This window comes from Thamnophis elegans, chromosome 8, assembly GCF_009769535.1.
Source record: "Thamnophis elegans isolate rThaEle1 chromosome 8, rThaEle1.pri, whole genome shotgun sequence".
Lineage (NCBI taxonomy): Eukaryota > Metazoa > Chordata > Lepidosauria > Squamata > Colubridae > Thamnophis > Thamnophis elegans.
In genome coordinates, this window is record NC_045548.1 from 56,962,133 (window position 1) to 57,475,307 (window position 513,175).

The following is a 513,175-nucleotide window of genomic DNA, read 5'->3' on the forward strand; positions in this document are numbered from 1 at the left end:
GCAGTGGTTTTGCAGATCTACTGCCATTTCATGAACCTATGCCAGAATTCCTTATTTACTCCTAATAACCATTGTTCATGTGGTCAAAGAAAGCTCACCAATGTTGTGATCCATGCATTACCGGTAGATATATACTCTTATGCAATTATCCTCCCTTTGCAGGACCTCATGCCAAAATTCACTTGTTTTAACTAATGAGGGACGTTTAGATTTGAACTATTAAATGAAAATAAGATCAGCACGTAAAATATATATTTGAGATCAATGGCAATTAAGCAATTACCACAATATTTCAAGAGACACATAGTTGTAAGTTTCCCTCCCTGTCCCATTGCGACTACTAACTAGTTAATAAGCAGTGTTGAATGCACTATTTGCTGCATTTGAACACTGATTATTTTCTATTATGGATGACCATATGAATGCAGATAAGAAGGCTCCAAAAGCAATTGATTGTACTATATACAAGACAAAGTTCCATTGATTAATTTGCTATATAGAAATCATTCAGTTTTATATTTGTGTTATTCCAAAACTGATATTACAATATTGTAAACAGAAGATAAGTTTTAGCATATAAATTCAAATATATACTAAGTTCAAACCAGTTTTTATGGCAAACTGTCAAATACAATACAGACATTTCCAAGGTGACTGTACCATTTACAACAGAGTTGGTTAAACTCACAATAGTTTAAAAACTTATAGCAGAGCCATGGGCATCATTAGAGACACTTGGGGAATTATGAGTTGTTCCCTTTTTCCAGACTGACAGAACTCTGGCATTGGATCAAAATGCTAGAAAGTGATTTGTCTTTTGCCGGAATTGGAAAACTGAATTAGTTTGTATTTTTATTTGTGCTTTAAAGCTCACAGCCATGGTTAGTGCTCAGGGTCACTTAGATTTAGCTGTAGAAACCATTCATGCAAGTGAAAAGCATCTCAAATATAGTACCTGTAATTTTAAATGTTCATGCTGAAGGGAACCATTTTCTATAATGATGTTCCTCTAGCAAACAGTGCATTTTAGCTCCACTAAATTGAGGCATAAACATTCTACCAATTGGCACTAATATAAAATGCATTTACACTTGGCAGCCCATTTTGCATCACCAAATTAGATATACAAATTCCACTTTGAAATTGACTTGGTACATTTCAAAAATAGCTACCAAGACCACTAGGTTAGTAAAATAAATTAAAAGTAATCAAAATATAGGAAGAGTCTAAGTAATAATGAGTAAAAGCTTCAATAATTTCTACATTTACTGCTGAAGTTTTTCCAAATATCATTATATCCTATTGTCAGAATTAAGGTCTTGCTTTCAATATTCAAAAGAGCAAAAACTTAAATCTTAAATAAAAATTTCAGAAAGCTCTATAACTATACTTCAGTTTTGAACTTAGTGCAATACATTTAGTTTATTTTAGTCATGATTTAATGTTCTGCCAATTGAATCTAAAGGTTTTTTCAATTTATCTTCCATGTTTTTGTACTTAAACTACCATTGTTGCTTAGACTTCTTCCCTGTGTTAGCTCCAGAGAACAGTAAAATCTACACAAAATTTTATTGCATTCATACAAGAGAGGGAACAACAAGGGTGAAATACAACAAATACTATGATGCAATTTTACATTTATTAAACTACAGTTCAAAGCACAAATTTACACATTCTAAATATACTAACATTGCTAACGAATTCACACTTGTTTCCCTTGATATTTCATATATCTGGGGAAAGACAACTTTACAAGACTTTCTAACAGAAATCCTTAGTATAAAAACTGTACTTGTATGTAAACTGTTTAACAGAGAACCCAAGTGATGGGTTTCCATCTCAACTAAGTCATCCATTTTGTTGCATATTTTGTTTTAACTATTCAGGGATTAAATGATCTGACATTTTGGGATGTTTATTATGTAAGCTTTACTCCCCCAGTGAATTTAGTTGTAGCTGGTTTGCCTGGTCCCAATTGATTTCAAGTTTCAATAATTCATTCAAGATTGTTCCACTTTTCCTTCACTCTGGAATGTTGTGACCAGACAAGATTATAGACGAGCAACTGCAAGGCTAAATGTAGCATTAGTGCCTGTTTAAGCTGCAATAGAAAAGCCATCTTCAGAGCTCAGCTGAATGCAAGAAGGCACAAAGCAAAAATTCTTCATCAGTGTGTCAGAGATAAATCCTGCATCTTGCATCTCACACCTGAAATGAAAATGCAGAAATTCAAGCAACAACACTGGAATACAGCAGGGTAAACATTCTTATTCAAAGAATTTTTGAAATATCCGAGCGATATTGTGTTCCAACTCTAAGAAGAGTCATGAAAAAAAATGTCAAAAACCTAGCAAATCTATAATTATTTCCAGCCATTATGCCAGGAAGTCATTTTTATTATTTATTTGTTGTGGCATATAGAAATAATTTCCTTAGAAGGATTTTTTATTTTGTGAAAAGTGATTCCAAGGATAAAATTGTAAGATTAGCTAAATGTGTATTTAATCATTACTAATTTGCTACCTGTTTCTTGTGAAATCAGTGAGGCCTGTGAAAGTGAATCATGTTTCAAACTGAATGGAAATATACAGAACTCAGCATTGTAGTTACTATTCTAAAATAGTAATTAGTTACTAATCTTTTAAAAAATGATTGCTACAAAAATGCCATAACCCTCTTCCAATATAGCCTACATTGTTCAAATGTAAAAAATCCTTGGATTTCCATCAGTTTATTTAATGTCTCATTATGTATGCTGGGGATAAGGGATCCTGTCCAAAAACTGAAATATAATTAAGGAAACACATCAATTATCGTTTAACTTTTGATATAACAATGTTAGAAATCTTTTATTCTCAAATAACAGAAATATACCTTCTTTTAATTTACCAACAGCTGTACAATAAAGTAATGTAAGCTTACCAGTTATGGATTGACATTACATAGTAAATGGGTGGCCTCTGGAAATCATTAAAAGCAGGTTGTTCACCCAAAGAACCAGAACCCATATTGTCAAAGAGTAGCCAGTCTCCAATATTCAGCTCAGGGAGTACACAGCTTTCCACAATTTGATCAAGCTCATCACAGGATGGACCCCAAAGACTGCTTGCAAACAGAGGCTCATCTTCCTTGTATTTCTAAAGAAAAAGAGTTATGTATTACTCAGAACAGCAATTTCTGAGCAACTTACTTATGAGTAGTGCAAATGATAGTAAAATGTAGTCCAAAGTAATTTACCAAAGACTTTTGCCTGTAGCATATAAGTGTGTCCTTACCTTGTGAACCTCTGGAATAGTAGTCAAGTTCTCAGATAGCTTGCTTCCAAAAGAACCATAAACACCATCATTCATGTAATAAATGAAGACTGGTTCATCGTTCTGTGTTTGTTCCACTGTAAAATAAGCAACCAAATACAAATTGCACAGTAAATTTCAATTTATGGTGGTGCTTTGTTTTTAAATGCTATAGCTTTTCCATGAATGCATGTTACATGAGAGTTAACAGATTTAGAAGAAAGAAGCATTAACTAACCAAAATATATAAAAAACATTTTACAACAAATGGTTAGGTAACACATATAAAACTTATTTGTTGTCTAATACTATCTGATCACAAAGATGCAAATTACCATAGATTTTTTTTCAAGTGGTCATTTGTACATTTGCATTTATGGGAACCGCACCTCTACAAATTCATCATTAGAAACATCTGATAACAGATTTTTAGGTAGGAGGCATATGCTATGCATACTCTTGGTTCTTGTGCTTCCCCATAATAGTATCCAAACCCTTTAGGTGTTGGTCAGGCTGGTCAGAAAAGATACCTGCCAAGTGCAAGAAGTAAATGCACAGATAACTAGTTGAAGAAACATAAGTAAGCAACTTATTCATCATTATCTCTGCATCCTAATATAGGCAATTAGGAAGCTTAATGTTGGGCAAGAACAACTGAAAAAAGTACAGCTCTCCCCAACAGTGTAGTTACCTGTGGTCTGTATATTTATCAAATAACGTTCTATAAAAATCAATGGCTGAAATATTATGATTTCTTTTCATAAACCAATATAGGGAATGCCATGAAAGGAGACAATACAATCCTGGCTGGCTTTTCTTAAAATGTAAGATTTCTAACTCAAATTCCTACTTCTGGAAGACTGTTGCAAAAATATCACAGGCACAACATAGCTAAATTAGTTGCTTTATTGCAGGAAAACAATTAAGCAATATAGACATGGAAGATCTCGTCAAGTGCAATACACAAAAATCAGGGTATGTCTTTATTTCATTCCTTACAAAACCATTGCAGGCGTTCCTGAAAACCCCAACTCCAAAGAAACTCCAAGACAGGCATTCTCTCAAAGCTCCCATTTATTCCAGCTGAGTGGAATGCACTAATTTAGGAGCCTTGAAATGTCTGTAGTACAACAGAAAGAGACCCTGGATCCATTGGGTGGAAAATTGAAAAGAATTTGGGTAAGGTAAAAGGATTCAGACAAGCAAAATGTGGAAAAACCAATCCACTGAAATATGGGACAATGAAGAATTGAAAACAATCCCAGCCAATGCCCTGTCAAGGTTAAACTGTAATCTGATGCTAGAAAATGTCTACCTAGCTAATAACAAAAATACAGGTTTGAATCATGGTTAAGCCAAAGAAAATGCTTACTAATACACAGTGCTTTCTCACTGAAAGGATGGCATCTGGGATTATTATATATTTGTAGGGAAGAATACAAACAAGGCAATCTGCTTAAGACATTAACAAATTCCTTGGCTATGTAAAAATTGATGCACAAAGTCTAGGGCATAATCAATACCCATTTTCTATAAACATATAAGATTGATGATATTGTGGATTGATTTGTTATTTTGAGATATCACAAGATCTATAAACAAACATGTCTGCTAAGGCCTCCACTCCTGCCAAACCAATTGTTACAACAGTATCCTTATATCTTTGGATCTGTTATTTCAAGATATCTAGGGCATACACAACCCCGCCCCCCCCCTGCCCACATTCCCTACTTTCTTCTTGTACTCCAGTAAACATAGTCTAAAAGTGACCATTTTATCCCACAAGTAAGAATGGTAAAAGACTCAACATGTACAAAAAAGATCAGCTGCAGCATACATTTAGAATCCTGTGGCATCCGACTTTCTGTCTTCCCTGTCAGTCAGCATGAAATGAGGACAGTTCTACTGATAATATATAATTAGTAAGAATAGAGTTATGTAAAAATAACTATAATCATCCAAAGCACAAGAGAGGATTTCTAGTCTCCCAAGATTTTCTTTTAAAAAATAGGAATATTTTTGCCATAAGCTATTAAAAGCATTTAATAAAACTAAAAGAACTGCCAGATCTTCTGGTGAGGGTCGTGGCAAACTAGATATCCCCGAAGCAACAGGAATGGCATTTACAGTGGAATCAGCAGCTAAACTGATCCATACAAGTATTTCCAGATAAAGGAGAAATTCTGAGATTGCTCACTTGCACTCCAGATACTGCTCCTCGTGAGTAGACTGCATGAGTTGAAGTTTCTAGCTCATAAATTGGCAGCTAGAAGTTTGAGGGATTTCAACCAAACTCACAGCCTATTATGGAGCAAAGTTGAGCCAAACTTCATTTCTTAATCCCTTTGGATGCAATTAATTTGCAACTTAAAAGGGGGTTTCTAAATAGCAGGGTAAGATTCCACTTAGTGAATTCCAATGGAAAGAGTTTTAAGGACTTGAAAACTCTTGGCAAAAAGCTAGCAACAGTTACTGTAAAATATAAAATGGATGAAGGGAATTGCTTTGAAAGATTGTTTTTGGTGAAATTGCTTTTGAATAAATGTGGAATTAAATAAGACAAATAAACCAACCCTTTATGGGAATGTTTTTTTTTAATTTACTATAATTGAGTGCAGACAATTGGTGGATTTTACAAAAGAGAAGATAAAGGTAATGTGAGTCAGACTGTGATGCTGACTATAACTATAAGAATGTAGATTGTGATGCTTATTTTACAGAATGCCATTAGAGAAGAAAGTATTAAGGCACAGTAAGATGACAGAGGAAAAGTTTTCCTTTCTCTCTCACCTTATTTGAGACACTTTTTGGATTACAATATTATTAATGGCAATCAGAAAAGTTTTGAGAATGAAGGTGAAGATTGCTCGAACAAGCTGCAGAGAGAGGAATTACAGGATTTGCCACAGGAAATTTTAGAGGAATATTAAATTAACGAAATCACTTGATACCAAACTGACAGCTTTTAAAACAAAATGGATGAAAGATTTGAAAAGATGAAAGACCCTAGAAAGTTATAATTATATAGTAAGAGATGAACTTATTGTTTTTATAAGTGCTGCAAAGGAAAATGGAGGCAATTCTTTTCCTTTTTTGTGCCTTTAGCTTTCTCATTTTTCTTACTTTATATTGAATTTTTTTAAAAAAATACCTTTAATAAAATTATATTTTAAAAACCTGAAAGATCTGCAAGATCATAAATATCAAGGATTTATTGAACCCTGAATATTTTCAATTACTGACTCATCCAGCATGGTCAGCTGTATTTCCAGCCAAGGGCACTTGTCCTTTAGAGCCATTTCTCCATACAGAGGCAACTCTCATCTGAAGGAAACTGTTGATTGCATATAGTGGCATCTGATGAGGAAAAGGAAGGAGTATCAGATGATAAAGAATCAGATTATTACTTTATGAGGATACATATAGGTCAGCTGAGTCTCAGTAATTCCAAGGTAGTGATTGTGAAGGTGACACAGGAACCTATTACAATAGGTACAGTTGTGATTTTAGTACTGCTGATCTTGAGCTACATGAAAAGTCACAAGATAGTAGACCAGATGAAGTGGTAGTAACTGAACAATGCTTATCAAAGTAGTTGTGGGTTTAATAGGGATCATGAAACTACACAAGTAATCAAGTGTGGAGTATAAGGATGACGAAGAATAGAAATCTTCACAGCAAAATCAAGAAGCCAGGTAAGCAACCTAACGATATGAATGAGATCCCTAATTATAGATGAAAAAGATCCAAGCATCAGAGAAGACAACTTAAGAGACCACTGTTCAATTAGATATATAACTGCTTCTTTTATTTTGCTTCCCTTCGGAAAGTAGTTGAAAAATCTTTCTGGAAACAGACCAGTGCAAATTTGATATATTGATATCAAGGCAACTGAAAGTTTCAAGGAATGCTGTTGAATCAGATGATCAGTCCCCATCTCTATCCATTCTAGAAGCAAGGGCAATAGAAGATTAGGCACACTAGCAGACATATCACCTACAAGGAACATTTTCTTCCAAAAGAAAGGTCAAAGCCAGGAAAAGTGGTTAATTACCAGTGGGATAGCCTCTGGAAAGGCTAACGATTATTAACTGGCAAAAGCTAGCTGTTGTATTCAAGGACTACTGAAAAGAACTTGAGATGCTATAGTCCAAATAACTGACAGAAGATTTGCTAAGAGTTCATTGATGCTGAAGAACAAAAAGGACAAAAGGAAAGGTATAATAATTTGGCAGGAAAGATAAGAATGAAAAGACAAAAGTAGGTAACAATTATAAACAAACATAATTTTCTTCAACTGTGAAAACAAGACACAGAACAAATTAATGCTTCTGCTGCTGCAATGAAGTATATAGAATATCTCCCAGAAAAAAATGTCCTCAGGTACAGAAAGTGCTTGAGACTGCCATTGCCAAAGTGATGCATATATATGATGCAAAGATGAAGAAAAAATATTTTACAAGGAAATTATTTACAGATTTAAAACTTTCAGCCTGAACTTTTTCCAAGTATGATCTAATTTTTAAGCAACTAAATAAAACAATTTAAGGACTGTTTTCTTATTAAGCTAACTAAATGGGCCCTTTGTTCTACCAATTATCTCTTAAAAAGCTACTCTATTTGATAAGCTAGGATCCAGAATAGTGATTAGTCTTTACAGTTTTTACACCAATTTAAATATTTGCCAGATATTGCTTACATTTATTGAGAAGAGGGTCACCAGATTGAACAGCTTTCTTTGCAAAAATATTAACTGCTAGAGTAAATGCTGAAGAAACATAATAACATCCAGGCTCTGCAATCACAGTTACACCAGATTCTTCAGGAAAGTAGGTACCAAGCAGCGGAATGATAACACGATTAATCTAAAAAATAGAATATGAACATTTGAAAATTCTCTGCTAAATTAGAGCAATCACAACTTAATAAAATTGTGGAGTTCTTGGTACTCTCTGATCTACAATAAGATAAAAATTATATTCATTCCCTGGTGGGAAATTAACTGAAGAAAATATGACTATCACAACTTACTCTTCATGAAGAAAATATCTATGAGTGGTTATTAGTATTATGGCTACATGCTAGATAAATTCAGCATTTGAGGTGGAGAACATAGTTATGTGACACCATTGTTGCTTAACGCAGTAATTGATGACTAAGATTTTATCTGCTCCTTTCCAAGGTGTAGCCCAGAGATTGCACCAAAGCCATGCATACTCAACAAGTAGCTTGCTGCTCTACCCAGTCAATCTACGGACATTGTTTTAAAGATATCTCAGAGCAATGCATGGCAGCTACCTTACACAATGTTCTTGCCAGCTCTTGGCTATCAAACATTATTCAGCCATATATAACTGGTAGTTCCTGACCCTGAGCTGTTTTAATAGCAATCCAATTATTCTTCGGTTTTTTTTGCAACAACCATGTATATAAACTTCTAGAATGATTTTCCAATCAAAATAAACCAAAGTTGGAGCCCATAAACAAACTGATAAAAATAATGGCTTCCCTTTCTGGCTTATTCTACCTGTAAATTATTAATCACACCACTTTCACATATTCTAATGATGGAAAACAATGACATTCTAGTCTTTGAAATAAATGTGATACAAGCCAATGGGAGGTATTAAAACACTATCACCCTATTTATAAAAGCATAGTACATTTTGTCATACTGCAGCAATTCTAAAAAAAATTCTACAAATCCTTTGGTTTTTTTAGCTGCAATAACCCACATAGTTTCTTGAGTCCAACAATTATTGTCCACAACCAGATTTCCTTCCATTTTGAAGGTGCTATAAAATTGGATTTTGCTCATTCCACAGCTTCAAGCCCCATTTCCCCGCAATGGTTCATCTACAATGTAGGTTCAGAATCCTCATTACACTGAAAAGATTTTAATGTTGCACATATACTGAATTCCACCTGAACCTAGACAATCGGGGTTTGGGCTTTATGGAAGCCAAGCATATACAACTATATTGTAAAAGCTGCCTCGGTCCAGACATTTATACAGACAACTTTCCTGAAATTAAAGTACAAGCCCAATGTTGAGGTGCATAGGACTCACTGTGCTCTTGGTAATTATGTCTAATCTGTAGCTGTTTCAAGTTCTAACCAAGTCAACCAACTGTGCATAAATTGTTTATATTTTAATAACAACTGTTTTGTATTTTTAATAGTGATTTGCTTTTTCACATATCATTTTGTTTAATGGTTGTATGTTGTCCAGTCTCTTTTTATGAATATACGTGGCCATACAAATTTGATAAATAAGCGAACAGTGCATGCTGTTTAAGTGAAACTCCAATATTTATTGCTTGTTGCCGAAGTAACCTTATGGTTTTACATTCATAGTACTGTAAACAGAAGTTTGAGCTGAATAAAATGACAGGCCAAATTCTATAAGAAAAGAATCTTCTTTATTGAAAAGGATCTAATTTCATACCTCTTCCAGATCAAGTTCATGATCAGTGAAACCACCACCAATGTTCAACATATTCAAGGTAAAGCCAAATTCTTCCTAAAACGAAAATGCAGATAGTTTGTGGTTTATAACATATTTGTTATTCTTTTCAAATAATGTTTACCCTTCATATATACAACTCTTCAACTAAGTACCCTGTTACATTGCTACAAGCATTTCTATATTTAAAAAAAGAACTAAAACTTAAGAGATGTAAAATAAAAAGAAAAATAACTACCAATATTAAATATGAAACTAATATTGCAAATATTGCAGCTTGGATCCAACAATGGCTAATGGAATTCTGGTCACAGCATACAGGTATGCCCCCCTCGTACAATCCTCTTTGGCCCCATTTCTAAGGCTTGGACAACTTCCTGAAAGATCTCACTTGTGATCTGTGATTTTATAATAAGAAAAATCTCTTCTTGTTTGAATTCAGATGTGCCTTTCAAAATAGCTATTAACCACTGAACTCAGCCATTGTAACAGAAAAAAATCCCATATTTAATGTAGAAATGTGGCATAAATTTTAAATCAATTAAAACAAATTAACTACATTTTTAAAAAGTTTCTTGTAGGGAGGTGTAAAACTTTCAATGCTCTGTGCACACAACAGCCTGTGTATGTGTGTGCATGCATATCTGAACTGAAGCTTAACTGTGGCCTACACCAACACAAAACTCTCATATCCAAACTTAAGTGTTTGAAGATGGAAAAATGAGGAAAAGGCAAGATTACTTAACAGCGAAGAGGAAACAGAGAAAATAAAAGAACAGCATTGGAAAATCCTGTTCCCCAATAGGCAAGATATGCTGTACTTGAAATCTATGGTAGTGTGGGGCAGTGACTCTTGAACCCTTAACTTCAAGTATAGTATATCTAGCTGGGAAGCCTAAGGAAAAAGGCAGGCAGGCTGATAGTATGCCTCCTCCTTGTATTTGCTGCCGTGTAATATCTAACTAGTCTACTCACTTGAGAGGAACAGGCAGACACATGGGATATACTGCATTTTAATTCATGACAACAATTAAAACAAACAAGGAACAAGCAGGTCATGTTGACACAAAGGAAGGAAGCCATCCCCTACTTGTTCCCTTAAACATCTCTTGAATATATATTTTTTCATAACACACTCAAAATGTCTCTGTTTTAGTTTGGACAAACTATGAGTTACTCAGTCCAGAATGGTACAGCCAATCCTCTAAACACATTTCTCACTCTGGATAAATTCCTAGTCTCTTATATCAAGAAGATCTGAACTTATTGGTACATATACTCAAGTTTTAGTGTACTTACAGCCATATCAAATACACAACGAGCATCAGAAATAGCATCTTTGTATGCTTGAGATTCCATGCAAGGGTTTGACACATGAAACCTTTCATTAAAAAAAAAAGAACTAGAGGTTACATGAGGTAACATTGCATTATTGTTACAAACAAAGAAGTTTTAGCTTTTGTACAGTGTAGAAAAGATATCTTTTAATTTCTCAAATCCAGCAAATAATGTAATAGCTAAAATATTAATAAAAAAGAATCTTGGGTAAACATGAGTTAAGAAGTAATTAAACTAAGTATCAGTGTGGGTGATGTTTTCCAGTATTTTTTTCTCCACAATTTAGTTGGGCATTTCTCATTTTCTCACAATATAAAAAAATTATCTGGTACCTTTTCACAACTATCCCTACTTTACAGGGATATTTAACTAAGATAACTGATTCAGCTATACATAATTTTCACAATGGTCAATCAATCACAATCATTTTTTCTTCAAAAAATAGCTTTTTGGGGAAATATTCTTTATTTTTATTTAACCATTTCCACTTAGCAAAGCCATTCTTCTAAACTGCTAACAAAAGTTGCTGGCTTAAGATCAAGTTAATTTATCTTGCAAATAAATATGAAGATTAAGAACTAACACATAGTATTGATGAATGAATTGCCAAGAAAAAAAGTTTCATTAACAAGATGCTGAAGAATAATTGAGCTTAAATGTTTTAATCCCAAATCCAATAGTTTGCAATTTTGCTTTAAAAATTAACTAGCTTTAAAGCAAGAAACCACTTTTCTTTTGGTATCATGAATGCCTTCATTTGCTGCTATATAGAAAGTATATTTCTATAAAATATTAATATATCCAAAAAGCTATATAAATAGGTGATTCCTGCTATAAGCGCTTATTTGCAAGAGTTTATTCTATGAAGGAATGTTATGTGCATTTTGCAACATACACTGAAATTTTTTGTCAACCTTGCAGCCTTAATTTTATATGCATTCCTAATGCCTTTTTCAAAACCAATGACAGGAAGGAATGGAGAAATATTACAGGTCTACTCACTTAACACCAACTATTTGGACATTCAGCTCCTTAGCACATTCCATGAGATGACGACAATTCTTCAGGGTAGTGCCAAACTTCATAGTCATCTCTTCATCTCCATTTATGTCTTCTGTGGCAATATGAAGTAAGAGCCTAAGAGAAGGGGAAGATGATTGGGGCACAGTTGGTTTACAGCAGCATCAGCACATGTGAAGCCTGAAGACTGTCAGAAGCATGTTGATTATGATGTCATTACTCCAATTCTGTCGCCGACGAGTCATGTGAACCTAATAAAAACAATCCTGTACAGAGAGAAAACTACCAATTAGGGCCTAAAACATGGAGTCAGAAAAAGCATGGGGGGGTTGGAAATGCAGCTGCTAAAGACTGTTGTAGCAGAAAGTCTGTTGAATGCTGCAATGAAAAGCCATTACACCATAGTACAATCATAATCCAAGTTCCTTTAAAAATATATGTTAAATATGGTACACTACTGGATATTGAAGCAAACTGTATAAATATACTTTCTTCATTTCCTTTAATTATGGACAAATATGAGTGCTTACTTCTTTCACTAAAACCTAAATAAACTGGTAGAAATTCCAATTTTTTATTCCTTATGGTCTCTAAAATAAATAAATCTATTTACAAACGGAGTATCAGTTCATAGTCAGAATTGCTCGTAGACATTGGAATAATATATTTATTGCTGCAGGTTTATCATAATATTCTCCAAGAATTGGTGTATGTGTACCTCCAGAAATAATCAAATTGTCTCTCCTCTCATTATCACAGCCTATATAAGTTACTACATAGGAAATTTGCCCAATATAATTATTGGAGTATTACAATATCAGAATAGTGATCAACATCACATACAGATGTATCCATAAACTCATAAAACCAAATATTGTCCACTATTCTTTTAAACTCAATTATTTGATCTTAAAGTGCTATGCTTCAATATCTACCAGTAACATGGGACAAAATAAAACGTATCTGACATTTATAAATCATTACCCAACTATGCAGCTATATTGCAACTATACTTTTATGCAGAACTTGAAATTAGAGAAAGAAATATCTCTACTGCCCAACACATTTTTGATCCTTTGTATAACAAAAGATACTTCAGGAATAGAGCAAGGCAAGTAAGACAAGCAGGTGTTGTTTTTTATTACTATTTCCAAAGATCACATACTTACCTCTAAAAGGCTTATCTCTTTTAGATAATCCTTCTTTCATGCTGCTGCTATCCCTGTAACCTAGAAGAAAAGCTTGATGTGCATTGCTGGTGCAGCACCATAATTCTATCACAGTGAGCCATTCCAGATTTGTACTTGATTTTCCCCTCTGAAACTTTCTGGATACTAAGGGATCTTGAGGCAATTTTTACAGATGGTCATGTGATCAAAATTCAATTCATGCCAGAGTCCCAAGCAACATAGGGATATATACAATAATATAAATTTGTTCTTATTCTTGACTGCCCACATAATCTTGACAGGAACAACTTCTGTGTCAAGGGAGTTTTAAGGTATGTTGATAAAGTATTATCAATAAAGATTAGAATTTTTTAAAAGCAGTTCATAAAAAGAAACTGAATGGATCAAAAAATTACTAAATTCTTAATAATCATCCATTTTAAAGTGGAAAATGTAGAGATGCATGGTAGAACTATAAATAAATAAATAAATGAAATATACTTTAGAAATGTATCTTTTTTACTTGACTCCCACATTAAAAATTAATAAATTTAAGCTTACTTTGCATTTGAATGGTTTCTAGCAATTTTCTTTAATTCTAATTCATTATCACATGTCAAGATGTTTACTCCAATTTTTGCTGCATATTTATTTGAGAAGCTTGCTTGCAAGGACTGGTGAATATAATGTTTTCAGGAGAAACACCCAAGTCTTGAACCAATGCCATTTCAGTCTGAAACAGAAAATATATTGTTTTTAAATTACTTTTAATCTTAGAAACAAAATTTTAGAAATCAACTGACTATAAGTTAAGACTAAATAAATTTCAATCACAAACATCAACTCATCCATGAGCTTTGTAAAGGAAAGCTTCTAAAAACAAAGTACCCCCATATAAATTGCCTTATATCCAGTTTTATATCCTAAACTTGTCAGTGAGGTCCGCATTATCTAGAAACTTTAAGAGAATGAGAAGAGGAACTCTGAAGACTTACTTTATTTGAGCATGCAAACCCAGTTCCAAGAGCTGATAGTATCTCAAGTACACCAGGGGTGGAATTACATTTTAGGCTGTAAAACGGCTTTATTGGTGCCATCACATTCTGCCAGTGAATATGTTGCTTGATCAGGTTTCCCAGATCGCCAATAAAAAAACTATTTTTTCCAGTCTATAAAGGAAAAATTTTAATCTACAGTTAACAATGAGCTATCTTAGTGAATAACCAACAAATTTTAGAGAACATTTGTCACTTTCTCTTACTGCTTCAAAATGGTTTTTTCGTTTTCTTTTAACTACACATAACTCATACAAATATGATTTATCAGAACATGTATGAAGCTGTAAGATGTATATATGTAAAAGTAAGCATAATGGGAATAGGATGTAAAAACAGCTTACAAGGGTATGTTCATAAATGTAGTTGTCAACGACATCTGTAATGTTCATTCCTTCATCCAGTAAGCCAATGGAGTAGTTTGCATCCTCAAGAAATCCTTTCATCTCAGCCGTATTCCGCAAAGCCGACAGTCATAAACCAAGAAACACAAGGAACAGGCCACAAAGCCTTAGAGCTGGATCCTTAAATTATGCAACAAACTGTTAAAAAAAAGTAATTCAGGTCCATTTTAGTTGGATTATATATGGATAACACCTTCATGTGGAAAACTATTGTTCCGAAGAAAGATATTATAGATGTAGTAAAAAAGGATTTATATCTGTCTCTTCCAACTTTGTTATTCTATGTCTATATCTTCAATTTTGGGCTGTAAAGAAATAGCACATACTGTATTTTTCAGAGTATAAGACGCAAATTTGAAGAGGCAAATTAAAAAAAAAAGTTTTTGCACTCTGCAGATCTCCCAAAAACGGCTCATTTTTCGCAAAAAACAGACCGTTTTTTGTAAACAAAAACAAAAAGGGGATGCATAGCCTTTAGGCTTCTAGAGTGCTCCTGGAGGCTGGGGGAGCAAAATTGAGCAAAAGCGGCCCATTTTTCACTCATTTCTGCCCTCCCAGCCCCCAGGAGCATTCTGGAAGCCTCCTAAAGGCTACACATGGCCATTTGGGTGAAGGGGTGGGGTTTCGGGAGGCAAAAATGCTGTATTCAGTGTATAAGACACACCCAGATTTCAGCCTCTTTTCTGAGGGAAAAAGATGCGTCTTATACTCCAAAAAATACGGTACTGAAAGTAACTACCATACATACTGTTTCAAGTTCTCAAATAGCTATGTACCTTCAAGAAAATAAGCATTTGAGTTAAGGAGGCATTGATAAGTGTAACAAGGATCTTTAAAGCCAGGTGGTCAAGCTATCAGCATCTCCTTAACTCAAATTGTAATTGTTGCAGCCATAGTGCAAGTTCAGGAAAACTTGCAGGTTGAGGTTCTGACCAGTGCAATACATAGGCCCATTCTCGTTTAAAATATTTTTTTGGCTTCATATATTTGGAAAAATTGCATATTCTCAAAAAAAAATATATTACTCTTTGATATTATTTACAATTCTCATTAGGGATTTTAAAAAATTAAAGTCAATCTACTTTAAAAATCCAAGCCTTATTGTTTTATTTCTCACTTATTGTGAGAAATAAAAAGTTCCTCAGCTTTAGCTATCACATTGCCAGTTTCTTACTACCGAATGATGTAGTCATCTCCAGTGGTTTTTGTTTCTTCCAGAAATGTAAAGGTTATCTGCATTCACAATTAAATAATTCAGATGTCTAACCCAGATAATAGTGATTAGGCTACAACCATAATTATCCTACATAATATAGAAATAGTCTCTTTTCTATAGCTATCAATTGAGGAGAAAGCTGAAAACATATTAATGGGGCTTGAATAAACAATCAGACAAGGCAATGGTAATACTCTGTTCCTAATAAATTAATATTTAGTTGACTTTTCCCTCAATCATTTCAGAGTAGAACTTGAACAGAAACAATGTGGTAAGTCAATTCGAGCAGATATTACATTTCCAGAATGATTACCAAATATTAAGAATCAAACTATTCAAGACAACCTTGGGAAAGTTTGCTATTATAGTAGCAGGTATTTAGTTCACTTTTGCTTGCACAAGAGGAGCCAGCACTAACATAATATGATCACTCAGTCTTATGAACAGCTAAATAAGCCTATATCTCCTAGGATCTTACAACATGTTTCTTCTTGACAGTTTACCTGGGTGTTAATGATTTAACAGAGATGTATCAAATATTTTGCAGATAACCATTGTATAGCAAGCTACAAGATTATACCTTTTTTCTTTTGCAAAAGGTTGTGGGTTTAATGTTGATTTAAGGATTACGATCCATTTTAAAAATATGTCTTCAGATAGTTTAGTAATAAAGCCAGTTTGGTGATGTTTTTATGGTATCAAGCTAGAAACATGAGAGACCATGAGTTCCAGTCCCATCATAGGCAGGAAGTTAACTGGGTAACCTGAGGCTAGTCACGTTTTCTCAGCCCTAGCAAGAAGATAATGACAAACCATTTCCAAAAATAATTGCCATGAAAACTGCAGGACTTGTCTAGGCAGTTTTCCAAGATAGGGCACAACTGAATGAAAGAAACTAGAGAGTTGGGTTGATATAATGATTTAAGGCACTAGGCTAGAAACTGAATTCTAGTCCTTCCTTAGGTAAAGATTTCCCCTATCCAGTTCAGGGGGGTGGTGCTCATCTATTCTTAGTAGAGGGAGCAGCATTTTCCAAACCCATTTCTGTGGTCATATAGTCAGCATGACTATATGCAGAAGTACATGAAATGCTATTACCTTCCCACTGAAGTTGGTACTTATTATCTACTCACATTTACATGCTTTCGACTGCTAGATGTGTGTAGAAGCTGGGGCAAGTAATGGGAGCTCACCCTATTGCATGGTGTTCAGGTTTTGAACCTGGGCTGCCATCTTGCCAGGTGATAACCTCAGAATTTTAATCTGCTGAGCCATCGCACTCTTGCCTTAGACATGAATCCAACTGGACTACTTCCTCAGTCATCAGATAAGGCTATAACACTATTAATTTTTGAAATAAATGCGAGTTTTACTGAATTATGACCAGTTAGATTATATCAAAATTTGACAACAGAGAACATCATTAGGTGAGCAACTTAAAAACACATGTGATTTATTGTTGTTCGAATAGCTGTGTTCTGAGCTGAAGAAATCAGCTATGGTCAAGACTTACATGGACAAGTAGGAGATGGAACCCTAACTATCATCAGCTAGGTTCCCAAGGGTGGCTCAGCGTTGAAGTCGAACTGGTTCTCGATAAAGCACTTCTCCTAACCCTCTGGATAGTTGTAAACTCGATCAGAGAGCTTGCCCTATGAAGAAAATATAGTAATTCATCATAAATTCAGAAAATCCAGATCCACAAAACAAGTATTCCCTTATGTTGCTTCTAATATATTGGCATGCTGTTAAACTTGTTCAATTCACAACAGTTCCCAAGGCCCATTTTTCAAAATAAATTTCAAACACCAGTATACAGCTTCAAACATCTGGCCCAATAGCATGGCGTCTTCCCATTTCCACACACAATCCTCTATGTCATAAAAATATCAAGAAACTTCAGTATATACATATCATCTATTTCAAAATTTATGGTCTAAAAATATCTCATAGGTCTATGGGGAAAAAACAAAACCCGGTAAATACATTTTTGAGATGAAATAAAGAACTGAGGCACAGAATCTATTCTGAGTCATAAACATGGTTTGTATTTAATCAAATTTGACTTTTAAAGACCAGTAAATAGGAGTACATTCTTGCCCATATTGGCCATGTATGCAAATTGCACAAAGGGACTTACATTATGGTCAGGGTAACCAAATCCTGTGGATACCAAAATCCCTCCAGCAAAATTGGTGCAGTGAATATACTGGGGATGTATCTAAACCATCATAAAATAAAAATATTGCAGGATACATAGTTTAACTAAACCTAAGATCACCAAGATTCGAGCAAAAAATAACCTGTGTGAACATTTAAAGTTTGACTAACAAGCTTAATGAAAAATCTGACCAACCAAGCAAGGCCTAATGAAAAAAGCACTATTTATTAAAAATTGATAATGGATAAACAACTGGAAGTATATGAGGAGTGCAACCTAATAATTAAATCCAGATAGACCATTTGATGGAAGTGGAATAAATGTGACTGGCCATCCATTTTTGCAGTTCCAACAGGTAAATTCCATAATAGAAACTAGTTTACCTCATTTTTAGTGAGAGCAACTGGGGCAGCAAACGTAGGTTTATACAGCAGATTTCTCTCCTGTCTGTAATCTGTAAATTGAAGCATAACTAACTAAAGCAGCTGCTATCAGTTGTGTCTTACTGGTGCAAGTTTTACAGGATTTTAGCTTAGGCTGACATAATAAATAAATTGTGCGTTGTGGATGAGACAATATACACTAAATGCCAGAGGGTCTACTGCAATTATGCTAGATAGTGGTAGTCCCCCTATCTACCTCTGCAGTGTAATGATCCAACAAAAGGAATGGGTTTGGAATTCCTCTCTGGTAGCAAATTATGTTCACACAAGAACAGGAACATTAGGTGAAGGAATGATGGGAATGAAGGTTGGTCAGTGAGAGTTACATAATTCTATTTTATAACTCTGAAAATAAGACCTATTCAAAAATAAGACAGCATGTTTGTGTGCCTAATATAAGCCCTACCTACAAAATAAGCCCTACTTAAGAGCCTGAGCAGTTGACCGACTACCCAGTTCCAGCTACAGCTGACCACCATTCCAGTTCAACCAGGCCATCCATCCCCCAACACTGCCTCTCACAGCAGCCCACTTCTTCTGCTTGTTCATGGCCACAATGGAGCAGGAGAACGAATGGAGCGTGGTGCTGTGGCCATGAGGCAAAGCAGGTGTCGGGCCATGGAAGCCTGGCTGCGGGGGCTCTGAGGTAAGCTGGTGTGGAAATGGTGGGCAGCTGTCATTCCCCCGTCTCACGCAGCAGCACTGACCCTGCCACAAGCAAGCAGAAATGGACCTACTGTACATAGAAAAAATAAGACACCCTCCCTCAAAATAAGTCCTAAGGGCCCCCAAAAATTAAGATGCAGTCTCAGTTTTAGGGAGACACAGTACAACTGGAGGATCATGGAATATATTTCTAGTAATTCTACTTAGGACATAGATACCTAAACTTTTCCATTAATAAGGACACAGATTGATCAACTGTGAATACTTCTATGTAGCTGTGCTGTTATTGAGAGATATGCTAAAGTAACAATTATTTTGAAACTTTTAATCAATAAACCTATGCTACACTTGTAAAGCATTTTGTTGCCTTCTGTGGTTGGTGTTGTCACTACAAGTAGAGATTCTAAAATGCAGAAGAGATTTCAGTTACATCTCCAAAAACTATGACAAAGGTTAAAGTAATAAAAGAGAGAAATCACTATACCCTGTTATCGTCTGCCAGAGGTGGAAGTGAGGTAAGCTATTTTTGACTGTAATCTATCATATATGTACTCTTCATAGGTTGGGACCCAACTGTTTATTTGCATTCTCTTGCTGTACTGCAGTATTCCACACCTACTTTAATTTTTCCCATAGCAACAATTTCAAGAACAGAAAAAACTCCTTTAATGACTAACAAAGTTAATAATATAATTAACACATGAAACTATTATGTTTGGGTTAGACCTAACCTGAAATACTGTGTTTAGTTCTAAACACTTTTTCAAAGTGTGTGGAATTTGTGACATCCTCAAACGTGCTAGGTAAAACCAGCCGGATACTGTACTCCTGCCTGCCAAGATGTTAGTAATATTCTTTGAGCTATAAATGCAAATGTCATTAGAAGAGAGCAATATCTATGGAAGGACATGGAGATCATCCAATGAGGAAAGACTGCAGACTAGATACAGCTCAGAAAAAAAATGTATCTATAGCTTAAGTTATAAATATGAATAAATATCCTATGGTTTTAAACAGACATATGTGAGCAAATGGGCTGAAAATAGGTTTAGATTTAAATATTTAGGATAATCATATGCACCATCACAGAGTCTCCCTCCAGTTCCCCCTATACTGCTTTTGGTGCCATCATAAAAGTTTTGGATAGTCTTCCCAATTCACAATGGAAGTATCTTCAAATTTAGGTATAGATCATATACTTTGGCTGCCTCAAAGTCTCCTGAGTTGCTTTTTTAATTGATGGAATCCATGACAGAATTAACATACCATAACATACTTCTATCAAAAGCTCAAATATTGAATCATATCATATTGTCATGCAATCATTTACTATATTTTTGGATAGTGACTTCAATGTAGAATCTTTAAATGTCAAATATATCAAGGTAATGTTGAACTATACACCAAAACTTTGGAATCTGACTGATCAGAATCTAGGATTGTATCAAGCATGGCAGGTGGCTAAAAGAATCATACCGAGAAATTGGAAATGTAGTATTATTCCAAAGGACAAGGAATTATTGTCAGAAATGTGCAATCTACTTTTTGAAAACAGCAATATTATCTAGCAACGAATTCTATAAGATGCGTTACTATGGGCTTTTGTAATATTTTGTAAAATTTTACAGTAATAGTTTCTCCTGATTATATTATGGTATGGTAGCTATTAGTAAAGCAATGACTAGATAAGTATAAAATATGAGGTACATTTTTTTAGTTTAAAGATTGTGTGTGTGTATTTTTTTAAAAAAAGTAAAGTTCTCTTAAATATGAAATCTTTTAAACTAAATATGCTGTTGTGTTAAATGCCTACCTTAGGGATCATCCATACAAGAACTTTTAATGCTCATTTATTAAAACAATAGACAGGATTTTTTTAAAAATCAAAATGAATTATAAATCCGTTTACAAACTACAATTGTTGGATACACATAGCAGCCACACAAGTCACCTTATCTTGTATCAATTTCATGTACATAAATCTTACAGTCTTCTCAAAATGAGTTAAATATTTCAAAAATACAAGAATCTCTGTAGGCTCCTATCAATGTGCATTGTAGTTTCAAACACAAAGTGGAACCTATTTGTCTTTTCAGTTGTAATTCTTATGCAACCATTTATTATCAAAATAATAATAAGGAGTTTTAGTATAACACTAAGATTCAGTACTTCCAAGAAGTTTATTAAGTTGTACTGTATGAAGAAAATACTTGAAAATGTCAAGAATTATAGCAAGGTTTATACACAACTATGAAGAATTATTTGTGCATAACCTAACTGTATGCTTAACTATTAACTATTAAAATTCATTCCACAGATGTTTCAAAACAAATTACATGAATGTTACTTTCTCCTTTTAGTTCCATATTTAATTCCTTTAATATTTGTTTTTCACAGCAACTCTTAAACCTACTATTATTAGCAGAAGGGCTATTTTTTATCATGTTCTATATATGTAATTAAGCTGATTTCTCAAATATATTGTCTTTATTTCTTCATTCCGTCATGATTAAGAAAGCAAGTAACATTTGAATCGATAATCTGTACTCCAAGCAAATTTTAAGCCATAAAGATAAGCTTACCTTTGGGGGGAAAAACAAAACAAAAATCAAAAGCAGAATAATCATTTTTTGTTATCTTCCCAGATGGTTCATCTGACTTGATATTATTAAAATCCCTAACAGAAGATCTATTGTGTGCATAAATCCTTCAATTTAATTAACCCAAATTTGTCACTTTGTGGTTTGCTCTGAAGTTTGTTATAGTTCATCAGCTGCCAGCTTCTCTGTAGGTAGGATAGGTTAATATGCCTGTTGTGTGACACAGAAGCTTCCTAGCTGTGCTATAAGTGGGCAAATGAAGAATGAAAGGGGACACCAATCCTACTGAGACATATGGGCTGGAGACATGTTATTTCATAAGCCATGTTTCACAAACCATGGCAGCAACAGTACTGTTGACACTACAGGAAGTAAAGAACTGGGCGAGACCAGTCCAGACTGGAACAGACTCTCCTCCCCTTTCACCAAGATTATTCACTACTCAGCTGTGTTAGAAGGACCCGCCCACAAGACTTGATTAAAAATACTCCCAGCTGTTAACTCACACAATTTTCAAATGTTATCGTACAGCACAGTGAAGCAGAACCAAGAATTGGACAGCTAATGATATCGTTTCTTATGGGACTGCTATACATAAACCCAAGATCTGTGCTTCTTAGTCTTTATTGGCACTAAAAAAAGTTAGGTTTCATTTTCATTTGAAATACATATAAATAGTACTTTCTTTTTAAAGATGCTGAGCTCCACACTTCATATACTTCCTATGCAACTGATAATACAAGCATTAAGAATAATCAAACGAAGAATGGAGGGGCCACTCAATACAATATGCTTTTCTCTCATATTTAATGCTCAAAAGTTCTGATGCATGTTCAGTTAATACTGTAACATTTCTATTATTCTGGGAAAGGGGGCAGAGTTAAGGTGCTTTCCCCATCAGTTATTATAAATCAAGATTGCCAATTCTGATCAATATAAACAAGGTGTTTAATGTATGTATTATGACAAAAATAAAGGGCTTGTCTTGTGATATTAAACAGCTTCATTATTTTTTCTCCAACCCCAGGGTAAAATGTTTGTCAAGTTGTATCATAATTGAGAAGCATTACAGTTATATTCATTTTATCTATCCAATCTCTTCATAAATTAGGTCAGACTAAAGAAATGACCTTGTAACAGCTAAACTAATACATTTTTCCAAAGTTTTCTAAAAGCCACATTTTTTTTTTACAAGAAACCAATTGCCAATTACCTGATAAGCACTAGGATAAAAAAGGAGGAATTTAGTATATAAATACTTTTTCCTGACTACGAAATAACTGTTGCTTTTGTTGGGCTATAATCCTATGCTCCTTTGGCTTAGTGTTAAAAACCATGCAAAAAGGGAAAAAAACCCAGTTAATTCTGTATTCCCAAACTGGGATGTTTCTTTTACATATGTTTACTAATAACTAACATACTTTTATTTACCTACAACTGAAGAGTGATTCTACGGATTCAAAAACAAAGCAGAAAATGCTTGTTTATATTATGAGTCCAAGTAGAATTGATGTAGTATCAATTCATGTTACTTGAAGCAGCATGAATGGGTTCAAATTTTAAAGTTAGATTAATAGGATAGACCATTCAAAAGATAATTTATATTTATTAAGCATTTTTAAACCAATTGCATGGCCATCATTTTTCACAGTTGTATAATCTGCCCAATTTTTGTATTTTCTTGTCTCTCTATTCTCTGCTTTTTGTTAGACCTGCTGCAAATGCAGTAACAAAATAACAGCACTGGAAGGACCTTGGAGGTGTTCTAGTCCAACCCTCTGTTCAAGCAAGAGACCCTACACCGGTCCAGATTAGCAGCTATCCAATCTTTTCCTAAAAGTCCCGAATAATTTAAGACATATTCTTTAATGTCATTTTGGCTTATTGTAATACTGCTAACTGGATTTCTGATCAACAGAACTGCTGTAAATTTTGTACTGATAACAGAAACATTTTTTGTGAATTTACTGAACTTCTTTAATTTGATATGACACAAATGTCTGCAACAATTATGGTAGAAAATACATGCATGTCTAATAGTTTTTGGTCATGAAATAACATAGTTAAGGGGCTTGTTTTATTTATTTTTAGTAAACTAGTCTGAAAGGTTAGGATCCAAGAAAGGCTGATATTAAGGCCACTCATTCGGGAAGAGACACTGATGTAAAGGAGAGTACCTGTGAAATTGGTGTCACTTTATGTTGTACAACTGTCATACCATCTCCACTTGATACTACAATGAAGGATAATTTCATGACAAAGAGTGGATATCAGATGCTGGTGCTTAAATTATGTCAAAACTATTTTTCCAGGAAAAGACCACTTCACTTCTCCACTGTGGTTTTAATATACCCATGCAATTTAGTGACACATCACTAAGTAATCTGTGACAGAATCACCAATCCTTCATTTCTTATATCAGAAACGGAAGAATTCAGAGGATTCCCAACGTTCACAAGGGGAAGCCTTATTTTGGGGGCAACAACACAAACAAACCAGTCTAGCTTGAGCTCAACCTTCCCATGCAGGTACACGGAGGAGGTGGGAAGGAAGCTTTGCCATGTTACCAGCTGTCCTCATCTCTGTCACAAAATGGGGGCCTCAGCCTCTCCTGAGCCCAATCTCCCCCATGCACCCTGAGGAAGACCCCCCCCCCGACAAAATAACGTCCTTCTCTCCCGGGCTTAGGAGGGACCACGCCGGCTTCTCAGGGCCACCAGGGATCTCCTTTCTCCCAGCCTGACAACGCCCACCCTCCCACCCCCTCGACCCCGGTCTGGTCGTCTCCACCCTCCTTCCCCTTAGTGACAACAGGCCAAAAGGCTGTTGCTCCTTCAGCCTTTCCCTGCGAAGTGACCCAGTTTCTGAGGCAGCCACCCAAGCGGCGGCGGCGGCAGCTTCCCACTCCCTTCCACAAGAATCCGCCATATTAGAGCTGCCGCCACCGCCGAGCCCCTTTCGCTATGTTCTCCTCCGGCGCTGCGCCTTGATTCCCGCTTCTCGGCTCCCCTTCGATTCTCCCCTCAAATGCCCGCCGCCGGACTAGACCCGCCGTCCGCCCCGCCGCAGACAGCGCCCTTCTCCGCCCACGCGAGCGTCCGCCATGTTAGAACAGAAGCCGCTTCTCTCCCCTCCGACACAGCATAAGCACCGCCGACCGCTTTTCCCTCCCTTCAGAAGTGAGAAGCAGGAGAGGCGGCCAGATGCACCCATCCCACGCGCGAAGCACCCGCGCTCCCCATCCTCGACACCAGCTGGGACGGGATGTCCAGCAGCAAGCCAAGCCAGCCCGCCAGCCAGCCGCCGTGCTTAAAAGCCGGTGTGCTCCGCTTCTAAGAGCGCTAAAATCCTCCTCGGAAGAGGCGAGCAAGGCACGATCGCCTCCCGGCATCTAGTCTCGGTCGGCGGGAGATGCTCTGGAGGCGGCTTCCTCCCGAGAACTTCCCGCCGATGTCACAGGGCACCCCTCTGCGATGCCCCCCAGAAGGAAGGCGGGTGTCCCGTCCCCCCACTCTCCTCCCAGACGCCCGTTGAGATATGCCCGCAAACACCACAGATACAAACACAGGCCGCGTCGTAGGTTCTTTCCCCTTTCCCGCCGCGTTTGGAGGGCAAGTTTCAGTCCCGGAGGGGCCGCCTCCCCTCGAGGTGACCGACACCGCTACATCCACCCGGACACACTTCGAAACCAGGGCCCCGAATAGCCGCATACTCACGTGGGACAACGGCCCGAAAGATTTGGTAAATCGTCTTCTCTTTTTAGGCGGAATTTTTAAAGAGTGATGTGGGAACCTACAGCAGAAATACAGGAGGCGGCAGCGGCGCCTTCCAGGGCCATAGGCTGCGGGGGCGACCAGAGAAAGAGCGCAAATCTGCGCTGAGGCGGCGAAGTAGAAGCAGCCCAAAAAGCGGCGGCACCTCGCGGAGAAAAGAGGGTGAAAAATGGGAGGCGACGTGAACCCGGCGGCCAGAGAGACGGCGGACGGCAACCAATACGACACCGGGCAGCGGACCACCGCGAGAAGGCAGAAGAGGAAGAAAGGCCGCAGCGAGGCGGCATTTATAAGGAAAGCCCGGCCAGAGGAGGGGCTCGGAGCCACGCGTCACAACGTGCGAGGAAGGAGGCGCCGCTTCCCCGCGAGTACCAAAGGCGCGCCTGCGCGCTTCCTCGCCTCCTCCTGCCTACTGCCCCCCCCTCGCCGGGACCGGCGCGAATTTTTCCGGCAGTGAACATTGCGCATGTGCGTCGGCAGGGCTGAGGGACGCAGTTTCTTCAAAGGTTCGAGCAGGTTGCGAAGGGTACGAGAGCTGGATTTAGTTTCGCCAGGCGCGTCCGTTGCGGTGTCCTTGCCTTCTTCGAAGAGGTGACAAGAGTCAGGGTCGAAGAAGAGCCGTATCCAGATCAGCACAAGAGGTGCTTAGAAGCCTTCCGGTTAGGAGGTGCAAGTGAATCTTATTCCATGCGCTCTTGCCTTGTTTTACAGAAGCGCTTCGAAGTGCCTGCTTACAGGCTCAAACCCAACCGATGCAGCTGCCCTTACGATGGCAACTGATTTTTACGCCCAGGGCCGGTGTCCATTTTTGAGATGACAATCGGGTTTCTGGCCGACACCGGGACCGTCCCGGGATATGCGCTGGGGCGGTGGCTGGCGCTTGAATTTGGACGGCTGGTCTTTATATAAGAAAAAGCAGTCCTGTTCAAGAGCGGTTAAAAGAGGGGAATTATTCCCTCCGCATTATATTAGAGGCCATTTATCTACCAAGTAGATTTAGACTCCTAAATCAAACAAAAGTTATTGCAAGTGCTGACAACGGGGCGGGGGGGGGAGGAGTTGCTCCATTACAGCCAGCATACTTTTCAAGTTCAAACTGTTCAGGTTACAGGCTGCGCTGTGTGACTTTCGTACTGTGGTGCAATATTTCAGACTTTTCACTTTTCCAGGCTTATCATTAGGATCCTATCATGGTATCAAAGGCTGTCTTTCCAGTACGTTTAGAAGTGACTTTCTGAAACAGTACATTTTACTGCTAGTAATTATTAATCGACCTGTATCCTGTCCTGGAATAGCTCAGTATAAATATACATGGATTCCGCCAAGAATTTATCAAACTAAGAACTGCCTAATTGCACCTACTTCTTGGGACACAGTATGTGCTAACTGAAAGTGTTATTTAACTGAACTGTTACTGGTTTTTTCTAACAAAATAAAAAAATATTTCTGGAACAATTTGTAACAGTTACAGTGTAGGGCAATTAACTGCTAAACTAACAACTCAGTGGGAATATTGCAAGAAAGGACAATCTGATACAAGAAAAGAGAATACTAGTTTAAAAATAATGTTAGGGGCTATTTACTGTTTAGAAATGCAGAAATTGTATAACTTTTAAAGCTTATTATTAAAGAAATCATACAATTAGAAGTACAATCTTTGAATATATGTTTTTTCCTTGTTTAACAACAATCTGATGATAAAGGAACCTGGACATGACTTGAGACATACATAAAATTCTTTTGTATATGAATAAATAACGATTTTGGAAGCTTCAACTGGCAAAAATAGCTGGTTTATAATTCCATTGCAATTATTTCGGTTTTCGGAACAGCACAATTTCTTACACATACACATAAAAATGGTTTCCACACTAAGCCATAATATTTTTTACTTGTACATTAGCATATTGTGTGATAATAATATAAATTATTATCACAGGTTGCCAGGATGTGAATACAAGAATAAAATTATTGTACATTCTTGTAATGTGAACAAAAACAGCTAAGAAAGTAAATTTTGAATGAAAATAGCTAAAGAATAAAGTTTAACAAGCTTTTTCTCTTTCTCATTTTTTTATTTAGCTTAGATTCGTCTAATAACATTTCCTTTTAAAAATGTCAGGAGTGCAACTCATGCTGCTTCTGTGTTATTTCTAGTTTGGCCCGGAGGCATTTGACTTTCCACCTGAACATCATACTGTAGTTGCTTTGACAAATCTAAGCTTGATCTTTGCCAATATTTACAGAACAAAAAACAAGAGAGAAGATACTTGAAAAGAAACATGTGTTGCAGCCTTTCAGTAGTAACTATGGGTCATCTTAGTACAACAAATTAGTACATATTGTTCAATAATAAATATTCCACATGGAATTAGAAAAACTTATGTAAGGAAAGAAAGGCCTACAGTTTTGCTCAGCATAATTCTAACAATGGTGAGGGCTGTACGTGTAGCTCAATAAAAATAAACAAGACAGCAAAGTGAAGTAAAATAATATATAGCAAAATAATATATGGAATTTTATCACAAGAAAGTATGAAATTAGCAATCTGTCATTTCCAGAATAAACTGCAAAGTGGGAAATATCAGTATTATCTTTTAAGTCATAGGATTCCAAAACTTGCAGAAATTAAAACAAAAGGGTGGAGGGAAAATATTTATGGAAGGAAATAACATCCACTGAGAGTTCAAAATATTCAATGAGAATAAGCATAAATGATATCGAAAATATGAGATGGTTGTCCTACTATAGGAAGTTATCACCCAGCCCGCTCCCAGAAAAAAATGAAATATCCTAGGAAATATTGAAAAGGCAGAATATTTCTCTGGATGTGAAAAGGAAGAAACATGTTTTAAAAGACAGAATAGCTGCCTGCAGTTTCCTGCCCATCCCTCTTTGTCAATGAGCCATTAAAGCCTGAGCTAGTCCACTTTACATAATAAGGAGTTCTCCCCTTCAGCTCCAGAGTTTTGGGATTAAAGCATGATAATATGGCCCTTTACCCAACTCGCCACATGCATCTGAGAACTCAACCAAACCTGGATTCAAAACGCAGCCTAGAGTTGCCCCTGCATGGCCCCATGGGAGTCTGACAACCAATCAGAATACAAGCTCAAGATCAAAGGCCAGAGAGGGCATTAAACCAGGGACTCAGCTTCTCTTCCACCCTTCCCTTCCCTTTTCTCCACCAACATTGAAGCATGTGATCACTTTTCTGTTCAGACTCAAGCCATGTGGTCCTGTCCACCAATAAACCATCTTTCCAAGCAGCCTCCATGTCTCCAGTGTCTTTTTCCCCACTTGGAGCCGAACCCAGAAGGATATTTCTTTCAACACTACACAGAGACCATATTCGTATCTGATTTATTTCTCATTTCCACATTTAAACATCAATGAGAATAGCATCCAAAAACTGAACATTTGGTATAGATACCAAAAAAAAAAAAAAAGTGAGGGAAAGATTCTGACTTATGGAGAAATCCCAAATGCTCTAATTAGAGTGAGGGAAAGCTGAATAACAACGTGGGGAAGAATGGAAAATGGAAGCTTTGTCAAAGAGAATGTAGTTGGTTGGTTGAATGTCTGGCTATCTGGATAAGTAAAATAGGAGATACAATATGAAAATATTATGCTATGTTAGATTTTCTGTCAGGTTCAAAATAAATTTTGCTTTGGATGCCAAGAATGAGACTTCTTATCTTCCCTATTATCTTTTACTTGGGGAAGGCATTGTTGCCTAATCACAATTCTGATATTTTTTTTCCCTAAGGGTAACCAACAGAGGAAGAAATAGTCAAAACAAAGGCAAAAAACCAGCATGTTTAAAGAGAACAATTTATGGTTGAGGGCAACTAACATATAAAGTGCTACAGATGTAAATGGCAGCAGGTGTAATGGAGAAAAGGAGACAATTAAACACTTGAGTTTATGGGAAAGGAAAGTTTAAAGCATTTCACTACTTCATACTAATTACATTTCAAGAATACAGATCAGAAAAGCCTTGCTATGTCTGGGGTAGCATAAGTAGAACATCAAAGTGACTATACTTTGTATTGTTTTCTTGCAACAATATGGAAATTTTTACCGTGCCATGACTGATTAGATGCTGCTACTAGTTGTACTGTAGCAAGTAATATAGGCTTAGAGCAAATAAGACGGGGAAATTGTTTTTCTTAATCTTTAAGCATGCATCCAGCATACATGCACATCCCACACTGGTAATAAAGTTGCCATAAATGAAGTTGGAAACCAGCAATTTTTTTTTAAATTACATATTTTATACAATATCACGGGAGGGAAGCTTCAGAACTTTATTTTATGGAAGAACATGGAAGAAGATTGAGCAGGATCATTCTTTGAATTTAAAGCATTCAAAGGATGTGCAAGATAACATAGGTAATTATATAATTACCTAGTATATAAATTGCACATACAGTAGTTGTAACATTTCTGTTTGACTCTTTCATGAAAAGTTAGAACAATGTTTTTTATGCCAAAATGTGCAGGAATGTGTGCTAAGAATGTATTTAAGACAATAGAATTTAGGTTAATTAAAGGAAAATGCCAGCAGTAGGCAATCCAAACAAACTGACCATGGCTGATCCTTCAAATTTTATTAAAGTTGCACCTGGCTAGTACTGTATTTAGACGAAAAACTGCCAAGAAATGGAAAGACAGAAAAGTTGAAAAAGCACCTTGGAAAGAGGCAACAGCAATATGTCAGTGTAATCACCAAGATTACATTGGCTTAAGGGAATTTACTAATTTTTTTTTTAATAACGAAAAACAACACCAGTGTTCAACTGTAGATTTTATTTTTTTTAACAAAATTGATATAACTTGTTTTGGCTCTGTTCCTCTTACTTTTTATGTATAACACTACAATCTTGAGCCTAATGATGTGATTATTTATTTATCAGCACAAATACTATATATATAAAAATGGTTGGAGGGATGATCCTAGGACTTAGGCAGATTGTATCTGCAAGTAAAACTTTCTAAGTCTATAGGTTAAGGAATTACTCTGTTGATATTTTTTTAAGGTATTTGGGAATAGAAAAGGGCACAAATACAGACCTTTCATCTCCAATAAAAAGGAGGTACTACAACAATAAAAGCGAAGGGGGAAGTGACTTTTAACAAAGGCTTTAAAAATATAGGATTGAACCCTCATTTCTTCACCTGCATAGTAGTTTCTTAGTCACTTAGCCATGAAAGATTTCTAGAATTTTTCAATTTCGCATTTCCCCCCAAAATTATGGTTCTTGATTCAAGTTTTTACTTTATGAACTAGGCTTGCTAATAAAATAATGAATTAAAATGTGACATATCTGTTAACTAAAATTTACACAGGATATAGACATACAGTAATGCAATTATGGCAAAGTTTAATACAGTGAATATCAAACTCTTACCTTTTAATGAAGAGGGCAGTGGGTTTTTTGCCTCTTGTCAGATATCTTAGAGCAAGGAAAACTACACAGAGCAAGGAAAAGAAGTTGCACCTTTGAAACCTTTAGACTTTTTCCACCCTCCTGCGTAATCAGAGCACTCAGTTCCTTGTTTTAATCTAATCCCTGCAGGAGAGGAAAACATCTGGGGGGGCAGGAGCACCTCCAAGGCTGCCCACCCCTCCTCTGGCGTCCCTACGTCAATTTGTGTTTATTTTCATGGAAGAAGTGGCATGTGACAAATATGCTATTCTATTTGTTTATTTTAACGCTCTTTGGCCCCACTGGGGTTCAAAAGGCATTCTTAGAAAATACAACTCTGTAATTGCATTCTTGCAGTTTGCTTGATAATATACCCCCTGCCTGGGGGGAAGGGGGGGGGATCAGATGCAGAGCATAGCCTCAGAGCTTAGAACAGGTGAAAGAACATAACTTCGTCAGTTTGCCTTCTAGTGATGTTGTGTTGGTGTGAGGCAGACCATATCCACTAGGGCAGCCATTCTGTTAATTTACAGAAATGCTCACAAAAAGAGGCTATTTTGTGAGAATCCCCACAGCAGGCGTTTCAGATTCTAAATAAGCCATCTGACCAACCCACCCCAGTGAGCTAGCTTTATTTATAAGGATAAATGGACAGTTTCTTATTTCAGCATATCAGCTGCTCTTTGACTTAGTGGCCACTCAGGCAGCCGATTTAACAAGCTTTCCTCCAGTACATAAGCCAGTACAAAAATATGCTGGCATAACATCCTGAACTCTAATCTGCCCCATCAAAAATTTTGCTGGAAAATTCTGCTGATCTTCTGGATCATCTGCAGTGCCTGATTCACAGAGATCAATATAGTATATTGGGTATATGTTTTAAAAGAATGTCTAATGCAAGAGTGTTGCGCATCAGAGATGGGTTCTTACCGTTCGGCCCGGTTTGGCCGAACCTGTAGTAAAAATCGGGGCTGGGTCTCCGAACCGGTAGTACCGGCAGGCTGGCTACACCCCTGAACTGGTCCCCTGGTTGCCACTCACTCGCCCACCTGCATCTGTCGGACGGCAAGCTGACTGGAGCTGGGAAGCAGCTGGCTGGCAAGAAACCTTTCAGCTGCCTCTTTGAGTGCCAGAAATCGGAGGCTTCTTTTGTACCCAACCGCTGGCCGCAGGGTGCCAAAAAGTCCTCCAGCTGGTGAGACGAAAGCTGCGCATGCATGAAGATGGTGGGAGCCACCGGAGGTCTTTTCTTAAAAACTTTGAAACCCACCCCCGCTGCACATGTGTAATAAAAATGCTCTGGCTGGCAGGCAACTTGGCAGCAGAATGACTAAATTGGCAAACCATTTCAGTCAGTTGCTCTTCTATGCAAACTTGTTAGGACATCTTGTTTATAGATATGTCTTGCATTAGATCACTTACTTGTGCACTGAAAGAGCCTGCGGAATGCCTGGCGAGTATTAGATTTTTTGCTTCCCAAACCAAAGAAGTACAGGTGGGAAGTTGCTCATCACTGGCATGAAAGAGATATACTAAAAGCTACTCAGTAAGGGACAAGGCCACATCATTGCCACAGTTGTACCAAAGATAATCCATATAGAGAAGCTTGGAAGAACATGGAAAACACTTTAAAATCAGATAAAGTAAAGTAAAGAGGCAGCCTCAGGGTAACCTCAGGCTCCAGCAAGATTGCATCATGAATTTGTATTCCTAAAGAATTCCTAATGAGACGTCTCTGAGATACAAAGAGGGACCTGAAGCTGACACCCCCAATAAAGTTAATAAAAAAAGACAGAAGACCTCACAAGCAAAGATGATCCTTTCTTCTCATGAGAATAGCTCCACAGTTACTAGTGTAACTTCTTTCTGTAATTATTATTCATTCTCATGATAGGACCCTTATTGTTCATATTAAACAACAACAAACTATCCAGAGCCATTTTTAAAAAACTGAAAGGGGGGGGACCATGCCTTTTACTTCTGAACGTTTTTTCTAACATTATTATGTGCATTCCTTCCCACCAATACATGGAACTCGAAGTAGTTGGCAACCTACTTGAAATGTAAAGGCCATTGAGGATAATAAAAGTTTTAAAGAAATATAGTCTAGATCAGGGTTTTTCAAACTGAGGCCTTCAAAGGGTACCTTGAGAGACTAAAAGCAAAACCATCCTAAAATAACTAACTTGAATGCTGCCAATTTTCTCAGAATCAAGAATTCAGATAATTTTTTTTACTAATATTAAAAACCACTGGCCTAGATTAGTGCATGTATTATGTTTTCAAAGAAGAAGATATTAATATGCTGCCACGATTTGTACTCTGGTTGATCTAACCTTGGAATCATGCTCAAATCCAAGATGAAGCTCAAATTGAGTCTTTGAGGGGGAGGGTAATCCGAGAGTACAGGGTGAATCCCTATTGCCTCAATTTGCTTCTAAGCTAAGCAACTCTTTATTAAGGCTCATAGGTTTATACTATCCACTATCAACATCAGAACAGAATTAGACCTCAAATAGCTTTCTCATATTTGGACTTAAAGGAGAGATATAGTTGGAGGTCCTCCCCATCACTACTAGTACTGAACTCTCAAACAATTTATGGACAACTTATCTAGGCAGCATACCATATTTATTTGTACATATTTGCATAGAACTCTTGAGTGTTTAAGTACTTCAATTATATCAGGCATTCTCTGTACTTTCAGAAGAGTTCTTAAAATGGAAAGCTAAGATGTTCATTTTTTGGTACTCAAAATGTCAGGTGCCCAATTCCTGGGTTGTTATACAAATGTTTACGCTTTGCTGTTGCAGCCTTCCCTAACCTCTGGCCTTCTATATAGAATTCTCCTGCCAGCATGACAATGATCCCTGGATAAATTATCATATTTTGGACTCACTGTGCAAAGCACTGTGATCCAGCTCTTTTGAGAAGTCCAAATACTGAGAAAGATGAAAGAAAGAGGATAACTAGCAGTGAGGTGAACATATTTAATTATAGTGGTGTAGACTGCACTTAGTCCAGTCACAAAAATTGACACAAATTTGAGGGCACATAATCTGGGAAAAGCTAGTTTATTTGTTGTTTTACTGTGAAAGGTTGTATTGTGTTTTTATCTACACTAAGCGGCTTGTTATTTTTATTTTTTGAGGTTGTTGTTTTGAAAAATGTTAGAAACTGGGAGAGGAATTTACTTAGCATAAAAAGAGTAAGTAAATAAGAAAATAAATACCCATACATGATTACATATTAATCAGGGATTATAGCTGAGACACAGTACCTTTCTTTCATTTGAACCAAGTAATATCTGAATCAGTGCTTATCACCAACTATTATATTATACAGTACCAAATTTTCTATTATAAAAATATTAGATAAATTATACAGAACTGGGTATCTGTCTAGTAGTGCTCTTTGACATCAAACCTGCTTTTCCAGATTATATTTTGAACAAGGTAAATTGTATTACATACATACATGGAAAATAATTAATATAGTGCAGTAGCATCATAAATCTTGTGGAGTCTCAGCTGCCAATGTTACCCCAGAAATTAATGCCAGATCTGTTTATGTTGTTGTATCATCTGGCAGTCCCAAGATGACCATTTGGCTTCAACTTTGCCCTCAAAGTCCAATCCACCCATATCTCTGGAGGAAAGTGATGCTGAAGAAGTATTTCATAATTTTCGTAAATTTGGGTCACAATGAACCAGAAGAAACTCTTGTTTAGTCTTCATGCTAGGAAATCAAAACAACATGTAATGTGCGAGTTCTGCTATCGCTATGGCCTGAATCCTGCAAGTGCAGAGTTTTGTCTCATAAATGCCCTTGGAACAACTCTTCCTAAAATCACTACAGATAATTGTTTTGACCCAGAAGGTAGTAAAAGGCCTTTCTTAGATAAAAGTTTGGTTTAGGAAAAAGAAGGATATATGAAATAGCATTAGTTCCACTATTTATTTAGCTGACATGCTAATTTATTTATTACTAACATATCTTTCACAGTTAACTGGTTCCCCCCCCCCCCAGTACTTGAATAATATGCTTTAATTCAAGACTGATTATTGTTTGGAGTTACATTACAGAAACATAACATAACAGGAAGGCTGTGTGTGTGTATGTGTCTGTGTGTGTGTGTGTGTGTGTGTGTGTGTAATGATGTTCCTATGCAGTTAATTATGCAGAGAAATAATCAATTACACTAATTGTCTGCACCAAAAATGGCTTTTTCTTCCCTCCCCAGTTGTTTACATTGCTGTTAGGCTTTTACGTTTACTTCTTGTTGATGTGTTCATCTATTTTATATAACATTTTAATCTTGTTTCATTGTTAAAACTGACAAATTTACTATTTTTTTAAATTTTGTGTTCTCCATAGGGTGTGTGAATTTAAAATAACCAAAAGAATATTGTCTGTCTTCTGCTGTAATGTTTTGCTTCATTTGGTGGCATGCTAACTGATTGGGCATTTTGATTAGCCTATTTTACATTAGCGCTCTGAGCCAATATATAAAGAGATTCTACAAGAAATGAATATGTGTGAGTCAAAAATATTTACTCTGTAAAGAAATAATAGCATAATAGTAAAGACTGAGTTCACCTATCATCTGAAACCACGTTACCATTTGTTTGATCTTAACTTACTATGGAAAGCTGTTGCAAGGTATGGTTTATGAAACAATATGTGCCAGTCAAAATATTGTGGCTTGTTCAACACAACATGGCTGTGTATGTATTCAAACCAGTGGAAAATTTGCAGATTAATCATTGTCATATATAGGCTATAATCACATCTACTTCATCAACTGGACTGTTCATGGCCAAGGGAGTTGCCCATGACTGTCAGGCTAGTTGCAATCCCCTCCTCTACTGTATTTCAATGCTTGCCAACACAATTCTCTTTGTTTTCTCTCTCTTGTTATCTTTGCCCTCTTATATCCAATTTTTGGCTGAGTCTTGCTCTAGACATTTTATTTTCCCATACTTTTTACACCCAAAACTGCTCTGGTTAGTTTCAAAAGTCAAGGAAAAATGCAGAATTGTCCTATGTCTTTTGTTTTCATCCAAGCAAGACTATTTTCTGTGTTTCTTTCTCATGTTTCGGCAGACACCTTTGTTTTTTACATGGCTTGTTAATCTATTTCCAAAATAAAGCATGCTTAATTTTGAGAACTTGCCTTCCAGCAAGTTATTTGCAGCACAGTGCTACAGATATAAATGCAGAAACAGCTAAGACAGACTTCACAAAAATGTGTTGAATTGCAGCCCTAATCCCTATTGCCTGAGAATTTTTGCATTAGCAATGTTTCAGCTCAAACAGTAAACCTAAGGCTCCATCTGACTAGTCACTGGTTTCAGATCATATTTTAGGAATTAGCTAGGTAGAAGAGAATGTCCTTCCAAGCATGTGCTTTTTGAAATGTTAGTCTGCTTATGTTGTTTGAAACCCTTTGGCCACAGTTGAAAAGGAAGCTTGATCCCACAGCTGCTACGTCTGCATTAGTAGTATACTTTAAGAATGGACTTCATTAGGATTTAAAGTGGAATTTTAGAAGCTGTATCTTCTTGCAGAAATTCATTCATCAAAACTTTAAAAAAAATTAAATAACACTGCATGATTAGGTGCCTATAAAACTAGTCTTACTGATTACCAAACTGAGATTGTGCTTTGCTGCAATCTGAACTATGTACATACTTCCCATTATTAATGTGAGTGTAGATAGCAGCAACAGCAGTAGTTACACAACTGTTCTCCAACTTTGGACTACAAAGATTGCACACTTCAATCAGAGTGTTTAATTTTATGGGTGTGGGGGTTGGGGTCATGAGAAGTTGGCATCAAGTGTATCTGAAAACATCTTTGTGATGCTTTGATGTAAAAGGCCTTTTTTTTTAAAGATGAAATTTTTTATTTTCATTTTCATACACTCACATGTATACTGTACATAGCCAACACCATACAGCATTAAACAATAATTGCATCAATTCCTCTTGTCAACAAGGCCCCAGAAAATAGAAACCCAATATAACTCTTCCGCTCTCCATACACCTCTTTCTTCCACCACCCACCAACTTTCTATCTTCCCTCCATCATCCCCTCTATACCCTACTTCCCCTCCCCCTCTACCACTCCTCTCTCCACATCCACTCCCCCCACTTCCTTCTCACCTTTCCCTCCCACCCTCTCTCCCATCCCTCTCTGCCCATCTTTCTTCTTTCCCACTCCTCCTTGGTGTATTTCCGCTACATATCAATATACTTGGCCTATCCTATTTTTAAAGAAAAATTAAAAAAGAACAGTATGCATGTGAAGTCACATTACATTGAGATCTAACACCTCTTGTCTAACCTAATATATTCCCGACCCCCCGACCCCCCACCTCCTCCCCCCCCTGACTTCCCAGAACCCGTACACGGTATAGATTTTTAACAAACACGGTCTAAATCTATTGGAAAAAAAAGAATAAGAATTAACAACATCTCTACATTGAGCTTAGCTCCTTCTTGCTAAGCTATCTTTAAACAATTTAAATCATTCCTAATCTTAAGCATAGGCTATCTGGAATTTCTTAGTCCCATATTTATTTTGTATATAATCAATCCATTTTTTCCAGTCTCATTTATATCTCTCATTTGAGTGGTCTTTAAGATATGCAGATATTTTAGCCATCTCGGTTAAATTTGTGACTTTCAATGTCCATTCTTGAATTGTAGGCAAATCTTCCTTCTTCCAATATTGCGCCACCAACAGTCTTGCTGCCGTTATTAAATGCAAAATCAAGTTAATCTCTACCGCTGTAAAGTCAGTACTTATACCTAACAAAAATAACTGAGGAGTAACTTTATCCTTCTTTAAAAATATTTTGCATAATCCACCATATTTTTATCCAAAATGCTTTAACCTTTTGGCAAGTCCACCATATATGGAAATATGTAGCGTCAAGAGAACCACATCTCCAACATTTGGGTTGTAAATTCGATACATAGAAGCCAACTTTTTAGGATCTAAATGCCATCTATAGAGCATCTTGTAAAAATTTTCTCGTAAGTTTTGAGCTTGTGTAAATTTCACATTTCTTACCCAAATTCTTTCCCACGTATCCAACATTATTGGTTCTTCAATATTTGAGCCCACTTTACCATACAATCTTTAACTAATTCTGTTTCCGAATCCATCTGTATTATACATTATATATCTCTTTATATGCATTAAACTTTGGTCTCTTATTTGTTTAAATAGATTATCCTCAACTTGGATAAAACCAATTTTTTGATCTATTTTCCACCTGGCCTGTAATTGCCCATACTGGAAACCATGTTGAACTACCTTCTCCTCTTTCAATACCTCTAAGGATTTTAGTTGTAGTGCCCCCCTTTCCAAAATGAGGAGCTGTCTGTAGGTAGTTCTATCCTGTTTTTGTGCTATATTCATAGTTTCAATTGCATGTCTAGGAATTGCCCACATGGGTATCTTGTCATTTAGTTTATATCGATATTTTTTCCAGACCCGCAATAAAGCATTTCTTAAAATATGACTTTAAAAGTTTTTGTCCAGTTTTTGTTGAATAACAGGTAAGCGTGCCAGCCATATACCAGATCATGTCCCTCAATATTCAATATCCTATCATTGGTTAAATCGATCCAATCACTAATTACGGATAGTACCACTGCATCGTAATATAGTTTTAGGTTGGGTAGTTTCAAGCCTCCTCTCTCGCGTGCATCTTGCATTATTTTCAGCTTACCCTCGGCTTCTTTCCTGCCCATACAAATTTATTGATATCCTTCTGCCATTCTAAAGATTCACATCTTTTTTGAGTATAGGTAACATTTGGAAAGAAATAAACATTTTGGTAAGATATTCATTTTCAGTGCCGCTATTCTTCCCAGCAAAGATAAGTGCAACTTCTCCCATTTTTCATCTCTGTATACTATGCCAGAGTGGTTCATAATTATACTTAAATAATTTCCCATTTGAGATTGAAATATTAACTCCAAGATACTTGACCTTTTTGACTACCTCACATCCTAACATTTCTCCTAATTCTTCCTTTTGTTTAGTATTCATATTTATGGCTAATATTTTTGTTTTCCCTAAGTTTATTTTAAAACCAGACACTTGACCATATTGATTAATCATGTTCATTAAAACCATACTGGATTCCTGCGGTTGTTCCAATATTATGACCAAATCATCCGCAAAAGCACGCACTCTGTATTCTTGCTGCCTAATCTTAATTCCTTTTAGACCATCCAAGCCCCATATTTTATTCAACAATACTTCCAAAGTTATAATAAACAATAGTGGGGACAAAGGACAACCCTGTCTTGTACCTTTTCCAATTTGAAAAGAGTCTGTTAAACTTCCATTGACTATGATTTGAGGTGTTTGCTGTTGATATATTGCTTTAACTGACTGTAATTGACTATCTGCATTTTTTGCAATATCTTCAATAGAAATTGCCAATTACTCGATCAAAAGCTTCTCAGCATCCAAAAATATAAACGCAGCAGGAATTTGATTGTTCTTTCCCAAGTATTCTAGTGCATTAATAACTAATCTAACATTACTTTTCATTTGTCTCCCTTGTATAAAACCTGTCTGGTCAGCGTGTATCAATTGTTGAATAACCAGCATTAACCTATTTGCTAGTATTTTAGTAAGATTTTATAATCTACATTAAGTAATGAGATAGGTCTATAGTTTTTGGGTTGGGTAGTATCTTGATCTTCTTTGGGTATCAAAGATATAAAAGCTGTCTTCCAAGATGGAGGTACCTTCCCTTCCCTTTGAATCTTATTAAATAATTCTCTAAGAGGTTCTACCATTTCTAATTGTAAGTTTTTATAGTAAGCCGCTGTCAAGCCATCTGTGCCTGGTGCCTTCCCTGACTTTAACTGCTTAATTACCTGTAAAATTTCCCCCAAGGTTATTGGTTGATTCAATTTTTGCCTGTGCTCTTCTTTAACTAAGGGTATTTTCTCTTTATCGAATATTTGTCTATATCTAAACCATTAATTTTATCCCCTTATACAACTCTGTAAAAAATTCCCGAAATGCCTTTTGAATCTCATCCTGTTGAAATACGTCCTTCCCTCTATAGGTCAATTTAGATATATTTCGAGATTTTATTTTTTTCCTAATCTGATAAGCTAACCATCTGCCAGGTTTGTTTGCATTGCAGAAAGTATTGTGTTTTGCATATAACAAACTAGTGGCAACCTGGTCAGAAATCAACATGTCAAATTGAGATTTTAATATGGCAATTGCTTCCTTGACCTTTGTATCGCCTGGGTTTAATGTTAACTCCAGCTCTTTCCTCTTAATTTCCTCTTCCAATTCTGTTCGTTTTACCCCTTGTTTATGTCTATGTGCTTTGTTTATATTTATCAGTACTCCTCTCATATACACTTTGCTTGCATCCCATACGAATTCCATGGGTGTACCCTTATTCATATTAAAAACAAAGTATTCAGTTAGCAATTTTTTACAATCATTGATATACTCTTCATATCTAAATAAGTTTTCATTCAATCTCCAAGACCTTGCCTGCACCACCCCTCCCAATTCCATCCAAACTGGGTTATGATCCGAAAGGACCCTAGCCATAATCTTCGTCTTCTTGACCCTAGAAAGCAAATCATTAGTGATTAATATGAAATCAATCCTGGAAAAGGATTCATGTCTATCAGAAAAGAAGGTAAAATCATATTCCTCTGCATTTCGTTCTCGCCAGATATCTCTCAGTTCAAAGTCATCCATCATGTCAAAAAAGGATTTAGGTAGCTTTGCTCGCATCTTAGTATTTGGGCGAGAAATCTTCTTGTCTCTCTTGGTATCTATAACGCCATTCCAGTCACCCAATAGTATACAAGACCTATAATCCCAGTGTACTAATTTAGCATGAAGATTTCTATAGAATCCGTCTTGCTGTTGATTAGGAGCATAAATTCCCAGAAGCAATGTCTTTTTCCCTTCTAGGATTAGATCTAACACGATGTATCTTCCATAGGGATCTGCTTCAATTAATTCAGCTTTCATATCCTTTCTTAGGTATACAACTATACCATTTTTCTTTTTCCATAGCAGAAGTTACAAAGTGTTGACCAAGTTTGGGGTTAATCAGATATTTTTGATCGGTTGATTTAATATGAGTTTCTTGCAAACAAATTATGTCATTCTTAAACTGTTAAGATAGTGAATATTTTCTTTCTCTTCTGTGGAGAATTCAATCCATTGACATTCCATGTTAAAATCTTAGTTGTCATCTTTGGTTACCTGAAGCTTTTTTAGAGCCTCCTGCATGGCCTGTTTAACCTTTGGCCAGTTCCTCCCACGGCTTCTGGACTTATTGCTGTAGCTCCTTGATCGATGGCCGGTGATTGTTGTAAAAGGCCTTTTTGTAGTCCTTGATATTTGTTCAAATAGCGAAGGATAAACATGCATGGGCCTCCTTAGAAGCTTTCAATTATTCTTGAAAGTAATTTGATTGAAATTAGCAGTTTTTAGATCACTTCTTCCTGTACTTCTAGCGCATGCATTTTTAATGTAAGATCTATCTCTTCAGTACTCAAAAATAAACAGAAGAATGCAATATTAGAAAATGCATCACCTCTTGGAGAAGCAGTAGATACATGATTCCAAAATGCTTTAAGAACTTGCTATAAGCACATTCACTTGTGTCCAAAATAAAAATTCCATGTTTGTAGTGCATGCGTTCAAACAAATCAATACATTACAAATAGTTATACTCCAATAGCTGCTTTGATAATCTTACTGAAACTATATCAGTCAGGTCACAAAAAGCCAAAGCCAACTAGGTAAGCAAACAAAAAGCTCTTCTGGATATTTTTTCCCATAGGTTAATTAAAAATATTTTATTGACTATGTTCAGATTTCTTAAATTATGTTCTAATTATATGAAGTCAAAGAACACTTAATATTTTTTCCATTTATTTCTGTAGAAAATTTGACAACTGCTAACAAAGAAATCCAAAAGGGATCAGATATGTTAAATACAGGTATGATTTTATTAATCTTATGCAAACAATTTTGTCTGATAAGAAAAATCTAATTGTAGCTATGAAAACTATCTTTAATTAAAATAACCCTTGAAAATGAGTTTGGTATAGTAGTTAAGGCATGAGACGAGAAACCAGGAACCCGTGATTGCTAGTCCCGCTTTAGACAGAAAGCCAACTAATCTAGGCAGTCATTTGGAGTCAAGACATGAAAAAAAATCTAACTCAAAATCTTTTTAATCTTTGAAAAAACTTTAAAAAATTACACACACACACACAAAGAAAATTCTAGTTACATAACCATTGAGATGTGGATTGACAAGTTCTCTGCAATTGTCACATTAGAAAAAAACAGTTAAAATAATGAGATATCAGAAGCAGGAACAGTTTCTTTCTTCTTTCTTTCTTTCTTTCTTTCTTCCTTTTTCCTTCCTTCCTTCTTTCTTTCTAGAGCCGAGGTGGCGCAGTGGTTAACTTCAGCTGACTGCAGTTCTGCAGTTCGGCTGTTCAAATCTCACAGGCTCAGGGTTGACTCAGTCTTCCATCTTTCCAAGGTGGGTAAAATGAGGACCTGGATTGTTGTTGGGGGCAATATGCTGACTCTGTAAACTGCTTAGAGAGGCTGAAAGCCCTATGAAGCGGTATATAAGTCTACCTGCTATTGCTATGCTTTCTTTCTTTCTTTCTTTCTTTCTTTCTTTCTTTCTTTCTTTCTTTCTTTCTTTCTTCTTTCTTTCTTTCTTTCTTTCTTTCTTTCTTCCTTCCTTCCTTCCTTCCTTCCCTTCTTTTTTATTCCAGATCAAATCTAGATGGATTTTATGATTGCTGTAGTATAATATAGTGATATGGACTATAATATTTATTTATATCCTGAGATTGACTAGCACAAAGCCACCCAGCTAGTTTTTCATGTCTACGGCGGAACTAGAACTCACCGTCTCCCAGTTTCTAACCTGAAGCCTTAACCAAATTGCCTCTCATACGGTCACCACCACCGTATACTTTACATATGTAGTAAATTCCTACAGTACCTGTCTCTTTACTCACAACTGTAGTGTTTTTTCTGTTATTTTCTGTATCTTTTCTTCTCTGCCCATTTTGGATCTACGTTAATGAAGTCACTTAATACTGTTTATCATTCTTCTTTCAAAAGAATAAAAAAAAAAAGACCTCCAACAAGCAAACCAACCCAACAACCTACCCAGCTTCTCTTTCTCCTAATTTATTATTTTTATGACTGGCGTATTCAGATGAGGGAAAACGGACCAGGGAGTCACATTACCCCGCCCACCACCCAACGCTCCCGCAAACTCCTCCAAGGCGAAGTGGCTCCACTCCCGGTCTCCGCCGCCACGGGCAACCCGCTTCTACTATCACGGGGCGCATCCGCTCCACTGCGGCTGCCCAGCTCCTCCTGCGGCGCCTCGTGACTCCCGTCACGTGTGTTTTCCGTCCCGCAGAGCTCGCCGGTTCCTTCGCGCTCGTTCCGCCTCCGCTGCGATTCGGGCCGGTCGCGGCTTCTTTCCGCCAGGTGCGCGTCGGTAGGTAGAGGTATCTCGGTCGGCTCCCGAGGGGAGGGAAAGCCCTCGGTCGCCTCGGGGAAGGAAGGAGGAAGCTAGCCGGGAAGCTTCTCTTCCGCGGGTTGGGAAATGCATTGATCGCGGGCACGAGCCCGCGGGGAGGACAGAGCGTTTCTTGGCCCACAGCAGAGACCGTGGGATAGGTCGGACTACAGCTCCCATCATTCCCCACCAGCGGACTCTTTAACCCTTGGAGAGGGGCTGGGTGGGGGAAAAGGCTGCCGTGGCTCATCCGACCGTGGAGTCTCTCTCTCCATGGCATTTGCACATCTTCCTGTGCTAAGGCCGGCTCAGCCGGGGCTGGAAAGTAGCTCAGGTGTTTGGGTCGAGGGTGGGGGACTTCAAAATTCCGGGCCCAGGACTGGTGGAATTCTGGCTAAGATTCTCTTGTCCCCCTAAAGATTAAGGTCATTTTTAATTTCATGAAATATGCAATGATCTCCCAGGGAATCAAAGATGAACTCAGTTCTTGGTTGACCACCTCGAACCCTGCATTTTATTTAACCACAGTATGGGAACAGTTAATTGTGTTTGTGTGTGTGTGTGTATGCCAATCGTTTACAAAATAATAGGTATAAAAATAAAAATGAGTGTGAATGAAATGGGTACGAGTAAATGGGGAGAGTAGGGCAGGTAGGGTAGGCAAGATGGTGTGCTTCTGCACGCCCCTTACAGACCTCTTAGGAATGGGGGTGAGGTCAATAATAGACAGTGTAAGGTTAAAGTTATGGGGATTTGAAGATGTAGCAACAGAGTCAGGCAGTGCATTCCAGGCATTGACCACTCTGTTGGCTAAGTCGTATTTTCTGCAATCAAATTTGGAGTGGTTTACATTGAGTTTGTATCTGTTGTGTGCTCTTGTATTATTGTGGTTGAAGCTGAAGTAGTCATTGACCGGTAGGATGTTGTAGCGGATAATTTTGTGAACTACGCTTAAGTCCAACCGTAGTTCTAGGTTGTCCAAGGCCAAAATTTCAAGCCTAGTGGTGTAGGGTATTCTGTTGCGAGCAGAGGATATGTTGGGGGGGTGGGTGTTCTTAGGCTTCACCATAACCTGGGATTTCCTGACATTCTCTTAACTAAGTTCTGATTAGGTCTGAGCCTGTTTTTATTCTGAAGCTGCACAAGGTCAGGCTGGTGCTATAGGTTAAAAGCAGGATGGCTTGGTTCTGTCACCTTGTCTCTTGTTTCAAGATAGCTTGGTTCGTATGAGCATAGGGGCCCCATACTAATCTCTGTGTGTTAACCCTTCAATGCACCATATAAATATCATATAAATATAGCAACATATTTATTACATTTTACTGCATTTTTTATTAATACTAACATGCAAATATATGTTTAATTTTATTGATAGTTTACATTTTTATTCCTGTGAGTAGTTGTCGTAGGAAGTCCAGTACACTGCTTTGCCCCGGGCCAAAAATGCTATTAAGATGACCCTGAGTTGTAAAGAAGAGCAACTAAGACGATTAAGGGCCTGGAGACTAAACCTTATGAAGAACGTTTGAATTGGGTTTGGCTAGTCTAGAGAAAAGAAGGACTAGGGATGACATGATATCAGTTCCAGTATTTGAGGGGCTGTCAAAAAGAGAAGGGGGTCAACTTATTTTCCAAAGCGCTGGAAGGCAAGATGAGAAACGAAGGATGGAAACGAATCAAGGAGAGAAGCAACCTAGAATTAAGGAGAAACTTCCTAACAGTGAGAACCATTAACCAGTGGAACAGCTTGTCTCTAGAAATTGTGGTCATTTGTCTGAAATGGTTATAGGATCTCCTGCTTCAGCAGTGGGTTGAACTAGAAGACCTCCAAGTCCCCTTCCAGCTCTATTCTGATTGATCGCTTATCCTAACTTGGGCAGTCTGAAATATAATGCAAACTGATACGATAATGCCTTTTGTTAAGAGGGGTCTACTCACACATTTTTTGAATAAATAAATTATTTCTCCCATCAGTTTGTTGATTTGATTAATTTACTTAGTCTGTATTTACCTGTATTACTTATCGAGCTCTGGAAACTCAGGGCAATGTGCATGGATATTGTGAAGTAAATCCTTTATTTTTCCTTGTGATTTCTATAAAAGTTAATGATATTTTAATCAGGGGAGCAACAATTAATATTAGCTAGATTAGAAAATCATTTGGATGGATGAAGTAGAATATAGAGTCCAGTATTTATGTGCAGATTTCTAGTACTCCCACCAATTTGCTTAGGTTATTTTATGGCTCTAAATTTCTATAATTAAGACAGAAAAAATAAATCTGCATATTGTATCTGCACTAGAATGACTCTCTGTTATAACTTCCTCTTTTCAAAGAATTGGGCTGGGCAATTTAGAGTTTTCTGGCAATGATTCCATTCTTCTCCTTTTTTAGAATTATAGTTCCTTAAATAATAGCAATGATAATGCAGTTTAATCCTTAAAATGACTTCAGTAGTATATTTTCATTGCTGTATTAATATAGCTTCAGTAGTACATTTTCATTGGGAAAAAAAGAGAAAACCAACCCTTCAATGTGCTGAATAAACTATATAGAAAAAAAATCTGGGTCTACAAAAAACTGGTACTGTTGGCTCAGAATGTGATAATCTACATGAATGTTTGGATATCGTTTTTAGCAAATGTGAAAAATTACACAATATTTCCTTGATAATTCCTACCTTTGGATAGTTGGATAATTCCATTGTCCTAAAGACAATGGAGAATTTAAACTTATGTGTTCAAAATGAATATTGTTGTTTAGTTGAATATTTTATTTTCTTCTTGACTAAAAAAAAAATCACTCTATTTTCCAAAATAATCATTGCAGTAACGTGACCAAAATGGCAGAGTTCTGGCTGATTTCTGCTCCTGGGGAGAAGACATGTCAGCAGACATGGGAGAAGTTATGTGCTGCAACTATAAAAAATAATAACCTGTCCATCAATGCAAAGTTTAACATTCCAGATTTAAAGGTATAGCGATTTATTTTTCTGTTCAAAATGTTACTGTTTAACTTTGTATTGCAATTTAAATTAAGGGGGGATGGTTTAGATAATAGGATGGATAGATCACATTCATTTTGATAAAGTATGTTATACAGCTATAGTAATTTATATTGAAGATATTGTAAATTATTATTTAACTCACGAAGTGCAAGTAGGCAGTATTGTAGAACTATCTTATTGGGCTGTGTAATGCTTTGTATTTGATTTGGGAGAACTGGTATAAAAATGGAAAGTGTGGCGCATTATAGCAGCAACATCTCTTTCCAAGATTATGGAGTTGCTGTAGAGAAGCTTGAATCCACAGCATTGCACACATGTTGTGCGTTGACAATAAAGGTTTGATTTGCACTAGTACAATACCAATAAAGAGTGCCTTTATTTTCTAAAAATAATCTAATTTTTCTCTCTGGTTACTGTCATATGTATAACATCCATACATGTAAGCAAAACTATTTGCTCTAATCAGTTCAGCAATTCAACTTTTAATTATACACACATACTATGTTTACATTGCATGTTGTGCATTATACAATACAAGAAAACAGTTCTCTGCTTGGAGCTGAACATATTACATACATAGCTGTCTGTGTAAGTCAGTAGTGTCTAACTCATAAGGTCTCAGTATTTCAGGCAAGTATTTCTTACAGCCTTGCTTCCAGAGTTAGCAATGGAACCACTGACATTTTGTTCATACTCTATGTGCTTCTCCCATCTGGTTTGCAGTAATGAGCACAGGATTTTACTAATATATGAAATAGCATTTTTATACTGTATGAAATAGTTTTAAATTTGATGAAAGTTTTCAATGAAATAATTTTTATTATTTTGGATTAAGGCATAATAATTTAAAAAAATTGTAGGTTGCTAGCTGCTGCACATTTTTGAAACTTAATCCTATTGTATTGAATAAGAACTTGCTTATGATAAAATGCATAGCCTTCTCTTTTTGGCTCAGTTTCTTTTCTGTTTTATGTTTTTGCATATTTTTCTAAATAATTCTTTCCCTCCTTAGGTTGGCACTCTCGATGTCTTAGTTGGTTTATCTGATGAGCTGGCTAAACTGGATACCTTTGTGGAAGGGTAATCTCTACTTTTTCATATATCAGCACTTTATGACTTCTTTGTAGTTATTCTGTGTCAAACTGAGTATGACAGTCTTAACTGCTATTGTTTGGGCTTAACTAGTTAGGGACAGTAAAAATTCCTTCAGATTATACTGGTAGTTCTCGACTTACGACCACAGTTGGAATCAGAATTTCTTAACAAGGCCTCGTTAAGTGAGTTGCACCCGATTTGTTGCCATGGGTGTTCAGTGAATCACGGCCATTGTTAAGTGAATCATGCGGATGTTAAGTGACTCCAACTTCCCACATTGACTGCTTGATCATATGATCCCAGGATGCTGCTACCACTGTAAATACATGTTGATTGGCAAATGCCCAAATTTTGATCATTTGACCTTTGGGAGGCTATGGCGGTCGTAAATACAAAAATCAGTCGCTTTTTAAAGTGCCATTGTAACTTTGAATGGTTGCTAAACAAATGTTTACAGGTTGTGGACTACCTGTGCAGTCAAATAATATATTTAATAATACAACTCATGATTTGTACTTTGACACTAGGATTAGAACTAACAACAACTAGGATTGGAAACAGTTTCAAATGAAAATTTCTGATGTTTGTTCGAAGTGAAAGGCAGCGGTTATTTGAGCACAGTATTAATTTGGAGAATCGAGAAAGTTATTGAAAACCTTCTAGTTTATCAATATGCCAACTTTTAAGGGTTTACAGTTTTGTTAACAGGCTAACCTTTCTGTTCCTGAGGCTGTCTGTTGCACTAGAAGTTTCAACTGTTAAGCCTGATGTGTTTAGGATTCAGACAACTATAGGAAGTGAAAACAGGATGTATAAATGGATTAAATATTCTTTAAAAGGGGGATAGTAGAACTGAAGAAAGAACAAGGACATTTATTGGGACAGACAGCAGTTCTTAATTATAAACACGATCTGACATATTTTAAACTGGATACTAGAAGAACATAACAAGGAGATTCAGCCAAGTTAGACTGCTAGGGCCATCTAGTGGCATGTTTTCATAGTGACTGGGAATAGCTCTCCTGCAGTGATCCCCAAACTGGCTGGGACCAGGGACCAGTTTTGTGGAAGACAATTTTTCCAGGACGGAGGGTGAGGGGATGGTTTGTATGCAGCCTAGATCCCATGCATGTGCAGATAAAGCTTTGCTCACTCGCCTGCTGCTTGCATGGTCTGGTTCCTAACAGACCACAGACTGGTACCAGTCAGGGGCCCAATGGTTGTGGATCCCTGCTGTCCTGAATACCATACAGAGATGCCAGGAATTAAACTGGGAGGCTGATTGTTTTTTGTAATGCAAAGAAAAAAAACCCAGTAAATATATATTCTTTAAGATATAAATCTTAAATCTTCCCCATTCTGGTCTCCAGTGTTGTCAAGAAGGTGGCACAATATATGTCTGATGTGTTGGAAGACAGTAAAGATAAAGTTCAGGAAAACCTTCTCGCCAATGGAGGTAAATTTTGTCTTGCTACTACAATGTATTTGAATACTGAGAGTTGATTATATAGAAGACAATCCTTCAATTCTTATGTGGAAAATAAATCAGTTTTGGAAAACAAAATATTTTGCATAAAAGCAACACAAACATAATAAAACAGCCTTTATTAAATCTTGTGTTTGCAGTGTCATAAAGAGAATCCTGAAAATCAGTTTGGTATAGTAGTTAAAACATTAGTCTAGAAATCAGGAGATTTTCAGTTCTTTTCTGCCTTGGGTACAAAACCAATTGGGGGACCTCTCAGCCCAAGGAAGGAGGCAATGGCAATGCACTTTTGAAAAACTTCATCAGGAAAACTGCAAAGACTTGTCCAGACAATCTCTGAGAATCAAACATGATGGAACAGAAGAAAATGAAAGAAATGTACAATATGGAAGTAATATAATATGGAAATAATTTAAAGCATATAATGCTGATTCCATTTTTTCTTCACACCTCATAGAGAAAGCATCCCTAAAAACAATATATTTGGCTAGATATGTATTCTCCATGGTACAATTCAAAATAGATCTTCAGAATTCACCAAAACTAATTTCTAAAAGATACAGTGCCAATATGATAATAAAAAGTCAAAGGAGATTTCGTCTTTAATTAGACAAAGCTAAAACTATAAAAGCTATAGATGAGGCAAATTCTTCCATTCTTTCTACATAGACATAAGAATTTTTTCCTCATTACTTCTACTGTAATATATCCTAATTGTATGCAAAAGTTCTTGTGTGGATCAGAAATGGCCTATGCTCTTTGGGTGGTTACACTGTATTCTGTTCCATCTTTATTTTAAGTAATTATTTTTTAAATGTATTTAAAATCCCTAGATTTTTTGTAGGATGTATGGGTTTGCTTATTTAGTTCAATATTTAATCATTTTTCCCTAGTTGATTTGATCACCTACATAACAAGATTCCAGTGGGACATGGCCAAGTATCCAATCAAACAGTCTCTGAAGAATATTTCAGAAATAATTGCTAAGGTAAGATTATACCCGTAAAAGACTATGGAGCTTGTATGCTAATTATTAATACAAAATGACTATTTTTATTGCATAAATAAAGTGAATACCATAAAGTGATAATATTTTACATATTCAGGATTATTATTTTTTCAAAATACTTATATCACATATAAATTTGAATTACATAATTTCCCTGGGAGTAAATATTATTGAAATATTTAAAAATGTATAGATCTTTGGTATGAATTTTACTACTTATCATTTTGTTCAGTTTTTCTATAGATGCACACACACTTTTATATTGCTGTGCTACTTCAGATGATTAGTTATTTCCTTTTTTGTTAACTATTCTCCCTCCTATTACATGTGAGGTACTTACCACTAGACATGTGCAAGATCTTGGGATTTAGGGAATGGAGCATTCTGAAAAATTCCAGAATGCTCTGTAGCTCCTCTGCATCTTGTCAATCTTGGAACTGCCAAATTGGTCAGGAAGCAGAGAAACAGAATATTGAAGTGTCCTGCAGATTAGAAGACTCCATTCCTGAACCCCATATTGCAGTTCATGAATGGAATCCTGTTTGCTAAAACAGTGAAAATTGCATGGCAATTTTCAATGTAATTTATACTGAAAAAATTTGGCCTTGTTTCTTAAATATACGTACATCTAATATGTATATTTTTGGGGTACAAAAGCTTTTTTCAGAGTAGTACCATCAAAGTACGCTTAAAACATTGACAATGTGTTTTGTCATTGATAAAGAGTTTTATTCCAGAAACATCAAGTGGATAAAATTGTTGCAAAGAAACACTGCAACTACCGGTAGTTTGTTGCTTCTGTCTGACAATAGTTTTCTGTAGACATTAGTAGAAAAAAAATCATAAAATACAAAAGGTTTTGAGCATAATACATCTTTTTTTAAAATTACAGACTGCTAAAATCGTATTTCCTGGTAATATTTCCTGGTTCATTTCTAAAAACCAGAATCATTGAAGTTTAGTCTATTAATTTGAATACTTTGCCTCATTTTTTTCTGTTTATTTTTTTCCTTTTTATTTGGCTGCTTGCAATTAGTAATAGGTTTTATAGACATATTTAATTTGGGTCTCTCCTTCCTTCTAAGACACAGGTCCTAATTATTATTTTTTTCCAAGGGAGTGACACAGATTGATAATGATCTAAAGGCAAGGGCATCTGCATACAACAGCCTAAAAGGCAACCTTCAGAACTTGGAAAGGAAGAATGCGTGAGTTGTCATCTTGTTTTGTAAGATTGTCTCAGAGCTGGATGATCAATTTGATATATATTCAAATTCTTGAAATAATGCACATGTAGAGGAAGCTATTCTGCCTCTTGAATTTTAAAACACAAGTTCTGAGTAGGAATGCAATCTTGTATATCTAGATGGTAAAGGAGCATTAAGTGTTGTGTCGTCTTTATAGAATGTCTTTTAACCTCACTAACTTCATTGTAATCAAATCTAATCAAATGTAGGTATAAACCTATAAAGATCTATTGAGTTTCCCAGCATGTACTATAGAAAGTTACATCAATAATGTTAATTTCCCAAAGGAGAAAAAAAAAAAGATCTGTGGAAAGTTTTGCTCTCCACCTGAATCACATTCCTGTCATAAGCACAGAGGCACTTCCAGGTTGAACACCTGAATGAATAGTACTTATATCCATTTAAAGATTGAAGTAGAACACTCACTTCCTCATCTTCTTTTTCTGCTTTGACAGGGGAAGTTTGCTAACAAGAAGTTTGGCTGAAATTGTGAAGAAGGATGACTTTGTACTTGATTCTGAGTACTTGATTACATTGTTAGTAGTTGTACAAAAGTAAGTCAATATTTTATGTCCTAAAAGAGAACAGACAAGAAAAGTCCAAGAGGAGAAAGAGCTTTTTGTTTAGGGAAAGATTTAAATGAAGTTGTCGCATATATAAATGAAAGGCATATATGAAAATGTGGCACATCTTTTAAAAATAGTAGATCGCTCCCAATTTCAACAGATGGACTTTGAAAGGATTTATACAATCTTAAGAGAAACTATAGTATATGTAGTCAAGACTTAGTGACTATAATTGGGATTGACAATTCCGTCTGCAAGCACCATAGTTATTAAGTGAATTACGTGATCTTGCCTGACTTAGGTGTTTCACTGTGATTGTTAAGTCAATCACCAGTGGTTGTTAAGTACGATGTCACATGCTTTGACTTGTGACTTATTGCCAGCTTCCTCATTGACTTTGTTCGTGGGAAGCCATCTGTTGCAATTGGTGATTGTATGACCATAAGGATGCGGTGAATATCTTATGTTCAAGGATCAGTCATAATTCTACTTTCCCAATACTGTCGTAAGTTGAAACAATTGCTAAATGGGGTGGTCATTAACCAAGGACTGCTCATATGGAGCAATCTTGTAATTAATCCTAAATATTATAGTTCTATATAAATTGAAATTGTTATTATCATAAAATATGCATCCTTAAAATTAAATAAGTCAAGTAAAATCACCTCAGCGTGCAATTTCACTTACTGAGTTGCTTGACTTGTTTAGCTGCTAGTTTGTAAAATTTACCAAAATCAGTTTGAATTTTGCTTCTTAGAACTTGATTATCTTTGTCTAATTCTACATCCTACCCAGTAATTTCAGTAAAATATTGGTAATTCTAATAATGAGATTGTTTCTTTTGTAATAATACTGTAATCTAAGTATATTCTACTTGTGTTCTAGCTAAATTGTTAGAAGAATACTAATGACGTTCATTTTTTTAAGCAAATTGAACATTTCTACTAAAATAGTGTTACTTTAGAAAAACACACTTTAAAGCTAATAAAAACCTAGGCAGAAATAAGATATTGCAGATTTTATTTATCATATTTTTGAGCCACAAAATACCTGTCAACATGATTAGTGCATTTTTAAATTTAAAAAATGTAATTTTAAAAGAAGTTCAACTAGTTTCAGCAGCATTTCACAGGTTTTCTTTCACAGTAGAAAAAAAACAAACAGTAATTCCCAGTCTTAACACAGGTGTGTATAGGATAGAATCAAGTCCTTTACTCCACTGTATTTATAGCTTTTTGCATATACTAATGCGTTTCCAAAACGCTGACTGGTTTTTCCATGTTCTGGACTCTTGTTTTTATTTCCAGTCATAAAACAGTCATCAATTATTCATCAAAATGGCATGACTGTTCTTTTGATACATGCCCCTCCTTTGGGAAGGACTTTGGTGTGCTAAGTTTGCAGGGATAAGAGACACGTTCATTTGTTAGCTACACTATATTGCCAAAAGTATTCGCTCAACTGCCTTTACTCGCATATGAACTTATATTGGCTCCCAATAGATGTTCAGGTGCAATTCAAGTTTCCTGGTTATTTCCTTTAAAGCTTTAGATACCATAGAACTGAGCTACTTACAGGACTATCTCCTCCCCTCAACCTCTGCCTGCCCCATGCATTCCCATATGGACATGCCACATGCTCCAGATCTCTGCTGACTGATGTCTAATGGATGTTGTTACAAATTCTCTACCCAATACTCATACTAATACAGAACAGATAAATGAAAATCAGTCTGATAAAATCCAGACTAACTATAATTAGCACAAAGAATAATGAAAAAAGTCATTAATTTGGAGAAGTCACGTTATAACTGATATGCTGACTGCTCTCTGCAGTTCGGCAGTTCAAATCTCACCGGCTCAAGGTTGACTCAGCCTTCCATCCTTCTGAGGTGGGTGAAATGAGGACCCAGACTGTGGGGGCGATATGCTGACTCTGTAAACCGCTTAGAGAGGGCTGAAAGCCCTATGAAGCGGTATATAAGTCTAACTGCTATTGCTATTGCTATTGCTATGCATCTATAGGATAATAAAAATGAACGAAGCATGGAGTAGACTAAGGAAATAGCTAGCCACATTATGGGCACTAATGCAGTGTCAGTGACTCAACAATGAATCCAAAGGGGAAAAAAATACTAACAGCAATTCAGTCAGGAAGACATAATCACAGGTTAAATACTGTAAGTTCACATGCGAGTAAAGGCAGGTGTTCGAATACTTTTGGCAATATAGTATATATGTATATGGAAAGGCACTAGTTTCATGCTCCCCGATTTCTCTTGCCATAGATATATACCTATGTAATATTCTCAATGAAAATCTATCTTTTTATTTCAGGATGAATTACACTGATTGGATGAAGCAGTATGAAACTTTGACAGATATGATAGTCCCTCGATCCAGCAAGTAATCTTGTTTCACTTTTCATACCCTTTTAATATACTTGATTCTTGGAGCAATAGATTGAAGTACAAATCAAAATGGACTGAATATATGTTTTAAAGATTCCATGTTTACAATTTTTTTCTCCCTAAAAATGTTCATCTCTGTTATTTGAATTTGAATTGAAATTTACTACTCAAACTATATTCTGCAGAACCAATGCTAGTTCTCTGTACTCAAATACGCTTGTGTAGAGGCCTTTTGTTCTCTGTTGATGTGTAGCTTGGTGTGTGAAATTAATTTGTTTTACCACTTTGCCCCCCCCCCCCGCCCCCCAAACCACTGTGCTAAACTATGGTTTGTTGAATAAAATAAAGTATAGCAATAGCAATAACACTTAGACTTATATACTGCTTCACAGTGCTCTACAGCCCTCTCAAAGCGATTTACAGAGTCAGCATATTCCCCCCAACAATCTGTGTCCTCATTGTACTGACCTTGGAAGGATGTAAGGATGGGACAATCTTGAGCCTGGTGAGAATCAAATTGCTGACCCACTGGAAACTGGCAGTCAGCAGAAGTAGCCTGCATTCTAACCATTGCACCACCACGGCTCTTTAGATTATATGTATATTAACTCTAAACACAAATTGCACAAAACCAAAACAGATAAATCATCACATATTAATGCAGTCCATAGGCCTAGTTATGACCTCAATTGTTTTTGATGATAGCGGTCTATCATTTGCCAGAGGGAAGAGGGTATCAATTTGTTCTCCATATTCTCCACCTGAGGGTAGGACAAGAAGCAATGAGTGGCAACTCAGAAGGAGATTCAGTCCAAAAAAGATTGCACAATCATTTGTCTGGGTGATATGAAGACTCCTGTCTTAGACGGGGGATTGGATTGCAAGACCTCCAAGATCCCTTCCAACCATATGATTCAGTAATATTCTTTATTAGATAAACTACCATATTTTTCGGAGTATAAGATGCACCGGAGTATAGGACGCACCAAGGTTTTGAAGAGGCAATTTTTTAAAAAAAGTAGGTAGGTAGATAGAGGGATAGAGGGGGAGAGAAAGAGAGAAATACAGTAGGTAGGTAGGGAGAAAGAGTGAGTAGTTAGGTAGATAGGTAGATAAAAGGATAGAGAGAGAGAGAGTCAGTAGGTAGGTAGGTAGAGGGATAGATAGATAGAAATAGAAAGATAGAGAGAGAGAAATACAGTAGATAGGTAGGGAGAGAGTAGGTAGGTTGGTAGGTATAGGGATAGAGAGAGAGAAATAGAGAGAGAAAGAAATACAGTAGATAGGTAGGGAGAGAGAGAGAGTAGTTAGGTAGGTAGGTAGATAAAGGGATAGAGAGAGAAATACAGTAGGTAGGGTGAGAGAGAAAGTAGGTAGGTAGAAGGATAGAGCTAGATAGAGAAATACAGTAGGTAGGTAGGGAGAGAGTGTGTGTGTAGGGAGGGAGGGAGGGAGGGAGAGGGATAGAGGGAGAGAAATAGAGATAGAGAGAAAGACAGTAGATAGGTAGGTGTTTCTGCTGGCATAGCACTTGATCAATGTAATTCTCATAAATCAGTTAAAGAGCTTTCGGAAAGGGGAAAAAAAGTTTTTGCACTCTGCAAAACTCCCCAAAACGGCCCATTTTTCACGAAAACAGCCCCCCCTTTTTTTTTCTTCAAAAAAAAAGGCATGAATAGCCTTTGGTGGGGGCTTGCAGAGTGCTCCTGGGCAGGCAAAAACGAGCAAAAAAGGCCCATTTTTTATCAAAAAAATTGCATGCATAGCCTTACGGAGGCTTATAGAGTGCTGCTGGGGGGGGGGGGCAAAAAACGGCCCATTTTTTGCTCATTTCTGCCCTCCTCAGCCCCCAGGAGCTCTGAAAACTTCCATAAGGGCATGCACGGCCATTTTGGTGAAGGGGCGAGGCTTTGGGAGGCAAAAAATGCTGTATTCAGTGTATAAGACGCACCCAGATTTTCAGCCTCTTTTTCAAGGAAAAAGGGTGCGTCTTATACTCTGAAAAATACAGTATATTGGTGAAATAGTACCAAATTGCACAGAATTTTGTGAGTGCAGACCAAGAAGAACTCTTATTCTAACCATTTTCCCCAAACTATATACTTCAATTCATGCTTTTCATTCAGTATATGTGGCTACCAAAAGCACTTTTGTGTTGGACACTTAGATTGACACTATTTCCTGAAATAATGAAGTTTGAATAGCCATTGTTTGTTGGGAAGAATGGGCTTCTTGTGTAAAATATGCCATCTATGTTACTTTTGTTAAAAGGGTAGCGTAGTCGGTGAACTGCAGTTACTGTTCTCTAATCGAACCATACTGCCTTAAACCTATTACTGTAAACTAAATGTTACAATGTAATACAAAACACTAAATCAATTTACAAGCTTTGAATTACAACTTCGGTTTTTATTCCAGTTTGTGGTTTCATTAAAGCTTTCTGTCTTACGGGTCCTGGCATCTTTTACTTTGCAGCGTCCTTTCTGAGGACCAGGATAGTTATCTCTGTAACGTCACTTTATTCAGGAAGGCAGTGGATGAGTTCAAACATAAAGCAAGAGAAAACAAGTAAGTGCAACCCTGCTTTGTTTTCTTGTTGAGGAATAGCTACACAGAAATTTACGAATTGCACTTCTTTCCCTGTGCAGATTTATTGTCCGTGACTTTCAGTATAATGAAGAAGAAATGAAGGCAGATAAAGAGGAAATGAACCGGCTGTCTACTGATAAGAAAAAACAGTTTGTAAGTTCATTGATATTTTTGCATTAAATACATAAGTAATTTTTCAGAATTAGTAGTTTCATTGCTGATGATCTTTTTAGGCTTTTTCATATAAACATGGTGCATCCACTGGTTAACAAATAAGCTCTGTTTCAGTAATTACTAAATGTTTTAAAAAATTATTTAACAAGAAGTATCAAAGAAGCTATAGTTTAGGTGTAGTACTCACTCTCACTTTTGTTCCAGGTTATTTTTTTCCATCAGGGAATTATATTTGACCTGCAAAAGATAGAATGAATAATGCAAGGGCGCTCTGGCAGATAAGGAAGTGACTTTAGATATTAAATGCCAGGTGTGTTCTTTTCTAAAAGAACATGTAGGTATTATTTAAGAACTATTATTCATAATCTTTCGCAGTTTGTAGTGAACTTTTAGAATAGTTTATTAAAGGATGAATTAGTGAATGTCTAGGAAAGAATACATCGATTACTAAGAAGCAACTTGACTTTATCAAGAATCAGGTCATCTTTCTCATTTTAAATAGAATTATCGTCAAGTAGATAACAAGAACAGCACTTTTTAGCAAAACATTTTACTGGCTTTCTAACAGGTCCTTACTGACAATTTATTAAGCCAATGAGTTGGACTGAACTGTTTTAGATTGCTAAAAAAATAAATTTTCTGATTTTGGCTGCTAAACAAGTTCTGACAAGGATAACTATGATCAAGTAGTCATAGGTAGTCCTTGATTTACAACCACAATTGAGCCCAAAATTTCTGTTGCTAAGCAAGACAGTTAAGTGAATTTTGCCCCATTTTATTATCTTTCTTGCCACAGTTGTTAAGTGAATCACTGCAGTTGTTACATTAGTAACACGGTGGTTAAGTGAATATGGCTTCTCCATTCATTTTGCTGATCAGAAGATTGCAAAAGGGGATCATATGATCTCAATACTATGGCCGTCATAAACACATACCAGCATCTAAATTTTGGTCACATGACCACAAGGATGAGGACGGTCGTAAATGTGAGAAACGGTCATAAGTCTTTTTTCCCCAGTGCCATCGTAACTTTGAACAGTTGAACGGAACGGTTGTAAGTTGAGAACCACCTGTATGAGGGTTCTTCATTTTCCAAGGATGAGCAACACTTTAGCATAGCAGATAATTGTACATAATGCTTAATTGTGACACACACCCATAAACTGTTGCTCTGGGTTAACTTCACCCTCCTTGGAAATACTAGTTGATGTAGCCATGTAAATAAGTCTTTAATGCTCAAACCTTAAAAAAAAAGAGTCTTAAAGTTTGTAAAATGGCATACAACATTTGCTCCTTCCAAAAGGTCTTGCACTTGTTGGGATTAGGTGCTGCCTAAGTGTGATTGCTCCTTTTACTGTTCCAGGCCAAAATATGCTGCTTACCATAGTTTGTAATTCTGGCAATTGACTGATAGCCCTCTTGCTTCCCTATATCCCAATTTCCAGACATCGCTTATTGCTTCCTTGTCTGCTTGCTGTCTTCCTATTTCCTTTTCTCCCACCCATCCACAATGGTCTTAGAGTTCTTTTACAAGTGAGGGGCCTGTGCTTTCTGTGCACATCTGCATGTTCTTGAAAATGTTAAGGTGTGGCTTAATTAGCCAAACAGCTAAAACACTTGCATGGATGCTTGTGAATAAACTGAATGGAGGAATGAATGAATAAGCACACATCATCTCATGTTTCGACCATTAGAATCTTTTGGGAAAAGGCATGAGCTAAACTGAGCTTTGCAGAGATGGGGATGGAAAGCATTCTGCCAGGTTGCAGCTGTTTTTCCCAAATGTCGCCAGCAGCCTCAGATTTATTTTCTCACAACCATAGAATATATTACTACTGGGAAAACCAGTCGTGATGTATGATGGTGAGAGTTTGACTTTATGAAAGGCTGAGCACTGAAGAATTGATGCTTTAGAATTGTGGTGTTGGAGAACACTCTTGAAAGTCCCTTGGACTGCAAGGAGATCAAATCAGTCAATCCTAAAGGCAATCAACCCTGACTGTCCTTTGGAAGGACAGATACTGAAGCTGAAGTTCAAATATTTTGGCCACCAGATGAGAAGAAACCATTCATTGGAAAAGACCCTGATGCTGGGAAAGATGGAAGGCAAAAAGAGAAAGGGACAGCAGAGGATGAGCTGGTTAGATATTGCAATCAACACAATGAACATGAATTTGGGCAAACTAAGGGAGCCAATGGAGGATGGTGGGGCTGGCATGCTATGATCCATGGAGTTACAAAGAGTTGGATATGACTAAACGACTGAACAACAACAATAGAAGTCAGAAGCAATATTCAAAATAACACTGGCAATTTTAAATATAAATTTATGCATCTTGGTATAAATAATACAAGTACAGGGTAGGGAAGACCTAGGTTGATAGAAATATGAAAGAAAATGATTAGCGTCTTAATCAATCCAAATTGAACTTGAATGCAACATTGTGGTTATTTTTTTTTAAGAAAAAGCTAATAGTCATAGGCTATAATAAGAGGAATAATATCCAGGCCACGAAAAATGGATTAAACTATTTTTCATAGAGAAATTACAAAATATACTGACTAAGATGTTGAGAATTCTGCAATTGAGGAGCAGGTGACTTATTTATGCAGAAGGAAAAATACTTGAAAGATTGTCGCATAGGAGATGAGAACAAATTCCAAAGATTACATCTGAAACCAGTGATCAGAAATGGCAAGAAAGTAAATGGCAAAAAAGAGGCTGAAAATCTGGGTGCGTCTTATACACTGAATACAGCATTTTTTTGCTTCCTGAAACCCTGTCCCTTTCACCAAAATGGCTGTACATAGCTTTTAGAAGGCTTTCAGAGAGCTCATGAGGCCTGGGGAGGGCAGAAATGAGCAAAAAAAGGCCAGTTTTTTGCCCCCCAAGCCCACAGCAGCACTCTATAAACTTCCTAAAGGCTATGCATGCCCTTTTTTTGGGGGACAAAAAAAAAAACGGGCCCGTTTTCGCAAAAAATGGGCCATTTTTTGCTCTTTTTGGCCCCACCCCTTTGGAGCACTCTACAAACTTCCTAGGGGCTATTCATGCCCTTTTTTGTGGGGGGGGGGAATGGGCCCGTTTCCCCAAAAAACAGGACGTTTGGGGGAGGTTTGCAGTGTGCAAAACCTTTTTTTTTAAAAAATTCCTCTTCAAAACCTTGTGTCTTATACTCTCATGCATTTTATACTCCAAAAAGTACGGTAGTTGTTTGAAAGTGTGAATAGGTGGTGGACATTAACACTTCTTCATGTGATATGAATGATACGCTAGCAGGGATACTTACATCCTGCATTGCCAAGAATCTGATTCTGTGCAGGATTATTAAGTTGTCCACTTGAGATGACGTGATGTTCAGTTTCACTAGTACTAAAACTGATACTGCAATTTTTGATGTTGTTAAATAATATTTGAATTCTGAATAATAAAATGGCAACGTATAAATGCTTAAAATATTAAATACACTGACTGTACTTAATTAGTTCAATTATCCTGTGTTTTGGCCTATTATTTGAAAGACGTGCATAACCATAGTTTTACGCCCACACATACACATTTTAAATATTCAGGAGAAAGTCTTCTAATGTTTACCATGTCTGCTTGCTTTTCTCTGTTTAATCACAGGGGCCTCTAGTCCGGTGGCTAAAAGTGAATTTCAGTGAAGCTTTTATTGCATGGATTCATGTGAAAGCCCTAAGAGTCTTTGTTGAATCTGTTCTAAGGTATTAAATCTTTGTTGCCAGATACAGTTATCTGTTCCTTCAGGAATTACACAACAATTTTATAATCTCACTTTAGGAAATCTTGGTAGATAAGCTCCCTTTTAAAAAGTACTAAACTCCATAGATGAAATGAATTGTCTAATAAAAAAAAAAAACTTTGCAAGTTACATCTATATAAACAAGAATGAAACTATAATAAAAGCCCTCACTATCTGAACTCATATAGTTCAACTTAGGTTAATGCAACTGTGAGAGGAGAATTGGTAACTTCTGCTTCAGGCATAGAATACTGCAGTTTAGTATGTCATCCTGCTATTACCCAGTTGCTAATCCCTTCGTCAATTTTATGATCTGCGTTTTCATTATGCAGCAAAAGATGTAATTTCTATTTCTATAACCATCCCAAAATAAGTGATGGTGCCATATTTGGGAGTATACATCATTTTAAAATGATTGTCCTTAACTAGTTACATCAGCAGTCTCCAACCTTTTGGATACTAAGGACCAGGTCTGTGGAATACATACATGCATGTGTGCATACATACATACATAGCAATAGCAATAGCAGCAATAGCAGTAGACTTATATACCGCTTCATAGGGCTTTCAGCCCTCTCTAAGCGGTTTACAGAGAGTCAGCATATTGCCCCCAACAATCCGGGTCCTCATTTTACCCACCTCGGAAGGATGGAAGGCTGAGTCAACCCTGAGCCGGTGAGATTTGAACCGCTGAACTGCTGATCTAGCAGTAGCAGTAGCCTGCAGTGCTGCATTTAACCACTGCGCCACCTCGGCTAATACATACATACATACATATATACATACATACATGATATAGTGTACTTATTGTCAGTGTTCCAAATATCATGCAGAATTAAATCAGAGTCCAAGGCAGAGCTATCCTTAAAGTTCCAATTTAATAAGACAGACATGTTGGCATATCTGTGAAAATCCCAATTCTAAAATCTTCTTGGGATTCCACCCAGTTGAAAGTTCATGATCTTATCCCCACACCCATAAATCCATCACATGGTCCAATCTTCTTCAGCCACGCTGGCATTTCCACCTATCTAGTTCTGGTCAGATGCAGAGGTGCGCAGACAAAAGATGACCTTGGGCTTCTAGAAAAGAATGACAACAATACATTCCACAATTCTACTCCTTTCTAGTCTCCCCTCCCAACTACTACACTAATGAAACAGCACAATGAAATAATAGAGAGTGTGGCAGGCCAAAGATCCTAAAAAGGAATATAACTGCAGGCCTGACACTTATGTTATAGTGCTTCAAAAATGCACTGAAAATATGTCTTAAATTGAAAGGAGAGAAATTGGAACCCAACACTAAAAAAAATTGTGTCAGATATAATGATGTGAGTGATGAATATTCTTCTCTCCATCTCTGCTTCCCTCTCCCCCAAGTTAATTAGCCTTTGCAAAAAATGACTTTGTCATTTATTTAGGTATGGCTTGCCAGTTAATTTCCAGGCTATGCTCCTTCAACCCAACAAGAGAACAATGAAGAAATTGAGAGAGGTCCTTTATGACTTGTACAAACATCTTGATAGTAGTGCTGCAGCAATCATCGATGTAAGTAATCTATACTATAATGAGGTTACCTGCAGGTTTTGCCATAACACTGAGTAGATTTTTTTTCTGATTTCATATTGTTGGAGGGGATCACAGAATCCAATTCCCTGCCCAATGCAGAAATCCAGATTAAAAGATTAAGATAATGATTTAAGATAGTGTCTCAGCTTCAAGTATGAAAAGGCAGTTCTGAGATTCCTTTGATTTGAATTGGGGGGGGGGGTAATTTTTATATATGTGAGACAAAGATGTGACCATTAATTTTGGGGGGGCTAAATTAACTCTATAATTAATGTTTTTTTTAAACCTTCAGGCAACCATGGATATTCCAGGTTTGAATCTCAGTCAGCAAGAATACTACCCTTACGTGTACTACAAGATAGACTGCAACTTGCTTGACTTCAAGTAGCTTCTTTCTGAATCTAGTGATCTTCTCATAGTGTTGATGTACAAGCAAGAAAGGTTGAAGAATTTCGCTCCTAAATCTCTCATAAACCCGTGCTTGCTTCTTTCTCCCTTTGCATAGGAGAACAATCCCCTTGGTGGTTGATCCCTTGACATTTTCTTTTTAAAGAGAAATGTAATTATTGTTTTTAATAGATCAGGTCTGTAATTGTATATTGAGAGAATCAAAATGTATTTATAAATAGTCCTTTATTTAAAGAGTAAGAAACTAAAGGAGGTCATTCCGCTTTCATGCCATGCCTCATCAAGACCTTGTTTATACAGCAAGATGGTGGGGAAAACATGCCATTGTTCACTGTTTTTCATAGGTGTGCTATAAACATTGTAATTGAATTGTGATGTAAAATATGTGCAGACTGATATTCAGTCGATGCTTTCTGAATGTTTTACGTTTACAAGATACTAAGCACTGCATCCACCCAAGAAAATAAAAAATGCCTGTACAATTGTCTTGCCTTTGTACTTATGTTCTTATAGGCCCGTGACGGCGAACCTGTGGCACACATGCCACAGGTTGCATGCAGAGCCCTCTCTGTGTGGGCATGCGAGCAGTCAGCCCAGCTCAGCTCCACCGTGCATGCGCATGTGACTCCTGCCCAACAGATGGCTTTTGGGTCTCTGCCACTCCTGCACGGGGTCAAGTGCAAGAGCGCAGGGGTTACACGTGCATGCGTGGGGGCACGCTTTTGGTAAATAAAAAGGTTAGCCATCACCGTTATAGGCCACTGTAAAATGTATAGGGAGAGTTTCATGGCATATCAGTCACAAGCAGTCACATTTACAGAAACTTATGGTCCCACTTTCCCTCCATAAACCTGGTTTAAATATTGTACTAAGGCAAGGGTGTCAAACTCACATCCTCACGGGACATATCACAACTTTTTTCCCCTTCGCTAAACTGGGCATGGCCAGCGTGTGATGCTTCCGGCCCGCGGGCCACGAGTTTGACACCCCTGTACTAAGGCATGGGTGGTTTCAGTATTGTTCATTAAATAAATCATTGTTTATTCTTTATGCTGAGATACAAATCATGATGTATAAGCTGCCATGGTTGACTTCCCAGATGTGATATATGCATGCATACAAAAGCTTTAAAAATAGGAATCCCGAGAAGAATTTATAGCAGGAGCACATCTTGACCCTTGATTGGTTGATCGCATTAGCTTTATATTCAGATAGTCATGGGGGTTGCTGTATAATTAGGGTACTATGTTTCCAGTGCACTAGGGGGCACCCCTGTGCCATTTTAAAATAAACATTATAAATGGTATTTCAGGGTTTTGTTACATGAAAAACACAACACTTCCATAGAATCTTCCTCGTGTTTCTATACAATTCTTTTCCTGCCTTTTGCTAAAATAGAAATTGTAGGTCTATGGGTAACAAGAATTGCTCAGCTACAAGTAGCGCTTAAGGAAATGACAGTGCTTTTGAAACATGATGTAGAACAAAAGGTCTGAACTTCTAGAAAGCTCCAGAAATTGTTAAAAGGCAATATATCTGAATATACTCTTGACAATTGCCATAAACATATACATATACATATCAAAAATTACTACCATTAAAGAATCTATTAAGTGCAACAAATGGCCCACAGAGAATGCAAAATAAATTGACTGATACATGTTGTAGTAAATAAAGTTTAAAACTGCACAAAATCCTAAGAAATGAAGAATATTAAAAAAAAAACCTGCTACTTGGACCTCTTGTATAGAAAAATCAAAGTAATGGTTTGGTGAAACAATTATATCCTCATTGCTAAGATATATGCAATTAAGCATCATATTGCATGTCTTAAGCCTCCTGTCTCAGTTTAATATTCCACATGGATGAGAGCTATATTTCTCCTTAGTAATCTTGTGTGCTTCCATAAATTCTTGCTGTTCTTAATTTTAAGACACACAAATCAATTCTGTGAGTTCTGGAACTCTTTCAATATTTATTTTGAAATGTTCGTCTGCAAATCGTAGGTTACTTATTAAATGTACATGACACCCATCTCACGATCAGGTTTCTCTGGGTAGCTTGCAACATGCTAAAAGCAACAGTATAAAACATTAGAACATTATTATAATTAATACAAATTAGCCAAGACTGGAACCAGTAAACAACAGGGTGGGGGCTAAAGTCTTTTTTTTTAATTGACTAACAACCTCCATCAGGGTATATCCCATTAGGCCTCCAGACCAATCAGCAAAACCAGGTTTTGAGGCCCCTTCGGAAGGCCAAATAGATGGGGGCCAGGGATGTGCAGTAAGGAGAGGCAGAGCCTCACCACTGTCATGAAAAGAAAAAAAAATGTAAAAGGAAAAAGGCAAGAGCTGAGGTCAGGCTGAGCTAGTTGCTGTCAGAGTCACCGTGGATTACTCTGCTTAGTGCTTAACTGTTTAAAAAAGCCTCTAAAAAAGTGCCCTCTACAGGAGGTGGCAGGAGAATGATGTGCCTCATCTAGTCTGACTTTTTATGATCCTTCAAGAAGAGTTAAGCAAGGGTTAAAAGCCGAAAAAATTCCTGACGTAGATGAGGCACTTCGTTCTCCTGCCTCCTCCTGTAGAGGGTGCTTTTTTAGAGGCTTTTTAAAACAGTTAAGCAGAGTCATCCACACGGTGACTCTGGCAGCAACTAGCCCAGCCTGACCTCAGCTCTTGCCTTTTTCCTTTTACATTTTTTTCTTTTCATGATGGCAGGCAAGAGCAGAGTTGAAATCCTCTCTGAAACAACTGGAAAAGGTATGTATGGGTCGGAGGGAGGGGGAGGAATTCAAACTTCATCCTTCTGGTGCAACTTTGTGTGTGTATGTATGTGTGTGTGTGTGTGTGTGTGTGTTTGAGAGGGGGGAGGGAGCATATTTAGACAGTTCTTTAGTTTATGCACTATGTAACACTCTAATACTATGCCTTTGGATCTTCTGAAATTTTAATTATCCAATCATAAGCAAAAACAATGTTTTCAGTAGACTGAATTTCCACTTCTACTTACACCTGCCAGCCAAAATGCTGCTAGTGGTATTGCTAACATGGGCTGAGGAGGAAAACCTAAATTGAGCCGCGCTACTATGAGAGCTGGACCAGGGAGACTGAATCCACCTGGCTGACCAACACGGATGCTGAGCCTCAGCAGCAGCTGTTGCCTGCTGCCGCCCCGGAGAGCGGCGACACCGAGGCCAGCCTGAAGAGCCCTAGTGAGTCGGGAAAGCGCGGGGTAGAGGGCCACCCTTCCACCGCCACTGCGGCTGGCTGCCCGGCGGAGAGGATGCTCGGACTCCGCCGCCTCCCCCTTCCCTCTGTCTGAGCCTCCGAGCCGGAATGGGGTCCTAATCGGAAGGAGCAGCACTGCCCGGGTATTTATCCCAACCCTCCTTCCATGAATTTCTAATGTTGGATTTCCCCCCTTACCAGAGGGAGCCCCCTTATGGAGTATTGTGAGCTGTTACCATGGTAACTCCACAGCGCTGTACAGTAGAAGTCATGTTAAGGCACAACAGGCTCTTAACAGAACAGACACCCCGAGGGATGTTAGGGTGTCTTACACACACACACACACAGAGTATTTTTTCCCAGAGGATAAGTAATCTGTGTACCAAGTTTGGTTGAAATTGCTCGAGGTGTTCCAGATAGATAGATAGATGATAGATAGATAGATAGATAGATAGATAGATAGATAGATAGATAGATAGATAGATAGATAGATAGATATAGATAGATATGGATATCTCCTTATCAGATTGGTTTTTTAATTACATTTTTATTCTGCCCATTTCTCCTACAAGCTGACTCTGCATGTTATTTTCTTTATTCTTGTGAAGTTTGCTTCAAGGTAACCTGAACATGTGGATAGCAGTGACAAATAACACTTTGTTAAAGTTGTATTTTGAATTGCAAGGGAATCTGTTTTACAGTTTGGTTTCCTATCTATCTGACATATGCTTCATTTTGAGGCTATGTTTCCATTTTCTGCCAGAGCACATAAACTGAGTCTCGTATTTTCTGATTTGGAGGAAAGCCCCTTTTTTACCCTTTTAGTTGTAGTTTCTCCTCCCTTGTTCTCTACCTGTCCCACATTCCTCTTTATTTTTCAGAAGCTGCCATTTTAGCAAAGGTTGCTCTTTAGAATTATTCTCTGTTGCCAAGCAACACCATCTTCCGCACAGCTTAGTATCCATACAAGCTGTCAGGGAAGAATATCCTCCTTGAGTAATAGTCATTGCAGGTGTCTAATTTGAATATGTTGATCTGAATTAAAACAGCGAGTCTTTACCATCTGGGTTCAGTCTTCATTTTTCACATTTATTTCCAGCATTTTAGAATTCACATCCTTGCTGGTATCTCAAGGCACCTAATGTCTCGGGGTAAAATAATCCAGGGAAATAATAACCAAGAAAATGGCACAGAAGACAAGCTACTTCTGTTTAAAAGAAAGACACAATACAACATACCAAAACATTTAGATGGGCTGTTTCCACCTGAAACCTCAGATTAGCAGTAGAACCAATTACCCAGAAAGCTTTTATGAAAATGGTATTTCCGTGTGGGAATTTCCAGGGGAAATCAACTTAGCAAAGTTCAAAAAAAAAAACCAAACAACCTAGCTGGTTTATTCTTTTTGCTCCTCAATAGGCAGTAGCTCATAGGATCACAGAAAGGGAAGAAGCACCTTTTTGGTCATGCAGTCCAAGTCCTCGCTTCTTGTGCCAGAATCCAAATTAAAGCATTTTTAGCCTCTGCATGGATACATTCAATAAAAGAAAGCCAGCTATGCTCCTCAAAATTGTTGCAATTGTCAAAAAAACTCCTAAAGTTGGGAATTATCCAACCCCACAATTTTGGTCTATGCTCTTGTCTATAGACTATAACAGTGATGTCTAACCTTTTTGTCCTTGCGTGCCAAACGCATGCACGTAACAGCATGCACGCACATGCCCACACCCATAATGTAATACACGAGCGACATCCCCCCCCTCCGAGCCCTGTTTTGGGCCTAGCAGGACTCCCTGAAGCCTTCTGGGACCAAAAATGGGCTGTGGGGAAGAGACACTCCCTTGCGCCCTCTCCTGCACTGAACCCACCTGCCACGCATGCACGCACATCACCCACATGCACGGCAGACTCAAATATCAACTGGCCAGCAGGAGGCGCACACGCATGCATGGTGGAACTGAGCTGGGGTGATGGCTCGCATGCCTGCATGGAGGGCTCCACATGCCACCTGTGCCATAGGTTTGCCATCACGGGTCTATGATCTTGTGTTACAGCAGAGAACATACCTTCCATATGATTTCCCTTCCAGATTTTTTTTAAATGCTATCCCTGCTATCCTTAACCTTGCTCTCTCCATCTTGCCTTGTAACACTTTGTTTTCAGTCTCTTCTAAAAAAAGGGATGAGATGCATTATGTTTTTTAGAATCCCAAGCAGCATAAATTCTGCATTTCAAAATGTTTTCCCCCAGCAGGATGTTGAGCACAAAGGTTTCCTACAAAGCAAAGAACATATGTCAGCGTTTAGAAATATAGCCCATTTTATTTGTGTACACAATCCTGACTCACCAGTTGCCAGGCAGTGGCTGTGTGCGGCGAGGCCATTGTGTGGAATAGACATAATGAAAGATCCCACTTTCCGTAAAATTACCTCCCCCTCCCTAAACTGACTCATTAAAATGCCACTATGAATAGGTTTTTGCATCAATATTGAAACATGATGGTATCATCTTCATTTCCCCTTTTCTCAGAACACGATTCTATTGCTCCATCCATTAGCAATAATTGTGTTCTTTCCAGAATGAAATGATTTCCAGCATCCTGGAAGTGAAAGATCTTTTGTTACATACTAGTTCCTTTCACACGTCCTATTAGGCCACCATATGGTTGTTTAGTTTCAACTTAATATGTTGCATGAATCCAAAGGAGAAGTTCAGACACACTGATCTGTGGTTTCTTGGCTGAGTTTAGTTGCTTAGTGTGATATATGAACTCAGCTACTTGTTCTAACATGGCTGGCTGGGGAATTCTGGGAGTTGAAGTCCACACATCTTCAAGTTGCCAAGGTTGAGAAACATTGTACATATTGTAGGTTAGCACAACATTTGAACTTAGTTTGCATATAAATCTATGTCAGGCCTGCAGCCATATTCCTCTTGGAGTTTTGGCTTGCCACACTTTCTATTATTCTACTATGCCTTTTCTGTTGTGGGAAAATGGGAGGGGGGATTGGGAGTTAGATGCTATGTAGCTAAAACAAAATTATCTCTAGAAAGCCAAGGTCATCCTTTGTCTCTGCACCTCTGCACCCATCCGGAACTGGATGGGTGGAACTGCAGTGGAAGATTGGACCATGTGATGGGCTTGTGGGTGTGGGGCAAGAGCTTGAACTTTCAACTGGGTGGGGAAAACTAGGAAGCTTTCAGATCGGGGTTTTCCCAGATGTGCCAACATGGCTTTCTTAATAAATTGGAACTTCGAGCAATACTTTGCCTTGGACTCTGATTTAATTTTGGATGCTATTTGGAACCCTGACATTTACTCAAATAGGTTTATATCTTAATAATAAAGGCAGCAGAATAATTTATTTGGAATGTAAGTTGAATCTGAGGTAGGAGATCTTTTACCTTCCTGAGCTACTCTTCTCCTTGGCTTTAACTTTCAATAATTACAAACAGATTATAACTTTGCAAGTTGTCCCCAATTTATTTTCATCCACAATTGCTGGCCAGTGAAAAGATCTCCCAATGAATTGGCCCGGTGGTACTGTTGCTGTAGCTTCTCATCTTTGGATGGCTCTGTCTTGAGATTGGAAGGATTAATCTGGTAAAGTGTTCTGTAGAGATTCTCAGTCATCCAGGTCATGGTTGTCCCAAAGATGCTTTTTTAGGAGACAACTGGACTTCCTTGTTTGTTTGTTTTTTGAAGATGTTTCACTTCTCATCCAAGAAGCTTCTTCAGCTCTGACAGAATTCAGCTCCTTCCATTCCCCACTACCTTGTCAGGTTTCTTTATACGGCTCAAGGAACCCTGGGATTATCTAAGGTATTATGTTAGCTATTGACCAGTTGGAGGCCCTGCATAATGGATTTTTCTCTTAGTGGATCTCTTCAGTGGTAGTTTTACTTCATGCTCCCTAGTTTATGCTCAACCCTTTAATGGGATTTGAACCTACAGGCTTTGATTTAGCTTTAGAGCAGTTTTGGTCCAATCACTGGTACTTTGCAGGAAGGGAGGTATCACAGAACCTATGCAGGTATATTTCATTTTGTTTTCTTACATGTTCTTATACTAGAGGGAGTTGTAACTGTTACTAATCTGGGCTTAATTTAAGAGAACTCAAGACTGTCTGTCTTTAAGCCCCTCGTCACCGTAGGATGAGATTGCATTTTCTTCCATCTCTATATATTCTTGCAGATTTGGCTTGGGTTTACTTTGAGATCAAAAACAATGTAAACTCTTTCCAACTTCATTAAATATAATGGCAGCCTAGGCAATTTTTCCCATTGTCCACTAAGCAAAAGATTTGAGTATCACATTGGATAGAAACAGTTTTGACTTTTAAGAGCCAAACTAGGTGATTCCGGTCAGGGGCCATACAAATATGTACTTGTTTCTTCTCAGCAAGCTTTGGAAATGTTATTTATGTAACCCAACAATCTCTGAGCTTGCTTGTTTTCTTGCAGATGTTTCATTACCCTAGCTAAATAACATCATCAGTGCTAGTTAGGGAATGAAACATCTGCAAGGAGGCAAGAAGTTCAAAGAACACCAAGGACCCTTCATTTCAACCCTGAGCTACAAATATTCTCCTTTATTGGAACCTAATGCTCTATATTTGCTAAAAACACAGTGCAGCATACCTTAAAAGCTCGCTCTTCCTTTTCATTTAAGAGATATAACTCTCTATCCATCACATGGCTGGTTAACATTTTTACTAGAATTAACCAAAAGTAAGATGCAAAAAAAAAAGGGAAAATTTGAAATAAAAAAAATTAAGCCATATGTTTCACCCACAGTAGATTAAATTCAGAAGCAATGGTAGAACAGACCAGAAATTCATCCTCGTTATTATTCTGAAACATGGTAAACTAGTTTTATATTCTGGCAAATAAACCATAATCAATGTGAACACAGACATGTGGTCAGCAGAGGTCAAACCAGCAATTAAAGAGGAAGTGCAGGTACAGGAGGAACTAGAAGAACGGGAGCAGGTGAAACAGGAGAGTCCACTGGTGAGTCCTGAAATACCTAGACATTCAACTCGTGTAACTAGACCACCTGACAGGTATCAGGCGTCTATAGCATATCAGGCAGATAAGGTTCCTGCTAATTACCATGAATTAACCCTAGATATGTAGATGTTGAGACGGCATATCTTCATGCACCGGTGCAACATACTATATATTTAAAGAAGCCTTTAGTATTAAACACTGGTAACAACACTAATTGCTGGAAGTTAAGAAAGTGTCTTTATGGCTTAAAGCAATCAGGCTATGAATGGAATCAATGTTTAGTTAAAGAGTTAACTAAGATGGGTTTTAAAGCTGGCATGGCTAATCCATGTTTGTTTAAGAAGGAAAGCAATGGTGTGATTTCATTGTTGCTATTATTCACTGATGACATAGCATTAGTCACTAAAACTGAGCAAGAAGCTATGAGTATTATAACACTGTCAAGGACGAAGTTCATTATAAAACATCTTGGTGAGATTAGGCAATATTTTGGGTTAAAAATAGATAAAGCTAGGGGAAGATACAAAATCTCACAAACTGAGAAGATTAACCAGCTACTCAGAATGTTTAGGATGGACCTGTGTAAACCAGCTAAAACTCCAATGGGTCAGGAATTTAGCCATGATGATGTAAAAAGCCCAGTGTTTGATAAAGGTATTTATCAATCACTAATTGATAGCTTATCGTATCTGAGTAATTGGTCAAGGCCCGACATATCATATAGTGTAAATCACTTAGCCAGGTTTAATGCTGAATCTACTGAAAGGCACTGGCAAGCTGCTAAGAGGATATTAAGATATCTTAAGCAAATGATGCATTATGCATTGTATTTAGAACCTAGAGAAGATCTGAGTGCCGTGAGCTATTGTAAGTTTTGCAACTGCCAGCAAACTTTGAGTTCTGAACTGATTATATGATACTAGACTATGTTATTTGGATTATCCCTTAACTGAAAGACATTGATGACTGATTGTCTTATCCGTGTATGACTTGGACTGTTTGATGGACTCTGATACCTCTATTTCCACGAAAGTAAAAGCCTATTTAAACTGCAGTATCTCTGTATGCTGGTTTGTGTGTTCTCAAACAACACTCTCACAACGCTTCTCTGAACATACTTGCTCTCCCAATGGGGAGCTTACCTACCAAAGGGTAATTTGAAAATTTTACCTTTGAAGTCCTAAGATAAAGCAGTTTGCAGTTCAAGCATTGAAGATGGAAGTTATGAACTGAAGGCATAGTTATAACTAGCTGTTTTCTGAAGTCAAGTTAAACCTAGCATTCATAGACAAAATGGCTTTCTGTGCATCTCTGAAAACAAGCAACACGTAAGAGGTGTGTTGGCCTGGCAAAGATTTATTTTCTCCATTCTTCCTTTCTTGTTTTCCAGTATATTAGTAACTGTTAATAGAAAACCCCAAGTAGGAACACAATTATAATTTTTGAAACAATGGAATCTCCCAAATCTCTGATGGGATTGTTACTATTTACGTCATGGTGGATTTAATTTTAGAAATCTATAGAAAAAGAACCTGAAGTAAAACACACCTTAATACAATGCCTTTATATAAATCTGAAAAAGAAAAAGGTTACTGTTGAAGTGGAAAAATACAGGAAAAAGTATCCAGACAATCAAAAATCTTGGCCATGAAGTAAGATTACAAAATCTGGGGCTTCCTGGTTTAGATTAAAAAAAAACAAAAAACAGCAATGCTGCAAAGAATAACGAAAGCCAAAATGAAAAAGGTTAATCAATGAAGATGAATGGCAGGATGTTTAGAACAGAATAAATAAAGGTAGGTTTTTTTGCAGTTTTTACACACGAACCATAGAATTTCCTACTACAAAGTGTATGTGCTACTTGAAGATATTGCTTCACCACAGTATGCAAAGTCAGTCTGGTCTGATTGACATTCTTATGGTTTGAAATGAAGCCAACACTGACAATATCACCATTCAAACAATTTTAAGCAACTTGGAGCATCCAATATGGCTTCACTTCAGGATTTTATAACTTGCCTATGCATATTTGCAAAAAAGTAATTCCATTATATTTGCTGTTCCACTAAATTGGTAACTGTTAATGTTGTTGTTATTAGTTGCGAAGTCGTGTCTGACCAATTGCGACCCCACGGACAACATTCCTCCAGGCCTTCCTGTCCGCTACCATCCCCTGGGGTCCATTTAAGCTCACAGTGACTGCTTCAGTGACTCCATCCAGCCACATCATTCTCTGTCATCTCCTTCTTCTTTTGCCTTCAATCCAGGGGTGGGTTCCTGCCAGTTCTAACCTCTTCTATAGAAGAGATTCCACAAAACTACAGTGCCATTTAGAACTGGTTCCAGCTCCCTCACCTCACCTGTCAGCACATCATCAAGATGAAGAGCAAGAGGAAGAATTCTGGGAGTTGAAGTCCACAAGTCTTAAAGTTGTCAAGTTTGAACACCCTTGGGTTTTTTTTCTAAAGGGTTAGGGGTGCAAGGGTCTTGTAACTTGATAGCTTTAAGACTTGTGTGCTTCAAATGCCAGAGTTTCTGAGCCAACATTTTTGTTGCTAAGCAAGAGCGTTGTTAAGTGAGTTTCACCACATTTTACAAGTTGGCCATGCCTACCCCGTCACATGGTTGCAAGCCACTCCCACAGAGCAGGCCACACCTACAGAAGAGGTTATAAAAAAATTTGAAATCCACCACTGCCTCAATCTTTCCCAGCATTAGGCTCTTCTCCAGTGAGTCCTTCCTTCTCATTAGGTGGCCAAAGTTTTTGAGTAACTGTTAATAGTAAACCTTAAGTAAGTGTGCAATCAATAATAATATTTTTTTCAAAAATACTTCACCAACTCCATGTGTTTTTCCACAGAGCCTTTATGCACATAAGCTATGATCAGTAAAAAGAAGATCAATAAGGTAAGAAATCCCTAGTAGCCAAAAACAACATATAGAAAATGAAAGTACTTAAATTGTGTTTCAATTATATTATATAAAAAGCTGCAGAAATAATTAAAAAATTGACGGCTCCAGAAAATGACCAAGTCCCAGACTCAAATGAAGCTATGATATTTTGCAATGTATGTTTGTTAAATGTACACCCCGTCTTTACTTCAAGAATTCAGGAAAAGCATATATACAATTTCTCATTTTTTTCTTCATAACGTTCTATAAAGCAAATAGGCCTAAGAAGAACGACTGGTCCAAAATTATTCAAGGGCTGAGGATAGATTTGAACCTGGGTTTTCCCCGTTCTAATCCAACACTTTAATCATTATACAGCAGCAGTTAGGGCCAATACAGCATTGCTATGTATGGGGGTAAGTGCTCAGATTTTCACATCTTGTGCAGTCATTGGCAAAAAGTAAATAAAAATAAAAATAAAAATGAAATAGCTGTTATAGTGCCATCTTGTGGCTGCAGAACATCAAAGCATGAGGCCAGTGGATCCAGCTCATTTTCCTTACTTCCTTAGAAGATAGCCCACATTTATCTCACAATGGATAAAAGAAATTAACCTTTTTTTAAAAAAACAACAACAATGATATATTGTTTAAATATCCAACATACAAATAGTCAACAGGGAAAAAGAGACATTTCAAAGTTGCCCTTGAGATTTCTTCCTTCCCCCTGGCACAAAACTGTTCATTTTAATTCTTTAATTCGTGGCTAAGAAACTTTGAGGAGCAGATTATGTTAAACTGTTGAGTATTGGGGTGGGGGGGGGGGAGAAGAAAGAGACTATCACTAAGTGTTGTATTTTATGATTCTTGATGAATGTATTCTATTTTATTTTTCTTTATGCGCCCTGAGAGCATATGCACCAAAGACAAATTCCTTGTGTGGCCAATCACACTTGGCCAATAAATTCTAAATAGAATTCTATTCTATTCTAAGAGGAAAAAGGAAAAAATGGGGGAGGAGGAGGAAGAGGAGGAGGAGTAGGGGAGGGAAAAAGGAGGAGGGAAAGAAGAAGAAAAATGAGGAAGAAAGAAGGGGAGAGGAGGAGAGAGAGAAAGGAGGAGGGGGACAAATTGAAAAAAGAAGAAAGAAGAAAGAGTAGGAAGAGGGTAGGGAGAAAGGAGGAGGAGGAGGAAGAAAGAAAAAGAGGTGGAGGAGAGGGAGAAAGGAGGAGAGGGAGAAAGGAGGAGGGGAGGAAGGAAAGAAGAAGAAAGATGAAGAAAGAAGAAGGGAGAGGAACAAAGGAGATGGGTGACAATGTGAAGAAAGAAGGAGAAAGAAGAGAGGAGGAGGAAGGTAGGGAGAAAGGAGGAGGAGGAGAAGTAGAAGAAGAAAGAAGAAGAGGAGGAGGAGAGGGAGAAAAGATGATGGGAGGAAGGAAAGAAGAAAGACAAAGAAAGAAGAAGGGAGAGGGACAAAGGAGGTGGGGGACAAAGTGAAGAAGGAGGAAGAAGAGAGGAGGAGGAGGGTAGGGAGAAAGGAGGAGGGGAGAAGGAGAAAAAGAAAGAAGAGGAGGAGGAGGAGAGGGAGAAAGGAGAAGGGGAGGAGGGAAAGAAGAAGAAAGACAAGGAAGAAAGAAGAAAGGGAGAGGAAAGAGACAAAGGAGGAGGGGACAAAGTGAAGAAAGAAGGAAGAAGAAGAGAGGAGGAGTATAGGGAGAAAGGAGGAGGAGGAGGAGAAGAAGAAAGAAGAAGAGGAGGAGGAGGACGAAGAGAGGGAGAAAGCAGAAGGGGAGGAGGGAAAGATGAGGAAGAAAGAAGAAAGGGAGAGGAGGAGGGGGGACAAAGAAAGAAGAAGGGAGAGGGACAAAGGAGGTGGGTGAAGAAAGTAAAGTGAAGAAAGAAGGAGGAAGAAGAAGAAAGGAGGGTAGGGAGAAAGGAGGAGGAGGAGAAGAAGATAGGAGAAGAGGGAGAAAGGGAGAGGGGAGGAGAGAAAGAAGAAGAAAGATAAGGAAGAAAGAAGAAGGGGAGAGGAGAGAGAGACAAAGGAGGAGGGGAACAAAGTGAAGAAAGAAGGAGGAAGAAGAAGAAAAGAGGAGGAAGTGGAGGTTAGGGAGAAAGGAGGAGGAGGAGAACAACAACAACAGGAGCCCTTCCCCCGACCAAGAGGGGCTTCCTCCAGCCACCGCTGAGGCGGCGATTCCCCATCCTCCGCCAGCGAGCAGGAGCAGAGGCGGGGAAGGCGAAACGAGGGGAGCCCGTGAGCGCCGGGGCAGAGGAAGAGGGAGGGCGCCAGGGGGACAAGGCAGACGCATCCAGGCTCGCCGGGCAGCCAGAGGATCTTCGGCGGAAGGAGCCGAAGGCGAAAGGGAGCGCCGGCTACTGCGGCCGGGATGGGCTGCGGCGGGAGCCGCGCCGATGCCATCGAGCCGCGCTACTACGAGAGCTGGACCAGGGAGACCGAGTCCACCTGGCTGACCAACACGGACGCCGAGCCTCAGCAGCAGCCGTTGCCCGCCGCCGCCCCGGAGAGCGGCGACGCCGAGGCCGGCCTGAAGAGCCCCGGTGAGTCGGGAAAACGCGGGGTAGAGGGCCGTCCTTCCGCCGCCACTGCGGCTGGCTGCCCGGCGGAGAGGATGCTCGGACTCCGCCGCCTCCCCCTTCCCTCCGTCTGAGCCTCCGAGCCGGAATCGGGTCCTAATCGGAAGGAGCGGCGGGCCGGCTGCGAAAATAGCCGCCTTGCTGTGCATCAACGCTGGCGTGGCCTTAGGGGTCTCACAAACTTGGCCGCTTTAAGACTTGTGGACTTCAACTCCCAGAATTCCCCGGCTGGGGAATTCTGGGAGTTGAAGTCCACAAGTCTTAAAGCGGCCAAGTTTGGAGGCCCCTGCCTTAGTACCTTCCCATTGCTTACATAAGAAAAGTCCTGATTCTGCTGCCTGGGTAGCAATTTAGGCAAGGAAGCGGAGTTTCCCTCTTTGGGATGCTACTTTCCAAGCTGTCTCATTGACAGCAGGGACTCTGGTTCCAGAAAGAAGGGGTGGGGGGGGTGGGGAGAACTGGTGGCAGCCTTCCTTGGCCGCAGATGCTTGCCTGGGGTTAATTTAGCCATAATTTACTTGGTGTAATTTGAGGGCTTCTTGTGATGCAGCTATAAATTCATTGCACATTTGCCAGTTGGATTTTAATTCTAGGCCAGTATTTCTCAACCTTGGCAATTTTAAGATGTGTGGACTTTAACTCCCCCAATTTTCCAGACGGCAATGCTGACTGGAGAGTTTTGGGAGGTGAAGTCCACACATCTTAAAATTCCCCAGGTTGAGAAACATTCTAAGATAAAATACGGTTGACTAGATTGCGAATGATATTAACATAGCCACAGCTTACCTTATGATACGTTAAATAGCTTGGGAACATCTAGCCTTTATGTTTCTGTCTCTCTATCCCTGTCACAGGGGACCTTGAGAATTGGGAATAAAATCATTCATCTGTTTGAAACCCTTAAGATGCAAGCTGTGTGCACGATAGTATCATCTCATCTCCTCCACTAATATAAATAGTAATTGTCTCAGGTTACTTTCAAATGAATAGAATAGAATAGAACGGAATGGAATAACAGAGTTGGAAGGGACCTTGGAGGTCTTCTATCCCAACCCCCTGCTTATCCAGGGAACCCGATACCATTTCAGACAATTGGTTATTCAATTTCTTCTTTAAAACTTCCAGTGTTGGAGCATTTACAACTTCTGGAGGCAAGTTGTTCCACTGGTTAATTGTTCTGTCAGGAATTTTCTCCTTAGTTCCAGGTTGCTTCTCTCCTTGATTAGTTTCTATCCACTGCTTCTTGTCCTGCCTTCAGGTACTTTGGAGAATAGTTTGACTCCCTCTTCTCTGTGGCAGCCCCTCAAATATTGGAGCACTGGTATCATGTCACCCCCTTGTCCTTCTTTTCATTAAACTAGACATACCTAACTTCAGCAACCGTTTTTTATGTTTTAGCCTCCTGTCCCCTAATCATCTTTGTTGCTCTTCTCTGCTCTCTTTCTAAAGTCTCAACATTGTTTTTACATCGTGGCAACCAAATGAGTGCCTAAATAACCTCTACTCTGTAAATGTTTGTCTAAGACAAAATCCTATACCAAGTCATGATTAGCAGAGCTGAACCACCACGCTACTGGTGTGAACTAAAATGCAGTATAAACTATGAAATATTATTAAAACTTGCTCAATGCAAGGACAATTTCCCATACTTATACTTCACTAATGGGAAACAGATAGCCTGGCCCCAAAGAGTATCTTGCCTTCAAAAAGAGCCCATACTTGTGATTTTCCTTGTAGTGCTTTTTAAAAAACTTTTATGTCATCTATAGATAGTCCTCAACTTATGACAGATCACTTAGTGACTGTCTGAAGTTACAATACCCAAAATATATTTATGACCTGGGTCTGAAATTCCAATTGTCACCCCCCCCCCTGCCAGTCATGTGACTGTATTTTGGGCATCTGGCAACCAGCACACTTTTATAGCTGTGTGCAGCATCCTATGATCACATGATGTTGTTTTTGCTCAAAACTAAGATATACTTCTGGCTTCCAGTGAAAATGTCACAGGGCAAATAATGGGTTTACTTAAAAACTGTTGCAAAAAATGTACCGTAATTGTCAGGTCCAATTATGGTTGTAAGTTGAGGACTACCCACATAAGATTTTTTAAAGCATAATTCTGAATATTATTAAATCTTCACCAGAGAAACAATTTTCTGGAGGTTCAAGATGTCCTGTTTTCATATTCTTAAAAGTATTGTCACTGCTTATATAAAGATACAAGGACATCTTTCAGAATATAAATATATATTTTATCAAACAGCTGTGTAATGTAGAAAATATTAATATTTTCATAGGGCATGAAATATGGTAGAGTGGCAAAAGTGTTTTGATTGAGAAAGCATATATGTACCATGAGAACAAAGATAATAAAAAAGACTAACAATTTGTTCAAAATAAAAAGTGTTCCTTAACAATACTTTAAAAAAACTATCCAAGACCCTAAGTGTTCATAATATTGTAAGATAAATGTTAAGTTGGATGTTTGATTTGGGTTCCAAAGTGCCACTTATGTTGTAAAAGTGTCCAGAATTTTGGAAGTTGTTAGATGACTCCTGTAAGAAACTGAAATAAGTTTGAAAGTCCATTATAAATCCTTATTTAAGATTTTTCACCCCATGCCAAAAACTGTCCCACTGAATTGTGCAGCACAAAATAATATGGCTGACTTTCCACATTTGACTGTTTTGTGACAAATGCTTCCATAAAAACAGTCTGATTGTTCATGTGAAAATTCATTTGTACAAAAAAGAACCAGATAAGCACAGATAAACACATCTGAACAGCTTTAGATATTTCTTTTGGCTTCATTCTCTTTGTTCCCCAGTTGTTGTTTCTTGCTTATGCATTGAGGATTACTGCTGAGCTGTGATCAGATCTGACACATTGGAAGAATGTTTTATATGATCTATTGACCTGCTTGAAAAACATTTTATTCATTTGGCTTAGTCCATGATACCACCTTTGTAAAGCTAGTTTGGGTCTTTCTGACCTTAATACCAGAGATAGGATTGTATTTTCCCCCTCTACTGCAGATAGGCTAGGGGGAAATATGTATCAATCTGCCCTAATCAGAAAAGGGATCCTTTGTAGGAAACATTTTTATTCGGTCCTTTCAAAGCATAATCTCAAGTTGTTTGGTTTTCCAACTAATATCTCTATATTAATCCTTTTCCGTGGATCTAAAATGGAAGTTTAAAAATTTAATACAGATAAAAGTAGAATTTGATTTTTTTTTCTTTTTGTGGATGGATGTGTCTTTTGCGAGCTTGTCATAATGATGCACAATGTTGCTGTATATATCAAATAATGTTCTTTCTTTACCATTATTGGTTGTCAGTCTAGAACAGGGGTATCAAACTCAATTTCGCTGAGGGACGCATCAGGGTTGTGTTTGACCTCAGGGGGGCGTGGCCAGGTTGGGTGTGGCCAGCTCGATGTCATTCCTATCGGGGGCGCCTGTGATGGCCCGAGTGCTTTGCCAGGCTTCTGAGCTGTGTTTTTGGTTGCCACAGCCCTCTGCAACCTTCCGCCAGTGAAAATGGAGCTTGGGAGGGCTGCACTCTGGCAAGGGATTGCAGGAGGCTGTGGCAGCCAAAAACGGAGCTCAGGAGCCCGTTTTCGCTGACAGAAGTATTGCGGGTTGCTCCTTCGCTGTTTCCAGGGCAGCCATGTGGACCAGATCTAAGTACCCGGTGGGCTGGATCTGGCCCCTGGGCCTTGAGTTTGACACCCCTGGCCTAGACTCTAGATTAAACTAGTGTTCTGCCTGGCTTGGAAAAACACTTTTTCTTGTTCCAGAGGACAGAATATAAAGGGTGGTCTGAATATCCTGAACAATCAATAACATATCCTGTCTGCTTTTGCTATCACTTGCAAAAAGTAATATTGACTTTATCTTAACTTAGCCTGATAAAATGAAAAATGCACAAAGGGGCAGATGAAATCATATTTAATAGGCTGCAAACATTCATACTATAATCTTCCTGATTATGGTCAACATTGCTTTTCCTTTTTGGTGGGTAGTAATTTGCTGAGATATCTAGAAATATTATCACTTTGCTGTCCGTAATGCACATATTTAACAGCGTACAGGATGATAATTATATATTATTGGCTTGCTTTCTTAGATATTCCATGGAACTTATTCTCCAGCTCAAAATCGCCCAAAGCAATTTGAACTGGTGAATAACAGAATGTACCAGAAATTCATCGGTGTGTCATCCCCTATTGGATAGGTAAACATCTCCAGCAAAGAAGAGTACACCCTTTCTCAAGGAAAATTTTTTGGGGAAAACAGCTCTTACCATTAGTGTTTTCCTGATACCCAGTTGAAATTTCCTTCCTTGTCATTTAAGCCATTTTTTTTTCTTTTCTGAAACATCTTTGAAGAATTGTGCCTTATCTTCTTGAAGACAGCTACCCTGTCTCTCCAGTCTTTTCCAAGCTAAATATATCCAACAGCTTCAACTGTTCCTCATAAATTTTTCTTTCCAGGTTGTTCTTCTTTGGATACCTTCCAGTTTATCAACATCCTTCCTAAAATTTGGTGCACAGAAGTGGACACAATATTATAGGTGAGGTCTGAGCAATATTTTAGATGCAGGATGGAAAGGATTAATGGTTTTTCTTGACACTGCTGTTGATGGAGGCTAAGATTGCATTTTCCTTTTTTTTTTTTTTTTGCTGTTGTATCATTGTTGGCTAACAGTTTGTTATCCACTAAAATACCCAGATGCTTTTTCTAGGTACCCAGCATGGTTCCTCCCCATCCTATACTCATATCTTTGATTTTCTTTTCCTATCCAAAGATCAGTATATATTTATCTTAGTTGAAATATAGCTTATTAGTTTCTGGTCAATATACTGTCCTCTATACTCGTGCAAATTTGATAATATTTTCTAACCCCCTCATCTATATCCTTTATAAATATGGTGAACAGCAGAGGGCCTAAAATGGTATCTCTATTTGACACTTGCTTCAACCTGACCCAGAGCTAGTGACATATCTTTGTTGGGATGATTATTCAACCAGTTTTATAGCTGTCCAATGATAGTCCAGACCCCATTTGCTCTTAAAACTGTTGGAATACCTACCCTGTTTCCACGAAAATAAGACCTCTCTGGATAATAAGCCCAATCGCCCTCCCTGAAAATATTGCAACACAGCAGCAGCCATGAGGTGACCACACTCGCTGCCTCCTGCATCTCAAAAATAATAAGACCTCACCGAAAATAAGGCCAAGTGCTTATTTCAGAGGTCAAAAGAAAATAAGACCCTGTCTTATTTTCAGGGAAACACGGTAGTGAAACTCTGACTTCCACCTGCCAGTATCTTTTTTTTTTTTTGCCCAAGGATTCTACACCACGCAATGCATTCTAAAAAAAAATAACGAGAGGAATGCTAGGCCTGTTCTCACTATGCAACATATCCACCAAGAAGAGGAGAGAAATCACATAAAAAGGAAACTAGCTAGATACAGCAGTGCGGCTTTTCACCAGGATGGAGTTGAGGATAACAGCCAGCAGAGGAAGGGCTGGAGGAAAACAAGTCAAAACACGTGAAAGATGTGAAAATTGTCTTAAACCCAAGCAGAAAAGAGAAGGCACACCAAGTACTTGTTACCAGCAGAGCTTCCTACTATAATTAAGTTTTAATGGCACCTAGAGTATTTTTTATAATGATCGGATTCTAAATATGCTTTGAATCCCTTGAAGAAAACAGAGCCTTGATTCTAATCATCTTGATTTTTCTCTCTTTTTTTCTTGTGACCTTGGGATTATTTATTGAAAATTGGATCTTTCCTTTCAGCTGTCCCCTGGGAGTCATTTCAAAGGCTGCTCCTGTATGGTTTTTGAGAGATTTTCTTTCAATGAGCCAATTATTCAGGTGGCTTTTATTTCCTATGTTATTTTCAGATGGAAAATGAAATGGGTACCACTAACAAATGGCCTTTGGTGGATGCTGATTATTTTCCCTGAGGCGTCTTGTTGGGTTTCTATTAGAACAGAGCTATAAATTAGGCTAGATAAATGACATAAGATTGTAGAGTGCATCTTTTTGTTGCAATAAAACCACATGATAACAAGCCGATTTATCCGCTCCATTGTAATAATGCATTTTAGCTCCGTCATCTCCCAAACAGTGCTAGTAATCACTTCTTTCCTTTTGATTTGCTATTTTTGTTCTGGAGTACTGCTAGTTTCTAGTTTGCACTAAGCGCTTTCTTGCTTCTAGTATTTTATCCTCAGCATATTTGCTTTGCAGCATATGATTCTTTATCTATATTCCTGTCTAAAGTGTACTTCTGTTGACTTACAGCAAGTAACTAGGTTGTACCTGGAGATTCATTGGCAATAGGCAAACTCTACAAAGGTAGCCATTTCTTTCCTTAATTGATGAATATGTTTTGCAAGTATAAACTTTCATTTGCTCTGCAATCTCTTTGTGGAAGCTTTGTATAACTGAAGTGGCACGATGGCAGAAGATTGCAGGCACCAGTTATTTACTTTTTGTTGTGAACGTAAGTAATTTCGGAAATACGTCACATAACAGAAATTAATAATTTTTCTCCTAGTACACCCTGGCTATTTACAACTTTAAGTGATCAATAAAAATCACTTCTAATTCAGCTGAGCCATTTCAGTTTAAGGCAAATGTGGTTTTCACAACCTAACTGCCTACCTACCTGTTTTCACCTGCAGCACCCAGAATATTGCCTTGCAATATTCCCATTATCTATCTGTTGCTTAAACAGCCATATTTTTAAATTGTTCCCCTATCTCTCCTGGAGCTTAGGGTTGTCATCTGCAATAGCTTTGTTTCCCTGTGTTTGGAGACAAACAGTACATAACAAAAGCATCTGTGACGGAAGTCATTATTATTTCTTCCTGTTTTCTGCCACAAAACCTGAGATCCAAGCGACTTGTTTAATTTTTCCGGAAGGTCTATGCAGGAGGTGTGAAAACATATACGGTATACAGTCAAGTCTGAAACACGGCAAATAAAGTTTTGTATTCTGTGTGTGTCATAACTTCCTATTGATATATTAAGTAGAAAATTTCTTTATCTAGGCTTGTCATTAAAACACGACCCCAAACAATTGGCAAACCCAACAAAGATGATAAAAATGAACAATAGTGACCAGACCTTGGTTACTGAGGTCTTTCATTCTTCTCTACAGTTAGCATTTTTCTCTTTTGACTTTAATTAATATACAGAAAGGAAAGAAAAAGAAAACAATAATTAGCATAGTGAAAGGAGGAAAAAATTAATGCAATTACCACAAGATAAATTGTGTATATAAGGGTTTTTTTGTGCATAAAGAATCATTTGACCTTTTATTACCACTCTTAAGACTGCAAATTTGCTTTCTTGAGATAATGGGAATCCTTCTGTGTAATCCAGATCACCATAAGATGGCAGCAAAGAGTTGGGGTGATGCCTTTACAGTCCCTCTGGAATTTTGTGTTCCAGACACAATTGCTTTAATCTAAAGAACAAATACACAGATATCACACAAACAGTCAGTCTCTCTGTCTCTCTGTCTCTGTCTCTCAAATTGAGCAATGAAACAAAAAAAATCAACATAATAGTTTGTGTGCACTTCATGCAGTCATCAATATTTCTATACAATCTTATTTCTTTGATCACAGAACGCAGCATGAGTCACTCTCAAAATTGCTCTACATTTTTCATGTGGTCATCATGATTCTCAGATATGTACAAAGCAGGGGTGGGTTCCTCCCAGTTCTAACCTCTTCTATAGAAGAGGTTCCACAAATCTACAGTGCCGTTTAGAACTGGTTCCAGCTTCCTCCCCCCGGCTGTCTACACATCATCAACATGAAGAGCAAGAGGAGGAATTCTGGGAGTTGAAGTCCACAAGTCTTAAAGTCGTCAAGTTTGAACACCCCTGGGTTTTTTTTTCCTAAAGGGCTAGGGGTGCAAGGATCTTGTAACTTGACAGCTTTAAGACTTGTGTGCTTCAAATGCCAGTTTCTGAGCCAACATTTTGGTTGCGAAGCAAGAGCGTTGTTAAGTGAGTTTCACCACATTTTACAAGTTGGCCACTCCCACCCAGCCAAGGCTGGCAAGCCACTCCCACCCAGTCACATGGCCAACAAGCCACTCCCACTCAGTCACATGGCTGGCAAGCCACTCCCACAAAGCAGGCTACACCAAGATAAGAGGTTCTAAAAATGCTTGAAACCCACCACTGGTACAAAGCATAAGTTTCTATACCTTATTGTCCTGGCCTCTGAGCACCATGCAGGGTCTAGATATGGCTCTTGCTAACCACCACATTTGATTGACTGCCAGTGTGTTATTATGAATTCTGAGTCTTTCCACAGCATTATTTTTTTTTATTCTTGCTAAATTGTTGAGTTACTGTATTTGGCCATGAAATCATCTTTATACATTTTATAGTTAGAATCAGCGGTGGGATTCACTTACTTTCCCTACCAGTTCGCAAATGTGAGTGCAGGTGTGTCTGTGCTCGTGCATTACGTCAGGGCGGGTGGGCGGAGACTCCCACAGCCGCTGCTACTGGGTCACCTGAACCAGAGAGAACTGGCTGAATACTACTACTGGTTAGAATAGCTAGAAAACTGTTCTGATGAGAAAGATTGGAGTCGAGAGGAACCAAAAGGAAGAAGCAGGGAACAAAAGGAGCTTACAATAAAAAAATATTGTTGGTGTCCTTCAGAAACCTCAGGGTAGTGATCAAGAGCTAGAGGCAGGGGAACAAAAGGGGCTAAGGTGGAACGAAAATGGAAGGCATATAATTCAGGAACCAAATGATGAAAATTCAGGATCCGTTGAGTGAACAGCAATGAATTGTATATGCACCAAACCGGCAATAATATACCGATAGAAACCCACATGTGACGGGGACAAAGTCTTTTGTCTCAACTTGTCGTTTTTACGAATTGTTCTATTCTTTTCTTTTAAATAACAGTTCAGGTAGTCCTTGACTTACCATCATTCATTTGAGTTCAGTTCAGTTCAGTTTATTGTATTTATATGCCGCCTTTTTCCCCCGAAGGGGACTCAGGGCGGCTCACAACTCAAACCAGGGAAGGGGGATACAGACAAAAAGTTTAAAAAACAAAGCATAACAATGCATAATTTAAAACACACAACAGTCATACCATTCGAGACGGGGGCAACAGCTCTTTAGCCCCAGGCCTGTCGGAACAGCCAGGTTTTAAGGGCTGTGCGGAAGGCCTGGAGGGTGGTGAGGGTTCGAATCTCCACAGGGAGTTCATTCCAGAGGGTCGGAGCAGCCACAGAGAAGGCTCTCCTCCGGGTAGTCGCCAGTCAACACTGGCCGGCGGATGGAATTCGGAGGAGGCCTAATCTGTGGGATCTAATCGGTCTAATGGAGGTAATTGGCAGCAGGCGGTCTCTCAAGTACCCAGGTCATTTGGTTTGAATGGTGACTGTTTGAAGTTACTATGGGCACTGAAAAAAGTGACTTACGACCAGTTTTCACACTTATGACTGTTGCAGCATTCCCATGATCACGTGATCAGAATTTAGGCTGGGCAACTGGCATGTATTTATGACAGTTGCGCTGTTTCAGGCTCATGGGATCACCATTTCTAAACCACCAAACTGGATTCTGAAAAGTAAAGTCAATGTGGGAAGCCAGATTCACTTAATGGCCACACAATTCACTTAACAACTGCAGCAATTCACTTAATAACGGTGGCAAAAAAAGGTCAGAATATGGGGCAAACTCACTTAAGAACTGCCTTGCTTGACAATGGAAATTTTTGGTTGTGGTTGTAAGTCAAGGATGACCTTGTATTGTTTTGCCTCTACTCTTTCCAAGCCCTTCAACAGTGTTGGGAGCATGGATGGCATGTATATATATACATATTGAAAAGGCCACTGTCTTCTGTATGAATTGCTCCTATTTCCAGGGAGTACGGAATGGCCTCAGTGTTTCCTCTCAGAGATTTAAAAAATCTACCTTCACTGCTATAAACGTGTCTGATGCCAGTGGAGAATAGTTTTCTACCAGGAAACTATCCTTCTGTTCCAAAGACGAGGGGAAGCTTATTTCTGTTGCTGTGTAAAGTGCTCACCATTCCAGGTTTTGGATCACAAGTTTTTGTTTTGTTTTTACAAATATCCTAGAATTTGACTCAGCCTTCCATCCTTCCGAGGTATGTAAAATGAGGACCCAAATTGTTGAGGGGCAATATGCTGACTCTGTAAACCGCTTAGAGAGGGCTGTAAAGCACCGTAAAGTGATGTATAAGTCCAAGTGCAATTGCTATTGCTATCTCACGTGGCTAAGTCAATTCTTATCATTTGCTAAAAGACAATAGGCAAATATCTATGCAAACGCTTGGTGTCTACATACATATTAAGGTGGGGAAGAGGTATAAGAATATGTAAATGTAATGTAATGTATCTTATGTTAATTTTATCATGGACAAAACATCCTTTTATAAAACAGAATAATTTTGTCTATTTTCTTTTCAGCTGAAAAATACCACATGCAAACGAATAACAAAATATTTTGGCTTTCACTCTGCAATTTTGTGTTTTCAGGAATTTTGGAGGACAGCAAATCAACCCAGACCTGCATGGCAAAATCTTCAATTTCAGGTGCCATGGCTATTCCTGAAAAAAGAGCTCATTGTGCTACACAGTGTACAAAACTGTCAACTCACACCACTGGAAATGGAGCCCAGAAGCCACAAAATAGCTTTAAAACCTCAGAGGTGAGTGTAGGATTACATTCTGTTTATGTGGCAAAATATTAATTTGTGCAAAAACCTAAACCCAATTCAAAGGCTTCCTGACCACCCTCACTGTTATTCCACTACTGTGTTTAAAAACCCTTGTGAATTCTAAAGGTAAAACAATTTTGCCATTAGGTACTTTGTGATGTGGTTTCATGTTGCTATAGCAACTGGATTGAGGGAGTAGAGAAGACAAGTTTTGAATAGCACAGATGGCAAAACACAAGATCCAGGAACAGGATCCCAAACCTTTTAAGAGCAGGAAGTCAAGGATGAGAAGAGATTGATGGCTGGCTTGAGGCCAGGAGTCGGGAGGCAGAGTGAAGAAAAAATTTCTGCCAGTGGTACCAAAAATTGGCACCAATACATACAGCAAAGTCTTAGAGCTATAGTCATTTACAAAATTTATAGTCATTTATTGCAGCTGCCAATCAACTGGTGTAGAGAAAAAATAGATTTAGCTCCCTGAAACAGGCGATAGTGTAACACCAAGAGTCAATTCTCAGGTGCTACAGAACAATCCTGCAGAAGGGCTTTTATTCAAATGCAAGTAAGCTCTACAGTATTTCTGCAGTTATAAGGAAAAAAAGTATTCAGCTAGGCATTCCCCATCCTCTCTATTGGCACAATTATCCTTTATGTTCAGATCTTCTCAGGTTGAAGGAGGCAAAGCAGGGGTGAAATTCAGCAGGTTCTGACAGGTTCTGGAGAACTGGTAGCAGAAATTTTGAGTAGTCCAGAGAACCGGCAAATACCACGTCTGGCTGGCCCCAAAGTGGGGTGGGAATGGAGATTTTGCAATATCCTTTCCCCAGGAGTGGGAGAGAATGAGGATTTTGCAGTATCCTTCCCCTGGAGTAGAGTGGGAATGGAGATTTTGCAATATCCTTCCCCCAGGAGTGGGAAGAGAATGGGGATTTTGCAGTATCCTTCCCCTGCCATGCCCACCAAGCCACATCCACCAAGCCACGTCCACAGAACTGGTAGTAAAAAAAATGAATTTCACCACTGAGGCAAAAGGTTAATTTCCCCCATGATTATAGCCAGATTCAGTTAGAATTAATTTGTATAAAACCTCTGTTGTTTTCTTCAGAAAACACAAAGCCTTGTCACACATAGTTTTCAGGCAGATCGAGAATATAGTGTGATGAAATGCTGAGCCATTCCATTTTCTTATGCAGTGTATCTTTGACATTATTGAAGAAAGGGGTGGGGAGAATGTTATTTATTCTCCCCATAAACTATTTCCATTTATAAGTATTGATTCCTCTTTTACCATCTTGTACAGTTATTTATTGAGAGCAATCAAGATGTTAAGAAGGCTGGAAAGAAAATGATAGGAGGAATGCTTGAAGCCATTGAATGTGTTTAGTCTGCAGAAAAAAGGCTGTGAAAAGACATGATAATTGCCTTCTACTATATTCTTACTATACTACTCTCTGAGGGATTATCGTGTCCCTCTGAGGAATTCTTCAGAGCTGTTTGAGAAGACAAAGCAAGAAATAATAGGTTATTTACATAATAATACGTAAGTAGATCTCAGTTAGACATCAAGGAATATGTTCTAATAGTAACAGTTCCATGAATAAGATGTCTTGAGATCTAATTTCAACTGCTTTGAAGCCAATTGGCTTGTGAGGAAGTGACTTTAAAGATAATTTTAAAAGCCCAATTAGTCATCTCTGAAGTATGATGTATAGGTAGTCCTCAACTTACAACAATTCACTTAGTGATGATTCAAAGTTACAACGGCACTGAAAAAAGTGACTTACAACAATTTTTCACATTTATGAGCATTGCAGCATCTCTATCATCACATGAGCGAAATTCAGATGCTTAGCGACTGACTCATAGTTATGATGGTTGCAAGTGTCCTGGGGTTATGTGATCATCTTCAGCGACCTTCTGACAACCAAAGTCAACGAGAAAGCCAGATTCAATTAACAACTGTGTTACATTACTAAATGTAATAACTGCAGTGTGGTAATACTGCAGTAATAACTTAGCAACTGTGGCAAGAAAGGTCGCAAAATGGGGCAAAATTCATTTAACAAATGTCTCACTTAGCAACAAAAATTTTGGGCTCAATTGTGGTTGTAAGTTGAGGACTACCTGTAGCAGTGCTGCACTGGTCTAGACGAGATGATATTCGAGGTCCCTGGTAACTCTTTACATTCTGTGATTGTTTTCTGAACTAAAAAGCTCCATATCTTTCATAGCTTTTATTCTCCCATGCCCACTCAGAAAATTGTCAGTTTGTTTTATTTTTGCAAATTTTGAATTGAAATAATTATATTAATAGGTTATGATACCTAATTTAGACTAGAACCTAGGGATCATTCAAGTTCCAATGCTGTTAGGAATACTATTTAATCAGTCACTTTTTAAAAACTGTTCTCCAATCCTATTTCTCTGTTTAAGAGTTACCCATATTTTTCGGACTATAAGACTCACCGGAGTATAAGACGCACCATGATTTTGAACAGGCAAATTTAAAAAAAGTTTTTGTACTCTGCACGCCTCATTTTTTGCAAAAAAAAAAAAAAAAGGCACGAAGAGCTTTGGGAGGCTTGTAGAGTGCTCCTGGGGGCTGGGAGGAGGACAAAAAACAAGAAAAAATGGCCTGTTTTTTTGCAAAAAAAGGGGGGCATGCAGAGCTTTGGGAGGCTTCTAGAGTGCTCCTGGGGGCTGGGGCAAAAACTAGCAAAAACATCCCATTTTTTGTTCATTTTTGCCCTCCCCAGCCCCCAGGAGCACTTTGCAAGCCTCCCAAATCCTCTGCATGTTCCTTTTTGCAAAGGGGGCAGAGTTTCGATAGGGCAAAAATGATGTATTCAGTGTATAAGACACAGTCAGATTTTCACCCTCTTTTTTGGGTGGAAAAGGTGCATCTTATACTCCAAAAATATGGTACATCTACAGAATATATTCTAAGCATAAATTATATTTTATAAACTCCTTTTCCAACAGGCTAAATGGGACAAGAAAAGAGCCACAAAAGAAGTTAGTAGTAACACTGCCAAAACAGACAAATACAAACAAATAAATAGCAACAGAAGAGTCGCAAAGAATGGTATCAATTAAAGAAGCACTGAAAATCGGTGAATGAATTCTGTAATATCTTGCTGCACTTTACCTGACTGCATAATGCAGGGATCTGGAATTTCAACGTTGACATTATGCTGAATGTGGCAGACAATTCATGCTGAGTGCCTTTGGAAAAATGGTCGACTTCATTAGCTCTGCAGTTCTGTCAGCACTGGAAGCTTGAATACTTTTTCTTTCCTGTACTTGATGAGCTTGGCCATCAATTAGGAAGTAACTGGTCTGATTTTTACTTTGCCACTAGCTAAGTAACTAACTCATGGTAACTTAAGTTAATTTCCTAGGAAGAAAAATGTAAATCAAATGATCCAGGGGCGCTAGAAAAACTTCTCAGAAATTAGGGCTACGTGCAACATAATTTTTTAGGGGCATGAAAGCTGTTCATTCATACAATCAGGTATTGATTGATTCATTCATTCATTGTGTGCCATCAAGGTAGTGTAGACTCTTTTCCCAGGATGATCCTGGCCTGGCTCTTCAGCACTTCTGATGGTGCACAGTTATCATCTAGATTAATTTCAGTTTAATATTAAATGTATATCATCTGAAACCAAAAGGTGATCACAGCAATCGCTGTGTGCAAAATAGCACCCTGAGTGATCCTGTCATTAATGTGCTGAGGTACCACAAGAGAGTGCTACAGTACTATTACAGATAACTTGCTGCTACCTAAAACAGATGGCTCAAACTTGTGTCACTGTAAATAACTGTGACAGGTGTAAAACAATGCAGTAACCTGTTTGGCCATATAGGAAGTTTGCACTGGGTTGTTGTGCTATAATAGTTAATGGTACTTGCTCATTTTGGGGGAAGGTCAATTCCCTCTGCCAATGTGCCACAATGTGGTGTGTGGGCCACACAATGTGCCACACAGGACAGGCCTAATTCAACTGTCAGTCTCATAGGCAGCTGTCTAAAACCAAAAGTGATTCTTTCTCAAGAATAATTCTCACAAAGTTCCCTAGTATGAAAAAGAAGAATTGCAACAAACTATAAATTATATTCAAAGTTGAAATAACCTGTGTCCCCCAACATTTTCTGATTTTCTAACCATTTTTCTATGGTTCCGAAAGGAGGTGGTCTCTGCATTGATAATGTGGAAAATTTCATCAAAGGGGTGAAATCAACTTATCTTTGCTACTAGTTGGTAGCAATGTGAGCGTGCATGCGCATGGGTGGGCGGAGCTTATCACCGAGCGCACCTGCAAAAGTAAGTGAACAGTGAGGGGGGGGAATGCGCTGTGCCACATGATTTAGATTAGCTAGAAAGTAGGAAATCCTGCTTTCTAGCTGATATAAATCGCGTGTCACAGCTGATTGTTGGAAATACCAGTTCGCCTGAACCGGCAGCATTTTTACTACCGGTTCAGGTAAACCAGTCCAAACCAATAGCATTTCACCCCTGATCTAAGCTCAGCTTTGATACTATTTTGATAACATAAAGCCTGACTGAAGGTCTTGAGTTTCACATTGGCCTCTCCATTTATTCCTGCTGAAAATCATGCTGCTATAAAATAGTAAAATTATGCCAAATGCATTGTTTATTTATTGTTTTTGTAAGGCTACACAATTCAAAAAGAACGTTGAGTGCCATATAGTAGTGGCATTGTTTTGTGTGCTGCTTGCATCCCGTGGATGGGGCTTCGTTTGTTTGCGCAGCTTGGTTTCTGGCATGCCAGTTCTGGTGCCAGTCTGCAGCCTGGGAATTGGGGACCCCTGCCATATAGGATTTAAAATAAATTTTAAAAAATGACTAAATATGACAATATAAAAAGATAGTTTTGATTTCACTTGAAGGGCAACTGATGTAAAGTTCAAAATGCTTAATAGTGATAGAACAGCATTTCTCAACCTTGGCAACTTGAAGATGTCCAGACTTCAAGCATTCGCTGACTGGGGAATTCTGGGACTTGAAGTCCAGACATCTTCAAGTTGCCAAGATTGGGAAACACTGTGATAAAAGATATTTTTGATGGTCACAGCAGGAAAAAGTAAGTTTTAGGATGAAATTACATGTGACCATGTGAGGGAAGTGCATATTTTTTCATGAATTTCCATATTTCACATTTGCATAATATACACTTCCCCAAGTGTTTAAACACTCATCTTGTGGTAAAAATCCTTTTTAACGTACTGTACACTTAATAAGAGCTTCAAATAGAGGGGAGGGGTGGGGAAATGATCTCTTGATTGTGTCTTTTCAAAAGAGAAAAAAATTGTATATACTATATATTCGAGTATCTAATTTCAATGGAGAAGCAGAGCTGTTTTAAAGCAGGGGTAAATTTTCCAAGTGGATGTCTAATCTATAATTTAATAAAATATAAATCAGTAAACAAATTTAAGTGACCAGATTACTGAAGAGAATCAAAGTTCAACAATTATCAATGTATTGAATGAGAACCTTAATTAGCACCGAAGAGAGACCTTTTGGAAATGTAACTAGAAAAATGTGTACTATTAAAAGAAATTGCTTGATACAGAAATCCAGTGTTTGAGCTCTATATTCAGTTTTTAGTCTTAATTATAGCACTGCAGGATTGCATAAGTGAAAATAACCTTTGAATCATTCTTGGCATTACTTAAGTATGTACACCCAGGCTTTAATTCAAATGGTGTGTGTATGTGTGTGTAATATACCTAATTAGAAAGGAGTCATGATGCTTCAATAGAGCTTGCACTCAGCATGCATTAATTATTTTCATTTTCCTAGGAATAAGTCTCAGTTGCTTCTGAGTGTTTGGTTTTCTATAGATCACCCCCTATCTGCTAACCTAGACTGTAATCTGTTCACAGGTAAGCCTCTTAGGTCTCATTAAATTTAGCAACCTATTTATCAGACATTGAATTCCAGAACAAATGACGTACTACCCTCTGCGGAGGCCTCCAAAATTAACTGAACATAAGAGAGAGAGATTGCAATTGTGCACTCCATAACCGCAATATTAACCTACTCAATACTCTTATGTCTGCCCTTTCCATTGGGGCATTTAAATGCTTGCGTGCCTATTGCTGGATATATGCATACAGATTCTCTGTTGGTCAAAAATCTTGCATAATTAAGGTTTATGCACACATGGGAAATTCATACATAAAGCCTATGCTATAAATCTGAAATGAAGCTGCTTCTGAATGTCTAGACCGATACATTGATCCCCCCCTTTCCCTCACATCACCCAAATTTAAATCCTACATACGTCTTGTCCTGTAGACTTAAAAGATGCTGACTTCAGTTCACAGAATTACTCAGCATGATGGCTGCGAAATTCTGGGAGTTGAAGTTCAAACATCTTCAAGTTACCACAGTTGAGAGATGCTTGGCTAGCAATTCTATACATTTTATGAACTGATCTGCAATCCCCAAAACCTACGCCTTTTAAGTAAAATTTGTTAGTCAGCAAAGGTGCTACCAGATTCCTGATTTTACATAGCTCTATAAGGGTGGTGTCATCATCTGGTGAAGAAATGATCAAATTATTGTTTTATTTAATATTAAGAGTTACATCACTTTGATTCAGCCTTCTGGATATACTGGAATACAAACTTCCATCATCTGTGCTAGCCTTATTTCTTAGCCATACTAGCTGGGAACAGTGAGGTGTGTATTTTAATATATTTGAAGGACATTTGGTTGGGAAAGAATGCTAAGACAGTAAAATTGGCATGTTATGTGAGTCACAAAATATTTTTTAAAATGAGCAATTTTAATACCTGTTAAGTGATCATAACAGTCTTTAAGTAGCCTCCAGGAAGACTGTGAACTGCTACAGTCATTTTAAACCAATCATTTGAGTTCCCTGGCCTACACTCTTTTTTTAAACAAATTCTTGATTGCAAATAACATTCTTTTCGTATCAGCATTTAAGTGGCCAGTGTTAAGTATATACCTGTAAGATTGTCGAGGATCTGTGAAAAATTTCAGAATTTGAAAGTTAAATACAATCAACTCTTCAAAAGTACTCTCAGTTCTAGAAAGAACTTGGCATGCAATCAGCGAATGGGATCACACTTAAGGCTAAGTCTGAGTTTATTAATTAAATCACAAAAGGCTAGGTTTATAAATATAATTTCTGAGTGCATATCAACAGAAGTTTAAACAAAATAATGTATAAATTCAGTATTATGTGTCAGATGAGGAATTAATCCAAAACACAATTTGTTAAGATAACAGAAACTGGGTTCCAAAATAAAGAACGAGAGGTCCTTAGTGCTCTCTGAGCTTGCTTGTATTTTTGCAAACATTTCATTACCCTAACTAAATAACATCATCAATGCTAGTAAGGAGTGCTGTTTGTCTGTGTGGTCTTAAGAGATTGTTTTTTGGAGACAACAGATTTCTTGCTTTTTCACACAATTTAAAATAAATAGTTTGTTCAGTCACATATTCAAACAAATTTTCTTTCTGGAGTTAGAATTACTTATCTGGCTACCACTGACCTAGTAGAACAGCTGGTGGTCCACAGCAAATTTTACTTTACTGCAATTCAACCAGTGTGGGATTTTAGTCAGTCCCACTAAAACAAGACTGATAGCTTATTGCTTCTGTTTCAATCACATACTGATTCAGTGTCTGGGATCTGACTAATGAATTCAATCTTTCTGTTGCCAGCTATTCCCCCATTTACAGATTTGGTCTGGTTCCCTCAGTTTTCATTCCTGCCGATCAGGGGTGGGTTGCTGCCTGCATGCGCAGAACATTATAAAATGCCTAAAAACATGCTGGCAACGGCATGGGTGACCAGGGAACCAGTTTGGGGGCTGGGCTAGCCTGCTGTCCCTACCGGTTCGGCGATCCAGTCCCAATTTCCACGGAGGTGGCGCAGTGGTTAAATGCAGCACTGCAGGCTACTTCAGCTGACTGCAGTTCTGCTGTTCAAATCTCACCGGCTCAGGGTTGACTCAGCCTTCCATCCTTCCAAGGTGGGTAAAATGAGGACCCGGATTGTTGTTGGGGGCAATATGCTGACTCTGTAAACCGCTTAGAGAGGGCTGAAAGCCCTATGAAGCGGTATATAAGTCTAACTGCTATTGCTATTGAACCGGTGCAAACCAGTAGCAATCCATCTCTGCTGTCGATAGAGTGCTGGCTCCTTTATACCAATTTCCTCCAACATTCTGTTGGGTTGGACACTATAATATTGAGAAGTTAAGGAAAGTAGCCAGAACATCGCTTGTGGGATTCTTACCAATAGCTTCACAATAGCTCCACTCTGGATCATGGAACCAGGAAAAGGAGGAGGACTTAGAATGGAATAGTCATTAACTTTCCAAGCAACTGCCTAAATGCCTTTCCTATAGGGGTGCACTAGGGACATTTCTTTTTCCTTGCTGCTCCCAAGGACATATGGCCCATTTTTAAAAACTGATTTTTCTTCCAGCAATTTCTCCCCCAACATCAACTTTGGTCCTTTTTAAATTCAGTTTTTGGAGAGTTATTCTGCTGGTAGATGGCATGATGCCAAGACTGTATATGATTCTGGTTTCCACATTTTGTAATCTAAGGGATTGTTGGAATTCATCACCGGGTGTGCGTGCAGGGCGGCTTCAGCTGCCTGGAACACGTACACAGGGATGGAGAGACATCGCGCCGTGGAACGCATCAGGAATTTTGCAACCCAGCGGTCGGGACTTACTACACAAGTGCATGTAACATGAGCTATGTGAGCAGGCTATGCCCATACCTGCCCTTTCTCCTCCCTCCCCCCACCTTATGCCATGCTGTAATTTTTTATTTGTTTACTTGTAACATGTGACTATATACGCCTTTTTGATGACGCTGTAAGTAACTTTCTTAATAAAAGAGGTCCCCGAAGTACATTTGAGGCTCTCATCCTGAGGAAACCGCGTCCGGCGTGTTCCTTATCCCTTCGGTCCAAGAGTCATGAACGGCCCGCCAGAAGCGGAGCGCCACAAGGGACTGTTTTGGACAAAACTCAACAGCACTTTTTCGTGTGGCTGTTGATAAAAATAGGATCCCTGATGACTGATATGGCAGAAGAAGAAGTATTCTAGGTGGCTGGAAAGAAAAAATAGACCAAAGTTTGTTTGTTTATTGGATTTATATGCCACCCTTCTCCCAAAGGACTCAGGGCGGCAAACAACATTAAAAAAAACACATATTACAAAAGTTAAAAAGGAAATTAAATACAGTATCCAAAAACAAACACAATTAATATTAACAATACAATTTTAAAATTGCTTGACTGTCTATGTACTACAGAAGTCTTGGTAATATAGAAATAGCCTGCTATTGATTTCTAGAGGGTTTTTTTTTTTTAAAAGCTCACAGAATTGGCATTTTCTGAAGGCTTCCCAGCCAGGTATTAGTTCTGGGCCAGATGTGTCACGTGCGGGCCATGCCCACGCCTGGTTTAGCGAAGGGGAAAAAAGACCAAATACATCATGTGATGCCCTGATGAGGTGAGTTTGACACAGCTGTATTACTTTTTTTTTAGATCATTTTTTTAGCTGATAGACCAATTGCTGTGCTCTATATGCTTAGATTATCAACTGAACAATCTTAAAAGTTGTTTTTGGTACAGTTTGGTACATGCAATCACTTGGATTGCATGTACCAGACCCTAACAGACCCTGAAGAGAGAATTGCTATCATGGTTCTGAGGCTCTGCAAATTACCTTGCTTAGAAACATTTCATTCTACTTGCTGGAGTTCAATTATCCATCTTTGGTATAAGAGTGAGGAATGAAGTTCCTGAATGTTTTCTGGGAGAGGTGCTGATGCCAATCCTATTGTCTCAGTGCTTTCACTCTCACGTTGTAATTATGTGTGCACCTCTCAACACAATTTACTTAGACTAATGAACACTTGCAAGAATTTTAAATATTACGACTATCTGCATTTCATAAAGGCAAAGCACAGCTTTTGTATGTCTGGCTCAAGGCTACGTAACAAGTTTATGTCACAACTGGCCCAGCAACAAAGAAATTTTGAATTATAGTTTTAGTTGCACAGTACTAATGACGAAAAAAAATTGTTGCTGACTTTTTTCTGAGATATTTAAATTTTAGTTATTTTCAGTTTCTAATAACATTCTAAATGATTTTATAACAACGAACAGTAAATTCATAATGGTTCAAATTTGAAATACCGTAGAACTTATGGCAAACCTTATCCAGAATCCATAGACAGGTATTTTGACTTTTAAAAATATTTAAAATTTATTTTCCAATTGTTTTTCCTTTGATAGTATTTACCCTGGAAACAGGAAACCACTCACATCTGATAACAATGCAGATGTTTATTTGATTTTGACCCAGCCCAACTCCGGGCATTGACAAAATCCAATCACTCCATCTATTTTTCATATATTCTTAGTGTTCTAAACAATATGTCATTATTTTCAACAATAAGGGGAAAAACAAGGGAACTTTTTTTATTTTTCCTCATGAACAATTTTCCTATTATCCACCCAAAAGTCTCTTTTCTTTTTAATCATAGGCAATCAGATTGCTTATTGATCGGTTCCATTTCTGTGTCTACACATGAACATATTTATGCTTGAATTTTATTTTTAAAACAACAAATCTAAGTCGTTGTCCACCAAATGGGCACCATTCTCCTTCATTCTTCATTCAATTTTTATTTTCTATATCCTTCCAAGTTTGTCATCTAATAGAAAGAAAAATTCCTGCTGGATCACAGGAGGTTTACACAACTGTCTTCAGAGGGCATTGCTGCTCCTTCCATTATCACCAATCAATGAAGTGTAATGCAACTAAGTTATAATTTCCTACTTTTATACAATAAGAGATGACGCAATCACGACTACCAATTTTTAAGACATGATTCAGCCCCTTCATACTTTTCTACTTACATCTTTTGCTTCCGTACACTTATTTACCTATTAATCAACTCCATCCTACAAGATTGAGCCAGATTACAGGTCCATGAAAGTGGAAAGTTTCTCCCCATAGCCTTTTAAGGGTTTTAAAAAAAATATTCACAACCTACAAATATTAGGATGAGGAGGGGAGTGGAACTGAATGAGGGGCAAAATACATTGAAAGTTACAGTTCTCCCTTTTTTGCTTTTAAAATATTTTAGATATTTTAAATATTTTAGTGCAAGGGTCAGATAAAATTTCTCTCTCTCTCTCTCTCTCTCTCTCTCTCACACACACACACACACAAAGAGTGCCTATTGAGTCCCAAGATTTGCAGGGGCCATTTTTTTTTTCTAATAAGAGTTTTGGGCCAAACAAGAAGTCCAGGAATAATTGGTGAAATGGGGAAACAGAAAAGGGGTTTTTATTGGGTTGTCTTCTTTCTTTGGCTATAGCTGTCTTCATTATATTCCCTCCACCTCACCCCATGCCTTTATTTGCACATTATTTTCCAAGCCTGGTTTACAAAGCATTGAAACTGGCACATCGGGTCCTTTTAATAAAGAATCAAAATGCAGTTTGAAAAAAAAAAAAGATTGGGCCAGATTTACTACTGCATCCACTCCTTCCCCTTTGTCTTACTTGCCCCGACGCGACATATATTTTTTCCTACTGTTTTTCCTTTAATTACTACTTATTCCTATTACGCGCCAACTTGCAATTTCCCATACGGTAAATTGCAGCTTTCACATATAAGTAAGGCAAAGCAACCCCCGCACGGAATAAAAGCTTCGAATTTAAGTCCTCCTCACCTTTCTGAACTTTTCCTTTGCTGGATAAAAGTTTTCATTTCTTTTAAAGCAAAGGGTAAAAAAAAAATGTTACTTTTTGGATCCCTCCACACCAGCAAGCTCATCTCACCAGCCACGCGCGCGGAGGATCCACGGGGGGGGGGGGAGAGGAAAGGATGCGCCTTTGGAGCGGCCCGGGGAAAGAGAAGCGGGAGGAGATTCAGGTGATGGGGGAGAGGTGTGACTACGCGCCCCCCCTTCCGCAGCCCGTTCAAATATCGCGCGACTCGCGATTCTCCTCGTTTCCTTTCGGCAGGGGGCGGAAAAAAAAAAAGTCACATCCTACCGGCGAAGGGAGCGTGGGGGGCGGCGCGGCGATGTCTTCCCCGAGGCCGGCCAGGTGCGGCGCTCGCCCCCTCCCCCCTCCTTCCCCCTCCCCGACTGGCGCAGGTGAGGTGGGGCGCGCGGGCTTGGCCTCCCGCTGAGCCTGGGCGCGCGGCCGTTTGGCGCAGCCTGTTCCGGGACGGCGCTGGCACTTTTCTCCCCCGGTGGTGGTGGTGGTGGAGGAGGAGGACATACAAAAAGGGAGGCGGAGCCCGAGTTGGCTTGGCTGGGCTCCGCGCTTTCCTCCTGCGACGGGAATCCCACGGGAAAAGCCTCCTCAAAAACCTCGCCTTTTGCGCCCTTCCTTGGAGCAGCTCTTCGCTCTCCTCCATTGTTCGGGCTTCAAGTCGCGAGGCGTTCTTTGTGCTCTCTCTCCCTCCGGATTTTTGGGGGGGGAGGGAAGAAGGGAGGGGGATCGGAGGTCGCAGCTCGCAGGGGGCGTTTGAAAAACTCGCCCCGCTTTCCCCCCCCCCGCCTTTAGACGCGGGGGAGGGAAACCGTCGAAGCGCGAAGAGTTCGACGCTTGCTGGGTTGTTGGTTTTTTGCAGGCTCCGAAGATCCCGCATTGGGGGTCTGGTAAGTGGCGTGGAAAGCTGGTAGGACCCGCAGTCGCAGGTGGCCTCCGGAGCGCGGCAGGAAGCGAGCAACGGCCTCCCCAGCCTGGTTTTGTTGGGAGTTTTCCTTTGGAGTTTATCTCCCTTTTTTTCCTCTTTGCGCGCATGGGAGGACGGAGAGCTTTGGGAATACTTAGAGCGAGGAAATATCGTTTGGGTAGCAACAGTTTTTTTTATTTATTTTACTCAATCCCGGGCCGGCTATGCTTTCCGACAAAAAAAAGGAGCGTCTGTTGACAATCCATAGTATATCGCAAAGATAAAGCGGCTGTGACCCCCGTGGGGAAGTTGCGAGTGATTTTGCATTGGATATAATCGGTTTGATTTTAAAGTTTGGATGGTGCTCCTCGCTACAGCTTGTAGCCTGTGTGCGTAACTATTGGGAACAAATAGTTTCTCCGCCTGGCTGCCTTTCTTAACACTTCGGGGAGTATCTCACTGCATGCAGTGGAATGCTGTTGAGTAAACATGCAGAGGCTTGTGCTTTTTTGTGGTAGTAACTGGTTTTTAGCCCAACTCCCTGGTTGAAGAGAGTAAATCCAGTATTCTTTTGTCTGGCCTAAATAGAGAAGGAAGCTGCTGCTTACAGTTGTAAAGTACGATTTTCCTTTCTGTTTAATGTTTACAAGATTCCTGATGTGAGTTAAAAGCGGTTATCAATTAACTTCTTTTGGTTGCTTTGCAGTTTGCAGTCGGCGGGAAAATGTTATCTTTAAAAGCACGGATGCAAATATGAAGAGAAACAACAAATGTAATCTCTGAATGTCTTGAGAGAGAAAGCAGGACTCCCCCCCCCCCTTCAAAAAACATCAACAAATCCTTATGGTGAAGCTGGAAATATTTGGGAAGATGGGGGTCCTTGTTTTCTTTCTGATCTGGAGTTTAATCTTAAACTTGACCTATGGACACAGTTTGTTCACCTGTGAGCCTATTATTATTCCAAGATGTTCTGGAATGACTTACAATATGACGTTTTTTCCTAATATGATGGGACATTATGATCAGGACACTGCAGCTTCCCACTTGAAGGTGAGTTTTGTCCTTGCACATATTTATAAGCAGTGTTTTTGCAATGCAGATACGTTTTGCAGTACAACAATGTAAGATGATTAGTTTTTATCTTGCCTTTATTACTTTTATAAATAACTCAAGGTGGTGAACCTACATAATAAATATTCTTTCCTCCTCCTCTTGTTTTCCCCACAATGACAACCCTGTGAGGTGGGTTGGACTGACATAGAGTGAGTGGCCAGAGGTCACCTAGTTGGCTTTCATGCCTAAGGTAGGACTGAAACCCATTGTCTCCTGGTTTCTAGGCCAGCACCTTAACCACTAGACCATACTTGCCCTTAATTTATTGTTTTAGAAACCTTAATTACTGGTAATTCAAGAAACAGTTTACAGCATCTATTATGTGTGTGATTATGCAGTGAAAGGGCTTTTCCTAGGATGTTTCCTTTTCAATCTGCTTTTAAATTTATTTTTCTGATTTTGTCTGTGTCTTGACAGCTTGACTCAGTTCCATTTTTCAATGTTTTTATTGTGTTAGGAGCAAGAGCTGGTAATTGAGTCTTTTTCAAGATATGGAAACATAAATAAATATCTGGATTTGGTTGGTTGGGTACATGAATGGAACAGAGCCTTTATTTCAGGCTCTGCAAATTGTGACCCATTAGACTAGGGGTGTCAAACTCAAGGCCTGGGGGCTGGATCCATCCCTTAGATCTGGCCCGTGGGGCCGCCCTGGAAACAGCAAAGGACCAGCCCATGGTGCCTCTGCCAGTGAAAATGGAACTCGGGAGGACTCAGGAAGCTCTGTTTTTGCTGGCAGAGGGTTGCAGGAGGCCGTCAAAGCCGAAAATGGAGCTTGAGAGCCCCTTTTCACTGGCAGTGCTTGGGCCACCACAGGCACCCCGACACAAGTGATGTTGAGCTTGCCACACCCACCATGGCCACGCCCATCCCGGCTCCCCAAAGTCAAACACAACCCTGTTGTGGCCCTGAATGAAATTAAGTTTGACACTCCTGCATTAGACTATTGTAAAATATTCTGTATTTTACTTTTGAAGAGTGTTGGGAAGAGACAGTTGATGAAAAAGGCAGTATTTAGGTTGCCAACTGGTATATTATAATTATGATCATTATGATACTGAAAGATCTGCCCTGTTGCCTATTAAGTTTTATACACAGGTCAAGGTGTTGATTTAGTCTTAATGGTTTAGAGTCTAGCTGTCTGGGGACTGTCTTGTTATGAGTTAGCTCTGCATAAAAGGATTGTGTTAAGCATCCATTGAGAGAAGCATGATTGTCAGCTGGATTAGGCCTTCCCCTGGGGAATGCTTTCATTTCAAAATTGACAGCTATTCTTTCAGTTTGCTTTTTGGAAAGTATAATTTTGAAAATTATTGACACATCTTAACTTTTCATATATAAACTGCATCTTGTTTTTCTAGAATTACCTAATTTGTAGTATGAGCTAATTTTTGTTATATTTTCTTTTTCTTATACTTAAATATCAATTCCATGAGTCATTAAAAATAAAATATTTTAACATTTTGGTCAGAAATAAAATTCTCAAGGAGACCATGAACAATAAAAAGCAGATTTATTTAAAATGCAATTGTATATAAGCTTTTGCAAAAGGATTCCCAATCATGAAAGAGAATGTCTGATAGATCTGAATACATGGCTTAAATACATTTTGGAATAAGAGTCTATCCCTATTACATGTTCATGTTATACGATCTTCTGGCAACTTCACAAACAATTTCAAGCCCTAAAATCCCCTTCTGGAAAGTTCCTTGGCCTTCTCTCACTATATTAGGAAATAATTGGAACATAACAAGACAATCAATACCATTATGATAGCTTCTTTAAACTGATTTGGGCTGATTCCAGTAATGTAAAGCCGATTGGGCTTGGACTTTCTCAACCATCTTAATAGCCTTGTCCCCCCACCCCCTTCTATATAAGGTCTTTGTAGAATGTGTTATAAGTGTGAAATGTCAAAAGTTGAATGTGAATGTGAAAAGTGTAAAATGGAGTTGCTCAGGTTCTTTTCTGCTCTCTCTCTATATATATTCAAATATAGTAGAAATATGTCTGATGCATTTAAATCATCTGTCCATTAATAATGGCTATCTACTAAATTTGTATATTTGCATGTAAGGGAGAGTTTTGCAGAAGAAGGGTGCTGGCAATTGAAGGCGGACACAGGATGCTAGTGCATGCCTTTATTAACAAAGAAAATTATTTGAATCATTTCAATATAATTATAAAGAAGTCATGTACACATGCACAAAAATAAATAGCATTTGAGCACTCACTTTATACCTTGTAAAGTAACTGAGGCAGGTCAACACATGTAGAAACGAAGATGAAAGATTAAGCATTGAGAATGCTTTTTAAAGCTGCAATTTTAAGTACAATTATACAGGAGTAAGTCCAATTGAATTTGGCAGGACTTGCTTCTAAGGAAGTCTTTAATCAGCAAAATGGGGTGCCCTTAAGGTACCTCTTGAGTTAAGGATTAATGTAGGTATTGCATCAAAAAGTCCTTCCCCCCCACTCCCCAATTTAGGCTACTTTTTACATTTGGGATGATTTTAAGAACCAAAGTTGGCATTTTAAATAGGTGGGGCAGGGAACTAGATTCAGTTTAGATGTTGAATCCATACCTGTGGGAATTTGGTCAGGGAGTTTAATGGGAGGAAGTGACAAAAGCACTGTGTCTCTTGAGGATTGTGTGTAGAGTTGTGGAGAGGAACACACATGAATAGTTGATAGGTCCTGGGAGCTGCTGATTGCCCATTGTAGAGATTGGCTGACTGGTTTCCTGCTTATGGAACAGCTTAAGGTAGATATAAGCTGGATAGATTCAAGTGCCTGATTGAGTTAACAGTGCTAGCAAGAATTTACTTAAAGTAGAGGAAGTCCTTGTAAATTTAGAGTTTGTATTTGAATAATATGAAGAGGGCCAGAGAAAGGAATAAGAAATACAAGTCTCTCTATAACTGACAGCAGAGAGAAGAATAGAGGGACGTGGTGGCTCAGTGGCTAAGATGCTGATCTTGTTGATCAGAAAGATCAGCAGTTTGGTGGTTTGAATCCATAGTACTACATAATGGAGTGAGCTCCCATTACTTGTCCCAGCTTCTGCCAACCTAGCAGTTCGAAATTATGTAAAAATGCAAGTAGAAAAAATAGGAACCACTTTTGGTGGGAAGGTAACAGCATTCCGTGTGCCTTCGGCATTTAGTCATGCCAGCCACATGATCACGGAGACATCTTTGGATAGTGCTGGTTCTTCGGCTTTGAAACGGATGTGAGCACCGCCCCCTGGAGTCAGGAATGACTAGCACATACAGTTGCAAGAAAAAGTATGTGAACCCCTTGGGATTATGTGGAGTTTTGCATGAATTGGTCATAAAATGTGCTCTGAACTTCATCTAAGTCACAACAATAGAAAAACACAGTCTGCTGAAAATAATACTACACAAACATTAGATGTTGCCATGGTTTAATTGAACATAACATGTAAAAACATTCACAGTGCAGGGAGGAAAAAGTATGTGAACCGTTGGACTTAATAACTGGTTGACCCTCCTTTGGCAGCAATAACCTCAACCAAACGTTCCCTGTAGTTGCAGATCAGACCTGCACAACGATCTGGAGTAATTTTGGACCACTCCTCTTCACAAAACTGTTTCAATGTAGCAATATTCTTGGGATGTCTGATGTGAATCGCTCTCTCAAGGTCATGCCACAGCATTTCAAATCGGCTTGAGGTCAGGACTCTGACTGGGCCACTCCAGAAGGCGTATTCTGTGCTGTTGAAGCCATTTTTTTGTTGAATTACTTGTATGCTTTGGGTCATTGTCCTGTTGCATCACCCATCCTCTGCGGGGCTTCAGTTGCTGGACAGATGGTCGTATGTTTTCCTGCAAAATGTCTTGATAAACCCTGGAATTTATTTTCCCATCAATGACAACAATCCGTCTAGGCCCTGAGGCAGCAAAGCAGCCCCAAACCATGATGCTCCCTCCACCATGTTTTACAGTGGGGATGAGGTTTTGATGTTGGTGTGCTGTGTCTTTTTTTCTCCACACATAGTGTTGTGTGTTTTTCCCAAACAACTCAATTTTGGTTTCATCTGTCCACAGTATATTTTGCCAGTAGTGCTGTGGAACATCCAGGTGCTCTTTTGCAAACTTCAAACGTGCTGCAATATTTTTTTTGGACAGCAATGGCTTCCTCCGTGGTGTCCTCCCATGTACTCCATTCTTGCTTAATGTTTTCCTTATTGTAGATGTGTCAACAAAAATGTTAGCATGTGCCAGAGATTTCTATAGGTCTTTAGCTGACACTCTAGGATTCTTCTTTACCTCATGAAGCATTCTGCGCCGTGCTCTTGCAGTCATTTTTACAGGACAACCACACCTAGGGAGAGTAGCAACAGTGCTAAACTTTCTCCATTTGTAGACAGTCTGTCTTACCGTGGACACATGAACATCAAGGCTTTTGGAGATACTTTTGTAACCCTTTCCAGCTTCAGAGCCGAGGTGGCGCAGTGGTTAGAGTGCAGCATTGCAGGCTACTTCAGCTGACTGCAGTTCTGCAGTTCGGTTGTTCAGATCTCACCGGCTCAAGGTTGACTCAGCCTTCCATCCTTCCGAGGTGGGTAAAATGAGGACCTGGATTGTTGTTGGGGGCAATATGCTGACTCTGTAAACCGCTTAGAGCGGGCTGAAAGCCCTATGAAGCGGTATATAAGTCTAACTGCTATTGCTATTGCTATTCATGCAAGTAACAATTCTTGATCATAGGTCTTCTGAGAGCTCTTTTCTGCGAGGCATGGTTCACATCAGACAGTGCTTCTTGAAACCAGCAAACACAAAACAGGTGTGTGTTTTTAAAGGACAGGACAGCTGTCAGCAACACATCCAATATGTGTTGAAGGTATCCCTTTCTGTTGACACACTTGGGGATAAAATAATATTGCAAAGAACAGCTACAAAATATCACCATAGGCTTTTAAAATCTTGGAAAGAGACTAGCCTGGAGGCTCAGATGATTTTCTTTTTGAATGATTTTATTAGGTAAAGGTTCCCCTCGCACATATGTGCTAGTCGTTCCCGACTCTAGGGGATGGCGCTCATCTCCATTTCAAAGCCGAAGAGCCAGCGCTGTCCGAAGATGTCTCCGTGGTCATGTGGCCAGCATGACTGAATGCTGTTACGTTCCCATCAAAGGTGGTCCCTATTTTTCTAATTGAATTTTTCACGTGCTTTAAACTGCTAGATTGGCAGAAGCTGGGAAAAGTAACAGGAGCTTACTCCGTTACGCGGCGCTAGGGATTCGAACCGCCGAACTGCCAACCTTTCTGATCGACAAGTTCAGCGTCTTAGCCACTGAGCCACCACGTTATTAAGGATTATATTAAACAGATACAATTAACACAGAAACCTCACAAAATACTTTTAAAAAGAAATCAATATTTTAAATGTGCAGGTAAAAAGCTTCCCAAAAAAAGAAAATATTTTTTTCCCTTCATCCCAATAAGTATATTCAACATTAACAGTATACATCTGTCTCTTAAAATACAAATATATCTTTATATACCCCATTTTTCATAGATCTACATCTATGGAAAACTTCAACTCTCCTTATAAACCACCAATAAAAGTTACCAGTCATAAATAACATCAGTACACCTTTCATTTAAAGAACCTCCAATCCCTCACGTAATGATCAAAATCTAACCACAATTATAGATTAGAAAAAGATAAACTGTTAAACATTACCAGCAATAGTAGCCTCTTATTTATACATGAAAAGTAGTAACATTTATCTATATACTGGTACAGTTCAATTTGCAACCACAATTGGGACCAAAATTGCATTCATTAAGCTAATCACCATAGTCATTAGGTGAATCACATGGTTATTAAGTGAATTCAGCTTCCCTGATTAATTTTGCTTGTCATAAGTCAGCTGGAAAAGTCGCAAATTACATTCACATAATCTCAAGACACTGCCACCATTGTAAATGCAAGCCAGCTGTTAAAAGTGTGCATTGAGAGTTAAGCAATGGTCGTAACTTCAAGGATGGGTTGTAAGTCACTTTTTTCAAGGCTGTTGTAACTTTGGACCACTATTACGTTTCAGCTATAAATCAAGGACTAACTAAAACTTGTGTCTGTAATCTTTAACTGGGTGAAATAGTTCATATGCCAAAGATTTTTCAAGTAAGCTCCCTCCGATGGACTAACTTACAGAATGCATCCCAAATCTGGGACCCATGACTCCTTTGGAATTGAAATTTGGCAAATTTTCTAAAACATGACAAAATGATCAGAAACCATTTTACTGACATAATATAATATGTCATAAAACATTTCCTATGGTCAACTGCTTACTGTATGTTTGACTGTGCTAAACAGTTCTATAGGGCTACTTTCAAGGCTGATATACTTCTGAATATATCCCTACATTAAAAAAAATTTTTCCAGTACATTACAGAATCTGTCATTGATGAAGGCAATTGAGGAATCTGATAATATATATCTGAAATGTATATCTGAAATATATCTGAAATGATGATCCAGTGGGTCACAAGTTGTTTAATAGGGGTTATAAACTAATCCATTACACCACATTAAACATTTCCAGAAACAACTAACCAACACAGCCAGACAATAGATGGTTTTCTAATCCACTTTTCTGGTCTCTGGAAGAGATTTAAAAAGAAAAGAATCCTGTAGACAAATGATTGACAGTGCAAATCAGTCATATTTGGTTTCTTGTATCATGTTCTGATTTATCTAGCATAAACTGCTAAAATGAGATGAGTTGTACCTCAGAAAAACAGATAAAATGTGCAAGATTCTTTAGGCGAACTTCAATCTTAATCATGTAGAAAATAGAAATAAAATTTTAAACCAGGTTTTACAAATCTTTTCAGGCCATAGAACCTGCTATTTTTTTAAAAACGCCCAGGATCTTGATGAAGAGTTCTAATGAGAGAAAATTGACTGCATTTGTGGTGTGTGTGTGTGTGTGTGTGTGTGTCACTTGAATTTTGCAGAATACAGTTTGAAATCCTGTTGAGCCACTGAAAAAAAGCTGAACATTTACAATCTTTATTATCCAGCCATTAATGTATGGTAAATCAACAAAATCATTTTAAGCTGTTAATGTAGAAAGGAAAATAGATTTAATAGATGTAATGGAAACTCTCACAACTGATAGATAATTCATAGATAACACACACTACATTTCAAAGAATAATTTTTGTTTCAGTTGGAGTCAGTTTGATGAAGTGATTAAGGCACCAGGCTAGAAAGCTGGAGATCGAGAGTTCTAGTCCCACCTTAGGCACAAAGCCAATTGGGTGACTTTGGGCCAATCACTTTCTTCAACTCTAGAAAGGAGGCAATGGTAAACAATGTCTGAATCCTAGATGAGACTTGATCAGGCAGTCTCTAGTGCTCAAAGATACTTGAAGGTGTGAACACATACGCAGAAACACACACAAAAAAACAGAAGAAACTGAAGGAAAAGAGGAAGGCAATTGCACCATACTGTATGTGTGTGCAAAAGACTTTTTGAAAGCAAATTGCTTCTGATTCTATGCTTAAAATATCAAGTGGGTTTGAGGAAGATCCCTGTAGGAAGACCCCATATTTATCATTATCGCACAACTTCCTGAACATTTCAACTATTGAACTTTTAAATTATTGTAGTGCGGTTTCCCCAATAATTGATATGTCTATGCACCCTATGCTTTCTCCCTACATTGCTAACATAGGTTTAGGATTTTTTTTACATATTTGACACGAATATGATAGTTATATAAAACATTTTATTCATTATAGCTATTAATATATGTTGTGCACAGCATGGCATAATTTGTGTATCCAGTCTTAGAGCATTTTCAGTCTTTCTTCTCAACAATTCAACTGGTATTTGTTTTCCTTCACTTTTTTTGTGTTTGCCAGGAAATGTGGTTTATTGTACAATAGAATTTTTTCATTTGGCCCATACAATGGATACCCTAAATAAAGAAACATTCTATTGACTTGTACATTTTCTGGGCGGCCATTGAATACAATGAACAAAATAACATTAATTAGATAAACATCTATCCTGATGTTTTAGAAAAGGCACCTGTCACAAACAGGATGAAGAGGTCAAACCTATGGCACATTAAGCATTGGAACTGTGGATGTTTAATTAATGTTCAGTGTGATTATACAAGAGAAATGACTTCAAATATACAGCTTATAAGCTTTGCCATAGAAACCTGGACTATAATTAATGGGAGCAATTAATATGCCCTCATCTTCAAGTGCAGGTGGATATGAAAACATCTGCCTGCTCTTTCTTGCTCTCAATCCCCCATGGCCTTAAAAGGTTAGGAGATTAGTACCTCGCCTTAACCCTGCAGCATAACATTTTCAACCTCTGACTGCACCCCCCCCCCTACAGAATTTTAATTTTGGTTCATAGTAAAACCTGTTTGCTACACTTCAACGTTTTGCTAGAAATCTCTGAAATCATGTTGTTGGAATCTTTCTCTTGTCAGAAGAAGTTAATTGAGAAATGAAAACCCATTCTATAGGGCAGGGCTGTCAAACTCGATTTCATGGAGGGACGCATTAGATTTGTGTTTGACCTCGGTGTGTGGCTAGGGTGGGTGTGGCCAGCTTGACGTCACTCATTTCAGGGGTTCCTGTGGTGGCCTGAGCACCCTGCCAGCGAAAACCAGCTCCTGATCTCCGTTTTCAGGTGCGAGCTCTGTTTTTGGTCACAATGGTCTCCTGCAACCCTCGGCCTGTGAAAACGGAGCTCAGGAGGTCTGTGGTATTTGCTGTTTCCAGAGTGGCCCTGCAGGCCAGATCTAAGCACCCCGCAGGCCAGATCTGGCCCACGGGCCTTGAGTTTGACACCCATGCTATAGGGCTTTTTACAAAAATAAGTTGACAGGATTTTTGGGGGTGTCAGGCTTATTAAAATGTTATAGTTTGGAAGACATTCTTTTATGGAAGCTGTTAGTGTTTTAGAAAAGGAAAGGGAAAAAGGATTAAAGGCACTCTTGCTTTGATTTGTTATGAATTTTCTTTGTACACTAATCTACATCTCATTTTATTCTCCCAAAGCTCTTTCTTCCTCTTCTGAATCTTCAGTGCTCCCCAGATGTCCATGCATTTCTGTGCAAAGCCTTTGTGCCTGCTTGCTTTGAACAAACACGCGTTGTATACCCTTGCCGGAGCCTTTGTGCAAGAGTGTATGAGGACTGTAAAAAGATGATAGACATGTTTGAAATTGGATGGCCTAAGGAACTTGAATGCAGCAGGTACAGCACTTTTCATATATTTCTTACCCTCTTAATTTCTATTTGTTGAATTTATACTCTGTGGCAGTCTCATGATTCAGCAATGTTCAAGAACTGAAAAAGAAAGAAAAAATAAAACAACTATAGTAGAATTCAAACACAAACAACATAAAAAAGAATTAAAAAATAAACACTATTTCTACTAGAATTGACTTAGGTCCATGATGGCAAATCTATGGCACGCATGCCACAGGTGGCACATGGAGGGCATGTGATGCGTTGTTCTATGTCAGCTCCAATGCACATGCATGTGCTGGCCAGCTGTTTTTTGGCCTTTTGGAGGGCAAGGGGGGGCTGTTTTCATCCTCCCCAGGCTTCAGAAAGCCGCCGTAGCCTGTGGATGGCAAAAAACAGGCCCAACAAGCCTAACGGAAGTTTGGAGGCTTCAGTGAGGCATGTGGGGGTGGTGCGGGGGCAAGGTTGTATGTGTTTGCACGGGGGAAAGGCATTGCCTTATGGATGTGAGCACGCATGCGCTATCAGAACCCAGAAGAGAGCAGCTGGCCGATGTGCATGCACGTGGCGGCCAGCTGCTCTTTTGGGTTCTGTAGTGCCCATGCGTTGTGGCCAGCTGCTCTTCACATGCCGGAATCCAAAAGAGAGCAGCTAGCCAGTGCACATAGATGCTGGACCAGCTGTCTGGGGCATATGCGCACGACGGAACCCAGAAGACCAGCTGGCGACAGTGTGCATGCCCACAGAGAGGGCTCTGTCGGGCACCTCTGGCACGTGTGCCATAGATTCACTATCCCGGCCTTCAGCAGTCTGTAAAGTGGGGACGTTATTCTCGGAGCTCTGGATTGACTTTTAGCAACTTTTGTGTTTGAGGCACAAGAGGCACATTATTGCTTCAGTGTACCTGAGACTGTGTTCCCTCATAGTGATCCTTTGTGCATTCTTGCCTATTAATTTTGTTTTCTCTCTGTTTAAATTGTATATATATGTAGATTACAATTTTCTACAAACTAGCTTGCTTTCCTTTACCTAAAAGATTACATAAAAATAATGAAGTGTGCGTATATTTACAAAACATTTAAGTTGAACACCTGGAATTACAATAAAAGCTTTAACATCTTGTTAAAATATTTAACCTTGTTTAATAAAGATTTACAAATAAAATATACCTAGAGTATGCTTACAAACATACGTCTCGTGTTTTGAGAAGTTTTGTGTGTGTGTTTAGAGTAACAGGCAAATGGAACCCTGGGTAGCCTGCAGCCAATTCTATAGTATCATAACCATTTTCCCCCTCTTTTCACTTTCTAGACTGGAGGACTGTGATGAAACTGCTGTTGTCACTGTTTCTTTTACTACAAGAGCCCAGGACACATGGAAGATCCCAGGGCAGCCCAAAAGGGACTATGGATTTTGGTGTCCACGTCATTTGCAGACATCCAGTGGACAAGGCTATAGGTTTTTAGGCATTGAGCAGTGCGCACCCCCTTGCCCCAACATGTACTTCAATAATCATGAGCTAGAAGTTGCCAAAAGCTTTATTGGCATTGTTTCAATTTTTTGCCTTTGTGCCACTCTGTTTACGTTCCTAACATTTTTGATAGATGTTAAAAGGTTCAGGTATCCAGAGAGGCCAATTATATACTACTCTGTTTGTTATAGTATAGTGTCTCTCGTTTACTTCCTCGGGTTTGTCCTGGGAAACAAAACAGCCTGTAATAAGAGCGATGAAAAGCTGCAGCTTGGCGAAACAGTCGTTCTTGGGTCTCAGAACAAAGGTTGCACCCTTGTCTTCATGGCTTTGTACTTTTTCACAATGGCCGGAACTGTCTGGTGGGTGATCCTCACAGTCACTTGGTTCCTTGCTGCTGGAAGAAAATGGAGCTGTGAAGCTATTGAACAAAAAGCCATGTGGTTCCATGCAGCTGCCTGGGGCATGCCGGGGTTTCTCACAGTGATGCTCCTTGCCATGAACAAAGTGGAAGGTGACAACATTAGTGGCGTCTGCTTTATTGGCCTCTACGACTTAGCTACATCTCGATATTTTGTTCTCCTGCCTTTGTGCATTTGTGTCTTCGTTGGTTTATCCCTCCTTTTAGCCGGTATAATTTCTCTAAATCATGTGCGCCAAGTCATACAGAATGATGGCAGGAATCAAGAGAAGTTGAAAAAGTTCATGATTCGAATTGGCGTCTTCAGCGGCTTATACCTCGTACCTCTAGCGATACTCTTGGGCTGCTACATCTATGAGCAGGTGTATAGGAAGATATGGGAAACCACTTGGGTTTATGACCACTGTGATCAATTCCATATACCCTGTCCTTATGAGGTAAGATTGAACTCTTAGCAAACTTAATGCTTGAATGACAAGGAATAGGGTATACGATTTTGGGGTTGGGGTTGTATGTTTTGATGAATCAATTAGTCCATGGGCAAGGAGAACATTGTTTTGAAAGAATATCTGATGCTACCAGTACTTTAGGAGACCTGAAAAGTTTCTGTAACTGTTAAATATGGTAGCTCAGGGTTGTATAATTTATTTTGTGAGGGCCAAATTCATTGCCCGTATCATGAAGTGTATAATTAAGGGCTTCATGATTGTAAATCTTTAAATTGAAGATGGTAGAAGGACCATATTATTCATTTGAAATACAAAATTTGTTACTGGAGCATAATCTTATAAGTTTCAGATCTGGTGTCTTCCTGTTATAGAAGATAACTTTTTAAATTGTTAGTTAGTTAGTTAGTTAGTTAGTTAGTTAGTTAGATAGATAGATAGATAGATAGATAGATAGATAGATAGATAGATAGATAGATAGATAGATAGATAGATTGATAGATAGATAGATAGATAGATAGATAGATAGATAGATAGATAGATAGATAGATAGATAGATAGATAGATAGAAAGAAAGAAAGAATGCTTTATTGGCCAAGTGTGATTGGACACACAAGGAATTTGTCTTTGGTGCATATGCTCTCAGTGTACATAAAAGACAAGATACATAAGGTACAGCACTTAATGATAGTCATAGAGTACAAATAAGCAATCAGGAAACAAACAATATCAATATAAATTGTAAGGATACAAGCAACAAAGTTATAATCCTGCAGCCATAAGTGGGAAGAGATGTGTGATAGGAATGATGAGAAGAATAGTAATAGTAATCAGCCTTAGTGAATGGTTTGACAATGGTGAGGGAATTATTGGTTTAGCAGAGTGATGGCATTCGGGAAAAAACTGTTCTTGTGTCTACTTGTCTTGGTGTGCAGTACTCTAGCATCGTTTTGAGTATCTTCATAGACTAGTTAGCAGCATCCTCGGCATTGGATGTATACATATATACATTCTCAAACATTTAAAATTGAGAAAATTAATAATTTGCATAATAAACATCTTAATTAAATGGACATTTGAGGTTAATATGTACCCCTCCAATAAAGTCACATAAAGTCATTTAGAAACAAAAATAAGCAAGATAAGTAACTGCAAGTTACTGTATATACTCGAGTATAAGCCTAGTTTTTCAGCCCACTTTTTGGGCTGAAAAAAGCCGCCTCGGCTTATACTCGAGTCAGTGAAAAATTTGCCCGAAATGGAGGAGAAAAAGGGGCGGGGCCATGCCGCTGGGTGACACTCGTGAATGGCCCAGTGCCCCTGTGAGTTTCCCCTCCCTCTCTGTCAGTTTGCCGCGCAGCGCGCACCGCACCATCCCCCCTCCTCACGTTCTAATGTAATGCAGGGCTGTCTTACGATTCCCCTTCCTCCCCCTCCTGCCGCTCTGCAACGATGTCCCACCTCCTCCTTGTTATGGCAAGCAGCCACATAGCGATGTCCCACCTCCTCTGGTACAGTGATCCAATGATAGGAATCACTGTGCCGTGTGTCATAGGAGGCGGGACATCGCTCCCGCGGCTGCACGGGACATCATCATCACAGCGGGACATCAGCATCATGAGGTGAGTGAAGTATTTCATTGAATACACCGCTAGTTTACTGTTTTTCTTTGAAATAAATATTCAAAAACATTATTGGTATCTATTTTTATTTTTGAAATTTACCGGTAGCTGCTGCATTTCCCACCCTAGGCTTATACTCGAGTCAATAACTTTTCCAGTTTTTTTGTGGTAAAATTAGGTGCCTCGGCTTATATTCGGGTCGGCCTATACTCGAGTATATACGGTAAGTATATTTGGTATCACTTCCGAGTGTCATTTCAGTATTATAAAACTTTGAAGCTCTAAAGCAGTTTAATTTTTTTTCTACATGATATCTCAGGTTTTCTGTTCTATGAAATTATAAAGGCTGGTAGGGTAGTTACTTCTAATCTCGAATATGCAAAAAGAAGGAAATAAAATTCCATCGTTCATTTGTACCATTAAAATTTCTAAAGATTTGAGTGTGTAAAGTAGATATTCTTAGTCTTAAGTTTTTTATCTTTCCACTATAAATCAGAAACTGCTATTTTTCATTTTGTCCTCTGAAATGTAGTGCAGGAAAACCGTTTCTCCATTGTATTTTCAGTAAATGCTTATTGTTTTCCAGGTCAAAACATTAGCTAGACCGGAAATAACTTTGTTTCTAATGAAGTACCTGATGACTTTAATTGTTGGCATCTCTCCAGTCTTCTGGATAGGAAGTAAAAAGACCTGTTCAGAATGGGCAAGTTTCTTCAACAGAAATCGCAAAAGAGAGTAAGATGTGTTTTTGTATTTTGTCATTTTTACTTATAGATAAAATATCTTAATATATATGTTTGAATGTATTAAAATTCCTTAATACTTCCATACTTGGAAAATACATATTTCAAGTATATATCTTAGGATGCTTTGTGACTTTTCCCTTGTGCTGCAGGGATAAAGTGCTTTAGGGATATGAATACTGTGATCTAGAGATAACCATTTTGTTTTATTAAAAACTGCATATGTAAATAACATATGAGCACTTTTAGATTCTAAGTGACAAAGTCTACTAGTTTTATGAACAGTCCAAGTTCAGAATGAATATATTAAGGACTCAAGATTTGACCATTTATCCAGATTCTAGCTATGTTCACATGAAGCCAAATAAGTCAGTTAACATTTTTAGCTTAATGTGTTGTAATGCTTTGCAACATTAAACCCCAATCCCATAAGCTAATGTATTACATAGTGTGTTTTCAGTAAATTATAGTTTAGTAATGATAGGCAAGCATGCTCTGAAAATACAGAAATGTGTAGGCAACTGTTAGTGCTATGTTCAAGCCAACAAGTTATATGTTGAATGGAGCTAAATAGCAGAGAAAGAAACAATTAATGGAATGGTTTCCAAAACAAAGCAGATAGTAGTCTCCTTCAGTGATATGGGCAGCTAGATAAATTTGATAAATGAATAAATACGCTGAGGAACCAAAGATACAGATGCAGGCCTAGAGAAACAATTGAAGAAGAAGGCATAAAATAACAAGAAAAAAATAGGCCAGACTCAGAGAACACACACACAGCACTGTCACTCTCACCAAATGGACCAGACAGGAAACATGACTAGATATGTTGATTGTACTTTATTGTAAAATTATATTAACAGAATCTTATAGTGTAGTTCTCCCACCATCTCCTTTACAACTGAGAAACTAGGCAAAGCCCCTTCTGAACCTCTTGCTCTACCCAACTTTCCAGTTGCGGACTATGCTGACTGTTATATGGCCCTTCCCCAAGCAACATCTCTTCAACCTCTCTTCCAAGGTCGTCCCCATATATTGCTGACAGTCGCACAGTACCAGAAGAAGGTAGATCGTGAAACATAAATATTACAAGCTGGTTGAGTGGCTTTAAAGAGTTAACAAAGGAAAAGACAAAGGATGTGTGATTGGTAGAGCAACAGTTCCTACCATCGTGCCATCCAGATATAGTGAGATTCGAGTTACTATTGAGGCTACTTCTCAGACAGGATGTGCACTTTACAAACTCCATTGAGTTTAACAGGATAAATATCTATAGCTCCATCATTTTTCCCACCTGATTTCATTCAGGTATAACCTGCCAGAGTTACCTCAGGGCGAAATGTGTGGCAAACAAATTTAATAAATAAATAAACTACTAGACTAGTTTGGAGAAACTCTGATTTTCCAAATATTTTTTTAAAATCTTTCGCTAGACTTAGTAAGCATGGCCAATGGGTAGGGATGATTTGGGGGTGGGGGGCAACAAAGATTCCACCATTTAGCTAGATAACTGAATCATAAAGTTAAAAGGTCCATTTTGGCCATGAAGTCCAATCTGCTACTTTATAAAAATCTAAATTAAAGGAGCTAGGACAGATGACTGCAGTCACACTTTTGAGTACATACAGTGAAGGGGATCCCATCACCATTTTTGTTAATTTCTTCTGCTTTTAACTGTTCTCCCTGCTCCAAGATTAATTTTGCTTTCCAACTTTGTTTTCCAACCTCTGAGTTGATAAATAACAGGTCTTAAACTTCTTCAAGACATAACGTTGGGTACAGATAGTCCTCGACTTACAATTGGAGTCTGCCTGTTATGGTCATAAATCATGAATGTCATAAAGCAGGTCACACACATGACCTGATTTTACAACTTTTCCCCCCATCTCTTCAGTTTGGACTTAACCTTGTAATTATCCTCCTTGTTTTCAAGTGTTCTAATCCTTCATTGAGTTGTTTGTAACTTTATTTTCCTCTTCATTTTTTTTTGATCTGGAAAAAGTCCCCAGAGAAAGAGAGCACACCTCTGCATTTAACAACCTCTTCCATTATCTGTCAACTCCCATAGCCAAGAAGTTCCTCCTGGTGTCTAGCCTGAATCTGTTTCTGTGGAGTTTTAAGTGGCAGGTTCTGGTCCTGCCCTGTGGGGCAGTAGCAAAAACATCCACTACCTGTTACGTATGATAGTCCTTCAGATATTTGAGGACTGTTGTCATATCTCTTCTCTGTCTTCTATAGCAGCAGTCACCAACTGGTAGTCTGTGAGAAACTTTGGGTGGTCCGTAGAAAAATTATTTGCAATTTTTATATTGCACTAAATCAGGGTCCTCAAACTACAGCCTCTGGGCCGGATATGTGCAATGAACGCTTGTGTTGCTACAGAGAGTCTTCCCCTTCAGGGTCTTTTTGTGCGGGTCAGAGGGGGCAGAAATTCCGACTTGGGGTCTGCTTCAGCCCTGGTGTAGGGCTTTGGGCGAAAGCTGGAGGAAAGTGCCACTGGTGTCAAACAGCCGGAGGGCCTTGTTCCAGTGGGACTGTATCATGGCCTGGAACTGGCTGACCATCTCAGCCCGCAGAGCCTCCAGGCGCCGGTACCTGGCCTCCCGCAGGTCTTCCCTCTGCTTGGAAAATGTATGCTCTTAGACCTCAGTAAGGTGCTTCTGCTGAGCCTCCTTCTCGATCAGATCCAATTTGAACTGAGCCAGCTATTTTGCCAACTCTTTCTCATGATGGCTGCTTCCTGGGGCATGCGGGTGAGTAGTGGCTGGGAGGGAAGGGGTGAGAAGAGGCCGGCGATGCGCCCCTTGTGAGTGACATCAAGTTGGCCACGCCCATCCAGTCACACAACCACCTAACCCTGCCCACCCAGTCAGTTATTCAGTAGATCATATTAAGTCCACGGGATTTAAAATTATGAATTTAGTGGTCCCTGAAGTCCAAAAGGTTGGGGACCCCTGTTCTACAGACTAGATATACCCAGATCTTTAACCATTCCTCAAAGGCTTTAGTTTCTAGACCTTCAACCATGTCTGTAGTTTTTCTCTAACTAATTCAAATTTATCAATATCTTTTGAATAGTGCTTCCCGGAACTTGACACAGCAGTCCAAAGGAGTCTGACCAGGGCAGAATAGAAAAAAATATCTTTGTGTGCCCTGGAACCTATGCTCCAGTTAATGAGTTTGACAGATAGTACTTTTTAACAGCATGATCACTCGGTTTGCATTGGTTGACTGATCCTTTGCACACAGTCAAGGCTGATCTCCACTATTTTATATTTAGACCTTATGTTTCTTCTCCCTGGATGCATTTTATATGTCTTCCTTTCGTGTTCATTTCCATCTACTTCTTAAATTGTCGAGGTATTTCGTAATTCTTTTTTTTTTCCATTTAAAGTATTAGCTACTTTTCCCAACTTTATGTCAGCTGCAAATATTGCAAGCTTTCCTTGCAGTTTATTTTCATTTCTGCAGATTTACTACAAAAACTGAAAAATATTGGAAGTACAATCTGGCATAAAATGAAATCTACAAGTATTTTGAGATTGTCTTGGATAAGTTGGAGGTTTTACCTTCAGTTGATATATCTAAATAATTATAGAAGAAAGGGGTAATTAGCATTATTTCTATCTTTTCCCCCATCAGTCCAATCAGTGAAAGTCGGAGAGTGTTGCAAGAATCATGTGAATTTTTCCTAAAGCACAACTCTAAAGCAAAGCACAAGAAGAAACACTACAAATCCAGTTCTCACAAACTGAAAGTGATTTCGAAATCAATGGGGACTAGCACGGGTGCTACAAGCAATCATGGGACTTCCGGAGTGGCCATTGCTAACCATGATTACTTAAGCCATGAAGCTTTAACTGAGATCAAAAGTTGCCTGGAAGCATCTGAGAGAGAGATGGAAGCAGATGTTGTACGTAATCAGAGAGTGGAGGAAGAAGAGTTTCCTCATAATGAACAAAGCATGTTACAGATGCGATCCAGCCCTGCAGTGCCTGTGCAAGAACAAGAGACCAAAGCAGACAACAAGCAAGATATTGCTAGCCTACCTGAAAGCATGAAGAGAGCAGCTGAAGAACGGTAAGAAGGTTTCTGCTTTAGTTCATATCAACTACTGCATGTTCGTCTTACTAACTGCAAAGGTAGCAAAAATGCAAATAAACATTTGATGCATCTATACACTTCGGCACAAAGCATAAAATATTAGATGCAATCATTCAGATAGTAAATGTTTATATGGCCAAAAGACCCAAATAATAGTGTAGGTTCCTAGCTGATAAAGACAATGACAGTGTAATTTGGTCAGACGCAATAAAATGCAGATGGAGCACACATGCACATACTCACGGAAGGGGGGATAAGTGCATGCATTCTCCTGCCACGTTCGTGGCTCGGTTGCAAATAGCTCACCACTCATTAGTGGACCGGGCCCAGAGGCTGGGTACCCCTGGTCTATGAGATCCCCAGGTCAGTTATTGATTTGTAAAATGAATCTTCCTTCACAGTGAGGATACATAAAGAATGACTACTATAGTGTATTTGCATGTTAAAATGTTAAATGGTATATGCAGGATTTGAGCTGGTTTCCTTCTCTGCTGCGCAAGATCTCAAATTGAAAATATGGAATTTGTGCATCGTGCATACAAAGCATGTGACCTGTATATATTACTCATTGCGTCCTATGCCTTGTTTAAAATGTGTTTATTTTCATGTCTGTTCATTTCACTGCTTTACTTTTATATTATTCATCTCAATGTAGAATGTTTCTTTTTGTGTATGTAATAGGACAACTCCTAAAAATGACATTACTGAAACTCTTCCACTCCAACTTGGTCATTCACATCGCAGTGTTTCCCAACTTGGCAGTACCAAGGGGTCAGGATTGCTGTTTGCCCACTCATCTTCAGATTCAAGGAAAGCTCAAGAGTCTGGTCATAGCTCAAATGGTTGAGAAGATGAACCGATATCAATTTGTCTACGCTGGCTTGGAATTCTCACCCTTGAAGTCTAGGTCTTCTGGGGAGCTACCAGGTCAGGAAAAAATATGTTTCACAAATAATTTGAGGTCAAGAAATGACTCCATTCTGGGTTAATGCTGGACATGAGACGTGCATTGTGTCTTGTAAATAAGCACACTAATACCCATTGCAACCAGGAAAAAATAAAATAATATTGCAGAGAGACATTGAGCACTTATTCCTTCTATGGAATCTGTTACCAAAAATAAAAGAAGAAAAGGGCAAATGTGTAATTTGCTTTATGTCAAACTGGAGAAATAATAAATGGAAATATGTTATATTCTGAAGAATATAATTGCCTTAAGATCTTTTTAGTAGTGCTATTTATACTTTAAAACGGAGTATGAACTGCTGACCTTTGTGTATGTAATAGGACAACTCCTAAAAATGACATTACTGAAACTCTTCCACTCCAACTTGGTCATTCACATCGCAGTCTCCATAAGCCTCAACTCCAGTTGCCCATGATTAAAGACGGTGCAACTTATACCAAAAGAACATCTGTTTATCCCCCTGTTCTTCATCTTAGGGATTAAACTAACATGAATTGCTGTGTCATACAATAATAAATTATGCAGAGTTTGTAGGAGGTGAAGTACTGGATGCATCTTAACAGAATAAAAGGACATTCCTTCAGTAATCTCTGAAGATCACTGAAAAAAAATTCAGGTAACAGCTGGGACTTTCTCAGTGGAAACGAGCTGAATCTTTCACTTCCCCCTATCTACGATCTTTCTTACTATCTAATTGGGCAAGGTCATGCCTTATACAGGTAGTCTTCGACTTATGACTACTATTGAGCCCAAAATTTCTATTGCTAACAAAGCCCATTATATGACCTTTCTTGCCATAGTTTTTAAGTTAGTAACATAGTTGTTAAGTGAATCTGGCTTCCCCATTGACTTTGCTTGTCAGAAGGTTGCAAAAGGTGATCACATGACCCCAGAACACTGCAACCATCATCGATATATGCCAATTGCCAATCATTTAAATTTCGATCACGTGACCACATGGATGCTGCAACGATTGTAAGTGTCAAAAATTGTCATGTCACTTTTTTTCAATGCCATTGTAACTTCAAACGGTTACTAAACGAGTGGTTGAACGTCAAGGACTACCTGTACTAAATCCTAAAATTCCTGCTGATTAAATGGTCAGAAGGATATTAAGGATATTGGATGAGTGCAAAATATTTCAAACTTGAAACACTCCTTTTTTGAGTTCCAATTCCAAACAGGTTTAGTATTTGAAACGTTTCCAGAATGGTCAAAAATTGAGTTTCACACTGAAAATGTTTTGCACTTCTCTGCTGGAGAACCTGTTTCCTCCACATCAAATGTTTGATATATTTGAATTAAAAGTCTCTTGGAGAAAGTCTTGCTGGGGTTCTAAGAAAGGAAAGGTTAAGGATGCCCAAGACTCATAAGTGTAGACACTGCAGTTATATTGGGATTTTCTTTGAATCGATTATTATTTTATAATCCTCAGTTTGCAGATTTGAGCCACTGGTAATATATTATAGTAGGTTATACACTGAAATGGGAAGGGGAACTGGAATCAAAAGTAATTTAAATCAGCTACTTTCACACAGCATTAGAATGCCATGTCGGTTATCTTCTATGTTATAGAATGCTTAATATCTAGATACCACCAGCAAGTCCTTCAGGGTTTTTGCTTGCAGAGTTGCAGGGGTGGGAAGGAGAGGACAGGAATAAATCAGTGTTGAGGAGTTTTTGGACTGTAGTTGAATATTTAGGGTGCTGCTGCCTTTCAGTCTTGAATATTATTTCACATTAATACATGTGAAAGACTATATATATATGTCAACAGCCCCAGGCCTGCCGGAATAGCCAGGTTTTGATAGCCTTTCAGAAGGCCATGAGAGTGGGGAGGGTCCGGATCTCGGGGGGGGGGGGGTAGTGGAAGTGTGACCTTCCTCCCATACTTGGGCATACCAGGGGTTGTGACTTTAAGTATATACCTCCCACCCTGGCTGGCTGATAAGGAGTTGTTCTATGTAGCTCAAATGGTTAACTCCCTGCCTGGGAGGCAATAGAGCACAGGTTCGATTCCCAAACTTGGGTATGGCTAGCTGATGAGAGCTAAATAGCTTGAAATAGATCTATACTAGTCTCCCTTTATTTATTTATCAGCATAAATATAACAAATGTAACAAAAAAAAGGCAACAGTAAAAAATATTGGGTTTCTGTCTGGATGGTCTCTTGTGACGAGCCTAATGACAGAGAGTGGAAGTGTGACCTTCCTCCCATACTTGGGCATACCAGGGGTTGTGACTTTAAGTGTGTATATATATATATATATATATATATATATATATATATATATATATATATATATATATATATATATATATATATGTCTTTAATAATATTTTGTAACATGTTGCCTACTGAATTTTGAACAAGGTTTGCACCCATTTATGTGCTATTTTGGTTTTCCCTGATAAAAGGTATTGTTTTACTAAGGTTTATTTCTCACGGACTAGCACTGCTATTGTTTTTGGGTTGTGTTGTTATATCTCTGTAATGCCTGCATAAATGTGACATTGTACCATATTCCTTTTTTTTTAAAAGAATAATTTGCTTGATTGGAATAGAATTTGAATGTACAGTCCATTATATACATGGAATTAATTTTGTAATTTTGTTTACCTTTAACTGTTTTAAACCATTTATTTCCTAAGAGATAAATATGTTACCTTGGAATATGAGAGATTATAAGGTTTTGATTGTATGGTTTCAGAACTTATTTACTGAATTTATGGATTATGAATAGTAAATCAGATTTCTCCATTATTGTTGTCAGCAGATATAGTTTGAATTGTTTCCAGTTCAGTGTAGATTCAGCTAATTCCAAACTACAATTCTTAAAGTATGTTGCTCAGAAACTATTCTGAATAGTTGGCAATCTTTTCTCTTCTCTGAAAATAGGTTTTCACACAATGGTCTATTGTCTTCCCATTTTCAAAATCTTACAAAATTTCAGTGTTCATGTATTAATCTTTTTTAAAATTATTTTTATGAATGCAGGGTAGTTCCGTGGGATAAAATCTTGCTGATTTTATTCCTTACTAGCTGATAACTAGCGTTTCCCGGATATTTATCCTAATCCATACATTTGTCCTCAAAAATTATCACGGACGAAACTTAATTTCTAATGTTGGATTTTCCTTCTTACTAGAGGGATCCCCCTTGTGGAGTACTGTGAAGCAACTCCACTGGGCTATACAGTAGAAGCCATTTTATGGCAGTACGGTAGAAGTCATTTTAAGGCACAACAGGCTGTATCTTAACAGAACACATACCCCAAGGAGTGTTAGGGGTGTCTTACCCCCACAGTATTTGTTTCCAGAGAGCAATTCATCTGTGTACCAAGTTTTGTTGAAATTGCTCGAGGCATTCCAGAGTTATGCTGGAACACACACACACACACACACACACACACACACACACACACAGCCATTTTTATATATATAGATCAAGAATGTAGAGAGATACCATTGGATGACAGTTTATTTGAAGCCTTTAGCAATTCAGGTTTTAAACATGGTTCAGTCTGTATGCCCATTGATAACTTTATTATACAGTAATGTTTTCAGAAGATGGTTGGTGGGCCAATCAGCAAAGTAGCATCATGTTGTCATGGCACAGATGGCACCCTTTTTGGATACACATTATGAAATGGACTGACCTGATGATACGACAGTGGTTTTGTCATTTTGTTAAGGGAAAAAAGCCTTGGTGAATGTCCATGGCCACATCTAAACAATCTTCAGGGTGGAAATTCCTTAGGGAGAACCTGCTGGGCACACTTGTTTAGATACCATGGAGATAATGTGGGAGATTGTAGGATACCTGGCAAAGGGATGGAAGAAAGGGCAGACATAAACTATGAAGAGATAGTGTCAGTGGATAACTTACATCGTATGCCAGTGTTTGTCAACCTTGGCAACTTTAACATGTGTGAACGTCAACTCCCAGGATTCCTGTAGTTGGATTCCCAGACAACTTAAAAGTTGCTCAGCTTGAGAAACACTGATGTACGGAAACTTAATGCAGAAAGCCTGGGAAAAAGAATTTCAGATTTTTGGATTTGGATCTGGTACAGATACCAGCATTGCCAGTGTTGCTACTGTCAGAGGTTATTATTGTTCCCAGTCCTCTCTCCTGAAGGACATCCTCATTTCTCAGTCCCATGATGCTAAAGATGGGTTTGCACAGCAGTTACGCTAAGGAAGTGTTAATATTATATATACTTTTGGCCATCACGTATTTTTCCTAAGTAACAAAAGGATGCAAAACCTATTATTTGCCGTGCTGTTTACAGTTTGCTTCTTTCATGGCTGTTTCACATTTTGGAATAAAAATGCAGACTGCTATTCATGTTAGAGCTTGTCAATCTGTAATTTTCACCTTTAGCAATAGCACTTAACATACTAGTGCTTTACAACACTGTGAGTGGTTTACAAATGTCAGCATACAGTATTGTCTCCAACATTCTGGGTCCTCATTTTACCGACCTAGAAGGATGGAAGACTGAGTCAACTTTGAGCTAGTCAGGATCAAAGTCCTGGCTGTGGGCAGAGTTAGCCTGCAATATTACATTCTAACCACTGTATCACTACAGCTCATTTTTCACCTATGGTCAGAATTCATGAACTCTAGTCCCCACTGTTGGGAGCCACTTTTTCATAGTGGATAAGATACCAGACTAGAAAGAGAGAGATGGGGAGTTCTAGTCTCATCTTATCACAAAAAGCCAGATGGGTGACCTTGGACTAGTCCCTCATTTTCAGCCCTAGGAAGGAGGCAGTGGCAAACCTCTTCTAAAATCTTGCCAAGAAAACTGCAGGGACATCTCCAGGCAGTCTCCAAGAGCCAACACACTGACTCAAAGATAGATGCATGTGGTCACCATCATTGCTGTAGAGTTCAGAATCTAATGAGCAACAACTAAAAAGCAGAAACAATGCTTTGTTTTCTTCCTTTTAAATAAAGCACCTTGCCAGTGTTTTTTCTTGTTATCCTGTCAGTTTCTTTTTCACCCACCACTCATTCTAGTCTTCCCACTGATTAAAAGCACAAGTTTTAAGTTGGTTTCCAGTGGGACCCTTTGTGTGGTACTCTGGACCTGTGGCTATTCCATCTCCAGTTCTTTGCAACATTACCCGGCAGGCTTGTTCTAATCTCAGAATTACATATCAGGCACTACTTTCACTGGAGGGAAGAAGGATCTTCTCTTTCCCTCAGTTTTATTCACTTATTTATTCCTTATTTTGGTTAGATTAGATGCCCCCCCCCATTATAACTTAACTGCTCAATTGAATTTGTAGATCCCTGACAATTACTGTCTTATTATTGTCATTGGGCACTTCTGTTAGGTCATTAATGATAACAGAAACAAATGGTGAAGCTGATTGTAGGACACTAACATCCATGTGCTATTACTATTACATTACTGTTGGGTTTTTTTTGTTTTTGTTTTGCATTTGTATATTTGTTATGGTGATTTTTTTATACAAATATTCAGTCTAGCATACTTAACTTGACATCCAGTCCTAATTTTTACAGAATAAAACTCTTCATTAAAAAATGCGAAGGTGAATTCTAACCGAACAAGGAGTAATTTTGTCAATACACTATGATTTTTGTTTTAACTATAGTATGATGAATTTTGTATGCATTACATTCCTGCATTTATAACTTTAACAGTAAATACTTTAAACAAAAGAGTATTGATTGCTTATTGAAACCTTTGTTACTGTCTTGTAGCAGATCAGAGAAACTGACATTCCCTATGACAAATAATCTATTTTTTGTATACATTCTACTACGTGTATTTTTATTCCTGGACTCAATAAAGTATTCTGTACAAATAATGGCATGTTCTGTTATGTTTTATTGTGGTTTTTTTAAATATAGGACAGGGCCACATCATTTGTTAGATAAAAGGCTGTGGGAGAGAATGACAATGAGATTTTGCAGAAAGAATTGTTAATGCCATCTTCTAACCTAGCTTTCTGTCTTCCAGTGTGATGAAAATGTCCCATTACCTTTATAGAAGTAAGATACAATTACCATTACTATCGTTTATTTATCTAGAATGAGAAGCACTTATAATACCTTTCTCTTTACATAAGTCAGCCCTGGGCAAGAGTATATTTTTTGGCAACTAAACTAGATGTTTAGTTAATTGAGAATAACATTGCAAGATGAAAATGAGTGTTTGGTTTGTTCAGCTTTCTGCCAACAGTGCCAACTACCCTGTTTTCCCAAAAATAAGACCTCCCCGGATAATAAGCCCAGTCAGGCTTTTGAGTGCATGTGCTAAAATAATCCCCGAAAATATTGCAACACAGCAACAAGCATGAGGTAACCACCCTCTCCCCCTCCTGCACCTCAAAAACAATAACACCTTCCCGAAAATAAGGCCAAGCACTTATTTCGGGGGTCAAAAGAAAATAAGACCCTGTCTTATTTTGGGGAAAACCCGGTATATGATTGTATAATGTTTAAAAGTTCATTGGGGAAGAGAATGCAGTTTCTTTGGGCTACCAGCAATGAGAAGGAATGTGTTTTTTCATATGTACATCCAGTATTCAGCTTTGGAAATTAAAGGCCATTGACAGCTACATCTGTGGATTTATCTTATCAAAAAAGAGTATTTTATGATAAGAATCTCATGCATTTCTTGTGGATTGGCTCCAGATTCAGTCATACTTGAAGCAAGCCTATTGAGATCAACAAATATAGCACCTTGGATTTATTGGGTCTGCTTGAAATACTATGAAATATGGAAAATAAAAAATGAGTATTATTTTGGTATTTGAATGGACATTCAGTTTCAATTTTTGGGTATGCTTAAATGTTTCATCTTTAAATACTAACCTGATTTTTATATATATTTGCTATATATAATTTTGACCTTAATTGCATGATAGTTTTAAATTTCCTTTTTCTGCACTGTTCACAGATCTTTAATATCTTTTAAAAGTGCAAAATCAGAATACACAGGAAAGCCTTGAAAAACACCATGAAGATGAATATAGATGAATTTTGATATTGATCCACAAAGTTCACCCCTTTTCCTAATTTCCAATTGTTTATTTATTGTTGTAGATTGTATAGATTTTAATAGGCTTTCTCTGATAACAGCTAATTTAAATCTATAAAATCCAATACAGTGGTTTGTATTAAGCATTTTTGGTTTTAACTCCCTTTCTCCAAAAAACATACTTCTTTTTTTGTAGTACCTCTTTAAAAATTAAAATTGGAATCAATGCAAAGAGCAGGAAGCCAAAGAAGATGCAAATTGCTCTGTTCCTTGAATTAGGGTGAACTGACCCAATTGTGGCCCCTCAGTTTTCAGTTGCAGGTAAGAAATTTGTGGTGAGATCTTCTAATTCAGCAAAATGGGAACAGTTGTTTCCTTTGAAGAAAAACAGCTGAACAGGATGAAGAATAAGATTTCCCTTTGAAGTCTGACCAGCCATTCAGTAGTTTCTCATTAAAATGCCACATCACAGGAAAAAAAATCTGCATCCATCAGCTAGCCCTGGTGCTGTTCAGTAGCGCTTTGAAAAATGGGATTGCTTGCTTGTTTTCCTACTTGAGCAAAAGTTTGGCCAGCAGACCTGATCTGTATTTACGTGCAACTTTAAAAAAAATGAAAGGCAATTTGGCTCATAGTGCTTTCATCTTTGTTCTTTCTTCGGCTCTATACCTATTTTCATTTCTTCAGGGGCAAATAATCACCTTGTAATTGTCTTGCGGTTGACTTATCTCTTTTATTTACCAATAAAATGCAAGTCCATAAGAGCTTTTGAAAATTGCATTTGCTTCTTAAGCAGAGTTTTAATTTATCTGATCCAGCTTGGAGCATAGATTATATTTTTCCCCCTAGTTCCGAAGTGGAAAAAAGGCTTGGTTTTCTGTGCCTCTTCAGAATGAGAATGCTGCTGTGTGATTATTTTCTACTGTTGGACTTATCTGTATTAACAGCTCACTGGAGAACATAGCTGACAATGCGTTACTGCAGTCATGGGCAATCGATTAAGTTTATTCTGAATATTTGACATCTTAAATTGCACAATTCATTTTAAAAAAGGCAACGTCCTACTGAAATAAAATAAGGTTTATAATACTGGGAGAGGCGGCCATTTGGCTGAATTGTGTTGCCATTCTCTTAAAAAGTCCATCTCATTTCTTTTTAGCCTGATAAAAAGTTTTGTGCACGCATTGATTACATCCATTTATTTTGGCTATTTCAGTTCTTATTTGGTATGGCAAAATGGATTAGAGTTATTGATTGACTATTGGCAGTTGCCTCTGAATTTATCTATTCTACCGTAATCATAACAAAGATCTTGTACCAATCAATTATGTGTAAAATATGGCAAGGCAAATCATGAGATTTTAACAGTAACAGTGGGCAGAAAAAGGAGCCAGAGCAAAACATCCATTTTTTTTAAAAAATGACCCTGTAATCCCTTTTATTGGGGTGCAATTGGTGCGACTGAGTGAAGCTGAGCGTTTACTGGCCAGATGCCCTTCCTGACACCTACATGAAATTCACAGCAGATATTTTCTCTTTGTGCCCTGATAAATGTCTGTTGCTGCCTAGGGTTGAATTCTCAACCTTTTGAGTGGGAGGTAAGTGTCTTCACCACTAGGCCACTGTGCCACTCGAGAGCCAAGCACCCGTCAACCAAAGAAAAGCTGTAGAATGAAGATACTGAGCAAAACCAAAGAAAACTCATAATTTTCCTGTGCACTGTTTGGAGAGTCCAAGCAACGGGTTAGATCAGTCTGGTTGCCGTAGGACTGAGGAATCTTTTTCCTTGGCCACGCCTCCTGGTGTTGCTTGGCCCCAGAATTTTTCCTCAGTCTGCCCGTTCAGGACTTGTTTTTGTGAGCTCCAGCTTAATTTATCCTAGGCTTGGACTCTCCTACTACTTATTCCCCTTTTCTTTTTCCTTGTTGTCCTTAATTAGTGTAGGCTATTTAGATTTAAAAAAATTTTTCACCGTCGTCAACTTTCTCTTTGAGACTCAGAGGTAGGCGTCGTGGTGGTGGTGCTCCGCTTGCCGCGCTGCCTTTGGATGGCAGCAGAGAGCTGCTGAGTCAGCTTTAAAGCGCAGCAGGGTGGCAAGGCTCCTGGTGGCTGGCGGCGGTTTCTTTTGTTGTTAAGCTTTTTTCTGGTTTTCTTGCCTTTGGGAAGGCACAGCCTGCCGCGAAGAGGTGCGGGCCACTTTAAAACGTGCGGCTGCCATCTTATCTTCCTCCCTCATCCTCACAATGGAGCAGCGGCCATTTTGGAAATGCTTAATTTTGTGCCTTTTTCAATCGGATTTCCCGCTCAGCCACGCTTCAGCAGATAGCCGCAGGGTGGTTAGCTGGCCCTGTTTCGGGTCTCCGGCTGGGTCACTGCCAGCCACAATATCTCCCCAAGCGGCGCTGGTATCTTGGCCACCTGGTAGTCATACTCCGGCACAAGGAGGGATCCTCAATTATCTCCACTGTCTCTCCCTGACTTATCTGCCTGGTCTTGCAGCCTCGGTTGCTTTTCTACCTTCTCACCTCCTGTTTGAGTGGCTGGATTTTCATTGGCCCTCATTTACAGAGATTCCTCAGATTCCTCAGTCCTAGGGCAACCAGACTGATTTAACCCGTTGCTTAGACTCTCCCGCAGTGCACAGAAAAGGACCCTTCAGGTAAGCCAATGGTCAATCTCAGTATCATACAGTAAATGGGTAATAAATTGAATAGTTCCCAAGTGAATTTTAGAATACTGTTATGGCCCACCAGCAGCCAGCAGAGTTAGCAGCAGATTCAGACAGGAGGTTGGGGAGGAATATGGGCCAGTCCTGGAGTCTGAAGAAGGCTCTGATGAGGGCTCTGTGTTGAAGGCAGAGAGGGGCCCAGAGCCGTATGCCAGTTATCAGATGCCTTCAGTCAGACATCAGTGTGCGCATGCACAGAATTATCAAATGAAAGGAACAGCTAAAGAATGGGTTGACTTGGGAGTAAGGCCACAAGTGGATGATGAATGGCCCCTCCCAGAGGAGATATAGAAAGGGGAGTGGAGTTTGCAGGAGATGATTTGATTAATTGGCTAGTGATTCTCCAGACTCCTTGTCAAGTTTTGCAGATATTGGCCTGGCAGCTCACTACGCCAGATAAAGTCTGTGACTGTAAATCCACCCTTGAAAGACTTTGCTGTCTGTAAATAAGCAGAATTCACAGTAAATGAATAAAAGGGACCAGGAGTTTGCTTCATGCTCTTGGGAAGCCTAGGTCAGTACAGATATTGCTAAAATAGGAACAGGAAGCTAGTTTAGATGTACAAATACTAATATGCCTAGGAAGCAGTGGTGGGTTCTGGGAGGTACGGCCCAGAACCCACCACTATAGCTGGGAGCAGTGGCCACTGTATTGGAACAGTGCGCCCACTCACGTTCCTTACCGCTTTTTGAGGCAAACTTGCCAATTGCTCACGCGTGTATAGCGTGCGGCGCCTGTGCGACCTCCGCCGAGCAGCTGAGTGTCGCTGGACGGCATGTGTGTGCATGCACAGCGTGCGTGCCCACCAAGGATGCCTAGCTCCATCAGAGCATACCGGTTGTGACAGGATCCGGAACTCACTACTGCTAGGAAGGGCTTCCTGAACAATTCTGGAAATATTGTAACTACCAAAAACTGAATTACTGTAAGTCTTAAAGTATTCTCATATAATTTAAAAACACACCAAAGTATCCTGCCCATTGAAAAACCCTGCACAGCCCTGTATAGTATATTGCCTTCACTTCATTTTGCTCAGAAGTCGGTAACCATGTCCCTATTCATATATTTTTTTTAAATGTTCTACTGCTACTGGATTAAATGGTATTGATTTAAACTGCAAACACCTTTGCTTTAAACAAGTCACTACATACACGTGGTTCATAGTATTTAAATATTTCTAGATGCATTGTATTAATCAAATCTCACTGGAAGCTAGCAAGCCCCATAAATAAGATGACTGCAGATGCCCAAAGTCAGCTTCATAATGTGCAATCAAACATGCTTTGCTTATGACTCAGAAATACTGACAGGTGTTGGCAACCGAGGCAACTAACTGAGTAATGACAGACAGTTCAAATACAGGCTTGAAATTTCCTAGTGTTCCACACCTAGGTCCAACCAAGTTATTAAGCAATCCCACCCTGCTTAACTCATTAACATAGAAAAATAATTAGAAATGTTACTTAGTTGGATAATGAAATGTCTTCAAGCAAATAAGCTCAGAAAGCACCAAGGACTCCACAATGTTACTTACAGATTGCATGTACCAGTAGTACCCATCTCCCTTCAGGGCTATGGATGGCATGCTTAACTGAATCATACAAGGCAGTTCAATTGACCTATCTTGGCCATAGTCAGTATTGAAGGGATGGGATGTTCTTTGTAGTCCAAATAGCCATGGTTTAATTTAGGAATATAGTAACTGTCCCCTCATCATTTATATCAGTGTTTTTCAACCTTGGCAGCCTTAAAATGAATGGATTTCAACTCCCAACATTTTCAAGCTAACATGCTGGGCTGTGGAATTCTGGGAATTGAAATCCATACATCTAAAAGCCACCAAGGTTGAGAAACAATGATTTATGTAATCCAAACAGTTTGATCAGGGATAAATTCTTGCCCATTTGCAGAGATATCAAAAAGAGGCCTCAGGAAAAGAAGACTTCTCTAGCCAGTCTTATTTCAGTGGTTTTCACCTCTATTGTGGCCATGTAGACAGTTGGTTTTGTTTCCTGTAGCTGTTTCCTTGACAGTGCTGGCCATGATTGAATTGCAGAGATTTTTATTTAATTTTCACTGAAAGGTGGGGCAAGAGGAAATGTCAAAAAGTTGGAGAGGTTAATTAGCCATCTTGGCAACAGCTGAGAATACTAAGAAACAGACAACTGAGAATGGATTGAGTCATCTTCCATTGTATACTATTGGTGCAGAGTACATTTTTGTCTGAGAGAAAACACTCAGCACCTTGAACAAATATGGGTCTTGAGTTATTGCTTCCTTATATCATGCTCCAGATCTAAAATTGAACAAGTTTTATCTTCTAATAAGGTAAGATAACCTACTTATAATGGAAGATCAAAATGCCTTGGATTTTATCTTCTCATCACTTATGTTTCTTTCATTTCCTAACCTTGGAACACAGAACTGACTATAAAGGAGAATAATAATGCTGGAGGTTGTTACGCAATATATCTTGGAGCACATAACACCAGATTTATCACTGGAGGGCAAAATCACAAACTTGCATCTCACCTTGGCCATGTCATGTGGAGAAATTCACTGGAGCAATTATGTTTGGAACACTTAGCTGTAAAAGGAAACCAGGCCGCCAAAGAACAGGATGGCTGGATACCATCTCAGAGGACACCAGAGAGAGTATACAACCGTGATGGCGAACCTATGACATGTGTGCCACATGTGGCATGCAGAGACCTCACATGTACCTCCTGCCGTCCAGCTGATTTTTGGGTCTCTGCTGCGCATGTGTGAGGGGCGAAGTGTATGTGGGAGACATGCACGCATGCACGGGGAATGTCGAAGTGCATGCGTGGGGTCATGTGTCCATGGGCCGAGAGATGGGGCACATGTGGGTTGTGTGTGCATGCGGGGGGGTGGGGCATGCTGGGGATGGGGCATGCGGGGGGCATGCACATATTGCATTATGGGTGTGTTTGAGCGCACACTTTTGGCACTCGGTGCCAAGAAGGTTAGCCATCATTGGTATAGAACAACTGAAAGAAGACCAGTTAAAGTGATATATTATTGTTCCTGCCTATGCACAGGGATCCTCTCAATCAAGAAAAATGCTTGAAGTTAGATAAGTATCAATGAAACTCAAGCGGGGTGGGGGTTGGACTTAGTTTGCTTGTGGCTATTGTAGGGATTCTAGGCTGATCCCTCTTTTAACTTCACCCCACGTTCTGTCATTCCTTCTCCTACAGGCTTAACCTAAATGAGACCTTAATGTTGCAAAAATCTTGCTTCATGGATGTTTCTGGAAATTTCAGCCAAAGAGAATTCTCACTAGAGCTTTATTCCTTTGCTTCCAAAGTCTTATTTTCAGCCACATCAAATTCTTAAGAGAGAAAAAAATGTGGAAAATTACACAATGTTCTATAATTCACATCACTGAAGAGTTTTCATTTGCAAGAAAAGGAAAAGTTTGAGGGCTGCATTAAACATTTAAGAGATCTGATGCAAAAGAAAAAGCATATGACATGTCAATATGGATATGAAGTTGATCCTTGATCCTTTTATTATGTTAAATTTATTTAACTCTTTATTATATTATAGTTCTAATGTATTTTATATCTTATGATAGGATTTTTTTAAAAAAATCATCTATAATTTGCGGGTACAGTAAAAAGGAATGTAAAGTTTTTTTTTCTTTCTAAATCAGATCTGGATTTTCTTGTATTAGATTCTGCCAATAAAAAACATTGACATTAATGGACATTAATAAACAATAATAATATACATGATGTCTACTGATTGTCTAGCAATTACTCTCGCTGTTACCATGATTTTTTTTCCTGCTATCAACATGTTTGTGAAACCACTAGTTAATGCTGGTATAAACTTTTGATTAATGGTGGCTAATTTAGCTTTTCCTTATTATATCATATTAGCCAAACCCAGAACTTGGCATAGTTACAGAGCTGATGGCATAATAACCCACTGCCTGGATTTGCTCTGCAGGCCTCAGGATTTTGCAGCTGATGCTATGCAGTACGAAATTGGCATGATAAGGTTGTATGAATCACAACCGGAAATGAGACAAGGTGAAAATCATGGGGACCAAATATCATGTCTTCTAATGAGATAAAAATGAGGAAAGGCTTTTCTTGGTAGATTATATTCTACTTGGATGATTCCATGTCTGAGATCACAAAGGATGTTAAATGGCGATGCTTTAAGTCAGCGGTCACCAACTGGTATTCCGTGATTTTGGTGGTCCGCAGAAAAATTTTGGTGGTCCGCAGAAAAATTATTTGCATTTTTTATATTGCACTAAATCAGGGGTCCCTGGGCTGGACACGTGCAATGAATGTGTTGCTGCAGAGAGTCTCCTGCTTCGGAGTCTTTTCGTATGGGTTGGTGGGGGGAGAAATTCCAACTTGGGGTCTGCTTCAGCTACTAGTGTGGGGCTTTGGACGAAGGCTGGAGTGAAGTGCCGCTGGTGGCAAAGAGCCGGAAGGCCTTGTTCCAGTGGAACTGCATCATGGCCTGGAACTGGCTGACGATCTCAGCCCGCTGAACCTCCAGGTGTGGGTACCTGGCCTTGCACTCCCTCAGGTCTTCCCTCTGCTTGGAAAGCCTATGCTCGTAGTCCTCAGTGAGGTGCTTCTGCTGAGCCTCCTTCTCGGTCAGATCCAATTTGAACTGAGCCAGCTGTTTTGCCACCTCTTTCTCGTGGTGGCTGCTTCAACAACTGCTTCCTGTTGGGGCCCTAAGGAGCCTGGGTAGGCAGGCGAGGAGTGGCTGGGAGGGAGGGGGTAATGGCTGGTGAGGTGCCCCTTGACTTGACATTGGGTTGGCCACGCCACCCAGTCACATGACCACCTAGCCACGCCCACCCAGGTGGTCATTAGGCAGATCATATTAGTGGTCTGCAGGATTTAAAATTATGAATTTAGTGGTCCCTGAGGCCCGAAAGGTTGGTGACCCCTGCTTTAAGTAGTGTCTACATTTCATTCTTTTAAACTGAGGCCCGGGAGATCCAGGGATAAGGACTCATTTTCACCACAAAGTCTAGTGAGATTGTAAGATGACAATGTTGTAAGCCCTTCAGAGTCATTGGATACGAGAGGGACAGCAAACAAATTTAATAAATACATAAATAAAAGATTATGTGACATCACATCATTTTTCTACTTGTAATGACCACACAGATAATCTTTAATGTACTGTAGTTTTAACAAAACTTGTTAATTTGACAAAATGCTTCTGATTTTTGGAAGCCTGCTGAACGTCTTTGTATCAATCGCACCCAGTCAGCCAGACAGTTGGTCATGAAAACCAAGCAGTGACTCTCTGCATTCTCAAAGAAAAAGCAGAATTTAATTGCAATAAGTAGCACAGTTCGACTTCAACAATTATCTCTTTATACTTCATTTAAAAAGTTCCCACTGGAGAAAACACTTTGTTTCCATTGCTTATTTCCTAATTTGAAACAGACAATAGCTTCACCTGGGTTTCTCCCCCCCCCCATTTTTCCCCGTTATTTCCATGGGAAATTGAAACGCTTTGCTGCTTCCAACGTGTCGTCTCCCTCCCTTGTCTGCAATGTGCTGCTTTGAAGATCACCCGCTGGACACGAGAACCTGGCAAGGGCAACCACCAGTAAGCCGGGCCCTCACTTGGGCTCTCCAGCAAGGCCCGCAGGTGACCTGTCAGAATTGAAGGACCCTTGAGGTGGAAAAGACGAGGCCACTTCCCAAAGTCTGGTCTTAGGCCTGAGGAGAGGTGGGCGCAGCTGGTACATTGTTCCGGGGCCTATGGAACTCATAGGGGGGCCATGATGGGTAAAATCAGCAAACTAAAGCTGATAAAAAATTATCTAAGATCAACTAGTGTTAGGTAAGCTCTCCATTGGGAGACCGAGTACGTTCAGCGAAGCATTGTGAGAGTTGTGTTGGAGAACACACAAACCAGCATACAGAGACACTGCAGTTTAAATAGGCTTTTACTTTTGTGGAAATAGAGATATCAGAGTCCATCAAACAGTCCAAGTCATACACGGATAAGACAGTCAGTCATCAATGTCTTTCAGTTAAGGGATAATCCAAATAGCATAATCTAGTATCATATATTCAGTTCAGTACACAAAGTTTGCTAGCAGTTGCAAAACTTACAACAGCTCACTCAGATCAGATCAGCCCAGCATCTAACGAAAACAGAGAGAGATCTAACAGTCCTTCTGGCTCCCTCTTATGGCCGATTGAGGAAAACAGCAACCAATCACATTTTACAGTATGCTTTAAAGAAACAGGTACAACATTGTTACGATTTATATATTGCCAATCCAACCGTTAGAATTATATTCCTAACAAACTACATCACAGGGTTGACTGGTAGATTTAGCAAGCCTCAGTATTGAGTCTGACCTTGCAAAAATTGATTTTGATGATGCAATTCACAATTTTGCCAGGAAAGCACCTTTGTTTAACAAAATATAAACGCCACATCTCAACTATAATAACTGTTATGAGCTTGTTGCAGAAAATCAGGAAATTTGGACTGTGAGATCAAGAAATAGCTTTATTTGGCCAAATGGTTCAGATAGAGATAACTATTGGCTAAATTCCTTAATTCTAAGCAAAGAAGCGAGTTCTACCGTATTTTTCTTTCATGCCTAGGCTGCAGTAGGCAAGCAGGAAGCACTGAATACATACTGGTTTTTGTGGTTAAGTTATATGCCTGACTCGTAGGCGAGACGTCTAACTGACTTGGCCTCCTTAGAACAGATGTTGTGGTCTGACATTTGTATTTCCAGAGTTCAAGTTTCCGGTTCAGTAATGTATAACAAAATAGAAGGGATAGATGGGGCTCCCAGGAGGTCTTATAGTCTGACCCTGTTGCATGTTATGTCCAAATCTCGCTTTATGTCCTGCCTTAAGCTTGCAATCAATCTAGTTTTAAATTCATTGCATATGTATATTGTTTCATTACTATTTACATATTTGTACTGTTGTTTTAAATTATCTTTTTACAGAAGTGCCTGTCCTCTTTTTAATTTATTTGCAAGCATGCTTGAATGCAATTAATAAATGCACAATTATGACATTATTGATTTATGTGTCCATGTGTAGGTGAAGGGACCCATCTTAGTCTTTTTCCAGCACTTAATAATCCTCTCGGCGGTCCTGCGTGGTCTTCCTCCCAAACAACCCCCACCAGCCGGAGAGGCCAACCTGTGGCGGGATGGCGAGCAGGGGCGCCCCGCCGCGCCCCCACGTGGTCGAAAAGGAGGGAGCGCCGCAGGGACCGAGCGGGAAACCGCATCACCACCAGCCCCGACGCCGACCTCCCTCCTGTCTCGCCCGGCGTAAAGTGGCGGGGGAGAGCTACTTTCGCCGCCTTTTTCGCCCCCGGCTGCCTCCCCCCCCCCACCGGCCCCAGCTAATCGGGTGGAGGCGCGCCCCTTTCAGAGGGGAGCCAGCGGCGCATTCCTGACCGCCCCCAGGGAGAACTGGCGCTCTCCGGCAGTGAAAGCCTCGTCTGTGTGGCTGCGCCTGGCGGGACTCTGCCCGCTTCATCTGCGCTCACCGGCGCAGCGGCCAGCCCTTGCCAGCTCGCAGCCGCCAGCACTCACCGACCATGAGACCGTCGCCTGCCGCCGCGCCGTGCTGCCCGGCCGCGCTTTCTGCCGCTCTGTTGCTTTCGCTGCTTCTGCTGGCGGCCGCTTCGTCGCCCGGGACCTCGACGGAGACGCAGAAAGGGAAACAAAAGGCGTTCCGTCAGCGGGAGGTGGTGGACGTGGTGAGTGGAGGGCCAGGCGGGCGATCAGGCGGGGGGGGGGGGGAAGAGGGCACCGCTGGAGAGGAGAGGTCTGTCCCTTTCCCGGGGTCACGCTCCGTCCCTTGGCTTTTTTTTCTTTTGTAAAGATACAGGTATTTACACGTAGTCCTCGATTTACAACCGTTCCTTTAGTGGCTGTTCGAAATTACAGCACTGAAAAAGGGATTTATGGCTGTTTTTTGCATTTAAGGACCCTTGCAGCATCCCCAGGATCAAGTGATCAAAATTCAAATGCTTGGCAACTGGTTCATCCTTAAGACCGTTGCAGTGTCCCAGGGTCATGCGATTCCCTTTTGTGACCTTCTGACAAGCAAAGTCAATAAGGTAGCCAGGTTCACTTAAGTACTGGGTGATTCACTTAACCACTGCCCTGATTCACTTAACAACTCTGGAAAAGATAGATCATAAAATGAGGGGGGGGGGAACTCACTGAACGACCTTCTCATTTAGCAACATAAATGTTGGGCTTAATATGTGGCCATATGTTGAGGACTTCCTGTATGCACATTCTGGATGGGGGAGTCGGAGGGGGGGGGATCCTAAATGTAGTATCTTGCCTAGGTAGCTTTTTCCTCTGATGCACAGTTTTGTAACAGGAGTAGGTTGCTCTTCTGTACTGACAACCATATTGGTTCTAACAATAATAGTAGCACAAAAGGGTTCGGTGATTTCAATTAAAATTAAACATGATAAAGATAAAACATAGGAAAACTGGATGAGAGGATATTAGGCAGCAAAGAGATGGTCACACTTAATTCTTCCTGTATTTTATATTTTGCTAACTCTCAGCCTTGAAATCAAGCCTGTGTGCCATTTTGTTTAGCATGGCTTACAACAGAGAACTTTTTTCCTTGTGCAAAAATGTCTCTAGGCATAGTTGAATGAAGCTGGCTTCCCTTAAAATAAGTCTCAGTTTTCCCTCTTAGTATGCCAAATAAGGAAAGCCATCTTATTCTCAAGAGTTCTTGTGTGAATAAGATCAGGCTGAAATTGGAGTTTGGATACCAACAATTGAAGGAAAGACAGCTTGGCCTTCTGCTGTGGTGGGACTCAGAGGATGAGTAACTTAGTTGGTTTCCTCCAGTCTTGGTGATTTATTGAGTTGAGCATTTAGGGAGATTAGTGGCTTCTGAAACATTTTTCCTCACTGAAGGCATTCCTTTGTAAGCTGGAGGAATCATTATATTTAGCCTTGGGAATTATGTCTTTAATCATCACTATACCTTCTTTCTACAGTGTAGGGAGAGTGGAATTTACTTGTACGAGAAAATCTATCTGAAAGCAAAATGCTTTGGAATTAAAATGGTTAGACCTCAGCTATATAGTACATTTGTTGGCATGAGTGTCTGTAGAGACACTTCAAGTTGAGCTTGACTTTTGGTTTCATAGACATAGCAATTAAATCCAAGAATTTCTTTTCATTTCCCACAACCCTAGCTCACAACCCTTTTTTTTCTGGTAGTCTTCTTTCCAAATACTAAGAGATTTTGTCACCTGCCTAAGTGACAGCTAAACATAGTTGCAGTTCAGGCATAAAAACAAGATCAAATGGAGGGGACGTACTGTTGTAAAGAATTGTACCAGGCGTTGAGTTTATTGAAAATCATTTAATTTGAAGAAGAAAAGCTATGAAGCCTCCAGGATACCCTTCTCCAAACTGTGCCTTCCAGGCTGCAATTCCTAGCTTACAAGGCCATTCAGATACTTCTGAGGGGCACCATAATGTTGGGGAAGGCTGCTTCAGTGCTCAGTAGCTGGAATTTGGTTCAGAAATGGACTTTTGCTGTAAACCCACTTGTTTATGAAGACCTCTTCCTCCTTCTCCCCCTCCCATCCACCCACCAACCAGCTTTTAGTCTGCTCACTCGTTCAAAACGTGGCTTTCCTCAGACGTGGTTTGATATTCAAGTCAGTCCTGCCTGCCTCAGAAATTCCACATATTCTTAGCATGAGCCAGATACTTTTAGGAATGGCTGTTTCAACCCCCTCATACAATCTTCTCACTGATTACCTCAGAAAGGATTTACTTTTCCTCATATTTCTAGAAATAGCATTTCGCTTACAATATGCTGTTCCCCTGGGTTTACTGGCACTGACAATAGTAGTAGCAAACTGGTTAATTTTGCCCTCTCTTCTTAAGAGAAGGCTTGGAAGAAATAACCTATTATTATATATTCTGTTCTATTTTTCTTGGCTCCTACTAAGCTTGTACTATCCATTTCTGAGCAGAGTTTGTCAAAAAGTGAAACAACAACATAGCATAAAGAAAACAGGATAAATGCTTGTAGTCTGCTATTTTTATTTTACCTGAACAACAAAATTAAATCAAGAAGATATAGAAGATTAAAAAAATAAATCAAACTAAAAACCTACAATCAAATTTTAAAATACACTGTATGCCATTAAGATTAAGAGCATTTGGAACAAAATTGTACTTCTGTAGCCTATCATAATTTGGAACAGAAAAAGAGAATGAGAGTTGTGGTCTCTGAGACCTACATGTAATTTATGTTTTGTGATACATTTAATATTATAACAACATTGGTGTCCTAGTCCTCAAATTCATAGCACAGAAGGAAAAGACAATAGAGAGAAAAAAATGAAAACAAAGCATCTCAAGCCCTAATTTGGAATATTTATGGTTGCTTTAATACTTGTGATGGGAATTGATTATTCAGGAAGAGAATTCCCCAAGCAGAGGATCTCACAATCTTCTGAGAAGGCAGTTGCCCTCAGTGGTCTTTATAAGAAGGGAGAAAATAACATCAAGTGGATGTGGTGGATTCTTGATGCTTACTTCATTTCTTCCTCAATGGGTGACTGATTCTAAAAGCCTCTTGAGGAAACACAAGCCCCCTGTACAGGGGTGGGCTGCAACAGGTTTAACAACCAGTTTGGTGATTGCGTGCTTCGTGTGCGCATGCGCACTTTGCACACACATACGCCCTTTGCAAACGCTTGCGCCTAACGCACTTGCACGCAGCGTTCAAATTACAGCAATTTGAAGCTCAGCTGCTTAACTTCTAGGGCAACCCTGGTATGTAGAACAGCAAAGGCATGGAAATCAGTTGCGCCGTGTGAATCGGCTGAACCAGAAAGAAGGATTTGCTCTAGATCAATGGTTTCCAATGGTGTGGGGGGGCATGCTCCACAGTGGGGCAATTTGATTTTTAATGGGGGCAATTTGAACCTTGTTTAAACCAAGTTAATGGCCTTTTAGGCTTCCTCCGCGTGAGTAGAGTTCACTTTTTGCTTAAAGTAAGAATTATATGTCACGGGGGGGGGGGGGGCGCATCAGGATTTTAGAGATGCTTAGGGAGAGCATGGAGAAAAAAAAGGTTGGGAGCCACTGTTCTAAATGGTTGATACCAATGGAGCAAGCCCCACCAACAGGTGGCAGCATCTGGACCAACATTTTCTGAGGTTGGAAGATAATTTTGGTCGAATAGCTGACCAGGTTAATGTTTTGGTGGAAGACCAATAAAGAAAACCCCAAGATTGTAACCTAGATTAAGAAGCTGAAAAACAACTTTGCGCATTGCCAAGGTAACACATGGATGTGTTGATGAGGTCAGCACTAATGAAAATTGATGTGAAGTTATCTTTTTAATTTACATCCATTTGATTCACTTAGAATAATTTTGAAATATAAATGCGTTGGATTGTATTAGTAGAGATTAAAGGAGTGATGGGATTGATTTGTACTGCAATTTACCTGGTTCTGTGTTTGAAAGACGGTAATGTGGATTTTATAGAATGTTTCAAGGACTGGATAGTTATACAAGTATTTCTTCTCCCTCTAGATGCGATATATGTTCTCCTATACACTGAATTACAATTTCAAATTGTTTTAAAAATGTAAACACAAACTAAGTTATCTATTTGACATCAACCTCTATATTCACTTGAAATTATGACTATATTTTTCCCAAATGGGAGGTTCATTTTCAGTTGGCTAAATAGGTTTGTTTCCCCCCATTTAATCTATCATTTTTGTACTATTTGTTCTCTTTATCTTAAGTAAATAATAATAATGCCTGTGTGATGCCAACATACCTTTTTGTTTCTCAGTATAATGGCATGTGTATGCAAGGACCTATTGGTCTTCCTGGAAGGGATGGAAACCCTGGAGTCAACGGAATACCTGGAACTCCAGGTATCCCAGGCAGAGATGGGCTTAAAGGAGAAAAAGGAGAATGCATTCAAGAAAGCTTTGAGGAATCCTGGACCCCTAACTATAAGCAATGTTCATGGAGTGCCTTGAACTACGGCATAGACCTTGGAAAAATTGCAGTAAGTACGCACAACTATAGCATAACATGTAGGCCACCAAGATATGGTGAGAAATCTGTTCCATATTGCTTTTGCTTGACTAATCATCTGTTCACTTCTAGGGGCTCCAGTTTTGGCAAAGGTAGATAGCCTGCCGCCAGGGGTGGGCTTCAAAATTTTTAGCAAAGGGTTCTCTGCCCAGTTGCTGGGTGGGCATGGCCATGGTGGGCGTGACCTAGTCAGCCTCCTGCACCACAGGAGGTATTTTTGCACTCCCCAGGCTCCGGATATTTTCCTCGATTCTCTGGGAGGGCGAAATGGCCTCCCCAAGCTACAGAGGCCCTCTGGCGGGTGGAAATGGGCCCATTTCTGGCCTTCCCAAACTTCTGGTAGGCCCGTTTTTCACCCTCCCCGAGCCTCATACGTGTCCTGCACTTACCTGCATCCAAAATAGGCCATGTGGGGAATCCTGGGAGGGGCAGGGTGGGTGGGACCAGCCAGGAGTGGGTTTTTGGGATTCTCCAAACTGCATAGAATCTTAGCTAGAGGTTCTCCCAAACTCCTGCAAACCCCCAGCAGCCCACCCCTGCCTGCAGCCATGTATGGTTCTAGATCATCTTTGGAGTTAGCGGAAATGTTTGTCCTATTTTTTTAGGTTTTAGTAAGGGAGAGAGTCAAAATGGACGCTTGATGTTTCAACTGTAAAACTGAAGCTGTGCCCCTTTTTATAAGTGGGTCTTTGATTATACAGTTACAGCCACATTTTGATCCCTTGTGGATGCCTTGGTGTACCTTAAGCATTGCAAAACCTCCAGGCACTCTTAAAACCCCCAAATTGTAATTTTTTTTAATATTTGGGGGATGCTTTAGGCAGGGGTGTCAAATGTCATTTTATTGAGGGCTGCATCAGGGTTGCGTTTGACCTTGCGGTGCTGGAGTGTGTGTGGCCAGCTCGACGTCACTTGTGTCGGAGGGTGCCTGTGGTGGCCTGAGCGCTCTGTCAGTGAAAAGGGGCTCCCAAGTTCCATTTTTGCTGGCCAAGGCACTGTGGGCCGGTCCTTTGCTGTTTCTAGGGTAGTCCCATGGGTCAGATCTAAGCATCCTGTGGGTTGCATCCAGTCCATAGGCCTTGAGTTTGACACCACTGTTTTAAGGGATACAGTGGGTATTTGCAGGGCTTCATTCTCCCCCTCCTACCCTTAAATCACTTTACTATGACCCCGGATGGCACCCAATGTTTGGCCTAGTCCTATTTGGTGACATCTTGACATCATTGACCAAAGTCCTAGTAACCCTAAGGTGGATCCTCAAATTGAATTTAGCATTGGCAGAAAACCAATAATTCATAGATTTAAATACAGCAGTAAGGTTTGGACAGGAAACACTTCAACATTATTGCAATCAAATTGTGAGCCTATGTGATCAAGCCTATGTGAGGAAGTAACAATTTTAATGAGTTAATAGCAGATGGGCTTTTAATACTATTATTCAAAATAGGCAGTCACTTTTTGCAGCTTCAGAATGACTGATTAATACATGAAAGCCCTTCAATAGAAAGGCATTTAAAACAAAACAGTATCTGTGATTATAAACCTTTAACTTTTGACAGAGCTTAGTAGCTGAATGCATATTTTGCATTAAAATGTTTCTGGCATTTCCAGAGGGGGGTTGAAAAAGATTCCAGATTTTCTACTAGACATTTTGATCTAGATGTACCTGTTGATTGGATCTGCACATTAAGCCACAATATGGCTTGTTTGGTTTTGGTTTAGTCTCTGATCCAGCCACTGACGTTTGTAAACTTGGCTTAGGTGTGAATTCAGCCAACAAATTCAGCTGATTTCTTCAGCAAATTACTCGAACTGTGACTGCACTTTCATCAATACACATAACACAAAGAAGCTTACTCAGTCAGAAAATGTATTGTATGAAATGATGCATTGCCTGTTTCACTATAGATGAATTGTTTTAGTTGAAAAATATCTTAAGTACAAGGAATGCTCAATTGGAACAATTCATTCATCATTACCAACTGGCACTCCCCCCCCCCCCATCACTTTTTTATCTGAGTTTTATGAAAGTGATCTTTAAGAATATCTCCAGGGTTATCCCTGTTGCAGAAGAGCAATGTTTAAGATAATTGTATTTTCTACAAAATTTCACTTATTCTTTTCTCACAGGAATGTACATTCACCAAGATGCGTACCAATAGTGCTTTAAGAGTTCTTTTCAGTGGATCACTTCGACTTAAATGTAGAAATGCCTGTTGTCAACGCTGGTATTTTACTTTTAATGGGGCTGAGTGCTCTGGACCACTTCCTATTGAAGCTATAATTTATTTAGATCAAGGAAGTCCGGAGTTAAATTCTACTATTAATATACATCGCACATCTTCAGGTATGTACTGGAGTCATATCATAAAAGCAAGCATTTGACGCTAAAGCGCCTACTATTACGTGAAATGATGAAGAGATTGGGGATGTAATTATCCATAGCAAATAAAATTCTTATGACAAGCCAATGGATTGGTATAGCTCAATATTCTTTTCAGATGCTAAATAGTCAGAGGAGCTTAAATTTAGAGTCTTTCCCAATCTTAAAGCATTTCACTCAAGTGCTATGAAGCTGATAAAATGCTAACCATGTTTGAATTCTGGATTGTCACTAAACACTGGACCACAAAGTAGCCAAACATATTTTGGCTTGGGGTTTGGTATTTGGTATTTATTCGATTTGTAAGCCGCCCTATTCCCCGAAGGGACTCAGGGCGGCTGAACAAAAACCAGGGGAAGGGGAAAAACAAATACAGAAAGTAAGACAAACAGGACAGTGATACAACAGTTTAAAAAAGCACAGCAAGCACAGCAAATTCGAGTAGGGGGGGGGAACTCAACCCCAGGCTTGCAGGGACAGCCAGGCCTTAATGGCTGTCCGGAAGGCCTGAAGGGTGGCGAGGGTTCGAATCTCCACGGGGAGCTCGTTCAGTTTCATAGAAACTGAATCAACTTGTTAAGTTATGGTACATGGTATGCCATCTGAATCCAGGAAATTGAGAGTACAATATTAATTGTAAATAAAAGTCATGTAGAGAATAATAATCTTTATCTTCTGCCGTGCCACTTCAATAGCAAGAAACCCCGACTAAAGAAACAACCATCCAAGAGAAATGATAAACAGTTAAATAAAAATCCATTTATTTTTTATTAAAAGGGCAATGAAGGGACTCAGTGGCTCAGTGGCTAAGATGCTGAGCTTGTTGATCAGAAAGGTCGGCAGTTCGGCGGTTTGAATCCCTAGCGCTGCGTAACGGAGTGAGCTCCTGTTACTTGTCCCAGCTTCTGCCAACCTAGCTGTTCGAAAGCATGTAAAAAGTGCAAGTAGAAAAATAGGAACCACCTTTGGTGGGAAGGTAACAGTGTTCTGTGTGCCTTCAACGTTTAGTCATGCCAGCCACATGACCACAGAGACGTCTGTGGACAGCACTGGCTCTTCGGCTTTGGAATGGAGATGAGCACCCTCCCTAGAGTCGGGAATGACTAGCACATATGTGCGAGGGGAACCTTTACCTTTAAAAGGGCAATGAAGTTTTTATATATTAATGACTGTTCACTTTCCTTAAAAAAAAACCTCAAGGAAGAAGTGCAATTTCTCTCCCATATTAATTATTATGTGCAAAATGTATTTTAAAAGGATAACATGTATGGAACTTGAGATGGAAGGGCGTGAGAGATTCGAGAGGAAACTTTCTTTTTGTTGGGCAAGAAAGTTCCTCATGTGGCCCAAAGGAACATTGGAAAGCAACAAAGGCTGTGACCTCAGTTTCCCTTTGCATGGCAAGGGAGGTGGGGTTAGTTAGGCATTCTTCCTTCCCTTTGTATCTTTGCCAACCAAATACTGTAATTGCGGATTGCCTCTACCGATGCTCAATACCATTTTCCATTGTTAGTCTTTAATGTTTGCCATGGATTATGGGTGAAATCAATGCATTTTGTATTTTAAACAGTGGAAGGATTATGTGAAGGAATCAATGCTGGATTGGTGGATGTTGCTGTTTGGGTTGGGACTTGCTCAGATTACCCAAGAGGAGATGCATCAACGGGATGGAACTCGGTGTCTCGCATAATTATAGAGGAACTGCCAAAATAGAGCTTTCAACCTCTTCTTGCTATCCCCAAAACAACATCCAGGACTTTATGCAACCTCTTATTGGTTTGTTTTTCTACATGAAAATATACATTGGATTATAGTGCACAAATCTATTTATAGAAATACGGTAAAAATCTCTTTTGAGCCACGTTTGACTTTAGATGATTTGACAGTTAAGTGTATGTGTAGTTTTTGCCAGCTACACAAACGTGATTTGTTTCCAAGATGTTTTGGGATTTCTTGGGAATTCATGGTCTGTGCTAACCAAGCCTGGGTCTACTAAATTCCTGAATCCACAGGAGGCAGCCTGGTGCTGGTCTCTGTGGAGGTTTTACAGAAATACCAGTAGACAATTAATGCTCCATTTTTTATCCCATGTATCCTTAGCATTTTTCTACAGCATTTTTGGAATATAGATCCTAAAGGAGCAATCTGTATTAATGGTTACTTTTCTATCAATTCTATATATCCTTGTATTTTTTCAAAAATAAAATCTTCATAGCCAATGTTAATTTTATATCTTTAAAAAGCAACTTTTTATTCAAGTGTATCTTCTCCATTCCCCCAATGTATGATCTGTTTTCTAAGCTTCAAGTTCCTATTGAAAGGAAATTAGAAAACTAATTTTCTTCTGATGTGTGAAACAATAAAATAAACCTGACCTGACCTGAAAAATGACCTGGTAAATATTATTGTAATACAGTAATTTAGTAAACCTGTATTTTTATTATCTAGTGTATAGCTGTCATCTTGATGTATTATATATGCATAGAAGCTATGCCAGGCATGGTGGAAGATCTATGTAATTTTTTTGATTTAAATAAAAATGTAAGAGCAAGTCAATGTATGAATGTGAATCATTATCTAAAAGTTTAAACATAAGTTAGTGAAATGTATAAATGAACATGATACCTCTATAGCAGCAGTGTCAAACTCAAGGCCCCGGGACCAGATTTGGCCCGTAAGGTGCTTAGATTTGGCCCGCAGGGCTGCCCTGGAAATAGCGAAGGACCAGCTGTGGTGCCTCTGCCAGTAAAATTGAGCTTGTGAGGGCCACGTGCAGACTTCCCAAGCTCCATTTTCGCTGGCAGAGCATTTGGGCCACCACAGGTTCCCCCAACACAAGTGACGTCATGCTGCCCACACCCACCTCAGCCCCCTCTCCGGGTCAGACATAAACATGATGTGGGTCTCAATGAAATCGAATTTGACACCCCTGCTCTATAGCATATTTGAACTACAAATATGAACAAAAGGTTAATTTTTAAAGTATTTACAAATACACATGGTAATTTTTTTTTAGAACTTTTGCTCTTAAATATTAGCCTTAGCTGTTTGCTGCCAGAGTTTAGAGACATTACCCATTGTTCCTATTTGTATGACTTGATATCAGTATGACATATGAAACCTTCAAAATTAGATTATGTGGAAATATACATATAAGATTTTTATGTTTATACTGGTAATTCTTTTGCAATTTTGTTGAGTGTTACCATTTTAAAAAACCTTTAGCTTAAGCAGAATTTTAAAAATTAAGTTAACATATTATTTAACTTAGAAAAGATATAGTGTTTCTGTAGTATATAACTTTTTAAATCATTTTACTGGATCACAAACAAAATATTCTTAACTATCTATGCCTTAGTAGTTTAAATGTGAAATTTAGATTTTTGTACCTTTTGAAAATCTTACTATAATTTGTTCAAGTTTTCCACAATTTTATCATCATATCAAAGAGAAGGCAAAACAGTGAGTTCATTCACATTTTTAAAAACCTTGGCCCTAAATGTAATGAACTTTTTCATTTCCTTTCTGGGAAGAAATGTTTGTTCTGGTATTTTTTTTTGTTAAAGTAGGTAGAAAATATTTTATATGTGAACCCTTCTGATTTTTTTTCAAAGATTTAAAAAACTTGTTTTCATACTCTTTTATTAAGGATTATGGTGCTACTTTAAGTAGCACAGACCCACAGATAGATAGATAGATTACAAATATTTTGATAAATATAAATATATAAGAAATTATATAATTCTAGGCAAACTTAAAAACTCAGTGATACTTCTTCGTGAGCAAATCCAAATACAATTAAGGCCAATGTTCAGCAGTTACTAATATTCCTTGTCTTGTCTTGGTTAGATTGGAAGAAGTAGATTGGGGTAGCAGGAACAGCAAATATGTTGGGTGAACAAATCATTCTGAGTGGGTAGTGGTTAAAAGAAAAGTCTACATTTTTGGAAGACAGACAAAATATAAATCAAACAGCAATACAATTGGAGCAATCGCAGAAACGACTAATGGCTATATTTTTACCTGCAAGCCATTGTTATGCGTCTCCGAGGTGGGGTGTGGGAGAAGTCACTGATACGGTATTGTTACTGCCCAATTGCCTGGAGACTGAGGTAAATCTGAGGACACTCCCTCTGCTCCTCCTTCTGACTCCCCAGATTAACCTCAGTCTTCGGCCTAACAGGAGCTATTCAGTGACTCTCTGGATTTCTTTGGTTTTTTTCTTCTTTCCAAAATTTTTCCTTTTTTTTTTTTTGAATCTCCTACCTCCTTCTATCGCGCCCCTTACCTGCCTAAGCATGAGCTGCGCTCGCTGCAACCTCTTATTCATTCCAATGTCATATAATTGTTTCACTATAAATATTGATTTAACTATTTCAGCACAGACCTTTAGTTTTAGTCCCAATTTCATAATGATAAGAAAAACATGATAGTCTTGCTTATCAAGCAAAATGTTACTGCATTACTAATAGTCATCATTTAATAATAATTGGAAACGGTAATTTCTTTGCTAAGTGATACAGTTGTTAAGTGAGCCATCACATGACCACACTGGATTTAGAATGTCAATTTCCTCCATGGTTGTTAAGCAAGATGTCATGTGACTGTGACTTGCAATTTTATTTCCAGGTTTTCCATTGACTGCTTGTTGGAAGCCAGCTGTGAAGCATACAAATGATAACTGTGGAACATGGAGACAGTCATAAGTATGAAGAGCGGTCATAAAATTAGTTTTTCAGTGCTGTCATAACTTTGAATAGTTGCTATAAAGGGTAGTTGTTAAGCGAAGACTACATGTATGACTTTAGCCCTATTCATTATTTTTTAAAATTAATATTAAGCCTTGTTAACTAAGGAGTAAAAGGAAAATACACTGAGGATGATAATGTGAACAATTTATTTTGAGATTCTTACAGAGATCAATATACAATATATCTTAAACATACCAACTTGCGAGTGACCTTGGTCCATTTTAAAGGTATTACTAACAAATATGAATCCAGAAAAAAAAAATCTATGCCAGACAAGTGTTGGCATTCCTGCTTCACTGAAAAAGTGCTGAACAATATATGGAGCCAATATCCAATCTTTATTTATTATTAAGTCAAAGTAACAAATAAGACACTTTTTCATATACTACAAAGGTGATACAACATGCAGGAGTGACTCGTATTACATTGGGCAAAATTCCTTTATAAAATCCACGAACTCCTTCTTTCCTGTGGAAAAGTAGAAGAGATTTCTGTAAAACTTCCAATTGGTTTATAACAAACTCAAATGTTACTTTTATACTGTTCTTACTGTATTCCTGGATTATTGTCAATTTATCTATTGCAGAAAACCGGACTGTGAATGTAATTAGCATTTAGCACTAGCACTTTATGTACTGCTTCATAATGTTTTATAGCCCCCTTTAAGCGGTTTACAGAGGCAGCACATTGCCCAACAATCTGGGTCATTTTATCGACCTCAGAAGGATGGAATCCTGAGTCAACCTTGAGCTGGTAAGAATCAAACTGCTGGCAGTTGGCAGAATTGGCCTGCAATTCTGCATTCTAATCACTGCACCACCTTGGCTCATTACTAATTCTTTATAGGAATTTTATATTTCCAAATATAGAAATGTTAAATCATAATTCCTAGATAAATTCTGATTTTAGGAAGGTACAAATAAACATGTACTGATATCTCAGTCAAAGGTTTTTGCACATATTTGGATGGTGACTGTATTGCTACATCCCCATGTAAAAACTCTTTCCGTGTTCATAGGCTTATATTCTAAACGCTATAACACAGAAGGAAAATAAGTGGGGAAGAGAGCAAAACAAGGTCACATATTTGGCTTTCCTGCTTTCCCTCTGCTGAAACCTGAAAAAATCTTCTCACCCTGGTTCATAGTTCTAAGGGGAATGTTCACAGCTCTCTGCTTTAATTCCAATGCAGAAATCTCCACATTTCCCTCCGAAATAAATATTTAATAATCTTGAAAAAATGAAGGTGAGGATTAAAAAAAAAATCTTAATAGGTTTTCATTCCCAGGCCTACCTCCATGTTCTACGGATGACATCAAGTACTCCAGAGTATCTGTTGTGCTGATCCTGGAGACGTGCCCTCACAACCTGATACGGGTATGTTGCTGTGACTGCAAATATTTTGGATAATGCTGCCATGGTAATATATTCTAAAGTGTTCTAAAAATGGAAAGGGACCAATATTAGTTTTCTGAAGGACAGGAGGCTCCAGTGGATGGTATTGACACACCCATTTGGCACGAGACTGGGATGAAGCTGAAGACACGCCTCTGTGCTCCACTCTTTCTTCTCCACTCATCTCAGTCTGGCTAAAAGATGAGACATATTTTTAACTTCTTCTGAGATTTCTATCTTTACTGGAACCTCCTTGCCTCTGCAGCCATCGTAGCTAGCTCTCTGCTCTAGCCTGTAAGTAACTCTATGTGGTTTTCCTTTCTAACCACCAGGGAGTGTTACTGTGTATCCTTGGGATCAGAGAGAGTGCTGAGATCGTGGCAGCCATTTCCGGCTTTGCCAAGCACGTAGTGCCGATCCCTGGGGGTTCTATGCGATCGGGAGGCTAGAGGCTAGGGATTCCCAGGCCCCCATAGAGGACATTTGCAGAGTGGCTACATGGGCATCCCCATCGCCGTTTATCCGACATTACAGGTTAGACACGTTCACATCGGCTGATGCAGCGTTTGGGCGCAGGGTGCTACAGCAGGTTATTGCAGAGCATGAGTTCCCTGCCAATGGGACTTGGTAGGTCCCATCCTCTGGAGCCTCCTGTCCCTCGCTCCGGAAAATGACAGTTTGTCTTACCTGAACTGCTATTTTCGGGGCTGGGACAGGAGGCTCCAGTTCCCGCCCTAGTTAGTATGATAGCTGGGGTGGTGGGTCTTCTCCTTTGTGCCTTGTTTTCAGCTCTGAGGGGAGCTCACTTCGATGAAGTGGAGAAGAAAGGGTGGAGCACAGAGGCATGTCTTCAGCTTCATCCCAGTCTCGTGGCCAAATGGGCGTGTCAATACCATCCACTGGAGCCTCCTGTCCCAGCTCCAAAAATAGCAGTTCAGGTAAGACCAACTGCCATTCTCAACTCTTTTGCAAAATTAAAGAAATGTACCATTTTTAATTCAGCAGTGTATTCTTTTTTTCAGTCTATGCAAATGTTGCTCCAAAGTTATGTTGATAGTTTACACAGCTGTGCAAAGCCATTGCAGAAATGCGTCACAAAAGACTGATGGGGGTGAGGCACCCTTACTCAAGCTTGAGGTAACTGTACCCTCTGGAAAGCTTACTGCAATTTCTCTTTCCCAAATTGCCAATGCATGTGGTCTTTTAAATATTTGTTTGACCATACCGAAATTAAAAAATGGAGAAAAACACCACATGTATCTGCAATAGCTCATGTTTAAATACAACACTAAACTCCTGGCTAAGTCAAGTAATGTTGGTAACTTTCCACATTATTTTGATAGATAGTTCAAAAATTGTGAGGTATACATATCAATCTAACACAATAATCCAAGGCAGCACCACTTTTCCATTATAACATAATACACTTTTTTTTAACCATGCTCCATAATGGATAAATCCACTGTTCTTCATAACATTATACCTTCAAAATATGCTTTTCTGCCTTTCATGACAAATGCAGCAAAATCTTAATGGAAAAGAACGAGGCTCCTGCCATGGCATCAGTTGGTATATCCAGCAACAAAGTCAAGATGGGTAAAAATCCACCATCGTATGCAAGAGTAATTTAAATAAAATTTAGGAAGCTGTCCTTTAAAATGTTAATAATTTACTAGCCCACTTTCTTTTCTAATCCCATGAATCTGATCTACTACAAGTTGGCCATTCCTTATGCAAGACTACTGTAAGCCTGCAATGCCTATAAATCAGGCAAGGACAGAATACACCTGACACCAATATTTCCTGACCTGGTTATATGTGCATGTCAGGTACAACAGAACTAAGGTCTTGGAGCTTTCCTTCTTCATATGGGCAAGCCCCAAACAAGAGCCACAGTAATGAGAATCCCCCTTTTAAAAAATATTTACATAGGATCATTGTAAGTATCTGTCCAATGTTGAGGCAAAACTGTTTATCTTTTTCTATTTTTGGTATAAAAATATGGTCTATTATTCTCAGAGATTCTCCATAGACATTTAGATTCTCAGAACTGAGGAAGCTTGGACAACACACAAAATGTGTCTTCATGGAAAACCAAAGAAAGTCCAGTTGCCTTTTGAAAAAAGCACCTTTGGGATGATATTTTTTACTATTTATTGTAATATTAATCTGAAATAAAGAGTTTGAAATGTTTACCTCTACAAATAAACAAACAACTGATGGAGCCCTGCTTTTTATAAATTCGTACATATACATTAAATGTATAAGAAGTACATAAAATTTACTCCAGTTAATCAGGTAATTGAAAACTTACCAAACTGTTGTACCATGTCAAATAAATAATTAAGTCATAGTATATCATTATCCTATAACAGTTGAACTGCCACTTTTATGTCTAGTATATCCTTCAATTCTTGACACACACACCAAATTATTGCAGTATCAAATTAAACATGAAAAAATTGAGTTCTATAGAATATCTTAATGAACAAGAAAATGTACATGAAGTATACATATATTATACATGTATTGTATAGTATACATATATTGAATCAGCTGTGTACACACACACACACACACACACACCACACACACAGTGATGACCTGGGAAAGCCTTCCAATTAACCACTTCATGTTTCTGGAAGATGTGTTTGACTTAAACATTTCAAGTTATGATGCTTTGTGATATATCCTTTGAATGTGTTGCACAGTCCTAACATTTTATTTTATGTAAAGCCTCTAACTTATAATTTATCTTACCAGTGTCATATGTGATGGTCTATTTTTATATTTATTATATCGGGATTTAAAATCTTCATAAGCCATAAACTGAAGGGCCCCATGTGAAGTTCCAAACAAACCAGGTACAAATCCCTGAAATAGTTAAATGTAAAAAAAAAAAAAGTAAAAATCATCCATCTGATCATATCAATTGTAGAGTTATAAGTTTAAAATCCAGCATTGCCAATACATATACAGTGATGGAATGGTCAAAATTATACTTTGTACAGAAAAGATTCAGTCTGCTTTATGAATTCTATAAAGACCATACTGATTTAAGCACCAGTTTATCCTAGTCATTTTCTAAATTTAAATTTCAACCTATCTTTAATTAACATTTAATTTCAATCTTTCAATTATGTGCATTCTACAATTATTAATATTTTAAATAAAATAAAATAAACTCTTTATTGCAATTTAGATATTTCAAATATACATGAACAAGAACTGAAGTTTAGCAACAAATCTTTTGCACCAAAACTTATGCAATAACTGTTCAGGATATTTAATAATAAAATACTAATACTAGAACTCTTGACCAGACTAATTAATTTACCTTATATAGCCCACGTATACCTTCATGCCTGTATATTTTAATAAGAGCATCAAACATTCCTTTGTACTCCCTCTTTGACAGGTCAGCGCCAGCTTCATATTGTAACACAAGCCGAGTCTTGGTTACCCATATTGGGTTTGTAATACACAAAGTGATCACGCCTATCAAATATAATTTGAAAATCCTATCAATGCTAGCATTTAGTATTATAGAGCACTTCAAACATAATTTGAAAATTTCTGATCTGTGTATCACATGGAATTTATGCATTCAATTTCCAAAAAGTCAGTATCTATACTTGTGTAGCAAATATTTACCAAATAGTTTTAGAGAACTACAATTATAATCCTAAATCAACTTTCTTGGAAGGAAAATCCATTTGATACATGGATTTCAGCATAACTTGTATTGTAAAACTGGGAATACATATGTGGTATCTTTGTATTGTGTTCAGGATGTATGGATAAGAATTTCTTAAAAAGTGTTAGAGAAAATCATTTTTAAAGATCTAATACTCAGCAAGTTGAGCATTTGTACTTTCAATAGGACAAAAATATATTTTTAGATGTTCAAAATTGTTTTCTGAACTAAACATAACTCAACAAAGTATGGCATATAATATTGCTACAAATAGCTCATATGTTTCTTACCAGCTTCAGCTGCTGACACTAGATGTTCAATTGCTTCAAGGTTTTTCATCTTATTCTCTGTCTTGTAGGCTTTAATAGCATTGTAGCTGAATAATCAAATATGAAGATTAGCAAATCCAGATTACTTGTTATATAATCATTAAAATAACCTGTTTAAGTAAAGTTGAGGCATATTAAAATACCAGTATATTATGGGAATATCACAAAACACCATGCAGACTTTTGCGTTTTTAAGAACTCTTTATCTACTTGCCTATGCAAGTCTGGATTTGTACAGATGTTAACTCACTTGCAGAGCTTCATTGGCTGCCAATTTAATTCTGGATCCAATTCAAGGTGCTGGTTATCACCTTTGAAGCCTTATGTTGCTTGGAGTCATGTATCTGAAGGGCTGTCCTTTCCCAATACATCTATTTGACCCACCAGATTGGGAAGACAGGGTATGTTATGGGTCCCTTCTATCAAGAATGTCTACTTACTAGGGCTAAGAAAAGAATGTCATCCCTGCAGAAAAGCCATCGTTCATCCGTCCCCCCACCCCCTCCGGATACTGTTTCAAAAGGGCTTTGTCAGTGGACCTGGAGATCCCAGATTGATATGGAGCCCATCAAGTGGATGTTGTTGTCAGGGGAAGGGGGGGGAGGAGTTTGCTAATTGGGAATTTATTCTTGTAGGCTATCCAAGTCACCAGCTATTGAATTGCTGTATACATTTAATGCAAAATCTAGTAAGATTGCTGATTAGCAATTTGGGGAATGACTGTTTGCATGCCATTGTATGATCCCAGGTTTGTGTATATTGTTCTTATAGGAATGGAATTTAGAATATAAACTCATCAAATATAGTCTTGAATGAAATAGCCATTTCAGACATGCCTGGTTAATATGAATAGCTTTCTTAAACTGACCCTATGCCCTTTGATAAAAAAGCTTTTCATATTTTGTTCGATGGATGATAAGATATGGCCTGCTCTCACTTAAATGGGATTCTCAATATATTTGTGCCAAAGTAGGCGGTTTGGAAATGGTATTGAAAGTGACAATCCAAAGCCCAACAGATGATATTTGACAATCTTTAATTATATTCAGTGGCCAATAAATGGGAAGGCAGTTTACACAAGTGATGCTTCTCTTCCCTTCTTCCCTGTTAAAGCTCCTGGTATAAACTATAAACATTTCCAGGTGATCAAGACACAATCCTAAAAGCAGTGCTGTGTTATATAAAAAATAGGAGCTGTGCAATGTTTCAGATTTGGTTCTAAAAAAATGTTTTGGAGAGAACACAGATGCAAACGTAGCACTGTTTTCAACTCTAAAATGCAGCTTTATATTTCCCTAGAAAAACATTTCAAAGAGTTGCAGAGAGGTACCATGTTAGTACTCCCAAAGCATCTTTTGGGGAGCTCAGTCCAAAATGATACATAACTCTGATAGATGTGATGCAAAGAGAGAAATTATCTGAAATCATGGACAGGAGCTTGCAACATCCCTTGCTACCTGCTTCTGCTCTCCCATGCAGTCTTGTATGATAGAACCAATAATCTTAGATAAGACTCCAAATCTCCAGAGAAGACCTTGGGGAGTACATGAGGCTATGGGGAGGAGGAAAGGAAAAGAAAAACCAGTTGCACAAGTTGCCTTTCAACCACTGGACAATGATTTCTGATAGCTACGTTAGTGAGAGAAATTTAAAATCCCCAATTGTATGAAAATGAATGATCTAGGGTAGTGTTACCAAGATTGAGAAATACTGGTCTAGTATTATTGAAGTTCATAGTAGTAAATTAAGCTTTTGATATTGTCTGGGAAAGAATAATCCGAAGGAACAGTAGTGAGACCAAGTATCGGCTACTGACAAGTATTAGATTAATGCTGTAAAATCTTCTAATTAAAGCCTAGAATAGATGATGAAGTTAACATATTTAATCTGCTGTGGGGGAAGTGAAAAAAAAACAAACTATTTTGGGATTAACTGGGAGACATTTAAAGAGCTTCAACTTACAAGAAAAAATACAGACCCCAAGAGGCACCCGCACCCCAAACATTTGGAATCACTCCTTGGTACAGACCACGTAATCCTTCTTGTTTCCAGACGGTTGACAAACAATGCAAGATACCATTGTATTTTGGTCTCAGCTCCAAGCCATCACTCACTATACAAAAAAATTGGAAATCATTTTGAAAACTCTATGTTCTTGAATCAATGTGAGTCTCTCTAAGACACCGGTGTCAAACTCACGGTCCGCAGACCAGATGCGTCACGTGCTGACACCCCCCCCCACTGGTTTGTTGAAAGGGGAAAAAATCCCGATACATCACATGATGATGCAAGTTTGACACCCCTGCTTTAAGACAACCACAGTATGTTTTTCCCCCTCCCGGTGAGAACAAAACTCCAATTTTATGCATTATGTCTCCAGAAGTTACACTAACAACAACTCATCCTGATTCCCTAATAGTTAATAGTGTCCACAGCATCTCTAAATTCATTTAACAGAAACATCCAGGTAATAAAGAACTTCTTGGAACAGCATTTTTTATGCAGAAAATAGCTGCCTAGTGTGCTAAAATAATAAGACTGAATGAATCAAAGATCAGATTCAGTATTTGGTGACATACATAGCAATAGCATTTAGACTTCTATACCACTTCACAGTGCTTTACAGCTCTCTCTAAGCGGTTTACAGAGTCAGCATATTGCCCACAACAATTTGGGTCCCTGTTTTACCCACCTTGGAAGTATGGAAGGCTGAGTTAGCCTTGAGCCTCGTGAGATTTGAACTGCCAAATTGCAGGCAGCAGAAGTAACCTGCAGTACTGCACTCTAACCACTGCGCCACCAAGGCTCACACATACATTAATGGAGAAGACAGGAGTACAATCGGGGCAGTGACTACCTGTCATATCAAAGTCCTGTCAATTTCTAGTGAAGAGGATGCATAGTGTGAGTAGTTCTTTCCTTTATATGTTGTCCTTCCAAGTACTGGTAGTCCTCATCTTACAACATTCAAAGTTACAAAGGCACTGAAAAAAGTGACTTATGACCATTTTTCATACTTAAGACCATTGCAGAATACTAATCATGTGATTTATATTGGGATGTTTAACAACTGGTTCATATTTATGACAGTTGCAGTATCACAGGGTCACGCAATCACATTTCGCAACCTTCTCACTAGCAAAGTCAATGGGGAAGACAGATTCACTTAGCAACCATGTTAAATTAATTGCAGGGATTCACTTAACTGTGACAAGAAAGGTCGTAAAAAAGGGCAAAACTTAACACATTTCTCATTTAGCAACATACATTTTGAGCTCAATTGTGGTCCTAAGTAGAGGACTACTGTAATATCGTGGAAGCCTCAGCTTGCCAATTTGGAATTTGCAACAGGGAAGACGTTTGGATGAAAGGCAGTCCCTTTCAAGAATTAACTTTGATGGGGGAAATTTCTGGAAATAAATCTACATCAAAATAGCGGCAGAAATACACCCAAAGGAGCACAAGTTAATTCTTATTAAAAAAAAAAAGTCAAAAATAGGGCTGTGAAAATTTCTACAGACCCCTCACATTCTGGACATAAATTGTTTCAACTTCTACCCTCAAAACGATGCTATAGGGCATGACACACAACAGCTAGACACAAGGGAAGCCCCCCCCCTCCCCAAATGCCATCATTCTGCTTAACGACTAATTCCCACAACATTGTCAAATAATTTACTAAGATTGTATTTCTATTATTCTCTTCCTTCATAGTATCTAACTCTTCCCACTTATGACTATAACCATGTTGCTTGTATCTTTCAATTTATATTGTTTTTATTTGTTTGCTACTACGATTTGATAGCTTATTAGTAACCTTGACTATCACTAAGTGTTGTATCTTTTATTCTTGATAAATATATTTTAGTCTCCTGTACACTGAGATCATAGGAGCCAAAGACAAATTCCTTGCGTGTCCAATCACACTTTGTCAATAAAAATTCAATTCAATTTTCGATTCTCTATTCTATTCTCTATTTTCTCTTCTCTTCTCAATGTTTCTTTTATATCCCACCTGACCAATAATAATCACACTTGGCCAATAAAGAACTCAATTCAATCCAATCCAATTTTCTATTCTACCTTCTCTTCTCTATTTGACGCCCGCTCCTTTGGCGGCGGGAGGGGAGAAGAGAAGGGAGCTCACCTGCGAAGCGGATCTTGACCAAATCCAGCGGGTGAAGGACCAGCGTGGAGGCAACGCCGCCGCTCACCCCGGCCAACAGGTTCTCGTAGCGCACGTGCCTGAAAAAGGACTTTGCTGCCGGGGCCGAAGTAGCCGAGGGGGAAGCAGCAGAGCCCGCCAGCTTACTCGGGACGCCTGGAACGGCGGCGGAATTCATGAAACGGAAAGAAGCAAAGGCAGCCGAGGGGGACGAAGGAAAACCAAAAAAGACCCCGCACGAGACCCGTAGACACTAGATTTCCCTTTGACCTCCCCGCCGCTTCCTTGTTATAGGCAGCCACCGACAGTCGCTCAGGGCTGATTCTCCAATCACCCGGCAGCATTCACAGCCGGGCCCTCCACGAGGGCGGGACTAGGAGTCACGTGAGCGGCCGCGGCGGCCGGCTTCTTCTCGCCTTCCGACAGAACTCCTTTTGCTTAAAGTTTCTCCCGGGCCTCGTCGTGGGATAGCGCCTCAAACCGGAAGTCCTTCCGGGAGAGATTCTCCTCTTCCACACGTGGTGGTGGTGGGGTCTTCGGAAGGCGGATTGACTTCCCCCGCGACGGCGGAAAATGAGGGTGAAGGTTCTGAGCAGGAACCCGGACGACTATGTGCGCGAAACCAAGCAGGACCTTCAGCGGGGTGAGCGCGAGAAGAGGAAGGGGGGGGGGAGAGAGGAAGAGGAAGCGGGGGGGGGGCGGTCGTTCCCTAGGAAACCGGCCTCACTCCAAGCAGCCGAGTGTGTGTGTCGGGGGGGGGGGGCGCTACTAAATGGCTACAGTTTAATCGGAATTATGAAGGGACCCGTTGCTTTCGTTACGAATTTTCTCGCCTGGCCCAGTTCTCGTCAGGCTGAGGAAGCTTTCCCCTCCCCCCCCCCGGAGAATTAGCAGGTTGGATTTAGCCTTCCGCCTGAGCCCTGAGTTTGTCTCTGGGACTCAGGCCTCTCCAACCTTGGCCACTTTTAAGACTTGTGGAGCAAAGCTGGCTGAAGAATTCTGGGACTTAAAGTCCACAAAGTCTTAAAGTGGCCAAGATTGGTGACCCCAGCTCTAGATCCCCTTTTTAGATATGAGGTGCCATCGATGGAGTTCAGTTCTTGGAAGTGGGGTGGGCTGTAATTAGGATTTGAAAGATGGTGTATGTAAATTGATCGTAGTGGTTAAGGTATAAGGCTAGGGCTACAGGTGGCACAAAAAGCCCTCTCTGCGGGCACGTGAGCTGTCGTCCCAGCTCAGCTCCATCGCGCATGTGTGCGCACCTCTCCACCGGCCACCTGATTTTTGGGTGTCTGCTGCGCATGCCGGAGATGCATGGGTGTGTGTGCACCTTTGGTCCCGGGAGGCCTACTAGATCTGAAATGGGGTGGGGGTATGCGGTGCATCCCCTTCACCCACAGCCTGTTTTTGCACCCAAGAGGCTGCAGGGAGGCCTAAAAAGGGGCATGGGTGTGTGTGCGCATGCATGCATAGGGGTCAGGGTGAGCGCAAAGGGATCACATGTGCAGGGGGTGGGTGCATGGGGTGGTGGTGCATGCACACGTGCTTTTGGCACGCAGCGATAAAAAGGTTAGCCATTACTGGGCTAGGGTGTGGGAATTCTGGTGCTGCTTCAAGTACAAAGCCAGCTGGGTGACTTTTAGCCAATCACCTTCTCTTAGCCCTAAAAAAGGAGGCAGTGCCAAACCACTTCTGAAAAAGCAAAAACCTTGCCTACAAAACCTGTCCAGGCAGTCTTCATAAACCGGACTCCAAAGAATATGCACACATTAAAATATTGAGAAATTAATTGTAAATCTAAGATGGGGAAAAATTATTTCCCAGAATCATCTTGGGGAAGTGACAATCTTCATGGATGGCAATATGTTTATATATGTGTTATTTGCTTTCTTTCCAGTTCCACGAAATTACGATCCTGCGTTACATCCATTTGAAATTCCACGGGAATACACAAGGGCACTAAATGCAACTAAATTAGATCGCATATTTGCGAAACCTTTCCTTGCATCGTTAGATGGTCATCGAGATGGAGTTAATTGCATGGCTAAACATCCAGAGAGCTTGTCTACAGTTCTGTCTGGAGCATGTGATGGAGAGGTAAATATTACTTTAAGATGACTAAGCATATGTTTTCTTAGAGATTGTTAAGTGTAATTCTGAAAACTTTTCATGGATTTTGCTAACTGTTCTCCTGTGGCATAGACCCATGATGTCGAACCTATGGCATGTGTGCCAGATATGGCACACACAGCCCTCTCTGTGGGCACACGTGCTGTTGGCAGCTGCTCTCTTTCAGGTTCCAGTGCTCTGGCAGATGCTTCAGTTTCAGCACTCGGTGCCGAAAAGGTTAGCCATCACTGGCATAGACTATAGACTTGCTTTAAAACAGTGGTTCTCAACCTTCCCAATGCCGTGATCCTTTAATACAGTTCCTCATGTTGTGGTGACCCCCAATCATAAAATTGGTGTCTCGGTTCCTAAGTCCATCGAAAATACGTGTTTTCTGATGGACTTAGGTGACCCCTGTGAAAGGGTCGTTTGACCCCCCCCAAAGGGGTCCCAACCCACGGGTTGAGAACCACTGCTTTAAAACCTTTTGGATACCTCAACAAATCAGGAGTCTGTAACTTATGGCTGCCACTACTTGTTTTCTCACTAATGTTGTTCTTTCTTAAAATATAAGTGATTGAAGAAATACAACAGGAAATGTGTGATCTCTAGAAATAATATAAGGGATTTGATAGCTAATTTTATTTAGTTTTCTAGCCAACATGGGAAGCGTATAGAGATTAAAGGCAATATTATCTGAACAGTTCCCATGTCTTTCTCTGCTTATACCCCAAAAGATGTACAAATGTTTACTTCTGAATTGGATTTGCTTCTATTTTGACTGTTGGAAATAAGACATCAACTGTTGGAAAATGATCAAGTTTCAGCCTTGCATCAATTTAAAGTCTTATTATGAAATGTATGGAAAAATTAAACTGTCAAATGAAAGCCTGTCAATTTAAACATTACAAAAATTTCCTGATACTTTTCAGCTTTGTTTGTTTTAAATTTTTGCTCAACTCTCAGAATGATAGTTTGCTTCTGTTGTAACATGCTGGTATATATTTAAATATTTCCTATTTCTAAATTCATATGAAGATGAACAGTTGTATATTTATACTTCATTATGAATTATTATGATATAAACATGTTGATTTATAAGGTTAGAATCTGGAACCTGATGAAGCGTGTATGCACCCGTACATTGCAAGCACATGAGGGCTTTGTAAGAGGAATGTGTACCCGTTTTTGTGGCACCTCTTTCTTCACTGTGAGTAATTTTGAAAATTAAGGAATGATATTTAATGCTTATTGTTGCCTTTTGCTACTTTTTGTGCTGCATTTGTTTAGCTTATAGTTTATACATTGTAGCACTTTTAGTCTACAATTCTTGTTTCTTATTATAGTTTATTTTTTTGTGACAATGTTTCACTTCAAATATAAACTCTTCTTCCTGGAAGTATAAAGCAAATTGTGAGATAAACTTACCCTTTTGTGGAAGAACCTGTTCATTTTTTTGAAGTCCCCAAACTAACAAAAAACAGCTAGATTTCTCTTTGAAGATAATAGGCAGCTGGAATGGAAAGGTAAATGTGATTTAAACATTTAGTAAATTGTGTAATTGTTAGTTTTGCTTCACTCTAACAATTTAGTAATTATATCCTGGTGGCCCTGCAGTATATGCTTCACTGTAGATAATAGAATTTCTGTTTGGTGGGAATATGAATTTATTTATGATTATTTTAATAAAGTACTATATTAGTCCATTTGGGGTTTTTTATATTAACTGTGCTGCTTGATTCAGTGTATTTTCACATAGAATATATACTACTTTCTTTAGATCTTTCTGATAAAAGTAACTGTCTTGACTTATATCAATTGCATTGATACAATTCACTACACTGTGTCAGATATTCAGTGAAATGTGTTGAATGGATGTTGCTTATTTTTCTTTAAATTCTGTTTTATAAAAATACCAAGATTATGGAATAAACATAAAATGGAATAAGAGAATATTTCTTCAAGTTTGAAAACAATATGAAAAATTGGCACTGTATTTACTTGATAGGTTGAATTTCTTATATATAATTCAAAGATTAATATTTTCATTTACATAATACTTTCAACCTAAAAAGGAAAGGGTTGCTTCTAAAGCCATTACTAAGCATGTGATAGGCTTTGGATCAAGGTGGATTTGATTTAAATCAAGTCCATTTAAATCACTGTTAAAAAGGCTTGATTTAAATCAACACGATTTAAACTATAATTTTTTAAAAGCAACTGTCATCTCTGTCCCACAGCGGCTCCTCCTCTGACCCACTGTTGACTCACCAACAATCCCATTCACTTGAATGGGATGACTGGTGATGTGGCAGTACATAGCAAGGTGAGGGACATGGCAGACAGCAGTTGAGTGGACACCTGCTAACAGGCCCTGACATGATGGATCTGAAATGACAGGTGCTCTTTAAATGCAAGGACTCATTCTGGCTGGTAGTTAGAATCTATAATATTACTATTTGCAAACAAAATGAAGGTTTTCTACTTCTTTGCAGAGCTTTGAATCATTGAATTAGTTTACCAAATACAAATATTGCAGAGTATTATCGTGCTAGATAATTAAGCTTCATTTCATGCTGAATAAATTAAATTATTAATGTATCTTAAACAGAAAACTATCTTTAGGTAGATTTTTACTCCAAAAAGATTTTATTAAAATAAATTTGTTAAAAATAAAAGTAATATTTTGTTTTTCCAAATCTTTAGGTGGGTGATGATAAAACAGTGAAGCACTGGAAAATGGAGGCACCAGCTTATGGGGAAGCAGAAGAACCAATAAATACCATTCTTGGAAAGGTACTAATTATTAATTATTATTATTTTCTTGAATTTGTTTTGCAATGTACAAAATTAAAACTCTGATTTTTTTTTCTGTAACTGATTTTTTATTTCCTTTAACAGAAATGAAATAGATTGGTTTAATATGCAGTTGTAAAACTTTCTGGAAGTTTGATTAAGAGAAGAGCCATTGTTTAGCTATGATTTAACTATTAATTGTAGTAGCAGCTATTAAAACCAATAGTAGCTGCTCATTTGGGATTTGTTTTTAACTTGCTGTAGGTTTGATGAAAGTATGATCATATAGCTAAAAACTGATTCTCTTCAGTTGTTTTGAATTATAATCTTTTGTTATTAGCCATGTTAGCTCGAATTGATGGGCATTGACGTTTGTTGTCTGGAAGGCATAGGTTATGCACACAAATGAATTATTCTAATATCACATTCACTAAAATGCCATAAATCTAAATTATTTGTGCAATACTATGTACTGGTAGTATAATGTATATAATTTAAAAATCTTTCAAGGAGGCTTAATATTTATACAGTTAACACAACAGATCCTTCACAAAAAAGATGTCTTTGCTTAGACTGTTACTAATTGACCTAAAATCTTTGACTATTATATCCAGTAGTTGGTTATGATTTTTTTTTATATTTTCAAGACAGTGTACACTGGAATTGATCATCATTGGAAGAAACCTATATTTGCTACTTGTGGTCATCAGGTTGATATCTGGGATGAACAGAGAACTAGTCCTATATGTTCTTTGACTTGGGGAGTCGATAGCATAAACAGTGTTAAATTCAATCCAATTGAGGTAATAATTTCATTAGTTTATATATGATGCTAAAATTATTTTCACTAAATAATACTAGGAACATGGATATGGCCATAAACCACATGGAGTTGATGTCTGCCATAGGAATTAGAGGTAAACCTTCATAAATAAAGCTGAAGGAGAATGACGAATTGCAAATGATTACATAAATTCATTTGAATAAAAGAGTCTTCAATTGAACAGTTCTTTAAGACCATTATTCAGCAAATGTGGTTTTACATTCAGCAAATGTGGCTTTACATTTTTTTTAAAAATACTGATATTTAAGGAAGGATAGAGTTTGGTTTTGCAAGAATAAATCTAATTCAGCTAAGCTGGATTAATTTTAACTCTTGGGAATCATGGATAGCAAACTACAGTTGGATCAAATATTAAGGTGCAAATGGGTTTTTTAAATTGTGGGAGAGTAACCTGCTGAATAGCAATAATAACAGTTTACAGAAAGAAGAGCAATACAATTAAAAGTTGGGAAATGAAGAGATCTGTACAAACCTCATGGCAAGTGAATGCTAAGACAATGAAGGGCAGTGTTTAGCAAAAAATAATCTTATGCTTGCTTACCCTACTCGTTCCGTACTTCCCTGTGTAGGAATGCGTAGGGCCTACAGTTTTGTTCATGAATTATAAACTCCGGTAACAATCTGCTCCCATTCATGAGAAAGGGGAATATGTGTGCTGCCACACTGTCCTTTTCATTCCTGTCCACTTGTAGAAGGTGAATGTCTACAACAAGACAAGGGAGCGGGAGGAGCCCTAGCATATCACTTTATCTTGAGAGCAGTGAGGCTTAAAAATAATATGTGTGGATAGAGTTTCATTTGTGAATCCTGCATTTTTTTAGAATCCTGTTCTCACTGAAGTACTGTTTGGGGAATATAAGAAAGCCTATCCTCTTTACCCAAGAACAGTTGAAAAATGGGTGAAGGATTATTGTTGGCAGCATGAATACTTAGAAAATGTTTGAGTTTAATCCTCCTTACTTGCTCTTTTTAAGCAACATATTTTTTTAAAGGTCAGCTGTTTTGCACACACGTCTTTGAAAGGTTTACTAATATAAGGATATTTATGCTAGTTCAAATAGGTCATTTACATATTACACCTCTTTTTGATTAATAATTTCAGCTACATTTAAGAAATTCATTTCCTAAATAATGATATTTAAACTGTCATGCAATTATAATCAAATTATAATTCTGTCAACTTTCATATTTGACATACAATTATTAAATAATTATTTTCAGATGAATCTTTTGGGAAGCTGTACTTCAGACAGAAATATTGTGCTGTATGATATGAGACAATCAACTGCCCTAAAGAAGGTAATAAATATGCTCTTAAAAACGTCCATTTGCAGGGATGCATATTAATTGTGCTGAATACCATTTCATTTGATATTTGGATAGATTCTGCACTTGCTAGCCATGCCACTATACTAGCCATTTACACACCACTGCACACCCTCCTTGATCTTTGCCTCACTTCCCATGCACTTCCTACCCAACAGTGAGCACATCTCCCTTGCACCTTCCTTAAACCTTACTGCATTGTGTGCAATTCATTGTGCTTTCCTCACATCCTTGTCATCTCCCTGAGTCTCACTGTACCTTTCTCACTTACTCCCCCTCCAGCAGCAGCCAATTACTGGGCTCCTGCTGGCTTCCACATTTGGAGTTATGCTTTACAGTCATATCACTTAGCAACAGAAATTCCAGTCCTAATTGCTATTGTAAGTTGAGGACTACCTTTAATTATTTTATTATGCTGGATTTTTTTAATCTATCTGAGTTTTATGACATATCTGGATACGGTGATGCTTTCATCAACATGAGAGGTTGCATAGATTGCACAGTTCTTTAACCAGTAAAATCACATTTTCTTAATGTTTATTTATTTATTTGGTTTCTGTTCTGACCCCCTCCTCCGTCCAGTAACAAATGCCGAGACAAGCTTAACTGGAATGTACTTTAAGAGCAAGACACCGAGACCTCGGTGGCTGAAAGCCAAGCAGAACAAACAGATAAGGACCTTGGCAGCAACTCAAACAAACTCAGGCAGCAATAAACACAGATAAGGCTTGGCAGCAGTCCAGCCTGCCAAGCTCACAGTAATGTCCTCTGACATTCAATCCTGCGTTGACTTCTGCAAAGAGGGGCGTGTGCACCAGTAGCTTTTTATAGTCTGGAGAGGAGCCTAATGACCACCAGCTGAGTACAATCACCTCCTGTAATTGCGTAATTGTTCCTGATGTCTAGTAGCTCTTTGATAGCGTGCATCCAGGAACAACTCACTACTGGCCTCCGGCTCACTCTCCCTTGTCTCCTCCCCACTGGTCCAAGGCTTAGGTGCCTCCTGGTGGCCAACCAGTCTCTCTGCGCCCTGCTCGGAGTTGGAACCCTGTCCAGGGTCCTCCACATCCTCCAGAGCCGACTCAGAGGTCCCCTCGCTGTCGGAGTTTGGTGGCAGCTCTAACGGCACCTGCTGGGCCACAACAGGTTTCTATCCTGCCTTTGGTCAATTCAAGGTGGCGTATTTCTAGGGCTCCTGCCTATTTTCTCTGCAACAGTAGCCCTCTATAAGGTGGTTGTGCTGAAAGAGAACAACTAACCCAGAGTAATAATTATTATATATTTATACATACATTTGTATTGTTATACAATTTATTTTTAATGTATAGTTTATTGTGATGAACAGTACATGCTTATTGATAGTTTTTCCTACTTTATAATATTTAACTTTTCTCAGGTCATTTTGGATATGAGAACAAATACACTTTGCTGGAATCCTATGGAAGCTTTCATTTTCACTGCAGCAAATGAGGATTACAAGTAAGAAATACAGATTTTGCTTGCTCTCAGTTTTGACTGCTTTAGATTCTCAGAAGGTGTGTAAAAATTGATGCATTAATAAACAATATTTGTAATTTGTTCCACAAGAAATGTTTTCTTGAGAGATTGTGTTAAAAAGAGAATATAAACACAGTGCAATCTGATTGATTAGGACATTCTATTAAAATACTATGACATTTTAAACTTTAGCTGGAGTCTGAGGAACTATTTCCAATATTTTATACTCTTTGCTGAATGAAGATACTTGTTAGCAACAAATTGGTAATTTAAAAATTGATGTAATTAGAAATGCACATTGCAGTTACAAATAAAATACTGATCAGGACATTTAAATGGAAGCAGTACAAGAACAAACATCAATGGAATGGATTTACCAACTGGTGTATTTCTGACAATACCTATTTTGAGAGGATATCAAATTCATAAAAAACTCTACTCAATAATCAGTTATTTTAAAAATAAAAAAACACACTGTATCCTAATCTAGCACTTGGTCTTGGTGGAGGGGGAGCAAATACTAGCCTATATCTCTAGCTGTCAAATCTTGACTGGTAAGGGATAGTCCTTCTCAATCCTTTGAGGCCAGATTAGGAAATAGAAGCCATCTGGAACTCTAATATTAATATTTAATATTACAATATAATAACAGGATCTTGAAACCCTGAAAGAGTCCCCCTTCCCCCCAATTTATGTCAAGGAAAATGAAAGTGGGGCAGTCTTGAGTTTCTTCCTTAGTCTCTATTTACCAGCTGAACTGAGGATTTGGTGATGGCTGCTGTCCACCTTATTCAAAGCTATCTTCATAATCCTCTACAGTCTTTGCCTCAGGTGCAAATCCATTTTGTTAGTCCATTGTGGTCAAGAAAGTAATCCATTAAAAATGTATCAGATCCAAAAGTTAAAAGCAACAGTTTGAATTGAGTTTAGAAACATTCTGTAATATAATATTGGTGCAGTAGGATCATGTTAGTATCTGAATTGCCACGTTCTGTACCAGTTGAAAGTTTTGAACACTACAAGTAGCCCTTGATCTATGACTATTTGTTCAGTGACTATTTGAGGTTATGCTGGTGCTGAATGAATGGTGGTTGTGACCAGTTCTTACAGTTTTGGCTATCCCAGCAGCTCCACAATACATGAGCATGATCTGGGTGTTTGCAATCTGTTCACTTATGGCTGGTGGTAAAGCACCTCCCAATTGTGGGATCACTATTCACAAGCTTCCCCACCTGCTTCCCCAGAAAGTCAGCCGGGAAGCTGGCAGGAAAGCTTACAAGTTGCTGGTGTAAGCAAGCCCTGCAGATACTCTATGTTGGCACTGTGATGGCCACTTGCACATCCCTGTATACCCTTTCCAATCCTCACTTTGTCTCCTCTGCCTTTTGTGTACCCTTCCTGACCCAAGTGATGCTAATTGCACATCCTCCTGACTCATGTAGTGCCTCTTGTGCATCCCCATATATAAGGTTTCATATGTTGCACTGCCTATTTTATATTCTAAATTCTCTGCTGTAATGAACTGTTTTTTTTCTAAATTGGCTATGTATCAGGATTCCATATAAGCTGAAAGCTGAATTGTATTTGGGAAAGAGAATTGTGTCCTTTTATTTAAGTAGGCAAGCTCAAATTAACTTCAAGCTGAGATACTCCATAGGCATATTTCTTGCCAAAAAATGATTTATCTCTGTCTTCTAGAATGCATTTTTATCTTCTCAATCTAATTTTGGGATTTCCTAAAATGGGAAACTACAAGTTAATAGCTAACTAAATCCAGCCATGCTTAGCTTTTTGAGGTCAACAAAAGGCAGCTGAGTGCCACCACTTTGCTGGGTTCTATTCAAGCAGAATATGAGAAATGCTAATACAATGTCCTATCCTAATTCCAAAATATGTGGTCCTCTATCAAAGCAGATAAAATGTCTTCTATTCCTCATGTTTACTTGAATGTCAGTGACAGCTTAAGAGTATTATTTCTCAACAAATATGGGGGTTATCCCAAAATCTAGCAGAATAGTTGAATTTAAGGCAATTTAGATTTGATCATTATTCTGTTCACTTGCTTTTAATATGGAAGTGGCAGTATTCTCAGCTTCCCAGATCATTAACCAGTCAGTCCTAAATCAAGAACATTTTCATTATAACTTAGATATATTTTCTCAAACAGATTTCAGCTTTTTTTTTTTAAAGTTTTTTTTATGATGACTAGGGGCACTGTTCTGATAAGTGTCTGATATCTATAGGTACTGGGTGGTAAATCTCTACTTTACCAAAGCATTTGATCAAACAATTATAAAGTAAGTAGAAGTAATATTTACCTTTTTCTTCTTCTTGTAGCTTATATACTTTTGATATGCGGTTCCTTGGCAAGGCTTTAATGGTTCATATGGACCATGTGTCTGCAGTCCTGGATGTGGATTACTCCCCCACAGGAAAAGAATTTGTGTCTGCCAGCTTTGATAAATCTATTCGCATTTTTCCTGCAGATAAAGGTCATAGCAGGTCAGTGAATGTATTTATAATAATTACTTCTGGACTTCCTTCTTTGCTACCAGTCTTAAATCTCTCAATTTGATTTTAATATATTGAATAGCTTGTAAAGATATAGCAATAGTTCTTAAGATTTATATACTGGTTCACAGTGCTTTACAGCCCCCTCTAAGTGGTTTATAGAGTCAACATATTGCCCCAAACAATCTGGGTCCTCATTTTACCGATTTCAGAAGGATTAAAGGGCGAGTCAACCTTGAATCAGTGAGAATTGAACTGCTGGCAGCCGGCAGTCAGCAGAATTAGCCTGCAATACTGCATTCTAACCACTGCGGCACCACGATTCCTAATTTACAATTACATTAAGCTTTGAAATTTTTATTGGTACATTTCAGTGTTTTGTTCTGCTTTTCATTGATACTGTTATAAAAATAGTTGGGCTAAAATGTTTTGGGGTTCAAAAATCTTCTGATTTGTTTCATGTTATCTAACACAGAGTGCACTTGCTTAGGACAGAATCCAGTAATGGAGATGAATTTGTGTTTTACTCAGGATTTTTTGTTTTTTCCCCAGCATGATTCTAACTATGCCATAAAAATTGCTAGTCAAGAAAGTTAAGCTATTGTTAAGTGCAATTTAACTATTGCTAAGCGAAGGGATTTAGATGCTGACTGCTGAAATGGGCACTAAGATCAATTTCATCTCTAGATGGAATAGAAAATATGGTTTGCTTATTGAAAGAGTTACATGCTGATGGATCAGCAGCACAGTTTGCACAAAGTTGTAATGGATGTAGAGATTGAATACAGATTTCTCCACAAGACTTTCAAGCTGTCATCTGTATTTTTCCCTGCTTTCGCAATTAGTGCTGTTGGCATGATTGCTGCAGCTGTGATGCAGGTTTTATGATATATGTGCTTTCTATGTGCTTAGGGCATAGGAAATCTCATAAAGAAGGCTCACGTTCATAGTGTGATTTTGCATTAATATTTTAAAATAGTTTATATCAGCTGGCTTCTAGAATCTAGATCAGAAACAACTAAATAAAAATTCGAAACATTTATGCTAATTTCTTTCTTAAAATATTTTGAGATGTCTTTTACAGTTAATTTCAGCTTGGGAACAAGTAAAGCTTCTAAAGAATTCTTCAATACGCTTATCCATAACTCTCATTTGGGAAAGAGTTTCTTCTTCAAAATTTTCAAGGCTTTACTATGTTTTTGACAATATCCCTTCAAAAGCTTTGAGTCTCATAAATATGCATAACTCTACATAGCAAAAGCACGTTAAATTTATGGACTTAATTATATAGGTTTTTATCACAGTGCTCTTGCCCCAGATGCCAGGGCTTATTTTATGTTCCTAATTAAACTCTGAACGTGAAATTTTAGAAGTCAGAAGAAACAAGACATACTTTGTTTATTAATTTTATTAAGAGCTTTTGGTAAATGAGCCAGATGTTTGAGTGATTAAATGAAAGAATCAGCTTATTCATCCCTATGATATTCTATTACAGGTGTCCTCTATGAGTAATTTGTTTTCAAAACCTGTTATGAGAACAAAATGTTTTTTTTAAAGAGGAATAGTTGCTTCTGTTAGATTAGTTCCATTTTTTTAAAATTTCTTATAACAGTTACATGGCTGCCTATTTTAAACCCTGAATGTCTCACAGCCCAAGTATGAACAATATAACAACGGTAATATAAAAAAACCCAGTAAAACAAACACCAAAACCTAGCACCATAACTTAACTTTCAGAAGCAGCCCACAGTATGTGCGTCCCATGCCAAACACATTCTATCTGAGTGCTTAGGAGAAAATGCTTTTCAAGTTAAAGAGTAGGGACTATTAGAATTCAGAGAGAAGGATGTTGCATTCTATTGCCAGCTGCCCCTCTTGCCTGCCCCTGCACCATGGGACACTACAAACTGGGTTCTTCTTTTGTGCCATTGTAGCTTTCTTTCAGACCAGTCTTCTTTTGCTTACTGACCAAGGCCTCCTTTCATGAGCCAGCCAATTCCTTCTATTGCACTGGAGTTTTTGCACACCAAACAAGTCCTTTTTTAATGAAAGGAGGCCCCATATTTGTGCATAGTGTGGCACATTCCTGCCTGCAGTGGATAAGAACACCACTGACCTGTGGGAGCTTTCCATGGCACCTCCCATATGCATTAGGATGGCGAGTCTAGCTGAGGAGAGGCAGGCAAAGGATGAGGAAGGTCAACTGGGCATTTGGTGGCAGAGGCAGTGGGCTATCTGTAGGGTTTTAAATGTAATAACTAGCACCTGGAAGGAAACCAGAGCCAATGCAGCTCACACAACTGGGGTGTAACATGGCAAATCTAGTGTGCAGCACTGCGTGATGCTGCATCCCAGACCAATGGTAGCTTCTGGGTAGTCTTCTGGATAGTCTTCCATGGTAACCCTATGTAGTTACCATCCAATCCAAATGGGAAGTGACCCAATTTGTGAATGACCATGAACATTCCTGGCCTAAAATCCATAAAGAATTCCAAACTTGGGACACTAAAAATTGTACTAAGACAATATGAAAATTGGATATTAATTTGTTACTTGAGGAAGTAATGACTATTATAATATATATTATTTGTTTAATATTAGACTAGTTTTAAGAGGGCACCCTTGAAGTCAGACTTTTAATGGGTTGTATATATGAAAGTTGAAAATATTATGGAATGGTTATGCTCATACTAAACATTGTTGTCAAAATCAATATAATTGATTATTTTCACAGAAGCCAAAACAAAAGCTGAAACGTAAGGCAAATATGGGATTGAGTTCAAAAATAGCTGCTCTTTTCAATCCTTACTTTTCTGCTCACTATTAAAAACTCTTTTAATAGAAAAAAGATGGTTAATTTCTCTGAATCTCTAATTTTCTCTAAAATTATTTTATTCTATTACAAACAAAGTAATAGATTATTACCGACCCACTTGTTCATATCTATTACTTTGACTTTTTAACTTTCAGGTATTTGCCTGATAATAGAGATCAGTATAATCAGATAATTTTTAGAAATATTAGGGTTTCATAGGTCTTGGGATGAATCTGTAAAAAGTGCTTGGTTTCACAAGTGTAGTATCTTTCATATGCTACTTTTATGCTCCTACACACTTTGGAGCTGAATCCCAAAAGCTGCACAGCCCTCTAAAAATCCCATAAAATATTTCTAATAAAAATGAAAGCAAACTATTTTCTATTCTTAGGGAGATCTATCATACAAAGAGAATGCAACATGTCATCACTGTCAAATGGACATCAGACAATAAATACATTTTGTGTGGCTCTGATGAAATGAACATTCGTTTGTGGAAAGCAAATGCTTCTGAAAAGCTGGGTGTGGTAAGTAACCACAAATTCATTGTTAGGCTTAAAGCAGATGTATTCCCTTTAGACAGGCAAAAAGCACTTGGTTGCTAACCTTAAATCTTGGTAATAACTAATTCATTGTAATTATTTTGTCTTAAACAGAAAGTCTGTTTGGGCTAGTGGTTAAAGCACCAGGCTAGAAAACCAGGAGATTGCAAGTTTTACTCCCACCTTAAGAATGAAAGCCAGTTGAGTGACTGGGTGAAGCATAGTTTGCTATGGAATTCCATCTCATCTAAGAGTCTGCCAGTACTGTGTATTTGCTGTTACTTTAGAGTGGTTGGGGCCTTGTAGTATTCTGATTTTGTTTAGGTTGCTGACCCAATAATATAGTAATATAGACCCAACTCAGATATTTCATTTTTTAGACAAAATGATTAAAAGACAACAATAAGCCGGTTTCCTGGCTCCATATGCACCTGGATGAAACTGATTTACTGGTTCCATTGCAGTCAAGAATTTGTCCACAATATGGTAGCCTTCACTATGACTGTTCGTTTAAGAATTGTTCCAAGTTTTGATGACCTCAGAAAAGATGATTTTTGATATGCCTTTGAAGTTTTGACTGTCACAACACTCCAATTGTCACATGATCACAATTTGGGTACTTGGCAGCTGGTTCAAATTTATGATGCTTACAGCATCCTGCAGTCGTAAGACCATAAAGCACCCTTCCTGAGGCTGTCATAACTTCAAATGGCCATTAAATAACTGGTTGTATATCAGGGATTACCTGTAAACAAAATCTGTTGAATTTTGGAGACTTGTGTGACATCTTAATTTATTATCTTTATAAATTGCCTAGAATGTTTATAATATTGGCAGCATAAAAATAGTGGAAATAAATAAAAGCTGGTATAAAATGTTGCAATATGAAGCGCTACCTTGCTAATTCCAAGCCCTAGTTAAAATGGGCTTGCCTGGGCTTACAAATTTGGTCACTGATTGTTTAAGAGCTCACTCTTACTCTTCTATATGCTTCATTTCATAATTAGAATGAGCAGCATCAAGCCAGACATGCTGTGAATATTTTTAAAAAGGCTAATTCCTTTGAAAGAAATAGGGTTGTGTCAGCTACCATTTTAATGTAATTGCCTTTAATTAAAATGAAAACCTTTTAATTTGGATTGTATTGACATTTTGCACAATAGAGATGATTGAAATGTACTGCTGACTAAGGAAAAGAAATGAAATACGATGGGTGGTGGAAAATGCCTCCTACAGCTAATAAAGGTTAATGTTTAGTCTGTCTCTCTAAATGAGCAGTTTTTGAAAAAGAATTACATTTCTTCTGCTTGAGAGCTAGGTTAAATCCAATTGGACTTTGAGGTATATTCTGTCTCATTCTGATGATCAAAATAAGGACTTTTTCTCATTTAACCTGGTTAAATGATCAGGGATTTATAACCAGACTTAGCAGAATGAAATAATTGCCTTTTAATTGAATTTATTGGTGTGCTTTCTATTGGAATAAAAATAATCAGAGATGTATACCTCTTAAGAGATTTTCCCAGTTAAAATCAATTTCTTTGGTTTCAGTACAAATTTAGAATGAACCGTCTTTCCTTTCCTTCTTTCCTTCTTCCCTCTCCCTCGTTCCCTCCCTCCCGTGTCCAATTTAAGATTTATTTGCCAATTAATAGCCAAAGAATTTGCTATTTGCTATTCTTTGAGATCTTGCACTTCCATGACTTTCCCCAGTTATATAGAAAGTAACTAGATTTCATGGAATATTGCACACTCATAAATCTGTTCTAGTATTGTGGAATTCATCATTGTTGAATATATATATAATATATATTTATATGTTTTAAGATTATGATTTTTTCCCTCTAGCTTACTCCCCGAGAGAGAGCTGCTATTAACTATAATCAGAAACTGAAAGAAAAATTCCAGCATCATCCCCAGATCAAGCGCATAAATCGCCATCGTCACTTACCAAAGATGATCTATAGTCAAGCCAAAGAGCTACGCATCATGAAAGAAGCTCGTCGGCGAAAGTATGTTTTATTTAATTTTTTAAAATTAAATGTATTCTATTATTCTTTCCATTTGTCTATTTACTTTTTGAATGGACTGTGGAATTCTCTAGAGAGACTTTGGAGTCTTTTCTAGTTGATTATAAGACTAATTGACAGTAACATGCTTTGATTTATTAGATGTGTTTCTAAAGTATAGGATGCTGGATTGGACAATACATTGTTTCCTTTCCGAGCTTAATTTCATAATATGTCTTTGCTGAAATAATTAGTTGGAGTATCTAAGTCAATAGGATAGAAATAATTAGTTTGGCTATGTTGAGGGAATTAGACAATGGATAATGTAGAGGAATAGGATAAGAGTCATTACTGGAATGTCCTGGAAGACCTACAGGTTATTATGAGAGACAGATTGGGATGGTCAACACTTGTCAATGCAATCATCAGAATTGAAATCTGTTTTGATGGTATCTGTGTAAGTATCTAAAAGCTAACTTAGTCTCCCAATAGAACTTCTGTTTTTCTTTAGGCTACCCAATCAGGTTCATCCTATTAATTAGAGGTGGGAAGGACAGCAAAACGGAGAATGCACTCCTTGAGCTCTTGTTCCGATACAACAGAAATTACTGTTGTTTAGATAGCAGTAGATGCCATGCCATCTTTTTTATTATCTGAATAGAATTCATCTGTTGATTTAATCATCTTTTGTACAAATGGGAGATGATCTTATCTTTGAACAAGATCTATATTAGCCCAGTGCACAGCATGTACAGGAGAATATTGACTGTATATTCCAAATTTTATTTTAATTTTAACTGAAGTGGCCCTGAAGGAGTGTCTCAAAATTTATTTCTTTTCCAGGATCATAATCCAGTACCTAATATATTAATTGTATTCCAAATATAATCTTACATTCTGATATATGAATATTGATTATGTAACGTAATTTTATTTTATAAACAATGAAATATATAAATATATTTTAATGTCTCTTTCCAGGGAACTGAACCGTCGTAAACATAGCAAGCCTGGATCTATACCACTTGTGTCAGAAAAGCAGAAACACATTATGGCTGTAGTAAAATAAACATATATAAAATTACTATGGGCATGATTTATATGTGGGATATATTTCTTTTTTATAATATATAATTAAAACTCTTGCTTTTTGATATTACGAGAATAATAAATTGAGACTAGTTTCTATAGTGTGGCTAATTGTGGTATCTTTATAGTATTTATTTGCTGCATTGCTTGTAAAGAGCGAGAGTGAAAGTATCTTGAAAAGTTCATGCAAATACTGCATACTAGAGGAGACGGAACTAACTCAGAATGTTGCAATAAGTTTTCTAAAATGTTAAGTTGTAGTGTCTTAAAAGAATGTGAATAAAAGTATTCTTAGAATGGCAAATTTGCTTCCCAAATATTTGGATACCATTTAATTTTAAAACCTGTGTCAAATCCCCTTTCTATTGTAAACTACGTCTATTGGAAGTATGTATCCTAATTCAGCTATCACAAGTAGTCCCCAACTTATCACAACTGAGCCCAAATTTCTGTTGGTAAGCAAGACATTTGTTAAGTGAATTTGACCACATTTCACAACCATTCTTGCCACAGTTGCTAAGTGAATCACTGCAACTGTTAAGTTAGTTACATTGACTTGCTTGTCAGAAAGTTACAAAAGGTTACACATTTTTCCTCAAGACACTGCAACCATCATAAATACATGCCAGTTGCCAAACATCCGAATTTTGATCATATGATTCTGGGTATGCTGCAATAGTCTAACTGTGAAAAACAATCTAAGTCACATTTTTCAGTGTCATTGTAATTTTGAACAGTCATTAAATGAATGGTTGTAAGTTGAGGACTATCTGTATTTTTATTTTGTGTATATGTAAATAAAACTTCATTGAATAGAAATGTATACCTTCCTATATGTAAAATGGGAATAATTATATTTTGAATGTGATTATTGCCAATATTTTATTTCAACTGTTGATCCATATAGTTTGTTTATTACACAGTACTGAAATTAATAGCACATTCTCCTAAGTTTAAGAGGTTAAGCAGGGTTATAATATTTTTATATTGCATTTTTATATATAATTGAATCAAATTATTCACCTAATATGGTAATGAAAATACTATATTCAGAGATTGGCATGCCATTCCTTTCTATAAATTCTATGATTCCAGCCTCAGTTATAAACTTTGCTCAAGCTTGAGATTTTCCTCAAAACTTTCTATACCTGGAGTTTGCCATCTAAAATCAAACAATTATTCTTTGAGCTAGCATGCAATTAAAGTTTTTAATAATTTGTCTTATATAAGAGACAATATCACCATTTTCTTGCTTATCATCTGGAAAACAGCTGTTTCTTTGAACTTTAAATTTGTTATAGCAATAGCAGTTAGACTTATATACTGCTTCATAGGGCTTTCAGCCCTCTCTAAGCGGTTTACAGAGTCAGCATATCGCCCCCACAGTCTGGGTCCTCATTTCACCCACCTTGGAAGGATGGAAGGCTGAGTCAACCTTGAGCCGGTGAGATTAGAACCGCTGAACTGCAGCTAACAGTCAGCTGAAGTGGCCTGCAGTACTGCACCCTAACCACTGCGCCACCTTGGCTCCTATGGAAACTTTAGCAAATTATTTAATCCTATATTAACTGCATATTTTTATTTTTAATTTATTTTTATTAAACATTACTAAGATAAACTAAAATATAAAATATAAAAAGTAAAAAGTAAAAAAACCAAATGCAAATAAGAATAGGAAAGAAACAAATATATATTAAAATGATTAGATATTAAATACAATTTTATTTAAAATATTAATGTGTGTATTCCAAAACTTTTGTAAATATTATATTCTGTGACATCTGGAAACAAAAAGCTAAAATGTTATTAAACAATTCTGAAACAATTTGAAAAGCTTATAATACTTAAAGTACTATATAAAGTCCATGTATTTAAGATTGTATGCTGCATATAGAAAAGCAAAAATAATTAACAGTCTTAGTCACATTCTGGTGAAATGACATAACTTCAATACCACATATAGACTATATATTGTATAAATAGTCAAGATACATTAATTGGGGAATACAATTTGTTCAAAATAAATAGAAGTTCAAGAAAGAAGGTGTAGCACTGTGTATTAAAAGATACACACCTACTCAAAAATTTAAGTTGAAGAATGTTGATAATTACATTTTCCAAAAATGAAGTGTAAATCTTTAGAACAGGATTTCAATACGTCCAATTTTTATGGGAGAAAAACACTTGCCTAGCATGGTTCTTCCAGCCTAAATTGTATCAATTTAGGAAAAAGTTTCAGAGTTGCAGCCTTCAATGTAACAAGCTAGTTTTCATGCAACACTCAAGGTTTTAATGTTGAATTCTCAAGCTAGGACAGAGACAAATCACGTTTATGGACAAAATGGTACAATTTATACTTAAGCTCTCCAGGACTCTGAGTTGTCTCATAACTTGATTTTGACTAGTGGGCGCATTCATGAGTGGTGTTTTAGGGCCAAATACCCCAGGAGTCCTATACTGATTATATGCCATGAAGTCATTGCATCTTCATTTAGATCAGGGTACCCAAATTATCATGGATACATATAGAGTCTTGGTACTTATAGAGTCCAGGCATGAAGAACCTTTCAGTTGTATATTGTTACAATAAATCAACCTTTCAAAAAAAAAAAAACCCACCTAGTTTCAGGTGAGTTATATAGTATGCTTTTTATTTTTCTTGTCTTTATTAAAAATAAAATTGCATAGCTCTCATTGTTTATTTGGTGTCTGCAGTGTTAGGGGAGAGGTGTACATTAAGATTACACTTAAAGGGAGGTATGATGGCAAAAAGGTTAGGAACTCCTGACATAGTTTTAATTCACAACTATCTTTACCCTGGTCTTTCAGTTCTCCCAACTGTCCATTATAGTTACTACTGTATAACTTAAGGGCATCTCAGTTGCTGCCAATCACCATCTCTTTCCTTCCACTTGTCCAAGCATCTGAACCTCCTCTAGAGAGCCAGATCTATCCAAATGAATCTCCCAAACTAACCAATACTGCTTTATATAATCCTTAAACACAGATTATGGTCCTTCACTTACCCTTTTTTGTACTTATCTCCAGGCCAAGGAGCAGCTGCCTGCTGCTCCCCGTTAGCCGTCTCCCCGCTTTAGTTTGTTCAAGTGCCCATAAAGTTAGTGGCAGAGCACTTAAACTGAGAGGGGTGGCAGATCCAGGTCAAGCTTTGAAGAGCCTCTAAGCACTTTGGCTCCCAAAGCGATCTATCAATTAATTAATCATTCAATCAATCAGAATAGAGCTGGAAGGGACCTTGGAGGTCTTCTAGTCCAACTCTGCTCAAGCAGGAGACTATACCATTTCAGATAAGTGGCTGTCCAGTCTTAAAAATCTCCAGTGATGAAGCACCTAAAACCTCTGAAAGCAAGCTGTTCCACTGGTCAATTGTCCTCATTGTTAGGAACTTTCTCCTTAATTCCAGGTTGCTTGCCTCGTTTGGCCTCCCCCCCCACCCTTCCTCGCTTCCATCTTGGCCATCCTCCTCCACGGCCGCAGCGCCGCCTCTTTCTGTCCCCGATTCCCCCACCGCTACTGCTCAGCAGATCCTCGGTGCTCGTCACTGAGCGCCTCGGCTCCCCCCCCCTTTCCTCATGTGATTGTTATCGCAACGCTTCCCCTCCCGGCGACTTCGCAGAGGGAATCGAACCCTCCCTCCCCCCCCCCCCCGCCAGTCAACCCAGGCCCGGCCGCGACGTGTCGCTCCCGGGCGCCCCCTCTGGCGGTTGGTGGAATCGGCTTCGCCCTTTACAGTCTCCCCCTGCCTGCCCCCTCCTTCCCGCGCCTTGGGCGACGAGGCAGAAACGTGGTTGGCGGCCGCGGCGGGGAGGGGACGCGCGCGGGAGCGGCGACGGCAACGGCGGGCGGGAGAGAAGGGCGGCGAGGAGCGGCGCCTTCCCGTGATCCCCGCGTTAATCCGCGCCACGTCCCCGTCCGCTCCGCGATGCGATGGGTTAGGCGAGCGGCCAGCGACAGCAGCAGCAGCAGCAGCAACGCAGCCGGGAGACGAGGCGCCGACCGAAGCAGCCACGAGGGGCGGCCGCGGCGGCAGGGCCTGGCCGAGGAGTGGTGTGGGGGGGCCGGAATAAACGGCCGCTAGGGGCGGCGGCGGCGGCGGCAACGGCGGCGCGGTAGGGAAAAGCCTCCGGCTGGAACTGCGTTGCCCCACGGTCCTTTCCATGGACAGCGGGCTGGAATTATGAGCCGGCTGGAGTTGCTGGCGGCCGGGACTTGCCCTCCCCCGAAGGGTTTTCTCCTCGCTCTGCGCCTCGGGGCGCCCGCGGGGCTCCGCTCGCCTCGCCGCCGCTACTCCAGCACGCGCCGCCGTCCCGCTTCTCGGGAGGCGCTAGGGCCCCCTCGGGGCCAGGCGACCCCCGCTCTCCCCGCAAGCGAGGGACACCCGCGGATAGCGTAGCCCCGACTCCCTCCTCGGCCACCCCCGTCCTTCCTTCCCATCCTTTCCTCCCCCCTCCCCCTCCGTCTCGCTTTCTGGATGTCGAGCGAGACCCTCCGCCGTGCTTGTCCCCGGAGAAGCCCCCTTCCCCTCTTCCCAAGCCTCCCACGCCCCCCGGCCGCTACTGCCGCCCCCTCCCGCGCTCTCCCCCACGCCGCCGCCGAGCAGGTGAGAGGCTGGTGCGTGGCCGGGTGAGGAGGGGAGGGTTGGTCGCCGCTCCTCTCGCCTAGACCCCCCCCCCGCCTTCACGGGCGACGGATCCCCCTCCCCTCCCCTCTCTCCGCCACCCCTCCCCTGCCGGGCATTAATTAAGCTGCCCATTGATGAAAGGGTATTGATTTGTATGTATTTCACTCAGCGCCGTTGGCGGCGGCGGCGGCGGCGGCGGCGCCCGCTGCTTGTTCGGCGGCCTCCGCCTGAGTTCGCCCAGTATTTCCCAATTTAGAGTGTTTGTCGCCGAAGCTCCCTCGACCAAAGATGTCGGCTCCTCTTGGGCCCCGAGGCGGCCCTGCTCCCCCTCCGCCTCCGCCGCCTCCGCCCGAGATGCCCGACCTCAGCCACCTCACGGAGGAAGAGAGGAAGATCATCCAAGCCGTCATGGACCGCCAGAAGAAGGAAGAAGAGAAGGAGCAGTCCGTGCTGAAGTAAGCGCTACTTTTCTCTCCCCCACCCCAGTACCCCCGCCGTCCCCACCCCACCCTCCCAAATTCTGGCTCCCCATCCCGGGAGGGGAAGGCTGCCCGGGCCTCCACCCCACGGACGGGGTCTGCTTTCGGGGAGGGCTGCTAGCCTAGCGGCGGGCATCGGGCGGGCATCGGGCGGGCAGGAAGGCCTTGGTAGGATCGCCCGGGAGCGGCGCAGGAGGCTGCCCGGCCATGTCTTGGCTCCCGGCTGTGGCTGCCGCTGGCCCCGTCCACCCTAGCCGGAGGTGGGAAGGCAGAGAGCCGAGAGTTCCCTCCCTCCCGGCTTTTCAGGCTCCTATTCGCCGTCCAGGCGTGGAGCGGGGCCAGGCACCCAACATGGCCGCACAGGTGCTGTTGTCACTCGCTCCCTGCGAAGCGGATGGTCTCGGCAGCAGGAAGTGGCGGCGGCCGCATGGCGGGTCTAAAGGGGTGTCTCACCCCAGCGGGGCTTTAGACAGTCGAGTCTGGCGGCTGCTCCTTTCGCCGCCTTTTCTCGCCTGCCTCAGGCAGCTGGCCACGGGCATCGCTGTCCCTCCGAAGCCCAGGTTCTCTCTGCCGCCGGTCTTGGGGTGGGCTCGGAGAAGCCGCCATCTTCCCCCAAATAATGTGTAGCCCCCCCCACCCCTTCCACCTGCCTCTTGCTTCCCAGGCGGCGCACCTTGTCTCTGCACCTGTGGGTCCCGTTCAGTCGTGGGCTAATAGTTGCTTAGCGAGAGCTCCGCTTCAGGCTCTTTCAGCACCAGGAGCTGTCCAGGCAGGGTTAAGGATACCGGCTTTCTGTCCTATTGCCGATGTGCTTCTTCCTCGTTTATCTTCTTGCTCCCTTCCTCTGGCACAGTCTATCAGCATTGGTCTATTTTAGAATGGTCTGAAGATTTATTTTATATGTATGTATGTATGTATGTATGTATGTATGTATGTATACATACATACATACATACAAACATATATATATACATACATACATACATACAAACATATATATATAGTTTTCGTAGATTATCACGGGTGTAGGTATATATATAATCTTCACATACACACACACACATGCACACACACATAGTGCGTGTGTGTGTGTGTGTGTTGTGGATAATGAAATTTCCTGTCTGATTAAATACTTTAGTGATGGACAATAAATGCATGGAGTTCATCCCTGTACATTGGATCACCTGAAGTGTTTTTGCCTGTTAATATTTTCTTGGTAAGCAGAGTTCAGAGTTGCCTGTCTTTGCTTATATTCTTCAAAGACAATGTTATAAAAGATGGGGGGGGGGGAACCACATTTTTTTTGTTTAACAGCATAGGGCCTTTTGAAAACTAAAGGAGATCAGAATAAATATGTTGAAGTTTAAATATCTCTAAAAATATTCAGATCAATCAGTTATATTAGGCCATTTTTTTTGTTGAACAACTGATTCAAATTTGGAATTGATAGCTCTTTGTGGGCTTAGTTGATGACTTGTGTTTGAATTAGTGTATTGTGAACAATACTGGGGTTGACAAAAAATTACTCTGCTTAGATTATTTTTATCTTCAGTCGAGAGAGAGGTAAAAGTCATTACTGTATTGTTAAGTTTAAAAATACAAAAAAATAAACTTATTTGTCCATTAAAGGGAAGCCACTGCAACATGCACACACCCACACACCATACCCATACCCATACCATACCCATACATGCTAGTCCAACTCTAGTTAATAATTTACAGTAACTTCTAAAAGAACAATTTGAATTCTCTATTAATGCTAAATGACTTCGTAAAGATTAATAATGTAGTTTTGTTTTAAATTATGTGACATTCTAAATGATTAATAACAATTAACATTTGTAAAAATATTTCTAATTATTATTCTAATGACTGCTTAACAATAGTCTTTGGGATTAAAATGTAATTTTGATTTAGAATATGTTGTTTCTACAGACAGCGAATACACCTATTTGGTTTTAAAAGTAAAATGGTCATAATCAAATGATGTAGCTTCAAATTAATGCAGAATCATTGACCAATGTTTTTTGAAAGGAAGGTTCAAATAGATATAAAAAGTATTTAAGCAGAAATATATTTTACAACTCCATTGATAGTGTTTCAATTTATGATAGAGCTTATGATAATAAGGCTTGTTCATTAACTGGAATCCAGAAGTGTCAGTCCTTTTTTTTGAATAGCTAACATATGCTATGCAGTCACATAACTAACACATGAAAAAGATCTTTGAGAAAGCCAAACTGACTGATCAGAACTTTTAACATATTTTAAATAAAACATTGAAAGATTATTTATAAGTACTTCATCTTTTAAAAATGAAGTAACTTATCAAATTTGGAAGATTGACAATTAGACTACTGTAGCAATGACTGATAAGAAAAAGAAGAGAAAAATCATGTGAGAAAGAGATATGAAGCTATTTGTTATAAGAGTTGGTCTCATCTCTGCTATAACACCAACCTACCCCCAACGAAAAGGAAAATTTTCAACTGTGCCCTTTGAATGACATCAACATGTCATTGGATGGCCTCATACAGTCCTTGAAAAGATTGGAAGGCTGATTTGTGACTACAGACATCTCAAATATTGCTCATTGTATCTTTTCTGTTAAGTCACAGAAATAGTTTCACATATTCCTTGTGAGGATAATGGAAATTCCTAACATTGTTTGCACATATTTTCTCTGTAAAACTACATACTACACATGTTGCACATGTAATGCTGGTATACTAACACACGTTATGATCTCTCTCAGACATATTGATTATTTGGACAACCTTCTAACCTAGTGGAACTATGAGTATTATTCTTAATGATATGGCTCTTTAAAAGCAGAGATACTTCCTTTCTACCTCTTATTCTATTATTGCTTTTCAATATTATTTAAAGATACATTTTCTGAATTAATTGCTAGAAGATTGGTATTTAAATTCTTTTAAATTTTTCTCTAACAATAATTGTCAAAAATACTGAATTTCACTGTTTAAAGATTTAATACTGTTTTTTTCCTTTTTTTCATCAATAATTGCAAAAATAATTTTCAAATCTAATAACTTGTTTCCTATTAAAATATGAAGTAGCTTCCAGATAATGTTTTTGTATCTTAAGTCTTTATTAAAAATATTAAAAACAGTGGTTTAAAAAAGTGTAACCATATTCTCCAATGAAATTAAAACATCTCTACACCAAAGGTTAATGTATAAGAAGTAAGGAAGATGACCTTGACAAAAATATGCAACTGTCATTACCTAAGCAAAGGGAACTGAAACATTTTTTAAACCCTGGGAAACAAAAATAATATTTGGAAGTGGCTCAACTCAGTCACATCCCTGATTCATTGGGGCATAAGTAGAGGTGGGGATAGAGAAGTACAACACAATGAAATTTGCAAAATTGTGTTATTTATAGTCATGCTGAATAATTGTAGATCTAGGCTTCCTGTCGTATTGATTTCTTGATTTGGTCTACCTAGTGGGTTGACAGTTAATTTTCATATTCAAAAAAGTAGTTGACTTTGAAAGCATTCTTAACAAAAGTTTGTGTTTTAAAGAATAAATTATACAATGTTTTATATAAATGATGAATGGAAACCAGCTGGATAATTAAGTCTGCTTTTTTCCTGTATACTTTCTGTTTTATTCAGATTTTCTAATGAGTATCACTATGGTACTGAAGTGTTTATCAGAAGAGCATTCAATAATGTCACTGGCATCTGTCACATTATTCCCCCTTCTTTTTCTCCCTTTCCGAGAGCAAAATCATGCATATATAATTTATATGATTATATATATATATATATATATAAACCCACTGCAGTCAATGATTTTTCTGCTATGCTTCTTTGAAGAAACAAAGAGAAATGGTGCAAAGTTAGAATCAGCAGGAGTTCCTACTGATAAGGGCAATATTCACTCCTGCTGGGATTTGCTGAAAGTTGATGACATATAAAATGGCTGTTTTGCAGAGGTATCTGTTTTTGGCAAGTTGTGCTTTCTGAAGGCATTTGGTAAAGCCATGAAGCGTTCTTATTGGCAGATTTTCTTGGGTTTGTCCTGGGGAAAACTTGCTGTTAAAATTAGGTTTTTCCTTTGAAGGTGGGCTATGTGTTAAATATCTGACAAGTAAATATTACTTATTTATTAAATTTGTTTCCTGCCCATATTACCATAGGTTTACTATTTTATCTTATGTACTTATATACTTATATTACAATTTAATCTTATGTGACAGTTTCAATAGTTGTCTGTAGATTGATTGTCTTTAGTTTATTTGCCTCACTTTAATCTGTGTACTAAAATATAGATTTCTCATGCATAAATGAATGTCATTTTTCTCTATAAGTTTATTTTCATATGACTTTAAACATGTGGCCTGTTGTATTACATTCCTAATCTGAGGAATATAGAAGATTCTACCAAGACCAATAATATTTCTTCTGTAGCATTCTGACTAATAGGTCTCAATATGAATATAGCCAGAAAGGTGAAGAACAATCTTGAGCCACCCACAAGGTATACAGGAAGTGCTTTAGAACTCAAATAGCCAGTTCAGGGCCACATTAGTCTCCTAGTCTTGATTATGCAAGCTCCATAACAACCTCAAATCAGAACACCAAACAATAGCAAGAAAATGGCAGTTTTGGTCTTCATTCTCTTGTTATTTTAGGTGGAAATAAAGGTACTAACAGAGCGTTAAGTCCCTCTGAGGCAAATGTATCACTTTTACCAACTAAAAGCAACCTAAAACTTTTTAATGCTACCCATCCAGTGAAATTACTCCATCAAATTTATTGAAATAGTTTTGAGCATTGGATTGTACTGAGATATTGGATGAGTTCACAAGACATGATAAGCCATGTCCTAAGATAGTATTAGATATAAGATAGATGGAAGTAACTAGCCAATCATTGCTGATGTATGAAATAAAGTAAGCAGTGTCAGGCCTGTTAGTACTTGGGTAGGAAATCTGAAGATTGTAGACCAAATTGAGAAGTTGGAAAGAATCAGAACAGAATCAGCATAGAAGGAAAAAGCTCCATCTGTTTGGCTCATTTAGCTTGTCTAAACTTCTGTGCTGCTGTAATCAGAATGATTCTCTGTGATTTTCATAGATAAAATACAATTCAAGACATACACAATAGAAAGACAGCAAGCAATATCGTATAACCATATTACACAAATGTAATATATTTACTACCTTCATATATGATAGTAAAGAGAAAGATGGCAACATCCAATCAGGAGAACACTGTTTGAAACATTTAGACTTTAAAGGCTTCCAAGCTGCCCCCTCCCCAAACCTTAGAAAGAAAGCTGATTGCCATGAGACAATTGCTGCTCAATGTCAGCACTACTAAAAAAAGCATAAACAACAAAACAAATGAAGCAGAATACTGCACGAGAGACAGTTTTATAACTGTAGCTGACTATCTAAAACTTATTCATGGCACAACTCACACATGGGAGTGTGAGATGCTGGATCTTTTTGCCTTGGGGCAGTGACATTGTGATTCGGTTTTGGGGGCACGACCATCCATGATCAGCCTATTGTAGGCCCTAGAGTTCTTATCAGCTGCCCCTCACTGCAGCTACTCTTCACCTCAGAACCCTGAATCTCTTCAACATGTGGAATCGATCACAATTTCTCCCTGGTGCATCTAATTGGTCAGGCCAATACCAATTGGAGTATCAGTATTTCAGACAGCCAAGTGCTCTTGCCAAAAGAACAGAGGTGTCTGCAGGAGGAATCAAGCTCAACACGAAGGAGATGTGATTTTATTCATCTCAAGGTACCATCCACTTCTCTTGAAGTCAAGCCACAGAAACCCTCCCACTGAGGAATATTCCTGACAACTGGAAGGTAAAGTCACTCAACTTTGTTTGGAGCTGGACTCCAGCTGGGCACATCCTTTGAAAGTGGCCATTATCTGAGAGGACTTCAAGCTAAATGATCTCAAGATGGATAGGACTCAGCCACCTTTGTTTTGGACCCTCACCTCTTCTGGTTGGTTAAGGTTAGAAGGTGACATATGCCTGGGTCCAAGTCCTAGTTACTACCTCTGCAAGAGGGACGAGTATTGAAGAAGACTGTGATATACTTCTTTTTCAAGAGAACATCTTGATTCAGTGTTAGATAAGTTTTGTCCAGTCTCCAACCTTCTCTTTTGGAGGAAGCTTGGTTGTTGAGAGGGTGATTGGCATTGAGAGGGTCCTGGATGAAGCAGATTATCTGGCTCCTTTTCAGCTTGAGTTCAGGCTAGTATGTAGCACTGAAATGGTAGAGGTCATGCCTGCTGATAACCTTTGAATGGCCTGGGATTGGAGTGTTGCAACTATCCTGGCTCTCCTAGAGCTCTTAGTGGTATCCTTTGGACCACTTCTGGGAACCAAGAATGGGAAACACTGTTTTGCAGTGGTTTTCTTCCTTTCTCTGTGATTGGTTCCAATCAGTATTGGTGGATGCAGTGTGGGGTACCACAGTCTCAAGTCTCCCCCACATTCCTCTTTAACATGATAGCAGTGTTCCAATATTTCAGTGAATGCCACAAAGAGGAGGGAGTCAAACTATTCTCCAAAGCACCTGAGGTTCAGGACAAGAAGCAATGGGTGGAAACTTATCAAGGAGAGAAGCAACTTAGAGCTAAGGAGAAATTCTCTGACAGTTAAAACAATCAGTGGAACAACTTGCCTCCAGAAGTTGTGAATGCTCCAACACTGGAAGTTTTTGAGAAGATGTTGGATAATCATTTGTCTGAAGTAGTGTAGGGTTTCCTGTCTAAGCAGGGGATTGGACTAGAAGACCTCCAAGGTCCCTTCCAACTATTCTGTTCTATTCTATTCTATTCTATTCTGTTTGAAACTACTAGGTAAATCATCTGATGGCACATGGTATAGCATCGGTATAGTGATGATATCCAGTTATACATCTATACTCCAGTCTGGGCATGATGTTGTATGCTGTCTTAAGTGCCTGGAGAGTGCAAGGGTCTGGATGGCTCAACCCTGGCAGGATGGCATAGGTTTGGGTGTTTGGACCTCCAGGGTCTGATGACTTGTCATCTGGTCAGGGTTGCACTTTTCTGGACCAAGCGGATGCATAATTTGGGAGCCCTGAATTCACACTCATGTTTAATGAGTCAGTGGTAGCTGGGAGGGGGGGCTTTGGACAGTTTTTTTTAATGCACAGTCATGCCTTTTCCTGAACCAAAAGGCCTTGCTCAGGATCACTCACTCCTTAGTCACCTCCTGATTGGATTATTCAATTTGCTTTACATTGGGCTATGGTTGAAAAGCACTTGGAAGTTATAACTGTCCAGAATGAAACAGCATGCACAGTATTCTCCCGTGTTACAACTTTGTTGCACAAGCTGCACTTTTTTCTTCTGGGTGCAATTCAAGATGCTGGTTAATTATCTTTAAAGCCCTGCATGGCGTGGGACCTGGCTATTTGAGGGACTTCCTCCCCCTAAGCATATCTGCTGTGCCACTAATAATATAGAGAGATCATTCTCCATGTTCCCTTCCTGAAATCTTGCCATCCAATGGAACTTTGGAAAGATCCCTTTTCCATGGCTGCCCTTACAGTGTGGAATACCCTCCCACTGGCGATTTGACAGACCCTTCATCCTTCTCAGTGGCGGATTAAGGCTCACTGGTCCCCTATGCACTGAAAAATCTTGGTGCCCACATCCTTTGTACATATTGTACAAATCTTCATTGTTTTCTTTCTTTCTTTATCAACTTTGTGGTGCCCCCTTTGGGACTGGTGCCCTAAGAACCTGCTTCGTCTGCTCAATGGTTAATACACCATTGATCCTTCTATCCTTTCAGAAGGCTATTAAGACCTGCCTTTTTACTGAGTCACTGAGTTTGTATGGGTGGAAGACATAGAAAGAGAGTAGCTGAGTGTGACATCCCATTTACAGGAAGGGTTTTTGTTTATTGTTTTGTTTTTGTTATTTTTATGATTATTCTATTTATTGGTTTTATGATTGTTGTTAGCCACACAGATTGCTTAAGAAGGATGGCCATATAAAACTAGAAAGAAGGAAGGAAAAAGAAAGAACAGGAAAAAACAAAACAAAAGAACAGAAAAAAAAATTAAGGTAGTGCTTATCAGTGTCAGATGGCACAATATTGAACAAGTTAGCTTAATTGCTCCTTTGAACTCTATGATTCAATGGTCCTAAAACTTGATATGCTAAAACTGGTGGTACTTAAGTTTTGCTAACTGAATATATTATTAAGGACATTTAAAGTAAGCAGTTATATTCTTAAATCTTTTCAGGATGTCTTGTACTTTTAACAGGGTGGTCTCTTTTGGAAATTTCATTATTATAAGCTAGGAGGCTCAGTGACTAGGATGCTGAGCTTGTCGGTCAGAAAGGTTGACAGTTTGGCAGTTTGAATCCCTAGTATAGGTCTTCTGCATGAGCAGGGGTTGGACTAGATGAGCTCCAATGTCTCTTCCAACTCTGTTACTGTTAATCAAGTCCCAAATAAATTTGACATTGCCTCTGATTGTAAAGGGGTGAGTTTTAGAAATTGTATTGTAATCTTTTCCTGACAAGTTGGCCTCAATTATATTTTTATGAAAATCTTTAGAATTTTCCTAGAGCCCATTTATTGCCTCTTGAATCTACATGGTGAGAACCTTACTGTCAATAGGGAACTAGTGTTTATAAGTTTTATATTGAAAGGCTGGCCAAAGCAGTCCTGATTGTTTAATGAAGTACTAATATAACTGATCCTATTTATCCTTTTAATTGAATTGACTGAATTGGGGTAGTGGCATTATTTTTTCATGCTAGCATATCACATGTTGGATTACTTGTTTATGAATTAAATGAAACAGATACCAAACTTGGCTGTTATTTGTATATTCAGATTCAATTTATGCATAATTAAGAGACATAACATTCTGGAAACCAAGTGGAATCAAGATCCTACTTGGTCCTTATGAAATTACAATTGTGCTCTAAATTTCATTATCTCTCAGGAGAGTGTACATTTATTGGGAGAGATAACAACTCTATTAAAAAAAAAGTGAGAATCATTTGTTATCTATACTCTGACAGGCACAAAATTAGAAAAAATACAAGTGTATGTTGCTTTTATATATAGTACATTTCGTCCTTCAACTGGTAAAACAATGAAAGGAAGGAAAGAGGTCCTGTTGATAGTGAAGGGAGATTTTCTATAGCCAATACCTGTTGCAATAAGCAACTAGCAATTGTGATATGCTAGGACATCTCTCCAAACATATAAGACTATAACCAGGGGTGGGTTGTTGCCGGCATTGCTGCTGGTTCACCGTGTGCGTGCTTCACATGTGTGTGTGCAGTTGAGTGTAAATTGTTCTGCACATGCGCAGAACATGAAAAAAAATGACTAAAAAACAAGCCAGCAACAGCAGGAGTGACCAGGGAACTGATTCAGGGGCGTGGCCAGCCTACTGTCCCTACTAGTTCAGTGATCCAGTCCCAATTTCCACTACCAGTTTGCTTGAACCAGTGCAAACCGGTAGCAACCCACCTCTGACTATAACCTTAATGATCCCAGGGTATTGTGCCTTGAGACCATATTAATTGAGAATTCTGGGACATTTAGTTTCTGTCTGGAAGACAGAAAGAACTGAAGGAAATGATAAGAATATATTGCCTTGACTTGTATTTGATTTAAGAGGATAATCTCTATTTTTGCTCTATTATGTTATTTCTGTACTCCCTGAGCAAAGATATATACTCTATGAATGACCACTGATGTTTTAGCATTAATATAGCAATAGCAGTTAGACTTATATACCGCTTCATAGGGCTTCCAGCCCTCTCTAAGCGGTTTACAGAGTCAGCATATCGCCCCCAACAACAATCCGGGTCCTCAATATCATTATTACTGGCTTTTAATTTCCCTCTTAAATGTTGCTAGCCATTCTAATTTGTTCATCCAACTACGGAATGCCCTGCACAATTTAGGATAATATGCATAGTTTTAGGAATAGTTTGTTATTCTATTTAATTGATTCTCATAAATTACTTATAATTCTAACATCTCATATTTATTCTAATAAATAAAGTATGACTCTAAAATAAGTATTAGTAGATAATATTGTCTTGTAATAATGAATACTTTCCAATAATGTTAGTCATTAAGGTGCAATTCTTTTGTGTACTGAATTACATCATAGATAAATATCATCTTCCTGTACTTTGATTTCCTTCATTCATTATATGTAAGACTCCCTTACTGTATGATCTATTTCATATTTTTAGAAGTAATTTAATAAAATTTATTCTACTCCTGGGTAAGCATGAAAAGAATTTCCTATATGAAATAGAAAGTTGTATGCTTATATAAATGAATTGGCTGTTGTTCAAATTGCCAATTAGTTTTTTTATTAACTAAATAATGAATCTTTCCCACACATGATTTAATTTTTTTAACATACAAATGGAAAATGTATCTTTTAAGACGTTTAGAAACTCATGTAATTATTGAATTATTGTAAGTGAGCCAGGCATGAGAAGAATGTTAAATTATGAGGAATTTTGAAGTTCTGGATCTATACTCATATTTAATTAATTGGACTTTAGAAAAGCATTGACTACATTTTTTAGACTTTTCTATATACAAAGCTAATATGTGAATAATGAATTGAAATTCACCATGCAGAGTTAGAAAATGATGTTTAGCAATCTGCTGCTTATCTAAAAGATTACCTCAATAAAGTCTGAGTTCTATCCTGTGCTTGGGATTAGAACTTTAATTATATTTTTAAAAAATGAAATGATCTCTGTTGTCTGAAAGTTTTGGAGGAGTTTGAAAAAACTAACTTCTTGAATAGCCCAAAGAACTGACTCCTGAATAGCATAAATTCACAAACTGTGAATCATTCATATGTGCTGACTGTTTTGCATACTAAAATAATTCTGTGTCCTCTCCAACCCTGGAGGTTTTCAAGAATAGATTGGACATCATTTGACTAGCGCGGGGTACAAGGTCTCCTGCCATGAGGAGGTGTTGGACTAGAAGGTTGCTTCCAGCCCTATGATTTATGTTCTATATATTTGTACATGCGCAGAGAGATTTGGATGATGGTCAATATCTTCAATGATATAATATGGAAATATGCTGTGCTGATGTCTTAAGTCTGTGTCACACCTTGCCTTTCTTTTAATCAGTTCTCCCTAAATCTCTCTTAACACTGAGAGTTTGTGGAGTGAATGTCTCTAAAGGAGCAAATCTCTGTGGGTGTAAAGACAAGAATAGCATCCAATTTAGAGTTAAATATATCTAATTTAGTCATAGATGGTAAAGGACTCAGGAAATGTTAAAAGAAACAATGAAGTCAGAAATGTTTCTAGTAATTAGTATGTGTACTTTAAGTTTATATTTCTATCAGCAGATATATCAGTTCAACATAAAATAAAACTCAGTATTATTATATAATATAACAACAGTTTAGCAGATGTGGTGAGATCTGAATTTAACAAATCTATTTAATTTTGGCTTGTTTCCTTATATTTACTGAAGCTCTAGCCCCTTCTTAAACTATTGGATATGCTAACACTTTTTTCTTTTTTGCCTGTGCATGTACTTTGTTAAGTACATATTGAATTAAGAAAAAAGATAGATAAGAAACATATGTCTACAGATAAAAGAGTGATGAGAATAAACATAATCTTCAAGCTAAGCAATCTGTTGTAGAGATTGGCTTTCCTGTGCTGAGTTCCATGTTAAAAATACTTCTATTATTAAGAAAGCACATTTGGATTGCAGAAGATCCTGTCGTCAATTCTCTTGCATTTCTTCTCAAAAATATAATTAATTTATATATTTGGACTAGGATCCCCCCGCCCCCCCAAAAAACCCGTGAGCTCAAAAGATGGTGATTCCATAAACAGTTTCATGTTGTGATATGAATTAAGCCAGCCCAGAATTTTCTGCTATTGGAGATAAGAATAAAATGCTGCTCACCAATTGTGTATACTAGAATCAACTAAGCAAAAGGGACAGTGGGCTAGCAAGCATGAGTACTATAAAGGTTGAAAAGTGGGTGAGAGTGAAGTTGTGAGCAAAGAGGGAAAAAGGGGATGTTAGGAGATGTTCAAAAGTGAGAAAAGATATCCTTAATCACTGATTTTTGTATTAGGCTATCAGAAGTGACTTTTTATTGTTCTGTTTGTTTTGCTGATCCTGAGGTTATAAAGGTCAGAGAAGTCATAAAGAATAGCAACATGAACATTTGCATAGGGTTGTGGTATTATCTGAATACCACTGATCTTCCTGAGCCAGCCCATATTCAGCTGTTAGAGCAGGGGTGTCAAACTCAAGGCCCATGAGCCGAATCGGGCCCAAGGGGTGCTTAGATCTGGCCCATGGCGCTGCCCTGGATACAGCAAAGGACTGCCCCGCAGTGCCTCTGCCAGTGAAATGGAGCTTGGGAGGGCTGTGTGCATCTTTCACGAGCTTTGTTTTTCTGGCAGACAGTTGCAGGAGGCTGCCCCAGCCAGAAATGGAGCTCAGGCGGACTACACGTGGCCCCCTTGAGCTCCATTTTTGCTGGCAGAGGGTTGCAGGAGGCTGTTGCAGATGACAACGGAGTTTGGGGAGCCTGTTTTCGCTGGCAGAGCGCTTGGGCCATCACAGGTGCCCTGAGTGATGTCATGCTTGCCAGGCTCCCCTGGCCATGCCTCCTGCCTCACCCGAAGTCAAACACAACCCTTCTGAAACATGAATTGTTTTCTTTCTTTTTCCTATTTATTCTCTTTTCCTTCTTTGTCATATTCTATAAAACTGAGGGTGAGGACTGTCTTTTTTTTAATTGTAAACTATTGATACGGTTAGTCCTTGACTTACCACCATTTGTTTAATGACTGTTCAAAGTTATAACAGTGTGGGAAAAAAGCGCTTATGACCAGTCTTTGCACTTAAACATCATCACAGTATTTCTATTGTCATGTGATCCAAATTTGGGCACTTGGCAACTAGCCTACATTTACAATGATTGCAGTGTCCTGGGGTCATGAGATTGGCTTTGGCAACCTTCCCAGTCGGCTTCTGACAAGCAGAGTCAATAGGGGAAGCCAGATTTGCTAAACAACTGTGTGATTTGCTTAATGATGGTGATAATTTGCTTAATGACTATGGCAATAAAGGTCATAGAATTGGGCAGGATTTACTTAACAATGGCATCATTTAGTGATGGAAGTTCTGGTCCCAGTTGTCTCCATAAGTTGAGGACTACCTATAATGCCTTTCAGTTTGAAAAGCGAGATAAATTTATCTTAAACAAGTACGACGCAGTGTTAACAATTGTTATAAGTTTTAAGGATAGTAGATGAGTTCTACAAAGAGAGTAGAATAGGGATAGGATGATAGATGCAAGAAAAATGGTGGCCAGAGAGGAAGTACAATAGGGAAGGGGATAACAGAGAAATCAGATCAGTGCTTGCTTGAAGAGAAAAACAGGAGATACGGAAAGAGATGAGAAAGAGAAGATAGTTGTTAGCAGCATTCCCAAAAAGGCATTAATAGTTGTTAATCTAATCTTGTGAAGCTTCTTCTCTGGTAATATTGTATTGCAAACTAGGGCATATAAAACCTTTGCTAGACCTATTCTCGAATACAGCTCATCTGTCTGGAACCCGCACTGCATATCAGACATTAATACAATTGAGCAAGTCCAGAGATATTTTACGAAAAGAGTCCTCCACTCCTCCGCTTGCAACACAATACCTTATACCACCAGGCTTGAAATTTTGGGCTTAGACAAGTTAGAACTACACTGCCTTCAGTCTGACCTGAACGTCGTACACAAAATTATCTGCGTCCTACCTGTCAATGACTACTTCAGCTTCAACTGAAGTATTTGAACAGCGGTTCAAATCTCACCGGCTCAAGGTCGACTCAGCCTTCCACCCTTCCGAGGTGGGTGAAATGAGGACCCAGACTGTGGGGGCAAGTTGCTGACTCAATTTGCAAAAAAATCTGTAAACCGCTTAGAGAGGGCTGAAAGCCCTATGAAGCGGTATATAAATCAATCAATCAATCAAACAAACAAACAAACAAATAAATAATACACGAGCACACAATAGATTCAACTTAAGGTAAACCGCTCCAAACTTGATTGCAGAAAGTACAACTTCAGCAACAGAGTGGTCAATGCCTGGAATGCACTACCTGAATCTGTGGTTTCATCCCCAACCCCCATAATTTTAACCTTAAACTGTCTACTGTTGACCTCAACCCATTCCTAAGAGGTCTGTAAAGACACCAACATGCCTACCGTCCACTGTCCCCACTTATTCATATCCGTTGCCTATATTCTTAATCATGTTTATACTTATATCTGTCATCTTATACATGCTTGGCTTGAGCCCCCACTACTTGCGCAAATGGGGTTGTGCACATGCAAATATGCATTCGTTTGCCTCCCTTCAAAGCAAAAGGCTGTTTCAGTTCTAAAATTGGAAAAGGCCCATAAATTCAAGAATACAATAATGAGGCTTGGAATCGTCCTTCCATGCTCTTAATTAATTATCTTGTCTCTTGTTGGACTATAAGGATACAGTTCATTTCTCCTGTGAATGCTGGCAATCACAGATCTTTTCAGTAGTTCAAATTCTTCCTTTGACTCTAAGAAATTGAGTAGTTTCTTCTTTTGAAATCTGTCTGGGCTAATTTGGAAGTATATGGGCAAGATTTTGGGAGATAGATAAAAGTTTCATGATTGCTTTCCATATCCATGAAAATCTACCAGACATTGTCACTCCAAAAGTGTTTTTCACAGTTATTTTTGAACACACCAACAAAGAATCTAAACTCTTATTTTAAACTTGTGCTTGAGTATCTGTGCATTTTCATGTCTTAACTTCAGTGGTGAAATTCAATTTTTTTACCATCAGTTCTGTGGGCGTGGCTTGGTGAACGTGGCAGGGGAAGGATATTGAAAAATCTCCATTCCCTCCCTACTCCTGGGGAAGGATATTGCAAAATCTCCATTCCGACCCCACTCTGGGGTCAGCCAGAAGTTGTATTTGCTGGTTCTCCAAACTATTCAAAATTTACGCTACAGGTTCTCCAGAACCTGTCAGAACCTGCTGAATTTCACCCCTGCTTAACTTTGTAAACAGCATTAACGGTTTTCAAAACAGTCTATATTTCCAGTAAGATCCATTCAGAGAAATGAAAGCAATTATAAATGCTTTGGCATGGAAAGTTGGGAATAGAAGAATTGTCCAAAGGGAGTTGTCATAACTGAAAGTCCACAAGCTGATGCTGAAATGACCCAATTCACACAGAATTTTCTTAAGTCGTCATAAGAGTCCAGCAACAATCAATAAAAGATAGGAGAAATTTAAGGCTGCGGAGCAGAAATGCTGTAAGAATCTAACTATATAGAATACATCAAAGGCCTTTTGATTGTGATAGCTTCCCTGATCACATACAATTCTCCATAGGTAACTCCTTGAGGGAGGACATTTAATTAATTATGAGCTAATGATCTCATTAAAGGTACAAAACGTTAGGAAAAAATCAGTGCATAAATGGTAACTTTATTACCTTCGCCATCTGAGAGCAATTTCTGAAGTTTCTTACAATGCCAATTTCATTGTAAGATTAAAACATTGATATTCTTCAGTAAGCCTCAGCAGAGCTTTTAGTACAAGTGTTTTCAGAATGAGAATACAATACATGACAATAAACGTTGGTTTTTATATTTGTTTGACGTTTGAGGATAGGATGTGGTACTAAACATGCATTAAGCATTACAGTTTCAAAACTCATTAAAAGAAAATGCTGCAAATCCTAGACGCTAATTGCTAATATTTACTTTATATTAGTAAAGTTATGGAGAAGTCATATCAAAGATACTAGTAATCAGAACCAGAGAAACTCATGACACAAATGGCAGCTGATCCATTTTCTACCATTTTGAATTGTTGTATGTGCAAAATATGTTACTGATCAACACAATGCTCTATGTTAAATAAAGAGTTATGAGCAGCATTTGTCACAAACCACTTGTTAGCTTTCTTAGCATAATAGCGTGTTTAGAAGTGTTTTGGTACATATAAGAAATTTTCTATCTATAGGTGTTTTCTAATTTATCTTTGTATAATCAGAATATATATAACTTAATAAGTTGAAGCCTTCACCTTTATTTTTTCCCTCTGTGCCTTGTCACAATCAACAACTTCTGGAGTTTTCTTGGTAAAACTCTGGCAAGATTTGAAATAGTACCGTGTTTCCCCCAAAATAAGTCAGGGTTTTATTTTCTTTTGCCCCACGAAATATGGCCTTGGGCTTATTATAGGGGGAGCGCTTATTGTTTTGGAGTTGCCGGGTAGCTGCTCCCTTGCGAAGAGCTGGGCACAGCCTCAGGGGCGAAGCAGCCATGAGGTGACCACGCTCACAAGCAACTGCCCGGCAAACCCCCTTTCCAGCCAGGCAGAGTGCCATTCACTGACCTAGGGGGTATCCCTAAGGCGCCAAGATACGTGTGCTCTGCCCGCTCCCCAGCTCCCACGGTTTGGCACATTCAGGATACCCCCTAGGTCAGTGCATGGAGCTCTGCCTGGCTGGAGAGTGGAGGGTTGCGTGAGTGTCTGTTCTGCCCCGTCGCGCTCAGAGCATAACTTCTTATCCGGCTTCCAAACTCCAAAACCCGGTTGCCGAGTCTTCCAGCAGCAGCTGCTCTAGGAATGCGCTCTATGGTTGTGGACTTGCTGCTGGAAGACTCTCCATCTGAAAGACTCTCTGTCTGGTAGCCGGCCCACAACCATAGAGCGCACTCCTAGAGCGGGATACCCCCAGGTCAGTGAATGGCACTCTGTCCGGCTGGAGAGGGGGTTTGCCGGGCAGCTGCTCGTAAGTGTGGTCACCTCATGGCTGCTTCGCCCCTGAGGCTGTGCCTGGCTCTTCGGGAGCCAGTTCGCAAGGGAGTAGCCTTCCAGCAACTCTACCTCTGGCCACAAAGAATGCCACTCCCCAACCTAGCGGTATCCCGAAGGCACCAAGCAACGTGAGCGCCTTTCCCCCTGGCTCCCGTGGCTTGGCGCTTTCGGGATACTGCTAGGTCAGTGAGCAGTGTTCTGACTGGCCAGAAGGGGTGTTGTCCAGGGGGCTTATTTTGGGGGGTGGGCTTATATTTTTGCCCACGCGAAAAATAGGGCAAGGCATTAGTTTCAGGACAGGTCATATTTCAGGGAAACACGGTAGCACCCTCATCTTGCTCACTTATTCCTTTGCTCTAGTACTAGGTGCCATCTCCAGCTTTGATATACTGGAGTGGCAGTTGCATCAATCTTGACTCCTGGCAAATGCCTGGGCAAGTCTATGCAGTTTTCTTGGCAACATTTTCAAAAGTGGTTTGCTATTGCCTCCTTCTATAAATATTTTTTTTTGAAAGGGATGTTTAATTTTATTTAATTATTTAAATATTTAAAACATATAGTCGCCCATCTTGAACCAAACTCTGGCCTTACAATCTCAAAATAAATATTATTTACCTTCAACCATCTCCTCCTCTTCCTTTTCCTCCTCCTCTTCGAAATAATAGGTGTCAAAAACTTTGGGCAAAGTTCATTGGCAAATTGAAGACACAGTTGCTGATCAGTGGTGATAGACACCATAGATACCAAACTGGTCTATAACAAATGCCAAACTAAGGACAGAAAACAGACATAGCAAGGCAAAGCATTACATGGATGGTACATAAAAAACAGGCAAAGCAGATAATAAGACTTGGCATTGGCTTAGAACAGGAAAACTGAAATAAGGGACAGGGGCTAATTCTGGCTGCACAAAACTAAGCTTTAATAACCAATGCATACAAGACTAGAATTGAGGAAGACAACTACAGGTAGCAAATGCTGCCTCTGCACAAAAGCTGAAGAAATAGTGGCCCACCAAATTGTTGCTACAAACACACAAAGTAATAAAAATAAATATGCTAAAGTGTTCTGGGACTTTAGAATTGAAACAGACAAATACCTGCCACATAATGCTCCAGACCTAATAGCATTTCATCACTTATCTATTTATTAAATTTATTTATTCATTAGATTTTTATCCTGTCTTTATTACTCTATAAGTAACTCAAGGCAGTGAACATCCATGCCACTCCTTCCTCCTCCTGTTTAATTTACATTCAGGTTACTTGGGTTAGTTATTAATGACACTTGTATTTGGAGACTCCTACGTTCATGCTGTCTTTTCATGAATGAGGTTCTATTCATTTTAAATGAATACAACAACTGCAAACAAACACAAATGAATGTCCCTAATTTGCTGGTAACTAGAGCCTTGAGCTCTACTTCAGAACAATTATTTGTTTGGTAAATATGACTTAGGATCATTATTTCATTAAACATTCAGGAATTCTCTTTGTACCAGAACTTGACTACTAGGTCTACCATATCTGGTCTGCTTGACTTTAGGCAACTGCTAAATGGCAATAAAAAAATAGAGCTTCTCTATTTCTTCTGTCACCTAGATAGAGTTCATCTGATTTTTGCAACCCAGATATGGTAGACATCTGATTGTTCCACCAAACATACCCCCAAAAATATGGGGCAAGTAAAAATACAATAAAATAGTTGTTTAATTTTCAGCTTTCATGTTTAAAAATCACTGAAGAGGACTTATTTAATTGGTACAATTACCAAGTTGAACTTTAACAGTAAATACAATTGTGAAAGGTAACCAAATTGCCAGCAAACACATTAACACAAAAAATGATGAGACACTATTCTAACATCCTGATGGAAATTCAGTCCTTGTGAAATCTGTATAGTACAAACAGCTTTATTCTTGATGCGAACATGTAAGTTGCAGTATTTGCACAATGACTTCATGATACAGATTTTATTATTTGGTTAGTATTTTTCTTATGTCTGAGGCACAAACACAAGACTGCATTTGTTTGCCACCAAAAACTATTTTACTGTACCAAGATAAACTCCTATTCCTTACTTCAGAATTTAAAGCTAATCCATGCTTGTTTCTATTTAAATATCTGTTTATTACTATCTATCCACCTATCTTATATTACAGTCAGTGGTGGGTTCAAATTTTTTTAGAACCTCTTCTGTAGGTGTGGCCTGCTTTGTGGGAATGGCTTGCCAGCTATGTGACCGGGTGGAAGTGGCTTGCCAGCCATGTGACTGAGTGGGCGTGGCCAACTTGTAAAATGTGGTGAAACTCGCTTAACAACGCTCTTGCTTAGCAACCAAAATGTTGGCTCAGAAATTCTGGCATTTGAAGCATGCAAATCTTAAAGCTGTCAAGTTACAAGACCCTTGCACCCTTAACCCTTTAGAAAAAAAAACCCAGGGGTGTCAAACTTGACAGCTTTAAGACGGGTGGACTTCATCTCCCAGAATTCCTCCTCTTGCTCTTCATCTTGATGATGTCCGGACGGGTGGGGGGAGGGAGCTGGAACTGGTCCTAAACAGCACAGAACCTCTTCTATAGAAGAGATTAGAACTGGCAGGAACCCACCCCTGATTACAGTAGTCCTCAAGTTACAAATGGATTGGAGCCTGCCCATTCCATTCATACCTGAGGATTGGTGTGAGTTAACCTTGAATGGGATCACTCCCTCCTTTTGTCCACACATTCGCTAATAGAACGCAAGGCTTGTTAAGTGCACATGAGGTATTTCATAGTGGGGAAAACGATGTGGGGGGTAGTGATGGAACAGCCACCTGCCTAAGACCACCCAAGGCCTGCAATGTGCTGGGGGACGACTCCATTTCATCAGCAATGTGCCAGGTGAGGCCTGTGTCAGGCCCAACCGGAGCATTGGAGGGGCAAGCCCGCTGCTCCAAAGTTCCCATTTTGGCTGGAAAAGTGCGGAATTAATGTTGCGGAGCTTCTTCAGTTGTTCGTAAGGGTGAACAACTGCTATGGTGCTGCAAGTTTTGTAGTTTTGGCACTTGTTCGTAAACATTAGGAGATGCTTATCACGTAACTTCGAGCGTTGCTAAGGGAACATTTGTAACTCAGGGATTACATATACTGTCTTCCTGTTACTCTAAGTTAGTCGTGATGGCACTGTGGGTTAGAATATAGTATTTCAGGCTAGCTCTGTCCATAGCCAGGAATTTGATCCTGACCAGTTCAAGGTTGTCTCAGCCATCCACCCTCCCCAGGTCAGTAAAATGAGGACCTAGATTGCTGGGGGTAATATGCTGGCATTGGAAACTGCTCAGAAAGTGCTGTGAAATACTTATAAAGTGGTATATAAGTCTAAGTGCTATTGCTATTGCTATTTTATTTAATCTATACTTTCTATCTCTATGTTCTTATATCTATGTTTTGTATCACTATGTTTTGCTTCCTTAACAATTTCTTAGCTCTTTAGATCTTTCATTTCCCCCCAGGTCTTCAACTCTTCTAGCCAGTCTCAGTCTATAAACCCTCAATATATAAACCTCTTTCTCTCATTTATAGACTTGCGAATGGGCTTTTCTGTCGGAGGGGTCCTTCGTGTTCTCTGAGTCTAGTTGTTTTCTTGCGGGAAAACAACTAAGTTGCTTTTTGTTTTCTAAAATAGACGCTCCAAAGAAGGCGATGGCTGGGCTGTTTTGACCTTCTTCCAAGTAGTACCAAAACTCTGGGTCCCAGGAGGTAAAAAATAGCCTACTCATTCTGGGTGGTGAGTTCACATCTGTTCTCCTGTTCTCCATGGTATTGACTGGAGAGTCCAGGATGGGCTATTCTAGTCTGCTAGCTCGTTGATTGAATTGAAAGTCTGAAGACATGCCCCCCCCCGGTAACGGTCCTCAGTCTTTCAATTCAGTCTTAGCTCGCAGGACTGTTTCTCTTCAGCTCCAGGCTCAGATAAGTGTGATTTCCTCTCAAATTTGAATTTTACTTATTGGAAAGGCTTTTATTTCATGCTTCTAGGTGTCAGAATATGGAGCTGACATAGTCGAGCGTTTTGCCCTTGGGGCACTTGAAACAGGTTTTCGGAGCCTTGTTAGCTTGCTAGAGCCACCCTTCGCTGTTTGACAGCTCTTGCCACATTTTACCATTGGGCAAGCAATGAGTTCCCTTCTGGTGGATGGCCATGTAAATTGAATTACTATTATTCATAAATCCCCCATTTTCAAGAACCCCCTTCAGATGGGATTGAAGCATGGTATGATGAGATCAAGATGACATTGATAGTGTTCTAGATGGGAGCAGGATATATGTACTGCATCATCCTTCTCTACTTGGACTCTCAATGGCTTTTGTTACTATTGACATGTTATCCTGCAGTAGTTGGAGTGGTTGGCATTATATGGGACCTGTTCTCATCCTTCAAGTCAAGTTCCAATTAGTGTTGATACAGGAGCGGAAGATCCCAACCTGCAGCCTCTACTTTATGGACTGCTACTGAGCTTTTTTCTCCTTTCTCTCTTGTTTAACATCAAACATGAAGCTGCTGGGTGAAGTCACCAAGTGGTTTGGGTGAAGTATTACTATGCTGATGACACTCAGCTTTACAACTCCAGGTCAACCTAACTGAGGTTCTATACATCCTGTTGTCAATACCTGGATGCTATAGGACAGTATTGGTGAAGCTTTTTGGCACCAAGTGCCAAAATGGGAGCATGTGCGTCCCAGAAACCAGAACAGTAACTGCCCAGTGCTCATGCACATGTTGGAAAAATGATCTTTTGGTTTCTGGCATGCGCATGCCAGCTGGACTTAATATCTGCAGAATGAATTCGGAAGATCATCTTCCCAGCGCGTGCACATGCATTGGGCAGCTGCTCTTCTGGGTTCCAGCGCTCCCATACATGTGAAGACCAGCTGGCCAGTGCACTGGAACGCAGAACAGCAACGGGTGATGGCTCATGTGCCCGGAGAGATGGCTCTGTGTGCCACTTCCAGCATGCTTGCCATAAGTTCGCCATCACTGCTATAGGGCCCTGAACAGAGAGCAAGAAATATTGGCTCAAACCAAACAAGGCTGAGTAGTTGTGGGTTTTTGGAACTTCTGGTGCTGAGGATCTTTCATCTTTGGTTTTGGTTGAGTTTGCACTGGTTCACACAGACCTGGTGTACAATCTGGGGGCTGCCCTGGACTCATGGGTCCTACTCAAGAACGGGTGGCAGGTCTGGATAGAAGGGCCTTTGCACATCTTTAGTTTGTGTGCCATTTGTGCTTGTTCATGGACCAGGAGGTCTTTCTTATTATCACTCATTCCCGCGTGGCTCCCCCATCTGGACTACTACAATGTGCTCTACATGGGGCTGTTGTTGAAGAGCACTGAGAAGCTTCAACTGATACAGACACCGGCAGCATGGATAGTAAATGTATCGACCTACTTGGTATATGTGCAAGTATGCACAGAATTTATTTTCACCTTTAACCCCTTTATGGCTTGGGATCAGGTAATAAAAGACCATTTCTCCCTAGTTGTTTCTTCTCATCATATTCAGTCTGCAGGATGGGCATGCTTTGGGTAGAATGCTAGCTGGTAGGCACAGAAGACTTTTCTGCCATAGGCACTTCTCCTCTAGAACATTTCCCCTCTAGACCTAATTTGCCCCTGACCCCTGTTGGCCTTATTGAAGCTCCAAAAGACCTGGTTTTGTGATATAGCCTAGGCTCCTGAGTGTGTGAAGGGGACCCATATCCTAGTTGTGTTAATGACTAATGACTGTTAATTTCTCTTGCCTGTTGTGTATATTTATTTTTGTAGTTATTAATGTAACTCAAAAACCATAGTAAGACAAGGAGCCTGGTGGCTGACAAAGGAGTTCTCAGTAGATATTCTCTGTATCTTTTATACTTTATACATACTTTATACCAGTGGTTCTCAACCTGTGGGTTGGGACCCCTTTGGGGGTCAAACGACCCTTTCACAGAGGTCGCCTAAGACCATCAGAAAACACATATTTTTGAAAAAATACGGAAAATATAAAATAATTTTATGGTTGGGGGTCACCACAACGTGAGGAACTGTATTAAAGGGTCACCGCATTAGGAAGGTTGAGGACCCACTGCTTTATACATACCTTAGGCAAAGAATCTATTTAATCCTGGCTTATTTTTAAGGCGAATGTAACAAGACGTCTTGCAAAGGTTCCATTTTAATAAACCAAATTAGGAATGTTTCAATAGGGTGTGAAGTGGGAAATGATTAACAATTTTTGAACTAATCTGTTCTTAATGTTTTTGAGAAAACATTTTAAAAGTATTGTTGCAGGATGTAAGCTGTTCCAAGTAAAGCTGCCTTTTGCAACTGACTGATGGCCATTTTGTCAATGCCCATTGGTCTTCAAATGACACTTCAGTTGTTTTGGGAATGCAACTGAGGTGCCTATTACTGATAGTACTATTTTTGTTTTCTTTTGCCACAGACTTTCTACTTCTGTTTGTAGGTCTATGATTTTCTCCAGCTCTTTTCTATTGTGCTGTCACCAGGTACTGCAACTTCCACTATTATTATTTGTTTGTTTGTATCCCACCTTTATTTTTTTTTTACAATAACTCAACACACCTTCTTCCTCCTATGCTCCCATAACAAGGGGTGGGCTGAGAGAGAGAGTAACTGGCCCAAAGTCAACCCGATTTTATCTGGCCTGAACTCACAGATTCCCACTTTCTTGTCTGGAGCCTAATCACTAGACCAAACAATCCAGACTTTTTCTGTCTTTCTCATCATCAGCCAGATGTTTAAAGTATTATTATGACTACAGATAGTCCTTGACAAACAACCGGTTGTTTAGTAACCATTTGAAGTTACAGGACGACTACAATTTATTTCTGATTTTCGACAAAACTTCCATAACAAACCATGGGTTCATGTAACAACCATTTGCTTAACAACCATTAAACACATGATGATCAACTTTATGACCATCATGACTTATAATTGTATGGGGTAAGCTCCTTTACAGCCATAAATTGACTATCTGTATTATTGTTTTATGAATTCTAGCCTCCTTATTCAGAAATTCGATTGGGTTAATCAGTAACAGCTAAGCATGAAGGAGGAGGGCACGGTTGCTCAGTGGTTAAAGAAGCTGAGCTTGTCAGCTGGAAAAGCTAACAGCCTGGGTCCAAGACCCAAAAAACGCACAACTGGGTGAGCTCTCCTTTCTTGCCCCAGCTCCTGCCACCTAGCAGTTCAAAAACATGCAAGTGCAAGTAGATCAATAGGTACCACTTTGGAGGGAAGGTAACAATGTTCCATGCACCTCGAGCACATGAACATGGAAATGTCTTTGGACAACACTGACTCCCTTGGCTCCTAAGAAATGGAGATGAGCACTGCCCCCTAGAATCAGAAATCTTTACTTTTACCTTTAAGGTTGAAGGAAGCGTTTCCATGAATGAACATGGCTACCCTTCCTATACCATTTACTACACTAAATAAAACATTAATTGTATTTTTAATCTATTAAATCTATTCATGTGGAACAAAACCATCTAATAACAGGACTAATAAAATTAACGAAATGAAGGGTAAACAAACCACCAGTGGTTAAACTGGTGCATGAATCACCCAGAAGACTGAATTTCAAAGTTTTAAATATTCTGAAATACATTCATTCAAAGCATTAACTTTTATCCTAAAGAGTTTTTAAAAAGCCAGGATAAGATATTGGCCAAGATAAAATGCACAAGTCAGATGAAAATTACCATAAACATTTCAAGTCTGGATTGCTTGGTCTAGTGGTTAAGGCTGGAGGCTAGAAAGTGGGAGTCTGTGAGTTCAAGGCCTGCCTAGCTGTGAAAGCTGGGTGACTTTGGCCCAGTTACTCTCTCAACCCACCCCACCCCCACTGAGTTGTTACTATGGAGGGGCTAGGGGGAAGAAGTTGTGTTGGATATGTTCATTGCCTTGAGTTATTTGTAAAAAATAATAAGGCAGGATAAAGGTAAATGTTCCTCTCACACATATGTGCTAGTCATTCCCGACTCTAGGGGGTGGTGCTGATCCATTTCAAAGCTGAAGAGTCACGTTGTCCGAATACGTCTCCGTGGTCATGTGGCCAGCATGACTAAACGCCAAAAACACATGGAATGCTGTTACCTTCCCACCAAAGGTGGTTCCTATTTTTCTACTTGCATTTTTACATGCTTTCGAACTGCTAGGTTGGCAGAAGCTGGGACAAGTAATGGGAGGTCACTCAGTTATGTGGTGCTAGAGATTCGAACCTCTGAACTGCCGACTTTTCTGTTCGACAAGCTCAGCATCTTAGCCACTGAGCCACTGTGCCCCTAAAGGCAGGATGCAAACAAACAAATAAATAGCAGATGTTGCTGTACCTGGAGACAGCACAATAGAAATCAATTGGAGAAAACCACAGACCTACAAATAGAAGTAGAAAGGCTGGCAAAAGAAAACAAAAACAGTACCAATCATAATAGGCACGTCAGTTGCAATCCCAGAACAACTGGAGTGTCATTTGAAGGCCATGGGCATTGACAAATTACCACCAGTCAGTTGCAAAAGACAGCTTTACTTGGAACAGCTTACATCCTGAAACAATACTTTCAACACCATCAAACAACAATATCTCCTATCCTAGATCTTTAGGAAGGATGTAAGTTAGATAAAAATACTATTTTCAGTCTAAACATCTGGCTGACTGTATGACCAACCATAAATAATGATTTTCTTATCTGCTTTGCCTGCTAGTTTTTTAATGCAATGGCATTGGCCAATGGCCATGTAAAAGTATTATGTGGCCAGTATATAAAAACCTAGCAAAGCAAATAACATGACTTGGAAATGATTAAAAGCAGGAATGTTGAAGAGACAGAGGCTAATTCTGGCTATAAAAGACCAAGCCTTAAGGACACATGCATACAATGCTAGAATTGAGGACAGCAATCGATAGCAAATTTATTGTTAGCTTTATCCCACTGTTACTACTTTATAAATAAATCAAGGCAGCAAATGTATATAACATTTCTCCCTTCTCCTATTTTCCCCACAATAACAATCCTGGGAGGTGGGTTGGCAGAGAGAAAACCCAGAGTTACCCAGCCAGATTTCATGCCTAAGGTGGGGCTAGGATTCGGCCTGATGGTTTCTAGGCCAACACCTTAACCAATATCATCTCCGCAAAGAAGCTGAAGAAACAGTGCATCACCTAGTTAGCTGCTGCAGGAATGTTGTATAGACTGTCTACAAACAAGGTAGCAACAATAGTGCATTGTAATATCTGCAAAAAGGATCACTTGCCTGTAAGCGAGAATTTATGAGATCACAAAATAGACGAACATGGCAAAGTTCTCTGGGACTTTAGAATTCAAACAGACTAACATCTGCCACACAACACCCCAGGCATACCATATTTTTCGGAGTATAAGACACACCTTTTTTCCTCAAAAAAGAGGCTGAAAATCTAGGTGCATATACACTGAATACAGCATTTACTGGCCTCCCAAAGTCCCGCCCGTTCACCAAAATGGCCGTGCATAGCCTTATGGAGGCTTTCAGAGAGCTCCTGGGGGTTGGAGAGGGTAGAAATGAGCAAAAAACCATTTTTTGCTCAATTTTGCCTCCCCAGTCCCCAGGAGCACTCTATAAGCCTCCATAAGGCATGCATGCAATTTTTTTTGAAAAAATTGGGCCTGTTGTCGTGAAAAAGGGGCCATTTTTTTGCTCATTTTTTGCCCCCCGGAGCACTCTGCAAGGCTATTCATGCCTTTTTTAAAAAAACGGGCCCATTTTCGCGAAAAACGGGCCATTTTTTGGGAGGTTTACAGAGTGCAACCCCCCCTTTCGGAAAGCTCTTTAACTGATTGATGAGAATTAGATTGATCAAGTGCTGTGCCAGCAGAAACAAAGTCTTAGGTGTTGCAGATTGTCAGTGATTTCTTTCTCCAGCACATGGATAAATACACCTGGAAACATCTACCTGCCTACCTACTCTCTCTCTCTCCCTACCTACCTACTGTATTTCTCTCCCCCTCTACCTACCTATCTACCTACTCTCTCTCTCTCTCCCTATCTATCTACTGTATTTCTCTCTCTCTCCCCTCTATCTACGTACCTACCTACCTACTCTCCCTACCTACCTACTGTATTTCCCCCCCTCTCTATTTCTCTCTCTCTATCCCTCTACCTACCAACCTACCTACCTACTCTCTCCCTCTCTCCCTACCTATCTACTGTATTTCTCTCTCTCTCTCTCTCTCTCTCTCTCTCTATCCCTCTACCTACCTACCTACACACACTCTCTCCCCCTCCCTATCTACTGTATTTCTCTCTCTTTATTTCTCTCTCTCTCCCTTTATCGACCTACCTACCTACCTACCTACCTACCTACCTACCTACCTACCTACCTACTCTCTCTCCCTCTTTACCTACTTACTGTATTTCTCTCTCTTTCTCTCCCTCTCTATCCCTCTATCTATCTACCTACTTTTAAAAAAAATTGCCTCTTCAAAACCTTGGTGCGTCTTATACTCTGAAAAATACGGTAACCACTATTGATAAGAAAACAAAAAAGTCTGGATAATGGATATCACAATACCCAGAGACAGCAGAATAGAAGAGGAAGAATAGGAGAAAATCATAAATATAAAGACATGCAAATAGAAGTAGATCGATCGTGGCAGAAGAAAGCAAGTTAGTAATAATAGTAATAGGTGCCTTGGGGCAAACCCAAAACAACTAGAGCATCGCTTGAGCACCACTGGCATTGAGAAAACCAGTCAATTGTAAAAGCAGATCTCCTTGGAACTGTTTATATCCTGCAGCAATACTTTAATATTAAACAACATTTGCCTCTCCCAGGTCCTTGGAAAGCACATTCTGACTGAATGCGTGATCGTTCACAATATTTTTATTATGTCCCACCTTTTTATGTATTTTAAGGTGGCAAACATATTTAATACTCCTACTTTGTATTTTCCCCACAACAACAACCCTGTCAGAAAAAGAGATTGCCACAGGGTCAACTAGCCAGCTTTCATGCAAAAGGGCAGCCTTACAATCTCCTGGTTTATAGGCTAGCATCTTAACTACTATTTCCAAAGTGTACGTAAAATATGTAGAACCATATGAATAGCCATACCTATGGCAGGCAAAAGCTATAACCTAAAAAAAGGCAAGGCTAAACTGTTAAGAATCATCCACTATCAAAGGTTAAAATAGAAATTCTGCAGTTTAAGGATGATTTATGGAAATAATTACAACACAAAAGACCGGCACAAAAAACAAAAGCTTGGGAAAGGAAAGACAGATAAGGAAGATTTATAATAAGTTTGTGTGTGGAAGTGAGTGACTAAATAAGATGAGAAAATACTGCTAAAGGAATGAGGGATTAGTTGCAGAAACCTCTTGAGCAGACTGATTTAAACAGTGAACTATATTTGCTCAAAGCTGTGTAGGATGCAGAATTCCCAGGAAAGGTAGGAAAATGTGAATTTAGTGGTAGAAATTGAACAGCATAGGAAACTGAATTTGTACAGAATAGGAAATGACTTCTGGTAAAAAGTGATCAATTGCAGACCCCACAAGATCCTCCAGACAGCAGAGCTTTGACAAAGGACCCTGTAATGGTGCTACAGTGTTGGCTGGTGAGTTGCCAACTGGTAGACGGGGTGAGCCAGTTCATTCTGGAAAAAGCTGCTGCTTTGGAAACTTTCTTTTTCAAAGAGACAATAAGTGGTGCTTTCTACTTCTTAAACACTTTTATCGTTTACGGATGAAGGCAAATATACCTGTCCCAGGATAATGTTGCAGGATGCAATCTGAGTTAGTCACCAGGACCAGAAGTTTATTCTTCCAAGCTTTTGGACTCGGATTGGAGCCCATCCTCAGGGAACTTCCCTCTTTCCAGAATGTGTGGTGAGAGAAGACATTCTGGAGAGAAAGAGCGAGAGCGAGAGAGAGAGAGAGGTTCCTTGAGGATGGGCTCCACTATGACTCCAAAAACTTGGAAAAATAAACCTCTGGTTCCAGTGACCAACTCGGACTGCATCTGCAACTTTATCATCTTTACGGATTTAAAAGAAGTTCCTTTTTTGGTCACAGTCTGATATTCCTTTTTTGAAGAGCAGTGCTGCTTTAGAGATATTTTTATTACTAAATGACAAGGAAGAGGATTATAGGCAGGGAGCTAAAGTCAGGAAGCATAGAATATTTCCTTTCCTTAACTTTTTCTGAGAAACACATGGATTTAAAATGTAGTGGCTTGATTTTACTTTTTTTAAATTAAAAAATAATAATCTGTTAAGCTCATTTGATATTGGAAGTTATAAATTGTGACTTTGAATTCTTATGGAGGGAGGGTAAAATCTTCCGATTGTAACTGAATCTGATTGGCCAAGACACAACTGCTGATCTGCAAATATATTTTTAAAAGATTTATTCTTTGACCATAAGAGGGAGCCAAAAACTACAGAATACAGAGACTTTTTTCACTCTATAAAACCCTGAGACAAACAAGATGGAAAACAAACTGAAACACTATCACAGGAGGCTGTTAAGACGGCTAGATTTCATGAGAAACGTCTTGGAGGAATGCTCAGGACAAATAAATCAAACAATTCAAGCATTCGGAAAAAGATCAATGACCCAGAGATACACCAAGTGTAGAAATTTATCAGACCACTGAGATGGCTTCACAAATAAAGGACAAAGTAAATGATAAAGTTGATTTCTTGCAATATAAGAATTGACAGTAAGAGTGCTCATTATGAGGGTGACTTAAAGTTGTTCTAGTGCAATTAAAAGAAGAACTGTAAGTAAATCACTGAGTTATAAGAGAATAACTGCTCTAAAAGAAGTATCTGAGAACATTCTGAGAGAAAAATAGTTAATACCTGTTCGTAGCTATTTTGAAGATAAAGATTTTATTTTACTGGGATAAGCTGGAGGGGGTGACTTAAATGTAATAGGAAAATTGGACTCAGAAAGATAGGACCCTGATTTACTGATTTACTGATTTAACATATGTTAAAAGAAATATTAAATTTGGATAAGAAAACTTATTATTTTGTACTACTAATAAGTGGATTTAAAAGTAAAATGAACAAGTTACTGTTATGATTGGCAAAATATTGCTGAAACTGAATTTGGAAAATAAATATGTTTAATACTGTGCGAAATGTTTGAGCAATGAGAAATTTATAATGAATTATAACTAGAAACCTTTTTTAAGAAATAAAACACTGTATTAGAGGTAATTGTATCTGTTAGGATGACAATTTTTAAAGCTTCAATTTTAAAATGAATATAATATTGGAATTGGAAGTTTTTTTCTTTAGGGTTGTTGGATAAAGAATTTGAAAGAATATGTGGGATTTTTGCTACTATAGGTGATGACAATGCATAAATCTAATTAATGTAGATAGAAATATATATTACTTTTTACAATAGAAAAAATGGACAGGAAAAATGGATTTGGATGAGATGGCAATGTTAACTGTTTTAAACTAAGATAAACTTTTATCCACTTTGGTTTCCATTTGGAAATTGCTTCTGGACTTTTTGCTCAAAATCGAAGGAAAAAAAAAAACTTTAGACTTCAGTTAGAAGATAGTATAATTGTATTGTTACAGAAATGGCTAGTAATTACTAAATGCAGAAAGGAGGCTGTAACTATAGTTAATATTTTACTGTAATGGAAAGAGTTGGAAGTCAATGCTTCCCTCTCCTCTTTTTTTCTTATTATACTACATCCCTCTTTTCCCCTTGTCTATCTTTATTTTCATTGTATTTTATATTATAAGTTTTAATAAAAGTTTAAAAAGAGGAGAGGAAATGAGAGATAAATGTGTAGAGGCTTTGCTGCTGTCCTTTTAATTCAAAGCCTATAGTTCTTTATGACAGCCAGTTGTTACAGTGGTTGAGGCACCACATAGAAACTGAGACATTATGAATTCCAGTCCAATCTTAGGTACAAAGCTAGCTAAGTGACTTTGGGCTAGTCAGTCCCTTTCAGCCCTAAGAAAAAGGCAATGGCAAACTACTTCCAAAAATGTTGCCAAGAAAAATGTGGACACTTGTTGATTTGGAGGTGCAAGCAAACAAATAGCTCTTTATGCACAGCCTAGGGCAGTGATGGCGAACCTATGACACGCGTGTCAGTGCTGACACGCGTAGCCATTTCGGGTGACACGCACATGCTCCCCAAACTTGTTTCAGCGGCAGCTCTCAGCCTGGGCGGCAGCATCACACAGGCTGTGGAAGGAGGAGGAGGAGGAGGAGGAGGAGGAGGAGGAGGAGGAGGAGGGGGGAACCAACCAAAGAGAGGCTTTTACCGGGTCTGCGCCCCACAGCCAGGATCGTCCTTGCGCCTCAAGCCGCGTTTCTTCCTGCAAAGCCCTTCGGGCAACCCGAGAGTTCCGCTTGACGCCAGAAGGGCTTTGCAGGAAGAAACGCGGCTTGAGGCGCCAGGACGGTCCTGGCTGTGGGGTGCAGACTCGGTAAAAGCTCTCTTTGGTTCCCTCCTCCTCCCCCTCCTTCCACAGCCTGCGTGACGCTGCCGCCCAGGCTGAGAGCTGCCGCTGCCGCTGCTGCACAACTGAGGGAGGGAGAGGGAAAGCAGAGGTAGCCTCAAATTCCACCGTTGGGACAGGGGAAAGGGCTTGTCCCTCAAGAGTGGGGGGGGGATAGAGGTGGGAAGAAGGGGCCCGGCCTGTCCCCAGCGCCCCCCACAGACGGATTACGGATCGAACGCTTCTCTCTCTGCAGCCTTTTTCTGCAAGTCCCAGCTACTCAGCGGGGCGTCATCATTTCCGGGGGGTTGCAGTTTTCCAGCTCAGATATCAGGATCCGCCGGGATTAAGTGGGAGAAAACGCCGCTGGCCGAGCGGAACAAACACATCCAAAGGTTAATCTTATTTTACGAAAACACAACTTCCAAAAGTCGATCGTGGCCTCCGTCAAGAAGCTCTTCCCCCACCCCCCACCCATTCTGGGGTCTTGGTGTCCCTCGGCTAAGATCCACCCCGGAAAGCAGAACGGGGGCAGCCCTCCTGTAATTCTGGCTGGGTTAAAGAGCAGGGATGGAGGAGCCATATCACACCTTCATTCAAAGGGTGGGGAGGGGGAGGCCCGATAAAGTCCCTCCCTTGGGGTGTCTGAAGTCCCAGCTGAAGCAGCTGAAGGAAAAAGGATAAGCATCCGTCGCTGCCCAATGGCGCTTGGGGTAACCCCGCTGGGCAGAGCCAGTCGAGGCTCATCCTGCAAATGAGGGTTTCCTTTGGGGAGGGCCAGGTGGTTTCAAGCACCCCAAACAGCCAATCTCTCTCTCTCCGTCCCCCTTCCTTTGCTCCTGGGGCTGCAGAACTTTCCATGGGCTCAACAGTAATTGAGTAAATTCTAAGCCACTGCAGTAGCTGCTTTTTGGTTTATTTTTTTTAATATTTATCAGTCTCTCTTTTAGTTGAAGAGTTTAAGTCCACAAGGCTTAAAGCTGTCAGGTTTGAAGACCCCTGGGTTTTTTTTCCTAAAGGGGTAGGGGTGCAAGGTTCTTGTAACTTGACAGCTTAGACTTGCATGCTTCAATGCCAGAGTTTCTGAGCCAACATTTGGTTGCTAAGCAGGACCGTTGGTAAGTGATACTGATAATAATATCAAGGGCAACATACGAAATCGACTGATGAACAAAGAAGTTACTAAGGCAGCTATGTTAAATAATTTGTTTTTTGGTTATTAAATACAATTATATTGCAATTATATATTTTTGTAGTTTAAACTATAATTGCGCAAAATTATGTTTTTGTCGAAGTGACACACAACGCGAGTTATGCTCAATTTTTTGCCGATTTTTGACACACCCACGCCAAAAAGGTTGCCCATCACTGGCCTAGGGGAAGACTAGATTGTGAATTATGCTAGAATATGACAGAAGGAATTTGGTTGATATATACATATCACTACAGGAGGCAATAATGAAGGCAAGTAAACTGTATTTATGCTGGGAGACAGAGAGAAGGAGAGAGAGCTCTCTATATTATTTTGCTGCAAAAAAGCAGTATGCCTAAAGAGAAACTACCTTATTTGCAAAACTGAACAAAATAAACTGAAGCCACCAAAGAGAAACTAGCAGAAAAACTACCGGCAAGTGAAAGCAATTGGCGTCACAGAGTGAATACTATAAAGCAGCCAAAGGAAGCAATGGAGTCAGATGGAGGATAGATTCAGGAACCAGAATCAGTGGTAAGTTTCCAAATTTTTTACTACTGGTTTCGCTTGTGCACGGTGTGCACACGCAACACTTCTGCGCATGAGCAAAAGCGTCTGAGCAGGTGGACGGAGCCTCCCACCACCGCTACTACCAGTTCAGCCGATCCGGGCCAAACCGGGAGCAACCCACCTCTGAACTGCATACCACAAAAGAACTTTTAATAGAATGAAATGAAGCAATGAAAAAGTTTACCCAGCATATAAGAAGCGTCTAATAGTGCAAGGAATTGGAAATGGAGTTGTAAAAGGTTTCACCACCAGTCTGAAATTCAGAACCCAACAAAAGATATCTGTATGCATAAGTAATAGATAGAAGTCTATTTTCTATGAAATGCCTGATAAGATTGTACACTGCAATGGAAACATGTAGATTTCTAATGAAATCAATATTATTGTTGAGGCAGTTGCAAGTTATCCTACACACACACGCACACACACACACACACACCTCTCCCTTAGAGATAAAGAGTGAAGAAACCAGAGTGATAAGCAACTCTGGTAAACCTTTTCACTAGAATTACATCTGCCTGTGGCCCAGATGACTCAGAATTGTGATCTCTAAAGCCTAAAGTAAGTTACAAGTCAAACAATGGAACAGACATAAGACTATATCATTATGGTAAATGAATGACAAAGACAACTCACATGTCACTACCCAATATCATCAACAGCTGATCAAGTCGTCCCTTGGATGTAATTCATAGTGACTATAGGGAATTATAAGAAAAGTGATTTTCAGGCAACTGATTTTTCATCATCTTCGTTGATTACCACACAATACAGAAAACATAGCTATAAAGTGCAAAAACGCGCAAAATGAAGTCTAAAGAATACACGAAGATGGTAAGCAATATAATCTAGTGCCAGTTAATTATCTTCGAAATAACAGTGGAGTAGAATATTTGAACACAGAGCCACTGGAAGTATAGAACATGAAACACCAGATTATGTAACCTATATTCTAGAGCAAATTGGGATTGACAGAAAGAATGGTTGCCTGACAGGATCTGAAAACAAGCATTTTGATAGGTGTTAATCTATCCAACAAGTTCTAGGGAGAGGCAGTTGTGGTACTTGCTTACTACAAAGTTGGCTACCAACAGAAGCCATAGAAAAGACACTATATGAATGATGGCATGGCATGAATCTTAATATAGACCATTAAAGCCATCCATTTGGCTACCAAGCTTGTATGTACATTCCAAGTAAGAAATGATCATAGCTGTGTAATGGGGCGAAGAAGAACAGAATGGTTAGATACAATAAGAAGAGTAAAGGATACAGCAAGGTGAACCCCAAGTTATACAGAGCAACCATGTGCAACAATTCATTCTTTGATAACATGCAGTGAGGTGAAATCTTGAAGCAAATGAACCATGAAGAGTATTTACTATAATATATCTGTAAAGCAGGAGATCCATCCAATTGGCCAAAGAATTGCCAGAAGAGGCATGTCTGGCATCAGTCAAGCAGGAGGCAAAAGATATTTCCAACCACTTGTACAAAGAGGAAACAAACATGTCCAACCATCCAACCGATGCATAGATAACAAGGAGATTCCAAATTCCAGAGGTCAAGGTATAATCAGGAGCGTAACTGCTAGAAAAATCTCAGACATAGACATAAACCTACCACCTGGAAGCATAATCAGAGGTGTAGTTGGATATCTATTTGGCAGTTTGTCATATTTCGAAACTTGTTTTGGCTTTAGATACACTATATTGCCAAAAGTATCACTCACCCATCCAAATAATCAGAATCAGGTGTTCCATCACTTCCATGGCCACAGGTGTATAAAATCAAGTACCTAGGCATGCAGACTGTTTTTACAAACATTTGTGAAAGAATGGGTCACTCTCAGGAGCTCAGTGAATTCCAACGTGGGAACTGTGATAGGATGCCACCTGTGCAACAAAGCCAGTCGTGAAATTCCCTTGCTCCTAAATATTCCACAGTCAACTGTCAGCTGTATTATAAGAACATGGAAGTGTTTGGGAACGACAGCAACTCAGCCACAAAATGGTAGGCCATGTAAACTCGTCCAACATCAGCGTGTGACCTCATAAATGCGCTTCTGGAAGAATGGTCAAAAATTCCCATAAACACACTCCTGAACCTTGTGGACAGCTTTCCCAGAAGAGTTGAAGCTGTTATAGCTGCAAAGGGTGGACCAACGTCATATTGAACCCTATGGATTAGGAATGGGATGTCACTTAGAGTAAGTTCATATGTGAGTAAAGGCAGGTGAGCGAATACTTTTGGCAATATAGTGTATTTTAATGAGAGCCTCATTGAGCTATTCACTTATTCACTTTGTATGACTTTCCAACTTACCAACAGTGATTCTGGCAGCTAATACACAATTAAAACCAAAACCAAACAGTTAAGATAGCACAGAAGAGAACATGCTATAACTGAGGCCAATCTACAATCATCCAGTTGTTGCAGACAGGTTCATCCAGCATTCTGCCTCCATGCTGAGAGAAAAGCCAGATTTTCAAAGCCTTATGGAAGGGTTGGAACATCTGAATCTTATGGATTCAAAACTGAATCTTGTGGGGCAGGCTATAAGCAAATCAAACATTATTTTATCACAAATATAATATTTGAACTAGTTTTGAAGATAGTGATTACCTCATGAGTATATCAGTAACAACGTTTTTTGATTGTTTCATTAGTTTACTACTCTATATAGTGAATTGCTTTTTATATGCTTTGTAGACACTCAAAACTACAAATGTAACTACAAATTGGAGATTGTATGGCTAATTATATGTCTTAAGATTCCAGTATTTCAATTAATTTTGTAAAAACATTAGATACTGACCAGAGGTGGTATTCAGCAGGTTCTGACCAGTTCTGGAGAACCGGTAGCAAAAATTTTGAGTAGTTCGGAGAACCAGTAAATACCACCTCTGACTGGCCCAACCCCTTGTCACGATGTTTTTTTTTGCCAGTTGTGCTTATATTCTAAAATATACGGTAGGCTGACTTTTCTCTGTAAGCCTACTACGCATGTCTCTTTTGCCTTTTCTTTTTTCTTTTTCTGTTTGCCTGCAACGAGGAGGTAGGCTAGGAATTTTACCAGAATGTAGTTATTAGCCAGTAAGTTTGTTTGTTATTTATTTTACAATAAAAATGTGTTTTCTTAGAATCTACCTCATGTTTATTTTACTTAATCATAAGGTATACTTCAAGAAAAAAACATGATTCACCCCTCATCAAACACAGGGCTGAATTTACAACCCTCACACCCCTATCTATACTCTGCCTCCGGAGCCCTAGCTGATTGGGAGGGAATGGAGATTTTGCAATATCCTTCTCCTGCCATGCCTAACAAGCCACCCTCAAAGAACCGGTAGTAAAAAAAATTTGAATCCTACCACTGATCCTGACCATAGTATCTTATTTCCTGGAGACATTGTACATTTTATGTTTTATGATACTACATTGATATTTTTGTCTAGTGGAAAACTGGTTTGGATGCAAGGTGTAGTTAAATAAAAAAATATTTTTCTGATACCACTCGGATATGAGAGATATAGAAAAGGGTTTATGTCCTATATACACTGCACTCAGTTGTGCACTTATTTTTTTAGGGGTAAAGAAGAACAAAAACAACCAGTGACACAGTAAGTAAAAAACAAAAACACAAGTGCAGTGAGCTTTACTTCTCTACCTTTGCCATTTTCTGCTTTCCTGCACCTCTGATGGTTTTAAACTAATACCAGATAGGCTGCAGTAGTTTTCTGCTTTCGGATTGGCTTGTAAGAGCTGCTTTCAGTGTGTTATTTCATCCACATTTCAGTTGGATGTGGTTTTCTTGCTACCTGCTTGCGGATTATTCTGGTTTAAAACGATTCTCCCCTAAATCCTAATTGTGGCTGACCTTAATTGCAGCGAACATTCCATTGGCTGTAGCTTTCCTGCATTTACAACGATTGATGATAATGATTATAGAAAAAAAAATATACTACTATGATTTCATTTGGTTATTCAGTCACATTATTTGCTTATTTGAACAGGTGGTTTCCCTTTAGTGGGCTCACTGAGCTGGTAATAACGTTCTTCAGCCACAGCAAAAACAACAAAAGGAAAAGGAGCCCCAGACGTAAGTAAGCTACTGTGTGTAGATTTAGTTTCACTCTAACATTGAGACATACCAAAGGGTATGTTTAAGTGATAACTCTAAAACAACATCTTTTAAATTGGGCTGAATTCTTAATACAGTTTTTCTGGGGAGTAAATTCCACTGAATACAGTGTTATGTGCTAATTAGTTAGCAGGTATAAAACTACACTAAATAACCATGTTGCTTTCCAATTTTCATTGATAAAATGAATTGTACCTGGCTTTAATTTGTTGATGGGAATGCAAGGTGCCACTTGCGTTCATATAGAACCAAAACATATAGAAAGTTAAGTAACCCTGCTTAACTTTCACATAAATAATATACTTTAAATATTAAATACATTTAACTTTAGATAAATAAATATACATGATTGATATGACTGTACAATTGAAATTTCAGTCCATTTTAGTTGCCTAAAAAGTTTATATACATCTAATATTTTATACATCGCCATGTCAATATTTGTCAAGTTGAAAGGCTTTGGCTGACAATGTTTTTGGTTGGGTGACATTTATAAATGGCTAGCCCTTGAGTAGAAAGTCAGAAATTAATTCCTTTAAAAAAATACAGTGATTGTAACAGTAATTTCAAATAAAATACATAGGTGTATATTTAAAAGAGCTGAACATCAATCATTTTTAAAGCAGGATATAAAGTGTATATTATATTTTCTAAAGTTTTAAAAGTGTCTTTCAATTTTGGAGGATTGAACATGATGGCATGGATTAGACTCTTTATCTTTATGTATTGGTTATATTCACCTCTGAAATATTTGGCACATAAATTACTATTGTTTCAGTACAAGCAGAATAATACAATGAACATAAAAGAGGAAAATATAACTTTGTCAGACATTCCTACTAATTAATGAAAGTTATTCAGGCATTGAAAATGGTTGTTGCATAATTTGGGGGGAGACAAAACCTTTTATCTTTATTATATGCAATTTTCTTGAAAATTTCTAATAGGTATATTTTATATTAAGTTATTGCCATCCATATGATAATTAGAATTTAAATTTCAACCCTAGTTTTTATCTATACAAACTATAGTAATATTGAAAAATGTAGGCCATGGTTTAGGTACACATATGTATGTAGTATTCATAATACGTAAGGTATGTAATTGAGGAAGATCATATTTCTGGGATTAGTCTAGGATATAATACTACTATCATAAGAGATATGTTATTTATGAATTGATAGGAACATGAATATTAGATCAGAGATGTATACAATATATTTATGCATAACTTTTGAATCTTAATTCTGTTTTTATTTTTTAAAGTATTTGATGTTTCCAACTAGTCTACTACAATTCCATTGAATCACACTGACCTTCTTAATGCTATTTTGACTGTAATGTAGCAAAACAGAAAACCGTGAAGTTATCTGTTTGCTTGGATAAGAATTCTTTAAGTGACTAAAAATAAACCTTGAACTAGCTGGTGTGATATAGTTTTATCAAGGTTAAAATGCCTGCTGGTTAAGAGATGATACATTTCTTGGTCTCTTTTTATCTGTCCTGCACTCAATTTTAAAAAGATCATTTTCGTAATCATTCCGACAGATATGAATCCTGTAGAAGCATCTTGTATGTGCTTTTAAAACTTTTAAAACAATGACTTTGACTTGTATTTGTTGACTGATATTTTTTATTTCAATATACCATTGTTTAGTAGCTTTGCATATTCAGTACCACTATTTTCAGCCTTCTAAAACTCTCAGGCTTCCTTAACCTTACTGCTGCTTATAATTGAGGGTCACTTTTAAGACTCTAAAATTTCTTTCCCCTACCCACTCTCCATCACGCTCAAAATCTTTAAAATATTTCAAGAACAGTTCTCTAGTTTCTGCATTTTCTAAGATTCAATATACTGTATATACAATTAAGATTTTCCTTTCTCATGGAATGCAATATACAATTAATTAAGCATAATAATACATATTATATGCTTAATTACAATGAGCATAACTTCCCAATTGACAGGGAGATTCTAAGTGAAGAATTCAGCACTGTGATTGTAATTCTTTTAATTTAATATATGAAGTGTGCCCTAGTAAAATGAAATTCATACAAATGCTAAACACACAAGCAACGATTGTAACATTTATCCTGACAGACCCCATATCAAGTGAAATTTGAACAAGTCTTGCTTGTCTGTGTGTGGGTTGAGATTTCCAATCTTATGGAAAGATGCTACATATATGGTTTTTCTTCCAAAATCCTACTATTTAAGTTGCTGATGGGAATTGTGAATGTGATATTGCTTTCACTTTACTTGTCCCATTAAGATTTGAGAAGGAGATGAACTAATGAACATAATTACTAAATAAAGGATAAGAAATCCAAATTAATTTCTAGTAGTTTTAGAGTTATATTATTATTTGTTCATCAGTGGTTTATAATTAGTCTTATAGAGAATATAATGATAATACATTAGCAGTATTTTGGGTCCCCCTCCCCGAATAACAATTGTTAAAATAAAAACATCTTGTGGTCAATCAAAATAAAAATTGGTATCTTCAGTTATACATGGTGAATCCATTTAATTTGTTTAGAGAAAAATGCATTCCCACTGCACAAAAAATATTTAATTCACATGGAAACACCTAAATCCTTAATTGCAATCTAATTTCCAACTTAACTCTCCAAAGCCTAGTTGTTACTAGAGCTGCAAAGAATTTTATTTGATGGAATGTTTTTGTTAAAAAGTGTTTTGATGAACCTAATTTTAATTAATAATTTTGTTTTCCAAATTTATTTTTTCTCCCTCAATAAGAAACTGAAGACAAATGCTTTTGACTCAGGTCCATTTAATTCAAACGGAAGCTCAACAACGGTGCTCATTATGCCAAGGTACAGTGGTACCTTGGTCTTCGATTGCTTTGAAAGTCATCAAATTTAGTACTTATGTGAAAATTGTGTCATGGCTCTTGTCATTTGTTTGATACTTGACATGCAAGCTAAAGCTTGTCGATATTGGCTGCCCTTGTGACTTGCTGCCCTTTCCAGCCAAAACAAAGGGCCACACATTAATCATGCGATAGCTCTTGTCCTATACCTGTGATGGCGAACCTATGGCAAGCGTGCCAGAGGTGGCACACAGAACCCTCTGTGGGCATGCATGTGGTTGCCAATTACTCTTCTGGTTTCTGGTACATGTATGCATGCCAGCCAGCTGGTCTTCATGTATGCCGGAGCGTTGGAAACCCAAAGACCAACTGGCTGATGAGCATGTGCCAGCTGGTCTTTGGATTTCTAGTGGTCCAGCACTCACAAGTTCTGGTTTGGGCACTTGGTGCCAAAAAGGTTCGCCATCACTGCCCTATACCCATCTCCTTGAGGTTTTATCTTAGCTTCTTTGGTCATTTAGTGTATTTTTGTAGTTTTTTCATGGGCCCTAAGAAACTGAGCAGTGTAGCGCTGAGCAGAAAATTACTTTGCATCTCCATTGATCAAAAAAAGAAAAGAAAAGAAAAGAAAAAGTAGGCAAATATGAGACTGGTACTTGTATTTGGATTACTGATCTTCCTAGGGAATACACTATGCCTAGAACAATGGTCTCCACCATCATTAAGAATAAAAAGGAATTAAAAAGGCTGATGTTGTGAAAGAAGTTAAAGTAGTAACAGAGCAGCATTCCTAAACCCCCAAGGAAGTTGAAAAGCTGTTATTAATTTGGGCAAACAAGAAGCAGTTAGTGGGCGACAATGTGTCGGAAGGCATGATATATAAAAAAGTGTGTCAGATGGCATGATGTGTAAAAATCCAAACTGCTGCATGCTGATCTCTTGAAAAACAAACCGGGACCAAGTGGTGAGACTGTGGAAGTTTTTAAGGTCAATCATGGCTGGTTTGATCATTTTAAAAAGTGGACCAACATCCATAGTGTTTTTAGGCATGGCGAGACAGCGAGTGCTAATAAAAAGGCTGCTGATGAATTTCTCCCTGAAATTCATGACTTCATAGGGTCTGAGGGTTTATTCCCAGCCAGGTTTTAACTCTGATGAGACCAGACTTTTTTGGAAAAAAATGCTAAGCAGAGTCTACATCCCAAAAGAGGAGAAGGTATCACCAGGCCACAAACCAATGAAGGACAGGCTTACACTCTCGTTCTGTGGGAATGCTAGTGGGGACTTAAATCAAGCCTCTACTATTCTATCATAGTGAAAACCTATCAGTTTTCAAGAAGCATAATGTCATAAATATCAAACTCACTTGTGGATAGTTGGATAATGGGGCAATGTTTACCGAATGGATAAATGAAGTGTTTATGAAACAATATGAACATATTTGCTGGAGAAAGATTTGCCTCTGAAAGCTTTCTTAATAATCAATAATGTACCTTCCTACCCTCCAGGTTGGAGGATTGCTAACTGGAGGAGTTCAGCTTCATCACTGTAAGATTTCTACACCCCCACCACACGGTCTCATCCAGCCCATGGATCAGCAGGCCATTTTAAACTTCAAAAAGTTGTGCTCAAATTTGTACACTAAGGCATTTTTCCAGAGGTCTTTGAGACCATCTCTGGCATCTAGGTGACCCTCACAGAATTCTGGAAGGAGCATTTCAATATCCTGCACTGCCTTCATCTTATTGATAATGCCTGGAACAAAGTCTTTATAGGACAATGAATTCGACATCAAAGGATTTGTGATCAGAAGCTGTGACTCAGAGAGACTTTAAGGGTTTGAGCCTCAGTTGTGCAGGATATTGTGTCTTTTGGCCAGTCCATGGATTTGGAGGTCAATGCTGCGGATGTTGAGGCAGTTAGTGGAAGAACATCATGAAGAGCTGAATCTGAGGAGCTGCTGGAATTACAGAAGAGTATCAACAAGAGGAGGCTAAAGAGATTTCTTCAGATGAGGAGGAGATAAGAGAGGATGTCCCCAGTTCTTTGATAAAGAAATGTTGTGCAAAATGGGTAGAAGTTCAAAACGTGGTGGGAGAAGTACCATCTGGACAAAGCTCTGGCAAACACAAATGTGAATTTACTCAATGACCAAACAATTTCACACTTTTGAGGAATTCTGAAAAGAAGACAGAAGCCAGTCCTCATTGGATAATGAAGGTGACAAAAAAATGCTTCAGAGCCTGTGGTGCAAGTTGAAAAAAGGCAGAAAAGAGAAAGAACATCTGAAATGCATGTCATGTCCCAGTGCGAGGGGACTTACATACTGAGGTGAGACATTTGGTAAAAGCTTACAGTCTTTTGCTAACAGTAAGCACTAGTCTGATGGCTAGTGCAGCTGCTCGGCTAACAGGAGCAGCAGCTGCCAGTCCTTTGATAGCTCCTTATATAGTGGCACCAGTTTCTCCTCAGCCAATCAGGGCTCAGCAGCTTCTGTGTCAGGCATGGACCAGAGGGAAGACTGGACACAGCAATGCATGTTTCCAGTGTTCTATTGGAGGGGGATTCCCCTTTCAAACAACACTCCATGCACCATCTCCTCCTCACCATTCCCCTCCCACCATCCCTGTAATGCTTTCCCAGAAGACAAGGAAGAGCTGACTCCATGGCCTTCAGGGGAGGGTCAGGAAGATGCCAAGGTCTCTGTTCACTCTGAGCAGGGAGTGACGTGTCAGAGGAAGAGGCAAGGCCAGGAACCTCAGAGGGCTGTCAGGGGAATGACCAGATGAATGCCTGCCTGGAGAGGAGAAGGGGGAGATACAACTGCAGCTGGAGGGCTTGGAGACCCAGTCAGAAGCATAGGGTGGAGAAGGGTCATAGATTCATCCAGTCAGCAGATATGAGAAGAAACTGCCTCCTTTACCAGATCCTATAATGCATAGGGCTGAACTGAAGGAGGCACAAGGGAGGTCAGCAATGCTATTGGTGAAGAGGCAGCTTTGTCCCTCCTAACGAGTTGCACCAGCATGTGCCTATTTAGCTCAACAGATGGAGCAATGTGACATTGGAAGCAGCTACTCATTTTCTCTGCCATGCATGCGCTCCAACTCTGTGACTTCAGATCTGTGCTTTGTGTGATTGCGTGTTCTAGGACTTTGGGCTTGTGCCTTGACATGGAACTATTGTGTGTGGATTCTGGATTATGCCTCAATTTCAGATGGTGTGTGACTTGTCTTGTGCCTTTGCCTGCAGACTTTACAACCCTGTGCTTAACTTGTGCAGTCTTGGATTCAGGGAAACTTTGCAGTTGGTGGGAGTGGGACTTTTCCTAATAAAGTTTTTAAATTTCCTCGTGAGTTCATACGTGTGGACTGGAACAGGATAATCTCATTACGACATGGATTCTTCTCGGTACAGATAAGTGAAGTTTTCATTTATATTCAATAGAAGTGAGGTATCGATTAATTTGGTAAATTATGTATAATTCATGTAAAATAATGATACACAACCCTATATTTTTACTGATTGCCTTGAAATGTACATTGTCTGGTTCGGGAATGCATTAAAATTATTTACATTGTTTCTAATGGGAACATTTTGTGTGTGGTACTTATCAACCAGTTTGCAAGCACTTAGCAACCATTTTGCATTCATGACGGTTGCAGTGTCTCTTTCATATGATTGCCATTTACAACCTGCCCTGCTGGCTTCCCACAAACAAAGCCAATGGGAAAGCCGGCAGAAAAGTAGCAAGTCACTGGTCTCCTGGCCAGACATAAATATGATTCGCAAGAGAGATATGATTTTCAGTTACTACAGAATCATTATGAGTATGATGACTATAACTGAGAACAGTTCCTAGCACTTCTACATTACATTGTATTTTTTGCAGGTAAAGGAAGTTTTTTACTCTTATGATTTGGGGAGGTATTTCTTCAGAAAATTTATCTATAAATATTTGAACTGAGAGATATGAACACTCTTATTATTTATGTATCACATTTTTACAGCCAACCTAATTCTTTTTTCTCTATTTCTTCAGTATTAGCGCTATGTATGATATATAAGTGTGCATTTAATTTAAAAGAGGAAGAAAGGAAGAATAGATAGGGAAAAACCCATATGATGCCCAGTTTCTTCACCGTTTGACTTAAACTTGACAAATTGTCAACTCCAACTGAAATTAATCTGGGGCATTTCTATCTCCCCAATAAAAATGTGCTTTTGACACTTTTGTGTGTGTGTGTGTTTATGTATGTATGTGCATACATACCACCTAGAAGTCATTATAAAATAAAAGTAGTTGCATGAATAACTACACATTAAAATTAAAGCTAGTAAAATAAGATATTTATTTATACAATTATTTAAGTCTTTCAGAGAATCAAGCTGGAATAAAGCTTTGATGTACTGAGGTAGAACTGCTCTAAAAATTGGAAATTCTTTGTAAAATGAAACAGTAATTAGTAGAAGTTGGAATAAAGCTTTGCATGTACTGACATAGAACTAATCTAAAAATTAGAAATTCTTCTTAGAATAAAACAGTAATTGATTAAGTCATAAAACCACATAGGAAGATAAATAAACAAATCTACAGAGGAAAAATTAAGTCAAGTCTAATACAAAACTAGAGGGTCACAGCCCAAATAAAACAATACCAGTTGTAACAGTAACAACAACAAAATTCTATTGAATAAAAGCAGTGAGTAAAAGCTGAAAAGAATAGGACAGCATTTCCTTGAGATGTAAATACTTAAAAACTTTGGATAAACAGGAAAGAATATTTTTAACACCACAAAAACTTATTTTACTACAATTCAGACAACAATGTCATTTGGGAAACAGCCTCTAAGAATATGATGTATGGCAATGAAAAGTGCTTTACCTCTATCTTTTTTGGAGTTTCATATATTTTCTTAAATTAGTTTTAATTAAATATGGAAGAATTAATTTTGTGGTTGTCTTATTGACTAAATTTCCATGCTGATTGATTCCAATATTTAGTCAGACCAATAAGTGCCTTTGTTGGTTGGGAAAGTGGCTAGTATCTTTCCTTCATATCATGCTTTAAGCAAATTTCAATAGAGCGGTTATGTACAAGAAGTCGTCTACTAAAATGAGGAGGTAGATTGAAAGTTTTGGCCATTAAATCCGTGGTTCCCAAACTTTTTCAGTCCACCGCCCCCTTGGTGCTACAAACTGATCCTCAGTGCTCCCCACCCAGTGGTGGAATTAAATTTTTTTTACTACCTGTTCTGTGGGCGTGGCTTGGTGGCTGTGGCTGGGGGGAGTCATGTGACTGGGCGGTTTGCACAATGGAAGGAAGATAGTAACAGTAAAATTCAAAACTGTAACAATTTATTGTACATTTATTCAAAATTCAATTTAAAAACATTTTAGTTAATGTTAATTCAACAAAATTGTTGAACATGATCCAGTGATACCAGGTTTCAAAGTCTGATAGTCATTTATCAAGAACCTTAGTAACTAGTAACTTAGTAAACTCAGTAAAATTTAGTAACCACTGATCAGTAAATTCTGTGTAATATTGTACATGCTTGATCATTCACACACAAACACACATACACTGCTGCCTTCCCCCCCCCCCCAAATAACAGGGTGGGGTGGGGGTAGAAAAGGAAGACTTTGTTCTGTAGAAAACTTGTTTGTATCTGCCATTTCAGAAATGCTCATTACACTGCCCCATGTGATCAGTCTTTCCGTATTCCTCAATATATTGGAGCCCAGCAGCTGGTCAAAACCCTAGTAGTACTTATGGAGCTGTAGATGATACTATGGCAAAATACAAGCCTTGTAGCTCATGTATACTCACACAACATAAGAGTGATGCTATTATCGAGGTTTATCTGTGACAAAGGTCTCTGTGCATAAATATCAAGATAGGAAGGGCATTTTATTAAAAAAACTGCAATGTTTTGACTCCATTTGGTTATAAAACGTCTTGTTTGGCATACTGGAACATTTAGACAGCATTTTCTTCAAGGACGTTGTTCTATCATAATTTTGTTTTGCTTTGCTTTGCTTTTTCCTGTATGCGACAATATCCAACTTTAGACAGTAATTAGACCACTTTTTTATTTACTTTTTAAAAAACAGTATATATTGGAAATGCTTATCCCTTTCCCACACCCCCCCTTCCTCCCACTCCTCATTTTTTAAGGCCACCTCTACGAATGGAGCGAGGAGGCAGAGGGGGCTAGCCTCTCCCCCCTGCTGCATGTTTACCTGTGTTGCATTTCTAAGGTGGAAGGGTAGAGATAGGCGAGAGGGGTGCGTCTGTGGAGCGGGTGCAAGAGGGATTGGGGGGTGGCTTCATTGCACAGGTGTGTTGCACAGGTGCAATCCTCCCAGAGGTGGCTTGCAGCGCAGCCCCGGAAAGGGAGGCAGAAGTAAAGCCATTTATAAAAGCGCGAGAGGCAGGCAGGCGAGTGCTCTTGTGCAGTGACATCGGACTCGCTGTGTAATGCAGTGCCAATTCCCAATCCCTGAAATGCAGGCCCAAGGACAGCCCCGTTCAGTCCCGCATCTCTTCTCCGTGCACAGCACACGCAGAGTGGTATCAGAGGAGAAATGCAGGCAAAAGGCTCCTCTATTCTTTCTCTATCCCCCCTTTGCCTCCCTGGCCTGACATGCTGTATGCCTCCTGAATAAGCGAGTGAGCAAGCAAAAATTCCTTCCAGTCTTTGGGATGTTAGACTGAATTTCACCTCTGCCAGAAGTGCTCAGCTGACTGGTGGCCAACAGAGCTCCAGGCAGAATTGCGCCCTGCGAAGGGGCCACCTCCAGCACTCCTCTGCCACTTCCCTTGCCTCTTAGGGCCCCCCTGCTGCCCCCTTGCTTCTTAGCGCCCCCTAAATCATCCCACCACCCCCAGGGTGGTAAGCATGATTGATTTTATCTTAGTTCAGGGGTGTCAAACTGGTGGCACATGGGCTGGATGTGTCACATGCAGGTCACGCCCACCCCAGCTTTGTGACAGCAAAAAATACCATGATACATCTCTTGACATCAATGTCAAGTGACACAGCGAGTTTGACACCCATGCAGAGGTGGGTTCCTACTGGTTTGCACTGGTTCGGCTGAGTAGGTAGTAACTCAGCCTGCCATGCCCCCGAATCGGTTCTATCGGTGGCGCCATAGGCACAGCCATCTTTTTTTTGCTTTTGCGCATGTGCAGAAGCTTTTTTATACTGTGCATGTGCGCGTGTGCACACAAAGTGCATCCCTGAGCGAACTGGCAGTAGCAGCAGCCAGAACCCACTCCTGCACTCATGTCTTAGTTTGTTAGCTTAATAGGTCTGTTCTTGTGTATGCTGGTATTTATTGCTAGTTCCTCTACCTTATTCTTTTATTTGAAGCTTTATTTATACGAATAGTTAAGATCTGTTGCCCCAAAATCATATGACAAATAGTATTGCAGTATTAATTCTGGTAGTCTGTCATCACTGTCTCTATCACTATCACTTTTCTTTCATGTATAATTACTCCAAAGCCTATTTTCTTCTATAATAAGTTTATGTGAATATTGTAAGGTTAGATGATGGGGTGGTAAACGCTTCTGATTCCTGACTACATTAGCACCCCTACCATTTTCTGTGCTTTTCTTCTATTCATTTAAAGAGGAAACCATCAAGTAAGAATAATACTGTTGCAGTAGTAAAAGGATACAACTTGCTTAATAATTTAGCACTCTCATGAATTTGTAAATGATGTGGAATGATCTTGTTCTAATTCCTGTTATTATAATGTCTGGGGGGGGGTGTTGTACATTTCAATGTTAAATTAGATTAATATATTATTGGGCACTTTATTTTCACAATATGAGGATTGGTCATAACATTGCAGAATGTTTATATTTATATTTAATAATATGGTTAGTTATTTCTATTAGCCGTATCTTTACACACACACACACACACACACACACACACACACACACACACACACACACACTTAAAATGATTAAAGCCACCCAACCAATGATGGTTCTATGGGTCATGCAAATTAAAAATACTTATAAATAAAAAGTAAGAAAAAAAAATGGTTATAGCCAGGGACAATTGACAAATTCCAACAATACTTACATTGCTATCTAAGTGTCTCCATTCAGGTGGATACACACTCAACCTATCTTCAAAGCACAGCAGGGTAAAAGCATATAAATAAACTTCTACAATCTACAATCTACAATCTATTTAAACCCTGGGGTGGGGGGATACTTTTTCAAAGGGCAGTTGCTGCAACAGAGAAGGCATCCCTTCAAATCCCATCAAATAGCATTGCTTAATAGATAGGAAGGGGAACATGTTTACTTTGTAAGAACTTAGAAGTTGGACAGAAACAATGGGAGAAAGACTCTCCATCAGAGAGTCATATATGGCATAAGAGCTTTGTAGGTGAATCAAGGGACCTGGTGCCTCAGTGACTAAGACGCTGAGCTTGTCAATCAGAAAGGTCAGCACTTTGGCGGTTCGAATCCCCAGCGGAGTGAGCTCCCGTTACTTGTCCCAGCTTCTGCCAACCTAGCAGTTTGAAAGTGCATAAAAATGCAAGTAGAAAAATAGGAACCACCTTTGATGGGAAGGTAGCAGCATTCCATGTGCCTTCGGCATTTAGTCATGCCAGCCACATTGACCACAAAGAGACGTCTTTGGACAGCTTTTTGGCTTTGAAACTGAGATGAGCACTGCCCCCTAGAGTTGGGAATGACTAGCACATATATGCGAGGGGAACCTTTACCTTAGGTGACATCAAGCACCCTGAAACACACCCACAATTTCTTTAATAACCAATGCAGCTTATGCAAGGAAGATGATTACGTCACCATAGCTCCTTGTGATGTAATAGAAAGCTGGCACCTGAAGGCCTGGATCGTAATCAGTGCTGTGATAGCTGGAACTTCAGAAACTGATCATATGTTAATTTTTTTCAGCGAACCATAACTTTGAATGGACACTGAATGAATGAATGGACATAACTTGAGGACTACCTGTATTCTGAAGTAGCTAATAATTAAAGTTGTGGAAACTAAAGAATAATCAGTAAATGCGTTATCAACAAGAATAAAATATATATTCATTCAGAGGAAGCTTGCAGTATGAGATGTAAACTGAAGAAAATCACAGTGCATATGAATGCCTCGTAGAAATTAACCTTTATCTTGTAGGGTTACTTCTGTTTCTCTTATGTTTTACTGGCCATATGGACCTTTTCTCTATAGTTAATTTTTAATTTCACAAAGAAGTATAAAAATATGCTTGGTAGATGGAATATTGCCAGGCTAAATCAGAATCCCCAGATTAATAAAATACAACAAACTTATTCACTATTGTATATTGTCAATGAAAAGGACAAGAAAATTGACATACAAAACAATTTATTTTCTTTCATTAGTTATCACTTATTTGTTCAGAGCTGTTATGTGTAATGTTTTCATAGGGCTGTTGTTACAGAAATGAGATTGTTTAGTGTTACTGAAATTATATACTTTATTTCAGTAGCGTTTAAACATTTTTATCCTTGTCTATATAGTATTATCCAATTTTTTAAACAGGTATCCCACATCCATCAATCTCTTGTATTTTTCCATTTCTCCTTTTATATTTTGTAGTTTTACAATATATTATTCTTAACTGCATGTTCTTTAACTTTCTAATGCTCATTGGACCTCTTTTATTTCAGAAATCAGTTCTGTTATTTTTAAGGACAATTGGATGAATTCAGCAACTCAACATGATAGCATTCTATGTTACTAATCATTTTTTTGTCTTAATAAAATTAAAGTATTCATACAGTGCAATGAAAATCTCTAGGTACCTTTGCTTCTTGCAAGCATCTCCGGATTTCTCACCTATTCCTTGAGAGAGTTGATTTGCTCACTAAGTGCACTCTTCTAATTTTGGCCAATAGGCAAATATTTTTTTCTCAAATATAACGCAAGGTCCTGTTTATCATCTTTAAAGCGTTTGAATGGCACGGGGCCAAATTATTTGCAGTACTGTCTCTCTCCAAGGGAATCTGCCCCTTCTACCAAGTTAGATAAAGTGGGCATGCTCCAGGTCTCTTCCTTTAAATGTGGTATCTAAAGTGACCTTGGAAAGTTGCTTCTCTGTAGGTGGAGCTTCATTCTTTTAACCTGCTAGAACCGTGAAGGCAAACCTATGTCACGCGTGCCACAGGTGGCATGCGGAGCCATTTGTTAGGGCATGCAAGGTGCTGGCCAGCTAATTTTGGCCTTCCTTTGAGGCCTTTTTTGCCCTCCGGAGGCTTCCTCGAAAAACCGGCCCTAGGGGGAAACCAGAAGTTCAGGAATGGACTTTGTTTGCTTGTAGGACCGTTTTTTGCCCTCCCGAGCCTTCAGGAGGCTTCCCTAAAGGCTCTGGAGAGCAAAAAATGAACCTACGGACAAACTGGAAGTCACAATTCCCAAACTTCCGGTTTGTCTGTAGGTCTGTTTTTCACCCTCCAGAGCCTTTAGGGAAGCTCCTGAGGCCTCCGGAGGTCCGGGGGTGGTGGTGCTGGTCATACACATAGAATTATAGGTATGGCACACCAGTGCACGACCCCCCCCCCCATGCTCCCTCCACTTTTGGCACGGGAGCCAAAAAAGGTTCATCATCACTCTCCTAGAAAGCCTCAAAAAGCTTACACTTTTCCCAAGCATAGAGTTTAGATGAGAGTGGAGCTTAGAGAATGTAATTGTTTATATATTAAGAAATGCTGATTTGGAGCACTGTGATTTTTTTTAAAAGATGCCTTTAATATTTTCTTTGAAGCTTATTATTGTTACTATGAGTGACCAAGGTTTTGGTACATAAGATGGGTAGCCAAGTATTTCTTAGATAGATGGGCATCAATCCATCCATCTCATCCATCCATCCATCCATCCATAATTATTTACATGTCTACATACATCTGAAATACTAACAAGCTCTGAAAAAAATTCAATTCAGCACTATTTTGGGAGTTTCCAACTTTCTTTCTGATAATTTTACCAAATCTGATCTGCAGCATATGCTCAATATGAGTCTAAATAGCTTCATGAACTGTTTCATAAATGTTATTGACCTTAGCCTCTAATGTGATTAGAATGTATAAATTTTATATACATTATAGACAAAATCAGAGCTAAAAAGCTTATATCCCTTCTGCCTCATATAGAGAGTGGAAAGTAGATCCTATATTTGATAATCCACAATTTTCAATGTACTGTATATATAATACAGATTGAAAATCATTTAATCTACTTCTGGAATACTTGAACTGTCAGTCACTCCCAAGATTTATAAATAGTCCCATACTTTTCTGTTTTTCAGATAAAGAAATATACTTGAAATGTTATGGAAAAGAGGTAGTCAAAGTATAATAGAACCATGGAAACATATCTATGGAAATGATATGAACTGAAAATGCAGGGCCCAGGTTATGGAAGCAGTGAAGTGGTGGGACCTGGAAGCTAAACCTAATCAGGCTTGCTTAATACTTCCATTGGAGACTAGCAGGAAATTCTAGGGGTTTAGGCCACACTGGGAAATCGAAAAACATCTCAGAAGGCAATGGTGCATTTTCTCCTATTGCTGCCAAGAAAAAATTTCTATGTCTATGTAATCACAGGAGCTAAGTATTGCCTTCACAAAAAAAATGCTTTATTAATTTTAGGATTGCTGAGAGGATTGTTAATATTACCAGCAAAATGAATGTTCTCTTCTTAGGAAAATTTTGTAACCTGGAGGTCACCTAATTTATTTTTTACGTAGAATGGATGCATATCCTCATAATCTATTTGCTGTTCCATGTAGGCTAGCTTCTCATAATAGAGACAATAGAGTGGAATGGTGTGTATTTATTGCTTTAAGATTTTAGCCATTACCTTCAAGGGAGGAAGCACTTATGCTGAAGATAACACCAGGCTCTGTTAATTCATCGCATGAAAACAACAACCAAATTTATCTTCATTAGGATAATGCATCCTCACTTTTTAAAAAAAATAAACTCAGTATAATTTTTTTAAACATTTTTTTGGTACTTTTACATATATATGAATATTTATCTACAATTTTTTTTTGGGTGCGTGCAGGAAACTACACCAACAGTTTGAAATGTATAAAGAACAGGTGAAGAAAATGGGCGAAGAATCGCAGCAGCAGCAACAGCAGCAGCAGCAGCAGCAGCAACAACAGAAGGGCGATGCTCCAACCTGTGGCATTTGTCACAAAACAAAATTTGCTGATGGCTGTGGCCATAACTGTTCATATTGCCAAACTAAATTTTGTGCACGTTGCGGAGGACGAGTATCTTTACGTTCAAACAAGGTATGTTACATGTTATATAAACTTTTATTCTGACGTTGATTATTTCATTTGTCTACCACTTTTGCAAGTCACACTTTATTTAAAAAAATATTTTAACACTTAAAACACATCAACAAAAACAAACACATAACATACATAAAAAACATTGGAACTAAATGTTCCATCGCACAGCAGATACCTATTGGTGCATCTTTACAGCTATTGTTTCCCGTCTTATACATTCCAGTTTTACATTCCTTTTCATGTACTCTTCCTTACTTGTTTATGTTTAGCCATTTATATTAGACTATCATATTGCTTTTAATATATTGCATATACTGTATATATTTTTCTTACATTAGTGGATCTTATCTTTCCTACCCATTTTCTTATCGCTATATCCTAATTCTTCTACTATACATTACTTTTACATTTCCCAATTTCTTAGTTCTTATTTCTATCATCTACCCATTTGTACCATTTTCCCCAAACTTTCCCCCTTCAGGGAAAAGGGCGGCATACAAATGAAATAAACTCAAACCCAAACTGATTAATATTTGATTCCTCCTTTCCTTGAATTTCCTTTGACAATTTGTAAGGCCCACACTTTAATTGGCATACTTGGGACTGCAGTACATATTGTAGTGGGTGGGCCCAAAACAAAATTTGATTTCATTCAGAGATTGCTAAAATTAAATATATTTATTACTAAGCAACCTGTGACCCCTGGTTCATCATTTCAGAGAAAATTCTTCATCAAATTCCTCCATGCCTTCAACATCAGCAGAGCGGCTAATATCCTGTCTTCACTGGAAAAAAATCTTAAAAATGTAGGGAGATTTTTCTGCCTTAAAAATAGCCCATGTTGAACCGTATAGAGTTGTCAAACACCAAGAGTTTACCACAGGAGATATTTTATGATATATTATGTGATAAAATACTTTATGATACCTTTTTCTCTTGAAAATAAGACCTCCCGGATAATAAGCCCAATTGGGCTTTTAAGCGCATGCTCTAAATAAGCCCTCCTCCAAAAATAAGCCCTACCCAAAAATATTGCAACACAGAAGCAGCCCTGAGGTGACCACGCTCGCCCTCTCCTCAACCTCAAAAATAATAAGATCTCCCCGAAAATAAGGCTAAGCACTTATTTGGGGGGGGGGGTGTCAAAAGAAAATAAGAAAACGGGCCCGTTTTTTGTCAAAAAATTGCATGCATAGCTTTATGGAGGCTTATAGAGTGCTGCTGGGGGATGGGGGGCAAAAACGGCCTGTTTTTTGCTCATTTCTGCCCTCTTCAGCCCCAAGGGGCTCTCTGAAAGCCTCCATAAGGGTATGCACAGCCATTTTGGTGAAGGGGCAGGGCTTCGGGAGGCAAAAAATGCTGTATTCAGTGTATAAGATGCACCCAGATTTTCACCCGTCCGTCTTATACTCTGAAAAATATGGTACCTTGTTTCAAAAAGTTTTGCCTTTATGATGCATTGTTCTGTCCACTTAAATGTTACAAACACAAAGAATTTTAGTAGTATATATTTAGTAGCTTGGATGAGGCCAATAGGCACTGAGTCCAATTCCTAAATGGATTAAAATGGGTTTTCTAATCCCTATGTATTCAATTATATTCAGCTTTAGTTTCCCTCTTTTTATTAACATTCAACGTTATGTGGCTACTTTCACCCAATATTCTTGCTACTTCAGTTTCCTTGATGAAGTAAATAAAATGTACAATGTTTATTTTCAAATCAAGGATAACTGATTCTCTTGTATCTTCGTCCAAACTCCAAAGGAAAAAAAAGATTATAATTACTTCTCAGTCATGTGCTTAATTCTCTCCATCTGTCACCTTCTGTCAAGGTGTTGACTAGAAGGCTTAAATATCACTTTCCATATTGTTTCATCATTTTTTATATTGACTTATATATGTTTATTTGCAAGTTTTGACTAAATGTGCAGGCAGTTATTAATTACTTTGTATCACACGAACAACAGCATATTTTAAAGTGTTGCTCTGCTTTTAATTGTTTATTTATTCCTGCTAGTCTATGATTCTAAACACTTTGAGGCCAGAAATATCCATGAGATATTTACTTACTAAACAGAGAAACAGAAGGAGCCTGGCTGGGCAGAAAGTCAGTGTGTGGGGGAGAGATTTCTAACTTCCTGTCAGCTTTGCCATGTGCTTTCCTTGTGGAAAGCTGGCAGCGAGCATTGGAAACCATATTCCCATTCCCTCCCCTCCCCTTCTCTTTCCCTTCCCTTCCCTTAAATAGCTGCTGCTGGGTGGGGAAGGGAGCAAGAGAATATACAAAAGGCCAGTTCAGCACAAGTGTAGACTAACTTGAAGAAGGTGCAACTTTCTTCATTTACTTTCCCCCTGAAAGTTTCCCACATGCAAATACTTTGATAATGGGAATATGGCAAGGAGCATCAACAATTATATCAATTTGTTCCATGTCCCCCAGCAACCTGTGGAAAGCTGTCAAGAAACATTGAAAATAAGGATCACATATCCATGGCTGAGCATAGCACACCATAGTGCTGAACAGCAGTGGTGCAGCACCACTGAAATGGTAAAAGAAATGTTCCCAGATTTCATTTTCTCAAGAGTAATTGTCCCAGCATTCTCTATGTTAGCTCACTTAAGATACTTTTTTTAAACAGAGTTTTTCCCTATGATGCACTGTTTTACCCAGCTGAATATCATAAAGTATTCAACAGTTACAAGAATTTTAGGAGTATTTAGATGTATGCATCTATGAACAAATAAATATATATTCCACAATTGTGATCTAACAATGAACTAAACTACTGTATTGTCATATACTGTTGTCATCTCCCTGCCCCCACATATGATGGTTTCTGTACCTATCATTCTTACTTACTTTCATCATTGGGACATATTTAAGAAGTTTTTCACTCACTCATGGTTGTTTTGTATAATAATTTTATTACTAGGAGCCGTGGTGGTGCAGTGGTTAGAATGCAGTATTGCATGCTAATTCTGCTTGATTGCCAGCCCTTTGATTCTCACCAGGCTCAAGGTTGACTCAGCCTTCTGTCCTTCCAAGGTCGATAAAGAGCCAGATTGTTGGGGCAATATGCACTTTGTAAGCTGCTTACAGAGGGCTATAAAGCACTGTGAAGCAGAATATGTCTAAATGCTATTGCTATTACTACATACTCCAAGATATGTTTAAGTCTACTGAGATCTCAGCAGATTTTTCCTCTGAAAACTAGATGTGAATTACAAAACAATGATGCATTTTTGTAATACTTTTGATTTGAATTTGAGGAGTAGAAGAGGGAATAATCCTACCATATAGCACTATATAACAGTTACAAATGCATCTCTTGAGATAGATCATGGCTGTGTCATCTAAAGTACTGGTTGAGACAAATATTTGGAGGCAAGTCACTGTCCCAGTTTATTTTGGTAGATATACACCTCCCCTGTACAGAAAATACAGCTTCTGATCTGACCTATTGTGAACTCCCATGTCACTCTATATATGATCAAGGAAAACCAGTGGCTGAAATTAAGTGGTGAAGGAAGTATTGTGAGTTTTCTCATTCTGCTGCTTTACACTGTAGTCCCTGACAAAAGAAAGATTTATCAGCCTGCTAGAATTTAGGATTAATATTAATGATTGTAAAAATTGAAATTAAACTTGAAACGCTGACACTGAAGTAAAAATTTTGGAAGACCATGAAAGCTGATTTCCCCCCTAACCATTGGGATAGGGTGAGTTTGGAGTCTAGGGGGACTGTTTTATAGAGTGTTGGGTTGGGAGCAGTAGTGGGTTTTGGCTCCCGTTGCAACAGATACGCTGCAACAGGAGCCGGGCATGCACCATGAGCATGCCCGCTGCACATGCATGCACACCCACTGTCTGCGCACTCCAGCTGCTTGGCAGAGCATCGTGCAGGCGCCATATGCTGCGCGCGCATGCACAGATGGCCCGTTTCCTTCAAATGCAGGTAAGGAACGAGTGTGGGTGGGCGGGCCCTCCAAACACTGTTCCGGTACGGTGGCTGCTGCTTCTGGCAGGCACCCCTACGTGTGTACCAGGGCATACCGCCTGCAAACCACCACTGGTTGGGAGCCAGATTCTTGTCTGGCTTATTGTGAGCTACCCAAAGTTTTGGCTAATCACGTAGGTTAAATAAACAAACATTCTCTTAAACCTAAAACATGATTTTAAAAAAATTACAGATACTTGTGTCTTGATTAAAAATGTTTACTGATTTGACAGATCAGATTTTGTGGGTTGAAATTGAGGGGAGCATGAAATTTGCACAAGAAAACAATATTAAAATGAACATTTTAATTCAGCAACGTAAAAAGCTAATGGTCCCGGTATCGTATACTTGAGTTATAACAGCAGTTGGGACCAGAATTTCTGATACTGTTAAGGTAAAGGTTCCCCTCGCACATATGTGCTAGTCGTTCCCAACTCTAGGGGGCGGTGCTCATCTCTGTTTCAAAGCCAGAGAGCCAACACTGTCCAAAGATGTCTCCGTGGTCATGTGGCCGGCATGACTAAACGCCAAAGGTGCAAGGAACTCTGTTACCTTCCCAGCAAAGTGGTCCCTATTTTTTCTACTTGCATTTTTACATGCTTTCGAACTGCTAGGTTGGCAGAAGCTGGGACAAGTAACAGGAACTCGCTCCATTACGCGGCGCTAGGGATTTGAACCGCCGACCTTTCTAATCAACAAGTCTTAGCCACTGAGCCACCATGTCCCTTGATACTAAGTTATAAGGTTGTAAAGAGTGACTTCAGTGACCGCATTACTTAGCAACTGCAATCCCAGCAGTTCTTGCTGTTGTTAACCAGATCCCACCGACGGTTATTTGAGGACTCCTGACCTGGTGCCTCCCAGTCCCAAACTTCAATAAGGAAAAGTTCCCTCCATCCACCTATTCCCCCCCATCTCTGCCATTTGGGCCACCTGCTTACCTGCTGCCATTAGCTGCCCCGTCACCCAGCCCTGCCTACTGCCAAAATGCAGGCATGCAAAAGAAAGCCCCAATTGCACCAGAGCAAAAGGAGGCCCTACTATGCTGCAGCTCTCCATGCTCAATTATAGATGCGCTTTCACATTTGAATTGTTTAAGAACATTGAGTAAATGCTATCTGAATCTAATATTTATTTAATTTGCCAATAAACACTGTCCATTCTGATTCCTACTTGCCTGTTTTCTTCCATATCTCTCTAAAACCAGTGAAAGCCAGTTACGTCTATAAAAACAGATGCAAATATTTAACTTTTAAGAAAAATAGCTAAGAGATATACATAGGCTTTATTTCTCTTTGGCTGAAGGATCAATAACATACAAAAATGGTAGCTATTTTACAGTAATACATGATAATCTCTATATTATTTTATCCTTGTAATGATCTTGGAAAAAACATTTTTTAATTAATGAGATCACTTACCTCCTATTATATTTTGTTAATTTGGGTCACAGTAAGTATGTTTGCGTGATGCACCAAGGCTTGGCTGGAACTACCTTATCCATGGATCCGGTGACTGTTTTGCAAATTGAGAGGTTATAAATTAGCCTGTCACAGATTAACCCGCTGTCCTAGATTTGGGTAACACAGGACACTATGATTAAAAATAGGTTAACTTGAAAGTAACCTTTTAAAACTTATTTTGGCAAAAGAAGTGGTTTTATTTATTAGGTATATTCCTTTTTTCATTCAGGAACTCAATATCACCGTTAAGACATTCTGTGAATTCCTATCATATGAATTCTACTAATATATAAACTATGGATCCAGGGCAATGAGCAAAAGAAATTAGCAAAAAAGACACAAACCAACTCTGGAGGTTGAATGTTAAAATTATATTAATTTGTTAAGGGCAGTGACTCTGAGATGATACTTATATTATTTGATTGACATACACAGCAAAGTGAAGGCTCTAACTCTACCATAAAGCATTCCTTTATAACTTATAAATGTTATAACCTAGTGGAAGCATAGGTTAAAGTCTTTTCAGTTCTACAGCCAGAGTGTTTTGAGTGTTGAGTTGTATTTGCCACCTGGTGAGGCATTCTTAAACAATATCAAATGTTGTTAGGTTTCAGTCATATGCCTTTATAAAAGTTAGCTAAGCCGCCCGTTGTTTTAACCACAGGTGTGTAATAGCACACCTAAGAGTCTTTTGAGTACAGTTGGACTTCATGCCACAGTAGCAGGCTATTAACATTTAATAAGATAGATTTGGCTTCAGCTGCTGGAAAGCCGGCTGAGGAATAGATAGACAGATTGCTAGATAGATAATGAAGACATGAGAATCAAGTTGAATGTATCTAGCCTTTGCCTGGGCTTTGTGATTAGAATTTTGTCTAGACAATTCCAATAGAATAGCTAGTACTTTAAATTTGGGAATTACTTATACATCTTTGCTTGCAAATGGATATCCTCCTTTTTTGCTTGAAACAGTAATTAATACTTAGAGCAGCCTTTTATTTACCTCCTGTATTTAAGAGAAAACTACCTATGAAGAATAGGTTTAGAAGAAGCAATTTAGGCTTAAATTAACTAAGTCTGTAAAATGACATTTCTATTTTTTAAAAATAAAATCCTGTAAAGGAATAATTACAGTTGCAATTGCTTTAATTATCAAAAGATGCCTCCATAGGATCAAGAAAAAAGAAAGGAATTCAGGTAGTTATCCATTTCTTAATTTGTGTGGACTGATTTTTGAGGGTGAATGTTATGATTTAGCCGGTCTTTAATATTAGTAAAATAATTTGCTCAGTAAGCTGGCTTAAAAAACTCTCTGAATTTATAAAGCAATAAATTTTGACATATATAACAATTTATAGCAGTTGCAATGTTTTTTTATGTAATAAACTCCATGCGCAAATGAAATTTATTAAAAGGGTATATTTACTAAAATTTATTACTATAAATATCTTTACATATTTTCATTTTCCACTATCACCAAATGTCATAGAAATAACATTTTTAATGATCTACATATTTGAAACTTAATTATAAAACCCATATTTGGAGAGTTTTTGTCAGTTTTAATCAGAAAATGCTCAGTATCTATTTTAACTATTAGTAGAATAGGTTTTTTTTAAAAAACCAAGTACTTTATTGATTGATATGTGCTGTCATTTTTTACTTCTAATGACAACATAGATTTTCTCCATGAAATCAAGTGTTTAGGTAACAATTTAATTGGTTAGGTAGTCATAAATAATCATAGTATTTTGTTTGCTATTTGCTGTTTTTTAAGATTAATCATATAATTCAAAAATGATATATTAAATGAGTAGTAGCATGTTACCAAAACAGAATAGTAGACTAACATATAGTTTCCAATTAATATTGAATATGTACTTGCTGGAAAATATAGACATTGATGCATTTTAACTGCACTGTTAATTCTATTAAATTCTGTTAATTTATTTCTACTAACTTGTTGACTTTTTCTGTTACCGTCGGTCTGCTCAGGATATTTGCATATTTTAGTTAACAACTTAAAACAGTTTTATTAACAAAATGAATCACAGACTCAAGATAGTGAAGAGGAGAATAAATAGCTACTGCCAGAATTACTGTATTTTTCGGACTATAAGACGGTGTATAAGACGCACCAAGATTTGAAGAGGTAAGTAAGAAAAAAAAGTTTTTGCCTTCCCTCAGCCCCCAGCGGCACTCTGCAGGCTTCAGCAGGGCTGGGGCAAGGCAAAAATGCCCCCGTTTCTGCCTTGTTCCATCCCTGCTGAAGCCTGCTGGGGGCTGAGGGAAGAGAAAAAAGTCTCTCTCTCTTTTTTTTTTTTTTTTTGCGAAAAACAGCCCGTTTTTTACAAAAATGGGATGCGGAGGTGGGGCTTCTGGCAGCCAAAATGGCTGTATTCAGTGTATAAGACATACCAACATTTCCATGCTCTTTTAGGGGGGGGGAAGGTGCGTCTTAAACTCTGAAAAATACGGTAAATCACCTTTTAGATGTTTTAGTATACAACTTTATAAGTTCTGTATTCTCTGGGACTGATATAGTTTCACATACTGTATGGCATCTAGTTAGGGAATAATAATATGGAAATAAAGTAATCCATGAATAAACCTGAATACTTATCAAGGATGCATGACTGAAAATTAATTCACACCATTCATGAGCAACATAGACTTGTGTTTTCTGGTGAAGTATTTTAAGAGAAGATAAATATTCACATCTGAAGGCTGTTCTGATTATAGCACATTCTTTTACATGTGCCTAGGTGTTTGAAGATAGTACTTCTGTTTTTAGCATTTATGATGTTCCAAGTGCGAATCAGCACTGAAACACTTCTAAATTCTTTATGAACTAAAAAGAGTAATTAGGGTGGTTAGATTTTATCTCCATTTTCATTGCGAAGCAGTTTTTTTTTATCATACTAGCTTTTTGAGTCATAAAAATGGGGAGCCAGGAACAAGTTCCTCCAGCTTTTTAAAATGTAAATGTTGCTGAATAAGGGAAATAGGTTTGGATTTCTCCAATTTAAATTGATTATTTCCCATGAATATTTTTTTTTACTACTAACAATGCCATAGATCAGAGGCATCAAACTCGCGGCTTATGGCCCGGATGTGTCACACGCTGGGCACCTCCACCCCCTGGTATAGCGAAGGGGGGAAAAGTGTGATATGTCATGTGATGACAGCATGTCAAGAGTTTGACACCACTGCCATTGATAGATTTTTCCTGTGATGATCAATCCCTAACCATTCTTTCAAGTATCCCATCTGTGTCATCTATGTACCAACCCAGCATGTTTAATTATGAGCGTCCAAAACCCTTTATCCAGTCTCAAAATACATATCAATGGAAGCTACAGCCTCTGGGATCAGAGACCTCTGCTACACTTCTGAGCAGGCAAACCAAGCAGTCTTCTATTTTAACCCAGCCTTGTAATCCTAATGAGAAGTATCACTGTAATTAAGTCCAGCCACTTTGTTGCTGGTCATAGTCTTCTCTTACTTTTCCCATTTCCTAGCATCAGAGACTTTTCCAGAGAATTGGGTCTTCGCATGTTGCTATTGTTGTTAGTTGCGAAGTCATGTACAACCCATATAATGTAATGTAGGGTAATTCACATAATGTAGGGTAATTAAGCCTAGTCATTTATGCCTTGAGTAAGAACTCTGAGTTGTTTTTTCAATGATTCACTGGTTTGTTGTCTTGGCTGTCCGCAGTATTGTTGGGAGTCTTCTCTAACATCCAAGGTCAAAGTATTAATAACTTTTTCTATCTTGCTTCGTTTCAAGTTCATATCATGGAAACTGATCAGCTTTTTTCTTTAGCTTAACTTGGAGCTTGCACCTAAGTAGAATAGAATAGAATAACAGAGTTGGAAGGGACCTTGGAGGTCTTTTAGTCCAACCCAGTGGTGAAATTCAAAATGTTTTTTACTATTGGTTCTGTGGGGTGTGGCTTGGTGGGCATGGCAGGGGAAGGATATTGCAAAATCCGCATTTTCTCCCCACTCCTGGGGAAAGGATACTGCAAAATCTCCATTCCCACCCCACTCCAGGGGAAGGATATTGCAAAATCCCCATTTTCTCCCCACTCCTGGGGAAACGATACTGCAAAATCTCCATTCCCACCCCACTCCAGGGGAAGGATACTGCAAAATCTCCATTTCCTTCCCACTCCAGGGGGAGGATACTGCAAAATTTCCATTCCCACCCCACTCTGGGGCCAGCCAGAGGTGGTATTTGTCGGTTCTCCGAACTACTCAAAATTTCCGCTACCAGTTCTCCAGAACCTGTGAGAACCTCCTGAATTTCACCAGGTTATTTGAAGGACCACCACCCCCTCCCTTTCCCCCCACATGTCTTATTAATCTAGCAAGAAGTACATCCTGCATGTCCCATCAATTAAATAACGCCATCTTGCAGGACTGTTGGGCCTTTTCGACTGTTGTTGCTTCTTACTGCACTTTTGGACTATTGTTGCTTACTACACTATTCCTTCCAAGATTAGATTGGTACCAATCCTGCTGGAGTTTCAGAAGACCCTTAAGACATGGTTGGGTTTGTAAGCATGGAGATAAGAATGGGAGTCTATGATGTGCTATTTTTTTTAAAAAAAGCATGAAGTTTAAAACTCAGTATAACAGTGATTTAATTCCAAAGTAATTATCACAAGAGTTGTCTCCATGCATACTGGCTTCTGAAGATTTGTGCTGAATTCATTTGAATGTATCAGTGGTTATAATTACTTCTTCATAATGCCATCCAGCCACTTTGGAAAGTGATAGGATTATTATATTTTAATCCAGCAAGGGAATTGATCACACTCAATTTCCTTGCTGGATTAAATGTAATAAATATAATATAATAAATTTGTGCTTATGTTGAATTCTACAGTTAGTGCAGTTGTACATTAGCAGATATAATTTCCTAATCAATATAGCGAGAGTTCTTTTGACAAGTAGAATAGAATGAATTCCACCAACTGATACCAAAGCACATAGACACATTTTTGGACAGTTTCATGCGACCACTTGTATATTCAATTATTGTCCATCTTGGTTTGTTTCACCTAAAAATGAAGGATGGTCATGAATGTGAGGGAATGTGTACCTGAAGGAGGATGGAGAGAATGTTGGCAAGAGCACGGCGTTTCCTAGGGCGGACTCAGAACATTCCAGAGAAAAGGCCTAAATAAGAGACTGTATAGTCCTGAACTGGATGGGGGAAGAAGGAAGAGGTTCAAGGGAGACACATTCATCAATGTGATGAACATGACCATCCAGATCTTATCAATAGCTTTTTGGGTAACTATATGCTAAGAAAGAATAGGTTCATTTGTCTAATGTAGCACAAACAGAACCTATACCTTTATGTGTTACCTCATTTACCTTACAATTGTCATTGGTGTCATATAAAATCAATGGATTTTTTGAGATTAACAAAGCAATCACTGATTATAAAGCAAGGAGTAGATATAGCAAAAGAGGAAAAAATAGTTTATAGCTCCATCATACTGTGAAAGACTGATTCTAGTACTCCACATAGATCCTGATCGGAGAAGGGTTGCTCCAGGTTCGGCCTGGTTCGGCTGAACCAGTAGTGGTGGCAGCGGGATGCTCCACCCATCGCCTGGACACTTTTGCATTGAGCATGCGTGCGAGCGCACTGGTAGTAAAACGGTTAGCAACCCACCACTGATCCAGATACTGATTTTGAAGCTATTTTATTTAAATCCCTGCAATTAATTCCCAAAGGAACTGGACTAGAAAGAATTCCATACCTCAGGCTATCTAAGCACAATCACATTGTCAAATTTGGAAGGAATCGTGAAAGTAATCCCCATTTTGTTTTTAATGCAGAACCTGCAAGATGTATGAAATTACATAGCTGATCGTCTCTGTTTAAGTACTTCTGAAAATAAGAAAGTCCTGTCTCCTGAGTTTTGTCTTCTAACGAACTGATCATATAATTAATCTTTCAGAATGTACTACATACTCCACCTTCCCTTGAGCTGTCAGAGCAGAGACACAGATGTTACATTACATCATGTCCCCTTACACAAAATTTTATATAACTTTCACACCCCCCCCCCTTGGAGTTTGAGAGAAATGTCTCTACTTTTATATATGGTAGTCTACAACTGTGTATTGTTTTCAGTTAAAATGATATCTAGCGGGTAGTAGAATTATCATTATTATTTATTGCATTTAATTCAGTTTTGTGGTTTAGGATCTAATTCTAGCATTTGTGGAGCAACATAAGATAAGTTGACTCTTTTTGGCAGGACTCTTAATTCTCTTTGTTCTAGGGTAAAAATATCTTCTTTCATCCACTTTTACTATTCTATGCATTCTTCGGTAGCTACACTATCAATATCCTTGAAATATGATGCTTAGAAAGAAGTAGGAAGTTATTGATCATTGCAATAACTATAGGGAATGATATAAATGTATAAAATTAAAAGTACTGAATCTATATTCTGGTAGTTAAAATTAGTGGCATTGGTCCCTGGTTATACTTTATAATAAACACTGTTTCTGCTATATGTCTTTCTAAAAATAACAGTTGATAAGAAGGAGAATAAGAAGCAGCTCAGGTCAAATGGCATTCTTCAGTCAACACTATTTTATTGGCAAGGAACAGATTTATAATCTCAAATAAGTGTAATTCTGTGGAATACTACTTTTGCTTATCTATTTTATTGATTTATTTATATTGAAAGGTTTCATTCAGCAACCTTTCAAGGTTATGACAATGCTGAATGAGGAAGACATACAATTTTGAATTGCACTTAAAAGCATACTGACAAGGCAATTCACATGCAAAGCTATAACATACCACACGTGATATGTTCATAGCTGCCTGATTTCCCCCTCCCTCAGTGTCCACACACCATCAGCATCTTCTACATGCTCTTCAAGGGTAGTTCCTCATAGAGCACATTGCAGTAATCTAGTCGGGAGGTGAGAGACCTTGAGTGGAGCCTTCAATTAAAGAAAGGTCTCACCTGGCATATAAGAATAAATTGTGCAAAGTTTTGGCCATACCTGCCACTTGTTCCTTGAATGAAAGCTAGAAAGGGAAGGTTAGAAACAAGAGAAAAATTATTCAACATGGTCAGGTCCTATAAGGGGAGCTGGCCAGTGCTGGATTACGACTGGTATGCCCTGATACAAGGATACCGGTGCCTGCCTGGAGCACCAGATACCATTCCGGTACGGTGCTCCGGAGGGCCCGCCCGCCCGCTCTCGCTTCTTACCTGTATTTGAGCTGTTTGGGGCTTCCGCGCACACACAAGAGTGTACGGAGTCTGCGCGATGCTCTGCCAAGCAGCTGGAGTGTCACGGAGCATTGCAGGCAGTAAGTATGTATGCACACACATTCATGTGGTGGGTGCCTTGCCCCGTTGCACTGCACTGGGATCCGGAACCCACCACTAGAGCAGGCACCACCTTCTTTAGAGCCAGTGGAACTAGAAGAAATGAATGACAAACAAATCAAATAAAAACCGAATAAACTACCACCTCTTTCAGAGAAAAGTTCACTGTTGTCAGAACCTGGTTGCATGACATTTCTTCAAAAGGAGAAGGAGGGCCGTGAGTCCAATGTATAGATAGCTGAGCTTATGGTTCCCAGTATCCTACCTATCAGTGGTGGGTTCTTACTGGTTTGGACCAGTTCAGCCGAACCGGTAGTGGTTTGGCACTCTGGGTTGCTGGAACTGGCAGCAACCCAGGCCTTCCACGCCCCGAACCGGTTCTCCGGTTCTCTTATTTTTTAGTTCTGTGCATACACAGAGCAATTTTAATTGCACTGTGCATGCACATGCGCAGCACACAGAGGAGCAAAACGGGAGTAGTGCCTGCCGGAACCCACCCCTGCTACCTTTTCAGGATAATGTTCTGTTCCCTTTATTCTTATGATACAGACTAGGTATGCTTAGCCTAAAAAGAGAAGGCTGAGGGGAGTCATGAGAGCTGCTTTCCAATACTTAAGCTACTGTCACTGGGAAGAAGGGGATCTATTCATTCTCCATAACACCTGAGGGCCGGGCAAGACACAATTGGTGGAAGCTCATTAGAGGGAGATCTAACCCGGAAATAAGGAAGAACTTCCTGACAATGAGAATGACTAATCAGTGGAATAACTTGCCTTTTGGAGCTGTGGATTCTCTATGGTTGGAGGTTTTCAAGAAATGATTGGATAACCAATTTCTGGGATGGTATAAGGGCTCCTGTCTTGGGCAGGGTCTTGAAGACCTCCAACATCCCTTCCATCTCTTTGACTCTGTTATTCTGTTTGCAATGTAACACATTTTGATTGATTGATTCTATATGCTGTAGCATACATTACAACACTATCTAAATGGATAACCACAAACAAAGCTGCCAGAATTCTATTTTCTACCCCTAGGGTTCAGGTTTCACAACAACAACAGCAGCAACAACAATAATAACAACAACATAAACAAAATATAATACAATTTGGCAGTTCGAATCTCACCAGGCTCAAGGTTGATTCAACCTTCCATCTTTCCAAGGTCCAAGATTGTTGGAGGCAATATGCTATCTCTTTAGACCGCTTAAAGAGGGCTGTAAAGTACAGTGAAGCACATGAGTCTAAATGCTAATGCTATAATGCCAATCAAACATTGTTATTATTAATTCATGTGAGGATTGAATCATAAATAACTGAAGTAAAGCATTTGAGGCCAGACAAGCCCATTATCAAAATGCTGTGCAGGTGTCCTCAGAGTTCAAGGCTGAAAACCAGGTGGCCAAACTCTCTGATTATGAAAAAATCTTTAATCTGAAGCTAACCTAAGCATTGATAGGTTCCTAAATTCCTAGTTCATCTTAGTTATAAGATTACTTCTCTCATCTGTAGTAAACATATTTGAACTGCATTCTTGAATCTTCCTTTGTTAAGTTCATGACTACATATTTGCATTATGAAAAGAGATTCATTGCTTTGTTGTTGTTAGTTGCGAAGTCGTGTCCGACCCATCATGACCCCATGGACCAGGTTCCTCCAGGCCTTCCTGTCCTCTACCATCCTCTGGAGTCCATTTAAGCTCACGTCTACTGCTTTGGTTACTCCATCCAGCCACCCCATTCTCTGTTGTCCTATTCTTACTGTGTCCTCAATCTTTCCCAGCATTAGGCTCTTTTCCAGTGGGTCCTTCCTTCTCATTAGGTGGCCAAAGTATTTTGAATTTCGTCTTCAGAATCTGGCCTTCTAAAGAGCAGCCAGGATTGATCTCCTCTAGGACTGACCGGTTTGATCGCCTTACAGTTCAAAGGACTCGCAAGAGTCTTCTCCAGCACCAAAGTTCAAAGAAGTAATGGTTTCCTATTAGCTTTGCTACCGTGTTTCCCCCAAAATATGACAGGGTCTTATTTTTTTTTACTTACAAAATATGGCCTTGGGTTTATTATAGGGGAGGGCTTATTGTTTTGTGGTTGTCGGGCAGCTGCTCCCTTGCGAACTGGCTCCCGAAGAGCCGGGCACAGCTTCAGAGGCGAAGCAGCCATGAGGTGGCTGCTGCAGGGAGAGCTGGGCAACTCCCCCCTCTGGCCAGGCAGAACACTACTCCCCAATCTAGCGGTATCCCGAAGGCGGCAAGCAATGTGAGCTCCTTTCTCCCCCCAGCTCCGTGACTTGGCGCCTTCAGGATACCGCTATGTCAGTGAGCGGTGCTCTGCCTGGCCGGAGGTGGGGGGGGTTGTCCAGGGGGTTTATTTTCAGGGATCGGCTTACATTTTTGCCCATGTGAAAAATGTGGCAAGGCTTTAGTTTTAGGACAGGTTGTATTTTCAGGAAAACATGGTACCAATTTGGAAATGTGTACATGCACGTGCTTGCTTCGCTCATGCGCACTGCTTCTGTGCATGCACAGAACCTTTTGTGCATGTGCAGAGCATCCATTATGACATCTGGACAGGTGGGCGGAGTCTCCTGCCACTGCTACCGGCTCACCTGAACCCGGGCGAACTGCCAGAATACCACCTCTGGTTCAAAGGCCTCAATCTTTGGCAGTCAGCCTTTCTTATGGTCCAACCTTCACAGCCATACATTGCAACTGGGAAAACCATAGCCTTGACTATGTGCATTTTTGTTGGCAGGGTGATGTCTCTGCCTTTCAGTATGCTGCCTAGATTTGTCACAGCTTTCCTCTTCAAGAAGAAGTATCTTTTAATTTCTTGATTCATTGCTATGCCAAAGTAAAGCTGTGACAATTTGTATACTTTGATCAATGTCCAAAAAAACCCCTATTTTACATAAAAAGAATTGGCCTAAAAATACTTGAAGTATTGCATACAATCCTTAACAGGTACTACCTGCTCTTCAAACAGGAATGTGAATCCACATAGATCTCAAAGTGTATGCCATAATTCAACACGAAATAGGTCACTTACATTCAGTAACTAATAGCACCATTTTGAAATGCAAATGAAGGTAATCAAATCCTATTATTAGTGTTCAGTCTTTCACATTGTGAGCAATTTTGATCCATTCCTTCTGAACTAACTAGCATCATTTGAGAGTTTTTAGTTTCTGATTATTTCCTTTCTTGATGCTACATTTCTATGGGGTTTAGAAGTGGATTTTGATGAGGCCACTGCAAAATACAAAATGTATTCATCTTTAGCTATTGTCTTATAGACTTGTATATATGTTTGACAACATTGGCTTACTGAATGATTCATTTGCGCTTCAGCTTAAAAATAGATGGACTGACATCTAGACGAAAACATATGAAAAACAGTTGCAGGAATTGCGTATGTCTAGTCTAGAGAAAAGAAGGACTAGGGATGACATGATAGCAGTGTTCCAATATTTGAGGGACTGCCACAAAAAAGAGGTTCAACCTATTCTCCAAAGCACCAGAAGGCAAGACAAGAAGCAATGAATGGAAACTGATCAAGGAGAGAAACAACCTAGAACTAAGAAGAAGCTTCCTAACAGTGAGAACAATGAACAAGTGGAATGGCTTGTGTTCATAAATTGTGGGTGCTTCATCACTGGAGGTTTTTAAAAAGAGACTGAACAGCCACTTATCTGAAATGCTATAGGCTCTCCTGCTTGAACAGGGGGTTGGACTAGAAGACCTCCAAGGTCCTTTCCAACTCTATTATTCTGTATTCTGTTCTGCCCTTGTAGAACTCTCTGATTCAAGGCAGTATTCATGCTTCCTTCAGTGATGGCAAATTGTCCTGATTATGAGCAACAAAGCATTCCCAAATCATAACTTTATTCCTTCATGCTTAATATGCTTAACACTCCGACCTTCTTATTATGGCACAAAGTGTTCACATTTCACCAGACATAACAATATTGTAGTCTGAAAAGTTTTACTTTTGATTCAGTGGTCTAAAGTTTTTTGGGAGTGTCATCCAGGTGCATTTTGGCAAATTGAGATGAGCATCAATGTTTTTTTAGGGAGTAATGGCTTCCATTTGCTATTTTCAAATCCCAATATGTACACAATATTTTTCTGAGGGAGAAGACATGAGCCAAGTCAGGAGATGCCAGAAGCTGCTTGGATGTGTTATGGACTTTTTGTGTGACTTTTTGGATCATTTTAGGCTACACACTTGGCATAATTTTAACAGAACAACCATTCTTTGAAAGATTCAATACTGTTTCTGTCTGTCTGTGGATTGCTTAAACTCCAGAGTTTCAGAAATAGGTTTGAAATCTTTTCCAGACTGATATCAATGTTTTTTATGCATTCTTTTCTGTTATTTGTATACCCAGATTCCATTTATAAGTCAGCAGGATTCTGGTGAGAAAAAATCTGGCACAGTTAAGCCATAGGCTAGAAACTGGGAAACCATAAGCTTGAGTTCTGCCTTGGGCACGAAGCCTGCTGGGTGACCTTGGGCCAGGCATGTGCTCTTAGCCCTAGAAAGATGGTAATGGCAAAACACTACTGAAAAACCTTGTCAAGAAAACTGCAAGAATTGGTTTAAGTCAGTGATGGTTAATCTTTTTATCCTCATGTGCCGAAAGCACATATGCGTTTGTGACAGCACGTATGCGCGTGCCTACACCCATAATGCAATGCACCCCGAAATATTCCTGCCCCCTGTGTATATGCATGTGACCCCCCACCCGTGCTCTCTCCTGTATGCCCATGCGACCCCTCGCGCATGCATATGTGACCCCCTGTGCCCTGTTTTGCACCTAGCATGCCTGCCTGAAGCCTCCTGGGACCAGCAATGTTCCACAGGGGTGCCCCCGCACGCATGCATGCATATCTCCTGCCTATGTGGCAATCAGCTGAGCGGTGGGAGGTGTGCGCGCATGTCCATTGGAGCTGAGCTGGGGTGACAGCTCACATGCCCACATATAGAGCTCCTGTGCCACCTGTGGCACACGTGCCATAGGTTTGCCATCCCCGGTCTAGGCATTTTTCCAGAATTGACATAATTGAATGGGGGAAAAAATATTCTGATAACATCAGTAAGACTCTTTATAACATTCAGTGACAAAGATAAACAAAAATGCAGAAATCCAAAAGGAAGTGAATACTTTTCACCAAACTATTCTAGATATTTATATCTAGTTGAAAAATAGGGTAATTGATTAAAAATGAGTTCTGAAGGCTATTTTTATTTTTGTAATTCTGTTATTTATGAATCGTTATTCAAATTTATAAAGTTAGTACAGAAGTAAACATTTTGGCATATTTGTTTTTCTTTAAATATTTATACTCTCAATTATCACTATCCTTATATATTTTAGCACATAGTATACTTGTATATGCTACAAAAAGAAATAAGATTTTTAATATAAAATAATGAAATAAAGTTAAAATTAAAGTAATAATACCATTCCCAGAGAAAAGCCTCCTTTTCTTTACATCCAACCAGAGTCTGCTTTCTTGTAACTTAAGACTATATTTGTGTCCAATGCTCTGCAGTCTTCTTCTAGATAACAACTTTTCACAGATCGAAGAAGGCTGTTGTATTGTTTCCTTCCATTGTCTTTTCCCAAAATTAAATCTACAGTTGCTTTGAAGAATAGTCATGTAGGTAGTTCTCAGCTTTCAATCCTAACTGGGACTGGAAATCTGGTTATATATCATTACAATTGTAGGTTAAATCACTCACATGACCAGAAGTTAATTTTATGGCTTTTTTTCCATGGCAGTTGTTAAGTGAACCCATTCATTTGATTGCATATTTTTTTTGCTGGAAATTTGCAAACAAAATGCCGGAAACCAGAAAAAAAAATACTAAAATCACAGTCATGCGGTTACAGAATGCCACAATGGGTTGCAAAGCTGAACTGTCCAACATTCAATCATGTGGCTGTGTGATGTGTGTGGTGTGACAATTTACAACAGCTAGGAGTGCTCTAAAGATCATAAACTACCTACTCTGTGGCTGTCGTAACTTTGAAAGGTCAAAAATAACTGGTTTTTGAGTCAGGGATTCTTGTAGTTAGTTGTGACTTGATCAATAAATAACATTTTTTCAAGTATATTTTACTCAAGAGAATTGAAAAAAGGGGTGGAATTTTAGATCAAGCTTTAAGTTACTGTTTCTACGTTATAAAAAGCAGATTTCACACTTTTTATTTTTGCCACGGAATTAAAATGTCTGGTATTAAAAAGAGATCTACAGTTAAATATATTACTAGATAATACCAGCTTATACAATGTTTATTTCTAAGTAAGCATGCAGAGGATAGTTTTTTAATCATGCTAGATTATTATTTCAGAGTGCAGCAATACCACTATTAAACACAAGATGGAGTCTCATCCTTTGGTATAAATAGTGAAGTTTCTCACAAGGAGGGAAAAAAAAGACCTGTGAAAATGAAGATTGAGATCCAGTTTGTTGTGTGGGAGGCTCAGACTAGCAAGCAGGAGATGGTAAGTTCAGTCCCGCCATAGGCACAAAGCCAGCTGGGAAACTTTGGACCAATCACTTACTCTCAACCCAAGGAAGGAGGCAATTGTAAACCACTTCTTAAAAACCTTTCCAAGAAAACTGCAGGGAGTTTTCCTGGTAGTCTGTAAGAATCAGATAAAACTGAACAGAGAAAAAAAGGTTGCTATTTTTCAAAATAATCCATCTTCCACTTTTTAAAATTAAGACATGTATAATATAAATATAATGTTGTTTTATTTGAATACAAATTATAATATAATTAAATTCTAAGTGGTATATATAGATATGTAATCGAAAAATGTTGAAACATTCTAAAATGATAGAAATATACAGAGGCACAACATTTTTTACAGAGAAAAATATAGATGACTGCATGATCATTACTGGGAAAGAGTTGGGAAAAAATTTCAGAAACTATGCTCTGCATACTTTCCCTATCCTGTTTGTTTTAAAGCGGTTGCGAGGGACTCCAATACCAAGCAGAGCAATGACATTGTAGAACAATTGAAATTATTTGCAGAAGTCGTATCAATATATACGGAAAATAGTTGTGCAATTTATATGATACATACAGTAGAGAACAGAACAGCTGAAAGAGTTGTTTGTTTATTTTCTTCTTTCTTTTTTTGCTATTTTTTTGGTAAATAGATCCTGTCAAGCAGTAATAACTGATTTTGGTCCTACAACTTTACTCTCAGCTGAAATTGATGCTGATCTGCAGAGAATGAAGCCTGAGGCTATTTTTCTTTTCCTGATGAGAGAGCTCTTGGCCTTCCTTCCCACTTTATCTACCCGCTGCTTCTATTGCGTATGATCCACCCCAAAGAATTATTCAGAGGCCTTGGCATTATGAGGCACGCTTGATTTAGCAATTAAAGGAACCTGTTAACCAATATCCTCTTTCCTTTTCTATGAAGATTTTTTTTTTAAAAAACAAACTTTTCTAAGATTTTTGATGCCTCTTCTGAACGTTTTTTTAAAAACAATATCCAAAATGAAGCAAGTGATGGGAGGTCACAATGCCTTGGAGATAGGGTAACTGGAATGACCTCAAAAATAATACCAGACAGACTAAATACAGCACCACTCTTTGGCTGTTATGTAGTTTTGTGTATTTTCAAGTATTTTCCCGAAGGTTATCTACAATTTCAATCTTTAAAAAACACACATCAAAATAGGAAAACTATAATTCTAGGAGGATTATTTTAGTCTGAACCCATTGGAAATATATGCAAAGTGGAAGGACTGATATTATAAAATCAGATGTGTTAGCCTGGCAATAATACTAAATTGACTGTGTTCTTCTGAACTTGGTTGTGATTTTGTTAGTTTTTCAAGTGATAAAAGAGCATCTTTCTGAGTAAACAAACATATTTCTCTGATGTCAAATTACAGTGGCACATTAATATAACTAAAACTCCTTGAAAGGTTTTGGGACTAAAGATTAAAGATAATCATTGGTTGTTAAGCTCTGAATCAACAAAGATGAACTATTCTACTATTTCTGATTGTGCTACCAACATTTTACTACCAATAAAATACTTGGCGATTTCATACTTTTCTATTATTAGTTTGGGAGAAAATATTACTAAACAATGGCACAGTTATGGGCCCTTACATGGTTTTTTATAAAAATAGGCTATTGATAATATTTTTCAGAATTCAGGGTTGGGGTTTTGGCATTTAATGTAGCAGTCTCTTGCATAAAATAATGTTGTTGTTAATAAAATATGTATATTTTATTAACATTTCAGGATTTCATTTCTATAATCCAAGATAATATGTTAATTGCTGGGCAATAATGGCAATTTTTGTTTGAAAATTGGGTTCTGGAGATACTACAGAAAACAGACTGCTTAGCTGGAAAACTTCAGCTGACTTAAAATTTGATAGTTAAATAAAATGAATCTGATTTGACAGTATTGTCAAAATCATTCATTTTAGAAATAATAAATACTTATAAAATGTATAGATTATAATTTTAAGACAATTTCTTATCGATTAAATTCCATAAGATATGTAGTTTATGCTCTTGTATTAAGAAAATAAGCTTGGACTTTATTTGTTAAATAGGATTAAATAAGTAGTTAATCTTAAAAAAATAATGGTTAAAATTGTATTAATTTAAAACATTGTCATTTAATGTTATTTTTAATGTTCTATAATAATTTACTGTGTTTCCCCGAAATAAGGCCTTATTTTCAGGGAGGTCTTATTATTTTTGAGGTACAGGAGGTGGTGAGTGTGGTCTCCTCATGGCTGTTGTGTTGCACTATTTTCGGGGAGGGCTTATTTTCAGGGGAGGGCTTATTTCAGCGCATGCGTTCAAAAGCCCAATTGGGCTTATTATCCAGGGTGGTCTTATTTTCGGGGAAATAGGGTATTACATCTCCTTTTAGTATGAATTTGTCAAGATTACTTTCAAAAACTGATGATATTTTCTGTGTATTATTTGTAGGTAATGTGGGTGTGTAATTCATGTCGAAAGCAACAAGAAATCCTCACAAAATCTGGAGCCTGGTTTTATAACAGCGGAACTAACACCCCACAGAAGTCTGATCAAGAGGGTTTTAGAGGACTGCAGAATGAAAAAGCACCTCAGGACAAAAAAACAAAGCTGCAAGAACAGTCAGCCTTGGAACGAAGTAGATCCCAAGGGATTACAAGGCAAGAGTCCATAAACGGTTCTGGAGGAAAGGTGGTGGGTGACCCAGCAGACAGGTAAGGAACTGACTTAGTTTATTAAAAAAAACAGTTGCTATATTGTTAATATATTTTATTAGCAAGAATTTAAGGATATATTTAGCTACTTTTAGGAGTTGGCAGGTCTGTTTTATATATGATACCATGTGAGGCCACATCTGAGAGTTGATGATGGACCAGACTCATCTTTTCAGCAAATAAATATAAAACAACAAATAATAAAACATAATAAATTATGAATGTTTATTTTAATTAAGTAATATGAAATCTTAAGGACACATCAATTAATATAAGGCTTGATGCTGTTTGTTGCTCAAGAGTAGGGGTCCCCCAACTTGATAACTTTAAGACTTGTGGACTTCAACTCCCAGAATTCTCCCGCCTGCTGCTGGAGAATTCTGGGAGTTGAAGTCCACAAGTCTTAAAGTTGCCAAGTTTGGGACCTCTGCTCAAGAGCAAGATGGGAGTAAATCAGGGACAAGTCTTGGCCACTACCATTCCTTCCCTCCCTCTTTCTGCCTCCTTATGGCTGCAGCCCCATTTCTGCTGCCATCTCTCCCTCCGTTTTCCAGGCAGGTCTAATGCCTTGGTCTTACCTGCATGCCACACTCATTGCAACGGAGGCGCCAAATATGGGGCGCCAAAGATTGTGAGGGGGGAAACCAAGTAGATTGACTGCAACAGTAGTCTATTGTTATTACTGGAAATTTATGTGTTTTGGAGCTTATTTGGCAAGTTTTGACCGGTCAGTATGGTTAATCCCATTCCTCAGCAGTGATAGCCTCACCACCCTAGTTCATAATCTGGTAACTTTATATTGCCCAGTATAAGAGCTCTTGATAGGCTTCACAAACTGCAGCTCATGTAAAATGAAACTGCTGTATGGAAATGTTACAGGTGAAGTTTAGTTCCCTCACTAACTGTTCATATTTTCATATCTTCATATTTAAACCTTCCATTCGGTATAAAGATCTATTGTGGGGTCTTTCCTCCCATAGTCAGAAATGATACATTATGTAAACACTTGATAGTTTGGTTATGCAGATTATACATATCATATATATTAGCAGGATCATTGAGAGGATTATTATGTGCTGCAACAAGACTAATATGGCTCCCTCCAAATGCAGTGTGCGCACCCCCTGCGCATGCATGCCCCCCATGAGTGCATGACCCTCCCACATGCGCCCTGCCCCAGCATGCTGCGGGTGCAGGGCATGTGTGGCGGTGGATCACTGCTTTGCCAAAAATCCATGAGTTCACTGTTTCGAAATCTGTGTCAATATCTGCAGTTAATAACTGCATTACACGGCCATTTTCTCCTTCATGCCCCCTCCCATTTGAGCTCCATGGGCCCCGGAACAATGTACTGGCTGTACCTCCCTCTCCTCAGGACTGTCTATTAGCAGTTGTAAAAAAATGCAAAATGTGTGAAAAAAACCCCATTGTATTCACTGAGAACTGAGTTTGTGTGAAACCTTTTGATGCATGTGAGTTCAGCAATTTATCACTAGATGGTGCTGTTAAAATTCAATTTTTGCAAAACAGCCACTTTGAAGTCTATCATGAAGTGTCCTGGGAAATTGAAATGGTCAGATATTACTTTACTCTTGTTTTAAGTCCTATTTGGTCTACTCTGCGGTTTGCCCTAACAAATACAAAGACAGGATTAGAAGTGCCTTTACATGCTCTTCCTACAATTTAATATATGCCATCGTCTGCCAGCAATGACCCTCTGGATTCTATATAGGACAAATGAATTGTCCCCAAAATTAATGGATACATTTGACATCAAGACTGAGTGTAATAAACTGGTATCTTACTCTAGGGCTTCAGACAACTAGTGGATTCATGCAGGCAACATATTAAACTGCCTGGATATCTTTGATAAATTTTATAAAACCACTTATCTGATACAACTGAGACAAAGAACTGGAACCATTGCAAAATAATGTTTTCAAAGCCTAAATATATTCTATGACTTTTAAATCTGTCTATCTACCGGTATCTGTATGTCCGTTAAAGAGGTCAAGAAAATTAATAACGGCACAGTTGTCGTCGTCCCCCCCACTCCTCATGAAACCTGTTTAAATTTCAGAGTTATTTTGCATCAAGAAAATATAGGTAGTTCTTCTGAAAGAAATATTTTGTGACTGGCCATATTGAATCCAGCTGCTCTTTATAGAGCAGTCATTTTGTTTCTGCTCTTTAATCTGCTCTCAAAATTAAACAATCCAGTACAAAAATATTGCTTATTTTTGCTTTAGTACAGCGATGTGAACATTTTCATTGTTGGGTGCCAAAAATGCAAAAATTAGTGCGCGTGCGTGCCGGCACCCATAATGCAAAGCACGCATGCACACACAATCTCCCCCATGCTCCCCCTTTACATGCGCCACACTGCTCGCCTCCAAACTGAGCTTGGTATTTCCTATGAGCTTGATATTTTCGCCCCTCCCCCCGCGTCAGGAAAGCCTCCGGAAATGAACTTCTGATATATGTTTTTTGCCCTCCTCAGGCTCTGGAGGCTTTCCTGAAGCATGGGGAAGGTGAAAATGGCCTCCACATGTTGGCTGGAGCTGGTGGCTTGCATGTTGGCAGGTATGGCTCCGTGTGCCACCCGTGGCACGCGTGCCACAGGTTCACCACACGGTTTTAGTATGTTAGTGGTAACTAGGTTTCTTAAGAAAATGAGAAGAAACAGGAAAAACCCTGGAATGCAGTGACTTTTAGCAGTGGTGCCTATATGAATTACTTTCAGTCAGGATTCAAACCTGATTTAGGTACTGAGATACCCGTGATTGCACTTGTCAATGACCTCGCGTGGGATTGGATGGTGCCTGGGCTCTCCTTGATTTCTCACTGACCTCAAAGTGCCTTTGTGGCCTGACTTAGAAGACTGGAAGTGGGAGATACTATGTTATGCTGCTTCTCCTCTTCTGCTCTAGTTCCCGTCAGTATTCATTGGGGGTGGAGAAGTTCAAGCCCGAGGCCTCTGCTTTACAGAGTGTGTCAGAGCTCCAGTGTCATGCCACTCCTGTTTAACATTTACATGAAGCCATTGATGAGGTCACCCATCAGAATGGGGTACAGTAGTAGCAGCAGCAGCAGCAAGCGGATGATTCCTCGTTGTACAACTCCACCTTGGGCCAAACACACACAATGCTGTGGAAGCTATATTTTCAATACTTTAAGCCAAGGGTGTCCAAACTTGGCAACTTGACAACTTTAAGACTTGTGGACTTCAACTCCCAGAATTCTTCAGCCAGCTATGCTATGTTGGAGAATTCTGGGAGTTGAAGTCCACAAGTCTTAAAGTTGCCAAGTTTGAGCACCCCTGCTTAAGCTATCTAAATGTTAGAATGTTAATAAATTCTAATCATGTCATATATTGAAGCAACACGGTGTAGCAAGATGTTCAGCAGTATAATTAAAAGGGAACAAAGAGCAATCCTGCTAAAGTCCTATTCCAGTGCCTGGAGGCTGTGAGGATTTGGGCGATGGAGACGCTGGCCAAATCCTGGCAAAACTGAGGTGCTGTGGCTTTGGCTACTGTTCAAATGGTTGGTACCAATGCGATTTGTGGCTTCTCCAAGCCGGATCATTCATTCATTCATTCATTCATTCATTCATTCATTCATTCATTCGTGTGTGTGTGTGTGTGTGTGTGTGTGTGTGTGTGTGTGTGTGAGAGAGAGAGAGAGAGAGAGAGAGAGAGAGAGAGAGAGAGAGAGAGAGAGAGAGAGAGAGTGTGTGTCAGGGCATAGTAATCAATGTTCCCTCTAATTTTTTTTCAGTGTGAGCGGAAAAGTATAGTGTTTGAGCGGCATATTTTCATGCCTGAGCACCTGAATTTTTTTCACATATGTCACCTAAGACAACAACAAAATCAGTATTATTTGAAACTCAAAGTTATGTTTATTCAAGGTACCCGCTTAATTAAAAGTGTTATATAATATCAGTATCACTTAACAACGCTCCTGCTTAGCAACCAAAATGTTGGCTCAGAAAGTCTGGCATTTGAAGCACGCAAGTCTTACAGCTGTTGTTACAAGACCCTTGCACCCCTAACCCTTTAGGGAAAAAAACCCCCCAGGGGTCTTCAAACGTGACAGCTTTAAGACTTGTGGACTTCAACTCCCAGAATTCCTCCCTGAGGGGAATTATATATTTGGACTGTTTCATAGTTACATTAGAGAACTACATTGTTAGAACTTAGCACAAAAGATACCTTTTATCTGAAAATCCAAATAGAGTAAACCTGCTATTATCCCAGAGCACTAATGTCATTTGTCCCAATCTGTTTTACGAGTCTGTATTAAAATATATATTTTCACTAAATTTTATAGATCTATATTTCAGGAACCTATCAGAAGTTAGGGCAAGATAAGAGTAGAAGAATGAATTTTGTTGCAGGTCATGGGGATTTTTTCAGCATCTTAAAAGTGGAGTGCATGTGCATTGAACTAGCAATACCCATTTAATAACAAAAGGAAATGGCTGAATAAAATTTGGTAAAGTTGCAAGCAGAGCTGTAAAAAGCTTGTGGTTTTTAAAATCATAGAATCAGAAGGGATACTGGAGGTCTTCTAGTCCAGCCCCTTGTCCAAGGCAGGAGTCTTTATATCATCTGAGACAAATGGCCCTCCAGTCTTTTGAAAACCTGTAGCAAATGAATTAAGATTCCATTGATTTTAATTGTTCTTACTGTCAGATTTCTCCTTATTTCCAGCTTGAGTCTCCTGACAAGTTTCCATTGGTTCTTGTCCTGTCCTCAGGTGCTATTGCTGCCTCCGCCTCCTCCTCCTCCTCCTCCAACAGCACCAACACATTTGCTGCCCAGCGCTGCGGCTGAGGTGAAGCCGCCAAAGCTCCAGCTGGCGCCCCCGCAGCGTTAGGCGGAAATCCGGCAGTGCTGTTGGAGGAGGAGGAGGAGGCGAACCAGCCTGCCACCGCCGGCCACCGCCAGCCCCGCTGCTCTTCCCGCCCCCTTCCCAGCCCCACAGTCCAGCGGTCGCAGCAGAAGCAGCCCCGGGGCTCCGCTGCCGCTCCCCGCATTTTCTGGACGGGGATCCCTTGGAGAGGGGATTCCTTCCTGCGAGACCCTGTCCAGAAAATGCAGGGAGCGGCAGCGGAGACCCGGGGCTGCTTTTGCTGCGACCGCTGGACTGTGGGGCTGAGAAGGGGGCGGGAAGAGCAGCGGGGCTGGCGGTGGGCGGTGGTGGCAGGCTAGTTCGCCTCCTCCTTCTCCAACAGGCAACAGCACTGCCAGATTCAGTTGTAGCCGCCTGCAAAGGACTTCCACACGTTTCCTTAAGAAATCTCTGCGCGGCAGATAAAAACTTCTGCACGGGTTTTTTTTTGCAATGTGCGCGACCGCGCAGGCGCGCACCTTAGAGGGAACAGTGATAGTAACACAGGTCAGCGTCAGTGTCCTTTGTTCTCCATCATTATTCGAAATGGTTCAAGGTTAACTCACCCTTCCATCCTTTCGAGGTCAGTAAAATGAGGACCCCAATTGTTGGGGGCAATATGCTGACTCTGTAAACCACTTATTGAGGGCTTTAAAGCACTGTGAAGCGGTATATAAATCTAAGAGCTATGGCTCTTATGCCTTTTAAAGATATGCATATGTTCCATATGTTTACAGTGCATTTAACCCAATCATATCTATATTTTGATTGCTTTGGTCAGAAAAAATCATATTTATTAACAATAATTATATAGGAAGCATAGAGTCTCCATTTCACTCTCTCAGTGAAACGGAGCCCTTCTACCTAGAGAATACTGGTAAAGCTTCATTGCCACTTCCTTCTCCATTTTAGACAATGGGGATTTCTTCCAGCTCCAACATTAAGCTGCTAGACTTGTATGTAAACTGATTGGCCTTAAGATGGATAAAGAAATACACTTCCAGATGTTAACCCCTTCCTGCACTTCAGTAATGATGATGGCTTATGTTCTGCCTGGGCTGCACTTTCCAAAGCCCCCAATTAGTGGATTCCCATTTCTGTAATCCTTAAGTATTTTTCTTTAATTGGGTGGGCTTTTGAGGATGCTGCTTCCCTTTACTAACCTTTTATATGATTTGTCCTCCATTGACCTCTCATCATATTCAACACTACCGGTATCCTAATTGGTGGAGAGGCAGAAGAGGAGGAGGAGGAAGAGGCATATAGTTATGAACTAGATGGGATATGTTTACCTTCAATGACACAAGGTGCAGCAGAACTGGACACTATGCTTGTGCCAGCACAAATTATAAAATTCTACTTTTAACATTTAGCATGGACAAGTCAGAGATTGTCCTTCCTGGTGGACTGGGGACAGGCACACAGTGGTGTTGTGTGTTCCTGTTATTAAGAAGAGTTCAGTGGTTATTCCTCATGCTAGGGAATCTGTACTCATGCAGATGAGACCGGGGTGCAAAGGAAAGAAAACAGAGGAGGAAAAAACTCCACCCTTTTACTTGTTCTATATGCCTGTCCCTTTCAGCAAGAGCCTTCCTCTCATTATAATTAATAAGAGCCAAGGTGGCGCAGTGGTTAAATGCAGCACTGCAGGCTACTGCTAGATCAGCAGGTCAGCGGTTCAAATCTCACCGGCTCAGGGTTGACTCAGCCTTCCATCCTTCCGAGGTGGGTAAAATGAGGACCCAGATTGTTGGGGGCAATATGCTGACTCTCTGTAAACCGCTTAGAGAGGCCTGAAAGGCCTATGAAGCGGTATATAAGTCTACTGCTATTGCTATTGCTATCATTATATAACATCCACTTTGTTAATGGTCAAGCGTCGCCTCTATCCCCTTCCCTAACCTACCCATAGAGGAAAGAAAATAAGTTGCCAGAAGAAAAAACACTCTTAAGCCTGATTGCAAGATAAAGAAAGCCTTTAGAGGAGAGAGAAAAGGAACAACAAAGAAGCCAGCTGTTTCTTATCATAGCAAGCTTATTGGGGGCATAAACCCATGAAGGAAGTAGAAATGAAACACATATGAAATGCACATTTCTGGTATTTAGGACACAAGAAAGAACTTGCAAATAGAACAGTGGATCTCTGCATCCTAATGCATGCTGGGCATATAAATGGTGTTCCCAAATTGCTTTGTTTAGAATGTTGTTTGCTTACATTTGGGAACATGGGTGTAAAGAAATATTCAGCTTATTTAGATATGAGAGATTCTACTGAGGCTTTTTTTTTGATGTTCATTGCTTGTTGACCTGCATTGGCAAGGACAGTGTTTAAAATTGCTACAGGAAGAATGCCTGTACGAAGCCTAACAAAGAATGATGAGGGTTCAGTAGCCCCCGAAGCCAATCAGTATTAGGAAACTATATACTCTGCAAAGATTCTGGCAATGAGTTCTATAATGCAAAGCAAGGCTATCCCGCTGTTTAGCCACATTTCTTTTTCTTAGGCAAGAGAAACTGCCACATTTCTTTTGACAGGCTTACAGTATTTGCAAGGCATGTTTAACCAGAAAAGGCACTTTAATTCAAATCCATGTGGAGTTCTTTTAACCCCTTCCTAGTCCCACAGCTGACTGAGGTTAGCTGTTCATGCCCCACACTTCGCTTGTGGCACAAGCACGTCATTGCAATGTAACCCAATGTGCTGCCACACTTCTGCTTTGAAGCATAGCCTCCCAGGCACTTTTCACCCTTGTGTGTTCGTTTATAAAAAGACCAAAATCGGTGGTGAGCAAAGCACAAGGAAATTGTTATTGCCAAGCATTCAAATGTTAGATCACACCTGCATTTTTCATCAGAGGTTTGTATTTTCTTCACTATCGTTATCTTATTTTATTCTATAAATGCATAAGACTGCTAAATTCTACAGTTCTGAGCAGTAAAAACAATCATACAGGATTCCCCCCCCCCATTATGGCCCTGGGTACCATGGATGATGGCTGGGATAACAATTCTTTGAGGGTTTTTGTATGTTGCTGTGGGTGTGTGAAGTTTGGTGATTTCTTCCGCTGTGCAATGCATTGCCAGTGATGCTGGGGAGCCAAGGGTTGCCAAGGGAGATGTGAAAAGCAAAAGAGGCAGCGGCTGAGAAAATCCTGTCTAAATCTGGCTGGACAGTGGTAGACTGGTGGAGGGGCAACAGCTTCTCAGCTTCAAAAGTGTGGAAGGGTATGGCTGCCTGTCAGCAGAGCCTCGTGGGGCTAGGATTAGCTAGTTTCAATGCAGCTGACTGGTGGCATTTAACAGGCTCCTGATGGCACAGTGATGCAGAGAGGAGGAAGTCAGGTTAACAGCAACCTTATTTTTCATTCTCCTCCTCCTGGCTTGTGCTGAGAACAGGAGGATACTTGGCTGGCCCAGGGGACTCTAGTGAGGAACCTGGGGCTACAGCTTCCTGGGAGTAAGAATCCTTGTTTGAAAGAGGATGGATACCAAGACAGCAGCAGTGGGACCTGGAATAGGTGGTGGTCTTGTGGAAGAACTGACCTGTTCTTCTCCTATGGCTGCACTCATCTTGGCAACTTCTTCTCTTTCTCTGGGACTCAGGATTTAGATGGATTGGCATTATTTCAATTATGGTGGCTGGTGGCCTGTAAGTAGGGGTGGGTTGCTCCTGGCATTACTGCTGGTTCGGTGCGCACAAATATTTTGTGTGCGCATGCCAGATGTGCGCTATGTGCGCATACACGCCAGACGCATGCTATGTGTGCATGCACATTTGCACAAAAATAGGTCTGTGCATGTGTGAAACATTAAAAAAGCAAAAAAAATTACATTTGTGCAATTGCAATTGTTCTGCGCATGCGCAGAACCAAAAATCAAGATGGCGGCCCCATAGGAGAACCAGTTCGGTGGCGTGGCAGGCCTTGATCCCTGCTGGTTCCAGCAACCCAGGCCACCAAACCACTACTGGTTCGGTTGAACCAGTCTGAACTGGTAGGAACCTACCTCTGCCTGTAGGGAAAGACTTGCAAGGATATATATTTTTAAATTGTTATTTTGGAGAGGGAGCTGAATCTCCTGTCTTTGGGTAAGAAATGGAAAATAAGAAGAAGAAGAAGAAGAAGACCAAGAAGAAGAAGAAGAAGAAGAAGAAGACCAAGAAGAAGAAGAAGAAGAAGACCAAGAAGAAGAAGAAGAAGAAGAAGAAGAAGACGACCAGGTTCAGCCTGCCAGGCTTATGGAGTGTGAAGCTTGTTAAGTGACTCAGGTAGGAGTGGGGTGGCTAGGAAAAGGATAGAGAAGGTTTGATAGGAGAGATTGCTCAGGTTAGCCACTAAGTAGTCTCAAAAGCACCATTAACTTGGGGGGGGGGGTGTTAATGTACCAGTATCTCTTGTTGCTTATGTTGGGTATGTTGGGTTTCTTCAGGATGGGAATGGGTAAGGAGAAGGAGAAGGAGAAGAGAGCACTGCATTAATGAACAGCACAGGGAAGTATGGCATATTCTGGCATCCTGTCTTCAGCCACAAGACTGGTCTCCAGAGCTTCAACGTCTGCTTGCTTGCTGCTATTTAATATCAGGTTGGCTAGCAAAAAATACTTTCCTCGTCGATGATTAGGTTATGCATTAGAGGACTGTTCTGGTTTGCATGATTGAAACTTGGTTGGGCACGGGGTTATCCTCTCTGGCATGTTCTCTCCTGGGTAAGGCCTAGTGCTTATTTTTGGGGTCAAAAGAAAATAAGACCCTGTCTTATTTTCAGGGAAACATGGTATTTTTAATGTCTTGTGAGCCATCTAGGCCTATGGTTACAATGGAGCCAGTTTGGCCAGCGGTGAAGGTTCCAAGCTAGAAACTGGGAGACCATGAGTTCTAGTCCTACCTTAGGCATGAAAGGTAGGACTAGATTTTGGACCAGTCACTCTCTCTTAGCTCAACCCACCTCATAGGGCTGCCTATATTTACTTATTGTACTTTTAATTCTTATATTCATAATTGTTTTTATATTTCTATTTTAGTACATTGTAAGCCACCCAGAGTTGCATTGGATAGCGGTATGTGGCATGTAATGAGTAAAAATAAATTACAATAATGGTGAAATAGAAATCAAAACATAAAAATAAATATGGGCAACGATGTAAACCTTTTAAAATAATACATTCAATGAAAACCACAAACCACACAGATACCATAAGAAAAGCAACCATTAAAAGGCAGTCAGTCATGCGAGATCTGCCATCCTCTGACTTAAGATCTGGGAAAAGAGCAAGGTTCTTAGAGTCCTTCTGAGCACAGCCAAGGTGAGGCCATACGTGTCTTGGTGCGAATGGTGCTCTGGAGGGCAAAAGAAGGCACCCTTCCTACATCTCATGATGTGACACTTTTAATGGATGGGATTTGGAGCATGCCAACTCTGCTTGACCATACAAGCTGGACAGAAGCCAGAGAAGACAGATGGTCTTTTAGATAAACAGGCATCTATGAAGGGCATTATAGGTAATAACCAGCACCTTGAATAGTTTCCAGGAGCCTACTGGTGAAAAGTGCATCTCACACAGGAAATGTGTTACATGAGCCTGAGATGAGCTATGCACCTAATTGTCTGTGTTACCACATCCAGGACCAGTTGCAGCTTCCTACAGCCCCATGTAGACCGCATTGCAGTAGTCTATTGTTTTATTGTTGCTTTATTAGTCATATCATGGGCTATTTTTGAAGTATTTTACTTTGAAAGGCGATGTATAAATGAATAAAATCAATAAAATAAATTGATTGTATTGTTGCAAATCCTGTACTAAGTATCTGATTTATCTTCTGAAGTGCAATCTGACTATCACTGCGGTTTTCTGTGCATCCTAAAAATACAACAGCTGAGTCTCAAGCTGTACTTAAAAACATTACTTAAATATTCAGTTTTAGTTTAACAGTAGAGAGAAGTGAGATGTATATCAGTAGCTTCAGCAATGATTAGTAACTTTTGTGGTGAAAGGGAAACACTCAAAACAATTTATTGATGATGCATCTTATTTGTGTGTTCACCACGGGGGACACAGGTATAAAAGACAGGCAGTAGATTAACCTAATCTAAATAAAGAACTGTCCTTTCTACATTCTTGAAGGTATGTTTTGATCAGGGGTGGGTTCCTACCAGTTTTAACCTCTTCTACAGAAGAGGTTCCACAAATCTACAGTGCTGTTTAGAACTGGTTCCAGCTCCCTCCCTCCGCCTCTCCGCACATCATCAAGATGAAGAGCAAGAGGAGGAATTCTGGGAGTTGAAGTCCACAAGTCTTAAAGCTGTCAAGTTTGAACACCCCTGGGGTTTTTTTTCTAAAGGGTTAGGGGTGCAAGGGTCTTGTAACTTGACAGCTTTAAGACTTGGGGGCTTCAAATGCCAGAGTTTCTGAGCCAACATTTTGGCTGCTAAGCAAGAGTGTTGTTAAGTGAATTTCACCACATTTTTTAAGTTGGCCATGGCCACCCAGTCACATGGCCAGCAAGCCACTCCTCCAAAGCAGGCCGCACCTACAGAAGAGGTTCTAAAAAATTTTGAAACCCACCACTGGTTTTGATGCATAATAAATGAGAATATTTTCAAGCAAATGCTACAGTGGCATCATGGCTAGACTGAGTTATTTTGCAGAGCACATTAGAAAATTTGGGGTAACTTTAATAAAATAACAACATATTTTATTAAAGTGTACATGTAGGCCTTACAACATATGCTAATGTTCATTTCATCTTTTTCTCTGGTATATTTTTTATATTTTCCCTGAACTTCTTGGTTTTCTTCATGACAATCAATCAATCAATCCAAAATTAATGAGAAATTGTGGGCTGCGTTGTACTTACTACCTTACTATAATTTTACTAGCATTTTCATGCTACAATGCTTTAACATTATCCTTCCATATACTCTTAGAAAGCTTTTGCTTTATGATAAAATTATCCCAGACGAAATGCCTTTGATGTCCCTTTTGTCTCTAGTTGTTTATTTCCTAAAGTACCTGTTTACAATTTTGAAGTCTATTTATTCAATACCTCACTTGGAACTAATACAGTAGTAGTAGCAGTACAACTAACAATACATATGGAATAAAAATGCAATAGTATTACAAGTTAACACAATCAATTACAAAATCATAATAAAAATAAGGATCCTCTACGCTAAAAGACCCACAAAATATAATATTAAGACCTATATATTGATATCATTAAGCATGATAGCTGGAGGGAAGAGCCCCTTACATTCACATATGAAAACAATGTGATAAATTGCCAGCAACTCTCAGTATTATGATGGTAAAAGATTGGATTCACCACCACTTATGAGGTGCCTCTCCATACACATGAACTATTTAAGGTGCCATTATAAAAAACAGGGATGCGGTGACTCAGTGGCTAAGATGCTGAGCTAGTCGATCAGAAAGGTCGGCAATTAGGCGGTTCGAATCACTAGTGCTGCATAATGGAGTGAGCTCCCTTTACCTTTATCTTTATAAAAAAACATTCACAGCAATGAATGATGATGACAGAGGAAGGAATTGAATAAGGATCAGTGGCCCAGTAAACCAAAATAGGTGAATATTTTCTTATAAGGGCACTTTAAACAGTTCACCAGTTCAGAGAGACAAGTCATAGATGGTGGTGAATCCAATTCAAATAGATTTATTGGCCATATTTCAAAAATGATATAGCTGACATGCTGATCTAATAGGAAGGGAGAAAAAAATGTGAAGATCACCCAGATGGATTGATCAAAAACATCCTAATATCATGCTGTAATTTATATTATGTCTACCCTTTTCTTTCCTTTGAAATGTAGTAGGCCAAAGATATATAAGCTTGGTGTTGCTTTTATTTAAGACAGCTCAGCAATGCTTTGCTACAAGTTCAGTGTACATTATATAGTATGCATGCTAATAAATTTATGTTGTATCTTTATGTGATGTGGTTGCTTTAAGTGAATCAGATTTTGGCTACAACAATAAGTAGCTTCACACAGTGTAAATGGATTATCCATTGATTTCTGTTTCATAAGCCAAGACAGTAAGAAAAATGAGCATAGAACTTAATGTTGCCAGTGAATAGTGTTCTGGTGAGAGAGATGTTCCCAGAGGATAGGCTTCAGCACAAGTCCGAAAGTTCAGAAGACTAAACCTCTGGTCCTGGTGACTGACCCGGGTTTCATCCTCCAAGATGTAAGACGTGAATCTTGAGTGAGCTGTTCCTTCCTTTCCCATAGGCCAGTGTTTCTCAACCTTGGCGACTTTAAGTCCTGTGGACTTCAACTCTCAGGATTTTGGGAGTTGAACGCCACAGGACTTAAAGTTGCCAAGGTTGAGAAACACTGTCATAGGCAGTGGTTACCTAGGCTTCTAATTTCATATTTTTGGAACCATAGTTTCAGTCATCATGGTAAATGATCAAAAGTCTTCATGGTAGCTGAACTTGCAGACAATAATGAAGAAAAGGAGGCTTTGCTGAAGTTCACTGTGTATTCATTAATCCATTGCTCACTCAGCACCAACACATTTGTTAAGTTGGAACCAGCCATGGCAACTGCAACTTGCTTATTTGTAGCAATTATTTCTGTGGTCAGTCTCTGAGGGCATGATGTCTCCCCTCTGCCCTGCTATGCCCCACCCCGATGACTTCCCATCCATCCATTGCTGGACAGTAGGAATAAAAAACAACAACACAGTTGTACTGTGCTTCCTGTCACTTTGGCTAGAAGAAATAATTGAGAGAACTCTGGTCAAGTTCATCTATTTTTTTTTAGAAAAGCTCTACTATGTCATTAATGACCAATGAACAAGCTCAAAAAAGACAACAGAAGTTAAGCCTTTTATTGGTGCCCCTAAAGGCTGATGAATCAAAAAGGGAGGAAAGCAACAGTTTGCCATTCCAATAGTGTATTGGTAAAACAAAGGAAAACAAAGGCCCATTATTTCACTAGTTCATCATGTTCAGCTTCTTCAGAAGAGGACAGGACCCCAGCAGCCCAGGACAAAAGGGCCTTGAAAGGCAGCAGCCTATTAATGGAGAGGAGAAGGCACACACAATACACAGTTGCCAATCAGAGGCATTTACATACTACAAAATAAAGCAGGAGTGTCAAACTCTATTTCATTGAGGTCTGCATCAGGGTTGTGTTTGACCTCGGGGGAGGCAGGGAGGGCATGGCCAGGGTAGGTGTGGCCACCTCGACATCACTCGTCAAGGGCCCGTTTTTGGCCTCCTGCAGCCCTCTGCCAGCAAAAACAGAGCCAGGGAGGGCTGCATGTGGCCCTCCCGGGCTCCCTTTTCGCTGGCAGAGGCACCACAGGCCAGTCCTTTGCTGTTTCCAGGGAAGCCCTGCGGGCCAGAGCTAAGCACCCTGCGGGCTGGATGTGGCCCGCAGGCCTTGAGTTTGCCATCCCTGAAATAAAGCACAGCAGGTGAACCATGTAACACTCTTCGTTTTGGCAGAAGTTGGGATATACGTATTTTGACTCAAAGCAAGAAAAGGTGGGGAAAATATACCTTTGTGATGGGCTAGGATAATTGAACACTTTCTGTGCTGTGTGTTCCTATTCTCAGGAAATGGTTAGTGGTCTGTCCTTGTACTGGCACAAGCATGGTATGTGGATGAACCCAATATGTGATAATTTTGTTAGATAAAGATCACTATGGCTACACATATTTGAAAAATGAATTGGAAGAAGTGTTTGAACATTCTTATGCAAGCATAGCTCTCTGTGTGCAAAATTCTGTCAAGAAGTCAAGGTATTTTAATGAATATAAGAGAAGTGTTGTGGTCACAGAAGATTTGAAGTGATTCTCATTCCTATATAAGTTTGTGTCTCCCAAAGATAGGATCTATAACCATCATTGTTTTCATTTTAGGAAGTAATACGTAGGGATCTACAATAATTTCTTTGAAAAATTATGATTGAGGCTGGGGTAGATTGTCTCTGAAATTGTAGCCATTATGCTACCTTGTTAGAATAAGAATTTGGGAATATTTATCTAAATACTTTAGCATTCTATTGATTCTTATGTAGTTCCATTTGGTTATACTGTAGTACAGTGATGGTGAACTTTTTCGGTACTGAGTGCCCAAACTTGAACACAGATGCACTGAAGTACCGGAAATCTGAAGACCAGCTGGCCAGGGTGCATGCAGGCATGCCGGCATGCTAGCCGGCCAATCTTCACGTGCGTTGGAGTGCCAGAAACCCGAAGATCAGTTGGCTGGCGTGCCTGCTGGAAATCGGAAGACCCGCTGATGACAACACACATGCCCACAGAGAGGGCTCTATGTGCTACCTTTGGCACGCATGTCATAGGTTCGCCATCACGGCTTTAATATATGCCACTACTGTGGAATCCCTTAGATTGGGGTGGGAAACTATGACCCTTTTATGACTTGCTGACTTCAATTCCTAGAATTCCTGGATCAGCTGTTGTGGCCCGGCAGGAGCCGTTGGAGCTGCCGCCAGACTCCGACAGCGAGGGGTCTTATGAGTCAGCCCTCGAGGAGGTGGAGGACCCTGGACAGGGTGCCGACTCCGAGCAGGGCGAGGAGAGACTGCATCAGAGGGAGTGTTCAGGAAAACACTTGTGAGTTGTTTCAGGATGCACCCCGTCGAAGGGCTACTCGACGAAGGAACACTTGCGTAAATGTAGGAGATGATTGTGCTTAGCTGATGCTGATTAAGATCCTCTCCTGATTATAAAAGAGACTGTTTGTGCCACGCCCTGTTTGCAGGAGTCAACGTTCATGTTCACAAATCAAGAGAAACCAACTTGGATAAGTGGTTTGCTGTGAGAAGCCTGTTTGCAGTGCTGCGTAGGTTTATAGGACTTTTTGGACTTGGACTTACTTGGACTTAATCTTCATAAATGTCAACGTCCATAAGGCAGTGACCGTTGCATTGTGAAGGCCAGGGGCAGGACGTCACGGATTACAGCACACCATTGCTTCCGATTTAGGGCGGCTTGTTGGGCATTGGTTATCGAAAAATGGAGTGGTTGAAGATCGTGAGCCACTTGGGATATCCACGTTTTCTTTGGGGCATTTCGTGCGATTTTCCACCCATCCGGTCGCAGCGAGTTAATCGATCGGTAAGGTAATCGGCTATTGTCCATATGGCAAACGTGTCCAAACCGCCTAAGTCGTTGTCTTCTTAGGTAAAGTTCGATTGTAGTTTGGTTTTTACACAGCTGCAATACCATTTCGTTTTTCCACCGGTCCCGTAGAGTTATGTGCAGAATGTTGCGCAGGCATCTTAGCTGGAATCGCTCTAATAGGTTCAGGTCACTTTTAAGTAAAGTCCACGATTCCGAGCCGTACAGTAAGATTGTGCGGATGGAAGCATTAAATATCCGCATCTTAGTCGCAATCGTCACGTCATTTTGGCTCCACAGGCACTTCCTTAAAGAGGCGAATGCGGCTGTAGCATTGCCAATGCGGCTTTTGATGTCATTTGTAGCCACTACACGTTGGCTGTCGATGATCGACCCCAAATATTTAACTGTGTACTCTTTCGATAGGGTTGCCTTCGAGGTGCAGTTGAGCTGGTTGGGTGCCCGTGAAAATGAATTTGGTTTTTTCACCATTTATCACCAGGCCGAGCTTGTTAGCATTTGCTTGTAATGCATCCAGGGTATTTTGGGCGGTTTGGGCTGTTTCAGCCCCCCCCCCCCCCCAATGGCAGGACTTTTTGCCAGAGTGATTATCTCTTTGTTTATTTTGGGCTTGCAGCCAACAAGAGTCTGGACTGATTAAAACATTCTTTCGTACGTCTGTTTTGGCTTTCGTTCCTGGACGGAGAAGGGGGGGTCAGAACAGTCAGCTATGAAAGTCACAAAGAGGCAATAGTTCCCCACCTCTGCCTTAGATATTCAGAATCCTCAGCAAAAAGGTTATTCCTTTCCTTTAAGTTCAAAGGGAATAGTTAGATTGAAAGCCAAGGAAGTAAAAAATTCTCTCCTCAGGGGGTAGTAGAAACACAACTTTATTCTTTAAAAAGAAGGAAAAAAAGCCCTGCTCTATATTAGGTAAGTCCAGTCACAGAAAACCTGCTTCTTTAAGATGCTGAAGCAAAATCATGCCAATTAACCTCTCCTCCCCTATAATGCACTAATTTTGGCTCACATTTCAACTCCCCTCGAGGGCCAGGCCTCTTAGCCTTATCATAATCCCGTCGATGCTTTCTGATAGTCCATTCCTCAGTTTTCTTCCTGCTTCCTGCTGCCACCATGCTGCTATCCCACTATTAATTATGTTTGCCTTGCTCAGCATTCATGATGGCACTTCTGCGATGCTTCTTCCCTTTGTTAGAATGCTCCTGGTATGATGCCTGACCCCGGACTTCGTGTTCTGGAGTAAATAAATATTGCAGATGAAAACACTGACTGTTGGCTATATTCCTATTTGGAAGTGCTGCAGCAGGCAAGGCAGCAAGCAGGGAGCAATACTTCTAAACAGGAGCAGAAGTTGAGTCACCATTCAGCTCAGTTTGCTATAATAATATATTATTGGAAAGCACTGTGATCCTGAGTAGTTTACTTCAGAAAGCCTGTGGAACTGATTCAGCAGTGGGATTCAAATAATTTAACAACCAGTTCTCTGCCCTAATGACCAACTGGGTAGGCAGGGGTTTGGTGGTCATGTGACTGTGTGGCCGTGGCCAACTCAACATCATTCACGTCGATGGGTGCTTCGCCTTAGCTGTTACAATGTAATAAGGGGTTAATGGGAGAGGCAGTTTCTGTAAGCAGGGCAATAAAGATGACGCTAGAAACAACACCAGAATGTTTCCTTCCTGCCTTCCTTATAGGATTAGCCCTGTAAAGTGGGGAAAAACAAAATGAGATTTCTTCCAACAACCGGTTCTCCAAACTGCTTAGAAAGTTAACAACCGGTTCTCTCGAATAGGTGCGAACTGGCTGAATCCCACCACTGAACTGACTCCACAGATTTTGTTGGGGTTGGCTATTTCCGTGCCTTTCAACTTTTAGCAACTTCTCAAGCAGGCGAGCCCTTGATACCAACTCCAGTAATGTTCTTACTTTCAATTACTGAACAGAAGTAGTTTGAGCAAGAACATAACTTTAATATTAAATAATTTGCCTATCTGGGCTAGTATTATCCAGAATTTCAGATTAAGTTCTTCACCTTGTTGCTTCCCAATTCTTTCTACTAGTAACTTTCCTGGTAACAAACTTTTGATAGGACTGGCGAATTTGTTTACATGTAAAATTTATGGACAAAAGTGTTCACGTGATTGCTTTGGTTATCTATTGTAATAACTCTCTATATGGAGTATAACACTGTGATTGATATATATCATGGAAAATAATAGTATGAAAAAAGTGTGCATTATGGAAAATTTCTTGCATATATTGCAAAATCTTCATAAGCATATAAATATGTGGACTTAAGTCAGAAATTCATGCAAAATGGAACATATACTTAGAAAGTGAAAAAAAATGTTATAGGAAGTAAAACAAATAGGCCCATACTTTCCTATTCTTGAGTTACTCGTTAGCTATTCTTTAATATGAGAGCAAAAAAAAAAAAAAAAAGGAACATACAGTCTTAAATACAATTAGTATTTAAGGTTAATCTAAATTAGGCATATTGCCCAAATGAACACTAGGGGGCAGCAAAGTGCTGTACAGAACACTAACTCTAGTTCTTTCCATCACTACATTGATACACAATAATGAATCCCATGGAATTTAACGGAATTTATTCTGAGTAAATCTATATACGTAGTATTATAAGATTAAAATTGTAAATAAATTTGTTAAATTCTATGCTGCACTGGAATACCTCTGTACATTTATTACATGAAGGTCAATCTGAGAACAACAATGATACTTACCTTCAGATACCAAATATAAAACTTTCCAATGGTCACAGTAGTTTCCTCACTCCATTTTCCTTAGCTCTTCGAATCATTTTCAGTACACAAACTTTAATGGTGTTTTCTTATTGTTAAGTGGCTGGTACAAATTAAACATTCCAATGTATAATGTGCTAATTGGTATTCTTCCCTTTATTGGTGATCGTATCTGCAATCTTGTATTCTTGCACAGTAATTTGATCCAATAGGACACAACCATGGATAACAGTGGCATGATATTTACCTATTCAGGTGGAATTGTTTTGCTATACAGTCTAGTTGTATTTCAGGGTTCTCCCTGCCCTTCCTTCTAGCCACTGTCTTGTGGTCAGCTCAAGGGGTGCTAACTTTCAGTCATATGCTTTTGAATATGTCAAGACTCTTTTCTTGGTTTAATTTCCTTCTTTCGTTACTGAATAGAATGCAGCAAATTTCAAAAGGCTGCTGCAGGTTTTCTGCCTTTGAATCACTCGGGGAAATTGCTGTGGGAGATTTTTTGCAAATTTGGGTACAAAAATAATAATTGTTTTGGTGGCATGAGCACAAGGTGTGCAGTCACTAATGCAACAAAATCCAGCACCGGCTGTAATGTTCTTTAGCTGTACACGGAAACCAAATTAAACTGGCAAAGGACAGAATTGCCTTTATCACAGAATAAGCCTTATCACATGCAGCTAATGATGCAGCTTTTTTTTTTTTAAAAGGAAGCAATGAATGTATCCCCATCGTCTCCTTACTCCATAGGATCCTTTAGAGATCTCTTACTATTTTTAGAAGGGTCCTTCAGCTTGTGCCACTGCCGTCAAGTTCTAAAACAAAAAAAGACCTATGTATTCTGTCATTGGTGCTAGTCATTTTTTTTTCCAGAGGAGGAAGGGTGGAGGAGAAGCTGCAGAGGATGTCCCCTCCTCCTCCTCCTCCTTTTAGGCAGTAGTAACTGTGCGGATGCTCATCCTAGTTTTTTTTTTATTACTTCTGAGATTTTATTGCTGGCAGCCAGATGTGCTGAAACTCCTGAGGGCAGCATTTATTCTGTGTGTGTTTTTAAGAGGCATCGAGAAATATGAGGAGGCTACATGAATGCAGCTCAGCTTCACACTTCAGCTGGGAATGCCCAGGAAGATTGCTGCTGCTGTTTGGAATTCCTGCTCTAGTGATGAGAAATCAGTGTGGGTCCTACGGTTTTTTACGACCGAATTAGAAGAATGACATTACAACTATTTCTCCATCCCTGCACATTTAGCTACGATTTTTATCGAGACCAGGAGAAATATGGAACTTGATTGCCGTATCTGCATTTGATGGTGACTGCAAAATAGATGACTTTTTTGCACAGGTGGTAAGAAGGAATAGCAGGGGAGAAGGAAAAAAAAATGCAATTTGAGACATTGCGACAGGTCTGCAATTCAGTGTTATCACATTTTCATGGGGTTTTCTCATCTCCAAATATTTTACAAAATGATCTTTTTGCACAAACGTTGGATAATGCTAGGTAAGTAATAATAGAGCCTTTCCCCTTCAGCACTGGAACGGTGGTAACAGCAGTGTTTGTGTATGTGTGTGTCTCTCTCTGTGTGTTTCTGTTTGTTGTCTGCTTTTCAGTGAGCAATTACATAAACAGATCTTGATGTATAAAGATGCTTGACACACTAATGAATCCATCATTGGTCATCTGTTGCTTTGGTTAAATATATTTAAATGTATTATGCTAAAATAATAGGACTGCATTACTGCATTAAAACATGCATGCTAACGTGGGTATCTTTGCAAGTATTTTTAATAGCATGATTAGGTAGCAGCAAGTACAGATTTCATTCAGATACGAAATACTCAAAGAATGTTAAGCAAAATAATTGCTCATTTCAAAATGCTATTATCATTAACAATACGCTGTAGGTGTTAATTAGCAATACTGCTTGCTATTTGCAAAATGTGTAAAATATATCTTTGATGTATGTTTGTGTGAGTGTCGGTGGAGAAGAAAGATTTTCTGTTTAGCACTTTCAAAAATATTTCTTAAGTGGACACAACAATTAAGCCATCACTTTGCAGTCGGTCATCCAGTTTTAACCACTGTTTCATTATGGGTTGTGGATTGCTTTTTAATAAAATGATAGAAAAAAGACATCTTTACAATGAATGTTGTTAATTTTATTCAAGCATTTAAATGTATTTAAATCTACCTTGCATCTTACCATAATGTTTACCTTTTGTAGCATGAATACATTGTGTAGCCATATAAATCTATGCCCCTATTTAAGATTCTATGATCCTATCCGTTTAAAAAACAAAACAAAACAAAAAATTATTACAAAATATAGCATGTACTCCCAAGTGCATATCCCAAGGCCTTCAGATCACTCCTTTCAGCCATGTAAAAATCTGTTCTAGCCTCTTCATTTTTATTGTTACAGTTCCTAGTCTTCAGAGTATATGCTTACTTTTGTGAAAACATCCCTCTTTCTCCGTATGATTTTTGTATCTTTAAATCTAATATGAAATGTAGCAATATGCATTTTCCAATTGACTTGTTAATGAGAGAAGCCTTGAGCTTAATATAATCATTTTAGGTTCAGGAGTATTTCGCTTCTTTTAAAGATCCTAAGGTTGTTTTTTTTCCAGTACTATGCTGGGAAGCATTTAAATAGGGCATCAATAGAGGTTCAGTCCTATCTATTTTTGTAATTAAATGTACACAATTGTACAAATTTCTGATATTTTAAAGGTCTCTACTTATGAGGGCCTCTACATTTTTCATAAGAAATGAATGTTTCAGTTTTCTTATTAGCTATAAGACAGTGAGGAACATTTATTTATTGCACATTTGTGTTTAATTCAAGGGTTAATCCAACTGATATGCATTTATTTGTCATTCTTTTAATGATATTATAAAAGTAACTGCACAGTTTTTCCTAAACTGAATAATGTCTGTTATTAGGATTTAGACCATGGTCATGTGTATTCTAACCTAGAGGTACGTCCCATTGAGGTTTTATTTATAATAAAGCTGTGTATGATATTTGGAACTTTGCGACTTAATTAATGTCAGGTTTCACTTTTAAAATAATGCTTAGAATAATAACAAGAACGACACATCTTTTAAAGAAATCATATTTTACATTCCTTTGGAGAAGAGAATTAAAAAAAAAAGAAATTAGTCAAGCTGGAAATGTTCCTTAATTATTAGCAGCTAAAATAAACCGTAAAGAGATGCTGAAAGCTCATTTGGGAAACAATATATAACAATAATACTCAATAGCAGCATGGTTTTGTACCATCCTAATAATATAGGACTTCTATTTTCTGCATATCGAGAAGTTGTTGACCTCACATTCTTTGCACATTAACAATAGCATTTATTAAAGTGTCTCGTCCCCCTCACACTTAGAAAGCTTATTAAGTGGTTTTTGTTTTATTAGCTATAAACAGGTTCCTGTTTATATGATAATCCCTTTGCTTATACTAACAACACCGCAATGCCACTGCATTTAATGTTACTGTACTCTGTCCTATAGGCATGCGATACTGTGGAATTCTATGCTCTCCTAAACATGAGTGATTTTCCTACAATTCCTAACTCCACTGTGCTGAAGCTGCATATTTTTCTGCACAAGCCCAGGGCTGTTACAGTAAATCATTGCCAATAGGCATCCAGTGTGAACGTCTACTTCAGTGTTTATATTTTGTCCACCAATATAACTTTTTAACTAAAACCTGATTTTGGTTTATTGTTTTGTTCAGTGTTCTCCTCCACAGAACAATTCATGTCTTTTCTCTTTTATATTGCAACTGAAGTACTGTATTATAATTATAAGGGAAAAAGCAAATGTATTCTATCTATCCAAAAATATGCTTTTAATTAAATACCTGATAGCACCTAATCAATCAATCAATCAGATTTTATCTTAAACTTGTTAAAGTAGGTGTAGATTCTTTTTTGGTCTAATTAACCATAAGCACTTTAAAATTTATTCATTTATAAAAATCAGCAATATACTTATTTCTAAGTGCTGTTGCTTTTTCAAAGTTTAATAACCCAATATTAGATTATCAGAGGCTTGATGTTTAAAAAATATTTTAACTGTAGTGGAGTTTAGAATTGCTCTGGGCAAATTTCATTGACCCATATAATTGAATACAGCACTGTATATATGTACGGTATGTATGTATGTACCGGTATGTATATAGGTGTGTATCTGTGTGTTTAAAACAGGATATATGGGTATAAACTGGACAGAGCAATACAATTCCTTGGAATTTACCTTTGTTTTAACTACTTGGGATCAAAACAGAAAATTTATTGTCAATAATTATTTTTACCTATTTCTAATTGCTGCTCATAATAAAGAAAAGGCTTGATCATGGGTAGAGGGACACATATGACAATTGGTTTCTGAATGTAGATAATTGTTTATAGTTGAGACACAAAAGAGCTGAAAATTCTTAATTGATCAATTCTTTTACAAAAAAAAGAGCATGCTTTTCTTTGGAATAAATGTCACAATAGTAACCTTCTTAAGCTATAAATGTTAAAGTTCTCTTTAATCATCTGTCTTTGGCCCAGCTCCGTTTTTGCCTATAATAATAATTATTTTTTTAGATTCTTAAAACAATATATAATAACTGATAATATTAGTACCAATATTTTAGCTACTATAGATTAATGAACATTGTTTTGCATGCTGTTTTTGAAACAATTATATAGCTCTGCAGCTACATTTTTTTTTTAATTGGTCTACTTGCATTTCATTAGATCCAATTTAAATATTTTTTGCAACTGTGACACATAGTATTAAAAATTTCTTTGCAGTGTAACTATCACAGCAAATATAAATGATGAGATATTTAACCTAATGTCCCAAATTTTAGTACCAAAATGCCTTCCTTCAGTTTAACAATGTAACTAGAAGTCTTATTCTCTTGCAGGTGTCACCCCCCAAAAAAAATCTAGTAACCTTTTTATTTGATTTGTTTACAGGTATTCTTACAATATTTTTTTTAGTAAATGTTTGAAATGTACCAGACCATATTCTTAAAATACTACTAAAATGAATTATTTTAGCAATATGTGGTGGTGTTTTTTCATTTTTTATTATTTACACTTAAAATTACATAATACTAATATTTATTTCTGAAATTCCCTAAACTGAAAAAGAACGCTGCAATACAGACCAATGTGTATAGCAGGAAGTGCTTGTATGCAGTGTAAGCCTCAAATAAAGTAAGAGTCATTAGGAAATTTTGAATTAAATACAAGTGGGCCTCAGGTTATGATGGCAATTGGCAATAGCAATAGCACTTAGACTTATATACCGCTTCATAGTGTTTTACAGTCCTCTCTAAGCAGTTTATAGAGTCAGCATATTTGCCCCCAACAATCTGGATCCTCATCTTATTGACCTCAGAAGGATGGAAGGCTGAGTCAACGTTGAGCCTGGCGAGATTTGATCTGCCAAACTGCTGGCAGCTGGTGATCAGGAGAAGTAGCCTGCAGTACTGCACTCTAACCACTGCATAACCATGGTTCATTAGGACTGGGGTTCCTGTCCTTAAGCAAAACGGACATGATGTATGATGTCACATGACTGCATCATTTAGTGATGGCAATCCCAACAAGCAGGAAGTGGCAAGTCCCAGATAAGACATGCCTGGATGCTGCAGAAGTGGGAGTTGGGAGGCCCTGGGAGTCCTGCTATAGGCCATGCAGGAGTTGAGGGCGGTCAGAGGAGGAAAGGAGTGGTGCCACATAATTGTGAGTGGAGGAAGGAGTGTAGGGTGCAGTGCAGTATGAGCGACAGTAGACTGTGGAAGATGCAGAGTAGCACAAGTGCAGGAAAGCCAAGAGATGGAGGGCACAATGCTAGCCTAGGAAAACCAGCGAGAACATATTGGAGTGAATTGTGACTTTCCCTGCTGACTTTTGCATTGATTTTGTATATGTGGAAGACAGTGGGGGAGGTTGCAAATGGCAGTCACATGACTACAGCTCCCTGCAAAGTTGTAATCTTGAACTGGGCATCCAAGGGCCTGGATTGTGATCATGCAACCACAGGGCTGCTATAATGGACAGAATTGAAAGGTCAGTTGCACATCCATTTGTAGGATGGCAAAAATATGTAGTAGAAGTATGAACAGAATTTATTCCATTTTTTTCTTTTACTCATAAATAATCAGAGCTGATCATGATACTACTGGCTGTATTAGTGGATCAAACGTGTTTACAGCAGATTCAACCACTGGCAGAACTATGGCAAAGAAGTGAGATTGGGAACTGGAAAGTCAAGGGTAATTGAAATATATAGTGGTTCTCTCAAGCCAGGACAAGAGTCAGACAGGGTGAGAAGAAGGAACTCAGAGATAATGCAAAGACACAGTGAATAATTGTATTGGATGATAGCCAAGTGTTGAAACAGAGGTATAAGCCGAGTTGGTGAAAATAGAAATTTGATAGATCTGATAGGGTAAAACCTCTGATAGATCTGATAGAGTAGAAGTATGGTAAAAGTAAGTTGTTGAAGTACATGTTAAATTAGAATAATACTGTATGAATAAATGCTTAAAAATAATAATAAAACCCAGTGATAGGTACTTTTTATTCTAACTACAGAAACAGGGTAAAGTTGTTCTTTTCAATAGGCTTTTGGTCTAAACTATCTGATTGTGGGCAACTGTATTAGGCAATTCTATTTACATAAAGAGAAATCTTTTTGTTGTTACACTCATATACCTTGGAAGTAGATTAACATTCCTTTGAAATTGTTTTAAAGGGCTGTTTTCTGTTTTTAACTAGTTTTCTGTTAACCCCCATTAGAGTTAGTTATGTATTATCCAACTAATTTCTATTGAGATTTCTTTCTGGGTCATGTAGACAGAAAAAAACCTCTGTTTTGCTGAGATTCAAATGATTCAATAAACAGGGCTTTGTTCATTAATCTGCTGCTGAAATTACCCTTTTAGTTTTTGTTCATGTATGTGCAAAAAAGTAATGGAAAATTACTTTGATATATACTACTCAAATGATTAATCAGAAGTCGCATTATGAGAAAATAGTAGTATGTCATTGCAGAACTAAAAAGCACTTGATCTAAAACTCATACAAATTATATTTAAACACGTATTATTGAATCAAAATCTACCGTTAATAATCTCGCAGTTTAGTACACCTTGGTTTATTGACTTCAGTTACAAAGGCAATTGTTTTAGTATTTTTTAAACAATTTACATTAATACAAAGTCCACTGCATTCAAATTAGTCCAGATAATTCTGAAATAATATTGATTTCCTATACCTTTCTAGTTTATTTTGGAACTTCATGTAAGTTGTGTCAGTATAATAATTTAAACAGAGCTTTATTTAATTTTACTAGTATATATACTTGTTCAGATATCAATATCAATCCAATTATTAATATGGTATCTGTACATTAAGAATCAGTTCTCTGATTCTTAATGTACAGTAGCTCTCTAGATCAGAATCCAAGTGTCCAGCAAAATTTGTAGGAACTGAGATTGAGATTGAGATTTGTTTTATTTATATGCCGCCCTATTCCCTGCGGGACTCAGGGCGGCGCACAACTCACAAGTACAAGACAAGCATTTAAAATAGCCAACAGCCACAGAAGTCGAGAGGGGAAGGGAGCTCATCAACCCCAGGCCTGTCAACACAGCCAGGTTTTAACGGCTTTTCGGAAGGCCTGGAGAGAGGCGAGGGTCCGAATCTCTGCGGGGAGTTCGTTCCAAAGGTTCTCTGTTCAAAACCTAGCATTTTTTGTAGGTTTGTTGCAGTCATGCTGATTTTATTTTATGCTATTCTATATAATCAAAACCAAGAATAAATATGGTAGGATAAAATCTAGGACACGTTGGGGTTTTTTTTCCCCTGATTTTTTTGCCCTGCAGTTGCCAACTAAATTCAAGCCATTTTCTAACTTGATTTTTTTTTTCTTGTTAGCTTTTGCTGTCACACCAAATTCTGCTGACAGAAAGACAGATGGACAGAGCCCAAATCCATTTACATAATTTCTTTCTGAAGGTCCATTGGTCTGGAAAAAAATAAAAAGGAGTAGAGGGCAGGTTTGAACTATTAAAGTCTGTCAGCAGGATAACTTTCCTAAAACAGAACAAAACAGGACTTACTGCAGAAGTCAACAAAAGAAAAGTGGGCCATGTCTGGTTTTAAGATGTATTCCTTTTTGTTCATTAAATGACCCATAGCCTAAACTGGCCCATTATGATAAACATCTTGATTTGGCATATCATTCAGACAATGCCATAATAAGTCCAAGAATGAAAATGAGAAGTTATTTTGGAGAATCAGTTTGGGGATAATCCTGAGAATATGAAATAATAGAACAGGTAATTAAACCAAGTGAATGTTCTGCTCAGTTAGGATTTCAAATTAAATCTGCTTGAACACATCCAATAAAAGAAAGTTGACTATCTGTGTGAGTAATTAGTTCTACTGCTGAGCTGCTCTTATGGAACATATGTTTTCCTAACATATTCAATAGAAATAAGCTGATGGAAACCGCTAGATAGATTTAGGGTGTGAACCTCAGTAAACTTGAACTGGGTGAACAGTTTCAATAATGGATGCCGTAGCCAAAAAAATCTTGATATTATCTTAGAAAAGAGTGTGCAGAATCTTAGAACTGCACATTGACAAAATTTCCACCAGTCAGTTGCAAAAGACCCCAGTGCTTGGGTCCATGCATATACTGCACTGATATATTACAACAGGAATCCTCAAACCTTTTAAACAGGGAGCCAATTAATGGTTCCTCAGGCTTGGTGGGTGTGGCTAGGTGGTCATGTGACTGGGTGGACATGGGCAATTAGGGCAGTCCATTAAGCAATACACACAAATGAAACTTTAATTTATTATGCTCCTGGGGATGGAAAGCAGGTTAGTGAAGGGATGTGGCTGCCTTTTGTGTGTGTGTGTGTGTGTGTGTGTGTGTGAGAGAGAGAGAGAGAGAGAGAGGGGACTTCTGTTTGTGTGTATATGTGTGTTTGTCCCTTCCTCCCTGCCTCTCTCTCTCTCCCTGTGGAGGCCAAAAACAGGCCCATTTTTGGTCTCCTGAGGCCTCAGCGTGTTCCGTTTTTGGCCTCCGAAAGGCTGGTGGGGGACAGCAGGTAGGGAGGGCAATATGGGCAGGACAGTCTTGTGTTCCCACCCAGGCGAGATTAATGGCTTTGGTGAGCTGTATCCGGCCCCAGGGCCGTAGTTTGATGACCCATGCATTACAATATCCTAAGTTCTAGGGTAATGTTCCCTCTAATTTTTTTCCCAATGTGTGTGGAAAAGTATAGTGCTTGAGTGGCACATTTTCATGCTGAGCACCTGAATTTTTTTTATCCATAATTGCCATCAGAGCAGATGTTGGGGAAGGGGGCAAGGAGGAAAAGGGTCCCCTGCCTCTCCCTCAGACCCCCAGGAAGGAAGGAAGGGGAGGGGGAGGGAAAGGAAATGGGAAAGAAGAAAAGGAAAGGAAAAAGGAAAGGAAATGGAAAAGAAGGTATGGAAAAAGGAAAGGAAATGGGAAAGAAGAAAGGAAAGGATGAAAAGGGGAGGGAAAGGGGAGGGAAAAGAAAAAGGAAAAGGAAATAAGGAAAGCAAAAGAGAAAGGAAAGGAAATGGAAAAGAAAGAAAGGAAAAGGAAAGGAAAAGAGAAAGGAAAAAGAGAAAGGAAAGGAAAAGAGAAAGGAAAGGAAAAAGGAAATGAAATGGGAAAGAAGAAAGGAAAGGAAAAAGGAAAGGAAATGGGAAAGAAGAAAGGAAATGGAAAAGAAGGAAAGGAAAAAGGAAAGGAAGTGGGAAAGAAGAAAGGAAAGGATGAAGAAGAGAGGGAAAGGGAAGGGAAAAGAAAAAAAGAAGGGAAAAGGAAATAAGGAAAGGAAAAGAGAAAGGAAAGGAAATGGAAAAGAAGGAAAGGAAAAGAGAAAGGAAAGGAAATGGAAAAGAAGGAAAGGAAAGGAAAAGAGAAAGGAAAGGAAAAAGGAAAGGAAATGGAAAAGAAGGAAACAAAAAAGGAAAGGAAAGGGGAAATGAAAGGAAAAGAGAAAGGAAAAAGAAAAAGAAAAGGAAAGGAAGATAGAAGAAGGACAGAAAGGGAAAGGAAAGAGTGGAATGGATTGGTACTGCTTAAAAATCAAGTCTCAAGATCCCGTGGTCCCCTTTGGCTCAGGCAGTCCAATTCCACGCTAGTTCCCTCTCTCCCTTAAGCGAAGGGATCGCAGAAAGACTGTCCAGTCCAGAATGGGGCTTCAGACGACACAATGCCTGAGAAACCCCGGATGTGCAGAGAAATGCAGGCTACAACCAACGAATCACGTTTCAGATGGAGGAGAGAGTTCGGTGCAGAGAGAGACGGGAGAGAGGGAGGGAGGGGTGATATTTTCAGTCACATTTAAAGAAACCCTGCGCTGCAGTTTGAAACTTCTACACTGTGTTTTCTTGTCATGTGCGTGGCCGCGCAGGCGCGCAGCTTAGAGGGAACTTTGTTCTAGGGAAGGATTTGATTCATATGAAGGCTAACTAAGGAACTCATAGGTGTGACTTCACATTGTTGTGAACAGATAATAATTTATTTAATTTGTATGATACCTGGCTATTGATGATTCACAATAATCAAATAAATTACAGTAAAATCAAAATAATATAAAAAATAAAAGACAGCGAATCCAATGAAATTAGAAATATCACTCTCCGTTGCCAAAGACTTGAGTGAGGAGCCAGACTTTTATACCTCTTCTAAACAGCGGCAGAATGGGTGGCCATGTGAATCTTGTTCCAGATAGTAGGTGCTGCCGCCGAAAAGGGTGTGCTTCTGAGCTCTTGAGAGCTGATGTCTAATAAAAAAAAAAACAGAGCACACCAACTTTTCAGGATTGACTCAGCTGACAGATGTTATGGTAGGCAGATGATCCTAGAAACGAGAACAGTCACCCAACAATCAAGGAAATCTACGACTTTAAGTTCAGATAAATCATTTTTAAGAATTTTGAATATATTTTAATGGAAAGTGCTGGTGTTTTCATGTTCCAGTAACATTACACTTAAGATATTTTTACAAGTACATGTTTAAAACAATATAAACTTTTAAACTTGGAAAGTATTTTTTCCTTATTTTTTTAATATAATATGTAGGGTTTTTAAAAAAATACTTTAAATAGTTCAAAAATGTCTGATGATGTGCATTTTGCAGAAAACAATACTGTAACAAATCACTAATCAACTAAGTACTATAATCCTCCTTATCGGGTAATACTTACTTGACCTCCAGCTATATACAGACATCACAACAGTATTAAACTGTAGCTCCTATCTCATGTTCTCTGTAACTTTTCTTCTAGATCACAATTCAGATTAGAGACTAGTAATTTTTAAAACCTTTATTTGTTCCCTTCATATATTCATTAATTTGTACTTAAGGTGGGGAACTTATATGAAAAGGCTATTTTGGGCTCCTAAAACAAACAAAATTGTATATGGTATCCGCAAATCTGTCAGGATTTAGTGAAGCCATAGGGTGCCCAGAAATTGATACTCCCGATTTCCCAGATGTGCAGTGGCTGGTCAACAGGTAAAGAAAGAGCTTTGTATATTACTATGAAACTAATAAAAGTCTTGTCAAGCCAGAGAAGAATATTTAAGGAAACAATTTGTTTAAAAGAAATGCATGTCTAACTGTTTTATATTTTAGCAAGTATATTCTCAGAATTCATGATTTTAAAGAGTGTTACTGTGACCTGTCTATCACCTTTACAGGCAGAGTTTTGAAAATACAATTGATATTCACTTAATAGAAACAACATACTGTACTTAAAATATGATTTGCTTTCCTTGTATTGTATTTGCTTTCCTTGTATTGTATTTTATTTGATAAATGCTAAGAAAAGGATGCCTAGTAGAATACTCTGTATTTTCTAAGAAACAAAAAAAAAAGGATTCAAATGTATATGCTTAGAGTGCCAGTCTTATTATATTACAAATGATATCTGAAATCTCAGTGGTCTATTTGAAATATGAATAAGTTGGTATTCAATTCTCTTTTCTAAGCATTTTATCTATTCGTATGTTCCACTACAAAATATATAACATCTCTTTTTATATAATGGGAAGTTGATAATTTAGACAAGAGTCTTGTAATATTTTTCCCCTTTGAAACAAAGTAGTTTATTATCTTACATTGTATTTTGATAATAGGATAGGATGGCATGATATAAACAATAATAATATAACATTTCTTTTAAAATATACCTTACAGAAATTTCAAGAGATTAATGAGATGGATTACATTTAATAGAGATCACTGTATAGTTCCAATGCGATTTTAATTAGATTTAAATGATGTACGTTTTAGGAGCTAAAGTTTTCCTACCTGATTTTGTAGTTGGTCATTATTATTATTATTAGTTCCATGGACATCAGCTTAGATCCAGATTACTTTTTGGAAAATAATGTGAAGATACGTAAAATGTATGCTTTTTGCAAAACTGAGTGAAAAACAGTAGTTAAGTATAGTTGGAATTTCCCAAAATCTATTTGTTTATTCAGTTTTCTTTGCATTACTTTATTGCATCTAGCATTAGTCTGAAATATTTTTTTTATTGGTAATACAGTATATTAGTGAATATTTAGAATGTAAAAATGTTTTCCTGGTAATTATCTTGATAAACCTCATATAGAGATCCTATAAGACATAGAAGATGAGAGGTTGAGACTACAACAAGAATTAATAACATTAATAAAGCAAGTTAGAACATAATTTTATCTGCTGCAAGCAAATGTTTTAAAATGTTTACTTGGGAAAAATACATTTTGATAAAGGCAAAATATATGCAAAAAAGACTGCTTAATCTATGAAGCATTCTACATATGCTGACATACATACATACATACATACATACATACATACATATCAATGCATATTATCTCTATTTCATTGTGGATGTAAATAATGACATTTGAATCTGTTGTCTATGCTTTGGATACTACATTTTATTAACAAGTATTGCAAAATTGTATAAAGCTGGCATACACAGTCCTTGACTTTGTACTGTGTTCCCCCCCAAATAAGACCAGGTTTTATATTATTTTTTGCTCCAAAAGATGCATTAGGGCTTATTGTCAACTTCCTTGTTGACATTCCACGCATACTTATTTTCTGGTTAAATAAGGTAAAACATGGTACTAATTGCTTCCATCTGTCTGATTATCTTAACTGGGGCTTATTTTGGGGGGTAGGACCTATATTATGAGCAACCTGAAAAATCATGCTAGGTGTTATTTTCCAGTTGGGATTTATTTTCGGGGAAACAGGGTAGAATTTAAAATAATAGTCATCTATTGGAGTTGTTATGAATAGTTAGGTTATGTATAGCAAGCAACACGTTATTGTATCTCTGTTATTTGGAATAAATACTTTCTGAATCAATTTGTAATAGATACATGTTTAGTAATTTTTCTTTTTTTTTGATTGCTTAGAAAAAGAAGTCCATCAATACCCAGAGATCAGAACAGGAGTTTCAATCAGCTGGAGGAGAGAGACGACTATCCACAGTATGCAACATCAGATGCTGCAATGCCAAGATCACCATCAGATTATACAGACAGACATTCACAACATGGGTTGCAACCATACGAAGAACCTGAAATCGATGACTATAGGGATTCTAGCAGGAGAAATCGCAGACGTTCACGGGAATATCCTTTAGAGGAAGATGACATGCAAAATAGAGGGGAATATGAAAGGCAGCGGAGGGAGGAAGAATATCAAGCACGATACCGAAGTGATCCTAATTTGGCTCGTTATCCTGTCAAACCCCAACCATACGAAGAGCAAATGCGCATTCATGCTGAAGTCTCGCGTGCACGTCATGAAAGAAGGCACAGTGATGTGTCTTTGGCCAATACTGAATTGGAAGATTCCCGGATTTCGATGATGAGAATGGACCGACCATCCAGGCAAAGGTCTACCTCTGAACGCAGAGCTGCCATGGACCAACGTTCGTATTCAATGGAAAGGACTCAGGGACTAAGTCCCAATAGGCAGAGAACTGCAAATCACAGTCCTCCAACACCTAGGAGGAGTCCAATACCTTTTGATAGACCAGATATGAGGAGAACTGATCCATTAAGAAAACAGCATCATTTAGACCCAAGCTCAGCCGTACGGAAGACAAAACGTGAAAAAATGGAAACCATGTTAAGAAATGATTCGTTGAGTTCGGATCAGTCGGAATCAGTTAGGCCTCCACCACCAAAGCCTCATAAAACAAAAAAAGGAGGTAAAATGCGCCAGGTGTCATTGAGCAGCTCTGAAGAAGAGTTGGCTTCTACACCAGAATATACGAGCTGTGATGATGTAGAGATTGAAAGTGAAAGTGTTAGTGAAAAAGGTAAGGCCTTTTTTTTCTGTTTGCCTTTATGTAGAGGGGAAATTTATTTTATGTACGGGATTTGAAACTACAATAGAAGTACACAGTTACTGTGAGGTTATGTTCTTCATGCTGATGCTTTAAAATGTGGTTTGCCTAATTTCAGTAGAGCTTTTACAAATGAATTTTGTGCATCTTCTCTTTTTTAATAGTTTCAAATCTACATGAACCAGTAATCGATAGAATTTTTTGTTTTTATTTGCTTTTTATAAACATGCTTTTCAGGGCAAAAGTTGTATGAAACTATAGATTAGCTCTTGCTTTTCTGACTAACTGTGCATCCTAGTTTAAAACCAAACACACAGAACCAGTAAGTAGATAGCGCTGAATTGTGAAGTGAAGTGTCAAGATAACATAGTTCTTAGAGGCTGTTTTGGGGTTTTTTTGACTGCTCTCACATACATACAAAACACAAAAATCTATTATTTTTATTATGGCAAAAATCCCAATTTCTGTATTATGATATATTATTTTTGTATTATTCTGTTTTATGGTGGATCTTATAGCAACATCAGGAAGATCAATTTGAGTCAATAAAATAGAATTGAAAGTCTTAATTACCTTTCCCACACTAATATTCATGTCATGATACAGTTCAACCTAACCCCAGGGGCAGCTTTAAGGTTTTAAAAATCATGTGATTTAATTACCCCCATGTTATATGTAATTAAAACAGTGCAATACAAAAATGAACATTTAATTTTTTAAAAAATCTACTGATCTTTGTTCACCAATAACTGATAAGAATTTGCTAAACAATTGAAGTTGACAGATTGAAAGTAATAAACTACAGCTATTGATAATTCTAGATTTCATCTGTCTGTGTAGGACATTTTATGCTTTTAAATGTGACATTTGAATGTAGTGATATCAAACTGCTGCAGGGTAAGTGAAGTACTTGTAAAAAGTGTAATTCTGTAATATGGTATATTAGAATATAGTATAGTGAACTTACTCTGTTTTTTCCCATTAAAACCTCATATTATTACTATTCTTAAAATATTACACTTTGAGATTTACATGCAAATAATCTAGGACAATTGGTTCTTTTATTCTTAACAAGATACTATAATTGCATCTCTTTTTCCTTTCCTGTCAAAAGAGGTATTATAAGGATTTAAACTTTCAGAACTATGGAGTTAAATTATTAAAACCAAAATATTTACACTATTTTTAAGAGTTGTATGTATTGCTAGATTTATGTTTTATATTTATATCAGGAAGCTAAATATGTTTACAGTAATTGAAAATAAAAAAAATATTTATCTCCCTATAAGTGTTCTTTGGACTGCAACATTTACCTTGCAATTATATGTCTTCTGTGTTGCTGCTTTGAAGAAATATATTTATGGTATAAAGGAAAAAAGAGAGAAAAACTGACTTTTTATAAATTATTGCTGCCCTCTTCAATATTTTACTTTTGATCTGTAATACAGGACTACAAGCATTAAATCCCCCCCCCCCCAAAAAAAAATGTTGGTACTCTAAGAGCCACACATACATTTATTTTCTCATGAACAAGTTCAGAATGTACAGTGGAAAGTCACATCTGGTGAGAAATGGTGAATTGATGTTCCACGAAGAGCAGGAGACATTACAGTTGAAAACAGCAGTTGAATGCAGGAGCTGGACTCCTGAAGCCTCTCTCTGGAGAAAGGAGAGATCTAGAAATCACCCAAATGCACTCCAAGCAGCTGGTGGTGTTTGTTTTTTAAAGTAGATAGGAATTGAGTTTTTTATGGTCAGCTTGCAAACAGCTGGGATTCATAGAATTCCATCAAGCTTATAGTTTTCAATATATCCTAAATGGACTTTAAGTTCAACCAAATCTCCAATCTTAATTACTTTGTATATATTTTTTTACTGTTCTATAAAGATTGAGAAATTACAGAATTAGAGGTTTTCCTGTATTCACCAGTTAAGCCTTTAATCTTTTAAGAAAAAAGTTTTAATGACTTAATTACTAGTTGAAGATTTTGAAAAAGAAAAAAAATAGTCTACAAATTGGTGATTGGAATGTTGATTTTAGAAAGCTTTAATGGACTAAGGGCTCAGATAGACTTGAATTAAGACTTGGAAATTAATTAAATCCTCCCTGTGAGAAACTTCCCATGTTTACATTTGGGAACAAAAATGACTTGATAAGATGACTAGAAGGCACCAGAAGGAAACAAATACATCTGTGGATCCAATGAAAAAACAATTATTAGATTCAGGAAATAATTTTAAAGGCATCTACTATTATAGATATATTAGATGGTGTCACAGAAGAGGAACAAACCTCATTAGATAAGCTGAAATTAATTTCAATGTGAATTTAAAACAGAAAGAGGAAATATTGGATATACAAACAAAACCAGATGATGTTTTCACAAGTAAAAAAAAGACACATGAATACTAAATCAGAAGAGCAATGTGGAGAACCTTTTTATAGCAATAGCAATTAGACTTATATACCACTTCACAGTGCTTTACAGGTTTCTCTAAGCGATTTACAAAGTCAACAAATTACCCCCAACAATCTGGGTCATCGTTCTACTGACCTTGAAAGGATGGAAGGCTAACTCAACCTTGAGCCAGTTAGGATCGAACTGCCGAATTGCTGCAGCTGACAGCAGAAGTAGCCTACAGCACAGCATTCTATCGAATGCACCACTACGGCTCTTTTATGGGTTTTATCAAGGGAGTTTGTTAAAGTTGTCAATGATTTTGTGAGAAGAATATGAAGAGTGACTTGGATATTTTATTTATGGTGGATATTCAAAAGGATCTTCCTAAAGTTACCAATGACTTTGAGAGAAGAAACAAAGAGAATTGGAGGTACTAAATATTGTCAGAAGAAAAAGGAAATAATACAAAAGCAATTTATTAGATCAAGGTTAAAGTTGATGGACTATTATTTCCATTAAGGTTTAATGTTTTTTTTTTTTTACTAGCACTGGATGATGTTGTTTTAAAGGTTTTGGTTATCCTTAAGAGATAAAGAGATTATTTGTTGCATTTTAAGTATGCGTGTTTAATAAATGCAAGGAAAGGGTTTATTAGATATAGAGTGTAATAGTTATGTTGTTGTTTCTGATAACCCTTAATGGACTTCTACTAATCAAAGTGATACTTTAATGATCTGTTTGAGGAGAATGGATGGTATTTGGAATGAAGAGATGACTTGTATTTTAAGAGACTATGATGAGTTGTTAATGTTAATTATACTTGCTGGTGATGAAAGGGGAGGTTACTTCTTTATTTTTCTTTTCTTCTGCACCTTTTATTTTTATTTTATCTTTTGTAGTTTGTACATTTTTTGTATAATCTTTAATAAAACTTGTATAAAAAAGAATGTGTCTTTTTACTTTTAATCCTTCTTTTGGATCTTTCAGCAGTAGGATCTCCTGTATTAGTTGAGATTTATGGACAAGATATGAAAAAGAGAAGAAGGGACTGAAATTCTGGGTTACATGCTCATCACATCATGCTTTTGAATATTTGTCAAATTGTAGTACAACAAACATAGATAGAATCTCTAGGTAGGTGTTCATTTCCCACCATAATGGCCCTTCACATTATTGCTGGGATTGTGTTGGGAAGAGGACTCATTCAAATAGTCTGAGTCTGACCTAAATCTCTAAAATCTAAATATATCTTCTGTTGAACCAAAAGTGTCTTTATCCACGATAGTATCACTCATAAAATGTAGAGGTTAAATAAAGTGATTGAAAAAAAGTTAGCCCAGAAAAGTATTAAATGTCAATTTTACAGTTCCAAAGTTACGTATGTGTGAAATACAGGTAGTTCTTGACCTCTGATCATTTGGTCAGTGATTGTTCCAAGTTACAGCCATGCTGAATGAATGGTGATTACAAGGGGTCCTTGGAGTTCTGGCTGTCAGAGTACTCCTGTGGTCACATGATCACAATCTTAGTGCTTGTCAACTTGTTTACCCTTAAAACCAGTTGTCAAGTGTCGGGGAATCACATGATTGCATTTGCAAACTTCCCCACCAACTTTTCCAGGAAGTTGGGACGCTGGAAAGGAGGTCGTAGGTCACAGGGTCAAGTCTTCCCCATTTGTGTAACCTCCGAGACTTGTCAGCATTTGTGCCATGCTGGCCATTTGTGCACACAAGTGCACTTTCTCTGAGTCATGCAGTGCTTTCTGACTGGTGCCTTGTGTGCACACTCACCTTTCTTTACACCATTGCACACTCTCATTGTCTGTTCTCCTTCATCCCCATGGCCACATAACTACTTGCAGGCCTGGAATTTGTAACTTCCTGTCAGTTTCCCTAGTGATTTTGCTTGTTGCCTTGCCTGATGGCATGGATTCAATTAGCAAATTATTCAAAGTTGCAATTAGCAATAGCAACTAGGACTGTATGGATTGGACACTATTTACAAGCACGTTGTTTAGTGATGGAAATTCCAGCTCCAACTGCTGTTTTAAGTCAAGGACTAGGTTATCTGAACAGCTATCCCTTTCACTGCATGTCTGAATGATAACATATTTATTATTATTATGCTTTTAATCCCATCTTTTCTTAAAATATGTGGCCAACTGCAGCTAATACTTCTGCGTCCTACTTTTTTCCCCCCATAACAGCATCGCTATAAGGTTGTTTGTGCTGAGAGAGCGTGACTGGTCCAAAGTCACCCAGCCAAGTTTCATGGCTAAAGGAAGCTTAGAATTCACAATTTTCAGTTTTTTAGGTCAGCACCTTAACCACTGCACGGAACTGGCTTTGACAAATGATGCCCTGCTGTAGCTCTATTGTGATAAATACAGACCATTGTCCATATTAGCATGTTTCGTAACTCAATTTTTGCTTTAAATGCTTGAGCCAACAAAAAATAATCAACTTTCGAATGTTTTTATTTCTTTTAAAATTGAAGAATTATTTAAGAATCCTAAAAAGGTTATGGAGAGCCTATCTGGCGTCGGGATAAGGCACAAGGCTAGAAAGCAGGAAATTGTGAGTTCTAATCCTGCCTTAGTCATAAAACCACTCTTATGAAGAAAGCAATAGCAAACGATTTACAAACTTCTTGCCACGAAAACTTCAGAAATTATCCAGGAATCTATAGACTAAGGGCAAAGTAAGCTATCAATGTGAAAACTAAAGTCATATTTGAAAAACAAGTCTGCTACAAAATTTAATTCAATTTGGAAAACATTTGGGGATTATAATCCTACAAATGGACATGTACTGCATTCAAACTTTGTGTTTCTCTTAATAGAAGGCTTTAATATAGTGATTAATTATAGTTACTGTTATTACTAGACAAATATCAACTCAATTGTAATAATGATGTTACAGTGATATGATACTTTACATTGATATGATAAATGTTACATTGATATGATACTTTAATATGTGGCACTAAAATATTTTTATTTAATTTTATATCATTTGTAGATTTCTTTTTCATTTAATTTTTCTTTTTTATGTTTCTTGATTCTAAAATAAATAAAGACACTAGGGGAAAAAGGAAAGCACAAGTACAAAAAGTACAAAATTAATTAAAATCTACATCTGTTGGGATACATAATTTTTCTTAAAATATTTTTCTGGACATATTTCTCTAATATTTGTATTTGAAGTAGTTTTCTTTAATCTATTCTTAATGCAGCTGTCCCCAATTATACTTTTCATAGACACCTTTTTAATATAACCGTCCTAAATAGATTGTATGCCCATTTGTATTGGATTGTCCTGGCCATCAAGTTAGTTAATTAGCTATTCAAATAGTAAGCCATCTGACAAGTGGCCATACTGAATCTCTATTTATGTTGCTCAATTCCCAATAAATAACATGATTAAAGTAATAACACTGATGATGATTGTTTGGGTAATGAAACGTCTGCAAGAAAACAAGCAAGCTCAGAGAGCACCAAGGACCCTCTCATGTCAACCTTGAGAGCTACAAATATTCCCCTTAATTAAAGTAATGTTTGAATCAGTTGCCCTGAGGTCTTCAAATGCTATTTGGGAGGGAATAGTTGCATTATACTTGGCAGTAATATAAAATCCAAGCCGCAAAGATCTATATAATTGATATATAAGGTTGTGCTGTAATGGAATATTTTCTAATGCTGTATTGTACTTAGGTGGAAAAAAAGAGACTCCAGCACCTCTCCACCAATAATCAGCACTCAGATCAGCATAGATTAACCCCAAGATTAACTTCAGATCAACAATCAAGTAAGCAATACCCCAATCAAGAAAGTGCTAAAGAGCCATCAGTAAACAGCCCAACCAAAGAATCCCTAAGACAATCCACACAGAGAGGCAAGAGACCAGAATATAAATTGACAGCAAACAGCACTCCTTACATCCACTGAGGATGTTACCTAGTTAGCGTAATGAAACGTCTGCAAGAAAACAAGCAAGCTCAGAGAGCACCAAGAACCCTTTAGGTCAGTGACGGTTAACCTTTTGGCACCGAGTGCCGAAACTGGAGCGTGTGTCCATGCGTGCGTGTGCCTGAGCACCGGAAACCGGAAGAGAGCACTGGCCAGCTGCTCTTCCTGGTTCCGTTGCGCACATATGCACCAGACAGTTGGTCCGTTGTGCATGTGCACCAGTCCAGCTGTCCGGCGCGCATGCATGCAACAGAACCTGGAAGAGCAGCTGGCAATGGTACATGTGCCACAGAGAGGGCTCTGTGTGCCCCCTCTGGCACACATGCCATAGATTCGCCATCATGGCTTTAGGTGATTTTAAATATAGAAATCGCTAGCCTATGAGCCTACTTGGCCTTAATCAGCTTTCAGTCCCAACGCCAGCAAGCCCTTCTCAGTGCAGCTCTACATTTTCCCTTCATGACTTCTGGTTATCTGTATAGTGGTGAAAGTGATGGTGCTTTTGTAGCTGCAAGGTTGGACTCCTGTTCAAAGTCTCTTACTCTTTGAAATAGTCTCTAACAGGGGCTTTGAGGCCCGAGGCTGCCTTACTACTATGGCTTGTCTCCATTATTGCCATGTGTATCTCCTATCTTAAGAATGAGTGCATAGCCAGAGTCGTGACTCTGAATGGAAAGAGAATTCTTTTACATCTCTCTGTTCATAACACAAGAGATCTTAATGATTTATTTCCTCTTTGAATAATTAGCTGAACAAAGGGACTTTTGATTGGTCCATTAAGTTATTGCCATTGCAGCGTCCCCACAGTCATGTGATAAAAATTTGGCACTTGGCAACCCGCCTGCATTTATGACTGCAGGGTGGTTTCAACTGTCACCTGTCTTCCCCCCATTATATATGCCCTTTAGGCCTCCTCACTCCACAGCTTCTGCCATGCTATCTTTCTCCTGTTGCTGACCAGGCAGCCTGGCCTGGCCCCTTGCAAGATAGTTGCCAGCTGCATAAAGCTTTTTTCCTCACGAATTTCCTCACACATACAGCAGTTTCCTCATGAGACCTGGGTATGATGGCCTCAAGTGACCAGCAAAGGTCTTGCGAAAGGCCAAGCTGGCCATATGGGAGAAAGGAGACAACAGACAGCTGCGGTGCCAGGGGCTGCGGAGTGCAGGAGTCAAGCCGGGCATGCCAAGAAGATTTTGAGTTACAGTATGGCAAGAACTGTGTGGTTCTGGGGTTGCTTGCTGGCCAGCAAGACAGGGTGAAGAGTGGCCTGAAGGGCAGAGATTGGGGAAATATTTACAATCCCTTGGAAGAACTTGAGGCTTGGGCTTGGGAGCGGGGGTGGTAACTTAACTTCCCTACTGATTTGCAAATGTGTGTGTGAGAGAGCCACCTCTGCGCATGTGCGCAGCCTTCCACGCATGCACTTTTGGTGAAAAAAGGGCCAAAATGGGATGCCATAGGCCTGGAGCAGGTAGGTGGAGCCAACTGCGATTTCTGCTACTGGTTCGGGCGAACTGGTCTGAACCAATAGAATACCACCTCTAGTTGGGAGGAGTCAAACTCAGAGCGACTTGTATTGGGCTAAGTCCTTGCCTCATGGTGGAATTTATTTAATGCTGGCAATGAGGAGCGTCAGGATTGCCATTGCTAAGCAATGCGGTTGGGTGATGTTGTGCTTTCTTATCACATCGCTTAGCAATGGAAATTCCAGTTCGTGGTCCCATATTGTGGACTACCTGTATGGCATAGCATCTGCATACTGTGGTCCCTTTTTCTGCTTCTTTTTCAACGTAAGCCATCACAATACACAGTTCAATTAAATTATGTATGGTAAATTGGCATTGCGATTTACATCTGCTTTATCTATTAGTGTCTGTAGCAAACTATGGTGATGCCAAACGACACAATTACAATGATATGATAAGGCAAGTTATTTACATCCTGGTATCTAATGTAGGTACATAAAATGTGGCAATGTTATCATCCATGTGTTGCACATGTCATCATTTACTCCCTTAGCCCCCTTGTTGCTGATTTGAAAATTTCTATGAAATAATTTACACAAAACTCCCCCCATCAGGTTTTGTGTATAGTAATACTTTTAGACTCTTTCGATATAGTAATACTTTTAGACTCTTTCGATAAAGATAGTCCTTGACTTACAACCACAATTAAGCCCAAAATTTATACTGTTAAGCGAAACATTTGTATGTGAATTGTGTCCCATTTTACAAATTTTCTTGCCACAGTTGTTAAGTGAATCACTGCAGTGGTTAAGTTAGGGACATGGTTGTTAAATGAATCTGGCTTCCCCATTGAGTTTGCTTGCTGGAAGGTCTCAAAAGATGATCATATGACCCTGGGATACAGCAACCGTCATAAATATGAACCAGTTGCCAAGCATCCGAATTTTGATCACCCTCCCCTCCATGGGGAAACTGCAATGGTTGTAAGTGAGAAAAATGGTCGTGTCACTTTTTCTGTGCCATTGTAACTTCAAAATGTCACTAAATGAATGATTGTAAGTCGAGGACTACTTGTATTTATAAGGAATCTGGACTGTCTTTGCAAAAACTGCTTTTAAATGCTTGACTTTTCAAAATATGAAAAATAATTTGTACCTTAAAGATTGTTTTATATTTCTGATAGTTAGTGATAAACTTTTTAATTATCCAAGCTGGGTAACATATATATTTTGTCTCTTACTTGTGTATATAAACTAATTTGAATTACACATTGAATTTTGTTTGTTATTTATAGAAATAATCTTATTGGATGCGATTTATTTACTAGCACATCATTAGTAATTACATTTTACAGCTTTGTGCCAACTACAAATATATTTTAAGACATCTGGGTATGTTTAATGTAGCCATCTATCTATTAAATGCATAGATTAGTGGAAAATGAAATGAAAATGACAAAGTATCATATGGAATTTTAACGATTAGGAGATTTATGTTGGTTTAATCCTGGTCAGCAATCTCTCAAATTTATTACATTTCCAACAAAGGAAAACTGATACCCATTCTTTCAAAATGTTGTTCATGGATTCCAGTAAACTTGAAATGCAACATTTGATGAATCGATTTTAATTTTAAATCCATCATTCCCACTTTAATATTTTTTTTAATTAATTTTTTTAATTTTTAATTTAAAACAAGTACAACATCTTTCTTTACATGCTATAGAAAGTGTGTCAGTCGGTCACAAATAAACTTTCGTGCATCTCCTCCACAGTCAACAAACATAACTCATGTTAACTCGAGCATTTTAACTCAAATATTCATACATATCACCATCATCATATATCCATTTTCATTTGACTGTAATTATTATTTAAAAATATTAATAAAAATAATAATCTTAAACAATACATGCCCACACCAGTGGGAAAAGAAAAAAAAAGACAAAAAGCGACAAGGCAGGGAAGAAAAACAAAACAAAAACAAAAACAAAAGAACACAGGTATATATTATATATATAAAAAAGTATATCAGCTGGTTACAACATGTTTTGGTGCATCTCTTCCATTAATTCATATTAATTCAAATATCTTAACTCAAATGTTTACCATATTAACATCATTATACCTCCACTTTTAGTTTACTACAGTTATTTAAACATCCTTCATCCTTAACTATGCCAAAGAATTAGTCCATAACACCTGCTGACATTTCATTTACCGGTACTTGTTTGTAAAATCCTCTATTAACATCAAATCCTCATATCCTATTTTAGCTGAACATCCATAATATTTAATACCAAAAATTCCATCTTCCATGCAGTATAGTTTATTATCATTCTCCCTTCTTTATGTAGTTATATCATATATCATAACATTTTCCCCATATTAATTAACATTTAACTGTATATATTTTATTTTATTTTTTAATAGTGATAATTATTGTGATTAATAACCTTTGTATATAATCCAAAAATATTTCCAACCTTCCTTTCTCATATCCAATTATTATTTATCATATCAACTCCACATTATATACATGACTATCAATATCAATTATTATTCAGCTATATCTATTGCAAATAAGAGTAATTAGATTTAGCTAATTTTCAATTGTATTCTTCAATCTATCAGCCTATGTCTCTCTAATAGCAAAACTTCCTTAGTCCTATTGCCATTCTTAAAACAAGTTCCCCAAACGTTTTTATAAGCAAGTCCAAACAGAAATATCTTCGCACCTTTTTGCTTAGGGTGCCTCTGGTGTAATAACGTTGTCCTTGGCTTGTTCCACTCAATTTGTCTTTGAGTTTCAAGGGTGGTATTGAAAATTCTGCAAATAATGTTTCATAAAGTATAGATTCTTTAATGCTTCTCATTCCTCCTGCAATCTGTCTTTTGAAATAAATTTTCTGTATGGCTGCCCCTCTTTCAAGCGTTGCATCTCTTTCTCTTTCTGCCTCCGAAGTAGACCAGACGCCCGACGTGTCAGCAAGTTGAGAGACTTCCTTTCTGACATTCTTCATTTGAATTTCAGGAGCACTCAAACATTCAACGTTCTCACTCTTTCCTTCATATTTTAATGTTAAAAACAACAGATAGTCCAGTTTTTTTTTCAGATTTTTCAGATGTATCAAACAACTTTTGAAAAGCGGAAAAAATCATTTGAAACGAATCACTTGAAGCAAGTATAGACGCCATGATGTGACGCAGAAGATATTTGCAAGTAAGGACACGCTGGGAGCTATGCAATCTTATCTGATCTTAGACCAACACAGCCAAGCAGTAAAAGTGTCAAGTTATAAGAAGCCAAATTATAGTAAATTGGTTTACAGCCCACTTAAGGAGAGCCTGAGGGAGTGTTGAAGTAAAGTAAACTTTCCTTTATCCACGTAAACAGCATTCAAAACATTTAAGAAATAGGGTAACCACCAGCCATAAATCCATTAAAAAAAAACCAATTCGCCGCTAGATTCTTCTGTTCTTTGGTTTCAATTAGCTTAGATTTTAATGCGGACCATCTCTCTTTGAGTAATAAAATCAGCTTACCAGTTGAAATCACTTCTACCATTCTTAGGGGCTATCTGCAGTTTCGGTTAGCATACAGCTAATCCAGAAAGGGTTGGCAAAAGGGGTTGAATTCCGAGCCCCCCCGAGACCTGCGAACGTCTCTGAGGTCACTGGATCTCCCCAAACCTTCACTGTCTCTCCAGGACAGCTAGGATCGAAAACGACCCGTCCAATTCCTCCGGAATAGGGGAATTTCAGGAATGGCCTGAAACTCCGTCTTCTCACTCCTAAGCCCCGCCTTCTTCCCCCACTTTAATATTTTTAAGGACTTTCAATGGCTGATATGATATTATTGGATATTCCAGCATCTCAGATGTCGCTGAAGGGACCAAAGCCCAAGCTGTGCCATCAAAACCTATTTCACTATTGTTGGGAACTAGGGAGATCACATTCAATTTAAATTTATGAAAAATTCTTAAAAGTAATAATAATACATTGATTCAAAGTCACTGTTCTGACTTTGTCACTAGTCCTAGACTGACAACCATTTGTTTAGCAACTGTTTGAAGTTACAGTGGCATTGAAAAAAGTGACACATGACTGATCCTTAACAACCATTATTAATGGCTTAACAACCATTGCAGCATCCTTGTGGTCCCATGATCAAACTTTGGCTGCTTGCCAACCGACATGTATTTTACGACAGTTGCAAGCATCCCAAAGTCACATGATCACCATTTGTAACCTTCCCAAGGCAACATCATGGGAGAAGCCAAATTTACTTAACAGCCCCATGATTCACTTAACAGATGCAGTGATTCACTCAAATTCTGGTCCATGTTTTGGTCATCAGTTGAGGACTACCTTTAATACCTATTTAACTGTCTATGGGAATCATCCAGGTCATGGTTGTCCCAAGAGTGGTTTTTTCAAGAGGCAACTGGACTTCCTTGTTTCACTTTGAGGGTGTTGTGTGTCTCATCCAAGAAGCTTCTTTTATTTTATTTATTTATTTATTAGTTAGACTTATATACCGCTTCATAGGGCTTTTAGCCCTCTCTAAGCGGTTTACAATTTTTTTTTTAGCAAATTGAGTCAGCAACTTGCCCCCACAGTCTGGGTCCTCATTTCACCCACCTCGGAAGGATGGAAGGCTGATGGAAGACCTTGAGCCGGTGAGATTTGAACCGCTGAACTGCAGATCACAGTCAGCTAAAGTGGCCTGCAGTACTGCACCCTAACCACTGCGCCACCTCGGCTCTTGATCAGCTCTTGATGAGAAACAAAACGTCTTCAAAGAAAAACCAGAAAGTCTAGTTGCCTCTTTAAAAAAGCCCCTTTGGTATTACCCATTTAACTGGTTTTCCTCAAAGAATTAAGTATTCATGAATCCCAATATGAAAATCTAATCTATGCCCCAATAAAGGCCAAAAATTGGCCCATGGTGATCTTTAGAAATAGCGAGTGATTACAGCTATACAGTATGTATTGTTTGGAAGCAGGCCCACCTGCCAAGAACAAATTGTAAAGTAGATGTAGGTCAGTAGCAAAATATTTATGACTGAAGGTTTGGGGCGATTAGTTAGGAACATCCACACTAATGTTATGTTTGTCGTGACTGCTATTTTGAAAATGAATCTTAAGAAAGAAATTTTGACCGATATCATGATCTTTCTCTGCAGTCAGAAAAAGAAGTTACAAAAATGTGTTACTTTCTTAATGGAGATGTAAATTACATTATTTCAAGTTTTATATTCGATGCTTTAGTGAACATTTAGAGTATGATTCATTTTGAGGGCTCTTGTTATATAATTTGTTTACTTAGAAATTGGAGAATATGTGGATGCCAGTTATGTAATATGAATTACAGTCATACTGAAGTTTTTCGCACAAAGCTGCCTTTCTTTGTTGGAAGCACTTGCTTGTTTTATGTTTCAGTGTACCAAAAAGAACAAAAAATATTGGAGAGAATGACAGTGCTCCTGTATAAACTTAAATTTGCTTAAAACACTTCAAGTGGAATAACATTTATTCAGGCTCACCAAAGTTCTCTCCATTTTTTTTTGGTGAAGGTTTTGTGGGGAAGATAATTTTAGCGACTACCTTCTTAAGCTGTAAGGCTAAAGAGAAGGTGTATTTCGATGGTCCTGGTAGATGGCATTGCTTAATCAATTGGAACTGGAGCATGCTAACTTTACCAGATCAAATCTGACAGGGAGATAGGTACTATCTGGAGATAGGTACTCTCTGAAACTAGTATTCTACTAACATAGAAGAATATAGAGCTGGGCACCGTAGTGAGAACATTCCAAAATGTTTCGTCGAAGACATTCCAGTTTACAATGTTTTCTTTCATCATTCTCATGTAACATATCGACAGTGTGTAACATGTCACATGCGGGGGGGGGGGGCGATCTTACCGGTTTAACAACCAGTTCACTTTGAGCATGCACGTGCCAGGACGTGTGTTGCACTTGAATGCAAAGTTCAAAGAATTCTTACCTTCCGGATTGTTGCTTGGGAAGGAAAACAGCTGAGGTGCGGCAATTCACTCCGCCATGCAACTCAGCTGAGAAAATAAAGGTAGGATAAGCACAGGGGCGGGTGCAGCTGATCGTGGGAGCGAACCGGTTCAAGCGAACAAGTCCGAACCAATAGAACCCCACCCCTGGTCACATGGGTTTGTTTTAGGACTCCACTGAATTATTTTGATAAGAGCCCAGTTGGGCATGCCACAAAAAGAAACTTGGTTTTAACTGTCTCCAGATATTTTGGTTCATCAGTTAAAGACTTTTTTTCTGCAGCAAAAAAGAATACAAATTGTAAATTACCGTCATTGGTTTAACTTCCCTGCAAATAGCTCAATTGCTATTTGGACAAGCTGTTAAGACACATCTAACTAAATTGGCTTTTTAAATGGCTCTTAACACCTTTTTTAAATTTTTTAAAAATGCTTTTATTTTGGGTTAGTGGTTTTATGTTACATTGTTTTTATTTGTTAGGTTTTTAAAAATAAAAGATAATTTAACAATGTGACAACATTCTACAGATTAAACCTCTGTTGCCTATTAGTGCTTGTTGGTCTTTCAAACTTAATGGTTTACCAAAATGAGTTTGAATAACAATGAAATTCAGGAATCCATATGCAAATTGTTGTTCTAGTTACTAATGTCAGAAGCAGTGTTTATAGATGGTAGAAGGGTGATATAAGATAGATATTAAATGCTGAGTTGGTTATTGGTAAATAGGTACTACCGGAATAGACTTCTCAATACCAATTAACACAAAAAGTTTATAAATAAAATTGTCTGGCATTTAACTTTATAGTGTAGAATTTGGGAGAAACAACATCTATCTTTCTTTAGAAATAAAGAGATTGAGAAGGAATTGTGGACCAATGACACTGGCACCTTCTATCCTATAATATTTATTTTCAGTCTTTGTATATAGTCTAACTTGCATGTGATCACAGTATGAGATATTACGGAATGTGTTTAAGGAAAATGTAAATTAAAAGGAGCAGCTTAAATTTGCAAAAGCAAATCCCTACTTTCAATGCATTAATGAATTTGCAATTTTTGTAACTATTAACTCTTGCTTAAATCAAAGTTTTTGGTAAATGTTATGATGCTGCTTTTTGTCAGTAATGGAGGTTAAGGATTAATGCATAACTAATCACATTCATTGAGTTGATATTACATTTTACTTAGCCTTCATGCAAGATTAGTTCTAAATTAGATTTATGAGAAGTAGTAGTAAAGAAAAAAGTAAGGCTCTTACTAAAGAGTGTTTCCTATTTATTTTACACCATTCACTTACAATCTATTGAAAAGACTTCTCAACTTCAAGCCCAATTTTGTCAGTTGTATTAGTGGGAATCAGCACATCTGTATATTGTTACTATTTTGGAAATAATATTTAGCAGTTGCATTGCAACACTTTAGCAGCATTTGTTGTTTTTGATTTATCAAAATAATTTACACGTATGTGATCTGAAACTTTTAAAAGAAGCTTGCAATGGTGTATTATTAATCCCTTTTTGTAACCCAGGATGGTGATTTAGGAAGTAGTGGGAACTGTGGAATTAGCACACATAATTTCTACAAAATTAGGCTATAAATGTTAGAAAAAACATTTGAAAGAAAGGGTCTATGCAAAGCCCACAGAGTATTATTTTGTAAAATAATATTAAGGTTATTAGTCAGTTGTGGGTTTCAAATCCCTTTCCAACCAGTATGGTTGGAGTGGGCCAGGGCTGGGTTTCGACCGGTTCGCACCGGTCCCTGCGATCCGGTTGGTCGCCGAACCCGGAAGTAAGTAACTTCCGGGAACGGCGAAGCCCCCCCCCCCCACGCCCGCGCGCGCCCGCACACCTGCGCCCGTTCCTTACCCGGTTTTTTCAAATTTCGCCCTTTCCACGCATGCGCAGAACGCCTGCGCGATCCTCCAGGAGCAGCTGGAGCATTGCGCAGACGCTAGTACGCATGCGCGCGCCGCATGCATGCGCGAGGATGCCGCGTGCGTGCGTGAGGACGCCGCCGGCCTCGTTCCAACCGATCCGGTTGGAACGGGGCGAGAAACCCACCCCTGGAGTGGGCGTACATACGTGTAGCACGCACATGTGTTTTAGCACCTCCATGATGCTCTGTGATGCTCCAGCTGCTCCGTGGAGCGTCACGCAGGTGCTGTACACACTAGGTGCATGTTCAGAAGCACAGAAGCCTTAAAACACAGGTAAGGAGCTCAGGCGGGCAGGTGGGCCCTCCAGAGCACCGTACCGGAATGGTATCCGGTGCTCTGGGCTGGCTCTGGTATGCCCGTACCGGGGCATACCGTCTACAACCCACGGCTGCTATTAGTGGATCAAGAAGGTTTGTTGCTATTTGTAAGGCAGCATTTATTAAAGGTAAACATATTAAAGCACAATTTAATTTTGATCTCAGAAGGAATACAAATTTTCCATAAGTTAATGGCTGCAAGCAAATGTAAACTCCATAGAAATACGAAAGGACTTTGAATGTCTTCTAGTCCAACCCCCTGCTTAGGCAGGAAGCACCACTTCAAACAAATGGTTATCCAATGTCTTCTTAAAAACTTCCAGTGCTAGAGCATTCACAACTTCTGGAATCAAGTTGTTCCAATATTACTGGGTATAGAAATTAGAAGTACTGGCAACTAGATAGATAGACTTAGTAAAACAGAATAGGTGGGAAGTGCATTTTGTTCTTAGTTATCTTGTGGGATAACTAGTGGTGGGATTCAAATAATTTAACAACCAGTTCTCTGTCATAATGTTTTTTTTTCCAACTACAAGTTCACCAAACTGCTCATAAAGTTAACAACCGGTTCTCTCGAAGTGGTGCGAACTGGCTGAATTCCACCACTGAGGATAAGTTTTATCTGAAGACTGCCATGATAACTGCATCTAGCAGAATTGTGGAACATAGATAATTAAATATTTATTTATTTATTTAGGGACAAAGATTGCATGTACCATATTTTTCAGAGTATAAGACGCACTGGAGTATAAGACGCACCAAGGTTTTGAAGAGGCAAATAAAAAAAAAACTCTGCAGATTCCCAAAAAGAGCCCGTTTTTTGTGAAAATGGGCCCGTTTCACCTCCAAAAAAGAGCATGAATAGCCTTTAGGAAGCTTATAGAGTGCTCCTGGGAGCTATGGGGTGCAAAATTGAGCAAATAACGGCCTGTTTTTCACTCATTTCTGCCCTCCCCAGCCCCCAGGAACAATCTGAACATCTCCTAAAGGCTCTGCATGGCCATCTTGGTGAGCGGGGTGCGGGGTTTCAGGGGGCAAAAATATGCTGTATTCAGTGTATAAGACACACCCAGCCTCTTTTTTGAAGTTGTCTTATACTCCGAAAATATGGTATATTAAAATCATAGAAGTAAAATAATATTGATGAACCTGAAAATGTGATACAATGAGAAGCAAATTTGTAGAGTTTTCTTCAGAGGAAGAACTGTTCTTCAAGCTAGTGTTTGCATGCATCTCATCTGTGTTTTTATTTATTTATTTATCCTGTTAAGGAAGTTATGAGTTTGGTCTAAATTAGGAAGACTGAATTCCCCCCCCCACCCCCTGTCTATCTGGTTGCATTTGTTTCAGCTATGTTTTTGGTGGATTAAATGAATGACACTTCTTGAAAGAGGAGCACCTTTACAGAAAATGATGAAATGTTTTAGGATCATAATGCAAAATGATTCTATTGCTTTTGATATTGTTGTAAAATTCCATTTAGATCAGGAGTGGGGAACTATGGCCCGTTTATGACTTATGGACTTCAACTCCCAGAATTCCTGAGCCACCTGGCTCAGGAATTCTGGGAGTTGAAGTCCACAAGTCATAAAGAGGCCATAGTTTCCGACCTTGAAATTAGATGAATGATGGCAAGTAAGATAGAGGAGGAAATAGTTTATTCGCTGTGGATGGGGAGAAATTGTATATAAAAAATGGCTGCAGCACACTTAAACTTAGGAGTGGCATTAAAAGAGGAAATAAAAGATTAAATAAAGATTAAGTCCCCCTTTGATGGCTGGTAGATATAATTACAAGACAGTGTTTCTTTAAATACCAGGTGCTTGAGAGCTGGTGATATCTACAGTTTTGTCTTGCTTATGGATCTCATGCAAGAATATAGGTGGCTGCTGTGAGAAATAGAATCCTAAATTAAGACCTTTTTGCTATGAACCAAAAGCAATCTATTTTTTTGTTAGTAGATTCAGCTTATTTCATCAGTTAATTAATTGACTTCTTATGAACGTCCTATTTTTTTAAAAAAAAATCTGTATTCACATAATATGCTAGCTTGTAATGAATAGAAATGTAATTTACTGAATTAATTCAAATTTCTGGGTTTCTACAATATGCTGATCATACAAAATAGCACCCACATGTCTTAGCCTGGATTGTTGTTCAAATTTAACCAATGTGGTAATTGTCAATTACAATTTTTTCAAAAAATCCACAATTAAAAATAAGATTTTTGGGGATTTTAAAAAAAAAAATGTATATTAACATTTTAGAAGATAAAGGATGGTGGTGACTATGATCCAAGTATTAAGATTAATTTTCCTCTTATTTGGGATCCAAAAATTTGTAGGCCTGATTTGGAAAATGAAGTGATAATGAAATCTCATGCTTTAGTCAGAACGAATGGGCAGCCATTAAGGCACTAATAAGAACAGCTTTTAAGTAATAATGGTTTCATTACCTCACTACATTCATGTTAAAAATATCTAATTAAGACATCTGAATATCTAAATCCAATGTTGGATATATTGATTTTTGTTACTAGATATTCAGCTGTCTTATTATTTAAGATATTTTAATGTGAGATTTATTAGTAGTCTAACTCTAATGGAGGATTTGATTTTTTGGCACCTAGGTTGGATTCACACAACATACAATAACTCTAAACCCGTGAATTAAACAAAACAGAATCTCCACATCAGATGTTATGCCTAACATTTTAGATGTCACCATGTTTACCCTGTCTTATTTTCTTTTGACCCCCCCTAAAATAAGCACTTGGCCTTATTTTTGGGGAGGTCTTATTATTTTTGAGGTGCAGGAGGCGGTGAACATGGTCACCTCATGGCTGCTGCTGTGTTGCAACATTTTCAGGGCGGACTTATTTTTGGGGGAGGGCTTATTTGAGCACATGCGCTCAAAATCCCAATTGGGTTTATTATCCGGGGAGGTGTTATTTTTGGGGAAACAAGGTAATTTAATATCCTATTAATATAAATTTGTTAATTTTTTTATGTATGTATGTATGTATGTATGTATGTATGTATACAATTACCTAGTGTTCATGTCATAGTAACATGGGCAACATACAAGGGTAAAAACACAGATTACAGATCCAAACAATAATATCTGAGATCAAAAACTCTAATCCCAACCAGTAAAATACAATATTAACCAGCAGAGCTTGTGTATTCTCCAAGTCTGAATACCTGGGTGGAATAACCAGGTCTGCAAGGCCTTACAAACTGCCAACTCCATTTTATCCAATTACTGCAATTATTTGAATCTATCCTTAATACTCAAATAAATCTGATAACATAATCCAACTGAGCGAAGAAGTTGTGGTTTCCTTTGTATGGCAGCCATGCAGAGATTTGAAGAACATATCTGAAAGACTGCTTGACTCCAGTTGTTTCTTCCTGCTCAATGTGGGCCAGCAGAATAGATTTACTCCAGGTTCCTGCCATTCAACACTGTCATCTTGTAGTACCTAGGAAGTATGTCTTTTCTGTTGCAGCTCATACCATTTGGAACAGCGCTTCCTCCAGAAATGAGGATGGTGCCTTCTCTTCTAGGATTCTGAACAGCTAGCTTTGGTCCCAGACTGAGGGTTGATATTTATTATTTGTTAAAGGCACACATTTTATTTTGTTTATTTTGTTGTCTGTTGGATCACTCTAGTCCCATGATGGTGAACCCATGGCATGCATGCCACAGGTTGCATGTGGAGACATTTCTGAGGGCACCTGAGGCATTGCCCTGTCAGCTCCAGTGTGCATGTGTGTCAGGGTGGGTCCATGCCAGTTCTAATCTCTTCTATAGAAGAGGTTCCACAAATCTACCGTGCCATTTAGAACTGGTTCCAGCTCCCTCCCCCCACCCATCCGGATCACGCTTACCCCGCCTGCCACTCACTGATTGGCTGGCTCATGAATTGCCCTGCCCACCTCTAAGAGTCCTATTTAAAAATCTTAAAGCTATCAAGTTTGAACACCCCTGGGTTTTTTTTCTAAAGGGTTAGGGGCGCAAGAGTCTTTAACTTGACAGCTTTAAGATTTGCGTGCTTCAAATGTCAGTTTCTAAGCCAACATTTTGGTTGCTAAGCAAGAGCGTTGTTAAGTGAGTTTCACTACATTTTACAAATTGGCCACATCCACCAATCACATGACTGCCAAGCCACTCCCACTTGGTTACATGGCTGGCAAGCCACTCCCAACCGGTCACATGGCCGGCAAGCCACTCCCACAAAGTAGGCCATACCTACAGAAGAGGTTCTAAAAATGTTTGGAACCCACCACTGATATGTGTGCTGGACAGCTGATTTTTGGCCGTTTTTCGCCGAACTTCCGGTTTGCATGTTGGGCCATTTTTAGCCCTCCCCAGGCTCCTAGAAATCCTCTGGAGCCTGGGGAGGGCAAAAAACGGACCTATCAGGCCCACCGGAAGTTGGAAAACAGGCCATTTTTGGCACCTGAGGCGAAAAAGGTTCACCATCAATGCTCTAGTCTGTGCTGTCTCTCTGAATTAATATTTTTAGCCGTTTTAATATATTTTTTTAGTTTTGTACATGACCCAGTCTACTGGAATGGCCAGGAAATGTAAATAAATTTCCTAACTCTTTTCAGTTCTAAATATTCCTTCAACATTTTCTAATAAAATAGTTTTTCCTGTATTGGACTGTTCTCTTAATTAATTCTAATTTATGCCTTTCTTGAATTATTATATCTAAAACTGGGTGTAATATTCCACTTGGGTCTTACTAACGTGATTGGAATGCAGTCTAAAACCACTGCAGCGTATTTATGAATATTAATATCTTCTGAAATCATATCTATTTTTGTAACCATAAAAGGCACTATCCTCATTTCTTAATTCATCTTATTAGGACCCAAAGAAAGCTGTTGGGGAAGATGTTTTTAGGTTATATTTGCAACATGTACAGTACATATGGCTCATTTTGCTTCAATGCATCTTTGTTTTGTGACTCTTTGTACTATCTTAAAGGAGGCAATAATATTTTGCCAGCATTTTGAAACAAAAATGGCAATATAATGGGGCATAACAATATAATATAGAACCTGTTGAACTGTAACAAGTATCTGTTATAAAATTAAATTGAAATTCCATTGTCATTAAATTCTTAAATCATTTTTTTGGAGGGGAGGATTATGTGGCATACACATAACCCCAGGAAAAGGTGTGGCTTACTTAAAAGTTGCTGAAGTTGCGATATGTCTCTGTGTGCTAATCATTACTTCACTTTCATCATATATGTGTCAGAAATTTGAAATATTTATATCTACTGAAGCAGAAGATTTACATTTCATTAATAGTGCATTGGGGAGATTGTAGAATAGGGAAAATAGAGAGTCTCTGTGAAGAATTAATGAACTTTCAGCTTTTCCCATGTTTCTTAAATAAATACATTCAAGTAAAATAGCAGAAATTGACAACACTGTTGCTTATGTCTGTCTCAAATCCCTTATTGGTGTTGCTTCATTTTTTGTGAAAATATGAAATAAACATTTTAGACAGGAAATCAGCATTGCACAAATTCCTTTTTATATGTATCAGTACTTTAAAGAGATTAGAAAAAAGAAATGTTTTATTTAAGAAGATTTCTTTTAAAAGCCATTGTATAGAACAGTATTAAGAAAGAATATATAGATTCTATAGCAGTGATGGCTAACCTTTTTGTTGTCGCATGCTGAAAGCACACCCGCACCCATAATGCAATGCACACACAACCCCCCCGCATGTCCCATGCATGCACCCGTGACCCTCCCATGTTCCCTCGTCCCCACACGTGTGCCCCTTCCCCATTTTTGGCTTCCATGTTGGTGCAGGAGGCTTTCCAGTCCCAAAACAGGGCACAGGGGGGCCTCGCATGGCGCCCCCCCCTGTTTTGAGCCTGGAAGACCTCCTGCACCAACATGGAAGCCAAAAGGGCGTGGGGGTGCTGTGCAAGCCTCCAAAATGCAATGCGAATGCCCCCCATGCGTGTGCTCCATGCACACATCCCCGGCATGCGCTCCATCCCTTGCGTGCATGGCAGGGACCCGAAGGTACATGTGCATTTGCGGTGGAACTGGGCTGGGGCGATGACTGGTGTGCCTGCAGAGAGGGCTCTGCATGCCACAGGTTCACCATCACGGTTCTATAGCTACTGATTTCAATGGAGTCACTCATTTTTAAAATGATCAGATAAAAGCTATATTTCAATAAATTGTCTATGTCTTTTTATGAAATACATAAGGTTTTAACAGTCATGTACTCATATCTTTTTTATGTTTGGCATGTAATGTGATATTAGTGATACCAAATCTGTAAAATCTTACATATCATATATACAGAATACAAACACATGCACACAAACACGAATGTTATCTTGTACTTATATAATATAATTGTATATATATATATATATATAATTATATAATTATATACATAATTGTATTTATATATATATATATATTCCCTTGGGATTTCTTCTTTTTTCAAATAACATGCTAGTGAGTAAAGCATATAAAGGCAGGATGATAGAAATGCAAAATCTATTATATCTTTGTCTATCCTTCCTTTCACCTTTCCTTTGCTGCACTATCTTGTCTGTCTGATTCTCACAGGAGACATGGACTACAGCTGGGACCATACATCTTGGCATAGCAGTGAGGCATCCCCAATGTCTTTGGTGAGACATGTGGAGCCTTACCATTTAGTTTCCTTTACCATTTCATGTTTTCTTTGTTTTATTTACATCTCAGCATGTTTTCTTTCTTGTATCCTTTTTTTTATCCCATGCCTGTAGGGGACAGTCAAAGGGGAAAAAGAAAAACTAGTGAGCAGGCAGTTTTGTCGGACTCTAACATCTTATCTGAAAGACAAAAGAAAATGGTGTGTTTTGGTGGCCAGTCTTTGGAAGAGGACTTGGAATGGTCTGAACCTCAGATTAAGGATTCTGGGGTAGACACTTGTAGTAGCACAACTCTAAATGAGGAACATAGCCATAGTGAAAAGGTATTGGCTTTGTGGTGCCTGCATTTTAATCTACTCATTTGGTCTTTGTTTGCTCTCTGTCACTCATTTAAAACAGATCAAGAATACAAAGGCAGGTCTAATCTAACATTTCTTGAGGTGCAGAAAAGAAAAACAAAACCACAATTATGGATCACTTGTGTGGGTATTAACACCCAAAAGTATAAGGAAGAACAAAATTATCCAGGCACTAAAAAAGAAGCATTGCTTTTATGGTCATGCAATACTATTTTGGTGATATTATCTTTATGATTAAACAATGAGAATTATTTCTGGATTGGCATGTTTAATTACCACTTTAATGCCCCTGGGGTTGGAAATTAAATTAATAGTTTAATTCCCAGGTTGAAAAAAAAATGGAAGGGGGGGGGAACCATATCTATTTGGACAGAATTGTTTTTCTTTTTTCCCTTTCATTGCCATGTTCATTTGTTTTGTCACCGTGATATTATCTGCATTATGGGGTAGTAGTTATATCTGCTGTATGTGGTTTATTATTGCTCTTTCTTGCTTTCTGTTATAGGCTATCACTGTTGCCAAATGTAATGTGCATGTTTATTTGTGTACATGTGAGAGCATGAAACTAGTACATTATGTGAAAAAGTGCTATGATTATACAAAACCAGATGTTCTAAATTTGAAATCATTGGCTAAATTTTTCAGAAATACTGATATGTATTATTCTGGTACCTATGTGTAGTAAATAAGAATTAACTGTTCAGCTAAAGCTAAGAGAAAAGTTTAAATTATTAATTCATTTAAATGAATTTTAGAGACTGAACATGGTGGGATTTATTTTCAAGTAATATGTGGCTTTTTAATTACTTAATATCATAAGTCATTCAAGTATTTTTTGTGTTAAATCCCCCATGCATGCTCTCTATATTCAGAAATGATGTTCACTGTTTTCAGATCTATAATGATAGGCTGAAATTGTTTTCAATGTGTAGGTATGATTTAGGTATATTTGATATAGTTATTTAGGAAGAAAGGAGAAATGACTTCTGATAATCTAATGGAATGATACAAATTTTGATTTCTACTGCAAAAGCAGTAATAGTGTAATCATAGCTATTTCACAGTACTTAATAACACAAAATAAATGTGATGCTGGGATTCCTTTTCACAAATTTAATTTTGCTGATTTTTATTTTGTTTAATGTATACTGTAGCATCCTGTAACCTGGCAGCCATCCAAAGAGGGAGATGGCTTAATTGGCCGAATTTTGTTAAATAAGCGCCTAAAAGATGGAAGCGTGCCTAGAGATTCAGGAGCAATGCTTGGACTTAAGGTTAGTAATTTTTCAGTTCAGATGCAAATATTTTTTATTAGAAATAATTGTTCTTTTTTATATATCTTAATGCTGTTTTCCAAAACAAAGCTACTACTTACAACCAATTAACAAAAAGTGCTTAATCATCGGAGTCCATTGGAATTGGGTAGTCAATAAGCAGTGGTGGGATTCAAATAATTTAACAACCGGTTCTCTGCCCTAATGATTTCTTCCAACAACCAGTTCACCTAACTGCTCAGAAAGTTAACAACCGGTTCTTCCGAAGTGGTGCGAACTGGTTGAATCCCACCATTGCCAATAAGTTTGAATAAATAAATATTCTCTAGATCAGTGTTGGCCAACCTTTTTGGCACCAAGTGCTAAATCGGGAGCGCACATGTATGTGTGTGTGGCAGAAACTGGAAGAGCAGCCGCCCAATGCGCATGCACATGCTGGGAAGATGATCTTCCGGTTTCCGGTGCGTACATATGTACTGGCCATCTGATCTTCCGATTTCTGGTGCACGGGAAGACCAGCTGGCTGGTGCTCATGTGCATGCTAGAAACCAGAAAATCGTCTTCCTGGTGTATGCATGCACACAAGACAACTGCTCTTGTGGTTTCTGGCGCTCCCGCACATGTGAAAACCAGCTGGCTGGCACACCAGAACCTGGAAGAGCAACAGGCGATGGCTCACGTGCCTGGAGAGATGGCTCTGCATGCCACTTCTGGCACACATGCCATAGATTCGCCATCACAGTTCTACATACTTTATTTTTTCTTGTTATAAATTTATTAAGAACTATTAAAATAGTTAATTAAATTAACTAATTAATTAAAATCAAAGCACATTACAACTCTGTTCTGTGAATTGCATTGGTAGCCAGTTTTTCTTCTGGGTTTATTTATGATGTTAGCAATGACCTATAAAGTCCCAAGTGACATAGGACTGGGGTATTTGAGGGATCGTCTCTTTCTGGTCACAACTACTTAACCCATCAGATCTGGGAGAAGGGGCATGTTACGGGTCTCACCCACGAAGGAATATTATCTGACGGGGCCCAGGAGGAGGTCACCCCACCAATGAAAAATCATTTTCCACGAGTTTAGATTGGTCCTAATCCTGTTGGCCTTCCAAAAGGTCTTCAAGAAGTGGATTTGTCATAATTTCTGGGGATCCAGTGATGGTGTGGAGTCTGCAGAATGGTAGTACTATTAGTAAAATGGATTGCAATCTCCTGCAATTTGTTTTTCTGGACTAATTTTTAATTGTTTAAGTGTGTCTTAATGGTTTTTGTTCTTAACATTTTGATCATTTCTTTGTATTGTTTGGGTTTTTTTTTAACTGAGCTGCCCAATCACATATGTGAATTAGGCAGCAATAAAATTTGAACAAATACATAAAAATTTAATAACATCAAATTAAAGTATTATCAATTCAAAATCTTTTTGAACCTCAAAAAGAACTTCAAAAAGAGTATTTGAGCAAATTTGCAGCAGGTTTGCAAGAAACAAGAAAGTTGGAATGAAAAGGCAAATAACATTGTATGAATATGTGTGTATGTAACATTGAATGCAGGCCTATACTCACTTAAGTTTAAACTGAACTCAGCTAACATAAATTTAAGTAAATATAGGCTGTTCATCAACTTCATCTGATCAGTTATATTTAGTGTGGCTTAATATAGACTAGAAATATTGTGCATTATTTTCATATGTGGCTATATTTAGTATATTTAGCCTGACCTGCCCCAAAGTGTTATATATAATTATTTACATGTACATTACAGATCAAATTTTTGATGATCTTTCCTTGACAATGTAGTTGGAAGCAACTGGAGAATAAAACTCAATCCCTCAAGATTGAAAAATACAGATGCTATATATGTCATGCCCTCAGTTGTATGACTTTCATAAATTCATTTTACATAAATTCAATTCCCATTAAGGGATTTGAGCCCCATTGAAAGATCATGGCTACAGATGTGTGATAATTCTTATCTAAAGAATGAAACCTGTTATGTACTGCTCCCTGATGGTCTCTATAAGTAAAAATACCAGACAAAGTATACACTGTGTAATAATGAATTCCCCCCTCTGAGGCTACGGAAGTCATATCAAACCTTGTAAATGAGGGTATGTAACACCTGTATTTCTCTGATCTCAGAACTTGATAAAAAGAGAAAGTGAACTCAATATACCTTTCTAAAGATAGTTCTTGCAGTTTAATATTTTGCCTGTATCTGTCACAGTCTTTCTCCCAAGTAGCGGATATAGTTATAATCCCTGTTAGGTTTTTTTGAGCCAATATCAGTTAAATAAATTGGACGACACTATACAATTTTGGAGTAATCTGTTCCCAGTTGTGAAGCATTTAGTTGTGTAATATTCTATTCTTATTTGCCGCTTCCTAATCATCATCCACGTTTTTGAATAGGCAAATGAAATGATCTAGTTCATTTACATTTTTGCCATCTATAATCAAAATGATAGTGAAAAAAAATAAGACATCTTCGTGAAATTCCCTTGGCTTCTCAATTATTCATTGAATATTGGTAGTATGATCCTCATTGCTCTTGCCTCTTCTGAATCAAGATTGTATATCTGTCAGTTCTCTTTCAAGTATTGTTGATGTCTATATTGCAAAACCTTGAGAATTAGGTTACTATCATATGAAATACAGTTGATTAGCAATCTGAGTATCCTTTAGCACAGTGCTTTTTGATATTGGAATACACATTTATATTTTTCAATCGCTTGGCCACTGCTCACTTTCCCCTAGAGACTTATAAATTCTCACTTGCACTCTAACTACCTCATCTTGCAAAGTTTAAAACACTTTTGTTAGCATTTCATCAATTCCTACAGCTTTGCAGTTTGCAGTATTTTCTAGGACCATTTAACTTCACTTTCCAAAATGTTATTCCGTGGTACATATTAATTGATTTAGGGATATTTTTTTACAGTTCTTCAATATATTCATACTATTTCTTGTGCATATGTTTTTTCTAGAGTAGATCTTTGTCTCCCTGTGTGTAACTCATGTTTCTCATGTTTGCACTGTGCAGGTTGCTTCCCCACAACTATAATTTAAACATTAAAAGTTAAAGTTTTTTAAAAATGCACTAGGATTCCATTACACACTTTTAAATATAGTTTGGAATGAATTACAGTGTTACAAACAATTGTTTAATGAAATTATGCATAGATACCTGGACACTTATATACATATTCAAAAAAATGTTTTCAGTTTGTGGAAGTGATACATTTTCTCTCATTATAACAGAGGACTTGGATACCACTTCGAACCATTTCTTTAGAAAACCATTTGAAGTTATAGTGGCACTGAAAAAAGTGACTTCTGACTGAGTCTCACACTTAGGACTGCATACCCTTGACCACATGATCAAAATTTCAGCACTTGGCAAATGGCGTGTATTACAACAGTTACAATATCCTGGGGTCATCTGATTGCCATTTGCAGTCACTAAACAAGGCAGCTGATAAGTGAGGGTTACTTGTATGTTCAATTTTTGTGTGTCCAAATACCATATAAACTATAGTGAATCAAGTTGCAGTAGCAATAATATACAGCTTATATTTATATGGTCTGTAGATACATAGGGCTTCTGTAGATGAAATTTGTCATTAACTTGCTGGAGTAACCTGATCGAACTAACAGATCTGAACTAAACCAGCTAAAAATATTTTTGGAAAATACCCATAAGAAAATATTGGCCTATTTTTTGTGTCCTGATCAATTACCTTGGTTCCCCAAAAATAAGACCCCCCCAGATAATAAGCCCAATTGGGCTTTTGAGCACATGCACTAAAATAAGCCCTCCCAAAAAATATTGCAACACAGTAGCAGACCACGCTCACCATCTCCTGCACCTCAAAAATAATAAGACTTCCCCGAAAATAAGGCCAAGGGGTTATTTCGGGGGGCAAAATAAAAAAGACCCTCTCTTATTTTTGGGGAAACAAGGGTAATTCTAATATATTTGATGTAAGTTTGGGTACCAAATTAAAACTGTTTGAGGGAAAATGATCTTCATTAACTTTTAAAATATAAATTTAATCATATGTTTAAACAGGTGGTTGGAGGAAAAATGACTGAATCAGGTCGACTATGTGCATTTATCACCAAAGTAAAAAAAGGAAGTTTAGCTGACACAGTTGGACATCTTAGGCCAGGTATGAGAACTCTTTTAAATTTTATAATTGAGAAATGATAGTTCTGGTTTAATGTATGTAAGCAATACTGAGATGCACAACTCTATTATTAAAAACCTTTGCTTGTAGCAGTATATTTTTTACTTTGTTGTAACATTTGAGATTATTCATTCTTAGATTTTTTCCCCCTACATATGTGATGTGTATATTTTTATAATGATAATTACAATTATGGCAGATAAATAAGAAACAAATGATAATGGTGAGAAGATACAATACTCTATATCTGTTATTTAGTTGAAAATAATAAGGTGTGAATTGGAAAATACTTCTTTGGGCATTTTAATATTTGGTCATATTCAGAAACCTTTTCAAATAACTTCGTCTCTTATAGCTTACAGTTTTAAAGCTAAAACTCAATAGTAAATAGACACTAAGAGTATATAATTTAAAAGAAATTAGAATTAAATTTGCCATTTAAATTACATGAGGGAAGAGAAAATATTTTAGATAGTAAAAAGAAAACAGACATTTCTCTTTTTTCCATAGAATCATGTCTTCTTGGTGTCTGAGGTAACATTACTAGTGAGATAGATTTTTTTTTTTAGGCTAAGCATTTTTAATGAAGTCCCATTGAAAATAAAGAACACTTGTTGTGTATAATCTGGTTGAGATCATTTGCTTATACTGGTGTTCGAAGTTCCTGGGATAATAGCACTTAGACTTATATACCACTTCACAGTGTTTTACAGCCCTCTCTAAAGCTGTTTACAGAGTCAGCATATTGCCTCCAACAATTGGGGCTTCATTTTACCCACCTCTGATGGATGGAAGGCTGAGTCAACCTTGAGCCTGATGAGATTTGATCTGCCAAATTGCAGGCAGCCAGCAGTCAGCAGAAGTAGCCTGCAGCACTGCACTCTAACCACTGTGCCACCGTGGCTATAATTATATATTATAGCCGTGCATTATAGCTAACTTATTTCGTGGATGCCCATCTTTTTGATTACTTGCCATCAACTTGATTGACTCTTAATGACCACATGGATAGATTTTCTCCCCAAGTTACTTCTTCAGATTTTCCAATGTACGGTACAACCACCATCAGTGTTTCTTCTATCTTTTTATTTAAGAGTCTTATTTATTTATCTTATTTATTTATCGTATTTACCCTATATGTATTTGTCTCATTCATTCATTCATTCATTCATTCATTCATTCATTCATTCGTTCGGAGTGGGATATGGTTTCATCCTCAACTTAAGGGTGTCCTTCAGTTATATCCAGGAGAGTGGCTACTTGTTGCAAGTGCTATTTAAAATCAACATCTAACATGAACGTTGTGGAAGTCATTGTCTTATTTTGCATATTTTTATTATTTATTTTGTTTTCAGTTGCAGTGTTCTATAGAACATATATTAAAAGATAAGTAATGCAAGGTGAAATTATGTTGTACATACTTTATTTTAAGGATTAATATTGCTAATTAAAGTAAAATTTTCTTTTAATGGATATATTTTCTATTTACGTATAAGTGCATTATGTATTATTGAACAAAGCTCACATATAGCCTTTTTTGGAAAAAAAAAACTTTAGCAAATTATAATGATCAAATGACACTAATACTAATAAGGATTCCGAGATCTAGGTTTCTTCAGTAAAGATATTATGATGATTATACTTTTAGGTGATGAAGTATTAGAATGGAATGGAAGGCTTTTACAAGGAGCCACTTTTGAAGAAGTGTATAACATCATTCTTGAATCCAAACCAGAGCCACAAGTAGAACTTGTAGTTTCAAGGCCAATAGGGTGAGTTATATTATAGAATGCCTCTTTAATTATTTAAAATTTTCACGTAGTCTCATTAATATTCATGCTGACTTTATATCATACAAAACCAAAAAGATTAGAGAAGGTTTAGTGTTCTATAACCAATTAATATTCATCATTATTTTGCTTCCTTTTAATACTCAAATTACTGTAATGATTATTGATATCTGTTAAATGTGATCTCCTTATGTAATGTTTCATTTTTTAAAGCTTTTTAAGACAATGAAGATCACCCATATACTTTTCTGTATTGCATTTTATGCAACTGAAAAGAAGACAAGATACTGTTTCGAATTTGATTTTGATATTCAGAAACATATTCTGAATAAGTATATTTTTGAAGTTTCAAGTGTTTTATTATATTTCCCTTATTTTCACATTTATTATATACTATCTAGCTGTGATGGATAGATATAATATGATTATATTTTGTTCTTCATAATTGCAGGGATATTCCCAGAATACCTGACAGTACGCATGCACAGTTGGAGTCCAGTAAGTTTTATTTTTTAGATGTAATATCAATCTGAAAACTGAGGTATAGCTATTTCTCTATTTCTACATATATATCTTTGTTATATTTTACTCTTTCGTTAATAACTGTTTTGTCAGAAGTCAGTAAATACAATGTTAATTGGTTCTTGCTATACTGAAAAATATAAAACATTATCGGTAAATTAAAATTGATGTTGTTCCTATCTTTTAAGGTTTTTTAAAATGTCTTTTGTTTACTGCAATCATTAAATAAAATGTATATTATGATGATAGAGAATTTAAAATAGTAATGTTGTTACTGTTGAGAAATGTCTCGGTCTTTCACATTTGGCAATTATATTTATTTTTGAATGTGGAAATAAACCCTGCTGCGTTTAATGGGCTCAAGTAAATTTATAGAAGATTGCAGATAAAGTGCTATAAGATTTAGCTTTGTCCCATGTTTACTGTACAGTAGGAGATACCAAATGGAACAACAGTTTCAATATAAAATGCTTGTAACCACACAGCTTTCCGGCTATATTGACTTTCTGAACTTGTTTAAATTTCCAAATATTTTTATGGCTTTAGGAAAATTCAAACATTAAATATATCACACAGTTGTCAGAAGTTTCAGTGTCTTACTAGCACAGCATGAAAAAAACCTGCAATATACTTTCTGGAAAAAGAAAAATACCCATTTTTATAATTTGTTTTTCTAATTGTAAAATGCTACTGAAGGTTATTTAATCCAGGAGTAATTTGAGAAACAAATCAGTTCCACTAAGGAGCCAAATATAGCCAAACATAGCAAATTGCAGAATTTTAGTCTTTAGATTTGTCATGGTTTATAATATCTATAATTTATTATTTTTAATTGTCGAGCCACATTTGTTCAGCTTTAGCTGTATTGTTTTCATTTGCTTAATGTTCTACCATGTTTAAATATTTTTTGGGTATATAATATATGTACATTTTATAGTATGCTTGTCAATGTTTGAATGCTTTTTCTTTTACATATAAACATACAGAATTATGTATCTGCTAATTTAATGAATTAAAATGAATTATACTTTCAGGTTCTAGTTCATTTGAATCTCAGAAAATGGATCGGCCTTCCATATCAGTCACTTCTCCCATGAGTCCTGGGATGTTGAGAGATGTTCCACAGTTTTTATCTGGACAACTTTCAGTATGTAAACAATTGTTGAGTGTAGTAATCCTTGTTTTTTTTTTAATCAATAAAACTTTTCTTAAGTATCAATGTCAAGTATGTACTAAAATGGTTTTACTTTGATTTCTTTTTTCATTCAGTATTTTTCTCAAAACGAAGTAGTCTACAGCCATTTTATACTGTATTTGGAATATGTGTATGTTAATACTAAATTCATTGAATCTTATATGTAACAGAATTGTATCTACATGCACCAACTATGAACCAATATTCAAGGGGAATACAATCCTCTATTGATAGAATTAGATAATTAGACTTATATGCACAGTAATTTAAGCCACCCTCACAACTTTCCTGACAGATAGTTATGTCAGGGACTGGTAGCCTTATTTCAAGGTAATACCAAGTAACCTATACTTGGTCTTTGATTGAAGTACCAGAAGATGTTTCCCCAAAACTAGGCATGTCTTGATCCACAATAATATAATCTAATTAAATTAAATTAAATTAATATGTTTACTCTATGTGCAGTTAATCATTTCTATTTTATAAAATATAAAATATTAAAATAAAGTAAAAAAAAAAGAGGGGTTCTCAGGGTCTTAGTTTGTTATGGGACTGTTTTGGTTATTTCTCTACCAGCTCTTATTTCTTCTGTTTCTTTATTTTGAAATAATAATAGTGCTTCCATTCTACAACGTATCCAGACAAGAAGGACAGTAGAACAGTTTTCAACATTCTTTTAAAGTGTAACAAAATTTGTACATGTTTACATTGGAGATTGGGTGAGTGGGTAGTGTGTACTTGTGCAACGTGTTTTGCACAATATTAAAATAATTATAATAGTTTGCAAAGGAATACACAGCAAAAGTATAAAAGAGATTAAAATTTTACTTATTTCATTATTAAATGTTAGGTGGGTAACTAACTTAGAGGGGCCTGGGGTGATAATGTGCCAAGAGAAGCCATATATCTTTTGCTGATTAGTAATCATACAAAGTTACCATTCATCATTTTCATTCTTTGAAAGCTCTTTGAAAGGCTATTCTTTTTTTGAAAAGATATAAACATGGAACATTTGAATTGATGAGTAGAATTTATGACACCATGGCTGGTGGCATGACACAATTATCTAAGTGCATCATTTTTTTTGAGTTAGTTTAAATTCAATCTAGTTTTCTGAGCTAACACACTGAAATATAAATTACTTTGCAGCGTACTTAACCATATTTTTGGAGTATAAGACGCACCTTTTTCCCTCAAAAAAGAGGCTGAAAATCTGGGTGCATCTTATACACTGAATACAGCATTTTTTTGCCTCCTGAAACTCCGCCCCCTTCACCAAAGCCGTGCATAGCTTTTAGCTGAAAGCCTTTTTCAGAGAGCCCCCGAGGGCTGGGGAATGCAGAAATGAGCAAAAAACTTTCCTTTTTTTTGCTCACTTTTTGTTCCCCTCAGCCCCCAGGAGCACTCTATAAGCCTCCTAAAGGCTATCCATGACCTTTTTTTTGACAAAAATGGGCCCATTTTCACAAAAAACAGACCGTTTTTTGCTTGTTTTTGGCTCCCCTACCCCCATTCTACAAGCCTCCTAAGGGCTATTCATGTCCCCACTTTTTAAAAAAGGGAGGTTTGCAGAGTGCAAAACTTTTTTTTTAATTTGCCTTTTTAAAACCTTGGTGCTTCTTATACTTAGGTGTAACAGAAGGATTGAATCAAGATAACGTGAAGTGTTAATACCACTTTATAATGCCTTGGTAAGGCCACACTTGGAATACTGCATTTAGTTTTGGTCGTCACGATGTAAAAAAGATGTGGAGACTCTAGAAAGAGTGCAGAGAAGAGCAACAAAGATGATTAGGGGACTGGAGACTAAAACATATGAAGAACGGTTGCAGGAACTGGGTATATCTAGTTTAGAAGGACTAGGGGAGACTTGATAGCAGTGTTTCAATATCTCAGGGGTTGCCACAAAGAACAGGGTGTCTTCTCCAGGGCACTTAACGGTAGAACAAGAAGCAATGGGTGGAAACTAATCAAGGAGAGAAGCAACTTAGAACTGAGGAGAAATTTCCTGACAGTTAGAACAATTAATCAGTGGAACAGCTTTCTTCCAGAAGTTGTGAATGCCTTTAAAAAGATATTGGATAGCCATTTGTCTGAAATGGTAGAGAGTTTCCTGCCTAGGCAGGGGGTTGGACTAGAAGACCTCCAAGCTCCCTGCCAACTCTGCTATTGTATTGTATTGTATTGTATTGTAATCTAGTAGTGTTCTGCGAACATACCTATTTTTGTTGAAAACTGTGCTTTTTAAGAGTTTTTGAATTTGAAAGGGTCTGATTTCTTTGAAACTATTCAACAGCAGCATATGTACAGTTACTTTTGACCCAACATGATGAATTTATTTATTATAACTCTGCTCCCAGAATACTTATTGTAAGATCTCAAGATTGCAAAGCATCTTACATCAATACTCATTAATAAACACTAATAATGAATATACTTAAAGCTTTTTATAATTAAGGAGGCTTGTTTTGCCTCTACAGTTCATTCTGATGCTGAATAGATTTTTTTTTCATGACCTGGAATAGAGAAAAGATGTAGAACTTAGAACAGTTACAGTATTATGTACAATATTTTTCTTTTTGGCAGATATTCCCTTGAGAATCTCTCAATGGAAAAGAATGAGAGTGAGACTATTCTCATTCATTGTAAGGGTCTTTATTTTCACTCTTATTCATTTTATAAAACTTATATGGCTTGCCCATCTTAAATACGAATTATATGTTGCATATAATAAATATTAAATATTAATACCTTGGGCAGAAAACAGCACATGCAAAAACCATATAGAAACCTTACTCAATTAAAATACTACAGTACATATAGCATTACATAACTTACTGTGTTGGTTTTTTATGTAATTGCCTTTACTCTGGAGGATGTTTATTCCTCCCCACTAAGTTGTGGGGAGTGGAAAATTGCTGGGCTGTATGAATATGCCTTATTGACTCATGTTGACATTTCATCATATTTTCCTACTGACTAGGCCACACAATTGTAATCCTATCTACCAACAACAACCCAGAATAAGTGCACCATAAAAGTAATAATTGGAAAATTAATAGGAGATGCATATTTATTTATCAAGCAGGTGCATACATAAATATTTTAGAGAGGTCTACAACAACTGGCCACAGCCAACTGGCCATGGCCAATTCACCGCAGCCAACTGGCTGTGGGACAACTTGCCACGGAACAAGTGTTACACTAATATCGAAGAAACAGTGGAATACAATCATTAAAGAAAGGATGCCAAAAGAGTGACAAAATGGAATGTGAATGACAAAAATTAAAAAATTTTTAAAATTATTTTAAATAATTAAATTGAATTATCAAATTGCCTCGCAGCAAGTTGGCCGCAGTGAATTGGCTGTGGTGAGTTGGCTGCAGCAAGTTATCCCATTCTGACTTTAGAGTACAGTTCTAGGCCTCCCCACTATTCTAGGGAAAACATTACTTATATTTGACAAGTGTTGGTCATTATAACGTTTTAGCTATCTTGAGATTTCCCATTCAAATGGAACTCAATTTGTCCGTGCAGTACGCAAAGACTTTATAGCCAAGATCCTTACTCAGCTTCTTCAAGCCTTCTTTTTTGAAGAAAGCTTGACTTCTTAGAATCCATTTAAATTTTCCATTTAGTCTAAGTCTACTACAACTTGCAATTCTAAAATGAATTCAAAATATTGATTTATGTTTAGAGACCATCTTGATCTCTGTGGATACTGAAGCTTGGTAGTATCTTTTTAACTTTTGGCATCATTAGTTTTTGGAGACTGCTTTAGAATGACCTTTAAGTTATTGGCAAGCTTTACTTCCTATGAATCTTATTGGAAAACCTTTGCCATTACACTTTGAAAATAGCAATATTCTTAAGAAGAATATCTGGGACATTGATCTGCAAATCAATTTAGGTCTGGTTCCCAGCCCCTTAGCTGATGGATTTTTTTCCCCCAAGTGAATATGTGCCAGCCTCAACCTCTCACCATCAATATTCTGAAATTTTGCTGGGCTTTCAGTTTGGCCAGACTGGACACATTGCTTTCTACTGATGGAGCATTACAAAAATATTACCAGCTATTATCAGGAACAGCTTAGTACAGGCAGTCCTTGGTTAATGAATACTCATCCAGCAATTGTTTGAAGTTACAATTGTACTGAATGAGTGGTACTTATAACCTGCCCCAAAAGTTCTATGATTGTGACCTGAGAGCTTAGCAACTGGCTCTCAGCATCCCACAGTTAAATGTCGTTTGCAAATTTCCCTGCCAACTTCCCACCAGCAAAGTCAATGGGGAGGGGATGATTTCATTCACTCTTGTAATTCTCCCCAAATCCAGTCTGTTCATGTTGCTATTGCATCTTATCGTCCAATTGGACACCCTCCCTCACGTGGCAGTAGCCACTTGCCTGCATGCTTGTGAGCTGCCTGGAACTTCTAACTTCCTGCCAGCTTCTCCTCCTTCTTCTACAGCAGAAAATTGTGTGGAGGTCCTTGCTTAATGATGGCAGCAGGGATGACCACGAATTACGGTTGCTAAGTGGTGCAATCATGTGGCATCACACTTTTTGACAGCATCACTTAGCAGTGGAATTTACAATTATCCCTATTATCATCATTGCCAGTGGATTCCAGACCGCAGGTTCCTTGATCACTCTGATATATAAGAAATTTCAGGTGGCTTTTATCCATCTTATCCTGAAGAGATTTCCTGACACAGCCTGAATTCTATTTGCTATTTCTCTTGTCTTACCATTAGTTGGATATATTCTCCCAGATTCCCCAATTGTGTTCTTCCATATGTACCATCCCTCCCTCCTTGTGTTTGAAAAATTGTATTAATTCCTTATTCATACACACAAACATATATTTCATTTTTAATTGCTTGTATTTGACTGCTGGGTTTATGGCTGCGGTAAAGGTTTGATTTGCTTTAATTTGATTTGATCTGATTTTATGCCTGCCTATCTCTGCTCAGCCTCCTAGCTCATGCATTCCCTACTCCCTTTGCGGATCTGGGATTTGCAATTTCTCTTAATTTGACTGAAAGCTTTTTATAGAGTTACAACTCACGGATTGAAAACCAATGCCTTGCTTTTCCTTTATTTCATTCCTTTATTTCATACTTTCATGCCTCTACCTATACTTCTAAGTCTCCTTTCTTTCATGCTATGACTGTTATATATTGTTGCCAGGAAACTAAATATCTCAGCTTCTGCTATCCTGGAGCTACCATTTGCTCTTTCAAATGAAAAAGAGAAAGAAACTGTTGAAAAGAGAGAGGCCGTAGAATATGCAGAGACTTTCCCAGTGTCACTTTTGAAACTGACAATAATCTGCAAAGCAGCTTTTTCTAAAGTGGTCTTGAACACTAAAATAAATTGACAATGGTATAAATACATGTCTAATGGATAAATAAATAAATAGGTCCCATAGGCGCCTAATGGAAGCCATATATGTCATTTATGACATGACATCGTTACAATAATGATGTGAATTACGCAATTTGTATAAGGAAGATCACCTATATAGAATTTGATTTGCATATCTGTGTGATGACCTAATGACATGTACGGCATCCTCTTGTGGATGTCCAATTATAAATGCTTTTGAGCTATATGAAGAATTCATTTCCTTATTTTTTCCAAGAAAAAGTATAAGGGAATATGTAAATCAATAGGAGATAAATATATACAGTAATTTAGAAATTACAGCAAACATGATTAAACCACTTCCTGAAATATGATTAACAATTTATTAATTTTTTTATCCTCCTAATGAGAAGGTACAAGCGTATAAGATGATCTTTAATAATCTAGAGATTATTGAAGTGAGCTAATGAAATGCATTTTTACAGTCTAAGTACTGACTCAGTATAATAAATAAATTGTACCACTCCTTTGAAACTAGTAAAGCAAACCATATTAATTGATAGTGTGCTAAAATAAATGAGCTCATTGAAAATGCTAGTGAGACCCTGTAACGAGTTTCACTATTAAATCATTTTAAGGGCCAGCTGTAAGAGTAAATTGAGGTATTTTTGTTTATATTCCATGACATTGGGTAATATAATCCTATATATTCTAATGGAAGACCAATTGAGATTAATGGGATTTACTCTCAGTTAAGTTTGCATCGTACTGTTTTTTAAGTGGCTTTATTTTAACTTGCATTGTACATACAGAAGTCTCTTAATAAAGGCATTGGAAAGGACCTGAATATTAAACAACTGTGAATAAAGACAAACACGTCTTCAGGACACGCCAATCACAATGTGAAGCAAGTCAAATAAAAATCTTATTAATAGAGGAACATAAAGGATGTTTACAGTTTTAATACATCAGTTTTAACACTTGCTTTTAAATAAATGTGTTCTTGGTGTATGGCACTATTTAAAGTTGTGTGTCCTTGTTTTAATTTTGGTCTTTTAGTTTCTAGTGTGTTGTCTTTTTGGCTTTGTTTTACTGCTTTTTCTTTAATTTTGCTTACCAGAGCCAAAGCCTTAGTAGAAGAACAGCGCCTTTTGTTCCTAGGGTTCAGGTAAAGGCTTAATCTGCCTGACAGAAACTAAAGTTTTTTTTTTCTTTTTGGTTGTTGTTGTTTTCTTGGAAAATGGAAAAGTAGGAAAATGTCGCCGTTGGTCCGTTTCTCCCATTTTAATTTTTGAATGTGTTGTTTTAGACCATCTTAACAAATATCATATTGTCTTGTGTACAGCTTGAAAAATATTGCATGGTTATCAGAACCCTACACTGAAATTTAAAGAGACAACTAGCTTTCAGTTTTGATTTTACCTATATTTAAAGAGCCATAGACATTACTAGATATTAATAGTAATAATAATTTTGAAACTCTTCTGCAACTGTGTACCTTGAAATAAGTGATCTGTTTTGATATTTGTCCTTGTATATTAAAGTTGATGTCTCTTTAAATCATTCTCTTTTTTTGCATTTTCTAAATGACATTTCTTTGAGAAGATGGGCAAATAAATTTGTTCTCATCTAAGAAATTTGCATCTGCAGGCATTTTAAGATGTTAATTGAAATTGTGAAATATAAATTATAATTTCTTGTTGTGATGTTTACTGTTGATTATATTTGCCTATTTTATTCAAATACAAATTGTTTGCCCTTTCTCATTAGTTATTTCTTAAGCTACTATAGATCAACCAACCTGTAGATTGTATAAGAATGTCATTATGCTTATTTTGCTTTGCTGCATGCTTCTTTTTTATTTTCTTTATTTTGAACATGGAACATTACTCATTTTTATAATATTCGGAGATTTTGAATTTAGACATGATATATGTAGTTCAATTCCTAATAAATCCAGCTTAGTTGAGCAATTTAATCCTCCCAAAATAGTCCTTGAGAAATATAATATTACAAGCTACTCACTTGGATGTTATTAAAATCAGGCTATATTTGAGCAGTATATAGGACACTATTTGAATTGAAGTTAAGAAGTTAGTATGGCACATTTTGATTGCCACATTGATTGTGACATTCATTGGATCAAAATATTTTGGAATTATAACTATATTATTCATCTGATATTAATGAAAATAACCAGTTACAGGTAGTTCCTGACTTGCAATCAGTCACTTAGTGGCTGGTTGAAGTTCTGACAGACCTACCTAGTTGGGCACTAACAACCTGGATTTGAAGTTCTCACAGCTGCCCCTCCCACCACCATTCACGTGACTGCGCTTCAGGCACCTGGGCTACCTTTATGGCCGTTTGCAGCATCATATGGTCATGTGACTGCATTTTATGACAGTTTTGCTGAAAACCAGGATTTACTTCCATTTTTTTGACAAATGACCCCCTATAATGAATCCTTGGTTGACTTGACAACCATGGAAACTTGCTTAACAACTGCTGCAAAAATGGTCCTAAAGTTGGATCAGTCACATGACCAATCTTTTACAACCACAAGTTACAATAATCATAGGCATAACTTGAAGACTATTTTTAATCCAATTAAAATGGCATGGCCAGACATAGTTACCCTTTTCCGTATAATGTAGGAAAGAATCAGCGGTCCATGAAGAAAACTCCAACTTTATTTAAAATCATCAGTTATCTTGGTGGAGGAATGATAAACTTCTTTTTCATCCTGCATTTGATTTTAATAATTGTAGATCAGGACATATCTATATGGTCTCTAACTTTAATTTTTTTCTTTTTTTTTTTAACTTAGCAGAGATTTGTTGGGTATGCATAATGCTTAGGCTAAAATAACTAATTATTTGTTTACATCTTTACATGAATTTTAAGTTATTCCAAATTTGGAGAGTAAACTTTAATATGAAATTTCAGAGGAAAAGAAATTTAGAGCTATGTAAGGGATTAAATAATATTTTCAGTTTGCAAAACAGGATGGTAAAATGTTAATATAATTGAAATATATATTTGAAGAAAAGTCTGTAAAATCATTTTACAGATAAATGATTGTATTCTATAAAGTCCATAGGGTTCACAACCGTATTTCAATGTACAAAACATTTAATATAGTATAACTCCCATTTTGTGCTTTAAATGTAATCTTGACTCAAACTTACCTATAAAACTCATTGGCAATTAATTCTGAGTAGGTATACATAGGTTATACTATCAAACAGCCAAATTAGAATATTCATTGCAATAATAAAATACAGTGTAGATTAAGCATTTTATTTACCTTAAATTTACTTATTTTATCTTGTAATTTTCTAGAAAAATTGCCTAATTCATAATTTCTCTTTATAGATAAAGTTGTGGTATGACAAAGTTGGTCATCAATTAATAGTCACAATATTGGGAGCAAAAGATCTCCCTTCAGAGAAGATGGGAGACCAGGAATCCCTACGTTAAGATTTACTTTCTTCCTGACAGAAGGTAGTATGAACAAAATTATTGGGTATTGTTACAAATGAATTTTTGTGAATAATATCTAACAGAATGTAACTACATAATATATAATGTATAATTGTACAAATATATTAAATAATAAAGTAGTTTATCAGGGCTGGTCTGTTAACAATAATTACCATATCCCTCATTTAACCTTTTAAGTCAAAAGGAGTGAGTGAATGAATGAGTAAATAAATAAATATATAAATCGACATGCTAATGTGCTTCCTCAAATTATTGTCTTTATGGATCATGCCTGCAATATAAATGCTTATTGGTGTGGACAGTGACTGGTTGAACAGGTTCCAAGGCATACGGCTTAATTTCCAAAATCAATAATACATCTAGATCTTTAAGTCATCATGGAACACTGTCTTTGGCCTGATGGGATGCTTAATGGGAAATCTTGTTGCTTTTATCAACGTACTGAAGTTTCCAAAGCAAAGCCTGGAGAATCTAGGAGTCTATGGTATTCTTGCCCAAATTTTAGAACAGATCAATATAGGGGAAAAAATTTAGAAGGGATTGTAGGAGGAGGGAGAGAGAGAAAGGAAGGACAAAAGGATTTCTATTTCCCATATTTCTTATTTTTTAATAAGTAATAGTTATTTTTCATAACCTTTTTATTAATTATTAGAAATCAGTCTTACTGTACCCCAATTGGTCATTGCCAATCTTGTCCTTCTGTATTTATTTTCACCCCCAAGCCCACAAAATACTACTTAAATTAATACGTAATTCTTTTCTAAGCTTCTCACTCTGTACTGAATTACAGGTGTTAGATTAAATATTTTGAAATAAATTTTAAATAATTTTTATTTATCAAAAAGTTAAATGTTGATGTTGAAATGTTTGTTAAATATAGCAGTTTCTCTATATTGACATTCCCCAATTTGCTTTAATTGTTGCAATTACAATCCCCAATTTGCTTTAATTGTTGCAATTACAATCATGTTAATATTTGCATTTTGAATGTTGAGCTATGTTTTTGGTTAGGGTTCTTGAAGTAGGGGAGTTTCAAGGCAGGGTACAAAATTGGATTTTAAATAAATTTTGCTTTAGGCATAATAGTTAGGCTCAGACCTTTGAACATTACTAAACATACAAATAGCATTTATGTCACTTACTATAGTATGTTCTTGAGATTATTTGCCAGACATTATTTTGAAATGAACTCTTTTAATACTTGCATACCTATTTTATAAACTATTTTAATTTATCTGCTAAAATCTGTCATGTCAAAAGTATTGCTGATGTTTATAACTATTTTGATTAAATATATATTTTTTGTAGAGTGGAGGTTTTTAGTCAAATGAAAAAGGAAAACAATTCTGCAGAATATAACATCTGATGCCTATTGATAATGTATCAGTCTGTTGGCAATCCATTGTTCTGATAATTCAGTTCAGCTTATTTTGGAAATATTCATGTGTTTCTAGCATCTCAACCAGTGTACTGGGTAGTAGCCTATCGATAGTTTTCAGAATATTTGTAGATATTTGTGTGAAGTGAGTGAACTTTTTCAGTGCATAAACTGATAACTTTTATACTAATTACTATTGAAGGGGAGCAATTTATGAATATCCCTTATGACGTTTCCTTGACAATAAAATTCCTATATGTCCTTGAATTTTGGATCAAATGCAGAACCGATAAAAAATAATTAAATGAGAAGGCTTGGACATATGATTTTGTTTATAACATCCTATTGGTACTAAGATTTTCTACAGTTGATATTGAAATAGCAACTACTATAAAAATATTGTGGAATAAATAATTACTTCAGAAGTAAAGTCCAATTTCAGGAATTCCTTGTAAAAGGAATTAAAATTGTCCTTCCCATTAAAAATATTTTATTTTCACTATTCTTTGTAATATCAACATCTTTAATATGTACTTCTTAATTACAGTGATAAAAATAAAAGAAGGACAAAACAGTAAAAAAAACATTGGAGCCCAAGTGGAACCAAACATTTATTTATTCTCCAGTTCATCGGAGAGAATTTCGAGAGCGAATGTTGGAAATTACTCTTTGGGACCAAGCTCGTGTTCGTGAGGAAGAAAGTGAATTTTAGGAGAGGTACTCAATGCTATTATTGTTTATAAGGAATAAATAGTTAATGTTATCTCCATAGGGACAAAGGTACAGTAAATTCTATAATGACAATACTGCATCACATTGCATTATGCCTATATTGCTGGTAGCAATCTTTTTATATACCTTGTAAACTAGTTTTGAAGCTGTTCAGTTTCCATTAACTTAAGTAAATATACAAATATCACATAGTACATATTTTATAAAACAGTTATAGCACAAATGATGTGTTTTATTTGAACAGTTCTTATTTTATGATCTTTTTTTAGATTCTTATTGAATTAGAGACAGCATTGCTGATGATGAGCCTCATTGGTACAAACTTCAGACTCATGATATGTCCTCATTGCCACTTTCCCCATCCTTCCCCATATTTGCCACGCCGACAGCTTCATGGAGATAGCCCTACACGAAGGTTGCAAAGTAGTTATAGAATACCATTAGTTTGTGTTTGTTGCAAACGGATTAATTGAAATGCTTTCTTCTGGAGTGAAAATTAATACAATAATAATATAGTATCTTTTTTATAAACATATATATATAATCTGCATGTTTTGAAAATCAGGAAAAGCTAATGTGATAATTTATTGTTTATTGAGAAATGTATTTGTTTTCTCTAGTTCCTTTTTGTTGTCTTGCCTATTTATATTATGTACAGTATTACTTCTCCATGTAGCTGTCACAATGCAATTGTGGCCTTTACAACAGTTTAGAAATATAGGTAGTCCTTGGTGTAATGATGGTAATTTCTAACTCCGTTGCTAAGTGACATGGTTGTAAATGATATCATGTTACCATTAATTTGGTTCTTGCAGTCCAGTTGTGATTGTTCAGTGAATCCCAATCATTAGGTGTGGTGTCATATAATTGCTATTGTGACTTCCTGCTGGCTTCCCCATTGACTTTGCTTGTCAGAAATTGGCAGTGGAAGTTACAAATGGTGATCACATGACTTCAGGACATTGTGATCACCAACACTTTGAGAATGGCGATAAGTCCTCCTTATGAAACATCATTCATCCTTCAAATAGTCGCTGAACAAATGGTTAATTAAGATACCTGGATTGGAAAAATTAATATTTATAATAAAAATATTTGGAGGTTCAGTCATAAATTTGAAGAAAAAAACCTGAAATTGTAATGCATTAATTTAAAAGAAATATTTAAAAAATGATTTGAAAATGACTTTTTAAACAAATATATCTGTAAGATCCATGAATATAAATCTTACATAAATTTAAAAACTTCTTTTACGTTATGCTTCCCTTCGCTTCACAAATATGTCAGATGTGTCTTACTTAAAATCGTTAAACTTCACAAACATTCCTTATAGCTACATGTCAACATGTGTATAAATATATGATTATAAATATAACATGTTAGGCAGTAGAATCCTTTGAGCATCATACCAAAATCAGTTGGATTCCTTGACATTTCCTCCTGGACAGAAAAAAAAGAAAGAAATATTAAAAAAAAGTTGCCCCTCTGTTTTATATGCAAGTTTTACCACTCATAGTCACAGTGGAATTAGGCAGCTTATACATTAATAACAAATCTAAACTTGGTACATTATGAATTATGAAATGCAGTTCACATAGTTGAGCAATTCAGTATGTGAAGAATGAAATACGAGCCCTGTTCACTAAACCAGACTGCCTCAATCTTTTATCCTAGAGGAATCTTTATAGTATTTTAAGCTTCAAGGAACCCTACATAAAAATTACAAAAAGATGAAAAGTTCATAATACAATTCACTTCTAACCCACACAATTTATAATGTTTACAACAACAGCAAAAGTAGGCAGAGTCTGATATACAACGTGTCAAATTCTCCAATATTCAAGGACCTACCATTGTGTGATGCGTAATGTTAAAAATGTTTCTCTTTTTGTTTTCAAACATAACCTTCATGCTTCTTTTAATTTTTTGCTTTTTTTTTTTTTTTTTTTTTACAATAAATGCTTTGGGCATGTTAGGCTAATGTACTTATTTGAATAGTGGAACGATCTACCCGCAGAGATCCGGACCCTTACCACTCTCCTGGCCTTCCGTAAAGCCGTCAGACCTGGCTGTTCCAGCAGGCCTGGGGCTGTTGATTGATATCCAGCCCCGCTTAGATGGAATGGATGATGTGGAATTTAATATTGTATTTCCTATCTTTAAATTTTAAATGTTTTTGTCTTGTTGTGAGCCGCCCAGAGTCCCAATGGGAGTGGGCGCATACAATTTATTAAACTTGGAAACTTGGAATAGATTCCTTAGTAATATGTAATGTAACCGAACAGTAGTCTAGTCCAATTATTCCAGTAGTGAATAATTAAAGAATAATTCAATTTTCCATCATAGATTATAGTCATAGTTTTTAAAATATTCTATAATATGATCGACTTTTAGTGGGAGTGAACCATAGTTTACTGTGTGGTGTGTCAATTAGATAAAATGGTATTTTCCATAAACACTTTGGGTCCGTATCAGAGCATGAACAGTTTGAACTGGGTAGTAATAAAAGAGAATATTTGTAGGCAGGGGTGTGTTGCTACTGGCATTACTGTCGGTTCGACGTGCAAAAAATTTACACCTAAAAAGGCCTGTGCGTGTGCAGAATGTTAGAAAAGGGGAAAATTACATTTCTGCAATGGAGATTGTTCTGCTCATGCACAGAACCAAAATCAAGATGGCGCCAATGACAATAGAACTGTTCATGTGTGTGGGCGGCCGAGTTACTACCTTCTCGGGCCGAACCGTTCGAACCAGTAGGAATCCACCTCTGTTTGTAGGTCGGGATTGATATGAAGGATCCTTGGTACTCACTCTGGGTTGTTTTCTTGGCAGATGTTTCATTACCCAAACAAGGTAACATCATCAGTGCTAGTCATCAACATCACTAGCACTGATGAGGTTACCTAGTTGGAGTAATTAAATATCTGCAAGTAAACACCCAACTCAGAGATCACCAAAGACCCCTCGAGTTGAATTGGGACTTATCCTCTGGTTTACAGGCAACATGATGGATTTAGAACTGCCTCATTTTAAAGCTGCGGCAGAAGGAATTGGAACACAAATAGCCAATCATGAGAATTAAAGGTACCTAATCCTGAATCCAAACCACAATTGGGCATTGTATGTGTCTTTTATAAAAAAAAAATAGACCAATGCTTTTAATGAACCCTCTCAAGTCTCATGTAGTGGCAAAAATGAAGAAAGAAGTAACATTCAATAAAGAGTCTTCAATACTAGTTCACGATAAAGCTGATTCTTGGAAACATTAATAAGGATTCCCAGGGGCTTTTTTTTTAAAACAGTGTCTTAAGGCAGACTCTCTTTGAAATTCATTAGCTCAGAATTTGGGTACCATCACTGCAACTCGTTTGTTGCAATGTGCTCTACATGGGGCTGATCTCAAAGTCCAATGGGAAGTTATAGCTGGTAGAAATGCCTGGTGCAAGAACCTTCTTAGTAAGCCCATGTGTCACCATTAGCTGCACTGTTTTCCAGTTGGCTTCCAGCTGTAATTCAAGGTGCTGGTCATTACCTAGAAAGCAGTTCATGGCAGAGGACCTGTTTATTTGAGGAACTGTCCATCTCCCCTTGTTTCTGGTACATTCTGGCAGATTGGCACGCTCCAGATCCCTTCCATTAAACATTGCCATTTTACAGGACTGGAGAAGCATATGCCTTTCTGCTGTGCACCTATTTCTGGAACATAATTCCCCTGGATATCAGATTTCCCCAAACTGGCCAGCTTTTTGTAAGGAAAAAGCTTTAAGTTCTATGATGATACCATAACTTCACAGACATTACTCATAAGAGTGACCCGACAAATGCGCGCATGACAAAAGTGCGCCCACAAAACCGCGGAATGAAAACCATGGAACTAAAACCATGACATCATCAACACGCCGACAACAGCGCACTGACAGAAGCACGATTTAAGTTAAGGTAAGGGTTAGGGTTAGGGTTAGGGTTAGGATCAGGGTCAGGGTAAGGGTTAGGGTTAGGTTTAGAGTGCACTTCTGTCGGCACGCTGTTGTCGGCGCGCTTCAGCGCTCATTCGTCGGCACGGTTTAGAACTCTCGGTTTTATCACTGTGGTTTCGTCGGGCGCACTTTTGTTGGGCGCACTTTTGTCGGGCGCACTTTTGTCGGTGAACCACTCATAAGTACATGACTGTACTAATGTGAGAAAAGAGGATGTTATCTTGCAATAGGGAGAGATGATACACTGGAGAGAATGCAAGTGTATTTACAGTAGGGAAACCCTGATAATTTAGTAGGAAACTATGGGGGAAATAAGATTATTGAGTCAATCACCAGTTAAGGGAATTAATTGATACTCTATCGTGTGTTTGGCTACCAAATAGAACTAACAGAATGAAGTTCTCTTGTTTGAAATACTAAAGTACCCTGATGGTTTTTAGGATCACCAGATCATTATGGAGTAAGTGCCACTGGACATAAATACAGTGTATATATAAGCTCTAAAAAGTTCTAAAAAAACTATATTCATGTATGCACTGTCAAATAAAAATAGAGCAGTTGAATTAATTATAGACAAACTTTCAAATTAAGTACATTTCTGTTACACGTCAAAACCTCATATATTTTTTTCTGATATCACTTCATTTTAAAATTTTCCAGATAAAGGCTCATATTCATATAATCCAGGTAATTTAAAAGCATGCTACTTATCGCTTGTGATTTTTTTCCTAATGCTATTGATGTGCTTCTGCTATTAGTTGTGGTCCAGTTCAGTTGCTTATTCGTTCTTTGGATTCTTATTCTGTTTTTAAAATTAGACTTTATCCTTGCATTATTTCTAATTGTACAGTTCTGGCTAGTGATATAAACAGTTTGCTAAAAAAATAGAACAGCTTCCTAACTATTCATTCACTGTGTTTCAATATAAAGTAATACAATATTAATATCTTGATAGTACTTTATGACAATTTGTGTTAAATTTAAAAATTATAACTAATATACTAACTACTTACTTATAATTCCTTATTGATATGACACTATACAGGAATATTATGGAGCAATAATGTTTCCTTTATAGTATCAATAGTATCAATCATAAATTATATGTGTACACTTATACATAAATAATTCTCTTCCAGCTATGTTTTTTAAACCCAGTAAATAACTAATCTTATTTGTAATAATCGTAGCTCTATAGTATTATTTTTTATAACTGTTGGAAGACCATTTGTTTTGAATCAGAAATTTGATTAGAAATGGATTAACTTGAACTTCTGAGAAATATTGTATTTAAATGAAACCAGCATAGAATTGGATATAATTTCCTAAATCAATTCAGCAAATAAATATCTCAATTTTCTGTTTTACATTAAAACCTCAAATTAAATCAACCTTCCTTTAAGACCCTAAATGGCTTTGGACCTGGTTTTCTGAGGACCACCTCCTCTTTCAAGTCCTTGGTCATCCGATTAAATTTCATGTCCTTGCTTTAGCAGAAAGGCAACATTCATGCAAGCATAGTGTGTAAGATTGTGTATTAATCTTGAGAAGGTAGTAGGGCAGGGGTGTCAAACTCAAGGCCCGGGGGCCAGATTTGGCCCATGGGATGCTTAGATCTGGCTATCAGGGCTGCCCTGGAAACAGCAAAGGACCAGCCCATGGTGCCTCTTCCAGTGAAAATGGAACTCGGGAGGCTGCCTCCGGCCCTCCCAAGTTCCATTTTCACTGGTAGAAGGTAGCAGAAAGCCATTGCAAGAGAAAACAGAGCTTGGGAGCCCATTTTGCTGGCAGAGTGGTTGGCGCCCCTGACATGATGATGTCAAACTGGCCACGTCCACCTGGACCCCAAGGTCAAACAGAATCCTGATGCGGCCCTCAATGAAATCAACGTTGACACTCTATACTAGGGCATAGCATATAGTGGACAAAAGGTTCAGTAGGATAAGCATTGATGGGAAGTGAGTGACCCTACCTGGATCGGGAGGCCCTTAGAACAGTCACTCACTCCCTTGTGACCTCAAGACTGGACTACTGTAATGCGCTGTATATGGGGCTGCCCTTGAAGAGTATTCTGAGACTTCAGCTTGTCCAGAATGCAGCTGCGCGAGCGATTGTGGGTGCACCTCGGTACACCCACGTCACACCTAATCCTCCGCGAGCTGCACTGGCTGCCTGTTGGTCTCCAGACTCACTTCAAGGTGCAGTCGTTACTTTTAAAAGCCCTACATGTATTGGATCTGGGTACTTGAGAGACCGCCTCTTGCCAATTACCTCCCTACGACCATTAGATCCCACAGATTAGGCCTCCTCCAAATCCATCTGCTAGCCAGTGTCGACTAGCAACTCCCCGTGGGAGGGCCTTCTCTGTGGCCTGCTCCGGTCCTCTGGAACGATCTCCCCGTGGAGATCCGGACCCTCACCACCTTCCGGCGTTCCGCAAAGCCACTAAGACCTGGCTCTTCCGGCAGGCCTGGGGCTGATGAGTTCCCAGCCCCACTTGAATTATTGCGACTGTTGTTGTGTTTTAATTTGCTTGTCTTTTGTTTTCCCTGTGTGTACTCCCCTTCCCCTCTGTTTGTTAGCCGCCCTGAGTCCCCTCGGGAATAGGGCGGCATACAAATTAAATAAACATAAACAACATAAACATAAACATGTTAGAAAAGGCAAAAGGGGAATGTGTGTTTACCTGAGGAGCAGGGGTGGGATGCAAAACTTTTAGCAACAGGTTCTCTGCCGGGTTGCTGGGGTGGGTGTGGCCATGGTGGCTGTGGCCTACTCAGCCTCCTGAACCACAGCAGAGGCGGAGTTTCCACCCTCCTCAGGCTCTGGAGGCTTTCCTTGAGCCTCCAGAGGGCGAAAACGGCCTCCCTTGCTCTGGAGGCTGAAAACTGGCCTGTTTCTGGACTTCTGGAACTTCTGGGAGGACCGTTTTCCTGCTCCGGCCTTATATTTACCTGGCATCCAAAATGGGCCCTGTGGAGACTCTTGGGAGGGGAGGAGCGGGCAGGGCCAGCCAGTCCTTGCAACTATTGGTTTGGTGAACCAGATATAAAATTAGCATCCTGTTCACCCGAACTGGCCTGAACCAGCTGAATCCCACCCTTGCTGAAGAGGAGCTGTAAAACTGGTCGTTTAGTTTTTAATCTGGAAAAAAAACCCCAATATTTTGAAAGAATCATGAGACAAGCCAGAGACTTGATCAGGAACCTCCTGAGATTGAGAGTAGGAGTCAGAAACAAGAAAAGCACAAAATATGGGAACAGGAAGGCAAATGCAGAAGTTGATTCCAGCAAATGAAAGTTGGTTCATGCAGAGTTTAAATCTTCACCCACCCAACAGCACACACTGTTGAAGCTTTCTTGCTCAGTATTGGCAATGATAAGATGCTTTTTTCTACTTATTAATTTTAATAATAAAGATTACCATTGAAGTTCTTTCTCTTCTGATTTTTAGTGTGTTGTTTCACAACCCAAAAGAATCAGCACATAATTTCTGAGAAAGCACGAAGGAACAATTTGAAGAATAAAATATTGCCTTCTCTATAATTTCTGTTGCTCATATATAACTCTTTCACTATAGAGTTAGAAAGGACCTTGGAGATCTTCTAGTCCAACCCCCTATCTCCCATTCATGAAGAGATCCATTAACCATTCCAGACAAAGGGCTATCAAATCTCTTCTTAAAAACCTTGCCAAGAAGTTTGTAGGAACTAGTTCAAGGAGAAAAAAACTGTAAATGCTAGTTTAAGAAAGAAATACAATTAGTGTTAATCATAATTGTCAAAGGAGAGATCGATTGACTGTGATAAAAGATAACAAAGAAAATTTGCATAATAAATAAAAGGAGGAAAATAAATGTATTTGAGTTACTCCTATTTCCTCAATTATGACTGAGCATACATGATCTTGTATTATAAAATATGTTTTAGTCATTAACTATATATATTTTTAAAAGTGTTTCCATATCAGTATTTTTGCAATCCTAAATGAGGATTATGTTTTTCTGCTTCTGAGCAGCAAAGCTCTTTTAACTGTTGATAAATCAATTATATTTGATTCATTGGAAATATTAGGACGTCTCTTGTGTACAAGCAGATAAAATGGTAAGCCAGAACCTAATATATTTTTTCCTTATGTGTCTGGCGTTTTAGATGTAGCAATTGACGTAGATGTTTTTTATTAACTTCTTTCAATACATCTGCTACCAAGTGTAATTCTTGAAATAGCATTTTTCTCTGTCTACTCACAAAATGAATGTATGCAAAATTAACTAGTTCTACTAACGTTACTAGTAAGTTTAATAAACATGTCACTTCTTTACTGTAATAGCTATGATCATCTTAATTATTCTTTTTCTTTTTTTTTGCAGGATCCAAAAGAATAAGTGATAGTGAAATCTCGGACTATGATTGTGATGATGGAATAGGAGTAGTGTCAGGTAAAACATTTATAGACATATTGTTAAAATTCTTAAATATTATTTTTCATGATGAATGCAAACTCTTCTTTCTTCCACAATCGTGTCTGAATGAAAAGTTACCATGCTTATTTCTGCAATGTTTTAAAATAATTTGGTTGCTAATGAAAGAGTTCATATTGGTTATCTTATTTATCTGGAAGGATTTGTTTTCTAAAACATAAGACATGCAACTACATTAGAAAGCAATTCGGCCAGTGGTGTGAGTTTCCCTATCTTTAGGAAGGGTAGGTGGGCAAGGAGTGGGACCAGGGTTAAGCTCCCTCTTTAGGTCACTGAGTGTGTGACCCGACAAATGCACACATGACAAAAGTGTGTGATGAAACCGCGGTGAGAAAACTGTGACGTCATAAACTCGCCCACAACAACGTGCCGACAAAACCGCGCCCACAAAAGCGCGATTTAAGTTAAGGTAAGGGTTAGGTTCAGGGTTAGGTTCAGGGTTAGGTTCAGGGTTAGGGTTAGGGTTAGGTTTAGGGTTAGGTTTAGGGTTAGGTTTAGGGTTAGGCTTAGGATTAGGTTCAGGGTTTGGTTTAGGGTTAGGTTTAGGGTTAGGTTTAGGGTTAGGCTTAGGTTCAGGGTTAGGTTTAGGGTTAGGGTTAGGGTTATTAGGTTGTTATTAGTTCTTTATTGAAGATGCGCTTTTGTTGGCACGCTGTTGTCAGCGCGCTTCTGTGCTCATTCGTTGGCGCGATTTCGACCTTGCGGTTTTCTTGCCGCAGTTTTAGTGGTGCGCTTTTGTCGAGCGCGCATTTGTCGGTGAACCCACTGAGTGCTTGGGCAGGTATAGTTGATAGGGGAATTGAATCCTCTAGATATTGAGATAGATTCTTAGGGTTTCTGGGGTACGGGGAGATCAGTGCAAGTTTGAATATGTATTCCCTGGCCTTGGAGATGGGAATAATGGGTGAAGAATTGAGGGTAAAGAAGAATTGAGAAGAACATACCTGCTACAATGGGCAGAGAAAGGCTGGCAGATATTGGGGTATGGCTAGGGTGACCAGACGTCCCGCATTTGGCGGGACAGCCACGCCTTTTCATAATTTTTCCCGTTTCCCGGGACGTTCTCAAAAGATCCCGCTTTAATTTTGATGCCTTCTCGCTCGCTCCCCGCCCATCTGCTGCCGCTTGCATGGGCAGGGTACTGTAGCGAGTGAGCGAGCGGATGGGCGGGGAGCGAGTGAGCCGCTCATTCGTTCCCCCGCCCATCTGCTGCCGCTCGCATGGGCTGGGTGTAGTGAGTGAGCGAGCGGATGGGCAGGGAGTGAGTGAGCCGCTCATTCGTTCCCCCGCCCATCTGCTGCCGCTCGCATGGGCTGGGTGTAGCGAGTGAGCGAGCGGAGGGCGGGGAGCGAGTGAGCCACTCATTTGTTCCCCCGCCCATCCGCTCCGCTTGCATGGTCTGGGTACTGTAGCGAGTGAGCGAGCGGATGGGCGGGGAGCGAGTGAGCTGCTCATTCGTTTCCCCGCCCATCCACTGCCGCTCGCATGGCCGGGGTGAAACAAGTGATCGGGCAGATGGGCGGGGGAGCGGCTCGCCTTTCCAGCCGCACTTCCACCCGGACAAGCCATGGGAAAGCCTCCGCCTCTCCGAAAAGAGCCACCTGTGTGTGTGGCCCTCGGCGGAGTCTGGAAGCGGAGCCTTTCCCCAAAGAATCCCTCGTGCACTTCAGGGGCCGGCGGGTGAGGCGAGCGCAGCGGCCGGAGACTCCCCCGCGGGACCACTGTTCCCAAGGCAAGAAAACACCGCGCAGCACTTTTCAATTCCCATGCAGTCGCAGTGATTTGTTGTGATGAGCATGGGGTGACTGGATTGACGGTAAGCCCCCGCTACCACCGGACTAACTGCTGCTGCTTCCTCCTCCTCTAACAGCACCCCCGGATTTTCTGCCTGTTGCTGCAGCTGAGGTGAAGCTGCCAAAGCTCCCGCCGTGCTTTTGAGGAGACTTGAGGCCACGGGAGCCAGTAGGAAGGCGGCGGAGGGGCGGGAGCAGGAAAAAAGGCCTGATGGCTCCTCAAAAGCACAGCAGCGGAGGAGGGGGCAGGGCAGGGGTAACGCGGTGCCCAGCTCAGGTGCTCCGAGCAGAGGGGGAGGAAGCACCGCTGCTGCCATGGGCGGGAGCTTTGGCGGCTTCACCTCAGCGCCAGCAGCAAAAATTTTAATCAAGAACACACAGCCCTGCCCCGCCCGCCAATGGTGTCCCACTTTACCAATTTTAAAATCTGGTCACTTTAGGTCTGGCTGCATTTAGGGACATTTGGTTCACTGTTTGAAAACAATCCCATTGTTTAGCCATCAATCTCCACCATTCATTCCTGGTCATCAGAGCCTTAGTGCCTTGGTTTCTGGCTGCTCTGACTGCTAATTAAAACTAACTTCCTTACATACTATCTTTCTTACTAATTTTTATAAGGTAACTGCTAGATAAGTAGTATTCTAATAGTGAGAAATGGCTGTCCTATTTTTCTTCTTTGTAACATATGTTACATTGATTTCCAAATGTGGGAGAACAGATAGAAATACAATCAGAGATCTTTAATTAAAATACTTAAAATCATTTTGGATAAAGAATTTTCTCAGTATTAATTGGTAAATATTAATCAGCTACAGACATATCTATAGGGCTGATGTAAGAATACTTGGTTTATCATGCAAAGGAAGCTGCTTAGATGTACTTGGATCCCAATTGATTTGGTCCCGTTGAGATGCTGGAGCATAGCCTTGTGGAGTGATCTGGCTTGAGTTTGAGTTTGTAACACCTGATGACATGAGCAGGGGCCTTCAGACTATGAACATGGCCATTTGTTTATTAGACCCAGTTTCCTCTTGGATTGTTAAAGCTGCCTGGGAGATGACCAGTATTGGGTCCATATGATGGTGTCACTGTTTTTGACAGAGTGGTTCTTTGACCTTTAAAGGAGATAATAGTGCATCCCTTCCTAACCAAACATATATATATATATATATATATATATATAGATAGATAGATAGATAGATAGATAGATAGATAGGTCTCTAGTTGTTCAGCTTTTCTCCCGCGTAGAATTGGAGATGTCTTGGTGACGTTTCGACAAAGTCTCATTCGTCATCTTCAGGCTGCTTCAGGTTACTTCAGGCTTGGTGTTTCCAGGAGGTGTTTCCACTCCTGGAAACACCAAGCCTGAAGTAACCTGAAGCAGCCTGAAGATGACGAATGAGACTTCGTCGAAACGTCACCAAGACATCTCCAATTCTACGCGGGAGAAAACCCGAACAACTAGAGACCTACATACCAACACCCGCGAAAACCTCAGAAAACATATATATATATATATATATATATATATATATATATATATATATATATATATATATATATATATATATATATACTTTAAAGTCACAACCCCTGGTATGCCCAAGTATGGGAGGAAGGTCACACTTCCACTCTCTGTCATTAGGCTCGTCACAAGAGACCATCCAGACAGAAACCCAATATTTTTTACTGTTGCCTTTTTTGTTACATTTGTTATATTTGTTATATCAGCATAAATATAACATATATATATGTTGTTGGATTCAATGATTGTGGAATATTTCCTTCCAGGCTTTAATCTTCCTTATTGGCAGCAGGTAATTGTAAAGGTATTGAGCAATAGCTCCAGAGATCCTCCAGGAAATTGATTATATGGACCTGTTTTAGCCACATTTCAAGCCCAGATACAAAACAGAAACAGCTCATGGGTACAGTCTTTCAATATTCTACCAGGGGTAGATTCCTGCTAGCATTACTACCGGTTTGGTCCATGTGCCCATTTGCACCTTAAAAGGTTTGCGCATGCGCACATTAGAAAAGGGGGGGAAAGTACATTTTTCCAATGAAGATTGTTCTGCTCATGTGCAGAACAGAAAATCAAGATGGCGCCACCGAGCATAGAACCGGTTTGGTTGCGGGTCCAGCCGAATTAGTACCTATTTGGCCGAACTGGGCCGAACCAGTAGGAACTGGTTATTCTACCTGTCTGGCTACAAAATGGTTTTTAAAGGCCTTGCATGGTAGCCCATAAACAAAAGTATTGTAAACAAATCCAAAGACCCATTAGCCCGAAAGACAAAAAACAATCAGAATAATTCAGCATACAGTGAAAAGACAGCTGATGGCCCTGGTCACTCATCCTCATAACTAATTTCTTAATGCCTTCTGAAATCTGTCAGGGCAACCAATTAAGTAATATATTTCACTTTGCAAGAGTTGTGGATAGCTTGATCTTATCAAACAGATATGCAAGGCAGTGAGTGAGAACATTACGGTGAATAACAGAATGCAGTAGCGCTCAGTCATTTGATATTGGATATAATCCATAATCATAAAGCAAAACACAAAGGGCACATTTTTATTCCAGAAACTTTATATTCATTTAAATCTCAGAAAATGCAGGTTTGAGTGAGATTGAAAATCATTATTTGCCTTTTCCACTGAAACAATTGAGGAGGAACAATAAAGTGTAGAAACAATTTAAAGTTATTGGCTTATGCTGAAGAGATCATATATGCATGAATGCATGTTAAGAAAACTTCTGGTACTGGCTATTGGAAAAAAAGTCTTACGCTTTTCAGAAATAATTTTGCAACTTTTTACCTTAATCATAACAAGAATCTTGCTTATTTATGGACTGGAGGAAAAGAAGGAAAAACATTTCCGTAAACTTGGCTGGAAATGATTCAAGAGAAGTATACTTTAAGGCTAGAAAATAGGTCTATTGCTAATGATCTACCTCCTTGTCATTTATTTTAGCAATTGTTTGTTGGCATTAATCAGTATAAGTAATGGTCTTAATTCATACATTAGAAGCTTTTTTTTCTTTGCCTGATATTACAGAAACCCCTCCCAATTGCTGTTCTTTTTTGGGTATCTTTGAAATATTTCAGTTTTTTCTAAATACACTTTCTTCGGTTGTGTCAGAATTTTATTCCATATCTTTGCTTGCTTTAGGAATAGACTACTTTCTAAAAACTAATTTAAAATTAACCTTTAAAAAAAAACAACCTCATGATTTGAACCTTTTAATAAAATCTAAATGGGTAGGATTTTTTTCTTTCCTGCTCGTTTATCTCTTCCTTCTTTAATGCCTCCTTCCATAATCCTTCTGCATTGTTGCTTCTGTTGGGATGAGATTTAGGTGTGTGTGTGGGCATAGGTATGACTGTAGATGCACTGCATATATGTTATTCGTTTTTTTTATAGGAAAGTAATTTGTATTTAAAGGAGATAATTTTTGTTCTAGGCCAGTGATGGCTAACCTTTTTGTTGTGGCATGCCAAAAGCATGGGGAGTGTGAGATACCCCTAATGCAATCCCCTCCCTGTGCATGCACACACTACTCCCCGCGCAGGGGCGCAGGCCTCACTGAAGCCTCTGGACTTCCGGGAGGTGCGTTGGGGCATTTTTCGCCTTACCCAGGCTTCAGGAAAGTTTCCTGAAGCCTGGGGAGGGTGAAAAATGGCCCAGCACGCAAACTTCCTGAAATTCCGTTTTGCGCATTGGGCGATTTTTCACCCTCTGGAGGCTTCAGGAGGCTTCCATGAAGCCTCAGGGGACTGAAAAATAGCCAAAAATCAAGCCCAAAAATCAAGCTTGCCATTGCGCACACGTGTGCTGGAGATGACAGGGCAACGCCTCGCATGCCCTCAGAAATGGGTCCACATGCCACCTGTGGCATGGGTCTAGGCAGAGGGAAACCAACAAATTTTCTCAAATGGGGTACTTTTAAAATAATTGAGCCCAAAATTTCTATTGGTAAGCAAGACAGTTGTTAATTGAGTTTTCCCCATTTTACAACTTTTCTTGCCACAGTTATTGTGAATCACTGCAGTCATTAATTTAGTAACACGGTTGCTAAGTGAATCTGGCTTTCCTGTTGACTTGTTGAGTAGAATAGAATAGCAGAGTTGGAAGGGACCTTGGAGGTCTCCTAGTCCAATCCCCTGATTAGGCAGGAAACCCACTTCAGACAAATGGCTATCCAACATCTTCTTAAAAACTTCCAGTGTTGGAGCATTTACAATTTCTGGAGGCAAGTTGTTCCAGGAAATTTCTCCTTAGTTCTAAATTGCTTCTCTCCTTGATTAGTTTCTACCCATTGCTTTTTGTTCTACCATCAGATGCTTTGGAGAATAATTTGATTCCCTCTTCTTTGTGGCAACCCCGAGATACCAGAACATTGCTATCATGTCACCCTTTCTTTTCATAAGACTAGATATATCCAGTTCCAGCAACCATTCTTTATAAGTTTTATCCTTGAATCCCCTAATCATCTTTGTTGTTCTTCTCTGCACTCTTTCTAGAGTCTCAACATCTTTTTTACGTCTTGGTGACCAAAACTGAATGCAGTATTCCAAGTGTGGCCTTACCAAGGTATTATAAAGTGGTACTAACACTTCACGTGATCTTGATTCTATCCCTTATGTAGCCTAGAATTGTGTTGGCTTTTTTGGCAGCTGCAGCACACTCTGGCTCATATTTAAGTTGATTGTCTATTAGGACTCCAAAATCCCTCTCACAGTTACCACTATTGAGCAATGTACCACATATACTGTACCTGTGCATTTTGTTTTTCTTGCCTAAATGTAGCTTATCAGGAAGTTGCAAAATGTGATCTCTACAATCCCTGGGACACTGCAGCTGTCATAAATACATGCCAGTTGCCAAGCATCTGAAATTTGATCATAAGATTATTGTTCTGGACCCCTCTCTGTCCGGTGATCAACGCCGACACAGGCTTAGTAGTTTGCCACTCTTTATTTACAGCAATTACAATCCTGTTGGCTGAAAGCCCATCATGACTCACTGGCAAGACTTGGCAGCAACCCAGACTCCCACAGACAAGAGATACAATACAAACAAGAGCTTCTCCAGCTTGTTATGAACAGTTGTGTCCTGCAAAAAGGCTCCTCCTAAAGTCTCTTCTTATATACTCTCTTGGGAGGAGCCAAGCCACAACAACCTGGGCTTGATTATCTCTTATGAGTCTGTCTCCGTAACTGCTGCCTCCGTTTCTCCGCCCTTCGTTGCCGGGCGTCAGGGACAAACTCTCTTTGATCTTCACCACTGCTCCAGTGCCTGACGTCAAGGACAAACTCCCTTTGATCTTCCCACTGCTCCATGCCTCAGGCGTCTCCTGGTGGCCAACCAGCCTCCCTGGTCCCTGCTCGGAGTCTGAACCCTGCCCAGGGTCCTCCACATCCTTCATAGCCGACTCATAGGGTTCCTCGCTATCGGAGTCCATTGGCAGCTCCAACAGCTCCTGCTGGGCCACAACAGATTATACTGATGCCACAAGGGTCATAAATGTGAAAAACGGTCATAAGTCACTTTATTGAGTGCCATTGTAACTTTAGTCACTAAATGAATGATTGTAAGTCGAGGACTACCTGTAATTAATTTTAAACACTAGTATGTCAGGTGTGCCATGTTCCCTGAGCAAGCAAACAGGAATTTGATGGGAAGTTTGAGGACATGGAAGAAGCAAAAGAGAGGGGGAAAGCCAAACAGGGTTAGAAACTGCTGTTTGCTTCCTGCTATTGATTGTTTCTTGGATGCTTCTTATCAGTGGTGGGTTGCAGTAGGTACACCCCGGTACAGGTGTACCAGAGCCTGCCCGGAGCACCGGATACCATTCCGGTTTGGTACTCTGAAGGATCCACCCGCTCCTTACCGGTCTTTTAAGTCTTCAGCGCTTCTGTGCACACGCATGGTGTGTACAGTGCCTGTGCGATGCTCCACTGAGCAGCTGGAGCATCACGGAGCCTCCCAGAGGCGGTAAGACGAATGCGCTCGCTCCGCTCATCCATATGGATGGCGCCAGGCTCACCACTGCTTCTTATTGATTCCAAACAGAATGTGCATTTCATGTGATTAGAGCATAGCTTCCTACTGAACTAGTGAAACCATCTTTAAGGACATAAAGGGAAAACTGGTGTAGAAATACCATAAAGCTTGAAATTAGTTATAACTTCAGTCAGCTGGCAAGTGAATTAATTTTTTTTTTTTAGCAATTTCTTACCATTTTGGGGGGAAGGAAAAAAACCAGCATTTGAACAACAGCCTATTTATTTCTTTTGGTGTCGTTTTTCTTTTGATGGTATTTTGCTTTTAGTTCACAATAGGTGGTTGTGATTGCAATTATGATTTTCAAATATTATGCAAAGTTACACATTTTTTTAAAAATTTCATTAGGTAAGAACTAAATCTTATATGAAAGAAGTAGGAAGGAAAAGAATATGAGTATAATCTGAAAATATGAAAAGTTTTTGTGATTGTATTATGTATAGAGATAACAAGAATTGTTTGAAAAATTGCAGGGAACAAGAAACAAACTTTGATTGGATTGTTGAAAAAAATGATATATGCTTCTTCCTAGGCAAAACAGATGGACTGTTGGATTAAGAGTAGAAAAAAATATTAAAACCCCATAAACAAAACTACACGTAGTAATACAATATATTGAAATCTTTTGCATAAATTTAATAATTTTACAGTGATGAGATTGAGCTTGTATTATTTCATAAAAACCCTACGGTAGTTAACAGGGATGGCATGAAATTTGAGAAATAAAGTTTAAATGGTAGATGATTATTTTCTTTGTTTTCTATCCTGCTGTCACTATAGAGGGGTTTTTCTTCTCATTTGTTCAGCATCCATGTTTTCAGTTAAGAACCTTGAACTCAAGCTATATTCATCCTGTTCTTACATTCCTAATGGATATATTCACTTGATTATATTTACTATATCTTTTCTGTTTTTGCTGCTCCCTTCCTCCCACAGATGTAAATAAGCCATTGTCTCAAAAGAAAAAATGCACAATTTTATATTTTAGTAAAACTGCCCTAGCAATAACTAGAGTTATGCAGAGATGGTTTCTGCTGGTTCGGCCTGGATTGGGTGTAGTGGCAGCAGCGAGACGCTCTGCCCACCTGCCCGGATGCTTCTGCGCATGCGCAGAAGTGTTGCGTATGTGCAGAAGCATCATGCGCACACGGGTGCATGCATGAGCAAACTGGTAGTAAAAACAATGGAAACCCACTATTGGAGCTATGGATTGATATGGGCTATATTTGCTTTTTGCTTTTGCAAAAGTTGTAGCACCTTTTTGGTATTAATATTGCTGGCAATAACATGTATGGTCCTTATTCCACCTTCAGGTGAAACACAGTGATAAGGACTTGATAGTTGCTTTCCCTAATGGCAACTGCAGCTTAAATGGTTGGACAAGACAATGCCTATTTTGTTTGTATTTACATAATCATAGTTATACAGTCTTACTAAAACTTCTGAGAAGCAAATATAATAAACTTTATTATCAGTTCTGATTGATTCATAAGAATAATGGTTTCTTTATAAGGATCAGGCAGTTCAAGAATTCACTGTTATAGTATTTCTGGCAGATAGCCATCCAGCCTCTGTTTAAACACTTCATTGCTTCAAGAGCAATTCCTTTCTTACTAATATTTCCTTACTACCTTATTAACACTTGTGAGTACAATCAGCTGCTGGATAAGTAGCATTATAGTAGTGATAAACGGCTGTCTTATTTCCCCCCCCCTCTTATTTTAATTTGCATTTTCAAAAGTAAAAAGTGGGAGGAACTGCATATGTACTTTTAAACAAATTTTAAATACATTTATTTCTAAATATGGAAGATTAGAGAGAGAGGCACTTAGAGCTTTTCTTTAATTAAAATATTTTAAAACCATTGAGAATAAAGAGTTTTTTTCAGTATTAATTGGTAGGTATTAACTTTGTAATTTATTTGCTGTAAATAACCACCTAATTTGTGTTCTATTTTTATGTGAAACTATCTCATTATGTTTTCAAGAACATTGCCAGGCTACTATTATTTCTTAGTGAGAAAAATATATATTCCACTTGTTAAATATTTTCTGGTGTAAACTACATTTACTCCCATAAATCTTGGACAGGACAGCACTATAGTGATTAGTGTTTTTAAGCAAAACAGTTACTGTATCTTCCCAATGCTAAAATAGACCTTTCTTTTCGTAAATAAAATTTCCACTTATAGGGCAAATTATTGAAAACAATGACATAATGAAATGTACCATTGTACCATCGTACAATGTTTTCGGTACAACTATACCAAAGTCCTGCTTTAGGCATAAAACTAGCCCAGCTAGAAAGGCTTGCCATGCTCTGCTCAGCTCACCAAGTTGTTATGGGGGGGGGGGGGGAATAAGAGCAGGAAGCAATATTAACTATGTTCACTGCAGAGGTGGGTTCCTACCAGTTCGCACCTATTTGGTAGAACTGGTTCGTCAAATCTACCGAACCAGTTGGAAGAGGTTCCACCAGTGGACCCGGAAAGCAGGCCACACCTACAGAAAAGGTTCCAAATTTTTTTGAAATCCACCACTGGTGGGTGTGTAATGTCCCACAGTTATCTACACATTAATAATGATCTAGTAATATTTCCTTATACATTTTAGGGACCTTTCCTTACATAATTGGTGTTTTCTTTCATACTTTTGGATTTCTAATTTCTGTTTCCATTAGTTGGCAGTTGCTAAAACCAATCCCACGTGAAAAAGTATTCAAAGCCTTCTTGATTTTAATTGTCAATTTATTTATTCCTGCACATTGTAATATTTATTCATTTACATATCTCTGTTTTTCCACTGTTGTGCAAACACAATTCCAGCAGCTGCTAACATGTGTTAAAATTAAATATATATTACACTCCCTTTCAAATAGCCAACAAAATATTTCTGGTTTTAATTCCATATCTTCCTTTACGATTGCTTCTAACCACTAACTTCTGAATAGCTACTTGGACCGACCTAAGTACTAATTCATAATTTCATATCCGGTCACATGGGTGGCAAGCCACTCCCACAAAGGAGGCCACACCCACAGAGTAGGTTCCAACAATTTTTGAAACCCACCACTGGTTCACTGCCTTGACTTATTTATAAAACAATAAAGTCAGGATAAAAATAAAATAAATAAACTGCATGCTTTGTGATCTGCTTGAAATACCTCGTACTGAAGGGTACTTCCAGGCCATAGTAATTAAGTGTTTCTCAACATCAACAGCCTTAAGATATTTCTGCTCTTCATGTAGGCTGGGGAATTCTGGGAGATGAAGTCTACACATCTTAAAGTTGCTGAGGTTGAGAAACACTGATTTAGGCACACACAATATTTGCAGTTTCTCTTTAGGTTACAAATGGCAGTTCTGGTTCCTAAGCTTGAGAATCCATGTCCCATTCCATAGATCAAACAATTCTTCTTTGCTTAATGCCATATGGTGACAATGCATGTTTTTCATGGAGACTGCATGATTATACTACCTTAATTATTTCTTCCTCTTACTGCAGTTTGAATTTTGAAATTGAATGACTGAAATTTAGGGAAAAAAGAAATAGAACCAGATATAATAGCAGTGCTATTAGGGTGAGACATTTTAAAAGTATCTGCATACATTCATTGATGCATTTTATTTGTAATTGAGTCTTCAAACAGATGTCATTAACTTGCACCATAACAAGCTATGGCAAATTATTTTTCCTTTACCATACGCTTTTAAAAATATTGTAATGAATTATTTCTCATTCAGATATTATTTTGCAGTGCAAATTATACTTCTTTTAGCTGTAAGACTATACACTAAATGCAAATGCAGTCCTCCTCCCGTTTCATTTCCTTCTTCCTCCATGCCTCGTTTTTTTCAAGATTAAATGCTAAATTCCAAAATTTCCCTCAAAATTGATTTTCCAGGTTTGAATCTCATGGCAGGAAAAGAGACTTTGGAGAAGCAACAAGGACCAGAGGAGATTGTCTTTTGCCATTTTTCTGTTGCAAGTTACCCCCAATCTAGCTGCAACATCTGATTGTCAGGGTTGATTTGGCTGATTTGGCTGACTTTTAGGCAGGTATCACCTTTTGCCCTTGCTACTCCATATTTGTCCCTCTCAAAGCTGTTCCTACCTGGCACATGCCAGATAAAAGTAGTGTACCAAATTTTTGGTCAATGGTATAGTTCAAAGTCCAAGAATCTGGGCCATCTTCTACACATTGTATATGTTGTGACTACCCTGCAAATAATCGTGATGGTTCTTTTGTTTTAGATTTATTAAGTTACATTCTTTCCAGTTTCAGCTTCTCTTATACCTTGTGTCATGATTTTTGATGTCCTCCCTTGTGTTTTTATATTCTTGCTTGTAATAAAATCAGCAGTTTATATAGGCTCGTTGACAAACTCCCCCAGCTTCCAGGTTTTTAATTAAGATACGGTAGGCTCCGTTAAAGAACTTCCCCTGGGAAGCAATGAAAAGGCATAATGAACACATTATATATAAGTAGCTTGTTCTGAATTAGCACTTTGTAGATGAGGGGTAGCTTTATCTAAAATATCATTCCATTTTATATACCATTCATTTCATTAACCTTTATGTTTTTAACTTGTTCAATAATGGTTTTCTCCCTCATGTAATTGAATAGTTTTTGTTCAATTTTGTTGCTTACAACTGTGTACCTATGGAGAAATTTGATCAATAAGAATAAATAGAGCATTATCTTTTTTTGACACATCCCTAAGGAAGGCTTATACTAGCAGTTAGCCTTTTCTCCCCACCCCCCACCCCAAAGCTGTATCATCTTTAGAAATTACAGTGAAAATTCTGTAATGGCAGGAAATATTCTGTGACATTGCATCAAGTAAACTAAGGAAATCAGTTTTTATTAAAGAGTTTAAAGTTGTTTGGGGCCAAGACTACACAAAAATACTTGCTGTAGGATCTATGAATAAGTGTGTCAATTTCGAACTGAATCTGGCAGCATCCATTTTTCTGTTCCTCAGTTGCCACACAGAGGAGGGAAGGGAGAAAAGAGGTTGGAATGCCTTACTAGACACAACAAAGAGCTTTCTCATGAGAACCAAGGTCATCTCTACTGGCAACCAATAAGGTTGGAGAAGGAGTGCCTGAAGAGTCCGCCAATTAATCCAATTGGCCAATATGACCTGTGACACTTGGGGATGGGGTTATTTCCTAGTTTAATTATACTGTAACCATGGGAAAAAATAGATTTGGTTTTTCTTTGAAGCTGTGCCGATATGATGTACTCATTAAGGAAGACTTTTGAGAAGGAGCCATGTTTCAGATTTCTGATTGCTTGGGTTCATTAGTCGGAGCCTCGACACTTAGTAGGAAGAGGGCCCAAGCAAAAGAATACCTGAAAAATAAGTAGATATGATTCAGATTTCAGAAAATCTCAAAAAGATTGTTCCCCACAAAAAGAATAAGAGATAAAAATTATCCATTCTGTTCAGTGTTAATAAATATTACATAATTCCTTTTGGGATAAAAATAGTTTTGTATGCACAGCTGTCTATGATGTCGCCAAGCATTAGATACTGTATTGTGTGTGTCTCTGCTTTCTATACCTATTTAGGAAACAAAACATTAACAGAAACCTATTTCAGTTTTGGGGTTTCCAAAATTATTAGCTGACTGTTGTTGGAAATGAATGGCTTAATAATATGGGCTTTTTGGCCCTATTTGACAAAGGCTAACTTTTGTGAATTTATGTGATTTGATGTGAGCAATTTGAAAAATTTTCTACTGTCTATGCTACTAAAAAAAAACAACAGTCAATAAAGCCTGTATATTTCTTTCAGCTCTATTTTTTTTATTTTGGTAGATTACAGACATAATGGAAGAGATCTTCAAAGTTCAACATTATCAGTGCCAGAACAAGTGATGTCATCCAATCATTGCTCTCGATCAGGCTCTCCTCAGCGTGGTGACAGTATAGGAAGAACTAGATCATGGTCTCCCAGTGTTCCTCCATTACAACGGTAATTTGTAGTTGAAACTTGTAGGGAAAGGCTGGGGTTCAATATAAAATACACCGATAAAACATGACTTTATAAAACTTTTTTAAAAATGAAAGGGAGAAAATCTTAAACTAATTATTTACTTAAAACAAATACTTTGTTTATAATGATCTGTTTTATTAGCTTATTCATATTTGTCTATGTTTAGTTTATTTGTTTAGTCATTTATTCAATTTCTATAGTCATCCAGTTCAACCAAGTGACTCTGGGCCACTTATTATTCTAAAATTATAAAACAACTGTAAGGCAAAAAACATTAAAACAGTACAAGTGTTTATAAATGATGTATAATAATATATAACATTTGTTAATTATTCATTGATGAATTTATATAATATAAAGAAATTAGATAATGAATATTTACATACACAAAGATTATGTTATAACATCGAATGATTAAAATACTTTTTATATTAGTATCATTTATCACCATTCAGATAAATTTTATGTCAAGTATCTGATAAATCTCCCATTTGAGTGTAGTATGATATTCTACTTTTTAAAATTCTGTTTAATACGGAAAGCTGTAAGTATGCAAGAAAATTTTCTGCACCCAGACAAGAAACACTGAGGTGAGAAAAGTATACAATGGTCTTGTTAGAACTGTGGTACTGATAGAAAATTACCATTATTTTAAATAATCATTTTTTATTCTGCTTACCATTTTTTCTTGGGAGATTTTAATATGAGAATTTCATGCTGGAATATCAGTGATTCCATATTCTAGTGGCAGTTTCTACATTGTACTCTTGTTCTGAGATATATTCTGCCTGTTTAAAATTGCAGATATTGGTTATAGTAAAATATTTCCAGTAAATAAATACGAAAGCCAGAAAATATTTTTATTGAGGTCCTCATATATTTTAATCTATATATATTATAGATAATATTTTTCTCTTGATAACGAAATAGTCAGACTCACATTAATAATTAGTCAGTGGTGTGGTAATATTTTAATGAGACTTGTTAAGTTTATACACATGTATGCACAACATGAAATGTATAAAATTTAGTAAGAGTACACAACAGCCATGTTAACATCTGAAAATATTATCTCAAGAAAATGATTAGACTACTTATTCATGTACCATTTATATTCATTATTTTATTCAAGGTTGATCAATAACAGCAAGGTTAAAATCCACACAAAAGTGCTATATAATTGGAAACTTGTGTCTGTATAATTGAAATATGTGTCATCAAAGAAACCCTGTCTCTTTCAGTTTTTGGCAGGTAGATGAAAACCCCAAAATTTAGTATTTTCATATCTTCCAAACAACAGTAGATGGGCTTTTCTAACTAGGTAGTGTGTGGAATTAACTTACAAAAAATATTCAGTGAAGCTATAATTGATATAGATATCAATTCTGATGTAATTTTTTTCAACATAGTTGTGTCCTGGATACATATATGGAACAACACAAGAAATATCAAACTACTGAAGAAAACAAATGCATGGGTATATGTGTGTGTGTGTGTGTGTGTGTGCGCGCGTGCGCGCGTGCGCTGCTGTTGTCAAAGACACCACTCTGTTCAGAAAGGTCTGGCCAAGGCTGTTTGACACCCCTGAACTTGATTAATTTTATTAAAGGTCCTATAACTTTTGTTCCTCTACCCTAATGTTTTGTTACAGGGTATTTATCTTTCCTCCAATGGCCCATTAAGGGACAATTAACACATATTTATTGCAAGTTTTCCAATTGACAAAAAAGTTAAAAATATAAATTGTACTAGTCAGAAAAGGTCCTACCATTGTCTTGATTTTTTAATATCATAAAATTAATATACGCCTCCTATAACATCTGTGAAAAAATATTCCCGCCTATAGTGAGTGGAAGTTTCAATTGTTTATGAAAATTACGTACTTCTTATAAAAGTTTAAAAGTTCCTTTTAAATGTCAATTGCCAAATTTTCTAAAGGAGTGTTCATCATGCCAAAAGTTAAACATTGTTTTTAAAAAGACATGGAGGAAAATACTTAAATTATTTTTTATAATATTTAATATATCAGCATATATAGCTGCGGTTCGCAGTGGTTAAGAGTGTAGTATTGCAGGCTGCTTCTGCTGACTGTCTGCAATTTGGCATTTCAAATCTCACCAGGCTCAAAGTTGACACAGCCTGTCATCCTTCCATGGTCAGTAAAATAAAGACCCAGATTGTTGGAGAAAATAATGTGAATTACCAATAAAATTCATCAAGATACCTATTTACCATAATTAGAATTTGTTTCAATCAGTACTTGTTATTTTGCATGAATAATTTTAAATTACATACTTACTCTGTAGTGGGTAGATTGTTTGGAATTTCATTTTATTTCCAAATAAGATTGGTCAGTTAATGGCCATTCGAATTGTATATAACAGCACAACAATTTTAGGATATGGCAAAAGCAAATCTAAATATTCAGGAAACAACTTTCCCACCTATTGGAGGCATTAGAATCTGGCTTAATTTTTCCAAATTTCTCTCATCAATTAAGAAGCTACCGACTTCCCGTTTTACAATTATCTGATTGTAAAGATTTATAGGATGCTAAAGCATTTTCCAAAATGCTGCATCAAATGCCAGAATTTAAATAACCAGCATATGTATTAATGATCAGAAAAAACTGTTATGGAGAAAAATATGACAGTCTGCATTTATTTACTAAACATCATTTTAGAGATTAGCAAAGGGATTTGCTCATTTTCCCCACTATAACATTGACGGTTTTGTTTCTTCAAGGAATGTGGAACATGGGTCTCGAGGGACCCGATCTACTCCTGCACATTACAATACCATGAATCGAATGGATAGACATCGAATAATGGATGACCACAACTGTCCAGACAGAGAGAGGTAGATATTCTGAAGTAACAGAATAAACAATGGAAACTGAGTTTACAGGCAGAGCCATTTCAGCTCTCTGGTTTACAAAATTAGGGTAGAAAAAAATGGATTGTTCCTGTTTTTGAAATTATTATTTTGTTACAGGCATTGTGTTGTATATTATGTATTTATAGTATACATTTTTCCTGTCAGAAAAATAGAAGGCAGCAAATACCTTTTAACTTAAAGAAGTTAGAGTTTTATTCTATGAGGCTTTTATTTTATTTTGACTATTAATTTCATTTTGAATAATAATTCATTTAAGGTAAATAATAATTAGTCAGTTAAGGCCTTTAGAAATAGGAATATACAATAATTTACCAATATAATAATTTAATATTTATATATCAAATAATTGGAAAGCTTCCTGGTGCATTCTATACTTGATTTTATCATCAATTGCCTATACATAAATATATTTTAAACAATATATACTTATCTTTTAGGTAGCATTTATATCTGGAGAGAAAACACATGTAGTACAGCTGTTGATCTCTGAAGTATGTTCATCACATAGATTGGGCTTAGTGCAAAAGGGTCTTTTGAGAATCTCTATTTAATATAATATTTCTTCTCTTATAAATACATATAAATGTATTTATTTTAATTATTTTTCCATGGTTTGGTCTGTATATTTGAACTAGAAATGGGACCAGAATCAATCTTGCTAATTTTTCCTTCCATGCCTCTGCCAAAATGTGCATTCCTTACAGCTGAAAAGCATTGCTTGCTTTTGTGGTTTGGATGGGGGAGGGAAGGAAATCATATCCCTTTAATCAGAATCAGGTGAATTTCCTATTTGTGCTCCTTCATGATTCTTGAGATATCAATGCTCTGCCAGTACCTCAGCCAAGTCCTGTGTTCTTAAGTAAGGCGCAGTATCTAGAATGTTGGTTTAAGATCTACTGCTGCTTCTTTTGTGCATGACTTGCCAACTCACTGGATAAGTTGATCCAGATCTTTGAATTAACATGTTAAGGTGCCAGTAGATTCCAACATTTTAGTAATGCATGAAAACATCTTTCTAGGCCTTTCTAGGATGCTAATGATTTTTCTGCTTTTGTTTTAATGCTGGTAATCAAGAGTGGATTAAAAAAAAAAAGAACCTGGCTAGATGAAACCAATGTCTTCACGTGTTCTAGTATGCTATTTTATATAGTGGCCTACCAGAGGCATTCTGGAAACTCATAACCATAGACAGAAAAGCAATGGCTTTGTTCTACTGTTGGTCAATAGCATCTTATAGATTGTGGTTTGTGAATGGTAGTAATTGCGTAAGCTAGCAGCCATAGGTAGGTAACCCAGGCTTTTGTTAATTTGTCTTTCTTTATAAAACTTACAAAATATGGCTCTCAGAAGGCATGCATTGCAAAAGACAGTGAATTTCATGATTTACAAGTTTTGTATAAAGTATTTTTTGGTTGGTCAGTCCTGAATGATTGCTGGATTAGTTTCCATGCATGAGTATGTGTTCTAACTAGGCACTCACTCTGGTTCATGTTTGGTCCACACCATACATTATATTCTATATCTCTGTTGTCATGCTTCTCTTTTCATGCTTCTCCTTATCAAATCTTCAGCTTCACAATATTTTCAAATATTTCAAATGAATTGTCTTAATGATTCCATTCTAAAAATTTGATCTTTTTGTAACTATCACACATTGCTTAACATTTTCATTGAACTAGCCATAATAAGTCCATAAGATCCATTTTTTTTAAAACCAGGCATTGCCAGCTCAGATTTTTATATTTCAATGTCTTCACTTTGTACTTTATTACTTTATTTGTGATTTTAATAGCACTTTGGAGCTATTATTTTACTTTCTTGAACAATTGTTAAAATTACTAATTGTCATTAGCAATTATGGGCACTTAGCTGCTTATCCCTGACTACAGATTGTTATTTAAGAAGTAGCACAAATCCTAACTACAGTCCTGTCCCAGTCCTGTACTTTGCACATCTTTCCAATATAAAAAATGTTACTTATTCCTTCTCTTAGTTTCCCATTCTTAAACTAAATGCTAATCTCTGAGACCAGGTTCCTTCTCTCCAGAGGTATGGAGGTATGAAAAGCAATTTTTCCCAAGCATGAATTCATAGCTTTCTTTAGCAAGATTTAGTAAGCTAAACAAGCACTAATACAAGAATTTCAGCAAGTGGACTACATTTCAATTTAAAACCAATGTAGCTAATTAGGAATAGAGATTTTGAGTGTTTTTGCCCCTGTCATATGATATACTGGAAGGAAGGGAAGTGCTTTTTCCTGAGCTGTGGTGGGGCCGTGGTTAGAATGCAGTTTTGCTAATTCTGCTGACTGCCAGCAGTTCAATTCTCACCAGGCTCAAGGTTGAATCAGCCTTCCATCCTTCTGAGGTGGGTAAAATGAGGACCCAGATTGTTGGGGGCAATATGCTGACTCGGTAAAACCACTTAGAGAGGACTGTAAAGCAATGTGAGGTGGTGTATAAGTCTAAGTGCTATGGTAGTGGACCTGCCTCGGGTTGTCTATATAATGGTGAACTGAATTTTTGTCAATGTGAGAAGCAATTATTATATGGAAAAATATTATTTCATTGGAATATAATTTATTATATCTGGGACTTTGACTTAGTATTTTAGACGAATATGATAAGACTGTTTAATGATAAATCCCCTTTATTTTAGGCTATGTTAGAAAACAAGGATTTTTTTGAATTTCAAAAAGGGAAAGATACTTTTCAGAACTGATATGTGCTATTGTTCTAGAGATTTTTAAAATCTATAGTGCAAAAACTTCAAATACTCCTTTGAAGTCATCGCTTTCACATTGGATGCTGTTAAGTAGGAATAACTTTAATTGATAAATTCAGGCTTGTACAAGCTTTCTTTCAATTGTTTTTGAAAGAATATACACAATACTGAGTTGCAGTCTCTATCTTAGGAAGGTTTTGACAGAATTCTGTCAAAATTGTGTCAGAATTATTTTCTATGAAACTGTGCAAATATTGAAGTAACTGTTCTTAGTCCAGTAAATTATAATAAGATGTTTATTTGTTGCATGTTATTCTTTGCTATTTTTGCTCCTAGATCTGGTCTGTGACAATGAACTCTTTTTAATGCAATAACTGCTGAACCAACATGGTTGCACTAAATGACATGTTCCAAGGATTTTTCCCCAGTTCCTTTCCACTTGTCCCCACAAATATATACCCATTTTCTTCTTTTCAATATGACACTAGATTTAAAAAAATAGATCTGGAATCTTATTGGGGCTAGTTTGAAATTAATAAAATTAAAAATAAAGACTATCAAGTACATACACTCACTTATTTCATGTTCATATTGAGTTGAGATCTCCCAGGGTCATAATCAATTTCAGCAAGATTCAACATTTTTAAAAACCTGATTAAACTAGCACAGGGAAAGTGATAAAACTGTCAAAAACCACTTAGGGTGTTTTTTCTTATTTTGTTTATGCAAATAGTTGCGCTGTGACAAAAGTTAGAAAATCTTTGTAATATAGAAACAAATTTTAATTATTTCTTGCCCATAGAAATATTTGGAAGAGAGGTTTATATAAATTCATTTATGATTTAGGAGGTTGTGGTACTACCAGCTTAAAAATAATGCTTGTGTGCACAAATTGTGTATTGAAAAATGTAGTAAATCTGTAGTTATTTGTTACTGCCAAACATTAGGAGAAATATAAACAGGGCCAATCCATGCCATTTTTATTTATTTTTTGCTCTGTCTCCATGGAATCAGGGTACTTGATTTCTATATTTTCTTACCAGTAATGGCAACATGATAAGAGAGTTTAGGCTAGAGGCAGTAACTGATTCCAAGTCATTCAGAAATATTTGTGGCATAGAAAGAATGCAGCCTTAGATCTTAATGCTGATTTAATATTGTAAACAATGCAGTACATTAAAAATGTTAAGCAGTACTGTAAATTTATTAGGAGTACTGTAATGGCATAACAAAAAATAAGGTATTTTTTATTGACATATAAATGTGATTTTAATTAAAAATAACAATAGATGTAACAATGTTGTGCTATATCTATCTATATATCTATATCTATATCTATATCTATATCTATATCTATAATCTATATCTATATCTATATCTATATCTATATATCTATCTATATCTATCTATATCTATCTATATCTATCTATATCTATCTATATCTATCTATATCTATATCTATATATCTATATATCTATATATCTATATATCTATATATCTATATCTATATCTATATCTATATCTATATCTATATCTATATCTATATCTATCTATCTATCTATCTATCTATCTATCTATCTATCTATCTATCTATCTATATATATATATATATATATATATATAATTTATCAGCACAAATACAACACAAATGTAACAAAGGCAACTGTAAAAATATTGGGTTTCTGTCTGGATGGTCTCTTGTGACAAGCTGATAGACAGAGAATGGAAGCAGTAGACTTCCTCCCATATTTGGGCATGCCAGAGGTTGTGACACTAAAAACATACATACATACATACATACATACATACATACATACATACATACATACATACATACATACATTCAAAGGGACATGGTGGCTCAGTGGCTAAGACGCTGAGCTTGTCAATTAGAAACGTTGGCAGGGTGGCAGTTCGAATACCTAGCGCTGCATAATGGAGTGAGCTCCCGTTACTTGTCCCAGTTTTGCGAACCTAGCAGTTCGAAAGCACGTAAAAATGCAAGTAGAAAAATAGGAACCACCTTGGTTGGGAAAGTAACAGTGTTCTGTGCACCTTCGTTGTTTAGTCATGCCAGCCACATGACCACGGAGACGTCTTCGGACAGCACTGGCTCTTTGGCTTTGAAACGGAAATGAGCACCGCCCCATAGAGTCGGGAACAACTAACACATATGTGCGAGGGAACTAGCAAATATGTGCAACTAGCATGAGATTCATGAGCACTCAGACCTCTCACTAGAAAACCTGGTGTCATGAGGGAAAATATCTCAACAATTAAAGACTTGATGATTTAACAGCTAGAGAAGAGAGGGAGACGTGCCTGACAGAAGAATAATCCATATACCGGGCAAAAGTAGGAAGAGAAAAAGAAAGTGATTTGGGAGAAGACAAGTTGAAACGTTGAGTAGCTAGGCTGGATCTGGCTATTGGCAACCCTTATTTGGAGGGTTGATAAAACCAGTTGGCTCTATCAGTTAGAGGATAAAATTCCTCTTCATTTGAAAAAAGAGAGAGAGAGAGAAAGATGCCAAACCTTGATTTATGACCCTCTTGCAAACAATGTTTTTTTCTTCCCATAATTAAGTTAGTAGGAGAAATCTTGTGTATCTCATGCCTTTAGAACTGAATGTAAGAAATTATGGCTTACTGAAAAAACATTGGTTAAATGAGGACGACTGGCCATGTTTTTCTTTCTATCACTAATATAAACCCTCCTCTAGAAAAAAACAAGACCAGGTTTATTTAGACACTTTTAGTTAATCTATTTAAAGACATATCATGATCCCCCCCTTCGCTAAACTGGGCATGGGTGTGGACATTGCGTGATGCATCTGGCCCGCAGGCTGTGAGTTTGACAGCCCTGCTCTAGCAGCTTACTGAATGCAGTAGGCATTCAAGTTTGACCATGTTATCCTGTAGAGGTAGTCATCACTTAATGATGGGATTAGAATTTCTGTCACTAATCAATGTGATTGCAAAATGCAATGTTATATGACTATATCGCTCAGAAATTCCGGCATTTCCAGTTTCTGTCATTAAGTAAATCCCATGCTGTTAATTGCAACATTATATCTCGCATTTGCAACTTCCTGCCAATTTGCCCATTGACATTGCTTGTAGGAAGCTGGCAAAGAAAGTTCCAAATGGCAATCACGTGACCTCAGAACAATGCAATATAATTGTGAGTCAGTAACTGAGCACCTGGATAATGATCATATGACTGCAGGGACACTGCAACCATTGTATGTGTGATAAGCAGTTGGAAATACCTCTTGTTCAGCACCGATGTAAGTTTGAATGGTCACCGGATGAATGGTTGTTACCTGAGAATCACCTATATTTTCATCCACTCCACTTTTCTGGGACAGTTCTATCAAAAAAGCCTTATTGCACTTCAAGTGTGGAGCCAAAGTCTGACAATCCTTTACATATTGTGCTACTGAGCGCATCCCGGGTTTTGCTTCTTGACATGCTAATTGTTTGTGAGTGGTGTGATAAGATCTTTAACCTTGTTTTCAATTTTATGATGAAATGGTGAACATTATTCAGTAGATGCTCCAGTGAAACAGCAGAGTAGCCCATTTAGCAGCTAGCCTAGAGAGCACACTGTGTGAGCCAACAATGGGTGGGACTCATATAAAGACGATACTGTTCCAAAAATGCTGGGAATCAGTCTAGGAATCTCAAATTTCTTTCAATTAGCTTCAGGACACTTGTAATGTGAAAACGCCATAGTTGCACAATGTAATCACTAAGAGTGAGCTGAGAAAGTTTTTCTGAGTTTTTTTTCTGCCAGCAAAAGTCCCAATTTGGTTGCAAAAGCAGAAAGGAGCAAATATCTCTATTTGGGGGTTAGAATCAAACTGTACTTTTTTTTTTGAGTCAGCAGTTACACAGTACCAGGTTTACAATTGGATTAATGATGGGTAATAATAAACCCTCAGAAGACAGATAGGCTGCCCAGCTGAGCAGTTGCACAGAAGTTCCAGAATAAACACAGGGTTAATGTGAGATCTTTCTGTACAATTAGGATGCAGCTCTGGGTAGGTTTGAATATGAATTGATCCAGAGAGATCAACAGAGTCCAATTTAGGATCATAGCTAAAAGAAACAAAAGACAATGCACCAATAGCACCCACACCTGGTAAATGGGATGTGACAATGGAAGAGAAATTAGTTATCTGTAGGAACATTTCACAGATGATTTGAGACTTCAAGCCAAGAGCAGAGCAAAGAGCCAGAATAATAAGATCACAGATCCAGTATTGTCAGTCTCTTGATTGAAGTTTGTTAACCTCTATTGCTGAGAAATCTTTGTTTTGTCATTTAAACTACTTGGCTCATTGTGGGTCTAGGCACTCTGCCAGGATCTGGCCTCTTATTACATCTGAGTCACCTGCTCATTCTCATTAGGTCCCTGATCTATTCCAGGTGATTGGAACTCCTGAGCCTTACTGTTTGTCAGATCAGGCTATTCAGCCCCTGATTCTGATGAGTTAGAGTAGACCATAACAAGGAGGCAGATGTTATGAGCTGCTGCTGATGTGTGGTGCAATTTGGGTGAGCCATCCCTTAATTTTGTGTGTGTGTGTGTGTGTGTATCCCTGTGCTCAAGAGAAAGCATTGACCTCATGGAAGGTCTTAGGTGAGATTGATGTCTCTTCTGTTAAAGAAAGTGTCTGCCACTAAGGGTTGTTTTTTGCAGCCAAAGTTCAAATAGCCAGAGAGGCCTGCAGATGGATGGAAGTGGACAATCTTGCAGCAGGCAAAGGGAAGCCCTGCAGGCCACTGATCTCTCTTAGGATCTTTCTACTCAAAGCATTCCCACACAGGAATGTCAGACTCTTTTCTTTAAAAAAATTGAATTGAATTGAATTTATTGCATTTATATGCCGCCCTTTTCTCCGAAGGGGACTCAGGGTGGCTCACAATCCAAGTCAGGGAAGGGGGTACAGATAAGGGATAAAAAAGACGAACAGAACAATACACAATTTAAAAGCACACAACAACCATTCGAGGGGGGGGGGCAAAAGCTCTTTAGCCCCAGACCTGTCGGAACAGTCAGGTTTTAAGGGCTTTGCGGAAGGCCTGGAGGGTGGTGAGGGTTCGAATCTCCACGGGGAGCTCGTTCCAGAGGGTCGGAGCAGCCACAGAGAAGGCTCTCCTCCGGGTAGTCGCCAGTCGGCATTGGCCGGCGGATGGAATTCGGAGGAGGCCTAATCTGTGGGATCTAATCGGTCTATTGGAGGTAATTGGCAGCAGGCCGTCTCTCAAGTACCCAGGTCCAATACCATGAAGGGCTTTATAAGTGACGACTAGCGCCTTGAAGCGTATCCGAAGACCAATAGGCAGCCAGTGCAGCTCACGGAGGATAGGTGTTACGTGGGTGAACCGAGGTGCACCCACGATCGCTCGCGCGGCTGCATTCTGGACAAGCTGAAATCTCCGAATGCTCTTCAAGGGCTGCCCCATGTAGAGCACGTTGCAGTAGTATTGTATGCTTTTATTATAAGACAGAAAAAAGAAAAAAGGATAAAAGGTATACATTAAGGATATTCAAAGTAGAAAAATTACATAAATATTAGAATATATTAAAAAGGGAAAACATCAATTATTTCTGTAAATAATCCTGAATTAAAACAGATATAAAGAAAATATTTTATCACAATCCTTTACAACTAATATTTGAACCAAACTACAAGTTGACAAAAGTAGACAATGTTATAAGAGTTAGTAAAATTCATAATGTAATAATTAGCAAGAATTTCTAATAGTCTGAAGCAATACAGGTAGTCTTCGATTTACAATAGTTCATTTAGTGACGGTTCAAAATTACAGTGGCACTGAAAAAGTGACTTATAGTAGTATTGAATCAGGAGAAGCATATTAATATATCAATCCATTTTATGTATATATTTTTTTTGAATAAAAATTACATCTTTGTGCTTGTGCGCTCAAGACCTTCTATTTTATAATATATATCTATATCTATATATGTTACTCTATATTAATTTTATTGTCTTACAATTTTATTTTTGTTTCTGCTATGCTTTCAGTCATTATCTCACTCTGCCTTGGTCCCATCACACTCAATCCATTGACTACCATCATAGAGATGCCAGGTATCTGCTTTCCTGTGTGTGACTGTGTATAAATGCATGCTTTTACTTATATTTTTGCTTCATACTAGTTAAGTCACTGAATGGCTTAATAAAAAGCCTTTTGCAAATATTAATACTTGACTTTAAAAAATTACTACCTTACATTCATTGTTTGTCTAATCAATTGACAGCATGTTATGCAATAACACTTTTTGCCCTGTTCTTAAACAGTTATCATGCTTTGTTTATGAATTTCCAGATATTAGTTTCTGCTCAATATTGCTATAACTTTTTTACACATACCATTGTAAATCATTATTCCATATTATCATCACAATCTGTCTCTCTCTCTCCCTCCCTCCCTCCATCCCTCTCTCTCTCTCTCCCTCCCTCCCTCTTATTACCAATCTTAGGTGTGCCTATCAATGATTTTCCAGTTGCATAATATTTAATAAAATAGGATCTGAATACAGAAAGAACAGGGATCCAGCAGGAATTAGCCAGCTGTAAATTCTACAACAACTAGCTAATGTGTTTAAAAAGGAACTTTGTTGTTATATCGGGCAAATAAAAGATTTAGTATGCTGTATATAGTATGCCATTTTGAATTTATGCTAGTAAGAGGAGTGCTTTCCCCCCATTTTCTGCAGCTAATGATTGTATATTTTACAATATCTGTAATTTAATGCAATCAAATGCTATTAAAAAAAATAGCCGAACACTTGTCAGATTTTTAAAACATAAGAGATTTGGGGTTGTCATTTGTGATCACCAAGGATTTTGTATAAATGCATAAAATCCCAGGAATTAATGAAGGCCAAATCTTGTCAGATTTTCTGCTTAATATTTTGCCGTCTGTATCATTATAATGAGATCCCATATCACTGCATAAAAAGATTGCCAGCATCTGAACTAGGTAGTTATATTATGATAGCTATAATAATTTCACAAACTTAAAATTGTGTCTAAAAGTCTGGAGATCTTGTCTTCACAAGGGGTTCTCCTATACTGCTAATTAAGAGTGGAGCAATTCAGACTTCAGCCATGCCCACCAGTATTTAGCATTAATAATATATATTATGTCTGGGAATTTCAACTGCAGATATATGTTTTTTTATTATTGGAAAGCAACTCTTGTATGACTGGGAAATGTTATATCAGAATTACCTTAATTATACTATTGGAGAGCCACTTCATAGGTTGCTCCCAGTTCGGCCTGGATTGGGTGGGCTCCACCTATCCAGCCAGATGCTTCTGTGTATGCGCAGAAGCGTCGCACAAACGCACGTGAGCACAAGCAAGTCGGTAGCACCGGGATTTGCAACTCACCTCTGAGCCACTTATGTAGTTGGCTGGGTTTTTTGCCATATTGCTTGCATATTAATTATATTTTCATTGGATAATGAATAAAGTTTCTTGTAGCTGTCTCTTAGGCTACTTCACATAAAATTCAGAAGTGCTCAAATATACCCTTCTTTTTAAATGTTCAATCCAAAACATGTTGATGCTTAAGCTCTTATTTTGAGCCACACTGTACATTAAAATACAGGAATTAATGAATACATTTTTCATACCCTTTTATTTTCTTCCATCATTCATGTATACCTTCATGCCTGTGTTCATTTGTCTGTTTCTTACTTTACCTTCATGTTTCATTGCTTATGTTTTGGCAGCAAGGATCACTCATTGTATCCTAACATTTGTGAAGATGCAATCAGATTACTTCGATCACATAGGATGTGTCGTGCCTATTCTGAGGGTGCTTACTATGAGTTTGAGAGGTATAACACATGCCAAGTATCATTAGTTAACAGGCATAAATGCATAATATACCGATGTGTGAAAAGCTGTCACTGCTATTTTGAATGAGACATGGAGTTCAGTGAACGTGACTTCCACAAAGTGAAGAGAAAATACTCTTTTGTACAATGTGTCTGAAGCACTTAAACGTTTGAGGGTGATATTTGTAGAATTCACGGCACACTATTAACTATTCAATGTCAAAAATAGTATTTTGGGTTTTGAATTACTCTGATCTGGGAACTAGATATTTTCTTTGTTCGATTCTGAATGGGATTGCGCTCTCCCACTCAGTGAGTCTGCAGTCTGCAAGTCCAGTTGGCAGTTGTAGCCAGGACAATACCATCTTGTGCGCAGGTTGTACCTGTTCCTGGATCAGCAGGTCTTCATTTCTGTCACTCATGTCCTAGTCATTTCCCAGCTGGACTACTTCAACATGACTGCATGGATTGCGGTTAAAGATACTCCAGGAGCTATAATAAGCTTAGAATGCCGCAGTGCAGGAAGTCATGGGCACATCAGTCATATGCTCATGTAACTAACCTACTTCTCAAGCTGCACTGGCTTCCTTGTTGGCTTTTGGGTGCAGTTACAAATGTTAGTTATCACATATAAAGCTCTGTGTGGTATGTAAAGATGCAGTTTACTTAAAGAGAATAATTAACATAAACTCAAAACAACAGATAGTGACAGACCTGGCAAAATGGGAAAATTTACAAGTGTCACTAATAGGGAGAATATCAACAAGCAAGATGAATATACTACCTAGGATTTTATATTTGTTCCAGACAATTCCAATTAGATTAGGAAAAGGTTATTTTGAAGATCTAAAGCTCTATGTTGAACGGGACTGTATTGTTACTGAGACTGCTTCTCCCAAATATGTGATATGTGCCTGTCCACATGCTCTAGGATAGACACTTCATGTCATGTGATGGAATCAGGAGAAGTGCCTTTTCTGTTGCAGTAACTGTTGTCGGAATGATCCTTCACAAGATAGGGCTAGTACTGACCCTAATGACCTTCAGAAAGCCAACTGAAGCTTAATATAATTTATAATACAGAGTGGGAATGAACATTCTGCAGCCCTTGGATTTCTCATTTGCAGCCCCAAAATTTCCTAGAGTAATGGGTTCCTGGCCATTTTGATAGGATAAATAAAAATCTAATGTAAGCTTCAATAGCATTTTCATACGCAAATAATGAAGTCTAATTTATTATACATATAATAAATAAATAATTTCTGTGGCTGATGGTTGTTGTAATTCCAGTGTTGATCAGAAATTATTTACAAGATGAAAATGAAGAAATCAACTTTTAGATAGGTTATATGTAACATCTTTTAAGGATTTATACAACTAAATCAGTATCTTGGATGTGTTCAGAAACAAAAAGCATTTAAATTCTTCTACAACTGATAGTCACATGGCCTAAAAGGGCATTATAGATAAAAGTCTACCTGGAGCATTTGCATTAACTGAACTTACTGAATATTTTTCGAGGGCAGTTCCATATAGAGTGATTTCTGTAATCTAAATCAAAAATAATTAGATTATAAATGATCATGGCCTCATTTTTGGCCACAAGTAAGAATTTAACTTGGACAACATTCAGTTTATGCTGAAAGAACATCCTGTTGGCTAGTACTATACCTATTACTCATCATTCCCGTATTCATACTTTTTATATGCTACTTTTAAGCCACAGAATGTTTTGAAAAAGGTATCCATATTCCCCTTTGTGCTATAACAGATTTTGTTTTGGTCAATTGTATTATTCAATATTCAATATTATGTGCAGAAGCATTTTAATGTCACCTTCACCCCCACCCTCTCACATAGTTCTCAAGGTTGATTGACTTAATAGCTAAGTGACACATTTTAGTGAGAAGTTTGGAACCAGAATACCATTACTTGAATTGTTGGAAATTAATATTTCATTTTCTCAAATTTTTAAAAGTTTACAAAAATTGGCTTGACCTGGTGAATCGCCTAGCGGCCTACATTCAGAGATAAGTGTTCATCATGTCCTGAGTTCACTATCTTGGATATATTGCACTACATATTGTTGGCTGTTCACTTGCCTCAGTAATAGGCCAGTTCACATGACTGAATTTATGAAAGTCTTGCTTTTGTTAGTTGTCTTAACATAGTTGTTGAATGTAAGGTCATCACAAGCATGTAAGTCTTGTCTGAATATGGAATTATTCGGAAAATAGCTGTTTTCAGGACACATGTTATTTTTACTTTATATTGTGCTAAAAGTAGCTTGATATTTGCTGGCCATTATCATGCATCAGCAGAAGTATGCAAGGCTATTCTAAAATATCTTTACTGTTTATTTTATGTTCAGGAGGAGTAGGAAGGAGGAAAGAGAGCCTAATACATATGTTGATGACACGTTTATTTCCCCTGCTCTCGAAAGGTATTTATTTATAGATAGATAGATGTGTAAATAATACATATATTTAAGAATTTGGAAGAAGATAGTAGACATGGGATTATAGATTATGGATTATCAACTTCAGACCCTTCATAGATGATGGGAATCTTAATTTGGTTTAACATACTGTAGATACGGTAGAAGAACATATAATTTCAGGATGATTAAGGCTAATCAGAAGTGTGAAAAATGTTTTGCATTAAAACCAATTTGAGCTAAAACAGGCTGCTTTGACTTTTCAATAATTTTGTAACTATTTCAAATGTATCTGATCTTGAAATGCTTTTTTGTGAGTGGAATACTCTATAAGATTGGATTGCCATTCTGGTGAGCTTGAGCAATCTTATTTAATATCCAAGGTGATTAAATTTGAACTGTTTGCTCATCTCTAAGACTAATATAATTCATTAAATTGGGTGGTCTTAAAAATAGCCAAGGATGCTATAATAAAGCCTACCTGTCATATATTTAATTTCTGTATGGTTTACTGCTTATATAGATATTGGCAATTTTATAACTTCACTATTCTTGTTGCTGCTATTATTTATAAAAGTATGCATACTACTATCAGATTTATTGGGCAAATTTATATAACAAATAAATTTACTTAGACAAAATGCAAAGTCTGTATTCAGAGTTGTTCTGTTGATGGGAAGGCTTTATTTTATTTCCAACAATAGGTACCATAAACAATACCTATCTCATGATAGATTTATCCAATATCCCTTGCCTTTGTAGAGTTCTTGTGGCAGCTACAGCATACTCACAATCAGATGCAAAATAAGATTGTGATTATTGTTAGGCTATGCAGATTGTACCTGAAAAGAAAATGAAAAGTCCTTTGGACCAATGCTGTGTCAAATAAATATCATGTCATTTAATATTTCTATCAAGACCTGACATATTTATTTATTTACTTAAAAAAATTCACACTCTGCAAAGCAACTCTAGGTGACTTACAATTAATACAATATGATATGATATTACATATTAGATAGTTAAATGCCCTAACCAAAAGATAAATACTTTTATAGAATAAACTACTTTATTTTTCCCCCCCAAAAGATTTAATTCTCCAAATGTATTTCAAGATGTAGTGAAAAGGATGTAAGGAGAACATTTGAGATCCTTGCTTGATTACTGAGATAAAAATACATCTCATGAAAAAATTGTTTGGAAAATAACTTCATACTTATAACTTGTCTTTATTTTAACTGCATTGCAAAGGTATTACAATGGTGCAAGTTCATGGGCAGATCATGTAGTCAATGGTACAGCTGAAAATCACAGGTGAGTAAAGTATGATTGTGTAATATAGGGTATGTATTTAGAATTTAAATAGAGTATTATTTTAGTTTATATTTTATTTTCCCTTTTAAAACCCAATTCTATGACCATTAGATTTTAGTAATATTTTTACAAATCCAGCCATTTTTACAAATTCATATATAGATACCCTATATCCACAGGGATGCATGCAGTCCTCAGGTTCCCTTTAGTAGCCCTATAAGTTCTCTCTACTTATGGTTACTGTAAAGTAATTGCATAGTTTCCTGCCATTTCAAGGTATTGGTAGGAACCTAATGAAATCTATAATGTAAGTCCTAATTAGTTTGTTGCTATTGAAAAAAAAGAAATTTCTAGCCATCCAAAATGAATTGGGGCCTTGGCTACAAAAAGATGGATCTGTTTAATTATTATTTTAATTGTATTTGTGTCATATCAAAAATATCAGTGAATGGATTCACCTTTTGAGAAGGAATTCTACGAAGGCTATAAACACATTCTGGTAGCAGATTTTCAGTGGAGTTAAATCTTTTCATGTTTTGAGAAAGGGATTTGCTAGGCATTTTTATTCTTCTATAACAACCTAAAAGAATCTTAGTGCCTTAGATTAAAACAGTGGAAAGAAGATCGTGTCACAAGCTTACAATTAAAAAAAAAAACGAAGGGAAAAAACAATTTCTGGTATCATTTCATGAAGTGAAGAAAATAGAGACCTTCAAACATTTCTCAACTCCAGAAGACCTCTAACATCCCTTCCAAGTCTGTTATTCTTTTAATTCTGTCATGGACAGATTCATCTACCTCTCGGTCTAATCTGCAACCCTTGTATTTGTTAATAGAGCTCGCCTATCAATACATCTTATGATAATGATGTATTCAAAATGCCCAAATAGGGGTATATTAAATTGGGTGACAGTTTAGACATAAGTCATGCCAACAGCATAATTATTTCATTGACTTATTGTGGATAGAAAGAACGAAATAAAAACTTAAAAATTGCATAAAAATGAATTGGAAGAAGTGCTTCAAAACTAAAGGCCAGAGTACTTTATTGAATAGTATACAGTGTGCTTGCACCACTTCTGAATACAGATAATCCTTCACCTATGACCATTCTTCAACAACCATTCAAACTTAGGACAGCGTTGAACAAATGTTACAACAGGTCCTCCAGGTTCAGACATCCCAACACACACACATACACACACACGGTCATATTTGTGATCCAGGTACTTAACAACTGGTATATCACTTACAACTGGTTGCAGCCCTGTGCAATTACCTGATTGCCATTTGCAACTTCCTTACTGGCTAATGCAGAAAGTAAATGAAGAAGTAAGAAGGGAAGGCTGCAAAGTGCTGGGCTTAATCTCACCCACCTACACATACTCTCTCACCTCTTCTTTGCTTGTACCGCACCAGCCACTCCCGCACCCTCCCTGACCAGTGCTGGGCCTCTCACCCCTTTGCACCCCCTTCCCAATGTATGCTGCACCCCTCATGCACCTCTGAAATCCTGTGTACCTGGCCTGTGCTGAATTACTCTTTCACCTCCCTGACCCTTCCTCCCACCCCACACACCCTCCTGCTCCACCCGGCATTAGCTACTTGCCTGCCTGCTCATCTGGGACTTGCAACTTTTCGCCAGCGTCCTATTGACTTTGGTTGTGGGAAGCTGGCAGGAAGTCGCCTCACCTAATGATAGTGGGGTTTGGTTAATGATTGCTGCAGGGACTGCAGGAATTGCCATCACTAAGCGATGCGTTGCTTAACAATGGAAATTATGGTCCTAATTGTCATTGTAAGTCAAGGACTACCTGTAACTTAGAAAATATTTTTGAAACATGCCGAGATAACTGCAGGGACTAGTCCAAGCAATCATGAGGAATCCAAACTGCCTCAAAGGGCATTTCCCCCCCCCCCCAAAAAAAACCCCAGGTCTATTAAATCGAGTCAGTAGGTTTATGTAGTTTTTTTAATAGATGTTTTGTACTGCTATAAATCTGCTGAAACATCCGTCTTGCCTTTGGTACTAAGGTTTAAATAAAGCCAATTGTGTTTACTTACCAAGACCCAAAACTGCATGTACTTTGTACAGAAACTAACAATGGTGGAAAATACATTTTTGGAGAAAGTACGGTAAATCATGTTATTATATAAATGGCAATTTCCTACTTTATTTTAGTTTTTGTAGATCCTAAGGACTATACATGAGAGCAGTTGAACACTAATGGATTATAATATATTCAAGCAATATTCATAATAAAGGAATTATGGTGTTATAGAATTATCAAATATGGGGAGCTATGTAAGAGATAAGATAAGACACTGATATTTTAGGTGCCTTGCATACTATTCTCATATAAATATACATTACAAAAAGAATATAAAATTATGTAAAGAGATCTGATGTCAAGATATATTATATATTTAAAAAAAAAATCTAAGTAAGATTAAGCTAAATGTTAAAAGTGTTTGTTAATGTAAATTTTCAAAGATTCTAAAATCTAGACTTTGATTTTTCTGTCTGTAGATTCCTAACAGACTATGTTAATTTGTTACAAAGTTGCCATAAAAGGAAAATATTTTTGTAATTGTTATTTGCTTCAAATTCATAAATTTCTGCTGCCTATTTTGAAAGGGACTTTCTTGCTTTAATATTTGCTTAAGAACCCCCACATAGGCATCGCAAAAAAGATAGAATCCTCTGCAGGTGTAGAAATTCTGTAGCAACATATGAAGTTTGATGTATTATCTATATGTATGGCAGAAATTATATATAAGGTGTTTTTTTTTGTGAATCTGTGTTTGGATATTTCACCAGATTATAAAATAAGTACTGTGTGTGTGTGTGTGTGTGTGTGTGTAAAATTTTTGGGTATTTGAATTAGCAGTATAAACTTTAATTGGTAACTATTATTTTAAAAGTAATTCAGCCATGCTACACAATATTGTGTTATTTTAACTTTGTTTCTGAGCCGTGGTGGCGCAGTGATCAGAATGCGGTATTGCAAAAAAAGAAAAAAGAATGCAGTATTGCATGCTAATTCTGCCCATTGCCAGAAGATCAATTCTGACCAGCTCAAGGTTGACTCAGGCTTCCATCCTTCCGAGGTCAGTAAAATGTGGGCCCAGATTGTTGAGGGCAATATGCTGAGATTTGTAAGCCCCTCAGAGAATGCTGTAAATCATAAATGGAGCAGTATATAAGTCTTAAGTGCTATTGCTATTGCAGCTTAACAGTTGGTTAACTTTAGAAATTTATTTATACCAGTAGTTATTAACATTATGCTAAGAGGTTATCTTATATCTGTGACTACCAGCAAAATTCCAATAGCTAATAGAAGAATAACATGTCCAAGGATTGAAATCCAATAGTATTCCCCAGATACTGACAGGTATTCCCAGTAAAAAGTATTTGGGTTAGATTAAGCTGGTGATTCCTAGGCATAATTTGTGTGTTTTCTCTTATAGTGCTTCCATTGTCTCTAGAAACTAGAGAACGTTGTATTTATGTGATCATTAAAATGCACCATAATTTGCTGCATTTTAATGTTTTTATTTGACATTTGAACACATATGACATGCTAGGTATCATGCAGAGAAAACAAAATGCAGTGCAAAAGAAAGGCAGATTTTTGGAAAGCAATGAATTGTTTTTGTTTCCTCTTTCTGGTTCTTGTTTGTTTAGTTTAAGAGTCTATACTTTAAAAACTTTGGCATTGATGAATTCAACTTTGTTCCACTTATTCTTTTGTGTCTGCAATTTTCTACTTATGTATAATATAAAAAATGTAAAGCTCAAGATAATCTCCATTGTTTTATTTCAACATTAGCAAAGTAATTTTGCAAATTCATTTCTTATCATGAGACATTTTAGCTAAAAATATTTTTTAACTAATGTCATTTTGTTCTCTTGAAGGACTTGACAAATACCTAAATCCTAAATGATTTTTAGTCCATTATGCTCAATTAAAAAGTATAAATATGTACAGTACTATTTTCTTGTTATTGTATAGATTTTCAACCAACTGATAAGATAATTGAATGCATAAATAATTTTCATAATGCAAAAAACAACTGTGACTACTTTGTTTTTATTCTTCCATAGCTTTACTTAGTCATTAGTCAAACCATAAATTATGCATGAATTGGTAGGATTTAAACTAACTTTATATTGTTGGAAAGCAATTCAACATAAAGCGAAACAAGAATTTTCTCTAAAAGTTTTTAAAATTCAAGAAGTAATAGAAATAGATTAGACATTAAAAGGAATGCCATTTTTTAAAAATGAGATTGTCTACTCCAAAATGGTTTAGGGTAGCTGATTATTACTGAAAACAATCAATTTTCTCTGATCTTCATATGGTGTTTTCCTTTCTAAAATCGGGACTTCTTTTTGCATATTAAGCTTCTTAATAGTAGATAGATAGCAAAATAAAATCAACTTTTCTCCATTATTTTTATTCCATTCTTTCAGATAAATTTTAAAATATTTGTGGACTCTGATAGACACTTTAGGTTTTTTTTTCATTTGCAAACTCTTCTGGTTAAAATATGAGGCAGTGGTATTCTAAGTTATTTTTTACTTTTTGAAGTAATTTGCAGAAATTGAATGCCTACATTCAGGGAACTATGTGCAATTTGGTAATTTGCTGCTGGGCTGCCACATTCTTGTTCAGATTTGCAACTAAATAGAGTCAGTTGGTGTAGTGGTTGAAGGCACCAGGTTAGAAACCAGGAGTCTGTGAATTCTAGTACCACCTTAGGCATACAAGTTGGCTAGGTAATTTTGGGCCAGTCACTCTCTCTCTCAGTCCATCTTACTTCATAGGCTTGTTGTTGTGGGAGAATAAAAGAGAAGAGAGCATTAGGTATGTTCACCACCTTGAGCTGTTTTATAAAAATAATAAAGGCAGGATAAAAATACATAAATTCTAATTAAATGTATTTCCTCCCCCCATGTTAAGGAAATGTTCAAAATTATTTTATAGTGTTCTTCTGTGCTTGTTGCAAGGGTATCTCTCCTTCCTTATACACCTTTGATATTGGCATGTCATGAGCTCTACATTTCAACTCATGCAGTTTAGTGTGCTTAAACTATTTTATGAATACAGGGATTCAGAATACAGGCATTCCGAATATTTTACCAATAAAACCCCCAATCGTTTGATTGGTAAGAAGGTAATCCTGTGGCTCAGTGGCAAAGATGCTGAGCTTGTCAATCAGAAAGGTTGGCAGTTCGGCAGTTTGAATCCCTAGCGCTGTGTAACGGAGTGAGCTCCTGTTACTTGTCCCAGCTTCTGCCAACCTAGCAGTTTGAAAGCATGTTAAAATGCAAGTAGAAAAATAGAAACCACCTTTGGTGGGAAGGTAACAGTGTTCCGTGCGCCTTTGGTGTTTAGTCACGCCGGCCACATGACCATGGAGAAGTCTTCGGGCAGCGCTGGGCCTTCGGCTTTGAAATGGAGATGAGCACCGCCCCCTAGAGTTGGGAACGGCTAGCACATATTTGCAACCTTTACCTTTACCTTTTAGTCTGTTGTCAGACTGAAATCTGTCTTTAAAAGCCTGGTTCTAGATAGGCACTTGACACTTAACCCTTCTTTGCTGATCTTACAATCAAACATGCCTCCTGTTTAGAGCATAAAGTGAAATTATTATTTTGAGCTTTTCTGTGAGGCCTTCATGAACTATCAAATGGAAGGAACATTAATCAGTTGTTAATTTGGATTTGCAAAGAGATTGGTTGTAAGTGTTGAACTTTTGCAATAGAGAGCTGTTCTATATATCTTTATTGATGTCTATGTTATTTATATCAATATTGGTATCTGTTCTTCATCGGAAAATCTTTACTTTAGTGAGGTTTGATGTCTTACTTATTAAAATGCTCAAAGGAAGACACAGTTCTCCTAGTGTATTGCTGCATTGTTCTTTTTATTATATCTAGCACTCTAATAACATCTCTTTAGTTGGCCTTAAAGTGAAGTTTAGGTAGACCTTGACTTGTGACCACAGTTGGAACCAGAATTTCTGTTGCTAAGCAAGATAGTTCTTAAGTGAGTTATGCCCGATTGTTATTATTGTTTTTTTGGCGTGGTTAAGTAAATCACTGAACTTGTTAAGCAAGTCATTAAGGAAATCCTACTTCCGCATAGGCTTTGTTTGTTGGAAGCCAGCTGGACGGTTGCAAATGGCAATAATTCGATCCCAACACCCTGCAATCATTGTAAATTAATGTCAATTGCCAAGTGCCCAAATTTAGATCACGTGATTGTGGGGATACTATAGCAATTGTAAGTGAGAGGACCGATTGTAAGTCACTATTTTCAGTGCCATTCAAATGGCCACTAAAGGAATGGTTGTAAGTCAAGGACTACTTGTAATACATATTTTTATCACAGGATCAGTTCACTAATATCTTCATGAAAATAGCTACATTTGGTTATGTTGAAATTTGCATCAGCAGGCAAGAATTTGACCATAGAGTCTCTTTTATATTATTTTATTTTATCGTGTTTTTTTAAATGAATGTATATCACTTCTGTGTATATTAGACTCTCACTTTTTTCTCTTTGACAGTAAATAAATGAGCAACAATATCGTACCACATTTTTCAATTGCTTTAAAAGAACCTAAATTAACTATTGAATCAGACACTCCTCCCCCCCCACATTGAGTTTCTCTAGATCAGTGATGGTGAACCTATGACACGCGTGTCAGTGCTGACACGCGTAGCCATTTGGGGTGACACGCACAGGATTTCATGCGATTCATCCTCGGCTCCTGCACGGCCGCCGAGGATGAAAGAATCTGTGCTGGAGGAACGGGGGGGCGGGACGTGTGATTTCCCCCGCCCACACTCACTTACTGTATCACCGCCGCCCCTTTCTGAGCGCAGGGGCTGCTGGTAAGGCATGCGTGCTGTGCGCACACACGTCATCAGCGCGGCGAGGGAGGACCCGCAGGAGAGGAGCGCGGGAACAGTGCGTGCCTCTCTCCAGTCAGGCCGGCACAGAGAGTCTACTCCTGGGACTGTCGGTTACAACCGCACCACAGCAGGGAACAGCGGAGTGCCAACGGGAACTGTGAGCGCCATTAGCAGCAACTATTGGGGTGCCATGGACTTGTAATTGCCCACAATAACTGAGATAAGTGAGGGGGAGGTTGTGTTAGCTTGTTAGGCTAGTTAACCCCTAATTGGCTATCTATAATTCTATCTGCTGTCACTGGCCCACTGATGGAGCACCCAAAAAATAAAAACAAAGGTTAAGTAAAGGGAGTGGTAGTGGCAGTGGCCGACCCTTTCAAGAGACATGGAGCGAGATGTATGGCATTATAGAAAAAAATGGCAGATCATTTTGCGTTCTATGTTCTGAAACGGTAGTAAGCAGAACGTGGAATATAAATAGACATTTTGAAACTAATCATTCCCAGCTCTTGGAAAAAAGTGAGGATGAAAGGAGGGAATACATTTCCAGGAAGCTACACCTTTATAAGAGCCAATCTAACTCCATCCTTAAATTTATGAAAGGCTCTACAAATTTAAACTCTGCAAGTTTGAGCATTGCTCACTCCATAGCTCAGCATGCAAAAGCGCTTAATGAGGGAGAATTTATTAAAGAAACTCTCCTAAGATGTGCACCAGTTCTATTTCACGATATGCAGAATAAAGATGCAATTATTAAGAGAATATCTGAGTTACCACTCAGTAGAAATATCATAAAAGACCCCAAACAAGTTCAATAATATCAAGGGCAACATACGAAATCGACTGATAAACAAAGAAGTTACTAAGCAGGTATGTTAAATAATTTGTTTTTGGTTTATTAAATACAATTATATATTGCAATTATACATTTTTGTAGTTTAAACTATAAATTGCGCAAAATTATGTTTTTGTTGAAGTGACACACAACGCGAGTTATGCTTGATTTTTTGCCGATTTTTGACACACCACGCCAAAAAGGTTGCCCATCACTGCTCTAGATGATGCTTTACTGAAATACAACTATCTAGTGTACTTTGGCTCTCTTTAATACTAAATTTTAATTTTGTTTTCTGTAAATGTGAAACTTTAAATGTTCAGTTGAAGCTAAGTTCATGAGTGAAAATAAATGTATGACAGTATTTAGTTGTTTTCTCAGTCAATATGTTATCTTTATTGAGAGAAAACTTTATAGACTGTAGGGATCTTTGAATAACACACTGTAAAAATCCCGCTATATTATAGAACCAGTTTACAGCCAGTGCATAAAATTAATTTCTGCTAGAGCAATTTTGGATAATTGTTTGAATATTTTCCATATTTTTCCATTTGGTTTCTTGGATGTCCTTGAATCTGATGTGTTGGATCTTTTTTTTTTTTTTGCAGAAAATTACAGCTTATGCGATACGTGCATATGCCAAATACTTTATTCAATAACAAATGCATTTGTTCTCATTTAAAATTGTTTAATTCTTGCTACAGTTATACCTGACAGTTAAACTAATACATAGCAAATGATAAACATTATTCAGGATTTTTGTGATTCAAAAATCCTTTGTTCATATTTAGTGATCCTGTTGAAATGAATCACCATAAACAACTGCTGACAGATAATGGAATATATGGTTTTTTTTAAAAAAAAATTAATCTGTTTAATATTTCTAGAGAACTGCATCTTTTCTTTTGAATTTTCCCAAAATAGCAATGCGATTTAATGCAAAATTAATAGATTTTATTCCACTGCATTATTAAACTGTCTAAATAATTTTCTTCACATGACCATTTTAAGGAAGTATACTTCTTCATACCCACTTAATGTTAGCAAGAAGAAAACTTTAAAAAGTTATTTAAAATAGCTTATGTTGGATAGCTCCAAATCCAATGTGCTGCAGCATAATGCATAACCACAGATAAAAGGTCAATTGAGCTGCTTTTTGACTAACATTACAGGAATTGGGACCCTAGACTACCATATCAAAGATCCAGATCAACAGAACAGCGTCCAGTGCTAGAGCGGCCCAGCCCCCGCTCCCGATCCACTGAGCGTCCTGAGTCAAACCTCATGAGATCGATGCCTTCATTAATGACTGGAAGATCTGCCCCTCCCTCACCTGCATTATCGAGGTGAAACAGATGGATTAATCCTGCCCCACCAGCTCACTTTTTTTATTTTTTCAAAAACTTCAATAGTATTTCCTTTCATCATTGGCTGATCACCAGTAGTTGTAGATACTAACCCTGCCAACGTCAACACACTACTTATATTCCATCGGGATATAATGGTGTGGCTGCCATTGTAATTTGTTTACTAACAATAATTAATAACAATTACTTACATTTGTTTGTGATCTCTCATTTATTAGGAATCCTGTGTGATTTCTTACTCCCAAACACTTCATAATTTCTCATGTATTTCTCTTACAGAAGAAGTAATTAAATGTGATCATCAGACATCGCTTATGGAATAATAATAATCATAACATCAAATGATACTTTAAAAGTAGTTTCTTAAATTTGTACTAATTTTATATATTAATCACTGTTTTCTCTTATTTGCTCTCTGCATGTTTTGCATTTGTCTTGTTTTTGTAATGTATTTTATTCATGATTACAGTGTTGATTTTTTAAAAAAAAATATATATATATATGAATAATGGAATGAAGTTGGAGAAGATATTTGCTAAACTAATTTTGTCCAAATCAGATTATTGTCTGGCTTCTTTGCTTTGCTATAGTGAATTATAAGAATCAGTAACAATGATGTTATTATTTCACTCATTGAAATATACTTTTGTTTTATTGCCTGTCATTCAAATTCATGGCTGTGTAAATCATCATCTCAATATTAGTTGGACTTTGAAATAGTCATATTTATACATATACTTCTTTTTTTTAACTTTATTTCAGTATGTCTCAGTATGCATATACCTCTACATAGATTTATTTATAGGGTTAACAGATGCAGTTACAAAACATATTCTGTGCCATCTTTTTAGTATCGCTTCCCTTAGTTTCCAGATAAATCTTATTGGTAACTACGCTTTTAAAAATCTTTTAAGGTTGAACTGTCATCCTTTCAATTAAAGTTCAACATGAACCATGATTACCTCCCTTCGACCTATCAGATCGCACAGATTAGGCCTCCTCCGAGTTCCATCCGCCAGTCAGTGCCGACTGGCGACTACGCGGAGGAGAGCCTTCTCAGTAGCAGCTCCGACCCTTTGGAACGATCTCCCCGTGGAGATTCGTACCCTCACCACCGTCCAGACCTTCCGCACAGCCCTTAATATCTGGCTATCCCGTCAGGCCTGGGGATAAGATTCTAATCCGCCCCACCCGAATGTTGAATGAAAGTTGTGTTTTATTGTTATTTTCTTTTTTTTATTATTCACGCACAGTTTTATGTTTTTTTTTTTGTCTTGCACTCCCCTTCCCATGATTTGTAAGCCGCCCTGAGTCCCCTCAGGGAAAAGGGCGGCCTATAAGCTTTAATAAAATGAAATGAAAATGAAATGAACAAAAGCCATTAATCATTCCTTTGTTCTCAAACTACATAAGAATAAATATATGTTGCAATTGATGGGTTTCTGTTGATGTGTCCTGTAGGTCACATGCTCATTCGGGGTCAGTCCAAACAAGCCCATCAAGTACTCCGGTGGCAGGACGCAGGGGTAGACAGTTGCCACAACTCCCACCAAAAGGGACCCTGGAGAGAAGTAAGTGAGCATTTTAAATTAAAAGGAATGAGAAGAAGTTAAAAAAAAAGAAAAGAAAATAGTTTTATATTTTAAAAACGTTTGAATTTTAATTTGTCTTATTTCCAGAGCTCTGAAAATGTAGGTTAGAGTTTTATCTTTAAAATGGCATTAATATTGTCTTTTAGAGGGTTGCAGTTGCTTATTAGTTTTATTCAATTCATAGCAATTTGCACTATGCAGGGTTGTTGTACTATAGAAGCCATATAAATATTCTAACAGTGAAAATAATGTATGAATACCGTATGTATATATCACAGCTAATATTTATGAATTTTGATACTCTACCTGTAATGGACCACCTGTGTGAATCAGTTATAATTGATAACATAAATTAAGCTGCAGATTCTAATAAATATATTAATTGTTCAGAGGTTTGTGGGATAGAGTTTATATATGAATGTTGAAGAAAAATGATTGTTCGGTGCTACTATGAACAGCCAAAGAATGTGATATCAAAATTTGATTGTTTCACCTAGTTAAAAATTAATAAATAGCCCACATTATAAACTGTTGGCTATGTGACATCACTTTTGTAGCCTAAATCACTTTCTCAGAACCAAGTGACAAGCCAATTTTATTCATCTTTGATTTAGAACTAGCCAATAATCTGGTGTTGCCCGGGTATTTATTTATAGGGGGGAAATGTTCAGACCAAACATAATTCTTAATGTTGGATTTCCCCCCTGATCAGATCGAGCTCCCTTGTGGAGTACTGTGAAGCTGTTACCATGGTAACTCTACTGCGCTGTACAGTAGAAGTCATTTTACGGCAGTACAGTGGAAACCATTTTAAGACACAACAGGCTGTATCTTAACAGAACACCCTCCCCCCCACACACCAATGGGTGTTATGGATGTCTTACCTCCACAATATTTTTTTCCAGAGAATAAGTCATCTGTGTACCAAGTTTGTTTGAAATTGCTCAAGGCATTCCAGAGTTATGCTGAAACATATACCCCCCCTCCACTATTTATCTATATTTAGATATGCTCATAGCTAAATGGAAAAAGGATTGAGGATCTGGCTGCTAAATAGTCTTAAACTGATTCTGGATATAAATCAAACTTTTAAAAAGTTTTAAATTCAGTGAATGTTTTTAAATCTTCTTCAAGTGAAGAATACTATTCCTACGCAATGACAGTGTAAGATGAATTACAATTTATCCCTGAAAAAAAGCTTCATATATTTTAAATACAAGATTATCCCTCAATATAAACTTTTAATCTATTTTTAAATGTGGTTTTCCATATCTTTATAGACACTGTCATAATATAGCCTGTGTCTATAAATACATTTTAAAAAACTACTTAAAAATCACATAGAGCCATTGTGTATATCATAAAAGAACATAGAATATAGAGCTGGAAGGGGCCTTGGAGGTCTTCTAGTTTAACTCTCTGCTCAAGGCAGGAGATCTTATACTCTCCTTCTCAAATGATTGTCCAATTATTAACATGGATTATTTCCTATGCATTTTATGCGATTTTTCATTTATTTTGTATATTAGAGTGGTAAAATTTAATTCCCTGAGATAGATAACTTCAGAAAACCATTAAACTCACTTTGCATTTCACCTTGTCTTTTTTGTTTGAAGATGTTTACAACTGTTAAATGTTACACCATGTAAAATATAAACATTTTTATTATAAATAAATAATCATAAGAAAATTTAATTTTTAATTTAAAAAAATTATAAAGTATATGTTCTTTTGTAAATAAGAATGTTATAATGGCACCATGGCCATAATACAGGTAGTTCTCGACTTACAACCACAATTAAGCCCAAAATTCCTGTTGCTAAGCCACACAGTTGTTAAGTGAGTTTTGCCCCATTTTACTATCTTTCTTTACCAAAGTTGTTAAACGAGTCATTGCAGTTGTCAAGTTAGTAACATGGTTGTTTAATTAATCTCGTTTCCCCATTAACTTTGCTTATCAACGGGTGATCATATGACTCCGAGACATTGCAACCATCATAAATACTTGCCAGTTGCCAAGTGTCCAAATTTTGATCACATGGCCATGGGGTTGCTGCAATGGCTGTATGTGTGAAAAATGGTCATAAGCCACTGTTCAGTGCTGTTGTGACAGTCAGTAAATGATTGGTTGTAAGTCGACGGCTTCCTGAATACACAGAATTCCTTAAAAGATGTTAGAACAATTCCTTTCAATCAGAATTCAGGCTTATTTATTTATTCAATTTATATGGGCACCAGTAGTGGGTTGCAGGTGGTACGCCTCAGTATGGGCATACTGGAGCCTGCCTGGAGCACCAGATACTGTTCCGGTACGGTGCTCCAGAGGGCCCACCTGCCCGCCTGAACTCCTTTCCGTGTTTAAAGCTTTCTGAGCTTCTGTGCACAGGCATGGTGTGTACAGCGCCTGTGCGATGCTCTGCTGAGCAGCTGGAGCATCACGGAGGCTTGCGGCAGCATAGTTTGTAGCTACAACGCATGCGTGTGCGTGTGCGCTGCATGCGTCCATGTGGGCGATGCAGGGCCCGTTCCAACCAGTACGGTTGGAACGGGATCTGGAAGCCACTACTGATGGGCACCCATCTCAACCCTATTACTCTAGATGGCTAATATGGAATAAAAACAAAATAAGAACATTATAGCACAACAATAAATATAATAAATGTAGAGTAAGAGCCAAAATAAAATCAGTACTATATGCAACATATTCAGGATACAGTCTCAATCATACACTACAGGCCCCAAGCTCGACAATAAAACCAGTTTTTAAGAGCCTTATGGAAAGTCAACAGGATTGGGGCAAGTATAGTGTCCAGGGGAAAGACATTCCAGAGGTTGGGCACCATGATACAAAAGGCTCTCCTTCAGGGATCAGTCAGATGGCATTTTTTGATGGGACCTGGAGCATATCTCTCTTCCTATACCTTGCAGGAGAAGTAGATACAATTTTGGTGAGATGATCCTACAAGTAATCCAACCCCATGACATGTAGGGCTTTATAGGTCACAATCTGCTACTTGAATTGAACCAGAAGCATTCAGAAAAGAGATGCCACAGGTGCTAAACGAAAAGCATCCACATGCCTTTGCTGCTGTATTTTGCACCAGCTGAAGCTTCTAAATGCTCTATAAGGCAGCCCCATCCATTACAGTAGTCCAACTGGAAATTGATCACAACATGCGTGATTGTGAACAGAGCCTGGTCAAGGAACAATCAGTGCACAACATGTAGCTGTGCCAAAACTCTCCTAGCCATTGCTGACACCAGCTCTTTGAATAAGAACTTCAAATCCAAGAGTACTCCCAAACTATACATAGGTTCTATCTGGGGTAGTGCAGTCCCCATCCAGAACAAGAAGTGAAATGACTCCAGAACACAGAGGTCCTAAAACCCAAAGCCACTTGAATTGAAACTTGTTGTTCCCCATCCAGACCCCTCACAGTCTCCAGATAAAGACAGAATGTTCACATCATCATTGGCTGGCCCAGACTGGAGATGTCCTCACCCAAGCCTCAGATGACATCACCTAGCAGCTTAAGTGTTAAAAATGTTAAATAGAAGAGGAGACAGTATCATTCCTTGCAACATTTCACTAAACAGAGTCAGACTCAGTATAAGTGTTTAGTTATCACTTCCAGTCTCCAGTTATAGGAGAAGTCAGTTTGGGGTTTCTTCGCCTTTAAATACCAAAAGGTTTGATTCTTCCTCACCCATTGTATGTCATGTGCAAGAAACTACTGGAAAAATTATTCATCAGTTTGGGAATTAACATCGTTTGTATGCTATTGCTATCAAGCTGCTATACTGGGGATGCTGCAGAAGTCTTGACTTGCATATCTTGTCTTGTAGATGTCTGGTTGGTCAAAAAATGGCCTAAGTAAAATGGAGTTACTGTTGATTCATTGGTAATTCTTGTTCCTCAAAGGGAAAGCACTACCCTTGAGGAAGCAGGTTTGTCCTTGGTGGCTTGCTTATAAATTCATAGCTACTTCTGGTTGGGCAAGGCAAAGGATTTGGCCAGGAGAGTATTTACTCAGTTTTAGCTGGTGTGCCATTGGCAGCCCTAACCACAGCATGAAGATCTTAAAACAGTAAATCATTTTCATTAATAAACATTTGGATTAAACCCACTCTGTGTTTAGCGACTGAGTTTCATTTGAATGGCTAGATCATCTAGTAAGAGCAAGACCAGACTGAAAGAGAAACAGAGATACTGCAAAAAATGCTGTTTACTGTCATTTCATTGAAATAAAGTTATCCTGTACAGCTATGCCCCCATAACTCTTACTGTAGCATGCATTGTTGACAAGTATACACAATTTGGTTGTAAAAGCATTGGTTAGAAAATTATTATTTTTTATTACCATTGTATATGCAAACATTCACTGACCAAGGTAATCACTAAATAGAAGTGTTACAATGTGGACTATTTGAAACTGAAAACTACTTGGAAACTAAAATATGCACAAAATGCAGTTGTCTGTTTAGAGACAGGCATTATACCACAGCTATTTTTCACACCTCTGCTACAGATTCTGCATTTATTGCCAATAAGTTTCTAGATGCATGTAAAATTCTGGCTTTGGTCTATAAGTCCCTGTATAGCTTGCTGCTTAGAAATGTGCAGGACTGTCTTCTTCAACCAGAATTTGCCTTTTAGCATACTCACCCCAGGCCAAGTGCTTGGTTATAACCCATTTGAAAGCAGCTGAGGCTAGAAGGCACTCTTCTTTTTAAAGTTTGTTGAGATTCTCAGCGACCCAGGTCATGGTTTTCCCAAAGGTGCTTTTTCAGGAGGCAAATGGACTTTGTTGTTTTTTTTTTCTTTTGAAGACAGCTTCTGGGATGAGAAGTGAAATGTCTTCAAAAGGAAAAAACAAGAAAATCCAGTTACATTCTGAAAAAGCACCTTTGGAACATTTTTCTGTACCCTCTTTCTTATGAATCAGGTTACTCTTGGAAACAAGTCTTGCCTCATCTGTTACTGCATGCTAGAAGTAAATAAAGGTAGACCATTTTCAGGAAGTTTTAATATATGATACCATGTTTACTAATTTTATTACTTTTTTTAAAATAAGGACTGTTCTATAATATTATTTTTATTACTTTATTTTAGAAGGGTTTGAGGTTATTATGGCTTTTGTTGGTATTTTTTAAGAGTGCTGTAATGATTGATTTACAATTGTAAATATGTGGATCTCTCGCACATATGGTCATTTACTAAAGGAATAAATAAAGTATATATTGCATCCACATACTTGTTATGACACAAAAGCTGGTAACAAAGGTTTCCCAACCCATTGGAGAGATATTTGGGGAAATTAAGGTGGTTGCTAGGAGCCATTCATCTGCTTCTAATATTTGTATTTCTGCAACCTATTTTAATAAAAAGATATATCTTACATCATAAATAATAATACATGAAGTAATATTAGCAGCTCTGTTAAAAATTACTACTGAAATTCAGTGATAACTTAATTAGCTAATTTATTTTCTTATTTTGGATGTTAAAACTGAAGATTACTATTGAAATTGTAAAAAACTGGATATCGTTGGGATATGCTAATGAATAGAAAAGTCTAAACTATTAATTAAGTGTTGGCTTTATCTCTGGTTAAAACAGTTTTTATTTTCTCTCGTATTTGGAATAAAATGCTATAAATAGTGATGTATCAAACTGCTGGCACTCTGTGGTCATGCTTGGAAAAGCCCTTTGTTTTTGCAATTAGGGACAGCAAGTGAAAACTTGAATTTTGTGATACATTTAACAAACTAGTATGATGCTATCTTTGGTTTGGTTTGGTGAGTTAGAATTTGTAGAGGTCTAATCTGATGAAGCTCCTCTGATTAATAGGCATCTCTTTGAGGATATATATTCTCTTCTTGCAACACAATGTAGTGTGGATTGTGTAAATAAATATATGCATGAGTTGCCGTTAAACTTCTAGTAAGAAATTACATCTATGGTGCACTCACAATCAGATTACACACAATATTGGAGACCAGCTCCAACATGCCTTCATGCCATTCCGTGTTTATATGTATTATAGAAACTTTGGAATGGATACTGTTGAAAACAGAATGTAGGTTAAATGGATTTTGATTGAAGATTAGATTGGTTGGTTGTGTGCTTGATGTTTTTCTCTCTTTTTTCATTATGATTTTATATTACTTTTGCTGCTATTTATATGCAGAAAGCATACTCCAGATGTTTACGTATTAGTTGTTATGCTGTTAGCTTTTTAGCTTTGTTCTGCTGTAGCATGTATGCCCATTTCTATCATGATATATGCACACACTCTTAAAAAACCAGGTCTTAACAAATAATGGAAAAAAATACAGCATGTTCATGAATATTAGCAAAATTTATGCAAAGGCAACTGAGGTGAACATTGTGGAAAAGACACAATGCTTTCATTCGTAAAAGACAACTTATACTTTTTTCTAAACCTTAGTATGAAATCTAATTTTCTGCAATCCGTTGGCACTAATTCAGGTGATTATGTTACAATAATATTATAATAAGATTGTAATCAAAGCAATCTTTGGCACTAATTCAGGGGATTATGTTGCAATGATATTACAATGAGATGGTAATCAAAGCAATGTTGTATCTTGCATTTTTTAATATCCAGAGCAGATTTTATTTTAACATCTCCATTCCTCAATTGCTGCTGTGTTGCCAGATACTGCAGTGCCTCATTGCTTGCTCCCAGAATCAATTGTTCTTGCGGCTCTGCCCTTGATATTCCTCTGAATCAAAGAATATCCACTCAGAAGGAGGAACAATTATACTAGCATATACCATGCTTGAAAGCCAATATTTGTGCAAAACCCCTCTCTTTGTAAAAGAGGCATCTTTGTTAAAATAGTTATGTAGAGATGAAGTTAAATCAATGAGTGGAATCTTAAAGAAGAAGAATAAATTTATCTATCTGAGCATGGTACACAGGTGGACATTTGGGGGGCGGTATTACATTCAATGTACAGTTATGTGCAGTTAGAGTTTAGCTCTGGAACCCTGAAAACTGACCCAAAAACAAATCACACAAAAAATCACCCACTAAAAAGTAAAATCACCCACTTTCTCCCAATATAAAGAAAAAGCAGAAATGACGCTGTTAGATCACGGCCACCTCAGAATCTTTGCACCCCTGTTCTTGGATAAAGAATCCGTAAATGTTGCAGATTGCTCAGAAAAATGGATTTTTTTTGTCTGCGTGCAAAATGGCTGGTACTTCAGAACCACATGGCGTAACCTGCAAATGCAGTATAGTGAAACTATTTACCATGATAATACAAATAGGTTATATTTAGCGACAGTGAATAATGAGATTGTGAATAACAAGGTCTCTCTTCTATTGGAATTCTGAATAAACGAATTCTTGTTGGAGCTGTGAAGATGCATGGCAACATTTTGTTGCCAGGAGAGTATCTATTGTATCTGCAGTTTTTATTAAGCTTTATTACTTTTTTATTTAAGGCATTTTTATTAGCTATTCATATATACAAGATAGGTATCAATAATTTTTGATTTGCTCTTTTTATATACAGCGTATTTATAGGAAAATAATAGGTATCTGTCAATTATAATCAGCCATATTTTTCATAAAATATCTAAAACAAAAACCTTTGCAAAAATACCTAAATATTTTTTATTTCACCAAGGAATTTGTTAAACCAGAAGAGCTTCTTTGGCCAATCAATTTCCCCCCTGCTATTTCTTTATTGCGAGTGCAGTGGTTCTCAAACTTTTCTTAACCTTGGACCCCCTTTAAATATCTTTTGTGGCCACAGACCACTAAGACAAGATTTAAATCATAAGTATCAAGGCTCCAACTAATATATCCAAGCAAATCAAAACTCTGATACTAGAATTCTCCTCAAAGATCTTTTTTATTGAGTACCTCATATTGGCACAGCTCTAAAGGAAAACCAACTCTAAATCTTTCCCATGGTTTCAGTATAATTAAAATAGGAACTAACCTCATCCCCAAATGTCACAGGTCATGCTGGCCAATTTCTTTAATTGGCAGTTCCTCCAGGCACACCTTCCCCGACCGTATCCTTTTCTGGTAGAGATGACCTTGATTCCCACAAGAAAATTCTTTGTTGTGTCTAGCAAGGCATTACAGCCCTCTTTCCCCCCTTTCTCCTCTCTGTGACAACTGAGGAACAGAAAAATGGTTGTTGCTGGGTTCGGTTCGAAATTTACAATAACATTTCTTCAACCCTTTGCAAATCTCAGTGATGACATTGCACACCCTGATGGGATTGTGGAGCACAGGTTGACAGTCATTGGCTTAGTGCTTACTCTATGGTTTACCTAAGTAGAGCTATTACTAGAGGAAGTCATTCTCAAAGCTTCTTCTTTTCTCAAAATTTAGTCATAGATTTGCTAATGACCAGTACTTTTCCAGGACACTGTTTATCAATCATGGAAAGTTAGAAAATATGCCAAGAATTAAGAAGTATGCTAAATGCAAAATATATTTCTATCTAAATTTAAGTTTAGCTTTATAGTGAATGCAAAGTAAAAAGCGTGGCCTTTTAAATCTGTTCACCACAATTACTTTGTTAAATCTTTAAATATCTAGCATAACAATATAATTAATACCTCTTGTAAAAGGAGTAGTTCTATTGCTATACTACTATTAGAATTATAATTCTAAGCCTGCAGCACATTGCTCTAGCGATACCTATAATTGGCAATCACTCATTGGTACTGTGTTTTTCCATATTTGATGTATTTGTTTAGTACTGAAGTATAGCATATCATATAATTCAGTATATTGCATTTTAAGAATGAAAGAACATAATAACTTCAGTAAACACATGAAATCCTAACAGAGAGCCAGCATGGTTTAGCAATTCAGGTTTTGGATTGGCTCTGGAGAGAACCAAGATTTAATCTATAGAGGTCACTAAGTGATTTTGGGCCAGTTACTCTTATTGGTTCAATCTTCAGGGCATATTTATTTGAAAAACAGGAGAGAATACTATGCATATCAATCTGAGTTCCTCTAGAAAAGACAGATATAATGCTAATAAATAAAAAAAGTATAACCTGGGTTATATTTGCTAAATTTTTGAGAAATAAGATTAATAGATATGTTGCTATTTTTTATTCTTAATACTTGAGATAAGCGTTTGGATGGTACCAGAATAATATCAATATTGTCACTTGCTAAATGCAGTGTACTGTTGAAATATTGAACCTTGCAAAGTAACATTAAAGGAGTCCCGATGGTGCAGTGGTGAAATTGCAGTATTGCAGGTGAACTCTGCCCACAGTCTGGAGTTCGATCCTGACAGGCCTCAAGGTTGACTGAGCCTTCCATCCTTCTGAGGTCGGTAAAATGAGAACCCAGATTGTTGGGGACAATATGCAAATAATGCTTACATTGTAAATCTCCCATAGAGTGCTGTAAAGCACTGGGGGAGATATATAGCCTAAATTCTAATGCTCTGCTATTACTAAGAAAATACAACAAAATTCTTTTTTCCCCATATAACAGATCTCTTTGGTATTATAAAACTTTTATTATAAGTTCAGTCTTTTGTTTCATATTGATTCCATTATTTGTGAGTACAAAAAGGTTCATAGTGAGGCTCCAAGTAAGTATGTTACTATGTTCAATTTTGCAGTCACATTGCCTTCTAAGCGCCTCATTTTAATGTCAAACTTGTAAAGGAATAGTGCTAATAATACTGTTTTCATATTCATAGATTTTATTAATGTTCTGGTATTCTGAATTCTGAAGCAAAGCATGTATTGTTAATTGCTTCTTTGTGACATTTCAGAAAGTCTATGTTGAATGGTACTAGTTTTGAGAATTGGAAATGTGTGCTACTGCTGAAACATTTTATAGCAAAATGTCACAATGTGCGGTTGCTGAACAAAAAGAAAATTCTGTGTTGCAAATCATCTGGAAAGAAAAGAATGAAACTGCTAGTATAATAAACTCTTTATATAAATGGTTAATGAATATTTGGAATACTATGAAGATTTCAGATCCCTGAAAAAAGGTAGCTAGTAAAATGCATAAAAGGTAAATAAAATGGTCTGAAGCAATTCAGTGAGAAAGATCATAAAAACAATGTGAATAAAAGAGAATGTGATAGTAGTATCTAAAATTATGAACTGCACATGGAAAGGTTCCTTCAAAATATTAGAATTCAGAATAATCAGTGAAGCAAAATGGGAGGAGTTTCATAACAAATGAAAGAAAATATTTGCTAATGAGCATCTATTTAATACAGACTTTTTATATATTAGTGTTTATTTGTGTGTCCTGTTTTAAGATCTGCATATTCATTAAGGGATTTTCAGTACCTAGAATACGTAGAATACCTTAACCAGGGTTTGATAATTATAAGTATTAAAGAGAAGTATGTATTATTGTATAATAAATTGATTATTGATAATTTACTATATTATAAATATATATACATCATTATATAATAAATTATACAAAATTAGTCTCATGAAAACCTATAGATTATTGTATGGTTGTTTAAATGATTTCATTAATTTGTAATATTATTATCCAAAAGATGGATAAGGTTTTTGTTTTGTTAAATACATATTTTTATATTATTGAAAAACAAAGTGTCCTGGTCATTTTAAAAACTCAAAATAAAAAAAATTATTAGCATACTCATAAAATAACATTAAAATGTTGGAAGCATGATTCAATTCTCACCGGCTCAAAGTTGACTCAGTCTTCCATCCTCCCGAGGTCGGTAAAATGAAGACCCATATTGTTCGGGGCAATATGCTGACTCTGTAAACTGCTTATAGAGGGCTGTAAAGCACTCTGAAGGGGTATATAAGTCTAAGTGCTATTGCTATTACTGTATTGTAAAATAATTCTTAATTATTTAAATTAATAACTGGCAATACATTAACTTTATATAATATGTGCCATGTATATTATACCTATTTTAAAACATTTCTTCTGAATTTTGGGGCAAATTATACTTGTGCTACGTAAGCTGATTTAACTGCTAATGAAGTCTATGGATTTTCTACTTTTATCTTAGCCTCCAATTTCTATTATTATTTTCTGTTGACCTTCTTCTGTCAAATTTAAGGTTGTGATTGCTTCCGATATTGGCACAGAGTAAAAGTGTTAGAATCTATAAATTCGAATAGTATTGTTTATATCGTATGGGGTATTATTCATGTAGGGTATGTGTACAATAATACAAGTCAAACTAAATGTGCTTAAATCTTTTCAAATCACACATAATTAATATGAATAAAGAATAAATTGATACTGCCAGTAATTATGTACTATTCAATAATAAAGTGCATCAAGTAATGACAGGTATCTTGTAGAAATTGCTTAATCCTTCTGACAAGTTCTGGTTTCTTTTGATTTACGCTAGAAGTTACATGGGAAGACCAGCAGAAAAAAGTGAATGATACAGTAACTGATGAGAAATCATTTCTGACAAAGAAACATCATACCCCGCCAGGTTTGTCAGGGTTTTGGAAACCATCTGAAAGCATGATACTATAAAGTTGTTGCATTTCATGCTTTTGTAATCAGTGTGTGTGTAATTTTTTTCTAAATTTGTGGTTCTTTTGTTTATTTTTTAGTATGTAGATTTAGATTTACTCGTGTGGCACAGTTTCTTTTTTAGAGTAGCAGAAATTTTGTGTTAGAATGCAGATCGAATAGAAAAAGTGCTTGGCATAAATTAGATATTGAGCTCATTCCTTTTGTCATAACATGTGCGTTTGAAAATCAAATTCAAGTGTGTGGAAGTTTTCCTGAATGATCAAAAGCCATTTTGGAAGGATTGACTGGTACATTTTCACATTGGGAAAAGGGAATACAGTGAGGTCATTTGACAGAGATAGAAGAAGACAGTCAGAGGGGTGGATGGGAAAATTAAATGCAAAGGGGAGGAATAATTAAAGAAGATGAAAGAACTAAGTAGATTATGAGATTCCTCTAGGAGATTTGTCCTTAACAAGAAAGGAAAATAACAAAGCAAAAAACAACAACAATTAATTAGAACTTTGAATCCTTAGAAAACTGCCATTGTTGTACTTGAAAGTTGAATTTTGAGTATCCTAGAAGCACATATAAAGAGGGGTACTGATAGAAGCAGTAGGTTATAGGTCTTATTTTCCCTGCTAAAGAAGTGGGTCCTAAATTTCATAATGAATTGTGAGGAGAAAGTACTTTCTTTCTCTTCCTTCAAATTATATTTTATTGATGAAGAGGAAATTGTTCTTTCCAATAAGTAGTCTAATTGGGAGGCAGTATTTTCTCTCAATTTCTTGCTTACTTTTTCAGCTCTGGCACTTCTCTCCCTCCTCAGTATCTATAACATGTCTAAAACAACACATGGGAAGTTGTAGGTGTAACTGTTTATTATAGCACAACCGAGTTGCTTTTCTTTTAAAGGAACACTAAATGATTTTTGTATTTCTTTATTCCAGATATGTTATCTATGCATTATTGATGTCTTTTGATAGAAGATTAAAAAAAAAAAGAAATACTGCATTAAAATATTTTCTTCCTTTGTGGGATGATTATTTATAGATTTACACTGGGGCATCTTCTAATGTAAAAATGGATCTTGATATTTTTGTGGTTAATATCATCTTGATAAGTTTCAATGAGAGGGGATGATTTTAAAGATGGGAGTTGATTCTTTCTCTGTTTCCTTTATCTTCAGTTTGATATATATACTGTAGTATCTATAAGAATATATATAACATTCTGTTCATTTGTGACTTTGATGCTCAGAAATGTTTCCATGGAAAGAGTTGTGGTTTCTTTCAATATAATTTTTATGACTTGTTTTTAACTGTTTATATGTTATCTTCAGTTGCTTGGGGTCAGGTGGCTTATAAACTAATTAAATAAATAAATGAGAAGCCAATTGATTTTTATGAATAGTATTTTACTAAAGCTTTACTAAATTTAAGTTTTGGTAAGAATAAGTTATTGTCATAATAAAAATGATGACTGTATCTTTAAAAGTTGTACATTTTAATAATACTGAATGAAAAAGACATGGCCTCGTATTCCTGGCAGTAATCCCACTGAACCCAATGGGATTTATTACAAAGGATGCTTAGCTCCCAATATATTAAGACTTTTATCAATGCAAGATCACACCTTTAACATCATGTTTCCTTGGATGACATATTGGCCATGCTTACTTTCTTACTTAGCTATTTTTATTTACTTATATTTTACCTAATATGTTCATACTCCCTAAAACGAATACAATCCATAAAGTGCTTAAGGTGAAATAAAATAAAATCACTTTAATAGTTTAATAGTTTGAACAGCAGAGACCACAGTATAATAGTAAAGCAGTAGTTTGCATTTAATGATCAATTGTAACATAGCATCAAATCATATTTAATGAAATGTGTAATTTAATCTAGGTTCTGTATCCCTAGACTGAAGGAAGATGTTTCTTGTATTTTGCAGTATTATAGTATTTCCTATAATCCAGATTCCTGATGCCAGATTTTACTTTCCTTTAACAGAAAATCTAGTCCACCAGTGAAACTTCACTATGCCCATTGGAGATTCAATTACTTCAGGAAGTGATAGTCTAGATAGGAAAGCTGTGAATTAGAATGGATTCAAAGCTGATGAGTTATGCTAAGAGGTTTGTAGATGCCTATAAAAGAAACTGAAAATGTTCCCAGAGAAACAATATTGCTTTTTAAGTACATAGACTTGAAAGATAAATTTTAATAGAATGTTTTTGAGTTACTCTGCTTAAATTTGCTTCTGTTAATTACTTGATCATTAAATGAGATATAAAATACTTGAGTGAGGTACTACAATATTGTGAAAGAAGTATTCAGTTGGATGTCATGAGTTCATTATTAGTGTAAAACCAACTCAGGTAAAATCAGTCACTTTTAATATACCTCATGTTTCAGTCTCACTTACGCATTTATTTACAAATGTTCATTATAGTGGGCCATCTAGAAAGATTTATTTTTATTTGTCTTACACCAAACTTATTTAAAAAATTAGAGTAATCAATACAACGGTATATTAGGTTTCCTCTATAACTTTATCTCAAAATGTTTAAGCTGAATATCCTTGAGCAAAACTAACATTTCTAGACAATGCTTCTTGCTTTTTCTAGGCATAGGTAAACATAGAACATAGAAGAGAAAGATAGATGAAACATTTTTAAAAGAGATCACTAACTTATTTTTCTGATCCTTTTCTGATCCTTTCTTGTTCAAATGGATAAATTACTCCTTTTAGTATTTGCTGTCTTTTCTTTTTCCCATTGACTGACTATGCACTACAGGTTTCTTTCTCAAACAATTGTGGCCCTTTCCCTCAGTGTCAGTTTTTACCTTCTGAGTACATCCACTCACGTCCATCTTCTTTGTGTCTCTGTCTGTCCATTGCACGATGTGGTAACAGAAGAAGTGGACTCATCACGGAGAAGAAACCCAGGTCTGTCTCTTCTACTGTTCTATTTTGTTTTTAATTTGTCTGGTGATCTTTGTCAATACATCTCTCATGTTTCATTTTTCTTTGATAATTACACCTTCTTTCTTTCTTTCTTTCTTTCTTTCTTTCTTTCTTTCTTTCTTCCTTCCTTCCTTCCTTCCTTCCTTCCTTCCTTCCCTCCCTCACTCCCTCCCTCCCTCCCTCATTTTGTCAATAGTGCATTAAAACATATAATTTTTTGGGGGGGGAATGGTGATCAATAGAAATAGTCACCAATCCCTCCCCAAATTTGTATGCTTTAATGCATAACGTAAAAATGTGTACACTTCAGTATATCATCAAAACATTATACTTCATCCTACAAATTTATATTAATAGCTTTCCATGGATTAAGATTGGGTATTTAATATATTAGCATTATTATTGCAGATTTATTGTTACATTACAGTGATAGAGAATTAAAAAGGTACAATTCAGATTTAATGTTTGATTGTAATGTGTGTGTGTGTGTGTGTGTGTGTGTGTGTGTGTGTAAGATTTTGGGCCAGTCACATTCAACCCAACCCTCACAGGGTCGCCAGGGAAAATAGGAGGAGTAAGGTGTGTTGAATATATTCTCCACTTTGAATTGTTTGTAAAAATAATAAAGGTGGGATGTAAATTAAATTAAATTAATAATGCTAGTGAAGATTTTAAGATGTGGCCTTGAATTTTAAATCAAATACTTGTACTCAAGATCCGTATGCTTATCTGTGCCTTTTCAGATGTAACTAATGAATAGATGAATGCGAGACCAAAAGGAAATTACAGGGCTATAGAATAAACTGAGCATAAAACAAAATCCAGAAGTTAATACCAACATTTTTCTATATTGTTGCCAATAAATTAACACCAACTCAAGTGAGACCTTATCTTTTTAAGTTGTATCTCACATACTGTAAAAAGATTCAGAAAAGGATTATGATGCAACATCCATACTATTCAGGATTTATTTTATCTATGGTATCACCAATTTCATCGTAGATTTGCTCTGATAAACAAACTAGGAAATGTTTGCAGTGGCCAAGAAGCCTAACATAATGGTTGTTACACTGGGTTGCCAATGATGACATGGAAGTGAATCTGTTAATTGGGGCCTAGCTATATGGATCAGTCATGCCATGCAGACACTCCCAGAGTGTTTCTCTAAAAGCCATAAGCTCAGAGTTAAAAATTCCTAAATTAGATTTTGTTTCACTTATTTCGCTTTATCTTAAAATATTAAGTCAGGTAAAATTAGAACATATTTTACTGCAAACGTTTGACTAATTAGAGTGTGATATGCACTTAAGCTAAAATGTTCTGCAATCACATTTGCAGAATTGCTATTTACTTGATAAGAAACCCAGCCCCCTGTCCAATATTGCTAAAAGAAGATATAGACGAATCTTTGTTTCACTTTCTACAATGCTTGACTTTTTCAAACATTTCTGTTCTGTTTCACTCACATTTTCCACATTAAAACTGCATGAAAATTCATATGGAATTTATATGCAAATGTATTGTGGAAACATTTTTTTTCAATCTATGTCATGTATATATTTTCTCTAAAATGTATACATTTTATGCATAAATTTCAATGTTATATCCATATTTATTGCACTGCAATATTTCCAGAAGCTCAAAGCCAAGGATATTTGTGCTTTGGTTCTTATATTAGTTCAGATTACATCAGTTCATATTAAAATGCCAATATTATTTATTCAAGGTAAAACTGACTTTTTCTCCAGAACATGAGAATAGAACATTGTATTCTTAATAATCAAAAAGACAACGCTATAAAATTCATAATTAGGTCACAATATATCTTCATGACATTACCATAGATTCCTATGGTAAATATTGTCAGAGTATGATGGATGATTGGGAAGTCCAAAACTATATTATCAAATAGGAGGAAATGGTTTTGAAGGATATGAATGCACAATAGAACTCTGCATAATTTTTTATTTCTTAGTTCAGCAGAATGCATAGCGATAGCATAACTTCTGCACATTGAATAGGTTGGGGTAAAGATTCCTTCGGAGTTTGGTGACTTAAGTTTGCTCTATGTACACATGGACAAGGAATAAGCATGATTGGCTTGATTGCTCATGATGAAACCTAGAATTACTGAAAATGAAAGACTATGAAAGAAGAGCAGACTATTTTTTCATAGCATCAATAATACATCTTAGAAATGCATATTGAAAAAGGAAACTAATGAAGGATGCTAAAGTAGAACAATGATGAGGAAAGAAATTACAAGTATATGAAAAATATTAAAAGAATGATCAATTTTTTAACAGTCTGAACAAGAGAGAGAATATGAAGAAAAGAGGGCATGGGAACTGTTTGAAAGAATGTTATGGAATGACACAGAAGTATTTGAAGTTATTCTAATTGGAAGCATTAAAACGATAGTGAAGGTATAAAGTGAAAAGGCTGTAGATGAAGAAAAATGCATATAAAATAGTTGATAAAAATGATAAAAGGTACTATATAAAAAGTGTATAGGGGAAAAGGTAATTGCATAAAATGTAGTTCAAAGAGAGCAAGGAATGGCTAAGATAAAAAGAGGTACAGAAAAAGTTGGAATAAAAATATTTTTGAAGTGGTTGAAAAGAGATAACTGGGAAGCCTTTTGCATAATGAATAAATTTAAAAGTAAAAGTGATAAAATTATTGGACTGAAGCTGAAATGAGAGAAATCTGGCAGGAATATTTTAGGGATGATGATAATGATATGTTGATGATTGTCATTGAAAGGAATGTTGTAAGTTATAAATTCTGTAATATGGTTAAAAAATGCTTGTATGAATTGTTTAGCTAGGGAAAAGCTAAAACACAGCAGTGGTTTGCTTCTGGATTTTTTTAACTTTCCTAATTCCATTACTGTGTATTAGAAGAATGCTATTATTATTATTACATAAATCAAAGGGAAAGATAAATTGCAAAAGATTCATTTATTAATCATGCTGGAGAGGTGTTTGTCAGAATTCTGATGTTTGGGAATGAATAGAATGCATAGCCAATGTTAACACTGATCAGGGGACAAGAGAACTTTGATGCCTCAGTGGTTGCTTAACATATTTATAGATAAATGAATTAAAATGATCATGGCATATTGGTTGGGGATATAAATGTATATACTGTATACTACTGTATGCAGACAATGTATAAATTCATGAATGAGTGGTTCACAAGTAGAGAAGCTAGTGAATAGATTTCTTTTTTAAAATTCTTTTAGGAGATTTGATTTTTTTTTACTCACAATTCACTTTTCTGTTATTCCCTGAAAGGGAGCAGCATGGTTGATAATTTTGTATATAAGCAACTAGAACCTGATGTGAATCACTGAATGGTTAAAGTTTCAAAGAACCGTAATTATTTCTTATATTTTTTATTTATAGAGTGGTTGTAAGTGACCATTAGTACCTTAAATAGTAACTTGGATGTGGAGAAAAAGAAGAACTTGACATTTAGGCTATAGAAATATTGGTGACAATTCTGCTTGCTAAAACAGGTGCTCAATGGAAAGCACAAGCATTAGTCAAATGCCGAAACTTTCTGTCACCCAGGACATTGGCAAAAACACTAACACAGGAATCAGGAAATGATTTGAAATTTGGCACGTATGCTCCTCTTGGCTTCTAGGTGCTCAGTAATAAAGGATTTTTAGAAATGACCATCAAAGCATTAGTATTTATTATATCATTATTAACATGCTCTGATGCTAAGGAGTTAGTTGTTCTACTCTCCCTCCCAACCTGAAAACTTGAATTTGGCAAGCCTGACGGAGAGAAGAGGATAGGATAGGGGAGGTTTCTGTGGGGCAAGCCTGAGGGACAGAAGGGGATAGGATAGGGGAGGTTTCTGTGGGGCAAGCCTGAGGGAGAGAAGAGGATAGGATAGGGGAGATATCTATGCAGCAAGCCTGAGGGAGAGAAGAGAATGGGATAGGGGATGTTTCTGTGGGACAAGGTTGAGGGAGAGAAGGGGATAGGATAAGGGAGGATTCTGTGGGGCAAGCCTGAGATAAAGAAGGGGAGAGGAGAGGCCGATGGTAACTACTCATTAATTTTCAAGTGTCAATTTATCAAGCCCGATCACATAGTTTCGTAGCGGAGCACAGGTATTCAGCTAGTCTTATGTATATAGTTAAGTCTCTCAGAAAGCATTCACTGCTCCAAAGTGCTCCTATGTCATAACCTCTGTACATTTACTGCCAAAATGACATTCATATCTTTATACTTCAGGTGAATTGGTGTTAATTTTTGTTCAGTTTTCTAACCATTTACTTGGCAAAAATGAATTAGTTAAATGATGATAATCTAATGTTATTTTGGAAATTCTCTATGGAGTTTATTTCTATTTGATGATGATTTGCAGCATGACTCCAATATTTTAATCTGCCCAGAGTTTCTGTGAATAGATATAAATTGTCTGGATAAATAATTGTTAGGTAATTTTCAGTAGGTCTCAGACATATCCGCTTTTATACATTTTATAATACTTTAATTTCATAAATATTTTATTACAAAGTTATGTTTTATTTCTACCTTAAAACTACAGCACTATTTTGTACTGACTGTTATACATAGTTCTTGCAGTCCTTTCTACAAGATCTTTCTGGCTTATAGATTTTTAAGGGGGAAAATGCACTTTTGATTTTCCTGGGAATATAATAGTCAGCCATCCCTGCACCGATTGAAGACTCTGCATTGATTTGCGCATCTAACAACCCAGGATGACATACATCACACTGCAATCTCAGGAAGAAAGCGTGTTTAGTTACATTTTCTTTCCAATACAACACTGTAAAGGATCTATTTATGGTACTGTGTATAAAAAGTACATATGGTATGAAAGCAATAAGCAAGACCAGATTGATTGATTGATTGATTGATTGATTGATAACAAAGTATTTTTTGAATCAAATTTGTGCTTCTTTCTTTGAATGTGAGTAATAAAATAATGATGGCAAACCCTGTGGACTCCGTATGCCAAAATTCAAACAAATGTCTAACTTGATTTTGCTGGCATGTCACACACCCCTGCCCTCCCCCCTCGAACAAAAGAGAAACTAATTTTACATGTATTTATTCATTTTTAAAAAAAAATTATCACCATTTACCTTCAAGGAGACATCTCTTTTCGTTGACAGGCCCTTGCAGCCTACCAAAGGCAGGAGAAGTTCATTCTTTGAAGAATGCTGTTCTGCAGCTTCCGAAAATGGCACAAAAGCATACCTGTATTTTGTGTGATTTTCAGAAGGTCCTGAAGCTATGCAGGAGCATGCCCTGAGATTAAATTATAGAAATTTAAACCACTGGATTATTTTCACATTATAATATGCTATATATCTTTCACCTCATTAGGATGGAGATTTTTTTCATTTCTTTCTACCTTTATTCTGAACTAATGGATTATAATCCACCCATTTTCCAGAAAACTCTATCTGTGTCTGTCAATGTTTTCCCATCTCTTTTCTGAATCTTTCTTGAGCTGTGAATCTACTGTTACAGAACTAAAAACAAAACTGTCCATCTTCCATCTTATCAGGGGAGATGAAGAATTCTTGAACTGGACTCAGGAAGCACTTGGAAAATAGCACAATTACCGAAAGACCTCTGAAAACATGTCATAAAATCAACTGGGTGGAGCAGAGAGATGGAAAAATATGTCATAAAGGCAAAATGTATCAAAATTCACTGTCAAAAAGAGCTGCAGAATAGATTCCAGGGCATGAACTTTTAAATTCCTGAATGAAAACGAGCTTCACGGATTAGGGAAGAAAACTTTACAAGTTCTGCAGAGGGAAAGATTTCTCCTTTTGCCCTGAAGAAAAGGAAGTAATAATGATTGGAAACTCTTACTAAGAGGGACAAATTTGAAGACACTTCGAGGGACTATGAGCAATGGTGACATTCAATTTTTTTTACTACTGGTTCTGTGGGAGTGGCTTGGTGGGCGTGGCAGGGGAAGGATACTGCAACATCTCCATTCCCACCCACTCCATTCCCACCCCACTCCTGGGGGAAGGATATTGCAAAACTCCATTCCTACCAGCCAGAGATGGTATTTGCTGGTTCTCCAAATTACTCAAAATTTCCGCTACTAATTCTCTAGAACCTGTCAGAACCTGCTGAATTTCACCCCTGACTATGAGGCTCTAAGAATCTGGAAGTTCTGGGGTGTTTTCTTCACTAATTGCTTTCTGTCAACAGTATGGCCCAGAAGGAGAAAGAAGACTACAAGAAGTATCTATTGACTACACATATGATGTCAGCAAGAATGATGCTTTGAATTCTTTAAGAATAAGATGCAAGATTCCTGACAAGAGATCAGAATTAATGCTGTAAAAAAAAATCTCACTTCAAGACATACGCATTTTGAGAGCACGCCTATGTTGTTCCATTTAAATATTTCAGCAGATTAATAAATTAATGGCTAACTTTTTATGGATGGAACAGAAAGTCAGAATTTCTTAACTCTTTGTTAAGAGTTACATTTCTTTTAAGAATGTGGTGATTTTACACAAATACCATTGTGCTTATTTGTTAACCTGGATCATGTATTCCGATGGAAATAATATTAAATGCATATGATTGTGGGCTCAGTTTGAGAGTTGTTATTTAGTACTCTTGCAATCTTGATAAGTACTGGGTACTAATTAGAATAGGGATTTAGTTACTTTCTAGCATTATTTGAAAATGACTGGTAAAATCTGGGTTTTTTTGAGGGGCGGGAATGTGGATTCATAATGGAATTACTATCTCTAATAATTCTAATAAGTAACAATACACTTAAGACATCTGCAATTCCACAAAAGGAATATAATTTACCTAGAAAGGCTACATGGCTGTATATACAGTTAAAACATTTAGCGCCTACATTGTTTGGGCTTGATCTCCTTGCAATCCCAGTTACACCCCCATTTTTAAAATTGTTAATGACTTTTATGAAAATTAAACCATTTATTATAATCAAAAATTAAGATTTAATAAATACATTTGAGTCATATTTGCAATCCAAAGAGTACTTGCTAAGGGAGAACAATTATTCGCTGTTATAAAGAAAAAGTGACTTTGTGACCAGTGGTCATATTTAAAATTTTCATGGTACTGTAAAACAAAGAAAAGTGAAGTAAGATTGTAAGCACAGTCACAGTCATGATTTTCACTTAGTGACTGCTTCATTTAATGACTGAGTTGCCCATCCTAATTGTGGGTATCTGTTGGACCTCTCAGTGTATCATTAATAAAATTGGGTTTTAACTGTAATAGATTTGACAGAATTTGACAGTATATATGCTCTCCAGTGTTTGGCATTACCTTCTTCAAAGAGCTGAGAATCTAGTTGGCTTTGTGCCTAAGGAGATATTAAAACTCACAATATTCCAGTTTCTAGCCTGATATCTTAAACAAACTGGCTTTCCATGTTAGTTAGATATTATTGTTATGGTGTACCAGATGCGTCAAAAAGTTAAAGGCTACATATGTCAGTATTTCATTAAAATCTACCTATCTACTTACCTACCTACCTACCTACCTATATATATCACTATATTGCCAAAAGTATTCGCTCCCCTGCCTTTACTCGCATATGAATTTACTGTAAGTGACATCCCATTCCTAATCCATAGGGTTCAATATGACGTTGGTCCACTCTTTGCAACTAAAACAGCTTCAACTCTTCTGGGAAGGCTGTCCACAAGGTTTAGGAGTGTGTTTATGGGAATTTTGACCATTCTTCCAGAAGCACATTTGTGAGGTCACACACCGATGTTGGACGAGTGTACGTGGCCTACCACTTCGGGGCTGAGTTGCTGTCATTCCCAAACACTTCCACGTTCTTATAATACTGCTGAGAGTTGACTGTGGAATAATTAGGAGCGAGGAAATTTCACAACTGGATTTGTTGCACAGGTGGCATCCTGTGCTGGAATTCACTGAGCGCTTGAGAGCAACCCATTCTTTCACAATGTTTGTAAAAACAGTCTGCATGCCTAGGTACTTGATTTTATACACCTGTGGCCATGGAAGTGATTGGAACACCTGATTCTGATTTCTTGGATGGGTGAGCCAATACTTTTAGCAATATAGTGTATCCATCCATAACTCAGGACAGCTCCAATAATGTCAGGGATAGCAATAAAATATTTCATCTTATGAAAATCATCAGATAGATTGTATTTGGAGTGTTGCAAAAAAGATGATTATGTACTCATAGAAAACGTTATATCTCCTGATACTAAATCTCGGCTTAATGAATTAGTCAGCTCTCCTCCTTTGAATTACTTTTGTATTGACAGAGAGGCAAGACTGGACTATAGGATACCATATTATCTGTGTTCAATTAATGTTTTAGAAACCAATCTGCCTTTGAGTAGGCTTTTAAATACATGAACACATATTTAGAAAAAAATTAGCTATATATTGGGATGTGTGCTCTTTTAAATTTTAATTAAATATAGAATTTTTCCCCACTATTGGGGATTTTGGGGGGGGTGTTTTTTATGTAGTGTGTTGTTCATTCACAAGGTTGTGTCTGATTCTTTGCAATTCCATGGACTATAGCACTCCAAGTCACCCTGTCTTCCAATGTCTCCTGGAGTTTTCCCAAATTCATGTTCATTGCGTTGATGACACTATCTAACCATCTCATCCTCTTCTGTTCCCTTCTCCTTTTGCCTTCAATCTTTCCCAACATCAGGGTCTTTTCCACTGAATACTCTCTTCTCATTTGGAGGGCCAAAGTATTTGATTTTCATCTTCAGTATCTGTCCTTTCTGATAACAGTCAGGGTTGATTGCCTGTAGAATTGACTGATTTGATATCCTTGCAGCCCAAGGGACTCTCAGGAGTCTTCTCCAACATCATAATTCAAAAACGCTAATTCTTCAGTACTCAGCCTATCTTATGGTTAAATTACTATTAACCTTAAATTACTTAAATTACTATTGGGAACCATAGTTTTGACTATGCAGACCTTTGTCGGCAAGATCATATCTCTGCTTTTTAATACGCCTCTAGGATTGCCATAGCTTTCCTCCCAGGGAAAGCAAATGTCTTTAATTTCATGGCTGCAGTCACTGTCTGCAGTGTTCTTGGAGCCTAAGAAATAAAATCTGCCACTGCTTCCATTTCATCACCTTTTATTTGTGAGGAAGTGATGGATGCCATGATCTTTGGTATTTTTTAATGTTTCAAGCCAACTTTTGCACTCTCCTTATTTACACTCACCAAAAGGCTTTTTAGTTCCTCTTCACTTTCTGCCATTAGAGTGATATTGTTTGCATATTTAAGGTTGTTGGTATTTCTCCCCGCAATCTTAATTCTGGCTTATGATTCATACAGCCTGGAATTTCATATCATCAGGACACAGTAAGGTGGTCTACTACTCTAATTAATCTCTTTAAGAACTTGCCACAGTTTGTTGTGATCTACACAATCAAAGACATTACCATAGTCTTTGTAGATATTTTTCTGGAACTCCCTTGTTTTCCTCCATAATCCAGTAAATGTTGGCAATTTGATCTCTAGTTCCTCAACCTCTTGAAACCCAGCTTGTATTACTGATAGTTCTCAGTTCAGATATTGCTGAAGCCTAGCTTGTAGGAATTGGAACATGATCTTGCTAGTGTGTGAAATGAGTGCAATTGTACCAGTAACTCAAGAACATTCTTTGACATTCCCCTTCTTTGAGATTGGAAAATAAACTGACCTTTTCCAATCCTGTTTGAGTTTTTCACATTTTTTGGAATATTGAATGCAATACTTCAATATGCATTGCATCATGTTTGTTGTTGATAATGCTTGTTAAGGCCTACTTGACTTTGTACTCCAGGATGTCTGGCTTGAGGACAGCAATTCCAGCATCAGTGACTTTAAGACCCTGAGTATTCTTGCCACTTCTTCTTAATCTCTTCTTCTGCTAGGTCTCTACCATTTCTGTCCTTTATTGCACCATCTTGCATGAAACATTCCCTTGATATCTGCAATTTTCTTGAAGAAATATCTAATCTTTCCCATTCTATTGTTTTCCTCTTTTTCTTTGCATTGTTTATTTAAGAAGGTGTTCTTATTTCTCCTTGCTATTCTGGAAATCTGCTTTTGGTTGGGTATATCTTTCCCTTTCTCCTTTGCCTTTCATTTTCCTTCCTTCGTCACTCTTGTAAGACTTCATCAGATATCGACTTTGCTTTCTTGCATTTCTTTTTCTTTGTGATGGTTTTTAGTTGCTGTCCAATCTTATGAACCTCCATCATAGTTCTTCAGCACTTTGTTTACCAGTGATGCAAGTAACCAGTCCCTGTGCCATATAGGATTTAAAGAATAAGCAGTCTCTAATGCAACTTGCCCAATAAAGTGTAACATGGCAAAGCAATGGGCACTACAGTGTGCAGCTGGTTGTAACTTCCGAGTGGTTTTGAAAGGCAGCCTCATGTAAAGTGCATTGCAATAATCTAACTGGAGGGTGATTAAGCATGAGTGCCTGTGAGCAAGGGCCGTCTCATCCAGGAAAGGGTGCAATTATGGTGCCACCCTTCCCCAGCCATGGTGCCACTTGCTCATCAAGCAGGAGAATAAGTCCAAGAGGACCCCAAATTGTACCCCAACTCATTCCAGGCGCATGCAAAGATAAGTCACTAAAATGTGGGGAGAGGGGTGAATATCCAAAGCCACTTAGTCTTGCCAGGATTGAGCAGTTATCAGTTTATTCCATTCACATTCTTACAGCCTCCAGGCACTCAAGCAGCACTGCAACAGCATCACTCGGTCAGTCAGAGTTAGAGATGTATAGTAGGTATCATCATTATAGTGATGACACCATACTCATGCCACAAGATGACGTCAACCAACTATTTCATGTAGATGTTAAAAAGGAGAGGGGAGAGACCTGAGGCCAACCCATACTGCAACTCTTCAACCAGCAACACTGACTAAAACCAGCCACTGAGAAACACAAATTGCTGCCGACCACTCCCAGCTTCCAGAAGGTAACATGATCAAGGGCTTTGAAACCACTGAAAGATCTAGGAGAGCCAGAACTGTTGCATCACTCTATCCCAGGCTCACCATAGGTCATAAGCAAGCACGGCCAGTGTCGTCTCAGTGCTATATTCTGGCCTGAACCCAAACTGAAAAGGGTTCAGATAATTTCTTCATCCAGGGTCCTCGGTAGCTGCACGCCTATCATCCTTTTAACAACCTTCCTCCGAAAGGGAGATTGGAATCTGGATAAAATTTATCTAACAGCTGGGTCCAAGGATGGCCTCTTGAAAAATAGGTGCACCATTTTCTCCTTCAAGACAGGCAGTACCACCCCCTATTAACCAGCCATATGCCACCTCCCAGTAGGGACAGAGTCTAGAACACTGATGGCTGAGCTCATAGCTACTAATATTCTGTTGATTTCCTTGAGGTCAACTGGCTTGTATTTCTGCCAGATGAAAAGGCTCAGACATGCCTCTGTCATTTCTGCCCAGCCAATGTCCACTTAGAGCAAACTCAAGAAACTTTATCTGCCAGTTATTGCGGAATATTCCTCACAGCGGCCCAGAAGAGTGATCTGTCTTTATCTAGAAGGGATCTGATTGCCTAAAATTGCTGCTATCTGTCTGATGCAGTAAGGGCAGATAAATAATTATGCTTCACCACCCTTATCCCCATAAATAGTCTTTGTATGTTATCTGTGCTCGGTTGGCTTCACTCTGTCTTACCTCCTATCATTTATATTCTTATGTTGCTACATTGTGGACCTTCTCGGTAAACATTAGTACACAGAGAATCCATAGAGACACAATTAGTTCATTATCCCGTCCCCTTCTAATTTCAAGGGACAACAAGGGCTTATGCTGAATCGTATGCCATATTTCAGGAAAAAGCGTGCACTATAATAGGCTATCATAATAGATTCCACCTCCTTGCATTGTGGGGCAGCTGTTAAGAACTCTAGAACCAACAGGGAGTGGTCTTGTGTCTGTACTGTACAGTACCTTTGTACTGATGTTAACTGCCCACCAAAATAGATTACAATGCCACCGTGCCAAAGCAAACACCAGATCCAGTAAATCAGGTCATGAATAAGTTGAAACAAGGCCATGGTTGCCCTAGTGGTCATGAACTCCTGTGCTGTCTCAATCCCTGGGCTCAGAGATAGCAGATTGAAATCCCCCAGACACACGAGGCTGGGGAACCACTGCCAGTTCCATCACCAGGTCCAGGAACTCAGTTAGGAATGCAGTTACATTGCAGGGAAGAAGATAAATCAACAGCCATCCCTACTGATTCCTCTGGCTCAGCATCATAAAGAGGGTTTCATATCTGATGATGCCTGTGACAAGGCCCCTGGAAGCCACAAGAAATTCACAAACAACAACCGTCATACCTTCACTCCTCCCCTGGTGTCCTGGCTTATGCCACATTTGAAATCCAGACAGTCCATTTCAGAGAGGAGAACCCCATTTTCCGTGCCATACCAGGTCTTGATAATGCAAGTCAAGTTGACCCTCTTATCTACAATCAAATTGTGGATGAGGTGGGCTTTATTGCAAGCTGACCTTACATTAAGTAGCAGCAACTGCAGGCCACATATTTAACTAACAATCAGAACATTTTTGCAAAATGTAATTAAATGTCTTTCCACCACAGGTCCTTAAGAAACAGTCCTTGGTATACCTTTTGAACAAAGAATTTGTCTTTGTAGTTGAAATAGAGTTGGTGGCATGCATACTTCTGATTTATGGATTGCAACTGATCTGAGACAAATCTTTATTTTATCTTTACTAATTTTCAACCAGGCTGTTTAAACCGTATATATATTAATTTTCTGTAACTTTAGGCCCAGTGTGAATCTGGTGGTAGCTAAATTTTTGGCTGCCATAATTAGATTCAGGAAGAAATGTCCTGAATGATTTGTTTTCCATTAATGTCAACATGTAAATACTTTTTCTTTCTTTGCTGTTATGTTTGTCCTTGCTTATGTTTGTCCTCTGACTGTAATAAACTTTTCATTCATTCCAGAATCATGTAGTTCTAAAAAGAGTCAGAGGAAGACTGCTAACTTCTACTTGGTCCATTGATGATTTATTGTTTGTAGCCAGTCCTTTTTCCTTCTTCTTTTAAATCTACAGTTCATAATATGAATTTGTTACCAGCCTGAGAAGGAATGTGATACAGGAGAATATCATGGATGATTTGACAATCCTAATTAAAAATATGCGTTCACTTCCTAGTTGCAGCTTTATTATTCAATATTAGCAGATCAAATACTGCAATCTATTGTTTATATCATACTACTCAGGTTGTGTCTGGATGTTTTATCCTGGGGTGGACAAGCTTCTGCTTTATTGTATTCTTGGGTGTGTATGTTGTGTTGGTAGAAAAATCTTCCTGAGCTTTTCAGATATTTCTGCAATGTATGTCTGGAATGAGAACATTGTTTTGTTTGTTGTTCTCTTCTTTGTATGGTATGGAGGAACTCCTGCTGGGTGTTTTTCTGAGTTTCATAAAGACCCAGTTGTGATAGCTATAAGTTCTGAGGGCTTCCTTGGTGTTTTTAGTTCTTTTTCTTTTCCCTCTTTCTGGTAGGCAATCCTTCAATGTGGTGGTGGAGGATTCTGATCGCTCCCATTTTGTACTCCAGTGGGTGGTGAGAATCAAAATGTAAATGTAAAATTTAAATGCAAATGTGAAGGAGTAGTGAACATTTATTTCAGATTCTAAGAAACATTGGTGATATCTCTGAAAAGTCATCTCCAATACATCCTGACAGATAGTTAATCTGGAATATCCGTTTATATTGAAAAGATTGGATAAATGTGCTCCTTTTTTCATTTTAGCCAATTTTGTTTTAGTTAAGATATATGTGATCATTATTAATTCACACCGAGTATGCATGGGTGAAGGATTATGGTTAGCTTTGTTTGGGGAACTAAAAATGACCAAGATGGAAAAAAAGAATTTATTGTGCAGAGTCACTCATGCCATGGTCATCTCCCAGAAGGATTACTGCACCATGGTCTACAAGGGGCTACCCTTGAACAGTATTTGGAAGCTGCAACTGGTACAGAACTCAGTGGCATGGATATTTTTGGAGACCACTTGGGTGGTTCATGTATGACACTGGCTGCCATTTTGCTTCTGAGTGCAATTCAAGGTGTTGCTCATTATCTTTAAAGTACTTTATGGCATGAGTCTGGGCTATGTGAGGAACTATCTCATGCCAATCTGCCCCATTCATTCCAGTTGAAAGGGCCTGCTTCTGATTTTGTCAGCCATAGAATTTCAGCTGGCAGGGTCCAGGAAAAGAGTTTTTTTGCTTTAGCCCCTGCCCTCTGAAATAGTCTCCCATTGAAGGTGAAGTTCTCCCCGCCCCATACTTCTGGCCTACCAGATGGGCCTAAAGACTTGACTCTGCCATTGGCCTGGGGCCTACTACTTGAGGGTGGCTGATGGTGCAAAAAAAGATTCTCATTCCCATCATCTTGGTTTTTAACTTTTAACTATTCTATTATATAATTCTATTCCATTTTTCTAATTTTAATTTTTCAACTTTTTTTATATTGTAAATCAACAAAGAGTTGCTATTCCATGAGATAGGTAACCTAGAAATTTAATATGCTTTTTAAAAAAATAGAATAATAGAAAATTGCCAGAGGATATTCTAAGTCTGTTCTTTTTATGTGTGAATAGCAACACAAGATTTCCTTCTTTCTTGTGTCCTTGAGGCTCTGAAAGGGTTTTTTGGGGGGGATGAACTTTTTGGTCCAGGAATGGCCATAACTGAGGTAAACTTAAGATTATGGATATATATATCACTATTGAGACAAAATTGATCCCTGCTTTCCCAATTATAAAGTCCAGTTGTTACTCATACCTTTTGTCATGGTGCTGTCAGATCCTGGTTTGGAGGAGGAAGAGTTGGCGACACAATAAGCAGAGAGTCCAGGGGCCGAGGATGAGACAGACTCAGGGGTGTCTGGCAGTGGGAGGAGGCAGTCGACCAGATAGAGGGATGCCTGCAGGAATAGATCAGCTGCAGATGGACAGTGGAGATGATAGGCTCCCAACCACCTTTGAAAAGGAACAGTTGTCTCCCCTGCCCAACGGCATGGAGAGCAGAGTGGAGGGAGGCACAGAGGAAATTGGTGAGGTTGCTCACAAGGAAGCAGCCCCATCTTCTTCACAAGGAACACCTGGGAAAGGGTGATTTAACCAGACAGTAGGGGAAAATCTATCAAGAATACCTATTTTCTTTGATGCACACCTTGCCGGCATTCAGGAATACTGCCTTGAGAATCTTGCATCATGTTTCTTGACTCTGAACTTTGGACTCCATTTGTGGACATTGGACTTGGCTCTTTGACTTCAGACTCTTAGAACGTCCTTTTGTTTTTGGAACCCTGGACTGATGTGGCAGACTTGGTACTTGTGGATATTGCGGCTTCTCTCTTTGCCTCAGAGGGGTTGGTCATGGAACTAGGGAATTCAGACTGAGGGAAAACTGAGGGCTGGGGCAGAGCTTCACTGGCAGCATTGATGTGTCATTTGGTGCTGTGTTAAGTATGTAATAAATGGACTCTACTTAATCTCTGCCTTACCAACATGACTTGGGTCAGAACACCTCTTTCCTTCCTTATACAGTATGTAGTTCCGGGTAGTTTTTGCATTAACAAACTTGCATAATAAACCTGTCATTAGATTTTGCTTTTCAAGAAGTGAGTTTCCTAGGGATTCCTTTGAATTTGTGGGCCTATGCTGTCACCAAAGCAGCTTTAGCCTTTTACATCGTTGTCTCTAAAGTTAAATAAGTTTGTCATCACTTTTTTCCTTTGAATGGGTAGTATTACTTCGTGTCAGTGTATTTCTGAAAAGATACCTACAATTAATAATACCTCATGCATCTCTCTATTTGAACTAATATTTTTAGATACCAGTATTGCTTCTCATCCAGTGTTCAATAATTGTACTAATAACTAGCTGTAAATTTCTTTATTGAGTAGCATTTTTTTGATTAAATTAATTGGACATATACATATAATAAAAAAATTACGGAGAATGTGGCATCATAGAAATAAGTACTAATAAATAAGTATTAATAAATACTTCATTTATAGTGGTAACTGGGTTAGTCTTAATATATGGATCTTAATATTTTCCTAAGGGCTGATAACATACTTGCATTCACATAAAATGAATTTAAATTATCTACTTGTATCCATAGAGACACCGAGGGATATGAAAGGATTTATTTGAGCTATATAATTTTTTAACTTGAATTAATTCCTATTAGTTTGGCATTATAGCAGTATCTTGGCCTGTCAGGAATATGTACCATTGACCTGGGGATATTTTTATTAGTCAAAATGGGTGAGCCCCTTATTTAAGTAACATAGCAACTTGAAACCATCATTTGATTTTCCACTGAATTAGGGTAGATATGCTGATGTCCTATATTTTACATCACATCTAGTATTGCTGGCTCATTCAGAAATTCAATATGTGACTCAAAAATCCATGGGCCATAGGGGATTCTGGTCAGAGGCCAGCTTACTGGAATATAGTTGGGATTCTTATACACACCACCCATATTGTGCACACATATGCATGCCCGCACACATACATACATATACACACAGAGAGAGACAAAGATAGAGACAGAGACTAGTACACATATACTGATGGATTACTTGATTGATTGATTATGTGCCCTCGAGTCAGCGTTTACTCCTAGCAACTACATAGGTAGATTTCTCCATGGTGAACTGTCCTAGTCTTCCAACAATGCATTCATCACATAGTGTCCATCTTCCTTGCTGATTGTACTCTTCTCTTTCCTGCTACCATTTCCAGCATAGGGGCTTCTATAGGGAGTATTCACATGGTGTGTCTAAGGTAAAATATAATTTGAGCCATTTTGGTCATTTGTGCCTGTCATGAAAACTCTGGGTTGACTTGTTTGATGATCTATCTCATACATGTTTGACAAAATAATTAAATAAATAAATAAAATATTTGTTTTCTTGGCTGTCCACATGTGCTACCCAACTAATTACTGTAATATCACTGCCGTCTAGGCAGTTTTTATTTAACCAATAATCTCTTCTTTTCACTTAACATTTAGTTGAATCTTCCAAAGGATTGTCTTTCTCAATGTTCATTTAATCAGTTCCTAACAAGCCAGTATACAAATTAGTTATTTGTTTAACATACCATTGCACTCTTGAATTAGGCCCCACCTTAGCCATGAAAAACCAACTGGTTGAGCTTGGAAAAGTCACACTCTCTCAGCCCAACAGGTTTATTGTGGGAAAATAGGAGGAGTTAGGTATATTGTATATGTTCTCTGGCTTGAGTTATTTGTAATAATAAAAAAGCATAAGATAAATAAAATAAAATGGAATAAGATAAAATAAAATATACTCTAATAAATTTAATTCAGTTTTTAATCCATGGTTTCTGTTTTTCCCTATCTTCCCCCACTCATTTTTATTTCAGTACCCAAGAATGAGACCAAAATGATTAAATATTTTGTTATTTTTATTGTAGATGTTACAGTATATGGTTGTACATAGATTATGCACTATGTATTTCAAAAGGCCCTTCCTATATTTTGGATTAAAAGGCAATTACTAGTTACAGGCCGTAATCACCACACTTAATGGAACTACAGTCTATTTACCAGTGGGAGAATCAGAAAAGCCCAACAAAATATTATTCAGAAATGTTATGCGTGTCTTGGGAAACTGCTGACTTCACTGTAAAAACATTTCAGATTTTGTCCCTCAAAACAAAATAGCAAAATATGTTAAATATCATTTATTTTGATCCTTTTCAGTGCTGTAAGTAGTAATGTAAGTTCATTAATCTTTATATTTTACAAATGTGATGGAATGATAGCAGCCATTTGGTGGGTCATTGATTTTTAAGATTAAATCACAACCTTAAGGAAATGAGACATCAGCAGCCTATATTTTAACCATGAAACATGCCAATATGCCAGAAGCTCCATACAGTATAACTGGGATCCTTATAACATTGAAAACATGGTAGCACACAGCATAAATCGAGCATTTGAGGTCACATGATTTATTTGTTTGTTTTTATTCTGTTTTGGGGTTTTTTTGTTTATATTTACAGCATTTCAATACTACAGATTTTAAGCACAATGCTGTATATGGAGTTACGGATAGCGTCCCCATTTGCTAATGATGCCAATTATTTAGGGTAATTAAAACAAAGATATAACAAACTCTGCCAAAATAATTTCCCTAGATTATAGGAGTGGATTTAAAAGGACAAATGATTCATTGTAAGTATGTTCCTAAAGATAGGCACCAAGGGGCATGGGGGAAGGGGGGGTCAACTTAATTTCTATAAAACAATAATCATTTATCTCTAAAGATTAAGAAAGTTATCATTTGATGCACTGTGACCCTTAAAAGTTTATGTGATAATAAATAAATTAGTACTCAAGGTGCCATTAACTGCTGTCATTGGTTTTGATACAGTTGCCCTTCTAAAATAATTGTTCTATAAGCACTGGTGAGTTTGAATTAGTGATGATACACAAAAAAGCTAATCTACCATTTAACTGATAAAGTTTAATGAAGTAATGGCTTCATTACATTTCCTTAAAACAGGAGAATTTGGGGTTTATTAAAGGAAGAATTGAAACTGCCAATATTCTAATGCCTTTTTACAAAACTGATATGATCAAATTTAGACTATACCTTAGTCTATTTAGACTATAATATACCTTTAAAAAGTGTTTTGTATAAGTAGAAAAGATAGAGAGAAGGGCAGCTAAGGTAATATTCAGCTAGAACAAGAACTGGGTAAATCATCTGTGATCTCTAAAAACCATAATGTCACTGTTTTAATTATCTGTCTATAATGTCATGAAAGACATTTTCCAATGTTGATTCTAGTCTCGAAAAAAACACTATTCAGTTTATATCTTACAATCATATAATTGACCTCTAAAAGTTAATATTACCCTGAAAACGTTGACCTGTCCTGTTTATTATTTATGCATATGTATTTTTTTAAAACATTATGCTGAGCTCAGTTGTGATTGATATGCAAATTACATGTGCAGTTCTCTTAATTACAATTATTGAATACTGGGTTTAGTTCAGTGATTCCTATATTTGTTTAATGGCTTAGAAAAAAGGAGTCTATTTTGAAAAATGCCCTCATCTGTTCTTTCTCTCTTGCTTCTCACAGATTTCAGTTTTGATGTTGTTTATAGAGTTCACAAAGCCTGTTGTGGTTTTGTTGTTCCATGCTACCACAGAATGGAAGTCATATCAAATACTATGTAGTGTTGTTTCTTTAATCTAGACTAGAATAGTTAATTGTATGATATGGCTAAAGTAGCCATTTTGTTGGCATATTTTGATAGCATTTCCTTCAAAATGTTATTTTATATGTGCTTTTGTTTGACATTTGCTCCCAAATATTATTTACTAGCTGAAGGGGGGGGGGGAGAAGTTTTCTGCTTAGAGGTTTCATCCTTAAAGAAGTAGTTCTAGAAAATTAAAGTCAAGCTATTTTTCAAGATTTGCAAATGGTACATGTATAATTCATGATATACTAGCATGTTCCAAATCAGGAACTGGCAAACCTATCAGTTACTGGGAACAAAAAATTTAAAATAAAAGTGTACATTATTAAAAAAAATCTCAAAAAGAATCCAGCCAAATTACCCAGCATTTCAGTTGTTACCGTTCAGAGCTCAAAATAGCTCACATAAGAACTGGCAAATTTTGTAAGATTTGATGATCTCAAAAGAATCTGAGGAATATAATATCTTAAAAAAGACACTTTGGGGAATTCTTCAGATATTATCTAGCTCTGTCAAGAGCTCTGAATACCTTCGAAAGTCATGCTATCAGAATTATTATCCATGTCTAGTAGGTCATTGTATCATTGATTCAATGAATGAATAATAGAATCCAATGTGTTTAAAATAATAGAATACTTAGTCATGTTACGGTTAAGCTAGCCAGGCCTACATTGTCGCTCTATGATGTTTAAAAGGATATGGATGAATAGTACATTATATGTTACTGATTTCAAACGTCTTTTTTAATGTGTTGTTTTTATAAAAAGACATCGATTCCTCCCCCATTTGATAATTTATGTGCAATCTTAACCTTAAATTAAAATATTATAACTTATATGGTTGAAATTAAAACTGTTACATTCATAATGGTCTTTTGATATTTGGCAATGAAGTTGCCTTACTCGTCATAAAACATCATAGATTTTATTTTGAGTAAAACAAAATCATAGATTTATTTGAAGTTATATTTGAATAATTCTTAAATGTTTTCCATCTTGGTTAAGAATGCTGAAACTGGTTTGGAATTACACATTCATGTTTATTTTGAATTTTACAGGTACTCTGGATATTGAAGAGAGAAATCGTCAATGAAAATGAACAAGTACAAACACGTAGCAGGATCAGATTCCAGGCTGGAGCAAGATTATCATTCCAAGGCAAGGGCATTTTGTTTTGAAAAACAGCAAAATATAATTGTCTGACTTGATGAGGCAGTAAGATGCTAGTAATTGTTTCATGGTAGCATATTTACCGGTAATTAAGAATGCAATGCTGATGTATGCTTTTTCACTAGGAAGTAAATTAACTACAAGAATTCTTTCAGCTTCTACCTTTCCCCTTACCTAAGCTTCTCGAAAAGCCCTTACAAAAGTCAAAGATTTTGAGAGTATTAAGGGTATCATCTGGCTTTGTTCTCTGACAGAAACCCCACTTTCTTTCTATGCACTCAAAAAGTGCTCTCTGCAAAAAGTATAAAAGCAAGACAGTCTCTAGCGTGGTATTTTCTCCCATGGGAATGTGTATAGCTAGAGCTAAAAGATTCTGGGTCATTTTCAGAATCAATAATTGTGCCAAATTCTTCATGATTCTATGTGAATAAGAGCTAGTTTACCAAGATTAAAATTACCAGGAATGTTAAACAATGTCCATTTTAAAAGTGTTAAATGTCAAATTAATTTTGTGGTGAAGTGCAGTAATCAACCATGAGTTCAGTAGCCCATAAATGATGGTGAAATAATATTTGAAGTTATGTTAAAAACCTTATATTCCATTCTTTACCCTTGTATGAGGAAATCTTGAAACCTTCTTTTTGTAATTCAACATTGATGGCTTCAAGATCCAATCCTTTGTCTATTGGAACATACTATTACGGGTGTGAGCAGGTGATTACTATCTGACACATAAATATGAGGTGCTTAGTTGCTCCAATGCATATGGATTTCTTTGGCATCCATTAAGATAAATGTAGAGGAATTCAATTTCTTAGCTCTTCGGAAGAGTTACATTTTTCCCTGGTAGCCTATACCTTATTCTGTGCAACTGCCTCACAATTCTAGGAAAAGACATACTTTCTTGAAAGAGTTGCAGACTGCAGCCACATTGTGCTCATACATTCTGCAACACCATTTTGTGACTCAATCCAAAGCTCTGTGCACCCTACAGATAGATTTTGTTGAATTCTGTATAGAATGATTGGCTGATAGTATTATCCTTGCTGTTGGAACACAATAAACATTAGTCAAACAATGTTACACTATGTCCTGCTTATTCATCTAATTTGATTTTGAAAAGACTGATATACTTAGTAAATTAGTGCGCTATTTGACTGTTCATTATGTGGCAAATTATGAGCAAATGTTTTCCTTATATTCATTATGATCTTAGAAATATTGATACAAATGATTTGTAGTTTTTTTAATACTACATACATACATACATACATACATACATACATACATACATACATACTACATACATAATATCTAATATATATATATATATATAGTGTTGTATTCATGCTGATAATAAATAAAGGGAGACTAGTATAGATCTATTTCAAGCTATTTAGCTCTCATCAGCTAGCCATACCCTTACTGGGATTCGAACCTGGGCTGTATTACATATTAGGCAGATGTTTAACCACTAAGCCACAAGATCCTCCTCCTTTATCAGCTGAGCCAGGGAAATAGGTATGTAAATACACACACACATGCATATACATACATACACACACACACATATACAGGTGAAACTCAAAAAATTAGAATATCGTGCAAAGTTCATTAATTTCAGTAATGCAACTCAAAAGGTGAAACTAATATATGACATAAGACTCATTACATGCAAAGCAAGATAGTTCAAGCCGTGATTTGTCATAATTGTGATGATTATGGCTTACAGCTTATGAAAACCCCAAATCCACCATCTCAGAAAATTAGATCATTACATGCAATCAATAAAACAAGGATTGTACATAGAACAATATCGGACCTCTGAAAAGTATAAGCATGCATATGTACTCAGTACTTGGTTTGGACTCCTTTTGCAGCAATTACTGCCTCAATGCAGCAACTTTTGCATCTCATTTGGAAACCAAGGACCCAGAGTATGGAGGAAGAGTACAGTCATTGAACCAGTTTTTGGTGCTTTTGGCAAAAGTTGCTCTCATCAGAAAAGAGGACTTTGGACCACTGAGCAACAGGACTTTGGATCACTGTGCTTCATTAAGACCAGGGTCAATGCAGCCGTGTACCAGGTGATTTTGGAGCACTTGATGCTTCCTTCCACAGACAAGCTTTATGGGGATGCTGACTTCATTTTCCAGCTGCCCACACTGCCAAAAGCACCAAAACCTGGTTCAATGACCGTGGGATTACTGTGCTTGATTGGCCAGCAAATTCGCCTGACCTGAACCCCATAGAGAATCTATGGGGCATTGCCAAGAGAAAGATAAGAGACATGAGACCGAACAATGCAGAAGAGCTGAAGGCCGCTATTGAAGCATCATTGTCTTCCATACACCTCAGCAGTGCCCAGGCTGATAGCTTCTATGCCACATCGCATTGAGGCAGTAATTGCTGCAAAAGGGGCCCAAACCAAGTACTGAGTACATATGCATGCTTATACTTTCAGAGGTCTGATATTGTTCTATGTACAATCCTTGTTTTATTGATTGCATGTAATATTCTAATTTTCTGAGATGGTGGATTTGGGGTTTTCATGAGCAGTAAGCCATAATCATCACAATTATGACAAATCACCATTTGAACTATCTTGCTTTGCATGCAATGAGTCTTATGTCATATATTAGTTTCACCTTTTAAGTTGCATTACTCAAATAATGAACTTTTGCACTATATTCTAATTTTCTGAGTTTCCCCTGTATGTATATAGTATATATATGTATGTATGTATCAGGGTGGGTTTCGACCGGTTCGCACCGTCCCTGCGATCCGGTTGTCGCCGAACCCAGAAGTAACTTCTGGGAACGGCGAAGCCCCCCCCCCGCCCGCGCGCGCCCCACGCACCCCGCGCCCGCTCCTTACCCGTTTTTACGAATTCTGCGCTTTCCACGCATGCGCAGAACGCATACAGCGCCTGCGCGATCCTCCAGGAGCAGCTGGAGCATCACGCAGACGCTAGTACGCATGCATGCGCCGCGTGTGTGCGCGAGGATGCCGCGTGCGTGCGCGAGGATGCCGCATGCGTGCGCGAGGACGCCGCATGCGTGCGCGAGGACGCTGCGTGCGTGCGCGAGGACGCCGCCGGCCTCGTTCCAACCGAACCGGTTGGAACGGGGCGAGAAACCCACCCCTGGTATGTATGTATCTGCATATATATATTATGTATGTATGTATGTATGTATGTATATATGTATACATACATATATACATACATACATACCATATATATATGGTGTTTCCTTAAACAATACATATCTTGTCATGAAACATGCGATTATTTTATGAAGTATGACTACTAACATCGATAATATGGTGGGGTTTTGCTTTTGAGATTACATCCTCCTATATGTTTTTATCAAGCAGGTTGCTTTGGATTACTTTCAAGTCTTCAGAGAGCCTTTTCAGGAGGGTAATAGTACTGCTGCCAGAGGGAGGAGTTAATAACTAGAAGGGTGTGATTTTTGTGATGGAAAGTATTGAAGAAGTGGATCCCCAGGATAGAGGGGGTGAATTCCAGAGGGGTAAAGGTCTAAATAGGCCAGTTATTATGTGGGAGAGAAAAGGGGTAAAGAGAGGCCTTCCCTAATAGTTTATATATTGTAGATGCGGATAGTAGAGTCTTCTTAGTTTGGCAAAATTTTGTATATAGTTATGAAACAATAAAGCTGGGAAAGAATTGGCAAGTGGCATGCTTGGTTTTGGGCCTGACAGTTTTTTAGCCTTCTTTAAGATGGCCATTGGACTTTCACAAAATGCTTTTGTTTGTTCAACTAAGGTTCTGGTCTAATTAAGATTATTGAACTCTTCTACATTAAATTAATATTATCAAAAGGAAAAGTAGATAGCGTGGATTCCAGTTTTGTAGTTGGCTATGTAGGACATCTTGGATGAGTAAACATTGAGAAGTGACTGATTGACTAATTACATTACATATGCATGAAAATTACAAGCTTCATATTCTGATATTCTGCTGCTTGCACACTCTTACAGATTTCTTACAGAGCTTAACCCTCAGACATTATGAAAGCGGGCTTAGCTCATAAATCGCATAAGCAGAAATGAAATAGGCATCTTTTTAGATATACACATTTTGTACATAAAATATAAAGTAGTAATAATTCCCTCTTTCCCAGTGGATAAGCTAATTCAACTTCTATCACTTTGAGCAAATACCCTATCACAGATGACTGCTACGTACTATGATGATGAAAAAATGAAAATATAATTCATAAATCCTGAGACTTTCATACTTACATCCTGACATCACAACATATTTCTCATTCTATCCCCACCTCCATGGGCCAGATGGCAGTCAGAGATTACCAAGAGATTCCTAATTCTGCTGTACTCTGTGGCACAGCCAGACATTATAAATGCCATGCTGGAATATATGTGAGGCATTGATGAAACATATGTAGAATGAATCATTACTGATCTGACATTTATGGACTGAATCATTATTCCAACCTATAGGATATATTGTTTACACTGTATTTGTTTGCTAAACCTGAATTTGCCTATTCTGTAGGCAATCAGATATCTAATCTGTTTAGGAGCACATTTGGAAAAAAAAAGGTCTGTGGATATTTAATTTAATAAATTAAATCAATTGATTTAAACTAGTCAAGTTTTGCAGGCATATTTAATCAATTTAATGATTTCATTGAATTAACATGAAGAATGTGGTTCTTTACATATGCATGGATTTCATAGAAAGTAATATTTCAGGATTACATTTATTTTAGCAAGACAAAATCTGATGGTTGGTTTATTCCTACATCTGCAATTCTGTTGACTTTTATGTGAAAGTAAAAGAATAGAATTGGATATATCATGGAGGAACTATGAGTTCTGAAAACAGTTAGAGACATCTAGAGTGCTGCTAGAGGAAAACAGGGATGAATCCGACGGGACATGATTTAGAGATGCTCGTAAGGCCTACTTCATGGCAGTAAGAGCAGTGAAACACCATTATAACTCCACCTTTATTATGCCTGTGATGTGCTGCCCAGTATCCTGTTCAGGAGCATCCTGTTCCTCCTGGGACAGCAGGGCTCAAGTGATGATCCTCAGGATCATTCAGAGGAATTTAAATACTTGATGGACAAAGTTGCTTGGATTCATTCCCAGCTGGAACCCATCCATGGTGCAGATCCATTTGAGATGTGTGGAAAGATCTTATCTGGTTATCTTGGAACAATTTGACCTTGTTGAACCTGATGAAATGGACAGGGTCTTTGATGCTGTCAGTGCAACTATGTGTCAATTAGATGGAAGTCAAGGATGGTGGCAGGCAGGCAGGTTCAGGCAGTGAAAAATTCTTCACTACAGAGAGGATGTTTCTGAGAACTTTTAAAGACGCCCTACTTTGCCCCTCCTCGAAATCATCTATTGATCACATCTGTCTGGACAATTTCCATCCAGCCTCCAAACTACCATTTTAGGGAAGGTGGTAGAGAAGGTGGTTACATGGTAGCTTAAGAGGTTCCTAGATGAAAGAATTATGTAGATCTTTTCTTGTCAGGTTTCAGGCCCAGTTATGGGAACAAAACAGCATTGGTTGCAATTGATGATTTCTAGTGAGAGTAGCATGGGATAATGGATCCATCCTTGTTCACCTTGACTTCTCAGTAGCCTTTTGATACCATTAACCATGGAATCCTTTTGGACTGACTACGGATCGTGAGGTTGAATTGCACAGTCTTGTACTAGTTTGACTCCTTTCTTGGTCATAATTGGTGTTGATAGGGAGTGAGAGTTCCAGTCCATGGCCATTCCTTTGTGATGTGTGAAGGGCTTGATATCCCCTCCACTCCTTTTTAACATCCATATGAAGCCACTGGGGAGATCATTCACCATCCTGGGATGAGGTTCCATCAGTATTCTGATAATACTTAAGTTTACATCTGGATGACCCAAGTATTGCTGCCCTCTCAGAATGCCTGCAGGCTGGTAGGGGTCTGCACAGGGGACAATAGATTTCAGTTGTATCCTGGTAAGATTCAATGGCTTTGGGTGTGTAGAGCTTGGGGTTCCAGAACTTTAACACATTCAGTTCTGGATGGGGTGGCACTATACCAGATAGGTTTGGTGCATAATTTGGAGATTCTCCTGGACTCATGACTCCTGTTCAATGAACAGGTGGCAGTCGTGGCTAGGAGAGGTTTTGTGCAACTTTGTGTTGTGCCCCAGCTGCATCCTTTCCTGGATTGGGAATCCGTGCACTCACTCAAGCCATGGTCATCTCATATTTGGGCTACTGCAATGCACTTTATATGGAGCTACTCTTGAAGAGTATCCAGACGCTTCTATATAGCAAAACACACCTGTATAGGCAGTTCATGAAGGCCGTAGGATGGCCCATGTTACACTGCTGTTCTACAAGCTGTATTGGTTGCCAGTTTGCTTCCAGGTCCAATTCAAGGTATCTGTGAATCCATCCTATCTATGGAACTGGCTTGCCATAATGGGACTAGCCCATCCGCCCAGCAGAAGGGCCATGTTGTGGTCCATATTGGTCAATGAATTTCAGCTGGCAGTGTCCAGAAGAAGAGCCTTTTCTGCCATGGCTCCTGCCCTCTAGAATATCATGCCATACCCACCCTATTGGCTTTCTAAGAAGGCTTTAAACATGGCTGTGTCAGCTAGTTTAGGGTCCCAATGGGTGTGTGGATTGTGGATATGTCTAAAGATAACACACCACCTTCCCCCTGGTTTGCTTCCTTTCTCTCCATCTAAATGCATTTTATTTTAACTGACTTTTAAATTTAAGATCGCTATTTATATTATATTTAAACTATTTTAAAATCATCTAGAGTTGGGTAGCATATAAGTTTAATCAATAAATAATGAACAATTTACCAGTGGAATGGCTTGCCTCCCGAAATTGTGGATGTTCTATCATTGGAGATTTTCAAGAAGAGAATGGACATTCATTTGTCCAGAATGGTACAGGATCTCCTGCCATGGACAGGGGGTTGGAATAGAAGAGCTCCTAGGTCCCTTCTAACCCTATTATTTTATATTCTAATAAATACTTCTGAGCAAAAAATAGAGTTTTTGAGCAAAACATTAGTACAAAAGAGATTTCTACTGTAAAAATTGCCACCTTTGCATGCAAGCTCCTACTGATTTGTGAAGGTTATGGTTCTATGCATTTCTACTCACACAGGTGCAACAAATGTAATGAATAAAATTGCCCTTTCAGAAAAGATAGCTGCAGCCCTTATCTATATAGAAATGCTGAAGTTTTCTTTGCAATATTAAAACAAATGACTTATCTTTACTATTTTCCAAGGTGTGTTTTTTTAGTTTAGAAATTCTGTTCTATTTTGTAAAGTATTTTATTATATTTCTTTTCTTTGGAAATTGGAAATAATAGTTTCATAAAATGAAAAGCAGAACATGTCCACTTGTTATAAATAGAATCGGCTAATATCCTAACATTGTTATAAGCAGAATTTTAGGCTAAACTGGCTGAACAAAATTAGTTTTGGGAAAACTGGCATTTACTTAAGGCTTCTTTTGAGAAAGCTTCATAGTAGCTGTATGGGAAGAAATTAAACTACAGTATATCTCCATAGACATTCAGCAGCTTAATTTACTTCTTATTCTTTGGATGAATTGCAATAAAGTTATTAATATGAATTTTATTGAATGTCATTTTAGTTTTGTAAAACAAATTGTGTTAGAAAATCTGATAAGGATTCCTTCAATTCAAGTCATTAATAAAGTGAAGAAGATAGCATTGACTCTTGCAGAAGAACCCACATAATTGATGGTCGGTATTTAGAATTGTTTTTGAGTATTTCCCCAACATGTTGAAATTTGTGTGTTCCTGTGTGATTACTGTGCTTATCTGACATTGAATCTGTTTTGATTCAGTAGCCTTACAAATGCAATACATTATTATTAGATTGATCTTATCCTACTTGTTAATTTCCTTTGGTTTGGTCAGGAATCATTCATGATTATGATTTTTTAACCAGTTACATATCAACTTAATCGTTCATGATTTAGCTATTTGGCTAATCAGAATGTTATGGAATAGCGTATTTTTCAGAGTATAAGATGCACCTTTTTCCCTCAAAAAAGAGGCTGAAAATCTGGGTGTCTCTTATACACTGAATACAGCATTTATTGCCTCCCGAAACCCCACCCCCTTCATCAAAATGGCCATTCATTGCCTTTAAAAGGCTTTCAGAGGGCTCCTGGGAGCTGGGGAGGGCAGAAATTATTAAAAAATGTTTGTGTTATGTTATGTTTATTTCATTTGTATGCCGCCCTTTTCCCCTGAGGGGGACTCAGGGCGGCTCACAACTCAAAACAAGGGAAGGGGGGATACAAACAATTTGACAACAACACAAAACAATACATAAAAGCGCAACAATCATACCATTCGAGATAGGGGCACGGTTCTTTAGCCCCAAATGAGCCTTTTGTTGCTCAATTTTGCCTCCCCAGCCCCCAGGAGTACTCTATAAGCCTCCTAAGGGCTATGCATGCCCTTTTTTGTCAAAAAATGGGCCAATTTTTGCAAAAAACAGGCCCATTTTCACAAAAAAACAGACCACTTTTTGCTCGTTTTGGGGGGGAGGGACCTCCCAGGAGCACTCTTCAAGCCTCCTAAAGGCTATTCATGCCCCTTTTAAAAAAAAAACCCAGGCCATTTTTGGGAAGTCTGCAGAGTGCAAAAACTTTTTTTTTAAATTTATCTCTTCAAAACCTTGGTGTATCTTATACTCTGATGCGTTTTATACGCCGAAAAATACAGCATTTTAAATTTTTTTTGAGTAAAACTGAGAAATAATATGTCTCCAAAATTTTCATTTTTGATGATAGGCACAACTTTTTCCTGATCAGATGATGTTTTATTAGTTCTCCAGAATTTTTAACAAGATAATATATACTGTAAAGATTTAGCTAATATGTTCTGCAGCATACATATTTCATAATAGATAACTAGCTGCAGCTGTATTTTCAAGGCTATCATAAAAATCTAGAGAGGGAGAATAGAAAGTCAACTGATAGCCCTCCAGGGTAGATCAAATTTGGAAACCAAAAACAGGTTAGCTGATGCTACTTTTATTATAAGGTCATAGGAACAGAGTCTTGCAAGTCTGAATGCACTTTTCTCTTCCCTCCATTTATGAAACTAGGGATAGTCATATCTGAGACACTCTCAAATTACCCTTCTGCCCCTATTCAGATTCATTTTATGTTTTCTTGGTTAAGACTGTTTCTCCTGTTCCTCAAGGTTATTTCTTCTGCCTATAACATCAACAAAGAAATTGTTATTATAAAGGATATGTTATTTATGACAACTAATATTTTGTCAAGAAACTAGAATGCAGATAGGATACCTAATCAGAGAGGCATGAATATAATTTTGAATATACTAGATTTAAGTAATTAGATATCTTAGAGACAGATATGGAAATGCAAGCCAATTTAATAGAAATTGAAAAAAATGTTGTATTTCTAGAATATTTTTCTCAGCATATGTCATTGCTAAGCTAAATATATTCTTGAGTTCTGAAAAATATACTTTGGAGTTTAGAATTGGAGAACTATGCTTTGGAATTGAGAATAGTAATTTATCTTATGTCTTTATCCTTTAGTAATAAGTACAGGTAGTCCTCTACTTATGACCACAATTGAACTTATACTGCTAAGTGAGAAATTTGTTAAGTGAGTTTTGCCCCATTTTACAATTTTTCTTGTAATATTTGTTAAGTGAATCACAGCAGTTGTTACATTATAACATGGTTGTTAAAAAAATACTAACATTAAAATATAATTAAAAAGTATTGACATTAAAAGTGGATAATAACATAATGGTCCAAATATTGTTAAAGGTATGTCCAGATAATTGGTACAAGATGGTACTATACTTCTGTAGCCAATTTTTTTCTTATGGACATTGCAGCAGCACAGAACTTTGCCACTGCATACGTGGTAACTGGGTTAGTGTCCTGGAGGAGAAAGCCTAGATAAAAATGGTCTGCCCTCCCTGGCAATCTCTCTAATAAGGGGAGAATATGTGCAGACCTACAAGCTCTGTATAGCTTGTAGTATAATAGAACATGTGAATTATCTTCCACTTCTCCTTTATCACATATACAAACCCGTTCTGCTATAGGTGTTCTCTTATACCTGCCCTGGAGGAGTGCTGAAGGAAGAATGTTAAATCTGGCTCTGAAGAAAGCTATTCTTTGTTTTGGGGAGATCAGGTCATTTAGATATCTTGCCGATTCACACACACCCTGTTTAATTCTGTCCCTACTGTGGAGAGGCAACCTATTTTACAATTTTTCTTGTAATATTTGTTAAGTGAATCACAGCAGTTGTTACATTATAACATGGTTGTTAAGTGAACATGGATTCTCCATTCATTTTACTTGTCAGAAGGTCACATAACCCCGGGGCATTGAAACCGTCATATATGAACCAGTTGTCAAGCATCTGAATGTAAATCACGTGACCAAGGGAACACTGCAACAGTTGTTAAGTGTGAAAAATGTTCATGTCACTTTTTTCTGTGCTGTTGCAATTTTGAATGGTCACTAAACAAATGGTTATAAATCAACTACTACCTGTATGGGATATAAACAAATGTTGTTTTGCTCTGCAAATCTAAATATTACTTATTTTTATGAAAACAGCAAATAATTAATAAAACATAAAAATCAAAGGTAACAAAACATGATTTGCTGGTAAACCAGGACTCGGGAAGTTCATCTGTACTTACAAAGTTTACTGGGACATACCATCTATGGCTGGAGATAGGAAAGGAATTTTGCTGATTTTTTTTACCTAAATAGATTTATTTTCTGAGCTTGTCGATCAGAAAGGTCGGCATTTTGTCGGTTTGAATTCCTAGTGCTACATAACGGAGTGAGCTCCCGTTACTTTCCCCAGCTTTTGCCAACCTAGTAGTTCGAAAGGATGTAAAAAAATGCAAGTAGAAAAAATAGGAACCACCTTAGGTGGGATGGTAACAGTGTTCCGTGCGCCTTTGGTGTTTAATCATGCTGGCCACATGACCACAGAGCCGTCTTTGGTCAGCGCTGGCTCTTCGGCTTTGAAACAGAGATGAGCACCGCCCCCTAGTATCAGGAATGACAAGCACGCATATGCGAGTAGAACCTTCAGCTTTACCTATAGTATTGTAAACGTATTTCATATAGCTTACAATTCTCTGCTGCTTTTTTACATTATCATATTTAAAAAAAAACTATGACCATAAATGAAAGATTTTATACCGGCAGTTTTCTTGTTTGACAATTAATGATAAGATACTGATATAAATTTATCTAAATTTCAGACCTGAAAACCCCATGTGCAGTTGGAAAAAAAGTATTGTTTGTTTTACTAGGTTTTTACAATATTTTGGAAACTTTCAGGGCTCAGGTTTGAAGAAATGTGAGACAAAGATATTTTTCTGTTATAGACTATATTTTTTGTGAAAAGAAATTTGTTTATGCCAATGTGATACATAGATATAAAAAAACAACTGCCAGAAGTTAATAACAACAAAAATGTCTTGGCATATACACAAGGTGGTATACAGAGCTTGCACATGTTTTGTCAATTTTGTCAAGGGATTCATTATTTAGATAAACCTTAAAAATATATTTTAAGGTACATACACACACACACACACACACACACACACACACACACACATATATATAAACCAATTTTGTTGTATTTAAGTACAATGACAATAAAGCATACATATGTTTAATATTATTTGTTTCTAGCTGCATTGGGTGGTACTTCCAGCAAAGACAAGTTACCATGGAAGTAAAATTTATTTTATGCTTCTATTAAAGAAGGATCAGTCACTTCTGGCAGCAATTTTTGAATGTCTTGAAAAGTGAGGAGAAACTGTTTAGTTATTTAATATGTCACTTAATTATATTGTACGGTCTGAATAGAAATGTTTATGGGATCTTCTGTTTCAAGTGTTAAAATAAATTAATTGGTGTTGGTTCCACATTATGGTGAAATAGATATGTAGCGGTGTAATTGCCTGATTGGCCTCAAGCAGCAAAATGTCTTGAGCCAGTCTAAGTTCTATTTTTTGGAACTGTAGAATAATTTAAAATTTGGGTAGGGTTGTTGAGAAGAATGATGTACTGCACTAGGTTATATAACATAATGAATCTCAAGAATGGTCTTATTTGGAGCACTTTTTAGAAATATGTAAAGAAAATCTGATCAATCAAATTAAGCTTACAAAGACTGTTTATTTTTATACAGGTAGTTCTATATAAAGGACAACTTTATTGAGTGCAAACTTGCTATTGCTAAGCAAGACAATTGTTAAGTGAATTTTCTCCATTTTATGACCCCTTTCTTGCAACAGTTAAGTGAATTGTTGCAGTTGTTAAATTAGTAACATAGTTGTTATGTGAATCCAGCAGTACCAACTTTTACTTCAACACTAATACTATATATTCAATTTAGAATCTTGACAGTTATGGGAAAGCATCAATTGTTTGTAGATTTTTAATCTGAATATATCACCACTAACCTCCACCATCTATAATATCCTCCTTTTATATTCAAATTTTTGTTCATACAAAAGACTTGATTAAAGTACAAGATCACTGGATAATAAAGTTAGACCCAAAGAATCTAAATTTAATAGCAATTTTATTTAAGCAAATTAGAATTTTAAACTTCCAGCCTTCATTAGTATGATCCGAGTTAATCCATTGAATTGTAAATGTATATGATTAGTAATAGGAACAGGTGTTATTCCTGTCAAATGAATAGCTCTACCTTTAGGATACGTTAATTCACATAGGTAATAGCTAGCTACATTTCGACTTCCTGTAGGTTCCCTTCTTTCTTGACTGTAGGTCAAACCAATCCGGAAGGTGAAGGATCATGCCCACAAATGACAATGCTCCTCTCATAGGGTTAGGGTTAGGTTAGGGATAAGTCGTCACTTCCTCAGAATTTACAGTTTTAAAGGAATCCCAAATGCCATCCTTGTCATTTTAGATTCTAGAAAACATTTCACTTGTTTTCAGATGAAAGCAGAGTATCATGAATCACATAGCAATCACAAGAGAACCTAGACATATATACTGCTTCACAGTGCTTTACAGCTTTACAGCCCTCTCCAAGCAGTTTACAGTCAGCATATTGCCCCCAACAATTGGGTCCTCATTTTGCTGACCTTAGAAGGGTGGAAAACTGAGCCAACCATGAACCAGTGAAAATCGAACTGCCAAACTGCCAGCAGTCAGCAGAATTAGCCTGCAGTACTACATTCTAACCACTGTGCCATCATGGCTATTCTCATGTCCTTTACTTCCAATCTGTACATTCATAAAAAAGAAAAGTGGAGATTGAATGCTTAAGATAAAAAGAACCATACTAGAGACCAGGGGTCCCCAATTCCCAGTCGGTGGACCGGCAATAGACCACGTAGGCCAGAAACCAGGCAGTGCAAAGAAACAAAGCCCCATCTACACATGATACATGCACATGAAACCCTTTAGCAATAGCAATAGCAGTAGACTTATATACCGCTTCATAGGGCTTTCAGCCCTCTCTAAGCGGTTTACAGAGAGTCAGCATATTGCCCCCAACAATCTGGGTCCTCATTTTACCCACCTCAGAAGGATGGAAGGCTGAGTCAACCCTGAGCCGGTGAGATTTGAACCGCTGAACTGCTGATCTAGCAGTAGCCTGCAGTGCTGCATTTAACCACTGCGCCACCTTGGCTCTCCACAGTAGCCTGCAGTGCTGCATTTAACCACTGCGCCACCTTCTGCTCCACAGAAAAACTTCTCTTCACAGAACTGGTCCCTGGTGCCCAAAAGGTTGGGGACCACTGCTATAGACATCTTTTGATTGATTCATATGAATGATAAACTATCAAGAATGAATTGTTTTAAAAAAATACCTGCAGATTCTCCCCCCCCCGCCCCCAGCATTTAACATGTAATACACAAAGTTTGATAAATGTTTCTTTGTGATGTTTGACTAATTGACAAATAAATACCAGTACGTCTAGGTCCATCTCGGAGGGTAGACTGAAAACCTAGTCAACGATTATAGATAGCAAGCTTTATTATGCTTTGTTCTGTGTTAATATCAAAAGGCAAAAGCAACTTAGGTTAACATACAACTACAACATGTAACTGATCTCCCTAGTAGCTAAAATCATATATCCGGGTACAACCCAATCTATCCTGTTTAAGATTTTGTTGGATGACATCCTATTCTAAAAAGTTCTCAATATTAGGTTGCTCTGTCAAAATAATTTGAAATCTTTCATCCTAGATTTGTGAATCTCTTTTGATATTTTGCAGGTACATGGTAGATCAGCCCAACCTATTGAATGCCAACTATTGATTGTATTTACTTACATTTAGCTAAGATGCCTCTTCCTGCAAAATTTTTACAATTTACTCAGATTAACAGGGCAGGTCTATCTTCAGGGTGGGGCTGACTTTTTCTGTGGTGGCCATGAGGTACTACAATTGCTATTTGCACTTTAAAGAATGCTTTAAAAAATACCTTTTCTAGTTGACCTGTAACAATATTTCGTTGTGTATTTTTTTAAATAAATGTTTTAAAAATCTTGGGTGGCAATTGATAATTTAATGCTACTATGGGATTTGTTGTTTCACTTTTATATACCACCCAAAAATTTTATAATCAGTTTAAAAGGCAAATAATCTCCTTTTTTCTTTCCTTAAAATAGCTGCTGAAAGAAACTAAGTATTAAAATATACATGCAATGTTAAATCATTAAAACACATCACTGCATTAATTATGAAATAGAAGGAGAAATAAGGAACAGAAGTTCATGATCCATAATTGAACTTAAGTGACAATATAATCCAATGCTGGTTTAAAAGAGAATTTTAAATTTCTGATGGAATATAGGTGAAGAAGCAGCTGACCTTACATGATGCTCTGTCAGGCACAGTCATGATGTTGAGGTATATACAAGGGTTTTAAAGACTTGGTTGATAGAGTAATAGCCCTGTAAGTATCTTGTCCTGTATATATCTTTAGCAGTAATGCTCTGCAATTTGAATTGTACTTGTAGGTGAACTAGTAACCCCAGCAGTAGATAAAATAAAGATGCCATGTGATACCTGAGTTGAAAATTTTGAATTGTTTTTAATCCAGTTTGAAATAAAATACATTATAGTAATTACATTGACATTACTAATATGTGCAGGATTGTGATCTTGTCAGATTCTACCAAGATGGAAAGCAATGATCTACGTCAAAGTAATGCAAAATCAATTTTATTTATTTATTTATGCAAATTAAATGCTTTAATTAATAGCTGATCATTTAATGATAATCTCCCAAGTAATTCTTGTTTTAAAGGCAAATTTAATTAGAACGGCCTTTTTTTCTGTATAGTAATAGACTCTTTGTACAAAGGATTTCGATTTTGTCTGGCTTCCCCTTTACTACTTTATTCACATCAAATTTCTTTGGGTCAGTTACTAATCTTATTGGAATGGATCATTAGGAAGACACACAGACCTTCGCAATTACTTTTGAGGGATCAGTCTTTTCCCCACCACTAGTATCAGTGACAGTAGCATCTATTACATGGTTATTTAACTTCCCTATAGATGGGCTACTCTAAGCTGTCTTGCTTTATACGATATCTCTTCCTCAGCTCAGTAAACTTGTTAATGTTATCTAGGAAGAAGGAAAGAAAGTTTCATTTTTCCAACAATCATCCGTCACAACATCTTCATGCGTGTGCTGTTGTGCTTCTGTATTTGTTTTTTCTTCTATCATATAGTATATCCCAGTGGCTAGAAAAACAAGGGAGAAGTCTTGTGTGTGCATTGAAAATAGTGATAGATTCCCCTAAAATTTTAACCTAGCTAAATATTTTTTTAAAATGCGATCCCCCTCCCTCACAAGCATATGGCATCATAAATTATCTGCTAAACAATTAGTTTAGCCAATTTTCCTATTTATTAAATTATCAGTTTATTAGCTTAGACTTCACTAAAGTATCCCTTTTCCATAAAGAGTTTCTCTTCAATTCTGTAAGTACTGTATTTTTCGAAATACAATACAATACAATACAATACAATACAATACAATACAATACCAGAGTTGGAAGGGACCTTGGAGGTCTTATAGTCCAACCCCCTGCCTAGGCAGGAAGCCCTATATCGTTTCAGACAAATGGCTATCTAACATCTTAAAGACTTCCAGTGTTGGGGCATTCACAACTTCTGGAGGCAAGCTGTTCCACTGATTAATTATCCTAACTGTCAGGAAATATCTAAGTTGCTTTTCTCCTTGATTAGTTTCTACCCATTGCTTCTTGTCCTACCCTCAGGTACCTTGGAGAATAGTTTGACTCCCTCTTCTTTGTGACAACCCCTGAGATATTGGAACACTGCTATCATCTCTCTCCTACTCCTTCTTTCTATTAAACTAGACATACCCAGTTCCTGCAACCGTTCTTCATATATTTTAGTCTCCAGTCCCCTAATCATCTTTGTTGGTCTTCTCTGCACTCTTTCTAGAGTCTCCACAACTTTTCTACATCGTGGTGACCAAAACTGAATGCAGTATTCCTGGTGTGGCCTTACCAAGGCATTATAAAGTGGTATTAACACTTCACGTGATCTTGATTCTTTCAATCTGTTTATGCGTCCTAGAACTGTGTTGGCTTTTTTGGTAGCTGCGGCACACTGCTGGCTTATATTTAAGTGGTTGTCCACTAGGACTCCAAGATCCCTTTCACAGTTGCTACTGTTGAGCAAGGTACCACCTATACTGTACCTGTGCATTTTGTTTTTCTTGCCTAATTGTAGAACCTTACTCTTTTCACCATCAAATTTTATTTTATTAGATAGTGCCCAATGTTCAAGTTTGTCAAGATCCTCCTGTATCTTTAGCTTATTTCCCCCCCCCCCAAAAAGAGGGAGATGTTTTTTTTCTTGTCCCCCACCCAGCCCCCAGGAGCACTTTGCAGGCCTCTCAAACTCTCTGCAGGCCCCGTTTTTCACAAAAAATGAGACGTGCAGAGGGTTTGGGAAGCCTGCAGAGTTCAAAAACTTTTTTAAAAAAATTACTTCTTCAAAATCTTGGTGCATCTTATATTTTGGTGCATCTTATACTCCAAAAAATACGGTAATTAAAAATGTAGGTGCAATGAGATATATTGTGAAGCCATCTTGTACAAGTGATAAAAGAAGTCTTCTAAAATGAAAAACACCAGATTTGAGGTAAAAAGTTGAAGGGAAAAATGTTACCTGAGGCAAAAGAATATAATAGAATAACAGAGTTGGAAGGGACCTTGGAGGTCTTCTAGTCCAACCCCCTGCTTAGACAGGAAACCCTACACTACTTCAGACAAATGGTTATCCAACATCTTCTTAAAAACTTCCAGTGTTGGAACAGAAAGAAAGACTTTCAAATGTTGATCAAAAGTATTTTTGGTATAACATCAGTTCTAAACGTTCTTGGGGTAAATAAACAGGAAAAGTTACCATAAGAATGGAGGACCAAGCACAATATAGCCCCTCAAACAAAATGAATAATGACAACAAAAAAAGCAAAATAATATTTCTTGGGACATCCACAAAACAGTGACGTGCAGTCAGCTTTAGGGGTGGTGAGGCACTTTTTAGACTTGTGGACTTCAACTCCCAGAATTCCACAGCCAGGCATGCTCAGTTCTGATTTAAAGTGGCAGCTCCTCTGCCATACCCCCCCTTCCCCTGCTGCCTTCCGATCAAACTTTTTGAATTCCTCCCCCCCTCCCCACACATGCACCTTTTCCAGCTGTTTCAGAGATGATTTCAACTCTGCTTCTCCCTGCCCTGCCCTGCCCTCCCCTCATGAAAGGCCAGAGCTCTATTAGACTGAGCTAGTTGCTACCAGAGAACTCTAAAAAGCCTCTAAAAATGCCCTCTAGAGGAGGGAGAGAATACGTGCCTCATTTGCATAAGGATTTTTTTGCTTGTTAACCCTTGCTTAACTCTTAAAAGGTGAAAAATTCCTTATGCAAAAGAGGCCCCTAGTTCTCTGGCCTCCTCCTATGGTTAACACAAAGCACTGTTCCAAGTCACTGTGAATCTGGCAGCAACTACCTTGGCTTTAATTATTTTTTAAAAAATTTAAAAAATTCTTTCCTTTTCCTCATGACTGGTGAGGCCACGCCTCCCTTGCCTCTAGTGACTGCACGTCCCTGCCACAAAATAAAGAGAAAGGAAATTGAATTATTATTCTATTATCAAGAAATAGACATATTTTGCTGGCTATCATTCAACATGCTAAGCAATATTAATATTAGAATAAGTATTAGAATACTCTGCATTTTAGTGGCATGTAAAAATAAAAGGTTCTCAAGATAAAAGGTTCTATGACATAAATGATTCAGAAAAAAGTTGTTTGTTATCCCAAATTGTTCCAAAGTAACCATCTGTGAAAAAAGGAAGCTGTGATTCAAAAATTGTTTACAATTATGTATATTTTCTGACCAAAAAGGCAAAATGTTACTAGTAGACTATTCCTTGTCACGTTTTGTGAATTTTCATTCAGAATTCATTGAGAAACTTAATTCTGCAGGATAAGCCCAAAGGTCCTTTTTTCAAAAGGCAATTGGACTTTCTTTTTCCTTGAAGACGTTTTGCTTCTCCTCCAAGAAGCTACTTCAGTTCTGATTAAATGGTGGAGGATGGAAGGATTTACGTATATTCCTTTTAGTCATCTGGTCATTAGGACTCTTTTTTGAGAGCTGTTGAGGCTACTTGGAGGTTTATCTGTACCTTCAAGAGTCACCCAAAGACTGCAAATGGGTGTGGAATCTTGGAACTGCTGAAAGGACTATGTTGTAAACAGAAGTTAGGTGGTGTTGTATCCCCTCCCACTGTTGAGAGAGGGCTGTTCAATCATAATGGCCTCTTTGACCCAAATTTACCCATATGCCAATATATAGTTTCTGTTTATATAATTCTGTCCCATACCCCTTTCAAAGAGTGTTGATTCACTTCAATATAGTTGCCGATATTTCCTGATTTTTATTGCCTTCAAACACTAATACCGTGTTTCTCCGAAAATAAGACAGGGTCTTATTTTCTTTTGACCTCCGAAATAAGCACTTGGCCTTATTTTTGGGCCACCTCATGGTTGCAGTTGTGTAGCAATATTTTCAGGGGAGGGCCTATTTTAGCACATGCGCTCAAAAGCCCAATTGGGCTTATTATCTGGGAAGGTCTTATTTTTGGGGAATCAAGGTAGTTAACCGTTTCTAGTTTGTAATGCTTCCTATCAGTTTCAGGTACTCCTATAACATTGGTTCCCATAACAGGTAGTCCTCAACTTATGGCAACAATTGAACCCTAAATTTCCATTGCTAAGCAAGACAGTTGTTAAGTGATTTTTATCCCATTTTACAACCTTTCTTGCCACAGTTGTTAAGTGAATCACTGAACTTGTTAAGTTGGTAACATGGTTGTTAAATGAATCTGGCTTTGCTTGCTATACGTCACAAAAGGTAATTGCATAACCCTGGGACACTATAACCATCATAAATACAGGCCAAGCATCCAAATTTTAATCAGGTGATGGTGGGGATGTTGCAATAGTCATAAGTGTGAAAAATGATCATAATTTTTCAGTGCTGCTGTAACTTCAAATAGCTACTAAACAAATGGTTATAAGGACTAACTGTATTTTACTAAATATCTGTAATAATGATAGGACTCCCAGATGTGGTTTAAACAGCTTTAATTCAGGTTTAAGAAAACATGAAATAATATATACAGATAAAGCATGAATCATTTTTAGCAAAAAGCAAGAAATGCTTCAAGTATGTTTGTTATTAAAAATACATTTTTTAAAAAAATATCTCTTTAGTTAGAACAAATTTAACTGGTAATTTCTGTCTTCGGAACATTAAATAATACATTTCTCTTTCAGAGGTATATATGATATAATGTACACATTCAGAAGAAATATGGAAAACTACAAACAACAAATTTTAATGATTACTGAATATGTAGTAACTAAGTTTAAGAAGCTTAAACTAAAGTTTCTTGAAGATAATGGACTAAAATTAATGGATTAGAAATAATACTGATTCCTGTTGGGTCTATTACAATTATTACTAGAGTCAACTCTATTATATCATGGTGTTCTCTTTTGTATTTGTATTTGTTTATTATTTATAGGCCGCCCTTTTCCCTAAGGGGACTCAGGGCGGCTTACAATTTATGGAGAGGGGAATACAAGACAAGACATGAGACATTACATAAGTAAAAATAGAACACAACATTCATTCATCATTTGGGTGGGAACGGATTAGAATCTTTATCCCCAGGCCTGACGGGATAGCCAGGTCTTGAGGGCTGTGCGGAAGGTCTGGACGGTGGTGAGGGTGCGAATCTCCACGGGGAGATCGTTCCAAAGGGTCGGAGCTACTACTGAAAAGGCTCTCCTCCGCGTAGTTGCCAGTCGACACTGACTGGCAGATGGAACTCGGAGGAGGCCTAATCTGTGTGATCTAATAGGTCGTAGGGAGGTAATTGGCAGGAGGCGGTCTCTCAAGTACTCAGATCCACTACCATGGAGGGCTTTATGGGTGGTAAGTAGCACCTTTTATAATATAAGTTTGGAACCAGTCCAATAAATGCAAACTCAATGAAAACTGATTAGAAGGATACATGGCTTATAATTTGGCATACAAGATTTATAGCAGATAATAAAATAAATGTCAGTATTGACAGTGTTTACTGAGCTGAACATACATGTTTTGAATTCAGACTATTGAAAGTAATGTATCTCTGCAGATTTCAGGAAAAATGTTAAAGAGCTTAGAAATTAAATTGCTATGAGAATATTTAAAGAAACCAGATAAGCATCTTTCCTTCATATTGTTTTTAAAAATGCATATTTCCTAATGTATAGAAACTGGTCTAACATTTCTTGAAATTTTGAAAAACTGTCTTGTTTGGTCAAAATCCTGTTGAGTGCAAACAAGTGGAAGTTGCATTATAAAATTTTAAACTGTCACAAAAATGGGGAATTTTTAAAATAAATGCAATATCTCATAGTTTTATTGTGTCTTGTACTATAAATGCTTTGGAGTAGAAAGTAATCTAAATCTAGATCTTAAATTCATATATCTAAATATACCTTCATTCTAGTCAGCTTTTAGGATGGGGAAGGTTGGTCTAGAACTTTTAGTAATAGAATAAAAATTTATCCCATTAATCATTTGTTATTCTCTGAAATTTTTATTTCATTTCTAAAGTGAATTCTTCTCCAATTTCTTATAACAATTTGTTACTTTTTAGAATATATATTTTATATCTGTACATAGTAACTATTTAGTTTATACTTTTATATTATATATAATTTTGAGTTTAAATTCTCCCTGCCACGCAGAGTGTATGCAGAAAGTATACATTAAAATACATTTAAATATAATATATACAATATAATGCTGTATATATAATTTACTTTTTAAGAAATTAAAAAATAATTTCCTATTTTTTAATTCTTTCAAATGTTTTATTAGCATTACTAAATTAGAGGTTGTGAAAATATTTAACATTGCCTTTCTTTCTAAAATTCATGCTTTTTCTTTACTGCTATGGATTTATTTATTTATTTATTTATTTATTTATTTATTTATTTATTTATTTATTTATTTATTTATTTATTTATGCCACTTTCTCTCTACACAAGACTTAGTATGGTTCTAAATTAAACGTTATAAAATTATAAAAACAATATTATTAGAATCAAGAAGAGTTGATATCATTGATTAAAATCAATATCAGGCTTTTTGTATATTTTAATATCTGGCATAAAGATGAAATGCCTGTAAACATGGAAATTGGTAATATGGCCCATCTGCCAGCCATGAATCTTTGTTATCTAATTGAATTTCTCATTTTAAAGTTATCCCAAAATGTTGTTGCAACATGTTTCACAAATTAACTTCGAGAAAGGAATTAGCAGGTTATTATCTTCATTGGTTGCTCTTCCGTTGTTACCAAAACAGTTTCTCTGACATTCCTACAGTTTTCTGGATTTCATAAGTCTCTCTCAATATATTTCCTGGCAAGAAACTCAAATGTTTCAAACAATCAGCGGAACGATTTATCTGCTGTTCAGTTTAGTTCTTTCTTTGTAAATTCTCCAGCCATCTGGTACTGCCATATTGTAATGTGTTTGGGGAAAAGGTAATCATCAATCCTAATATAATGAATCCAATTCTATGGAATAATAAAGTATATATTATTTAAGATATAGAGCTTGAATGCAAATGCCCATTTACTGTGATAAGTTGCTGTAAAGAATTAATATAATCTTTTATGGGCACATTTGTTTAACTGTGGTTTATAGAATAAATTAAATTTGATTGCTTGCATACAAGACAAGATATAAACCATCCAGCTTACAAAGACCTTTATGTTAAAGTTGACAACTATTTAATCGAGGGGTGGGATTCAAAAATTTCAGCAATGGGTTTTCTGCCAGGTTGCTGGATGGGCGTGACCATGGTAGGCATGGCCTAGTTGGCCTCCTGCACCATGGTGGGGGGGTATTTTTGCCTTCCCCAGGCTCTTTAGGCTTTCCTCGAACCTCTGGGAGGGCGAAAACTGCTTCTCCCAGGCTCCAGAGGCCCTGCGAAAGTCAGAAATGCCATAACATTAGGTATGGGTTCTCCCGAAACTGGGCAAACCCATAGCAGCCCTCCCCTGATTTAATCTATATTTTGTGTAAAGTTGTCATAGCTAAAACAAAGAACAAAAACTCTGGCAACATTTTTGAGATAGTTCGTAATATCCCTGTTACAACTAAAAATGAATTTCCCTGATTGTTATATCTCACTGTTGGGTGATGACAATGATAACCTAAAACACTGTCTCAGTTTTTATGAAATGTATGAAAAAAATTGCAACAAGAATTTTATATCGGTACAGACATTGGTTCATATTTTGCAGGCCTTCATACACTTCCTTTAAAATAGCCTTCTTTTTTAAAAATATTTATGTAATGTTATTTTAGTGTTGATTGCATTTTTACACCACACAAACTACTTTGAGCACATTAAAGAAAAAATTATTTGAGATTTTTCAAGTAAATTTTCAAGCTATTGGGTAATATTGAGATTTAATAATAATAATAGTAGTAATAATAACAACAACAGCAACAACAATAATAATAATAACCCTCTGTAGATAAATAAAAAGCCTGGATATGAATTATTAAAAGAACAAGATCCCTTTAAGGCTACCTTGAACATCATAGTTCATTTGTATTACAGTATCGTCCTGGGCGGGACCCTCAACGGGGCTCTGATAATGTGTCCAACAAGTCTTCGGACAGTGATGTCAGTGATGTATCAGCAGTCTCAAGAACCAGCAGTGCATCCCGTTTTAGCAGCACTAGTTACATGTCTGTGCAATCAGAACGGCCAAGAGGAAACAAGAAAATTAGGTAAGAAACTACAAATCTGCTTTAATTTTATTTTCCATGAATTGAGCTGGATCATAGTTCATATCTCTTCCAGTACACTTTCTGAAATTTCAGTGTAGCCGTCTGTATTTGTTTATGTTCTTTGAAAGTAGGTTACTTACTTTCAAAACAAACTGTTTACTAAAACTCCACACTTTAGGACAATTTAAAATAAATGTTCTGGATTATAATAGCAAGTCATGTATGGATCTTAATGACTACATTTCATAAATATACATCATGGTAATGTAAACCTCATTAGGATGTTCCTAAAATAGGCCTCTTCTAAAAATCTCTCCCGCCCCTCAGTACTGCTTTAATTCTGACTGTAGGAGAGCCAAATTGTCTTCCATGTGAAGAGCTCATGATGCATTCATTATGTGTACAGCTGTATGTACCTTCAGATTCCTCCAGCAGACAATATAATATTTAATGTTGGTAGTGGTCATGGATTTCACAAAGCCATAGAGCAGTATTACAGATGTGTATTTGTGTACAACACATTCAGAAAGATTCATAAATATTTTTGTCCTGAATCTTAAAAAATATCTACCGTGTTTCCCCAAAAATAAGACAGTGTCTTATTTTCTTTTGACCCCCTGAAATAAGCACTTAGCCTTAGTTTTGGGTAGGTCTTATTATTTTTGAGGTGCAGGAGGCGGCGAGTGTGATCACCTCATGGCTGTTGCTGTGTTGCAATATTTTCAGGGAGGGCTTATTTTAGCGCATGTGCTCAAAAGCATGATTGGGCTTATTATCCAGGGAGGTCTTATTTTCAGGGAAACAGGTTATATAGATATTTTGTCACTTATGTTATTGTACAGACTTCTTGCCATTTCTGATCTTTAAAATAATAAGAGTCTATCTTAATTAGTTCCTAGAACTGGGTGCATGTTTTTTCTCCCTCATCATTGCCCTTTAGTATTTATTTTGTGTCTGTCCTCTCCCACCCTCAGTTCAGTAAAGGTTTCGATTCTGTCTTGCTTTCCTAACTGGGTTCTGTCTTCTTTTTCATTTGCTTGCATGCTTCCTCAATTTTTGTTACCCTCGGAAGATCACATGAGGAAAGAAATGAGGGAGGGGAGGAAGGGGATGGGGAAGTATTCCTTGAGAAAGAAGAGGAGAATCAGGAACTGGAGGAAAAGTTGGATGAACAAGATGATGAAAAGGGGGAAGGGGAGGAGGTGACAAAGAACTGTGATGAGGAAGATAAAGAAGCAGAAGAGGATGAAGGGGCCCAAGAGGAGATAACTGAGGAAGGAACAGAAACAAGCAATAAAGAGGATTTGCAAAGGAGATACTCACAGGATGATCTCAGGTAAAATTAGATCTCCATTTATTAGAGAGTTCTGTCATTTGCAGTAGCATCTTTGTGTTTCCTTTTTGAACCCATCATTACATTTTAGCTTGCTATTTTAATAGTCAACCAATGTTCTATTTTGTTAAATTATTTTACAAAATAAATAACAAATTACAGAAACGTTGTCCATTTTGTATAGTAGTGGTTCTCAACCTTTTCTTCACTACTGATCTCCTTTAAATACCTTTTGTGGCCATGGTTCATGGCCATGGACCCCCAACACCTAATTCAGGATTTAAATCATAGCATTTATTCAAGCGTTCGTAGAGCCCCTGTGATGACATCATGCCCCCCCCCCCGAGGTCAGCGGACCACAGGTTGAGAACCACTGTTGTATAGTATAGAAATTAAGGGCAACAATTGACCTTGATTCACATTAAGCTGTAATTCATGAGGTAAGTATAGAAAGGCCATCTAGTTCTTAGATTTTTGTCATTTTAACAGAATTCTATCATATCAACATATTTCACAATATAGAAATATAACATTCTGGAGCACTGCACATAGATTCTTTAGGTAGAATGGATATTGATTACATGTCATTAATACAACCCATATGAAGAAAAGACTATATTTTTCTTTATTCTTGTTCTCATAAAAGAATAATTTTTATCCGTGAGGATAATAATGGGTTACTCAAGCCATCCATTTTTTAATGTATGTGCAGAATCTTTTGGAAATTGAAGGAATATGCTATAAAATTCTATTCTTATTTGGCAGGGACATACTTTGATCAATAATTATTAATGCTATTATTAGTATTATATCTTTTAAAGCTTTCAGAAATAGGGATATTATTACAGGTTTTGTTTTCTGAACATGAGCCTCTTCACAAAATCACAGAATCATAGATCCTCTAGGAAGCCATTTAGCCATTGAATCCAAAACCACATTAAGTGCAATAATTAAAACTGAAATATCTTGGATGCTTGAATTCATCTGTTGAAAATGAGCCAACCATCTCTCTGGGTAACTGGTTCAACTGTTTCAACTGGACTTTACTGTTTTTCCCCCCTAATTGGAAACTTTTCTGGAATTGAAGTACACTATTTGGTGTCCTGCAATTTGTTATAACTTCTTATGTGACATTCTTTTAGCTATTTGAAGAATGTTAATGTGACTCTCTTGTTCTTCAGATTTTTCTTAAAGGGTTGAGTTTTGAATTGTGATTTAGGAAATAGATTTATATAGGTGTAACCTAAAATTGTGTCTGGATTTTTTTAGCCACACCATTCTACTGCAATCACAAAATCTTTTTTCAAATATTAATGATAAGCCAAATATCTCTTGCCCTACACTTGATTTATTTTTCTTAGGGGAAGACTTTGATTAAATCTCAGTCTATTGCTTTTATCTATTTTTCCAACTTATCAAGATAATTTTAAATTTTACTTCTGTATTTTAGGCTATTAACTATCCCATCCAGTTTTATCTCTTCTACCGATATCATAACTAGTATTTTCACCTTTTTATCCAAGTCATTAATAAAGGTGTTGTAGAATACTGGGTTCAAGTCAGAACATGGTTGCATCCAGTTGGTATCTCTTTTCAGTTTGATGAAGAGCCACATTTGAGGACTTTTTCAGATCACACAGGCAAAATACAAACTTTTCTTTCACTACTGAATTTCTTTATATTTTTTATTAAATTTTTATGGCATCCCATCACAAATAGTGACTCTGGGTGGCATACAGCAATTAAAATGCGGGGGAACAGCCCAATCGAAGTGGTTGATTGAGTAATAACAGATCCCACCTCCTCCCCACCCAGCTCCTGTCCTCCTCGTGTGTCTTTAGTTTTTATGTATGATTTTAACTTTCTATGTTTTAACTGTATATGTAACTGTAAGCCACCCAGAGTTATCCTATGGTAAGATGGGCAGCAAATAAAATAATAATAAAATAAATAAAATAAAGTAAATAAAATAAAACAGTAAATGAAATGAAATAAATAGAATAATAATGAAATAAAATATTAAAATAAAATAAGATAAAATATAGAAAATGTACTGCTCTGCTCTTATCTCTTTTCCTATCCCTCTCCAGTAATAGAGAAGTTTTTGGACTTGACTTTATTGTTTTTATTTGGAACAAAATCTCTGGGACATGAGAATTGGTTGTAGAAATAACTGGAAAGGAATCCATAATGCTGGGATTGGGAATTTAAAAGCAGAGTATGGCCATTGGACAGCAAAAGGAGAGAGAAGAAATGAGCAACGGTACAAAGGAAATTTTGAAGGCATATATACATGGCCAAATATTTCTCGGGAGACAAAAAGGCCATAAGAATCCAGAAGGCAGGAAAAGGCACGAACAGAAAAGTTTCAACCTAGAAAAAAAATCATTCGATCAGTGCACAACCCCCCTCCCCCCCAAAAAACAGCAATCTGCAAGATTGTTACATGTATTCTGTTTTGCATGATTTTCATTCACTGTAGTTCTAGAGCATTTTTTTTAAAGCGTGAAACGTGTATACTCATGTCTTCCTATGCTCTACATTTATATTTACTAGATTTTGTTCACAAATTTTAGTTTCATGGATATATTTTTTTCATCGTACTTAGTTTTAGAAATTGAGATTAAAGTGTAATATCCATAGATGAGACTAGCTTAGACAACAGGCATGAAAACAAAATTGGACGCACATCTATATTCAGTTGCTCCTGGCTAGTGGTGGGTTTCAAAAATTGTTCGAACCTACTCTGTGGGTGTGGCCTCCTTTGTGGGAGTGGCTTGCCGCCCATGTGACCGGATATGAAGACGCCGACGACACTTGTCAGAACCACCTTAAATTACTTCACACACAGCACTGGCATGCATAAGAATATGATGCAAACTTGTTTATTAAAAGGCATCTTTGGTTTGCGTTAAAACAACTTCAACACACGCAATGTTCTGATTGCACCACAAACGCAGTAGTCATCCTTACCTTTCACAGAGGCACTGAGTTTTATAAATAGGAGCATGATAGTGTAGAATAATCATATCCAAGGACCAGTGGTGGGTTTCAAAAATTTTTGGAACCTCTTCTGTAGGTGTGGCCTGCTTTCCGGGTCCACTGGTGGAACCTCTTCTAACCAGTTCGGTAGATTTGACGAACCGGTTCTACCGAATAGGTGCGAACTGGTAGGAACCCACCTCTGCTCCTGGCATAATACTGCTTCCACTTTGGGAAAGCATTTGATACGAAACTTTCCGGTTGCCGGAAAGCTTATAATGTACGCTTTATTGGAAACGTTTTCACAGATGATGCATATGTGAAATATATGACTGAACTGTTTTTCTCTCCAAGCACAATACAACCATACTTTTTTAAAATGTTTTTTTTTTAGAAAATTTTCTTGAGAGAAAACAAATGGCAATAGTTAAGATCTCATTGTCTCACACTAGTCTTCTGTTTCAAAAGCATACCTGTAATGGTGACATTATGCAACAAAACATTGCAGAAAAATTATATAATAAAATGTTGCAGAAAAGTAAAAGTTTTTTCCTCTTCTGTTCAATCATGTCTCATTCTTGGAAACTTCCTAGAGACATCCCTGCAGTTTTCTTGGTGAGGTTTTTCAGAAATGGCTTGTGATTGTGTAAGTCCTAGGGCTGAGAGAGTGTGACAGGCCCAAGGTCACCCAGTTGGCTTTGTGCCTAAAATGGGGTTAGAGCTCACAGTCACAGTTTTCTACTCCTGCACTAAACTGGCTCTCAGTCTATAATAGAATACAGTGAAAAATGAACAATATTCTCCAATTGAAAAGCATTCGTGTAAACAATAATACGAAATGTCTTGCTAATAGAGATTACTATATTTGTAAAAAAAAAGTATATGTTTAATTATGAATACTGCATTAATTTTACTAACTTTCCCAATGGTTTTTCTCGTTATTTAAAGCCTCTACATGCCCTATTTTAAATCCATTATCTGAGTCATTGAGTTATTTTTAGTCGTTACATATAACAATATATGTATTAGTTTTTAACTCCTGTCATAACTGCTTATTATAGAAATATTTTCTGCAAGCTTTCAATTTATTTAATAATATTGATCAGCAGTATATCATGTTACCTAAGCTTGTATTATGATTGTGTTTATTTCATGTATTTTTGATGGCTTATTGCCTTAAATTTAAAAACATAGTGAAAATAGTTTTAAAAATTTTATGGCATTTTTATGATCCAATTTCATTGATTCAGCTGAATTTTTATGGTCAGTTTAGCTTAATATATAGTATTTCTCTTATAGGAGGCTTCAGTGTTTGTGTGTGTGTGTGTGTGTGTGTGTGTGTGTGTAAAATCTAAAAACATAAATGTAATTGGGCTACATAAATATCCACTATAACAATTCTGAATGACAATGAATTAAAAATTGTTTGTTTCCATTATAGGTTAGAGTGTCAAGGAAATCAACTTTTAACTGTGTTTTACACTCTTAAATACACTAAATATGCATGTCTGCAACAGAATTCAAACTATTCATTTCATTGTAGGTCTGGTATACTTGTGAATATTCATATTAGCATATTTTTCAGATCACCCTTATCTTTACACTCCCTCTTTGTAAGTAAAGCCCTATTGAAGATAATCAGAATATTATCCAATTTGTTAGATATAGATTCTGCCTTTCTTGCAGGCCATCAAGACAGCATACACAGCTTCCTCTCGTTTTCCCACAAAAGTAAATAATAATTCAATTAATAATGCAACATAACATAACCTACAATTTGCATATATGTACCCCAAATTGAATTTGTGTCAATCCTTCATTTAATCTTCACCTCCGAGGGTCTGGACTAGAGATATTTGAGAAAAATAACAAAATATTTTATCAGAGATTGTTCCTTGAGAAGTACCAAGATAAATGTAATTAAAACAAAAAAATTATAGTTATTCAGCTGTTTATAAGAATAAACTAACTTTCTGTGAAGCATGAAAACTATTTCTAAGCTGCAGCAATTTAGACTATAGATTAGGATGCACATTCTATGATTGAATACACATATAATGGTAAAAAATTAGTTTCATAGATAATGTATTTATTTTATTTGTCTTGCAATCTTTTCCTTAGCATGTTTCCTTAGCATTGACCAAGAATCTTGTCATTAAACAAGAATCTTGTGTAATGACTGATTGGACAAATATGCATACAGGTAGGTTAGTCCCAGGAGTGAAATCCATTTACCTTTGCTACCAGTTCGGTAGCAATGTGAGTGCGCGCATGTGCAGGATCTCCCACGCATGTGCAGAGCATCAAAAGCAGATGTGATGACATCTGTGCGGGTGGGTGAGCCTGCTACTGAGTGCCTGCAAAGTTAAGGAAACAGAGAGGGGGGGAATCTGCTGTGCCACGCGATTTATATTAGCTAGGAAATCTGACGATTCTAGCTAGTATAAATTGCGTGTTACAGCTGATTGTCAGAAAAACAGGTTCGCCTGAACTGGTTTCATTTTTTTTCCAACCGGTTTGGGCGAACCATTAGCATTTCACCCCTGGTTGGTCCCTTCTTGCTCCAAGCTTCAGTAAATAAGGGACTGCCTCTAACTCCCTTTCTCTTCCTTCCTCTGCACTTTTGGTGGCTCTTGCAGGGAAAGCAGCAGACCCAGAACTATGTGGCACTGTGACTGCTTGCCATACCCCGAGACAGTTCCAGTTGCACTTGCTGCCCTGTGCTCCACATTTCTAGCTGACCTACACTGCCACTTATGAGGCATGCCTGGCCAGGGTGCCAGCTTCATGCAGTGCAGTGAAAAAGGGGGAAAAAGTACTGAACGGCTTAAAAGTGCTTCAATGCCCCCCCCCCAAACCACTTTGCACTGAGCTCCTGCACTATATGGGTCTGCCTTTGCAGTATAAAAAAGGGAGGGGGAGTGAAAGCCAAAAGTGGCCTTTAACCCCTTTCACCCCAGCCCTGTTGTGGCCCGCCAACGGCCAGCGGAGCTAACAGCAGATTCAGGCAGTGAGAAGGTTGGGGAGGAACATGAGCCAGTCCTGGAATCTGGGGAAGGCTCTGATGAGGGCTCTGTGTTAGAGGCAGAGAGGGGGCCAGAGCTGGATGCCAGTTAACAGAGTCAGACATCAATGAGGCAGATGAACAGCTGGAGCCTGTACCCAGTGTGCACATGCACAGAGTTGCCAGACGAAGGGAACAGCTAAAGAACAGGGGTCAACTTGGGAATAAGACCACAGGTGGACAATGAATGGCCCTCCCAGAGGAAATAAAAGAGGAGTGGAGTTTGCAAGGGACTATTAGTTCGCTTAATTGGTTTGTGACTCTCCGAGACACCTTGCAAAGTTTTGCAGATATTGGCCTGTCAGCTCTCCAAGCTAGATAAGGTCTGTGACTGTAAATCCTCCCTTGAAAGACTTTGTTAGATGTGAATGAGCAGAATTCACAGTAATTATGAAAAGAGGTTGTTGTCGGGACAAGGAGTTTGCTACATGCTCTTGGAAAGCCTAGGTCAGAACAAGCCCTACCCAGGAAGTCTTTACAAAGAAATACCCCTTTGCAGGAATATGATTGCTTTGTGCTTTATCCCTGGGCAGAAAGAAGCAGCTTCACACAGTTCAGCAGCTAGACTGGGCATACCTCATTAGCAGATGAAGCAAGAAATATGGCAAAAATGATCAGCTGCGTGGCAGATGGATAAAAGGGCACTGATGGGAACAGATAGGTAGTTGGGGGAGTTGCAGCGTCCCTCTGGTTGTAAGTGCAGAAGGGATGTCAAGTGCCCAGACTTTGATCACATGACTCCGGGCACACCGCAACAGCCAGAACTTCACAACATTATTCAGCACCGTTGTAATTTTGAACTGTCACTGAATGAATGGTCATAAGTCGAAGACTACCTGCAGGCCGTCAGTGGATAACTGATATTCATATATAAAACTAACAAACGATAAAAACATACATGATGTGTTTCTTACATGGTTATAATATTACTGTTTAGAGTACCATAATCGCAATGCCAGAGCTTTTCAGTAAAATTTACAAATAGTTTTTGTGATCAGACAAAATAATAACTACAAAACTTACTGTACAATGAACTACAAAGAAATCTAAATCATTTGAACTTCAGTGACGAACCAATGTCTGTGTGAATTAATTGCTTTTCCCAAAAGTCATCCCACACTTTCAGTCTGAAACCTTCCTTTACTGATTTCTTTTTCTTTTATTTATTTATTTCTTTGATGGTGCTGTCTATCCATCTCCTGGCTGACAGTGTTTTCACATCTAAAATGCAAAGCAGACAGATTGGAGCTTCAGGACAGAACATAACTAAAAGCACCAGCATCAGTGGGGACATGTATACCCTAGAGAAGAACGATGGCAGCCAATCCGACACAGCGGTGGGCACTGTGGGTACAGGTGGCAAAAAACGGCGATCCAGTATTGGTGCAAAAATGGTAGCTATCGTGGGACTTTCACGGAAAAGCAGGAGCACCTCACAACTCAGCCAAACTGGTAGGATTAAAATTCCAGTTTCCATTCTTTTTTGTGTGTGTGAACCTTAAGCTTATAATCTACATTCTTAGGGGAAATTTAATGTAGTTCAGAATGTTTATGACTTATGAAAATGATTGTTCAGCATTTCTTTAGCACTAACCACAGTATTGGGGCTAAATGCAAATCTGAAGGTCTAAATTTAGAAAAGGGAGAAATGTTCTCAATTCATCACCATTAGATGGAATGCATTGCTATAATGAATGCTTTGTAAGAGTGTTTGCAGCATATTTCGAAACTAAAATGTTTATGCACAAAAAGAAGTTTACAAACAAAAGCAAAAAAAATATTTATAAATAATCCCTTTTCATCCAGTTTATTGTTAACTTCTACTTATATGTAACTTCTGCTGAATATTAAAGATGTCAGTTTATTTTTTAAAAAACGGTGTTTTTAACATTAATATTTAATTTTCAAATACAATGGCAAAGCAAATATAATGTATAAATCAATGTTTCAAAATGGTCTATAAATTAGATAATCAAAGTAACTTAGGAGACATTTTAATTGACAAAGTTCTCTGTAGGACACTGTTGCTTGATTAAGCGTGATTGAGGCTTTTCCTACTTGATGTACAAAGTTATGTAACAATCTGAAATAGAGTTTTAAATAGCAATACTTGTCTTTGAAGTGTCAGGATGCAGTTATGGTGCCTTAATATCCCTGTGGCATCCTTTGCATGGCTCAGCCCCTGTGAATGAATAACTCAAAATGTATCCCTCTTAATGGTTTCAATCAATCAACATTTCATCTACAATAAGCACAACTAAATTTGGCCTTCAGTTATTATTTATCATACATTCAAAGGAAGTGGTTGACTTGTGTCCTAATTTCTATTATATAGTAACATTATATAACATAGTGGTTGTATGGATTAGAATGGCTTGAGACAGATCGTACTAAGAACAATGCAAAATTGCTTGGAGAATAACTATTTCCTCTTACTAGTGCTAGCACTAAACATAAAAAGCAAGTAATTGTCAGTTCAACCAAACTGTCCATTTCCTAAAATATATATTTTTTATATCTATAAATACTAAATATTTGTACAGCAAAGGACGTACTTAATGATGTCAGTTTCATGTTCTTGCAATTTCAATCTGACTGTATTTGAAGATGTATTCCTATGGTATCTGTTCATTTATATAAAGCGTCTATGAGCATACAGGTACTCCTTGAGTTACGATGGTAATTGGGACTGAAGTGTTATGTGGTCACATGAATGCATCACTTAGCAATGGCAATCCCATCATTCACCATTGCCATAGTTAATTGAATCCCGGATTTTAGGTCAGGATACACCCTGATCCAGGCTACTCTCAGTTTGGTCCCTCCTGGCTTTGGGCCTCAGGAAGATAATGGAATGCCTTCTCTTCAACTCCCCTAACCTTCTCCCCTGTCTCTGTGCCTTTTGGGCTGCCTGATACGCACTGCTACCCTGCTGGCTCTGTGCTTGGAAAACACCTGATGCCTCCTGAAGCATTGTGAGACTGTTCTGTGCAATTTGAAGAACAGTGTGGTCTCGGGAAGAAGGCATGGCACAGTGAGCAGTGGTCTCACATAGGGCCAGGCTGGTTGCCCCTCAGCAGCAGTAGGAGGTAGATGGTGAAGATCAGTAGGAGGTAGCAAGGCCAACAAGGCAAGAAGAGCATAGGACTAGATACCTTCCGGATGGCAGGACAAGTGGAGCATTGCCAGCAGATTGGCAGGAACAGTAGAGCACAAGATGGGTGGTTGTTTGCATTGCATGGTCTTGAGGTGGCACTCAAGATGATGATCAAGTGATGCTGGACTAAACCAGAAACCTACGACAAGTGGTGACCAGCTGAAACTGAAGGCCCCAGGCCTTTACTTCAACCCTTGTGAAGTAAGGGCAGGCAAGGATTCTGCTCAACCAAAAGGGCAGAGATCAGGTGGAGATAGGTGAGTTGAAGTGCCCCTGTAGTAATAAGTTTTGACGAGCTGTCAAACACCTGAATTTTGATCACACTACCACAGGGGTTTTGTATGATCTGTAACTTTGGGAAAATATCAAAAGTCCTATTTGTTTAGTGCCGTCATCACTTCTAATAGTTGCTGAATGAATGGACAGAACTCAAGGACTACCTGCAGTTATAATTTATGCCTATAAAATAATATCCTTTTTAATCTAGATGAAAACGTCATATTTTAGCGAGATGCAGAACAAATGGTTCCCAATCCTTTCTCTGTCATGCGTGTGACTTGTTAGAATTATGATTACCTCTATGCTTGACATTAACAGGGGTTTTAATTTTGAAGTCTTAACTATGTTGAAGTCTTAACTAATATTTTGCTGCTGCCAACATTAGTCTAATGACATCAACTTTTCTGTATGAATTCATAAGTTCAATTGATCAAGCAAAGTTCATATGAAAATTGATGAATGGGCATTTTTGTATATTTTTGTCCTGTAGGTGTTTATGTTTGTAGAAACCATCTCATTTGACTGGCACTGTTGAGGAGTGAAATAATAAGTACTGTACTTCAGAAGATAAGTGCAGAAAATAAGGACGGTGACCTCAACAGAAATATGCAGGCAAAGAGGGCTAAAGCATTTTTAAGCCCTGGAAAACAGGATAATATTTGGAAGAGATTTAGGCAAAGGTCTTCCTCATCTGCTACATTCACTAGAGTATAAGGGGGTAATAATCACATTATATAGAAAAAGCACAAAATATGTGTATTTGTCAAATTTTCAAAATGTTTCATTTTCTCTAGGTATTTGTTCCTTCTATCCTTTTCTGTATCTTCTTGAAACTTTGTGTGTAATTTTATGCATGCATCTCCTAGACTTTTCCTTTTCTAATTCTTCCTTTCTACTACTGTAATTCATGCATTTTGTCCCATCTATTCTTAATATAAACATTCTGTATATATTGCTATGCAATTTTAGAGAATTATATTACAATGTCTGAGAAGTGCTAATACTGAACAAATATCAGCATTGCAATTCACATCAAATATTGATTCATAACTTGTATTATTTACAAGCTTGTATCAGAATATGAAGTGAATGATACTCTGTCATTCTTAGCAAAGAAGTATTGAAAAAATCCTTTTGTTTTTATTAGTTTTTAACAGCAACTTTAATAAGCACTTGTGTGATTTGCACATTTATATCATGGAGTTGGTTACCACACACATAGGGATATAATGGAGGAACCAGTCATTTAAATTTAATGAGTTATACTGTGTTCTATTTTCTTTATGCCAGAGGAAATGGGCAGAATAATTATCGTCATCTCTGCTAAAAGTTTTGTAGTCTTTTAATGGGAATGGTGGCTCTCCTTTACAATTCTTATTTAGAATTTTTGTTTAAGAGTGTTAGAATGATAGGATAGATTTAGCAAAAGATTTCAGAATCTTTATATTTAAATGGCATAATTCAGAAATTTATTTCCTTTCTCTCTTAAAGAAATGACTTAATTTGCTTTAGATTTCTGATATCCCATTCTTATATGTGAACCTGGATTTATTGTAACAGTTTATTAAATATTATATTATATAATTATTATATAATTATTATTAAAATGAGACAACCCCCTCCCCAAATAATTTATCTATAAAATAGAGTGGTGGACAATTACTTTAGATTTGGTGGGAAGATAGTTAGGTAGGCAAATTATACTTCCTTCCTCATCTTGGGTATTCTACTAAATTGAGAATTATATAAGATAGATGTTTAAATATACTGTCCATATGTTCTAAATAATAAATTAGAATACGTCAGGGTAACAATAATGTATTTATACTTCTTGTTCCAAAAGTGTACAGGGTTATTTTGAAGGGTATTTCTGAAGTTCTAAGGGATGAGCTAGATTTCTTAAGCATCTACAAAGCTTACGCCACTAACCCTTAAAATGCAAAGCTTCCTTAGAGAAAAAGAAATAAAGCATCTACATTTTTTTCTCCTTGTACACAATGAGAGATGCTCAGGGCCTGTAAAGGAAAGGCATCTTGCTGTACATTTTAGAAATCACACCAAAAGAAATTTTTGATTTTACTGTAGAATATTTATTTTGTCAAAGTTTTATTCAAGGATGCTATACTGTTCTCTCATGAAACATTTAATGGGGCCCTTTGGATATGAGCTGAAAAACATTCCTTTTCTATAATAATAACTTGATCAAGCATTCCTAATGGTATGGCATAAATTAGAGGAGATGGAACAAGATCAACAGTAGCAGGGGGGGAAAAATCATCTTGCAAATTATTACCTACAAACGTGAAGATCCAGAGCAAGATGATTTGGAAGACTGATAGGAGAAATGGACTAACTTGTCCTAAATGAAAGATAACTCCAGCAATAGAAATCTAGAGAGAACAAACAAGAGACAAAACAAGAAATACAAATAAAGTCGGTAGTTTTAGTCAGGACTAGTGAGGGAGAAGAGGTTGCCTCAGTGGTCTCTGTCTTGTTTAATGCTTCAAGTCCTTCTGTCCTACATATTAACATCCATACATCCATATGAAGCCACTGGGAAAGGTCATCTGACCATTTGGGAGAAGATCTGATCGCTGTTCTGCTCTTAACCAAGTAAACATTCAAGAAGAGATGTCATTGACATCTTATCCTGAGGGAAAGCTGTAGATCTCTGGAAGGGAGACAATAGATTTAAGTTGAATGCAAGCCTTACAGTTACTGTTACTGCTTATACATTGTAGTTCTCCATTAATACTAATGTTATGCCTAGACAGGCAATTTCTACTTCTGAAGGAATATATTTAGGGTGTGCGGACTTACTGGATTCAAGCAGTGGTTACAAGGACAATTGAACATTTCCCATTTTTGCAACTTTACCTGACTACAGTAACAGCCACATTACCACCACTATTGCAATGTGGACCACACATTTATATTATTTATGTTTATTTATTTATATTCCATATTCCTAAAATGCCCATCTCACTCAGAGAGCGGCCTTGGGCGGAATACAATATAATGTTATACACAAATGCTTCAAAGACTACTCAGAAATTACAATTAGTCTTGGATACAACACTGGATGCTGCAAGAATGGTACACCTATGCTGCAGGACTTTCATGGATTACCAGATGGTTTCTAGGTACAATTAAAGTGGTTATTCTATAAACTTGCTTATGGCTTGGCATCTGGGTACCTGTAGAACATTAAGGTATTCCAACAGGTGGAAACAAGAATTCCCAATTCTTGGAAATGAAGGCAAGAAGTTCTACTTTTCAATAGTAGTACCAATCCTTTGGAACAATTTCCTGGTGCAAATCAAACTATTTTCCTTCTTGAGGCTGCTGAAGAAGGATGCTGAAAACCAAATTATTCCAGACATCATTCTAATTAACAAGTGCTTTAGCTACCGGTATTTTTTATTTGTAGAGTTACATTATTGTTATTTCTTAATGTTATCCTTATCTTTGTTTACTTGAACTTTGTGGATTATTTTGTTATAAAAACATTTACGGTATTTTAAAATTTAACATGGATGTATTAATGTTTCCATGTTATGGAAGTTGCCAAGAATTCCTTGAGTTGTGTCAGTATAGAAATGACATAAAGAAACAGACCCACCCTGGCTATGCCCACCCTGGCTCCTTGACACAACCCTGATGCGGCCCCCCAATGAAATTGAGCTTGACATCTCTGAGTTGGAACATTGTGAGGAACAGTTAGGACAAACATCCTTGGTCTGAAGCAGATTCTGAGAGTCTTTTAATACTAGGAATGTTAAACCCAAAGTGGTTCCTGGCAAACCTGGCTTTCATTTGGGAAAGAAAATGATCATAGCAGCTTCAACTATCTGCCTGTTTTGATTTGCTTTCAGAGTCGCAATGGCCTAAACAGATGTCTTTATTTTCAAATGATGAGCTAAGAAAAAATAACTAATATAAAAATTATTCAAATATATTGTTGGTATATTGTACTTCTCTTTCTGCTTCTGTTATTGGCACGGACAGATACAAGAGATGGAAAATGACAAAGTCCTGCTGATGTTAAATGGAAGTGTGTCAGTTCTTATTATTTTTATTTATAAAATATAGCTGCAGGAACTTTATGAATTATGATACAAATGAAAGTATGTGTATCATATTTTGTAAAGTTCCTGCTGCTATTGTTGTGTATTTCCACAGTAACAATAAAATCCAGTTTTTTACAAAGCTTCCTGAAAGTCACTGAAGAGTCTCCAGAGGTTAAATAAATTCTTTTGCATAATTCATAGATTTATTTATCAAGCTTTTCTCCAGAAGCACAAAACAAATTATACGGGGATTGCCTTTTGCTGTAGGATTTTTCTTACAATGACTGACTTCAAAAATAGTTATTTATTATACAGGTACCGTGTTTTCCCCAAAATATGACATATCCAGATAATAAGGCCATGCCACATTTTTCTGGTGGGCAAAAATATAAGCCCTCCCTCACAAATAAGCCCCATGGATAACCCCCCACCTCCGACCAGGCAGAGCACCGCTCACCAATCTAGCGGCATCCCGAAGGTGCCAAGCCATGGGAACCGGGAGGGGAGGGCAAAGGTGATCACGTTGCTTGGTGCCTTCGGATACCGCTAGTTTGGTGAGTGGCGCTATGCCCAGCTGAAGAGGGGGGTTGCTGGGTGGCTGCTCTCTTGCGAGCGGGCTTCCAAAGAGCCAGGCACAGCAGCCACCCGGCAAAACCCCTTTCCAGCCATGCAGAGCACCATCCACTGACCTAGGGGTATTGCCAAGCCGCGTGAAGGCCTGTTCGCCGTCGCCTGGCTCTCACGGCTTGGTGCCTTCGAAATGCCAGTGAATGGCACTCTGCATGGCTGGAGAAGGCGGTTGCGCGAGGGGCTATTCTGCTCCTGCGCCTCCCAGCTCTATAGTTGTGGTGCCCTGGCTCTGTGCAGTGCTCCTGCAACCCCCCTCTTCAGCTGTGCAGAGCACCATTCACTGGCATTTTGAAGGCGCCAAGCCACAGGAGCCGGGCATCATTGAACAGGCGCTTACGTAGCTTGGTGATACCCCTAAGTCAGTGAATGGCGCTCTGCAAGGCTGGAAAGGGGGTTTGCTGGGTGGCTGCTCATGAGTGTGGTCACTTCATGGCTGTTGTGTTGCACTGCTGACACAGCGCAACACAGCCATTCGCCCATGAGGCTGTGCCCAGCTCTTTGGGAGCCCGTTTTGAAGAGAGCAGCCACCCGGCAACCCCAAAACAATAAACCCTCCCCTCATAATAAGACCCAAGCCATATTTTGTGTGTAAAAAGAAAATAAGACCCTGTCTTATTTTCAGGGAAACACAGTAGTCCTTGACTTACAACCATTTGTTTATTGACTGTTTGGAGTTACAATGGTACTAAAAAAAGTGATTTACGTCCAGTTTTCACACTTACGACCATTGCAGCAGCCCCATGATCATATGATCAAAATTTTGGTACTTGGCAACTGGCATGTATTTAAATTTTGGGTCATGTTATGTGATCACCATTTGTAACCTTCCCATCTGCAAAGTTAATGGGAGAAGTCAGATTCACTTACCCGTATATACTCGAGTATAGGCCGACCCGAATATAAGCCGAGGCACCTAATTTTACCACAAAAAACTGGAAAAGTTATTGACTCGAGTATAAGCCTAGGGTGGGAAATGCAGCAGCTACCGGTAAATTTCAAAAATAAAATAGATACCAATAATGTTTTTGAATATTTATTTCAAAGAAAAACAGTAAACTAGCGGTGTATTCAATGAAATACTTCACTCACCTCATGATGCTGATGTCCCGCTGTGATGATGATGTCCCGTGCAGCCGCGGGAGCGATGTCCCGCCTCCTATGACACACGGCACAGTGATTCCTATCATTGGATCACTGTACCAGAGGAGGTGGGACATCGCTATGTGGCTGCTTGCCATAACAAGGAGGAGGTGGGACATCGTTGCAGAGCGGCAGGAGGGGGAGGAAGGGGAATCGTAAGACAGCCCTGCATTACATTAGAACGTGAGGAGGGGGGATGGTGCGGTGCGCGCTGCGCGGCAAACTGACACAGAGGGAGGGGAAACTCACAGGGGCACTGGGCCATTCACGAGTGTCACCCAGCGGCATGGCCCCGCCCCTTTTTCTCCTCCATTTCGGGCAAATTTTTCACTGACTCGAGTATAAGCCGAGGCGGCTTTTTTCAGCCCAAAAAGTGGGCTGAAAAACTAGGCTTATACTCGAGTATATACAGTAAATAGCCACATGATTCACTTAACAGCTGCAGTGTTTTACTTAATAGCTGTGGTAAAAATTGGGATACAATGCATTTAATAACTATTTTACTTAGAAATGGAAAATTTTAGCTCATTTGTGGTTCTAAGTCGAGGCTGGGACCTTGACTTATTGGCTGGGGCCAAAGAATCCAGATTCTTGCTTCAAATGTGAGCAGTCTTTGATTATTTTTTGCTCCTAAATAATAGGGAAGACATCCCTTCTGTGATCCCTGTTGTTATTGTTATGGTTAATAAACTGAGTTACTACCAGATGATGACAGCTTTGCAACACAAAATCTTGTTTGAGTAATGGTTATGTCAAACAAGGATATAACGTGTATTGGGCACAGATCCAGAGCAACCTCTGCTTCTCTATTGAAATGGCCATCTTTAACTTCCCTGCAAGAACTCTATAAAGAATGTGAAGTGAAGCAGCTTAGAGGAGCATATGAGTCGCAGAAGATACTGCCCAGAAGATATTATTCAATGTTTCAGCAGAGCAGGAAGGAAGACAGACTCCCAGACACCTGGCAGCCTGGGTGGATTATGGCTTATTCTACAAATCTCACAAGGTTGGGTGAATGATCGTCTGGTGGATGAGAACATTGCCGCTATCATGAGTGGGGCACTAAGAGGGGCCATTATTTGTGGAGACCCTTGGATATGTTTCTTTTCTACAAGATGACATGCTAATGGGGAGAGTGGCCGGTGATGGTGGTAATACATTCATTCATACTGCTTTCACCACTAAATATCTTAGGAATGTGTTACTATGAAGAATGTTGTGAAAATAGCAGCTTAAAAATGATAATAAGTAAATTAAAACTATATTACAGAACTACATTGATTTTAATTTAAGAAATTGCCATATCTTCTGTTTTAATTGTAGCCTAGTAGTGCAACTCTGAAATATTTTGGTAAGCATTAATGCAACCGTAACATTCATTGACAAGAGTATACAGTCGTGTCCTCTCCTGCTTCTTATACCGATATTAGCATCTACACATTTTTTTTCAATTGATAAAAGATGGCATCCTATATAGTGTGGTTGTTGAAATCGTGCAGGGACTGAAGGGTTGCAAAAGTGAAGTGACCAAAGAAATTGAAGACTGAATTCCTATGAGCTACTTGTTTGGGTTTATAGCGGAAATGAATCACTGCATTTTACTTATATTATTTGCACAACCATACACTGGGAACATGCGAAACTGCCTTATACTGACCGAGATCCTTGACTTACCAATACCAGGAATGGGCCACCTATTGTCAGCATCTCCTTCCTAGGGTTGTGAGAAAATGAGTATCCCAAAGACATCCAAATTGTGTTTGCACAGCCTCTTTAAATATTAACAAAAAGAGTTACAGATTTCTGGAGAGGTAATTCCAGAGGGATGGCACTACTGTTGAAATGGAGTTATTCTACCTCTGTCTTGCATGTCATCAGAACATACAAACAGGATTGTTGAATTTGCTTTGGAAATTGAGATGAGTGGCACATAAACAATAAACATTCTACTTGGAATAAGTAATTTACAATTATGGGAATGCAAAGTGAGATGGGGCTTTATAGGTCAAAGTTAGCACTTTGTGGTGTTCTCAGAAGCCTGTGAGTAACCATTGTAGAGTCCATAACACTGGTGTTATATGTGAATAGCAGAAGACTCATCTGCCAATAAGTCGTCTTCTGTATTTTTTTTAATCAAGTGAAGCTTTTGAGTGGTCTTTGAATACAATCCCACATAGAGTGCAACGTAGAAATCGGTTCTAATACTATATTTATGCAATAATTTAGTTTTCATTGAAGTGTACAGACAGGTTTTATAAAAAGCTTGAAAATCAGCTTGCAATACATAATAAACTAAAAACCTTCCTTCCATGTTTATTCTGGTGTCATGTGACATACCTATTGCGGATAGAATTGGCTGTTATAAAAAAAGGAATTATATTTATATGTTTAGGGGGTTATTGGTCAAGATCACTATCAGTGAATGGTAAAAGCAAATAAAAAATTATTTCTTCACCTGCGGCTGTTAGTATAATGTATAAAAGATGCATTTTAATTCTCCCTAATTCTGACATAGAAAAAGAGATGTGATGATTGCTTTAAATACATAACTTGTAAATTCAACCTTATAAATTGAAAAGTAAGTTAGACGTAAAGGATTTTTTTTTCATTTTTTATCTTTAAACTAAAATTAGATTATCCTGAGATTGCTTTGCAGACATAAGTTTGCTATCCATATGATGATGATGATTATATATGATTATATGTGATTATAGCCTAGGACTAAAATGCTCTCTCTAGTTTGTATTTCATAGTTTAAAATCTCTCTCTCTCTCTCTCTCTCTCTCTCTCTCTCTCTCTCTCCCTCCCTCCCTCCCTCCCTCCCTCCCTCCCTCCCTCCCTCCCTCTCTCTCTCTCTCTCTCTCTCTCTCTCTCTGTGCATTATGTAGACACTGTTAACAAAAGATCAAGGGCAGTCCTAGTGATGTGTCCATGAATTATATCTTTTCCCTTACATTCCAGAGTCACTATAATCTTCTTTTCTTCATTATTGTATTAATCACAAAATCAAACATCCTTTGCAATTTTAATTTAAGAGCCGAGGTGGCGCAGTGGTTAGGGTCAGTACTGCAGGCCACTTCAGCTGACTGTTATCTGCAGTTCAGCGGTTCTAATCTCACCAGCTCAAGGTTGACTCAGCCTTTCATCCTTCCGAGGTGGGTGAAATGAGAACCCAGACTGTGGGGGTGATATGCTGACTCTGTAAACCACTTAGAGAGGGCTGAAAGCCCTATGAAGCGGTATATAAGTCTAATTGCTATTGCTATTGCTACTGCTATTAATTGAATGGGAATTAAAGATATACTGTATAGGGATTCACAATTGACATAATCATAGAGAAAAACTATCCTGCTCACTCAGAAACATTACAGAATATGGCACAGGTGTCCTGCAGGTAAGGAGGAGGACATAGCTTGATACTTGCAACAGATATATCATCTTTGTTGTGTGCAAAAATATTGCGTCCCGTGCTCAGATAAAAGGAATACGGATTTCATTTTCACCACCAAGTTTTATTTGTGACTTTTTATACTGCATGCACAATATTTAGGATATTATTACTTTCAGCTGTGATATCTTTTCAATATGTATATTTTTTCCTTATTTTCCTCATAGATGCTTGCATCACAATCAGATGTGTGGAAATATTTCCTAATTTTCTACTTTACTTGATGTCTTCTCAGCTATTGCCATACAACTGCAAAATGATTCTGACTTTTAAAAGTAGCATTTTTTCCCAGCTAGTATAATTTTCTAATCAGCTTTGCTTCCACTATAAAAATACAGCAGTTGCATTACAGACTAAAAAGTGCTATTCTGGCTAAAAGCTTAATCAGTCACACAAGTATATATGTATATTATATGTATATCATAGCAGGGAAGTTGTGATTTTTAAATATGAGATTTCTAAAATCCTAAGACTTTTAAAACATAATTTAAACCGTGACAAATCAAAGCTAAATTTAGAAGTCAGAAAAGAGCTTACTGACATTTCTTAGGTGCCTGGGTAAAAATAGGCTTTTAACTGGGTCAGAAATGTTCTGTTTCAATTTATTATATAGACTTGACACTCCAATCACAATTTATTTCAAATAATACTGTATTCCTAACAAATATTAGGAAATTATTTAATTGCATTTTATTTTGTTTAAAATTGCAAGCATTAATACTTTTTTTTCCAGGACTAATTATTAACTGCCAGTCATATATAATGGCTGGCACTGAATAGATCTTAATATATGTAGTAATAAATGTAGATTCACGAAATAAAGATTCCTCGAGGCCTCATGGAACTCTGAATCCCCTTCTATGCTCCTTAGAAATACTTTTGACCCAAATTGGTAACAAAATTTCATGCCATTTTTAAAAAATTAAGAAAAACTGCTGCTTATATCTCTAAGTATATTTAATGCAGTTTTTAATAATTAACTCCCTGCCCCCACAAATTGCTTTTCGAAAGAAAGAATGCAACTATTGCTCCAGGTTCTCTTCTTACTGCCATATCTGCTCAACGTTAAAAAATACATTAAATAAAGCCCCCAGTCATCAAAAAGTTGCTTACTTCTGCATTTTATGCATATACGCAGGTGGCCATTTATTAAGCATAGCTATTGCGGCATTATGTGATAAAGATTAGTACTTCAAGAAGTTTGCCCTATTTTTGCAGCCAATACACACAGACCTTAAAATGAGCTATAAAACATTCAGTATACAAACTTTAAGTGTTTAGAAATAGGTAAATTGGAGCCAACTAAAATCTTTCTTGATTCTGCCATTACTTGCCCCTTCATTGACTTAATTTTTTTTTATTTTACATTCCAGTTTTTAAAGAAAAGTTGAATGCCACAAAGCAAGACATTTTTATAAAAATATATTCTATCTTCCTGCAAACAAACTGGTGATGGTGGTGGGTATGGGGATCATCCTTGTCAGTTTTGGGATGTTTATTTTGCAGGAGTTTTTTTTTGTGAATATGTTTTTGAACTGACTATATGTAATGGCAGCCATTTTGATGAACCAAAGTAGTCCATGATCAACTAAGGATATGATTTTTGTTGCATATGCTCACTCATGGAAGGGTTTCATGGAAGGACCGTGCATAATCAGTAGTAGAGTTAAGATACGATCAATTGAGGATTTACAATCTCAGTGACAGAATATATTTAAAATTGCTTATCATCTATTCAATTTCGGATTTCTATTTTTATTTGCAATGTTTGGTGTACTGAATCACACACAAACCATGCATGTTTATTCCAAAATATAGTATTTCATATTAAGTATTCATAATACTTACCTTATGTAAGTATTGCAATACGTAATTTTGTACATTGTATACAAGGCAACAATATTTTAATTCATGCTAAATTATAGTCTCACGGGTGAATCTTCAGTTATGTAGCTTATGTAATTTCAAATTGGAATTCTGTTTAGAGCTCTATATTGAGTACTTAGAAATTAAAATTTAATTTAACAAATTAAATTAGTTTCATTAAAGGGCTGAGTCTCACAGCCATTTCATGGGAGGTCAGCTGTATTTTTTCACACTATCAGTCCTTTGCAATACAAATAGTCCTCAACTTATGACCACAAGTTGGGACCCGGATTTCTGTCTTAAGATGTTGCAACCATAAGTCAAATTAGGCCCAATGACAAAATTTACAGCAATTGTTAAATAAATCACTGTAGCTGTTAACAAAAATCACAGAGTCATTAAGTGAATGACTGTTTCTCCAGTTGGTGTTTTTTGACAGAAATTTGCAAAAAAAAAGTTGTAGATTACAATCACGTAACCACAAGTGATTGTAAGTGCAAGCCAGTTGCCAACAGCCTAAATCGTGATCACGTAACTGTAAGAGTGATGCAACAGTTATAAATGTGAATAAAAGTCATAAAGTCACTTTAAAGTCATAAAGTAATTTTGAACCATCTTTAAACAAATGGCCGTAAGTCAAGGACTCATTCATTTTTGTTTTCTCTGTGTGCTTGAGACTTTGAATTCTTCAAACACTAGAAGAAACTTGCCACCTAAATAAAAATACCTCCTGTATTGACAGACAAAGGGACCAGCTCAAGACCAGAAGACACGCCACTAGTGAAATAAGACTATTGCAGTGCCTATTACCTGCATGGATAATCCATGGAGGCAAACCTGTAAGATATTGATAGATGTTTCAGTTTTGCCTATTAGTATTTTGTACGAATCAAATTGGCTTCTTAATGCAGGATGAACTGTACATAACTGTTTTCTTGTGAGCTGTCTTTCCTTCTGAACTGAGACACTATTTGGGAGGAACTAATGCTCTGTTGTACTGCCTCTCCATATACAGTAATGAACCAACATTGTTCTTTCCCCATATCCTCTTTCTCTGACATTTATAGATAACTTCTCTTTTAGATCCATAACACTTCTATCACTGATATATAAGCTTTGATGCTTCATCATTGCTTAGCCTATCTCTGAAATGAAACCTTTCTCCAAAATAAAATCATTTCCATAAAATATGTTAACTGAATTTCTCACTTCTTTATTGCTAATGTGATTTCCTGGCTTTTATTATGCAAATTTATACATTCTGTGGTATGCACCATTGAATTGCTAACTACCTGATTGTCCTTTTCGTGATTAGAAGGGAAGGCATTTGAAGCCTGTCTAACTCCAGTAACCTATTTTGCACCATGAATACCAGGCAGAACTTCAACTCTTGTTGTGGCCCGCCAGAAGCCAGCAGAGCTGGCAGCAGATTCGGACAGTGAGGAGGTTGGGGAGGAACATGGGCCAGTCCTGGAGTCTGGGGAAGGCTCTGATGAGAGCTCTGTGTCAGAGGCAGAGAGGGGACCAGAGCCGTATGCCAGTTATCAGCTGCCTTCAGAGTCAGACATCAGTGAGGCAGACGAACAGCTGGAGCCTGTTCCCTGTGTGCACATGCGCAGAATTGACAGATGAAGGGAACAGCTAAAGAACATGGGTTGACTTGGGAGTAAGGCCACAGGTGGAATGGCCCCTCCCAGAGGAAATAAAAGAGGAGCGAAGGGGGAGTGGAGTTTGCAGGAGAACATTAGTTCGCTTAATTGGTTTGTGACTCTCCGAGACTCCTTGTCAAGTTTTGCAGATATCGGCCTGTCAGCTCTCCAAGCCAGATAGGGTCGGTGACGGTAAATCCTCCCTTGAAAGACTTTGTTGGGTGTGAATGAGCAGAATTCCCAGTAAATTACGAAAAGGGTTTTTTGTCGGGACTAGGAATTTGTTTCATGTTCTTGGGAAGCCTTGGTCAGAACAATTCTTTCCTGCCTAAGTTTCATGGCAACTGATGTTTAGAAGAGCAGTGTTTCTAAACATTACAAAATAAAATGGGAGGGTGGGGGAATGGGTACATCCGGCTGGAAACTACAGAAGACATGATCATAATTAAGCAAAGAGGAGGAAGGGCAAATAACTACATCCATAGCTTTTGATGTTCAAATTTTGGATGCTTTTGAAGGTGTATCTGAAGATTACTTGTTACTTGGAACACTGCAAATTTGGCATATTTAAATCTCCGCCCCCCCTTCTTTGACTTGTTATCCCTTTCCCTTTCTTCCTTTCTAATTTCTTTCCCTGTCCAGTGGGGATAGTCTTCCTTATTCCATATTCTATTCTTATTATTTGTTTGTTGTTGTTATTTTTGTTGTTGTTCCTTCTCCTTTCAACTGCTTCTGCTGGAAAGAAGAAGGAAATTATATCTGTATATAAATGTATGTACTGTATATGCTTGTTGTTCTTTTGTACTTCTAAGCAATTTATGTGGGTGAAAATGAGTACAGTACAGTACCTTATTTTACAGGCAATTGATTTTGATTAGTAAACATTAATTATATTTAAATATGTAGTTTATATATAATTAATACTTTGGTGTGTCCTGGATGGGTACTTTCTTGCAATGTGAGGTTTCTGGCAAATATACAAAAACTTACTTTCATATATGCATATACTGTACTTTTTAAATGTGTGTGCAAAGAAATATGTATTAAATAGGGGGAGAATACTCAAGATTGGTAGGAATTTGGTTATTTACTCAAATTTTCTTTTTGAAAATTTGTCCATAAAGTTGGCATGCAAAAATATGAACCCATAACTAAAAAAAAATGTTTCAAGGAGTTAGAAAACTGTTCTTACCTAAATACATTTTTAGAGGATAGAGATTAACCACCTTTCCCATATACTACTTTGAGGAAAAGCAACAGAAGTACTTTAATGAAGAATAAATTAACTTTATTCCTGTAGTTTGTAGCTTTAAAAACTGCAAAGGGGAAACTGTTGTAACACTGAAAGATTGACTGTTGAATCACAAGTGTATCAAATATTTAAAATCACAGTCCCTTGTCATCATTGCTCCATATGATAGATCATTTTCTGACATCTTACATGTTGAAATTTAGCAAGCTTTCTATAGCGAACTATTTAGTATAGTCACAGTTCTCCATTGTACTTTATGCTGCAAGATATAAAAGCAGATGCACCAGTTTGGATATGCTTCAAAACATATTAAGATATACATTTACATAAATTCTATGCTTGCTACACTTCCTCTTAGATGAGTACATTATTCAGGATTTAACACTCATTTCATTCTTCACAATTAAAATATTTAAATTTGAACTCTTGAATAATTATTAAAACACATATGTACAACTTTGTTACTGTGTGGGTTTTTTATACACTGCTTAGAATAATTCAGGATTGGAACAATTGATAAATGCAAAAAAATTAAAAAAAAACAACTTAAGAGTTTGAGTGTCAGGAACACGGTGGCTCAGTGGCTAAGACCCTGAACTTGTCGATCAGAAAGGTCAGCAGTTCAGCGGTTTGAACCCCTAGTGCCGTGTAACAGAGTGAGCTCCCAATACTAGTCCCAGCTTCTGCCAACCTAGTAGTTTGAAAGCATATAAAAATGCAAGTAGAAAAATAGGGACCACCTTGGTGGGAAGGTAACAGCATTCCATGTGCCTTTGGCATTTAGGCATGAGAGCTACATGACCACAGAGAAGTCTTCGGACAGCGCTGGCTCTTCGGCTTTGAAACAGAGATGAGCACCACCCCCTAGAGTCAGGAATGACTAACACATATGTGCAAGGGGAACCTTTACCTTTACCTTAAGAGTTTGAGTATTAAACTGGAGTTTGTTTTGTCACTCAATTTAAACCTCTGTAACTACTCATAATAATATTCAGCATTTAAATATTAAACATCAGTCAGAGTGTTTTGTTTTATGGGAAGCATTTGGATTAGCAGAATAATTCTGTTGTTCTACTAGTTTCTTGGTATGGTCAAATTCAGTAGAGCACCTGCTAAATTCAGAGGAAGCGGTGATTAAAAAATTATCCTTTGTTAGAAAGGAAAGGAAATGCCATTTTACTTTGCAAATATAAAAATTATAATATACATGTTTTCTTGTACAAAAACTTTCTTCAATAAGCTATTTGATTTCAGCTTCTGGAAATTCCTGAAAATATTAGATTAAGCAATATCTGATGCTGAAGTAGTGGATACATGGGGAGCCTGGGTACATGGAGACTGCTGTAGAAAGACAACATTGTTGTGTCAATAATATTCTTCTAGTTAATTAACTTAACTAGATTTAGAAGTTGTTCAGGAAAATAGAAGAAAATGCTATATATACTCCTCTGAATTCCTGAATGAAAGGGGAAATGTAATGAATCGATGAAGAATTTAAGCAACAAATGCAAAGCATATATACCATATCTTGTTTCACTTTCTTTTTGTAGTTTCTACTGGCTAGATAAAAGGATACTTCTTGGCTCAAATATAATTATTTATGCCTGAACTAATTTACACCATAAGTTCTTTCCCTTAATGCAATAGTTATTGCAATGGCTGTCCATTGAGTTATATTCCAATGTAATTGCTAGGTGGAATTACCCAGGCAAAATTATTTTCATACATTCAGTGCAAATAAAACTGGTTGACTGTGCATGTTTAACTTTGAAGATCATATGCCGGTGATAGCTGTAAGAACTACCATTAAAATAATGTCTTCTAAGCAATTTTAGTGTTATTGTACAACTCTGAATTTCTGTCTTTATATTGGCCGTTTAAATGCATTTCTATTTATATGGATACTTGATACAACTAAGTGTTTTTACTTTTTTTTAGAAGCAGGTGGTAAAAAACTGAAGAGTACAGTACAGAGAAGCACAGAAACTGGGTTGGCTGTGGAGATGAGAAATTGGATGACACGTCAGGCCAGCAGGGAGTCTACAGATGGCAGCATGAACAGTTATAGCTCAGAGGGAAAGTAAGTCCTGACTGTAGTTGTAAGTAAATATCTCTCAACCAAATGTCATTGATTTAAATTAGGTTTAAGATCACAACATTGCACACGAACATGCATCATTCTAAATCCCAGTGAGGTTAATTGAATGTAGAATTATCATTTTTAAAAAGCAATAAATGTGATTCTCCCTCTCTCTCTTGATACCCGACTTCCTGTCCAACAAGAACTAGACAGACAGACAGACAGACAGATATATAGATATGAAATATATATTTTTATTCTACAAATATGTTGCTTTTCATGGATCTTAGCAGAGCTCGTCGCTTGAGCAGTTGATAGTAATTTGCTATCACTTGGTGACGTGAGAGTACCCAGACTGCCACCAGCTATTCTTCCCCCTGCTGAACTTTCCTATATCCCACAATACTAATTTCAGGACCTGTTGTTTGGACTGGCTATCACATAAATAAGGCTGTCACCTTCTTTATAAATGCAACAAAGTACAAGGACAGTTATAGCATATGCATTTAATGGGTTACAAACATTATCCTATCCTTCTTCCCCCACAATTTTTTCTGCCATGCATGGCCACTGCTGTAGACCAATAGGCAATATAGAAGGGAATGATGGGAATTTTACTTCAACACAGTTGGTAGGTACCAAGTAGGAAAAGGCTGTTGTGGAAGGACAGTGGCATCTCTAGAAACAGCACAAAGCCAAGATGTTGGCTGCTGCAGTATAATCAAAGCTCAAGCTTTGATGTCACATACCTGCACAAAAGGGGCAGGCTTCATGGGCACCACCATGACTACCATCTTGAGTTTTGCGCTCTCTGTTTAGACCAGTGTTTCTTAACCTTTTGAAGTTTAAAATGAGTGGACTGCCATTCCCAGGATTCCAGTCCAGAAATTCCAGTCTCCCAGGACTTCAACTCTTAGAATTCCCCAACTATGAGGGTTTGAAATCTACCTATCTTAAACTTGCTAAGGTTCAGAAACGTTAGTTTTGACACTATTCTGTATGTGTGAAGCTAGCTATCTTGAGCAACGTTCATTTGAAGATACAGGAGGTAAAACAAGCCATGCAATCATTTGTCAATGACACTGCAAAAGAAATACTTCACAATGATCAAATATCTTTTCAGCCAGTCAAAAAAAATGCCAGAATATTTAGAAGATAAGAATGACATCACAGTAGCTGGGTTCCATCTGGTAAAGCAGGGCATTTTATAATATTCTAACAAATATGCTTAGCTGAAAACAAACTCTTTTGTCTTCACTCTGTGTCATACTTCACATATCATTTGAAAGAGACTTAGAGTAACTCTTGAAGATGAAATACTCTTGAGAACAGAGGCTTACATGACATATATTTAATTAGCAACATTTAGCAATAGCAATAGCAGTAGCAATAGCAGTTAGACTTATATACCGCTTCATAGGGCTTTCAGCCCTCTCTAAGCGGTTTACAGAGTCAGCATATCGCCCCCACAGTCTGGGTCCTCATTTCACCCACCTCGGAAGGATGGAAGGCTGAGTCAACCTTGAGCCGGTGAGATTAGAACCGCTGAACTGCAGATAACAGTCAGCTGAAGTGGCCTGCAGAACTGCACCCTAACCACTGCGCCACCTCACCACCACAGCTCTTTAAATTCAGTATTTGACTGAAAATATTAGCAGGAAATATGTTCTGCCCGGTTTGGTTCTTTTCAGAAACCATAGAGCCTTGGTGGCGCAGTGGTTAGAGTGCAGTACTGCAGGCTATTTCTGTTGCTTGCTGGCTGCCTGCAATTTGGCAGTCTCACCAGGTTCAAGGTTGACTCAGCCTTCCATCCTTCCGAGATGGGTTAAATGAGGACCCAAATTGTTGAGGGCAATAGCCTGACTAAACCGCTTAGAGAGGGCTGTAAAATGGTATATAAGTCTAAGTGCTATAAGGCAAATCTCAGTCAACTGCATTATCATATTAAAAGCCACATTTAAAATACTGAGACATAAAATAAAGAATGCGAAATATGCTTTTTTTTCATATAAGCTACTTAGAATCTTTTGGTTCCAGGTCAGACTGCAAAGTAATATGATCAAAAATATTTTTAAGATCAAATAAAATATTCAGCATATTCAGTAATAAATTATTTTTTGTGTCATAAAATAACATTTGTAAATGTACAGTAGATATACCATATTTTTTGGAGTATAAGATGCACCTTTTTTCCCTCAAAAAAGAGGCTGAAAATCTCGGTGCATCTTATACATTGAATACAGCATTTTTTGCCTCCGAAACCCCACCCTCTTCACCAAAATGACCGTGTAGAGCCTTTAGAAGCCTTTTAGAGTGCTCCTGGGGGCTGGGGAGGGCAGAAATGGGTGAAAAATGGGCCCTTTTTTTGCTAATTTACCCCCCCAGCCCCCAGGAGCACTCTGCAAGGTTCCTAAAGGCTATTCATGCCCTTTTTTGGGAAAAGAAAACAGGCCTGTTTTCGTGAAAAACGGGACATTTTTGGGAGGTCTGCAGAGTGCAAAAACTTTTTTTTTTAATTTGCCTCTTCAAAACCTTGGTGCTTCTTATATACTCCGAAAAATACAGCAACTAAAGTTGCCCACCTTTGTAGTATAATTTGTAATGGATCTTTGTGATAGAACCATCTTAGTAAAAATAAATGTGCTTTCTATTAGTTTGATCTTTCCTGGTGTGCGGTTGGCAGCAGACAGCCAATTCAGTGATTTTCTGGATGGACTTGGCCCTGCACAGCTAGTGGGACGCCAGACCCTAGCTACTCCAGCAATGGGTAAGAAATGTTGGCATTTGAATAACCACACTCAAACTGAATTGCTCTTGGTCAACCACCTAGATCCACTTTAGATTTGTTGGAATAATTTTGATTTGGAGAGGAAAGAAAACACTCATTAAACGTACACACACACGCGCACACACAATCCCACACATCTCAGAGTGGTTATGAGCTGCTGTTGTCATTTTTTTGAACAGCTGATCTGCGCAGTCACAAGTCCCATTTGTTTTTGCATTGTGTTTATCTAATTCTTACAGCTAAACTATCAGTGCACAAGTGACGGGGATTTTCTTTCAAGTAATTTAATGTCTTAGCAACTCAGAGTCACTTTGAAGTGAGATGGGTGGCAAACAAATTTAATAAATAAATATATACCTTGTGGCTAATTCAGTGGTGAAATTCATTTTTTTTTTTGCTATCTGTTCGGTGGGCGTGGCTTGGTGGGCATGGCAGGGGAAGGATATCGCAATATCCCCATTCCCTCCCCACTCTGGGGCCAGCCAGAGGTGGTATTTGCCGGTTCTCTGAACTACTCAAAATTTCCACTACTGGTTCTCCAGAACCTGTCAGAACCTGCTGAATTTCACCCCTGGGCTAAGTAGCGCTGACAAGGAGAGATTGACCTAAGGAAACTTCTGTGTCTAAGGACTAAAATCTTGATCTCCCGTCTCATAATCCAGCACTTTAACACTATTCAATATGGCTTTCTTGCAACTCTGCCTAGTTAACTGCTAGAAAACATCACGGTAGTCTTATGGAAAATTATAATTAGATATATGGCTGGTTTGGAAAATTATATCCTTTAGCAGACTTTCTTTCTCCCATGGGTCACTTTCGCCATGCATGTCTCCTGGGACCCCTTGTCCAAGTTCTGTTATAGATAAGGACATGGAACAATGCCTTTTCTGGCATCATATTTGCAGTATCATACACATCACTATTTTTGGTTCCCTTGGTACATCCCATGATCCCCCACTCTATGTTTTTCAACTTTATCCCCAATGAAGTATCCCAGGGCGTCCTACCTTTTAAATTGTTAATAATAGAAATAGAAACTCTATTGTTCAGTCCTATAAGTAAGACTCTGGCACAATCGAGAGTAATCAATGTAGTTTTCAGTTCAACTGAACTGATGATGAGGTACAGAAGAGATTTAATTATTTACTTTAATGTCTATTTATATAATCACAGACTGTGAGTGTGTGTGCATGTGCGTGGACATGAATTCATACCCTTGTATCTGCTTTTTATTTAAGTACTTACATTTTCCCCCTCACTTTAGGTGATATCCAAGTTGGAATGATGGACAAAAAGGGACAATTGGAGGTAGAAATAATAAGAGCACGAGGCCTTGTTGTAAAACCAGGTTCAAAGACACTGCCAGGTAAAAGAAGTGTGCTTAGCTCCCAGAACTATAAATGCTGTGATAGTATGGGAGCAATTCGTTTTTCTATAACCTTAACTTTTCCATAACCATAACCTTTAATGAAAGTAGCCTCAGCTTTACAGTACTAACCATCCCTGCAGGGCCTTTTTCTTTAGAAATGAGATCTGCACAATACAGAATATTACTTTTTAAATTCAATTTTCTCAATTCTGTCCCAGTTTTGATATATGAAATTAATTAATCATGCTATATGGGCATATGCATGGAAGCTCTTAGTATGATGGGTGTTTAATATTCTCTGAGCTTTATTATTTTCTTGCAGACATTTGATTATCCAAAGTAGGTAACATCATCAGTGCTAGTAAGGAGTGGGGTTCACTTTCAGTTTATGTACTAGTCACTTGCCCTGTCAGTGTTGATAAGGGTAGTCTTAAAAGTTCTTTGGTTGGGCAGTCCTGTTTGGCAGTTCCTTGATTGGGGTATTGTTTACTTGATTACTGGTCTGTTGGAGTTAATCTATGTTTATCTGGGTGCTGATTGGTGATTGGGAGGTGCTTTGGTCTTTTTGTTCCCTTTTTGGCTTTGGATTGTTTCTTTTGCATAATATTGTTTATGTCTATGTGTCTATTGATGGCTAATTTGTCAGAGTGCCAGGCTTATAGAAATTCCATAGCATTTTTGGTCTAGGATGGTCACAGTTTTCCAATTGAAACTATGGTTAAATCTGAATCCCAAGCTAAACTGTTAGCATTCTTTGGATCCAAAGCTACCATTGTAAATTTGATTTGATTTGATTTATTTGGCTTGTATGCCGCCCTATTCCCAAGAGATTCAGGGCGGCTAACAATAAAAAAAAGGAGGGGGGTACAAAAATAAAAATAGAAAACAGCAATTTAAAATTCAACAACAGCCGTAACCTCGAATGGGGCTGGATAGTTCAACAGCCCCAGGCCTGCCGGAATTGTCCTCCTGCTTTGAACCCTAAAGCAATACTAATAGTATTTGCTTATTCCTAGGGAAGAGGGACAAAGAGAATGAGAAGCTTGCATAAGTAATGTATTTTGGTCATTCATAAATGCACTGTGTGAAGATATATTCAGTTGAAGCTAAATATCACTGCCTCCTCAAGGGCATAGCTAATGCGAACATTTTCTTAACAGTTGTTTATATTTTTCCCTCCAAAGCACCATATGTAAAGGTGTATCTATTAGAAAATGGAGTCTGTATAGCCAAAAAGAAAACAAAAGTGGCAAGAAAAACGCTGGAACCGCTTTACCAGCAGCTGTTGTCATTTGAAGAGAGCTCTCAAGGGAAAGTTTTACAGGTAATTTGCATCGCTACTATGCAGATTAATCGTGTTTATTTGTTGATTTTTTTAAAAACTCCTATGCTGCTTCCCATAAAATATTTCAGTTGAACTGAAAAGGACCCAGAAAAATTCCCGTTCAACAGTTCAACAGTAAAATATACATATTACAGTCCCGTTCAACAGTAAAATATACATATTAAAAAACAATTGAAGAGGAATAAAATGAATGAATGAAAATAAATAAACTTTTGTCTCCACCTTTAATATTGAGAAGACCTCCCTAAAAAGGTAGGATTCCACTAGCCAATGTAAAGGTAAGCAGCCCTCACACAGGAAGAAAAGCATTCCAAAGAGCTGGCAACCGCATTAAGGAGGTCTTTCTGTAAGTGACCAGCAGTGGGATTCAGCCAGTTCAGACCAGTTCAGGTCGATTCGGACGAACTGGTTGTTAAATTGCTGGCTGAACCTGCCCCTTTCTGCCCTGCCCCTTCCAGGAGTCCCCACATGCCTTGTGTTGGCTCCCAGGTAAGTGCAGGGAGGCCTACTAGGCCAAAAATGGGATGTGGAGGGGTGTGTGTCACGCCCTCCCCCATGGCCCATTTTTGCTCCCAGGAGTGTAGGAGGCCAAGTGCTGCCTGTCATACCCCATGGCCACTCCCACCAAGCCCAACCAGCCAAATATTAGGGCAGAGAACCAGTTGTTAAATTATTTTAATCCCACCACTGGATAGTATTGTTAATAGGATTCCCTAGGGAAGGGAAGTGCTTAAACAAGTGTATAATAGAGAAGGCCTCCTACTAGAAGTTGCAGATGAGCGTAAACAGACTATATTATGACCACAGACTCCCAAAAGAAAAGACCACTATAGTAATACATTGCATAATCATTAACAATAATGACTCATTGCAGGGCAAACTTTACATGGTATAAGACAACTTAGCATTGTTTAAGAAAACAGAATTGTCCTGGGAATTTAGAGAGGAGTGAGGAGATCAATTACAAAGAGAGTCACTGTAGAATTAGCAGTATAACAACAACAAAAATGGACTGTGATTTCCATTGCATCTACATCAAAGGGCATCTTCATTCAGCAAAGGGAATTTTTCTGTAGCCACCTTCTAATACCTGCTGTGGGAAGAACATTACTAGATTTCTTTTACCAAGTTGTTTACAGATTTAACAGACCAGTGATGATCTGGAAGCTTTTAGGTAGCTGGAAATAAGAGCCAATAGGCCACCAGTGGAGCTAGCTAGTAGAATTGTTTAAAAAACTAGTTGGGGGCTGCGATTAAGGCACCAGTCTAAAACCAGGAAACTATGAATTCTAGCTCTGCCTTCAACACAAACCAGCAGTGTCTCCTTGGACCAGACACTTTCTCTTAACACTAGAAAGAAAGAATGGCAAACTACTGAAAATCCACAGACATCATATCTGCTCGTGCCTGTCTCCTAAGGTCATTCCCACATACCATTAGAGGTCATTAGCACTTGGACAAGAAGACTATTCCTCTTCAGGAAGACTCAGCACAGCTGCTGAGTCAGCTGACGTTGGTAATAGGCATGCTAACTTCAGAAGTCTGTGACAATGATAACTGTAGAAGCACCTGCTAATTATTTACCATAAACTTTTAAATGGAGAGTTTTTATAGGAGTGGCATCAGGGGTGAAATCTACTTATCTTTGCTACCAGTTCACAAATGTGAACGCCACCTCTGCATATGCCAGGACCTTTCGCTCATGCGTAGAGCGTCAAAAATGGACATGATGATGTCCAGGTGGGTGGGCAGAGCCTGCTACCGAGCGCGCCTGCAAAGGTTAGTAGAAGAGCGGGGGGGGGGAATCCTCTGTGCCACACAATTTAGATTAATATAATATAAATCGCACGTCACAGCTGATTGTTGGAAATACCAGTTTGCCCAAACCGATAGCATTTTTTTTACTATAAGTTCTAGTGAAGTGGTAGCTATTTTTCTTACCGGTTCGAGTGAACTGGTAGCTAAGAGAAGAACATTATAGCAATATGGCAATAAAACTCTCTCTTCATCATTTTGGACTGTATACATTTACATTAATTCTGCATACTGTCATGAACCAAATGGTGCACTGAACACCTCAGTAGCTACTACAACAAAAACAGTGTCCATCTCAGTGTGAAGTGTACAAATATGTGTGTGTGTGTGTGTGTAAATATATATATGTATGTATGTATGTATGTATGTAAATGTGTATATATATATATATGTGTGTGTGTGTGTGTGTGTATGTATATATATATGTATGTGTGTGTGTATGTATGTATGTTTATATATATATATATGTATATATGTATGTATGTATGTATGTATGTATGTATGTATGTTGTATTTCTGCTGATAAATAAATAAAGGGAGACTAGTATAGATCTATTTCAAGTAGTGATCTTCCTCCCATATTTGGGCATACCGGGGGTTGTAACTCTAAAATATGTGTGTGTGTATGTGTGTGTTGTATTTGTGCTGATAAATAAATAAAGGGAGACTAGTATAGATCTATTTCAAGCTATTTAGCTCTCATCAGCTAGTCATACCCTTACTAGGATTCGAACCTGTGCTGTATTGCATCTTAGGCAGATGTGTTAACCATTAAGCCACAGAGTTCGACTCCTTAGCAGCTAAGCCAGGGTGATAGGTATCTATTTAGAGTTACAACCCCCGGTATGCCCAGATATATATCTGATATGATATATATATATCTGATATGAGATATATATATATATATATATATATATATATATATATATATATATATATATATATATATATATATATATCATCCACTATCACGCAACAGGCCTAGCTGTGTGTTTCTCTATTGAACCTCTCAAGATATGTGAGGCAACTTGTGCTGATAAAAGTTTCTTTTCTGGTTGCTTCCCATAAAATCAAAAAGAAGCCCCTGAAGCATTGGGTGATTGCCTTAAAAGAACTATGCAGCAAGGAAACAGTAGCCTGAGTTTCTGTTTGGGATGGGAGACCAAGTAGGCAAGAGGGAGTAGCTGCTACTAAGTGCTAAGGTTTACGTAGGCCACATGCCTATGGAGATTCTCAGACATATCCAGGTCATGGTTGTCCCAAAGGTGCTTTTTCAAGAGGCAACTAGACTTTCTGGCTTTTTTCTTTGAAGACGTTTTGCTTCTCATTCAACAATCTTCCTCAGCTCTGAAATCTTGTAATCTGGAAATGTCTTCAAAGAAAAACCAGAAGGTCCAGTTGCTTCTTGAAAAAGCACCTTTGGGTTAGGCCATATGCTTTCCCCTGTCCTTCAATTCCTTCGTGCCTCAGTTGCAAATTGGTTTTCTGCTTGTGGCCTGTTCTGCTCTTGGGTATTAATTTAATATAGTGAAGGCTAACCTTCCTCCCCCCAGCTGTTTTATGGCATAATAATGTTTTAAGCTCTCTATTATGCGAATCCATTTCCAACTTTATAAACAAATAATATCCTACCTTGCTTTTACATAAATATTTAACATACACATACAGACATCCATCTTGCTTTTCCCATTTGAGATAAGCAATTTTATGCAGAGTGCAGAGAAAAAGAAAGAGTTAGCTAAAGGAATTAAATGATAATAAGAAAAAGAAAAGAAAATATAGCTAAAACTATTGTATACTATTACAATCTACCATAGCTTCTACCAAACATGCTACCTCCAACTATCTCCATACCCCATTTCATGCATTTCTTCTTTCTACTTCTCATGTCTTTCTGAGGAAGTCATCAACCTCACCCAGCCTCAGGTCTTGCCTTTCTGTCAACCATTCACTCTTTCATGTATCAGTTGTGGGATTTCTCATTCATCCTTTCTATGAACCCCAAACCAATACTGGTTACTCTGTTTTGTATTCAATCTGCATTAATTTAGCAATCAATCACTGTTTGACTCTACCTTCTTGTTTTATCACACATGCCACTTAAATAGCCCATTCCTTCTGTGGTCAACTTACTTTTCTGTTTCTCCGATCATATCAACTCTCACTTTCATATTACAAAGTGGAGAGAAACTCATAACCATTCTTTCTTTGCCCCCCACATATTTATTTTGTAACATACCATATACTATTTGCTATCTCTCATCTTTGCACATCTGAACATTTCTTCATCCATTTGTTCTTCTACCAAAGTACACAGCCTATCTCCTTGCTCTAGTCTTTGTCATTTATGTATAACTTGCCAATATTAAATCCATTTTTTTCTTATAACAGCTATCTTTATTTTGGCTACATCATTTTCTTTTTTTTTTAATTTTTAAGTAAACACAAAGAGACAAAACAAAGAACACAAAACCATCTTCCATTACAAATTATAGAAAGTGTGACGGTTGGTTACAAAAATTTCCGTGTGTCCCTTCCACAGTCATCACCTATAATTCTGATCAAATCACACATTTTTAAATCAAGTATGCAGTATTTATATACATTGCTATCATCATACCTTAACCTTCATTTGACTGTAATTGTTTTTACATCCTTTTATATAGAATATTCCAATTTAAAGCAAAACCACATAATGCCATTCCATTAACTCCTCCCAAAATCATACAATAAGATTACGTCTTTATAACATGTTCTAAATAAGAATTGGTTATATTTAATTTCTAAACTTCCTCTCATAGTCTCCATTTGCAATTTATACTGAATTTCCTCCTATCAAACCAATACATATATATGCATTATTATAATTATCAATCATTTTTAACTATAACCATTATCACTTCATTTTATACATAATACTCTAAATTTGACTAAGTTTAACTTAATTTTTATTATAAGCTTTCATTACATCAACCTGTATCTTTCCAGTAATAGTGCAGTGTTATGTCTCTTGCCATTTGTAGCATTAGCATTCTGATTAATTTCTTAGTAGGTCTTATATGAATTTCTCTTCGCACGTTGTTCATTACATTTCTTATGTAAACTCAAAACCCTCCATCTGCTCCTTCAATCACCTTATCTTTGGTTATCACTAATGCTTCTGATAAAGTTTCTCTCCTTACTTCCATCAGGTTTTCTCTCTTTTCTTCTTCTGAGCTTTGAAGTCTTGGATAGAGTTCCAGTTCATCTATCTCCCCTTTCCATATTCCACTCTTTCCATTTCTAGCCAGGCTCAGTTTACTGTCAGTATCAACAGTTTTCTTGTTTCTTTGCTTATTTTTTCCTTCAATTTTTAGAACTCTGTCCTCCACTTTTTCCATTTGATAAACATCCTAATTTTTTCTATCAAATTTTACTGTGCTGCATTCTATTTTCTCCAATCTCTTCTCAAGTTTCTCTGTTACTGCTAAACTTTTTTGGATTTCAAACATAATCATTTGCAATGTTAAGGTTTCTTTTTCCTGTTGCGACATTCTTCGAACTTGTAAACACTGCCACTATAGCATTCGAAGCTTTTTGTTAGATTTGAAGCGTTCATTTATAATCAAGGCCCTCTCCTCTCTTCATTCCAGCTGCTGAGAGAGCTCCTGAAGAGCACCTATGTAAACAACCCATGCTCTTCCCACTATCACTCTCAATAAACAAGCTGAGGAACCTTGAAATGTAAATCAAATGATCAAAGGGGAAAAAAAACAGTGTTTCCAAGCCTCCAGTCCCCAAGTGGCAGTGTTACTTCCTTTCCTTCTATTATTACAGCCTTCTTTGTATTCCTTTTAATATCTTCTTTATAATCCAAGCTTAAAGAGAAAAAAACCTTCTTAAATAGGGAAAAAGACCATCCAGTCCAGCATTGCAAAAATGAAGGAATTTTTAAAAAATCCTTTGGTATATAAAAAGAAATAAAAAGCAGCAGCAGAAGAAAAACTAATCCATTCAGTTTAAAAAATAGGAAACATTTGCAAAAGTTCCATCCATGAAAAAAAAATTAAAAACAGGGGTAACACACTATCTAACGTAGCTTAATTTCACCACTTACTTTCTTCTTTTTTCAAATTTAATTTAGCTTTGAGTTTTTTAGGTAGTCTCTTGTCTAATAATAAAATTTCCTCACCAAACACTTTCTCTTTCCGCTTTCCTCCCATTCCGGAGCTGTCCCAACTTCAGCAGCTTCAATGGCTGCGCTTCTATCACCGGCAAGAAGAGGTTCTCCTGGAGCGATCAGGGACTTTGCGATGTCCCTGAGACTAGCAGGATGTACTCTTCCCTGTCACCATCTCTATGGGATGGTTTAGGTCCAAAAAGATTGTCCAGCGACAGATATATCAACTGCGATCCTGGAGCTCCAAGATCGTACATCGTGTCGTAGCGACATTATCTCCTCCTCCTCAGGCTACATCATTTTCTATATTACTTGTTGTATCATACAGCCGTAATTTATTGCAAATCATTTGGTTCTCATCCAACAACACAGTATCATCTTTGTTCAAAGATTCACATCCCGACGAACTTGCTGCTAATGTCATCAACATTTATTTGTAAATGCATTAAATAAAAAAGAAGGCAATACACATTCTCATCTTATTCCCTGCTCAACATTCAACTATTTACTAGGCATTCCATTTATTCTCACCCATGATTTCTTATCCTATATAATTTTTGCTGTGTTCAGCAATCAGCCTTCATCTCTATAGTCACTTAAATGTTCCAGACTTCTAGCTGATTTATTCTGTCATATACTTTCATTAAATCAGCAAACATAATTTTCTTGCTACATTCACGAGCTTATTAATGGCCATTTGAAGTGCAAAAAAGTGTTATACCCATCACTATATGGTGTAAAGCTGCATTGCGTCTCCTAAATTTTAGTCATTGTTACTTCTTGTACTTTTTCTAACAGAATTCTACCAAACAGCTTCCTAGGCATACTTCACAAAATTAATCCTCTGCTGTTTCCATATTCACTCTTTCTATTTTCCCTTTGTGGAAGGGAGTAAAAACAGCATTATTCTCATAGTCAAAAACTGTCTAGCCTGGAGATTTAATAGTGGTCTTCCATTCTTATGCTAATCAGGTCTAACCCTGATTCATTTTTCCAAAATTAGCCCAAGTAAGTTAGATGCTCCCTCCTGCTGTGACCTAAATAGAAGTACAATACAACATTACAACTGAAAACCGCAGCAAATAAAAATGAAATCCAAGACTGCAGATTAAAAGTCCCATAACGTAATTGGTGAACTGGTATGTTGTAGTTATTGGGAGCTGCTTCCAGATTATCATTCATATAGCCATATTTTAAATTGTAAACAATTATTCGGGTTGATAAATTTCAATCTATTTTGGAAGAAAATAGATAAACGCTTTCCAATTTTTTTTTAAACATTTATCACCCTGAAAAAGTTTAGAGTGTTTAAAAAGAAAAAAAAATCTGAGTGATAGATTGGTAATGAGATTCAAGACAGATTACCACTCATTCTGACATGAAAGGACCTAAATTCAGATCATGTTCCACTTTTAATCTCTCCAGTGTTGCAGTACTGAACTCTTTTCAAGACTTTACACTGGTCCAATTTTAGATGCTAGCTTGATTAGCATCTTAAATAGTTAATAACTTAACTATTAAGGAACAGATCTCATAACCTTTGGTGAATGGGAGATGATCAGGAGCTTCAGACCTGAAGACTGATGTGGAAAGAACACTTTAAGAAAAGGCTGTGGCAAATTACTTTGAAATTCTTGCCAGGTTATCATCGGAGGTTTTTCTTGGACTTACCCTTTCAAAGAAATATTTTTATTCTATTTACCTGTTCTTATAGGTAAAAGCAAGGGTAAAATGCTATCGGTTCAGCCCGGTTCACCTGAACTGATAGTAAAAAAATGCTACCAGTTTGAGTGAACCAAAAATTCCAATGATCAGCTATGATGCACGATTTATATTAACTAGAAGGCAGGATTCCTGATTTCTAGCTAATCTAAATCACGTGGCACAGTGAATTCCCCCCCCCCTGTTCTACTTACGTTTGTAGGCGCACTTGGTAGCAGGCTCCACCCACCTTTCTGTTTTTAATGCTATGCACATGCATGGAAGGTCCTGCGCATGCATGGAGGTGGCCTGTGCAAATGGAGCGCATGCGCGCATGTTCATATTTGTGAACCGGTAGAAAAGGTAAGTAGATTTCACCCCTGGGTAAAATGTGAAATAAATGACTTTTAGGATTTTAGAGTTAAACCCTGGTTAGTGTTAATTAAATTTTGGGGATATTTTTTTGCATTTACAAACATAATTTGCAAAGTCTTTTTTTTGATGTTATTAAATGTATCAGTCCATGTTTTAAATAATGAAGAGATTTTTTGGGGGTTGGATTTAGCTCTGTTACAATCTAAATTCTAATCTTCATTTGAGATGAAATGTAACATGAACCATCCAAGGCCATTCCATTCTTCAAAAGTTAAGGGATTTTTTAGGTACATCATCATATGGCTCAGAAGGGAGAAGATGAAATTAGAAAAGACCCAGGAATGAATTTGAGTCAAAATAATTTGGACCCCAAGCAGTGTTTCCACCTCATATTTTTCTTGCTTGGTTCATTAAACCAGCACATTATCAGTCTATCCATCTTAGAACTATTCTCCATAAAATAGTTCGTTTCCTTTGCTACTTCCCTTAAAATGTATTATTTCTTTTTAATCCAACAGATTATTGTATGGGGAGACTATGGGCGTATGGATCATAAATCCTTTATGGGAGTGGCACAGATACTTTTAGAAGAACTGGACCTGTCCAATATGGTGATTGGCTGGTTTAAACTATTTCCTCCTTCGTCCCTAGTAGATCCAACTTTGGCCCCTCTTACAAGAAGGGCTTCCCAATCATCTCTTGAAAGTTCAACAGGACCGTCGTACGCTCGCTCATAGCAGCTGTGAACTTTATCATAGCAACCAGCGTTACAAAAAAATAAATATTTAACAGGTCGCAAGCTCTGGTAACACTGCATGCTTAATGTTGCGTCTTTGAAGCCTGTTTCTAGGGCTAGAAAGCGATCCTGTATTCTCAGAGGAAGTTGCACACATTGTGCTCTAAAGGTAGTCCTCAGGTGAAGGAGTGGAACTGGAAGAACTGAATGGTTTGGAGTTCAGTGACACTCAACTTTTAATCCAATTTGAAGCCATGGATTAAACTAAAGAATCAAGTTGTCTCATGCAACAAGAATCCCTTCAATGGCACGTCTATTTTCTTGTTCTCTTTTCTTTACTGGCCCTTTTCTGCCCGCACCCACCCAAGCCTGGTTATGCCACAGAAATATGGAGCTACCCAAAGAAGTTGTGCTAGAAGAAAAAAAAAGAAAAGTGAGCTGTCATTGCATTCATTAACAGCAGAGGAAACTTGCCTTATCAGAAAGCTTGAAGACTTGAGCAGCAGGCTTTGTACCTCCGGCTACTAATAGAATCAAATCCAGTGTGGACTAAGTGAAAAGTAAAATTCTGTGGCTATACTGTACTGTATGAATTAAAAGACACTTTTTTGCATGGACACAGATTATGCTGAACATTTAAAATTATTTTCTTGGGCTGCAACTTGCAAAAAAAAAAAGAATAAATCAGCCATTTTCAACAATTTATATTATTTTTAAAAATAAATTTCACTAGTGCATGGTTTTAAAAGGGAGAGAATGCAACAAGGTGATAGACACACCAAGTTATCATTCTTTAAACCAATCATGGTCTGTGTTTTTGCAGACAACAATGAAATATTAATAATTTCTAGCAAATACTCAAATTATGTTTATGTGACAAGAAATAAATGTAATATATTAAATTTATTTAAATGTAAAAGGTACAAGCCTTGTAAAGTTCAAAATATGTGCAAATTGTACACTTCTTTCCCTTCTCGTTTCCCCCATCCTCCTTTTGCCCTCTCGTTGCTGTCCTGGTTCCCAGGACGATCATTATCCTTCGAAATTGCTACTTTTTGACTTACTACTCTCAAGCTCCCTATTTGATTCAGGGATACAGACTGATTCTGCATTTCTGAAATCTTTGAGAAAAAAAATTGTTTAAGAACTTTTTTCAAGCATGTTGAAAAGAATTTTGCAACATGGCTTGGGGAGTACATTACAATAATTCAGCATGTATTTGATAACAAATTGAACTTTTTGCTGTTTATTGTACAGTGCATGAAAAACTTTTCCCTCTCACCTTCAAATTGAATTATACAGCAAAATACTGGAATCATGTGGCCATTTGTAAAACGTCTTCAATAAATTTGTTTTCAGCACCAGCATCATTCATTCAAAGGTTGAACTATCATTTCTAAATAAAGAAATATCAGAGCAGTCTTGGTAAATATCAACATCTTATCACTTCCATTGAGCCAAATAAATTGCTACCTATTAAACTCTTCTGTTCAGTTTTCATAAACTCGGATGGGGAAATCAGTGAATATGAACTTGACATTCAAGTCATAATTTGAGCTGCAGTCCTGTATCTACTTAATCTTTCTATTAATGGGAAATACATGCCCAAAGAGATTGCAGATTTTTTTAAATTCTTAAACGCCTTAAACAAAATACATAACATTTATTAATTTTGACACCCATCACCAAAAACCTAAAATGCACATGTTGCAGGTATTTGAAGAAACAAACACCTGTTCCTATATCAGGTAATTTAGGGTAACTGGAAATGTGGATAATTTTAAATCCAGATCTTATTTTTTCCTGATAAAAAGATATGTAACTTGTTCATGTTGAAGTATATCATCCTTTTTTCCCCTGTATCTTTAGATGCCTTACAGATCTATTGTTTAATGATGAGGCATTGCAATAATATTTAATATGTGCAACTATTAATTTAAGGCCATACTCATGAATATTTTACTTTTGTATTTACATATCCCTGTATGTACATGAATTATAGGAGGGCAAAAGGAAAAATGGGTATACTGCCATTTCTTTTATATGGTTCAATTTTAAAACAGAACAGAATTCCTTCAAGGTTTGCACATGTTCCATGCATGAGTACCATTGAATGTGAATGGAATTAATGCAGTCAAAATGCTTGGTGAATTGTACCCTTGCAGTGATCTCAAACAGCACCTGAACCCCAAAAGGAATTCTTGTTGACAGGAGTTCTGTTTACGTAACAAACCCTTTTGCATTCATAAAGAATTACCTAGCTAAGAAGGATAATTGATCTTTTACAAGATTATGTATAGGTTAATGACGATCGGTTAAAAACATATTGACTGAAATAATTTAATCACCTGTATGAGCAATCAATGAATACTAACACATGCATTAATCCCTAAAAATAAAAAAAAACATTTTTAAAGTGTACGACTCTTTTCCTGATACTGTGATATTCAGTGGGTGCACACTTTATGCATATTCCTATAAATATTTCTTAATTCACACAAGGAGGACATGACAATATGGAAAGTGTGTACGTAACTGATCATTATGCAGTATTTATTTTGATTGTATTTTTTAAAATATTCACATGTCTGCAACTCTACTTATAATTTAGTCATGTAAATAGCATACTTCCAGTGACCACAGCTGTCTTGTACATAGTCTGTTTTAAAAGTAACTGGAATCAAGGTGGGAGAGAAAAGGCAGACAAAAGGCCTTTTGATGAACACCAATCAATGTAAATCAAACTCATTCTGGTGATGGTATTTAAGACTTTAAATAAACATGTTTCTTTAGAGAATTTGTGGTTCTTTTTATCATGTATATATATTATACATGAATTTATTAAAATAAAAATTGACAACCAGCATGGTAGTACTTAATATGCTAGAGTAGGAACAGGTCTTTGCTTTCAGACGGCTGGATGACCTTGGCCCAAATGGTCCTCCTAGTTCCAGAAAAACACCACCTGTCAAAATTGAAAAGCATCTACCAACCTGTCTGTAACTTCAATAAAGAGGCCATCAACCTGCTGTGTGTTGGTTTGGGATGACGGTGATGATTACTGGGGATCTTAGTGCCTGGATTATGAGCAGTAGCCACACTAAAATGCTTTCCGGTATACTTGTATTGCTAACCCTGGTGGAAAAAAAAATTCTAGCTAGCCATCAAGAAGAAGGCCTAACCTCATTTATTTCTGAAAGCTATCTGATGTATTGAACTGTGTGCTACATGATTATTTGAGAATTAAGTAGAGATTAGAGACTGTTGCTCATCCTGGACCTTTGTGCTCTTGGAATAGCTTTGGTTTGGTTAAACTATTAGTTGAAGGCTAATTTTAAAATTCTTTTTTGCCAAACTCCTTTGAAGCATGTCTATGGAAATTCTAAGTCATCTAGGTCATGATTGTCCCAAAGGTGCTTCTTCAAAAAACAACTAGACTTTGTTTTTCCTTGAAGATGTTTCACCATCCAATAAGCTGCTTCGGTTCTTTTATTTTTCAAGAAAAACTTCCCCAAGATGTATATGTACTTGATTTCAATCTTCATGCTGATTGAGGATTATGAGTTTTTATTCAATGGACCAGGAGAACATAATAGTCACAGATAGTTTCTCTACTTGACTTTTTTTCTGCAGTTTTCATGTCAGGGTTTATTTTTACCTCTATGATTACACACAAGTCCCAGATATACAGTATGATCTAGTGACTTGTTGGTAGAGGCAATATTATCCCACACAATCTAAGATGAGAAAATACTTCCATAAGATTATGGAAAAATATATGTTATGGTAAGACAATTGCTTGTGTAAATCAATTTAATAGAATCACAAATTCTTGAGATACTGTCCTTTATTAAGAAAAAAAAACCCTGTTAGCATTTAGTGATTCATCTTTTAAGCCTATCAATATGGAACAAAGATAATTTCAAAGGATGAATCACTAAAAGCAAAGTGTTTCTTATGACCAGGCTTAAATTATCCTATTTCAGACACATTGTGTGAAGATCTAGCTCTCTGGAAAAGGCTCTAATGCTGGGGGCGATGGGGAGGGGAGGTGGAAAGAAAGAGAATAGGATGCCCAGCTGCAAAGTGAGTGGGCCAGTCACAGTGTGATTGAGTGTACAATTGAGAGACTTAAAAGACCAAGTTAGGATAGATCATCATGGAGAAATCTATGTGGTCTGTAGCCAAAACCAATTCAATGGCACATATGTCCAATGCCTTTGAATCTTTGATCAAAGCTGAGATTTTCACAAGGTGAAAAATATGTATTGCTAAATAAATGGCTCTTGAAGCACTAATAAAAGGAAGCTCTTCACTGAGTCACTCATACCTTCATCATCATCTCATTGGACTATTGTAATAAGCTCTACAGGGGCTAACCTCAAAAAGTATTTGGAAGCTTCAGCTGGTGCCGAGTGTAGCTGTCTGAACCATATTGAGTGAATGAAGAATGTAACATCATCGCTCCATGAATTGTAAGGTAAAGGTCCCCCCCCTCCCCGCACATGTGTGCTAGTCATTTCCGGCTCTAGGGGTGGTGCTCATTTCTGTTTCAAAGCTGAAGAGCCAACGCTGTCCGAAGACGTCTTCATGGTCACGTGGCCGGCAGGACTAAATGCCGAAGATGCACGGAGCATTGTTACCTTCCCACTAAAATGGTCCCTAGTTTTCTGCTTGCATTTTTATGTGCTTTTGACTGCTAGGTTGGCAGAAGCTGGGGACAAGTAACAGAAGTGTCATTCTTATGCTGCACTAGGGATTTGAACTGCCGAACTGCCAAACCTTTCTAATCAACAAGTTCAGCATCTTAGCCACTGAGTCACCGGGTTCCTTTTAGTCTCTGTTTACTAAGAGCCAATTTCAATAGGTTGCTTTCTTCATTCTTCTCTCCTCTTCTAGCCCAACTCCACTATCCTAATTTGTCCAGCTTCTGATCAACAAGCTCAGCATCTTAGCCACTGAATCACCCCACCCCCTTGAATTGTACTGGGTACCAATTTGCTTCCGGGTCCAATTCAAGGTACAAAGCCCTACATGGCATTGGAACAACTGGCTTTGCCATCACTTGTTCAGGCAGGGAAGGAATGCTGCAAACCCCACTTGTCAAGGAGTTTCATTTAGCAGGGTCTAGGAAGAAAGCCTTCTCTGTCACTGTCCCGACATTATGGAACACCCTATCCCCAGAGGTGAGGAGGAACCTCACTCTCTTGGCCTTCTGCAAAGGAGTAAAAACTTGGCTCTGCGGCCTTGAGTGGAGGACACAGAGGCCCATGCAACCATGAGTTCGGCTAGCTCCTAAGAACACCTCTCCCTCTAGTAATAGCCAACATTAAATGGCCAACTTGGGATTTTTACCCTTTTGAAGTTTATGAGATTATTCTATAAAGTTTTTTTAATCCTAACTTAATTTTAGTTTTTATACGTTGTTTTATTTATTATATGTAATTTAAGTTATCCAACTTCAGGTGCATTATATGAAGATCTACCTGTCTGGAAAGGCTCAAAGCTCCCTCACTTTGAGGGAGATGGGCAGTTAGAAATATAAACTATAAATAAATAAGCAAGCAAACAATGTCACAGGTTTTTTTAATCTATATCCATAATCGGTGGGACCCCAAAACCCCAGAGGGCCAACACAAGCGGCCTTTGCCTCCAGGCAATCCCCCCCCCCCACAAGCACACAATAGGTAGTAGTCACAGTTCCTCCCCTCACACAGTTCCCAGGCCTACTCCTACTCTTACTTGTAGACTACTGCAACTTGTAAGCCCTACTGCTAAACAACAGTGTTTCTGTCTCTTAGCCCTACAGTGCTTCCAATGGCTCTATTTCCCACAAGAACAGCAAAACATCTTTCCTCTCACTCCCATAACAACTCCACCCACAGCATTCACCACACCTGGCTACTTGTGCCTTGGTTTTTATAGCTGCTTATTGTTAGTCACTAAAGGAGGTATTAAAGGGCAGGGCACCACCAGCCCAAGTGGTTGCTAGCTAGTTTTCAGGCAGACTGTCCTCTCACAATTCCCAAAACATGATGTGACTTCTGGCGCACTTAATTAATGTAATTGGCCACAGGGCTGCCAAGCATGATTGTCCTTTCCCCATTCTGAAATTCTGCGTCATTCCAAATAACTAAATTAGTGCTATGTGCCCATATTGTTCTTAGCCAACTCTTTAACAACTGCAAGTGGACAAAAGGGGGGGACTGAATTTCAGATGGTCTTCTCCCTCCCACCTGCAATCCACATATTTTGGTGAGATATATCCTGTGTGTGTGAGTGTGAGTGTGTGTGTGTGTGTGATCTTGCAGTGGTGCAGAAAGAATGTCGCTATTAAGGAAAAATGTGTGAGCATAAAAATGTGAACATAAAAGTGCTAAGTAAGGAAGAAAACCTATTATTCGAAGTGCCAAGCTGAAGTTTCTTTTCCACCACTTGCAAACTTAGCAAAAACAAACAAAGCTGCTTGTCAAATTTGAATAAGTTGGTTCTTATCTCATTTACATTGGCACTGAAGTGCCACTGATTTGATTTTCAGGAATCCTGCAATTCATGGCCTGCTTCTATATGCTCCTGGTCATGGGCTGCTTGCAAAGGGTGTGATTTCCAAATGTTTTTTTTTTTTGAAGATCTGTATAGTCATATTGGATTACTAGGACTATTATTAAAGTCACTTTTCAGTGTTATAGGCACTAATTGGTCAGAAGCACGAGGCCTCCCCAAAACCAGCCGTTCCTAAATGTTATGAAGTAAAGGAAGAAGGGTTTGATTAGGCAATTCCTGCCAACTTATTTGCCAAGGCACCATAGATCAGGGATGTCAAACCTCGTGTTGTTATGGGGTTGTCATGTGATGTATTGAAACTCTCCCCCCCACTTCACTAAACTGGGCATGGCATGGCCAGCACGTGATACATCGGTCCGCGAGCTGCGAATTTGATGTCCTGCTATAGATACTTCTGTATTGCAAGTCTGCAATGCTGCTTTAGACCAGAGGAGGGTTCCTACCAGTTCGGTCTGGTTTGGCTGAATAGGTAGTAACTCGGACAGACACGTGACTATGCCAGTTCTATCCTGAGTTCCACCATCTTATTTTTTGTTCTGCACATGCGCAGAACAATCTTCATTGGAAAAATGTCATCCCCCCCCCCTTTTTTATGGTGTGCGCATGCCAGTCCAGAAAGATCCTAGAGATGGGTCATTTTTCGCAAAAAAGGAGGCATTTTGCCCCCCCCCTCCTGAAGCACTTTTCTGGGTTCAGCAAGGCTGGAGAAATGCAAAAATGCCCCATTGTTATGAAAAATGGGTGAGAAACAGATCGTTTTTCATAAAAATTGAGGCGATTTTGCCTTCTCCAGCCTCTAGAAGCACTCTGCAGTGTTCCTGGGGGCCGAGGAGGACAAAAACTTTTTTCCTTACTGGGTAGTTGCAGGTGCTCCTTTAGTTGTGGCACACCGGAGGGTCCCCCCTCCCAGTCAAAACTTTTCACCATCGTTTGGTGGGCATGGCTTGGTAAGGGGGTCATGTGACTGAGTGTGCGTGACTGACATCAAGTTGGCCATGCCCACTCAGTCACATGCCCACATCTAGCCACGCCCACCGAACTGGTAGTAAAAAAATTGAAATCTACCCCTGCTTAAGACCAAAAGCTAACCAGAACAACCATGTTCTTTCTGGCTACTAGTGACCAGTGCTTAGCTTTAGTCCAAATACAAAGTGACTCATCTTGCAGCTTGCAGTTTTAAGCCAAAAACCAAAAGCTCTTTCCCCACAGTAAAATAAAGTAAATTGAAAGCATCTTGCCTGGCCACAATGGCGGCCTCGCATTTCTGATTCTGGTTTCCTTTCTGTAACACCTGAAAGACAATGCCAAAGAATAGAAAAGACACAACAGGGGTGTGACTGGGACAACAGTGGGAGTCCCAGTTTTCTCCCCTAGATGATTGGAATGACATGTGGTAGTTCTCTAAGAACTTGTTATCAAGCAAGGGTACTTGTAGGTAATGAGTTCTAGTTTTGTTTTCACTGGATCTAACTTATCAAGAAAAGGTGTCTTAGCTCAGGGGTTCATTCAAAGAGCCATTTGGACCCGTTTCCCACAGAAAAGAAAACACTGGGAGCCACAAAGGTCCTAACCAGAAGCCCCCTGTTCAATTCTGGAGCTGACTGGAAGTTCAGTTCCCTCACCATAGAGTCTCCTCCTAGCGCGGCATACTTTTTCCTCTACCTGTCATAACCGAAAGCCCTATCAATTGTGGAGACAACTGGAAAACCCTCCCCTTGCCATAGAGTCTTCTCCTGGCACAATGTGCTTCTCTTTTCCCCCACCCCACTGGAAGCTCCTCTCAAAATTGTGGTGCCAACCAGTGACGAGCCACAGCAAGAGGAGGAAAGAGCCACATGCGGCTCCAGAGCCGCAGTTTGCTGACCCCTGCCTTAGCTGAATGTATACTTCCTGACAAATTAAGCTGGAAACAAAAGAGTGTAACCATTCCTCATTTTCTGACTACAGGTAGTCCTTGACTTATAACCACAATTGGGACAGGAAGGTAGCAAGGTAGTTAATATCTAATCTTACAACCTTTTTTGCTGCAGTAATTAAGGTTGTTAAATGAATCTGGTTTCCCCTATAGACTTTTGCTTCTAGGAAGCTGTCTAGGAAAGTCTCAAATGGCAATCAGATCAGACACTGCAACAACTATAAATACATGCCAGTTGCCAAGTGCCCCAATTTTGATCAGGTGACTGTGGGGAGATTGTGACTGTCATCAATGCGAAGACCAGGACGATTTATTAACTTTGAACGGTCACTAAACAAAATGTTTTATGTCAAGGGGTACCATTTGCTAATATGACCGTAATAAACAGTATAAAAAATCATTTTCCAACCAATGCACACATTTATGACCAAGTTTTGTACACCTGACAACAGGGCATGCTAGAGTGAGAATATAGAGTGGCATAGTTGCATGAGATAACTTTACTTGAATGAGGCAACAACCAGCATGTTTTGCTTGCCAGTCTGGTCTTTGGAATGAAATGCAGTCACTAGATGAGCAATGTGTGTATTCTGCACTGGACAAAGAGTTATTGATAAACTGAGGTAAATGCCACAAATGCCATATCTGTCACTTAGCCACAGAAGTTGAGTAAAGAATTGATTTCATAGACACCTGTACTGGAAAGACTGCCCTTTTCGATTTGTGAGTCCATTTCAGGCAACAGATTGTGTGAAGCTTTGCAATACTTTATCTGGAAAGACGTTGGGAGAAAACATGGAGCCAAATAATGTCAGACAATGTCAAAACTCAAGGGGAAAAACCCCCAGCAGTAAAACAAACAGTGAAACAAAATCTTCCAGGCTAGCAACAAGACACTCCAGCAGGCAGAAGTTTGCCCAGAAATGTGCTAGTAATTTGGTGTAAGGATCATTATATCAAGTTGAGCAAGTGTGTGTGTGTGTGTGTCTGTGTGTTTGTGTGCTGGGGAAAACCAATTTATTGCTAGGTAGACTCAGCACATCCCAACAAAATCTGATTGATGGGCCAAATAAGAGGAAAAGCAATTAGGTATAGTGTGCAAAAGGGAGCTTTAATTTATTTTCTTATCTTCAACAGCAACAGTAGCTGCATAAACCATACCATGTTCTAAAGTAACCTTCGACATCCTCTAGACCAGAGGTTGGCAACCTTAAACATTTAAAGAGCCACAAAAGTCTTAACTGAAAGCCCACCTTTTAATTCTAGAGCCGACCGGAAGTCCAGTTTCCCCACGATAGAGTTTCCTCTTAGCGCGGCGTCCTTTTTCCTTCTGCTAGCCAGAAGTCTGGTTCCCTCACCATAGAATCTCCTCCTAGCGTGGCATCCTTTTTCCTCTACCTGTCCTAACCAAAAGCCCTAACCCCATCAATTGTGGAGGCGACTGGTGACAAGGAGCCATAGCCAAGAGATGAAAGAGCCACAAGTTGCTGACTCCTGCTCTAGACATATGGATGGATGGATGATGGATGGATGGATGGATGAATGGAAGGAAGGAAAGAAGGAAGGAAGGAAGGCCTTGTTTGAGTTTCTTATTTTGAGCAGAAACACTGTTACAAAAAGCACCTGATGAAAGATGGAATGTTTATTTTTGTAATTGAAAATAATAAAACTGTATAAAAAAGGAGAGAAATATGCCTGCTGTTATGTTTTCATTGCAGTGAGTGATATATTTCACTCAAAGATGCTGCATCTTTGGAAATGCTAGGCTAAGTAACTCTGCCATCTGGAGGTTGAAAGAAGGCCCATGTCTAAATATAACTGGGACCTTTTTTGTTGTTTAGAGAGCATAAATGTTAGATTAATACAGTTTTTTTAAAGAATGTATGAGAAGCATCAGGAAGATATTAATTATTATGAATCACGCTATGTGCCTATATGTGAAGAATATTGATAAACTTAAATTGATGATGTTTCCATTGATGTTTCAACACTGAAACAGATCCCTATCTCGAATAATATTTTTCCTAGAACGTGAAAGGATTTTAGCTTTATTGTACTGGAGATTGACAGAAACTTTGTGAAAAAACCCTTTCCAGAAATGAATTAATGTTTACTTTGTTTACACACACAACATCTTATCTTTCTCAGGTTTTTTTTATTAAAATCTATAAAATATTCCAACAGATAAAGGGAGCAATAACATAGATAACTAGTTTCATAAAATAGAACAAAATGAAGTAAAAGACAATCTCCCGACATCTCCACTCTTGCTTAGTTTTTCTAGTGGTCCTAAATTTCAAGACAAAATCTATCCCCAAAACAACAAACACTCCAAAAGCAAAGCTATATTCTCTTGATGAAAATCCTGTGGATTTTTATTTTCAAGAGGTTTTCTGTCTAATGTCTTTCAACAACAAATATATCTCTTATTCTGGTATATAAGTTTCATCTTACAGTTAAACACAACTAATTCACTATTAGAGCCATTAGTTAAAATGGAGACTCCTGTTTACACAAGAGAATAGCCTTGATGGCTTTCTTCAGCTACATAAATTATTTTACAGGAAATATATGCACACATTAATTATTGTGAAATATTGTTTCCACATTTGGAGAGCTTAGCAGTCATTATTTCCTGGATTCAATGGAGTCCAGTCTATATTTGAAGTTTCCATAGGTTTCTGTCTACATATCAGAGATAGTATTCAGCAGGTTCTGACCAGTTCTGGAGAACCAGTAGAGGAAATTTTGAGTAGTTCAGAGAACTGGTAAATAGCACCTCTGATTGGCCCTGCCCCCATCTATTCTCTGCCTCCCAAGTCCCAGCTGATCGGGAGGGAATGAAGATTTTACAGTATCCTTTCCTTGGAGTGGGTGGGAATGGAGATTTTACAGTATTCTTGCCCTGCCAAGTCCACCAAGCCCACCCACCAAGCCATTCCATGCCATGCCCACCAAGCCACGCCCACAGAACCGGTAGTAAAAAAAATTGAATCCCACCACTGCTACATATGACTTCTCCCTAGCTTTTTGATTGGCCATTGTGGAAAGGTGTTGCTGGACCAGAGAGTCTTTGCTCTTCTTCCTCTCTTGAATTCTAAGACCGGGCAGCACAGTATGCCAGGGTTCCACAAAGTTGTCAGTATCAGCCTCCAAAGATAGATGGGACTATCTATCTGAGGTTGTATGTTACAGGTACCATAGTCCTTGACTTACAACCATTCATTTAGTTCCATTCAAAGTTACAACGGCACTCAAAAAAAGTGATTTATTACTGTTTTTCACACTTACAACAATTACAGCATCCTCATAGTCATAAGATCAAAATTCAGACATTTGCCTACTGCTATGGATTTATGATGGTTGTAGTGTCCCAGGGTCATGTGATCATCTTTTTAGACCTTCCAACAAACAAAGTCAATGGGGAGGCCAGATTCACTTAACAACCTTATTTCTAACTTAACAACTGCAATGATTCACTCAACAACTATAACAAGAAAGGTCATAAAAATGAGGCAAAGCTCACTTAACAGCTGTCTCACTTAGAAATGGAAATTTTAGGCTCAATATTGTGGTTGTAAGTTGAGGACTAACATAATAATCATGTGATTATTTTTTACTATATGCACAACAATGTGAAATCACTGCAGCCAATTCTTTAACTGAGGTTGGCATTCATACACATCAAGTTCTTCCCACAAGTCTAGGCTGTTATAATACATCAAGGTAGTATGTATCTGGATCCAAGCAGTGGCCCTTTGTAATTAACAAAAGCCCCCCCCTCCCAAGATATTTTGATATGGCACCCAGTGTGCTGCTCAACACTGCGACCACCACCGCTAGTTTATTTTCATATTAGAATGTTTGGGTTGAGGAATAATCTGAAACTTCATGAAGGAGTGGATGAGTGGAAGAGATTGGGAACATCTGACTTGGACATAAGACTTGAATGTCAAAACTTGTGGGTGCTTCATCACTGGAGGTTTTTAAGAAGAGCCTGGACAGTCACTTGTCTGAAATGGTATAGGGTCTCCTGCTTGAGAAGAGAGTTGGAGTAGAAGACCTCCAAGGTCCCTTCCAGCTCTATTCTATTCCGATTCTGACTTATTATGTCCCATAGGTCTCTTGGTAAATGTGTAGAAGATTAAGAGTCACCTTACTGCTGAGATGGACAGCATATACATTTCATTAATTAATCAATAAAAAATAAGATCTTTGTCTTTGTTGCAGCTGGTCTGAGGACTCAGGAATTAGATGAATGTACTTCTGTATGAATCTCCATTTATATGATCCATCATTACAAGTCTGTAGCTTGAGAAACGTGCTAGGCCTGTCATTTTGCAGTTATTTGTTCTACTAGCTGACTTTATTGTTTTATATAGAGCTGGAGGAATACCTCTGCAAAATAACCATGTACAGCAAGGGAGTGAGAAAGAGAAAATGTTAGGGGTGGCTTTCAAGTGTCTTATAGTACAACTAAAATCCATTAGCCAACGTATGTTTGGGGGCAGGAGGCCTGTCACACATCAGTCAACAGCCAAGTATAAGATACAATCTTCTACCAATCTAATTTATGGCTTGCTGTACAACTCCACAAGAATAGATGTAGAGCACCTACAGGCCTTGTACATGGGCTTCCTGCCATCAGTTTAGCACAGTAAATAAAAATTAGTGGTAACAATCATGAGGATAAGGATCACCTTGGCAAGCAAAAATAGACAAGTGGATGACCAAACTACCATTTTTTGGAGTTAAGATGCACCTTTTCCCCAAAAAAAGAGGGTGAAAATCTGGGCGTGTCTTATACACTGAATACAGCATTTTGGCCTACCAAAATCCCAGCCCCTTTGCAAAAATGGACATGCAGAGGGTTTGGAATGCTTGCAAAGTGCTCCTGGGCGCTGAGGAAGACAAAAACAAGCAAAAATGGACCTTTTTGCTTTTTTTGCCCCCATCCATCACTCCTGCTCCTCCCAGGAGTCTCCACATGGCCCATTTTGGATGTGAGGTAAATGCAGCACCCGTGCAGAGGCTCGGGGAGGGGAAAAAACGGGTCTCCTGGAAGTTCCAGAAGGCCAGAAATGGGGCCTATTTCCAGCCTCCGGAGGGCCTGGGGGAGGCAGTTTTCACCCTCCCAGAGGCTTGAGGAAAGCCTCTGGAGCCTAGGGAAGGCGAACCTGCCCCTCTGTCATGGTGCAGGAGGCTAACTAGGCCATGTTCACATTGGCCATGCCCACCCAGCAACCAGGCAGAAAACCCCTTGCTGAAGTTTTTGAAGCCCCCCTCCCCATTTTGTGGATGACAATAATCATGCAGAAATCCTGGGTGCCTAAAGCTGGAACTGAAAACATCTGTGCATTATAGAAAGTATTACAGGGAAAAAAATCCTACGTGTCACAGAGAAACCACGACAGCTGGAGCTACTTTCTCATTTTGATCCTCTTTACAAAGACAGTCTAAAAAAATGTAGCAGCACCTTCCTATCTGCCTGCAAAACAACTGCAAATGTTCTCATGGTATGACTCACCTTTCAGTACTGTGCTGAATAGCCACACACTGTGTTCCATTTCTTTAACAACTCCCTGATTTGCTCTTGAAAGAGGCTGTTGAGCATTGACTTCAGCACCAAAGAACTACATGACACAAATATCAAGGTGGAATATCTGAATGCAAAGACTTACAGATTACGGATTAACAGAGTTGGAAGGGACCTTATAGGTTATCTAGTCCACCCCCCCCCCACCCAAGCAGACACTACACCATTTCTGACAGAGGGCAGCCCAGTCTCTTTTTGAAACCTTCCAATGATGAAGCTCCCACAACTTCTGAAAGCAAGCTGTTCCATTGGTTGATTGCTCTCACTGTCAAAAAAATTTCTCCTTATTTCCAGGTTGAATCTCTCCTTGTTCCGTTTCCATCCATTATTCCTTGTCTGGCCTTCAGGTGCCTTGGAGAATAGCTTGACCCACTCCTCTCTGTGGCAGTCCCTTAAATATTGGAACACTGTTATCATGTCTCCCCTGGTCCTTCTCTTCACTAGACTAGCCCAGTTCCTGAAACGGTTCATCGTATGTTTTAGCCTCCAGTCCCCTAATCATCTTGGTTGCTCTTCTCTATACTCTGTCTAGAGTCTCACATCTTTTTTTATAGTGAGGGGACCAAAATTGGATGCAGTACACTAGGTGTGATCTTAGATGTCTTCTAAGGCATGGGATCAATCAGATATATCTATGCGTGTGAATTTCCTCCTAGAGCAGGGGTGTCCAATCTTGGCTACTTTAAGTCTTGTGGGCTTCAACTCTTAGAATTCCCCAGCCAGTATGAGAAATGGCTGGCTGGGGAATTCTGGGAGTTGAAGTCCAAAGTTTTAAAGTTGCCAAGATCAGATCCTCTGCTCTAACTCTTCTGCTTAGACTACAGCTATGTAGCAAAAAGACATACTGAAGTCCATGAAGCTCTCTAGCCAGTCAATATAGATAGGATTGGATTAGCTCAGGTGTTGCCTGCTTAATGGTTTCAGATGTGTTAAGCTACAGCTCCCAGAATTCTCAGCCAGTAGATGATGATGCTAATAATGGGAATTCTACAGTAATATATTTGAAGAGTGATAATTTTAGAAAGGCTTAAGCTGTTTTGTTGACAACAAATATGTCTGAAGGACACAAAGTAGACTATATGAACTCAAATAACTTCATCTTGATCTAAACAACTATTTGGGGTCTTGATTGAGACATGAACTAGGTATTACCCTTTTCAATGCCTTTCCAAGATGTCAGTGTTGATGAGTTGCTGTAGAACCTCATTAAAAAGAAGAAGAATTATTCAGCATGGAAAGAGTAAATACAGAAGCTTTGAAATTCTTCTACTGAATATGTGCAGACAAGAAAATAAGTCATAGTCATTAGTGTATCTCCTAGCAATATCATGATTGCTTTATTTCTCTACCCCTTTGATGAAACTTTTCATTTCAAATTACTCGGGACTACAATGGCATGATCTGACTGCCCAACAAAAGCGGACCACACTGCTGGTGGCAGAAGTGGCAGTTGTTGCCAGTCACAGGAAAACATACAAAGAGGAGAAGAGAATTCAAGAGAGAGGAGAGGGGGGGGAGAGGAGAGAGAGAGGAGAGGAGAGAGGAGAGGAGAGGAGAAGAGAAGAGGGGGGGGAGAGAGGGGAGGAGAGAGGAGAAGATAAGAGAAGAGGAGAGGAGAGAGGAGAAGAGAAGAGAACACGGGAGGGAGAAGAGAAGAGGGGAGGGGAGAGGAGAGAGGAGAGGAGAGGAGAAGAGATAAAGGAGGGGAGGAGAGAGAGAGGGAGAGGAGAGAGAAGAGGGGAGGGGAGAAGAGAAGAAAGGAGGGAGGGGGAGAAGAGATGAGGGGGGGAGGAGAGGAGAGAGAGAGAAAGAGAGACAGAGAAGAGGAGGAGGGAGAGAGCGGAGAGAGAAGAGGAAGAAGAGGGGAGAGGAGAGAGAGGAGAGAGGAGGAAAGAGAGAGGAGGGAGAGGAGAGAGACAAGAGCAGGGGAGAGGAGAGGAGAGGAGGAGGGAGAGGAGAGAGAGGAGAGAGGAGGAGGAGGAGGAGGAGAGAAGAAGAGAGGGGAGAGAGAGGAGGAGGAGAGAGAGGGGAGAGAGAGGGGAGGGAAGGGGGGAGAGGAGGAGAGAGGAGAAGAGAAGAGGATAGAGGAGAAGAGAAGAGAACAGGGGAGGGGAGAAGAGGGGAGGGGGAGAGGAGAAGAGAAGAGAGGGGAGGAGAGGAGGGGAGGGGAGACAAAATGGGGACACAAGCAGCGAAGAGGACTCCCCAGAAAGCTTGTCAACCTGTGGAGGACCTGCTGAGAATTAGAAGTGGCAGTGCCAACATGAGATAATATGTATAAGCTACAAAGAGAATTGTTTAAAATCAGGGTTAGTAACAAAACAACCATTGGGCATAAAAGAGAGTCCTAATTTGTGCTTGCAAGTAAAAAAGAATTGACGCATGTTCCTGTCAGAAAAAGTAGAACTGAAGGAGTTGCCCTTGTGAGCATCTTCTCTCAGAATGATCAAAAGGCGGTAGTAAGAATGATTTGGTCCTCAGATGAAAGAGATCATATATCCTAATGAACTGAATGCAGAATGGGTTTTTTAATGGAGAAGATGGTAATTGTGTTCCAAAGTGGCACCTATGAGATGGGGCAAAAGAGATCAGTGTGACAAAAGTCAAAAGGGGTCTTGGAGTCCTAGTGGACAACCATTTAAATATGAGCCAGCAGTGTGCAGCAGCAGCTGCCAAAAAAGCCAACACAGTTCTAGGCTACATAAACAGAGGGATAGAATCAAGATCACGTGATCCGCGAGCTGCACTGGCTGCCCATTGGTCTCCGGACACGCTTCAAGGTGCTAGTCGTTACTTATAAAGCCCTTCATGACATTGGACCTGGGTACCTGAGAGACCGCCTCCTGCCAATTACCTCCCAAAGACCAATTCGATCGCACAGACTAGGCCTTCTCCGTATTCCATCTGCCAGCCAATGTTGGCTGGCGACCCCCCGGGGGAGAGCTTTCTCTGTTGCAGCTCCGGCCCTCTGAAACGAGTTCCCCGTGGAGATCCGGACCCTTACGACCCTCCAGGCCTTCCGTATAGCCACTAAGTCCTGGCTGCTCCGGCAGGCCGGGGCTGTTGAAGTATCCAGCCCCATGGTAACTATGAATGTTGTTGTATTTTTAAATTGTTGTCTGTCTTATTTATTCCCTTTACCCTTTTTATTGTAAGCCGCCCAGAGTCCTCCGGGAGTGGGCGGCATACAAGACTAATAAACTATAACTATAAGTGTTAATACCACTTTATAATGCCTTGGTAAGGCCACACTTGGAATACTGCATTCAGTTTTGTTCCCCACGATGTAGAAAAGATGTAGAGACTCTAGAAAGAGTGCAGAAGAGTAACAAAGATGATTAGGGGACATATGAAGAACAGTTGCAGGAACTGGGTACATCTAGTTTAATAGAAAGAAGGACTAGGGGAGACATGATAGCAGTGTTCCAATATCTCAGGGGGTTGCCACAAAGAAGAGGGAGTCAAACTATTCTCCAAGGCACCTGAGGGCAGAACAAGAAGCAATGGGTGGAAACTAATCAAGGAGAGAAGCAACTTAGAACTGAGGAGAAATTTCCTGACACTTAGAACAATTAATCAGAAGTTGTGAATGCCCCAACACTGGAAGTCTTTAAGAAGATGTTGGATAGCCATTTGTCTGAAACGGTATAGGGTTTCCTGCCTAGGCAGGGTTGGACTAGAAGACCCTTCCAACTCTGGTATTGTATTGTAAGTTGTGTTGTGACCCATGCCTCATGTAGTGTTACAAGCTTCCCCCAAGGCCGGGGAGTTTCTGATACAATGCACAACACTGCTTTTCTCATTTTGATAAAAATAGTAAAATCCTAGAGAACTGCTGAGAGACCCCTGTGGGTAGAGGCACTTTAATAACTTTGATTGAACCCTAAGTTCACCAGCTTTGCATTTAGTGCAGTAATGGTGAACCTTTTTGGCACCAAATGCCAAAAAAGGGAGCGTGTACGCTCATTGGGGATGCAACCCGGAAGATGAGCTGCCCAGGGGGCATGCGCCTGCTGGAAAAGGAACTTCCGGTTTTCAGCACACACTTCCAGTTTTTGGCACATGCACTTCCAGCTTTTGGCGTGAACAGTTTCAGTTTTTGGCATGCATGCGTGCACAATAATCAGCTGGCCAGTGCGCATGCGCACACCAACCTATGCATGCCATAGGTTCATCACGGACTTAGTGCATGATATACTAGAACAGTCTTTCTCAACCTTGCCACTTGAAGATGTCTGGACTTCAACTCCCAGAATTTCCCAGCCAGCGAATGCGGACCCGGATTGTTGTTGGGGGCAATATGCTGACTCTGTAAACCGCTTAGAGAGGGCTGAAAACCCTATGAAGCGGTATATAAGTCTTAGAAAAAAAAAGTGGCCAAGGTTGAGAAACACAGTACTAGAAGAAGTAATTCCAGAAATACCGGGATTACAAGAGCTGTAGGCTAGCCTGGAAGGTTGGAAAGATCCCTCAAGAAGGCAATAGAAAACCACTTCCATGTCCTCAACAGAAGACTTAACATTATGCAAAGGAAGTTTTGACGTTAATGGGCACTATTTTAAGAAAGAAAGAAAGAAAAAAAACTCAGACAGGAAATGGGAATGGTTATAGTGTCTGGCAAGCCAAATGAAACTGTGGAGACACATCATCCAAACCAGACCCTTAGCAGATATGCATTGGGCTAATATATGTATTAATCAGCAGGAGGTTAGCAGAATTGATGTACTTTGCTAACTGAGGACTCTTCACAGCAGGCCAGAAAAGTCTGCATTGGTATTGTAGAACAAACGATGGAAAATGTGAAGTGGCTGAGAGCATTAGATGTTCCAGACAGTGCTTCCTGGAAATAATATTTCAGGACAATCAAGAAGCTGTATTAATGACAGGTAATGGAAGAGATCAGTTTCTCAGAGACACATTAGCTATGCATTTTAGTACCAGCAAACAAAAGATCTATATATATTTTCCACATCATTCTGGCCATGTCTAAAAACTTAAGCTGGGTGTTGCTTTCTCTACTGTTTATGCTTTGTTATTTGTCTAAAGGAGCCAAAACTTCACTTCTTCCTTGCCTTAACCCTTATACTTTCAATCTTGTAGAATATATTTTTCCTAGAACGTTGAGGCAGACACTCTAGATCAGTGTTTCTCAACCTTGGCTACTTGAAGATGTCTGGACTTTAACTCCTAGAATTCCCCAGCCAGCATTCGCTGGCTGGGGAATTCTGGGAGTTGAAGTCCAGACATCTTCAAGTAGCCAAGGTTGAGAAACACTGCTCTAGATGAGCTTCATCATGGTGGCTGAACCTGTCTGCTGTGAGCCATAATCTGAGATGATTTATATAAATCAGGTACAGACAGATCTGCAATGGGCTAGATCAGTGTTTTTCAACCCATGGTACAGATGCCACTGGTGGAAGGTGGCAAGTGGTATGTGTACCACGGTTTGAAAAGCACTGTAAAAACATGTTTAAAAAGTGTAAAGTGTGTCGGGGGGGGGGGTGAACTGAAGTGGCGGTGGTGATGGAGAGAGATGGGGAAGAGGAGAGGTTTCTGTGGGGCAAACCTGAGTGAGAGAAGGGGATAGAAACAGTCACCAGTTTCCCATTAAAAGTGTGGTAAGTGGGTGTACTTTTTCCCTTTTTGTCATCACGTTTTTAACACCTTGCTAAGCCAGGGGTGGTCCTTGAATATTGCCATGTCTGAAAATGCTACAATCTGTGAAAAGGTTGAAAAGCATTGGCCTAGATCAGTGTTTCTCAACCTTGGCGACTTTAAGTCCTGTGGACTTCAACTCCCAGAATCCTCCAGCCAGCACTGGCTGGGGAATTCTGGGAGTTGAAGTCCACAGGACGTAAAGTCGCCAAGGTTGAGAAACACTGGCCTAGATAATCCTAATTGGAGTTAGGTGATAAAGAAGAGTTTGTCAGTCACTTCCAAAGCTGAGTCTGTCACTGATGGCCCCGCAGGAAGAATTGCAGTTCAGGCTTTCTGGGAGTTTCAGCCTAGGCAATTTCCCATCTCACGAGATAATCAAAATATCCATACAATCTTTCCTCATCTCCTCACAACCATGAAGACAAAGGAACACGTCTTTTTTTTTCTTTTACTGTTGGCACTTTCATACCACCGGTTTACCAGCACTGAATGTGCATTAATATTATTAGATTATATACGTTTATATTAAATTATAATATTATTAAATTATATAAGAATATAATATATTATATTCCTATATGAAGACAAAAAGCTGGAAAATACAATGAATAATCCACTTAAGAAAAATAACATAACATGGTTCAGAATAAATAATAGTCAAAGTTTTTACATTTCTGTAGAACAAAGGGTGAGGGGAGCCAGATGAAGAGGAATACTCCCTGTTCTCTAAAAACAAGCACCCATAGCTTGGACTACATAGCTGACCACATATAACTACGGATTCCATTGGACTGAAGTTCTCAAAAAAAGGGGAAAATGCATATTGAGTCACCATGGCCTTGGTCACTTTTCCTGTACAGCAGTGTACAGGTTAAGGGATGCGGAGGCTCAGTGGCTAAGACGCTGAGCTTGTCGATCAGAAAGGTCAGCAGTTCAGTGGTTCGAATCCCTAGTGCCGCATAACAGAGTGAGCTCCCATTATTTGTCCCAGCTTCTGCCAACCTAACAGTTCGAAAGCATGTAAAAATGCAAGTAGAAAAATAGGAATCGCCTTTGGTGGAAGGTAACAGCGTTCTGTGCGCCTTCAGCATTTAGTTGTGCCGGTCCTCATGACCACGGAGATGTCTTTGGACAACGCTGGCTCTTTGGCTTTGAAACAGAGATGAGCACCCCCATCCCCCGCAGAGTCAGGACAACTATTTCGCTTTTCGATTTCGATTTTATTGTATTTCTATGCCGCCCTATTCCCAGAGGGACTCAGGGTGGCTCACAAATCAAGTCAGGGGGTGGGGGACAAACAGAAAAACAAAAAACAACGGACACACAACACCACAATTTTAAACAATCAACAGCTACACCATCGAGCGGACGGAACTCATCAGCCCCAGGCTTCGGAACGCCAGGTTTTTAAGGCTTTGCGAAAGCCTGGAGGTGGAGAGGTCCGAATCTCCACGGGGAGCTCGTTCCAGAGGGCGGAGCAGCCACAGTAGAAGCCCTCCTCCAGGTGGTAGCCATCGGCATTGGCCATGGATGGAATTCGGAGGAGCCTAATCTGTGGGATCTAATCGGTCCTGTTGGAGGTAATTGGCAGCAGCGGTCTCCTCAAGTACCCAGGTCCAATACCATGAAGGGCTTTATAATTGACGATTAGCACCTTGAAGCGTATCCGAACACCAATAGCAGCCAGTGCAGCTCGCGGAGGATAGGTGTACGTGGGTGTACCGAGGTGCACCCACGATTGCTCGCGCAGCTGCATTCTGACAAGCTGAAGTCTCCGATGCTCTTCAAGAGCTGCCCCATGTAAGCACGTTGCAGTATCCCAGTCCTTGGGTCACAAGGGCGCGAGTGACGTTGAGAGGGCCTCCCGTTCAGTGGGACGCAATTGGCGCCCAGGCGAACCTGGCAAATGCCCCCCTGGTCCAGCCGACAACGGTGTTCAAAAGTCCTGTGGATCCAGGAGGACTCCCAAATTGTGAACCCTGTCTGAGGGGCGTACTTGCTGTTTGACCCCCCAGCCTGAGAGATAGAAAACTAGCACATATGTGCAAGGGAACTTTTACCTTTACCTCTGAACAGCACTTTTCTTGAAGAATGTTCAAGCAACAATTAGTTATAACAAATGCTGGCTTGTCTTTGACAAGAAATGGAGCCAAGGTGATTTGTTTCTCTGACAAGTGCATTTATCCAGACTTATGAATTCTGGCCCAGACCAGCCACTTTGACTATGAAAGCATGACAGTTTCTGGTCTTTTAAATCTGTCAAAGTTTTTTTTAATAGCTGTTATTATGAAAGATCATGGGTGATGCCACAGTCCCTTAAGTGGGCTTCCTTTTATGATAGTTCCCATGAAAAAAAAAAGAAACGAAAAGCAGAAGTCTTGGTATGATGGTTCAGAACCAGTGATTATCATCCTTTGGAAACAAAAAGTATTTTTAGCCTTTGCTGCTTAATTACTCACTTTGACATTTCCATTCATTGTCAGCAAATGCTTTATTTCTACAACGTACCAAGGTTTTGAATTATTCATAGAAACAGTTTCTAACCAGGCACAGGATTAGTTCAGCAAAAAGGCAGATTTCTGTATTTTGGACTTGTGTAATAATAGAATTGGATCACTCCTTCTCTGAAAGCGTTACCCTAAATGCCAATACTGTAGGAGACTAACCTGCGTATGTTTGCCTTCTGGTGAAACTTCCTTTCAAAAGGTTTTATGCTGCTATGGAGAATTGAACAGGATGTGTATCTTTTCCATGAAAAATGGCACTTGCTTATTTGTCCAAATCAAATCAAAGCAAGCTTTTATGGTCAAAGACCAGCATAAGAAGACTAGGGGAACAAGAAGCAAAGAAAAGAAAAAAAGAAATTATATACAAATATAATAGAAAAACAAAAATCTAAAGCAAATAACAATTAATGAATATAAAAAGGGAAAATTTAATCTATCGTAATTATTAATCACTCATTATTAATCTATAATATGAACTACAGGTACATTAAAACTGGATTGTGGCACAGACCATTTTTTGATGAGTTTTAACTGCTACCACCCTAACCTGGCAATATTATATGTTGCAGCAGGGCTGATGTATGAAAGCAGCAAGGAGGTGTAGAATTGTTCTATGTGCCTTGTATATTTATACAATAATAGTAAAATCAAGCTAGTATTAATATCTGTGTAATATAGGCACTGGGGGAAAAATGCTTGTTCTGTTGTTTCTACACATCCAGAGCGACAGGGACTTTGTGTCTCTGGGTAGATCTTCCTACTGTATATGGGACTTCAAAGACAGCTGAGTGATCAAATTCTTTTGAATGTCCTACTTATATTTGAGAATTCAATAAGACAGGTTAGCCGCAAGATTCTTCCAGAATCCAAGACCATGCAGGGGAAAAAACAGCTCCATGTATATTCAGCAACTGCATATCAAACGTACTTTTTAAGACCCAATAGAATCATTTAAAGCAGCTTGACTTGCAGAGATACAGAGATAAAAAAGATGCTACTTGACAGATTTTAAAGAAAGCCTGCTTGCTATTTGTGAAAGAGTAATCCTGTGTGTGTTTACCAGGAATTCACAATATTCAAAGGGCTTCTGCAAGGCAAGTATACATTCAGTGCAAGTATTGTCTTGGGAATCAATGTTGCCCCCCCGCCACACACACCGACCTCCAATAACTTCAGCGCTAAAAGAAAAATTCCAATTTCCCTGTTCAGCAAAGTCACCATTTGGATGTTGCACCACCTCCAGATCAATTAGAGTTGATATAATATATCGCAAACAGTGTAAAGTTTGCAATCCTACATAATGGAGTTCTAGACATTCAAAAATATATTGGTCCTTTAGGAATGCTCAGTTACTGTACTGCATAAAATCACCCGCTAAGTAAGTGGCTCGCTTATTTGCATCTACTTCCAAGTTTGCATCACTTAAAAATATTTTGGCGACATCCCAATTTTAGTGGTGCGAAAGGCACAGCTTGTTTTTCAGTCTGTCTACAGCAGGGATGTCAAAGTCAATTTCATTGTGGGTCGCACTCAGGGTTTGTTTGACTTGAGGGGGCTGGAGTGGGCATGGCCATGGTGGGCATGGCCAGCGTCAATATCACTCATGTTGGGGGCACTTGTGGTGGACAAAGCACTCTGCCAGAGAGAACAGCTCCCAAGCTCCGTTTCACTGGCAGTGGGACCACAGGCTAACCCTTCACCAGTTTCCAGGACGCCCCGTGGGCCAGATCTAAGTTACTTGTGGGCCACATCTGGCCTCCAGGGTTTGAGTTGATATCCCTGGTCTACAGTATTTACAATTATCTGTTATTTTCAATATTAGATCAGGAAATAAATTCACTATCCTGCTTTAGTTTAGCAACTATTAGTGAACAGAAGGTCTTCTATTCATCCGGAGACTGCAGGCAATCACTTGGGGGGAGATTATATTTTTTAGTCTTTTGTATCCTCTGTGTCCAGGGATCGGAGTAATGGTCTACAAATGTTTTTGTCTCATAAGTTGATTTACTTATTGCAAGGGAAGCCACCAATGGAAAATGTGGACAAGATTATGAATCGCTGACCATTAATGTATTTTACATTGATCCTGTTTCCAATAACAGAGTGGAAAGGTTTTTTTAAATGTGTTTTTATGGTTCTAAATAACTGATCCTTCATGCCCTGTATAGAAAGGTGGCCTTATATGGTGCCACTCAAGACCTTCTGTCAAAGCTAAAGAAGCATTGGTCACATGATCTGAAGATCTTGTCCTTTTACATCATTCACTGGAAAAAAGGAAGGTCAAGTTTAATAGGGGTACGGGCACATTAGGGGGAAACATAGCATGAATGACTACTTTTCCATTATGTTATTTTATTCTTTATGAAGCCCTTTAAAATTCACTGAACCAAAACAAAGCAACAGATAAAAATGAAAAGAATAGCAATGAAACCTTACAAATTCAAATTGTATAGTAGCAAACAGCAAAAAAAGGGGGTTTTATTTGGCTACCTCTACTTTATTTTGGTCATATAAGCTAATGTTTTTCAACCTTGGCAAATTTAGTCACGTGGACTTGAACTCCCAGTATTCTTGTGACTTTTTAAACTAAATGAAATATATCTCTTTGACCAGACTCCAGTAAACTCAGCTGTGATGTAACCATCCTTAATAATGTTATTAAACAATTTTGCTAATCCTTCAACAAAATATCCTATTTTTCCCTCTGAAGTACATAATTGAGTTGCATAAATCAAAACCCAGCAAGAATTCAGCCATAGGCCAAGAGAAGTAATTACAAGGAGAAAGATTGGGATCTTCTGAAAAAGTAACAACAAGATAGCTTGTTGTTTTTCTATTTTTACTTCTGGGGAAGCGAAAAAGTGCTGATGAGTTTCCTTTCTTCCTTTTGTCACTTGACTGACCTTGCCGTGGGCAGCATGAGCCCACACTCTCAGGTCTAAAATGGTAGATAGCAGAGGTGGTAGTCAGCAGGTTCTGACCAGTTCTAGAGAACCGGTAGTGGAAATTTTGAATATTCGGAGAACTGGTAAATACCACCTCTGACTGGTCCCATCCCCATCTATTCTCTGCCTCCCAAGTCCCAGCTGATTAGGAGGGATGGGATTTTGCAGTAACCGTCCCTTGGAATGGGGAGGGAATGCAGATTTTACAGTATCCTTCGCCTGGAGTGCAGTGGGAGATTTTACAGTATCTTTCCCCTGCCATACCCACCAAGCCATGACATGCCACCAAGCCACGCCCACAAACCAGTAGTAAAAATTTTTGAATCCCACCACTGGTAGATAGTATTGAGTAGATGGTACTCAGAGTTGTCTAAAGGGAGAGAAGAGGAGATTGGTGTATACAACTATAGGATTAAAGGCAGGGGTGGGGATCCTGCCAGTTTAACAACCAGCTCGCTGTGTGCACGCTTCATGCATGGTTCCCGCACTGTATGTGCGTGCACAGTTTATTTAAATTCGCCTTCCGCATTACTGCTGAGCTACGTCATCCACTCTGCCGTGCCAATCAACTGGCCTTCAGAAAAGGAAATATAGGTGAGTATAGTGCAGGGGCAGCCAGGTGGGCCCACTTCAAAGTTGGAGTGAACTGGTTCGCTCCCAGCTGATGATTGGAGCTACCGGTTTGCCTGAACAGATCCAAACTGGTAGAATGCCACCCCTGATTAGAGGCCTGCCCCTTTGTATGTGCATGGCATTAGTGGCCCAGCCCAATACCGGGTTTTATCCAGTGCAATTGGAGCCAATATTTATGCTGAGAGAGGAAATTGGGGTTTTTGGAAGAAAAATCCAGGTCCAGTTCCAAGCTGGAATAAAATGGAGGCTGCTTAAGAAAGAAAGGTCCGTTTATTGGTAAACAAACCAACACGCACACAACATGCAGTTCTGGGAGAGCTGACAAAATGGAGTTGAGAGTAGGTGGGGTTTTTCTTGATTACTATTGGGTCATGTGGGGGTATTGGATGACTCTATTGGCAAAAGGAGAAATGTGAAACCTATGTGTTTGTCTGAGGTAATTTTGTCAAACTTTGACTTGCCTAATTTGTTGCTTATCTGGAATTTCTGTCTGACCCAGTCTTTCAGAATAGATTATTAAATCGGCATTTCTAAAAGCTGGCCTCCTCAGTTTCTACTTGGGGCAGGGAGACTGGGGCTGGTTTCTGCCCCCCTTAAGGTTCCCCCCCACCCTATTTCTCCTTTAGAAGAAACATTCTATCCTGCCCTTTTTAATATCCCCCAAATATTTCATTCTCTAGGAGGAATGGGGGGGGTGGGGGCTGACTTTCTACAGGGTTCAATACTCTATCTCTGCACAGAAGTAAATATGAATGCTTGGGACCTAAGTTAAATCAAGCATGACTGCTGATATTCAACAAACTGTTTTAGACCATAAAACTACATATAGACATCAGAATTTCCCGATATATCATTACTTTTGTTTCTGATTTATTGAAGACGTGTACATTTTAGGCTAACTTCCCATAATAGCAAGTGGGATGGTTGCATTTAATTAGCTTAGCTCTTCACCTTTGGCTGTGCTTTTAACAGTGCTAAACTTTTTAACCTCCAGACCTTTGCCTGGTCATTCGTGACCACAGCTTAAGCAAAGTACTACATGACATTTCCTTATATCACTAACTGGGCTCACTTACAAAATTCTTAGCAAGTTACAAATCCACAAGTGATCAGCTTGATCAGGGGTGTCAAACTCAATTTCATTGAGGGCTCTATTCAGGGGTTGTGTTTGACGTTGGAGGCCTGGGGTGGACATGGCCAGGGTGTGTGTGTCACTCCTGCCGGAGGCGCCGGTGGGGGGCCTTAATGCTCTGCCAGCAAAAAACAGGCTCCTGAACTCAGTTTGGGCTACCACAGCCTCCTGCAACCCTCTGCTAGCGAGAAATGGAGGCCCAAACCCCTTTCTGGCAGAGGGTTGCAGGAGGCCGTGGCAGCCAAAAATGGAGCTCGGGAGACCGTTTTTCATTGGCAGAAGTACCACGGGCCTCTCCTTTGCTGTTTTCAGGGCAGCCCCACAGGCCAGATCTGCAGGGTGGATCCGGCCCCTGGGCCTTGATTTGACACCCCTGAGCTTGACTAACCTTCGTATAATGGATCATTTGTAGTCAGTCTCTTTTTCCGATAAGTGTCAGGTAGGCATTAACGAACTACGAACTGCTGATTCTAACAATGGCTATAATCAAGCAAAGGCAGAGCCAAGGTGATTAAAACACAGCAGCTCTGGCTAAAGCAACTTAATGACTTATAAAGGCTCTTAATAGTTTGTTAGTAGATAATAGCCTAGGCCCTCAGCAACACACATTAAACAGGAGTTAGGGCTTTGAGTCTGGGGCTATAGCCTCCAATTTTTTTAGTTTTTTGATCCATTTCTGCAGATCCCACTGACATTTCTGTGTGTATGTCCTGTGCTAGTTTCTACCTATACACCTATTATAAACTATTCATTGCTATTGTTTTTATCAGACCTCTGTGCATTGAGATCATGACATTGAATATGTAGCCTTTGTTTAAATCTTTCTGCCCGCACGGTGGCTTTCCTTGATTCTCACGGAGCCCAAGATTTTGGGTGCATCTTGCTTTTCTTCCACAGCCCCTTCCTCTGAGGCTGAAAAAAAGAAAGAAAAAGAAAAAGCTATGTTTCCAATACCACTTTGCTATTCCCAAAGCAGATCTCTTGGCTGTGTTTATTCCCTGAAAGCAGAATGCTGAACAAGGAGATGGACAGTTAGCTGACTTTGCTCGTACGGACCCATGTGGATAACAAACAATAATGTAATTGCTTGGAAGAAGATATACGGTTCTGGACAGGTTACTGTTATTTGTTTCTGCTAGACACTCCCGCCAAAGTCTTCCTGGGGACAAACAGAACATCGCGGAAAGCATTCCACGCTGCATAGTACAACAACAGAGCGAAAACATCACCTTGTATCAGTTGCGCATTAATTTGAAAATCTTCCATAAATCAAAACTTGACTGTTGAGAGGACATACAGCATAGCTCTGCCAACCGAGGAGATAGGCTGTATGATTATGCTAGGCAGAGCATTTCAAGAATTGAATGAAAGAAAAGATGAAAAAAACAATGCAGTGCTTACTGCAGCTTTCTTCTCTCTTTTCTTTTCTTTTTTTTAATGAGAGCCTTCAGGCCATGAAAATAGATCTGCACTGCACCAGCAACACACTGTCTCTCCCTCTCCTCTCCCCTCCCTCTCTCTCTGTGTTAGCATTTATGGAAGTTGTTAACTGGGGCAGTGAGTTGGCATCCCCAATTGCTGTGCAGCAGTCACTCCTGAGTAAGTTTTATTTGACAGTTTTATCCTACAACAGGGGTGACAAACTTGATTTCATTGAGGGCCACATCAGGGTTGTATTTGATTTGGGGGGGCATGGCCAGGGGGGCATAGTCAGCTCAACGGTCACTCGTTGGGGCTTCCATTTTTGGCCTCCTTCAGCCCTCTGCCAGTGAAATGGAACCTGGGGTAGCTGCACGTGGCCCTCCTGGGCCCGTGGTTTTATGAGACAGCCTCCTGCAGGTCCTCTGTCAGTGAAAACAGAGCTCGGGGGGACTGCGCGCAGCCACTGGGCTCCATTTTTGCTGGCAGAGGGCTGCAGGAGGCCGTCACAGCCAAAAACGGAGCTTGGGAGGGCTGTGCAAAGGCACCATAGGCTGGTTTCCAGGGTGGCCCCATGGGCCAGATCGAAGCACCCCATGGGCTGGATCCAGCCCACGTGCCTTGAGTTTGACACCCCCTGCCCTATAATATTCGCTCAGATTACTGGAATTCACAAGACCACATTATCTTGAAAGAATGGACAATATTATTAGAAACCTTAGTTACTGCACTATAATTTACAGCTGACACTTTCTGAGTGTGATTACATGGCATTGCTTTGGAAAGGGCACTGATCATCTATAGCAGGATTTCTTGGCCTAAGCAAGATGGGTGGACTCCACCACACAGAATTCTTCTGCCAGCATAGCTCAGTGACTCAAAATGGTCTCTGAAAGGATTAAGTCAGTTACACTAGATAACTGGGCTCTATTCTACTTCCCACAACGATCAACAATTCTAGTCAGAATGGCTGTTAGTGAGGAATGTAACTATATCAATAGTTTTCATCTTTCATACTGTTATTCACTTTTTATATGGACTGAATTTGAAGAGAAACTTGATTTATTACAGTCAGGTAGAATTATGTCCCTGGGACAATGTAAGGCATGAAAGATGAGGTCCACACATGAAGGTCCGATAAAACTGATTTATTGCTAATCATGCCTATGCCCAAGAATGCTCTCAATTGATAGTTAACGCCTACTTGGGATTAGATAAGGGTCAATGGAATTCAAGAGGGAGGGCTGAATTTATTTTCCTTGTGGCTACGTAGAGATTTTAGGCTGATTCCTATTTTAACTTCACCTCCAGGTTCTGCCATGCCTTCCCCTACAGACAACCATGTAGTCTTTCACAAATGCTATATCATGATAATCAGATTTATTCACATGGTCACGTTAAAGTGATACAAATGTTTATTCATTTATTTATTAAATCTTTATCCTTCTATATTACTTTGTAAGTAACTCAAGTACCTTCCTTAGAAAGGTCTGCTGCTAACTACATTGATGTATTTCCAGAATCAAGCTAAATATTTATCTTTCTCCCGGCATTTTAAAATTACATTTGCATTTCAGTATTTACATTACAGTGGAATAGCGACTGTTTTGGATGTTCAGTTTACATTTTTGTATGTTTATAATCATTCCTTACCATTTTTTTAAAAAATAATTTTTATTTCAACATTTTTAAAACATTAAAATCACAGTTACACCTTTACAGCTTTCCGTTATCAGTATTTTTTTTCTAGTTCTAATTTTCCATTTTAAGGCCTATTGTTTTATACATATACCTCCTTATTTCATAGTTACTCATTTTTTTTTTAATATATACAACATTGCATCTCTGTTAATTTCTAAATATATACCATCTCCTTTTGTTATACTTTTTATGTATTCATTGTGCATTTTTTAAATACACGCTACTTGTTTCACTTTCTGTTTGACCTTTTCGTTATGCTTGCTTTTTAAGGCTGCAAATATCCCACAATCTAGCCATAGAATTCTGATGTAACATGATAGACTAAACAAACAAATTAATAATAATAGATAATAAGCCATTTTTAAGGCACTTCATCAACCACTGTAATCTGGTACCCAGTCAGATGAATACTGGTACCTTTAAAATCAAGTTAGATTTCAGTCATTAGAGAACATTTTTAGATTTGAATCTTGTAACACTTTTATTTAGGTGCAGACATAAAATGCAATGAGACACAGAGGTTCTACAGAAACTGTCCTAAGCTTTAGCTATTGTCCATAGTGAAAA

General features: G+C 38.1%; 8 protein-coding genes across 14 annotated transcripts; 6 read left to right on the forward strand and 2 right to left on the reverse strand.

Moving 5' to 3' along the window:
* Positions 1-484: 484 nt before the first annotated feature.
* On the reverse strand, positions 485-25,876 carry AZIN1 (antizyme inhibitor 1). Its single transcript, XM_032222736.1, is given in 13 exon segments — positions 485-2,208; positions 2,923-3,137; positions 3,276-3,391; positions 7,993-8,158; positions 9,742-9,816; positions 11,059-11,140; positions 12,100-12,234; positions 13,848-13,938; positions 13,941-14,019; positions 14,282-14,455; positions 14,686-14,883; positions 17,475-17,613; positions 25,548-25,876. Coding segments are annotated over 11 exon segments (1,347 nt in total). The 5' UTR covers positions 14,788-14,883; positions 17,475-17,613; positions 25,548-25,876; the 3' UTR covers positions 485-2,096.
* A 190-nt stretch (positions 25,877-26,066) lies between these two features.
* ATP6V1C1 (ATPase H+ transporting V1 subunit C1) lies at positions 26,067-63,430 on the forward strand. Of its 3 annotated transcripts, none has more exons than XM_032222737.1 (13): positions 26,067-26,195; positions 46,450-46,594; positions 47,640-47,707; positions 49,093-49,178; positions 50,102-50,196; positions 51,334-51,425; positions 51,920-52,018; positions 54,367-54,435; positions 56,916-57,008; positions 57,089-57,182; positions 60,832-60,929; positions 62,391-62,517; positions 62,831-63,430. In XM_032222737.1, exons 1-13 carry the CDS (start codon positions 26,071-26,073, stop codon positions 62,924-62,926), a joined length of 1,287 nt encoding a protein of 428 aa, XP_032078628.1. In that variant the 5' UTR covers positions 26,067-26,070; the 3' UTR covers positions 62,927-63,430. The 3 variants fall into 3 exon arrangements, with proteins under 3 accessions (XP_032078628.1, XP_032078629.1, XP_032078630.1); XM_032222738.1 differs by lacking the exon at positions 26,067-26,195 and adding an exon at positions 43,477-43,598; XM_032222739.1 differs by lacking the exon at positions 26,067-26,195 and adding an exon at positions 43,481-43,588.
* A 13,043-nt stretch (positions 63,431-76,473) lies between these two features.
* On the forward strand, positions 76,474-90,532 carry BAALC (BAALC binder of MAP3K1 and KLF4). The gene is made up of 3 exons (XM_032223207.1): positions 76,474-76,645; positions 87,255-87,427; positions 90,419-90,532. The coding sequence occupies exons 1-3, from the start codon at positions 76,474-76,476 to the stop codon at positions 90,530-90,532; spliced, it is 459 nt and encodes a 152-aa protein (XP_032079098.1).
* Positions 90,533-99,509: 8,977 nt separating this feature from the next.
* FZD6 (frizzled class receptor 6) lies at positions 99,510-121,097 on the forward strand. 5 transcript variants are annotated; one of them, XM_032222972.1, is made up of 7 exons: positions 99,510-99,588; positions 100,872-101,215; positions 110,347-110,543; positions 111,849-112,866; positions 115,084-115,232; positions 118,883-119,320; positions 120,026-120,468. In XM_032222972.1, exons 2-7 carry the CDS (start codon positions 101,009-101,011, stop codon positions 120,189-120,191), a joined length of 2,175 nt encoding a protein of 724 aa, XP_032078863.1. In that variant the 5' UTR covers positions 99,510-99,588; positions 100,872-101,008; the 3' UTR covers positions 120,192-120,468. The 5 variants fall into 5 exon arrangements, with proteins under 5 accessions (XP_032078863.1, XP_032078862.1, XP_032078864.1 ...); XM_032222971.1 differs by having other exon boundaries at positions 99,550-99,638; XM_032222973.1 differs by lacking the exon at positions 99,510-99,588 and adding an exon at positions 120,688-121,097 and having other exon boundaries at positions 99,654-101,215; positions 120,026-120,081.
* A 16,564-nt stretch (positions 121,098-137,661) lies between these two features.
* Positions 137,662-146,604, forward strand: CTHRC1 (collagen triple helix repeat containing 1). The gene is made up of 4 exons (XM_032222287.1): positions 137,662-137,823; positions 141,934-142,155; positions 144,315-144,531; positions 146,138-146,604. The coding sequence occupies exons 1-4, from the start codon at positions 137,662-137,664 to the stop codon at positions 146,278-146,280; spliced, it is 744 nt and encodes a 247-aa protein (XP_032078178.1). The 3' UTR covers positions 146,281-146,604.
* A 2,843-nt stretch (positions 146,605-149,447) lies between these two features.
* SLC25A32 (solute carrier family 25 member 32) lies at positions 149,448-159,176 on the reverse strand. Its single transcript, XM_032222868.1, has 7 exons — positions 158,887-159,176; positions 156,702-156,852; positions 154,701-154,786; positions 154,051-154,211; positions 153,474-153,587; positions 150,613-150,758; positions 149,448-149,786 (listed from the first exon to the last, which is right to left on the reverse strand). Exons 1-7 carry the CDS (start codon positions 159,080-159,082, stop codon positions 149,672-149,674), a joined length of 969 nt encoding a protein of 322 aa, XP_032078759.1. The 5' UTR covers positions 159,083-159,176; the 3' UTR covers positions 149,448-149,671.
* A 121-nt stretch (positions 159,177-159,297) lies between these two features.
* DCAF13 (DDB1 and CUL4 associated factor 13) lies at positions 159,298-176,945 on the forward strand. Its single transcript, XM_032222867.1, has 11 exons — positions 159,298-159,547; positions 160,802-161,001; positions 162,116-162,223; positions 163,720-163,809; positions 164,457-164,612; positions 165,875-165,952; positions 167,376-167,458; positions 169,814-169,978; positions 173,194-173,329; positions 175,193-175,356; positions 176,335-176,945. The coding sequence occupies exons 1-11, from the start codon at positions 159,478-159,480 to the stop codon at positions 176,420-176,422; spliced, it is 1,338 nt and encodes a 445-aa protein (XP_032078758.1). The 5' UTR covers positions 159,298-159,477; the 3' UTR covers positions 176,423-176,945.
* A 4,427-nt stretch (positions 176,946-181,372) lies between these two features.
* RIMS2 (regulating synaptic membrane exocytosis 2) lies at positions 181,373-482,539 on the forward strand. Its single transcript, XM_032222740.1, is given in 35 exon segments — positions 181,373-181,539; positions 218,329-218,361; positions 218,755-218,783; positions 218,786-218,840; positions 233,814-234,048; positions 255,878-256,140; positions 288,424-289,337; positions 312,289-312,497; positions 313,688-313,807; positions 317,887-317,986; positions 319,653-319,776; positions 320,246-320,292; positions 321,351-321,463; positions 328,002-328,049; positions 330,260-330,342; positions 330,344-330,388; positions 332,314-332,330; positions 332,333-332,501; positions 332,784-332,853; positions 332,855-332,921; positions 337,136-337,162; positions 340,844-340,912; positions 354,646-354,802; positions 357,569-357,682; positions 366,504-366,569; positions 368,222-368,329; positions 370,701-370,772; positions 372,018-372,080; positions 381,016-381,189; positions 382,672-382,781; positions 468,109-468,250; positions 470,905-471,017; positions 472,303-472,404; positions 473,592-473,731; positions 482,321-482,539. Coding segments are annotated over 35 exon segments (4,584 nt in total).
* The last annotated feature ends 30,636 nt before the right edge of the window (positions 482,540-513,175 follow it).

What these genes read in the sequence shown, in the direction of transcription:
- ATP6V1C1 (XM_032222737.1), top strand. Translation starts at nt 26,071, where the DNA reads ATGTGCGTCGGCAGGGCTGAGGGACGCAGTTTCTTCAAAGGTTCGAGC. An exon ending in TTGTTAGTAGTTGTACAAAA is followed by an intron (nt 52,019 to 54,366) that starts GTAAGTCAATAT and finishes TTTTTATTTCAG; the next exon opens with GATGAATTACACTGATTGGA. An exon ending in GTGCTGCAGCAATCATCGAT is followed by an intron (nt 62,518 to 62,830) that starts GTAAGTAATCTA and finishes TTAAACCTTCAG; the next exon opens with GCAACCATGGATATTCCAGG.
- BAALC (XM_032223207.1), top strand. Translation starts at nt 76,474, where the DNA reads ATGGGCTGCGGCGGGAGCCGCGCCGATGCCATCGAGCCGCGCTACTAC. An exon ending in GGCCGGCCTGAAGAGCCCCG is followed by an intron (nt 76,646 to 87,254) that starts GTGAGTCGGGAA and finishes TTGTGTTTTCAG; the next exon opens with GAATTTTGGAGGACAGCAAA. An exon ending in ATAGCTTTAAAACCTCAGAG is followed by an intron (nt 87,428 to 90,418) that starts GTGAGTGTAGGA and finishes CTTTTCCAACAG; the next exon opens with GCTAAATGGGACAAGAAAAG.
- FZD6 (XM_032222972.1), top strand. Translation starts at nt 101,009, where the DNA reads ATGGTGAAGCTGGAAATATTTGGGAAGATGGGGGTCCTTGTTTTCTTT. An exon ending in CTGCAGCTTCCCACTTGAAG is followed by an intron (nt 101,216 to 110,346) that starts GTGAGTTTTGTC and finishes ATTCTCCCAAAG; the next exon opens with CTCTTTCTTCCTCTTCTGAA. An exon ending in AACAGAAATCGCAAAAGAGA is followed by an intron (nt 115,233 to 118,882) that starts GTAAGATGTGTT and finishes TTCCCCCATCAG; the next exon opens with TCCAATCAGTGAAAGTCGGA.
- CTHRC1 (XM_032222287.1), top strand. Translation starts at nt 137,662, where the DNA reads ATGAGACCGTCGCCTGCCGCCGCGCCGTGCTGCCCGGCCGCGCTTTCT. An exon ending in TAGACCTTGGAAAAATTGCA is followed by an intron (nt 142,156 to 144,314) that starts GTAAGTACGCAC and finishes CTTTTCTCACAG; the next exon opens with GAATGTACATTCACCAAGAT. An exon ending in TATACATCGCACATCTTCAG is followed by an intron (nt 144,532 to 146,137) that starts GTATGTACTGGA and finishes TATTTTAAACAG; the next exon opens with TGGAAGGATTATGTGAAGGA.
- SLC25A32 (XM_032222868.1), bottom strand. Translation starts at nt 159,082, where the DNA reads ATGAATTCCGCCGCCGTTCCAGGCGTCCCGAGTAAGCTGGCGGGCTCT. An exon ending in GGTCAAGATCCGCTTCGCAG is followed by an intron (nt 156,853 to 158,886) that starts GTGAGCTCCCTT and finishes TTTTTTGTATAG; the next exon opens with TGAGTGATGGCTTGGAGCTG. An exon ending in TGGGGTCTGTATTTTTTCTT is followed by an intron (nt 154,787 to 156,701) that starts GTAAGTTGAAGC and finishes TTGATTATTCAG; the next exon opens with CTACAATGCTATTAAAGCCT.
- DCAF13 (XM_032222867.1), top strand. Translation starts at nt 159,478, where the DNA reads ATGAGGGTGAAGGTTCTGAGCAGGAACCCGGACGACTATGTGCGCGAA. An exon ending in CAAGCAGGACCTTCAGCGGG is followed by an intron (nt 159,548 to 160,801) that starts GTGAGCGCGAGA and finishes CTTTCTTTCCAG; the next exon opens with TTCCACGAAATTACGATCCT. An exon ending in TTAAATTCAATCCAATTGAG is followed by an intron (nt 164,613 to 165,874) that starts GTAATAATTTCA and finishes AATTATTTTCAG; the next exon opens with ATGAATCTTTTGGGAAGCTG.